The sequence below is a fragment of the Maniola hyperantus genome, chromosome 9 (assembly GCF_902806685.2).
Source record: "Maniola hyperantus chromosome 9, iAphHyp1.2, whole genome shotgun sequence".
Classification (NCBI taxonomy): Eukaryota; Metazoa; Arthropoda; class Insecta; order Lepidoptera; family Nymphalidae; genus Maniola; species Maniola hyperantus.
In genome coordinates, this window is record NC_048544.1 from 4,261,178 (window position 1) to 4,713,762 (window position 452,585).

Sequence of the window (452,585 nt, forward strand, 5' to 3'; positions counted from 1 at the left end):
CGCTTTCGCTAGGGAAATGAAAGAGATAAATACTAAGCAAAAATCTAACTAGGGAATCCGATATTTTAGGGCTTGTATGGTGTAGGACTGTAGGTGTATGTTACTTACCTACATTAGCTGTTATGCTTTTAACTTAAATTAGTAATAACAAAAAAAAAATAGCATTTGTGACGATCGAACCTTTGTATTTACGAACGTATTACCGAATTTATGTGAATAGTACCTACTTACGCTATATTATGCCAATTCTTAAAGGGAAGCCGATAGGAATCGTGTTATATTGACTCTTCGCCGCTGGTGCGTATGCACCAATGCAACCTCAGTGATGTCTGGATTTCAAACGGGTCGTTCATTAGTATCTAAGAGGTGGCGCTGATTTATTTGGTTCCAAAACCGTGAAAAATTTTGATCGCTTGACCATATCTTGTCAGTTATATCGATGTATAGAACTTTTAAATCTGAAAATATCCAACAACCGGTTTTTTTTAAAATAAAATAACCAAAGTACAATGCATTAAACACAGATTTCTTCGTTAAACTAGAAGTTACCTCACTTGGGTCACTGTGGTAAAGCGGATGAAATAATTTGGGACTTGATTGACACCGAAATAAGTAAACTTTACTTCTTAAAGCCAGTCAAATTTTTTATCGGCAAACATAAAATACTTCCAGCACACATACTATTAATTAGTTCAATGCACTTTTTCAAAGGGGGATGACGTGATGTTTTTTATTTGCTAAATTCGAAAAATTCCCATAATGCAAACAGGCCAATAAAGAGAAATTTCAATGGTGATTCTATACAAAAGAGACCAGACTTTGAAAGAAAATTAAACCTTCTTCCCATAATATAGAGTTCAATTTCTATTGGAAATATAATAGACTTTATTTTTAACAAGCTACCCTTTGAAAGCGAACACAGAGATGACTGGCACATATCGAATTATAAAACTACAAAATACAAGCCAAAATTACTTTTATTCCAATACAAATCAAATCTAAAATCCCTTGTATCATTTTCATCTCAAGTTTAAAAATAAAACAGAGCAATATGGCACTAATTTTAATAGGCATAGAAAATAAAATTACTTGGAGAAATATATAAAAACGAAAAAAGAAGAAATCTGTGTGACTGGTCTTAACTAACCGAAATCAACTATTGTCAAATATCGGATAGAAAAAAGTTCATTTGAGAAGCGTGAGGTAAACTCGGTTGGGAGTTTTACATGGAACGATGCTATCTGACGCGCCGATATAAAAGAATACCAAGATGTAGACGTACTTAGGTAACTTTATTATACGCATCTTCAATCAGTCACGTTTTATGTCCCGATTTGCCTTCATTGGCTGAATATTTACTGAATATAAGTTAGCGTGGCTTACAGCGAAAATATCATGTTTACTCACAGTCACAAAATCACAGTCATAAAATATTGAGCTTACGAAGCTATTTTATTCATTTATTTATTTTATTTATTTTATATCTAATTAGAACGGCAGTGCCACTTACACTAACTAGATGATTAATAATAAATTTAAATACGAATAAAGGTACAAGAAAAAGACATAAAATACATAACGATAAAAGATCAAAGAATTTTGAATATGTACGCTGAGAACATTGAATGACATATTCATGCAATGCTCTCAGCGTACTTCAGTAACTCCCGAACCAGTATTATAGACCCATCATTAAATGGGTCCCATTGAGCATTATTGTCCAAAAGCGCGTTGAATGATGCTAATGAACGGGGTATAGGTGACATAGATCTAGCAACAGTGCGATGATGTGGGACCACGAAAAGTTTATTTTTTCGTGGACGAAGATTACTGTTGGATTCAGGGACATGTATGCGACACAGTTGGTCATGAAGTTCTGGAGCATTAACATCTCCTCGCAAAATTTGACACATAATTTTCAGTTGGTCGCAAAAAGCTATGACGTGGATACTATTTCTTTGTATATCAAAGTATAGGTAGGTACGAAATGATTTTAATAAGATTTAAATTCATGCGTGAAATCATAGAAATAGTAACTGTCTACATTATCATCGTCATCGTTAACGACTCATGGCTGACTCACTACTGAGAACGGGTCTGCTTCTCAGAATGAGAAGGGTTTGGCCATAGTCCACCACGCTGGCCAAGTACGGATTGACAGTCTTCACATACCTTTGAGAACATTATGGAGAACTCGCAGGCATGCAGGTTTCAGCACGATGTTTTCCTTCACCATCCATCGGTTAAATAGATGGGCCGTGAAAAGCTAGTAACATGACAGACAGACACACTTCCGCATTTATGATATTAAAGATGGATAGATACGGGCTAACTCCGCTTTTGGATAACAATAATGATGTATCGGACGTCCGATAAAAGATCGATAGATAAAATCGTATCTATATAAATCGTCAAGTGAAAGAGTGCCCTTCGGGTTGAGGTTTCAAATCCATAGAAATTCAAAGTCGCAGCCAAGATCTTCAAATAAAGAAACTAGTGTGAATGGACATGACGTTGGATTTAGCAGGTTACAGATTGGAATAAAGAATACTACCTTGTTATCAAGAGGTATTCCAATCTCCTTTATATCCAAAGATAGCTTGAAATTGGAAACGATTTGTATAAGTGAAAGAAAAAGTAAGGTAGGTACTAAAAATAGCGAAAAAGGGTTTTCATAATATTTGTTACTATCTGGTGCTTCTTCGTGCGCATGGGTTGAGGTTTTTAAAATCCCGTGGGAAATCTTTAATTTTCCGAGTTAAAAAGTAGCCTAAGTCACTCTCCAGGTTTTTAAATAATACTCATGCAAAAATCATACGATCCGTTGCTCCGTTGCGATGTGATTGAAGGACAATTTAATAAACCAACTAAAAAGTTTTTCAACCTGCAAATGACTGAAGGCTTTAGTTGATTTTAGTAAGTAACTTATTTCTAAAACGGATTTCTTTTTAATAGGTGTATCGTTCAAGCTGCAGTAGTAAATGTTTAATTTATTTTTGTGTGTTAAATGTGTTGTGTAAAGTGACTATAAAGAGACTAGTAGTGAGAAGTCTAAATCGTTCATTTTTTACACCAAATTAAACTGCCGTGTAAACTGCGCTAGCTGCGCGCACCACGGAATATTTCCGTACGTTTTTTTCCCGCAAAATCTAGAACTACATAGAACGGTATAGAAATGCGCGCACTGCGTGATTGATTCCGCACCGGATCTTGATAGATTAAAATTCATATTTGCGGATTTAAAACGCACCGCAACTCACCGCATCGTGGTGCGCGCTAGCTCTTATGCTTGAATTTGTGTAAAAAAAACCTTATACTTACGTATCCAAATCTACTAGAGCCGACTGTAAAATTTACAAAAACAGTTTAAAAGGAACCCAATCTCCAAACAAGCCGTTACGAATTCAAAAGGAATCGAATCACACATTTTGAGTTTTTTTTAATTTCTACAAATTCGTCACAATGAACTAAAATGTTTGTAATCTCTTAAGGGGGTATTCACATTTACTCACGAAAATATCGCATCTGTTTGTTATTTCGAAAAAGCTTGTAATTATTACTAGCTGAACCGCCCCGGCTTCGCTCGGGTGGAGTTTAGAAAATTGAGGGGGAGGTTGAATTAAATTTTGCTCTCCGTAAGAATCATCCCCGTACTTCAAGGAATATTATAAAAAAAGAATTAGCGAAATCGGTTCAGATGTTCTCGAGACTTGCGATGAGCAACACATTTAGCGATTCGTTTTTATATTATAGATAAGTTATCAAACCTAAAATTCTGACCACATTCTGACGATCTGTTTGACGGGACTAATCTTCGAAACGGATCATTAGTAGTACCGGAGATTACCCCTTAATATATCCAAACTCATAAACTTTACCTCTTTGTAATATTAGTGTAGACATTCTGTCATGATTATCATTATATCATATATTATTTATTGGTCTCGCTTATGATCTATGCATTATATATTTTGAAATTCATAAATGCATCTACATATATACTACTGTAACAAAAATTCACTAATATTTTAATTTTATTTTTGTTCAGCGTTATTTTAATTTAACAATCCATCTTTTTGATTCAAGAACAGATAAGAAATGCCAATGCTTGTATAATAAATATCTAATATTTATGTTTAATGTTATAAAAATTATTACAAAAAATAATAATAAGATATGTTTGTCTGTGTATCAAAGATATTATGGAAGTTATAAATACCTCAATAAAATATTTTTCTAACGCAGACAAAGGTTATTAAGTAAAATAATGGCTAATTTTTAAGTCGCCAACTATATTATATCTATTTAACTGTATTGAAAATCTGTCTGTGAATTGTTGCCGGGAATTATTTTAGGCAGAGTCCACATAAAAAAAACTGCTAACTACTTAAAACTTATTCATAGGATAAACATTATTTGGGGATTAAAAATCTATGATGATGGAAAGTGTGTCTGTCATCACTCATCTGTTACCACACAACCAGTCCACTAAATCAATTTTGACGAAATTTGGTACAGAGATAGCATGCATACCGGAGACGGACACAGGCTACTTTTATGTCAGAAAATAAAAGAAATCCCGTGGAATTTTTAAAACCTTAAATCTGTCGCAGGCCTCATTCATTTGGTAAACATTCTGAAGTAGAACATCTACTTTCTAACTCCAAAAACACAAGAGTTCCCACGGGATTCTAAAAACCTAGATCCACGCGGGAGAAGTCACGGGCATCATCTAGGTAAGTAATATAATAAACAGATCCTAGATAGACTTGAATAAATCCGCGTTAAAACATTGTACCTATATGATAAGCTCCGATGAATGACACAATATTTATAACCCATTATAAAGAATAGGATACCTATCTCGCTTGCTAGTCTAGACCCAAAAAAATTTACAGTATATTATAGTTATTCAGAGGTGTGAAACGGGTTATCGACCATATAATTATTGCAAAGTTTGCTTAAGATATTTAACAACGTACTTAAAACATAATATTATGTCTAAATGGTCTTCATATTGTGTAGAAAGAGCGTGTTTTTTTAATCCGGACAGTATGGGGAAATCCTAAACCATAAAGGATATATTTTCTATGGTTTTGGATTGAAGATTATCTAAATGATAAAAGAGCGTGGATTTGACCTGCAGCTCGTTCCAGCAACGCACGGAGCTACTTTCCGGAATATATTTGATCACATTGATACCCTAGGTTTCGACGTCTCTGCTATAACATCAACTTCGGAAGATGCATCGAAGCCAAAGCCAAGACCGCCGCAAAAAAACTTGGCATTCTTAACAAGGTCAAGCAGTACTTCACGCCGCGCCTACTACCTTGTATCAAGAACAAGTCAGGTCGTGCATGGAGTACTGCAGTTACCTCTATGATGGCTCCGCTAAGTACCAACTAGCGGCTCTGGAATCTGGATGTGCCGTTGATCGTCAAGCTAGAAGACTCATAGGTGAATACTCCCCTTTACTGGCGAAACTTCAAAGTCTCGATCACCGTCGCAAGTTCGCCGGCTATCGGTGTTCTATAGGATATACATATTTCGTAGACTGTGCTCAGCAACTTTTCGATCTTGTCACCCCTTCACCATTTTACCACTGAACCGCAAGAAGTCGGGCAAGTTTCTACCCTTATCGTCGACACTCCATCTACACGCAAGAAACGTTTTGCGTCATCATTCCTCATACGCATGACGGCAGAGAAATATTAGGATATATATTCTATTCTAGCGCATTTTGTATTTATCGATAACTAATTCTCATCTCATTTGATTATGTTAATTAGGTAGGTAAGTATATTTTTATGTATCTCTCTATTATTATTATTTAACGGATCGGATTTAAACCGATGTAAATGCTTCTGGATTTTAGTTCCTAGATGATAAATTAAATGAAAATTAAGACGACCAATCACCAAAATGATGAGTCATCATCAAATATAATAAAAGCAAGTTTATCACGTCATCAAAAATATTTGATACTGACTGTACTTGCATATAATTTACATAACAATAAAGTCTAGACTGTCAAATATTTATCACTTGTAAAAATTATATTAGATCAAGTTCATAGGAAAATGTGCCTTAAATGTGAGAGGAATAGGTCAAAGAATAGCTTGTTATTATAACGATTTGCACATAAGCTGATTTTAAGCTTCCCAAATCTTTATTTATACGAATCGAGTTCCGGGTTTTTATACAATCATGTATATTTTTAGTTCAATTCAAAACTATCTTATTTAAGCTAAAGCAGCTTAATATTTTTTTTTGATTAACCAAGAATTTTTCATAATTATTAAATTAAGTCATAATTTTGTATGGGTAACTTTTTATTTTACGGAAAATAGTGTTTGCAAATAAACACTAAGGTACCTAAATGGTGTTTTTTTTCCAAACTATTTTCTCCTATAACAAAACAGCTTAACTAACTATATAGGTTCTTTTTACTACTTACAAAATATTTCATGGGGGGACACTGTGAAAAGGATATACTTAACTATTTTCAGACCAGATAACTTAGTTTGCCTAATTAAATCACTAACTATCTATTAGGGATCTCGTGTACATGATGCAGCACATGAGTAAAGATTAGCAGTCCAAGCTCAAGGGTCAAGACTACTAGTCGCATAAGATCAAAGGAAAGAGGGATGAAGATGAGTTTTATGAAACTACTAGCTGATGCCCGCGACTTCGCACGCGTGGATTTAGGGTTTTAAAAAATCCGAGGGAACTCTTTCATTTTTTGGGATAAAAAGTAGCCTATGTCACTTTTAAGGTATAACCCCTGCAAAAAATCACGTCAATTCGTTGCTCCGTTGCATCGTGATTGAAGGACAAATCAACAAACCAAGAAACCAATAAACCAACAAACAAGCACACTCTCGCATTTATAATATGGGTAGTGATTTCTCGCACACTATTGGTCACTTAATTCAATAGGACTTGCGTCTAATAGTCCACAAGTCTTGGACTTGGACTACTATAGTGCGCCGTGCGCGAGATTCCTTACTTATACACTTAAGAATGCAAGTATTTCCACCATGCAAATGAATTGCTATTTGAAAATAAATAATCCGCTAAGAACATACACTGAGACATACAATTACATGAGATTAGAATAATTTGTCACATACGTAGGTAGAGCTAATGATAAGTCTGATCATGATAATAATTATTATGTTATCTGTTGATAATGGCCAGGTTCGACGGCTTAACATGCTCTCGGAAGCATGGAACGTCATTGCCTAATTTTTAATACCACCATGATTGGGTTGGCTATCTAGTTTATTGACAGCTTCGTTGGTTGGCATGATCGACTGCGGATGATGAGGTCCTGGGTAATGGGTTCGATTCCAGGATCGGGACAAGAATAAGAATTTACAAAAGTAGGAACAAGCTGTTTGACTTGTACGCAGAAAAGCAATATAATTATACTCCAGCATTTGTTCAATATGTAAGAAATTATTCTAAATTATTTAAAATTGTTTGCGTACAAGCAAAGTCTATTTCACATAAAGCAGAAAATTATTAATTGTAACAATAAAATAAAAATAACTTGGGACATCATATCGATCAATCAATCAATCAATCAATCAATCAATCAATCAATCAATCAATCAATCAATCAATCAATCAATCAATCAATCAATCAATCAATCAATCAATCAATTCTTGAGTCTCCGGCATAATCTGACGTAACGTGTGGATGACTATTTTATGACTATTAGCAAAGTCAAAATACGCTCTTAACCCCCGTTCCTACTGGTCGTTTGTCGGGCCCGGATTTAAATCGGGTGTTTCAGTTGCAGAATATTTTATATGAAGGTATTCACACTTGTTGTCAAAATGTATTACCAGTTACCACTGCGACAAACGACTGAAACGACAAGTGGGAATGGGGAGTTAGGGTGCACTATAGAGCGCACTCTGACTTTGCACAAGACAAGTTAAAACGAGACAGATTTAAAACGAGACAGATGTATGACTCTTGCATAAATTTGTCTCGTTTTAACTCAATCTTAAATCTGTCAAAGTCATAGTGCGCAAAGTCATAGTGCGCTTTATAGATCTCAGCGTTAGAGGTCATAACCCTCAGCAATGAGACGTACAACGCAGAAAGAGGAGAGAGAACACAACAGTTTAACTTACACAATCATTTAATGTAAGAGTATACGCAACTAAACGTCTCACGCCACTCGTCTTTTGCAGCTGAGTAAATACCAATTTTATCAAACTCAATTTAAGAAAAAGATAAACTTCTAAAGTAAATAAAGCTAGTTAAAATATGGTAAGTTAAACGTTTCAATAACAGACGAAGGCACGGTTAGTTTTTGTATGTTTATTTGTGTGTATCATCTCATACCGTAACATTGTGTTCGCCTCAATAATTTGACAGCATAGCGTGATGCGCCCGTCTTGAAGCTTTGTTTGTTTTGCCTTTGTTTTTGGCACTGAGGCGCTGGTTTGTGGCATTATTAAAGTTATATATTTCGTTTTGACGAGTGGTTTTTATTTTTAAAAGGGTGCGAAAAGTGTTCGGAAATGTGAACTTGTTATTAAGTTCGAAGAATATTTTGTTTTAAGTTTTTATTTACCTCTCTTTATGTCTCTCTTATCACTATAATCTTACAATTATTTTTGTCTCGTTTTAGATTGTATGAATGTGTATTTATATTGTATTGCAATATTTACAATAATTTATTTCTCAACTAAGTTGAAGTAAAAGTAAGTATATCTGAAAGTGAATTGCTTAACCTATTTTGATAGCGTTTAAACTACCGTGAGTGATTTCCATTCTAAATATTATGTGACCCGGCTTTACGCACGTGTGTAGTCGACGTTAGCCCGACTAGTTTCGAACCCATACGGGGTCCTTTTTCAAGGGAGTCCGTTCGTAAATAAAGCCGGGACAGATACTATTTTGATAGATTGCTTATTCTTGTCCATTAGCTAATCTAAGTTGCCACTTCTTTCCATTTTATAGAAATACTTTATTGCACACAAAACATGAGATAAATAAGAGAAATAACAAAGAAACTAAAGTCTAAAAACAATTGTATGCAAAGGCGGCCTTATTGCTCAGTGCGATCTCCACCAGGAAACCTTTGGTGAAAGGAGAAACAAGGTGTGTTGGATAGTACTTACACGCAATACACATAATCTTATGTAGTAGTATATACAGTTGAATATTAATCTGCTATGATGTTGCAATAAGCGTCATCTACCTGCTTTCACTACATAAAAAACATACACTATCAATTATAACGTTTTATTATCTTCATAGTAAAATAGTCAATAAATGTATCCAAAACCGCAAATTCCGCAAATCGCAAAAATGCTTTAACTTCCAAACTGGGTGCTCAACGCCATAGATAGGGTAAAGTGGGTTTCTCTGGAGGAGGCCTTGACCTGAAAAGGGGTCTTCATAAAAAATAAGTAATCGTACAAAATATTATAAATTATTATTTTATTTTAACGTCCAGTATTTTAAGTTTTATTTAATAAAATCCCATAATATTAATGTAAAATAAGAAAAGAAATAAAAGGCTTTTTTATTTTTATTTTATAGTAAAATAGTAAAAATTCTCTATCAAGTATCACACCGAATTGATCCTCCTAGACAACCACAACCAACCATTATTTATTTTGATTAATTAATTAGAGCCATAGACCTAACAGAAATCACTTGTTATAAATAAACTCAGCGGGTTTATTATGTTAATATGTTTTATTATTGGCCTTGAAGCTTCAGATGTCTAGACTAGATTTTAAGGTGGAGTCTAGCTGGAGTCTAAGACAATAATTCTCTTCTGATTGTCATCAGAACTAAGTTTTAGAGTATTCGCATCCCCTTCCTACCAATGTAATATAAAAAAGACAGACGCAGTTTTACAGTTTTCAATAATTTAATCTAGAACTGTCAAACCTCGTGACCTTCTGCCAGTCGCAAGCCTATTGTTTAAACTTGCACCGTGCACTAAAATTTAGTATTTTTAAATTCAAAATTCATGTTCCGTCCCTTTTTAACCGACTTCAAAAAAAGGAGGAGGTTCTCAATTCGTCGGAATCTTTTTTTTTTTTTTTTTTTTTTTTATTTTTTATGTATGTTCCCCGATTACTCGAAAACGCCTAGACCGATTTTGAAAATTCTTTTTTTGTTTGAAAGGGTATACTTCAAAGTTGGTCCCATTTCAATTTGGTGAAGATCTGATGAACATCTTCGAAGATAGATACTGGAACTCCTCAACGGATAAGAGTAAATTGCTCGCGATCAGTGTAATAGCTTAGTAAACAGTAGACTTTTAACCAGTAATAGCATAATTCCATGGGGCCACTAAAAATTGTGAAATAAAAAATTTTTACAAAAAAAATAAAAACCGACTTCGTTACACAAACACTAAAAATTGAAAAATAATTTAATTTATTACCGAATATATTATGTATACAAGAGTTAATATAGTTCCATAATAATATTTTTTGGGGTCGGTGCCAATGAGGTGCCATGGTGGAGTCCCATAAAAATATGAAGTCTAGACGATTCGCGAAAGCTAATTGGCACCGGCACCAAAAAGTATTATTATGGAACTATATTAACTCTTGTATACATAATATATTCGGTAATAAATTAAATTATTTTTCAATTTTTAGTGTTTGTGTAACGAAGTCGGTTTTTATTTTTTTTGTAAAAATTTTTTTAGCAACTTTAAAAAGAATGAGATGCAGATACGCACTCTAAATTTGTTTAGAGAAAAACAAGAGAATCGACGCGATTAAGAATTTACTTGCTAAAAGCAAAGGTGACCAACAAGTATTATAACTTAAAAAAAAAAAACGACTACCATAGCCATATTGATTTTTTTTTCAAAGAAGTTATAATGTTATAGCCAGTGTCACTTATTGTGAAAATAGTGGTACTAATTTTAAACATATCAATTTAGTCAATTTAGTTCACATAGTTTCAAGAGGTTTTGTTTGAACCACGAAAACGAAAACGAACAAGTTCACTGCTTACAACAATATTAGCTATGAAAGAACACTATTAGTAATTTTCATAATCTGCACTCATTAACCGACTTCAAAAAAAGGAGGAGGTTCTCAATTCGTCGGAATCTTTTTTTTTACATACATATTCACGTTTACATGCCCTATTAGTATTCAAGCTATGTCGCCTAATTCTATTAAATGACAAATAATTATTTATCTCTGGCATTTCGTGTAAAGGACAAATTATCGAATTAAATTAACATACCACGTAATTTGCATTTTTATTGCATCACTGGCAAATAGCTGTGACTTCATCTATGAGCAACTAATTAAATTAAAATACCAAAGTTGACCTAATAAAGATTTTGTTTGGTCTGTAGATAGCTAGGTACCTAACTACCAAACATTTTTATTCCAAGTAATATCACTACCCCTAATCCCTATTATAAATGCGAAAGTGTGTTTGTTTGTTGGTTTGTCCTTCAATTACGTCACAACGGTGCAACGGATTGACGTGGTTTTTTGCATGGGTATAGATAAAGACCTGGAGAGTGACATAGGCTACTTTTTATCCCAGAAAATCAAAGAGTTCCCACGGGATTTTTAAAAACCTAAATCCACGCGTATCCACGCGTACATCGATCGTATACGAAAACTAACGCAATACTTTTAGGTGGTACGACTTTGTTGTTAGAATTAATACGTAAAGGCCACTTTATATGAAAGATTAGATATCTAATTAAGTCGTAGGTGGAAAATTATTATTAAAAGGACAACTAGGTACCGATGCGACATTTTTATTTTACAATTTCGCTTCCAAAAGGTTAATGTAATAAATCTCTGATGATAAATCATATAAAACGAGACTTCGGATTATATTAGTCATTAAGAAATCAAGAAAGAATAATTTATTTATTAGAGCCAAGCTCATAGCATATAGGTAGGTAGAGTTTGAAAATGTGTAAATTGCATACATCATCGTAACTAATGAAATATGAACACTAGGAATTTAGGGACTAAATATTTTTTCACACCACTCGCTCGATAATGCCTAATCGGAGACCTGTTATCTAAGGGTTAAAGTACGTCATAGCATTTTGAAGGGCTTGGCCATAGTCTACCACGCTAGCCATGTGTGGATTGGTAGACTTCACACACCTTTGAGAACATTATGGAGAACTCTCAGGCATGCAGCTTTCTTCACGTTTTTCTTCACCTTTAATGCAAGTAATATTTAATTAATTAAAACGCACATAACTCCGAAAAGTTAGAGGTGCGTGCCCGGGATCGAACACCCGACCTCCGATTAGCAGGCGGACGTCCTAACTACTAGGCTATCGCAGCTTTAGGCGAGTATGTATAACTAAATATACCATTTTATCATCTTCAATGGATGGTGACTTACAATCTATTACGACTGGCTAAATTCGCACTGAGACTTAATTTAGATACAGGGTGAGATCAAAATCAAATTCAAAATCGCTAAAAATTAGTTACGATGTTTTCCCTTGCACACGGGTCGACTTGACATACGCGTATGTCAAATAGAGCGTCTAAGTCTAAATTAGCCTCAATAGCTCAACGGGTACAGGAGTCGACTGAAAATCGAAATGTCGACGGTTCAAACCCCGCCCGTTGCACTATTGTCGTACCTACTCCTAGCACAAGCTTTACGCTTAGTTGGAGAAGAAAGGGGAATATTAGTCATTTAACATGGCTAATATTCATTAAAAAAAAAACACCTTTACGAAATGCAAAAACGCCTGTTTTTACGGGAGCGCGTTTTGATGGCTATCTATTTCTACCTATCAGTGTGGTGACAATCGAACACTTCTATCACACGAGTAGATATCTTCTATTATACTTTGATTTTCGTAGGTCAGCGATCTCTTCATATTGCTTAGAAGCATGTTAGAAGCTAATTAAGTTAGGTAAGAATGCGGTTTTCGTTTGGATGTGACGATAAAGATAGCTGCCCCTGAAAAAAGCAAATAAATATTCATACTTACTATAAATTAATAGATAACTAATAATGATAACAACATTAAATTCAAGTTAAGTATTCAATTTTCGATTGTATGAGTAGGTATTACTATACTTTGCACCTTTGACCCTGTCTAGTCATTGTCCTCATGACACAACCACAGAGTAAACACATACAGAGAGACGATGCCTTTGATATTTGCAGACGAGCCAGTTTTACCTTAGCGTCAGCCCTAAAATAGATATAGGTCCTGACCTGGCCTAACCTAATTGACTGATCCACTACTAAAAAATAATAATAATATATACTTAGCTAGAGGATGTCCACGACTTCGTCTGCGTGAGATTTTTTTTAATCTCGTGGGAACTCTTTGATTTTCCCGGATAAAAAAGTATTCTACTTATATTGGTTTCCAGGATGCAATCTATCTTTGTAGTTGTTTATACACGTCGGTTAAAAAAAAACGCGTGGGAATTTTGATTTGCTGGAACGAAAAGTAGCTTGTGTAATATCTAGATACAAGCTATCTGTCAACCAAATTTTGTCAAAATCGGTTAAGCTAATAAGAAGTGAAAGCTAGCAGATATACAGACAGACACACTTTCACATTTATAATTTTACCAGCTTATGAGATTAAGCTATTTTATTGAATTTTCAAAAATCCTTTCATAGCAGATATCTACGTCATAATAGCTATCTGCATGCCATTTCAGCCCGATCCGTCCAGTGGTTTGAACTGTGCGTTGATAGATCACTCAGTGAGTCAGTCAGTCAGTCACTCAGCTTTTTCTTTTATATTCGTATATTTAGATAATAATAATAAGACGTATGGACGTAAGACGAATGAAAATTGAAGTTTGTCCTGCTGACTTCTACCGTTCGGTACAATTTTTCCCCCATTTCGTCCCTGTTATCTGGCATGATCGCTATGTCTAGACGTCTACGTCGACCGACTGTATGGAGTATATCTTTAGGCTGTGACTCATCTAAGTAGGTAGGTATGTACTAAATTAGATATGAATATTAAATTATTAAAAACGTCTTTCGCTAAGGAAAAATATTTAAAATACATTGGTGACTAGTTTTAAAATTATAATTTTATCAAAATAGCTTGTCACTAATTTTATTTAAGTTTACCTACACAAATTAGTCTAGCATTTTGTAACTATGTTAAAATAGTCCACATAGTATGTTTGTTCGTTTTTACGTTTTGTAGCATATCGCATGAAATGTTGGTCCATTTATCAACGTGGATAACCTCCGTACATCCATCAATCCATCAGTCTGTGTGTTCTTAGTAGTGTTTACTGCTGGACATAGGCCTTTTTGTCGCATGAAATGTTGGTCGATTTATTTACGCGGATCAACATAGATTAACCTCCATATATCTATCAATCCATCAGTCTGTATGTGTGCTTAGTAGTGTGTCCTGTTGGACATAGGCCTTTATGTCGCATGAAATGTTGGTCAATTATTTATCTACGCGGATCAACATAGTCCATACATGCATCAATCCATGAGTTTGTATGTGTGCTTAGTAGTTTTTACTGCTGGACATAGGCCTTTTTGACAGCGGGCCACCACAAACGGTTCTCCTTCTTCCTCAGCCACTCCTTCCCCACTACATCCGGCCCAGCAGGCTGTAGAGGTAGTCCCACAATGCGCTTACTGCCTACCGGTAACATGCGGTCGACCCTACTCCAGAACGCTGTCCCATCGGCCAAAAAAATCAAAAAAGCAGGAGATTCTCAATTCAACCGTATGTTTATTTGGATGTTTGTAACGCGATTACTCCACCAATTATCAACTGATTTTTATAATTTCTTGTTGTTTGGTAGGTCATTCAGAGGTAGTCCCATTTTAATTTGGTGAAGATCTGATGAATATTTTCGGAGATGGAAAACAGAACTCCTCAATGGATAAGATTGCTCGCGATCAGTGTATTTAGCTCAGTGAACAGTAGGTTTTTAACCAGGCATAGCATATTTTAATACATGGGGAGGGCCACTAAAAAATGTGAAATAAAAATATTTTCAAAAAAAATATTTTAATGTTTGTGTGTTTTGAAGTCGTTTTTTTTTTTGTTTTTTTCATCTAAAGTCCAAAGTTACTGTTAGTTGATGGATAATTAAACGGTATCAGACAAGAAACGATCGTCTGGCTTTGATAGCTCTCACATACAAGGTTTCAAACAAAAAATCATTGCAAAAGAATAAACAGTATCACAGTATTAAATAGTATAAAACCATTGCGAAATGTAATGGTATTGATATAGATTTTTTTACACCTATGGCTAAATACGGCAATAAATAACCTCCGAAAACCCACCGGATCGGATACTTACACAATATATTATTATTCGAATGCAAATTTTTTTTGTTCAAATGTCAGGTGGATAGGTTTAAACGAGGTTGAACTATTTTGTTATAATACCTCATGCTAATCCATACTAATATTATGAAATATGTAAAAGTGTGTTTGCCTAGTGCAAGAAGTTACTGTCTAGAATTTATTGAGTAGAGTAGGAAGGCAGAGTAAAAACTCTGCCTTCCTACTCTAAAATAAAGAAAAAAATAAAGAAATGTGAGCCCGTCAAACTTGTCAGTATGTGTGTATGTTTGTTACATTAACGCAAAAACTATTGGACAGATTTTGCTAAAATTTAGAATGGAGATAGATTATACCCTAGATTGACACATGGGCTACTTTATATCCCGAAAAATTAATGAGTTCCCACGGGATTTTTTAAAAACCTACATCCACGTGATAGTAGCGGGCATCAGCTAGCGTTAAAATTAAACTTAAAGCTAGCTTTATCTAATAACTCAACAAATCATGGCCGCGTAGAATGGTGCCAAGAATACTAGCTGCATTACTTTTTGATTTTGTGTTCTAATAGGTAAAAAGTTATCGATTGATTTTTAAACCCTTCTTGCATAAGCCCATCCTCAATTTTAGGAGAGATAATTTAGATGAATTTATTGTGCGTTTTCCATAACACATATTTAAACGTACAGACACACACATTGAATTCAACAATAAATTAAATACCAAATTTGAATAATTTCGCAATAACTACAGACGCCCCGGTAAGATGGTGGAATATTTTGGATACGCTTTTATTTGAGGAACTATTATTATAGAACATAATATTATGTACTAGCTTATGCTCGCGACTTCGTCCGCGCGGACTCTACACAAATTTCAAACCCCCTTTTTACTCCCTTAGGGGTTGAATTTTCAAAAATTCTTTCTTAGCGGATACCTACGTCATAATAGCTATCTGCGTGCCAAATTTCAGCCCCATCCGTCCAATAGTTTGAGCTGTGCGTTGATAGATCAGTTAGTCAGTCAATCCTTACATAGTCAATACATTTAAGAAGATTATTATTTTTTATAAAAACTTATGTTTGTCTGTCTGTTACCCATGCGTTCGCGCATCATTCATACGATTAAATTTAAACTTTGTACAGTTATTGTTAGCACTTGTGACGACGAAGGGTCTCCTCTATCGACCTAAGTCAATCGGGGTGCGAGAATCGATGCTGGGTCTTCTTGCTCGGGCATTCCTTCACAAGTACCGCCTTGCTGTGCCCTGATACTTTTATTTGACCTGGAAAGCCATTCTACCACGTCTACTGTGGCACTGATTGGCAGACTTTACACACCTTTGAGAACATTATGGAGAAGTCTCAGGCATGCAACTTTTCTCACGACGATGTTTTCCTTCACCGTTAGAGCAAGTAATTTCCGGAAAGTTAGAGGTGCGTGCCCGGGATCGAACCCCATACCTTCGATTAGTTAGCGGATGTCCTAACCACTGGGCTATCACAGCTATCCGTTTTAAATCTTATTAGGAATAAATTAATATATATAATAATAGAATACAATTTTTTCCAATATAGTTTTTTTATATTTCATAACTCCACGGCACGCCATTTGTCAGCATGGCCGGCCTGCCATATTGCTTGATTTACGCGCCAAAGCCGTAGTTTTGACAGCCCCGGCGATTATGCGTTAGTCGTTGACCGTCTATTTCCTCTATGGACTAAGAGCCAGCGAGTGCCAGACCTTGCTATTTTATAAAAGCTGAAAGTTTATCTGTATACTGTCCCCAACATAGAGAGGAACGATTCGCGACTATGAAAATTATCATCGCGATCATGGTGACTTTGGGAGATAACAGGTGTAAAAATCTTACATCAAAGTATAAACTATAAAGTCTAATTTTTTAAATTTTCTTCGGAATAGACGCCCCTAAGTTTAAGGGTTTCTGGCAGGGGGTTTCCACGATACTGTCTGGCAATGCATGACGTGATTTCTAATACTATTTCGTAGAAAATTAAAAAAAAATAGATTTTATACTTTGACGTAAGATTTTTTACACCTATGTTACACCTGTTATCTACGGAATCCACCAATACAAACACTCACAGTCGCGGATCGTTCCACTTTAGTGTTGGTGACAACACGCAGAGAGACTTTCAGCTTTTATAAAAATAACGAAGGTCTGGCACTCGTTGGCGCTCTCTCTACTAGCCTCAGAATTTTAACGTGTTAATAATATTAAGTGATTTAAATCAATATAGGGTCTGCTTTAATATAATTGACAAATCCATTTGTGAGGTTATTTATCGGTTTACAAGCGTAATAATTTACCTACCAACAACATTTTTAATATGACTACATTTAAAAATATTTTCTGATTTCACATAGATTTGAGTTACATAATTTTTAGCTTTTTACGCACGTTTGGTTGATGTCAAAGGCTTCATAATGAGATGATGCCCGAGACTTCGTCCGCGTGGGTTTGGGGTCTAAAAATCCCGTAGGAACTTTATGATTTTCCGGGATAAAAAGTACCTAGGGAGCCTATGTCCGTCTCAGGCAAGGCATGCATGCTAATTATGTGTACCTAATTCGTCCACAATCGGCTTAGCGTATGGGTCGTGAAAGGTATCAGGCAGACATACAGACACACGTCTGTCTGTCTGAGACATATATTAGTTTAAATCTCAAATTATAATCAACTAGATGATGCCCGCGACTTCGTCCGCATGGATTTAGGTTTTTAAAAATCCCGTGGGAACTCTTTGATTTTCGGGGATAAAAAGTAGCCTATGTCCTTCCCCGGGATGTAAGCTACCTCTGTACCAAATTTCGTCAAAATCGGTTAATCGGTTGAGCCGTGAAAAGCTAGCAGACAGACAGACAGACAGACACACAGACACTTTCGCATTTATAATACTAGTATGGATATGGATAGCTCAGTATGTTGGTATTTTTTTTGATTAAGAAGCTGTAAGTATAAGATTTGTGCTTTCAAAAATAGCTAACTCTGCATTTATACCAAAGTAAAATAAATTGTTTTCCATTAATATTGGGTTGTTTTCAATTTTATCAAATAACTTGACATAAGTTTTTTTTTTCTATAAGTTATGACTAGATGTGTACTCAGTATTATTAAGAATACCTCTATTATATTACCTTACGCGTATTATAAATACCTTGAGGGAGCTTTAGCTTTAAATATCGAGCAGAAATTCGAGCTTCGATTTTCGAAGTGTTGTGTTCTATTGTCAGCGCTAATCCATGGAGAATGGTTTTTTTTAAATAATAAAGCAAAGGTCTTCCCATAGGTATTCGCGCATCCCGAAATCTAATACGCGTATACAATTTTGAATGAATGGTACTTTTTTTTCAAATTAACCAAAGTAAGATTTATTATTATTGTGCCAAAAATGGGATAAATGTAACACCGGGACTTCAAAGATGAGGTTTTTTTTTCTGTAAAATAAAATCGGGCATCTGCTAAACGATTATTGTGCACAAAGCTTCCTTATAAAAGTGAAAATCAACTTTTTTTCTGCCCGAAAAGTTTTGAGTTTAAATAATACTATATAATGCCTGCGGCTTCGTCCGTGTAAGTGTTGGTTTTTTAAATCCCGCGGAAGATCTTTGATATTCCGGGACAAAAAGTAGTCCATGTCCTTCCTTCCCCGGACTCCTTAAATGTTAGCATTTTGAATTTTCCCTCAATTTAAAAAAAATAAGTAAGAACAGACAGAGTCAGGTGATGCTCTTCTTGTAAAAACAAAAAGGGAACAAAAGGAATTTTGATTAATTACTAAAAAGGTATGTTTACAAGTTAACGACTTTAAAACGCACGTTCAACATACTTCCCGAAGGTGACAGACAGACATACAACCGCGATAAGCGCATAGTTTAGGAGGTAATAATAAAACTGCTGTCCTCACCGAACGCACTTAGGGGTTTGACCGATTACGACAAGAATAAACTAAGGGTGATCACGTTTTATAAAATTGATTCCGTAGGTATTTTATTTTATCGATAAAATAAGTTAAGGTCAACGCTGCCGTAACTAAGTATAAACTTAGTGCTTTAGGTACTAAATTTAGTTTTTCATTTTTGATATTTTAGTGCTTAAAATGGCTTAGAACTTGCCTTTTGTGCCTAGTGTGAAGCAAAAAATTCCATAAGTATATTCCAAGTTAATCTGGGGATACGCGACTTAATTCTTATTTTTTTGCCGCCATTTTTTTGTGAAAAGTAAGATTTGATACCTTTATAAACAGCAGTTTTATTTTTCAACCATTTAGTGCTTTTTTAAAGAAAATTTTCTATTTACTTGTACATTTATGAGGTTGGCTTATTGCATTTTTTTGGAAACCAGATAAAAGGAACTTTAGTTCTTTTATATCCAAAAGTCGAGCTACCTACTCGTAACACAAGGTAAACACTTATTTGGTGTGGAAAAAATATTATGTTTGTATACCTTAAAAAAAAGCACAAAATAATATTATGATTATTAATAAAATATTTCAAAACGAACCCCGACGCCCGCCTCTTCAGTCCTCTAGGACACAGCTTAATGCATACATTTTGAAAAATAAAACCTTAACGAATCATGCCCCTTATCGCCCTCTTTAAGCCTCCCGATAAATGGAGTAAAGTACAGCCATGGATTAAAAAATATACAAAGAGAAGTGTCAGATTTTGAATGTTACGAGGTACCTATGCCTACCAGGATCGGTAAAATCTCAGACTAAGAATAAGTAGACTTGGCATTAAAATAATAATACCTTGTTAGAGCAAGCTATACACCTAGCTTGCTCTAACAAGGTATTATTATTTTGATAGGTGTATAGAAAAGCTCTGAAGAGTGACAGAGACATAAACACAGTTTATTGTCTTTGTCATAGTTTAGCTTTTTTTTGTTGGGCACGTTGTAGTTTTTGACCAACAAACCTCTGTGATAGTAATTTATTGCGAATATTACTAGTTTTTATTTAGTTTTCTGTTTTAAATTTAGTATTGAAGGTGTGTAGAAGCCATTTATGTTGCATTGCTGTGTAAAAGTTGTAGCGAACGCAAATTAAGAAAAAATCCTTTCATACGTACCTAAGTATTATTTATTTTGTTGTTTTGTCCCTTTCGGGTACCTATACGCGTTTGACAAGTCTCTTGATTCTTAGTCTGAGAATAAAATATTGTAGTTTTCCGAGCACAGGTACCTATGTGTAAAAATATTTTTTTATATTGTTTTCTAGGGAAAATGCTTACAAGTTTTTACCCCTTTCTAATATAATAGGCATCTTCTAGGTAAACGCGTCCCATCTTAGGCCTCATCATCACTTTCTATCAGATATGATTGTGGTCAAGCGTTTACCTATAATGAATAAAAAAATGTTCTATTCCTGTTTCAACCGAAAAGCTTTGTAAGCCACAAATCATAAGAAATAGGTTGTTCTTCTGGCGTATTTTATTCTTTGTCCACCCACAATATACACCGGGAGGTCCGGTGATTTGACGTGCTTTAGTTAAGTGCTGGTCACATATCAAATCACTTAGTGAAAATGCTAAAATAAATTAAAAATGCGGATTTGATTTAGGGCTTTTTAAGCTACTCTTTAAAAGTACAAGCGAAACTTTAATCTAAAAGCGCGCTCTTGCGCACGCTGCGATTCGCTTTCGCAAAGTAAAATTATAATATTTAAATCCATACTTATAATAAGTTTTACTAGTGCATATAATGTGGAGGGAAGAAAGCCATGTCACTAGAAGAATGTTAAATATGCATGTGGAAGGAAAAAAGCGGAGAAGACGGCCAAAGAAAAGGTGAATAGATTGCGTGTAAAAGGGGTGGATATTCGTTGACGGATGACAGAAGCGAGTGGAAGAAAAATACATGTTACTTGTGCTCGTGACTTCGTTCGCGTGGACTACACAATTTCAAACACCTATTTTACCCCCTTAGGGATAAATTTTTATAATCTTATAGGGATTATAATTTATAGGAATACAATTTTATTAGCGGATGTCTACGTCATAGTGATAGCCACTGGCATGCCAAATTTCAGCCTGAACCGTCCAGTACTTTGGGCTGTGCGTTGATAGATCAGTTTTGGCCATATTCTACCACGCGGGCCAAGTGTGGATTGGCAGACTTCACACACCTTTGAGAACATTATGGAGAACTCTCAGGCATGCAGGTTTCCTCATGTTTTCCTTCACCGTTAAAGCAAATGATATTTAATTTTTTTAAACGCACTTAACCCCGAGAAGTGCGGGCCCGGGATCGGACCCCCGACCTCCGATTAGGAGGCGTACGTCCTAACCACTTAACTATCTCAATACGCAGCTTAATAGTACCTACTTAATCCACGATTAAATCCAATAATTATTTCTTACTAAAAAAAACTCCGGTATGTATGGTGTGAGTTTTGGAAGGAAAGTGTTATTTTGCTTTGTTTTAAATAAAAATTAGTAACGATGTGATTTGGGACGGTTGGGATGACTATTTGCCTACAAATGTCACACGTCGGTGGGCAAACACCCTGTGTTTACTGTGAGCGGTTTGTACAGGGTGTCTTGTTTGTGTTGCTTGTTACCTACTTTGTTTCTTGATAATTATTCCTTTAATAATGAGGGTGTGCTACGGATAGTGTATAAAAAAATTGTGTGTGTAATATTTACGCGGGGGATTACATTTTTTTTGGAACCGGCAATAGCTTTTTATCATAATTATCATGTACCTACTTAGTAAGAAAAAATAGTGCTTTTCTCTATATAGCACTAACTATACTATCATCTCAATAAAAGGTCTACATCAAATAATTTAGGTAATTGTAATTTAGGCTAAAATGGGGCTGGCTTGTGCGTGTTGGACATAAGTCCCTTAAAAATCGAGATTTAAAAAATGGCGGCTTAAAATCAGCTGATCTGTTTGACGGCCAATTTCTGCGTGAACCCGAAAAAATATCTAAACGACCCTCAAGCAATCTCTCAAGTCGCGCCTAAACAAGTTTTACTTCAAAAACAGACACTACCAAAAAAACAATAGTTTATTTTCTATTAAAAACAGATTAGTTAGATACATACCGGGGGTGTGACGAATATTCGCATCCGCATCCACAAATGCGGCACATTCATATTAGTTCAGACCAGGGTTTTTGCGGATTCCAATATTTTGACATACACGAATGCGGATTATTAGAAGTTCACATTCGCGGAGGCGGATGTCTGAATTAATGCGAATGTTCCGCATTTGCGGACGCGGATATGGATACTCGTAACACACCTGTTGGGTACCATTGTACACTTTTTGTTTGGCCAGTCAGCGAAAGAAGATATCAACTAGCAACCACTCGTGAGGTACGCACCACTTAGGCCCCGCCCACTTAGCAGATCGTTACTTGTTGTAAATATGAATCCGCATCCGTAAAAGCTCCGCATTCATTGATGCGGATGTGGCTGTGGATGTCTGAATTAGGGATCAGAGATTATTATTGTTCAGAACAGAGTAACCAGTAGCTGCAATTAAGATAATTCATAGCAAAATCACCAAATAATTAGGAAAATAGCAATCCTCGTAGAAATCACATTATGATAAAAAATATAATATTTTATTTATAAACCCTCTATAATTGTAGTGACTACAGGAGGAGTTAGTGTAAGGAAGAACCTACGATGTGTCAAGATCTTCGACCACTTTATAAAAAAGAGATAAGTTTTTTTAAAAACAGCCTGTATATTTTGTCACGTATGTCACCGGTGGTCCTTTTTTTCTTTATTACACTCGTAATCTTATTTCTAACCTCTTCAAATAATTATGCATTATAAAACCAAACTATTAAGTCCTGCTTAGGACTTAATAACTGGTAGGTAATGTAAGAGTAACATGGATTACGCGATTCGTCCTAATTTATGTAAATTAAAAAGATTAGTGTTCCCATGATCATCATCATCATCATCATCATCAACCAATAGAGGTCCACAGCTGGACATAGGTCTCTTGTAGGGACTTCCACACGCCACGGTCTTGCGCCGCCTGGATCCAGCGGCTCCCTGCGACTCGTCTGATGTCGTCCGTCCACCTAGTAGAGACTAGAGTGTTCCGATACTTTACATAATATTAAAAAACCATGTTTTATGAAAATAAAGAATCTTTTCAGTTTAGGACCTCTAATTTTTACGAGATATAAATGTAGGTACAAGTTGGTGAAGATTCCAATTAAATAAATAAATAAATAAATAAAATAAAATAAATATAAATATAAATATAAATATAAATATAAATATAAATATAAATATAAATATAAATATAAATATAAATATAAATATAAATATAAATATAAATAAAGTAAAATAAAAGTATTCAAACCTTCGACTTTTTGGCAAGGATTTGAATCCTTTTTATTGCAGTTAATTCTTATTCTGCCTGTGCTGAATTTATGATTTTTAGGGTTCCTTACCCAAATGGTATATAACGGGATCGTCTGTCCGTCTGTCACCAGACTGTATCTCATGAACCGTGATAGTTAGTTGAAATCAGACAGACAGACAGACACACTTTCGCATTTATAATATTAGTATGGAAGTAAGGATGGTACGGAACCTAGTTTTTTATCTATCCCTTCTACAGCAAGCGCTGAATAAATAGCACGACTGCGCAATTAAAAAAAGATACGTCAACATTCGTTGTCTATGCTCACATAGTAAGCTTGTTTGTGGTTCTATAAAGCCGACCATAATGTCTGTGAATATATTATTCGAGTGTGTGTGTTAGTCTGTCTGTTTGTTTCTCACGTGCTCTAGTATATGGAAACGGAATATATTAGAAGGAATAAAGACTTAGATGGATTGGAATGTACTCAGTCAAAAGGTATGTACCTACCTATTATAATCTTTGTATAATAATAATAATGATGAGTTTTGTTTACCTGTAGACACAGTTCACGACACCTAGAAAACGAGGCCTTGGCGTCACTGGCAGGCGTCAAATGCTACCTACATTTGACGCTAGGTAGGCTATGCAACAACTATTTTTTCATTGATATTTTTCATTCGTCATCCATAGCCTAATAATTGACATATCGTCGATTCAGGATCAAACAGAGTGTTCCCTCACTCTAGCTCACTCTGCTGTGGGCTTGACCGGAGTGAACTGGAGTGACAGAACTCTTGGTTTGATCCTGAATTGACGATATGTCAAATATTAGGCTATGACGTAAAAAAAAGGGCTACTTTAGGGCTCCAAGTACTAACATTTGACGCCTGCCAGTGACGTCGAAACCTTGACATTTTGTTAGAAGTTTCCTAACCATCGTGAACTGTGGCTTGACAGATAAAGAAGCGATGGGAAGTCTAGAATTTGCAGAACTCTCATGCACACAAGTTTCCTCACGGTGTTTTCTTTAACCATCAAAGGGGGCATCCATAGATTACCTGAGATGTTTAAGGGGGGGAGGGGGTCGAGTCAAATCTCGTCTAATCTTACGTTGGAGAGAGGGGGGGTCTCGGCAAATATCACGCAATTTTTTTTTCTGATTGAAACAAAAAAAAAACTATTTTGGTCCATTTAATCCAGATTGTACATGCTTAAGATTTAATCTTAAGCGTAATCATACCTAATACGATTAAGATCATTGACTAATTCGTTCGAAAGAAAATATTTTTTTCTTTTTACAATAATAATCCTAGGTACGCGTTTACGTAAGAAACCCACATTTTGAAAACTCTCACGTGAGATTGGGGGATGGGGGAGGGGGTTGAATAAAATCTCACGACATCTCACCAGGGGGGGAGGGAGGGACAGAAAATTCAAAAAAACACCTTACGTAATTTTATGTTTAGATTTATGTGAGAGATATAGCTCAGTCTCGTTTTAACTAAACTTAAGTAACGATTAAACGACTCTGAGTACGGCTGTTAGTCAAGTCCATGACCGACATATACGCTTCAACGTTCATCAAATGCTGAACAAAGCCACACACAAGAAGCAAAGCCTAACCAAAGTCACACGACACAAAAAGTCAAAAATATTTCTTCAAAAGGATCTATCCAAGATATTTAAATGCTCCTAAGCAAAAAACGATCGGGCCATCAGTCAAAATTCTTGGACGGGACGATAAGGGATTAAAATAAACTAGTTTTTGTACTTATGTGCGGATTCGTTTGGGTTACTGATACAATTTTGATGAACACATCACTTGTTTAAGTTAGATGTATTATGTTGTACTGCAGCAGATAGGTATACCTAAAGCTTCATTTACGCCAGAGCAACATTACGGAATGCCATAGACCCGAATACTAAGTAGGTACAATAATTTAACATGTAGGTACCTAGGTAGGCGGTTGTATCGTAATATACCTACCACTTCTATAGCACGATGTTGTCTCGGCATAAAACAAATTGCCGCATTGTCGCATCGTCGCTTGTTGTTGCCCAATGTTCCGATCAGGATGCGGATCATTAGAAGTTCACATCTGCGGATTCGGATGTGGATGTCTGAATTAATGCGAATGTTTCGCAGTTGCGGATGCGGATGTGAATATCTGTAACACCCCTGTTGGTAAGCATTGTACCCTTTTTGATTGGTCAGTTAGCGAACGAAGATATCAACTAGCAAACACGCGCGAGGCACTCGCTATTCTGACCCCGCCCACTTTTTTTGCTGGTCGTTATTTGTTGCAAATATAAATCCGCATCCGCAAAAGCTCCGCATTAATTGATACGGATGCGGATGTGTGATTTGATGCGGATGTTCCGCATTTGCGGATGTGGATGCGAATATCCGTAACACCCCTGGTTCCGATATAAAACAGGGTTAAAATATATTCTTTACTATGACTTTGTTTGTATATTGTTTAATTCTATGTTCCTAAACACGTAACACGGTAAACCGTTGTCAATAATTTGTAAGGATTTCCAATCACACCTGATGGAAAGTGATGATGTGGCCTAAGTTGGGACGCGTTTGACTAGGCACCTGTGAAAAATTGTGTAAGAGAAAAATTCACTCAAAATCTGACTTTCTTTCTAATTTTCAGTTTTTTACCTGACTGCACCAAGAGTAATGTTTTTTAGTCGAATGACTATACGGTACTCTAACTACCTTATGCGTGTTCAGACTTCTGAGATGCGCTTAATCAGCTATTAGTGATTCCTATTACGGTTTAAATAAAGATAAGTACCTACTTATTTAACTATATTTTTAATGCATAATATTGTATAGTTTTCATTGATATTTAATGTAATTCCTTGGTCGCAAACCTTTAATGTTGGTTTTGGTTCTCGGTCCTGAGAAAACTGGTTTTTAAGACAAGACTTTTCAGCTAATAAGTATAATTAGATATTCTACCTAGACGGGTCATTCCGAGCAAGTTTTTTTTCGGTTTTCGGGCTGCTACTTTTATTGCTTACAATGATTTGATGTCATACTAATTTTAACATTTTCATAGTTACAACACGATTTTTGTTTGGAATAGCCTTCTACACATTTATTATTTAGGTAATTCAAAGTGTTTTATTGTATTTTTAAAATACAACATTACAAAATATGTCCTTTTATAGGCACAAGCTTTACCATGAAGTTTGTACATTTCAAGACTATAAGCGACTATGAACATTCTATAGGTAGGTAGGTATAAGTATTTGACATGTATGGAAAAATTGCAGAGTGGGTTGTGCAATTAAAACTTGAAATATCTCTTTGCTAAACGGTTCCAAGCAAACTAACTAAATCATAATCACTAATTAAGCATAATATCTGAGGTTTCGACTCATCAATTTGTTGGGTATTTAAACAGGAATTCCTCACAATTTAGCTATAATATATTTTTAATACGCATACCAGTGCGTCGGCGTATATCAAACGGGCAGAGACTGGAGCGCGAACTATGCGGCCTGTGTGGCATAGATTAAATAATATACAGAGGTGCACAAAATAAAGAGAAATGCAACAATGTTGCCTGCTAGTCGATTACAAAAAAGCTGCATCAATCATTGCTAAAATCTCAGTTGTTGTTATTAGCTGAACTTATGGTATTTTTGCTGTAATTTATTAGGTTTTCCCTAAATCATCAGTCTAAATGATGTCGGCGACTTTGAGTGCGTGGATTTAGGTTCTTCCACAATCCCGTGGGAATTCTTTGACTTTTGAATTCTTTGATTTGGGATAAGTAAAAGTACCTATATCCCTTGCCTAAGATGGACTGAGACAGTCAATGTAACAGACAGACAAGCACACTTTCTTAATTACAATATGTAAGTAGTAGGTATGGATATGGATATAACATCAAGAAAATGATTATAAGTGAGGAGTAGGTATTATTATCTAGTTCATAAAACTAACTATAGTTTTATCGTATTCCATCAGTATTCCATCTTCCCTCTCAAAGCTCTGCTAATTAAGTACATCACGTAGATGTAGTGGCCTGAAAAAGACTCTGGATAAAGATTTTTTCGAAGTTATGGTGTTACTCATAAACCCTTGTCTAAAATATTGGAGTGAAGGGAAGATTATGAGCTGGCCACGTAGATTTAGAGAGGGCGTGCACTGCAGTGCGGTAAGTTGCAATGCGTTTTAAAATCCGTAAATTTGAATTTAAATCTATGAATAAAAATCCGGTGCGCTTCCGGTTAATTCAGGAGTGCGCGCGCTTCTATGTAGTTCTATAATTCACAGATTATGCGGGGGGAAAACGCACGATTTACCGTGGTGCGCGCTAGCTCTTACAGCAACTTTGTTGTTCGTCATTAGATTAGACTGGACACTTGGACTGAAAACTTGTTGAAAACATTTAACCCCACTGATTTTTAATCTGTGACAACCCACACATACACAATTAAAATAGCAATCTGTCGGTGTGTTTATCACGCAATTCAACATATGTTAAACGCGCCTAAATACAACTCGAAAACATTCACTGAGCCGACCGACTCCATTTAATTTAGACTTTTTGTATCAAATTTTTTTAATTGTCCGACTCGGTAGCATTTTGGGGATGCCAAAACTGTTTTAAAATGTACAATTTTCAACTCTATTTATAACTATTCAAGGTTGATTATTATTAAAAAGAGGCATGGTATATTTTCTTCATATTATATGCCATGATGGCGGGAGTTTTTTTGACGACCATTTTGCGAACTGGCACCCGACATTTTGTGTAATCTTCTATTCTAGGTATTGATTTTAAAATCGCAACATTGTATTAATGTACGCAATTAGCGAATGTTTTGAAATATTAATTAATAAGATTTCTATTTTTTATTTCTATATGTAATTAGGTATATTAATTATTAAGTCTTGCTTTTACTTGACAGCGAGTGTTTCATCATAAGATCATGTAGATACCTATATTTAAATCAAATACAAGGTATACCTACCTACTTACTTTAATTTATGGGGTCCACTCTACGTCGATGGGTAGAGACACGGAGGAGAGATGATGACGTTCTGTATTAAAATTGGGCATTTCCCTGCTTAATATTTCCCAAAACAGTCGCTTTAGTAGGTCGCTGAAATGCGTCAGATCAGAGACACGCTATACGCAGCCCATACGACCTTGTTACGGCAAACTGACAAGTTGACAGTGAATTCAAGATACAACTGAAAAACCTAACTCCAGAAGGGCTAAAGCGCAGCGCAAAAAGCGTTGCTTACGCATTTCTCCAAAGAGGTTTGTGCGATTTGTTTATATTTCAGCCAAACTAAGGAAATCTAAACTATAACTTAGATTTAATAGTTCAGTTGACGTGAAATGTTATCACCATGAACCTCACTACATAATTTACCTATTCAACCATCAATAATAAATTAATCTATCTATTTAACTTTCAAAAAGTATTATAATAAATAAGTACGATGTATATAATATATTACTTTTAAAGATTTGAAAAAATAAAAAAATCGCAATTAAAAAACGAAGGAATCGAATCGAATTAAAGGAAGAAATTAAAAGCTATAGTTGCAACTACAAAACAAGACTTACTAACCATCCCAATCGCCTGGCAGTGCAGTTGACAATGCCGCAGGCGATCTGTGGACTAAAGAGAAAGCATATACCTACTGGATAATTAGCTGAGACTCATGGAGTTTACCCGCTGGGGAAGTTGTCTCCAATCAAGCCAATCTGTCCTCCAACCAATCTGCTCATCGTCCATCGACTGATCGCATGATAAGGCACAACAACAACAAAAAAATCGAATTTTATTTTTTTATTTTATACCGATTTAATATTAGTAGGATAACTTGTATTATGCTACGATAAAGAAATATACTTTGATAAGTATCTAGTTATTTTAAAGCTTTTTATGATTGATTCGAAACAGAAACAACAAGAGTTTTTTGGATGTCAAATTGTATTTTCAGAGTTGTCTCACACATGATTCTGGGAAGAGACGTTTCTCAGTAATAAGACGAGGGTTATTTTTTTCATCAGAATTCAGAAGAAAAACTTTAGTAGCTTATCTTTTACTATTTTTTATACCTAGCCGACATATGCAGACAGGCAGATGTGTCATCGAACAATCCAAATCCAAGGATATCGCCAGTGGTCCTAATAGTCCTCTCATATTGTTTGCTACGAGCGTAGCGAGAATTTAATCTATGGTTTGCTGACTGTACAGAAAATGATGGATACAGTAGGTAAAGAATTTGTGATGTCATCAAGATATCCCGAGGACATGTTACTTTATACTCATTAGGTAGTTAGAGTTACCACTCTTTACTCTTAGACTGAGAGTGGTACGAGCGTGGGAAGAAACGCAGTCACATTTTTCACCACTACAATTTTTACGCTGTTGCTGTAACACACACAAGTCAGCATTCTATTAAAATCTAAACAGAATTGCAGGCATAAACTAGCCATAATAAATTTATTCGATATTGTGACAGGAAACAGGAATGCCTGCTGCATTTGACGCCAATGCGCCACAGTTTATGTTTAATATTTTTTAATTTCTTTTTCAAGATGGCCGCCTCATTTGCGCCTTATTGTTGCGCGGGAACATGCTCTTTAGCGGCTGACTTGCGAGTGGGATGGACATTTTGTTTCACCTACCATTTTAAGCTACTCTAACTTAGTCATATCTTACCTACCTATCATAATTTTTAATCTTGCTGATTTAATGATAAATACAGTTTATAACAATGAACAAGTAAAAACAGGTTTTTCAAAATTTTTAAAAATACATATTATATTGTAACTGAGCACACATCTTGTTATTTTTAATTAGGTAGGTACCTATTTGTTGAGAAAAATACCTAAGTAGTAGGTAAGATTGGAGTAAGATAACATCCTTTCAATCAGTTGAAGTTCGCCCGTAGGAGCATGAGGAAAGGCTGCTGAACTTACACCACCTGTTGTGCAATTTATAATTAAAATACTTATTCTTCTTGCCGTCTTTTAATTAAAAATATTTTTGAGTTATCACCAAAAAACGTGAGAATTTCCAAAAAAGAATATTTCTAAATAGAATGCTATGAAACTAAAAACTTGGTCTGACGTAGTATTTTTTTAAAAAGGAACTTATTCTTTATTTAAGGAATTCTTTACGTTTTTGGCGATACTTAACCCAAAAAATATTTTTGCACTTCGCGGCTCTTCAGTTAAAGGACAAGAGTTTTATTGTAATTTATGTGATGGTTGAAATGTCCGCCTTACGCGTGAGAACATAAACAAACACACACATGTTTGCTTAGGACTCCATAATTATGATATTGTTACCAGTGGCTGACACCGGGCTGGCCAGGCCAAGTTATGAGGAATATTGCATCTAAAATTATTATACCCACCAAATATAGATATTCATAACTTTTGAGTATTTCTAAGAAAACATAAGCCTTGAAACTCCAGTCTCGATCTTAATCAAATCAAATTGAATGTATCAAATAAGTATATAAAATCTTTGTCGATCGTAAAAATCCAAATCGGAACACTGTGACTCTGCTACTGGTTTGGTAAGGGGATTTTTATGAGATGAAATAGCTGCCTATGTCGTATAGCATTGACTTATTACTTATAGTAGACTCTTTTTGTCTCAGCCAAATCGCAATACATATTATAGAAAATATTATTTAAAAAAAGGTATTGTTTTCGAACAAGCATGACTGAATGATGACACTAGTAAATATATTACTTACTTACTCACCTATTTATTTATTTAAAAATCTTTATTACTTAACCATATTCATTTATTTTACGAAGGTACCTACTTTTAAAGAGGTTAAATAGGTATAAGTAATTACCTATTATTTAAGTCAATAAGTACTTAAATTAATTTTTCTATAGGTGTTAAAAAAGCACAAGTAAAGTATAGGTGGCCTACTAACCAAAATAAATCTATTTTACTTTTAAAATATGTCACAAAACACAACTTACCTACTTCATAGAAATGTTCAAAGGCACATGTACCTACAAAAGGCAGCCGCATCCGGGTCGCTGGGCATTGCTATAAATCTAAGAATTAGTCACAAATGCTGACAATACCTAAGGTAGTTTGTGTAACAGCATTGCTATAATATTATCTAATTTTGTAGGGCCAATTAATCACCAAAACGCAGAAGTCAGGACAGGCAAGGAGCAAGGCTCGATTAAATTCAAACCTGTGCATCTATTTTAAAACTTTACATTGATTGAATCACGAACATTAAGTAATTTAACAAGTTTGTAACGATGGGGCGGACATATAGGTCACCCATAAATATATCAGAATAAAAAAAGTACTATAGCCGGCAAAAAATATTGTAGGTACATCGTCCTTTAGAATGAAATTTCGGCTTTGTAAAGCGTTGTCTCTGTCACTCATACCTACGTGACGTTCTGTCGATCTCGACACGACAGAGTCAACGCTCTACGAAACCGCTATCTCTTTCTAAAGGTCGATGTACAATCTGCCGGGTAGGTACTCTAAGTTTTTCTGGAACGTTCACACTTCACACTATGGGTCAGTGTAGGCAAATGCAGGCAACCACACAGATTAAAAATCACAAAGATACGTTCCTTGTATATTCGGTGTATTGGGTACCTAGGTACAGTAGAAAGTTAGAGATTTAAGATCAGTATAATAGCAAAGGTTTTGAAGAAAGTTTTGTCTAAATATGCTATATTATGTTTTATTTAATTACGTATATTCAGATGTTACTAAACAATTTACAAGACAAGAGACAAGAGAAAAGATAAAAAGCTAGAGAATTATTTTATCTTGAAGTTATCTACGGTGGCAATTGGCAAAGCCATAAGCCACTACACCACTGCGATTGGAAGTTTGTTAGTTTAAGTAATGACCAAATACCAGCTTATAGCTTACAGTATTTTATAGCAATTTGTAGAACAAAATCCTTATGTTGTACCAAGAATGGAATCCCATGTCATTGTATTCGCAGGAAATAGCAAATTTTTTGCTACTTACTCTTTATTCAGTTTAGGGGTTACGATGCACAATACCAATGTGTTACAATGTTGAATGGCCGTCAATTTATACTATGTTGCTGGCCAAGATCACAGGTTTGCAATGTTACGCCACTGCGTTGCCGGCAAAGGAATATATTATTTTCTCATTGCCTTTTAAAAGAAAATACACACCTATAATTGTGTGAAGTTTAATTAGAATCAATCAGAATCAATCAAGCCGTGCGTGCGGTTTTAGTTATGGGGGCTAGTGTCGTGTAGCTACAAACCAGGATTTATCGATATATTTTTAGTATTGATGCATGATTAATTAAGTTCTGTTTTAGGGCTGCCAACAGGACCCTATTGCTAACCAAGCACCCGGTGTCCCTCCGTCCGTCCATCCATCCGACTGTCTGTCAGCAGGATGTATCTCATGAACCGTAATAGTAGGTAGAGAGCTGAAATTTTCAAGGAATGTGTGTTTCTATTGCCGCTATAACAAAAAGTAATAAAAATTTTCTATAGCCATTCCCCCAAATCAATTAAAAATCCCTTGCTTTAACGGTGAAAGAAAATACCAGGGAACCTGCCTGCCTGAGAGTGCTCCTCAATGTTCTCAAGGTGTGTGAGGTCTGCCAATCCGCATTGGCCAAACCTTTCTTATTTTTAGAGGAGTTCCTTGCTCTGTAGTGAGCCGACGATGGATTGATCATGATGATGATGAAGATTCGATGGCCCCAGGGTGTCCACGAATATGGAACAAAAATGTAACTCTTTTCATTACATCGAATATATTTTGAGGTCCTTTTACAAGTCCATAAAGACCAATATAACCATATTGGTCTTCATGGACCTTCATCTCAACAAAAAACGACTTTTCAAAACGTCGTCAAAATTTTAGCGTTTAAACTATCGTGAGTGATTTCCATTACACATGTAGGAGAAACCGACTTTACTTACTAAACGTAGACTAAATACGCGAGTAAAGCCGGTTTGTCCTACATGTATAATGTCATCTAACTTATTGTTACTGAAGTAAATTGTCTTTTTCCTATGTAACAAGTAATAGTTGCCTTCCTTATAGTAAACTGGATTATTTATCGATATTTTCCTAACTCGGGACATCACTAGCATATTTTAATGTCCCCATTTAATTTCCTTCACGGCCTGTGACGAACCAGCTCCAGGAAAATCCGTAACACAAGTTGTTTTCTTTTATTAGAATGTATACAAATCTGTATTCTGAGCAAATAAGTATAAGAAGCACATTATTTAGATATACATATTTTTAAATCTTTTATTAGAACTTGCTTGCGACTTCGTCCGCGTGGACTACACAAATTACAAATCCCTATTTCACCACCTTAGGGGTTGAATTTTCAAAAATCCTTCCTTAGCGGTCATAATAGCTATCTGCATGCTAAATTTCAGCCCGATCCGTCCAGTAGTTTGAGCTGTGAGTCAGTCAGTCAGTCAGTCCCCTTTTCCTTTTTTATATTTAGATTGGTGCCAAGGTGCCAATATTCATAACTAGCTTTTGTCCGCAATTTCGTTCGCGATGTAGGTATACGTATGGTTTAATTTATAGCCCTCGGGGTTAATATAGCCTAACCATAGGTCTTAAGGTGATCGCATATCAAGAGACGACTTACAAGACCTGTATTAGACGTGAAAGTCCTTATATGCTACGATCAAAGTATCTGTTAGTAGAGGACGGCTCTATAACTTGCCGTTTGCCTTCCATGACGTTAACAGCTTTCCTTCGACGCGATCGATTCAGCCGAATCCGTCACACTTATTTTTAGATTTTTTTTAAAAACTAGATGATGTCCTGGACTTGGTCCGCGTGGATTTAGACTTTTAAAAATCTTGAGGGAACTTTTGTAGAATAGAATAGAATATATTTTTATTCAAGTAAACTTTTACAAGTGCTTTTGAATCGTCAACTAGTTTAATTTAATTTACCACTGGTTCGCCGTTTCTACCGAGAAGATCCAGCAAGATGTATTTTCTGGATGAAAAGCTCTGTCTCCGTGATGCAAGCTAACCCTCTACCAAATTTGACAGAACCGGTTAAATGGATAGGCCGTGAAAAGATAATAGACAGATAAAGAGACAGTCAGTTTCTCATTTACGATATTAAGTAGTACGGATTGCGCTTTTTACGCCTCTTACGGCTCTCCTGCGGGTTTTACAGGTTGCCTCTTCATAAGTATGCGATCCCCTTGGCTTCGGAAATCAAAAATATCCATCAAGCGGGAGCTGCCCGCGTACAATAATTGTTTTCCAGACACCGAAAATTAAAACGTTTCAAATTAAATTTACTTTGTAAATTAGTTTCGGGGAACGAGAGCTGTGGACAAAAACCACGTCCTGCCGGTAGCGGCGGCCAATGGGACACAAGTGGGGGCAAAAAGGGGGTAATTAAGAATTCGGCAACCAAAATGGCGGACGAATTTCATTTGGTACACGATCAAAGAGGACGTGTGGTTAAAATTTTACGGCTATACGGTACAGAGGACATATTTCAGATAGGTACCTATGATTTAATCTAGCTTATTGTTATGCCAGAGATAAGTTATTCTGGTTATGCCAACATAATATTGCCATCCATATTAATATTTTTTTCAAAATATCATAAAAATGTTATTTTTATTCAATTAACATTATTTTTACAAGTACTTTTGAACCGTTAAATGCATCTACCACACTGGTTCGGTCATCGGTGGTATTGTAAATGTAAAAGTGTGTCTGTCTGTCTGTTACCTTCTTTATCAAGGCCCATCTGTTTACGAAATTTGGTAGATACAGCGATTAATTAATTTGCATAAAAATAACGTAATACACACACATCTCGCTCTTGAGAAGATAATGTTTCGTCTGTAAAAGTTGTTTCCAATAGCATGCTCTCACGCTCGACTTGGAGCGACCATGAAGAGCACTCTTAACATTTCCGTGCCTAGATATTGGATCGCAATGACTGATTATACGACTAGGTAAGTCTATCTCGGTATACCTACGCTACTGGAATGTCCTTCATATGGCAATAGCTACTTGTTCAAAGCTTATCAAATTAGAGAGAACATGATTATTGATTACCTATCTATGTACCTATAAGAGGAATGTGAGATCATGGCAATGATGCAATAATTAATAGGTTTAGACTCTAGAGAGATAAACCTGTGGATCACGCGACCTAAGGAGTACCCACTCATCCTTCAGTTAGGAATGTACTTAACTGTAGTTGACTCCAAATTAAACAACACTTGTACACACACTGTATATTGTATATACATTTAGCATTTATATCACTGTTGTTACAAAAATTCTGAAACACTGTAAATTCTTACAACTCCTATCATTTTTTTTAGGGATTCGTACTTCAAAAGGAAAAACGGAACCCTTATAGGATCACTTTGTTGTCTGTCTGTCTGTCGGTCTTTCCAGAAACCTACAGGGTACTTCCCGTTGACCTAGAATCATGAAATTTGGCAGGTAGGTGGGGCTTTAGGGGAAAAATCTGAATACCGTGAATTTGTGGTCACATAACACAAAAAAAATTGTGGTCATGAATTAGTATTTTCAATTATCAAAGTAAGATAACTATATCAATTGGTATCATATGAAAGGGCTTCACCTGTGTATTCTAAAACAGATTTTTATTTATTTTTATGAATCATACATAGTTTTTGATTTTATCGTGCAAAATGTCGAAAAAATACGACTGTATACTACGGAACCGTCGGTACGCGAGCCTGATTCGCACTTGGCCGGTTTTTAATTTATAGACTAGCGCTTGGCTACGATCAGACCTGGTGGCAAGTGATGATGCAGCCTAAGATGGAGTGCGCATGCGTGTAATTACTCCGACACTACATCGAAATTACATTATAATAAAAATTATTGTAACAGGCGAATTCAGAGTAGACATAGGTACATGGTACATGATATACGGTATACCTATACTAAAGACCTAGCTGTGAGACCACAGGTAGGTACATGGTAGTATACCGTAGACACACCAGTGGGTCGAAGCGGTGGGACCACGGACCCGGCACTCTGGGTGAAAAAGTGGAATATTCTTTAATTCCCACGGGATAGGGAATAAGGAGGATGTATATTTTCCCCAAGCGCAGCTGCGGGCGGTCGCTATTAGCATATTATATAAAATATGTTTGTCCCGGACAGTTCTGTTATAAATGTCCCTTTAACACCTATAACCAATAAGTTTCGACAAATTATTATGTACGTTCGTGTCCCGCTTTTTGTCCCGTTTCGCGGGACGAGGCGTACGCCGTCTGAGATGTGGCTCCTTAAGCGATTGTGACAGACGCTAAACCGATTTTGATTTAATTTGCTTGCATGCTGTGACAACAATTGGACTCCGTAGTGATGTTTAGGATTTACGATTGGACGATACGATTGAGTTTTACGATGCGACACATCCTTCGTTTCGACGTAGGTCCTTACAATAAAGACTTGGCGAGTAAGCGATATTTTACGATCTAGCCAGACAGATAAACCGCACAACGACGGCAGCGGATTCTATGTACTTAGATTGTAGAAGTTGTAACAACCACACTGCGAAGCGCTTCGTAAGTCTTTAGTCTTTCGTCGCGTTCGTCGGCCGCGGCCGAAAGTAATGTACATCGACCTTTAGAAGGAGATAACAAATTTGTAGAGCAGTGTCTTTGTCGTTGAGACCGACTAAACGTCATATATGTATGAGTGACGTAAACAACGCTCTACAAAGCCGTACGTACATTACTCTCGGCCGCGTACTGTAAATATTTATATGCATAAAAGAGTACTTACTTACTCATTGATTGTTTTAAGTCGTTAGGTATATTATTCTAATGTCGTACGATTTATCGTCAAATATAAGCCTCCAACTAAGGGTGTTTTTAAAGTGTGACAGTAATACAGACTAAATCGTGCACGTCATCACTTAATAATTTATATTTGTAGGTACCTATACCTATTATTAATAAACTTGAAAATACCTAACAGTCTACCTAATCTACCTATCTATTGACCTAACGACCTAGAGGCCATGCATATATTAATGAATTGTTTTAGCTACCTACCTAGGTACAATAAAGTGATATTAATAATACAATAATGTACCTGGGTAGGTATATTACGTTATAATATCATCAATTTACTAAGTAAGTAGGTAACTATAGGTATTAGGTAAATAATTAAGTACCTAGTTTTTTTCAATTTTCAAAGTAAGATAACTATAGGTACCAAGTGAGGTATCGTTATGAAAGGGCTTTACCTGTACATTCTAAAACAGATTTTAATTTATTTTTATGCATAATAGTTTTTGATTTATCGTGCAAAATATCGAAAAAATGCGATTGTAGTACAGAGCCCTCGGTGCGTAAGCCTGACTCGCACTTGGCCGGGTTTTTTTTTCACGTTGGAATAAGACAGCCAGACAGTTGCAAGTTGCAACTGTCTGGCTGTACATAATATTATGTACCTATCTACCTACCTACCGCTCAGTGGCGTGCACAGGGTTTGAAGCCAGGGTAGGCATTAGTTAGGTAGGAACCTGTTTACTGGCAGGTCATCATGAAAAATATGCATTGAGCTGTTACAACTGGGTAAGCAGTGCATTTATGCCTCTATGACCTGCACGCCACTGCTACCGCTGCAGGTACAGGGTTAATTAGTTTGACCGTGCCGCGTCCGTCCGTGGAAGAAATGTTTAAAGTACCTAAGTATTACCTAAACTACATTTGCAAGAATTACACTTGTATGCTGGGGCCATTGACTTATAAATATATTACTAGCTTACGCTCGCGACTTCGTCCGCGTGGACTACACAAATTTCAAACCTCTATTTCACCCCCCTAGGGGTTGAATTTTTAAAAATCCTTTCTTAGCGGATGCTTACGTCATAATAGCTATCTGCATGCCAAATTTCAGCCCGATACGTCCAGTAGTTTGAGCTGTGCATTGATAGATCAGTCAGTCCTTTTATATATTTAGATAGAAGATAGAAGAAGAGAAGATTTTATCGATGGCTGAGGTAAATTGAACTAGGGGGAGGGAACTCTCGGTTTGATCCTGAATCGACGATATGTTAAATGTTAGGCTATGGTGACGTAAAATCAAAGAAAAATAGGGCTACTTTAGGGCTACCTGCGTCAAAATTACCTGCCTACTAACATTTGGCGCCTGCCAGTGACGTCGAAGCATCGAAGTTTTGTTTCCACAGTTCCCTAACAGTCGGGAACTGTGGCTGAGGTGTGATTTGCCGACTTGTCATCGTACGTTGGCAAAAATGTCGCCAAGCAATGACTTTTTTTGGGTTCCGTATCTCTAGACAAAAAAGGAACCCTGTTACGATCACTTCGTTGTCTGTCTGTCTATCAATTCCCGTCAATGGAAGCAAAGCCTATAGGATAGATACTTCCCGCTGACCTAGAATCATGAAAGGCAGGTAGAGTCTTATGCACAAGTAAAGGAAAACATCCGAAAACTATGAATTTGTGGTAACGTTATAAAACCCCTTCGTGTGTGAGTCCGAGCAATTAATGTACCAGGCCCCAGGGGTTCGATTGCAGTAGAATGACAGTTACAATGTCACGATCGCAATCACCTTTGTTTGTTTGACGCTCGCTCACTATTGGCTACAATGCATTGTTGCAACAAGAATACCTTAAATTTAGCCAATCACAACAATTGCGATTGTAATAATGATTGTTGCAGGATTTCCGAAATTGACCTGAAGGGCACCAGATCGTGAGTCGTGACACGGCAGCTGCGTGCTAAAATTGTCGTCAGGGGCAAAGGCGTAATAAAGCCGCAATATCGCACTTAATTTTTTACTCGTGTTTTTATGAATAAAACATGGTCTGAATGATTTATAATACTTACCTTTGAATTTTCTTTAAAATGACATTTAGTAATCACTGATCAGTTGAAGACATCGTAAGTGCTTTGCTTTATTTTATTTTGCCTAATTTTCTTTGATCATATTTTTACTATGCTAAGATTCTAAATTAATCCTGCTACTACTCGTGCGCAATAAGTTGAGACCTGGGGGGCGGTGACGCCACAGACGCGTGGTTGTACTGTAGACAAAAATCGGAGCGCGTCGTCGTTGCGTGACGTAAGCAAGTACTAGACTAAGATGTTAAAAAAATGGCGTTGTCTACAGTACAACACGGGAGCTTGAGGGGAAGTTACAGGGCAAGCGGGCGGAGGGTTGCATTCCAGGCGAGTCTCAACTTATCGCGCACGGGTAGTATGTACTTACCTAGTTTTTAGAGTCTCATACTTCTGAATGAAAAAACGAAACTCATATAATTTACTACTTAGGTACTAGCTGATGCTCGCAACTTCGTCCGCGTGAGTTTCAGTTTTTAAAACTCCCGTGGGAACTCTTTGCTTTTCCGGGATAAAACGTAGCTTATGTCCTTCCCCGGGATGCAAGCTACAGACGGACAGACAGAAAGACAGACACACTTTCGCATTTATAATATTAGTATGGATGATCACTTATGTGTCTGCCTGTCACAGCCATTTTGTTTCGAATATACTGAACGGATTAAGTTGAAGCACGGGCGTGTAACGTTAATAAATATCCGGTCACTTTTGGAGGTTATATTAGAAAATTAAAAAACAAAGTTTTGCAAACTATACCGTTTGGCACATGTTGTGAAGGTCTCAAATATATATATTTTTTTATCTATAATATAAAAATGAATCACTAAAAGTGTTGGTCATCGCAAACCTCGAGAACAGCTGAACCGATTTCGCTAATTCTTTTTTTATTATATTCCTTGAAGTACGAAGATGGTTCTCACGGAGAGAAAAATTTAAAGAAAATTGAATCGACTGTTAGGCAGAACGAAGTGCGCCAGGGCAGCTAGTTACTTATAATTTTAAAATTAACAGTTAGAAATTTTTTGGGGGAGGCCCTTATCTCCTTTGAATATTTTTTTTATTTTATTTTAAGTACAACTCGCACTTGTCCAGTTTGTATCGCTAGTAAGTTTGTTTTTGGCCTTCGCCTACGACAACTTTTCTCTATCTAACGATCTAACGATACAGTCTATGTAGCGATCTTTAACCCGCGGTTTATTCCGTTTATCCACCCTAAAACACCCACCATAGGGTGTATACTCGGAAACATGTGTCCGTCTATCTATTCCGGACGGCGAATTTGTATATTTCTTTTTAGTCTGGGATAGATAGATGGACACACGTTTCCGAGCTCAGTTTGCGGCGGGTTAATTACGTATCTCGCGACAGGCTTGCGACAGGGGTAAATCTCGCGATCATTACTGTCATACGTCACACGTAACAGCAGCTAGAGAGATACAGCAATAGCCACAAAGCAAAATAAGAAGAAGAAGAAGAGAGACAGCAAATGAACTGTCGCATTGCTACTGCTGTCGCGTTGCTGTCGCTACTGCGACGTTTTACGTAATCACCCCGCGGGTGTTCCAGGGTGCAACAATGTCATCCATAGGGGTTGTGGAATACTACGCTCACAAATCTATATTCATAACTGGCGCCAGTGGCTTCATAGGCAAGATCTTGATTGAGAAGTTGTTGAGATGCTGTCCAGATATCAAGGTCATTTACCTGCTGTTGAGGAAGAAGAAGGAGCAGAGCCCTCGGGAACGACTAAATGAGATAACCAATACCAGGGTAAGTATAAGTTACACTTACTTTTTACTATACGTGCCTAAGTAGGCTTTAATCACTACCTACCTTATATTATTATAAATGCGCAGAGGCGTCTTTACCTATGGTGCAGGGTGTGCGGCGCACACGGGCGCCGGGTCTAAGGGGGCGCCGAGCGCCCTCTAATGCGACACCTCCAAAGACGCGTCGATGCCGGCGGCGCTCTCAAAGAACCTGCTCTCGTGTTATGGCCGACGCCGTCATCATTTAAAATTGCACCATTTGCATCCGAATTTCCGTTTGAAAATATAACTGTTAGTATTCCATTTTGACCCTGCTCCTACTAGACTAGAGGGCGCCAGGGTACTGGTTGCACACGGGCGCCACAAGGGCTAGAGACGCCTCTGTAAATGCGAAAATGTGCTTGTTTGTTGGTTTACTGGTTTGTCCTTTAATCACGTCACAACGGATTGACGTGATTTTTTGCACATACATATATAGTTAAAGACCTGGAGAGTGAAAAAGGCTACTTTTTATCCCGGAAAGAGTTGCCACGGGAGGTTTAAAACCTAGATCCATGCGAACGAAGTCGCGGGCATCAGCTAGTTTTTGAAGTAAAACTTCTTAGGCGCTATCTGAGTTAACTCAATAGAGTTAGGTACCTCAGATAAGATTTTTAAAACGTTACCCAAACGTCCTTCCGTCCGTATTAAAAAACTAGATGATGGCCGCGACTTCGTCCGCGTGGATTTAGGTTTTTAAAATCCTGTGGGATTTCTTTGTTTTTCCGGGATAAAAAGTAGCATATGTCCTTCCTCGGGATGCAAGCTATCTCTGTACCAAATTTCGTCAAAATCGGTTGAACGAATGGGCCGTGCAAGGCTAGCAGACAGACAGCCACACTTTCGCATTTATAATCGGTAGTGGAGCGATGCGGGAGGATGACAGTTGTCACAAGTTGACGAATCATTGAGCTCTCGCGTCACGTCATCACACCCCTCCAGCACCGCTCAACCCCTGTAGGAACATATTCAGTTAGCACCAGTTAGGTGATATTTTGTTTTTCCACGAAGCCATATTAAATGACTAATATTCCCCTTTCCTCTCCAACTAAGCGTCAGGCTCGTACTAGGAGTAGGTACCACAATAGTGCAACGGGCGGGGTTTGAACCGTCGACCTTTCGGTTTTCAGTCCACTCCTTTACCGGTTGAGCTATTGCTCAAATGCTTTATTTTTTTGGAGGGGGCAGGGGTGGTCCTGCGACCTCTGGTCTATGAATACTATAGGATCAGATTGCTTTGCATTACATATTTATTTTTATACTCTTTTTAGTGTTTTGAAAAAATCAAGGATCGTAGCGTGTTCTCCAAGCTCTGCGTGATACCTGGCGATATTCTAGAAGATGATCTTGGAATATCCGCTCAGGATAGAAGTATATTGCAGAAAGAGGTCCAAATCGTTTTCCACAGTGCTGCTTCAGTCAGGTAGAATTACCGTGTAATTTTATTTTTATTTTTATAAAATACTAGCTGATGCCCGCGACTTCGTCCGCGTGGAATTAGGTTTTTAAAAATCCCGTGGGAACTCTTTGATTTTCCGAGATAAAAAGTAGCCTATGTCACTCTCCAGGTTTTTATCTATACCCATGCAAAAAATTACGTCAATCCGTTGCACCGTTGCGACGTGATTGAAGGACAAACCAACAAATAAACACACTTTCGCATTTATAATAAGGGTAGGACTAATATTTCCCTTTCCCCTCCAACTAAGCATAAAGTTTGTGCTAGGAGTAGGTACGACAATAGTGCAACGGGTGGGGTTTGAACCGGTGACCTTTCGGTTTTCAGTCCGCTCCTTTAACCGTTGAGTTATCGAGGCTCTAAGTAAGACGATATTTTAGGTACATATAGGTACTATACCAACTTTGTGTACGTAACATAATATAAAATTACATACTTAAACTTTCCAGATTTGATATGAATCTTCGAGATGCAATCACTTCAAATGTTATTGGAACCAAACGTGTACTAGAGTTAGCTGAAGGAATCGAAAATCTAGAAGTAAGTTTTCTTTGATATTATCCTATCACGATTATTCTTTTCACGATAATTTCCTTCATCATTAAAGCAAGTGCTAAGTAACCTCGTCCCGTCCCCTATTTAGTACAGGCCTAATTTAGATTTAGATTAGATAAAATGATAATTTCCAGGTATTTGTTGACATATCAACGTCCTTCTGTCACGATGAGCTCAAGGTGGTAGAAGAGAAGGTGTACCCTTCGCTGCACAGGCCTCAGGACATCATCGATTGTGTTAGATGGATGAGCGATGAAATGCTAATGAAAATACAGCCTGAGTATGTTTTTCAATTTTTCCTTTCTCTACTTTTTATTTTTACTAGCTGATGCCCGCGACTTCGTACGCGTGGATTTAGAATTTAGATTTAAAAAAAACCCGTTGGACCTCTTTGATTTATCGGGATAAATAGTAGCCTATGTCACTCTCCAGGTCTTTAATATACCCATGCAAAAAATCACGTCGATCCGTTGCTCTGTTGCGACGTGATTGAAGGACAAACCAACAAACTAACACACTTTCGCATTTTTAACAAGGGTACTGATTATGGGTGTTACGCTCAAAGACCAAAAATGCTCACTGGGCAATCTTTTGAGATAGGTACAATATGTTTCTTCCCAGATAACCGTAGATGGAAAAAATATATTGGTCTTACTGATGACCATGGGCCCAGAGTCTCAAACGCTCGCTAGCGTAGATAAGTATACAATGAAAAATCTTCTTCTTCTTGTACCTATTCTACTCTCATTACTACCTCTCACACTGCCAAGGGTCACTGGTAGAGATTTCTCATAGAGATAAGCGCTTCCCTGTCCACTTTTGCTCTTGAGTACTGTAAATGTTTTTGGTACAAAATAAATAAATCAATAAAAATAAATAGCCAGTTTTACTTTATATTTACAGATTGATCAAGCCTTACGTCAACACATACGGATATTCTAAGAACCTCACCGAGGATGTAGTCTCCCAGTACAGGGGAAAGTTCACGATTGCTATCGCGAGGCCCTCTATAGGTAAAAATACCTATTTATTTATAAATAAAATGTGTATTCATTCTGCGTTATAACTCTTATGAAACTTTTTAATATGAGTCTTCTCGGTATACCGACAACAGAAGGTTTTAAATCGATTATTGAAATTTTCCTGCATAAGCAGTAATATCTCTTCGGGTGTAGGTATCTGTTGCATTCCATTATGAAATTTAGATTGTAATTTAGGTAACGATGGGGCTGACGTGTCCGTGTCGGACAAGTCCCATAAAAATAAAGATTAAAAAAAAGGATTTCTCAGCCAAATACGAAAATATAATTTTCATGACACAAAATATAATAACTTTCTAACTGAAATTCAAAGCAGCTAATCAAAATGGGTACACTTTTTGACCGTCAATTGTTGAATTTGTAAGACGATGGTGTACTGGTGATAATAATTAATGAGGCACATAAACTTAAAAATAAATTCCCCTGTAGGTCAATTTCGTAAAACCGGCATTAATCACTATTAAAATCTCAATTGTTGTGATTGGCTGAATTTGTGCTACTGTTGTTGCAACACTGCATTGTAGCCAATAGTGAGCGAGCATCAACCAATCAGGAGGGCGATTTCGTAAAACCTGCGTCAATCATTATTACAATCTCAATTGTTGTGATTGGCTGAATTTGTGCTACTGTTGTTGCAACAATGCATATTGTAGCCAATAGTAAGCGAGCGTCAACCAATCAGAGGTGATTGCAATCGTGACATTGTGTAGCTGTCATTCTACTGCAATCGAGCTGCCGGTCACTTTATTTGCAGAAACATATTTTTACAATAAGACGGTACTTTGTATTTTGCAGTAAAAATGTTTCACCCTACTAATCAGGCATGCATAATTAAAATTTGACAGTTGAATCGTCTGTTGTGTAAAAGCACCTCCTTTCTGTAAGCCACCTTATGTTTTGATGATGTAATCATTGTAAATTATTATCTACCTAATCGCTTTTGGAATAAATTATTATTGTGAGCTATAAAAGAACAAATAAAGACAATAAATTATTTACATTTCTATAGGTACACCTATGTTTTTTTCAGTTGTAGCTACATATAAAGAACCAATGCCAGGATGGGTTGATAACATAAATGGGCCAACAGGAGTTGTCTACGCTGGGGCTAGTGGTAAACTAATTTTATCCTTACTATCCACAGGAGACAGAATCCATTACATTATCTATTACGACTGACAGTGTTTCTTTAAAAGCTTATGAACACAAAAGTGCGTACCTAGCAATTTACTTCCTCATTTCTTTTTAATAAATCAGCACTTCTGGAATATTAAAAGTTCCCACGGGATTTTCAAGAACTTAAATCCATGCGCATTTGGTAAATTGAAGTAGTGGTTATGAAATTCTTATACTTCTTGAATTTACAAAATTAATACTAATACATTTTAAGAATAATTTTGTTGGACCCCCAACCTTCACAGAATGGCCGTAGCAAGGGGGAAAACGGGGGGACTCAGCTACGGCCATGCTGCTAAGGTTTGTCAAAGATTCACTTTTGAAACTCTAGTGTAAGTTGTACCTAAACTGTGAAAACTTACACAAGGGCCAGCCAGAGTTCCCCCTCCCCCTGGCTACGGCCATACTGCTAAAGTTTGTCAAAGATGGACCTGAAACTGTAGTGTTAGTCGTAAGTAAACTGTGTTTTTGAATACTTACACAAGGGCGTAAGAGGCCAAGAAGATTTACGTCGAAAGTCGGGCACCGTTTTTTTAAACTTATGATTATTTGATGAAGGTGTTCTGCATTCCTCATATTGCAAGGAAGATACCTCAATGGACTTTATGCCCGTCGATATGGTAATAAACGGCTGCATACTTCTGGCCTACATCACTGGAATGGAACGGTATGTATAGAATTCTTGAAACACCACAAATTACAAAATTGGTTAGTAGAGAGTGGGCCCGATTTATTATAGTTTACTAAGTTTGTGCACCAATTGAGGAACCTTCAGAAAGCCTACAGCAATGCAGAGACGTAAGGTCTCTTTGTGTGTAAATACTTACCTACTTAAAATCAGGTGACCCTACCCTACCTCGCTACTTATATTAAAAAAAAACGTTTTATAAGAGCCCTTAGACTAACTCCCTGCTGTATCGCAGAAAACCTTTTTTGAAAAATATACTTGTTAGAAAGTGATCTAAGACAAGTTACAAGATTAACCATTTGCAGGCCAAAGGACATAAGAGTCTGCAACATTACGGATTCCGGTATCACTAAAGTAACTTGGTACGAAGCCACGAATCAAAGTAAGTTATATATGTGCACTGTGCAGTAATTATTACAATAGGTATGCTTGCTACTGAGTATTGTAAACTACAAACCTACTTGAAATTGAGTTTGGTAGGTAATGATTGAGAAACTGGCGAATAAAACGGTTTAATAACACAAAATAAAAATTACAGGAAGAGCAGAAACTGAATGAAAGTTTCTGAAACTTTACTGTAATCATACAAAAAAAAGTTATGAAATCGGGAACTTTAGACTCAATTTTATTTTAGTATAGTTTAAGGCGTTTTGAGTTGTATATTTCAAATGTGTTCGAGTTTATCTTCAGTAATAGAAATCATGTACTTTTGAGACTTTAGACTAGAAGCTAGTAAACAATTATTATTGTTAACTAGCTGATGTTCGTGCGTTCAGAAGTTTAAAAATCCCGTGGAAAGTATTCGGAAGTTATGCGCGTACATACATTTCCACGATTAATTTTTCTTTAATACTAGATTCGTCATTTAATATTAGATTCTTGTTGTTTTAGTGAAAGAATATGTATTGCAATACCCGCCATCCCGTGTTCTTTACTACCCGGCGGGGTCACCGAAGAAGTTTCTCTACCAGCACAAAATAGCAGAGTTCTTCTTTCACATACTGCCGGCATACTTCATCGATTTACTTCTATTTTTGTTTGGACAGAAGACTTTGTAAGTTTTAACTTTACTTTTGCATTATGTCTAGAGTGGGTAACACGTATTGTTCGCGATAGCTCGACATTGCAATCGGGGTATGAGATTAGTCGTGGGGGAGGGGGGACCACACCCAGCACACCCGCTACCACAGCACCTAATGTAAATTTATCTAATTCATCATGCCATCGTCACCTTGGCCTTCTTCTTCTTGCAGTATGGTAAGAATAGAGAAACGTCTTCGTAAAGGGACGGAACTACTGCAATACTACACTTCAAGAACATGGATATTCAAAAATGACTATTTCCGATCTTTGAAAAACCAAATAAATGAAAAGGAAAATGAAATCTTCTATACGGATTTGTCGGTAAGATCAAAAACTAGTCTCTCTATTATTTAAATACCTAGGTATTGGTTGGTTCTTGTTCTTTTCCTATTTTGATTGGTTAAATAGGTACCTACCTAGGTAGGTAGTTAGGTGAATTTTGACTCTTTCTGACACAGATGATAGAACAATCCTATACTCACACTCAGTTACAAATCAGAATTCGTCTGCGTGGGTATGTAGGTATATGTACATATGATTTTTAAAGATCAAGCATGACAAGTCTTAGTTAGGTACTTACCTTTAGGTACATACTTACAAAGAAGATAGGTAGGTACTAGGTAGGTATATACACTTAAGTAACTACGTTATTACCTACAAGTACAGTAGGTACGCGACAGGACGAGATGGCAATGCGTAGGTACTATATCTAAATACCTATTTTTGAACATTCCAGAAAATGGATTACATCGAGTTCCTGAAAAACTACCACCTCGGTGTTCGGAAATTCATCGCCAAGGAGGACTTGTCAACTCTACCGCAAGCCAGGCGTCACATGAAACGGTAGGTATTCAGGGCCGTTTTTACCCGGGGTTTCAAGGGCTGCGGTGCACCTGGGTGCAGAGCCCTAGGGGGCCCAATCCGACCACCGATAAATTTCGATAGGTAGGTACCCACTACAGTGAGACCACACGAGTGGAGCCGTGATACGCCACAGTCAGTGGCGTACCAATAAGGTGGCAAGCCGGTAAGTGGCAAAGACCTGGAGAGTGACATAGGCTACTTTTTATCCCGGAAAATCAACGAGTTCCTACGGGATTTTTAAAAACATAAATCCACGCGAACGAAGTCGCGGGCATCAGCTAGTATAATATACTAATATATATAGTAGGTACTAGATGATGCCCGCGTGGATTTAGGTTTTCAAAAATCCCGTGGGAACTCTTTGATTTCCCGGGATAAAAAGTAATCTATGTCCTTCCCCGGGATGCAAGCTACCTCTGTACCAAATTTCATCAAAATCGATTGAACGGATGGGCCGTGAAAGGCTAACAAGACAGACAGACAGACACACTTTCGCATTTATAATATTAGTACCTATGGATAGTATACAATAATGTTTTATTTTTGTTTCAGGCTCTACTATCTTCATATGTCACTGAAAACACTATTTTACGTTTTACTGGCATACGCATGCTGTTTATTTATTAAATATTTTTTGATATTAAAATTAAAATAAATTAATATAAGTAGGCACTAGGCATTCATCTATTTTTAGATTTTTATTTATCTACCTACATACTTACCCTGTAATATTAAAAATAAAAAATAAATAGAGAACTCAACATGCCTGCAATGTACCTATAGTAGGCGACAGGTCGACGTGATGGCAATCGAGGTAGGGGCGCCCCCATAACCTGCGGGGTGATTACGTATCTCGCGACAGGCGTAAATCTCGCGATCATTGCTGTCAACCGTCCGGCTAGAGAGAGACATCAATAGTCACAAAGCAAAATAAGAAGAAGAGAGATAGCAAATGAACTGTCCGATTGCTACTGCTGTCGCTGCTGCAACGTTTTAAGTAATCACCCCGGAGGTAAAGCGTTGGTAGTTGGTGCCCCCCCCCCCCCCCCCCCCCCCCCCGCCTCATACTGATCGAAACACGGCTCAATGCAGTCAGCTCAGCTCAGCTCCACTCCGCCCCGCTCAGCTTCAATGGAAACACTGCTCTTCTCCGCCCAGCTCGGCGTCAAGCTCAAGAGTAGGTACGCATTATATAAGATTTTACGAGAAAACTAAATCGTAAAATGTTGGCGGTGGACAGGGGAGAATGCTTTGTTGTGATTGGTGGACTCAAAAGTCACGTAATTATGACAATGTGCGGAATGAGGGTACCGAACGGGCGTGGGCAGACTTTTAAGCTAAGCAACTGCCTAAGCTTGGCGATGAGGGTGTCCGGCTAGGAGTAGGTATATGTGGTGGCACAGAAGATAATAGTACCTACTAACGTAGTGGTGGTCTGTGGTGGAAACGCACCCTAAGGGTTTAAAATTAAAACGAATAAATTACATTTTAGAGTTTATTAAACCAAAAGCCCAGTGTTACAAAATCACAATTTAGTTTACCATTGCTAGCGTATCTGTGTTTACATTTTGAAAATAAAATAAATTAAAGACTGCATGAAAACCAAATATTCATTAGCAAATAAGCTTGAGCAATAAGAGATGATTTAATGTTTAAAGTCTTCTGGAGGAAGGCTTCCACGAGACAACATTCAGCATTAAAGCATCTCTTCAAAAATTTCTACTATCTCTCAGGCTATAAAGCTCTGTTTTCTTAGGATAGTGGTCAAATTGTGCGTGCCTTAGAGCCAGCGCGCGCCATGGAAAATTTCCGTATGTTTTTTCCCCGCAAAATCTGTGAACTACATAGAAGCGCGCGCGCTTCGGAATTAATCCCGCATCGGATTTTGATAGATTTAAATATAAATTTACGGATCTTTAAACGTACCGTGGTGCGCGCTAGCTCCTATAGCATCGTATTTCATACGAAATTTTGATTAGACTCAAAAAGCTCTAGCCCAAAAAAAATAGTGACAATAATAGCGAGTATAGTGACCCAAAACTAGTTTTCAAAAGCTTCCAAAAGTCACTCAACATAGCAATCGCTATCCTAAGAAACCGCAGCTTATAGGATTGATTAATAAAGGATTAGGTAGTTTTTCAGTTTATTGTAAGGAAATTTATGTAAACACAGCTTAAGGTACGAAGTACTAATATAATAATTTTTAGTCAGTGAAAAAGTTACATGATGTAAAGCGTCGATAATTATTAGGTATCTTATTCAACAAAATAAATAATAGTAATAGGATAAATAATAGGATATCTGATATAGGTACCTAAAATTTCTTATGTTAAAACAATTTTGCAAAAACAAAAATTATACTTAGTAATTATTTTAGGACATAAGTAGATTATAGGTAGGTACTTAGTAACTTACGTCAGACTAAAAATATAAAGAATTCTTCCTAAGTTCCTTTCACACAATGAAAATAAAAAGAAAACGATTTTCTTTATAAGTACTTAGTAAGTAAGCTATACTTATTGGAATTTGTGGTAACTTACTGCTTTTTAGTCAATTTTATCAGGTAACTTTTCCACTGACTCATATTCTATATTTTAATATTAATTAGAAACTATTTACGATAATCGGGAGCTCCTCAAAAACAAATAAATACTCCAATGTGAAATAATATATTATAATCCTTTATAAGCAATTTTACAGGGATGTACATCCTTAATAATACACTTATACAATTTACACCTAAATTAATTAAGGGGAAGGGTGACAATTAGGTACCTACTTTAGTTTTTCTTAGTTTACTTAGAACGCAAAATAGTAGCTTCTCGCTGAAATGCATAAGAGGCGCACTACACGCGACCCATACCTAACCACCTTGTTGCATATACAAGGTTTTGCATGAAAACAAAATCGTAATATGTTGGCGGGGGACAGGGGAGAATGCTTTGTGATTGGTGGACTCTAAAGTCACGTAATCAAGACAATGTGCGGAATGAGGGTACCGAAATTGATTTTGATTGAGAGATAGATTTGTTTATATTTTGAGTAAACTAAGGAAACTAAAGTATAGCTATTGCAACACTATCCGTATTACGAAACGTGTGCAACTACTGCATTACGATTGTCGCAATCGCTGTTAAAGTTGCAGACACATCAATGTGTTGCAACTAGATATGAATGATACTAGGTGCAAGGCACTAGGCAAAGGTGAATACCAGGGCACAAAAAATTGCAAGTATTAGTATCTCTGGTCTAAGTAGAGTGACAAATATAAACTCGGGTCGACGACGGGACGACTGGGGAAAACTTTTTTATTACTAGATAGAGGGGCGGCGGGGAGGGGCAATGTACGCATAACATACAGAATTGTAATACAAGTGCGGAAACCTGCCCAGAGAGAAGAAATGGAGAAGACTGAACTGTACTATTAGTGAAAGAACAGTAATCGGAAGATAGCATCAATTGCGATAGTAATAATCGCAATGTAAAAAGACATGCTTCGTAATACAGATCCATTTTACTAAACTATACTCTGTCTACGGAAAGAAGTTAGTACAACGTTCCCTCTGTTACGTAATCCCAAACAAATGACAGGTTGAAATCTATAGAGCGCACTCCGACTTTGCTTAGACTTAAGAGAGTTAAAACGAGACAGATGTGTATCTCTCACATAAATCCGTCTTGTTTTAACTCAATCTTAAGTCTGCGCAAAGTCAAAGTGCGCTCTATAAATCTCAGCCACAGAGCCAAAAATCTCATTGAGTATTAACCATTTATTTTGATACACCAACCAATCACAAACGAAACTATGTTTCCGAATTGAATTTCGAATGTTTTTGGAAAATATGTACTTTCAAATTGAATTTAGAATGTTTTTTGAAAACATGTTTGTAATTGGTTGGTGACTCAAAATGGTTAACGCCCACTGAGATGTTTGGCTCTGTCATTTTTCGTACGTAACAGAGAGAGCGTTATATTAAGTTACTAGCTTATGCTCGCGACTTCGTCCGCGTGGACTACACAAATTTCAAACCCCCTATTTCACCCCCTTAGGGGTTGAATTTTCAAAAATCCTTTCTTAGCGGATGTCTACGTTATAATAGCTATCTGCATGTCAAATTTCAGCCCGATCCGTCCAGTAGTTTGAGCTGTGCGTTGATAGATCAGTCAGTCAGTCAGTCACCTTTTCCTTTTATATATATAGATTTCCGTGGATAGGGCATAAGCAATAGACACTGTCACCATAGATCTAGAGTGAACACAAAATTACTATGATAGTCTAAAACGGTATAACAATTTTTAGACAGGCATATTTCATTCGCGTTTTTGTCACTCAGTCTCTATTTACAATTTGAAAAGCATTCTAGGTAAAAACTTTTTAACAGGGTGGTTCGGTACTGCCTCTGACAGCTCGAACTTCATCCAGCACTGCAGTCCCATTGTGACCACGACATGAAATATCGACAAATCAAAATCATCAAATTAAACGTGGTTGTAGTATGTACTGTACCCATTAGCTACATTATAATAATTATATCGTTAAACCATAAAATCATTATGTTCACAAGATTCTAGAATGTTTATCAAAAGACTCGAGTATCTGACCTAGGAAAAATATTTTAAAAATGGCAACAAAATATAAAGACATATAATAACACAAAAATGTAGTATATCGCTAACAAGTGAAAAAAAATTATAGGACCCTCCTTAATATTTATGATCTTAGTAGCTAAATTTACCGTATTACACAGAATTTATAGAATATAATCTTTTTTTAATGACGAAAACAATATACAAACAAAAATATATAACAAAATTTACATTTTTCAAGAGTTTTCTTTCGATTTGATATCAGTTCCCTTTTGAAGAGAAAATCATTAAAAATAGATTATATTTTTGTAAAGTTTAACATAGTAATATTATAAGCAAATATTTTTTACATCTAATCTAATTTACACAGATACAATTGTGTATTTTATGTTATATAGAAATTACAATAATTTACAACTACCTTAATATTTTAAGAGCTTACACGCACTAAGCAAACTAGCTAGATTACTGTGCGCTTTTTTCGTTTTTTTTTTAATTTTTTCTTTAATTTCTTGGACCTAGTTTTTATTCAGTCTAGTCAAGGTGTTAGGCACTTAGCATCCTCATATAATATAGTTTTACTTCATTCCTAGGACAATTTCAAAAGTGCCTATTCTGTTCATTAAATGGCGCTTAACATTTGTATTAATTTGACGAAATAATCCGAATGGTCGCAATCTGTAGGAAGATGCAAAAACTTCGTAGAAGAAAAGTATTGGTTGGTTCAAACTTTAAATATTTTTTTAATAAAAATCACTTGATTTTTCAAATAGAAGGCAAAATTTGCTGTTTTTCCTTCCTCTTACAGATATATATTGAATAGATACTGTATTAGTAACTTTTTCTAACAGAGCTACAAATGGTAATAAAAACACACGCTTAAATACTTGGTATACTTTGTAATGATAAGTGCATTCTTTATTTCTTAATAGTGAATGTTTTTTTGATGACGAAACAACAGTTGTTACATAGCATAACAGAATATATCAGTTTGTTTATAAATCGTGTATTATTTTAGCACCAATGTCAGCGGCATGGTACGTGGCATAGCCAGGCACGGACCACGCACTCAAACTGATACTAAATATATCGTTTTGTATGATAAAAAATATAGTTACTTGAAACCAAAAGATCACAATGATCAAGATATTGACACATTGGGGCCGATTCTCTTGTACACAATCTCTAAACTAACTAAATTAACAGGTCTAAATCTAGTGCTATCATTTTCCGCAAGCAACATCATGAAAAGGATAGCAATTGATTTAGACGTGTCATTTTAGTTCAGTTTAGAGATTGTGTACAATGGAATGAGCCAAAATATGTACCTACCTGGGACGTGCAAAATTTAGTATTAGATAGTGTTTTTACTTTTTGTAGATTGACTTTTCTTTTTGCTATACAGATAAAGTGGGCTGGGTAGATATCCGCAGCTCCATCTCGAGGCCAAGGGTCATCATTATAGGACGTGATCCTCGTAAGTTAGCACGAATTCTGTACGAACCAAAACTATTGATGTCGAAAAAAAACTGATGTTCGCCCAATACAGCGTATTGTATCTATGATTTCTGGGTTAGGTATGACTCAAATGGAATAAAAGAACCGAGAACTTTACTGTCAAATTTTGCTGATAGTTATTTATTATTGCAATGTGCCCGGATTAATTAATTGTGGGTGTTAATATAACTACCATTCTCGATCGTTTTCGATTAAATTCGTTTAGAAAAGATTTCGTGTTCCAATCGTAGTCTCGTATATACTTTTTAACAAAAAAAGTATTTAGACTGTAAACAACTGAACCTAGCAGATATATCTAACGTAACAAATATATTGAAGCTTAAAACATTCAGAAACATGATAAAGGTGAACATATGTACATATTGTAATAAATCGAACTTAATACAAATATTATGTATTGTATAATAGACCAGATGATGCCGACTTCGTTCGCGTGGATTTAGGTCTTTTAAACATCCCGTGGGAACTCTTTAATTTTCCGAGATAAAAAGTAGCCTATGTCCTTCCCCGGGATGTAAACTAACTCTGTACCGAATCTCATCAAAATAGGTTTAACTGTTGGGCCGTGAAAAGCTAGCAGACAGACACACTTTCGCATTTATAATATTAGTATGGATAAATAATAAGTACCTACTTATTTTATCAATTTGGGAGTTCTTAGCGCGTAAGTCGCGAGTTAAATAAAAATAAAAATTAAAAATTAAGTCTCCCTCTTTAATTCCTATATTGTCGTTGAATGTAAGGAAAAAATTTAAGGCCTTAAAAGCTTAGGATTTTACTATTAAACTAGCTGATCGCTATTTCGAAAAATGAGCGGAATTTAGAAAATTTGCGTTGAGGTGGAATTTACAAAAATCCTGAAACATGTGTCTTCATTTGTAACCGACAACCCAAATACCAATTTGACGGACTTACATGCTTTTCATCTCCTATTTAACCCCCTTAGGAGTCGAACTTCCAAAAAATATTTCTTAGTGAATTTTAACGGTAGGATCCTCTTATAACGTAGGCACGTTATAAGAGGATCCTACCGTTAAAATTCATGTTTCTAACCGCAGCGGTTTAGGCTGCGGTATTTGATAGATAATTAAAATATTTAGATGAATATGAATGTATATGCATAGCTCCATTTCATTTGTTACGTTATACGATTTCATCTTTTGTAGCAGTTACTGATTTTATTAGAACTTCTAGACTCACAAAGATTACCAAAACCCGTTCAGTAGCATCGAATCCAATATCAAGTATTATTATTATCCTGGTGTATGGACTTCCCTATCCAATTTCGTAAACATACCGTCAAGTATCGACGCTTGCGTCTTTTATTTGTAAATCGTGAATTATATTTGATTTGTCATGTGTGGTCACAATTTTTATTGATTCTTTTATTCCTGGTGTTTTAACGATTGAATCGTTATGTAATTCATTTTTGGAATTATTGGTGTTAAAATTTGAGTGGTCCCACTTCTGTTCAAAAGATTTATTGCCATTAGAAACGGTGTCTATGGACTTAGATTTTCCAGTGTTCTCATGATTTTTTAGTTTACCCGAATCATTATTAGGACTTAAATCGTATTTTTTTATTATTCCATTACATTTCATCGATTGATCATCTTCTATATAACCATTACAATCAGCACTAAGTTCCTTTGTTTTGTTTTGAATAGCGTTTTCTTTAGTATCTAGGTCTTTATTAACAGTGCTTACGTTTTCTATATCAGTGTTATCAATACGACTTTCAATTTCGGTTACTACGTTACCTTCCACCCCTTGCGCTATATAATCTTCTTTCTTCTTCCGTTCCTTTTCCTGTTCTTCTTTTTCTTTCTTTTCAGCTAGTTCTCTCCGTCGTTCTGCGTTCCACCACGGTCTGAACCGTTGAAACACTATACGGGTACGATGCTGGCGTTTGAACACCCATGATATTGCCATTTCAACATCCGCTATTCTGAAATCAAAGGAAGAATAACAGATTAAAATCAAGACTTCCGCAAAATTTTATATGTATTTTTTTTTGAAAAATGAGAACTACATAAAAATGCCTTTATCTAGATGCTAATCTATACGTTTAATATTACTAATAATATTTAGTCAACAATAAAACTATTCATTCTATTGTACAATCTTATGGAACTTCAAACTGGAATTTTTGGAAGTTCAAGTTTGGAAGTTTGTTACCTGAAAAGGAATTTTGAAGTTGAATATTTAAAAACCATTTTTATGAGTCTAATATATTTCTGTCTTCTACTAGTGTGGTTTCGAAATAGATGTGGCTGGTATAAGTTACGACATTCAACAAATTATTTAGCATGTAGTACTAAGTGACCCTGACTCAACTTTTTCATAACTGCACTGCCCTTCTCGAATTAATTTTATACTAACACAACCTTGATCGGAATTTTATCTACCGCAGGGGTTTTCTATTCATTCATACAGATGATGACATTCTATAAATAGTTGCATTAAAACTAATAACAGGGAGAGGAAAATTGTAAACAGGAAATAAAATATAATAAAAATATTTTGACAATGATATCCACCCAGCATTACAAAACCATTTTAATTCCATAACCTTACTAGGCTTTTATACTAGGTTAGCCCGCTTCCATCTTTAGATTGCAATTTGCATCGTTATATTACCACTGGGCATTTAGATCGAGTGGCATAGTATTATTACCTTATCAAAAACAAAACAAAACTGTAGAGTTTTGCCGGAAATGGTCTCTAATCAGATTGTCATTATCACGTTAATTGCATTCAAAAGTTTGGCACTAATCCAAGCAGTCATACCTACGTCGTCTAGACCATAGATAAGTTTAAATTTGCAACGTTGTTATATTATGTCAAAAATTCTATGGTCATCTTTTATAACAAAATATAACAACGTTGCTAAATAACTAACCATGGATTACAGATAGATTAAATTGAATATTGAAAACGGACGTTAGATGGAATCAATCATTGCTTTATTGTTTTTTAGGGTTCCTTACCCCAAGGGTAAAACGGGACCCTATTACTAAGACTCCGCTGTCCGTCTTTCAGCAGGCTGTATCCCATGAACCGTGATAGACAGACAGTTGAAATTTTCACAGATGATGTATTTCTGTTGTCCCATACAACAAACGTGATTTTTTAGATATCTATTATGAAGTAGACATCCGCTAAGAAAGGATTTTTGATAATTTTACCTCTAAAGGAGTAAAATAGGGTTTTGAAATTTGGGTTGTCCACGCGGACGAGGTCGCGATAAGCTAGTTTATACATAAAAAGATTACTAAGATAAGATTTCGTTCGCGTGTCCTTTTTTCTGGGCTGTTCTCAAAAGCTACCGATTTCGATTATTATTGTTTATTGGATCTGATAACAGATGTAATAATAATGCTAAAGACGATTTACCGCACTTTAGAGAATCAGTATCATTATTATTATTGAGTGGCTATAAGGTCCAATTTGAGTTGGTTTTGTTTATCTCGGTCAGCTGCCGATTAGACCCTACATTCACAAACACGGCAATAGTTTGATAGCTGTAGATCAAGGTCGAACTGGCTCTTATTCCACGCGCACAGTGGCGTCAGTTCTGATGTCTATATATAAGGAAACTAAAACTAGCTGATGCCCGCGACTTCGTACGCGTGGTTTAGGTTTTTTAAATATCCCGTGAGAACTCTTTGATTTCACGGCATAAAAAGTAGCTTATCACTCTCCTGCACGCCTAACATGCGCACCGCGAGAAAATTTTGTCTACGCATTATCTCGTGTTTCTTCATACAAATAAGACGAGTAAATGCGTAGACAAAATTTTCTCGTGGTGCGCATGTTAGCCTAACAGGTCTTAGAACTTTAGAAAAATAAAGGTATACCCATGTAAAAAATCACGTCACTCCGATGCTCCGTTGCGACGTGATTGAAGGACAAACCAACAAACAAACACACTTTCGTATTTATAATAAGGGTACTGATATATGAAAGGAAAAGCTGAATGTGATCTATCAACGCACAGCTCAAACGACAGTATTCGGGTAAAAACCTCCCTCCTTTTGACGACCTCCCTGGCGCAGTGGTAAGCGCTGTGGTCTTATTAGTGGGAGGTCCCGGGTTCGATTCCTGGCATGGATTTGGAATTTTATAATTTCGAAATGTCTGGTCTGGTCTGGTGGGCTTCGGCCGTGGCTAGTTACCACCCTACCGGCAAAGCCGTACCGCCAAGCGATTTAGCGTTCCGGTACGATGCCGTGTAGAAACCAAAGGGGTATGGGCTTATTAAAAACTGCCATACCCCTTCCAGGTTAGCCCGCTACTATCTTAGACTGCATCGTCACTTACCACCAGGTGAGATTGCAGTCAAGGGCTAACCTGTATCTGAATAAAAATAAAATAAAATAATAAAAAAGATGTGAACACTCTAAAATTTAGTTGCCATGAGAATCATCAGTACGGACTACGGACATTGTCGACAATATTTTTTTATTGTCTCTATGCCGTCGACAAGTGCACGACATTTTAATCTACACTGTATTTGTTGGGCTTCCCTAGCAGATAACATGTACATATTTATATGTCTTCGGTTAGCCCGGTCATGTTCTTAATAAAAAACTTAAGTGTCAGGAAGTTATTATTAGAGATAAGATAAAATTGTCAATACCGCGCGAATGTGTTTGCAGTGCGTTGCAATTTTTACGATGCACAATGTATTTTGTACTTACTAGCTGATACCCAGCATGTGTTTCAATGCGACTTGCGTGCCACTTATTATACTTTGACTAGCTTGTGCTCGCGACTTCGTCCGCGTGGACTACACAATTTTCGAACCCCTATTTGGCCCCCTTAGGGGTTGAATTTTCATAAATCCTTTCTTAGCGAATGCCTACGTCATAATAGCTAACTGCATGCCTAATTTCAGCCCAATCCGTCTTGTAGTTTAACCTGTGCATTGATAGATCAGTCAGTCAGTCACCTTATCCTGATATTTAAATGCAAATAGAAATGTGCTCACCTCCTCTTGAACCGATCTCTATCTAGAGCGTATCTCTCCCAATGGCCGACTCGCGCTTGTCTCGAGGCGAAGTCCCAGACCCTCATCACGTGGACCTTTGGTGGTTCTGAAGTGAAGGTGACCTGGTAACAATAAGAAAAGGAACAGTTTATACATTTGGCTGAATATGGTACGAAGAATACAAGAAGAATTAGAAGAAAATTTTGTTTAATTTTCGTAGAATTTTAGTTGTAACGTAGTATTTATAAACAACACAACGAGCCTAACCTCGGCGTTCTGAATCATTCGTGACGTCATCGTATCATTGATGGCATCGCAGCTTAGTATGGCAATCAGATTGCGTTACTTTTGCTTTACTATATTATTATAGATAGCAACTTCGCTTTTACACAAAAGAAAAAAGGAACCCTTATGGGATCACTTCATTGTCTGTCTGTCTGTCGTGTTTGTCACAAAAACCTATAGGGTACTTCCCGTTAACCTAGAATCATGAAATTTGCCAGGTAGTTAGGTCCTATAGCACAAGTAAAGAAATAAATCTGAAAACCGTGGATTTGTGATTACATCACACAAGAAAAATTAAAATGTGTTAATTAACAGCCTGTATATTCTAAAACACATTTTTATTAATTTTTATGCATAATAGTTTTTGATTTGTCGTGCGAAATACCCGAGTACGGAAGCCTCGGTGGGCGAGACTGACTCGCAATTGGCCGGTTTTGTTTTCTAGTAAAGATGCAATTTGTTTGTGATATTGCAATACTCACCTATAGATATTGTTTTTGTTCAGTGCACTGTTTATAAGATAACCATCAAAGGACCAAAGTGTGTCATTTTAGTGAGAAATGATGACGAAGTAACGTGAGTCATCACACCAGCATCGTCATTGATGTAATCATTGATACTAATCGAGAGTCGTGAGCAATAGTGGCGTAAACAAAACAACCCGGGTAATGACCTCGCGTCGGGGAAACACTCGAACATACTTACAACTACTGAGAATATACTTTTCTTGCTGGCAAGTGATGATGCAGCCTAAGATGGAACGCGCTTGCCTAGAAGATCTATTCAATCTTGATTTGAAGGTACCCGTATTAAAAGTGGAGGACAAAACTGATGCCGGAAGGCCGTTCCATATAATATATCCTAACGGTTCGAATTAGAAACGAGGAGGAAATCGTTTCGTACGTGTCCCTGGAATTTCGACTACGTACGGGTGTAGAACTTGACGATTGACGACGCCTTGCGGTACGATAGTAGAAAGAAAGATGAAGGAGATTTATAGTCAAGAATCTGGCTCAAAATCCAAGAACGCATTTCTTTTTCTTCTATGTTTTACTAATATTTTAACCGAATATGCCACATTGTAGGTAGCTAGTGCAGTAGTGCTATCCTTTCCGCAGGAGCATTGTGAAAGATATTGCTATACATTTATATTGGCATAAGACCTATCATTAACCTTCCAAAAAGGAGGTGGTTCAATTCGGCCCGTTTTTTTTTTAGTTAAGGGACTGTGTACCTACAACAGAATTAGCTACAATGTCACATAGCTTGGACAAAACACAAAGAACTCTCTTAGTACTTTCTTCGAGCCACGATTCTTCTTCAAGCTTAGATTTTCAAGAAAGCACTTCACAGTTCTTCAAAGTAAGATAACTGTGGCGGTTACCACAATAGCAACTAGATGGCGCTGTTCAATCGATGACGTAGTCCCGAACAAATGTACCGCCGATAGCAATCGCACTAACGGAGTTTTCTGCAATCTGGACTATATATAGAAGTTTCAAGACATAACCGTCGGCCCAGCTGGCGCTACCGAGCACAACCAACCGCTCGGTGGGAGATCTCCCCTTTGGTACGGTCGAGCCTGCACACCGCTCCCGTACATAACTATACCAAGTATAGAAAGAAAGAGCTGTCTTTGACGTTTAAACTTTAAATATGCGTTTTATTCATCTATAGACTAATAATATTAATAATAGACCACAGACTGTTAATAATATAGACCTCGGGATCATCGAATCTATTAGGTATCTGTTATAAATGCGTATAGGTACTCATATAAAAACTTTCTTACTTTTTTAAAACTTGAATCTTGACTATTTACGTCGTCATTATTATTTATTGTTGTCTGCGCAAATTACTTAGTTTGTATAAGTGACAGATGAAATGTACCATACATCGCAATTCGCAGCCAATATAAAATCTTAATACCTAAATGAAAACATGCCCTAGTTAATTGCGCAAAATGGGGCTAGCATTAAATTGTCTGGGGTGAAGCCAAAACAATTGCAATTAGATATTTCGGTAAGTCTGATGGATGACTGTACGTCAGTCTTCATTTCCCCTGTTATTTTTAGATCCCATATATCCACGTTTCGATTTGATAGCGTATGGACAGATATGCTCCTTTACCTTCACCTACATTTTTCTACAAGTCTAAAACTTTAGCTTTTCTAGGTTACAGTGTTTCGAGACTGCGGTCTGTGCCCACTGGATGGCTTAGATCTGAAGATTTACACATTTGAGGTCGACTGAGTAACTTCAGATGAATAATTGCAAAAAGAAATTTATATTACTTTAACATTTAAATGTAGATAACAGGTTGAAGTTCCAGCGAAAAGAACAAGAAAGAGGGTAGTTCGCTATTGCCCATGACAGCTCGAACATCATCTCTCGCAGCACCGCAGTCCCGTTGTGCAATTGGGTTGAAATATCGACAAATAAAAACATAAAATTAATCGTGGTATGTCCTACCTACCTTGTCCATTATACTGATAATGGTCTTGTCTCTCGTAAATATGTTCCTTGCTCGAGCTTCTAACTTTGTCTTTCTTTTGTTAAAACCTTCAAATATTACGTTTTGAATTTCGAATTCTAATCATACTCCCTAAAATCCCGTTTATTAGACAATTTCTTTACCAAATCATGACAATAATCACCACACCAACTAAGTCAACTTGTAGACCAATTAAACTAAGCTCGATCTATGCAAATATCATTATAAATAGTCCTGTTAAGTGGTTATCCACACTTATGTTCCAGATAATATTATCAAGTAGCTAGTAAGTAAATCGCAAGCGTTTGAGTCGACTGTCTACTACATATTATGTATTATCATTTATAATGTATTATGATAATAATTATACGAGAAACGACCTACAAGGGTGACCCGCATACGTTGAGATTTTTACGAACATCAGAGACACTTTTACTAAAGTGTCATTTTTAGTTTTTAGTGAAATAAGTACATACTACATACGAAAACATTTTTTAAACTAGCTTATGCTCGCGACTTCGTCCGCGTGGACTACACAAATTTCAAACACCTTTTTTACCCCCTTAGGAGTCGAATTTCCAAAAATCCTTTCTTAGCGGATGCCTACGTCATAATAGCTATCTGCATGCCAAATTTCAGCCCGATCCATCCAGTCGTTTGAGATCAGTCAGTCAATCAGTCAGTCAATCACTTTTTCCTTTTATATATTTAGATTTCGTGTTACATCAATGATAGTAATTTCTCAAAAACCGCTGTATCATACAAGCGAGTGGTGGTGGGGTGAAGGGTGACTGCACAACAAGGCAAACGTGGTGGGGAAATCCGCCATGTGGTAAACCATAGTGACGAAATATGTTGTAAAATCATGATAAACAATACAAGGTAACTGTCAGTTGTCACGTACTTTGGCGATAGTGGTTATTTCAAAGCTGCTTCAAAACTAAGGACCTAGTTACTAATAAAAATACGCAAGTAATTATAGGGTAATGGTTCGAAGAATACTCAACAATAGTACGAAATCAAAGGTAATCGTCAGAATTAATCCGATTCTGTTGTCTTTCTCTAAACTAAATTTAGAGTACCTATCTGCATCTTTTTCTTTTCAATATTGCTGAAAAAGGACGGGACATGAATTTTACATTTATAGACTCTAAATTTTAGTGCACGCTACAAACAAACGATACGCTCGCGACTGGCCGCTAAAGTCATGAGGTTTGACGGCTCTAAATTAAAGGCCATTGCCCAAGTGACTATGGGACTCAGTATCGCTACCAAATAAGTTGTCCACTAATAAAATAGAGCTTAATTTTTAGGATAGTTTTATTACATTTAATTACACATTTAAAAAAATCTAAACCTCCGGATTCCGCAGAAATATGGTGAAGAACGACCTCCGAAATTAGAATTTTCGAAACTGTTAATTCGCTGCTAACTTACGTTTTACTGAAATATTTCGCTTTATTAAATATATTTCTAAAGAAATCTATATTATAGAAGCCTCAATAGCTCAACAGTTAAAGGTGTGGACTGAAATCCGAAGGGTCGCCGGTTCAAACCCCACCTGTCGCACTACTGTCGTACCTACTCAGGTGGCACAAGCTTGACGCTTTCGTCCTACGTCGGCAACGATGCGGCAGCATTCTATAGAACGCGACAGGTCAAGATGACAATCGGGGTGACGTGCGGCTGTGCGGAGCGTCCCCAGCCTCATACCCCGATTGCCATCTTGACCTGTCGCATACTATGGGTATCCGCTAGCTGCGCTCTGGCATTGGTAGCACACATATAGGCACCGCGTCTAGCCGTGACGTGTAGAAGGCCTCGCGCTCACGTGGAACACCTAAGCCCGCAGCGATGCACGCGGCGTCATGCCACAGCGAGGCGTCACCTATACAGAATACATAACTATATGTTAAAAATTGCTTTTAATCAGTTAATTAAGTGAATTGAATGATGATAAGATAGGTATACACACCTCTAACTTGTGTAAGTTATGTGTGTTTTAAGCAATTAAATATCACTTTCTTTAAAGGTGAAGGAAAACATCGTGAGGAAACCTGCATGCATTCACTATACTGTCCTAAAAGATGTGTGAAGTATGCCAATCAATCCACTTGGCCAGCATGGGAGACTATGGCCCTTCTCACTCTGTAAGGAGACCCATGCTCTGTAGCGAGCCGGTGATGGGTTGATCATGATGATGATTAAGTAATTACTAGTTACAAATCGAAATAACACATACAGAATACATAACTATATGTTAAACATTGCAACATGTACAGATAATAGTTCATACAGTACAGATTGAATGTACATAGTATAGGTACTATGACTGGTAAAATACAGGTATTTAAGCGGGTAACATATCTGCATATGCCACTTCATCTGTATAGGCTGTCTAATGGGTAAGTAGTACTTTTCATTATTATACATACCAAGTGTGCAGAAATCCAACGCAGAATAATATTTCTTTCCTCAGAGTCTGAAGGCTGTGCGAGGACGTAGAGATATGCCACATGCATAACTCGCACTCTGTGTCCAAATAAAGCAGCAGGTGCTAGCCCGGCTCGGAGAGCTTTTTGTGATGAACCAAAACACTCCATGCAAATGACATGTTCATGTGAAATCTGTCAAATCATATATTTACAATATTAGATAATTTCAAAAGCATTTGCAATTCTTCTTTGATCAGTTAATTGTTTTTAATCAGTTAATTAAGTGAATAATGATAAGATACAACGACTCACACAATCAACACAAACAAAGACACAACTCAACTGTTAGTTATGTGCGTTTTAAGCAATTAAATATCACTTTCTTTAACGGTGAAGGAAAACATCGTAAGGAAACCTGTACGCTTGAGAGTTCTCCGTAATGTTCTCAAAAGGTGTTCTAACCACATTTCACGACAGTTGGTTACTTCTAATAAAACGTCGAGGCTTCGACATCACGCAAATAGCTCTAATGTAGCCCTATTTTCCATGATTTTACCGTTTTCACGTCACCTTTCTTTTCTTTCTTTCTTCTTTTTTTTAAAAGAATAACCTTAACCTATTATTTGACATATCGTCGATTCGAATCAAGCCGAGAGTTTCCTCACTTTAGTTCACTCTGCCCTAACACTCTTATAAACCAAATAATTATTTATTTATTACTTACCTACTGGTGCAGGTGAATTCCAAGATCCAAAAGTCGCAGTGGAGAGTCCCGGAAGGAACAAATTACCACACCGACTTGATGGATTTTCCATAACATAATAATGTGTATTATCTATGTCTACAACTAACTAGGCGTCTGTAGATTCCTAGATCACTTTGTCTAATTATTAAATAGTGATTAAACAAAAAATTAAACAGCAGTAATAGTGTTCTGTGCTTTAGCTGAACAACCACAGAGAACGAATTAAAAACAAACAATTTATTTGACATTAGGGATGTCATATCGATCCGATATCGATTTTCAAAGAATCTATTTTTGTGACAAGAAAATCGATCCACGTTCCGATTTTTGCTTCTTTATTTTAGATTGAGTTCACGCAAACAGAGTAAAAAAGAAGCAATATAAAACTAGTAAATAACTACTAAAATAAAATAAGTACATATATATGGGTAACATTGGTATAATATTATTTTAAAAAAGGGTTTTAGAATATGATTTATGTACATAAATATGTTTTTTATTGAGTAATTATTTGATGTTATTAAACAATTTACAGCATGTTCTACCTTTAATTCCATTGAACTATTGACTCACAATGTTTGACACGTTTTAAAGTTACCCGTAGCTACTTTACCAAGTTAGTTGGTCATTCATACCATTGATATCTTTTTGCCCCCTGCACTATTTATTTTTCATAAAAACGTCCAAAATTAAAAATTCGACTGTAGTTGATCAAATTCAGATACCCAGAAACCGAGAAGTGTTGGGAAGAATATCAATATAATATGTATACCCTATTAGGTATTTTTTCATAACTGGTACTAACTAATTTGATTTTTAATTAAAATATAGGTATCGAAAAAATCGAAGATTTATTTTTGCGAAATAAATATTCCAGACCTCGATTTTTTTTAATCCGTTCCTCAGATTTCGATTCGAATCGATCTAAAAATCGATCTTTTTTTGAAGATTCACCATTTAGATTTGACATTCGACAACCTCTCGATTACGGTGAAATTACAGTTACAATGTCGCGATCGCAATCACCTATTTGTTGACGCTCACTATTTGCTACAATGCATTGCAATATGAATATAGTACCTACGCGACAGGTTGAAATGACAATCGGGAAGGGAACGCACTAACACCCCCCGTGTTTAATCGGTGCGTGCGAATGCGGGTGGGTGTGCGGGGCGTCCCCTCACCTCATACCCCGATTGCCATCTCAACCTGTCGCGGACTATACCATAAATTCAACCAATCAGAACTATTGTAATAATTCTATTGCTATTGTAATAACGACAGGGGCTCGATTTTGTTTCGATTTTGTTAATTAATGTCCGCTACAATGTAACGATCTCAATTACTTCTGATTGGTTGAGGCGTGCTTACTGTTGCCTATAATGCATTTGCATTGTTGCAACAAGAATACCAAAAATTCAGCCAATCACAACAATTATTGCGATTGTAATAAGGATTGATGCATGAAAGTAATAATCGGAAGTCGAAGCAAGACGTCATCATAATCGACCTAAGCTTATCGATTCCTTGATTCGCGTCACTACATGTTTTGCTAATGTCAGGAAAATGAACAAAACAACTACTTTTATTTCGGTCAGTTTCTAATTATACGGCTGTTTTTTTATTTCGTAACATTTTAAATGTTTTTTAAAATTAAAAACAGGAATTACAAATTTCACCATTTCGGTGTACACCTATATCTATAGCGATACCATTGGTGGGCAGTCTCCTTTAAAACTGTCAAAATATGTCTGTCCTTTTCATATTATATTAGTAAGAAGAGAATGCATTTGCATTCTCTTCTTACGCTCTAAAATTTAGTTGTGCTCAGAATCAGTACCATTATTATACTAAAAGAAAAGTGGCCCATACAAAAATGCAAACCGGTAACTTTATTTATTAGGTGAGTAGTAAGTACTTAAGGTACGTTAAGAAACTGTGATAGCCTAGTAGTTAGGACGTCCGCCTTCTAATCGGAGAGGTCGGGGGTTCGATCCCGGGCACGCACCTCTAACTTTTCGGAGTTATGTGTATTTTAAGTAATTAAATATCACTTGCTTTAACGGTGAAGGAAAACATCGTGAGGAAACCTGCATGCCTGAAAGTTCTCTATAATGTTCCCAAAGGTGTGTGAAGTCTACCAATCCGCACATGGCCAGCATGGTAGACTATGGCCAAACTCTTCTCACTCTGAGAGGAGACCCGTGCTCTGCAGTGAGCCGGTGATGGGTTGATTATGATGATCATGATGAAGTACTTAAGGAACGTAAGCAGCATCTTATTTAACCAGATTAATAGATTTCCTTATAATTTCACATTATTGAATCAGTAATGAGTAATGACTCGCGCTTTTAGTGATTCGGTTGAAAGGTCGTAAGGTAATGTGACCCACCTGAGTGACAGAGTCTGACGTGGAGGTCGGGCACTCGGAAAATGTTTTTAGACTAAGGCGCCGTCCTATTGTCATCGCTCGCGCGATGATACGATGCGATTTCACCGTGCGATGAAATACAATATGAACGCATCGCATGATCGCGCGATCTTCAATAGGACATTCAGTAGAACAAAGTTTGTTTGAACGCACGGGACGCGCGATCATTTTCGTCGGACGCACGCGTCATCGCACGAGCGATGACAATAGGACGGCGCCTAAGCAAGGCATCCCAGACCGATTGACTAATCACCAATCCATACTTTTAATACTATAAATGCGAAAATGTGTCTGCTAGCTTTTCACGGCCTAACAGTTTAACCGATTTTGATGAAATTTGGTACAGAGTTAGCTTACATCTCGGAGATTTTATCCTGGAAATCAAAGAGATCCCACGGGATTCTTATAGGCCTATGCGTTTAACCGATTTATATGAAAGGTACCTGTAGAGGTGGGTACTAGGTAGCGTCCCCGAAATTGATATAGGCAAATTTTTATACCGGAAAATTAAATAGTTCCCACGGTATTTTTAAAAAGCTAAATCCACGCGAGCATAATCTATATTTTACTATAGTTATAGTTTTCGGCGTTATGTTCGGCGCACATAACGCCGAAAAGTTAGAGATGCGTGCCCGGGATCGATCCCCCGATCCGATTAGGAGGCGGACGTTCTAACCACTAGGCTATCACCGGTTGGTCTCCATAGGGCATACCAAATACCCATATAATAATACCTTCTTGTAGCTATTGAATAGTGTTTCTTATTACAGCATACCAAGGTTTTAATTGTAATTTCCTACATCGTAACTACGTATTTATTTAGCATTTATAAATACAAAGAAACCTGTTTCATTATAAATGAAAAATGAACATATTTTTTATTTATTTATCGACTTTTAAGTCTTGTCTCTAGAAATATCTTTGCATCTGGCATTGATATAAATTTGTAATAAGATTTTATTTAAATTGGATGCATATTGCATACCTATAGTCCGCGACAGGTTGAGATGGCAATCGGGGAGGGAACACCCCGCACACCCGCACACCCCCCGCGCTACACGGTGCGGGCGAGCGCGGGTGACTTATGGGTGTGCGGGTCCCTCCCCCCACTGATACCTCGATCGATTGCCATCTCATACTATACTAGCTTCCTGGGGAAGGACATTAAGAGTTCATGGGATTTATAAGAACCTAAATCACTTGCCACCAGGTCAGATTGCAGCCAAGCGTTAGTCTATAAATAAATAAAACAAAATACATGCAGATGAAGTCGCGGGTATTATTTAGTTAAGTATAAAATACTTGATTACCTACAATATGACAGAGAAATGCCAATTTAGATTACACTATCAATGTTATGTTTATCTACAAAGTGTTTAAAGAGTACTGTTACAAAGAATTTTAATAATTTATACATATCAAGTGGTGCATAATGTTCACTTTTTCTTGCCTTGTCAGGTTTTAATAATTGAATGAACTGCCATAAAAATTCCTAGACAGCATGCAAAATTTCAAGGTCAAGATAACTACTTTTAAAAAATCACTACCCCTGTTTTATAACAGGGGTAGTGATTTTTTGAAGGACAAACCATCAAACAAACACTTTCGCATTTATATGCGAAAGTGTTTGTTTGATGGTTTGTCCTTCAATCACGGGTATAGTTTAAGACCTGGAGAGTGACATAGGATACTTTTTATCCCAGAAAATCAAAGAGTTCCCAAGGGATTTTTAAAACCTAAATCGATGCGTACGAAGTCGCAGGCATTAGCTAGTAAGAAATAAAAACTCACCTTTTTAGGTGGCAACTTTTGTTTCTCTGCTTTTCTCCTCTCATTCAGCAAACGACCACATTTGTTGTCTTCTCTTCCCTCATCTTGTATTACTTCCGTTTCATTCACTTTATCGTTAATCACCTCATTGCACACTAGCGCACTATCAACAACATCTTGACTGTACAAACTATCATCTGTCAAATCACCAAACGTCCGTGACAAATTATGAGCCAACTTACAAGTTATACCAGAATCCTCCTCGATATCTGAATCGAAGTCTGAATGGTTAACCTCACCAATGTCTTCTCCAAATACATCATGAGATGTATAGCAACTATCTGGTGATTCCTCAAACACAATAAACGAGTCTTCAGAATCACATTCTGATGGGATCCTCCGTCTACAATTGGGAGGGCTATCCGAGAAAACAATTTGAAATGAATCTTCACTCTCTACTGATGAAGAGAAAAACTTGCCAGTCACTTCGTTGAAGCAGTCACTGTCTTGTGAACTCTGCAGCTCCGTTGAATTTATTTCATTGCCAAATACAGTTTCGTTAGGCAAATCTTTATGACTTCCTGGTTTTTCTGAACTGTGAACTGGTATTGGGATTGGATTTGTAATTTCAGGTGCTTCTCGAGTCACTTCAGCTTCGTTATTGACAACATTTTTACTTCTTGATTTTAATAGCGCCTTTAATTTATTTAATTTCTCCTCGCAAGAGGACACAATTTCTTCAGTATTTACAGACTTACTATCTTTAGTCACAGTTTGCTCATTTACATTACTTTTCTGATTGTTTTCAACTGGTAAACTGTCTATATCTGTAGGTTGTTTAGTACACATTTCAGTCTTAACTTTTGGGGCCTCTGCATGAATATATTCTTCATTGTGATGATTATAAGGACTATAATGTTCAATGTATGTGTTGTCAGCACTGCAGGTGACGTCTTCTGGGGAGAAGGCATCTTCAAATGATTCTTCCACCGAGCCTGGCTTGATAAAAGCCTTCCGTGGTCGGTTCAAACGAAACTTTGAGGGTTGTTCATTTCTTTTATTTTTATTATTTAATAGCAATCGAACCTGATTTAACTTTTCCTCACAATGGCTGGCAGCTAATCTACAGTCTTCACTCATTCCTACTTCCAAATTTGTATTTACTTCATTGTTAGTGGCGAAATTGAACAGATCCCGCTCATTTTTATTTTGAACCTCAATGTTGGAACTCTGCCAGGGTGACGGCGCCATCTGCTGGTCGTTGTAGTCTTCGAAACAATCGTAGTACTGAGAAGTTGACGAGGTCGTACGCTTCTGGAATATCGCTCCCATTACATTGAGAACGCCAGAAAAGAAACTAGTTATACCCGCCAGAGATGGATAATAGTCAGGCCTTTGAGGCCTCTCCGCCTCCTTTGTCTCGACCATGTTAGTTTCCTCTTTTTCCTCACCCGTTATAACAGAATCTGCCAAATTTTTCTTAAGTGGATCGGGAATTAGGTGCAGATTGTTAAAAAATAAGGTATCCCCGTATGTATGCTTCATTTCGTCCTTGGAGTTCGTTCGGGAGTCTGTTGAATAACTTGTAAGCGGAAAATGTATCGGAGCAAATCCGTTAAGATCTAAGAGATTGCGTCTTTGACGCGTACCATTAAAACTATGCATTTTTACAATTTTACACTATTTTTACTGGTCCAAAGAGGATGCTAAGCCATTTTACACTCACGCGTACATATTTAAGTCTCTATCTCTGGGCCTAAATATATTAGGAGAAGGCTTTATTGTACACTTTATGTCCAATGTTTCCTCGTCCGATATCCAAGGGTTAGGATAGACACAAATCACTCCGTTAATCACGTAACACACTGTATCGCCGTAATATGTGACTTCTGAATAACACACAGTTTCGTTTTCTTGGGAACAGTAGTCATTTATTAGCTCCATTTTAATAATTTTCTTATTACACGTCTTTATAGTTCAGCCATTTTGTAAAAAATTAAATGATGTTATTATATTTTTGTAAAATGCAGATTATCACTAACATGCTGTCATCTATGAAGTCTATGGGACGGAAACGCAGATAAAAAACAACATAACTCGATTCAATCGTAATCGTTTCTTCAATTAATACGATTCTTCGAAAAATTTATAGGTACATACAAGATGACTTCTCACGCGCCAATTTAACTTAATGTGTCAGTTGTTATGTCAAAAGTACGATTTTAATCCTTAATTTAATGATGAACCCATACTTTGGACATGACAGATGAACCATAGAGTTAAAATGGCGCGTTAAAGTTATTTTACACCAGAGCTGATATTATTATACCTACAGATATCAATGCAACTAGCGTGGCCCCCTCAGTCCCTCTCGCTCAAGCACTTGAACTCAACTTGTGAAATTTTATTCCTTCAATTTTACGTTCCCTTCGGCTATTGTAGCCTAGTCAACCCACCATTACACAATAACTTCAAAAACAACAAAACAAATCAATTTCTTAACTATTTCTTTAAAATACTTGAGTCAATATAACCTCACTCACTTTACGTTGTTTGTTTAGATCTCACGTACAAAAAACATCTTGACAAACAAAAAGGTGGCCACAGTGATAAGGACGAAAAAATAATTATTTTGTTACGTTCTAATAAGGGTTTAAATGCATTTAGCCATCTCGCTCTTACAGTAAGAGTCACCATATGGCTACTTCTATAGGTATTTATTCTGAGTTTATGCGGACTATAAATATAATTAGGTACTTCAACCACTCTATTTTTACATTTCCCTTTTTGAATCGATTTCCATTAACATCGATTAAAAACAAAGAAAAAGTTGGTCAAAGTTCAAGGAAGTTCCACCCATAGACAAGTTGCTCTTTTCTGATGCAATAATTTAGGGAGACCTCACACTGCACGAATTTATAATATTCAATGGTATTCTTTTCTAAATAACATTAAAAAAAACCAGCCAAGTGCGAGTCAGGCTCGCGCAAGGAGGGTTCCGTACTACAGTCGTATTTTTTCGACATTTTGCAGGATAATGACAGACAGACAACAAAGTGATCCTCTAAGGGTTCCGTTTTTCCTTTTGAGATACGGAACCCTAAAAATAAAAGATAACTTTAAAATAATATCTCTATTATATAAAAATGAATCGCTAAATGTGTTGCTGATCGCAAATCTCGAGAACAGCTGAACCGATTTCGCTAATTCTTTTTTCATAATATTCCTTGAAGTACCTAGGTACGAGGATGGTTCTTACGGAGAGAAAAATTTAAAAAAATTTAATCGACTGTTAGGCGGTACGAAGCTCGCCGGGGCAGCTAGTTTATTATAATGTTCTCACATTAGGTTGCATAACATTTTCTTGCATTTTTAATCACTGTCTGGAAGCATCTTAAATAAAACACCCATAGAAACGGGAAGTATGTACCTACGTACCTACTTAGTTCATAAATTACACCATGTTTGAAAATGGTTTGAAGAAGTAAAAATAAAAAATAAATTATTTTTGAAGTTTGAAGTGATTTTTCAAACAAAACAAATATGTGGTATTTGTGCTACATACTTAATAAAAATTGAAAAAACGTAAAAATCAAAAAATAAAAACAACCTGCAAGCATTTTTTATTTAATTTATTTCAGAAGATTTTCTTTATTTTTTATTATAAGATTACTACATTGAAATGTTAATATTTTTTAGAAAAATCAAGGCGACGCAACTCTATTAGTAATTTTTGTCAAAAAATTTCAAAAGTGGTAAAACATGGCGGACAAGAAGAAGTGAGTATTTTTTCAAACGTGTATACAGGGTTACAGGAAAATAGGACACGATCCCGTTAAGGGGCTATAGTATCTACAGGACATTAGCTATCAAACAACCCAAAAGTGTATCGTTTTCGAGTTATTCATTTTTTTATTCATATTATTCATATTTTTCCATTTTTAAATTTAATTATTTAAATAACTTGCAAGTTTTCTGTAAAAATTACTATGGCACTCATCCTGTGGATTATTTCCGGGCCAAGACAAAAATAAAGTAATATCTCTCACCCGGCTATACTCACGTGTTTAGACGACGTTAGCCCGACTAGTTGATCGAACCCATCCGGGGTCCTTAGCGAGAAGAACCCCGGATGGGTTCGAAACTAGTCGGGTTAAGGTATGCTTCCGAACCACGCTGCACGCAGCAGCGCTGCCGCAACAGTGCTGTGACCAGCTGTCACAGTCCTGTCACGGCACTACTGGTCCCCATACAATCTCTATATGACATTACATTCCGAGCTATAGGCAGCAATGTAGCGGAACATTCAACCAGTAGTCGACTAAACATGTGAGTATAGCCGGGTGAGAGATATTATAATGAAAATCACTCACGATAGTTTAAACGCTAAAAAATAAAGTAATTTTGCTATACAAAAAATCACATCATTTTATTACAACAGTCCAAGACCCTAACTACTTGGTAGAATAAAAATGTGTTTAGATCACAAGCATCCGGCGATGCACCAGATAAGAAGAAGGACGAGAAACAACAGGACTTATCGAAGACTAAACCCAAAGCCAAGGGGTCTCAAATAGCTCCTCCCGAGCCCGAGCCCTTACCGAAGACGCCATCGCAGATTGCTCGAGAGTAAGTAATTTTCGTGCTGGAATGGCGACCTCGCACCGAAAAGCGCAACATCGGAAGACCCTTACTAGGTGGACGGATGACATCAGGCGAGTCGCAGGGAGCCACTAGATTCAGTTGGCGCAAGACCGTGGCGTGTGGAAGTCAACAAGAGTCTACAAGAGAACAAGAAACCTATGTCCAGCAGTGGACATCTATCATGTCTTGTGGAGTTCCTCCTTCACCGTTTTACCACAGAACAGCGAAAAATCGTGAGCGTTGGGATCCTTATGTGGTCGACATCCAATCGTTTTTGCTCAACGTCTCGTCTTGATACGAGCCGCTATGTTTTGGAACACCCTTCTGCCGTCCGTGTTTCCTGCCACGTACCTATAACTTGGGTAACTTCGAGACAAGAGAGAATAGGCATCTTCTAGGCAAGCGCACTCTAATTTAGACCTCATAAGTGCAAGCCTATCTTGCATTAAAAAATCATTGATTGGTTAAAGAGAAGCCGAGTATAGAGCGATGTTACGTAAGGCCCGCTTCAAGCGGCGCTGGCCGGAGGTTACGAAGGTCAAGATCAAAACCGAGCCCTGGTCCCCACCGGGACCACCCCAGAAAATACCACCAGTCGTAAGTACTTATACATCGGACAAGATATCTTTAAACCGATGTAAATCGTAGTTTGTTTTATATCTGATTTTTAAGGGGCTTTTATAGGTGACCTATACGCCAGCCCCATCGTTATAAACTAAACTAAAAAGGAACTATAGTTAAATCTAAGACTATAACAATTTGACAGAATCACTAACAAATTCATACACTTTCATTAGTTTCATTGCCGAAATATTCAAAGGTTTGTTTCAAACATACTTGCCCGAAGTTAAAAGAGGTGTTAGAAAGAGAAGCTTTTCGAATGGTATATGCCAAACTACTTTTCGAAGACGGCCCGCGATGCGCTCGCTTGAGATATTATAATATTCATTACATCTAAACAGCCCAATAATTAATATTCTCGTGGGTTGACGGATAGAACTCGGATGACGGAAGTGCAGTGCGTAATCGCCATAATTCTCTTTAACCTAAGGATTCAAACTGAGTTAGTAAACTTTTCACAGGTAATAGAACTACCGGAGATAGTAAGAAGAAAATGGGTACCACCATATTTGAAGCGGAGAAGACGTCGTCGGAAGCTGCTGCGGATTCCTCCAGACCAAATCACGCAACCTTTATACGAGTATGCGAAATTAAGGAAGGTAAGCTCTTTTCTTTTTGTTTTTACCGAGGATTTGTAAGACCACAGCGCTCACCACTGCGCTAAAAAAGAAAAGCTGACTGACTGACTGATCTATCAATGCACAGCTCAAACCACTAGACCGATCGAGCTGAAATAAATTTGGCATTCAGTACGCTTAGTATAAGATTTTACGTCTCACCAAACGTTGCTAGAATTCGAGAGTCGAAACACAACGTCAAAACAAAATGGACCTAAAGAATATTGCATTGAAGTCAAAAATTCAAAGCCACTGATTTTAATTTCGCAACATTTCCGCTTGGAGCGTTGGCTGTGGATGTGTAGACAAATTTGAGCTTTAAAACAAGGTAGTTATGATCTAGTTTACTATAACGCGAAAGTGTTTCGACACTCGAATACTATCAACGTTAGTGAGACATAGAGTCTCGCACTATACAGATAGCTACTATGTCATAAGTATCCGCTAAGAAGTAATTTTTGAAAATTCAACCCACAAGTAGTTAAAATAGGGGTTTGAAATTTGTGTAGTCCACGCGGACGACGCTGTCTTGATAATATAAAGATTTGTATTGACACGTAAGATTCATTGCAGATCTGGCACAACTTCCTTCAAGTGGAAAAGAACAAGATGATGCTCCAGGGTAGCATCGGCTGTAATTCTAAGAAGTATTCTTCAACAGCTTGTGGTAATGAATGTTATTTTTCCTGTATTTTTACTTGTTCGTTATTTTGTCCTGGGTAGTATGAAAATTAATTTAGCCCAGGAATATTTCTGAAAACTACGTAATCAAAGTATTTAGGTACCTACTTAGTTAAAATAAAAGTTTAGTTACAAAAATATTTTTATTTGGAAACTAAGTCTTTTTATTTGACGACGTACTTGTCCTGTGTAGCCTTTATTAAATGACCTGGTAAGAATATCCTTGAAATAAATACTAGAAAATTATTAGAAGAGCTTTTGCTTTAACGATGTACCTACCTACCTTCTCCATAATTTCTAAACCAATTGACTGGTCTGAAAATAGTAGGTATTATTCCCTTCCAACAGGGAACACTATAAAAGATATATTTTAGACCTGTTGAGTTTAGATACCCTTAGGTTGCCTTCGCTCCTCTCTTCTCCGCACCAGTTTCTATTGGTGCGGAGAAGAGAGGAGCGGAGCGGAGCTGAGCAAATATTAACCAATAGAATTGCATAAAACTCCCGCTCCACTACAGTGGAAAAGGATTTGCGGAATAGCTTAAAAATTCATACATTTTAACGAGGGGAAGCTGAGCGGGGAACCAATTGCCCGGGACTCGTCGCGTGCTCGCAACCTAGCTCCGCGTATGGAAAAACTCCGCAACTCCGCTCCGCATTACTTTCTCGCTCCGCTCCGCTACCTAGCTCCGCACCAGTGGACAGGCAGCCTTACAGCCTTTGCAGCTTTATATCTCAAATAAAACTAGGATAAAAATTCTACTTTTAAATTATTATCAGGATCGCGAACCGCCTGCATAGCAGTTGTGTGTCGTGCTCTCCTAGAAGAGAAGGAAACTGCGGATCTTGTGAAGCGAGATGTCGACGATCTGATTGATTCTGGCGACCGGTACTATAGGCAGTGCATGCTGGCTCTCAAATGTTATAAAGGTAAACCTTGTTTTGACCACTTTCACCTCAGAACAAGGACTATCAGAAGTAGCCCTATTGTGACACTTACTATTAGAGCGATCTGTTTACTGTACTGTATTATAATTTTATGATTTGGGTATTTGACTCCAATTTTTTATTACTTTATTATAAACTAGGATAAAAATAATGATGAAAACTGAAAAAACTAATTAAATCGATCAAATAACAAAAAAGTTATAAGCATTTAAATATTTCTGATTAGACAGAGATCGCTCGATACAGCAGTTTGACGTCACACCTAATGCCATAGTAGCTTCTTGCGGTTTCATACAGATTTTCGTTATGCGATAAAGGGATAGAAGACCCTCCCAGTCCAAAATTAAAATGCCTGTAACTTTGTAAATCTTTGTTGGATTTTAATATTTTTTTCAGTGTACGTCATTATTTTTATCCTAGTTTATAATATACTAATAATATTTATCAAATTCAAAAGTAAGCAAATACCCAATTAGGTAAACCCCAACTACAACTGAATCAGCTACTACCGTCGTTCTTCTTTCACGACAAGAAGTATACAATCAAGATGGAGGAGGTTGAGAAGGGGTTGCTCGCTAAACATCCCGATAACATACAGCCGGACTCGGATTTGATGGCGTGAGTGAATAAATATTTATGACTTGCTGGTGCCCGCGACTTCGTACGCATGGATTAAGTTTTTTTTTTAATCCTGTGGGAATTCTTTGATTTTTCGGGATAAATAGTAGCCTATGTCACTCTCCAGGTCTTTATCTATACCCTTGCAAAAAATCACGTCGATTGAAGGACAAACCAACAAACAAACACACTTTCGCATTTATAATATAGGTAGTGATAATATGAGTAGTTATATAAAATTATGGGTACGAAAAGTAGAACAGTCCAGGCACTGGTACTTAGTGAAATCTATAGTCACCTAGCTGAACCGCCCTGGCTTCGCTCGGGTGGAGTTTAAAAAATTGAGGGGGAGGTGGAATTAAATTTTTCTCTCCGTAAGAACCTTCCTCGTACTTCAAGGATTATTATAAAAAAGGAATTACCGAAATCGGTTGAGCGGTTCTCGAGATTTGCGATGAGCAACACATTTGGTGATTAATTTTTATATTATAGAAGAGTGAAATCTATAAGAGCGCACCGACTTTTCTAAGACTTAAGACAGAGTTAAAACGAGACAGACTAGACAGAATAGACTGCCGACTAGTGAGGTTCTACGTTAAAAGAAAGAATTATGGTCGGCGCTTGTATCGTTACCAAAAAATAATTTTAAACAACACCCCAGCGGTGTCGCCCAGTAGTGTCGTTGACAAGAGTGGGAGAGTGAGTGGGAGGGATTGTATAGGAGAAAGAATAGGTAAGTAGGTACAACAAAGATACTGTGCAAATGACTACAAAGAAAAATCGTTTGTTCCAGTTTCATGGAGAAACGCGTAGGCACCACATTCATGATGATCCTAACGGCTGGCGATCGTCATTTCCTTATTTGGGGACACCCACCACCGCCAGAGTCTGGCAGCCAAGTGAAGACCGTCTGTTATATCTTCGACCCTCACATGTTGGATGAGCTTGGATGTCCGCACAAATTGTAAGAGACAACCTTTAGCTGAAGCTGATAAAGATGTTCCAAAATACGGGATAAAACTCTTCAAAGGGCAACAGCTAATCTCTTGTAATCAGTGTTATAGTTTCTTTTCTGCCGTTAGTCAGTAGTAATAGCTCCCCACTAAGTGGACGAAGTTACTGGAAGCTGCTAGACAAGTGGCCCAAGATCGTGTTATGACGAGATCCTTGCAGAAGACCTTCGTTTAGTTCATCAACATCATCTCTATCCAACACCAGCCCAATACTGAGAACGGATCTCCTCTCAGAAGGAGAAAAGTTGAGGTCATAATCGTCATTGTAGACTTCAGTGAAGTCACTTCACACACCTTTGAGAACATTATGTAGAACTCTCAGGCATGAAGGTTTTCTTACGATGTTTTCCTTCATCTAAATACTTAGCATAGGTATAAAGTAAAAGGGTCAGGTAAGATCAAAATACTACTTAATACTCTACTACTACGATACTAGTCGGGCTAACGTCGACTGGATACGTGAGTATAGCCTTTGAAATATACTATATATACTCAATAGTCAATACTCATTTAAATTACCATGACACAGATTTGGAGCTGGAGCGTTTCTCCGATACGCAGGAATAACGTCTTTTGTAGTGGACTTCCTTGCCAACTACGGAGACCTTGAAACAGCTAAGATGGGCACTCCCAAACCTGCTCTGACTTTGACGAATATTGAGGTATTCTTATTCACCATCATACCCCTAATTTCCAATTTCGCAATCCAATCACGATTTTTAAGCAGCTCTATGAAACGGCTATACCAACCATTTCCTCCTTGCCACGTGTACTTATTATTACTGAACCTTTAGTAGGTAGGTACTCTGAAGTTAGTACAGTGGCTCTTAATTGCTACAACCTGGCAAGTGCCTAAGACTTCGCAAAGGTCCATTCAACTTTTGGGACTCGGCCCACGCTAAGTCCTTTTGGCTTCTTTCCTTCTATTCTACTGCCATCCAGCCTTTTTTTGCGAGTAATATCAGCCAAAACCTTTGACCTTTGGTACACTTTGACCTGGACCTAGCCCGATACTTGAAAAATATCATTTGGCAAGGTGAATGATGAACCTGTTATAGATTATTTGAGACTGCTTATTATTAGAAATAGTTTGGTCTAATATTTGAACCTTTTTATAATCGATTTGTAGGTTGTTCAAATGGAGCCTCTTGAACGAGTGCCCCGTTACGAATTGGATCTTAAAGCCCTGAAAATACACTGCAGGAGTGAATGGGATACCATGAACATAAACGCGCTTATCGAGAAAAAGAGAAATGAAGTAAGTTCTAGTTAGTTGTTTCTACGGTAAATGTTCTAGCTACTTAGGTGTTTTCTATTGTAAATGTACTATTTAATTGTTTTCTATGGTAAGTTTTCTACTTAGCTGTTTTCTATTTGCGATTCTCTGGCTAATCTCTATTTTAATCAGATTCGCTGGACCTCGCTGCCATCGGCTTTGCAGATATGTAAAAGTCATTGGCAGTCTTAGGCCCGGTTTCCACCTTCCATCGGAGCGATTTCAGTCGATCAATCAGACACATCATCATAATAGATGTGAAAAAATTATCACGTCATCTTTTAAAAATCTGATTGGGCGACTGAACACCGCTCCGGCTCCGCAGGTGGACACAAGGCCTGAATGTCAGTTTGTGTTCAGTAAAAGTTGGTATGATTCTTCTTAATTGCCTGATTTATAGCAAACTAGACTAGCTTCTTGTGGTTTCACAGTAAATGAATTTCAGGTAAAACTAGCTTATTCCATCTTAAAATCATTATTAGTGGGGGGGGTCTACGTTAGAGAAAACACGTAAAATTTCAAGTTGCTAAATCCAGCGTTTGAGATGTAGGTACGGTGATAAAAAGCCTGATCAGAAAAATAAAATTTCTCGCCATAATATTGCAGGAAACCCGTGCAAATAATTAATGACCCTGTTTATTGAACAAGGTCATAGACCATAATTAGGCTAGTGACGTCCCCTGAGCAAATTTTTAATATTTCTGGTCAGACTATAAAATAAAATGCCAGTTAGGTCAGATTTTTAGGTTTCTAGCATAGATTTTACATAAGTCACCGATATTTCTGGTTAGTTTCGATAATTGAAAAACAGATATACACCTACGTAGGTACTTATGAAAATGAATACTTAAATTATGGATTCTGATTGTTAATTTTTTCAGGGAAAATATCCGCTGTGCTCCCTCAGTGCGGTAAGCTTGGCCACGTCAAGAGCCACATCGAGAAGGAAAGTTCGAGATTTTTATCAGAAAACACCTAAAGAAGTAAAAACTATAAGGATCTATTACAATTCATACTTTAACAGAAACATTATTATACACGTCATATTATTATCTTTAGCCGCCTCCACAACTACCAGTCGCTCCGGAGCGCGCTCCGCCCGGCCCTACCGTGGAACAGTTGATGCAACTGCGAGGGGAAAACTTTTTCCTCTACTGCCCACGCCAGGATGCCCACGCGTTTGGCAGGTAAAGTTTTTTTTTTCATTTTTTAGGGTTCCGTACCTCAAAAGGGAAAACGGAACCCTTATAGGATCACTTTGTTGTCTGTCTATCTGTCTGTCAAGAAACCTACAGGGTACTTCCCTTTGACCTAGAATCATGAAATTTGGAAGGTAGATAGGTCATATAGCAGTCATTCGGGGAAAAATCTTAAAACCGTGAATTTAGGGTTAGATCACACAAAAAAATAAAATTGTGGTCATGAACTAATTAGTATTTTCAACTTTCGAAGTGAGATAACTATATCAAGTGGGGTATCATATAAAAGGTCTTCACCTGTACATTCTAAAACAGGTTTTTATTTATTTTTATGAATTATAGTTTGTGAGTTATCGTGCAAAATGTCGAAAAAATACGACTTTAGTACGGAACCCTCGCACTTGGCCGGTTTTTTATTCAAATATAAGTTAGCCCTTGACTGCAATCTAACCTGGTGGTAAGTGATGATACAGTCTAAGATGAAAGCGGGCTAACCTGGAAGGGGTTGGCAGTTTTTCGGCACGGCTTTGCCGGTAGGGCGGTAACTACCACCAGACCAGACCAGAAATTTAGAAATTATAAAATTCCAAATCCCTGTCAGAAATCGAACTCGGGACCTCCCACTAATAAGACCACAGTACTTACCACTATGCCAGGAAGGCCGTCAAAAAGTAAAAAGTACCTACATATAAGTTTTTTCCCGCCGGGAATTGAATCCAGGACCTCTCTCAGTTTTAAGACCACATAACTCATTACAAGGTAAAAAGTCGTGAAATTGTGAGGAAGTTTTGATTACTGACAAATACTTGTAAAAATCCTAACACAGGGATCAGAAATTATAAAAGGACTTGTTCAATGTTACTAGTGTCATAATGATGGTCACAACGTCTAACGTTGTTGGAATACAAAATCTTGGACAGAAAATAAGCATGATGACACATTTTTACAGAGACGACATGTTGCCACGTCCAAAGTCCGAGACAATAATGCACAGTTACGTAGATATTGCGGACCAAAACTATCACTCGCAGTATCAACAGATTGACGTGGAGAAGTGGATTCTAAGAGCCACCAGGCATATGGCTAGTTGGCGGTAAGTAACGTTAAGTACCACTTCACTTAATGCTGGCGGAGTTTCAAAATATTCTTTCTTACAAGGGGTTTAGTAAAAATAGGTATAGTTCGTGACAGGTCGACATGGTAATCGAGGTATGAGGTGAGTCGTGGAGGAGAGGACGCCCCACACACCCGCACAACGCCCGTGCTATCCTACACCGAGTTAATGCGAGCGCAGAGCGGGTGTGCGGGGAAAACACGAAAAATCTCAAGTTTTTAGATCCCATGGAATGAGCTGTATGTTAGTCAGTTTAGCCTTTTTATGCAAGTAGACTTATCCCACTTCTGATACTTCATCTATTTCAAACGGTATTGGCTTACAGATACCAAACGTTTAAGACGTTCACGGGTATATCTTGCTGTGTGGCTGCGTTGGCGATGCTCAGACGGCTTCGCGCTCGAGCGTGGAATGAAGATATTTTGGATGAGACTCTTGATGTTGGATATAACTTGTTCAGGGTAGGATAAATGTCCAGTTTCGGTTACACTGTGACGGTTGCCACATAACACACACTAGATGACGCTATTTGCATTCATACGAAAGGATCCTACAGCAATCACACACAATTCGAACCTGTGACTAAACTAACTTACAACGATATTACTAGATGGCACCACAGTTAAACCTGTAAATCCTGAATCACGCTAATGAACTGTTAACCTCAGAAGACTATAAATACAAGTTCCAAGATACAACAGTCTTTTTACATTTTTTGATTTCATATAGAGCTTCTCATTTACCCTTATTGGTTATGGAGATCAAATAGCATCTCTCCTTGGCACGGGGAATAAGTTAGAGTGAAAGGAAGGGTACCCGTTTTAGGCTCATTACCAATTTAAATTTCAGGAGTCCTTAGTTGAGAGAGGTGGTCCAATCCGAAGGCTAGTTTTGGGAGAATTGAAAGAGATTTTTAGGATAAGAGACAGAGAATACATGCGTAAGGTATAACTAATAAAATACATAGCTTTTGTAAGTAGGTATTTTTTTAACCAATATTACGGTGGTTACGCACTCATCCGTTCCGAGTCCTTGAAAATACGTTCCAAAGTTGTCATAGAACTATTTTTGTATGGTAGCTTATGACATAATATTATGACGTATATTTTTTTTTTTTTTTTTTTGCAATTAACAGCGATATATACAATATAATTTTACATAATAACAGACTGAAAATAAGGCCAAATAGGATTACAATTTTTTACAGATTTAGATCGGATGAGTGCGTGATCGCTCTTAGGAAGATTTTAATTGATCTATCTATTTTGATTTAGGATCGTGGTATAGCAGTTTGGGGTAAACTAGTCTCCACTGATCCCAAAGTTTTCGACCTTTGCCGTGGCATCGAGAGTTTCTTTAAAGAATCCGATGCAGGAGTGTTACAGGTAAAAACACCAAATAGTGTAATATAACCTATTGACAGTGGCGTCGCTACCTAGGGGCTAGGCGGGGCAGTGCCCCGGGGCCCATAAGCTCAGAGGGCCAATCCCTTACCAAAAAATCCTAATGAATCCTTTCCAAAAAATCTCGATCGAACTGAACTTTTGAATATTTCTCCCATTTTCAAAATAAATGTGACAGGTTGTAACCCGGGTTTAATGATGGCAACTCAGTTGAGATAAATTCAAAAGTTATATCTAGGGAATTCCCCTAAATAGGCTACTTGACAATTTTTTTAAGTTGGTCTTAAATGGTTAATATTTGTCCTATTATATCAAAAAAATTAACACTATATTTTTTTGCGCCCTAAAAACCGTAAAACTTTAATTTAATAAAATATTTTTCTTAGACAGGTGAAAACACTGTCGGCCATGTTTGGCCGATAGATTATCTGTGCTCTGACGTCATGCATTTGTAAACAACAGTATAACCCTGTGGTTATACTGTTGTTTACAAATGCATGACGTCAGAGCACAGATAATCTATCGGCCAAACATGGCCGACAGTGTTTTCACCTGTCTAAGAAAAATATTTTTTTAAATTAAAGTTTTACGGTTTTTAGGGCGCAAAAAAATATAGTGTTAATTTTTTTGATATACCTAATAGGACAAATATTAACCATTTAAGACCAACTTAAAAAAATTGTCAAGTAGCCTATTCTTTCTGTGGGTTGGCAGTGTACTCAATTTGACGAATAGCGATATGTGCGTTTTATTATTCATCGATGTGCGTTTTATTGTGAATTTGAGTTGAGTTTTTTTTTCGACAAACCTAACCAGTTTAGATAGCAGTGGACCCTATTTTTTGATTTGCCCCAGGGCTCTTAGTTACCTAGCTACGCCACTGCCTATTGATAGTTTAATGTAAGTATCCTGATTTGTCCTGACTGACAGACTGATCTATCAACGCACAGCCTGAACCACTGGGGTTAGATACATGAAGTTTAGACAGTAGGTTCCTTTTATAACGTAGCGGGTACCTACGTTAAGAATGGATTTTTGGAAGTTTTACCCCTAAGGGGTTAAAATAGGAGGAAGTTTAAATGAAGTATAAGTTACATCGATTAAAATTGGTATTTAGGCTTTCGGTTAAAAATAAAAAATACGTATTTTACGATTTTTGAAAATTCTACTCCCAAGGATATTAAATAGGGGATGGAAGTGTGTTTAAAAGTTCATCATTTTTCAAGTTATTTCCATGAAAATTTGTATAATATGGGTTTTCGGTTACAAATGAAAAAATACGTATTTCAGCCTTTTTGGAAATTCCACCCCTGTATGCGAATTTTCTAAAATTCCTCCCAAGCGAAGCGAGAGAGGGTCAGCTAGTATTGTATAATTGTAAATTATAGTATAGATATATGTAGATTTAAACAAAATTAAGTTAGGTACCTATTCTTACTTTCCAGAATGAATCTTTCGTGTTTTTCAGATTCCTGGCGAAATTGAAACTGCAATTTGGAATGAAGGTGGAAGGTTCTACGTGTATCATCCATGGCCGGCGGATAGATACGGATACAAAGTAAGGTTACAGTGGGACAAGGATCATTTGGCACTTGAATGACATTGACAGGGGGGCGCTGTTGGAGAACAAAGGCTTAGACTATTCAAACAAGAACAAAGGGGACACTTGACGGCAACGTTAGTTCCGATTTTTGCCACGCGCCAAAAGAGCCTTGTCGCACTGTATATGCATTATAATTATTTTTATTTATCAGCATTTTCTTTATATTTTTAGGGTTCCGGACCTCAAAAGGAAAAAGGAATCCTTATAAGAACGAAGTGACGTTGTCTGTGTGTCTATCCGTCTGTCCGTCTGTCAGTCTGTCAGTCTGTCGGGTCTGTCAAGAAAACCTATGGGGTACCTACTTCCCGTTGACCTAGAATCATGAAATTTGGTAAGTAAGAAGGTAGGTAGGTCTTATAGCACAGGTAAAGGAAAAATCCGAAAACCGTGATTTTGATGGTACGGAACCCTCGGTGGGCGAGTCTGACTCGCACTTGGCCGGTTATTAATATTACGTTATACCTATTCGTCAGGTTGGTCTCCAAGACGGTGGTAAAGCGTGCCTCCTGTATTTCGGTCGTATTGCGCGCCTCTGCGAACATTTCTTGGACAGCGTGAAGGATCTGAGGCGCAAGCCCTTCAGCATATCCGACGTTTACATCACTGAACAGGCGGACATGCCTGAGCCTGTCAATAAGTTGAAACGTGAGAAATACTATTTTGTAATACTTTTTAGGGTTCCGTATCTTAGCCTAGTGGTTAGGACGTCCGCCTTCTAATTGAAGGTCGGGGGTTCGATCCCGGGCATGCACCGCTAACTTTTCGGAGTTATGTGCGTTTTTAAGTAATTAAAATATCACTTGCTTTAACGGTGAAGGAAAACATCGTGAGGAAACCTGCATGGCTGAGAGTTCTCCATAATGTTCTCAAAGGTGTGTGAAGTCTGCCAATCCGCACTTGGCCAGCGTGGTAGACTATGGCCAAACCCATCTCACTCTGAGAGGAGACCCGTGCTCTATAGTGAGCCGGCGATGGGTTGATCATGATGTTCCGTATCTCCAGAAAAAAAGGAACCCTTATAGGATCAATTCGTTGTCGCATATGATGCAACCCGCTGGACCGATGACCTGAAGAAGGTAGTGGGGAGCGGATGGATGAGGAAGGCGGAGGACCGTGTTTGGTGGCGCGCTCTTGGAAAGGCTTATGGCCAGCAGTGGACGCAAACAGGCTGATGGATTGGATTGGATTGGATATGATGCAAGAAATTATGCTGAACCATTTGGGGCGGTGTCACAGATGAAAATGTTACATTATTTTGTACTTTGTTTTTATCTGTGACACCAACAACAAATAAATGCATTTTCTTTCTTTCTTTTCTTTCTTGTCTGTTGTCGGTCAATTCAAGGGAATCAAAACCTGCGCTCGAGCTGTCAACTGAATGTATGCTCTTTCCTGCTTCAGCTGCCGACCGATTCCGGTCTGTGTGACAAATAAAATCCCCAATGCTCTCCAAGCCAATCTATCTGAACATAATATTATAGAAAATTAAAATGGCGTGTACAGTTGGGGTGGTTTCTCGAAGTCTAGCGACTCGCAATCCTGTACGATTTTCACCTAAACGTCTTGACGTTGGTCAATTTTATTGCTCCTGTGGTAGTATAAGTCCCGCCAATTGCTAATGCGCGTGGCCGCCATTTTAGTGACGTCAGCATTAGACTGAAGTTTCGACCTATTGGTATATTTTTATTTCGGCTGACATCAAAATCACGTCATTTCGATGTTGATGAGACATGGTTCCAGCGCAATAGCAATTTGCGGGATTTATACCTGCGGAGTGATTCGCTAACTGTATGGTATCCACGGAGCTCATTTGACATTTATTTTTAACCCATTAAGGGGTTTCTACGAAAAAATATTTTAATAATCATTCACTGAAGCAGCAATATAGAACCAACCAATGTCAAATGAGTTTGATGGATATCATTTAGTGTTGATAACTGTAGGGCGATTGTCTAAAACCTGCATCAATCATTATTACAATCTCAATTGTTCTGATTGGCTGAATTTGTGCGATTCTTGTTGCAACAATGCATTGTGGCCAATAGTGAGCGAGCATTAACCAATCAGAGATGATTGCGATCGTGACATTGTAGCTGTCAAACAACCGCGGTAGGGCCACTGCTGCTCGATTGCAGTAAAATGACAGCCACAATGTCACGATCGCAATTACCTCTAATTTGTTGACGCTCGCTCACTATTGGCTACAATGCATTGTTGCAACAAGAACAGCACAAATTCAGCCAATCACAACAATTGAGACTGTAATAATGATTGATGCAAGTTATACGAAATCGACCTACTGAGTCAGCAAATTACTCCGCTGGTTAAAAATAGATTCTTATTGAACAATGTTGCATTCAGCGGTGGCAGCCAACAAATGGGTGATCCGGGGCAGTTTCCACGAAGCCGATGAACGGTTCCCGGAAGAGCATCGCGGCAAGCAAGCCACGCCGGCCTCCATCGCGGCGATCGCTATGGCACACGTCATCGAACCCTCAGCTTGGACGCAGGATGATATTGATGAGGTAAGATTTCGTAAGCAGGGCAAATACTTATTTTCAGCAACTTAATAATGGATTTTTTAATTTTTTTTAAGTTAAAACCTTTTTAGTGTATTGAAATTAATATTTTTTAAGTAATAATATTCTTAGTCCATTGATGTACGGTCGGCCTCAGAATTCGAGTAGTCCGCAAATTGATTGCATCAAAAACCAGACTTCTGACTTTTTTCTATAAACACGCCAAACAGACACTCAGATGTGCGCACAACCGTGCCGTGCAGTGCAAGTGAATTTGATCATCAATTAAGAATCAATGTCAGTGCCTGTTGTTACTGTTGTACAGACTGTAAAGTGTAAGACCGAAAATATACCTTGCGGCATGCCAAAACGCTGTTTCGAGCTAAATTGTTAGGTAGTTTTTAATTTATTCTTTACATTCTGTAAGTTATTTTTTTGGTTAGAAAGTCTCTTTTCCTGGCCATAATAATTCACATATGTAGGTACATGGTCTTTCAAAAGAAAGTGATACTGTATCAAAAGCCTTTATAAAATCTAAGATTAGGATTTCGGCATTTCTGGAGAGTCAACCTTTTTGGGTCAAAGTTCTGATGTTTTTGACATACAAATTCTTTATTCCCTTATAGACACTTATTCGAGGAGACATACTCTATCAAAATACAATGGAGAATTTAGAACGTCTGGGGATTAATTTAACTGACACTCCGGTAAAAGGCGGAGAAGAGGAAGAAGAAGAGAGGAGCAGTGGTGGAACTTTGGCTGCTGCTGATGTTCTCACTAGATTCAAAGTATCGGAGTATGATTGTATTGAAACTGATGTCATGGATAGCGTTTATAGTGGTAAGTGTCCATGACACCAAATGCATTGCAAATTGCTATGTGCTATGACCAACTACATATTTAGTTGATTGATTGGCTATAAGTAAAATCTATAAAATGGTCTAGAAAGATTACTACGAACTTTTTCGAAATCAGACATAACATCAACGATTTTGTTTTTACTTTTCTTTTTTGTGGATTAGTATTCATTTTACAAGACATACAGATCAATAATTTATATGAGTTTTCAGGGCAACTTAATGCAGAACCTGGCAGTGGTATTCACTCGCTCAAGGAGTCTCTTCGCCATTTGTTCAAAGAGCACACACACGCCGTACTCACTGCTCGAGGCGGATCTACTGCTATTTGGAAGCATGAAGATAGTTTCTACTTCTTTGATCCTCATGGCTGTGATGAAAACGGTATGATTCTTAGGCAGTTTATTTTGTACTCATCTTTAAAAAGAAAACTATTTGAAAAAAATTACTAACAGGGTTATTCAGGGTTATGATAGCTTTTTCTTCTGCTTCAGTTTTTTTCAGATAATTCAATATTTGCAATCAATAACAATGATTGCGATGATTGCAGTAATAATTGTATTAGAGCAACCTAAATATCTCGCAGGCCTTCCATCCGATGAGCCTCGCGCGGCAGCCTGTCTTGATCGTGTAAAAGGCTCGGAAGACGATCTTGCGAAAATCATCCTGGGCAACTTAGCGCCCGGAGTCGATGATAGTTTCAACATCTCACCTGTTTCCGTTAATGCTAGTAAGCTCAATGCTATGATTGGGGCACCTGAGATGAAACCAGATGTGAGTCTTTTCAAAACCACTTTTTAAATAAAATATGGTGTCGATAGTGTTGACTACTGTCATGTCACAAGTACGGTTCAGTTTAAAATAAGGACTAAAATCGTACTTCTGACATGAAATTTGACACAAAAACTAAAAATGGCACGTGAGGAGTTAAATTTTACGCGTTATATATAAGTTAACTTACTTGATATCATTGGATATAATATTATCCCGTTTCAGCAAATTAAGTATAAATGATTATGCGAGATTGTATGATCTCCATTTTAAACAAAAATAATATTTTTGTCCCAGAGTAAAGCATTCCAGTGGATATCCAAAGGTACTGCTGCAATCATGATGGGCCCTCGCGGTGAAAACACTGCTATTGGTAAAGCCGCTGAAAGAGCTGGTATTGGGGTGAGTTTTCCTGATAAATATTACAAAAATATTTATATTTATGAAGGTCTCCATCATTTTACCCATTTCACTTACGGACAAATTTCTAATAATACTTACTAAGTGTACAAATCTTGCAAATACTTACTGCACTCATTTATTATTATTAATCACTTACCTACTATCTCTTCTGAGGATTCATGTTGAAACTGAGATTAGTTTTGAATTAACAATAAAAACTCCGTATTAACAAAAAAAACATAACACAATATCATCTTTGGATACTTCAAATGCTTTTGAATTGTCAAGTGAATCTACTATTGGTACTAAATGCCCTTCATACTGAAGGGCATTAGTAGAAAAGAACCAGCAAGAAACTCGACAGTTCAATACCCTCAATAACTTACCCCCATTGATGTTGGAATCCCCCTCTACTTGATGAAGCATGTGGGCGGGGCAGGCGAGCCGCGGATATGAGCAAACGCTCATATCAAAGTCTTTTGAGCATATTACTATGGGCCATTTTTGCCCAATTGTCACCGTGATTAGAGCTGCCGTACAAAACTCGAAAAGATGCCGAGTTTTACTGTAATTATAAGTCGTATGCGAAATAAAAATGTGAGTCCGGGTAAATAAAGGAATTTCTTTCGTCCATAAGATAAAAATCTACTAAAATATTTGTAGATCGAGGCATAATCTCGAAAAATTATATCGGTTGACAATGTTAAGAGCGTTCAACACAATTACCGATTTTTTAGGAATTATTCATGTGCGAAGTGCTACAGATATTAGGAGTAATAACGAATAAAAAGGTTGAAATATTTAAGAACAAGCCTTATTTAAAGATCTATTGCTAATGAATTATTAATTTTATTGAAAAATAATAATCCTATCAAATCCTTATTCTTGCGGAAGACGTTTACTAAATTATACGATTTTGAGTGCGTCTTTAGTTAACATATAACCACGAAAAACACATATAATAAACACATTCACTGGTTATTTCTAACAAAGACATTTATTTCTAACATACAAAAACTACAGTGATATCAAAACTCAGTCTTTCACACGGTAAATACTCAAAGCCCCGTTTGTTTTAGTGGTTTACTAAAACATCGGAAACACACGAGTATCTCGTAATGCCTACAATAAGAGAAGATAGACATAGCAATGCTAAGAAACATAAGGCCAAACTATCCATACGAATACGTCCATACGAATAGTCTTACAGTGTCACTTAGAAGAATATAAGAACTGTCTTGTGGGCACTAAAGCCACCGATAGCCTTATGAGAAGAGTTTTTCGATGGAATAACCTTCTCCCAACTCTTGACACACTCATAAAAATACCAATGACTGATTACAGATGACCTAGAAATATCAAAACAAAAAATAACTGTTATGCATGGTCTTTTAGTAAATCCTACTAAATGACAGGCTACTTTTGAAATTGGCCCAGCTACGAAATTGTATTGTGCCAATTTCAAGTCTTCCAATCATAGCTAATGATGATCACGTATCGTGGTCAAGCAGAGCAAACTTTCCGTGTGCGTAAAAGTGAAAACTCTAGGGCAACAAGATTATAAAGATAGCCAGACGTGAAAAACTGACTAGGATACCCTTAAGGCTCTTGAAAACTATCAGACAGACGGTTACGAAACAAAAAATGTTCGACAACTTGGGTCACTGGTGATTTGTGAACCAGTGAAAAAAAACTTCACATCCATACAAAATTTATTTTTAATTTTCATAAGGCTCCCTAGAACATTTTTGTATGGAACTCTTTTTTGACACTTGGCATGTGCACAGAGCTTGAAGGTTTTCTTTCAGAAAAAAAATCCTTAAAGTCACAATTGTACAAATTTATTGGAGTACCTTAATTACAAATTATAGACCTATCTCAGTGCTAACAATGCTTTCAAATGTCATCTAGAAAATTCTGAACAACCAGCCAGCCAGCTTCTTGAATAGACATAACATATTATTATCTGAGAATCAGTTGCCATCAACCTTCTGACTGATCAAATTGTTAATCGTATAACTAGCTAAGAACAAAGTAGTAGGCGTGATTATTGATCTCACCAAGGCTTTTAATACCGTCTCTGTTCCTATTCTTGTAGGCAGATTAGAAGCTATTGCTATAAGGGGATATACACTAAGTATCTTCAAGGATTATCGCTGCGGTCGGGGAAAAAAGATGGCCAGCAAACAAAACAAATTCATACAAAAATTTCCTTCATTTTCAAACAAACAAAGAACTTGCGAAGTGGTCCCACGCGTCAACGCTCTTAATTTTGGCCTTGCGTGTGTCGATAATTTTATCGATAGTGTATTTTTGTTAATAAAGGCTAAACATCTTGTGGTACCTATTGTTATAAAAAAGTTTAAGTACTATAGCATAATTTATAGTAGGTAGTAATACAACAATAGTAGATCTATTTATATAATAAGACTTCCTCCGGCCTGACTGACAGACTGATCTATTTACTATCTAGTCTATCAATATACTTATATAAATTCTATCAATCCGCACATGGCCAGCGTGGTAGACTACGACCAAACCCTTCTCACTCTGAGAAGAGACCCGTGCTCTGCAGTGAGCCGGCGATGGATTGATCATGATGATGATGGACAACAATAGATTGCATATTTTATACTTTGCCAAAACAAGACAGGTATATCATGGATTGACTAGGTATTCTACAGAATGACTGAATTATAGACATTTCCGGTACCATTATTGATTTTGAAATCGTAAGAACAGGATCTCGGCTGAAGTGAGAAGATTGGTAACTTAGGTAGGTACATACTGATATTTAACATACATATAAGTCGAGTTGAGAACCTTTTTTTCGAAAGTCTGTTAGAAATCGTCATGTATGTAAATAATTTTTTAAGATAGCCAATAATTATGACGTATTGATAATTATTATCGATATCGACTTCCAATTGTTACACATCACTATTTGTCAGTGGCTTGTGTATTGCCAGTGACGTACAAAAATTTTCACAATAATTTAATTAATTATTTTTAAAGTGATTACTTCGAGCGACATGTACTTTATATAGTGAAACATGTTTTTCAGATGTTTGCACAATAAGCACAATAATTATCAACGCTTGGAACATGATATTAAGAACTGAAAATATTTATTGTGCAAATTTTTATCATAGCTGGCAATACAATACTTGAATGGTACTTCAAAATCAACCCTACCGTTAAGAAGATACAGACGATTTTTGCTTGTAATTTTTTGACCAATAGTAGAGTCGCGATAGCTGTGTTGCTGAATACGCTATTCTTTAAGATAGTGTGCGAGGTGGCTCGCGCGGTTTTCATACAAAAGTAACTTCATCAGCGTTCTATAGTATTTATTATTCTAGGCTTACCCCCTTATTTTGTGTTAGGATTTTTTCACGTTGCTCACCTGTGTGATATCATCCAGAAGTGGAATAAAAAGTGGGATTTGTACCATGATTGTATGCCGTATTTAATTTTTTTTATTTGTTAGAAGGATGATATGGCAGGTCGTACGATAGGTCTGCCTGCAGCGGCTGCCTTTGCCGCCGCCACAGATGCGGTGCCTCCACCGCACATGCACCAAGACCACATGTACAACTGCATTGGTAAGATCATTTTTCATTATGATCTTTCATTCTGGAACATACACATTATTTCTTTCATCCGAGTCATTTAACTACAGTTAGTCAAATAAAGTTTTGAGCTACTTATTTCCTTTTATTTTAGTTTTCTTGATAAGTAAACCATTTTGTATGATTTTATTGCCCCTGTCGAAAAATTTCTACCAAAATATTCCTACTGCTTTATTTAAAGCAGTAAAACTCCGTAAAAACTGTAAGCTTTCATTCGTTATACAAGTACAAAATTATCGAGTAGATTTTGGTGATCTTGACTTTGGTAACAGATGCTGGTGTGGATTACTACCTCAATCACGTGAAAAAGACGGGGCGCAAAACAATCGAGCCTGAAGATTTAACGGAGAAGTTTGAAATGGGAGCGAACACATTCTCGATTGAGCTTGGAGAACCTATACGTCTACCGTTGAGACTGCCTGATGAACCGGCTGGGGTAAGTTAGTAAAGGGATCTTTTTTTATTCCATGATAAGTCATGATCCTATATTAGTACCTTCAAAAAAAGTAGGTTTGACTAGACATCTTCTAGGAAGGTGCGCTCCACCTTAGGCTGCATTATCACTTATTATTAGATGCAGTCAAGTAGGTACAAGCCTATAAGGTTAAAAAATGCGGTCTAAGATGAAAGCGCGCTAACTCAAAATACAATAGAGGTAAATAGGTATCCAGTTTATTAATGCAGAATCGCTGCAAAACAGCTTTGATATTAAAGTAACTTGTTGTATCCGAAATCTGTAACTAGACTAGACTAGAGACAATTTTGAAATTATAATTCCTATAATGAATTAAGCAGGAAACAAATATTGTTCCACTCATAATAGAAATAAATAATATATAAATAAATTACGTACTGAGTCTGTTTGTTTATAGGAAGGCGGAGAGGAAGAAGAAGATGAAGGCGGTGACAAAGAATTAGGAGAAACTGAAGAAGAAGAAGAAAAAGAACCACCTATGAAGCGTAAATATAAATATTAATTGTTTTTTAACATTATTATTATTCAATCAGAACGGACATATACATTGTGATGATTCCAACAGCGTTCATGTATCATTGCTCTAGAAACGCTGGTTGGTTGGTTGAATCATGTAGAATTGAATATACTTAATAGATAAACGTTTTTTCCTTGGTAAAACACATAATAAACACACACACACGCGACACAACACTGATATAATTGTCCACCGGGGTCATTGTTATTATTTTAGTACCATACGTTTAGACTTCTTAACTTTGGTTATCCATCTTTTCTTTAAATTTTAAAAAAATTCTGCAGAAATCAAGGATGCTTTATTCAAGATGTGGTACGACCAGACCAAGCCTACGTCTATCTCACTGCTCGTGGGTGACTACCATCAAATGGGAGTCTGGATGTCGGCTGGTGGAAAGGTCAAACTTACATGATTTTACAATAATAATATTATTATTTATGATATTTTCTGTAAAACAGATGTGATTGGTCCAATAATAGGGTATTTTTATCGGTCGGTTTATTCAAAGTAAATTGTAAGCATTTGAAATTTATTATCAAATCTTATTATTAAAATTCACTGATTATTTTGCTAGGAATGAACCTAAAAATGTTAACGTTTTTCAGGTAGTTGCATTTGATCCTGCTCCTACATTGGTCAAAGGCATGCTGACTGCACAGAGAGTTAAAAAAGGTTTGATTTTTTTCATGAATTAATACAATAAGTAACTTTCTTTTCTCGGAAGCATCGGGTGAGTTGAAAGAAATATAAGTTTTGTCTCAAACACTTCATCTTTGATTGCACTTGTGAACCATATTATCGCTTTGAACACACATCATAATTTGATCATCTGTACAAAGATAGGTGTACCCATAAGAAAGATGTACATGAGTTACCAGGCCAGACCAAAATGTTTAATATAGGCAAGCATCATTATCATCATCAACCCATCGCTGGCACACTACTGTGCAAGAGACTCCTCTCAGAATGAGAACAATTTTAAGAACATTATGGAAAACTATCAAGCATATAGATTTCCTCGCTTCTTCACGTATTCATGTTTAAATTTTCCATTTTTTTAACAAAGTCGTGGAGCGAATTGTCAATATCAATTTAATAATATCGACTTTAATGGTGATTTTACTTCAGGAGATGAAATCCGACTCCAACGTCTCAAGGATGAGATGGCCGGTGAAGGTGGCGGCGGTGATGAAGAGGAAGATGAGGAAGAAGCGGGTGCCGGTAAGTTACGCTGTCCTGGTATTAAAGACCGCAGAAGGACATAGCTCGAAGGATAAGCAAGTTGAAGTGGCAATGGGCAGGTCATGTCTGTCATTTCACTATATTCAGACATATTCAATATATTCAGTATAATTGAGGAGATTTTATTTGCTGGCAGCCTTTGTTGGACAACTACGCCCCCCTGTAAATGTAATTCAAGTGCCAAAAGAGCCTTGTCGTACTGTAGTTACAATGGTTTTGTTTGTAGAGGGTGAGGAGCAACCTGAGCCGGTGCCAGAGTTTGTGCCGCCTGAATCGTGCCCTGTGCTGATAGTTGCCGCTAGTCCGGGGGAGTTTATTGACAAACTGAGTGAGTTAATTTTGACGATGAAACCTAAAAAGCAAAACACCATGTTTTGTTAACATCGTGAAAAGGAGCACTGTATCTTTTAATTAAGTTTAGTAATTAGAGTAGAGACGTACAACCGAAATAACACCATTGTTGACTCAAAAGTATTTTGTAATGAAAATATGTAAGAATGCTGCTGATGTCAGAGTCAAATAATTAATCCAAAATAGGTACCTACCTTGTATACTACTAAGTACTATAGTACACTTTTTGATTGTCAAATGTTGGATTTTAAGGTGATGTAATGGTAAATAATTAATTACGTAAACTTAAAATTCGTAAACTAAAAACGTAACTAAATTCGTAAATTACGTCAACTTAAAACTTAAAACGAGAATTCCAAACGCGGTCTGAGAAGAGCCCACTCTACAACAAAATTTATCGATGTTTATTGACGGAATATGCTACTTGACTCATATCTAATTTCGTCCAATAAATGATTATTTATTATAGTATTTTGCTTAAGACAACGAAATACATCAATAACAATTATTAAAAACGCAGGATGGATATATAAATCCAATTTAAAAAAATACAGTTTTTTATTTTTATTTGAAACGCAGAAAACGCTGTCAGCCATGATGTGACGTCATTAAATATGTAAACAAAGAAATGTCATCCCTATGTCACGCGGGGACTAACGTAGTATCCATATATATAAAATTTCAAGTCCTGACTAACTTATATATCAACGCACAGCCTAAACATCTAAACAGCTGGTCCTAGATACATGAAATTTGGTGGGTGTGTTCTTTGTAGGTAAAGAGAAGGTGTCCACTAGGAAAGGATTTTTTGGAGGATTTATGAAGTCCACGCGGGCGAAGTCACGAGCATAAGCTAGTTTTTATATATTTCTAAAAACTCATAGTAAACGTAAAAAAATATCGTTTTCACTTTATAAATTGAATAAGTTATTAAGTAAGACTTACAACAAAGTGATCTTTGCAAAAATAAATTTGGTTTGCAGTCGTTAGTGATATAGGATCCCTTTAAGCAATTTTCCGCGTGTTACGTATATTTATTTCACTGGGCACTCTAATCCATAACTTTCCTGTGGTCTTTATCGATGCGTTTTTACATTCTCGGATGATACAATAACGATAATTACTATATTTTTCATGTAAACTTGTATAGAAGTCATGTTTATTAAACTTTGGGAGTTTATGCTGTTGTTTACAAATGCATGACGTCAGAGCATAGATAATCTATCGGCCAAACATGGCCGACAGTGTTTTCACCTGTCTAAGAAAAATATATTTTTAAATTAAAGTTTTACGGTTTTTAGGGCGCAAAAAAATATAGTGTTAATTTTTTTGATCTAATAGGACAAATATTAACCATTTAAGACCTACTTAAAAAAAGTGTCAACTAGCCTATTATAGTAAGCATTTGATTTGAAGCAAGTTAAATCAGTGTAAACTCTTGTATTCAGCTTCCCAAGGCCCTCTGGACACGAAGCAATGTCTCGCACCATACAAGCTGTACCCAGTCAAAATCATCAATGAGCTAACCTCTGTACTGAAGGAAAGGAAATCTGGAGCTCCCAAGGGCGGTGAGGAAGAGGGTGGTGAAGGAGAAGGTAAGATAATCTGTATAATACTTATATAAAATCCAAAGTCCTGACTGACTGACTTATATATCAACGCACAGCCTAAACCGCTGTTCCTAGAGACATGAGGGTACGTTCTTTGTAAAGAGTAGGATTTTTCGAAATTCCACCCCTAAGTGGGTTAGATGGGGGTTTGAAAATTATATAGTACACGCGGATGAAGTCGCGAGCATAAGCTAGTGATACATAATATCTTTGATGCAGCGGTATGCTGTGGTTTGCTTTTTTACTTATAAACAAAGATTTGAAGTAAAACTATGGTGAGCTAAATTGGTGACCCACAGGGTTCGCCATTGGGCCCACTCTTTTTGAAATTACTATCATGAAATTGTAGCCTGCTGCAGCTTATAATACAGGGCAAGATAAAAGCTAGGGCTAGGGCTAAGAGCTAGGCTAGCTAGCTAGGGATAAGGGCTTAGACGAACATCGAAGTCGCGGGCATCAGCTAGTAAAAAAACGAAGGTTCCGTACTATAGTCGTCTTTTTTCGTCATTTTGCACGATAATTCAAAAACTATGATGCATAAAAATAAATAAAAATCTATTTTAGAATGCACAGGTGAAGCCCTTTCATATGATACCCCACTTGATTTATCTTACTTCAAAAATTGAAAATACTAATTATTAGTTCATGACCACAATTTCTTTTTTGTGTAACGTAACCACAAATTCACGGTTTTCAGATTTTCCCCCAAATGTCTGCTCTAAGATCTACCTACCTGCCAAATTTCATGATTCTAGGTCAACGGGAAGTACCTAACCTACAGGTTTCTTGACAGACCGACAGACAGACAGACAACAAAGTGATCCTATAAGGGTTCCGTTTTTCCTTTTGAGGTACGGAACCCTAAAAATAAAGTATTTTGGTCCGTGTTTTCAAGAGGTGTGGAGAGTAGATTTTGAACCTTATCTTGTTGATACCTATCAGAAAGACAGTACTTTTTTATATTCAGATAGTGGAGACACCCTCATAGATCCGTTGGACGATGCCGCGATGGGCAAATACTTCATCCGCATCGGTCGCGCTGTAGCATCTGTTCGCGGTCGAGTTGCGCAGAACGAAAACTATTTCCTTGATCAACCTAATAGGGATAATCAGGTAAATATACCCTATCCGCGTTAAGAAGTTAGTACAGCGCTCTCTCTGTTACGTAATCGCATACAAATGATGGAGGCAAAAATCACAGTGGGCGTTTACCATTTTGAGTCACCAACCAATCACTTTTTTTTTTACTTTTCTCTAACTTTTTCCGCAGATTGAGTATAGTAGAATATTCTACTTGAAATTAATTGAAAATATGGTATTTGAAAAATAGTTAAATCACTAACTTTTTATCGAACGTCAAAACGCGCACTTAGTATGCGATATTCTATGAAATACTAGAATGTGAATTTTGGAAGACCCTCTATTTAATAATCACTGAGAAATAATTTATTTTTGATGTACTTACAGCTGTAGGTACTCAAAGTCGCTAATCGTTACTAAAACGAGACAGATTTGTGTGAGAGATATAGCTTTGTCTCGTTTTAACTAAACTTAAGTAACGATTAAGCGACTCTGAGTACCGCTGTTAGTCAAATACCCAATTAATATGACTCCCATCAGGATGCAGCTAATGCAGTTATGGGCATAATCGTAGACCACATAGAGCCTTACATCCACTGGAAGCCGCAACTTATAGACGCCATACTGAAATACGGCGATCGACTCTACACCATGTCTCTACCGCGAGCGGCCGCCCCTCCCAGGCTGACACCTACTGAGATTGAACCGGAGTTTCATGTCACGAGTTTCAATGTAAGCATCATTATACTTAATCATAAATCTATATATAAAAATGAATCGCTAAATGTGTTGCTGATCGCAAATATCGAGAACAGCTGAACCGATTTCGCTAATTATTTTTTCATAATATTCCTTGAAGTACGGGGATGGTTCTTACGGAGAGAAAAATTTAAACAAACTCCTAAAAAAGAATCGAGTGTTAGGCGCAGTGGCGTGCAGGTCATAGAGGCATAAAAGCACTGCTTACCTAGTTGAAATGTCTTAGTGCTCATTTTGCACGATGACCTGTCATTTAATAGGTAGTTAGCTAACTAATGCTTACCCAAGGTTTGAATCCTATGCACGCCACTGGTTAGGCGGTACGAAGTTCGCCGGGTCAGCTAGTCTCTATATATATAAAAATCTCTATATATATAAAAATGAATCGCTGAATGAGTTGCTGATCGCAAATCTCGAGAACAGCTGAACCAATTCGCTAATTCTTTTTTATAATATTCCGTTCGAGGATGGTTCTTACGGGAAAAAAATTTAAAAAATTTGAATCGACTGTTAGGCGGTACGAAGTTCGCCAGGGCAGCTAGTTAAGTTATAGTTTTTATTTTACTTGTTTAGATAAAACTGGAAATAGACGGTGATGTCGTGCAAGGAGATCTCAAAGCGGGTGCTACCGGCGCTGTACTGAACCTCGATAGAGCCATTTTGAAGTTCTTTGAAACGGTAAGTCTTATTGAAAAATTCGGTCAGGTGCGAATCGGATTCGCACACAAGGGGTTCCGTACCACCGTATAAGAAGTAACATTTTAATTTTTTTTAATTTTAATTTTTTTTAATTATTTTTTGTTACACAATAGAAATACAGATTCTGTGAAAATTTCAACTCTCTACCTATTACGGTTCACGAGATACAGCCCACTGACAGAAAAGCGGACGGACGGACGGACAAAGAGCGGTTTCTTTGTGTTTTCCTCTTTTATATGCAACTAGCAACCCGCCCCGTCTTCGCACGGGTAGCTTATTTCAATTTTCGTTGGGATCTCTAATTTTTTGAAAATAAATATAGCTTATGTTACTCAGGAATAATGTAGCTTTCTACTGGTGAAAGAATTATCAAAGTCAGTTCAGTAGTTCCAGAGAACACCCCCTGCAAACAAACTTAAAAACTTTAGCTCTTTTTAATAAAATCGTTCTATCTATCTGTAGCACAAATACGGTGTACTATGTGCGAAAGACTATTGCGTGGCTCTCTGGCGCGGGGCGGATGACAAGGCCTTCTGTCTATGGGAGCCTCATGCGGTCGGCCCCGCTGGCCGTATCTCCCCTGGCGGAGGCGCCGGCCTCATACTGTTCGCGAGTGTCGACCAACTTGCCGACGCGCTCAAAACTACCATAGACAAGTTGGGACGACCTGGCTCCAACAAGTATTGATACTTTCCAGTGATAGCGTAGTCTGTGAAATTGATTAAAAATATAGCATAGATTTGAGTAGATAAACGTATTTATGTAAACTAAAGTTATCATGGCTATAAGTCCCGCAAATTGCTATTGCGCTGGAACCATGTCTCATTAACATTGAAATGACGTCATTTTGACGTCGCGTCGGCCGAATTAAAAATATACCATAAATCGAAACTTCAGTATAGTGCTGACGCAACTAAAATGGCGGTCACGCGCATTAGCAATTTGCGGGTCTTATACTCAACCATGGCGAGAGTAAGTATAGAAAAATATTGATTCAGTTGACATAATTTTAGAGGTATGTGGTATAAGTAGATAAAGATTTAAAAAAAACTTGAAAATATACTAATAGACTCGCCACTGTATTCGGTAGGTGTAATCTGCCCATAAGTTAGATAAAGATATAAAAAAAACTTGAAAATATACTAATAGATAGAGTCAGTTGATTACAAGGTAAAATAGACAGAGGAGATCCAGTAGGCACTAGAGTTGCAAATTTATTAGTAGAAAACTAAAAGAAAATGCAAACTATAACGAGAAGAGTAGTTACGTGGGTCAGTAATAGGAGGTGGATGATAAAATCGTTGGGAGCTTCATGCGGTCGGTCCCGCTGGCCGTATCTCCCCTGGAGGGGGCGCCGGCCTCATACTGTTTGCGAGTGTCGACCAACTTGCCGAGGCGGTTAAAATTACCATGGACAAGTTGGGACGACCTGGCTCCAAGAAATACAAGTTTCCAATGTCCAATGCGTGTTTTCACTAGGTTCTCAATATCATCAGTGAAAGTGTTCTGGGAGTTGTCGAAGCTTCCCACCAGCGTCACTGCACAAGGCGCTGTTCCCGATGAAGCTTATGAGTGGAAGGTAAGTAAAGTATACTGGTAGGTACTGATCTATCAGTAGATTATAAAAACCCGGTTCGAACCCATCCGGGGTCCTTTTTCAAGGGAGTCAGTTCGCGCACGCGCCGTGGCACGTGCGCGAAACTAGTCGGGCTAACGTCGACTAGACACGTGAGTACAGCCGGGACAGATATTATTTATAATGGAAATCACTCACGGTAGTTTAAACGCTAAAATATCAGTAGATTGTTCAATCATTGAGATAACCTGACTGAGGAAAAAGGCAGATTTCCTAGATTTCATATACAAAACTGTCGTAGGTCAAATTTATTCCTCAGATTATTCCTTAAAAATGTACTTGACCCTAAGAGTTGATTTATGCCAACACGTGGCGGGCGCAGGTGTGCCACGTAGGTACGCACGCTTCACCGTGTGACGTCCGTGCACAGACACGGCACGGTGAAGCATAAAGGTATGATTCCGAACCACGCTGCACGCAGCAGCGCTGCCGCAACAGTGCTGACACCAGCTGTCACAGTCCTGTCACGGCACTACTGGTCCCCATACAATCTCTATAAGCTTATATGACATTACATTCCGAGCTATGCAGCATTGTCGCGGCAGCAATGTAACGGAACATTGCTGCATAGCTCGGAATGTAATGTCATATAAGCTTATAGAGATTGTATGGGGACCAGTAGTGCCGCGACAGGACTGTGACAGCTGGTGACAGCACTGTTGCGGCAGCGCTGCTGCGTGCAGTGTGGTTCGGAATCATACCTTGAGAGTTGATTTATGCCAACACGTGGCGGGCGCGGGTGTGCCACGTAGGTACGCACGCTTCACCGTGTGACGTCCGTGCACGGACACGACACGGTGAAGCATAAACTGCTTCGTATAAAATGTTTGTGATGTTTTGAAAGTTCATGAAATGTTATTTCTTACTGCTGATATTATGCATTTAAAAGATCTGCCTGCGATACTAACCTTGTATAATATAGTCGTCGTCATTTTAACCTACTTATGTCATTTCAGCTAACTGAAAAGTTAAACCCTTTTGAGATAGTTTAATAACATGCTCAGACGCCAAGATTGTTAATTTACTTGTGCTATTTATATTATTTTTTCAGTAGCTATGTTACTTCGATGCAATGTAATCTAAATATATAAAAGAAAAAGGTGACTGACTGACTGACTGATCTATCAACGCACAGCTCAAACTACTGGACGGATTGGGCTAAAATTTGGCATGCAGATAGCTATTATGACGTAGGAATCCGCTAAGAAGGGATTTTTGAAAGTTCAACACCTAAAGGGGTGAAATAGTGGTTTTTGTAGTCTATGCGGACGAAGTCGCGAGCATAAGCTAGTAGGTAATAATTTTCTCAATTCTATAGGTTCTGACTGCATATGTCGAGACGGCTCGAGGTCGAACAATTCTTCGAGGATCACGACCATCTGATTTAGTCAAGTGAGAAAGTAATTTAATACCGCTGTAGCTTGCAGACTTCAGAAGTTTTGAGAATGCTTTGGAATAAATTTCATTCCTGCACCTGCGTCGATATTTTGGAATGGAATTGAAATGCCAATAGGTATTTAAAAAAAGGTATTGATAACGACGGGACTCCAGTAGTATAAAACGTAACTAATGTTCAAAATCATCTAACCTCTGCTTGCAATAATCGAACCATCAATAGAAGAAATTAAACTTTTAAACCAAAAATCAAAATCAAAATATCGTTCAGTCAATTAAACTTTTAAAATTATACCTACTTTTGAATCGTCAAATGCATCTACCACTGTTTCGGAAAGAATATTAGCCATGTTAAATGACTAATATTCCCCTTTCCTCTCCAACTAAGCGTCAAGCTTGTGCTAGGAGTAGGTACAACAATAGTGCAACGGGCGGGGTTTGAACCGTCGACCTTTCGGTTTAGAGTCCACAAAGCTATTGAGGCTCAAGTTATAATCATTGCAGTCTAACCTCCTATACCTGCCATCATAATTTTCGTATGAAACTCTAGATTCACACGCGATGCTCTCCTCCAATCTTCATGCGGTGCTATCGTGGGAGCGTGCATGTCCCATGTGAGACGTCCTCATCTATGGACGCGGAATACCGTCGACGAAGTTATGGCTGTAGCGTGCCAGTTGTTTTCTAAGTCCCTGGGCTCGTTGGGATATGAGTTTAGACCTGGAGAAGATGTGCTACTTCCTCTACAGGTCAGTTTATTTTCCTATTTATATCATCACGATTATTTAGTAGTTGCACCATTAAAATCACTTCCATGATCTTGCTAAATTTCGATGCCACGCCGCAATAGGGAGCACTTTTTTTAACGCTAGGAAATGCGTTTACGCATCCCCCCCTCCTGGAAGCCAGCCAGCTAACCATCAGTCAGCCAACCAACTGGAGGGAAGGTATGTGGGACTCGCCGGCCGAGAGGCGACCGGAATACCACCACTAAAACCCAGCGGTGCTCCTGCGCGTCGCCTGGTGACTGGGTCACGGGAACGCCGAAGCAAACCACCGCGACCCAGTCAGCGACATCCGCCGAGGCGGACCCTCCACCGGGGACCCCGCTCACGAGGTCCCCACACCGCACGTCCGAGGCGCACCGACCAAGTGCGTGCGCCTCCCGACCCGACGGAACCCAACGGGCGACAACTGCACATTCCGCGCACGTCGTCCGCATCCCATTCTCCGCCTCGTCCGCTGCACCCTCTGCTAGTCAGAGGGACACGCGGAGAAACCTTCCCCCTGGGCCCTGCCAGTTCATTAGCCATGTTACCGGGTTGCACCGGCCCAAATACTACTCTTCCCCTCGGATGCCCGATGCATCCAAAAGGGACCAGCAGCACCCAGGCACACTGGGAGGTTACCCTGGCTGGCACCCCCAATAGAGAGCACTAAAATATGTTGGTTGTTTTGCAAAACTATTATTACAGCTAAACTAATCCTGAGAGAGAGAGCGCATTACTAACTTCTTTCCGCAGATAGAGTATAGACTATTTAACTCAGACTCCTTTATTGTAGGTTTTGAAACGGTTCGTATTGGGCGTAAACTACGTGCAATACGACTTGCAGCAAGTGTATTCTGGTAAACTGGAGCAAAAAACGCCTACGGAAATGACGGTCAGGTAAATTGAATTTTCTACGACGTCTATTAAAAAATACGGGTCTCTTAATATTTTATAAGTAGTTGTCGTCGTTGTCAACCGATAGATGCTGGCCATAAGTCTCTTAAAATCTTAGTCTATTATAATTGTGGACAATATACTTACCTACTGCCTTCTTGTGGTACGGTTCCTGCGAAGCTATAACTTTTATGTAATCGGGTAAAATTGAGATGGTATATTCACCAGATGTGCGTTAGAGCGTTTCTTCGAGACGCACACGCACGGCATCCTATGGTCGATCCCGCACGCGGTGGCAGTGTGGCGCGTGGCGGGCGCTCCGGCCTACTACATGATGGAGCCGCACGCGTGTGGGCCCACGGGGCTGAGGATTGATGCCCAGGTAATACACTATTTTATTAAAACCCTAGCTTATGCTCGCGATTTCATCCATGTGGACTACACATATTTCAAACCCCTATTTCACCCCTTTAGGGGTTGAATTTTCAAAAATCCTTTCTTAGAGGGTGCCTACGTCATAATAGCTATCTGCATGCCAAATTGCAGCCTGATCCGTCCAGTAGTTTGAGCTGTGAGTTGATAGAACAGTCAGTCAGTCACTCACCTTTGCCTTTTATATACCTACTTATTTAGAGGACTAGCTGACCCCTAACCCACCCCGGTTTCGTTCGAGAGGAATTCCTGAAAACCTTTTCTAAGTGGAGGTCTACACTTGTATTATATAACGTAAACAAATTTCGATTATATATACGTAGTACTTAGGTTGTGCATGGACCCCTTTTTTCCCCCTTAAAGGTTGAATTTTCAAAAAATCCTTAGCGGATCCTACGTCATAATAGCTATCTGCACGTCAAACTTTAGTCCGATCCGTCCAGTAGTTTGTGGCGGTCCGGCTGTGCGTTGATAAATCAGTCAGTCAGCTTTTCCTTTTAGGTACCTATATATTATGTAGATTCAGATATTTTTTTTTTTTTTTTTTTTTATTCAGATACAAGTTAGCCCTTGACTGCAATCTCACCTGATGGTAAGTGATGATGCAGTCTAAGATGATAGCGGGCTAACCTGGAAGGGATATGGCAGTTTTTATTAAACCCGTACCCCTTTGGTTTCTACACGGCATCGTACCGGAACGCTAAATCGCTTGGCGGCACGGCTTTGCCGGTAGGGTGGTAACTAGCCACGGCCGAAGCCTCCCACCAGACCAGACCAGAAATTTAGAAATTATAAAATTCCAAACCCCTGCCAGGAATCGAACCCGGGACCTCCCACTAATAAGACCACAGCGCTCACGACTGCGCCAGGGAGGTCGTCAGATATGACGCGAAATAGTATATTATGATGTATATTTTAGGACGATGGAGCTGCGTGCGTTTTGACATTTACTTCGGCAAAATTGATGGCGTTTGCGTAAGTGTAAATTTAATTTTAATATACAAATACTTTTTCGATCTATGAGTGAGGAAGGTCATCTAATTTCTGCAAAGTATAATCTGCACCAGTTGTTTACCATGTTGAATGAACATCAAAACTCAAGCCTAGGTATATTCTGAATTCCGATGTGCGTAATCAGAGAGGAAATACATTTTCATTCTCTACTGTCTTTGCTTCATAGAATTTCACATGTAATGTAGTAGTTATATTTACCTAAATTAAAAAATCATATTATTTCGGGATACCACAACAAACATCTTATTTTTTTCTTAAATATTAGCCAAGTTTATCATACTGACTAATATTCCCGTTTTCCCTCCAATTAAGCGTAAACCTTGTGCTAGGAGTAGGTACGACAATAGTGCAACAGGTGGGGTTTGAACCGGTGACCTTTCGGATTTCAGTTCGCTCCATGCATTATGTATTGAATTTCAAATTTAGATATAGTGCATACATTTTGAGAACTCATTCGCCATAATTTGCTCTGTGTAAACTGTCATGTCAAAAGTACGATTTTAGTCTATAATATAAGGGTGAACCGTTCTTTTGACATGACAGTTGACACAGAGTAAATAATGTCGAGTGAGTTATCAATAAGCTGTGATAGCCTAGTGGTTAGGACGTCCGCCTTCTAATCGGAGGTCAGGGGTTCGATCCCGGGCACGCACCTCTAACTTTTCGGAGTTATGTGCGTTTTAATTAATTACATATCATTTGCTTTAACGGTGAAGGAAAACATCGTGAGGAAACCTGCATGCCTGAGAGTTCTCCATAATGTTCTCAAAGGTGTGTGAAGTCTACCGATCCGCACATGGCCAGCGTGGTAGACTATGGCCAAAAACCCTTCTCACTCTGAGAGGAGACTCGCGCTCTGTAGTGAGGAGTGAGAGTGTAGTTATCAATGCATTAGGTATAGCTATATTGAATTACCATAGCACCAATGCGGGATATTTAATATTTACTGAGAAATAATTTATTTTTGGCAAATACCCAATTTCAGCTATCTCCAGAACATACCAGTGGTTGAGCGCCCGAAGCACGACTTCCAACTATATGCAATGGCTATAACCGTCCAACCTATTAAAAAGTTAGGTGGCGTTGACCCACCCTTGGTGCGAGCACCGCCCGGGGTCAAGCTTGTACCAGCTACTAGCAAAGTAAGTCGAGAAATTAATTCGCGATGTCTCTAACAGCCACGAAGTCAAGAAGGCGCCCCGGGAAAATGCCAAGAGCAAGTACCGAACGGGCGCCCTCCCGTGATTCGGCCCGTATAACCGAGAGGTTGGTGGGGCCATGGGAGGTGGAGGGTTGTCCCAGGTCTCTAACAGCCGAAATCTAAATATATAAAAGGAAAAGGTGACTGACTGACTGACTGACTGACTGATTGATCTATCAACGCACAGGTCAAACTACTGGACGGATCGGGCTGAAATTTGGCATGCAGCTATAGCTATTATGACGTAGGTATCCGCTATGAAAGGATTTTCGAAAATTCAACCCCAAAGGGGGTGAAATAGGGGTTTGAAATTTGTGTAGTCCACGCGGGCGATGTCGCGAGCATAAGCTAGTTAATAATAAAATAATGGACTAAGAGCCACCGCGTGCAAGACCTTCGTTATTTTATAAAAGCTGAAAGTTTCTCTGCGTATTGTCCCCAACACTGGGAGGAAAGTTTGTTTGGATGTTGGAGTCAGGGTATGAGGCGGGGGGACGCATAGCGCGGGGGCTGTGCGGGTGCGCAGGGTGTTCCCTCTCCAATTGCCATCTCCACCTGTCGCGTACATCAGTCTAAAATGAAAGCAGGCTAACCTTGAAACAGTAGGTACATACGCGACAGGGTTTTTTTTAAGTTTTTTACGCTGCATTATGCAGCTTTGCCGGTAAAATGGTAACTAACGGAGGCCAAAGATCAGGTCTAAGCTAACTTATATTAATCGTCAGGGCCATCTTTAACCTATTGGAGGCCCTAGAATAATTGGGCCCCTATGACCATGACAGAGTAGTGGGCCGGGGGTAAAAAAGAAAGATCGAATATAAGTCAGTCTTGACTATAGTCTGTTATAGTTAACTATCTTTATGGTCCTTTGTTTGAGTGGGCCTTTTTGACCTTTGATTTTATCGAAATAAATATGTTTTTCGGTAATAAAAATAATATCGGTCGGTCGGTTATAGTTTGGCGATCTGGCAGGGACTAGTGGGCCCTGGGCACGTGCCCAGAGTGCCCAGTGGGAAAGATGGGCCTGTTAATCGATTAGTATCCAAATAGCCCCGCCCCAACCGGGAATTAGTACTCAAAACGCATCGTAATGCTAAATATATTGTTAAGTACCAGAATAATACTTAGCATTACTTAGGAAGTAGGTATTTATGACATTATTTTCCATTTTGTGGCTCTGAAAATTACACTACCACTACTGAGGTTTTTCTAATTTATTAGAGAACTGAAATTAAATTAAATTAAAAAAATTGAAAAATATTTTCTCGTTTACGCCCTGTGACGTCATTAATGGTTTTCCGTACAGGCGTGACGTTAATAATTAATTATTTTTAAAATAACTAATATCTAAATCATGATTTTTTTTTAATTATTATCTTTAATAATGAGCCCTAAATTTTGCCATACCACGCCGTAACGGTCGGCTATCAAAACCAAAATCGAGTCAAAACTGCGGCGCGTGCGCGAACTGACTCCTTTGAAAAAGGACCCCGGATGGGTTCGAAACTAGTCGGGCTAACGTCGACTAAACACGTGAGTACAGCCGGGACAGATATTATTTATAATGAGCCCTAAACTACCGCTATACAAAAAAATCACGTCGTTTTATTACTACAGTCCGAGACCCTATTTTTGACATTTGTACCAGGTTACCATAGATGGTAAGAAGCGTCGTGCCGCGGAGAAGGATAGGAAACATCCTCCTGGCAGTGCGACGTGTATCGATGCGCAAAGAGCTTCAGAGAAGAAGGACAAGGAAGATGGGAAATTCACAGGTACGTCTTCTTCTTGGTTAGTCCTTAATTATCCAGTGTTGGACATAGGTCTCCTCAAGTGCACACCTTTTGTTCGCGGTGTTGAGCAAGCCTCCTCTAAGTGTTTCCTGCAAGCTTGGTGATGTCGTCAGACCAACGGGATGGTTGTCTTCCAACGTTTATCTTTCGTAGTCAAATGTTGGCACGGAGTTAAGGTGGTTTAATACAACCAGCCGCGAAAATTCAAATTTTAGTTAGTTTTTCGAGAATAGTAGACTAATCATACATCGAAGGCTTACCTATATGGTAATGAGTTTTGCGGGCATAACATTTATGCATCTACCTACATGTTTTTCAATAAAAACTCTGGTCAAAAATACTCATTTACTTCATTTTTGTGCAATTCTAGGAAAATTCAGAAAATTATCTGTCAGGAACAATTATGAAGTAAATGAGTATTTTTGACCAAAGTTTTTATGAAAAAACGTGTAGATGTATAAATGTTATGCCCGCAAAACTCATTACCATCTCGTTCTGTCACGTACTATACCTATAGTACGTGACAGAACGAGATGGCAATCGGGGAGGGAACGCCCCACACACCCGCACAGCCCCCGCGCTAGCCCGGTGCGGGCGAGCACGGGTGACGTGTGGGTGTGCGGGGCGTCCCCCGCCTCATAACCCGATTGCCATCTCGAATTGGCGAGCAACGAGAAGCCAGTGGAGCTGAAGAGGAAAGGGATGAAAATTATTTTTGCATATTAGATTATGGTCTTGAACTGTTTCATAAAAAGTATCTCAGCCTATTATTTAAACATAGGTAACTAAAATGCTGCTAAAAATATTTTCCCGTAGAAATTACTCTATTTTTATGTTAAAAATTGAAAAATATTTGTCATTTATCGCCTTGTGACGTCATTGATCGTCTTCCGTACAGCGAAATGTTAATAATTTTTTTTAATAAGTAAATAAAAATCATGATTTTTATTTAATTATTCTCTTTAATAAATAATTATATCTAGCCCGCTAAACTACCGCTAAACAAAACATCACATCATTTTATTACTAAGTACAGTCCAAGACCCTATTGATCATATTCGGGCCCGTTCTATGGAAGGATCGCGTCGGTTTATGGACTATGACGTCACAATGAACTTGAATTTGAAGATATTTGCAATTATAATTGAGAGTTGAACGATTATTTGACCGCAAGTTAATTTTATTGAATCACTGAATACAAAACACGAAGAATAAGTAAAAGTAATAATTGTATTGCATACAAATTGTAAGGGTGCGCACTGACCAGCCTAAAGTAAATGAAGTTTAGTTTGTGAACTATCATGAAAGACGCCGTACCTCTGCTTGCGCTGGTGTGCCTTGTGCTTAGCTGCTAAAAATCATACTCCTTTGACTAAACCATCTCTCAGGCGATGGTAACCAATCGACGACCATGCCTTAGGGTGCGTTTCGACCAATCAGATTATTGAGGGACTAGCGACCCGCCCCGGCGTCGTGCGGGCAGCTATTACAATTTTCATACTGATCACTAATTTTTTGAAAATAAAATATGACCTATGTTACTCAGGAACAATGTAGCTTTCTGCTGGTATAAGAGTTTTTAAAATTGGTTCAGTGGTTCCAGAGATTACCCCCTACAAACAAACTTACAAACTTTGCTTCTTTACAATATTAGTATAGATAACGTGAAAAAAATATTATCACGTCACGTCATCTAACAATATAAAATGATTAGACTATTGAACTTTCCGCTCGGCTTCAGTGGAAACGGCCCTTAAATCCGTTATCCACCCAAGTGGAGTGAAGATGTGTTCAGTAGACCAATCAGATTATTTATTAATAGAACAAGTAATCATTTTTTCACGACATCTCTTAAAAAATTGATTGATCTGCTAAACAAACCTCCATTCTTCATCCATCTCAACTTTGGTGGATCCCGGGTCTAACAGGGTATTTTACCCTTTTTTGAAAAGTGTCTTAATTCGATGCTAAATTAATACATAGATAGAAGATAGAAGTATTTACAAAATTTTTATTTAATCGGTAGGTAAGTGCAATAAAAATGCATTTAAATTTTGCATTTCAAATTTCGCCGCGAAAAGGCTACCTGCCATCTTTTTATGAGCTGTCATGACGTGACATGGATTGGTAAGCAACGATACATTACAACTTCAATCTATGTGACGTCACAGTCGGAATACATCATGGCGTCATCAGCTTCGTTCGTTAAGAATATTTTGTAGAACAGATAAAAAATGAAATCTTTAAAATTAATTATAAAATTTACATTATACTAATTAATGTAATAATTTAATAAATTGAAATTAACATTTTTTCGATTGCTTATTGCTATTACTATCTTATTTATACATATTTAGGTTTTTTCTTGCTTGGTGTAAAATACCCTATTAGGTTTTAAAAACATAGGTACCTACATAATATTTTGTCGTCCAGGTCAACGCAACACAAGCGGTTGGCTGGTCCTCAACGATGGCACACAGTTCCTTTCTGCCCAACATTCGATGTGCTGTCGAAAATACCCATTCGCTTCGCGTGGTAACCAGGTAAGAATACCATCTAACATAACCTGGAGCTGGGGGGGTGCCCCTGTGGGCGATTACGCACTGCATCCGTTCCGAATCCGTGAAAATACGTTCCGAAGTAGTCGCATAGAACTATTTGTATGGTAGCTTACGAACTAGCTCCGACTTCTGTCATTCGAGGGTTCTGAGCCTCGGATTCAAATCGGACATATAACGTAGATTCAAAAATGTCTAACCATCTCGACCTGTCGCGTAGTATAGGTATTAAAAACTCAAAACTCAAATTATTTATTCAGAATAGGTAAAATGTTACGCTTACTGATTGTCAAAATTGTTAATTTGTATGATGATTATATTAGTGATAATACGTACTTAAAACTAAAGCTACGAGGGTTCCAAACGCGCCTAAGTCTAAGAAGAGCCTACAACAAACTCAGCCGGGTATTCTTTTTATTATCACCACTTTACCAATTTTAGTTTATTTTTATTAACACTGGAATATGGTGTTTCCTCAACAGGCTCTTGCCTGTTCTGTGATGGCGGTGGCTATGTCGAGAGTGGAAGACGTTTGTCGGTGGTGTTCGTCCACCCTCGACCATATCCTGGAGAGCGGCGACCAACTTTACCAGGACAGCTATCTGCACTTCCGACCCCCAACTAAAATACTTAATATTGAACAGGTTTGAAAAAACGGCATTATTTTGACATACCCGTAGGCCCAGCAAAATCTTTGGTTTCACGCTTTATAAGTTGAGTTAGATTAGAGTAGGTAGCTAGTAGCTACAATTTTTTTCGGGTATTATGCTTTTACGCATCCTCCCCGGAAGTAACGCAGTTGAACACGTTTCTTCCAGGGGGGTATGTGGGACTCACTGTAACACATCAGAATACCCACTAAAACCCAGCAGACCCGTCAACGCCACGATGAGGCAGCACAGAAACGCAGTTTGCAAACTACTATGCCGATAGCTAGTAGCTACCATAAATATTCAATCTAATTGTAATGTCGATACGTTACTTAGCATACAATTAATTTGTCAAAAATTGTATGTTGTGTTGCACTGTGTTGCGATGCGATGCGTTGCGTTGCGATGTGGTGCATTGCGTTGCGTTGCGATGCGATGCATTGTGGCGTGATGCGGTGCGGTGCGATATCCGTTGCGATGCGTTGCGTTGCGATACGATGCGATGCGTTGCGTTACGCGTTTTTGCGATTAGACTTTACAAAGTACGACATTTAAAAGTCTAATTTATTACTATCTTCTGTCCACAATGTTACCTGCGGACAAGATGACGAATACTTTTATACCGGTATAACTATTTTCTAACTATCTATTAATCTATTCAATGTTTCGTTAACATTAAACTTTCAGATTCTACGCAAATTCTATACGCCTGGTAATTGCGTGTGCCGTGTTGTGGTGTATAAGTCGCGACAAAAGGGCGTGGTGGATACTGACCTTCTTGAAAAGGTACCTATATTTATGTATTAATAATACTTAGTAAATAGTAATTACCCTGCCGTGTCTTGCCTTTTACTTGCTGTAAATGCTGTGCATTTGCTGCAAACCTAGTACGTATAGGTACTAGGTATCTCTATATGATAATATATTATATAAAAAACCATATATTTTTAAAAGCTCTCAATGTCTTATTACAAACAAATCATCTGACTGATGTTAGAGATCCACGAGCGTTGCATAGATAGATGCCGCGTGGTCAATGACACGTCGTAGGCGGGGCAGTAACCCTGAGTTTGTACGCTACGTTTGTACATTGCGGGTTGAAAAATACTAAATCACTAAAACTACAAGTATAAGGCAAATGGTTATTGGTATTGGATTATGTTTAGGTAGTATAATATTAGCGCTAAGGTTTCACTAGCGTTCCAATTACACCCTATATTTATGTCCATTGAGATTTTTTAAAAATTGTAATAAGCTACCCGTGCGAAGCCGGGGCGTGTCGCTAGTGAAAAATAAATCTTATTTTGAATAGGTAACCGAATTTTTCCGTGAAGAGAGGTCTGGTGTTTTCGTCGCTGGTCGTGGTGATTTTGCCGTGGCACTGTTTCGAACACCGAGAGGTAATCTAAATATATAAAAGAGAAATACCACTCACTCACTCACTCACTCACTGACTAATCACGAAATCTCAGGAACTATTATAAAGCCTACAAACTTGGAATTTGAAAGGTAGGTTCCTTCTAGGACGTAGGTGTCAGCTAAGAAATGGTTTTGAGAACATCCTATTTTTGTTTTAATTGTATGATTAGGCTATAGGGAATAGTTTACCGTTTAAGTCATTATTTATGATGTAAATACCTATTTGCATGACTGTTAGTAGAAAAACAAATATTTGCACTTTGAAGTTTATTAAACTTTATATTTAATATTCGGTTGAAAAAAAACTAAGTACCTACTTAATAATTTTAGCAGCACATGTTTTTGGCGGTAAAAATATAGTAGGTTACACTTGGCTGACCATAAGTTTTTACGGCCAAATTGGCCAAATGCGTACTGTGCCTTGCACAGGATATAGATGCTTAAGAGTGATTTCCATGGTTGCTCTAAGTTTAGCGTGACAGAATGCTATGCTAAAATCAATTAATTACGGGCGGGACATATTCAAGAGCGAGATGCATGATTTGTGAACAACAAATCAACGAATGGTACTCGGACGGGGTAGATTAACGTGATTTGTATATATTATTTTTTTGTACGGGGTGGAAAGACGTGTCCGTCTTTCCACCACACTCGTTTTCAAGTAAGTGTACATCCTAAGGTGGCTGTTTTAGGGTGGATAGACGGATTAAGCGGGTAAAACGGCACGATGCATGATTTAAAATAATAATAATATGCTGGCGTGGCGGCGCGTTACCAGTCTATAGAAGTCGTTGGTACCTTACCCATAGTGTTCATCTTCACTCCCAGGTTACTACATGTTCGACCCCGCGGACCGCGACCGCTACGGACGCGCCGTGGCGCCTCCGTGCCGCGGCCGCGCGCGCGCCTGCTTCTCACAGTACCCTGATGTGAGTAAAGGCTTGCACAAATGCACAGACAAAACACATTGATGTTCCTCCCAGGTTACTACATGTTCGACCCCGCGGACCGCGACCGCTACGGACGCGCCGTGGCGCCTCCGTGCCGCGGCCGCGCGCGCGCCTGCTTCTCACAGTACCCTGATGTGAGTAAAGGCTTGCACAAATGCACAGACAAAACACATTGATGTTCCTCCCAGGTTACTACATGTTCGACCCCGCGGACCGCGACCGCTACGGACGCGCCGTGGCGCCTCCGTGCCGCGGCCGCGCGCGCGCCTGCTTCTCACAGTACCCTGATGTGAGTAAAGGCTTGCACAAATGCACAGACAAAACACATTGATGTTCCTCCCAGGTTACTACATGTTCGACCCCGCGGACCGCGACCATTGAATTATTATGTACTTACCGCGACCGATATGGACGCGCCGCGCTATGGCGTCAAATGTCAGTACATTTGACGCTAGGTAGCCCTATTTTTCTTTGGTTTCACGTTACCATAGCCTAACATTTGACATATCTATCTTCGATTCAGGATCAAATTGTGAGTCCTTCTCAAACCCTCACACTAGTTCGCTCTGGCATTGCGCTGTCGTAACTTTTCGTTCGTCATAATTAATTAATATTGTTTTTAAAGTCTCTGTAATTCTTCCAGATTAAGACTTTGTCTGAAAAGTTGGGACCCAACATTCCTCCTGTGATTAAACAAGGCGACGATGATGACGACTCTAAAGAGGTACATACCTATAATTCTCGGTCACTATAAATATTCTGCAAAGTAAGTTGTCCTTGTTTCAAAAGAGATTTTGAAATTTTTGAAATATAGTGTTACCTACTTACCATAATTTTTGCACCGTTTAAGGTAAATCGAAAACAAAATTTATTTGGTTTATGTAGGAGGATATCTATTAATTATCTATATTCTATGCATATTATATAATATGCATAGATAATAGTCGCTGGGCTACTGGCGGTTTACAATTTACGCAATGCTACATAATATCATATTTTATTTAAACAGGTCAAAGACTAAATTTTTTTTGATTCCTACCCTAACGCAGTGAGGTGTGCGGGTAAATACAAATTCTCCTTGCACCCACTGATGGAGAAGCCAGTGGGTCACGTGTCGTCCACCTCATATTCTACTTTAATTGACTAAAGGAGTTTGAATATTTTAGTATGGACCTTGGCCTACCTATTATTTTCGCCATTTTTTTTTAAATAGCGGCCACGCACAAAACCTGTAGATATTAATCAATAGCTGGCATCAATAAATGAAAACAGGTATTATAGGAGACAAAATCTTCCAAAGGGTCACGCTCCCGAGACATAAGCTATCAAAGTTGTACTAGTGGCTATACTGTTGTACTGATGACACCACCAGTACAACTTTGATAGCTTATAATATCTTGGAAACAATACCTCCAATCTCAAACAATACCTAACTACTTATTTGTATTGATGTCATCAGCTATCGATTAATACAGGTTTTATGCGTGGCCGCTATTTTGGAAAAAAAGAAAATGGCTGACAACTAGCTATGTAGGCCAAAATCTTCAAAGCCCTTTTTCTTTATTTTAGGTTCGTTTTGAAGAGCCAGCCAAATTCGAAATATTTGGGATGGACGTTACCAGTCTACGTCGATTGAATCAACACGAAAGATAGAACAGTTTTATGTATATCTATAATTCTATAGTCTGTATTCTATCCAGGGAAAAAGTTTGTATATCGCTCTCTCTGTTACGCAATCTCATACAAATGATAGAGTCAAAAACCTCAGTGGGCGTTAACCATTTTAGTCACCAATCACAAACGAAACTATGTTTTCAAATTAAACTCCTAACGTGTCTAAAAACACTTTCGAATTGAATTTCGAATGTTTTTAAAACATGTTTGTAATTGGCTGGTGTCTCAAAATGGTTATCGCTCACTGAGATTTTTGTGGATCATCATTTGTATGGGATTACGTTACAGAGTGAGCGCTATATTATCTTATTAAGGAACAAAACGTGCTGAATTTGGTATTATTAGAAGAACACCTTATTATCTGTGATTAGGTACTGATTACGGAAAAATTTGCATAATTTTAGTAACTTTGTCTCCTGAAGCGTCGTCTTTGTTTTTGTGGAACTCTTATTACAATATTGTATTTCTTCCTTCGGTATGTAACATAGTTTTTTCACAAAATTGTTTGTAGGTACTTACTTAAAATTGCTTGTCAATAAAAAACTAATTTGATTTTGTAGTGACGTCTTTTATTTAAACTTTAAATAAAAGACATCCCTTTAAATTTTAAAGGGATGTCTCCTCAATAGATCCGCAAAGTAAAGACGGGGTATATTATAGTAATTAAAGACCTGTAATCTATCTACCCTTAATCCCACAAAATCTAAATTTTAAAAATCTAAATCCACGCAGACGGACTCGCGGGCATCGGCTAGTACGGTATGTACATATAGGTAATGCGTAAAAAATGACTCCTTACGCGCCTTTTTAACTCTATCGGTCAATTGTCAGGTCAAAAGTACGGTTTAACGTCACCTTTAAAATAAGGACTAAAATCGTACTTTTGACATGAAATTTAAGACAAAAAGTAAAAATGGAGCGTGAGGAGTTAATTTTTACGAACTAAGTAGGTATACTTCGATTGATTCAATAGGTATAGTACAGTTACATTTAAAAAAAGTCTGTTACCTTTTTGCATATAAAACTCTAATTTTATAATATACTAGCTGACCCAGCGAACTTCGTTCCGCCTAACAGTCGATTCAATTTTTTTTTTAAAAATATCAATTCACTATCAGAAATTCTAAATTCCCCACGATTTAGGACTTCAGTACTTTGCAGCATCAGGATTGAGGAGTTAGGATCCGAAGTTCAATGATGTAGCCTATGCTTGGTACCTAAAATAATTTTGCATCATCCGCAGTTCCTGAAACATTATAGTTTAGGAGTGCTGTACCCTACATCATCAGGGTTGAGGAGTTGAGACTTGAAGTCTGAGAATAAAGTCGTTGCTTGGTACCTACAATATGAATTCACTATGAACACTTCCTGAATCTTGCAGATAACTCAGGCGGGCAGTAACCCTGCAGCATCAGGATTAAGGAGTTGAATCCATAATTTTTTATGTGACCACCACGAAAACTTTTTTTGTTGATTAAAAAAAATTTTGCAAATCGGTTCAGAAATCTCGAAAAAATCGATGTAGAACGACCTCCTTTTTGACAGTCGGTTAAAAGCCGATGACCTTGAAATATTTACGGAACAATTTTTAAAATATCCTCTTTCTAACAAAAAAAGAATGAATGAAATCGGACTACGCGTTAATGAATTACAACTCAGTATACATTTTAACTTTCATCCCCTCTCCTACGGGAACCATGCTGAATTTCGGGATAAAAAGTATCCTATATTCTTCCTCATACTATGACCTCAAATCGTACCAAGTTTCATTGGAATCCATTCAGTAGTTTCAGCGTGATGCGCGGCCGTGATACAGACAGACAGACAGACAGACAGACAGACAGATAGACAGACAGACAGACAAAAATGAAAAAAATTACAGTTTTGGGTTCAGTATCGATTATAGAGTGCCCTCGAAAAAAAATTTTCAAAATATCTTCAATGTACAGAATTTGACCTGTTACAGTTTTATTATAAGTATTGATGATGATTGATGACCTAATAAAAATAAAAGATTTTATCGGACAGAATGTTGCATAATTTATTGGGGACTAGTTTATTGTGACTTGATGATGCCCGTGACTTCATCCGCGTGTTTTTTTAAAAATCCGGCATGCGAGAACGCAGCCACACTGCGTCTCTGCCGCCTCCTTTCCTCGCCTCTTCCCATGCTACATGGGTAGTGTGTGACCGGGGGGATAGAGGCAAAAATCTCAGTGGGCGTTAACCATTTTGAGTTACCAACCAATCACAAACATGTTTTCAAAAAAACATTCGAAAATGTTTCCAAAAAACATCTGAAATTCAATAGAAAACTTAGCTTCAACTCAGCATCCACTTTGATTTTTGCCTCTATCATTTGCATGGGATTACGTAACAGAGAGAGAGCTATACTTACTTCTTTCAACGGATAGAGTATAATACCAGAGAATGGGTTCCTTGCTTGGCTTACGGAATTCTAAAATAGTGTGATTTAAAGCACAAACATTGACACAGCTTATAATACACGGATAAAGAGTACCTATATAAACACTACGTTCTAATAAGGACGGACGGTGATTTACTTATTTCAATCTACATTTATAGCGAAGTCGATACCTAAATGTAGTAGTGCAGTACGTGCGTCAAGGAGTTAGGACGCCATATAAAATTATTGTGCAGGAATTCAGTTTAAAAAAATAATAACAAGTTACCTAATATTGTGGCCTTAATAATTTGGTTTTGTGGTGGAGATTTTATTGTGTAAGTAAGTTTTTAAAGTTTTTCATCAAATTTTTAGTTTGTATAATTTTTTCCGTAGTAAACAAGGAACCCTTATAGTTTCGCCAGATCTGTCCGTCTGTCCGTCCGTCCGTTCTCGGTTAATCTCAGAGACTATTAGTGCTAGAAATCTGTAATTTGGCATGGGTATAAATAGGTATTAATCACGCCGACAAAGTGGTGAAATAAAATTGTGATAAATATTTTTTTAGGATAGCTCCCCTACATGTAAAGTGGTGATGAATTTTTTTCTCGTCTACCCCATAGTGTGGGGTATCGTTGAATAGGTCTTTTAAATTAAAAAAAAACATTATTTCTCGATTTTTAGATCCGTTTGTAAAATATCATGTTTTAAAGTGCTAATTTTTATTAGAGCCAAGTGGTGTGTGTGTGTGTGTGTGTGTGTGTGTGTGTGTGTGTGTGTGTGTGTGTGTGTGTGTGTGTGTGTGTGTGTGTGTGTGAGTGTGTGTGTGTGAGATAGTCCCTTAGAGCTAGCGTGCACCACGGTAAATTTCCGTACGTTATCCCGCAAAATCTGCTATAGAACTACATAGAAGTGCGCGCACTGCGGAATTATTTCCGCACCCAATTTGATAGATTAAAACTCCAATTTGCGGATTTTATAATCGCCGCACCGCTAGCTCAAAGTACCTACTAAATTGTAGTAGGTACTTAGTATTTAATCGTAATATTTTACACAGTTTACGTGACTGAAAATTAACAAGTGTTGTGGATTTAAATAATATAGGTACCTATACAACATCCGTCAACACCTCACTACTATATTCTATGTTTTCTGTTTTCTCATTAGGTAGGCATGTATTCTGCGACGCGTTACAGGTATTTGTTTAAGCAAACTTTACATTAAATTTGCAATACCGGATTCTTATGCATCAATTTTAGTAGGTACCTATCTAGTTATACTTATACTTAATTAATTTATTATGAGTAAATTAGTATTAGGTAATGGTAAGACAGTTCTATAGCAGGTCTATATAGGATAGCAGCGACTCAAGAAGTCCGTCGATTGTAAAAGAACCATCACCAAATGAGGCCCCCGGAGAGGTCCGTAAACGAAATCATTATTTTAATAAAGTAATATAGAACAGGCTCTGTCCCTATTAAATATTAAAAGTTCTGAACTTGGATTCATAAATACTTAGTATTTTGGCCGAACCGGATTCCGTTTCGGCTAAAATTCTATTTAACCTGTAGGTAGGTACATAAATAGTGTTAAAAATAGATTAGGTAGTACACAAAATTTTTAAGTTATTTAAGTTGGATAGAGTATTAGGTAGAATATTAGGTAACTATGTAAAATTTGATTTTAATAATAATAATTGCTAATTAAGTTGGACTATGTTATAACTGTTATAAGGTACGATAGGGTTGTCATATTATACGTGGTTCTCTATAATATAAAAATGAATCACTAAATGTGTTGCTCATCGCAAATCTCGAGAAGAGCTGAACCGATTTCTCTAATTCTTTTTTTATAATATTCCTTAAAGTACGAGGATGGTTCTTACGGGGAGAAAAGTTTTAAAAATTTGAATCGACTGTGAGGCGGAACGAAGTCGCCAGGGCAGCTAGTAGGTATTGTATAAAAGCCCTGTAAAAAAAATAAAGATAATAAAATAAAAAAAGTAATATGCGAGCGAGTGAATAATATGTATCAGGGGATTATATTATGACGCCAAACCAAAGAACGGGGTTGCTCTTACAGAAAACATGCTCACTAATAACATACATGGATTCAATTCAAAGAAACAAAATATATCAATCACGGGATATGTACGAGCGAGGCGAGTGTGAAATATTCTTTTAAAATAAACTACTTATAACCATCATCATCATGATCAACCCATCACTGACGCACTACAGAGAACAGGCTCCTCCGAGAGTGAGAAGGGTTTTTGGCCATAATCTACCACGCTGGCTAAGTGCAGATTGGCAGATTTTACAGAACATAATGGAGAACTCTCAAGCATGCGGGTTTCCTTAAGATGTTTCCCATTACTGTTAAAGCAAGTGATATTTAATTACTTAAAACGCGCATAACTCTGAAAAGTTACGAGGTGCGTGCCCGGGATCGAACCTAGGAGGCGGACGTCCTAACCACTACACTATCACAGCTTATACTTATAATAGATAGGTACTCATAAAAGCCGACAAGCAATCAGCAACCATATGCTGCTTAATATTGCGAACTAACCGAGTGAGTGCAATGCACTTTTTTTTAAATTTATAGACTAGCGCTTGGTTGCAATCAGACCTGGTGGCAAGTGGTACTTAGACCTTGCGTAAATCCTTTTGTTTTTTCTATTTTATAATAATTATTGACTGATTAGGAGTAACTGCTTTCTTTACCGGCTCCTCTCTTTAGAATACGCTTTCTGAAACGCGCCCGAGCACAGGCTCGTCCTACTAAATAAACCGCAAGTCCGCCCACACATGGAGTACTGTTCTCACCTTTGGGCTGGAGCACCTCAGTACCAACTCCTTACATTTGTTCGGATTCAAAGGCGGGCTGTTCGATTTGTGGACAATCCCCAACTAACCGGCTCGTTGGAAAGCCTGGAGCACCGCAGAGACGTTAGATCTCTATGCGTGTTCTATCGCCTTTATAATGGGGAGTTCTCTGAAGAGCTTTTTGTCCTCATTCCAACCTAATTTTTCTACAACCGCACTGCGCGCCACCGTAAGGAATTTCACCCTCACCACCTGGGTGTCTGGTGCACTTCGACCATCCGCTGTGCCAGATCCTTCTTTCCACGTACATGCAAACTGTGGAACCAACTCCCATCGGCGGTGTTCCCACTAGATTACATCAAGTGACCCGCCTGCTCGTTTGCTCGCTTTCTCTATTTAAAAAAAAACTTATCATATTAGAATTTTGAAAAGTTTATGTTCTTATCAGGTTACCACCAATAAAATGTTGTCGATGGGCGTTAGGGAGTTCTATGCCGAGAAGGCAATCTTCATCACAGGCGCTACTGGCTTCATGGGAAAGGTGTTGGTATATAAACTGCTCAAATGTTGTCCTGATCTGAAAACCATCTACATACTTGTCAGGAAGAAGAAAGAACAGAGTCCGGAGGCAAGGTTGGAAACGTTTATCAATTGCAGGGTAAGTCTGTCTATATTTACCTATATATGAAAGGAAAAGCTGACTGACCGACTAGCGACTGGTTGACTGACTGATCTATCAACGCACAGCTTAAACTACTGGATCGAGCTGATACCTACATATTATGACGGAGACATCCGCTAAGGAAGGATTTTTGAAAATTCAACCCCTAAGTTGGTAAAGTAGGTAGGGGTTTGAAAATTGTGTAGTCCACGCGGACAAAATCGCAGGAATAAGCTAATCTAAATATATCTAGATTTAGGGAACATGATATGTAGCTACAATATCAATTGCCATCGTCAAATCCATTCAAACACTTTCTGACCAACAGAGTTGTTCACATAATTATGGAACAAATTGCCTAAGGATGTGGTTAAGTATGTCAAGTTCTGTTAACCAGTTCAAGAATAGATTTAACAAACATTTGGAAAACTCAAAGCACTTCTGTTATAGACGCATCAGCGAAAGCTGCTTAGTCTGTTAATAATAATAATAATATAAAAAGAAAAGGTGACTGACTGACTGACTGACTGATCTATCAACGCACAGCTCAAACTACTGGACGGATCGGGCTGAAATTTGGCATGCAGATAGCTATTATGACGTCCGCCAAGAAAGGATTTTTAAAAATTCAATTTCAATTTAAGGGGGTAAAGCGGACGAAGTTGCGGGCATAAGCTAGTTGAAAATAAGTATGATGGGTTTGTTTCAGATTTTTGAAAAGCTTATGACTGACAATCCGAAAGCACTCAATAAACTACGTTTAATATCCGGTGACATCCTTGAGGAGTCCCTGGGATTATCGATAATGGACGAGGAGGAACTTCTACGTGAATGCCAGATTGTTTTCAACAATGCTGCCTGTGTGCGGTAGGTAGATCTTCACTAGGTATAGTCCGCGACAAGTCGAGATGACAATCGGGGTATGAGGCGGAGGGACATCCCGCACACCCGTTCCGTTTCCTGTCCGGCTAATCTCAGAAACTACTGAGAATACCTCCAGAACTAGAGAGAGAACTACCTCCAGATTTTCATAAAAGTAGTTTTCACCAATAAAGAGTGATCTAATAGGTGATTATCTAAGAAGATTATAGGCTATTTATAAACATTTTACGAAAATAAGCTACCAGCATCACGAAGGATGATGAAAATTGTGAATTCTGTGGGAAAAACCCGTCCCATCTGAGAACTTCCGTGACGTACGCTGCGTACCTAAATACATTTAAATAATTTATAGTGGAATATTCCTCTCAAGATACCCGTGCAAAGCCGAGGTGGGTCGCTAGTATAGTGTAATATAACCGGGAAAGATAACAAGGTAGGTACATTGAGTTTTGTCCAGTCCGTCTGTCCGTCTTAGCTGTAAGAGCTGCAGTGCAGTTGGTAGCAGTTTAATAGAAACATAATATTATTACCGCTGCACAGAGGCAATTTAAAATTTAAAGAAAAAGTTTTTTCAGGCTAGCTATTAGATATGAAAAGATAACTAGAACTTATCCAAAAAATTGATTTAATAGGTACCAACATCCTACAGAAAAAAAATAGAAATAAAATTTATTTTTTTATTTTGTGATGGCTTTGGAAGTTGGTTTTGTTTTAATATTTTAGCAAAAAGTTCAGTTAGTCGTTAGCGATTGCGATCGTGAGTCCTCACACAGCCTTCGAATTTATATCCTAGATGCACAGGACAGGGCATCAGCTTTAGATAGGCGCCCCAGACCTTTTGCCTAAGACAGGTGACAAGATCTTGATTTAAGGCTACCTATTGAATTTATTAATAACTAGATGATGCCTATACGACTTCGTCAGCGTGGATTTATATTTTTAAAAATCCCGCGGGAACTCTTTAATTTTCCAGGATCAAAAGTAGACAGACAGACAGCAAGACACACTTTCGCATTTATAATATTAAGTACGGATAGTATGGATGTTTAAAAATATCAATCAGAAAATATCTCTAGAACTAAATGCATGAACCAAACCAAAAAACCAAAGATATCTCATCTTTGGTTTTCTAGAACAAAAAAAACCTAAGTAGTAGTAGTAGTTTGGTTGGTTTTTTGCTATCAAATTAATTATTCATACATACACACCTACGTAGTTGTAAAACTGTTTTACGCAAAAGAATGCCATTAAGTATATTTTTTAACAATTTAGCTTTGGAATAATATTTTAATTGCAAATAAGTTATAGTTATAGTACAAAGCCAAAGCAAAGGACGGGGCACTAAGGTACAAAGCGTTTCGTCGTATTTTCGGACCGTCATAGCTTCGGTCTGGATGACGCTAGAAAGCTGAAATTTTCAGGATAAAGTGTTCTCAGCAAACTCATTCAACATATTAAGTATCAATTATCTAGCTTTAATGGTTTCAGATTTATTGATACCTGAATTACGTTGATTTCGTGACTCAATGATCATCATCATAACTCAAAAAAAATTCTAGGGTACTTCCTGAAGTCCTAGAAGATTGAAATTTGGTATGTAGGCTAGATTTTGTATATAAACAACGGAAAAATCAAGAAATTGGAACTTTTCTCCCTCCACCTCTTCGTATGGGGAAAGCAAGCATATTTGTAAAGGCTGTCGCTAGAATGCAGCGCCATGAAAAAGGGCTGGTGGGATTTATTATTCATTATTTACACCATGTAAGTATTTAGATTACCTAATATAGATTTCAATTACAGTTTCAATCTAAACCTCCGGGAAGCTGTTAAATTCAACACAATGGGCACTCAGAAAGTGCTAAAATTAGCAGAAAATATGAAAAAATTAGAGGTATGTTACAAGAAGGTACACTATTACTTATTTTACCGTCCTAAAATTTTAATTTGAAATTGGCAGAAAAAAAATCGGAGTGCACTTCCGTCATCCGAGTTCTATCCCTCATCCGTGAGAATACCAGCGATTACGACATAATATCTCATAAGCTCCCATACAAAACAAAACAGAACGTATTTTCTCGGACTCGGATCGGAGTGTTTTAGTCGTTCTCAAGTTTGGTTTACGGTTTATAAAATGATGATTTAAAAGTTTGAAACTGAGTAAGTACCTAATTGAAACAACAAACACTGCAAAAAACAGTTTAAGAGTTACGCCACAGGACATGGAAAAGAAAAGCTGATGTTTCTAAAAAGCTTGAACCAAATCAACTAAAAGCTTGATGTAATGATGAGGTACGTAGCATGTATGAGATGAAGAAACAATTACGTAGATTTTCATAATTTCGCCGTTTTTTGGCGATAATTCAAAAACTGATTTTTGTAGTTAACCGTTTTTATGGTTCCGTACCTCAAAAGGAAAAGAGGAACCCTTATAGGATCACTTCGTTGTCTGCCTGTCTCACTGTCTGTCCGTCTGTCGTCTCTGTCAAGAAAACTTATAGGGTAAATCACCCCGAGCGCCGTGACGGTTAGCGCGGGGGCTGTGCGGGGCGTTCCCTGTTCATTTGCTGTCTCTCTTCTTCTTCTTATTTTGCTTTGTGGCTATTGCTGTCTCTCTCTAGCCACTGTTACGTGTCCCGTTTGACAGCAATGATCGCGAAATTTACGGCTGTCGCAAGCCTGTCGCGAGATATGTAATCACCCCGCCGATGGCAATCTCGACCTGTACCGTACAATACCATCCCATTTTTGGGTTCAGGGTGCAAACGTCGAGGTTACTGAGGTTATTGACTTGTCAAAGACAGTGGTTGAACCGTAAAACTGTACTGGTAATACGTAGGTGACGACTTTCGCATTCTCAACAATATTAAACCTAATTAGTAATTACTAATTACATAGTCATACCTACGTGTTGTATGTAAATTGGAAGAATTACTGAATTAGTATGGATATTGTGGCACCTATGAACCTAACATCATTTAGGTAGGTATTGTGACAAAAAACCGGTCAAGTGCGAATCAGACTAGCGCACTGAGGGTTCAGTGCTACAATCGTATTTTATCGACATTTTGCACGATAAGTCAAAAACTATTATGCCTAAAAATAAATAAAAATCAGGTTAAGCCCTTTCATATGATACCCCATTTGGTATAGCAATCTTAATTTGAAAGTCGAAAATAGCAATATTTGTTCGTGAACACATTTTAATTTTTTTCTTGTGATGTAGCCGCAAATTCACGGTTTTCACATTTTCCCCCTAATATCTCCTATAAGCCTACATACCTGCAAAATTTCATGATTCTAGGTCAACGGGAAGTACCCTGTAGGTTTTTTGACAGACAGACAGACAGACAGACAGACATAGAATAGAATAGGTTTTATTCAAGTAAACTTTTTACAAGTGCTTTTGAATAGTCGGGTAGTTTTAATTTACCACATACATACAGACAGGCATAGAGACGAAGGTACGAAACCCTAAGAATACAAAAACGTTCCAGGTGTTTGTTCACGTCTCCACATCTTTCTGTCACGATGAATTAGATGTTGTAGAAGATATACTATACCCGTCGAAGCACGACCCTGGCGACATAATCAACATGATCAAATGGATGGATGACAAAACGCTCGCTCTTGTACAAGCCGAGTAAGTTGCACTATCACGCACCGGATCGCTAATCGCTTGTCGGCAAGTCTTTGCCGATAGATGGTAACTAGCGGAAGCCTCCCACCAGATCAGACCAGAAATAATTCAGACATCTATGCCGGGAATCAAATCGGAACCCTCTGCCTTATTCTTTATATTCCTTATGGCGTTTGGGAACTCACATCTATTGGATTAATTTTTCGATTCATACTTACCTATTTGGTTTTTTACGAACATCAATCATTCATATGGAAATGGGACAGTGCACAAACAAGCGCACGGCTTTTTCAAATTAATTGAGTGCCCAAACGACTTTTATAGTATTATTCAGAAACAAAACTATTATAGTCCGCGCCTTTAGCAAAATATTGAAGACTAGCTTATGCTCGCGACTTCGTCCGCGTGGACTATACAAATTTTAAATCACTATTTCATCCCCTTAGGGGTTGAATTTTTAAAAATCCTTTCTTAACGGATCCTACGTCATAATATCTATCTGCATGCCAATTTTAGCCCAATCCGTCCAGGAGTTCACCAGTCAGTCAGTCAGTCACCTTTTCTTTTTATATATTTAGACTAGCTTATTTCCGCGACTTCGTCCGCATGGATTTAGGTTTTTAAAAATCCCGTGTGAACTCTTAAATTTTCCGGAATAAAAAGTAGCATGTGTCCTTCCCCGGGATATAAGCCAACTCTGTACCAAATTTCATCAAAATCAGTTAAACTGTTCGGCCGTAAAAAGCTAGCAGACAGACAGACACACTTTCGCATTTATAATATTAGTATGGATGGATAAGTATCAGAGTTTTAGAGCTGGTGAAAATTCTATCTAAGTATTTTATGAATTTTGCTGACTATACCTACCTACTATTTTGCTTATAATATTTTCAGATTGATAAAACCCTATCCAAACACGTACGGGTACACGAAATGTCTGACAGAAGATCTTGTGTCTAAGTATGGGGGCAAATTTCCTATTGTCCTGGCGAGACCATCTATAGGTAACACTATAATATAAAATAAATAAAAAGTTTCATCATCATGATCGACCCATCGCCGGCTCACTGCAGAGCACGGGTCTCCTCTCAGAGTTCTCCATAATGTTCTCAAAGGTGTGTAAAGTCTACCAATCCGCACATGGCCACCGTGGTAGACTATGGCCAAAACATTCTCATTCTATGATACCCATGCTCAGTAGTGAGCCAACAATGGGTTGATCATGGTGATCATGTAAAGTGTAATATTATTCTACAATTTGGTTTTCTATTTTATTTCAGTTGTAGCTTCGATAAGAGAACCTGTGCCAGGTTGGGTGGATAACTTGAATGGACCAACGGCTATTATTTATGCTGCCTCCAGAGGTAATCAATACTTGTTTAATAACTAGCTAATATAAATAACAAATAATACACATACACACATACACACACACGCACCCACACAAACACACCGTAACACACGCACACACACACTCGCATACATGCACACCACTATCACTTGTAATAGACACCGGTATAACATGTCCGACCTTAGCGCACCAAATTGTAATAACATTTATTCAAGTTTTTAGAAATGGAGAAGGCAACCCACTGTAATACAGTGGTTACTAGTGCAGGGGTTGCCCATTCATACGTCTACTAGACCTAGGTCTACTTAATTATTACTTGTTTTTTATCTGTATTATAAGTATTTTTTTTTGTGTTCTGTAGCGTGGGCTCATAGTACAGCCAGCGTGGTTTCTTAGAACACGCGGGTGCTGGCGGGGGGGAAAGGGGTATGCGGCGCTCGCGGCGCGCTCCCCTAAGAAAAGTCAGTCGGGTTCGGTTACTAATGGGATGTACACGTGGTGCCATACTTACGTTAGTTCGCGCGTTTTTCCTGTTTTTAGTTACCGATTTTTAAGTGATTATAATAGTAACTCACATGACTCTTTTTTTTACAACCCAACCCGCCACACTGGCTGCCCAACGTGATTAAGGGTTTTAAGGGTTTCATAAACGATCATTCGCGTTTTCCGTTAACGGTTTTTGTGAACAATGCCCCGAAAAAGGGTTAGTTTGAGTGATAGCCAGGAAGACGGAGATCAACAACCAAGCAACGTTACTATGTCGGCTGAGCATTTTTCCACTTTGTTGACGTCGCTCCAGAAACAAAATGCTGACATATGTGAACGGTTGATACGTGAAGTACGTTCATCAACACCCCTTGAGGGGTCTCCATCACCTATACAAGCCAGTAACAACGGGAATTTTTCGAAATGTTCATCGCGTTACAGCGGCGCATCGAACGAATGCGTGGAAGGCTTTATAGATGCTATACAGGTATATAAGAATTGCCTACAAATAACAGACGACAACGCAATAAAGGGGCTATCTATGCTCCTGTCGGATAAGGCGGCTTTATGGTGGCAAGGAGTCAGAAAGTCAACCACATCCTGGGATGACGCTGTCCTGCGCTTGCAGTCTGCATTCGGCGCGCGTCGGCCGCCATTTGTTATTTACAGGGAATTATTCGTATTGGCGCAAAAAGATGAAAACACAGATATTTTCATATCAAAAATTCGATCGCTATTTGCAAAGCTTCCGGAGGAGGATTTAAGTGAACGTGTGCAGTTAGACATGACTTATTCCTTACTTGACCGCAGAATTAGAAAAAGATTAGATCGGGACGAAATCAAGTCTTTTGATGACCTGTTACGTAAGGCGAGGTCCATCGAAGACTCGCTGAAAGAAAGCGAGATTGTCCCCATCAAAGGGTCTCAGGAATTAAGAAGTAAGAAGTCTTCCACTACAGATTCTCCGTCCAGCACGCCCGTGCCAGCGGCTACCATTCAGCGCGGCGAATACAGCAAAACAGCTGGTTCAGCAGAGAGTTCGGCGACGAAGGAGTCAACGACCTCGAAGCCGCGGCCGCGTGTGTTTTGCGTTTATTGTAAAAGCGGTAAGCATGATAAAAGTGAGTGTTTTCGGTTAAATAATAAAAACAAATCGAGTGATTCGGTTAATAATAATAAAAGTGAGTTAAAGTGCTACGGTTGTGGCGCGCCTAACGTTACGAAAGCGAACTGTAAAAGCTGTAATACTCAGACATTTTATTCGGTTGAGTCAAAGGCGACGGTCGCAATCGGAAGGCAACCGCGTTCCGCAATATCGCCAGGTGGCCGCGGAGAAAGAGCGCGAGGGGCCGACCGTAGCGCGGCGCCGGCGTCGTCCCGGGCGACCGAGGCGCGCGGCGGGGCGGCCCGTGGCGGCGGGGCGGCCCGCGGCGGCGCGACGGCCCGCGACGGCGCGACGGCCCGCGGCGGCGCGACGGTGGCGAACGCGGACGACAACGGCTACGTGGAGCGTCCTCCTAGGCGATGCGTTACGCCCGCGCATAATATATCAACCGATTTTACGGGTCGAAGTAACCCGTCGCATAGTGACGGAAAATTATATCCGAACGAAAGTGACTTTTGTTGCGACTCTATTTTATGTTCCGATGACAATTTAAATTGTTCTTGTGTAAATAGTAATTCTCATTTTGTATACCTTAATGATAACTATTTTAAGAAATATGTTTCGCAATCAAACGCGACTTCAAAAGATTGTTTTAACGTTACGAATGGTTATTTTAATGATACTTGTCTTGATAACTGTAATGTTGTAAATAATAATTGTTTTAATAATGTGTCGTATGAACCTAACCGTCGTCCTGTGTTAAATATAAGTATATTGCAAAGGTGTGGCACCGCGTTGGTTGATTCTGCTGCGAAAAGCTGTATTGCGGGGCACACCCTATACTCCCTCCTACGCGAAGTCGGACACCCGTTAAAGTCCTCAACACAGATTGTTAGGTTGGCGGACGGGGTTAGTAGGGAGATGAATGTACTTACGACGGAGTTAGGGGTGACACTACATAATAGAACTAAAATAGTTCCGTTTTTGATCTTTCCGGATTCTAATAATAACGAAAGTTTATTAGGTATTAATTTCTTAACCTTATTTAACCTTGTTTTCGATTTTGGTAACCAAAAGTGGCACTTCGCAGACAGTAGTATGCAAAAGTTCGACATGCAGTTCGAAACAGTGTCACCTCTATCTTCGTGTGCTTCGCTTGACGTGCTGCGCGACGATGAGGCGACTTCGCTTTCTGCGGAGCAAAGAGAGGTTCTTGCGCGTCTCCTCGTGGAGAATCAGGACATCTTTGAGCCAGGGGGAGCGCCAACTCCTTTCGCTGAGCACATTATTGATACCGGCGATCATCTTCCCATTGCTGTTCCGCCTTACAGGTTAACGCCGGCCAAAAAGGAGGTAATGCGGACTGAGCTTGACAAGATGCTGGCCGATGGTATCATCGAGGAATGTGAATCAGCTTGGATGTCTCCAGCGTTGTTGGTGCCTAAGGCAAATGGCAAGGTAAGGTTCTGTGTGGATTATAGGAAGCTCAATGCGGTCACGAAGACCGACGTCTATCCTATGCCCTTGATAGACGAACTAGTACAATCAACAAAAAAAAATTGTTTCATGACTAGTTTAGATATGCGCAGTGGATTTTGGCAGGTTAGCGTACGCGAGCAGGACAGGGATAAAACTGCTTTCGCGACGCCGTTTGGAACGTTTCGTTTTAACAGGATGCCTTTCGGACTGAAGAACGCGCCGTCGACCTTTCAGCGGTTAATCGATAGGCTCCGTTCTGGTTCGTCGTTAAAGAACGTGACGTTGTTAGCTTACCAGGATGACTTACTTGTCATATCGGAAGGAAGCTTTGAAAATCATATCTCTGATTTACACTTGGTTTTCGAAAGGTTACGTTTGTTTAAGTTGCGTGCAAATCGAGATAAGTGTGTATTTACACGTGACGAGGTCCGATACCTTGGTCATCTTATTACTCAGGAGGGTATATCTCCCGATAACGACAAGGTTCGTGCGGTCTTGGAGATGAAGGCACCGTCATCCTTGCGACATCTTCGCACCTTTATACAAACGTGCTCGTGGTTTCGAAAATTCATACCAAATTTTTCAGGACTTGCAGAACCTCTGACGCGTTTAACGAAAAAGAACCAGCCGTGGGTATGGGGCGCAGACCAAGCTCGCGCGTTTGAAGAACTGAAGAATCGTCTTGCGTCTGCTCCCATTCTCATTCAGGCAGATTATAGTAAACCTTTCGTACTGAGAACCGATGCCAGCGCCTACGCCTTAGGTGCAGTGTTGCTTCAAGGCGAAGGTAAGGATGAGCGACCGATAGAATATGCCAGCCGGCTGCTCATACCAGCGGAACGCAACTACAGTACGACGGAGCGTGAGGCTCTTGCCGTCGTTTGGGCGGTTGAACGTTTTAGAGGATACATCGAGGGTCACGAGGTCATAATAGGCAGTGACCACCAGCCACTCAAATGGTTGCTTACACTGAAGTCGCCGTCGGGTAGGTTGGTTCGATGGGCACTAAAGCTGCAAGCCTTTAATATTCAGTTCCAGTACACGCCTGGAAAAGCCAACTTAGTCGCTGATACTCTCAGTCGTCCCACCTGTGAAGAAGAAGACAAGGATAAGTGTGCTGTTTGTTCTGTCATTATTGACTTACCTGCTCGTAGTCCGGATGAACTCAGGCGCGCGCAGTTGGAAGACCTGGAACTTAAAAAAATTATTAATGAGTTAGAGGATGCTTCTGATCCGCAGGCAATAGGCGTTAAACGTTGGTCTGAAAGGGGATATTTTATTCAGCAAGGTGTTCTTTACAGATACAACCCTGACGTGGAAAGTGAAGAACCTCAACTCGTAGTTCCTGCTTCGTTACGTTTAGAAATTTTAAAAGAGTGTCATGACACGGCCTTGGCCGGTCATCATGGAGTTGATAGGACTTACCATAGAATCGCTCAACGTTTTTATTTTCCAGGAATGCGCAGGATCATCGCTGATTATGTTAAGTCATGCGTCACCTGCCAAAGATACAAACCTTCTAATGAAAAGCCTCATGGACTTCTTCAAACGCCCGTACTTAACCAGCGAGGTGAAGTCCTGGCGATAGATTTATTTGGCCCTTTGCCTAAAGGCGAGTCCGGTGAAAGGTGGATCCTCTTAGTGGAGGACACTGCAACTCGTTGGGTAGAAATTTATGCGCTTAAGGATGCTACTGCAGAGGTCTGCGCTCGAGTTCTTATAGAAGAGTATTTTCTGCGTTACGGTCAGCCGCGGAGGATTATCTCAGACAACGGCGTTCAGTTCATCTCGGCTGTTATGCAGCAATGCATGTACATCTTAGGGATTCGTCAAGATCTAGTTCCTTTGTATCATCCGTCCGCTAATCCAGCCGAACGCAAGAACAGAGATCTCAAATTTCAGATTTCCCGACTCGTTGACACGAATCACTCGTCTTGGCCAAGTCATCTTCCAGCGATAAGGTTCGCGATGAATACTGCAGTTTGCCAGACTACTGGGGTGACTCCAGCTTATCTCACTTATGCTAGAGAGCTGCGTTCTCCAGTCGATGTACATAATGATATCAGGTCTGTTCTTAACAAGGATAATTTTGTCCCTCAGATAACACCTTATCTGAAGAGTTTCATAAACACTTTCATTGCTGTTAGGGAACGGGTAGAGACCCAGCAGGATCGGCGGAAGGAGTTGGCTGATTGTTCCCGAAGTACTGGCGAGGTTTACGAGGTTGGTGATATGGTACTTTTAAAGTCACACGTGCTCAGCAACGCCTCGAAAAATGTAACAGCTAAGTTTATTCCCAAAAGAGATGGCCCATACGTGGTCAAAGAGCGAGTTAGCCCTACAGCTTATATTGTTGCTAACTTAGACTCCGCCAATGAGGTTGTAGGTAAATTCCATGTCTCTGAGCTCACGAGATTTCATAGCCGGGATTGTTCGCCTCCTCGTCCTGTGGTTCCTAAGCGTCAAAGAGGGCGTCCTCGCAAGCATGCGTGCCCTGTTTGTTCGTTTGCTTGTGGGCGATCCCGTGAGCGGGGACGTTCTCACGAAATCGAGGGGGAGTGTAGCGTGGGCTCATAGTACAGCCAGCGTGGTTTCTTAGAACACGCGGGTGCTGGCGGGGGGGAAAGGGGTATGCGGCGCTCGCGGCGCGCTCCCCTAAGAAAAGTCAGTCGGGTTCGGTTACTAATGGGATGTACACGTGGTGCCATACTTACGTTAGTTCGCGCGTTTTTCCTGTTTTTAGTTACCGATTTTTAAGTGATTATAATAGTAACTCACATGACTCTTTTTTTTACAACCCAACCCGCCACAGTTCCCTATATGTAATTTAATATGTAATAATATCCAATAAATTTAATTTAATTTAATTTAATATCATAATTAGATGCAGGACCGCAAGACCGTCAGATCTTTCTTATTTTCTGAGAAATAAAATTAGTTTGGAATAATTGTGACCTCTCATTTCACGGACTATGGTCTTCCCGGTCAAAATCGACAAAAAAAAGAACGCGATTTCGAAGAAACACCCTTTGATACTTTGACCTATACTATACTTATGACAAGTACCTAAGTCATACTATAGTACGCGACAGGTCGAGATGACAATCGGGGTATGAGGCGGGGGATGACCGCACACCCGCACGTCACCCGCGCTATCCCGCACCGGGTTAGTATGGAGACTGTGTAGGTGTGCGGGGCTTGCCCATCCCGATTGCATGGCAATCGATTGCTATGTCGATGCCAAAATACCTTGAATGTATTGCAGGTGTTCTTCACACAATGTACTGCAAAGACTCGACAAAAATGGACACAATTCCTGTGGACATCGCAATAAACGCCTTGATATTGTTAGCTTACCTTACTGGATTACAAAAGTAAGACTTTAGAATAGTTACCTACTTAGTAAGCAGTATAAACCCCATCATCATCTTCATCTCATTCCATCACTAGCCCCCTACTGGGGTAGGTCTCACTATTACTAAGCTAATAAGCTAACCGTGCGAAGCCGGGGCGGGTCGCTAGTTTTCAATATAACTTACTATTGTTTTCACAGAATCGGACGATCCACATGCTAACGATGTAGTGTGTTAATTTATCGCCAAATAAAAAGTTAATGCTATTATTATTATTCATTATTAACATTTTTTTTCTAGACCCAAAAATATTCGCGTTTGTAATGTCACTCAAAATCTTGAACTGAACCTCACTTGGGTAGAAACAACAAAGTATTGTAAGTATCAAATTTGATCAGATTTGTAATAAAGTACCTATAGTCCGCGACTGGTTGAGATGGCAATCGGGGTATGAGGCGGGGGACGTCCCACACAGCGGGATAGTGCGGGGATGTTTGCCCCCCCCCCCCCCCCCCCCCCCCCCCCACGTCTATAGGGGCTGTTCTTAAAGAACGAGTTCATTAAGAATAGCCCCTGTCTTTCGAGGAAGTTGACTTGCATTTGCCCCCTATCCGTCGCCGATCTGTGCTATTTAAAGCCTAGCACTCCTAGCAGTTTGGAATGGTTATCCCGCCATCCATTGGTCGTCAATACCTCGTTCGGCAATTGGCAGGTGCAGGTGAGGTTGACAATTGGGGCGCTAAGATGTGAATGCACCCTCTTACCCCTCATATACATTGCTTCATCAGTACCCTTATTATAAATGCGAATGTGTTTGTTTGTTGGTTTGTCCTTCAATCGCGTCGCAACGGTGCAACGGATTAACGTGATTTTTTGCATGGGTATAGATAAAGACCTGGAGAGTGGCATAGGCTACTTTTTATCCCGGAAAATCAAAGAGTTCCCACGGGATTTTTAAAAAACCTAATTCCACGCGGACGACGTCGCGGGAATCAGCCAGTAAAAAATAATTGAGGTAATATATTAATACTTAGCGCTTAGAATAATAGAGATAGATTAATAGCTGTGGCGTGCAGGTCATAGAGGCATACATGCACTGCGTTCCCCAGTTGTAATAGCTCAGCATATTTTTCATGATGACCTGCCAGTAAACAGGTTCCTACCTAACCCTACCTTACCCTGCCCTACCCTGCCTACCCTGGCTTAAAAGTCTGTGGACGCCACTGATTAATAGGTAATTAATATTAGTAGGTAATTAATATAAAAGCATTTTCAGGGCAGGAAAATTCGAAAAAGTATCCATTATCATACGCATTGTGGTACCCGGTGGCGACGGCAAAAAACTACAAATGGGAAAACAAAATACATGAATTCTTCGAGCACACCCTGCCAGCGTATTTAATAGATTTCATATTATATCTATTGGGGAAGAAAACATTGTAAGTATTATTTTGTAGATTTTTTTTGACATCCAATCCTATAGTCACTACACATCACTACCCATATTATAAATGCAAAAGTGTGTTTGTTTGTTGGTTTTTCCTTCAATCATGTCGCATCGGAGCAACGGATTGACGTGATTTTTTACATGGGTACGTATTTTTGCGTGCCCACGACTTCGTCCGCGTGGATTTCGGTTTTCGAAAATTCCTTTTTTTTGGAAATTTCCTTTGACCACATTAAAACTTCTCCTCGGGATAATCCTGTAACGTAAATTATGGTAATAATAATAATACCTAATTATGTATGTCAAATAATTGACATCATCATTATCATGATCAACCCATCGCCGGCTTAATATAGAGCACGGGTCTCCTCTCAGAGTGAGAAGGGTTTTGGCCATGGTCTACCACGCTGGCCAAGTGCGGATTGGTAAACTTCACACACCTTTGAGAGCATTATGGAATACTCTGAGCGTTTCCTCACGATGTTTTCCTTCACCGTTAAAGCAAGTGATATTTAATTAATTAAAACGTACATAGCTCCGAAAAGTTAGAGGTCCGCGCAGAGACCGGGATCGAACCCCCGACCTCCGGTTAGAAGGCGGACTAACCACTACGCTATCATAGCATACTTAAATCAAAATCTAATATTTTAGATGTAGATCGTAAAAATTGTTCTGTTGCAGCATGATCCAAGTAATTAAACGCCTAAGTAATGGCTTAGATGTGTTAGAATACTACAACACAAGAACATGGGTATTCAAGAATGACTACTTGAAATCATTACCAAATCAAATCACGAAAGAAGAAAAAGAAATATTCCCCACTGATCTCTCAGTAAGAATGTTTTTTACAAAACACTTATACGCGACAGGTCGAGATGGCAATCGGGGTGCGGACGCACCGTACACCAGCACAGCCCCCGCGCTAAACCAATGCGGGATAGCACGGGTGACGTGCGGGTGTGTGGGGTATCCCCCCCGCCTCATACCCCGATTACCATCTCGATCTGTCAAGTACTATTGCGTTGATAAGATTACGTTGATCAGTTTCTCCTTTTTAAAGTTCGATGTGCAAATATTTCCTGCCGAGTACTATACTACAATAATTATTTTAAAGTTCGATGTGCAAATATTTACTGCCGAGTACTATAATACTAACTACAATTATTTCTCTAATTGGTTTTTTCTAGGGAATGGATTTGGGAGTATATATGAAGCACTACGTGAAAGGGATACGCGAGTTTTGCTGTAAGGAGGATGACTCTACACTGCCTAGAGCTAGAATATTACACAAACGGTTGGTATCAAAGCACCTAGCCCCATTCTACAAATATTAGTACACGAAAAATAACACATACATAGCTCAGCGGGTGGCAAGGTGCTGGAATAGCGACCTCTCACCGGAATGCGCAATACCCTCGTTGGAAGATCCCCCACACTAGACGGGCGGGTGACATCAGGTGAGTCGCAGGGAGCCGCCGGATTCAGGCGGCGCAAGACTGGCGTGTGGAAGTCCTTACACTCTTGTAGGTCTCTACTCTAACCTATCGTCTATCGGTTGATGTTGAGGATGATGCACATTTGCAAACACCAGAGCTTTTAGACAGCGCTGCGACCTAAATTTTAGACCACTTAAGTAAACATTTGTTCAGGTTGTACTACCTTCACGTCGTGACAAAGCTTGCCTTTTACGCACTGTGTCTTACTTTTTGTACTGGATTGTTAAAAAGATTGCTTTAGTTTTGGAATACACTGATTAAAACACGTATAATTATTTTATTGCCTGAAACAAACACCTCACGTTTTCTTTGCACTTTGTACCATCCGAATTGATATCAGTGTGTCATATGCGGTCTCCACTCAAAGACTTTCCGGCTCCAACGGCTGCCGCCTCTACGAAGAGACGGTGGCCGTTGGAGCACTGTGGGCACTGGGCAGGCAGGACCTGCCCAGTGCCCACTGCTACTTCAGCTGGCTTTTTTTTGCATTGATATAGTTAAAGACTGGAGAGTGACGCAGGGTTCTCTTATCCCGGAAATTGAAGAGTTCCCACGGACTTTGAAAACCCACATCACGCGAACGAAGTCGCGGACATCAGCTAGTACAATATTATAAAGAGATAAAGTTTCTTTGCAGGAAGTAATCTCTGAAACTACTGAACCGATTTTGAAAATTCTTTCACCAGTAGAAAGTTACATTATTCCTGAATCCTGAGTATATTTTGTTATATTTATAGCCATATTTTATTTTGAAATATTCCCTACGAAAATTGTAATAAGCCACCGGTGCGAAGCCGGGGCGGATGGCTAGTTAAGTCGATTCAACGACCTAGAACCTAGTTCCGGTCTATAACATGCATTATACCAAGAAGAGCGGTGTGCAGTGTGGTGGCTTTGGCGTCTCAGGGGCAAAGAGTATGCTATAAGAGCATGCTAAGATGCTAAGAGCCATGGAGCCACCATAGAAAATAGAAACTGTCTTTCTTTATTGTCTTGTTGACGGAGTCAATGAGCCATCAAAGGAAAGTCATATTTATATAGTCAGTACAAAATGAGAACTCACTTGCCATTATAGCACTATGTGTCAACTGTCGTGTCGAAAGTACGATTCACCCGCTAAAATCGTACTTTTGACATGACAGTTGACACAAAGTTAAAATGGCGCATGAGAACATAAAATTTATGCATTATACATGGATGTATTAGGAGTTTTTTTAGAATATTATGTTGACAGATGAATTTTTACAATAATATTTTCGCTATAGCTTTAATATTTACGTTTTTACATAAAACTGCCACTGATACGAATAGGGAATTAGTTTACCCGGAATGTGGACTTATAGCACCATCTCCGTCCTCTATTGGACTAGTGTTCTTCATAAAAATTAACAACACCTCAGACAGAAATGATTACGATGTTGAAATAACTCCAGACGAATGCTGTCTTGAAGAAGATGAAATTGATTGTGATACATTAGAAATAATTGGAGGATGTACAGATTACATACCAAAAGGTAAAATAATCTAAATACATTTTTACATTGCCTTAATATTCATTATAAATTACATGATAAAATAATAATTAACGTCGGTACTTATCTAAGTTAATTGATATTTTTAAAGGTGAAACGAAGAATGTCAAAGTAATTGCACCCCTCTTAATCAATATGAAAGAAAAGGATACTGTGCTGTTTTTTGTTGATTCTAAATCAAACAACGACCATAACAAGAGAGACACAATAAAATCAACTTTGATACTACATTTAATAGAAATAAATTTGATTATTGGACAGTTATAAGCACTGTGAACATAAAGATGAAGATCCATTCAATGGTTGCAGGCCAGTGAAATGTGATGCTTACTATAATGGTAAGACAACCCACATTTTAGCAGAAAGATTTAAAAGATGTGTTGCAGTACCGCCTTGTGTTAAAGATGATGACTCTGATTATCCTAGTGTTATTTACAACCCACAAACAAATCGGTTGCCTTGAGGAATCAATAGTAAATGAAGACCTTGGAATATATTAAAACATCAATGAAAGGAAACGGCAACAAAAAAGAAAACCAAAAGATATTTTGATAATAGAAAAGTTTAATCCAAATACCACATCAGTCATTCCTAAAGATATTTTGATTGATGATATAGGAACAACTACAACATGCAAACAAGAGCAAACAGGGTTTATAAATACAGACGATTTACAATCTGAATTAACAATGAAATCGCGTGAAGAGGGAAATCGTTTAAAATTATTTATAAAAAGTATTTTGTAGACAACAAATTGACTTTGCTGATCCTTGTTTTAGTCATTATAGTGCAGTGTATTTTGATTTGTACAATGTTTTTATGTTTGTCAAATACCTGTTGTTGTTGTCAAGAAAAGAAGTCATTCGAAAGTTTTCAACTACAGACAAGATGCGTCTGTTACGACTCCACTGATTAATACAAGTAATATAGAAACTGATACGACAGAATATCAATATTTATCAGAATCTTCTAATAAAGTAGATCAGAAAATCAAATGTTACAAAGCATGTCAAAAAGAACAAAATAATAATGTGAAAAAAAGTATGTCCGACGACATACTGTCTAAACTTTTAAATAGACGAGATTGGAAAAACTTTCAAACGCAGGTTAGCCCTGAACCTGAAAATAACATTGAAGAGATACTGAAAATTACTCCTATAAACAACCAAGTGAATAATTTTCCCAAGGCTGAAAAACATGTCGAAACAAAAGTAGCTTTCGAAGATGAAATAATGAATAATGTAATTTATAAAAAGCAATCCAAGCTAGTAAATGCTGTGAATGATACAGAAACTTTGAATGAATTGAAGGATGGTCAAGAAATTGAAGCTTTATCTTCAGAAAAGGAAATAAAATCCTTCAGTTATAATCATTTCAATGCAGTAGTCTCTGGGTACAGAGCTAACTTAGCGATGAATAGTGATTTCAAAGATGGAAAATCAAAAAAAGGAACTAGGTCTAACTCAATTGAAAAAGGTGCTCAAGCATATTTTTCAAACGACTCCATAGATGATTTCCTTTCAGAAAGAGGAGTGATTTACTTGGCGGGTGAAAATATGTCAAAATATACGTTTTCAAGTAGTTCTAATGATATGAAACAATCACTCACGTCTTCAGGTTCTAGTAAAACTTCTAAAAATTTTGTTAAGAACATCTTGTCCTTGTTACACAAAAAATCTAAACAGAGCCCTTCTTCAGACCCAGGTCAAAACAAGGACATTGATCTGGAACTTATCCACATGTCAAGAGCCTCGGTTTATTCTTCTACTAATGATTCAGATTGTTTAAAAAATTTAAAAAAAGATTCAAGAACTTCTTTGTAATTTGTAAGATTTTTATTTTATGGATCGTATTATTTGTTAGGCGTAATAAATTGTTAACTTTAATGTTTACGTGTTTATTATTTCTCACATTTTAGATTTCACACTGAATTCTAAATAAGGTGCTGATAAACTTGAACATTCATTTGTCATCACAGTTTGCTGTACAACATTGAACATTACTCGCTTTTATTTTTTTCGAATTAGACAACCAGTAAAGCGAAACATCAATGCGAATACTTTCTCGATCATTCTGAGCAGTCCACGCTCCAACCATACCACCGGCACCTATCCATAGGTAGAAATCCTCGAGGTCTGGATGGTTGACCAGTGCTTTGTGTGTTTGTGTGTGCGTGTGTGTGTGTGTGTGTGGGTACGTACGTGCATATGTGGTGTCGAGTACTCGTAATAATATTATAAAGTTCGGTAGAAAGCTCATTAGGTACAAATGATACAGAGGTCAGGTTTATCAGCATCTTAAAATTACAAACGAAAAGAAACTTCTTATAGGTACAATCTAAAAAAATATTTTTAATCTATATTATTCCTAATGACATCAGATGGAGTGGGACAGCCTGAGCAAGTACATGGCGGGCATAACGTTGAAGTTGGCTCCGTTGGCAATGTGACGTATCTCCCTGGCGTTATCTGATAACAAGACAAATTATAAAAAATAAAAACCCATAACAAACAGCAGTGCCCCCATGTTGCCCATAACCTTATAGCAGTTCTCATCTGAGCCTCGGAGCAAGTTCTTAGATACAATACTGTGTAAGAACCTGTTACCTGTGTAATGTAGGAAAAGAAATCGATCAAGTGCAAGTCAAACTTGCACGCGAACGGTTCCGTACCAACGTACAAGAAATAAAACTTTTTAATTTTTTTAAATTTTCTTGGCGGCCATTTTGAAATTCTTATTGTTTTTAATTATAGCGGCAATAGAAATACCTACACATTTTGGAAAATTTCAACTCTCTACATATTACTGTTCAAGACATACAACCCGCTGTCAGACGGACGGATGGACGGACGGACGGCAGCGGAGGCTTAGTAATAGGGTGCCTACGGGTACCGAATCCTAAAAACTGCATCAACATGGCGGAAGGTATTGGACCCTTGCAGCATGAGGTTGAAGAGTTAGAACCAAGAATACCTACATATATACAACAATCTTTATACAAGCCACAATAGTCAATATACATTCAAAATCGATTGATCCGTACACGGTGTAGCAAGAACGCTGGCAAAAACGAAGACAGGTGATAGTACTCTACCGATGGTTACTGATATGATACCATTAAAAAACGCGATTTTTTTTTTAAATTCACGATCATAATTGCAAATAAAACATCAGATTGACGCTAGAACTCAATGAACGTTACGTAAGTATTCGAATTTCGAAGTCAATGCCGCGTCGTAGTTGGGGCATTAACCCGATTTTTGCACGCTATACATTGCGGGTTTGAAAAATACTATATCACTAAAAACTACAAAATGAGGCTAATGGTTACTGGTATTGGATTGTGTTTAGGGCCTACCTATAACAATAACGCTAAGTTTTTGCTAGCGTTCTGATTACACCCGGTATAGTCGTTACAGTTTAGATAAGCAGTACCACTGCACCATCAGGTTGAGGAATTGAGATCTGGATTAGTATATTGGCAAAGTTTATACACTGGTAGCCACAACATCTAAATCGGCAGATCCTTAGCTCTCACGACTTAGGTGGGCACTGTCACTACAGCATCAAGTTGTGGAGTTGGAACCAAAAAAATCATGCCATGCAAATTGCCATGAGAATAAGTTCAGTAAAGTCATTAAAGATTAGTAAAGTTCAAATTAAAACGAGAAACCACTACATAAGTGCAGGACCTATGCCTCCAGCAGTGCCTCCTCAAGTCCTGATCCCTGTGTGTGGGTATTAATTTTGAAAAAATTAGGTACCTTTATTTTTGGGAAATGAATATTCCCGACCAATTTGAATCTCGGCAGTGGACCTCTCGTAACACATAAACACTGAAATTTAAAAAAAAATTGTAAATAAATAAGCTCATCTAAATTGAAATATCATATTTTTCTAATCAAATATTTAAATACATACACCAGGCTGAAAGTATTAAAATTAAATCGATCAATACCGACCGTTGATTTAATAAATTATTTATTTTTCTCTATCTCCGATAGTAGGTATTGTTTAGCAGCTTCTCCTCAGCTTTTCCAACTTTGGAAAAACTTACGTGATGGTACAACATTGCCAATGAAATTTATTGTCGAAATCTGTTTAGATTTGACGGAGCTATGGAGTTACATCGACAAAAAATCATCCCCTGTCCTGCAGGAATCCTATTGTTTTCAGGATAGAAATACTCTAAATGCTAATCCAGAGTATTCTCGTAAATGGGCCAAATTGAATTCATGTTCGTTCAGTTTAAGCGCGGCGCGCCAATTACTAAGAGCACAATTAATAAGAACACAACAATTTAATAAAAAATACTGTTTTGGGCTCTAGGTGTATCGCTTACTATCTTATGCTCGCGACTTCGTCCGCATGAACTACATAAAATATCTCAACCCCCTATTTTACTCTCTTAGAGGTTGAATTTTACGTCATAATCGCTATATGCATGCCAAATTTCAGCCCAATCCATCCAGTAGTTTCAGCTGTGCGTTGATAGATCAGACAGTCAGTCACCTTTCCCTTTTATATATTTAGATAAAAGCTTCTTTTTTTACTACGTTTGCACTAATTAGATTAGATTTATTTTTATCCTTCCTCATATTACAATTATTTTCATTTGTATAATTACTAGTTTTTACTCGTAACTTCGTTCGCGAAACTTTTTTCAGCATTTTTTGCCATGATAAAATTTATACAGTATTGTAGGTAGGTACCTACCTAATACTCGGGGATAAAACTATCGGGCAATGTGCAAAGTAGTCAACAAAAAATTATATTAAGTAGGTATATACTTAAAATTTTAAGTCTAATACTTACTATCTGTAAATAATAAGAAAATACAGGAATTATTAAATGACTTGGGTATGTTACAGGCAAAGTTTGCAATGTGAGTAATGTCAAATCTTTCTGGGAAGTAAAACTCTACCTATTCAACTGAGCTGCACAATATTTTGACGATTTGCTTCAGTAAAGTGATCTTCAATAAAAACGGCGAATCAAAGAAACCCTTTACGTAGTATTTATTCGATGTTATTTTTTTCAAAAATGTATGTGTTCTATATTATATACAAATTAGAACAAACTAAAAAAATATAAACTTACGGTTGCGGGCTAGAAATAAATGAATATTTTTAAGTCTATTTGAATTTGATTTTAGATAAGTAGGAACATTGGGTACCTAAATTTAAATTTCATTTTTAAGGATGCAAGATTTGCACACCTGTGTCTGAAAACAAAACAAGAATATTTGAATAATTTTGATTCAGTGTTATTAATTTTTTTAATTAAAAATGAATAAATAAATTAATTAATGCCACTAAACTTGCACAATATTGTGTTTTGATAAAATAAAAATAAAGTTTCATACTAAACATAATATTTATTTTAGTTTGTCACTCTATATAAAGACAAATAATAATAATTGTAGGTATATGATAATTATTGTAGTTAGAAAATAATATTTAAGGTTTTGGAAGGTAGGTAAATTACCGTAGCAGTACTTGCTAGCTTTAAATTCAAAAAGTATTGTTATAAATTGTTGAACGAATATGATATATTACATTCATTGTAATATTTAAATTGATTAATAAATCATACCTCAGTTGACGGTGTATTATCCGCTTCTGGTATCTAAAGTAGCATTTAAAATAAATAATATTATTTTTAATAATAATATCCTAATAAATTAATTATGAAGCATACAATTCATAACTTACCGTTTCACTCTACAAAAAATAGAAGAAAATAGTTTAATTTTTACGGGGTTAATCTAATTATGGTAAAACTAGAACCTAACCTCATACAAAATGAATAAAAAAAACTCGTAGCTTTAGTTTTAAGTTCACATAATCAATATCTTACAAATCGAACAACCGACAGTTAAAAAGTGTAAGTAATTCATTATTTTCAAAATTTTGACGACCTCCCTGGCGCAGTGGTGAGCGCTGTGGTCTTAATAGTGGGAGGTCCTGGGTTCGATTCCTGCCAGGGGTTTGGAATTTTATAATTTCTAAATTTCTGGTCTGGTCTGGTGGGAGGCTTCGGTCGTGGCTAGTTACCACCCTACCGGCAAAGCCGTGCCGCCAAGCGATTTAGAAGCAATCTATCTACCTACCTACCTACCTACATAATCTATCGATCGACTAATCATTATGTTACAGTTAGTGTGAATGTTTGGTAGTTTTCTATAAAACCTGTATAATTAGATATTTAACTGAAGCTTTTATTTCTTTTCTTAAGTTAATTAATATTTGAAATGTTTATTTTTCTTTAGACTGCAGGTTCCAAACCTGTAAGTAACAACAATATTACTTAATACCTAGTTTATTAGTGGTTAAGCATGTACCTACCTACCTATTATGTGAAAAAAATGTTTAAATATATTTTTCCTCATGATTTTTTATTCATTGTCTTAACCACAAAATACATCTATGTAGGTAAGTACCTACTTAATATGTATTTCAAAGTCAAAGTCAAATAATTTATGCAATTTTTTTTTTATTTTATTCAAATACAAGTTAGCCCTTGACTGCAATCCCACCTGGTGGTAAGTGACGATGCAGTCTAAGATGGATGCGGGCTAACCTGGAAGGGGTATGGCAGTTTTTTAATAAACCCATGCCCCTTTGGTTTCTACACGGCATCGTACCGGAACGCTAGATCGCTTGGCGGCACGGCTTTGCCGGTAGGATGATAACTAGCCAGGGCCGAAGCCTCCCACCAGACCAGACCAGAAATTTAGAATTATAAAATTCCAAATCCCTGCCAGGAATCGAACCCGGGACCTCCCACTAATAAGACCACAGCGCTTACCACTGCGTCAGGGAGATCGTTAAAATAGGTACTTGAAAGAGTTTGTTTGAATAAAAAGTATTTCTATTCTATTCTATTGATTCAGTCCTTCGAGTAGTTTAAAGGCGCTATAAGACCGTAAAGCTGGCTCGTCCACAAAACATCAAGGGCGTCGTCTCACTGTAAGTACCTACTTGTCGATATAATGTAAGTAGACTAGTTACTTACTGTAGCCGCAGTAGTTTCATCAACCTGTAAAGGTTCAAAATAGAAAATACTTAGGTAACAAATCAGTACTTAGATCTTTAAAACAAAATTTCTTATATAACAATTTTAGATTTGCCTTTGCACTTTAAGAAAATTGATTAAAAGTATACCGCTGAAAAAAACATACCTACTACACAATCGAAGATTATGTAGATGAAAAAAAAACACACAGCCGAATTGAGAACCTCCTCCTTTTTTGAAGTCGATTAATAAAAGAGCTAGGATTTGAGTTGCAGCTCGCTCCAGCATTAAATTATTCTTAATAGAATCTTTGAAAGAGTAACTGCCGAATTTCTTGCTGGTTCTTCTCGGTAGGAAAGTCATCCCGAACCAGTGGTAGACGCATTTGAAAATGTTTGTTTGAATTCATAAAAATATTTCTATTCTATTCTATTGATTCAGTCCTTCAAGTATGTTAAAGGCACTGTAAGTACCTACTTGTCGATATAATGTAAGTAGACTACTTACTGTAGCCGCAGTAGTTTCATCAGCCTGTAAAGGTTCAAAATAGAAAATACTTAGGTAAGATCAGTAGATCTTTTATAACAATTTTAGATTTGATTTGGAACTTTAAGAAAATCTATTAAAAGTAGGTAGGTATAGGTACCTACTCCTGAAAAAACGCATACCTACTACTCAATCGAAGATTATGTAAATGATAAAAGACCTTGGATTTGAGTTGCAGCTCGCTCCAGCATTATACATTATTGTATTAAATCGAATTGTTGAAAAGAGTAACCGCCGAATTTTTTGCTAGTACTTCTCGGTAGAAAAGTCATCCCGAACCAGTGGTAGATGCATTTGACAATCAAATACTTAGTACTTGAAAAAGTTTTTTTGAATTAAAAATATTTCTATTCTATTATATTGATTCAGTCCTTCGAGTATGTTAAAGGCGCTACGACCATAAAGCCAGCTCGCCCGCAAAACATCAAGGGCGTCATTTCACTGTACCTATGTATAAGTAAGTAGGTAGGTACTTACTGTAGCCGCAGTAGTTTCATCAACCTGTAAAGGTTCGAAATTTAAAATACCTACTTAGGTAACAAATCAGTAGATCTTTTATAACAATTTTAGATTTGCCTTTGCACTTTAAGAAAATCTATTAAAAGTATACTCCTGAAAAGAAGCATACTACACAAACGAAGATTATTTTTGAATTTTTTTTTGAAAATTAAAAAGTACCTACCTACTTGAAAAGTTTGTTTGAATTCATAAAAATATTTCTAATTTATTGATTCAGTCCTTCGAGTATGTTAAAGGCGCTACGACCGTAAAGCCGGCTCGTCCGCAAAACATCAAGGGCGTCGTCTCACTGTACTCTGTAGGTACTTGTCGATATAATGTAAGTAGACTACTCACTGTAGTCGCATCAGTTTCACCAGTCTGTAAAGTTTTAAAATGTAAAATACTTAGGTAGGTAGGTATGAATGTACCTATATACTATATTGCACCACAAAAACACAAATGACAGATTACAAAAGGTACCAAATTATTAGGTAGGTAGGTACCTTACATTTTTTCAAGCATAGATACTCGGTAATAACTAATTACCGAGTACCTAGGTAGCTACGTAGGTTTTTGAAGTTGGCTCTGGATTTGGACAAGAAGTTATTATCAACAATTTTATTAGTAGGTCCTACCTACCTACCAACCAGTGGCGTGCAGCTTATAGAGGCATAAACGCACTGCTTACCCTCATTGTAATAAATCAATGCTTATTTTTCATTAAAACCTGCCGTAAAATAAGTTCATACCTAAATGCATACCCTGGCTTGAACTCCTGTGCACGCCACTGCTACCAACTAGGTAGTCATCTACTCAGCTACTTAAGATACTGACGGGTCTTGGCTAGGATTCCCAAAATAATCAACCCATAGCCGGCTCACTACTGAGCACGGGTCTCCTCTCAGACGTGAGATGAGAAGGGTTTGGCCATAGTCCACCACGCTGGTCAAGTGCGGATTGGCAGACTTCACACACCTTTGAGAACATTATAGAGAACTCTCAGGCAGGCAGTACCTCACGATGTTTTTCTTCACAATTAAAGCGAGTGAATTTTAATGTTTCAAAACGCACATAACTCCGAAAAGTTAGAGATGCGTGCCCGGGATCGAACCCCCGACCTCCCGAATAGGAGGTGGACGTCGTAACCACATTCACACACTTATTATTTCGTAACATAGAGATGTCAACCGTCATTCATACTAAACCGATTTTGTTGTAATGTAACAAAGTTGTTCGTATGAAGTTTTGCATAAAATAATAATAATACCTACCTATTTAGACATTATTATGTGTAACACTTACGTCATCTGGCTGTAAAATATAACATAGGCACTTAATAATATTATCTACAATGCTGGATGCATATTTCGCTGTTATTAATCATAGCGCGTGAGATGAGTAGAGTGTAACTAACCGTGTCTACGAGAATGTGACCTAGGCATTAGATAGTTACGAGTGGTAGATAAGACTGATTTTCCAATAATATTCAATTTTTAGGGTTCGCGTACCTCAAAAGGAAAAATGTCGTAAAAAAATACCCCAGTACAGAACCCTCGGTGTGCGAGTCTGACTCGAACTTGGCCGATTTTTTTTTGTATTATAAAAAAAAATACTTTAACTTTTTTTTTAAGCGTATTCCCACTGGATAACTCCAGGGCCCCAAAGTCCCATCCTCCTTTGTTATTTCAGTAGTTTTACTATGGCATAGTATGCGACAGGTCGAGATGGCAATCGGAGAGGGAACGCCCCGCACGCCCGTACAACCCCCGCGCTAACCCGGTGCGAGCAAGCACGGGTGACGTGCGGGTGTGAGGGGCGTCCTTCCGCCTTATACCCCGATTGCTATCTCAACCTGTCGCGTACTATATATCCTATATTTTAGCTTATTTGGTCGATGTTGTGTACCTACCTACTAACCTCTTCGATAAAATAATAATAAAAGTAAGTTCAATGGAAATCAATTCACGCTTCATTCATTGACGACCTCCATGGCGCAGTGGTAAGCGCTGTGGTCTTATTAGTGGGAGGTCCCGGGTTCGATTCCTGGCAGGGATTTGGAATTTTATAATTTCCAAATTTCTGGTCTGGTCTGGTGGGAGGCTTCGGCCGTGGCTAGTTACCACCCTAGCCGTGCCGCCAAGCGATTTAGCGTTCCGGTACGATGCCGTGTAGAAACCAAAGGGGTATGGGTTTAATAAAAAAAAACTGCCCCTTCCAAGTTAGCCCGCTACGATCTTAGACTGCATCATCACTTACCACCAGGTGAGATTGCAGTCTATGGCTAACTTGTATCTGAATAAATAAATAAAAAGGTATTATAAACGAGATCTGTGGCCCTACCGCGGTTGTTCGACAGCTACAATGTCCCGATCGCAATCACCTCTGATTGGTTGACGCTCGCTCACTATTGGCTACAATGTATTGTTGCAACAAGAATTTCACAAATTCAGCCAATCACAGCAATTGAGACTGTAATAATGATTGATGCAGGTTTCCCGCAATCGAGGTGAGGTTCAAAAACTTACGTATGGATGTAATTGTCCCAGCGTCAACAAAGACACGAGGATGGTAACAGAAAACAGCATTTTAAGGTGGCTTTGAAGACACATTCTGGAACGGGCACTAAATTAATATAACGTGAGTCCTTTGAATAGAAATATTGTACAAAACGCTGACAAAACGAGTAGGTCAGTCCCGTTACAACTAAAATATGTTTTTCACACAAAAAAATGTATTTTTAACTTAAAATTAGATTTCCGTTCAATTTCAATTTGGATAAATGTCAGGTAGGTACTGAAACTTTCGTTTCGTTTTTACGACAGCCAATTCAATTTCAATTTATTGCACCAATAAAATAAAAATAAATAAATTTTTAGACAGTTCATTCGTTGAATATTACATATAATTTTTTAGCCCTTTTTTAGGGTTATGTACCCAAAGGGTGCCAATTAAATAGAGTCCATTAGTTACATGACGTCTTCAATGTAAATTAAAAAAAAAAAGTATAAAATCTTGTAAGATGGTACGAGACCCTTCGTGTGCGAGTCCGACTCGTACTTGACCGGTTTTATTTCGACTTATTTTATTCTTTTCGACTTTTCTGATGCAGTTTTTTAAAAGGCCTGCGTTAAATAAAGTCCCAAGTTCAATCACAATTCTCAGGTGCTTTTATGAAAATTTTGATTTGACTTTATCTACTGAGGGGATAGGTAGATGTAAAAATAAAAAAATGATTATTTGAAAACTTACATACCTACCTAAGTATAAATATATTCAAATAATTGAAACAAAGAATGGGTTAAAAACACAAATAACTATAGTCCGCGACAGGTCGAGATGGCAATCAGGGTGGGGACGCGCCGCACGCCCACACAGCTCCCGCACTAACCCGGTGCGGGATAACGCGGGTGACATGCGGGGCGTCCCCCCGTTTCATACCCTGATTGCCATCTCGATTTGTCGCGAACTATACATGTACATACATATTAACAAAACATTACTCATTTATACATATATAAAGAAAACAACAGTGTTAAGATTCTGTAGGTACTTATAATAATATATACATCTTTACAATTTTCTTAATATATTTATTTTTTATTTTAAAGCTAGGCATTCACGGCCCGACCGGTTTACGATTCGAATCCGTGTGTGAATAGATGCTACAAGTAGGTTATTACGCCAGACGCCAGATACGCCAGAGCCTAGAAACTTTGAGTAAAGATCCAGTAGGCGTATTCCCTCAGACTAAGAATCAAGGAGACTTGTCAGACAGAGTAAAGATCCAGTAGGCGTATTCCCTCAGACTAAGAATCAAGGAGACTTGTCAGAAAGAGTAAAGATCCAGTAGGCGTATTCCCTCAGACTAAGAATCAAGGAGACTTGTCAGACAGAGTAAAGATCCAGTAGGCGTATTCCCTCAGACTAAGAATCAAGGAGATTTGTCTGACGCGTATACCCGAAAGAGACAAAACAACAAAAGAAATCATACTTACGTATGAAAGGTTATGTTTCATAATTTGCGTTCGCTACAACTTTTACAGCCAATCACACAGAACTGCACCATAAATGGCTTCTACACACCTTCAATACGGAATTTAAAACAGAAAACTAAATAAAAACTCATAAGATTCGCGATAAATTACTATCACAGAGGTTTGTTGGGCACAGTTGTCATCTGTGCCCAACAAACCTCTGTGATAGTAATTTATTATTTTTAAAAAAAAGCTAAGCTATGACAAAGACAAAAAACGGTGTTTTTGTCTATATCACTCTTCAGAGCTTTTCTATACACCTAGCTTGCTCTAACAAGGTATTATTATTTTGGTGCCAAGTCTGCTCGATTCTTAGTCTGAGCGTATTCCATATTATGTCAGTGACTATGTAATTTAAGCGAATGTATGGAAAAGTCTGTGCCACCCGAGCGCAAAGTTGCATGCTTTTTGTAAATATTTATATTTAAAATTCTATGTGCTCTGTTACCATAAAATAATACCGCAATGCCTTAGTGTATTAAACGTTGAACGTAAATACGAAATTTAATTGAAATTGGTTTTATACCAGTAATCAAATAAAACTGTAGTAACATCGCGCCCCTAGGCACGTGTTTAGTTTGCCTTAGGAATAATCTGCCTCTGTCCACCACACTGACCAAGTGCGGAATTAAGAAAGAATAGGCCTGCTGCTCGGATCGCGATTGTAAGTCCAGGTCTGTCCGTGTAATGAATGTCTAGTATCAGATCGCTTTTACACCTGTATGTTTTACACACGTAAAGTAGTAGCTTACGTAATTAATTGACAACAAAACTAAGGTAAAAGACCTTATAAGAGACTACTTTTAAAGGCCCATATTACAATGCAGTTCTTTGAACGAGACATGACATATAATTTGATTGTTACTATATTTTTATAGTGTTTTATCTACACTTCAAGGAAATTTCTAAATAATTTTAAATACATATCAAAAATTGCGGATTCCTGCCGGTCCGCACGCAATTTTGACATGTATCTATTTAAAATTATTTAAAATTTCCTTGAAATGTAGGTAAAACACTATAAGAAATTATGAAAATAAAATGTCGTAAGTTAATCATGTATGTAAGCTACTTACGCAAGTAAAACTTACAGGTGTGCCTTGCCTTACAAAGAGTATTTATTTCGCTTCTTCGCTTTTTTCTTGATACTTGACGACGCCTCTTTCGATCAACTCGGGGATTTCAACGGCGAGCCAAGGACCAAGCTGTAACAACAATAATATAATGACAAGACAAGAAAAAGAACGACTTGATCAAAGGGGTTTGAATATCTTAGTATAGAGCCTGGCATACCTACATTATATCCTTTTTTAGGGTTCCGTACTTCAAAAGGAAAAACGGAAGGGGTCCAAAGGATCACTTTGTTGTCTGTCTGTCTGTCTGTCAAGAAACCTACAGGGTACTTACCGTTGAGCTAGAATCATGAAATTTGGCAGGTAGGTAGGTCTTACAACAGACATTTGGGGAAAAATCTGAAAACCGTAAATTTGTGGTTACATCACACAAAAAAAAATTGTGGTCATAAACTAATTTAAAAAAAAACCTAATTATTAAATTAGGTTTTTTTAATTTTCAAAAACTATATCAAGTGGCCAGTGGGGTATCATATGAAAGGGCTTTACTTGTGCATTCTAAAACAGTTTTTTATTTATTTTTATGCATCATAGTTTTGAATTTTGTACAAATTTGAATTAAAATTTTGAAAATTTTGAATTATCGTGAAAAAATACGACTGTAGTACGGAACCCTCGTTGCGCGGGCCTGACTCTCAAATGGACGGTTTTTTTTAAATAGCGGCCACATTTAAAACCTACATTAATCAATAGCTGGCATCAAGACAAACAAATATTGTATGAGACAAAATGTTCCAAAGTGTCACGTTTCTGAGATATAAACTATCAAAGGTGTACTGGTGGCTAGACTGTTGTAGGTAGTAAAAATTATAAATTACAATCCCTGTAATAAGCTAACTTGACAATGGGGCCAATTCTCTTGTACACAATCTCTAAACTAAACTAAAATGACACGTCTAAATCTATTGCTGTCACTGTCATATTGTTGCTTGTGGAAAAGGATAGTACTAGATTTAGTTAGACCTGTTAATTTAGTTTAGTTTAGAGATTGTGTACAAGAGAATCAGCCTCATTAATATTCACTTACCCCCAAAGCCATAGCATGAGCAATACCGAATCTGGGCACATTCCTAGCCCACAATGGTTTAAAGTGGTCCGTGAGGCATATCTTGCCCCCTCTGTACATTTTTGCAGTCTTGCCATCCAGGCCTGGTAATGCCAGTTCTGGTGCAGTTGTCGGATACGTAATTGGTATCTGAAAAGAAAATTACATATGATATGATTGTCTACACTCCAGTTTTTTTTTAAAGAACATTAGTCAAGTTTATCATGATGACTAATATTCCCCTTCTTCTTCTTCACTCTGGGCTGGTTTCCGCACTTAAACATTTCCGTCTGTTGTGCGTTAATATTCCCCTTTCTGCTACAACTAACCATAACGCTTGTGCTAGGAGTAGGTACGATAATAGTGCAAAGGGTGTCGTTTAAACCGGCAACCTTTCGGGTTTCAGTCCTCTTCTTTAACTGTTGAGCAATCGAGGCTCTAGTTATAACCTACTAGTGGATACCTGGTATGTGCTACTATGCTAAAAAATAAAAATATTCTAAGACCATCTTCTCTTATTGCCTTTCTATTAAAACCGGATTGGGGCACATCAGATGAATGGTTTCAAAGTTTATAACAGACACAGGTAGAAACATGAAACATAGAGATGATGACGATTATTTTACAGCTGCATCTTTAAAAAGCAGAATAAAAAAGATTGGCACAGATTCTGTTGTCTTCCTGTAAACTTAATTTAGAGTATCTGCATCTTTTTCTTTTAAATATTGCTAAAAAGGACAGAACATGAATTTTACATTTAAAGACTCTAAATAGTCCATGCTACTTAAACAATAGGCTCGCGACTGGCAGCTAAATTCATAAGGTTTGACAGCTCTAAATTAAATTTAAACTGTCAAACCGTGTCTGTCCTTTTCATAATAGATTAGTAAGAAGAGGATGAGGAATACTCTAAAGTTTAGGTGTGCTCAGAATCAGTACCAGTGTATACTTACATCAAATTCCAAATCAAACTCGTACTTCAGCAGGTTATGGACATACCAACATTTGCCAAACCACCTTGTGCCTGTCTTGTCAGATTCCAGTCTGAACCAGTCATTGTCTGCCTCTTTGTTGTTTTGAACATACTGCAACAAGTCATTACTTATATTGTACTAGTTGATGCCCGCGAATTCGTACGTGTGGATGTAGGTTTTTGAAAATCCTGTGGGAACTCTTTCATTTTCTGGGATAAAAAGTAGCCTATGTCACTGTCCAGGTCTTTGACTCACCCTTTCAAAAAATCAAGTCGATTCGTTGCTCCGTTGCGACGTGATTGAAGGACAAACCAACAAACCAATAAACCAACAAACACACTTTCACATTTATAATATGGGTCGTGATTACAATATGGGTAGTGATTTACTTATATTAAGAACTAGCTGATGCCCACGATTTCGTGTGGATTTAGGTTCTTGAAAATCCAATGAGAACTCGTTGATTTTCCGGGATAAAAAGTAGCCTATGTCCAGTTTTTGACTATACCTAGAATCTATCTCGTGTAAAATATATAGATATAAAATGGTTTTTAGTGATTTACTTATATTAGCTGATGCCCACAATTCGCTTGGATTTAGGTTCTTGAAAATCCTGTGGGAACTCGTTGATTTTCCGGTATAAAAAGTAGCCTATGGCAATCTCCAGTTTTTGGAGAAAGAAAAGAAAAGTACTGACTCAGTGACTAACTCATTATCAGGATCGGATGTGGAAACCTACCACAATATTAGCCCAAGAAAACTCCTACTATGAATGGAAAGGGGTCACAACCCTCAACAATGAAGAATAGGATGCAGAGTGAATCGTCATTAATATTCTGATAGCAATATTTTATATTTTATCTCAACCAGCTGTTATTCTATTGCATGTAGGTAAGTAATTATTATATTTTTACTGCAGCCCCATTGTCTGGGGAAGTTATAACTAAATCTTTTTGTACACGTATGACTGTCAAGTTAGATATAAAAGTTCTTACGAAGATTTATGGTATAATTTTATGAATACAAATGACCCACATTTTCTCATGCACTAAATACTTGAAACCCCTATCGGAAACGTTTTGTACAAGGCTAAAGTTTTACGAACAACTAAACTAATACATGTGCCTTCCAATAAAGTAATTGTAACTGTAAATTACCTTTATCAAAGCTTGGTATTCCTCTTTTAATCTACTCGTCCATAACTCTTTGTCTCTGGGTCCTGCTTTTGTTTTTAGTAAAGGTATGCTGCTTAAAGTTTTCTTTGTGCCTTCATCTACCATTTTTGTACACTTGTTTCATAGAATTCTTTAGAAAAAATATTATTTTGAATGATTTTGAATAAAATTTAATTCACGTACCATTTGATGACGTTTACGTGAACTGTCATTATATTGTTCTCCAATCTCCAATTGTTCTCTTTGCTGTCAAGTCAATGTTATGTCAATTAGTGATGTGGCAACTGCGGTGTATTTACTCGACCTGACTCGACCCAACTCGACCTAAATCTATACCACAGTATAATCACCATCACTATTCACTTTGACAATTTAAGAGTCGAGAAACGGAAACTAAATCCCTTGGATGAATGATTACCCAAATCCAAAGTGTGGTAACAGGTAACTACACACAGTAGCGACTTTGGTTAACAGGTTAACAGCGACTCGCTTGGCGCACGGCATGGCGCATGATGCATGGCTCAAAAATGGTATCCACCATTTTTGAGCCAAGAGCTGCTAGAACTAACAACATTATTTTATTTGCTTTTCGTCAGACATTATATGCTAAACAGAGCTCTGGCTAAACAGAGAATAGCGATCAATTTAGGAATAGTCCATCTCTAATGCGGCTGTGCTCTAATGTAACCATAGACGTGTCGTAGACGATATCAATGTCACATTTGGTCACATTGACACTGTCACTTTTCAATGTCTAGTCTCTAGTTTATGAACTTTGTAAATCGATAAAAATATTAAATAATTTTTTCAAATAAAAAATTATCAGTTCATATACATATAATATAATGGGCTCGGAACAGTCAATTCCTCCAAAGAAACAGCCCCAGCGTGCTCCGGTGCGAAGGGGTCACACAATTGCTACTTCTAATTTTACAGGTGCTGGGGCATTTTATAAGACGCCCTTTTCCTTGAAGATTCTTCACATAATATGAAGTTTTGTTTTAGAAGCTAGAAGGAATGAAGCTACCACTAGCGGTAATAACTCGCCTGGTGCGAGCATGTGTTCGGACTCGGAACTGCCTTACATATCATACACTGTGGATAGACCTATAGGAGGTATGGATTAAAAAGTTTAAAACACTCATTAGTTGACCCTCTATGACAATAACGTTGAATTTGTCCAGATTCACCGAAAGCTTCTGGTAAATCGCAAAGATCGGCGGATAATAAGAAATCTCTGCTGCAACGGAGACAGCTCAGTCTTCAGGCAAGAAAGAACAAGCGAGCCAGGGATATTGTGGTTGTCAAACCTGCCACTGATACCCAGTTAGATGAGGATATCAGAAGATTACAGGTACATGTTATTTTAAAACCAAAATTTAAAAAAAATTCATCAGTATTTTCCCAGGATAAAAAGGAGCTTATGTCTGTCTCCAAGATGCACTCTACCTATCTCTGTGCCAAATTTTGATAACATTGGTTAAATGGAAATTAGGTAACAAATTCACATAAATTATGATTCTAGTATGGGTCACATTTTGCATTTCTGTTTGCTAGGAAATACCCACATTTCTACCAATAATGAGAGGTACACTTGGCTTGCCTGGTGCAAGAGATCCTGAAGTTCTAGAAGGTTTGTTGGACTTTATATGCTAAATTTTATAAAAAACAAGATAAAGTATTAATATCTTTCTCAATTTTTCAAATGACTAAATATTCTTTCACTGAAAAATTATGTTTGAACAGTTTTTGTATAGGAAATTTAAGTCAAATTCAGTTAGGTTATCTAATAATTGAAAATTCAGCCTTAAGTGTAGTATTTTTATGTTAGGCCTAGACTACAGACCCTGGGTGCGGCTGGCGACGAGGGTGCAAGCACACTTAGCAGCCTGCGCTCACCCGTTAGCTGCAGAAGAAAGCAGTCTCGCTAGTAAAATTAAAGAGGTAAATTATTATATTATTTAAAAATAAGACTAATGTATTAGTTGGAGTATGTCCAACTAGTTCTGAACGTGTCTGAGGTCCTTTTTCAAAGGTCTCTACTCACAGTGGATATCACTCACAATAGTTTAAAAGCTATTATATTATTCTTTTTAGATTTAGGGTTGTCTCACTAGGTGGGATCGGTTATCTGTCTCTAGCCTAGTAGTCCCATCTGTAAACACTATAATACTTATTTCGAGAGTAAGACCTACCCTTTCCTACCTTTGGTAGGATTGGTTCGTAGGGTCCAGAGAAAGATTTAAGAAGTAGAGACTACTTTTGGATAAAAAGTAGGCTATGTCTACCAAATGTATGTTCTATATCCCGAAGAGTTCTCACGGGATTTAAAGAACCTTAACCCACATGTTCGAAGCCGCTGGCATCATCTAGTGAGAAAATAAATGTCAATAAAATTCTGTATTTGGCAGGCGGACACAGAGGTCTCCCGTCTCTATTCAATAGCGGTGGAGAAACAGAGAAACAACGCGCGGCATGCGGAGAGGCTGTCCCGAGTTAGAGAAGTGTCACACCAGCTGTCCAGGTGTAACTCCTTGTTAAACCAGGTAATTAGTAATATCAGCAATAATTATTTAATTACGTATGAATAAGTATAGATTATTCCGGCTGTATCGTATTTAGTCTCGTCGTATCGTCGTAGTCATATCGTATTCACGTATTTAGTCAACATACTCAATCGTGTCAAAGGATGGATGCTACTAGGCTCAGCGTGGAAACCGCTTTTTAACGCTAAGACAACATCATCAATCTTGGGATAGTACACTGTTTGAAGATCAGGAACTGTCGGGAGATGATCTGCAGCCAGCTATCCCTCACCTCACAGCGGTCGATGCGAGACGTGGCGCGAGCGGCTCGCAGTGTCATTAAAAAAACAGTTGACCCATACAATTAAAATGGCGCGTGAGAAGTCATTTTGTACGGACTATAAATTAAAACCTTTATTTTTGTTGCAGACCCTTCAAGACATAGAAGAGTTGAACCTAATGTTACCAGAAAACAAACGCTTAGAACCTTTTGTATGGAATGAACAAAAAGGCACATAGATTTTTTTTAAAATTTTTTATATATAATTTAAAACAAAAATGTCTCAACCATTTAATTATGTAGTTGTTAATTGTAAGTAGTTAATTTTTCCAAAAAGTGTTTATACTCATTAATAATATATTATATGCTTATTCATGGCATAAGTCCAGTAGGTCGACCTGCATCAATCATTATTACAATCTCAATTGTTGTGATTGGCTGAATTTGTGCGATTCTTGTTGCAACAATGCATTGTAGCCAATAGTGAGCGAGCGTCAACCAATCAGAGGCGATTGCGATCGTGACATTGTAGCTGTCATTCTACCGCAAACGAGCAGCTGGATTTAACATGGATTTAACCCTGAAATATAGCTCCCTGTAAATATTTAAATAATGTATTATGTTTGTTTGAACGTAATATTTTACATGAAATTAGCCAAAGTATTATGAAATTCGCTCAATAAAAAATAAATAAAAAAGAATAAGGTCTTTTATTTTTAATTGACTTCAAGTAAAACGGAGATAAACTATTATCTGTAATTTGTGTGTATAATGCGCTAAGGCCTGTCACCGTACTTGCCAAACGGCTAATAAAAAAAAGTACCTACGTAAGAAAATGCAGTTGGGGCCGGGTGGTCCCAAGTGGTCCCTTATACGTATCATCTCTCGCACCCTGCACCATTGCTCTGTCGGTATCCATTAAGGGCTTCAGAGACTGTCAAGCGGCTTGGCAAGCACGTAACTTGGCTCAAACAATTTTTGCTTGATTCAAACAGTTTTAACTTGGCTCAAACAATTTTTGCTTGATTCAAACAATCTTGAGCCAAGCATGTTGACCGTTTACAATATTTGCTTGATGCTTGAGTTTGCATTTACGTGAGTGATGCGATTTTATATTTTCGCGCGACGCGACGTTCGGACAGTGTTCGAGAAATGAGAAAAGTGCCTATTGCTGGTTCAAGCTGCTTGACGGACACAACAAGCCACTTGAGCAAGTAAGACAAAACTACGTGCTTGCCAGCAACTCTTTGAAACCTTTTAGGTGCAGCGCACGCCGGCAGAGCAGAGCCGTTGTTCACTGGGTCGAGGTAATTGTAAAAGTTTTCTTGAATAAAAATATATTCTATTCTGTTATATTCTATTATAACAGGGCGCTCTGTCTTGTTCAATCAGGTCGAAATGGCAATCGCCCGCAATCGAATGGGACACCAACACACCTCACACCAACCCCGTGTGGGATAGTGCGGGGCGTCCCCTCGCCTCATATCCCGATTGCTATCTCGACCTGTCGCGAACTATAGGTACTTATAATCACAGAACAAAAAGCTAAACTAGCTAATTGCTAGTTAATTGGCCCGTGGCTATTCTAATTAGTGATTAAATAATCATGCCATTGCCTAGGTAGGTACCTGCCCCGAAACATCTACACTAATATTATAAAGAGGAAAACTTTGTTTGTTTGTTTGTTTGTTTGTACTGAATAGGCTCAAAAACTACTGGACCGATTTTAAAAATTCTTTCACCATTCGAAAGCTACATTATCCACGAGTAACATAGGCTATATTTTATTTTGGAAAAAAATAGGGTTCCGTAAGATATTTGGGTTTTTCGGACACAAGGTGTAAAAAATCAACCAGAAAAGTTACTTATTTTGCGTACGCTGCCTAAACTATAAAAGATAGAACCATAAAATGTTCTAATTAATTGTAGATCTTATAAATATCTACAAAAAAGTCCGCGACACACTATACCCATCTATGTCGAGTGAGGCACAGCAACCATTTTTTTATTTAAAAATCTTGAATTTTTTTTGGACTACATTTAAACGCGTTTATTTTACTCATGCTATTAATCCTTATCAAAATAAATGATTTCATCACTAAGAACAGTTTTCTACACTATATAATATTATAAAGAGGAAAACTTTGTTTGTTTGTTTGTTTGTTTGTACTGAATAGGCTCAAAAACTACTGGACCGATTTTAAAAATTCTTTCACCATTCGAAAGCTACATTATCCACGAGTAACATAGGCTATATTTTATTTTGGAAAAAAATAGGGTTCCGTAAGATATTTGGGTTTTTCGGACACAAGGTGTAAAAAATCAACCAGAAAAGTTACTTATTTTGCGTACGCTGCCTAAACTATAAAAGATAGAACCATAAAATGTTCTAATTAATTGTAGATCTTATAAATATCTACAAAAAAGTCCGCGACACACTATACCCATCTATTTTGAGTGAGGCACAGCAACCATTTTTTTATTTAAAAATCTTGAATTTTTTTTGGACTACATTTAAACGCGTTTATTTTACTCATGCTATTAATCCTTATCAAAATAAATGATTTCATCACTAAGAACAGTTTATGGAGATAATATTTGGTCTTTGAATGATTAAAATTGGACGTTTGGTTTTGAAGTTATGGCGAAATTAAAATATTACGATTTCTGCTGCACGGCCCGTTGTCTACACTATCTACACTTATATATAATATATAATATTATAAAGAGGAAAACTTTGTTTGTTTGTTTGTTTGTTTGTTTGTTTGTTTGTTTGTACTGAATAGGCTCAAAAACTACTGGACCGATTTTAAAAATTCTTTCACCATTCGAAAGCTACATTATCCACGAGTAACATAGGCTATATTTTATTTTGGAAAAAAATAGGGTTCCGTAAGATATTTGGGTTTTTCGGACACAAGGTGTAAAAAATCAATCAACCAGAAAAGTTACTTATTTTGCGTACGCTGCCTAAACTATAAAAGATAGAACCATAAAATGTTCTAATTAATTGTAGATCTTATAAATATCTACAAAAAAGTCCGCGACACACTATACCCATCTATGTCGAGTGAGGCACAGCAACCATTTTTTTATTTAAAAATCTTGAATTTTTTTTGGACTACATTTAAACGCGTTTATTTTACTCATGCTATTAATCCTTATCAAAATAAATGATTTCATCACTAAGAACAGTTTATGGAGATAATATTTGGTCTTTGAATGATTAAAATTGGACGTTTGGTTTTGAAGTTATGGCGAAATTAAAATATTACGATTTCTGCTGCACGGCCCGTTGTCTACACTATCTACACTTATATATAATATTATAAAGAGGAAAACTTTGTTTGTTTGTTTGTTTGTTTGTTTGTTTGTTTGTACTGAATAGGCTCAAAAACTACTGGACCGATTTTAAAAATTCTTTCACCATTCGAAAGCTACATTATCCACGAGTAACATAGGCTATATTTTATTTCGGAAAAAAATAGGGTTCCGTAAGATATTTGGGTTTTTCGGACACAAGGTGTAAAAAATCAACCAGAAAAGTTACTTATTTTGCGTACGCTGCCTAAACTATAAAAGATAGAACCATAAAATGTTCTAATTAATTGTAGATCTTATAAATATCTACAAAAAAGTCCGCGACACACTATACCCATCTATGTCGAGTGAGGCACAGCAACCATTTTTTTATTTAAAAATCTTGAATTTTTTTTGGACTACATTTAAACGCGTTTATTTTACTCAGGCTATTAATCCTTATCAAAATAAATGATTTCATCACTAAGAACAGTTTATGGAGATAATCTTTGAATGATTAAAATTGGACGTTTGGTTTTGAAGTTATGGCGAAATTAAAATATTACGATTTCTGCTGCACGGCCCGTTGTATTATATAAAGAGGTAATTGTCGTTAAGTTTGTTTGTAGGGGGTAATCTTTAGAACTACTGAACCGATTTTAAAAATTCTTTCACCAGTAGAAAGCTACATTATTCCTGAGTGACATAGGCTATACGAGATCTTTAAAAACCTAAATCTACGCGGGCGAAGCCGCGGGGATCAGCTATATTATATAAAGAGGTAATGTCGTTAAGTTTGTTTGTAGGGGGTAATCTTTAGAACTACTGAACCGATTTTTAAAATTCTTTCACCAGTAGAAAGCTACATTATTCCTGAGTGACATAGGCTATGCGGGATCTTTAAAAACCTAAATCTACGCGGGCGAAGCCGCGGGGATCAGCTAGTATTATATAAAGAGGTAATGTCGTTAAGTTTGTTTGTAGGGGGTAATCTTTAGAACTACTGAACCGATTTTAAAAATTCTTTCACCAGTAGAAAGCTACATTATTCCTGAGTGACATAGGCTATACGGGATCTTTAAAAACCTAAATCTACGCGGGCGAAGCCGCGGGGATCAGCTAGTGTTTTATACGACAGTAGATAGGTACGTACTGTACCTACCTATCGCTTGGTGGCACGACTTGCCGGTAGTCTTGTATAGCCCGTACAAAATGACTCCTCACGCGCCATTTTAAATCTGGGTCAACTGTCATGTCAACGGTTCACCTTAAAATAAGGACTAAATCGTACTTTTGACATGGACACATAAAGTTAAAATGGCGCGTGAGGAGTTAAATTTTACGCCTTAAGTATAACTTATACGGCCGAAACTTACCTAATATCAACATCATCATCATGATCAACCCATTGCCAGACCACTACTGAGCACTAGGTCTCCTCCCAGAATAAGAAGGGTTTAGGTCATAGTCCGCCACGCCGCGCTGGCCGAGTGCGGATTGGTAGACTTGCATAGACTAATTATTAGACTTGAGAACATTACCTATGGAGAATTCTCGGGATGAAGGTTTCCTCGCAGATTTTTTCTTTACCGTTAAAGCAAGTGATATTTAATCGCTTAAAACGCATAGATACATAACTCCGAAAAGTTAAAGAAAGAAAGATCCTAAATCTAAATCGACACGGAATCGAACCCGGGATCTCCCTCTTGTAAGACTGCTACAACCACTCGAGTCAGGCAGGCTGTCAAACTTATTTTAATCTACTGCTGCGAAAGGAGGGTTTAGTGTTTGAATGTATGTATGTCCGTTCCTATGTCCGCTCGTAACTACTCAACGGCTCAACCGATTTTGATAAATGCTCCGGCATTAGATTCGTCTTGATGGCGCAATAAAATTCTTCAAAAATCAAAATGGCGGGTTTCATGCGCTTTAATATTATGCGGGCTGAAAAAGATGAAGTGCAAACCACAGCCCGGTTTTTAAACTTTTTAAATCTACATGTTATGTCGGAAAATCAAAGAGTACCTACATATAGGTACTACATACCTATAGATAAGTAGGTGTTTATAAAACTTACAATCCACGCGGAATTTTTCTCTCGCGGAATCTCTTGTGAGCACCGAGTAGCTTGTGAGACTGCTCACCATTGAGCCAGGCAGGTCATAAAACTTGTCTTAAGTTGGTGAAGAAATATGTCAAACAGAAAACCCCTTTTAAATGTTGGTCACTTTGCCGGCTTCGTAGATAAGTAATAGTGAATTTAAATTCTAATGCAATCTCAATTACGTTAGTGGTAGAGCGCGGAGTTACAAAACTTAGTTGTTCCATACCTACTTCAGTTCACATTTTTCCAACGTTAGGACTTAACGTGTGATTGTTTTTCCTGTGCAAAAATATCGGTGAGTGAATAAAAATTAATTGTTTTTTAAATAAATTATTAATGACTAATAATAATAGATGCATTGTTATTAAAAAACCAGCCAAGTGCGAGTCAGACTCGCGCACCAAGGATTTCGTACTACAGTCGTATATTTTCGACATTTTGCACGATAAATCAAAAACTATTATGCATAAGAATAAATAAAAATCTGTTTTAGAATATACAGGTAAAGCCCTTTCATATGATACCCCACTTGGTATAGTAACCTTACTTTAAAATCTGAAAGTACTAATTATTTGTTCATGTTTAATTTTTTTGGTGATATAACCAAAAATTTACGGTTTTCAGATTTTTCCTCTAATGTCTGCTATAAGACCTATCTACCTGCCAAATTTCTTGATTCTTGTTTGTCAAGAAACACAGACAACAAAGTGATCTTTATAAGGGTTATTTTTTCCTTTTGAGGTGAGGAACCACAAAAATACACGCCTTGCTTCTAACTTCTAAACGTGTGTTTATTGACACGAACTTTTCGTGCAAAATACATCGGATAAAAGTGCCTAAACGTTTTTCTTTAATATTTTTCGTAACATCTTTTCTAATTTATAAGACTCGGTTTCAATAAAGAAAATAATTTGAGATATTGGCCCCGATTCTCTAGTCTCTCTCTAAACTAAATTTAGAGTATCTGCATCCTTTTCTTTTTACTAATGCTAAAAAAGGAACGGAACATGACTTTCACATTTAAAGACTCTAAATTTTAGTGCACAATACAAATTTAAACAGTAGGTTCGCGAGTTTTACCATCACAAAAACACGGGTTTTACCACCTAAAAATTAAATTTAGAAATGTCAAACTGCTTCTGTCCTTTTCATATTACAATAGTAAGAAGAGGGTGCGAATACTCTAAAATTAGGTTGTGCTTAGAATCGGTGCCATTTTCGTACAATATACTACTTATTATTTTTTGCAAAGAAAATTTGCAATAGCGGCTTTCCCCAGCAAAATAATATAAGTAGATAGACGTAACTATTAGGACAGTTAATTGAGTTAGGAATCATCTAAGGAATTATCTAGGTACTTTATGTATTTTACAAAATGTAAAATATATAAAGAAACCACGTTTCCACCACCAGAATCGTTTATTCAAGAAAACTCCTAATCTACCTACTTACCTAATTTTGAAAACTTTATCTACGCACAAACAAATTAATGATATGACACACTGATTTGTTCGGATCTAGTTTTTGTGTTACAGCCCAATTTGCGCTATTATTATGCCCACAGAAAACCCGAATTAAGTATAAATAAAATAAGCTAATTTGATTCATAGCTCCATGAGTATGCTTAATGGCATACCTGCCTATTTCTTGCCTATTAAGTACCTATACGTTTTTATTAGGGTCCCGTAAAACGAATACCCGAATGGGCGTTCTGTCCGCCCATCCGTCCGTCCGTCCGGGCGTATGTCTGTTAGCGGGTTGAATCTCATGGTATACTTACAGTTGAAATTTTCACAGAATGTGGTTTTCTATTGCCTGGAGAGTGACACAGGCTACTTTTTATCCCGGGAAATCAGAGAGTTCCCACGGGATTTTTAAAAACCCAAAATGCACGCGAACGAAGTCGCGGGCATCAGCTATTCTAGCTGATATAAGATAACCTGTCAACCATCATCTCTCTCTCTCTTACAGCTAAACTACTGGGCTTTATAATTCTCACTAAATAATTTCTTAGGTTTAACTAAATTAAAAATAGGCATAACGAAACTCAATTAGAAAAGTAGTTAGTCATGTTTTACACAGTTTTTACGTAACTTGACCGAGTTTCCTGAGGCATCTGCAAGACGAACGACCTTGAGTGAATTCTTAGAACTAACTGGTGTAACTAGTTAAGTAAACTGAGAGACTTGCTCTGGCACAAGTAGGCACATCCATATCTAAATCACTATCCATCATCATCATCATGATCAACCTATCACCGGCTCACTACAGAGAACGGGTCTCCTCTCAGAGTGAGAAGGGTTTTGGCCATAGTCTACCACGCCGGCCATGTGCGGATTGGTAGACTTCACACACCTTTGAGAACATTATGGAGAACTCTTAGGCATGCAGGTTTCCTCACGATGTTTTCTTTCACCGTTAAAGCGAGTGAAGTTTTAATTTGTTACTTACTACAAACAGATAATAAGTATTTTGGGATATCCCACTTTGCCACGGATGGATTAAATTAATGATCAAGACGCTCTTGACCTTGTCACAATACGTGTTCAGAATAACATATTGTACCTATTCTCCATCTACGTAATAGGTACATAATATTATAGATAGGTACTTGCAAGACAATAGAAGTTGCAGTAGTTTAACAGCAAAGAATCGATTGTTTGAAATAGATAGGTCATAAGTTTGATCTTATACATGATATTCAACACGTACGAAGAGAATCTCCACAAACCATTAACGTTTTCGGTAATAATTATAGTAGGTAGGTAGGTACCTATTTATCTAACTACATCTTCTTGAATATATAATAAACGGAATAATATCAATAATAATTATGGTTTCCGGTTAAAATATACAAACATTCATAATAAACATAGTCAATTATCTTTATAGTTTTTAATTATTTGGATTGGTATGGGCTAAACTTGTGTAAACAATCGATTCAAGCCCAAACTACTTATAAGTATTTTCGCAAAAATGATCCTAAGATACAGGAAAAACATTGCTTAGATACTCGAGTCCAAAAACGTGTAGGTTAGGTAGTTACGTAAGTATACTAAAAAGCGGTCAAGTGCGAATCCTATCGTACTTGACCTCTTGACGATCTTGATTTTTTATTATTTGTTGTGATACCTAGCGGCAATAGAAATAAATACACACTTTTTTTTTAAATATTTTTTATATTAAAAAACTACAATTCTCTACTTCCTATTTTCTATATGAGAGAGGTACAACCCGCTGACAGACAGACAGATAGCAGAGATTTAGTACCTACTTATACTTTTCAAGGTTGTTACTGGAATGCAAGATTCTCGGGAATAGAGCACCTAGATGACAGAGAAGAAAGTGGAAAGTGGAGTAGAAGATGTTATAAAGGAGTGGGCCAGGCATAATATCTATTACCTTCTCTGAAAGATGCCAAAAGTATTTCACATACGAACCGCCAAACTTCAAAATTGAAAATGGCTCTCAATTTATGATGATGATGGAAAAATCCGATACGTAAAAACTACCGGTTTCTAATCATAAACACTTCCGCGATCCGTGAACTGCAACGTTAGATAGACGCTATCCGCGAAGTTCAAAGTTATATAGAACACTAGTTCATAGAATATTACTTAGGTACTTAATTAGGTACCGTAAAACTACACAAGTATGGTCCTGATTTGCCAATTTTCAAATTTGTTCTTTTTGCACTAGAGAATGGATTAACATATTTAATACCTATTGATGTTTTTAGATAAAGTAGAACATAGTAAGTTAACACCCCAAGTCAAAATATAGTACGTGTGTTATTTCAAGTATTAAAAAAAATAAAAAATTGGACCATTGTTGTATGGCATGTTGCCAACTATGGTTCAAATTATAAATCATACTCGGGACGCATATTGTGACACATTGGTCTATAATTGGGTGGTTTCTTTGAATGCCTGAAGTTTAGTTTTTAAGAAAAACACAAAATAATGGGATCAAATCAGGTTTTATTGATTAAATTACACGTTACAATAGAATATTTTGTGAAAATTCTTTAAATCTCAAATCAAATGTTTTAAAATTACTTATCAAATCTTATATACACAGGAACATACTTGCCCAGGTTTTGCCAGGTAAGTTATTTTTGAATTGATCTATTTTGCGACCATTTTTATCAAGGTACCTACATTTTCACAATGCATCTCAGGTCGAACATCGTAATAGGGAAGCCAAAGTTTCACATTTCTATTGCATGTTGGATAAAAGCAGCTTCTTCAGCTTCTGAAAACACACATTGAAGACCTGGCTGCCTAACTTTGTTACCCCGATACGCTTTTAATTTCAAAATTATCGAGTTTCTCGGAATTTTATATTTTTCACCAGCTTGACGCTGGGTCAGCACTTTGTTGCTTATATATCAATCAGACAAAGTTCCATTTGGCGATCACTGTAGCCCTTATATGCACGCCCTCCAACTTTCCTTCTCATAAACTTGTCTCGTGACATCATTTCTGGAATAAAACATGTTTGTTTTTAATTATGGTCCAAAAAAACGTTAGGACCATAGTTGAAACCTAAGTACCAAATTATTTAAAATAACTAAAAAAAAAATTAATAGGTGCAATTACAGAGAAAACTATATGTTAAATACATGCTAGCAACATTACCTTTCTTATGAATTCAACTCCGTGTCTTTTTCCTCACTTTAGCCAGTATTTACGAATAAAAGTTTGCAGAGTACTTATAACACGTCTAAACAGGTTTATCTTGCAGTAAGACGAATAAATTAAATTCACAACGCCATCTCACCAAAAAGCGCAAAACTAGTAGACTTATAGGTTAAATCAAGTAAAAACTACGAAGCAATGAACTAGATGTCACTACAAGTTGAAACCAATTCGATTTTGTTTAAAGAGGTAGCTGGACTATTAGTTGTGGCCCTGGACTATGGTTGTGTAGTTTTACGGTACTCAAAATCAAACCTCGTAGCTTTAGTTTGAGATTTACGTAACTAATAAACAATTGGCTATCAAAAAGTGTACCTACAATTTTACCTACCTATCTAAATATATAAAAGAAAAGACTGACTGACTGACTTACTGACTGATCTATCAACGCACAGTTCAAACTACTGGCACACTACCTACTGGACGGATCAAGATGTTTGGCATGCAGGTATAGTAATGACGTAAGCATCCGCTAAGAAAGGATTTTTGAAAATTCAACCCCTAAGGCGGTGAAATAGGGGTTTGAAAGTGTAGTCCACGCAGACTAAGTCGCGAACATAAGCTAGTTTTGTATGAAAGCTTTGACTTTTCAACTAACAATGAAACCGTGATGATATTCTAATAATATAGTTGGAGAACTAAACATCGCTTAGCACCTACTTATATCTTTTTAAAGTAGACTAAGGAAAAATAGATTAGGTGTAATGTACTCGTACCTAGCTATGTTATGTTATTAGATGCAGGAAGGTGACTTAATCCTAGGATTGATCAATGCGGTTTAAACATATAGAGAGAGAGCCAGCGCGTGCCAGACCTTCGTTATTTTATAAAAGCTGAAAGTTTCTCTTTGTATTGTCCCCAACACTGGGAGGAACGATCAGCGATACTGAAGTTTGGATCATCGTGGCTTTGGGAAATAACAGTTAATATAAGGGTGTAAAAAATCTTACGCCAAAGTATAAAGTATAATTATTTTTTCTTCGGAGTAGTACCTATTAGAAATCACGTCATACATTGAAAGACACTTAAATGTCATGGGCATCCCCCGCCAGACACATAAACTTTAATAATTTATTAAACTTTAAGGGTTTCTAGCAGAGGGTTGCCACTTGCCACCATACTTTGTGTCTGGCAATGCATGACGTGATTTCTAATACTATTCCGAAGAAAATAAAAATAAATTAGACTTTATAACTCGACGGAAGATTTTTTACACCTTTATTACCTGTTATCTCCCAAAGCCGCCATGATCCAAACTTCATAGTCGCTGTTCGTGCCTCCGTGTGTTGGGAATACAAAGAGATACTTTTAGCTTTTATAAAATATAGAAGCTCTGGCACGCGCTGGCTCTTAGTCAAATAGGTAAACATTAAACCTACTCGTTGGTTGTATATGTGAACATTTGTTGTGAAATGTGCGGTGCGTGTACCCCCCCACTTGATTGCCTCCATATTGCTCCACTAAGCAATATGGGGGCAATCAAGATCTGCTTCAATAGTTATCTAGTCCAAAGATACATTTAAACTAGACAGTCAAGTGCGACCAGGACACGCGCCCTGAGTGGGTTCTGTATCGTACCACACAAGTACCTGTATGTTTCATAATCATCATCTTGATCAACCCATCGCCGGCTCACAACGAGCACTCCTCCTTCCCTAGAGGTCTCCTCTCAGAGTGAGAAGGGTTTTGGCCATAATCTACCACGCTGGCCATGTGCGGATTGGTAGACTTCACACGCCTTTGAGAACATTATGGAGAACTCTCAGGCATGCAGGTTTACTTACGATGTCTTCCTTCACCGTTAAAGCAAGTGATATTTAATTACTTGAAACGCACATAACTCGGAAAAGTTAGAGGTGCGTGCCCGGGATCGGACCCCCAACCTCCCATTAGAAGGCAGACGTCCTAACCACAAGGCTATCACAGATTACTGTATGTTTAATGCATAGGTACTATGTAGATATTGCCCGCGACTTCATGCGCGTGGATTATAAGATGCCTATGTCAATTTACGAGACGTTAGCAACCTCTGTGCCAAATTTCATATAGGTACCTAAATCAGTTAAACGGATGGGCCTTTAAGAACCCCGTGGGAACTCTTTAATTTTCCGGAATAAAAAGTAGCCTATGTCCGTCCCCGGAATGTAAGCTAACTCTGTACCAAATTTCATCAATATTTCATGGGTTACACTGTAGGGCTGTGAAATGCTAGCAGACAGACAAACAGACAGACAGACACACTTTCGCATTTATGGTATTAAGTATGGATTACTAATTACTAACAAAGAAACTAATTGACATTTTAGCAAACTATGATGTCGAGTAGCTGTGTCACAATAATAATAACTTTGACAGTTTCATAATGGTTTCATCATAGGGTTTCATAGAATACGATTTTTGTTTGAAATACCTAGCTAATTCTATAAGTAGGTACCTACTAGTTTAGTTCAATGGGTAATAATAGCCATCAGTACCCATTCAACAAAAACCACCGGATGGTGTGAGGTAAGTTATGTCTCCTCACGCCACTAAAGCCTGTTTTCCCTTGCGCAATATGCAGAAACAACTCGTCGTGACCAAGGCTACGTGCTTATAAGTTGACACGAATGTGACATCTATGGCACACACCTTCGTGTTGTGAAAGAATTTCTATACATACTTAAAGGTTACAATGTTAAAAAGCTATAGTTAAAAGGCATGTTGCCATTTTTTTGCGACATCCATCATTGTTAGTAGGAATTCGGAGGACAGAGGTGTTCTAAGATAATATTGCATACATCACTTCAACCATTTACTTACTTCAGTGATTTATCAATGATCAATAATAATTTACAACATTGAATGATCAATGATTTATCTAGGTACTTTACTAAACTAGTCATTTACTGTTACCGCTATACTGCTATGGAATTCTCTCCCCTTGGATATCAAACAGTCTGAATCACTATCAATTTTCAGAACAAAATTAAAGCTATTTTATTTATCCTTGATTTGATGTGTTTATTTATTTATTTATACTGTTTATTCCACTTATCTGTCGTCTATTCCTCTCTTATTTACTGTTGTATTTTTATTTATATATATATATTACGTATATTATGTGTATTTACTTTATTTAATTAGTACACCTCTTCCGCTTTCTTTAATTTTATAATATTATCCTCCACCCTAAGGTTGCCTGGAAGAGATCGCTATTTTAGCGATAAGGCCGCCTATTGTAGATGCAAACATCTTTGTTTTATATCTAGTGTTTTGGTTTTGGTGTACAAAAAAGAATATTTTAGTTTTACTTGTCTAGCTAAGTCATTCTGGATTCAGACGGTTGTTTTTACATGTTTTATAATTATATCTACCTATAACCTATTTACTTACATGAATTTATGTGATCGTTTTAAACTTCAGTAAAAATAATTTTCCTCGTGAAAATTGTCTAACAGCCGTACTCAGAGTCGCTTAATCGTTACCTACTTAAGTTTAGTCCAAACGAGACAGAGCTATATCTCTCACATAATTCTGTCTCGTTTTAACTCCATCTTAAGTAACGATTAGCGACTCTGAGTGCGGCTGTATGTGATCGCGAAAATTGCATTAAAATCCAGAAGAAATTATAAACTAATAAACTGATCAACACGAATTGCAAATTTGTTTTCACTAAGTTAAATAACCGTAGTAAAAAAAATATTGCATAAGTAATTATTAAAGATGTTTCCTATTTTGGCAACCGGCAATCGAATCGAAAAATTGTTAAGCAACTAATGAACCGTTATTTTTGATGTACCTACGTTGCAATTCCTATTCCCATCCACTTAATAATAGGATTCATGAATATAATAGCTGTAATAATTTGTTTAAGACGTTGTATAAAATTAATAGATGATCATAAAATTTTGATGCAGTTTTGCAAGAGTGCTTCGTGATTGTTAGGCTATGTGCACGTCTGTTATAAACATATCCATGCTAATAATAATATTATGAACGCTAAATTGTGTCTGTCTGTCTGCTAGCTTTTCACGACCCATCCGTTTAGCCGATTTTGACGAAAGGTACCTACAGAGATAACTCTCAACCCGAGCACGAACATATGCTATATTATTTTATCCGAGAAAAAAAAACCCACTGAATTTTAAAGGCCCCATCCGTTTAATCGATTTTGCTTTGCTTGTTTACTTGATATTATGATCGGTTATAATAATATAGCAAGTAGAACTGTATTTATTATAATTACCGTCAAACTTTGATCGTCAATAAAAGTAAAATGGGTTGCACAAGTCATAGAGAGAAAAAAGCAGCGCGTGCCAGACCTTCGTTATTTTATAAATGCTGAAAGTTGCTCTGTGTATTGTCCCCAACACTGGTAGGAACGTTTGTTTCGATGTTTGTTTGAATTAAGGACTTTGGGAGATAACAGGTAATAAAGGTGTAAAAATCTTAAAGTACACTGTCACACTTAGACACTTAGTGTCGTGGCAGCTTCCTGCCAGACACTCTTAAACTTTTAAACTTTAAGGTTGTCTGGCAGGGGGTCGCCATGATACTAAGTGTCTGGCAATGCAAGACGTGATTTCTAATACTATTCTGAAGAAAATATAAAAAAATCGACTTTGTACTTTAACGTAAGATTTTTTACACCTTTTTTATTACCAAAGCCACAATGATCTAAACAAACATCCAAACAAACGTTCCTCCCAGTATTGGGGACAATACGTAGATAAACTTTCAACTTTTATAAAATAACGAAGGTCTGACACGCGCTGGCGTCCATATTTGTTAATTCGCATCATACCTTAATCTTAATCATGAAGGTATGAATACTTGTGCAACCCACTTTGCTTTAACGTTACTTTAACCGCCTGTCTTGCAACTGGATCTTAATCTAGATTCTAGAGCCTAATCTATACTATACCTGGCAGTACATGCATAGTGCTTACGTCATACTTACCGGTGAATTAATTAACCTCTATGTGCGTCAGCCTATGTTTTTCATCTTTTCATTTCATAATTAATTATCATTTTGTTTGCATGTCATCATAAAAACTAACTCAAGGTTAGCAAAATTCCATTGTTTAACCGACGTAGTTTCTTAGAATCATGTGCCTAACTACCTACCTACTTGTTCCGGTGCATCTTCTCTATATATAAAAAGGAATCGCTGAATGTGTTGCTGATCGCAAATCTCGAGAACAGCTGACCGCATTTCGCTAATTCTTTTTTTATAATATTCCTTGAAGTACCGGATTGTTTTTACGGAGAGAAAAATTTAATTCAACCTCTCCCTCAATTTTCTAAACTCCACCCGAGCGAAGCCGGTTCAGGTCAGCTAGTTATTTATAAAATACATAAAATACCTATCTACTCATAAAATAGTGACGTCGCGTCGGTCTACTATTCGGGAAGTCGGGGGTTCAATCAACTTCGATCCCAGGCACGCACCTCTAACGTTTTGGAGCTATGTGCGGTTAAGCACTTAAATTTTTTCACACTTAAGTTTCACAATGGTGAAGAAGAACAAACATCGGAGGAAACCTGCATGCCTGAGAGTTCTCCATAAAGTTCTCAAAGGTGTTCTCAAAGGTGGTTCTCAAATGTGTTCTCAAAAGTTTGATGATCTATGATGACGTACAGCTCAAACCACCGCTCTAGAAATTTGAGATTTGCATATGTACCTACTTGTAGGTAAAAATTCGCAACGTAGGCTCCCGTTAATGGCTTGGCCTAAAATATAAAAGCAGAACTCGGCCTATATTAGGTCAGATATACTGCAAAAGCTAAACATCAATAGCCAAACATACATTTTAATTAAAAGTTTTCATTAAACATAATATAAAAAAATATACCTACACCTAGCTCCTGCCTAAAAGCCTACCAAACCGCATATTTGACCGGACATGACCGGTAAAAGACTAACATGACCAGCAAAAAAGCAGGACTCCTGGCAACCAGACCCCCCACTAAGATTGGATTTTCAGAAACTTTACTAGCCCGAAGCCGGTGCGGAAAAGCTACTTATACGCCTGCCAAAGTCATTAAACTCCCTTAATCGGGCAGGTACAAATAAACTTTTAAAAGCTTAAAACATTACTAACATTAGGTAATGGCAAGTTACAATAGTTGAAATCGCAAAAAGTACAAAAACACGCGTCAATAAAATATGAACTAACTGCTAACCTCAATCTTTGAAAAGATAATAGTATTCAAGGTTAAGTGTACGCAAACTCATTACACATAATTTACTCATTGCATAATCGGTTACAAGGGGTAAATGTCATGCAAATTGCAATCTGTGTACCGCGCCTTAATCTCAGATCCCTTTGTCCAAAATCCATGCTTACTAATATTATAATTAATGCGATGCGAATGTGTGTCTGCCTATCTGTTTGCTAGCTTTTCACGGCCCATCCGTTTGACCAATTTTGACGAAATGTACAGATATACCTTGCATTCCGGGGACGAACATAGACTACTTTTGTTCCGGAAAATCAAAGAATTCCCGTGGGATTTTAAAGGCCCATACGTTTAACCAGTTTTGACTTTAAGTAGGTACATAGATAGCTTGCATCTCGGGGATGGATATGAGCTTTTTGTCCCGGAAAATTAAAGAGTTCCCATGAGATTTTTATAAAATTAAATCCGAGTCAGCTATTAACTTATTAAAAGAATTCGAGAAAAAGTTTAACTAAATTAAATTTAAACTCTCATCAATCACCGCAGCGACTGGCAGCATTGCCCATTTGGATGGCAAAACTAAGTAGTTCTTTTGCCAAAGTAGCTCATGGATCCCCAAGCAGACTCGATAAGCTTTTTCGTGCTTCGAGATTGCCTATTGTAGTCGAAATTCGGTCGACAGGATTTTTTCACACTATCCTATTATACATTATTAAGTATTTTTTAATTTTACCTAGTTTAAAATTATATTCTGTTCCCTTCCAGCCCCACAATGTCCTCCGAAGGATACTCCTCTTCGGAGCTGGAGTCCATGCCGGACCGGATATCGGAGACGTTCTCCGGGATGACTCTGCTCGTCACTGGAGGCACCGGATTCATGGGGAAGGTGCTGGTGGAAAAACTACTCAGGTACGGAGAATCTTTATTTGTAACTACTTTTTACCCACTAACTCGGTATTTTTAGAAATTTCTTAGAAACTCTTTGGTTTAATCAGTTTGAAAAGTTACCAAGACCATTCCTTGCAATTTCAAATTATTTATGAGTGAAAATCGTAATAAACGTACCTACTTACTTAGAGAAAACGAAATCGAACGACGACGGTCCCTGATGGTAAGATTTTAGTTGAACAGAGATTTTTCAGAGCGCTCTGACAAATCCCATGTAAAATGTAACATTTGTTTTGGTCACTTATCGGCAACTGTCTGAGGATTCGATAATGAAGCTATTTTTAAATTAGTCAAGTAAGTAACCTAATATCTAAGTTTAACTTTTCCAATAAACAAATACGTATTTAATGCTACAATGGAGTTGGAATTTGCAAGACGATAAAAATTACAAAATAATTAATAAAGATTAAAAAATCTGTGAAAACCTTGTCAAAATAAGTTTAGCATTACTACTAATATTCCCCCTTTCTTCTTCAAGAAAGCTAAACTCTTTCTGTTTGTGCTAAGAGTAGTTACGACATTATTCTAACTCGGCCCGAGTGCCTTGACCGTTAGACCACTTTTCTTTAATTAACTTTTAGTGTAGCACTTACAACACCCTAATAAATTAAAAATTGTTTCCACGAGTAGAGTTTGAACGTGGAATCTTACGGATTTACTTTTCATCCTATTTCTGTTTAATCTTCTACTAGATGATGCCCGCAACTTCACCTTTGGATTTAGGTTTTTAAAAATCCCGTGGCAACTCCTTCATTTTACGGGATAAAAAGTAGGTACAATATACTCTGGGATGCAAACCAAATATCTTCAAAATCAGTTATGCAACCGGGCCGAGAAAAAATAACAGACATACAGACATAATAACCTACTTTCACATTTATTAATTCACAAGTAATTTCAGTACGACTATAACTTATGTTTCTGTTTACAGAAAAGTTCCTGATATTGAAAAAATTATGCTATTGGTTCGTCCGAAGAAAGGCAAACTCCCAAAACAACGCCTTGAAGAAATGTTCAATGATGCGGTAAGATCTAATTAGCTTTTCTGTCTATTATATATAAATAAACGGTCAAAAGGTCAAATATTTTATTCAAAATCTTAATATATAAAAGGAAAAGGTGACTGACTGACTGACTGATTGACTGACTGATCTATCAACGCACAGCTCAAACTACTGGACGGATCGGGCTAAAATTTGGCATGCAGATAGCTATTACGACGTAGGCATCCGCTAAGAAAGCATTTTTGAAAATTCAACCCCTAAGGGGGTGAAATAGGGGTTTGAAATTTATGTAGTCCACGCGGACGAAGTCGCGAGCATAAGCTAGTAGGTAATAAACACACACAGGTACTCGTACTTCGTACCGCCTAACAGTCGATTAATTTTTTTTAAATTTTTCTCTTCGTAAGAACCATCCTCGTACTTCAAGGAATATTATAAAAAGAATTAGCGAAATCGGTTCAGCGGTTCTCGAGATTTGCGATGACCAACACATTTGGTGATTCATTTTTATATTATAGAAGATAAATACTTTTATGTACTTCCTTGTTACTATTATATTTTATGGGAGATATTCAGCTGCATGTTAATTTGGTTCGATGTTGTTATATTTTCACTTATTGGAAACATTTTGATGAGAAGTCACGGATTAGACAGTGTTATATTGCTTGAAGATCTATCTAGGTACCTATAATATAGTAAAATCCTACTTAGGTACTAGACTAGTTTAGATAAAAAACATTGACTTTTAGTTAGATTGTAATTTGCAAGTGTTTTGTAATGTAATTTATGGTAGAGGCTACTACTTTTATAGCTTAGACACTGTTTACGAATGATTTAGTGTTATCCAACAAGGAGTTTCGTCCTACACTTCGAAGGTATTCAATTATTGAGACCAATTTTAAAGACGATTATAAAAAAAAATCACATGAAAAAAGAAATAGAATAGTCGGTCAAATCAGAGTCAGATCGAAGTCTTCGAACAGTGCGTGTTGGCAGCGATGACTATACGAATTCAAGACATGGTCGCTGACTACGGGCCTCATAACAAAGCTCGAAGTCACTCAACGGGCAATGAGATCCGTAGAAGAGCCGACATTACTGCCATAGCGATGGCGACCTCGCCCCGGAAAGCGCATCAGCGGCGGTTGACCTCCCCATGGTGAGCATCTGACGATACCAAACGAGTTGCAGGGAGCCGTTTGATTCAGACGGCACAAGACGCAAGAGAAGAGATAAGAGGCTTATGTCCAGCAATGGAGTCTATCGGTTGAGGATGAATATAGAGTTAGATTAAAAACATACGTGTCCGTAAGCCTTTATGCCTATGTATAGTTATTGCATAGCATTTGCACTACGGTTGCACACCGTTGCAAAACGAACCGTTTGACTTACCTTATGACGACATTAACTTGTATTATTTATGTTCACGTGAATCAGCGGTTATCTTGAATCTTTTTGGTGTAATTAATTTTTGCTATAACAATATTTTTTATGAGTTACTAAATGATGCTTGCGACTTCCTCCGTGAGGTTTCAGGCTTTTTAAAAAGCCCGTGGGAACTCTTTGTTTTTCCGGGATAAAGCAGCACATATCTTCTAAGTATAATACCTCTCTAATCTAACTATAATATCCATGTGAAAAATCATCCGTTTTGGCATAGATTAAGGATATTTATGGTTGTGGCGTGATTGACACAAACAAACACACTTTTGCATTAATTATAAGTACGTAATATTCATATGGATAACTTAAGTTATAACGGTTAATGATGTCTTATTTATCATTTCAATTATATCATTTCAATTATACTTTTAAATCGGGCAAGGACTCAAATACCCAGTAATGACTCCAGAGAGAGGCAACTCATACTGCGTATTGCCTCAAGTACCTACCTATAATGCCGTTTGTATCTGGTCCGATCTTTAATTTAACAACAGCCAAGCGAATAGCTTTGTAGTACCATAGTAATCGAATACTGCATCAGTCGAAACATTTCGCAACTAAACTGCAATACGGCTATCGCCATCGCGCCGGAGTCAACATTCCGCACTCCATGTAATGTAATGTATCTAAATCTCATGAGTTTAAATCACTAGGTACCCCTATTATAAAACATGTGAAAGTGTGTTTGTTTGTTGGTTTGTCCTTCAATCGCGTCGCAGCGGAGCAACGGATCAACGTGATTATTTGCATGGGTATAGTTTAAGACCTGGAGAGGGACATAGGCTACTTTTTATTTGGGAAAATCTAAGATTTCCCAAGGGATTTTTAAAAACCTAAAACCACGCGTACGAAGTCTTGGGCATCAGCTAGTACATTATATTAATAAGTAGGTAAGTAAGTACTTGTTAATATAATATTATCATAAGCACGTCCTTGACTATCCCGACGATCAAATCATGACCAACAATAGAATAGAATAGATTTTTATTCAAATAAACTTTACAAGTGCTTTTGAATCGTCAAAACAATTTACCAATGGTGCATTGGTAAATTGTTTTGACGATTCAAAAGCACTTGTAAAGTTTATTTGTGTGTTGCCTTACTAGGTAGGGTGCCTACCTAGTAAGGCAACACACAAATAAAACCTCTTTACAGCGTCTGCGCTGGTGAAGACGAGGCCCCCGATTTCTAACGTCACCCTGACGTGGACTCACGCCACGGCCTCGGGGGCGTACCAACAACGGACTAATGGAGTCCAACCAACCCATACAACCCAACGTCATTCTAAGCCGTGATCCGAGCCTCATATGAGGCGCCCTTAGGAGGACGTTATTACCCGACCTCCATACCTCCCCAATTATTTCTTCGGGCCCTAGGGCTCACCCCCAGGCGAAGCTTTGCGCTTGCCACCCCACCCGGCAACACTGTAGCCTACTCTGTGCTGTAGCGGCCAGTGGGGCCTACTCACTCCGAAAAAAAACCGGCTAAGTGCGAGTCAGGCTCGCGCAACGAGTGTGCCGTACTACAGTAGTGTTTTTTCGACATTTTGCACTATGATTCATAAACTATTATGCATAAAAATAAATAAAAATCGGTTTTAGAATGCACAAGTGAAGCGCTTTCATATGATACCTCATTTGATATAGTTTTCTTACTTCGAAAATTAAAAATACAAATTTTTAGTTTATGACCACATTTTAATTTTTTTTGTGTGATGTAACCACAAATTCACGGTTTCCAGATTTTTCTCCTAATGTCTGCTATAAGACCTAGGTACCTATCTGCCAAATTTTATGATTCTAGGTCAACAGAAAGTACCCTGTAGGTTTCTTGACAGACCGACAGACAGACAGGCAACAAAGTGATCCTATAAGGGTTCCGTTGTTCCTTTTGAGGTACGGAACTCTAAAAATTATACAGCAACACTAGTTAATCTATATTAGATATATAATATTATGTATCTCAATGTACCTAGTAGACATTATTATTCTACTCTCTTTCGTAACAAGTAGGCAGTAACAACGCACAAGAAATACACGAAGTTACCCAATTCAACGGTACAATGGATACATTACATTCTCCAAATAATAATTATTACCTCCTTGCTAGTTGTTACCGTACTATTAAAATTTAAAACATGCGATTAGTAGTTTGATATACCTCCTCTTAGGGTTCCGTACCCAAAATGTAAAAATGGAGCCGGGTCAGTCCGCGTGTAGGTGGTCATAAGTAAAATAGTTTGTATGCTTGACCAAAACACACGAACATTTTTTTGGGTTTTTCTTTCATGGTTTGTTGCAATGTTTGGCTTGGAAATATATTTTGGTACATACAAAGTGTGTTGTTCATAATAAAACTATGCGAACCCTAAAAGAGCGAGGCCCGACTCGCACTTGGCTGGTTTTCTTTTTTCTTAATTTGCGTCTCCTTGCGAAATCTGGTAATCATCATTAAAAATTTCGAGACCACTGCTCTAAATAGCGATCAGGTGGTCTTGCAAAATCACTAGCATAAGTAATTTTAGCCACGATATCCTTGTGCGGCCAAGCCTTCTCCAGTCTTAAATTACATGATAGCAGTACAGTAATCCAGTCCGAGATGACTTGCTACTGGACTCGTGGGGACACAAGTTTCAACCCATTCTAGTGCTGACTTCGCGCTCGCAAGTCAGTCCAACTGACAGCCACACGTTTTATTTTTTGGGCCTAGCAGTGGCATCGGCAGTCGAAATAGGCAGCAAAGCAAATTCGTGTCACTGGGCCCAGTAGGTAATTCCATCGTGTAATCCAGGCATAAAGTTGAAAACCTACCTTCCTTGCCCTTTCATAAACTAGCACTTTCACTCTCGAAAAGGTGAAAGCAATTTGGCAACCTGTTCAAAATCATGACCATTGAGGGATAAGAGAGTATAATATAGTTAATATTCCTTGCTCAATCCAACTTTTTACTCTGTCTATACCTTTGTCATTCTGGGAGTAAGCCCGTGCTCAGTAGGAAGCTGACGATGGATTGATGACGATGATGACAATGATGAAAATAGTTTAAAATTTTGGTAACTTCTTTAATTACCAGTTGTTCGAGAAACTCCGTGAGCTCCGCGGTGGCACAGCACCACTGTTAGAGAAAATGCAAATCATTGATGGTGACATGAGCGCCCCAGACCTGGCCATCAGCGACACTAACAGACAGCTGATCATCGAAGAGGTGGACATGGTCATACATGCTGCGGCGACTATCAGGTGAGCATTTATCAACTTTACACTTGCACTTAACATTAGAACTGCCAAAGAACCATAGTTTATACCTATGTACCATACCAAGGAATCATAATACTTCATACATCATAATACTTACGAGTGAAAAACCTTACTGCAGAAAGTTCAAAGCGCCGGGCAATTTCTCTGAGAAGGTTTCTGCAATTTGTTTACCTTTTAAGCAAATTAAGGAAAACAGACTCAACAATTCCCCGTATATGAAAGGCAGGTTCAAAAATTAATAACTGAATCACTATGCATCTATTTTACTATCCATATACTAATATTATAAATGCGAAAGTGTATCTGTCTGTCCGTCTGTCTGTCTGTCTGTCTGTCTGTCTGTCTGCTAGCTTTTCACGGCCCATCCGTTTAACCGATTTCGATGAAATTTGGTACAGAGATAGCTTGTATCCCGGGGAAGGACATAGGCATACTTTTGATCCCGGAAAATCAAAGAGTTCCCACAGGATTTTTAAAAACTTAAATCCACGCGAATGAAGTCGCGGGCATCATCTAGTTATATATAATGTTTTACTTTCAGATTTGATGAAGAACTGAAAAAAGCAGTGTTACTTAATGTTCGAGGTACAAAGCTGATTCTAGAACTAGCAAAGAAATGTAAAAAACTTAAGGTGAGTCACATTAATAAGGCACTCTTTATTTACTTGAATAAATAAGCAGTCATTCAATATTTTTCTTATTTTTTTAGCTTTTTACTCACATATCAACAGCATACTGTCACTTACACGAGAAGCTTCTGGAAGAAAGGCCGTATCCCCCTCCAGCGGACCCCCACAAGATCATAGACGCTGTGGAATGGATGGACGAGGAAACCATTGCTACTATAACGCCAAAGTAAGTTTTAATATACGAGAATGAAACCAAGTTTTTTAGAATACAACAACCAAACACTTAAAATAAAACTGAGTTGCTTGAAAGAAATTCAAAAGTGAAGATTAATCAAATTCATTCACATTCACGAGACTCCATGATTCTATTGAATTTGTTTCGAACATCTCAGCGTTAGAATAAGATGACATCTCTGCTTCTGAGATTATTAAATTTTTGCACCTGGTTTATGGCATTTGCTGTAAGTTCCAAAAGATTAATTTTTGTATTCGGGGGTAAGGGTTAGGTATTATTTTTCATTTTCATTTGTTTTACGAGCTGTTGCTCCACGACTTCGTCCGCGAGGATTTAGGTTTTTAAAATCCCGTGGGAGCTTTTTGATATTCCGGGATATAAGTTGCCTATATCACTGTATATAGCATATGCAAAATATTCGCCGATTCGTTGCTTAGTTGCGGTGTGACTGAAAGACAAACCAGCAAACAAACACACTTTCGCATTTATAATGTTAGTATGATGCCTGTTTATGCATACTAAATAAGAGTTAAGATATTTTTTTAAATTAAACATTTGAACAGTAACTTAAAAGTATAGGAAACTGCATTTCAGTGCGTTTCTGCTGCGTGTGAGATAACTTTAATTTAATACTTTCAGATTACTCAGCAAACTGCCAAACTCATACGCATTCACAAAAGCCTTGGGAGAAGCCTTAGCTGTCGAAGCTATGGAGCACATACCAGTCATAATCCTACGTCCTTCTATTGGTAACATTAATTTATCCATTTTATAAAGTTACGAGTAGTCTTTGATGCATGTTGCATAATATGAATTGGCATGTCTTTGAGAGAATTTCATGCTCTTCAATAGGATTTAAAGCAATAGTACCTATTTACTTTTGTTACAGTAATTCCTATCTGGCAAGAGCCCGTACCTGGGTGGACAGATAACATCAATGGACCTACTGGACTTCTTATTGGTAAGTATATACTTGCAATCTTATAAAATAAAAAACATATTTATATCGATTTATTTGTGAAGAAGGTTGTTGTCTCTTACATTTTGTATTACTTCGAGGTCTTAATAAGTAAGAATCAATGACTTTCAGGTGCCGGCAAAGGGGTGATTCGAACGATGTACTGCAAAAGCAACAGCTATGCTGACTATTTACCCGTGGATGTGTTTATCAACGGCATCATGATTTGCGCATGGAATTACATTAAAAATGGGTATCGTACTAAGTCTAACTATTCCATCACTTTTATTCTGTTGATCGTTTATTTAAACCCTTAGTAAAACTTGCAAAAATTAATTTTGGAATTTCCGTTTCAAACTTGTTCGTGAGGGAGCCTGCATGTCTGAGTTCTTTGTAATGTTCTCAAAGGTGTGTGAAGTCTGCCAATCTGCACTTGGCCTGCGTGATAGACTAATTTCGTTATGAGAGGTGATCCGTGCTCAGTAGTGAGCCGGCAATAGGTTGATGATAATGATAATGATCATGATGATGCTTTGTATCCTTAACTTTGATAGAATTCGAACATCGAAACACAATAACGTCAGTGAAAAAGGGACCTAGAAATCTTGATTTAGAGTCACAAACATAAAATCACTTTTTAACTTTAATTTTGCAAGGTTACCGCTATGAGTGCTGGCGGTAGAGGTAAGGACGAACTTAAACTATAAAACAAGTACGTTAAGGTGCATTTTAGTTTGATTTGGAACTGTTTCAAAGCTCGAATTCAATCAAAGTTAGCGATGTAAAATCTTATACTAAGGCTACCGATATGACTTATCTTATTTTCAGGGATACAAAGAGGAACGTGGTGAACTTCACGTCATCCGCTGAAATAAAAGTGACCTGGTTGGAGATGATTGATGCTGGAAGGGAGATCATTATGAATAGAGTGCCGTTGAATGGTGTTGTGTGGTGAGTGAGAATACAATAGAAGAATTGTTTATATTAAAGCATAAGTTTTTCACTCTATCTATTGTCCATAATATTATTATCATGAAAGATAATCAAGACGATTGTATAAATAGGAGTCTGAATTGAAATTTACCTTGTCACCGCTAATTGGTACAAACTTTCCATCTAAAATCAAAAAAGAACTTTATGTAGAGTAACTGTAAGCCAAGATGGTATGACTATAAAAGACCCTGGAACACCTTAGGGAAGTTTCACCGTCAATCTCGAATATTAAAGTTTACCTACTTTCTTTTATGTGAAATGAAATAAAGATATTTTGTATCTTTATCTAAGAATTTACCGACATAGAAATAACTATTTCAACTTCATACAATCCAAACCCTTTCCAGGTATCCAGGAGGTTCGATGAAACATTCTCGGCTATACCACAACATTTGCGCACTACTGTTCCACTGGATTCCAGCAGTCCTCATCGACACTCTTCTGTTCTGTCTCGGATATAAACCTGTGTAAGTGTTCTGATGTCACATTTTTAAAAAATGCGCTGCAATGAAAGCATCCTCTTTTTTTGAAAGTCGGCTACAATTACAGTCTCTAGACGAGATTACAAGATCTTGTATTGAGCTTTTTTAAAGTAAAAATAGCGAGCAAACGAGTAGGGTCACCTGATGTTAAGTGATTACAGCCGCCCATTAATATTTGTAGTACCAGAGGAATCGTCAATGCGTTGCCAGCTTTCAGGAATTTATTGGTCCCCTCGAATAACCTCATATTTAATCTAATGGGGACACCGCCAAAGGCAATTGATTCCACAGTTACGATATAATTAATAATTACACTGTTTCCAATATATTTTTGTAGTGTCCAATAATAGTTTTTTTTTGATAATTAGTACCTCATATGCTTTCATAGACTCAGGTGCTTTCAGGTACTCGTTACATGAACATCGCTTAAAAGATTTTCTATCTTTACAGGTTAATGCGGGTCCACCGTCGTATAAGCAAAGGTTTCGACGTTTTTGAATACTACACAAACAACCAATGGGACTTCAAATCTGACATCGCGCAGACACTTCGAAAAAACCTGAACCCTAGAGAGAGGCGGGATTACAAAGTTGACGCTATTGGTAAGAAGTTTTTGTCAATTTTTCGGAAAATGTATTGATTGAGTCCAAGTCAAAGGCTAAAACAGCTGCCAAAAAACTTGGCATCCTAAACAAGGTGAAGCGGCACTTCACCCCAAAACAACACTTAACTCTTCATCAGGCTCAGTTTCGGTCTGGCATGGAGTACTACTGCCACCTTTGAGATGACTCTGCCAAATACTAATTCAATGCATTAGACTCGATCAAAGAATTATTGGCGATTAATTATGTACTGTACGCAGGCAAAATTGCTCAGCGCCGGTGTAGTATCACTTACCTACTTATCGGTCCTTTATCGAATATATATAGACTACTTTGGTGAGTGTGCTCAAGAAGTTCACAATCTTGTTCCTCCTTCACCGTTCTACCACAGAACAAAGAGTACTTTGGCCCCCTTTTGTGGTCCAATCTACTCGTTTTGCTCAACTTTTCTGATACAAACCGTTAAAGTGTGGAATGCCCTTCCGGCGTCCATGTTTTCTGCCACATATAACAAAATACCTTCAAGCAGTGAATAGGCATCTTCTAGGCAAGCACGGTCCAAGACCCGTGACATTTATTTTCATTGATCGATTGATTTATCTTAATAATTATTTTCCAGGTCTGGATATATCAAAATACTTCGAAGATTGTATCAAAGCTGCCAGAATCTTTATTTTAAAGGAATATGATGATACTCTGCCTGCTGCCAGAAGGCATATGAAAATGTATGTATAATTTGCAGAAGTTTCGAATTTTTTTAGATAGGTACCTACCAGTGGCGTGCAACTCATAGAGGCATAAAAGCGCTGCTTACCCAAGAAATAGTTAACTCGGTTGAAATTGCTCAATGCTCATTATTCTTTGACTTGCTCACCTAACTACTGCTTACCCTGGCTTTAAACCCTATGCACGCCACTGGTACCTACGTACTAAATTAAAATATTTTGGCCGGTTAACTTCAGATCGATACACCATTGGAATTAGACTTTAATGATTCTTTGAATAAAAATAAAATAGGGTTTTATGTTTGACTATATAATATTATGGACTCTCAAAATCACTACGAAGTAAAAAAGACTGAGAGTGCAGTCATGTCAGTTCCTGAATACTTATGGTTTAGGAGTGCTGTACCACGAAGGTACCTACAATATTAATCCAACATGAACAATTCAACTGTTTCTGAATCAGCATCAGAATTAAGGAGTTGGATGCACCATTTCGCAAACTTCTTGGGAACAAAAATTTGTAAATTAGTCCAGAAACCTGAGAAATCGGTGTATATGTGCCCAGATAAAAAAACGGGCTGTATTGAGAACCCCCTCCTTTTCGGAAGTCAGTTAAAAAGTATTAAGTTCATTTTTGTTTTCAGCATGTGGTTCGTGGATATCGTAACCAGATTTTTGTTCTGGGCTCTACTCTTCTACTGGATCAGTGGCTGGATATCGACGTTCTTCGGTTTCCTATCAACATCTAGTGAAATAACTCCTAAAGCCATCGTAGAATAATTTTGTGATATCCTTGATTTTAGTTGAGTAGTGCTTTAAGCGAATCGTCCTACTCGTATTGCTCAAGAGTAAAATTAAGAAAATATATTGGTGAAAGATTAAAAATATGTTAATTATGGAAAAAATAACTTAAAAAGGAAAGATTTTTAAACGTAAAAACGTAAGCTTGGACCTAATAAACTTTTTTATTAAAATATTTTATTACTTCTCTGTTACTCATGTAAGAGTTCCATCATGGTCAAAAAGAACTAAAATTCAGGCATCCAATTAAAAAGTGGTTAACTAAAAACTTCAAACAAACTAAAAAACTTGGTTCTACGTATATGTACATCAGTTTTTGAAAATGCGCACGTTTTTTGGCGGTAACTCAAAAACTACTTTTTGCTGTTAACCGCTTTTTTCTACATAGGATCAACTAAAAAATAACCAAAACGCATGTTCAAGCTATACTTATAATATTATTTTTTTAGAAACATCAAAATTTGAAAATTCCCACGTTTTTTAACAACTGTAAAAAAAAAAAAAAGATAAAGATATTTAACAGCATTTTATAGGATAGGATATCAGACAGACTGAGGTTGAATTCATTTCGCAGTACATTTCTGCTCTAGTATTAAGACAACTTTTTGTTGCCATGCATAATAATGCCATGCACTGTATGAATGCTTCAGGTAACTTAGTATTAATTAAAGAAAACGACTTAAGCGGGTACGTATAATACGTATTAATACGATGATATTAAATTATCGTCATTTTGACCTAGTTTTATGGTCATGGTCACAACGGGACTGCAGTACTGCGAGAAGTGAATATTGATTTCATTTTCACGGGCAGGCAGTGGGGGTATCTACAGGAATTACCCGCTTTCATGTTCTTTGTTTAAAGCGAACCTAGTTCGAAATGTCGCTGGTTCCGTTGTCTTTCTCTAAACTAAATTTAAAGTATCTGCACCTTTTTCTTCTTAATATTGCTAAAACGGGACGGAACATGAACTTTATATTCAAATACTCTAAATAGGCTTGCGACTTGCTGGAAAGTCTCGAGGTTTGATAGCTCTAAATTAAACTTAAATCTGTCAAACTGTATCTGGCCTTTTCATAATAGATTAGTAAGAAGAGGATGCGAATACTCTATAGTTGTGCTCAGAGTCAGAACTGCCTGTGATATCTCTAACTTCACCTCTCGCATTCTCGAATCGTGGTACGTATTTAACATTATTATTACATTGGCTAAACGTACTGCTATGCTGTAGCAATACTAATGCCTATAATACCTATCATAAATTCAGCCAGTCATAATAAATCGCACTGTTGTAAAGCCGCGATTACACCTGCAAGTTTTACTCACGTGATTAACTTACGATAAATTTACTCATGGACATACTTTATGTACATTTTCATTAGATTAATAACGTAAGGGGGCGTCCATAAATTACGTGAGATATTTAAGGGGGGAGGGGATCGAGTCAAATCTCATCTAACCTTACGATGGAGAGAGGGGGGTCTCGGCAAATATCACGCAATTTTTTTTCTGATTGAAACAAAAAAAAATTATACTATTTTGGTCTATTTTGGTTTGGTGGTTTGGTTAATCCAGATTGTACATGCTTAAGATTTAATCTTAAACGTAATCGTAATACGATTAAGATCATTCACTAATTTGTTCGAAAGAATATAATTTCATTTTGAGTATTCTATTGTTAAATTTTTATTACACTTATAACTCTCAGCAATATTGATTACTAATCTTAACTAGTCGTAAATAAAAGCACGAAGCAATTTTTTTTTTCTTTTTACAATAACAATCCAACGCGTTTACGTAAGACACCCACATTTTGAAAAATCTCACGTGAGATGGGGGAGGAGGTTGAATAAAATCTCACGACATCTCACCAGGGGGGAGGGAGGGACAGAAAATTCAAAAAAACACCTCACGTAATTAATGGATGCCCCCTAAGCTACTTACGTAAGTAAATTTTACGGGTGTACCTAATTGCGGCCTAATAACAATTTCGGAGGGCCTGTAGTTGGCTCTTGTAGATACCTACGCAAGTATTAGGATGAAAACTGTATGAGTTTAGTAGATATTTTAAATATACCTACCTACTCAGATATTGATAATAAAAAGAAATAGGTAAGTAGGTAGGTATGTACTACTTAGACTGTACAGAAGACCAGTTTTATTATTTTTATTAATTAAAAGACTTGATAAAATTATTGTGTAATCATAGTTTTAATGGTTTTTATAATTTCCTATTTTTAATAATAAAAAATAGTACATAACCTTTTCTTTAATTCAATCTTAAAACCCACCTACCTACAACTTACATACATAATAATATATTATTTATAATGAACATTTATGTCGATATATTTCATTTCTATTTTTTGGCATAGTATCTAAGTATTATTAAAAAACTATTTTATAACTATAGTTTTGGCAGCCCAGAGCCGAAGCGTGAATTTGTAAAATTCTATCAAATATAGTTCAGCAGGTTTAATACTAAAGCATGAAATAACTCGCGATGGCAGCGGCGCGCGATGGCAACACGCTCAAAGTGGCTAAGATAGGCAGACACTCCTATAAGGTTATCTTTTATCCTTTTAAGGTACACTACCCTAAAAAGAACCTACTCAAAAAATAGTATTTTTTCTAATTTTTACAGTAGGTTAATAATTATAAAAAAGAGGAATATAGTTAAATAGTTGACTAGGTACTTTATCATTTTTAGGGTTCCGTACCTGAACGGTACTAACAGGACCCTATTACTAAGACTCCGCTGTCCGTCCATCCGTCCGTCCGTCTGTCAGCTGGCTGTATCTCGTAAAACATTATAGGTAGAGACCTGAAATTTCACAGAATGTGTATTTCTATTACCGCTACGACAACAAACTATACATTTCAAAATTATCATGAAAATTTAAAAAAAGTGTTATTCCTTGTACGATGTTAGGGAACCCTTCGTGTGCGAATCCGACTCGCACTTGACCGATTTTTAAAGACGTTGACAACCCTACATGTAGTTACCATCGCGTCGCGCTTGTGTTTCAGCCTTAAGAAATTTATAAAATAGTTTAAAAAAAACTGGTAAGTCTTCATAGCACTTCTTCGGTATGAGCATTGTCTAAGTTCAACCAACTTTTAACTGACTTATCTACAGAACTAATTATTTCGATAATACCGCATTTAGAGTACAAAAACCATGCGAACAAGGAATACAGGATAATCTTCGTGATGATGTCGACCACGTAGCGTCTGAAAAATGAAAAAAAAAACTATGAAATAGGTAGGTACTACTGAAAAGAAAACAATTACTTAACTAATATTTGAATTTTTCAGTATTAAAATATATGATGAATAGGTAGATATTTGTTTTCGTGTCAAACACGAAACTATGTAATAGGTACAAATAAAAATAAAAATAAAATATTATTCGGAACCACTCAGCATGAACTTTGAATGCTTTTGGACCTATTGTATTTTGTTTTAAAGCAGTTTAAAGTCTAAAAAGGTTTTCATAAAGGGCACTAGCTTTAGATCGAAATTCATTTTTGAATTTCATTTTACAGTCAACTTAAAATCGATTTAAATGGTCAAAGAATTTCAATGTTTACTTACATTCTATGCAGTTTTCTTGCTCTTGGTAAACTAGAGGGATCCTCCTTCAGAACATAAGTCCTTGTCCCGATAACATAGTCCCTTAAATAAGTATCCCTATCTAACTGGGATACGTCGATAAAGAATATGTCATTCTCTTTCTCACTTATGCGTTTTTGGAGGGACAAGAAATTCGTATTCCTGAAATGCCATTCCTTTGTTGTGTAATACTGGATTATGTTGAGGCCGTGACTTATGCGGTTTTGGAGTTTCACCATGCTGAAAAAAAAAGGGTAGGTAGTAGGTACATGAAAACTATGGGAAAAGACATTTTTTTGACATCGTTGTCTGTGTTTTTGGTGAGTTATTTGAAGGCATCGCAATATTTTCAAGTGTCGTCTGCTAATCCGCACTTAACCAGCGTGGTAGACTAAGGTCAAACCCCTTCTCAATCTGAGAGGACACTCGTGCTCTGGGTTGCCAGCTGTGATGATGATGATGATGATGATGATGAGGATTAGTTCATTATTTTTTTATAATAAATTGTCATTCTAATCTGGAAACTGCCTAGGCCTACGTATAGTACCTAAGGTTTGATGGAATTTGGTTTAGCTTCTTAATGTTTATTTTACCAGACTTATGTAGATTTCCTTGGGTTTTTCTTAGAGAATCTAACGTAAAGGTTTTGCGTCGTAATCTAGATAAAGGAAAAGCTGAATGACTGACTGATCGATGATCTATCAAAGTACAGCTCAAACTACTGGACGGATCGGACTGACGCATGCAGATATCGAGCTATTATGACATGGACATCTAAGCGGGGATTTTTGAAACTTCAATCCCTAAGGAGATTATAGGGGTCCGAAATCTGTAGTACACGCGGACGAAGTCCTGGGTTTAAGCTAGTAGGTAGTTAATAAGTAGATACGTTACTCACAAAGGCTTCCTCCCCAATATAAACAGCAGCAAATCGACAAAGTAGGCTGGCAGAATATGTGTCAGTATCACCATGATCTGATGCGTCAACCAGTACGATTTGATGGTACCACCGGGGTACCACAGCGCCACCGTGTAAGGGTATATGTTGACCCATTTCTCACCCAACTCAATCACTTCCCTCCACGCGATCTTTTGAACTCCAGACAGAGTTATGTTGAATATACGCATTTCTTTTGGCCTAAAAAGAAATAAACTTTTAAGGAGATGAACAAAAATTCAATTCGTCACTAAACCGTTGAGCTATTGAGGCTCTTGAGATTTATGTGCCATTTAATAGTAAAAATCTTCTATTTTAAGAAAAATAAAGTCGCATGTTGTTTTGCAGTCGTAGCATTAAGTTTGTGATAGGCATAAAAAGACTTCCATCCATTCCAGGGCCGTAAAGTAAAAAAGGGAAAATCTTGGAAAAACTAGAATTTATATCGATTTTCGATATAAATTCAATTTTTTTTAAATTATTTCGAGCGACTGCTTTTAAATAAATAATATAAATAGTTATTCAAAATTCATTGCATATTTATTCAGAATTTATTATAATAAGGTATATTTGTTCAGCCTGGGGCAAATTTTGTCCATCTCGTTTTCTCGTATGTACTTATAGATATCCATAATGTCTCTGTAAAGGTGTGTGAAGTCTACCAATCCGTACTTGGCCACCAGCGTGGTGGACTACGGCCAAACCCTTCTCATTCTGAGAGACCAGTTCTCAGTAGTGAGTTGATTGCGATGATGATGATAGATATTCACTAGGGTATCGTTCAAGGAAGGCATTGGCACCTACATATTGATAGTTAGCAAGTCAGCCAAATATTTTGTTGAGAAGGCTGAGATCATCGTTTGCCAACTGTACCTTTCTATTTTATGTTAGAAACTGCACATAACCCAACTCCTCAGATATTCTCCTCAGATTTCTTTGTGACATGATAAGAAAATTTCTTATCATGTCACAAAGAAATCGTATACCTAATTAGGTAACTAGGTACTTTCATTACATGCAACCCGACGTGAAACTTGCACACCTCCAGTTCAAATGGAAGATATATCTGATCAAAGTGAAGCCTGCATTGACTCCCAGTAACACTCTCTGAACTTCTGAAGTCCTGGCAGGAAAAAAAGGAGTGATTACTTACTTATCAAGAGCAGTGGCGTAAGCGATCAATATGCATCCATTGACAACCACATCAACCGGTATGGCGTCCGCCGTGTACGATGGTTCACAATGCATCGTACGAATTACGCCTGCAAATATTAAATCCATACTAATATTATAAATGCGTAAGTGTGTCTGTCTGTCTGCTAGCTTTACAACGGTTTAACCGATTTTGATGAAATTTGGTACAGAGGTAGCTTACACCCCGGGGAAGGACATAGGCTACTTTTATCCCGGAAAATCAAAGAGTTCCTACGGGATTTAAAAAAAACCTAAATCCACGCGGACCAAGTCGTGGGCATCATCTAGTTATAAAATATTTACCTACGAAAATCCCGCTTACCCTTGAAAGTTTCTATTGTTATTATATCAAAAAATACTCTTTTATATATTACTAGCTGATCCCCGCGGCTTGGCCCGCGTAGATTTAGGTTTTTAAAGATCCCGTATAGCCTATGTCACTCAGGAATAATGTAGCTTTCTACTGGTGAAAGATTTTTTAAAATCGGTTCAGTAGTTCCAAAGTATTTCCCCCTACAAACAAACTTAAGGACATTACCTCTTTATAGAATAGTATAGATTAAAATATAGATATCCTAAAAACATTGTACATAGATATTTCCCTAGGGAATTAAAATTGGAATGCAAAATAAGTATAGTACGCGACAGGTCGAGATAGCAATCAGGGTGGGAACACCCCGCATACCCGCACATGCCCCGCGCTGACCGTGCAGAACAACGCACCTGACAGTCGGCCCCCCGCCTAATACCCCGACTGCCATCTCAACCTGTCGCGAACTATAAGTAAGTATAGGTAATAATACCTGTAGTAGGTAAGTACCTATTTGTTTACCTTTTCCGCTTCCTATAACAAGTCCAGTCGGTCCATTCAAATTATCAACCCATCCCGGCATTGGTTCTTTCCAGGCAGCGGTAACTAAAAAGTGAAATGCAAAAATATAATAATGGCACCGATTCCGTTGTCTTTCTCTAAACTAAATTTAGAGTATCTGCATCCTTTTCTTTTTCAATTCAATTCAATTCCCAATTATTGGTTTTTAGGTGTGCCACCTTTTCTTTTTAACAATGCTAAAAAAGGAACGGAACATGACTTTCACATTTAAAGACTAAATTTTAGTGCACATACTTTAAACAGTAGGTTCGCGACTGCGCGCTAAAATCACGGGTTTTAACATCTAAACATTTTTAAAACTGTCAAACTGTGTCTATCCTTTTCATATTACATTAGTAAGAAGAGCATGCGAATACTCTAAAATTAGGTTGTGCTTAGAATTATACCTACTTATATTACTATATTTACCAAATTAATGGTATAATACATTGAATTACCCTCAAAAGTCTGAAGTTCCGCTACTCACCAATAGATGGCCTTCCAATGGCAATAGGAAACTTTGCGTTGTATTTAGCAACGAGATCCTCAGTTATGGCTTTTGTGTAGGAATATGTATTGGGTTCAGATGATATAATCCTGCAATTATACAATATATGTAACTACACTTCCCAATGTAAAAGTGTGTCAAGCAAATCCTGTAATTTTTTTTAAAGTTCGCAATGAAATTATCTGACTGACGCTAGAGGTCATCGAACGCGGGGTAAATGCGTCGTAGGCAGGGCGTTGACCCCATGTTTTGCACGCTATACATTGCGGTTTTGAAAAATACTAAACACTAAAACTGCAAGGTATGAAGCAAATGATTATATTTATTGGTATTGGATTGTGTTTAAGTAGTAAAAAAAATCAAAGAGCTCCCCCAGGATTTTTATAAAGACAAATCGTGGAGTATCATTTAGTAGTAAGAATAAATCGTAATTCGATCAAACAAACATTAAAAAATAATATTACGGATGCATCGTTGACTAATTACTAACTTGGGCTCCAAATAATGAAGGGTGTCATCATCAAGCCAGTCCACCAGCTCCATGATTTTCTCAGGGTCATGAGCGGCTGGGTACAGCTTCTCTTGAAGTTCGTCCAGCTCACATCGACAATATGCGGTCGATAGGTGGACAAACGCCTGGCAAAAAATATTATTAAGTAATTTTTTCTCAAAGTTGTTTGTTTTGTGAGATGAAGTTTTAAATGTATTATATTGCCAATTCCCTTACCTCAAGTTTTTCCATAGTTTCAGCTAGTTTCAAGACACGAAGAGTTCCTGTAGTGTTCATGTGCACGGCATCTTTTAGATTTTGATCAAATCTGAAAAAAAAAAATTCAGTCCATCAAAATAACTTGCAAACTTTCCTGCGGACTTTCGTTAAGCTACATAATAATAAAGTGTGCTTAACACTTTACCTAACACAGGCGGCGCTATGGATGACAATATGACAGTTCCTCTGCAACTCTTGGCGGTCGTCGTTCGATATACCCAGCTCTTCCTCCAAGATATCGCCGGCCACCAGTTTGAGCTTCTTGAAACATTCCGGCTGTTTCTCTCTGAGGATTTCGAATATCTGAAAAATCAAAATATTTCAGTACATTTTTTTTTAAATAGAGCGAGCAAACGTGCAGGTGGGTCACCTGATGTTATGTGATTACCGCCGCCCATGAACATTTGCAGCACCACAGGAACTACCGATGCGTTGCCGGCCTTTTAGGAATTTGTTGGACCGCCCCTTGAATAACCCCATGTTGTAATCTAGTGGGAACACCGCTGATGGGAGTTGACTCCACATTCGTGGGGTATTCTCTATTATTCTCACTCTTAACGATCTTCATTCTACGCGCGGGTAGAGAGCGTATATTATTGTGAAAAAAATCTCTTCTCTCATACATATTTTGTTTGAAAATTGTTGAAATAATAATTCAGTGGGCTCTCAGATCATTCCGCATATATTATGTGTTTCTAAAAGTATGATTTTTGATTATTATTATCAGATGGTAGTGATATAATAACAATAACGTAGGTACTCTCCTAGGCACTCTCCAAAGCCATCGTCGTTGTCTTATATGATAAGCTAGTTATTAAATAAATATGTCGAAAGACGTACCCTATTATTGCAAAGATCCTTTAGCCTCTCTTCTCCAGACACTCCTTTCTTCTGCCTCATCAAAAGGTAAATAGTCTGGACACCGGGACATGATCTTAGCAGTTTTTCTACTAATGCCTGAAAACATAAAATTATTTTCAATATCACTTCTTATATTATTGAACTTGTTTAGTTAAGTACTCAAAGGTTGAGCAGATAGGTACAAATAGACGACAGCGGTAACATACAAAAATGCGCGCGTACTTCTAATTCCGTGTACTTACCTAATACTTACAAATACAATTTGTAAGTATTAGGTACATGGAACTGTACGAATCATATCACACTATGGCGCACGAAGATCACAGTTGTTCGCTGTGTGAACGCGATAATACAATTCTTTGTATCACAATTTCTAGAAGATGCGTTGAGCACACCACCATAGCTAGTTGTTTATGTTTCTAGCCCAAGCGTAAGTAGAGTGAATAGACATCTTCTAGTCTGCGCTCTACCTCAGGCTGCATTTACAGGTCTGGTCAGGTGCATCTTGCCAGCAGGTCTGAGTGCAGCCAGCGCTATTTTATAAATAAATAAAAAATTATACCAATAGAAAATAGTAACTTTACCTTTCCTACGAAACCAGTAGCTCCTGTTATGAGTATGTTTTTCCCTTCGTAAAACTCTACGACAGAAGGCGCCATTTTGACCAGGGTAAGTACAGGCGTCTAAAACAATAACGTGAACATTTTAATTTTCACGAATTTCCCAGAAAGATGACGTTACGGGAGCTCACTACCACCTCGACTAACATGTGAGTTATAAGACTAGAAATTTGTGTGTACTTTATTTGTTAGGTTAGTGAAGTAAGAACATCCTGACCTGCTAAGGTCAGCGCGATTGCAAGTGTACCGACCAAATAAGTATGTAGTTAAAAATGCAATATTTTCTTTTCGGATTAACATGCTTCTGCAAAGCTTGCGTTAATGCTTTTCTACAGTTTTAATCTTTAATTCTCTAAGGTTTCCATACATAGCAAAAAACTGCCGCATCGATTTTACAATTATTACTTGTCGGGTACCTACGCCTTACGTACGTAGCGTGGAGGCTGTGAAATCTATAGAGCGCACTTTGACTTTGTTATAAGGCGTTATGTCACTGGCATAAAACTGGCATAAATTTTTGGTAACGATCAGTCGTGTTTCAGGCGCCATAAATATGTCAACCACTCAGCGCAACCAGAGTAGCATATTTGGCTTCAGAGAGTTGCCTTCTATCCTTGGAACCTAGCAAAATCCATATCCGTGATGGTTACCAAATTTGTTGTGACCCCCTAATCTATTATTTTCTTATACCACTACACCATAACGGTTTGATTGTTTACATCGATCGTGTACGTACATACGACCGGTGGTCAGTCTATAAATAATTCAAATCGCATAATCATGTTTGCGTCATTGTTCATTATTACTCAAGCAGGTGATTAGTTGTAGTCACTACGAAGAATAAAAAAAGTTGAGCTAAATATGACACCCATACTAAAAAAACCGGCCAAGTGCAAGTCAGGCTCGCGCAATGAGGGTTCCGTACTACAGTCGTATTTTTTCGACATTTTGCACGATAATTCAAAAACTATGATGCATAAAAATAAATAAAAATCTGTTTTAGAATGTACAGGTGAAGACCTTTCATAATTTGATACCCCACTTGATATAGTCACTCACTTCGAAAGTTGAAAATACTAATTATTAGTTTATGACCACAATTAAATTTTTTTTGTGTGATCTAACCCTAAATTCATGGTTTTCAGATTTTTCCCCAAATGTCAGCTATCTACCTACCTGCCAAATTTCATGATTCTAGGTCAACGGGAAGTACCCTGTAGGTTTCTTGACAGACAGACAGACAGACAACAAAGTGATCCTATAAGGGTTCCGTTTTTCCTTTTGAGGTACGGAACCCTAAAAAGACAGTTAATGAGGCCTTTCACAGTGGGAAAAATTCTTAACTTCATGGGAAATTAAAAATTGTACGTGGATGAAGTAGTGTCTGTCTGTTAGGTACTTTTTCACGATCCACTCGCTTAACCGACGTAGCCGGGTACAACCGATAGACGTTCACAGCTATAGATATAGGTCTCATGTAGGGACTTCCGCATACCTACGGTTACGCCGCCTGAATCCAGCGGCTCCTTGCGACTTATTTGATGTGGTCTGTCCATCTAGTAGTAAGTCTTCCAACGCAGCCCTTTCCGGTGCGAAGTGGCCAATCTACAGTACCTTGAGACCCCAACTATAACTGTCGGTTTTTCGAACTATGTGCCCTGTCCATTGCCACTTCAGCTTCGCAACCCGTTTAACTTTGTCGGATATAGTATGGAAAAACGATATATAATTGTTTCACACTAACGTAAATTTCGACATGCGATTAGCAATGTAATAACTGGCCTGCACCGACACTAGTTTCAGGCTATTCGAGTGCCGGTATTGGTTAAAGTCCGTTTTCAACAAAAACAAAACAGAATTAGCTAATATCATATGTACCGTGACGGGTTTAATGTTCTAGAATAGCAAGTTCGGGATTTCAAGGGTTTAAGGGTCATTTCACGCTGAGGTAGCCTAGTAAGCTGTGATAATTGGAGGTCATGCACAAAACTCAAATTTTTCGAAGTATGTGCGTTTTACGTATTTAAATATCACTTGATTTAACGGTGAAATAAAACACCGTGAGGAACCCTGCATGCCTGAGAGTTCTCCATAACCTTTTCGAAGGTGTGTGAAGTGTGCCAATCTACACTAAACGTCTACCACGCTGGCCATTGGCCATTTGACTGTGGTCAAACCCTTCTCACAGATTCTCACTTCTACCTAATTGGTTGATTTAACAATTTTTTAATCTTTTATATTATTAGCTTATTATGGGGCTGAGTGATGCTCAGTCACAAAAGCCTCTAACTGAATACTGCTCCTTGCCTCCCGCGCCTGAACCTCGCCTACTCTTTTCAAAAGACATCGCGTATTGGCATACTACAGGTTATTGACTTGCAATTCAATATTATTGAAATTATAACCTCCAATGACAGTATGGGTCACTTACATTAATAAGGTAGGTAATTTGTGCGTAAGTCTATACCTACTGAATTTCATTATTGACTACATTCACTTACATAACGTCATAATTCAGAAGATTTTTTTGGCCATATATCAAGATAAGTATTTTTATTTTATGTGGGCCAACTTGTTATCAGCAAGCTGTGATAGCCTAGTGGTTAGGACGTCCGCCTTCTAATCAGAGGTCGGAGGTTCGATGCCGGGCACGCACCTCTAACTTTTCGGAGTTATGTGCGTTTTAAGTAATTAAATATCGCTTGCTTTAACGGTGAAGGAAAACATCGATCGTGAGGAAACCTGCATGTCTGAGAGTTATCCATAATGTTCTCAAAGGTGTGTGAAGTCTGCCAATCCGCACATGGCCAGCGTGGTAGACTATGGCCAAACCCCTTCTCACTCTGAGAGACCTGTGCTTTGTAGTGAGCCGGCCATGGGTTGATCATGATGATGATGATGATGAACTTGTTATCTATAGGTACTCTATACTAATAAATAAAATTGAAGTGTCTGTCTGTAATTTCGAAATAACTATACCTCATATTAAGCTCATATTATAGTTATTTGAACTGTACCATAACTGAAACATGCTTTTAAATTTTTGTCTGACTGTCTGTCTGTTTGGACGGGCTAATCTTCGGAACGGCTAAACCTATTTGGACGGGACTTTCATTGACAAGTAGAGAATTAACCAATGAGTAAGATAGGCTTCTTTTTAAACCAACTTTCAAAAAAGGAGGAATTGTGTTTATATACACAGATATCTCTGAGATTTCTGTATTTTTTTGTATCGATAGAGAAATTTTGCGACATTGTTCCATAAAAACTTGGATTCCAACTCCTCAATCCTGATGCTGCAGGGGTCTTGACCGTAAAGACTTTATCGTTGAACTTGAGGACCAACTACTCAACCCTGATGCTGCAGGGAATAGCATTCCTAAATCATGGTGATCCCACGGGATTTTTAAGGAATTATCCGTTAAAGTTTTTTACGAAGTTTGGTACATAGATACCTTGCACCCCGGGGACGGGCTACTACGGATATAGACTACTTTTTTAACCAAAAAGGAGGTGGTTCTCGATTCGGCCCGTTTCTTTTTTTTATGTATGTACCTACATCGATTTTTTCGAGGTTTCAGGACCGATTTGCAAAACTTTTTTTAATCAACAGAGGATGTTTCCCTGGTGGTCCCATAAAAATTTCTGGATCCAACTCTTCAATCCTGATGCTGCAGCGTTACTGCCCACTCAAGTTATCAAGATTCAGGAAGTGTTCAGAGTGAATTAATGTTGTAGGTACCCAGCAACGACTTCGTGGTTGGACTCCAAGTCCCAACTCCTCAACCCTGATGATGTAGGGTACAGCACTCCTAAACAGCTATAGTGATCCAGGAACTGCAGATGATGCAATATAGAGGGCATCATCTACAGAGTATGTAGTGTACACACGAGCTCAGTGGCCTTTACATAATCGCTAGTAAAAAAAATTAAGAACTAATTTTTAATTCAACAGTTCGTAACTCAATTTATGTAAAGTCAATAGGTTTTCAGCAATGCTCAATAAAACTACTTCCGTGAATTATTATTAAGGTCAAAATAGTCGTAATTAGAGGTTAATTAATTTACTTACTTATCATAAAAAATAGGAAAAACCGGCCTCGTGCGAGTCAGGCTCGTGGAATCAGCTAACTGTATGTCTACCTATTTAAAGGGCGCTGCATACGTAACGTGTGCTGCTGTGATAGCTTATAGTGGTTAGGACGTCCGCCTTCTAATCAGAGGTCGAGAAAACCTCTAACTTTTCGGAATTAAATGCATTTTAAGTAATTATAAATATCACTTGCTTTAACGGTGAAGGAAAACATCGTGAGGAAACCTGCATGCCTGAGAGTTCTCCATAATCTTCTCAAAGGTGTGTGAAGTCTACCAATCCGCACATGTCCAGCGTGGTAGACTATGGCCAAAACCCTTCTCACTTTGACAGGAGCCGGCGATGGGTTGATCATGATGATAATGAAAATAGGAAAAACCGGTCTCGTGCGAGTCAGGCTCGTGGAATCAGCTAACTGTAGGTCTACCTATTTAAAGGGCGCTGCATACGTAACGTGGACTGTCAGGACGATTTCTTCCATTATTTGGTCCTTATCTGTGTATAATGTTACCGGCCAAACCCGATTTCAGGACAAACTAGTTTTGCCTACGCTAAACTAGTTTAGGCTAGTTCAAACTAATTTGTCCTAAGCCCGATAGGATAGACCAAATCGACGTGATTTTTGCATGGGTATAGTTAAAGACCTGGAGAGTGACATAGGGTACCTACTTAATTTTGAGATGCCGATAAATCAAAGAGCTCCCACAGGATTTTTAACAACTTAAATCCAGGTGGTCTGTGACGCGGACGAAGTCGTGGGTATCTGCTAGTAATGAATAAAAAAAAGAATATCATCCTTACTCTGTGGTAATAGGTATATCTAAGTTGCGCGGGAGTTGTTCATACAAAGAGGCATTACAATGCATACCCACTTGCCAATGCCGACGGGCATTAGCAAGTGGGTATGATTATACCTAGATAATAAAATAAGAATATACCTATTTAATTAACTTTATTGAATTAAATTGTAATAATAATAACAATTAAATAAAAATAATAGGTAGGTAAGTATGTACATTTGGATCCAAGTTTTTCCAGAAAAAAAAATATTTTTGATCAACTTACCTAGAAATATTTTTTTACTATAACTTATTTGCAATTAAAATACAATATTATACTAAAGCTAAACTGTAAAAAATATATAATATCATTCTTTTACGTAAGAGATGCTTCACAATTACATGTACAATGATATGTATATATGTATAATTAATTTAATAGTAAAGAACCAACCATACACTACCTACTTAGGATTTTTTTTGTTCTAGAGATTTTTTTGGTTCTTCGGTTTTGGTTCATTCTTTTGGTTTTAGAGATATTTTCTAAGCGATATTTACGCATCCATATCCATACTAATATTATAAAATATGCAAAAGTGCGTCTGTCTACCCGTCTGTCCGTCTGTCTGTCTGTCTGTCTGCTAGCCTTTCCACGGCCCATCCGTTCAACCGATTTTGACGAAATTTGGTACAGCGATAACTATTGTATCCAGGGGAAAGACATAGGCTACTTTTTATCCCGGAAAATCAAAGAGTTCCCAGGGGATTTTTAAAAACCCTAATGCACGCAGACGAAGTCGAAGACGAGGTCGGCGGATCTGCTAGCTAGTAGTGTAATGTTAGTGTAGATACGGGACGATACATCCCGTCCCGTCTGTTTTTTAGTTATCCAATAGTTATCCAATCGTTCAAGAAATCCTCCCGTTTCGTCCGGCAAGAGAAAAAACATGTTACGTATGCTGTGACCCTGTGATGCTGTGACGTACTACACGATACCCGCGACTTAATCCGTATGGTTTGACGTAGGTATTTTAAAAATCAGTGGAAATTCTTTGATTATCTGAGATAAAAAGAACCATTTGTCCGTCTCCGGGATGCGAGATATTTCTGTTCACATCATAATTATTATGATTGGATGCACCGTCAAAGTAAAAAGTCTACTCTACTATTACGTCAACAGGTTTACTAGTGGCCCACCCGGACTTCGCTCGGGTTGAACACCATAATATTTTATTACTAACTTATTCCCACGACTTTGTCCGGGTGGACTACACAAATTTCGAACCCCTATTTTACCCCCTCATGGGTTGAATTTTTTAAAATCCTTTCTTAGCGGATGCTTAGGTCATAATAGTTGTCTGCATGCAAAATTTCAGCCCGATCCGTCCAGTAGTTTGAGCTGTGCGTTGATAGATCAGTCAGTCAGTCGGTCTGTCAGTCAGTCAGTCAGTCAGGCAGTCGGTCAGTCACCTTTTCCTTTTATATATAGATTGATATAGACTTCGTCCATAATATGGGATAATGTAATTTTAAAATAAATAAAAGATAGTAAAAGATTTTTCAAATAGCTGCAATGGTAACAGACATTACCCTCCGCATGAACACAACCTCACCTCGCACTCCTTCTTTATAACAGCTTTAATATTCTTTATTGTTTACATTACATTTAGCTAGGTCATGTCACCTCTAGTCAGGGCACAAGATTTAAAAGGAATCAGTACTTAATTCACATTAATGAATGGGGACAACCCCTGTACTATTGAACACTGTTTTACAGTGGGTTGCCTTCTCCATTTCTAAAAACTTGAATAAATGTTATTACAATTTGGTGCGCTAAGGTCGGACATGTTATACCGGTGTCTATTACAAGTGATAGTGGTGTGCATGTATGCGAGTGTGAGTGGTAGGTATGTGTGTGTTTGTGTGGGTGCGTATGTGTGTATACTGTATGTGTATTATTTGTTGTTTATACTAGCTAAGTTATTAGTAGCTGGCTTATTAGTAGGACCGATTTTAGATTGCTTTAGATGCTAGAGATAATAACATTACCTATGTCCTTCCAAATTCACAAGGTTAGCAAAAAGTATCCGCAGAATTCATTTCTGGTTTTAGTCTTTAGGGTTCCGTACCTCAAAAGGAAAAAGGAACTCTTATACGTAGGATCACTTTGTTATCTGTATGTCTGTCGTGTCTGTCTAAAAACCTATAAGGTACCTACTTCCCGCGAAAGTATATTTCCTAGAATCATTAAATTTGGCAGGTCGGTAGGTAGGTCTATAGCACACGTAAGGGAAGAAATCCGAAAACCGCGAATTTGTAGTTACTTACTTACATGAAAAAAAAAATGTTCTTGAATAATTAGTATTTTCAACTTTTAGAGTAAGGGCTTTACATGTACCTACATTCTAAAAGAGATTTTTATTTTATTTTTATTTTTATGTACACAATAGTTTTTGATTTCTCCTGCAAAATGTCAAAAAATACGACTGTAGTAAGTGTAGTAATGCAACCCTCGGTGCACGACTCTGACTCACACTTGGCCGGTTTTTTTCAATTGCGAGTTAAGCTTACGATTTATGTACCTATAACTAGCAACCCACCGGCTTCGCACAGGTGTTTAGAGTTGTAATAATTATATCATGAAACAAAACAATATCACAGTTTAAGGCTGTGACAATATTAAACTATTTTAGCACTTAAACCATCGTAAGTGATTTCCAATATAAATATCTCACACCCGGCTTTACTCACGTGTTTAGTTGACGCTAGCCCGACTAGTTTCGAACCCATCCGGGGTCCTTTTTCAAAGGGAGTCGCGGGCATAATTTAGTAATATCTCTATATGTATATCAAAATGAATCGCTAAATGTGTTGCTGATCGCAAATCTCGAGAACAGCTGAACCAATTTCGCTAATTCTTTTTTCATAATATTCCTTGAAGTACGGGGATGGTTCTTACGGAGAGAAAAATTTAAAAAAAAATCCTGAAAAAGAAGCGACTGTTAGGCGGTACGAAGTTCGCCGGGGCAGCTAGTAGGTACTTAATATAATAAAATTTAACTCACCTAGTCTAACAATTCCAAATTGAACCAAATTGAAACTAAGTACTAGGTAATAAATGATGTACTAATAAAACGAATAGGTATCTAATTTAATGATACCAGTGAAGCGTGTGGATGACCACAGGCGTTGAACCACGAATACTTTGTGCAGCACTGTTCACGAAATGCGAATAGGTTGGGTTTAACAACCGGGCGAAATACTGATACAAAAATATTAATTAATGTAAAGTTGTATACTGTTAATAAAAAACCGGCCAAGTTCGAGTCAGGCTCGCGCAACGAGGATTCCGTACTACAGTCGTATTTTTTCGACATTTTGCTCGATAATTCAAAAACTATGATGCATAAAAATAAATAAAAATCTGTTTTAGAATGTACAGGTGAAGACCTTTCATAATTTGATACCCCACTTGATATGGTTATCTTACTCCGAAAAGTGAAAATACTAATTATTAGTTCATGACCACAATTAGATTTTTTTTTGTGTGATGTAACCACAAATTCACGGTTTCAGATTTTGCCCCGAATGTCAGCTATAAGACCTACCTGCCAAATTTCATGAAATATTTTAGGTCAACGGGAAGTACCCTGTAGGTTTCTTGACAGACCGACAGACAGACAGACAGATAGACAGACAGATAGACAACAAAGTGATCCTATAAGGGTTCCGTTTTTCCTTTTGAGGTACGGAACCCTAAAAAGCGAGTTAGGTCTACATCGCTGTGTGCTTGCTTGCAAATTGGAATAAGTCCTGTTGGTACTTTTTATTTATCTTTTAAATAATGGGGGTAATTAAATTTACATATATTTTCTAGCTTATTCCCGCGACTTCATCCGCGTGCACGCGCGTGTGCGTGCGCGTGACTTGATTTACCTATGTAGACCTATGTATTTTAAGACCTTTTCTTTGTTTTGAGATGACCAAAAATTAAACACATCTTTTCACCATCGAATATAATATTTTATACAATCATTTATTATACCACAGAATAAAAATAACAAACAAATAACACATGAATTATAAATTTGTTTTTTCGTAAGAAAAACAATGTCATGGAGTGAATTTTACCGACGTGGAATTTCGCAAAGTTGCGGAATTCTATAATGATATGCTATGTTGTGATGTTTTAGTACAAAACTGAAATAAATTTACACGAAATTCCTCAACTTTGCAAAAGTCCGCAGTGAATTGTCCCTTTATCACAAACCTAAAAATTATACCCTAACTAAAGCTCATCTAAAAAATATTTTACAACGTTTAAGCTTAACTAGACTTGACTCAATTTTATTTTTATTGACTTTTAAATAAAAAATTATTAATACAGAGCCCTAAAAAACAGAACAACAAAAACTATTACATAATGAACTTCCTAACTAACTTTGGGATTTTGCAAAGTTTTTAGGCAGCACTTATTTGAATTTGTAGCCTTATTCATAACTAGCTTATACTCGCGACTTCGTTCGCGTGGACTACCGATTTTACCCCCTTAGGATTAGTATTTTCAAAAATGCTTTCTTAGCGGATGTCTACGTCATAATAGCTATCTGCAAGCCAAATTTCAGCCCGATCCATCCAGTAGTTTGAGCTGTGCGTTGATAGATCAGTCAGTCTGTCAGGCAGTCAGCTTTTCGTTTTATATGTATAGATACTTATTTACATTCTCATAATTCTGTGTAAAAAAGATATTTAATTTTATATGATGATTATCATTTATTGAAATTGCTAATTGTATTACCTCATATAATGGGTATGTATTTATTTTAATTATTCTCTCGTGCTATAAACATCTAGTTACATGTTCCTGTGGTTCCGTCCACGTTGGTAACCAATGTTTCATAACGAGCTACGAAATAAGATTTATACTTCGTCTTTTCGTAACTGGTTATTTTAATCAACAATATTTTATCCAGGTTTGTAACAGAATAAAATTAAAATCACTTTGGTCACACTAGGTACTAACCAAGAGTATTTTATCCCGGTTCGTAACGGAATATGAGGTTAATGTCTTTTTGTAACTGGTTACTACAAAACGACGTAATTTTAATCTTATTCCGTTACAAACCCGGATAAAATATCCTTGATTAATAACCAGTAACGAAAAAACGAAATATTAATCTTTTTTCGTAGCTGGTTACGAAAAATTGGTTACCAACGTGGACGGAACCCCTTCATGTCCTTAATCAATATAAACAAATTAGGTGATACAGTTAAGAAATTAAATATTTTAACAACCTATTATTATTTATCATTAAATTGTATACTAGCGACTAATGCTAAAATAGTAACAGAGGACCACCTAAACATTTTTTTCATAAATTATACTGGTTAAGTTTTCAAAAAAAGGACACAATATCTCTTGTAAAAATGTGATAACTACAAATTGCTGTAAGTAAGTTATATTATTTATATAAATTTACATGTTCCTTTTATTTTTAATTTTTCCGGCCTTGTAATCGATATGATATTTTAAAAGTAGGATAGTAGAATAGCAATTTTCTTCCTGTTCACGTCATGTTAAAAGGTGGGTATGTATAAGAATTAAGAAGTCTTTAAATGTTTAGTTTAGATTGAGATATAAATATGTATGCGTACTTATGACATTTATTTTACTGCACAGTTAAAAAATTAATGAGCCTCAAATGTGCAGGCAGTCTGAGTACATATTCACACATGATAATTATATTAAAATGGCCTCTAGCTAACACGTTACATATGTTACATAAGTTAACTAAAAAACCTAATGATATAATAATATATAAAGTAGGCGATTAGCGCGTAGATCGTGAATTGTACAGCTTTGTCCAAGTAGTATAATCTGCAAAGGTGAAAACATAAAAATTAAGAACGATTTGATGAAAACGTCATCCCGGAAACCTTAAAAAACTATGATCACGACTCACGGACTAAGTTGAAGGGCAAATACATATTTATTATGAGTTGTGACCAATCTGATGGTACACTTTGAAATAATAAAAAACTAACAGGAGCGTTTGAGGGAAAATTATACCACTACTATATACCACTACTATACTATACCATATAACAACTTGGTATTTGCTTGAACTTATATTTATTTTTTATTCCGAACGGATACCACTCGTTAAATAATTAAATTTTATGTACAAACTAATACCAACAACTTGAATTTGGCACAGTCAGCTCAGTAAAACATAATCAATATTATGGTTTTCAAAAAAAAATCATAATATAAAAAAACTTTCCGAATTCACTTCTTTCCAATATTGTTTTAGATTATAAGTATATTGTTCTTGTTTGATGTTTTTGCAAAAAAAATATACAGGATATATAAAAATATATGGAGGCACCAAGACTATAATATGTAATAATTAGTCGTATTTTATTATTGAACTAGACGCTGCGCTGACTAACTAAATTTTAATTTTTTGCCTTACCTGTTTTCCCCCAGGCCCTACTTAAATACATTTTTTTAACAGCTGTACAAAATATCTTTGAACTTGTTTTAGTATTCGTTTATACAATGGTATTCGTTTGGAATAGAAAATAAATATGAGTTCAAACAAATACCAAGTGGAATTAGTTGTTGGTATTAGAATGGAATAAATCAAATTGACACTTTGGACCTGATCGAGACATAATAATAGACAATTGCTCCATTCAGAAATTCAAATGTCTTTTATCATTGCTATCGGTCAATCCTGCCGACTGAATAGAAGGAGACGAAGGCTGAATTAACTATTTAAGAATATATTATAAAATGTTATTTTAGTTGAAACTTACTGTCTATGTAACCGCCTGGCTTGTGGAAGAGTAGCAGGGTCCTCTTTAAGGCAGTATTCCCGAGCTCCTTTAATGTAATTTCTGATATATGAACTCCAATGTACTACCTGTAAGTGTAGAGTTTTGGTATCTATTAGTAGGTAACTAAACAACCACTAAACTGTTTGAATAGAATTGCTATTCTATATGTACCTACTTGGAGTTTTTTAAAATCATAATCACTGTTTTTAAATCAAAACTCAATATTTGGTATTATGGTATTTAAGTAGGTAGACTGTTCCTTAATTTTAAATTTTACCTCAATATTAGTATAGAAAACCTCATCATCTGCCTTAGATATTTGATTCCTAAGTGATCTGTAGTAGTCATTTTCGAAGAACCACTCCTTAGTTGTATAGTATTGAAGAACTTCTAACCCGTAGTTAACACGCTTCTGTATTTTAATCATACTGAAAAGAAAATAAATTATAATATAGGTACTAGAATCTAATATAACTAGATTGGAATGTTACAGGGATACTGCGATCTGACTAAAATATATTACTCGGCCCTTTATTTTTAAGAAATATATTATCAAACATTTATTTTTATAATCAGTTCAGGATTTAAAATATTGAGTACTTTGATTAATTAGAATCGATATGCAAAAATCACGAAGATAGTCATGTAATAACTTACAAAGTCTTCTGTCCCGTCAAGAATAAGAGAAAATCAACAAAGTACGCGGGTAGTAAGTGTGTGAAAAACACAGCGAGCAAGTGCTGAAGTCTGGAACTCTTTGGAGAGCCTCCCGGATACCACAGGCATACTGAGAACGGGAACTCCTGTACGTGGACACGACCTACAGAACATAAGTAAGTAATATTAATATAGTAACAAAACACGATAAGTTAGTGATTATAAAGCTAGAAGCTTAATTTGCCTTACGCAAAATTCTGCAAAGTGAAAAAAAAATTGGCAAAGTACACTTTGCATAATTCTGTACCTAAAGATTCTAATATTTACCCATATCAAGTGCTTGTCCCCACGTTATAGGATTATGACCGGACTGCGTAATGTTGCAAATTCTGATTTCTTTTGGTCTGGAAAAAATCAATACACAAAATATGTTATTGACTGAGATATTTATCATGTTTATTTTATAAATCGTAATGAAATAATTTGAATCTACGAATAAAAATTGATTCGCTGAACTACTCATAGAAATAGTTTTGAAATTAGTCTTAGTGAGATATCTTTTAGAAAGAATCTATGAAACTAGAGGCTCTTCCTATTGGTGAATATGTGGAAATGAAATGTAATTTGTCAGGATAGTTCAAGGGCGGTTACGCACTCATCTGATCCGAGTACGTGAAATTTCATTCCGAAGAAGTCATAGAACTATTTGTATTGTAGCTTATGACATAAGACTAGATATTTTTTGTAACAGTATTTTCACGGATTCGGAACGGATGAGTGCGTGATTGCTCTTAATGATAAATAAATAATTAAAATGTACTTCCAGGTTAGCCCGCATCCATTTTAGATTGCATCATCACTTACCATCAGGGTTTTTATTTTTTTATTATTCATTATAGGTATACGCTTGACCACAATCACACCTGATGGAAAGTGATGATGTGGCCTAAGATGGGACGCGTTTACCTAGAAGATGCCTATTCACTCTTGTTTTAAAGATACCCGGGTTGTAATTGGTAGGAAACACATATCGCGGAAGAGTATTCGAAACCTTAGCCATACGTATGATGAATGATGACGCAAAACGTTTTGTGCGTGTAGATGGAATGTTGACGACATAAGGATGGAAACTCGCCCGACGTCTTGCGGTTTAGTGGTAAAATGGTGAAGGTTAGATTGCAGTCAAGGGCTAACTTGTATCTGAACAATAATAAAATACGGATTCGGGGTAAAATGTATGGATGCCTACTTTTCCAAGGCTGTGACATAAGCCAAGAGTATGCAAGCGTTCACGGCCATGTCCACGGGAACCACGTCAGCCAGATAATCCTCATTGCAGTGCATAGTTCTGATCACTCCTGTAAAGTAAGAACGTTCATGTGTCACTTCTCGTCCAAAGAGCTACCAACGTTGAAATGGTCCTTTGAACTTAGTTTCGATAACTGCAACGTGTCGCTATAGAGCATTGAGCCTGTGAGCCTGTGAGGGAACTACGTTATTTTATAAAAGCTCAAAATTTCTCCCCGACACAGGTATAGGAACGATCCAGCGACTATGAAGTTTGGATCATCGTGGCTTTGGCAGAAAACAGGTTACAAAGGTGTATAAAATTACTCATTATTTACAGTTACATTATCATAATTTTTTATAACTACTATATTTTCAGATTAATTATGATAATATAAAATTAAGATAATAAGATTCAGTCAAATAATGATAGTATACGGTTCACTGCTGGGCGCTACAGCGTTACCGGAGGATTGAGCAAGAGCAAAAGCTTTGCCAGAGGTTGAGCCCTAGGGCTAAGAGATCGGAAGCAACGCCCTCCTAAGAGCCCTTCGTGTAGGACTTAGGATGACGTTGGGACACATGGGTTTGTTGGATCTGACTAATTCTTACGCCACCGAGACGGTGGTAAGGGATCAAATTCGGGCGATGGACGTAAGAAAACGGACACCTTGTCTTTGCCGGCGAAGACGTTTGTAGCCTGTAGGTACTGATTACGAGGAAACATTGTCATAATTAATTATCGTCAAGAACGTAACTTTATGCGGCAGTTTTAGTTTTTCAAAAATAGGAAGAAAAGTACCGAGATCATTCCTATGAATACGTAATTTTAGTATCGATGGACTTCTAATGAAAAGTTTTGTTCAGCTGCACGAAAGTTAAGAATAAATTTTGTCCCCCTAAAATCGTGCCAAGGGTACATCAAGAGTATGTCTAATGTCTATGGTTAATTACGCGAAATCTTGAGAAACTAATCCTTATCGATATGTCTAATAGTATACTACGTGCATTGTTACCTTTTCCAGCACCAACGAGAAGACCGGTGGGTCCGTTTAGGTTGTCCACCCAACCAGGCATGGGTTCTTTATAAGCAGCTGTCACTGTAAAAATAAAAAATAAAAAAAATCTAGCGTTTAAACTATCGTGAGTGATTTCCACATTACATATCTTACATCCGGCTGTACTCACGTGTTTAGTCGACATTAGCCCGACTAGTAACGTCGACTAAACACGTGAGTACAGCCGGGTGTAAGATATGTATAATAAAATTAATTTTAAAAATAACCTCGAATTTATCTACAGATAGAAAGAAGGCTTTGGTTAACGATTTCTACCTACTAATTACTCAGTAGATTGTCCATTCCCAGCAAGATTTTTGTCCGAGTTGCAGCCTTTGCTTATAATGTAAAGGCCAGTATCTGTGTTTGGTTTGACACCGCGTTATAAGTCCCGCAAATTGCTAATACGCGTGGCCGCCATTTTAGTGATGTCAGCACAAGACTGAAGTTTCGAGCTGATGGTATATTTTTATTTCGGCTGACGTCAAAATGACGTCATTTCGATGTTAAATTCAAATTAATTTCCAGCGCAATAGCAATTTGTGGGACTTATACTTTTGCACCTTCTCATTCTAATGGAGATCCATGCTAAGTAGCAGGCCATCGATGGGTTGACACGAGGATGTTTTTTTTGCAATAAACTTAGCCGTTTTTAGGGTTCCGTACCTCAAAAGGAAAAACGGAACCCTTATAGGATCACTTTGTTGTCTGTCTGTCTGACTGTCTGTCAAGAAACCTACAGGGTACTTCCCGTTGACCTAGAATCATGAAATTTAGCAGGTAGGTGGGTCTTATAGCTGGCTTTAGGGGAAAAATCTGAAAGCCAAATTTAGGGTTAGATCACACAAAAAAAAAATTAAATTAAAATGAAATAATAATTAGTATTTTCAATATTCGAAGTAAGATAACGATATCAAGTGCGGTATCATATGAAAGGGTTTTACTTGTGCATTCTAAAACAGATTTTTATTTATTTTTATGCATCACAGTTTTTGAATTATCGTGCAAAATGTCGAAAAAATATGACTGTAGTACGGAACCCTCAGTGTGCGAGCCTGACTCGCACTTGGCCGGTTTTTTTTATATTTGGCAAGTATACGATGCATAAACATGAGCTTACCAATCGAAGGCCTCGCAATGGCAATCGGGAATTTCCCTGCGTGCTGTGACACCAGATCTTCTGTCAGTGACTTGGTATAAGCGTATGTGTTGGGTTGAGGCTCGATCAGTCTACAAGAAAAAGTAACACTTAAAAACCTTCAGGTCTCGATAGATTTTACCATACACACAGTGAATTGTCTTTCGAAAATGTAGGCTAAAAGGTAGGCACAGCAAACATACTGACACTACTAAAATACGTAACTTGGAAAATACTACTCTTTTCTCAATTTTCACACTATGGTATAGACTTTTAAAGAACTAAGTAAATACTTAATATTATCTAGTCTGCCAAATTTTTAGATGCTCTTTCAAAAATTTCCTTAAGATAATTATGTACCTAGTGAAGTTACCTTCTTACCCTCTAACAAATAAACCTGGAATAGCGGTGGAATAGTTATACTCTGTTTTGTCTTTCTCTGTCATCATTAATTTGACATTTGAAGAAAAAAGACAAAACAGAGTATACCTATTCCACCGCTATTCCAGGTTTATTTGTTAGAGGGTTTGACTTTTAAATCGGTGTGCAAACCTAGCTTTGTTGCTGACTTTACCTCCTTTTTTGGAAGTCTGTTAAAAATTAGTCAAGATTCTTACTTGGGTTGCAAATAGTTAAGAAGGTCGTCATCCATCCACTTGACGCACTGCATGACATTCTGAGGTCTGTGCTTTGCCGGGTAAAGCCTTTCTTCCAAAACCTCGACTTCGCAGCGGCAGTAGGACGTGGAGACGTGGATGAACACCTGCAAAATTATTACAAAACATATATCATCATCATCATCGACCAATAGACGTCCACTGCTGGACATAGGTCTCTTGTAGGGACTTCCACACGCCACGGTCTTGCGCCGCCTGGATCCAGCGGCTCCCTGCGACTCGTCTGATGTCGTCCGTCCACCTAGTGGGGCGGTCTTCCAACGCTGCGTCTTCCGGTGCGAGGTCGCCATTCTAGCACCTTGGGACCCCAACGTCTATCGGTTGTACGAACTATGTGCCCTGCCCATTGCCACTTTAGCTTCGCAACCCGTTGAGCTATGTCGGTTACTCTAGTTCTCTTACAGATCTCCTCATTTCTGATTTGATCACGTAAAGAAACTCCAAGCATAGCTCTCTCCATCGCCCTCCGAGTGACTCTGAGCTTAGCTTTCTTAGCTCAAAACATATATATAACTAGCTAAAGCACGCGACTTCGTCCGTGTGGACTTGAAAACCCTATTTTACCCCCTTAGGGATTGAATATATCAATATCTCCATGCCAATTTTCAGCCCGATCCGTCCAGTAGTTTAAGCTGTGTGTTGATAGATCAGTCAGTCAGTCACCTTTTCCTTTTATATATTTAGATATAGATAGAAGGAAGAGCTGACTGACTGATCTATCAACGTACCTACAGCTCAAACCACGGGACGGATCGTGCTGGAATTTGGCATGCAGAAAGCTATTATGGTGTAGGCTAAGAAAAGATTTTTGAAAATTCAACCCCTAAGGGGGTGAAATAGGGGTTTGAAATTTATGTAGTCCACGCGGAAGAAGTCGCGAGCATAAGCTAGTAGATTTATATAAAGGATTTATAGAAAGGAAAGATTCACACAACATTGAGAACATTATGGAGCACTCTAGGCTTACAGGTTTCCTCACGCTGTTTTCCCTCACCGTTAATGCAAGTAGGTAATTGTCTAACACGCATATAACTCTGGTCCCTGAAAAGTTAGAAGTGCATAATGTATGTAAGTATAGGTACCTAATAGGTACCATTTTATTCGATTTACCTCAAGTTTTTTCATGCCTTCTGCTAATTTCAGCGCTTTCGTAGTTCCAACAGTGTTCATGTTGACTGCATCACGGATAAACATGTCGAATCTGAACACAAAAATAAACAATAATAATTAGTTTTTACTTTTGTATGTCCCCGGCTGAGGTGCTCTTTAGCACTTTTACTAGGCTTCTGAGCAGTCGGGTTTCTTTTACGTTTTAATTACAATTTATATTTTAGGTAGGTATAGGTATGTTTTTGCAAGTTACTATACGTAAAGTTTTGTGGTTGTTTTCATACGAAGGGCGATTCTAATAACATCATGTAATACTAATGTATGGTAGTATTAGTTTAATAGATATTCTAGTGTATTGAAGTGTGGTGCGCAACTGTTCCTATTTTTCAAACTTATAATATTCTAATGATTTTTTTGCAATATATAGAATACAACATAATTATATAAAACCTTAAGCCCGCGACTTCGTCCTCGTGGTTTTAGGTTTTTTTAAATCCCGTGGGAACTCTTTGATTTCCCGTGACCAAAACTATCCCCTATTCCCCGGGATGCAAGCTATCTCCGTACCAAAATTCATCGAAATCGGTTAACTAATGAGCCGTGAAAAGCTAACAGACAGACAGACTTTCTAAATAGTAGAAGAGCTTGTAGTAAGTATAGCTTACTGCTTACCTAACGCAAGCGGCACAATGAAACATGATCTGAGTCTCTCGCTGCAGCATATCCCAATCCTGGTTCGAAATGCCAAGTTCTTCTTGCAGGATGTCGCCTTTGATCACTTGAAGCTTGTCGAAGGATTTTGGAGACTGGGTATGCAAGTTGTCGAAGACCTAGAATTAAATAAATTATAGTTTTAATAGCGACCGACATAACTCAAGGGATTAGCGAGCTGAATCAGGGGAAATGGGTACCTATGTCTTTTTCTGTTCCGTGAAGACGAAGGACGACAAAACAAGAACTTCATAATTATTCTACTCAACGATAGATGGCGTTGTAACACAAACATTCTAATCTAATTTTTTTTCAGTTTAGTGCATGTTTAGTGATACTGATGAGGCTATAAATAATTATTATAAACTTACCCGGCAATGCATGAAATCATCGAGCCTCTCTTTGGTGCCTTGACCTCTTTTCGGTCGCATCAACAGATAAATCTTGTTTAAATCCGGACAACATCTTAGCAGTTTCTCTATGAGAACTTTTCCCATGAACCCTGTTGCGCCGGTGATGAAAATTGTTTTCCCGGCATAGAACTCCGCGACGCCAATAGATGGCGCCATTTCCACCTGAAACAATAAAAATAAATCTATTTAATATAAAAGAAGACAAACATAACGTACAACGTAAATAGAACTCTCACCAATAGATCCTTTACTTATATTAAGTTTTCTCCTTAACTTAAGCTAAAATTCTTTCTTGGTGGGGTTGAAATTTTAGCTAGTAGGTAAGTAAACTGAGTACATACCTACATAAAGCCTACATACTTATATCTTTCTATATATAAAAATGAATCGCTGAATGTGATGCTGATCGCAAATCTCGAGAACAGCTGAACCGATTTCGCTAATTCTTTTTTTATAATATTCCTTGAAGTACGAGGATGGTTCTTACGGAGAGAAAAATTAAAAAAAAATCCTGAAAAAGAATAGACTGTTAGGCGGTACGAAGTTCGCCGGGGGCAGCTAGTATTTTTTAAGTTACATCGTTTTCGACTAATTTGCCAAATTTTGGGAATAACTTAATGGTTATTAATTACCTAACAATCATTCTCAAAACGATTATAAAAAGTTGAAGATGTTTTGCTTTCTTACAATGCAATATAGGTAATTATTATCCACGTCTATTAATTTTCGTCTAAAATTTTCTAATTGGTACCTACAACGTTTATAGAAAATTACTTAAAAACTCGACTTTGATAGGCACGTCTTGATAGGAGCCTAATAAAAATAAAATTTAATGATTTAACGTTTTAGGAGAGTAAAAAAACTGGTCAACTCAGACCACGCCCGGTAGAGTAACCGTACTATGTATAGTTACTAAAAACGACAGCCATTTTCTAAAAATTTTAAATACGTCATATCAAAAACTAGCTTATCCCCGCGACTTCGTCCCGTGGACTACACAAATTTCAAACTCCTATTTTACGCCATTAGCGGTTAGGGGTTGTTTTAAAAAATCCTTTCTTAGCGGACGTCTACGTCATAGCTCTATCTATACATGCAAAATTTCAGCCCGATCGGTCCATAAATTGAGCTGTGCGTTGATAGATTAGTCAGTCAGTCAGCTTTTCCTTTTACATATTATATGTATGTATATAGATAGATAGAGATAGATTGCGAAACCATCACGATTCGAACCTGCGTCATCTCTGGGTATTTACCGCACCCGGAGATCGGATGGGTTTAGGATCCTCAAGGGTGTCTTTAGCTTTTCAACATTACATCAGCTCTTATAGTTTATTCAAAAAAATATGGCAGTGACACACAGACAGAAATGGACGGTACGAAACTGCAGGTATACCTTGTTTTATTAAAATAATATGCAAAGTAAAATATTTAATGCTTAATTTTTTAACCTAAGGCATTTACCTACAAATAATTCAAATTAAAACACGGTGGAAAATAGAAATAAACATACATACATCATCATCATCATCATTATGATCAACCCACCACGGCTCACTACGAGCACGGGTCTCCTCTCAGAATGAGAAGGGTTTTGGTTATAGACTAGGTACCACGCTAGACGCTGGCCAAGAGCGGATTAACAGACTTTACACACCTTTGAAATTTATGGAGAACTCTCAGGCATCCAGGTTTCTTCACCGTTAAAGCAAGTGATATTTAATTGCTTGAAACGCACATAACTCCAAAAAGTGAAAGGTGGAACCCCTGAACTCCCAAATAGAAGGCAGACGTCTTAACCACTAGACTATCACGGCTAATAAACATACACAAGTCATTAATTCAATATTAACGGTGAACCACGCGATGTTCTCATTTTCATAAAACTTTTAATCAATAATCAAGGTCAATTTTACTACGTGTCCACCGAGACTGGACCACGACACGAGTGGCGTAACATGCCCTTGGCATTTCATATTTATATAACTTTTACCTTTCGATCTTGCATTGAAACGACGCCTTTAAAACCTGGCGTTAGCTAATTAGGGAACTCAATTAGACTGACTCATTACCCAAAAAGTAGGTAGGTACCTAAGTAACACGATTGTGAAATTCGATGTAGCTGGAAAAATGATCGCTGGGGCAGCTAGTTAAATATAATATATACTTTTTATCCCGGAAAGTCAAAGAGTCCCCACGGGATTTTTAAAAACCTAAATCCACGCGGACGAAGTCGCGGGCAACATCTAGTATTTCATATTTCCACATTATGTAAATTTAGTGTACAATAAAGAATATTTTACCTCACTTTACTTTACCTAATATATAGAAAGAAGACTAATATCTTTACCTATATTTTAGGTATAAATAATCCGAAAGTGCGTTTGTTTGTTGGTTTATTATTGGTGTGTCCTTCAATCAGGCCATAACGGAGCAAAACGGATCGGGTGATATTTTGCATTGATATAGTTAAAGACCTGGAGAGTGACATAGGCTACTTACTTTTTGCTCTGGGAAATCAAAGAGTTCCCTTAGAATTTTAAAAACCTAAATCCCCGCGAACGAAGTGTTAGGCATCAGCTAGTAGCCTAGTTATTTAAAAGACATGACGTCTTGTTATTTTACTAATTCATTTTATTAATTTTCTCAAAGCTAAGTTCTTGCGGGCTGGATCTATTTTGGATAACTACCTACGTCCAATTTTTTTCTGTGATTGTAAATCTATAATTGAGTACAACATTCTGGAGATTTTTTATATGATGCTGATGTTAAAAATAATATTGATGATGTATGAATTTTTTTAACTCACATTCAAGGCAAAGCTTTGATGGAGTGTGATCTCAAGTGACGAAGCAGTCTAACAGCCGAAATTAATTTAATTAATCCTATCTGTGCCTAATCCGTCGAAAGGTTACTAGTTGTTATTTAGCAAAAATTATATGGTCTTTTTGACCATAATTAACAACTTCGGTTAAGAAGCTTATCGACATTTATCGATTACGGATAGATTGATAATTAATTAATTTCAGCCATTAGATAGAGACGAGTTTTATACTGGAAGGGCATGTGAGTTTTAGTTAACCCATTAGTAGGTACCCTTAATCATTTTCTATGCGTCAGCGCACCGGAACGCTTAATCGATTTGAGGGACGACTTAGGTTGGTAACTGGTATGGTACCCCACAACAAAACAGACCTGAGGCCAGCACTGAAGTGGCAATGGGAAGAACACATTCGAAAAACTGATAAACGTTGGGGTTCCAAGCTGCTAGTAGGTTCTGTTACTCATGTCGGATACGTTAGGTGGACTTCACAAGATAGAACAGAGGCCTGAAATGAATTGACAGATGACTTGATGTGTCGCAGGGAGCCGCTGGATGGCGGCGGCGTAAGACCATGGCGTGTGAAAGTCCTACAAGATATCTATGTCCAGCTGTGGACGTCTATTGCTTGATGAGGATGATGATGACTGACTTACTGATCTATTGAGGGGTGGTTTCGAAATCAATGGATCTAACAACGCACGCTGACGCTGGGTGACAATAGGTTCCTATTGTGGTGTAAACAATCATAAAAAGGGATCTTGGAAAATTTTCCCTGAAGGGGTTAAAATAAGAAATTGATAAGATTTTGAAGAAAATTTGTATGAGATTTCGATATTTTTCAGGTTGTAACCACGAAAATTAGTATTTAGACTTTCAGTTAAAATGAAGAGATACGTGATGAGATTTTTGAATACTCCACCCCCAAAGGATTTTCAGAAATCTCATCCGAGCGAAGCACTGGCGGGTCAACTAGTTATGATAAAATCGCAATGACTGATTAATTATACCTATAGGCGTTTCTGCTTAGTCAATGATTGAGTAATCGTGAGTATGACATGATGATTGCCTATGATGCGAACTCAGTCTTTGTATTCATCTAACAGCTATTAGTACCTTTTGTACTAATCTACTAGCGACCCACCTCTACTTCGCACGGGTAACTATTATTAAAATTTTCGTACGCATCTCAATTTTTTTTTATTAAAATATAATCTATATGTCACTCAGGAATAATGTAGCTTTCTACTTGTGAAAGAATTTTCAAAATCGGTTCTGTGGTTCTAGAGATTACCCCCTACAAACCAACTTACACCTCTTTATAATATTAAGTATAGATTATGCAAATAACGTCAGCACAATACCTACCTACTTAGTTAGTTATTCCTACTGACCGTTCGCTTGCTAGGTAATCTTTCAAGAGATCTAAGCGTGTGCTATGTAAAATTCATTTTGGTTCGCCCATTATTTACGCCATTTTGCGGCTGATTGGAATGAATAATGAATGAAATAATTAATTGTGTTTTATGGATGGATTAGCTAGGTACTAGCTGGAGTGTGATTTTGTGTGGAGTTTTGATTAGTGTCTATATAGGAAACTATATTTTGTTTTTCCGGCTCAAAAGTATTATATGTAGGTACCTACACGGTGAAATTTTTGTGGTTTTAGAGCCGTGGCTAAGTGAATTGCTTTAAGCAAGTACCTACTCTATCCATTTCGACCATGTATCCTACCTTAAAATTACCTACCCTACTCTTAATATTAAAAAAATTTAATAGATAAATTATTCTTTAGAAAAGTTCGCGAAATTAGTAGTGACCTGACGCGTCGTTCTGTCTCAAGAACAGCGCGATTTATTACACTATTTTTTTTTAATCTTTTATTATTATCAGACTTTTACATTTATGTATGTCAGCCATTATTAATGTTTCACACAAATGCGAGAATTTTTTTCATCCCATAAAAGAGCCCAATTTTTCATAACTAACAAGTGTAAGTACTTAGTAGTAGTACTTACTGCTTAGGGCACACTTAGCCAGGCTCTAAAACCACTAAAGTAAAATTTCGCCGTGAATCTATATCTAGGTTGCAAGCAATCGATGTGCTAACTTTCGTCAAGATAGGTTCAACGGTAGAGCCGATAAAGATAACAAACAGACACACATTCCCATTTATAATAAATACTTATTTGTAAGAATGAATGATTTCTGATTTTATTGAAGTTAGAAAATCAATAATCCATGAAGACCTGATTAATAACTTTTAAAGCTTAACATTTACAAAACATACCATCCAGATGCGCATCAGCGTACCCATGACCTATAGCAAAACAAAGAAAAACAGAACCTGCGTAACAGACCATAAAGACGAAACGACATTCCGAATTAGGCAGGTGTAAAAAAAGCCCATATAAAAGAAGACACTGACTCAGATTTATTTTCAAGAAACAGCCTAAAATGCAAGGTGTGAAAATTTTGACTTACATAATAATGAACAAACGGACTAAAACGCTAGGTGTGAAAATTTTGACTTACATAAAAATCAAGAAACTGCCTAAAACGCCTAGGTGTGAAAATTTTGACTTACATAATAATGAAAGAACTAACAATACTAACTTACTAATTAAGGAAAAATTGTAACTAACATACTAACAATCTATGGATCTATGAATGGTCTGAAATAAACGTTTATTTATTCATTTATTTATAATCAACAAACAGCCTAATACGCTAGGTGTGCGAACTTGAGATTTTGCACTTGGTTTTTCTTTGTGAGGGCGTTTGTGCACTCATCCGTGAAATCACGGATTCCGTATAAATACGAATCTAATGAGTACGTATTTGTATGACGGCCACTTCGAAGAATCACGGATATACGAACCGAATACGGATGAGTGCACAAACGTCCTAAAGTAGACCGCCACTAAGAAACTATTTTGAGAAAATCTAACTAGCTTTTAAAAACCTAAATATATTTCAAAAATATATTATATAGGTACCTGAGTAGGAAACAAAATAATGTAATTAGTATGGGCTAGAATAATAATAAGCAGCTGTTTGACGAAAAACCCAGGCACATAAAAATGCGTTGTACGTATCTATAGCTATTGTATGTTCAGTTGCGTTGCAATGCCTAGTATACTTATATGTTACAGTCAGAATTTTTACACAGTGCCGCTGGGTTTTAGTGGGTATTCCGGTCGCCTCTCGGCCGGTGAGACCCACATACCTTCCCTCCAGTTGGTTGGCTGGCTCATGGCTGGTTAGCTGGCTGGCTTCCAGGAGGGGGAATGCGTAAATGCATTTGCCAGCGTTAAAAAAAAAAGGTTCGCCGATTACCTGAGCCACGTTTGACTTTAATCCTATAATGCATTATTATTTACTAGCCCGCAACTTCGTCTGCGTAGATTTAGGTTTTTAAAAATCCAATTTCAAAAAGTATGGCCTATGGGACTCCCCGGGATGTAAACTAACTCTGTACCAAATTTCACCAAAATCGGTTAAACTGTTGGGCCGTGAAAAGCTAGCAGACAGACAGACAGACACACAGAATGGATGAACTTAATGATGATATTCCAGCGAAGAGTTTTAACTGGAATTTTATTCAAAAATACTTTTGACCAACCTCTATAATCAATAGGTCTATACTTTTGACCGATTTTTATAGTTTAAATTAGTTTTGACAGGACATGAGATTTTACTGTAACATAAACCAATCTACATGAAAATAATATAATGCGGTAGTGTACGGACGGGACGAGACGTTCATTTTTATTATAAAATTATGCTAATCTGTTAACAACTGCTTAGACCTATCATGTTTAGGGCCTAGCACACATTGGCGCAGCAACCAATAGGTACACTCTCGAACATTTAGCATACAGTTTCCCACTTGTGGCTAGCGTCAAAGACAACATAAGTATATTATTTCTACAATTATTAGAAATAGATGATGCCGCGATTTCGCTCGCGTGGATAATAAATGCGTTTTTTAAGACCTCTCTCTCTCTCTCTTTGTTTTCCAGAATAAAAAGCAGCGTATCTTCATCTCTAGGATGCAAGTTAGGTATCTCTGTACTATATAAACCATTTCAACTTTGTCCGCGTCGAATTAGGCTTTCAAAAATCCCGTCCCGGAAAAAGTAGCCTGCCTGTGCCCCCAATGTAAGTTGACTCTGTACCAAACGTCAATTAATAGGTTAAATGGATGTGCTCTGAACACGTAGGAGACAGACAGACAGATAAATTTTGTGGTGTGGTGACCTGTTAATCATACTATGGCAAGGGTTTTCTTGGGATAGTAATACAATGAGACCAATACCTCTTGTAAGACAGAACTTCAAACTGGTGACTTTTTACTCTTTACATAAAACTTATTATAGTTTTCGAACACCATGAGAGAATGTTATATGCACCCTACAATTAAATACGAGATAACTATAGTTTTGTTACAAAATCCATAAAAACAATAAGTCACACGCTCTGGATTCTAGCCTATAAGTATTTCTCACAGCACGTGGGAAACTGCGTTGTTAGGTAGGTTTTAAAACAGAAATATGTGACGGAAGGGCAGTGGAGGCAACGTGTCAACCACGGCTCAAAACGGCACCAACATCATGACCAATCCATCGCCGTCTCACTACGGAGAACGGGCAGAGTAAACTATGGTACGGGTCTCCTCTCAGAATGAGAAGGGTTTGGCCATAGTCTACCACGATGGCCAAGTGCAGATTAGCAGACTTTACACATCCGTTGAACACAATTATGAAGAACTATCAGGTTTCCTCACGCTATTTTTCGTCACCGTAAAAACAAGTGTAGGTATGTTTAAAACGCATACCGTAACAAATAAGTTAAACGCGCACAACTCCGCAAAATTGAGTTGAGTAGAAAAATTTCGTCAAGATCGTTTAAACAGATGAGCCATGAAAAGCTAGCAGACGGACAGACAGACGCACTCTCGCATTCATTAATAGGTATACCTAACAATATTAATTATTATTATAGTATAGTAGGTATGTGACAAGTTGAAATGGCAATCGGGGAGGGACACCCGCACAGCCCCCGCGCTCACCCGGTGCGGACGAGCGCGGGTGACGTGCAGGTATGCGGGACGTCCCCCCGCCTCATACCCCGATTGCTATCTCAACCTGTCGCGGACTATACTTATGTATATGTAGTATGGACAAGAACCCGGGATCCCACAATATACAAGGCCACAGCGTACACGAAAGCGTCAAAGAGGGCGCGGTCAAAAAAATCCTTTTAGGTACCTTCAAACAAGCGTAAAGCAAAGATACGACAACTGCGCAACCTTTGGGGTATAATTGAACCGTGGCCGTCGACTTCTTTACGTCGAATTACTGAGATTTCAGAGTATAATATGAGACTAAGTATAATATGTATGTAATTAATTGGTCTACCTACCTACTTGATCTTTTCTCTCGATTTCATAAAAAAATATCTTGTTTAGGGAAGTAAAAGTAATAACTCCAAGAAGTTCAAGCCGGTGACCTATTCTGAAACATCCATTAATTTATTCTTCCCCATTTGACGTCACGTTTTATTTGTAAGTAAAAGAAAAGTCTTTTATTTATATCGACAGGCGATCACACATGTAAACATTATAGGACTGTAGTGTACGTAAAAAGGAAGTGCAAACATTCCTGACAAACCCTTGGGGGAATTCAAAAAGACCTTTTTATTTTTAATGTCAAAAAATATGAAAATGTATGCACCTATGTTCGTCTGCCTAAGTTTAAGTGAATATTTAGAAGGATCAGAGGATCTGTAGATATTATTATGGGAAGATAAAACTAAACTGTTTTTATGATATGACTAGCTTATGCTCGCGACTTCATCCGCGTGAAATACACAAATTTCAAACCCCTATTTCACCCCCTTAGAGGTTGAATTTTCAAAAATCCTTCCTTAGTTATCCTTACTTACGTCATAACTCATAATAGCTATCTGCATGCCAAACTTCAACCCGAACCGTCCAGTAGTTTGAGCTGTGCGTTAATAATTAATTAATGTGCGTCAGTCAGTCAGTCAATCCTTTTAAATATTTAAAGATTACTGTACAATTTATCGATGGTTAGTGTTCATAGGTAAATAAGCTAATTGCCATAATAAGCTCTTATTGTAAATAAAGATGGTGTATTTTAGCGTTTAAAATTTATTATAAGATATTATTTATAAGATGGTGTATGTTTGTTGGTTTTTCATATTTTCCGCAGCAACAACGAAGCAACGGATCGACGTGATCTGTGTATACATATTAAAATACTAGATGATGCCCGCGACTTCGTCCGCGTGGAATTAGATTTTTAAAAAATTTCTTGGGAACTGTTTGATTTTCCGGGATGAAAAGTAGCCTATGTCCTTCCCCGGGATGCAAGCTATCGCTGTAACAAATTTCGTCAAAATCGGTTGAACATATGGGCCGTGAAAGGCTAGCAGACAGACAGACAGACAGACAGACAGACAGACAGAAAGACAGACAGACAGACATACTTTCGCATTTATAATATTAGTATGGAGTATGGATATATGTACTAACTATATTTGTACGACGCCATGGCTAATGTGCTGGACTGTTTTTTAGATTTAACATCTTATGTACCACATTATGCAAATAAAGAATTATTCTATTCTATTCTATTCTATTCTACTACTTAAAGAGCCTGAAACTGATAGTCTACCTGCCTCCTAGAAAATGGGTTCTTACTTCTCACAGCATTATACCTAAATTACCAGCTAAATTCTCTCGGACGAAGATGCGGGCATAAGCTAGTAAGCTAGTGAGTTTTAAACCACGTACCTACTTAATTAGTCACGGTTGAGGTCACGATCCATCAGTTAAGTGACTATTAGAGTTAACATAACACTCCACTATAAAAAGACGAGTTGTAACTTGGGTACCTAGTTACATATATTACATACATACATATGTACATATTGGCATTGTTTCTACTAAATATTTATCTACAGCAGATGATCTCACATAGAGTCAACTAGCCCACCCACCCCGGTTTCGCTCGGGTGGAATTTCCCAAAATCCTGAAACACGTATTTCTTTATTTATGACCGAAAACCCAAATATCAATTTTCATAGGAATAACTTGAAAAATGACGAACTAGTAGAATTATCGAAAAGCGTCGTTCCGTGCTCCATTGCGGCGTGATTGAAGGACAAACAACAAACAAAATCACTTTTGCATTTATAATAATACTAGCTTATGCCCGCAACTTTATGCGTAGACTACACAAATTTAAAACCCCTGTTTTATCCCTTTTGGGATTGAATTTTCTAAAATCCTTTCTTAGCGGATATCTGCTTCACAATAGCTATCTGCATGCCAAATTTCACCCGATCCGTCCAGTAGTTTGAGCTGTGCTTTGATAGATCAGTCAGTTAGTTAGTCAACTTTTCCTTTTATATATTTAGAAGATGAATAATGATAAATTAAGGGTGGTGGTCTAATAAGATACCTAATACATATATGCCTACCTCTAGAGTCTCAATAGCTCAATGGTTACAGGAGCGGACTGAAATCGGAAAGGTCGCCGGTTCAAACCCCACCCGTGTTACTCTTGTTGTACCCACTCCTAGCACAAGCTTAGCGCTTAGTTGGAGGGGAAAAGGGAGTATTAGTCATCATTGGCTGATATTCTTTAAAAAAAAACTACATGCAAAACCATGGGATCGGATGTAGGTATTTGGTGTAGACAAGGATGTGCTTTTGTTCTTTTGTTCTTTGACTTTTGTTCTCCAGCTCATCAAATATTATAAAGCATTATTGTTTAGATTAAAAATCACTACCTATGTGTTAATTATATTTTAATTAGTTTTTTTCCCAAGAGATTCGATTAGATATTAAACATCAATTTAAAACACATTATAATTTACGTCAAACAGTTAGGAATGCAATAACTCGTTTCCTTTAAGGACTAGAGAAAATACTAGAGCCAATTTAAGATAACGGGATGGGCTCGCAAAGAATTATCCTGGCTGCTCAGCACGGGATTGGAGCCTGTAGTCGTCGCATCATCTTCGCGGACATGTTTATAGTTCAGTAAGTAGATCAATAGGGCGATTGTCTAAAACCTGCATCAATCATTATTATAACCTTTGTATTAACCACAGTTACCTACCAGAAGCCATGATGAAGACAGTAGTAGTGCCCATTATCAAAAACAGAACAGGCGATGCGGCGGATAGATCCAACTACAGGCCGATATCGCTAGCGACGATAGTAGCTAAGGTGCTGGACAGTTTGCTTGAGGCACAGCTGAGTAAGTCAATTAAAATACACGACGCTCAGTTCGGCTTTCGGCCTGAACTCTCTACAGAAAGCGCAATTCTGTGCCTCAAGCAAACTGTGAGGTACTATACCGACAGGAAAACTCCTGTGTACGCATGTTTTTTGGATCTATCCAAAGCATTTGACCTAGTGGCTTACGACGTCCTGTGGGACAAACTCGAAAAGGAATCTACTTTAAGACCAGAACTGATTTCTCTATTTAAATACTGGTACGGTAACCAATCTAATGTGGTTAAATGGGGAAATGAACTCAGTGACCCATACAAAATGGAGTGTGGAGTAAGGCAGGGAGGGCTGACGTCCCCTGGGCTGTTTAATCTATATGTGAACCAGCTGATTGAGAGGCTCAGCGGAGCTGGTGTCGGGTGTTCGATTGATGGCGTAAGCATGAACAATCTTAGCTACGCGGACGACATGGTTCTGCTGAGCCCCTCGGTCGGGGGTCTTAGAAAGTTGCTGCAACTCTGTGAGGAGTATGCCGGGATGAATGGACTCAGTTACAACTCTAATAAAAGTGTGTTCCTTGTTTTCAGGGGAAAAAACAAAATAACTACTTTTAAACCAAAAATACAACTATGTGGTAATTCCCTGAAGCAAGTGACTGAGTTCAAGTATCTCGGACATGTAGTAACCGACAGCCTGAGGGACGACAGTGACATGGAACGTGAGCGCCGGGCTCTGTCGGTCCGAGGCAATATGTTGGCCCGCAGATTTGCGCGATGTACTGGACAGGTAAAGCTGACCTTATTTAGGGCTTACTGCCAGTCATTCTATACGTGCAGTCTGTGGACGAACTACACGCAGCGGACCTACAGTGCCCTGCGCGTCCAATACAACAATGTGCTGAGGGCGGTGTTGAGAAAGCCTCGCCACTGCAGTGCGTCGGCAATGTTTGCGGATGCTCGCGTGGATGATTTCTACGCGATCATGCGCAAGCGTGCCGCGTCCATGATGAGCAGGCTGTTGAGGAGTACCAACACTCTTCTCAGCGCATTGTCCACGAAATTGGATAGCCCTCTCTGGAGGTGCTGGAGTGGTGCGCACATAGGTGCAAAGAGACCCCCGCGGGAATTATAAATAGGATTAGTTTTAATTTTAGTAGAATTAGTTGTTAAGTTAAGTTTAAGCTAGTAATAAGTAAGTACTAACATAGGTTAAGGAATTGTTTCTGTACTAACACACAATTATGGGTGTACTTATGCCTGCAATAAAAGTTTATTTATTTTATTTTATTTATTTTATAATCTCAATTGTTCTGATTGGCTGAATTTGTGCCATTCTTGTTGCAACAATGCATTGTAGCCAATAGTGAGCGAGCATTAACCAATCAGAGATGATTGCGATCGTGACATTGTAGCTGTCAAACAACCTCGGTAGGTCCATAGGTGTGAAGTCCCAATCTAAACTAGACAGCGAGGCAGACTAGACCCTTCTCCCTTAAACCATTCTGACAGAAGACCCGTGCTTAGTAGTGAGCCGGCGACGGGTTGTTCATGATGATAAAGTGGATTATCTAAGTCATAACATTTTCAAGAAAAAAATGCAGTGAGGTTAGCTTGGAAAAGTAGATGCCTATAGCCTATATGAAGGTATATTTATTTATTTATTGACGAACTGACCCGCCCCGCTGAAAGACACGGGTGGATTTCCCAAAAATCCTAAAATAAGTACTTTAATTTTTAACCAAATACCTTGGAAAATGGCAGACTTTTATACAAATTTTCATCTCTATTTAACTGTCTTACGGGTGAAATTTCGGAAAAAATTTCACGATGAATGCACTACGCTACGGCATTTAATTTTTTTTCCCCAGCGACTTATAGAGAGGGAGAGCCAGCGCGTGCCAGACCTTATATTATACTTTGACGTTTTAAGATTTTTTACTCCTTTATTGCTTGTTATCTCCCAAAGCCACCATGATTCAAACAAACATAACGTGGGCTACTTTTTAACCGACTTTCAAAAAATGGAGGAGTCAGCCCGGGAATGGGCTACTATGGATAGGCTGTTCTCGGAAAAGTTCTCGAGATCGGGATTTTTAAAAACCTAAAACCACGCGGGCGAAGCCGCAGACATCAGCTAGTCTAATTAAGTACACTAAGATAACAAAATCTCATTCGAAAACTATCGATATTATACCTCTTGATTACCTACTGGCATCCAAATCACGCTTTAAAAGATACTTACTGGTATCCATAAAATTTTATGACAAATTTTTAGGACGGAAATTCGTTTTTTTTTCTCTTTTTTGCACACCTAAAGGGCAGACTTAATATCTCTAACATTGACTTGTTCTCTACTTATTAACTTATTCTCTAAGGTCAGACAATTACCTAAACCAAAACAAACGAAGACGAATCTCGGTGACCTTCTAAGGTCGCTGCACAGAAGTTCAATCGATAGATCGGATCAATCCGCGCCTCACACGAAGTTCAAGCCTATCAATATAATTATTAAAGCCTATATTATAAAAAAATGTTGTGCAAAACCACTCCTTGACTCAGTTGAGTATACGTATCGTTCTTGACACACATACAGATGTGGCAACACAAAAATTTGTTCATTCATCACAACTCGGATGACCTCTATCAAATTGCCTAATATAAAGGGGTATTATTTATTATGATTTAGGCCGGAATGGTTATTGTGATTAGATGATTATTGTTGGCTTATTGCTAGCTATTATTTATCGGATTGCCTACAAACACCATTTACAAATTATAGTCAAAATCATTTACGTAAGTACAACTTATTTTGTTAACTTCATTCGCGAGAATTTCACCATCATCAACCTATTACCGGCTCATTATTGAGCCGTGCTCTTACGCCTCTCAGAAGGAGAAAGGTTTGGCTATAGTCTAACCACGTTGGCCAAGTGCGGATTGGCAGACTTCACAAACCTTTGAGAACATTATGCAGAACGTTCAGGCGTCTAGTTTTCACGATGTTTTTCTGCACCGTTAAAGTAAGTGGTTTAAAAACGCACGTATCTCCAAAAAAGTCAGAGGCCTTTTATATAGGTGCATACTTCTCACGATTTCGTGAGCAAGCTTATATAAGAAAAAACCAGAGAATCTGACTCGCACACGGAAGATTTGAAGGATTACCATTTGTAATCTTTAAAAACTATTTTTTTATAATTATATAATTACAAATTATTTATTCGAATTTTGTACTTTACGTACTCTTAATATATATATTTTTTTTTTTTTTTTTTTTTTTTTTTTTTTTTAATACAATAAAACTTAAAGCTAGCCTTATCTAATTACTATATAAATCATGACCGCGTGGAATGGTGCCAAGAATACTGGCTGCATTTCCGCGCTGGACAGCTAGGCTGATCCGCTGCGCAAAAAATGAGCCAGCCCTTCTGTCACCAGTTGAGGCTATTAATCGCGGTGAAATGTCTCGTAAAAAATTTTTAGCACTAAGACTCCATGGCCCCAGGGTCTCCACGGCAAACGGCACAAAAATGTAACTCTCTATAAGAGAGGCATACTTGCGCCGCTTGCCGTTTTCAGCTGTTTCTGCTGCGGCTCCCGGTCTTGATGCTTGTTTTACGTACGTTTACGTACTTGTTTATTTCCTAATGTTAGACCTTGTTTCTTGCCAAACTTCCTGATTCTACGAACGGGAGTATCATAATGTGTTGTGTGTGATCTTGAAAAAAAATTTCGCAGGTTGTCATCTAGTTTTGGTTTATTTGCGTGTGTCAAAATATGCAGCATAAATGGTTTAATTTTTGATTGCGTAGATTGAAGCTATTAATTACAACGTAATAGGTACCTTCACGCTTTCTTGAGAAAAATTGTCTTGACAAACAGATAGACAGACGGACAATAAAGTGATTCATCATCATCATCATCGTCAACCGATAGACGTCCACAGCTGGACATAGTTCTCTTGTAGGATAAAGTGTACATCACAAAAAAAATTAAAAGTGTTATTTATTATTTCTACTGGTCGAGTAACTCACATTTGACCAGTTTGTTTAACTAGGTAATGTAAGTCTGAGTAAAGTCAAAGTAAGGCCTAGGTATTGATCTCTGCCTAAGAGGTCGAGAAAGAAGTAAGGCTCCACAAAATGAAGTTGTCAGTTGGGTTTTCGACAGTGAAATGATATTTCTGACCTTGACCTATTAAGGAATGTCCCTGATCAATACAAGGTCGACCATGACTAGAGATAATGTGCGTGATTGAGTAATGATATTAACATATGTAACTGTAACTTATTATAATAAACACTGTAACTTATTATATAGTAATTAGATAAGGCTAGCTTTAAGTTTTATTGTAATACTAGCTTATGCTCGCGACTTCGTGCGCGTGGACTACACAAATTTCAAACCCCTATTTCACCCCCTTAGGGGTTGAATTTTCCAAAATCCTTTCTTAGCGGACGCCTACGTCATAATAGCTATCTGCATGCCAAATTTCAGCCCGATCCGTCCAGTAGTTTGAGCTGTGCGTTGATAGATCAGTCAGTCAGTCAGTCAGTCACCTTTTCCTTTTATATATTTAGATTTTAAAAAAAAACTTCTTTTTTGAAGTTGTTATAAACTAAAAAAAAAAAAAAAAAAATAAGCACTAGTTAGCTTTTGCTAGTGGACTTCGTTCGAGTGGATTTGAGTTTTCCCCTAAGAAACTATTTAACAAAACAAAATCTTAAACCAGAAGTTTTATCCGGGAATTTCGGTGGGAAATACATCGAATCAAAGGCCACAACGGATGCCAAAAACTTAAAAATTTATAGACTACCGCTTGGCTGCAATCAGATCTGCTGGCAGGCTGCTAAAAGAACATCACAGCGCTAACCACTGCGCTCGAGAGTTCTTCAAAAATTACATAGTTACAGGCAACAACTGGCAGATAAACAAAAGATAACAAGACAAAAGTCTTAAGAGATCACGAGGTTAATTGCGCAACGCAATCACAATCGCCTCAAATTAAGCCTATTGTGATTGAAGTAAGCCTAGGCTTACCTACATCGGTGTTGAGTAATTGCAATTCGAATTGTCTCCTATTAAACCTATGGGTCAGAAATCAGATGTCAATGTGCCTATTATGATTGCATGATAGAACTGCTGGTCGATTGCGGTAAAACTGCATCAATCATTATCACAATCTCAATTGTTGTGATTGGCTGAATTTATGGTTTTCTTGCTGCATCAATGCAGTGATTGTAGCCAATAGTGAGCGAGCGTCAACCAATCAGAGGTGATCGTGATCGTGGCATTGTAATTTGTATCTGTCATTCTACCTCAATCGAGCCCCAGATTTATTTATTCTGTGGCAATCATGGAGCTATGAATCAGCTTCTTGTGGATAGATAATAAGATAAAGATTGAAACATTGCTATGTTCCATTTTAAATGAGTCATTATTTTAATGTAACATTTCAGCATTTCCCAAATTTCAAACTACGAAATTGGTCATAATAAAGATCTTTGCCTAAATTAGAGTTCAACGCGCATGCAGCGGGCTTGGCCCAAATTAAACAATTATATATTACAAGATAATGTTGCAAAATCTTGGCTCGGCCAGACAACGAGCGACGGCAACGACGCGTGACAAGACGAGTTCAATTCGATTCAATTCAATTCAATTTTATTTATATGTAAATATATTGGTCCAGCTGTACCACGCCATGTTTCCATTTTTTTTTATGAAAATATAACAATACTTAAAACTTAAAGCTAGCTTTATCTAATTACTATACAAATCATGCCCGCGTGGAATGGTGCCAACAATACTGGCTGCATCTCTGACTGACAGCCAGGCTGATCCGTTGTTCAAAAAATGAGCCAGACTTTCTGTCACCAGATGAGGCTATTGTTTACACGCGAATACAATAATATAGACTTACGCACAATACAACAATTTAATAAATTTTTGATTTTTTTTAAGATTTAAGTTTATTAATAGTTTATTTGTTAACCATTGATAATAAAATATTAAATTCATTTAATAAAGACTGAAATACTACTTTTTAAGTATTTTCAGTTTAACTAAAATAATATGAAGCTATGATAAAATCTGACACAAAGTTTTAATTCAATAATGTAATGAAAACCAAGGCATAATAATAAATAGCCCATAATCCAAGTCACCTAAAATAGTCGTTATAAAGGTGGTTTGAAAAAAACTATTAAGTAAATTTTTTGTATAGGTACTTTACGGAATGCATCTACGTATATATATTTTTTAATAAATTACCAAAATAACGGAACCGGCAGGATTCGTGTAGGAAAACCCTATAAAATCACGTTACTCTGTTGCAGCGTGACTGAAGGACATAACAATAATTTGCACAATTTCGCATTTATAATATGGGTAGATGGGTAGTGATATTATGTGTGGTTTGAACTAATTTTTGTAGTATTATTATGTAAGGTGTGAATTGTGATAGCCTAGTGGTTAGAACGTCCGCCTCCTAATAGAACGTCGGGGATTCGAGATCGGGAACGCACCTACTTCTCCAACTTTTCGAAGTTATGTGCGTATTAAGTACTTATTAAATATCATTGCTTTAACAGTGAAGGAAAACATTCGTGAGGAAACCTGCATGCCTGAGAGTTCTCCATAATGTTCTCAAAGGTGTGTGAAGCCTGCCAATCCATACTTGGTCAGCGTGGTTTTGCATCTAATCTTAAAAGTAAACTATTACAATATATCATCATGATCAACCCTTCTCACTCTGAAAGGAGACCCGTGCTCTGCAGTGAGCCAGCGATGGGCTGATCATAATGGTGATAGTTATGTAAGCTATACGAAGTTTATTATGTGCACATGTTTGGTAATATACGTACTTACTACTTACCCTCGCCTTTGCATCGTCTTCTCGACCAAAGATTGTGGAAGAGATCGCTATGAGTGATAAGACCGCCTTTGCATGCTGTGTTGTACTTAATTTATACGTGCTTTCGACTAACCCACGTAGTACGTACTTATGAATACGCCTTACGTAGGTATCGTACATTGAGCCACTCTTTGGTGGTAAATACAATATTTAACTGCAGTTGAGTCAAATCCGCATGAGGGGAATCTCGTGCAAGGTCAAATACCTCGTCAATTTTAACTTTTAAAAGTGCTCTTGTATTGCTTCACATGTTAACTTTATTACAACAGCACTCAGAGTCGCTTAATCGTTACTTAAGGTATTCCTTAGCCATACAAATTCATGCCAAAGCGACTCGTTTAAGATTTGAACGATTGAGTGCGGCCGTTTGCCTGTATGTTTGTTGTTTCCACAAATTATTGTCTAGAAAATGCCTATTCCCTCTTGACTCGAAGGTACCAATATCAAAATTGGAGGGGCAAACTGATGCCGAAAGGACGTTCCATATTCTAGCGGTTCGAATTAGAAACGAGGAGGCAAATTGTTTCGTACGTAGGTAAGTAGTATCAGTATTTTATGAAGCTGTCGTCATACATTAAATTATTTAGTGTCAAATCATTCGAATTATTTGCTTTATTTTTGCCCCATAATGTTAATTAATTTATGTAGGTTATATCAATAATTTAATATATTAATAAAATTACATTTTTAATGAAGTCAATTAATGAGAGTCAGCTAATGAAAATAATTATTTATTTTATGTATAATGTATGCGCAATCATTGTTCTTTGCACTCTATATAATAATTACTTGCAAAAAATCTACATATTATATATTCTGCCAAAGTGTTACCGTAGTACTAGCACAGTTCACGACAGTTAGGGAACTTCTAACGGCCAATTTTGACAAATAATAATCAAATGGCGTTACTATGGATAGCTCCGTCTACCGGAGAATAACTCGAAACCCGTATTGGAATTGGAACGCAAGTAAGCACGATTTGTATGAGCGTTCGTATCTCTAGTATGCTACCCGTCCTCCCGATGATAGTGAACCAAATTCGGTAGGAAATGCTATCCGTCAGTAGGTAATTGAAAAGAAAGTAAGGACAAAAAGATAGATTTCCCTAACTTTAGTAACTGAAATGGTGGATAGATAGTTTATTGAAAACGGCCGTAAGAAAACGTTGAGGCTTTGACATTCGACACTGGCATCAAATGTTAGTATAGTGCATTCAATATAAACTGGCGTGTTTCCACTTGAGACCATCATTAGCAATAACAATAGGATTCAAAAGTATCAAACCGGCTCCTTTAATGAATGGGCTCTATGAGTGATTGGTTTATTACCCCTATTGTTTACGTGGTATGTCGAATGTTATTGCTAATGCCGTTCTCAAATTAAATTTTAAAAAAAAAATTTACCTTATCGTCGATTCAGGATTTACTAGAGCAACAATGTTACGAAAAATTGACCTAAACTGACTGGCATATAAGTTCACCTGTTTTTTGTCATTTAATAAATTATAGTGCTGGACCTGCTTTTACTTATTCGGTCTTTATATACCTATGGCAACTCTTATTAATACTTTCTGTAGTAAGAGCAAAAGCTTTGTTTTTGCTTAATTCTTTGCAAAATTAAGGGGTGTGGCAGTTTTACTAAACCCATACTCCCTATCAGTTCCTACTCGGCTCGTACCGGAACGCTAAATCACTTGGCGGCAAGGTTTTGTCTGTAGGGTGGTAACAAAACACGACCATTCATAGCCTTCCACCAGACCTGACTCGAGTTAATTTAGAAATCATTTTCCAAATAAATCGGGAATCAAACCCAGGACATCCCATTTTTTTTTAAAAAGAATATTAGCCATGTTAAATGACTAATGTTCCCCTTTCCTCTCCAACTAAGCGTCAGGCTTGTGCTAGGAGTAGGTACGACAATAGTGCAACGGGCGGGGTTTGAACCGTCGACCTTTCGGTTTTCAGTCCACGCCATTGCCGGTTGAGCTATTGAGGCTTCAAGACCAATTTATAAGACCACATCACGCACTACCAGGGAAGTCTGGGAAAGAGAGAGGAAGGTAGGTTTGGGTTTTTACGGGTTTATTGACTTACACGTGACACAGGCGTATTATTAATTATAATATTATATCTATGACGTCAATACGGCGGATATAAAAAATAAATAGACGTCAAAAAAAAGAATTCCGGTTTTGATTGAATTTAGTATCAAATGTAAGTCCATGTAGGTACCCCATCACCCGGCTCTTATTGTATTTTTTGAAAAGCACTTGTATTAATATAATACAAATAGGTATAGTCCGTACAAATGACTCTTCACGCGCCATTTTAATTCTATGGGTCAACCGTCATGACGGTTCATCTTTAAAATAAGGATTAAAATCGTACTTTTGACATAAATTTATTTATTTTTCATAAATAAGTAAAATGAATACAATGACTGGGGACACACATATCAAAGACTGACAGACTGGACGAAGCTATCTTCATCAGCCCATCGCTGGCACACTACTGAGCACGGGTTTCCTTTCAGATATTGAGAAGCATATAGGCCATAGTCTGCCCTGCCGGCCCAGTGCGGATGTGCAGAATTTGTGTAAATTTTTATTAATAAATTAGCGTATGCTCGCGACTTCGTCCGCCTGGGCTACACAAATTTCAAACCCCTATTTCACCCAATTAGGAGTTAAATTTTCAAAAATCCTTTCTTAGTGGATGTCTACGTCATAATAGCTATCTGCATGCCAAATTTCAGCCCGAGTCCAGTAGTTTGAGCTGTGCGTTGATAGATCAGTCAGTCAGTCAGTCACCTTTTCCTTTATAAAATTTCAGCCCGATCCGTCCAGTAGTTTGAGCTGTGCGTTGATAGATGAGTCAGTCAGTCACCTTTTCCTTTTATATAATTAGATAATATTAAGATTCTTTGTATTAGCTGACCGGCAGTTAAACCATGACCAAAATATTGTAACGTGTCTAGATCAGTCAGTCAGTCAGTCACCTTTTCCTTTTATATATGTAGATAATAATATTAAGATTCTTTGTATTAGCTGACCGGCAGTTAAACATGACCAAAATATTGTAACGTGATGTTGTGCAACGCTCAATAGTAAGCTACCTTGAAACACTCGCCGCGGGAGAGTGGGGTAAGATGCTACACCTACTGACAGTTAAAGACTTCTATAGCTTACATTCCCCGGGTGGGCGTGCCTATTCTAAAAATGTGATTAAGTGGCTATGTCTAATACCAATATTATAAAGAGGTAAAATTTGTTACTTTCTGAGTTTGTATGTAGCAAACTCTGGAACTAATGATCCGATTCTGAAAATTAATTCACTGATAGACATGTAGCTTAATTATTCTCTAGTGGTACAAGCAATAAATATTTATAATATCACGTGGAGGAAGTCGCGGGCAAAAGCTAGTTATAAATTAAATATCACTCTTCCTTTAACCTGACTATTCATAAGTACTTGTAAAAAGTTTACATGAATAACAAAACATTATATTCTATTCTATTCTATTTAATGCTGCTGCATCACTCTTCTCACTTGCATGCTGCATATTAGCTAACTCACCCCGGGTTCGTACGGGTGGGCTTACATAGTGATATACTCAGAATCTATCTAGGAAGGTAGGTACATATGTAAAAGGAGAAACTGAACAACTGGCTCTAGAAACTTGAGATTTTGCATGTAGGGTCTGTCCTATTGTATAGAACGTCTACGAAGGGATTTTGAAATCCCAATAGGATCTAAACGATCTAAATCTGGAACAAGCTAGTCGTGAATATGTGTGAATACAACCTTCCTCGTAACTTCACTTTGAATAACTAAACTTTAAAAAGATTACAATATTTTTTAATGGCAATAAGGAAAAATGATAATTGGTTTTTTCAATTATAATCTAGCATAGCAAAAAAGAAAATGATTCCAATGATTCATTTTGAGCAAAGCCGCTTTAACAGGTTTTTTTTGTATAGGTATTATAAAACCAGACAACTATTTGGGTTTATTGATTCTCTTAGACTTTGGTAATTATTAAAGCTGTGAATATTTTTTGTAATTTCCTAAGCAATTTGAATGAATTTTACTGAAATAATATTTTATTTGATCTGATTATTTTCGGTGCCTATTCCGGAAGAACTGAATAACATTTTATTAGAAACCTATAAAATGCCAAGGAATTCACCCAAACACTGAAACGAGTTTGTTATGATTTCATAATTCAGTAGTGTGTCTAACCTTGAAACTCTCGCTGAGAGATCGTTAGCGCAGGTTACTGGGGTAACGCGGTGCAAACTCGGACATTAACAAATCAATTTTCAAAACCATTTCGCTAACAAATATTGATTAATATCGGTTAGGTTTTGAACATTTAAAAAAGTTACCAAAAAATACATTTTAAAAACTACAGATCAAAATAATAATATATAGGTAGATACCTGATTATAAAACATGACCCGCCCCGGCTTCGCTCGGGTGGAATTTAGAAAATCGAGGTGGGGGTTGAATTTCCGAAAATCCTGAAATACATAGGTATTTCTTCATTTGTTGCCGAATTACTCATAGATCTAAACTCCCCTCCCGCACGCGCACCCCCGCCTTGGTTACGCCCACTTCGCAACGGGCCGTGCAGCAGAAATCGTAATATTTTAATTTCGCCATAACTTCAAAACCAAACGTCCAATTTTAATCATTCAAAGACCAAATATTATCTCCATAAACTGTTCTTAGTGATGAAATCATTTATTTTGATAAGGATTAATAGCATGAGTAAAATAAACGCGTTTAAATGTAGTCCAAAAAAATTCAAGATTTTTAAATAAAAAAATGGTTGCTGTGCCTCACTCGACATAGATGGGTATAGTGTGTCGCGGACTTTTTTGTAGATATTTATAAGATCTACAATTAATTAGAACATTTTATGGTTCTATCTTTTATAGTTTAGGCAGCGTACGCAAAATAAGTAACTTTTCTGGTTGATTTTTTACACCTTGTGTCCGAAAAACCCAAATATCTTACGGAACCCTATTTTTTTCCAAAATAAAATATAGCCTATGTTACTCGTGGATAATGTAGCTTTCGAATGGTGAAAGAATTTTTAAAATCGGTCCAGTAGTTTTTGAGCCTATTCAGTACAATCAAACAAACAAACAAACAAACAAACAAACAAACAAACAAACAAACAAAGTTTTCCTCTTTATAATATTAGTGTAGATGACTGATACCTTTTCCCCTGAGCTCACTCTGTACGAAATTTCGACATGTCTCAATCGCCAGCCAAATATTCGCATTCGAAATTATGCATATTATGTATAAACTTTAATAATTTAAGAGAAATTTGGCAACCTTGTCAAGGATCTTTGCTATAGGTACCTATTTTTATCTTTTACGCTGCTTATCTAAATAATATGTACATCAAAAGAAAAGTCCTGATAAATTGACTAGTCCAAATCCTAGGACATAGAAAGTTGAAATTTAGCGCAGATGTTCCCTTTATAATATAGACAAGGAATAAGGCAGGGTTCTATGAAATTCACATGAGAGCGAAGCCGCGGGCGGTCGCCAGTTCATAATATATCACTTAACACATGGTGATTTACGCATTTTCTATTGATGCAGTTATTTAACTGTTGCTATTCTTATGATTAACTCTGAATTTATTTAGTAATAAATTTAAATATCTATGTAACTAGAACAAAGTCGCCCGGTCCACGTAATACGTATAAATATGTAACGACCTTTTTTAACTTTTACCTACCTACCTACTTAATTTGTTAATGATTTTTAATTTAGGTCATAATTATCAATTATAAATAATTATATACGTTATGGAAAACTAGAATTGTAATTACTGATTACCTATTAGGGACAAAAATCCCTTGGAAATTATTATAAGTAATATTAAAATATGTAAACAATATATGTTTGTAATGTAAAGCAACTTAACCTAAACTTACCCGCAAATTAGAAAACCACCCAAAAGTTGAACACAAATTCACACACTTTATGATACACTCTTATTTTATACACTTAATTTAATTTATTTTTATTTTTATTTAATTATATTTTAATGCACCTATTGTTTTTATTCGAACCGTGATCCGCAACGTCTCACGGCAGAATGGCTGGATGGGAACAGTTTTTCTGCACCGCTTTAATTCTAACCTGTCAATGCGAATGGCAAACGCTAAACGATATATATGATCGTTCAACGCGACAACGCTATTACTTATTGCAATTACGTACGAGGTATTCCGAATGTTTAGATATTGACAATTACTGACCTAGCGAGGCGATTAGATAACTCTTCGAATCTGCTTGAGTTTTGCATTTTGTTTGTACCTATCTCTCCGCCTATTGTCAGAGACATTTTTTTTAAATAGAGATAGCGAGCAAACGAGCAGGCGGGTCACCTGATGTTAAGTGAGACTTGCTAATCTTTAAATATTATTAACAACTATGCACCTACATGAAATTACTTACCTACTGCCAAATAAATAATAGGTAAATTTTAATATTGTCGGAGCTATGTGCGTTTTAAGCAATTAAAATATATCACTTGCTTTAACGGTGCAGGAAAACATCGTGAGGAAACCTGCATGCTTGAGAGTTATCCATTGATGTTTTCAAAGGTGTGGAAGTCTACCAACCGCACTGGGCCAGCGTGGTAAACTATAGCCTTATATTCTTCTCATTCTGAGAGGAGACCCGTGCTCATTAGTAGGACGGGTTGATCATGGTGATGATGTTGATAATAATAATGATGATGATCTTTTTATATAAATAAAAAGAAAAGCTGACTGACTGATCTATCAACGCACAGCTCAAACTGCTGGACGGATCAGGCTAGGCATGCAAATAGCAAATATTAGGTAGACATCCGCTATGAAAGGATTTTTTTGAAAATTCAACCGCTATGTGGGTAAAATAGGGGGTTAAAAGGGAAACGCACATTCTTGGCTAAAATTCATCCATTACCTAATGAATACTAAAAAACTTATTTAATGACTGAAACATTACTCATAACGGTTTGTGCGTAACACTCGTAATTAAAAGACACTACTAATTCCGCTCGTAATGACAATCTTGGCATTATTATTATTAGGTATTGCAATAATTCATACTGAGAAAACAACAAAAAGGTTTATAAAAGCTCCTCCGACTTCTAAGTATGTCCAAAATAGTGCCTGTTTCTCGATTTGAAATCCTAATGTCCTAATGCATTTAATTAATTTCATTGATGGATGCACTTTGGCCAAAAACCCTTTGACGAATGGTTGATTCCCTTTGTGTTGTCCACGTGAACGAAGTCGCGAGCAAAAGCTAGTGATTAATAAATCCATGGAACAAATTAAAACCCTAGGGTTTAAGCGGTAGGTATTGCTGTTGTATGTGTATTTTTAGGGTTCCGTACCTCAAAAGGAAAAAAGGAACCCTTATAGGATCACTTTGTTGTCTGTCTGTCAAGAAACCTACAGGGACCTAGAATCATGAAATTTGGCAAGTAGGTAAGTCTTGTAGCTGATATTCGGAAAAAATCTGAAAAACGTTAATTTGTGGTTAAATCACACAAAAAAATTGTGGTCATATGAACTAATATAATTAGTATTTTCAATTTTCGAAGTAAGATAACTATAACATATGAAAGGTCTTCACCTGTGCATTCTAAAACAGATTTTTATTTATTTTTGTGCATCATACTTTTTGAATTATCGTGCAAAATGTCGCAAAAATACGACTTTAGTACGGAACCCTCGTTGCGCAAGCCTGACTCGCACTTGGCCGGTTTTTTGCTTTATAGGTTATGTCTGTGATAAAAGTATTATTATTATAATATGAAAATTGATGCGCACCCCGGACTTTTGTAAACGAGAAAGTTATAATTGGCAATTTCTATACAAACAGAGTTTACTATTAAAATCGTCAGCTCAGAAAAAGTGTCATCAATATACCTACAGTATTAAAAGGTCAAAGTAAAAGGGAAAAGGTTTTTTTTAATAAAACAAAGTTCATGTGACGCACGTTAATTATGACGTAGGTACCTACTCTGACGTCTTACCTACTTAGTAAAACACTAGAAGGGTCCGGTTCCTGAGCGAGGATTTACTTCAGTGTTCCGTCTTCCGTACTCAAAAGAAAAAAAATTAAAAGCAGAGTAGTCGGCTTCCAATTCGGGAACTCGGGTTCGATCGCGGGCACGCATCTCTAAGGCTGAGATCTATGGAGCGCCCTTTGACTTTTGACTTTGCTTAGACTTAAGATTGAGTTAAAACGAGACAGATTTATGTAGATATACGTCTGTCTCGTTTTAACTCTGTCTTAAGTCTAAACAAAGTCAGAGTGCGCTCTATAACCCACCCTAACTTTTCGGAGTGAAGGAAAACATCGCGTGGAAACCTGTAGGTATACCTGAGAGTTCTTCACAATGGTCTTCAAGGGTATGTGAAGTCTGCCAATCCACACCTGGCTAGCGTGGTAGGCCAGCCTTCTCATTCTGAGAGGAGACTCGTGTTCAGCAGTGAGTTGGCGATGGGTTGCTGATGATGATGAAAATCAAAAATTGTAACAAGGATATTTTCGTTGTCCACATCTATAGAGTTTGTACCTACCAAGCTAACTCCGGATTACCTTTTTTTTTAAGGAATATTACTTAGCCAAGCTAATTTCTGACTAATATTCCCCTTTCCCCTCCAATTAAGCGTAAAGCTTGTGCTAGGAGTAGGTACGACAATTAGTGCAACGGGTGGGATTTGAACCGGCGACCTTTCGGTTTTCAGTCCGCTCTTTTAACCATTGAGCTATCGAGGTCCTTGGTTGACTATAGCTCATAAGTTTTATCTAACCATTGTTTGTAAACTTTCTAAAATTTTGGGTTATTTCAATCTTAGTTTAAAAGTTAGAGAATGCGACACCTGGCTCGCGAAAAACCCAAAGTTTTTATTTAAGCGCTGGTCGCGTCAGGGGACCGCTAAAGATAACACGTCAAACTTATAACACCCCTCTTTTTGGGTCGAGGGTAAAAAAGACGTACGTGACTTCAACCTAATTGACTAGACTAATAGGTTAGGTACTGTAATTAATTAAACACTCACAGTTCATTATTACGCAAACTATGTCCCATTTTGAAACGGAAAACATTAATTGATTTGTTCAATTAAAACAAATTCATTAATGTTATTCGTAATGATTTAATGGAAAATACTAATTCTGTCTCTTTTTAATATGTACTTCGGAAATCATTATGTACTCCTGTATTTTAATGTATAGTAGGCGACAGGTTGAGATTGCAATCGGGGTATGAAGTGGGGTGTGCGGGGCGTCCCCACCCCGATTGCCATCTCAACCTGTCGTAAACTATGTACATATTATCACGATTAATTTTATGGTTTTACTAGCTAATGCTTGCGACTTCGTCCGCGTGGACTACACAAATTTCAAACCCCAATTTCACCCCCTTAGGGGTTGAATTTTCAAAAATCCTTAGCGGATGCCTGCGTCATAATAGCCATCTGCATGCCAAATTTCAGCCCGATCCGTCCAATAGTTTGAGCTGTGCGTTGCTAGATCAGTCAGTCAGTCAGTTAGGTAGTCAGTCAGTCAGTCAGTCAATCACTTTTTCTTTTTATAAATTTAGAAGATTTGTCGATACTTCGATCCAATACGATATTTGACAACTAGTCAAATCAGCAACTTTTTATCAAACGTCAAAACGCGCACTTAATATGCGATATTTTATGAAATACTGGAATGTGACGTCACATCATAATGACGTACTTTTTTAGTTTAATCGATAATTAAAAATGAACACTTAAAACTAACAAAGGACGTGGATTTTACGTATTTTGGAAAACCCTCTATTTTGTAATCACTGAGAAATAATGTAGTCAAATACCCAATTTTTTTTAAAAGAATATTAGCCATGTTAAATTACTAATATTCCCCTTTCCTCTCCAACTAAGCGTCAGGATTGTGCTAGGAGTAGGTAGGTACGACAATAGTGCAACGGGCGAGGTTTGAACCGTCGACCTTTCGGTTTTCAGTCCACTCCTTTACCGGTTGAGCTATTGAGGCTCTAATTGCACGAGTCGTGGCACTCACGACGGGACAACAGTGCTGCGGTATGCACCCGTTATCCACATTAAAATATGTCGTTAAGCCACGACAATAAGCTTAAAATCGTCATTACTCCGTCTCAGAAATCGAACCCAAGACCTCTCATCTTGTGCATGTAATCAATGCAAGGTCGACGGACAATTTAGTGTTTTCCTGCAAACAGTTTCATTGTGTTTGTCTTTCTTCATAGGATTACTGGATAAATGTTTGCATAAAAAATACTTAAAAGGTGATGCGAAGTTTGCGAAGCTTGGATGATCTCAATGCGGTATTTGACAACTAGTCAAATCAGTAACTTTTTATCAAACGTCAAAACGCGCGCTTAGTATGGGAGGTTCTATGAAATACCGGTGTGTGACGTCACAATCATTTGACGTGTTTTTTTTAGTTTAATCGATAATTTAAAATGGTTATTACACTTAAAACCAACAAAGGACTTGGATTTTACGTATTTTGGAAGACCCTCTATTTAATAATCACTGAGAAATAATTTATTTTTGATGTAGTCAAATACCCAATTATGGGCGTCACGCAAGAAACCCGGCGCACGTTCGTTAGTTCCCGGAGCTTCTTTTATATGCGCTGAGGTTGGCCACCAAGGAGGTTTTAGTGGGTAGTCACCCCGCCACAGCCATAGCCCGGTCTCAAAATAACAATTTTGCAGCCTTGCATAACAAATAACTACTTATTGAACCCCACCCACTTGTTACGATTTCTAAATGACTTAGAAATAGTTTAGATTAATACTAATTTGGATTATTTAGATCTATGTTAAAGATAAACTAAATACAAAACTAGGTAGGTACCTGCTTAACTAATAAAGTCCCCTGAAATTGTAAGTAGATTTTATTTATGTGCTACTTTCTAATCCATACTAATTCCATGCTAATATTATAAACGCGAAAGTGTGTCTGTCTGTTAGCCTTTATCCTTCACGGCCCATCTGTTCGGTTGAACAGGTGGTCAAAATAGGTTTATTTTGACGAAATTTGGTACAGCGATAGCTTGCATCCCGGGGAAGGACATAGGCTACTTTTTATCCCTGAAAATCAAAGAGTTCCCACGGGAATTTTGAAATCCTAAATCCACGCGGATGAAGTCGCGGGCATCATGTAGTCGGTAAATAAATATAATTGATATACCTGTCTATGATTTTAAATTAAAAGTTATTCAAAAATTCAATTAAAATTCAAATTATTTATTCAGAGTAGGTACTTCTGTAGGTACCTAATAACTATTAGGATTTCTCTGGGAGTAACCGATCAATGTGATATTTTGCATGGATGTAGACCTATTAAGACAGAGAGTGATATGCACATTGCACAATTTAAATAACTAAATCCACCCGGACTTATTTTGTTAATAATAATTAATAGCTTATTAGAACACAAATCTGAGTTAAAAAAAGAAACGCAGCTGAGTAATAGGTAGGTAGGGCGTATTAGGTAGGTAAGTATCTAAACATGACCTTCTCGAGTCTATTAATGAGCGGACTTGGACGTTATTCATAATGACACACAGTTCTAGGTCTATTAATTCAATATCATGACACCATTGCACATGTCAAATTGCAAAACAATAATAAATTGCAAAATGTACCATTGCGAAATGCGAAAAGCTGTGATTAAGTTTATTGATAAATCTACTCGACAACAGATGGCGTTCTGATACAAAATCTTGTGATTTTATTTATGGCATAAATTGGTAAATTATTATTTTAAAATTATGATGATTATAATTAGGTATTTAATTAAATTAATGAAAAGAAACATTCAAATAAATTTGTTTCTCATGATTGGCTACTCAACAACAGATGGCAGAAGGTGCTTTTATTAGTTGATTGAAAAAGAAGTTCATTAATAATAATTATATTTTATCTTGAATTTCATTTTTTTATTTCATTGATTTCATTTTTATAATATAATTTATTTTACAGATAGTAGGGTACGTATTTTTTTGATTTTTTAACAGAGCCTTCTTAAATAAAATAGCAAAAATGCGCAAAACAATATTGGCTTATCGGCAAAAACTTATCGCCCTAATTTTTGTATTATTCTATACCCACTACGTGCTCCCAAACACCGTTAGAGACATACCAGAACCACAGCACACCAACCAACCCAAGAACCGTATTGTGAGCGACGGACCGCCCACGCCCAGTGTCCATCATCCACTCTTAGAGGCCAAGGTTCGCGGGGAGGGCGATTCCCTCTCCACGTTCCCCATTTTCAATGTCTCCGGCGAGCAATGCTCACCTTCCCCATGGGTGCGCGGTGCGCCTACCGGCCCTCTGTTCGGGCTCAAAGGAACGCGCGGACGAATACCCCCTCCCTCTCAGGTTAATTAGCCATGGCTATGCCATGCCATGAAGAGAAATATTATTGTTAACCATGAAACCGGGGTATACTAGCCCAAGCTCTGCTCTTCCCCTGGAACGTATCTGAAAGGGACTCGCAATACTCAGGCACACGGGGTGGTTACGCCACTTGGGTTGAGATCTATAGAGCGCACTTTGACTTAGCTTAGACTTAAGACAGAGTTAAAACGAGACAGAGACTTCTGGCGCTTTTAAAGTAAAATTCAAAAAACATCTTTTAAATTATTCAAAAGTTACAGATTTAGTCAAAATTAATTTAATTTATTTATCTTAATCTTATATAAATTTCACTTTCTCATCCACACCTTGCGAGCTATCCTATTTTATTTTTTCTTTATTATACAAAAAAAAAAACTATCGTACAATTTTCCCATCCTTACAATTTACAACATCTATTTCAATGTATTATTTCATATTTCTTCTTTTATGTCCTAAATCACTTTAAATTAAAAAACTTTAAACACTTTATTTAATTTTATTTATCCATTTATTCGCCAACTTTATATATTCTATGCCACTGACGTTTATAGGTAATATTTAAAAGGCGGTCACTGAAAATCAGCGTTGGGGTCTGGTACCTCAGATATTTGCTCTAGAGGTTTGTGTCTGAGGGGCCCGACGTCTCAACACAAGCTGAGTGGCCTACCTGTTCGAGGTGTTGCACTACTGTACAGGACGATATTGCCTACACCATGTACCACCTATATACCTCGAATAAATATTATTCTATTCTATATCTCTCACATAAATCTGGCTCGTTATAACTCAATCTTAAGTCTGAGCAAAGTTGTCTCTGTCACACACACCTATATGACGTTTTGTCGGTCTCAACTACAGAGACAGTGCTCTACAAATCTGCTATCTCCTTCAAAAGGTCGATGTACATTACTTTCGGCCGCGTACTGTATTATTATTTCCTTTTCTAGATTACCTGTTCTTATCGATAAGGCTGCCTAATGTGCAGATTTTTTATTTTGTTGAATTTTAAATTGTTAGGTAGGTACCTATTTATATTTGTAGTACTATCCATACTCTATACTAATATTATAAATGCTGTGTGTGTCTATATATCTGTCCGTCTGTCTCGCTTTTCACGACGAAATTTGGTACAGAGATAGCTTGCATCCCGGAGCCGCTGGATTTAGGCGACGCGCAAGATCTTGCAAGAGACCATGTCCAGCTGTAGACGTCTATATCAGTTCATGACTATAGCGACATATATATTTAAATATTTAAAAAGGAAAGGTGAACGACTGACTGACTGACTGACTGACTACACACTGTATATTAAAAGTATAGACTTATCTAACTATATAAAAGGAAAAGTGACTGACTGACTGATCTAACAACGCAGAGCTCAAACTACTGGACGGATCGGTCTGAAATTTGGCATGCAGATTATTACGTATTTGGCTATTATGACGTAGGCATCCGCCAAGAAAGGATTTTTGATAATTCAACCCCTAAAGCGGTGAAATAGAGGTTTGAAATTTGTGTAGTCCACGTACCTACTCCACGCGGACGAAGTCGCGAGCATAAGCTAGTTTTGGCATAACGGGGTACGATTGCTCTTGCCGGCAATCGAACACTGGACTTCCCACATATAAAATCACCATACTATACAGAAGTCGTCAGAACCTTGATTCTGTGATATCGATTTGTAAGGTTTAATAATTCAGGAGCTACCTACCTACTTGTTTACTTTGTATTGTTACAAAATGTAAGTAACGATTATATGCATAACCGTGTTTATTAACCATAACAGATACAATTAGGTAAGTAGGTACCTATATTTATAACAATCTATAAATATAAAAATCAAAGTCCTGACTGACATATATTTGTATCAACGCACAGCCTAAACCGCCGCGCTGGTCCTAGAGACATGAAATTTAGAGGGTGTGTTCTTTGTAAAGAGTAGATATACACTAAAAAAGGATTTTTCGAAATTCCACTCCTAAGTGGGTTCAATGGGGGTTTGAAATTTATGTAGTCTACGAGGACGAAGTCGCGAGCATATGCTAGTCTACAACAAAGGTTTGGAAAGACAAAAAGCGATCCGTCAGCGACGACAAGTCGTGCGATTAAATGCGCGCGAACGCGGCTGCTACAAGTCTTAAAATAAGGAAATAGATGCTATCCGGGTTTTTAAAAATCCGTGAGAACTTTTTGATTTTTCGGGATAAAAAGTAGCCTATGTGACTCTCCAGGTTTTTAACTATACCTACCCACGCAAACAATCACATCGATCCGTTTGCTCCGATGAGACGTGATTGAAGGACAAACTAACAAACCAATAAACCAACAAATTAACACACTTTCGCATTTGTAATGTGGGTAGTGATTTATAGTTTCAGGTTTTAAATTTAAACCATTAATTAGCCAAATATTTAAGCTAGATCGTAGTTCAATTGAGTAGCTAATTCCATTCATCATGATCAACCCATACACTACACTACAGAGCACGGGTCTCCTCTTACAGTGAGAAGGGTTTTGGTCATAGTCTACCACGCTGGCCATGTGCGGATTGGTAGACTTCACACACCTTTGAGAACATTATGGAGAACTCTGAGCCATGCAGGTTTCCTCCCGATGTTTTCCTTCACCGTTAAAGCAAGTGATATTTAATTACTTAAAACGCACATAACTCTGCGAAGTTAGAGGTGCGTGCCCAGGATTGAACCCCCGACCTCCGATTAGAAGGCGGACGTCCTAACCACTAGGCTATTAAAGCTTTGCCCATTGCATTGGCACTCAGTAATATAAGAAAAAAATTGCCGCTGTCATGCCGCGCTATGTATTTGGCCAGGCCTTTATAATTGGCGGCCGTATCGATAAAATATTAGCGTTCTCACTTTGATCTCTCTAAACATTTGTTTGGCAAATCAAATCAAACGCAGTGATGTGGATGTGACCTAGTTCGAAAACCGTTAAATTAAGTAAGAATTTCGTGTTAGTTCACATGAACAAATAATTAGTATTTTACTTATAAAAAAAAAAAAATTGTAAGTATGTTGTAATCTAGTAGATTAGTAATCTTACTTTGAAAGTTGAAAATACTAATTATTTGTTCATGAGCACCTCAGTGACGTCTGAATTTCAAACGGGTCGTTCAAATTAGTATCTAAGAGGTGGCGCTGATTTATTTGGTTCCAAAACCATGAAAAATTTTGTTCGCTTGGGCATATCTGGTCATTTATATCGATGACAAACCCTCATGTTGCAACTACAGATTGGACTACCTACTTATTTTGTGCGCACTGTACCTACCTACTGTATAATTGTTCGATTGTAAATAAAAACCAGTCAAGTGCGAGTCGGACTCGCACACGAATGGTTCCGCACCATCGTTCAAGAAAGAACATTTTTTTTATTTTCATGGCGTTTATTTTGGAATTTATTAAATACCTACATACCTCTGCCAAATTTCATGATTCTAGATCAAAGGGAAGTACCCTCTAGGTTTTGGTTTCCTTGTTTTGATAGAAACGACAAGCAGACAGACAGAAAGACAAACAGACATATTGTGATCCTATAAGGATTTCTTTTTTCCTTTTGAGGTACTACGGAACCCTAAAAATGCTCCAATTTCCAAATAACTTGTAATGTTCATATTTTCCTGCTGTCTACGTCACTATTTCGTCAATTTTACCTAATTCGTTTGTAATATTATAATACGAAACTGACCGACGACACAAATTTCATATGACGTAATATTACCTACATAGCCGGTCATAACCACTAAACCTGTTCGCTAGTGATGTGACACGCAAGTTGTCGATAAAATAACTTTAATTTATATTGACATTTTATTAATAATAAATATAGGTTCATATAAAAAACTTGTCCTGATTGATTTATCAACGCATAGCCTAAACCGCTATGGTTAAAAAGTATTTAAAGGTCTGACAATATGTCCCTTTTAATTCAATTATGACATCTTTATTGCTTACTACTCTTAATACTTAAAATAATCCATACTAATATTATAAATGCGAAGGTGTGTCTGTCTGTCTGTCTGTCTGTCTGCTAGCTTTTCACGGCCCAACAGTTTTTCCAATTTTGATGAAATTTGGTACTGAGTTGGCTTACATCCCGGGGGAGAACATAAGCATACTTTTTATCCCGGAAAATCAAAGAGATCCCACGGGATTTTTCCCACGACGATAAAGTCGCGGGCATTATCTAGAAAAAAATAAAGGATATACTTAAAAATAAAGGGTGACCTTATCACTACGGTGATCTCTTCCACGCAACCCGTACTTAAGCACTTAGAACTGTAAGACGTGGAGTCGCAGTACAACTATACATAAATACATAGACATACTTTTGTGACGTAGGCACCAAATTAGGATCGATGTTAGACACTTCTAAATACTTCGTAACCCTTACATAAATTACATATCAAGTATATCTAAATAATTTTTAAATATGCCTGCCGGTTCCGCAATTTTTGATGTGTATTTCAAAATTATTTAGAAATTCCCTTGAAGTGTAGGTAAAAACACTGTCATAAAAATTATAAAAATATCAAGTACCTAAGTCACAAAAAGTAATAGTTTAAAACAAGTTTAAAAATATCGATACGTAGCAGTGCGTAACTAGCGCGTAATGAAGCACGACCACTTTCACCGCCCTATGTTAGCGTGTTTCCTACTTATATTAGCTAAAACATTACACATACTTTAACCAACTTTGCATTTTTCTTTGCATTGTTTCTAACCGGCTTCGGTGAGGTTATGACTTAAGAGTTTGACAGTCTGTAGTTAGTTCATCGATTCCCTCATTATTTTCAAACTACCTCTTTAATGAACTAAACTATTCAAACTATCTCTCCTCTCTATCCTATATTATATATTAAAGTTTAGTGTTTCCTAATATTGTCGAGTGGCTGCCAAGTGCCAAGTGAATCCCTCTTAAACTTTGATATAGGACATTCAAGTGGATGGCACCCGGGCGCATGCGGATCAAAAATTCCTAAAAACCCGGCAATGCATTTACGTTTCTTCGTGTTTTTGTAAATCTTTACGAGTGGCGCTAAACTAATTAATATAATAGTTATTAACATCAGACACTCGTTTACTAGCTATTATAATTTAAAAAAGTGGCTGTGACATACGGACGGACAGACAGACAGACAGGCATGCCGAATCTATAAGGGTTCAGTTTTTTGCCATTTGGCAACGGAACCCTAAAAACTTCTCATTACATTTTAATCTACATCTACACTAATATTATAAAGAGGAAAACTTTGTTTGTTTGTTTGTTTGTTTGTTTGTTTGTTTGTACTGAATAGGCTCAAAAACTACTGGACCGATTTTAAAAATTCTTTCACCATTCGAAAGCTACATTATCCACGAGTAACATAGGCTATATTTTATTTTGGAAAAAAATAGGGTTCCGTAAGATATTTGGGTTTTTCGGACACAAGGTGTAAAAAATCAACCAGAAAAGTTACTTATTTTGCGTACGCTGCCTAAACTATAAAAGATAGAACCATAAAATGTTCTAATTAATTGTAGATCTTATAAATATCTACAAAAAAGTCCGCGACACACTATACCCATCTATGTCGAGTGAGGCACAGCAACCATTTTTTTATTTAAAAATCTTGATTTTTTTTTGGACTACATTTAAACGCGTTTATTTTACTCATGCTATTAATCTACACTAATATTATAAAGAGGAAAACTTTGTTTGTTTGTTTGTTTGTTTGTTTGTACTGAATAGGCTCAAAAACTACTGGACCGATTTTAAAAATTCTTTCACCATTCGAAAGCTACATTATCCACGAGTAACATAGGCTATATTTTATTTTGGAAAAAAATAGGGTTCCGTAAGATATTTGGGTTTTTCGGACACAAGGTGTAAAAAATCAACCAGAAAAGTTACTTATTTTGCGTACGCTGCCTAAACTATAAAAGATAGAACCATAAAATGTTCTAATTAATTGTAGATCTTATAAATATCTACAAAAAAGTCCGCGACACACTATACCCATCTATGTCGAGTGAGGCACAGCAACCATTTTTTTATTTAAAAATCTTGATTTTTTTTTGGGCTACATTTAAACGCGTTTATTTTACTCATGCTATTAATCCTTATCAAAATAAATGATTTCATCACTAAGAACAGTTTATGGAGATAATATTTGGTCTTTGAATGATTAAAATTGGACGTTTGGTTTTGAAGTTATGGCGAAATTAAAATATTACGATTTCTGCTGCACGGCCCGTTGTATATTATATTATAATATATCTACACTAATATTATAAAGAGGAAAACTTTGTTTGTTTGTTTGTTTGTTTGTTTGTTTGTACTGAATAGGCTCAAAAATTACTGGACCGATTTTAAAAATTCTTTCACCATTCGAAAGCTACATTATCCACGAGTAACATAGGCTATATTTTATTTTGGAAAAAAATAGGGTTCCGTAAGATATTTGGGTTTTTCGGACACAAGGTGTAAAAAATCAACCAGAAAAGTTACTTATTTTGCGTACGCTGCCTAAACTATAAAAGATAGAACCATAAAATGTTCTAATTAATTGTAGATCTTATAAATATCTACAAAAAAGTCCGCGACACACTATACCCATCTATGTCGAGTGAGGCACAGCAACCATTTTTTTATTTAAAAATCTTGAATTTTTTTTGGACTACATTTAAACGCGTTTATTTTACTCATGCTATTAATCCTTATCAAAATAAATGATTTCATCACTAAGAACAGTTTATGGAGATAATATTTGGTCTTTGAATGATTAAAATTGGACGTTTGGTTTTGAAGTTATGGCGAAATTAAAATATTACGATTTCTGCTGCACGGCCCGTTGTATAGTATATAATATATAATATATAATATATAATATATAATATATAATATATAATATATAATATATAATATATAATATATAATATATAATATAATATTATAAAGAGGAAAACTTTGTTTGTTTGTTTGTTTGTTTGTTTGTTTGTACTGAATAGGCTCAAAAACTACTGGACCGATTTTAAAAATTCTTTCACCATTCGAAAGCTACATTATCCACGAGTAACATAGGCTATATTTTATTTTGGAAAAAAATAGGGTTCCGTAAGATATTTGGGTTTTTCGGACACAAGGTGTAAAAAATCAACCAGAAAAGTTACTTATTTTGCGTACGCTGCCTAAACTATAAAAGATAGAACCATAAAATGTTCTAATTTCATTGCCTGAGAATTATAATGTTGTCAAAGGTGTGCGAAGTCTGTCAATCCGCACTTGGCCAGCGTGTTGGACTACACTCCTTTTCATTCTGAAGGGAGACCCATGCTCAGTAGTTGGCCGGCGATATGGGTTGAGATGATATTATGCCTGATTTTGGGAAGTATGACACTCCCGTTTCTCAACGAGCATGAAAAACTGTTGGTCCTGCTACTGTCCGGTGGTATCTCTCCGGTCGTGTCGGGTTTCTGTCCCTTCCGACTATGGGATTGACCTGGCAGTTTTTATCAAGCCCATGCCCCTTTGGTTTCTACACGGCATCGTACCAGAACGCTAAATCGATACAATGAAATGATCCTTACATGAAACTGAGTCGATCGGCATTAAAAAAAATTAGTCAATTTCATTAATTTTTATGGACCGCCTGACCAAAAAATTGGCTGTACGAAAAATCATTTCACAAAAAAGAGCTAAAGGTTCCTAAGACAATTTCCCAATATCTCATTTGGTTTTGGATTTTCCTATACCTACCTACTGTCCTAGTTAAAAAAATACACACTGTATATTAAAAGTATAGACTTATCTAACTATATAAAAGGAAAAGTGACTGACTGACTGATCTATCAAGGCACAGCTCAAACTACTGGACGGATCGGGTTGAAATTTGGTATGCAGATAGCTATTATGACGTAGACATTCCGCTAAGAAAGGATTTTTGAAAGTTCAACCTCAAAGGGGATAAAATAGGAGTTTGATATTTATGTAGTCCACCCAGAGGAAGTCGCGGGCATAAGCTAGTAAAGCTATAAAACTGTTCCTTGACCATTAGTTTTTGCGTAATGTGTGCACAGTAAAATACTACAGATACAATTATCTAATGCCTACTACTTAAGTATTTATTGAAATCCGGTGGCAGTAAGTTTGCTAGTTGTTACATGCTTAAGGCTGGATCCCCACTGTAGTATTTCCGTGTAATTTAACAGCTCGGATTCGTCGTACGCAGTACGCACGAGCATGTCGCGAACGCGTAGGTACATATAGTAGGTACGTGACAGGTCGAAATCGCCATCGGAGAGGGAACGCCCCGCACACCCACAAAGCCCGTGTGGGTGTGCAGGGCGTCCCCCTCATATCCCTATCACTATCTCGACCTGTCGCAGATTATATATGTCGCGAACGCATATATCATGTTTCTACTCACTCCCAAAAATCGCGAACATGTGATCGCCGTGACTTGTACCACATGCACGCGAACCTCTCACAAATCTCTCGTGAACACGTCCACATTATGTTCTTACTAGCTGATGCCCGCGACTTCATATGCGTGGATTTAGATTTTAATAAATCCCGTGGGAACTCTTCAATTTCCAGGGATAAAATGCCTATGCCACTCTCCAGATCTTTAACTATATCCATGCAAAAAATCACGTCGTTCGGTTGCGACCTGATTGAAGGACAAACCAATAAACCAACAAACAAATACACTTTCACATTTATAATATGGGTACTGATGATGCACGTTGTGTGCACGGTTCGTGTGCGTGCGCAGGTGTGGAACTGCCTTAATATGTACGAAACATCTTCATAGCTACGTACTCGTAGTTTCTGTTCTGTACTTCGCCCATTTCCGACGGAGAAGCTGTACAATGTAAGGCCAACATCAATAAATACCTAGCTGCTGAAAACACGCGAAAAAATTATTGTGAAATCAAACAATTTGAGATTTGATTGTTTTCGCGTACATTAGCCCACTGTACCTACTAAAGCCTTTAAATATACAAACATAGCCGTAGATAACGGTTTTTAAGGTTCCGTACCTCAAAAGGAAAAACGGAACCCTTATATAGGATCACTTTGTTGTTTGTCTGTCTGTCTGTCGTCTGTCGGTCTGTCAAGAAACCTACAGGGTAGGTACTTCCCGTTGACCTAGAATCATGAAATTTGGCAGGTATAGCTACCTATAGGTACCTGCCAAATTTCATGATTCTAGGTCTTAAGCTGACATTCGGGGAAAAATCTGAAAACCGTGAATTTGTGGTTACATCACACAAGAAAAATTTAATTGTTATCATGAACTAATAATTAGTGTTTTCAATTTTGAAGTTAGATAACTATATCAAGTGGGGTATCATATGAAAGGTCTTCACCTGTACATTCTAAAACAGATTTTTATTTATTTTTATGCATCATAGTTTTTGAATTATCGTGCAAAATGTCGAAAAAATACGACTGTAGTACGGAACCCTCGTTGCGCGACTCGCACTTGGCCGGTTTTTTTTTTTATGTGAACACGTTCACGATTTTATAGCTTCTTTTCATGGAGTGATTAATTCTCGGGTGTATACTAACTACCTTATAAACGGTGACAGGTGTCACAAGTGACAGTCGTAAATGTCGAGGAAAAAGACTTATAATAGGTGCCCAGCTCTTCTTGTAGAAGACGCTACCGGGTATAAGTCCCGCAAATTGCTATTGCGCTGGAACCATGTCTCATTAACATCGAAATGACGTCATTTTGACGTCAGCCGAAATAATAATATACCATCAGCTCGAAACTTCAGTATACTGCTGACGTCACTAAAATGAAGGCCACGCGCATTAGCAATTTGCGGGACTTATAATAAAGTGCGTATTGAGTTTTTTTTAAAATAAGAATATTAGCCATGGCCCATGTTAAATGACTAATATTCCCCATTCCTCTCCAACTAAGCGTCAAGCTTGCGCTAGGAGTAGGTACGACAATAGTGCAACGGGCAGGATTTGAACCGTCGACTTTTCGGTTTTCAGTCCACTCCTTTACCCGTTGAGCTATTGAGGCTCTGCCTAAGGAAGGAAAACATCGTGAGGAAACCTGCATGCCTGACTCAATATGTTCTATTAAGGTATGTGAAGTCTGCCAATCCACACTGGGCCAGCGTGGCAGACTATGACCTACGCCATTGTCATTCTTAGAGGCGATCCGTGCTAAGTAGTGAGCCGACGATGGGTTGCTGATGATGATGATGATTCATTAAAAATATGCTGTGTCGTAAAGCAAATCAATGTTCCATCTCACAGAACATAATAATAGTGCCCCATGTTTACTTACTAATTATTATTTGGGTGACCTAAATAATTACCTATTATTAGGTAGGTTTAATACATATTTATATTAGGTTAAATAAACCCTTGCAAACTTACGTATTTAGTAATATTATAGCGTGAATATTACGCATGATTTCTGCGAGCATACGGGGTTAAAAATGTTCGTAACTGCTGCGTTAAGCTTGGACCCACAACTCTCGTGTCCAATAGGGGTTCTACAAATTGTAATACAAAGAATAAAGTGGAAATAATGGTCTGTATATAAAATGTTATATGTTAATAAGTACATTATTATGAAGTACCTCACACCGCACATAAAAAAGACAAAGCACTCGCTGTGTAGTCAAAGTGTCTTTGTTCTCTGCAGTGTTATGTAAATTGCAGATAATTTAAGTGTAGGTAAATAGGTATATGGGTCAACATAATATTCTACCATCAGGGAAACAAACGTAAATAATGACAATAGCAGATAATTTACGCGCAGTTAAATAGGTACAGAAGGATCTCAATTTTCAACCATAAATCAGGGATTAGTTCACTTAACTCGCAGCTGGCGCGTTCCTATTAAACGATCGTATGTTTTTAAAGTCTTGCACAGCCGTTACGTGAACACTTGCCTCTAGTGAAAGCCGAACGACGGTCCAAGACGGTAAAGCCAGCAGTGTAAAAACAATGATATAATACAGTTTTTTTAAGTTTTTTTTCTAAGGCGAACAGTGTTTCCCAATATTAGCGGTGAGTTTTTTTTTCGTAGTGAAAATTGCAATGGATTTCGGCTGATGGTGAAAAGTGTGTAACATTTAATTAACTAGGTGATGCCCACGACTTCGTCCACGTGATTTTTTGAAACTTCTGTGCAAATTGTTTGATTTCTCGGGATAAAAGTCGCCTATCCAGGATACAAGCTGTTTGAGTGCCAAATTTTGTAACGATCGATTTAGCGGTTGAGCCGTGAACAGGTAATTGACAGACAGACACACTATTATATTACTATGAAGATGGAATATGTATTTGGCTAAGACAAGACCTAGATCCTAGACTAGACAATTCATAAAAAATGGCAACCGTTAATTTTGTTTACTAATAAGAATTCCTGAATTTTTCATGTTATCAGTAACGATGTTGGGCATTCGATTAAAAAAATATACTGCCTAGGTTGCAAGAACATTTAATTGCATAGTTATATATTATGTCTATTAATCTATGTAGGAACCATAAAGTTTGTGTAGTAACAGATATTAAAAAAAATACAGTTCATTTCGTGCAAGCATATTTACGTAAGTAGATGTTTATTTTTCTTCAATAATACAAGTACATATTATGAATTCGCCCGTGAAGTAGGTATAAACTTTATGCTTACTAAGATACCCTGTAGGTACACATTGCATAGATTCAAACCAGTGACATTTTTTACCTTTGAGCTCATCGATATCTAAGAAAGTTTTAGCTAAACTTATTTAGACGTCTATATAAATCATCTTTAAAGGTCATCAGGTTTAAAATAGCCCAAAGTTATAAGTAAATAGTTCCAAACAAGAGCTTTGCATTTATCTAAAGAGATATAAGAGGTCGTTTAACGAAACTCTGAATGAGGCTTAGAGTCTCTGACTCGAGTTGTGCAAGAGGAGTTCCTGTAACTTTTTTTTGTATGAACAGTGAACCATAAATATAGAAGAAACCGGCATTACTCACGTATCGACGTTAGCCCGATTAGTTTCGAACCCGTCCGAGGTCCTTTTTCACAGGGTCGCAGTTCGGAAAGGCGTCGCGGTTTCTTCTATGTTTATAATGGAAATCACTCACGATAGTTTAAACACTGTATGAACCATTTCATTTGAAGAAGTTCAGGTATCTACCTAATATCTTCAGGTGGTAGTACTGATGCAAGTTAATAGATATTTACTCTTTGATTAGTTCCCAATGCATTCGGTAATTTAATTACATAAATATACAACATTAATTTGATACTCTTGTTGTTTCTTTATAGTTAGTATGTAAGTAATACACGCAAGCGAAACACAAACAATTATTGTAAACTAGATGATGCCCGCGACTTCGTACGCGTGGATTTAGGTTTTTGAAAATCCCGTGGGAACTCTTTAATTTTCCGGGATAAAAAGAAGCCTATGTCCTTCCCCAGGATACAAGCTATCTCTGTACTAAATTTCGTCAAAATCGGTTGAACGGTTGAGCCGCGAAAAGCTTGCAGACAGACAGACCGACAGACAGACAAACAGACAGACAGACACACTTTCGCATTTATAATATTAGTATGAAAGTATGGACTATAGTAAGCTGTGATAGCCTAGTGGTTAGGACGTCCGCCTTCTAATCGGAGGTCGGTGGTTCGAACCCGGGCACGCACCTCTAACTTTTCGGAGTTATGTGCGTTTTAAGTAATTAAATATCACTTGCTTGAACGGTGAAGGAAAACATCGTGAGGAAACCTGCATTCCTGAGAGTTCTCCATAATGTTCTCAAAGGTGTGTGAAGTCTACCAATTCGCACATGGCCAGCGTAGTTGACTATGGCCAAACCCTTCTCAATCTGAGAGGAGACCCGTGCTCTGTAATGAGCCGGCGGCGATGGGTTGATCATGATGATGATGATAGTAATAGTACTATAGTACTACAAGCATCATCGTCGCGTACTATAGACTATAGTCTATAGTACGCGACAGGTCGAGATGGGAATTGGGTATGAGGCGGCGGGATGTCCCGCACACCCGCACGTCACCCGCGCTATCCCGCACCGGGGTAGCGCGGGGGCTGTGCGGGTGTACCTATATACCGGTACTACAGGTACCTATGTATCTTACCAATTGCCTGTTCTAAATAAACTCCGTTGAACCAAGACAACACTGGATCTTTGCAAAGTCGCGCAGATGTTACGTTTTACCTGTTCCAATAGTTTTACTATTTGCATATATACATTTTAATTAATCTACATGAAGATGAGTGGAGATGAGCACAAACGAGCGACGCAGCAGGCAACCCTCCATTTCTCATGGACCCACCAACCTCTTGGTTATACGGGCCGAATCGCGGGAGAGCCTCCTACTTGCTCTTGGCGTGTTTCCCAGGAGCGCCCTCTTGACAAACTATTTATCTTTGTCCTTGTCCCTTGAAACTTTTTTCCTTTTCTGGGGCAGACGTTCACAAATACGCAGATCCCCGCATGCCCCGCGGTCCGGATCGTCTCTCGAGCACCCACTGGTCCGCGATCACAGTGCCAAGTTTTGCACCTCTTGTGCCATTGGTGCGCGAACTCCCGTAGCTTGCCGAAGCATCCCGCCGAGGCGACGTAGTTTGTCTACGACAACGGTAGACGGAGACATTTGTAGTGGTAGACTGGACCCTCTTCCTCAAGAACGACATTGTGTTTCCAACCAAAAACCAGTGCTTTAAAACTGTTCTTTAGGGAGATCTAAAGAACAGTTTAGCGTAGCATGGAAGAAAGACATGTCTTCGGCCTTCGCACACAGTAGGTACATATTCGCCGCGCGCCGCCTGCTTGCTCGTCGCATACCCCTTCCCTCACATCTCCGCTGAAGTGCTTAAAAATAGAATTCTAAATAATAAAAATACTTCTTCCTGCTTGAATGGTGTGTTGACGAGATGTGGAAATAACGAAATCTAATTTGTCATAACATCTCTCTTCCCTGCTCTTCTCCACTTTGGTGTAAACTAGCCTTAAATAGCGGGCTGGTGGCGGCACCGCCCGCCCGCCCATGTAACCGTGTGGTAGATACATCGCGCAGCAGTACCATACAGATTATCTGGTTTGGAAAATTAAGTTAGTTTTTCCTTGTGTTTACCCATCAAACTTAAATATATTTTATTGTTACTTAATTGTTCCAGTTTATAAAATAAAAGGTTTTGCTTTACTGTTTTAAAAAAACAATTTAAAAAATGTAAAAATGAATCAGAAATCGAAGAAAAATTGGCAAGTAGAACAATTTCGAACTTATTTTCAAAAGTTTAAACTACCTACTGTCTAGTAGTTTGAGCTCATGTTCCGTTGACCTAGAATCATGAAAATCATGATTCTAGGTCAACGGGAAGTACCATATAGGTTTTCTTCACAGACACAACGGACAGACGGATAGACGGACAGACAACAAAGTGATCCTATAAGGGTTTCTTTTTTCCTTTTGAGGTACGGAACCCTAAAAGTAGCCTATATCAGTGTTCAGTATGCAAGCTATCTCTGTACCAAACATAAAAATAGGGTCAAATGGATGGGCCTTCAAGAATCCCTTGGGAACTGTAGGGGTGTTTGTGTAGTCCCCGCGGATGAAGCGAGCATAAGCTAGCAGTAAATAAATAGTAAATAATAGTAATACTCAGTCATTATCTAGTATAGTAGGTACCAACCAAATATTTCATTCATGCAAATTCTGTTCCATCTTGATAAAACTTGATAGTTACGATTATTACGTAACAACATATTAGTTTATATTACTCTGAATGCCTACTTTCAAATGAAACTATATTTCTGAGTCAAGGTAAATATTATATTAACCGTATTATTGTGAAATTCCATAACATTATATAAGAGTTTATATTACCATGTTCTTATGAATTTTCATCGGTAAGTTTTAAGATGTATGGACCTGAGATTATATTAATCCTAGATGATGTCGTGCAGTATAATATGCGGCATAAGTGCAGAAACGATAGGTACTGATCCGAATTGTATTAAATGATTAAATAATTAGTTTTAACTTGTAATCTTTTGTTTTATAAAAAGACTAGCAAACCAGGCGAACTCCGTTTCGCCACCAGATGGCTTCGTTTTATGTAACATTTCGTTTGGTGATTAAAAGATGAATAATTTTTTTTTGTTTTATATTTGAAAAGCAATAAAATTTATTTCATTTCACAACAGTAATGAATTCATTTCGATTACAAAAATGAAGTGTTATTTAGTTGAACTTCTCTAAGTAAATGAAAGTGAATCCAAAGTAAATACTGAATCGAAGCGTTAGGTATAGCGTCTTTGGTAAACCACATTTTTTGTTTTTTGGTTTGACGTTAACACAAACAAAGCGGATGGTTTCCCAACTCTTGAACACAGAACACGCAACGTATAACTGCCCATGTGAAAAACAATGATTTTCTAAATTTATCCCGCAAACACTAAGCGATTGGCCTTGCGACTTGTTAATTGTCATTGCGAACGCAAAGCGAACTGGAAATTACAATCTCTTGAAGTCAAACGGAAGATCAGTCGGAATCATTGGTATTCGAGGAATACATACATTTTCACCTGCGTACTTTCTGTTAATAATGGTTGCCTCAATCAAATTCGGCATAAGACTTTTTACCGAAAGTCGAGTACACTACCGTTGCAAAGTCGCGATATAAGCTACCAACATAACGTGCAGCTGGAATAGACGTTACTACGAAGTAATGATACTGCACAAGACCGCATTAGTAACTTTGTAAACTTACCGACCAATAATTGATAACTGTTAGGTTATGTTAGCTTATGTTAGGTTATGTTAGGTTATGTTAGGATATGTTAGGTTGTTAGGTTATGTTAGGTTATGTTAGGTTATGTTAGGATATGTTAGGTTATGTTAGGCTATGTTAGGTTATGTTAGGTTGGGGCGCCAGCCAGTTAACCTCCTATTGTGCTTTGGTGCTGCGGTCTCCTTTTGGATACGTCCGGGGGGAAGAGCAGTACTCGGGCCGGTGCGCCCTGGTAACATGACCAATAATTCCTCTTCGTGGATATTTTTGGTTATTTTTTTTATTTATTTTTTTATTATCATAGATTGCTCTTTTGATCTCTGACATGGTAATCAGATTCTTTGTTATTTAGTTTTTCATTTAGTTTATTTCATTTAGTTTATCAAAGATACGATCTACATAATTTACACATTTCAACTTACGACCTTAAAGACAAATGCCTGCTGTTGAAATTGAATAAAAATTTGCACAATACACGTTATTGATTTGATGGTTTCCAATTGAAATGTTAGGAAACGAATAACTTATTTTTTTTACTTTTTTTCACAATTTGACAGTGATCACAATACCGGTTTGTCACATGAAATTAACTGAGCAGAGCACAATCAGTAGCTGTCAAACAATGTATCACGCACCGGCGCCATCTACTTAAAATATTGGTTTGTAGTACATGCTATGTATCAGAGATGGCGCTTTTTTTAAAAAAAGATCTTCCCGCTTTTCTGTTAAAAATTTTCCTGAATTTTCTTTTCTATAATTTTCTTTGTTATAAACCTCACGGAGCCCGAGACCTTTCCAACAATCCAAAACCGTGGAAATCGGTTCGTGCGTTCTGGAGTTATAGCGTCAGGATGGAAAACCCGACTTATTTTTATATAAGAAGATATGTTTTTAATTTAGTTTTAAAAGTCCCAAGAGATATACAATATTCCAAGAGATATAGGTAGAACTACAGATTGGACTAGGTACTTATTTCCCGCGCACTATATCACCAAATAGATCCATAAATCACCCACTGCGCAGGTTCAAGGTCAAAGTTTTTTTTTCTGACGCCAACTGAATTAAGTACTGAGTGAAGTAGGTGCTACTTATAGTGTAAACATAATATAATCTCTACACTGAATGTAGAGATGACATTTATATCCAGGGGCCCTACCGCGGTTGTTTGACAGCTACAATGTCACGATCGCAATCATCTCTGATTGGTTAATGCTCGCTCACTATTGGCCACAATGCATTGTTGCAACAAGAATCGCACAAATTCAGCCAATCAGAACAATTGAGATTGTAATAATGATTGATGCAGGTTTTAGACAATCGCCCTTGCTGCTACGCGATTGCGGTAGAATGACAGCTACAATGTCACGATCGCAATCACCTCTGATTGGTTGACGCTCGCTCACTATTGGCTACAATGCATTGTTGCAACAAGCAAAAATTCAGCTAATCACAACAATTGAGATTGTGATAATGATTGATGCAGGTTTTACGAAATCGCCCTACTGATGTGTTTTGAATAAAACCAGTAATTCCGCATTATAATAAAATTTTAATTACCTACTTATTGTATTTAAATGGAAAACTCACGCTTGACCAAACTTGATTATAAACAATATTATTCTCAAAAGCAAAGGTCACTTATGAAAGTTTTTCCATTCATAATCCAAATTCTGCGCTTGGTGCGTGCTTTTTGCCTGCTTTGGAAGCTGCAACATAATTTTCTGATTGGTACATACATTAACATAATATCTCGACTCTAGTATCATAAGGTCGGATGTGTACTTCCGACCAAACTCACTTTTTTACATAAAGGTAATGAGCATTTCGGGCTCTTTCTGCCAAGCTGACACCAGTATTTCTATCTCTTTTCGTTGCAAAGATAAATACATGCATAATGTCGTATCTGAACACATTCTAAAAATTTGGAGAACCATAATTATATTTTTTGACTTGCGTATGTATGCACCAAAGCAATGGAGAAAAATGATAGATGTATTTTGAGTTCGACCATTATGCTACGAAATTAGTTTATTTGTAATACAGCTAGTATATACAGGTACTGCAGTTACGCACTTCTGCTTCTAAAATATGTAATAATTTTGTTAGGTAAAATCACAACAGATGTTATGCTTCGAATTTTTTGTATTAATATTTGGACTGTGAATCATTTAAGACTTTTTGCCTTGTAATATAAATAATTTTGCAATAAAATTCATGGAAGTAAGTTGAAATAAAGCTTTTTGTTTGTGACTACATTAAAGTTGATGTGATTAATAGGTAGGAGATCCATCCTATTTCACCAAAATTTTGGACTAAACTGCGGGAAAAAAGTAAGGAGCCAGAATAAAGCTGAAGACATTATGAAAATGTAGACTAGAAAATCTTTTAGGACCACAAAAATCACACCATGGAAATCTAAAACTATATTATAATAATACCCCACTAAGCAAAAAACCGTGCATTTATGGTGTTTTTTATGAATCATAGTTCAAATCATCAGTTCAAAAATTTATTGCCCTAGTTTTTAAGGTAGCCTTAAAAAATTAGAGTACCTAATCAATTTTTTTCTTCTTTACCCGTCTTATAATCGACCGAATTTCATATTAATCGAGAGCAGAAATTATAAGTCACCTACAATATGTGATGATAGTGATTCTAACGAAACATACCTAATTATAGGAAGCTTTAGATTATGTTAATTTAAATATAAATGTAGTATAAATTAATTTATTAATTAAACAACTAATAAAAGTGAAAGTAAAAAAATAAAAAAACTTAACTAAAACACGAAAGAAACAGTTTAAAAAAGTATCTGTTAAAAAGAACAGTCGAAACAGAAGCAATGGAATTTTCAAGAAAGCAGAAAGTATTTATTTTATTAAAAAAGTGGCAATGCCGGATTTGACTAACAGTAAATCCTTATACCTGCGTAGTTTCTGCACCTTAAAAACGATTCATGATGCTACCAGCAGTGTTGCTAATTTAATGTGGTCTGAAAACATCAGCTGCAGCGGAAGGAATAAAACAATATCTTGTCTTATTTCATTAATCTACTAGAGAAGAAACAAAGTATTCTCGAAATTGTTGAAGAATTGACTTTGTTGTCTGAAAATTGTGTCGGTCATTATCGGAGCATGATAATCGTTATGGCTTACTTATGATTATTATAAGGATTGCCACACTAAAAAGTGAAAAATCACAAGCTTTATGCTAAAATGCAACATGTACCTACGTGGAGTAAGATATAATCCATGCACAAATAGAAAAAAAGGGAACAGCTGAAAACAATGCAGATTACTAAACTAAGAGATTGGTCACAGTTTACATGAACATGCGAAGGAAACAAAACTTTTTGATAAGTTTGATTTGGCACTACAACATATTTTTAAAGACCACATCCCTTTACAAAGGTGATAGACCGTTTGTTATATCAAAAAAAAAATAAGAACGGCGGGGATTTTCAGATTTCGGAATATATTACCTGGCTACAACTAACGCAATAATGCTGGGTGTTAATTTTTTATTAAAACTACTTACATTAAAGACTTTTTTGTATTTCATTAGTATGTTATAGGTACATATAAACTTAAAAATTCTTCCCCGCTTTCGCCCAATATACGACATAATGAGAAACCATTATCCACTGTAAAATATAACCAACTTTTGCAGTAGGTACCTGCTGACCCCCATTCTTACTTTACGTACCTAATCATTATAAGGAAAATCAGGCTATGTTGGCATGTTTTAGATTTCTATATTGATGTAACCGTCATGTATGCAATTCCACAAAAAATGTTTGGCCCACTGTAGGTTTCTAATTACTTTGTAATTTTTTTTTCAATTTTTGGCCGTTGTTTTTAATTAATGGGCTTTATTTGTGAATTTGTAAATGTTATTTTCATTCATTCAGAAGACACAAGGTTTATACGGATGCAATGGTCAGACTATCGGGCGAATGCAATTATTATGTTTCAGATCTAACTAATCAGTTTCAGAAAAATCAGATAGGTACATTGTTGCTATCTCACAAAACTCCTAAATGTTTTTTGTGAGATAACTACTGTGATCTTTTGTCCGAATATTACTTATGTATAATCAGTTAAGACGTATTATGAAATATTAAGTAATAGATCCGACTTTTATTTCAAATTTGTAATAGTAAAAATTGCAGCCATAAAGTCGGTTTACAACTTATGCACACAATTTTTTAGCACAGTTACGAATATTACCAGCATAAAGTCGCATATCGTCCATTTTGAATAAATTGTGAGTTTATATTTTATTTATTAATGACAAAGTATTTCTAGTAATGGTTAATGATAGGTACAGTTAAGTGTTAAATATTACAAAAACAACTGAAATTGTATCTCTAGTAGTTTAGAAATTATGACCCGATTTCCCTAGCATTTTTGTTTTGGCTCTCCTGAAAAGTAGCAAAAATCCACATCCGACCTTATGATACTAGAGTCGAGAATTATTAAAGTCAAAGTCAAAGTCAAATGATTTATTCAAAATAGGTAATTAATAACTCTTTTTGATGGTCAGATGTTGGATTTCTAAGATATAGTGGTGATAATTATTACGCAAACTTAAAACTAAAGCTACGAGGGTTCCAAACGCGCCCATTGTTTGCTCGTAGCTTTAGTTTTAAGTTCGCATAAAAGTTATCATCACAATACTATCAACAACCGACCATCACAAAGTGTAATATATATTAGGTACTTACCTGCTTATTTTGAAATTTAAATACATTATTTTACGTTGACTTTGTATAAAAATAGCTTTTGTCCGCAATTTAGACAAAGTCTTATTTAAAAATCCCGTAAGATTCCCTCCCTCCCTTCCCCTCCTCCGTTCCCTTTTCCCCTCGGGATAAAAAGAAGGAGATTTCTCAGAATAAAAGGTCTTGCCATTTGGAATATATTCGTCCGAAAAACAGTCAGACAATAAAAAATTAAGAGATGGGGTGTTTTTAACGAGTAAATATTTAAATAGTTGTATAGTTATATGGTTGTAATATGTGTGTGTGGGTGTGTTTAGTAAAAAGCAGATTGGAAATCGCAGAGAGCCTATCTTTTATCTTTACTTATTTTTGTTACAGGTCCGTAATATTGTGGAAGAAGTCATTGCGCCTTAAATAAGAAAAAAAAAACAAAATGTGTGAAAACATAGAAAACTTGTAAGTACGCAATAATATTTATAAATATATGTTTTAATCTCCACTTCTGGTGAGTATGCGGTAACCATATATTATGCTAAATGTACCATTTTTTTTTTCTGTTATTTTAAAAGTTATCATAATTGCATAACGCTCTTTGGCTTTCATATCTACTTACCTAAGTATACTTAAATCAATAATAATTATATTTTTAGAAACCGAAAAGTTTGTGTAGAGATACTGCAAAGTTTTCATTGAACGAGCGAAACGAGCAATTTCAAATAATATTTAATGAATAAAATATAATAAATATAAAAAGCTACACAAGTAAAATGTAAAACTCCCACTTGGTATAATTGTCTCACTTTGAAAATTGAAAATACTAATTATTTGTTCATGAACACCTTTTATTTTTTTTATGATGTAACACAAATTCACGGTTTTTGGAGATTTCCCTTTACGCGTGCTATAAGACCTACCTACCGGCCAAATTTCATGATTCTAGGTCAACGAGAAGTACCCTATAGGTTTCTTGACAGGCAGACAACGAAGTGATCCTATAAGCGTTCCTATTTCCTTTAGAGGTACGGAATCCTAAAAATCCGGAATTTTTTGAGAAAATCGCAACAGATCGATCGCAATCGATTAAGGCCAACTTCTAACTTGGCTATTGTTTCAGAAAGAATATGGAGTGCCTCAACGGCAATGATCTGTTAACACCAAATTACAACGAAATCGGGAACGAACATTTCAACCAAGCGTATCCCGATGAGCGCATAGCTGATTATTTCCATAACTCTGTCATCCTTGTCACTGGCGGAACCGGCTTCGTCGGGAAGGCTTTACTGGAGAAGTTGCTGAGGAGTTGTCCCGGGATCGCCACTATCTATGTCCTCATGCGGCCCAAACGTGGACTTAGTGTGGATCAGAGGTATAAGGAACTCTTGAAGAATCAGGTAGGTTAATTTTTAAGCGGTTCGAAAGGTATGTATATTCAAATGTTTTATTTCGTCAATTTACATAAAATTCAGTGAAGTTAAAGCTGTAGACACACTAATTATGTGTTGTAACTTTGTAATATGTTGCACGCATCGATGTAAAGTTGCACGTAAGTAATGCTCTGTTAAGTGTAGGTAAACTACTTGAATATAATGGTCTTTTTTATTCATTCAATGTGTTTCAATGCAATATGGCGCAATGTTAGACCAATTGGATCGCGCTTCGAGGTCAGCGTGCCAAAATGCTTCAAGACTATTGGTGCACGTCTTCATCTAAAATGTATGAGTTCGATCGACTCACGTGCCGTCTTTACGCACCACACCACCTGTAATGTGAATGCGCCTTAATAAAGTAATGTGCAGGTACCTAGTTATTATCAAACGATAGGCGCCGTCTGCATTCAGCGGCTCCCTGCGACTCGTCTGATTTCGTTTATCCATCTAGATTCTAGTGGAAGAGCTACGAACGCTGCGTTTTCCGATGCGAGGTCACCATTCCAGCACCTTGAACGCAACTAATCAATGAACAAAGCACTCAAATAATGCAACCCGTTCTTCAGGTTTTCGACCGCATCAGAGCGAGGTGGCCAGAACGCTTGAGCAAGTTATACCCCATCACCGGCGACGTCTCTGCCCCTAACCTTGGCGTCAGCGTTGAACAACAATTACTGCTGAAAAAGTGCAACACAATTTTCCATTCAGCGGCTACAGTGAAATTCACAGAGCCTCTTCATGCTGCAACTACATTAAATGTTCAAGGGACTGCAACACTCTTGAAGTTGGCTGGAGATATGCCGTTACTTAAAGTAAGAAATTATAGTTTTCGTGCTTATTTAATAAATCTGTGGGTGTGTTCAGGAATCGTCACTCCCTGCAGAATAGAGTAGAAGCCTCAATAGCTCAACGGTACATGTTTACGATAGTGAGGAAACTTGTAAAAAGGAGGTCGCGACTCGCGGTTTCACCTTGATTTCCTGTCACTCCTAGCCTAATATTTGACAAATCGTCGTCCCCACTGTAGTTCACTCTGACAACAGTTATATACAATAACAGTCGGCGCGGTGGTGTCTCCCTGGGTAACATATGTAGTTCAATCCATGATGACGTGCACCACTCTTTATCCCAATTGTTTACAGTGCAAGTGTACTGTGTATGTACTGTTAGAGCAAGTTATATCACAATGCATCGATCAGCAGTGTGGGCACAAACACACATAGACGAAGATAAATTGGGTAAAAATTACTCCCCGCACCCCGTAGTTTCCCCGCACGAAAAATAGTGGGGCGCGTCGTCGTGGATTGAACTATCTATATTGCGATTCGCGTTCGGAGCGCCCTTAACCGCTGGCCACGATTCACTTACCTACTACCAAGTGCTTACTTTACTTTACAAGTGTATACTTTATTTATTTCATGCAGTACCTGCTGAACCTAAGGTCTAAGGGCCAAATTGCGACACCCAAACTGGGTATCCATAATACTTTGTACATACTTAATATGATGTAGTTTATGGAAATGCAATAAATGAAAATTGAAAATTGAAATTGAAATCTAGTAGCGACACGTTGCAATTATTGAAACTACTTTCAATTAATATTAATTACTTATATTAATATTTATTATATTTTTATTTAACATAAATATCTGTTAGGCGCTTGTCCACGTGTCAACAGCGTACAGTAACGCTCCCAGAAGCTACATAGAAGAAAGGGTCTACCCTCCGCCACATGATCCTGAGAGCATCGTAAAGTGTGCTAAGATGTTGCCGCCTGAAACTGTGGATATCATTGCTCAATCTTTAATGGTATGTACACAGATATTTAACAACTAGTCAAATCAATCAAGGTTAATACACTAAAAACTAATTTTTAGATGTTGATTTTACGTATTTTGTAAGACCCTCTATTTAGTACTTAGATCTTGAGAAATAATTTATTTTTACACAGGCAAATTATACCCAATTCTTAGAGCGGTTTCAGATTAGCGTTTCTGCGCTTATAAGCTCGTTTTTATGGTTCCGTACCTGAAGTGTGCCAACGGGACCCTATTCTAAGTCTCCGCTATCCGTCCGTCCGTCTGTCTGTCAGCGGACTGTATCTCGTGGAAATTTTCACAGAATATGTATTTCTATTGCCGTTTTAACAACAGACAATAACGATTTCAAAATTCTGCCATGAAAATTAAAAACCGGTAATTTTAACGAACGGTAGAATCAGAGGTACAATGCTCTGGACATTAGTCAATGTTTTAGTTATTGAAAGCGCAGAAAAGTCTACACTAGGCTAGACAAATCGATCGCAAGGTCATGAAAACAGTTTTAGCATTTTTCTTTTGTAATTCCATGCTACGAGCGGTTCCACATAAAATAAATCCATAAGAATCTAAAATCGTATTTCCTTTTCTATTAGTTAGTAGAAAAGTTAGCGGTGCGTGCCCAGGATCGAACTCCAGACCTCCCGAAAATAATGTGGATGTCTTAACCATCACCGCTTTTTTTAAGTATTTATTTAATTATGAAGTAGGTAGGTAGTCATTTTTCTTAATTATACAGGGTGTAACCAGAACGCTGGCAAAAACGAAGACAGCGATAGTACCTACTGATGATCAGTGATATGACTGACACCACCAAAAAACGCGAAAAAAAACTTATATTTTGTAAAATTCCACGATATATTGCAAATAAAACATCTGACTGACGCTAGAGTCAACGAACGTTCCGGTAGTAGGCCACTCGGAGTCAATACCGCGTCGTGGGTGGGGCATTGACCCGAGTTTCGCACGCTATACATTGCGGGTTCGAAAAATACTAAATCACTAAAACTACAAAATGAGACAAATAGTTATTGGTATCGGATTGCGTTTATGTAGTATATCAATAACGCTAAGTTTTTGCTAGCGTTCTGGTTACAGCCTATATATTATGCACTGTAAATAAGTAAGGTGCCTACCTAATGATGTTTTTTAAAAATTTCACAGGGAGAACATCCAAATCCCTACACATTGACGAAATCACTTGCAGAGTCCATCGTATACAGCCACACGGAACTACCTGTTTGCATCATTAGACCTTCAATAGGTAAGTAATAAAAGACTCATTTTATTGCGCTTTTACTATAAGACAACAATAAAAATCACCTACGACTTAGCAGGCAGTATGATGTATGACCTTTGCCTTTTCTGAGGAGGATGATTTGAATAATTACCTGTAGGTACTAATCCTACTATCCATACTAATTACTAATATTATAAATGAGAAAGTGTGTCTGTCTGTCTGCTAGCTTTTCACGGCTCAACAGCTTAACCGATTTTGATGAATTTGGTACATAGTGAGCTTACATCCCGGGGAAGGACATAGGCTACTTTTTATCCCGGAAAATTAAAGAGTTCCCACGGGATTTTTAAAAAACGTCGTCGCGTGGTCGTCTAGTATGAAATAAAATGTGGTTCCGTCGCGGAAGACAGGTGAAGAAAGATGGAATTTCCACGCCTGTAACTTTATCGTTACCTACTAAAATATTCATATGAGTTTCTATCGATTTTTCAACTTGAAACACACGTGCACTTTCCCGCGGCAAGTAGTTATTATAGGTATTGGTATCTACGATTTAAAAAATCGTCTAAACTTATAATATTAACAGGATCGATAAATATTAAATATAATTTAAATGAATAAGTTATTTGCCTATCTATCAGTTTAGCGCTTCATGGGCACAGAGATGATATTATAAGTACCTTCTTTTAATCATGAAATTGGATAGCCCTCTCTGGAGGTGCTGGAGTGGTGCGCACATAGGCGCAAAGAGACCCCCTCGGGCATTATAAATAGGATTAGGTTTAATTTTAGTAGAATTAGTTGTTAAGTTAAGTTTAAGCTAGTAATAAGTAGGTACTAACATAGGTTAAGGAATTGTTTCTGTACTAACACACAATTATGGGTGTACTTATGCCTGAAATAAAAGCTTATTTATTTATTTATATTTTAATCGACAGAAAATATTTAGATATCAGCTAAGAAATATTTTACATAAATCCACCCCTGAGGGGTTAAAATGTGGGTTGGAAGATTGAATGTTGTATAGTGACCTACGTGATAGGTCGAAATGGCAATCAGGATATAAGGCGGGGAGTCGCCCCGCACAACCGCACGTCAACCGCGGTCGCCCGCACCGGGTTAGCGCAGGGTGCGATGCGTTCCTTCCCTGATTGCCATCTCAACCTGTCGCGGACCAAGTAAGCTTATGAAGTTCGGCCATAGATAGTGGTATTCTAATAGATAAACTGTGCACTTTCGCAGCGGGAAAATTTCTAATCTCATGGGAAACCAGGAATTTTTCGCGGATGAAGTCGCGAGAAACTGCTAGTAAACATAAACCTAGCTTATTACTTACAAAGATTTTTTTTCCAGTTACAGCCGCCTTTCAAGAGCCATTTCCTGGATGGATCGATAATGTTTATGGAGTTACAGGTTGGTTTATAATTTTGAGAATTCAGCACAGCAATATTTGATTTCATAATAAATAAGTACGTACAAAAATATTTTTTAGATTTGCCATTACACTTTTAACAGTGTAAAAACATACTTGTTTGGTACGCCTAGATTATTATCATACAGTTCAACTCCTTAGTCACAGAGTACATTGAATATGTTACGGGTACGACAAAGTTGCGTAAAATCAAACGGCTGAGCTTTCAGTTCCCTACAAAATAGTGTAGGTGCCTACTTAGTATTGTAACTTCTTATGATTTGAAAAGAATAACTAAGTACCTACATACTGAGTTCCTTACCGACCCTTCTTACTAGAATCTGCTTGTCCAATCGATGGTAGAGTGAAGAGTCCCATGAGTACATTAACTTGTACCTTTACATAATTATACAGTTTAAAATTTTTGATTTTGATTATGGCAAAGCCGGCAACGAAACCTACCGTCTAACGATTCCCTTCACTAAAGTTCGTGTTATGATGAACGCACACTTATTCGAGCCGAACGCGTCAAACGAAACGAATTTTAGAATTCTGTATATAAAATCTCATGAAACCTCGCACACTTCTCCGCGTCAAATCGTCCGAATCTGCAAGAACCCCAGAAATCCTTGATCCGATTCGACCGATGCGCTCGCATTCTATCAGTTGCGTACGACAGAGCAACGCGCGAGTACTATTTCTTCATTGTTTTAAAAAATGAATGATTCTAATTTGAGTCGCTTCTTTCGGCGCGGTCGATTCTTCTGGTGCGACTATGTGTGCGAGACCTCCTTGACTTGGATTTGTTCGACGCGTTCGGCTCGAATAAGTGGGCGTTCGCCTTTATAGGTAGGTACTTATTGCAATTGTATTTTTCAGGTATAATAATGGAGATATCCCGCGGTACCTATCGTTCTGGGTACTGCCGGGAGCGGTACGTCGTGGACCTCGTACCCGTTGACATGGTCGTCAATAGTTGCATCTTAGCTGCTTGGAGACAAGGGTCAAAGAAGTAAGTAGACCTGTAGTTTTTTAGGATTAAGTACCTACCTACCTAAAAAAGGAACCTTTATAGGATTAACTACTTTGTTGTCTACTCTGGAAGTAGAAACGCAGTGCTGCGTGTAAAAAAACGCGCGTAAAAGTCGCGTCCTGACTTCCTTGACAAGTAAAGGGGTACCAGTTAAATTTAAAGGTGTGCTGTAAATTTAAGATAGGTTTCTATGCTTATATTATTTGGAGGTGGGCTAAAGTTTTTTTTCATTATTTACAGGCCAGGCCGTTGTCCAGTCTACAATGTTACATCTGGGTCAATAAATCCTCTACAATGGGGGCATTTTACTCAACTCTGCGTCAAATGGGCAAGAGAAAACCCTACAAAGTACTTATTTATATTTATTTATTTATACTTTATTGCACACAACAAAAAGTAAACATCAAAAAACATACAACGATCTTAATCTAATAGCTGTATTATGCAAAGGCGGCCTTATTCGCTACAGCTATCTCTTTCAGGCAACCTTTCACGAAAGGGATCACGAAAGCATTCTTAAGTACCTACCAAGTTGGAAGAATTTTTTTTACTTATTGTTTTTAAATGATTTTTAATATTTACCTACATATAGAATCACATGTTTGAATTTTGAAATCACGCGCGCTTTTGTTGACATTACATTTTTCATAGACAAAATAATTTATTAGTGCCATACCTCACATAGGAGATGCGAACCGTTTTATTAATATTGGCAGTCAGATTGTATTTGACTTTAACTAATTCCACAATAATTATTCTTAATTTTGTTTTCTTTCTCAGGTATGTCATGTGGTATCCAAACTTTGCTTTCACGGAGTCTCGCTTTGTAAATACATTTTGGGAAATATCTTGCCACTTTTTACCAGCTTTCCTTTACGACTTACTGCTCCGAGCACAAGGAAGAAAAGCTATGTAAGTTTCTAAAAGTTACATTACACAAACAATATTACTCATAAATAGTTACTGTTACCTATTAAGTTTTTAAACTTATACTTATTTTTATTCAATAACATTATTATTCTACAAAATGAAGCAAGTAACTATTTTACATAATTTACATTTATCTTGTATTATTTTTATGGAACCAACTCTTTCTAAATAACTTTCTTATATTATATTTATTTTATTGCCTTCTTTCACAGAATGATGAAACTTGCACGACGATTCAAAATGGCTGCGGCAACTGGCGAATACTTTGCTAACCATGAATGGCAATTCGGCATCTCGGAATTGACAGCTTTACACAATGAAGCAAATTCCGCTAGTGATTCAAGTGCCTTTGCACACTGGCCTGGGCAATTCAATTGGGATTCCTATATCGGTTCATACATGCTTGGTATTAGACGGTTCATTTTAAAAGACGCAACTGAATCCCTGCCTCAAGCAAGAAATAAATTGAAAAGGTTATACTGGGTGCACAGATTGTTTCAAGTTGCAACCGGCTACTACGTCTTTAAATTTCTAGCGGGGCGACTGCGATAGATAAAGTTTTATACGGCAACAATTAAAATGATAAGCCTCAAAATAGATTTAAGTAAAAACCATCATATGGAAATATTGATAGGAAACATAAATTTTAAAGTAATTTTGTAAATAAACTCGTTTCCGGTCGATTTGTCATAGATCAGGTTCTATTGATTGATTATATAAATACAACAATAAACTATGTATTTTATGCATAGCTAAGTTAAATATTATGTTTAACGTGGGCTACGCTTTAGTTAACTGCAAATATATAATCTCTATCTGAATCTCAAAATCGTCAGAAAAATTTACATAAAATTTATCTGTACCAAGTTCTTTTACAAAATCGACAGATGGGTATAATGTTACTCGACATATTATTATAATGGTAATCGACAGATGGGTAAACATAATAATATATTGCTCATTCCAGCTGTACTCACGTATTTAGGCAACGACGTCTACCCGATTCTGACAATCTGATAATGGAAATCACTCACGATAGTTTAAACGCTAAAACATATTGCAACAATTTTTTTATTGTTACGTTTTATTGAGAAATTTTTTGACGATTATTAAAAATGCGTAGTCCATATTAAAATAGGTAGTTTATTAATGTTAAATAACTGCAGATCACCAAATGGCACAAAATAAATATAAATGATAATATTCTTACAAAACAGTTTGAAAGGTTAAAAATAGTTTAAAAGTTTATTTGAATAAAAATCTTCCTACCAACTTTTTTTTTATTCTAAAAAGGGCACTTAAGTGAGAATATTTGCAAATCATTGATTATAATACCTAATATTTATCTATAATAATATATCATTGATAAGGGACTTAATGATTTATTATTACCAGTGTAAGAGATAAATAATAATAAAATTATGTAAGCATTTATTTTCTAATAACTACTTACAGTAAAAATAGGTTTATTAATTATTACCATTACTAATTCTAGTCTTAACAATGGATTTAGGAATTCCGGGCTAAAACTGAATTTGATTGCAAGTAACTAATATTATTATATTCAACAAATACCTTGTAAAAAAACATTTAATAAAAATCCATTGACGTTGATTGTTACCAAATTACTATTTAAAATAATCGAACTTAATAATGATTGTCTAATATTAATTATTTTCTAGTAATGTGAAACTATTTTATATCTTCTTCTTGTACATAGTAGGTAATATTAAGTAAGTTAAAAAGATTTGTAATCAAAAACTTGAGAACTAAGAAAAGACCAACATTTATTTTGAAACCGTTTTGGAATTTGGAAATATACTTACACGTTAATACAGTTGTTTTGTTTTATTATAATACATTACCTTGATTACAGGCCTAGAACTGAGCTAGTTAATTATGTAACTTTTCCTAGGTGGAATGAAAGCATAGTAAAACTCAAAGTAAAAGTTTTATATTAAAAGTAGGATGCCAGGTATTACTACTAACTCTAACTTTTAAAAGCCGCTGATACTGTAAAGTGGGATCTACACTCGCGGCGCGAACGGCCGCGAAAGCCCACGACAACTGCGAATCACGAGAGTAGATGTTGTTCACGCCTTCGCATTCGCGCCTTTCCCCGATCAGTGTCAGTTTTGTGGTCCGCGACAAAGAGTTTGCGGCGCGTGAACGTGAAGGCATCTACACCATATCCATAGTCACGAACAAGACTGACGATTTGCTAGTGTGCAGGGACACAGATCACGCGTGAATCGCAGCATACATTCACGGCGTGAAATAACGGCGCGACTTCAGGTGTGAGTGTAGAGCCGGCTTAAGAATGTTCACATAACATTATTGTCAATGGTAATTTCATAGCCTAGAATTTATAATAATATCCTCCAACCGAATTTTGGCCACGGCGGCCAATCTCCATACAGATTAGCTAACTGCGCGGGAGATATTTTCAAGTGTGTGGGCAAACACAGGTGCAATCTCTATTCCCTCACTCACACTCATAGCCTGACGGACGGAAATCCGACACAACCGAAGAGAAATCAGATGCAGGATCAACGGCTTTACGTAGGTACTATCCGAGGCAAGAAGGAACCATTGTCATTACGAATATATAATTTTATGTTTTTAAAAGAGCATATTAATTTTATGCCTACTGAGCTAGCCCGTTTATACCAAACTTTTGGTTCAATTTGCTCAAGAGTTAATATCGAAACTTCGTTATAGCGAAGTTTTAATCTATTCTAGACCGTGACAGCCTATCGTAAATAGTGGCAATAATAATCACAATGTACCTACCTAGCTAATAGTCATTTCTGATTGGATACCTCTCTCTCACTATTATGCACATTGCACAGCAGAAAGAATACCATACATTAAGCAAATTATTAAAAAAGTGACTATCACAGTGTGATAAATCCCAACATTGTCCGCGGCATGAAGTTAATATAGAGGTCTCTCTACCTAATCCCATACAAAAACAGAAAGAGTGCTATACTAACTTCATCCCGTGAATTAGTTACTACAGTGCTATTTCTGTTACGTACCCATATGATTAAGCCAAACAGAAACAGCACTAACTATATTAGCTTCATTCCGCGGATAGGGTATAATAAAGAAAAATCTCTCACAGCCATGTGAAGTGACTGCAGCACAATAAAATTGTCTATGACAGTCTTGTGATAAAATTTGACATCTGGCTATAATCATCAAGTGTCAAAAAAAATAAAAAATAAAAATAATGTTATTGGTCTGTGATAAAAATTCTGAACCTAATACGGGAGGTGAACGCATTTTTGTAAAATTAAAATTAAATAAAATTAATTTTTGAAAAATGTCGGATGATAAGGATGTTGTGAAAAACGACGCTGATCCTGAATTGGACGACTTATTGGACAGTAAGTTAAAATTTAATAGTATAACCCTAATAAGTGTTACACAACTTTGCTTAAATTACCTCATAAAATTAATTGCATAAATAATAATATGATCTAATAAAATAATAGAAATCATCTGTGCTAAACGTACTGAAAGAATTAGGGTTATGTAGATCGTTTCATTTTTAATAGTTTTTTAAATATTGTCATTTTATATAGTAAACTTTGGACTCTATATAGCTCACTAAAAATCAACAGTTCAATCAGTAATTTAGGCGTACCTACCTATTTTTTTTGTCATTTTTACTATCTCTACTCAAATCCGATTCTTACCTCAGCTTTATAGATAATGCTTAGTACTACTTACTTCAAGTCTGTAGTCCAAGAAAAGATGTTTACAATGATGATTAATCCTGAAGAAATCACACTTCTATATGGAATACCAATGATATAAATACCCCAGCAATGGATTTCCTAAAAAAATCAATAAAATCATTTGTGTAATCTGAATAAAAACAAAGGCTTTCTGTCCGTCTGTTGTGTCTGTCGAGATCCATTTAGGGAATCAGAATCTATCGGGTACTTCCCATTGACCTAGGATCATGAAATTTGGCAAGTAGCAATATTTTTCAGCACAAGTAAAGAAAAAAATTCAAAAACCGTTTAGTTGTTTGTGGTTACATCACAAAAAATGTGTAGGTATGTTGATACAGAAGTAGGAACCCTTCATATCTGGCTCTCACTTGACTGGTTTTTTAGCTTTGATTTCAAATGATTTCCATTTATATGTGTGACTAGCTTATGCTCGCGACTTCGTCCGCGTTGACTACTCAAATTTCAAACCCCCCCCCCCCCCCCCCATTTCACCTCCTTAGGGGTTGAATTTTCAAAAAACCTTTCTTAGCGGATACCTACGTCATAATAGCTATCTGCATGCCAAATTTTAGCCCAATCCGTCCAGTAGTTTGAGCTCTGCGTTGATAGATCAGTCAGTCAGTCAGTCAGTCACCTTTTCCTTTTATATATTCAAAGATATCAATTTACTTCAGGTGCCTTACAAGACATGACGAAAAAGTCTGATCAGCTAGCAAAACCGGAGGATGTGCCACAGAATATGTGGAGTGAAGAGTTTATAAAGGAAGCGGCTGCCCAGTTTGAAAGCAACATGGCAGCTATTCTAGGAGGATTTAGTGGGGTACCTGGTAAGGTTCAATTTTGTCTCAATATTTTATAGCTAGTACTTCATTCATTTAATTTAAGCACTCTTCTATCACCCAATCTACTCTACAAAAGATATACTTATAGGTATAAGGTTCTTATTCTGTATTCATAAGCTGTGATAGCCTAGTTGTTAGGATGTCCGCCTTCTAATCGGAGGTCGGGGTTCAATCCCGGACACGCACATCTAACTTTTCGGAGTTTTGTGCGTTTTAAGTAATTAAATATCACTTGCTTTAACAGTGAAGGAAAGTATCGTGAGGAAACCTGCATGCCTGAGAGTTCTCCATAATGTTCTCTAAGGTGTGTGAAGTCTACCAATCCGCACATGCCAGCGTGGTAGACTATGGCCAAACCCCTTCTCACTCTGAGAGTAGACCTGTGCTCTGTAGTGAGCCGGCTATGGGTTGATCATGATGTACATTCTATATTTGTTTTTAAGAGCTTAAAACAAATTTAAAAAATTCTACTAGCTGGCCCTTGGCTTTGCTAGGATTTTTGGAAATCCTTTCTTAACAGTGGTCTGCATTAACACAATATTATTTTATCATTTCCAATAGAAAAGAATAGCAGTCATTGTATATCGGTATTGTGTCTTGAAAACCTAAAAGAAAATTCTTCATGGTTTATTTTTACCCAATGGAATGTAAAAATGTTTACTTGTTGTTACAGAGGACCAAATATCACAAGAACAAATTGCTCAGACTTTTTCAAAAATGGCAGGTCAGTATATTTGGAAATTTAGTACTTAGTTATAGTTACAATAATTATGTCAAAATCAAGATGATTTTCAATAAGTTATACATCCAGACAACATTGAATTAACCATTTATTCAATCTATAAAGAATATCGGCAAAGTTCATACAAAATTTTACTTTGAATGCGTCTATGTAGAAAAAAATATTAATAGCACAGGGGGTCCATTACTTAACCATAATCACCAAGATTTTTCATTCCAGGATTCATCAAAAAAAAGATATTAATATTTTAATATTTTGAGATTATTAAAGTAACGTAGTGGTTACATATACTCTTTGGTTGGTAGTATATGCAAAATTGATGCATTAATATTATCAAGTAAAAACACTTAAGAGTTGTGTGATCAATTCGTGAGTCAGAGACTTTGACAAGTGACATTTGCAACTGCAAATGCACGAATCACGCGCATGCGCACAAAGAGTAGCAAACGAACACAGCTAAGATACTTACCTACTAAACAATGGTCCTTTATATGCCATTGGCATTAGCATTGTCTATAAAAGATCTCTTTCAGTATTTAACATGATGTACTAGTCTGTGATTATAGTTTAGTTGTTATGCACGTAACCAGTTCCGATTTGACAATGGAACCAAGATCCCTATGAATCACGGATAGTTGGTAACTACCTCTTCTAGAAAGGCAATATGCAACCAATCCGGAGCAAGGCTCTCATATTTTGATAGAGCCAAAACACACGAGTAGATATAGACCAGAGAGGAAGCTTGTGATTAAAGATAAACTAGAAACTGGAAAAAAACTGTGAATACAACTGCAATACAAGTCTTGAAGTTGTTATTTAATTTGTAAGTATAAATTCCTTTTAACCCATCCTTTAAGGTTTTATCTCATTCAGATGCATATGCTATCACTATGTTCAGATGACATTCCAATAATCTATTAAAAATCAAAAGTTTTTATTCTTCTATTAAAAATTAGATATAAAACCTTTTTCATTTATTCTGCTTTTAATATAAACCCTCATTTAAAACAACAGCAATTATAAATACTTGTCAAGACTTTGTCAAGATGGCAATGGCAATAAGTGTTGCCATTAATTTTATTTTAATTACGACTTACAATATATAAGTTGTTTAATAGCTCTTGGATAATGCTCTATAAGTATAAAGAAAAGAGAATATTCAACTTTTTAGACGTCCAGTAAACTCAACACTAATATACAGTACCTACGCGGCAGAAAATAATGTACATCGACCTTTAGAAAGAGGTAGCGGTTTTGTAGAGCATCGCCTCTGTCGTTAAGACTGACAAAACGTCACATAGGTATGAGTGACAGAAACAACGCTCTACAAAACTGAAATCTCATTCTAAAGGTTGATGTACATTATTTTCTGCAGCGTACCTACTGTAAATAAGCGCGGATGTAAGTGCGATGGTTTGGTATCTAACAAGTCTAGGTATGCACTATAGTTTTATATCGGACATTGTGTAGAGATGTTCTGGTAAAATTACGTTGATGCGTTTACGGAATATACCTAACCATAATATTGTAAATGCGAAACGGAACTACGGATTGATGTAATTTTTTGCATGAGTATAGTTACACTAGAGCCTAGAGCCGTAAAGCCAGTTTAAGCGCAGACAAATAAACTGTTCCCATTAACCAACCATTACAAACCAACTATTACATCAAAAATTGTTGTAACAAACCCTCAATAATTATTCTTTCCTTGATTCACGTGGGGGCAAAGCTGCGGGTAATAGTTAGCACAATAATAAATATAGTTTGTAAGCATTGATTTATAAACAGTTTTATTTATTACTTAATAATAACGAAATACCTATTTTAAAGGTGACTTTTTCTAGAGTGGCAACTCTGGTAATGTTTTGTCATTATAACCAACACCGGATATGAATTTAACCAAATAATAATTTATTAATTTAATAATTTAATCTACGATAAAGTCTTACAAACTAATTTCGTATAAAAAACTAACTAATTAAATTACTAAGTTTTGCATAGGTCACATTTCTAGACACTTCCTAAAACATTCAGGTAATCCCAAATGTTCTTTGCATCTTGACAAGATCCAGGCGTAAGCATTTGGGAGCCCTATCCCAAGAAAACCCCTACCATCATGTGATTAATGGAAGATGGTTCGACCCTCACCCATGAGTAAAGAGATTTTTGTTAAATTGTGAGATAGGCTTGTGCTCAAGCACGTCAATGATATCGTCAATGATAATAATCATGCCTGAGAAACAGCAATGATGTTTTCCAAAAAGTAATACATCCAGACAACTTCGAATTAACCATTTATCTAAATGTATAAAAGGAAAAGGTGACTAACTGACTGACTGACTGATCTATCAACGCACAGCTCAAACTACTGGACGGATTGGGCTGAAATTTGGCAGGGTTGGAGCGTGCTTGCCTGAAAGATGCCTATTCACTCTTGCCTTGAAGTTGTTCAAGTATCTTATTTTCAACAGAAGCGGCAGCACAAGTACTACAGCCGCCTGCTGAAGGTGCCGTTACAGAACCAGCACCGAGCGACCCTGCAGTCCAAGAGAAAATTGACGAGGTATATAACCCATGTTAATAAAGCTTGAATCGAAAAGAGCTTTTTAAGTATAATATTTTAACATTGAGAGATATTTTATATAATATTTTAAATAAATAAAATTTTGTTCAGGTTTCAGCAGCGATTTCCCAAACTCTTCAAAACCTAAATACGAACGCGGAAAACCTGCAGACTCCATTTTCGGACGCAGATCTTGCGAATATGTTCAATAATTTCAATCTTGGCGAGGCAGGAAACCAGGTGAGACAATTTTACTTATACAAAGAGGTAAAGGAGTATAAGTTTATTTGTAGGAAGAAATCTCTGGAACTACAGAACCGATTTTCAAAATTCTTTCTCCAGTACAAATCTACATTATTCCTGAGTAACAGGCTATCATCATCAACCGATAGACGTCCACTGCTGGGCATAGGTCTCCTGTAGGAACTTCCACATGCCACGGTCTTGCGCCGCCTGAATCCAGCGGCTCTCTGTGACTCGTCTGATGTCGTCCGTCCACCTAGTGGGGGCGTCTTCCAACACTTCGTCTTCCGGTGCGAGGTTGCCATTCCAGCATCTTGGGACCCCAACATCTATCGGTTTTACGAACTATGTGCCCTGCCCTTCAGCTTCGCAACCCGTTGAGCTATGTCGGTTATTCTAGTACGCGGGGTTTTTTTAAAGCCTTTAAATTATTTGATGTGGTAAAAAAAGCTAGGTTAAATTTACAACTTTTTGGGTGATTTCAGGAAGGTAACATGTTCCTACCGTTCATGCAAGGCATGATGCAGTCGTTGCTATCCAAGGAGGTACTGTACCCGTCTCTCAAGGAGCTAGTGGACAAATACCCCACCTGGTTAGCAGATAATAAGGGCAAGATAGAACAGAGTGAATATGAAAGGTAAGGTTAAGGTAGTTCCTTAGTCCTTTAAGCACAGCACATACACTGTACATGTAATATACAAAGTTAGGAATCATCATATTATTATAAACGGATAGATATCCACTACTGGACATAGATCTCTTGTAGGGAGTTCCACACACCATGGTCTTGCGTCACTATAAATTATACCTTTCATCAATCGATCGTATCGATTTATTATTTGTTTAGATTCGAAAAGCAACAGAGTCTCATGCAGCAAGTGTGTGCGGAGTTGGAGCCCGAACAAGAGACCGACGCGGAAGACGTGAAGCGAAAGCGCTTCGAGACTGTACTCAAGTTGATGCAACAGGTATGTTCTAAGAATCCTAATGTCTATCCAATCCATCAGCCTGCTGAAAAATTGCATTTCGATAACTGCAAAAGTGTCGCTACTAGATGGCATAAACAATCGCTTCAGTACTGAGTAAACATACATAATATCACAAATTTCGTCACTGGCAGGAAGCGTGCCGTAGCTTAGAGGTCAGAGCGTCCGGCGCGATCCCAGGAGACGCGGGTTCGATTCCTGCCGGTCCGCAATTTTTGATATGTATTTAAAATTATGTATTTAGGAATTTCCTTGAATTGTAGGTAAAACACTAAAAATTATAAAAATATAATAACAGGAAGTCCTTAATTAGTGCGTATGTTGTTCTAGATGCAAGACCTAGGCCAACCGCCCACAGAACTAGTGGGGGACATATCCGCCGCCCCAGAAGGCTTTGTTGCCCCCACCGGCCAAGACGCGTCACAATGCACTGTCATGTAGTGACAGACAGACATACTCGTGTGAGCTTACTATGTAGTGTACAAAACGTATAGACTAATTGGTGCTTTACTGCAGAAATGGGAATAATCATCCATCGTGGCTTGCCTTCTCAATTTTGGCGTATTAAAACGAATTTTTTTTAGTTTAATTTTAATTCCTTAACTCGCATATGCAGTGGAGTTGAGCCGAGTTGCAACGTCTTTATTGATAACTAGCTGATGCCCGCGACTTCGTCCGCCTGGAATTAGGTTTTTAAAAATCCCGCGGGAACTCTTTAATTTTCCGGGATAAAAAGTAGCCTTGTCTTAATCCAGGGTATAATCTATCTCCATTCTAAATTTCATCCAAATCCGTTCAGCCATTTTTGCGTGATTGAGTAACAAACATCCAAACATCCACACTTTCACATTTATAATATTAGTAGGACTAGCTTCGTCCGCGTGGGAATTGATGGCCTATATTTTCAAGGATAATTAATCTATCAGTGAAAGAATGTTCATAATCAGATCATTATAGTTCCTACATACAAACTTCTACAGTACACGGCAAAAAATAATGTACATCGGCCTTTAGAATGATATTTCGGCTTTGTAGAGCGTTGTCTCTGTCACTCATACCTATATGATGTTTAAATAAATAAATAAATTATTTATTGATCAGAAAACAGTTTAGTCGGTCTCAATGACAGACAGTGCTCTACAAATCTGCTATCTCCTAAAGGTCGATTACAATACTTTCTGCGGCGTACTATACATATTTTGGCTTATTATTGTTTAAAATTGTTATAAGGATAACAAAACACGAAGGAGACCTAAAGGGTGCATCGCGCGCTGTGATCGTTCTGGCAAAGTCAATAAAGCTTAGTTTGTTGTTATCAAAAAGACGGTACGCTTTGGCCACACGAGTAGATATTATAGACCAGAGGGGAAGCTTCACACTAGCTCACGCACACCACGACGTGCCACGGACGCTCCGTTCGCCCAGTTTGGCGGCAAACGGAGCGTCCGTGACACGTCGTGGTGTGCGTAAGCTGCGCTTGAGTGAGTGAACCTACAGCCAGCCGCTAGTATGAAGCTTCCCCTCTGGTCTATATATCTACTCGTGTGCTTTGGCTCCACTTTACTCTGTAGGTGTGTGCCAGCGCCTTAGAGTGAACAAAATACTTAACACTACTCATAGTGCACCCTTTGTCTTTCCACCGGCCACATGCACCAGTTTAAGCTGTGTATTGTCTGGAATAAATTTGATTCTGCTTGGTTTGCGTAACTCAAAGCCTCATTTACACCAAATAAAGGAGAAAAAGCTCGCGACGCGATGATTATGATTGTTTCTACTTTTGTAGAAATTATGACGATCATGTTGATGATTGTTTTTAAATAAAAGTGATAAAAATATTGATAATAATAATCATGATCGCAAGCTCACGTATTGAGAATAATGATTATGCAATAAATGATGTTATTAATTACTAACCCGACGATTGAATAATAGAATTGTGGTTGTGATTGTTATTAATAATAATTATTATGACATGATACACGATGATGATTAATATTGTTGTGATTGTCACGGGAAATGGTGATTGAATGTATTAGTCCGTACAAAATAATCCCTCACGCGCCATTTTAACTCTATGGGTCAACTGCCATGTCAAAAGTACGGCAGGGCGATTGTCTAAAACCTGCATCAATCATTATTACAATCTCAATTGTTCTGATTGGCTGAATTTGTGCGATTCTTGTTGCAACAATGCATTGTGGCCAATAGTGAGCGAGCATTAACCAATCAGAGATGATTGCGATCGTGACATTGTAGCTGTCAAACAACCGCAGTAGGGCCACAGTTCACCTTTAAAATAAGGACTAAAATCGTACTTTTTACATGGAATTTGACACAAAAAGTAATAATGGCGGGTGAGGAGGTAAATTTTACGCGTTATATTTTATTGTGATGTATTATTTTGTTGATTTATAAAATATTATTATTTTAATTGGCAGTTAATAAGGGTTTGCTTTGTTAATGATATTGTGTTATTATGCTTTTATTTGAATATAAATTATTATTAGTTTTGCTTTTAATGGAAGTGTATTAAAATTATATGAATGAAAACATACTAGCTGATGTCCGTAACGTCGTCCGCGCGGATTTAGGTTTTAAAAATTCCGTGGGAACTCTTTGATTTTCCGGGATAAAAAGTAGCCTGTGTTAATCCAGGGTATAATCTATCTCCATTCCAAATGTCAGCTAAATCTGCATAGACAGACACATTTTCTCATTTATAATATTAGTATTGATTTTCAATAAGTTGATATCTATTGTTAATAATAGTGGCTTTGTCTATTGTTTGTGTGCCAAAGAGTCTTTTTTAATCACATTAGAAATTGGTTCGGTTTATACCTAGGTACTTATTTTTTATAAAATTACTTATCAGGTGTTCAATGTAATAATTATTATTTCCATTCAAAATACTACTAACTTCAAAACAATTTTGGTGATGAACAATTTTTCGGTGATCTGAATGTAATATTTTCTAATGTAATGTAAATCAAATTAAAATATTTCTATAAAATCAAGAGTTTGTGACGCTTTATAGTCTAATCTCTCAAACATTCTAAATAGATGACGCAATAAAAAATATAGCTACAAAAATCAATCTATTAATCTATTATATTTTAGTAAATGTACATTACTTATTACTATAACTAATAAGTTCGATGCAGACCAAGCGCAGCGCGTCGGGCGTCAGCGGCGCGGGTGTAAGACCTGCTATTCTACATTCTAAGTCCTGTACGGATGCATGCATATGCGGTCGCAGGCGGACGCATCCGTACTGTGGCGAAAATGCGCTTGAATCCCCGCGCGTGTGAATCGGTAGCGCCTTTAGAGTGGCAGTCTTTACTGGCACAGTGGTGGTCTAAGTTTACTGGCGACACCCGAGTGCATGAAGCGGCATCCGTGGGCATGTGGTGCAGCCGAGCGACCGGCCGTTGTGATTTTTGATGTCTGGATGTATGGGATGCGCCAGCATTCCCAAATTAATGTATTTATTTTCTGTATTATCCGATTTTCTTTATACAGATATGATTGCGCTGCGTTTATTCTGAATCGTAGTTTTAAGTTTTGTGATAAGGGAAATGCTTTGTTATCAACTGTCTTTTAATGTATTAAGTTCTTTTTGTACTCGACGTTTATATTTTTATGTTTAATATGCACAAATTTTATGTTATTTGAACAGCCTTTATTTATTTGTAAGGGTAAACCCGCACTGCGAAATTTCGCCGCGCGACAATCGCGCATGAGGCATCGCATTTCGTCCAATTTGAAATGATGACCAAATGATTTCTTTTCGCGAAAATTTAACATAGCCAGTGCAATGTACCTACATAAAATAAAATTAAGTAGGTATTATGTTATAGTAATTAATACAAACCGCTATTTTTTGCAATGCGGGGTTAATCCTTATTGTTATTTACGAATGTATTGTACCTAGTTGTGTTGTTACATGATAATAAAATGTTATTTTAAGTCACCGTTTCTTTTTTGCTTAAATTGAAAAATATAATACCTTAGCTGCCCTGGCGAACTTCGTTCCGCCTAACAGTCGAATCATTTTTTTTAAATTTTTCTCTCCGTAAGAACCATCCTCGTACTTCATGGAATATTATAAAAAAAGAATTAGCGAAATCGGTTCAGCTGTTCTCGAGATTTGCGATGACCAACACATTTAGTGATTCATTTTTATATTATAGATATGTACCTTTCTATTATGATACAGTACCCGATAGTGAATATGATACAGTACCGTAAAATTCTGCAAACTTTGCCTGGATTTTGCCGTTTTTGGTTTGTGTCTCTGAACCTATTTATTTTTATTGCTATTAATGAGTTTTAGAAGAAAAATAGATCTTTTACCTTGCCAGATAAGACCCAAATCTTTTTAAATTATGCAGTTTTTACAAATTACAAGCACTCAAAGTCATAGGCAAAGATGTAGGTTAAAGACTCAACTTTGCCTAGAAGGATATCTCAATAAATAAAATGTTGATCTTTTCAATACTTTTTTCCCATATGTATGAGATACCGCGCTTGTCCCCGGCAGTCAAATTATTGCTATTAAAGTGATATTTTTTTATTCACAGCGAATAGGCAAAGTTGTAGGTGGTACCATAAGCATTCCATACAAAAATATGGTTAACACCAGGGCTGGGCCAAAAAAAATACAGATTAAACAAATAAACTTTTATTGACTTTTCAAATAATGTTGTGTTCGAAAAATGTTTTAAGTACCTAGGTACTTGTTTCGAAGACAAAACAAAAATATCGGTAATTATAAAGGTAATATGTAATTCAACAACACAACATATAACTTAAAAAAACTTACAACTTATAACGTCAAGAACTGTAGGAACAAAATACAAAATTTTGGTATTAAAAACATCAATATAAAAATAAATTATGTAACAAAAAATACTAATACTCGTTTATCCTAAATCATGTCCTCCGTTTCTAGAGACAATGTAAAAAAAAAGAAATACGTATAAAACTACACATTTTTTGTTACAAAAAATATGATTTGGTAGGTAGGTATACCTATTCATCCTGTTAGGTTTCATATAATTATGGCTTTAATCTACTGACTGACTGACTGATCTATCAACGCACGTTTTCTCCTGCTTCGTTTTTTAGTGTTTCCCATATTTTCAAATAGCTGCAATAGAATTAAGATTACTTAAATACATTGACAAAATCACTAAGTTGGCTATGAAAATGCTTATGAACTGTCCTAACGTCTGGGAGGCAAATTAAATAAGAAGAAAACAGGCTCTATTCTATTAAATAATATTATTATATAATATAATATTAATATAATATTTTGAAAACTGGTCAAGTTCGCATTAGACTCGCGTATCAAGGTGCTGGAATGGCGACCTCGGACCAGAAGACGCTGTGTTGGAAGACCCCCACTAGGTGGACGGACGACATCAGACGAGTCGCAGGGAGCCACTGGATTCAGGCGGCGCAAGACCGTGGCGTGTGGAAGTCCCTACAAGAGACCTATGTCCAGCAGTGGTCGTCTATCGGTCGATGATGATGATGATGATGATGATGATGATGATGATGATGATTAAGGGTTTCACCACCAAAGCTGTTAGTTTATCTTCTTGAGCTGTTAAAGTTGATAGTTTATCTTCTTGCTATTATTTGACATGATAGTAAGTAAGACATATTCTGTGAATATTTCAATATAAACTATGTATTATATGGTACACAAGATTCAGCTTGTGACAGACAGACAGGCAGCTAGACAGCATGTTGGAGACGTCTTTATTTAACCTTTTTTTAAATTAATAAAAATGCGACTAGTGACAACCCTAGACCCAGGCAAAGTTGTGTCACTCAAGTTTCCATAACACTGTGCAACATTGCCTACTAATTTATTTTAACGAAGTCTGCTCCTTTTCATAAAAATATCAAACCGTGCGGAAAATAAACAGTATTTTCTTACCCTGGGACGTTATCACGAAAACACCTTTTTTCTGGATAAAAATGTAAAAGTTGTAGAACACTAAAAATTAACGCACGCTCGCGCCGACTGTGTTTGCTCTACTGACGGAGCCACCATAGAGCTACCATTTTAAAAAATAAAAAATATGTTGCTATAATGATGTAAAATACTACCAAAGGGTAGAAAATAAGACAAAAACTAAACAAATGGGAGATATCGTAATTGAAAAGAAACAGGCAAACTTGAGCTTAGTTTGCAAAGTTGCAGCAGTTTACGGTAATGAAGAAAAACATGACGTCAACTGCGGGCATACTATGTTTCCAAACTGCAGACACGGCAACTGGCAAAAGCCGACTCTCCTTATACTGGCCTACCTAGAGAGTGTACAAATTTGCTTTGCGATGACTGCACATAATATGACGTCCAAAAAAGTAGTCAGGACCAGGTATCGTATAGGAAGGTATATCTTGCATATCAGCACGCACGTCAGAATAGACCCTATAGCCCGCGTGTTACATATCCTAACGATAACCTAGTTCAAATCACTTACGCAGCAAACCATCTTTGAAGGCTAAGTCACTAGGTTATATTAGGTTAAAATGTAAGGATTATAGAATAAATTAAGCTATCTTCGTTTCCTTCAAAAATCCTGGTTGCCGCTTACGTAACTCGCGCGAGGCAGGGAGGCGTGCACAGAGGCAAATGCACTTTATTCGCCCCCGCAAATAAAGCTAGCGAAAACTTAGCGCTACTATGACAGATAATAGTGATTTTGACCACCACAACTAAATTTTAGAGTATTCGCATTCTTTTCTTATTAATGTAATTCGATAAGGACAGTCACACTTTGACAGGTTTAAATTAAATTCAAAACTGTCAAACTTCGTCACCAGCAGCCAATCGCGAGCCTATTGTTTTTTGTAGTGTGAAGTAAAATTTAGAGTCTTTACATGTAAAAGTCATGTTCTGTCTTTTTTCAGCAATATTAAAAAGAAAAAGATGCAGATACTCTTAAATTTAGTTTAGAGAAAGGCAACAGAATCAGTGCCACTACCTAAACACAATCCAATAGCAATAATATTTTGCCTTGAACTTGTAGTGATTTAGTATTTTTCTGACCCGCAATGTATAACGTGCAAAACTCGAGGTCAATGCTCTCCTACGAGGTGGCATTGACCCCGCCGCACGGCTTCGCAACGATTGTTGAGCTCTAGCATTAGTCAGATGTTTTATTTGCAATACATTGCGAACTTTTTAAAAATGCAGGCTTTTTAATGTTTTTTTCGTGTTTTTTGTGATGTCACCTGTATTAGTTTTTGCTAGCATTCTAATTACATCCTGTATAGTGGCCTATTTTATCGCAGAAAAGAAAAAAAAGGAGATGACATACCATTTTAAAAAAAATAGATAATTTTCCAAACATATTTTATTTTTTTTCACAATTTTCTATTTGCTTTAAAAAAACTGGTATATAAAATGGCAACTAATTACATAAGATTTGAGCACACATTTTATTAACTAGAATTATTGTACTTATAGATAGGTTTAAGGTAAATCAGATTATTAATAATATTACTCAGAAGTAATTGTTCATGTACCTACTTAATTATTATTCAAGTGGTACAACATATAGGTTTCCGTTTGTCTAAGTTGATGCTATGAGACTTGATTGAAATTTGATATAGGTATAATGCTCATCAGTCATCATCATAATTATTATGTGCACAAGTGTATGCGCAGACACAAGTTACTCTCACAGTCTGATGGGACAGCAATCCGACACGACCGGAGAGTAATCAGTCGCAGGACCGACGGCTTTATATGATGCTCTCCGAGGAACTGGTGTGAAACCTTCCTGTTTCCGAGCTATGCTATCCACGGATATAAGTTCGTATAAGGCTCGTTTTACACTGAAAGGGAATGGAAGCGAATTTCTAAAATACTACGTAGCAAATTGACTTCTATCTTCACTACGTAAAACACAAATTACTTGCCTAAATGAAAAATTCGCGGGAATTTTCTTTCTCGGTAGAAATTAGTGCTTTTCGGTGTGGCGATAGAACTGTTACGTTACATGTTTTCAAAAACATTCGAAATTAAATTCGAAAACATAGTTTCTTTTGCGATTGGTCGGTGAAATGTTTAACGCCCACTGAGATCTTTGTCTCGATCATTTGTATGGGAGTGCGTAACAGAGAGAGCTCTATACTTTCTTTCCATGGAAAGGGTATTACTACTGAGAATTTCTTGACAGAAAAAACTGTATACCTACTTGTTTTTGACCCGACCCGAGAATCGAATTCAGAACCTCGTTATCCGAAAAATGCTAACCACTATAGACAATCGAGAGATGTAGCATAGTTCTAAATGGTTTTGAAATTATAGATCTTGCATATTAATGAAGTCGTAGGATTGCAACAGAATTTCACATTATGATTTAAATATTATGTATCTATTATCTACCCAATAACAACGTCTTTTATATTTACAAGAACACAGTCGGACTTAAAATTAACCTATTTAACCTACAACCAATCTTGTTAAAAACAATAATAATTTAACTAGACCAAAACAAATAAGACTAACGCAGAAGTAGTGTAAAATCTTAAGTCGGAAATGTTTTCTCAAGCTTTGCGGGATCGTATCTAATGGGTCCTTAAGTAGATGTACCCTCACGCCTTTGATGTAGGCCTTGCAGTATTCATCCCAGTTCACTGAGCTCATATCGAAGTTAAATAGCTCCTTGTCTATTTCGCATAGCTCTTTGTAAAGGTTCTGGGTGTTCTTGTTATGGAACTTCCACTCCCTGAGGGCGAAGTAGCCTATAACAGCCGAGAATTTGTCTATTTTTTGGTATGCTTTTCGTAACCTGTAAGAGAAAGGATTAGATGAGCTGTCGAGGTTTTGTTACTGAAATACTCTTATATCGTTGTGAAAAATATAGAGGTCGCAGGCGACTGATTTCTCACAATAAGACAATAATTTATTTTTTAACTATTAGCTGATGCACTCGACTTTTGGAATTAGGTTTTTAAAAATCCCGTGGGAACTCTTTGATTTTCCGGAATACTTAATTTGCTTTGCATGGGTAGGTATAGATAAATCTTTATCTATACCCATGCAAAAAATCACGTCAATCCGTTGCACCCTTGGGACGTGATTGAAGAACAAACCAACAAACAAACACACTTTCGCATTTATAATAAGGGTACTGATAGTACGCGACAGGTCAAAATAGCAATCGGGGTATGTGGCGGGGGAACGCCCCGCACACCCGCGTATTGAATAAAATGTCTTGATATTAAAAAACCGGCCAATTAACACTTTAAAACATGATATTTTACAAACGGATCTAGTAATCAAAAAATGATGTTCCCAGACCCATAGTATTTTTAAAAGACCTATTCAACGATACCCCACACTATGGGGTAGACGAGAAAAAAAAGTTCATCCCCACTTTACATGTAGGCCTAGGGGAGCTACGCTAAAAAAATTTTTCAAAAATTTTATTTGAAAGAAAGAACACTCACAGACTCGTCCACTGAGGTTTCCGGGAAAAAACGTTATTCTTAGGTATTTGGGTAAATTAACCTAGCGCTAATTTAATTTGTTCTGCCATCGACTTCCTACCTATCTTATCAGTAATAATACTATTTTCTCTTGATGCCAAAACTTACATAGGTTTCTTCCCGATCAAGACCAGGACAGCGTCCACCACGTAGGCTGGTATCCAGTGCAGGAAGAAGCAGTAGATGTTGTACAGGAACTTGGAAGGCGTCAACATAAACAGATAGAACCATATGGCCATGTTCGTCGGCACTTGGAATCCGTGCAGTTCGTTGTATTTCATGAAGTTTTCTGTGGGAAAATATTCAAGTTAAGATTGCCAACATGATCAACCCACCACCGGCCCACTACCGAGTACATGTCTCCTCTCAGAATGAGAAGAGTTTTGGCCATAGTCCACCACGCTGACCAATAGTACGGATTTGCGGTCTTCAATTTGTTATAAGTAGGTAATTCATTAATTTAAGACCACCTCCCTGGCGATTGGTGCTGTGGTCTAATAAGTAGGAGGTCCGGAGATCGATTCCCGGCAGATTCCCCGGTCCTGATCGATTCCTCATGGTTCTTAATGTACTAATGTAGTCTAAGCAGTCTTCCAAGCAGCCCACTATACCTATCATAAACCATAATAATATTATATCTATCTATCTTATATTATTATATCTTCTGGAACTCATTCGATGAAAACATATTTCACCCCAAGAAATCGGCGCTAGCTCTGATAGATATAAAATTAATGAATCGTCGGCAGCTGGTCCATACAGGAGCTTCCTCGTGGTTTGGGAACCACGAGGTTCCCTGGGGGTAGTCCCGAGCAGTCTTCCAGGGAGCTGCTAAACAGCCATCCACCAACCATATCACCGGGAACTAATTCGACGAAAAAATGTCTTACCCCAAGAGATCGGCGATTGCTCTGAAGATATAAAATTATAAATCGTCGGCAGCTGGTCTATAGGAGCTTCCTCGTGGTTCCCAGGGTAGTCTCAACCAGTCTTCCGGCAGCTGTTAAACAGCCATCAAGCAACCATATCGCCGGGAACTAATTCGACGAAAAAATGTCTTACCCCAAGAGATCGGCGATTGCTCTGAGGATGTAAAACTATTGTCGGCAGTTGGTACATAGGAGGTTCCTCGTGGTTCCCAGGGTAGTCCCGAACAGTCTTCCAGGCAGCTGCTAAACAGCCATCCACCAACCATATCGCCGGGAACTAATTCGACGAAAAAATGTCTTACCCCAAGAAATCGGCGCTTGCTCTGAAGATATAAAATTATAAACCGTCGGCAGCTGGTCCATAGGAGCTTCCTCGTGGTTCCCAGGGTAGTCTCGAGCAGTCTTCCAGGCAGCCGCTATACAGCCATCCACTACCATATCGCCGGGAACTAAGTCGGCGATCGCTTTCGGGTTGCAGTTCAAGACGTGAATGAGACCTACTGCTGCGCCTACTACAACCTAAAATATAAAACAATTTTAATTAGACCCCAAGAAAGACAATTTAATTTAAAAGCTATTGGATTTGACATCAAAAAGTGAGGCAATGATGATTTTTTTTTTTACATTTATTTAAAACTGTATCTTTAACTAGGGTTCCAAAATCCAAAGGCGCCCTGATGGTCTGACAAGACGCCCACACAATCTGGGATCTCTTCATTATTACCATCAGAATATTTTATTATACATGTACCTATCTATATAATCTAGAACGTACTCCTAAATATTATTTCCTTTAAAGTAACCATAGGTACCTACCTACTAAAATATATTTTGTAATTAATGAGATACCTATCTATATGGGTACCTACATATTATTATTCAAGAGCTAATAATAATATAAGATATTAAAATCTAGTGGTAGGTAGGTAGGTACCATAATATGTTCAAGATATGTATAAATTAATAATATGTTCAAGTGCTTTGTTATGAAAGCAAAGCCTTATAAGTACCTAGGTAGGTATTTATGATGAGTACAAAATAATAATATCTACCTCTGTACACAGACGAGTACCGAAATGACGACGCAAAATAACTTGCAACCAGACCAAATTTGATGCATCACCTACCTACCTACTTAATAATCTAACATTTAAAAATACATAAGACCTTTATGTAATTTGTGTTGTTATTTTAATTTTATTGAATTTTAAAAGCAATGTTTATTCAAATAATTATTAGTATGGGGTCATTGCATACAATGGCCACTCGCCGCACCGGTCGACCTAGAGTAGGTTTATTAGGTGTAGACTATTAATCGTTTACACCTAACTTATGATTTATTATTATTTTATGACTAACTTATATATATTTTTTATAAATAATAAAAAAAAATGGTTTTAATTTTTTTTTAATTTAATTTTAGTATAATTGTAGGGGTGGTTCGACACCAATGGTGATTAAGATTATCTATCGCACCTATCTACTTATATAATATTATAAGTAGGTACGAATTCGCAATCCAAGCCCGTTAACAACAACGGGCTTAATAAAATATATTATCTATAGGTACCTACTAATAATGATCATCATCATCATCATGATCAACCCATCGTCGGCTCACTACTGAGTCTCTCTCAGAGTGAGAAGGAGTTGGTCATAGTGCGGATTGGCAGACTTCACAAACCTTTGACAACATTATGGAGAACTCTCAGACATGCAGGTTTCCTCGCGATGTTTTATCAAGTGATAGTTATTTAATTGCTTTAAACGCACAACTCCGTAAAGTTAGAGGTGCGTGCCCGGGACCGAGCCCCTACCTCTTATTAGGAGGCGGACTTCCTAACCACTAAGCTATCATAGCTCTTTAATAAAGAGTGCGAATTTGTGAGTTTGTTTGTGTATAAGTAATATTACGTCCTCTACATAATAAAACTCCAGAACCACTGCGACTATTTGAAAAAACTTTCACATTGAAAGGTTAAGACTTAGACACTATTCCAGATGGATATAGGCTAATTAGTTAAGTATCTCACTTCAGATAGGCTAGATAATAGTTCAACCCGAGCCAACGACGTCGGGGCGGGCCGGTAGTGAAAAATAAAATTGTCAACGTTTTGCTTTTATCAAGAACCATCCCAGGATCTACTTCGGGTCATTATTATCATATTATGTATCTCCTTATAGAAGATCCTAATAAGTCCAATAGAGTAAGTTCACTTACCCCGGTAGGACCGTAAACATTGTCGATCCATCCCTGAAGGGGCTGTCTGGCCGTTCCAATCACTGAAACGAAAAATGCTATTTCAAAAGTTGCAGTAAAATAAAAATAAAACAAAAATAACCTTTTCGAAGAAGTTCGAAATTCAATTAGAAAACATAGCTTCGTTTGTGATTGGTTGGTGGCTCAAAATGATTAGCGGCCACTGAGATTTCTCTCTCTTTCTCGCTCTCTCCGGAAGGGATTCCGGAGAGAGCGCTAATGCCCTAACTTCTTTATGCGTATAGGGTATAGGATGCTCCACTTTCTCTGGGTGTCTCGCCGTCCACCTCCACTTCAGCTGATCCATCCTGGTTAATAATTATGACTGGGACCCTGGTTCTCTCTGTGATGTCTGAGCTTCTGATTCTATCCTTCCTGTTTACTCCCACCATCATCATCAAGATCAACCCATCGCCGGCTCACTACTGAGCACGGGTCTCCTCACAGAATGAGAAGAGCTTAGGCCATAATCCGCCATGGTGGTCGCTGGCCCAGTGCGGATTGTGGTGTAGTTCCGTTGTCTCCGTTAACCCTATCCCCGTCAACGGGGACAGCGGGATTTGAATAAAATTATTAAAACTTATCCTGTTGTGCCCGATGTCTGCCCCGTTTAACGGGGACAACGGTATTTGAATAAAATTATTGAAAATCAATCCCGTTGTCCCCGTTCTCTATTCCCCTTCAACGGGGACTGCGGTAATTGAATGGCAGACTCCCACCATACTGCACTCTATTTGCCCTCTGACATCTCGTGTGTAAATTAAATGCAATTTTTTTAGGTATTTTTTGCACGAGACCTCAGTTAAAAGTAAAAAATAAATCGAATTTGCATTGATATTATTATGGGTTTTACCTACCTATAGACGGCCTAAATACGGCCACGGGAAGTCCCTTTGAGTATTTCTGTACTATATCTTCAGCTGCGGACTTGGTGTATGCGTATGTGTTTGGAAATTCCCCCAGCAGTCTGAAAAAGATTTATGGTTTTTTTATTTGTTATAAATAGAATAATATGTACTTCTGACTATGAACCTGCGTCAAAGAGTGTAGACCACTGACCTCTAGGCTTTACTAATACAGATACGCTGGATCTGCCATTGCCGAGCTGTTTTTGAAACAACTTGGTTTTCGCCATTTTGGTGCTGATAGCAGGCAGTGAGTGTCACGTGAGCGTACTAGGAACTAAATGTTAGTGATGAGACATTTGTCAACATAATATTGTCAACACGAAGACAATTTGACCTCGGTGGGGTGGGGACTGGGGTATTTCCATTCAGTACGACACAAAAAATAACTTTAAATTTGTATTAGACGTCTCTTCCAGCGTACCTACCTAGATACTTGCTATAATAATTTGCGTAGACAGTACCTATAGTATACCTAGATATAGTATGGCACAATTAAGTTGAGATGGCAATCGGGGTATGAGGCGAGGGGTTGCCCCGCACACCCGCAAGACACCTGCGCTCGCCCGCATTAGATTAGCGCTGGGGTTGAGCAGGTGTGCGGGGCGTTCCCTCCCCGATTGCCATCTCGACCTGTCGCCGACTTAATGAATTTATTTCGAGTGGTCTCAGATTAGCGATTTTTTTGCGCTTGGCCGTAGATTGCGGTCGTTTTTGTACCTACGCGCGCCTTTTGTGCGCAACTTATACGAAATCTAAGAAATGATTTTTAGCGCCATAAATACCTATGAGCGAACAATACGACGAAGGAAAATTTCGAGCGTGTTTTTTCACTGGAATAGGCTACTTGACAATTTTTTTAAGTTGGTCTTAAATGGTTAATATTTGTCCTATTATATCAAAAAAATTAACACTATATTTTTTTGCGCCCTAAAAACCGTTAAACTTTAATTTAAAAAAATATTTTTCTTAGACAGGTGAAAACACTGTCGGCCATGTTTGGCCGATAGATTATCTGTGCTCTGACGTCATGCATTTGTAAACAACAGTATAACCACAGGGTTAAAAAATATAGTGTTAATTTTTTTGATATAATAGGACAAATATTAACCATTTAAGACCAACTTAAAAAAATTGTCAAGTAGCCTATTCCGCTAGATTAGTGCCTAGCGATCTAATACTTACTTTATCCAAAGAGAGATTATCTTTTATCATCATCAACATCATGATCAACCTCTCTCGGTTCTCAACGGCTCTCCTTTCACAATGAGGATTCTGGCCATAGTCTACCACGCTGGCCAAATGCGGATTAGCAGACTTCACATACCTTTGAGAACATAATGGAGAACTCTCAGACATGCAGGTTTTCACAAGATGTTTTCCTTCACCGTTAAAGCAATAATAATAGTAATATTTGACGTACTTAAAACGCACATAACTCCGAAAATTTAGAGGTCGAACCCCGACCTCCGATTAGAAGGCGGACGTCCTAACCAGGCTATCACAGTTTCCTTATAGTATAGTCATAGTCTTTTTACCCTGGAGTGATGCAATTGAGCGTTTTCTCGTCCATATTTTCCACGAGATCTATTAATTTGTCACCAGCCAGCGGGGCGTCGTAGAACTTCTCATCAATTTCTTTTAACGGGCAATTACTGTAAAAAATCATTGAACAATTATTAAAAAAACTAGTTTACTTATGCCTACGTCATAATAGCTATCTGCATGCCTTTCAGCCCGATCCGTCCAGTAGCTTGAGCTGTGCGTTGATAGATCCTTTTATATTATATTATTTAGATGTAAGTATATTAATTAATTTAAAACATAAAAAAATGTTATACCTTGTATCACAAAAACTGTAAGAGCGGTTTAAACTGATGACGGTAAAGTTTTTGTGATGAGACAGAAAACTTTTAGTTAAACAGGTTTTGTTTTAGCCATTATTTATTGAAAATCTCTATATATAAAAATGAATCGCTGAATGTGTTCGCAAATCTCGAGAACAGCTGAACCGATTTCGCTAATTCTTTTTTTATAATATTCCTTGAAGTACGAGGATGGTTCTTACGGAGAGAAAAATTTAAATCGACTGTTAGGCGGTACGAAGTTCGCCGGGGCAGTTAGTATTACAATAAAACTAACTAGCTTTATTACAATAAAGCTAGCCTTATCTAATTACTACACAAATCTTGCCCACATGGAATAGTGCCAAGAACACTGGCTGCATTTCCACGCTGGACAGCCAGGCTTATCCGTTGCGCAAAAAATGAGCTAGCCCTTCTGTGACCAAATGAAGCTATTACACGAAGTGAAATGTCTCGTAATTTTTTTTTGCACTAAGACTCCATGGCCCCAGGGTCTCCACGGCAAACGGAACAAAAATGTAACTCTCGATAAGAGAGGTATACTTGCGCCGCTTGCCGTTTTAATGTTTAAATGTTCCGTCCACGCAGCTTACGGCCATACACTTTCAAGTTTACCGGTCAATCTTGCAGCGGCATCCAGTTAACTTGACGGAGTATGGCTATTATTTGACTGGACGCCGCCGCTTCAAGTTCGGTGCAAACTTGATCGTGCATGGCCAGCATTAGCTGCATGTGTACCCCAGCATGACCATGATTGAGGAAATGGAACCAGGAGGAGGGCCTCGTTGGCGCTGTAGTTGAGGTTCTGGGTTCCCGCGGTCTGGTCAGGAGTCTTCGGTCGTCGCTAGTTCCATCGACCAACGAATTAAGTGATTAGGTACCTATGTACCTAATTACGACCAAAAAGAATAGGCTATGCAATAGTATGTAAGATAGTGCGCACTTATAGATTGCGCACTATCTCTATGAGTGTGCACAAAACAAGTAGGAACCTATAGTCCAATCCGAACACGAGCCGGATGTTTTATATCTATTTTTATAGTGTTTTTACACACACTTCAAGGAAAATTCTAAATAATTTGCGGACCGGCAGGATTCCGTCTTTTGGGTTCACGCCCGACGCCTTTGCTACATATGCTATTATGCTAACTATAACTATAACATATGCTACTTTTTATCCCGGAAAATCAAAGAGTTCCCGCGGGATTTTTAAAAAACTTAATTCCACGCGGACGAAGTCGCGGGCATCAGCTAGTGATAGTATTATATTGAACGAACTCCATGTACCAACTACTAACACACTAAATAGGCCGTTCCAAACAAGATTTTTTATGGGAGTTGATTTGACGTAGGAAGTTGATATCACAACTTACCAAGGATTTTGTATTGGCCACTACCTACCCAGTTTGACTGCTTGTGAAACACGATTTTTGATCGGAACAGCTATTCTTATGAACGAAGCTTAGGTACTACTCACTAGGTACTGTTATTATATTTAAGTTTGTAACAGGAAATCAAATCTGTAGATATGCCGCACGCGTAGGCAGTGGCGTAACAATAAGGTGGCAAGCCGGGCAAAATGCCACGGGTCCACGTACCAAAAGACACCACACCTGGTGGTAAGTGATGATGCAGTCTAAGATGCGGGCTAACTTGGAAGGGATGTGGCAGTTTTAATTACGCCCACACTTCTAATCGGTTTCTATACGCCATCGTACCGGAACGCTAAATCGCTTGGCGGCACGATTTTGCCGGTAGGATAGTTACTAGCTAAAGCCGTAGGCTCCCACCAGGCTAGACCAGACTGTGCGTTGCATGAGTTTGGAATTTGGATCATGTCTAGCGCCTTGATAACGGTTGAAGATTTTCAAATTGTCCGTTACAAATTATTACAATAACTTCGATTATCCGTCTCAAAAAGTTTTTGCAGGGAAAAATTAGGCAGGTGCTCTTTCTCTACCGCAGGAAGAATTGTAACCTTTGAGGATAATTTTTTTTTCTGATAGGTACCTACGTTTTTTTTTTAAATTCATTATAGGCGCACGCTTGACCACGATCACACGTGATGGGAAGTTATGATGTGGCCTAAGATGGGACGCGTTTGCCTAGATTCTAGGCAAACGCGTCTTTAAAGCAAGAGTGAATAGGCACCCTCTAAGCCCTAAAAGGTGCCTATTCACTCTTGTTTTAAAGATACCCTAAGATTAAGGTTAGTAAATTATTCGACTATAAGGCATTCTATATACATTTATTATTGTGAATTTGAATGCATTAATTCAGAAGTTATAAGGCTCTGACAGACCGAATGGATGGACGGACAAATGCAAATTCGTCTAAGTAGGTACCTAGGTATAAATTCAATATTAACTGGCGTGTTTCCACTTGATACCGTCATCAGTACCTTTATTGTAAATGCGAAAGTGTGTTTGTTTGTTATTGGTTTGTCCTTCAATCACGTCGCAACGGTGCAACGGATTGACGTGATTTTTTGCATGGGTATAGATAAAGACCTGGAGAGTGACATAGGCTACTTTTTATCCCGGAAAATCAAAGAGCTCCCACGGGATTTTTAAAAATGTTGTATATGTTGTTGCCAATCAACCAGTGTTGATACTTTTAAATTCACCCGCCACGACTTAAATCCTATTGTTATTGCTAATGACGGTCTCAAGTGGAAACATGCCAGTTAATATTGATTGCACTATACCTACACTCGGAGACCACGCTTCGCTCAATGGTTGATGCGTTACTTACCTGTAAGCAGTAGAAATGTGCACATACGCCCGTAGTTTGGTACAAGTGCGAGCTAGATGTAGCATATCCCTCGTGCCCCGTACGTTGATCTCGACAGCAGTTTTGATTGCTTCGTCGAAACGCACCGTAGCTGCACCGTGAAGGATAAATTCCACCTGCAACAACATAAATTAAAAAAAAATTTACAATCAAAAATTTTATTTTTCGTTTAGTAAAACTAAAGTCTAAAACGGAGATTTATGTGCTCATCTTCTTCTAAATATTATATAAAAAGAAAAGGTGACTGACATAGCTGACTGACTGATGTATCAACGCACAGTTCAAACTACTGGACGGATTGGGTTGAAATTTGCATACAGATAGCTATTATAACGTAGGCATCCGCTAAGAAAGGATTTTTGAAAATTCAACAAGGGGGGGGGGGGGGGGGGGGGGGGGGGAAATGGGGTTTGACCTTGTGTAATCCATGCGGACGATGTCGCGAGCATAAGCTACTATTTCATAAATACAGAAAAAGTAGAGGAGAGAGTACTTCGCCTTGGGGTACGCCAGCACTATTGCTACCTACCTATGTGAGGTCGCCATTGTATATGGGTTTGTTCTCCTAAGTCTTACTTATGATTAGGGATTGCAATCCCGCAAAACGGGATCCGGCATTCCCGCGGGATCCCGCTCCACTTATTAATCTGCTGGATCCCGCACCTTCAAAACGCGGATCCGCGGATCCCACAAATTTAAATTTAAAACAACAACAACACAAGTTTTGCGTAAGAAAGCGAGTGGCTCGAGCACGACGTTGCCGTTTCGCACACAATTACTCGTACTTAATTATAATTTCATTGTTATTTTGTTAGAAAACAAACAATTTTTGTTGCATAATGTAAGACATGTTTAATTAATAATACTTGATTTTTTAAACAAAAACCTGTAGTTTCAATTCGATTTTATAACATAATTTTAAATAAGATAAAGTATTAATTTTTCGATCTTATAGCCCTATAACATCAAAAAATTAATACTTTATCTTACATACAAACGGGGCAAAAAGTTGAACTACTGTGAATAATTTCAAATATGCGGGATCCCGCGTATCAATCCCGCGGGATTGAGTGAGCTGCGGGATTGCAATCCCTACTTATGATGAACTTGCATGCGAATAAGAAATAAGCTTATCACAAATAGGTACCCACCTCTTTAGTAATCTTCGCTCTGTCTTCTTCACTGATGCCCAAGTCCTTCTGCCCCACATCCCCTTCAATTACAACAATTTTCTCCATGAAGTCTGGTAGCACCTTCCGTAATTTATCGTAGAGCTGTGGATAAAATTCAGCGTTTTCAATCAGTTCAAAGAGGTGGTTAAACACAGCTTAAACAACCAGTCAAGTGCGGGTCGGACTCGCAAACAAAGATTTCCGCACCATTTTCCGGGATAAAATGTTTGTTGACCTATGTTTTTCCCCGGGATGTCAGCTAACTCTGTACCAAATTTCGCCCAAATCGGTTAAACTGTTGGGCCGTGAAAAGCTAGCAGGCAGACAGACAGACAGACACACTTTCGCATTTATAATACTAGTATGGATATGGATTTGATATTTAACAAAATATCGAGTTAAATAAAAATCGTACAATAAAAGTTGTTAGTTTTCATGATAACATTACATTACGTGCCGAGAGCTTCCTGATATTTTTTTATGTGTATATATATGTCATTTACCACCAACCCTCACGACTTGGCAATACCTACCTGACGTTTCCTATAGATATCCTTATTTTCTATAATATTTAAAATTCACAAAAAGCTATAATTATATTTTGATATTCTGTGTGCATCTTCAACGAACTTTGTGATGTATTTAATATGATAATTTGACTATTTAAACATTTTATGTTCGTAGACCATAGTAGCAATTGTAAATGGAAAATTTTGGCTCTCTCTATCTTTACATAGGGTACCTACATATTAATAATTACCCATATCATCACTAAGTAGGTATGTCCATATTTATTATTATATAAATGCGAAAGTGTGTTTGTTTGTTGGTTTATTGGTTTGTTGGCTTGTCTTCGACGTAATTTTTTGCATGGGTATAGTTCAAGACCTAGAGACTGACATAGGCTACTTTTTATCGCGGAAAATCAAACAGTTACCACGGGCTTTTCAAAAACCTAAATCCACGCAGACGAAGTCGCGGTGATCAGCTAGTAGGTATCATAAAAAGCGAAGCTACAGACGTAATAGGACTTAATATAATATTATAAATGCGAAAGTGTCTGTCTGTCTGTCCGTCTGTCTGTCTGTCTGTCTGTCTGTCTGTTTGTCTGTCTGTGTGTCTGCTAGCCTTTCACGGCCCATCCGTTCAGCCGATTTTGACGAAGTTTGGTACAGAGGTAGCTTGCAACCCGGGGAAGGACATAGGCTACTTTTTATCCCAGAAAATTTAAGAGTTCCCACGGGATTTTTAAAACCTAAATCCACGCGTACGAAGTCGCGGGTATCGGCTAGTACTTAATATAGGGTAGGTAAACGCGTATAACTGAACTTCACGAACCTGGTCATCGAATTGTTCCTGTAGCCTTTTTATAATTTCCTTATTTTTCTTTGGTCTTGCTAAAAGATATAGCTTCTTTATATCCGGGCAAGATCTGTAACAAAGAAAATAAGTAGGTATTCGTTATTATTTATGTGCTTACCAGTTTAAAGATACTTTGCCTGGGCGGAAGTTCTATTTAAATTTTAAATGCATGACAGGACATTTCACATTTTACAAAAAATAAACAACATAAAGTTCAAACATTTTGAATTTTATTAAGTTTTTTTAGTATAATGTTAATTACCTACTAAAATAATTTAATATTAGTGGAAATGCTCCATAGTGTTCTGACCTCTAGTTAAGTACCTAGTTGAATTTCTGAGTTTCATATTAATTATTGTCCGTAATATTATGGTCGATTCCGTAGGTAATACCTACGGAATCGACCATAATATTACGGAATTAAGATTTTGTTCCTACATAGCACATACTCATCTGTTTTTTAAAGAATATCATGTATGTAAACAATTATTATGACTAAAATTCCCCTTTCCCCTCCAACTAAACAAAAAGCTTGCGCTAGGAGTGGGTACGACAATAGTGCAACGGGTGGGGTTTGAACCGCCAACCTTTCGGAATTCAGTCCGCCCCTAAACCGTTGAGCTATTGAGGTTCATTGTACAGATCATTGGTGTAAAGATGGTACTTAACTAAGAGATTGAAAAATATAAAAAAACCGGCCAAGTGCGAGTCAGGCTCGCACACTGTCGGTTCCGTACTACAGTCGTATTTTTTCAACATTTTGCACGATAATTCAAAAACTATGATGTATAAAAATAAATAAAAATCTGTTTTAGAATATACAGGTGAAGACCTTTCATATGATACCCCACTAGATATAGCTATCTCACTTCGAATGTCGAAAATACTAATTATTAGTTCATGACCACAATTAATTTTTTTTTGTGAGATCTAACCCAAAATTCACGGTTTTCAGATTTTTCCCCAAATGTCAGCTATAAGATCCACCTACCTGCCAAATTTCATGATTCTAGGTCAACGGGACGGGAAGTACCCTGTAGGTTTCTTGACAGACAGACGTACAGACAGACAGACAGACAGACAGACAGACAGACAACAAAGTGATCCTATAAGGGTTCCGTTTTTCTTTTTGAGGTACGGAACCCTAAAAATCGGTCAAGTCTATTGTTCTCCTATGAGGGTGACATGTTTAGGTTATAAACAAACGCCTCTATAAAAATTTAGAGAAAAAAAGTCTATTATTATTGCTAATGACGGTTTCAAGTGGAAACACGCCAGTTTATTTTGAATGCACTATACCTACTCATAATTATATGAACTTCGGAACATTACACTACTTTTTTTGGGCAGTATGTAACAATATTGTATAGGACGCGGGTCTTAGGTAGCTATACTTTATCGTGTCTTGCAGGCAATATTTTTCCTTGAATTGGCTATCCATCCACTTATCGGGCATAACTGACGTCGTTTAACCGTGAGAAAGCATAATCCATCGTGGATCACGTACTTGCGTATCACAAAGTACACGCGACCTGCATGGCAATGTCCTCACGCGCGGCTACAACTGGACTGCGTAATTCCTGTGATGGACATACTAAGGGATGATTTATGTTAGACCGTGCCGGGCCCGAGCCGTGCCACGTCTGACGCGCAGATGATCCACGGAATGCAATTTTGTTTGAAGAAACGTAACACGGACGAGGCTCGGATGACTCGGACACGGCACGGTCTGACGTACCTCATACAAATTCCTGATCCGGTGCCTCGGCCGCGACACGGCTCGGGCCCGGTACGGTCTAGCATAAATCATCCTTAAACCGACACACCTTAAATCGGTTTGAAGGAAAACGAAGAGATTTTGAGTCGGAAGGATTAACATAGTTTTTTTTTTTTTTTGTTATCCCACACAGTTGATATCTCACACAGTTTACCATGCTCAGGTTCGATCTGGCTGAAATACTGTCGCCACCTCTGGGATGGATCTGCCAAGTAGGATTTTTATATAGCGGTAGTTTATCGGGCTGCAATAGAGAACAATTTAAAAAAGTCATGATTTTTATTTATTTTACCACGAACGTCACGCTCGCGCTGTACGGAAAGTGAATAATCAGGTCACAATCCGTTAACGACAATTTTTAAATATAAAAATAGAGTAATTTTTGCGGGAAAAACAAGTATACTTATTGCGCCCAGCGCGAACTCAAGAGCGAATACACGTATCCAGGGAAATGGAGCGCCAAAATTTTGATACGGGCTCGCGCGTAGGTATGCTCTTTCTGGGCAAAACGGTCGCGCGTGATACGCACGAGAGAATCGCGGCGCATACGCTCCTTCTGGACAAGCTCTTACGTATAACTGGGCATCTATGTCTAGCGCACTCCAACTGAGACATCCTCATCATTGCAACATGATGTTCATCAAGCGCAAGCATATCCTGCAATTAAAAAATCTACGGTTTGCTACCGTGCAGATTTGAAGGGAAACACAAAGATTAACCTAATGGCTACGGTTTGCTCCGGTGCTGAATTGAAAGAAACATAGAAGATTTTGATCGACCCAGAAGCTAACTCGACATTCTAAGATTCGTTCATAAATAAAAGATTTGCTCCTATGCAGACGGTATCCCAGGGCCAATACTAACTACTTATAGGGCGGATGAAGTCTCGGTAGTATAACAAATTTAAAGGGAAAAATATAATTTGAATTATTTTTTCTTTTCGATACACTTTTTACTTATCATATCTAACAATATAAGTAGGTATCAATGACTTCTATGTATATAGAAGTTACTAGTATTTTGCTCGCTGCTCGAGCTGCTAAAGCAGCTCTCGAGGTCTATAATCGCCATTTTGAATAAATAAAAAAATTTTTAAATTTTGTATGAAAAAATAAATTCCGCCATTTTGAATTTTTTTTCAAGTCATCGAATAGACCTTTAGATCCTGATCATCTTTTGCCAAGAAACCACTCTTCCATCTTTGATACCCTCAGAGATGGACGCCGACGAAATTTGTATGGCGGCCATCTTTTTTTCGGAATTTTGAATTTTTTTCCAAATTTTTGGCAATTGGATGAGGTTTCGAATGACATTTGGTCGAGCACCTCCTACCTATCTTCAATACCTTCAGCGTGCCCTTCACCCGTCTCCGAAATCCTCAATCATCAGCTCCCTCCATATGTTGCCCTAAAGGAATCTTTGTCTTCTGTACGAAAGTATTAGTGTAAAAAAATAGTTTCATACAAAATTTTACAGGAGGAAATTTTTTGAAAATCTCGGCCGCCATCTTGTTTTTCCAATTTTTTTTAATTTTTCTAAAAATCGTTTGCTAATACCTAAAATAACTGCAAGTGTAAACGAAATCGGTTGAAAAACAAAAAAGTTACAAAAGTCACGTCGGCCGCCATCTTGTTTTTCTGAAATGTCATAATTTTTCCCTACTCGAATCCCACTCCTGAACATATCTCCCATACATTATTATATCATTTTCTGTCTCTTTCTAGGAGAACAATTATGTCAATGAGTGAGTCCGCGTAAAAAATAAATTCCGCCATTTTGAATTTTTTTTCAAGTCATCAAATAGACCTTCGGATCCTGATCATCTTTTGCCAAGAAACCACTCTTCCATCTTTCATGCCCTCCGAGCTGGACGCCGATGAAATTTGTATGGCGGCCATCTTTTTTTCGGAATTTTAAAAAAAATTTCAAATTTTTGGCAATTGGACGAGGTTTCGAATGACATTTGGTCGAGCACCTCCCACCTATCTTCAATACCTCGAGCGTGCCCTTCACCCGTCTCCGAAATCCTCAATCATCAGCTACCTCCATCTGTTGCCCTAAAGGAATCTTTATCTTCTATATGAAACCATAAGTGAAAAAAATAAGTTTCATACAAAATTTTACAGGAGGAAATTTTTTGAAAATCTCGGCCGCCATCTTGTTTTTCCAATTTTTTTCACTTTTTCTAAAAATCGTTTACTAATATCTTCAATAGTTGCAAGTTGTAACAAAATCGGTTGGAAAACAAAAAAGTTACAAAAGTCAGGTCGGCCGCCATCTTGTTTTTCTGAAATGTCATAATTTTTCCCTAGTCGAATCCCACTCCTGAACATATCTCCCATACATAATTATATCATTTTCTGTCTCTTTCTAGGAGAACAATTATGTCAATGAGTCAGTCAGTGGTAATTGAGCTATATATAGTATAATAACTAGTATTTTGCTCGCTGCTCGAGCTGCTAAAGCAGCTCTCGAGGTCTATAATGGCCCTTTGAACAATTTTAAAAAAGTCATACATTTTCTATGAAAAAAAAAATTCCGCCATTTTGAATTTTTTTTCAAGTCATCGAATAGACCTTTGAATCCTGATCATCTTTTGCCAAGAAACCACTCTTCCATCTTTCGTACCCTCCGAGATGGACGCCGATGAAATTTGTATGGCGGCCATCTTTTTTTCGGAATTTTAAATTTTTTTTCAAATTTTTGGCAATTGGATGGGGTTTCGAATGACATTTGGTCGAGCACCTCCCACCTATCTTCAATACCTTGAGCGTGCCCTTCACCCGTCTCCGAAATCCTCAATCATCAGCTCCTTCCATGTGGTGCCCTAAAGGAATCTTTGTCTTCTGTACGAAAGTATTAGTGAAAAAAAAAAGTTTCATACAAAATTTTACAGGAGGAAATTTTTTGAAAATCTCGGCCGCCATCTTGTTTTTCCAATTTTTTTCACTTTTTCTAAAAATCGTTTGATAACATCTAAAATAACTGCAAGTTTAAACAAAATCGGTTGGAAAACAAAAACGTTACAAAAGTCAGGTCGGCCGCCATCTTGTTTTTCTGAAATGTCATAATTTTTCCCTAGTCGAATCCCACTCCTGAACATATGTCCCATACATTATTATATCATTTTCTGTCTCTTTCTAGGAGAACAATTATGTCAATGAGTGAGTCGGCGGAAAAAATAAATTCCGCCATTTTGAATTTTTTTTCAATCCATCGAGTAGACCTTCGGATCCTGATCATCTCTTGCCAAGAAACCACTCTTCCATCTTTCATACCCTCCGAGATGGACGCGGATGAAATTTGTATGGCGGCCATCTTTTTTTCGGAATTTAAAAAAAAAATTCAAATTTTTGGCAATTGGATGAGGTTTCGAATGACATTCGGTCGAGCACCTCCCACCTATCTTCAATACCCTAAGCGTGCCCTTCACCCGTCTCCGAAATCCTCAATCATCAGCTCCCTCCATATGTTGCCCTAAAGGAATCTTTGTCTTCTATATGAAACCGTGATTGAAAAAAAAAAGTTTCATACAAAATTTTACAGGAGGAAATTTTTTGAAAATCTCGGCCGCCATCTTGTTTTTCCAATTTTTTTCACTTTTTCTAAAAATCGTTTGCTAATATCTAAAATAACTGCAAGTTTAAACAAAATCGGTTGGAAAACAAAAAAGTTACAAAAGTCAGGTCGGCCGCCATCTTGTTTTTCTGAAATGTCATAATTTTTCCCTACTCGAATCCCACTTCTGAACATATCTCCCATACATTATTATATCATTTTCTATCTCTTTCTAGGAGAACAATTATGTCAATGAGTCAGTGAGTGAGTGAGTGAGTGGTAATTGAGCTATATATAGTATAACTAGTATTTTGCTCGCTGCTCGAGCTGCTAAAGCAGCTCTCGAGGTCTATAATCGCCATTTTGAATAATAAAAAATTTTGTATGAAAAAATAAATTCCGCCATTTTGAATTTTTTTTCAAGTCATCGAATAGACCTTTAAATCCTGATCATCTTTTGCCAAGAAACCACTCTTCCATCTTTCATACCCTCCGAGATGGACGCTGATGAAATTTGTATGGCGGCCATCTTTTTTTTGGAATTTTGAATTTTTTTTCAAATTTTCGGCAATTGGATGGGGTTTCGAATGACATTTGGTCGAGCACCTCCCACCTATCTTCAATACCTTGAGCGTGCCTTTCACCCGCCTCCGAAATCCTCAATCATCAGCTCTCTCCATATGTTGCTCTTAAGGAATTTTTGTCTTGTGTACGAAAGTATTATTGAAAAAAAAAAGTTTCATACAAAATTTTACAGGAGGAAATTTTTTGAATATCTCGGCCGCCATCTTGTTTTTCCAATTTTTTACACTTTTTCTAAAAATTGTTTGCTAATATCTAAAATAACTCCACGTTTAAACAAAATCGGTTGGAAAACAAAAAAGTTACAAAAGTCAGGTCGGCCGCCATCTTGTTTTTCTGAAATGTCATAATTTTTCCCTACTCGAATCCCACTTCTGAACATATCTCCCATACATTATTATATCATTTTCTGTCTCTTTCTAGGAGAACAATTATGTCAATCAGTGAGTGAGTGGTAATTGAGCTATATATAGTATAACTAGTATTTTGCTCGCTGCTCGAGCTGCTAAAGCAGCTCTCGAGGTCTATAATGGCCATTTTGAATAATAAAAAATTTTGTATGAAAAAATAAATTCCGCCATTTTGAATTTTTTTTCCATCCAACGAGTAGACCTTCGGACCCTGATCATCTCTTGCCAAGAAACCACTCTTCCATCTGTCATACCCTCCGAGATGGACGCCGATGAAATTTGTATGGCGGCCATCTTTTTTTCGGAATTTTAAATTTTTTTTCCAATTTTTGGCAATTGGATGAGGTTTCGAATGACATTTGGTCGAGCACCTCCCACCTATCTTCAATACCTCGAGCGTGCCCTTCACCCGCCTCCGAAATCCTCAATCATCAGCTCTCTCCATGTTTTCCTCCAAATGAATTTTTGTCTTCTATATGAAACCATAAGTGAAAAAAAAAAGTTTCATACAAAATTTTACAGGAGGGAATTTTTTGAAAATCTCGGCCGCCATCTTGTTTTTCCATTTTTTTTTACGTTTTCTAAAAATCGTTTACTAACATCTACAAGAGCTGCAAGTTTAAACAAAATCGGTTGGAAAACAAAAAAGTTACAAAAGTCAGGTCGGCCGCCATCTTGTTTTTCTGAAATGTCATAATTTTTCCCTACTCGAATCCCACTTCTGAACATATCTCCCATACATTATTATATCATTTTCTGTCTCTTTCTAGGAGAACAATTATGTCAATGAGTCAGTCAGTGAGTCAGTGAGTGGTAATTGAGCTATATATAGTATAATTGATACTAATATTATAACTAATGTGAAAGTTTGGCTCATTGGATGAATGTTACCTACTACGCCACAGTTACTGAACTGATTTAGTCCGAAACTCAGCCGAAACCCTACTAGTCCTCCTATTAGTAGGTACCTATCCAAAAAATATTTAAATGTGTAAAAATTCTAATCACGTTTAAAAACAGAATACAAAGATGCAAATTCATAAAAGTGACTAACGTAGGTACCTATTTATGTTACAGCTTACAAAACGAGCGGAAATCTGAACGATTGCATTATTTTGTGATGGGGAAAACCTATAGGTACACTGTATTCCTACTTATCAATAGGTACATAAGAATACAATGGATGACTTTGTTTAGTAACTACCAACAAGGTGCTAAAATGAGTAGTATGCCCCACGAGATGACGTGATGAAAATATGAAACATTTTAAGTCTCTTTACCTACTCGAAAGTAAAAACCGGCCAAGTGCGAGTCAGGCTCGCGCAATGAGGGTTCCGTACTATAGTCGTATTTTTTCGACATTTTGCACTATAATTCAAAAACTATGATGCATAAAAATAAATAAAAATCTGTTTTAGAATGTACAGGTGAAGACCTTTCATATGATACCCCACTTGATATAGTCACTCACTTCGAAAGTTGAAAATACTAATTATTAGTTCATGACCACAATTTAATTTTTTTTGGTGTGATCTAACCCTAAATTCACGGTTTTCAGATTTTTCGCCAAATGTCAGCTATAAGATCTACCTACCTGCCAAATTTCATGATTCTAGGTCAACGGGAAGTACCCTGTAGGTTTCTTGACAGACAGACGGACAGAGAGACAGACAGACAGACAGACAGACAACTAAGTGATCCTATAAGGGTTCCGTTTTTCCTTTTGAGGTACGGAACCCTAAAAAAACGATCAAGTGAGAGTCGGACTCGCAAACGAAAGATTCCGTACCAGCAGCGATAAAAGAAATAACACTTTTTATTTTTCAAATTTTCATAGCGGCCATTTTGGAACTTTTATTATTTGCTGTTATAGCTGCAATAGAAATATACTTTCTATGAAAATTTCAACTTTCTACCTACTACGGTTCACGAGGTACAGCCTGCTGACAGACAGACTAACGAACGGACAGCGGTAGGCTTGGTAATAGGCACCCGTTGCCACCCTTCGGGTATGGACCCCTAACAAGAAAGAGTAGGTAAGACTTGCGTACCAAAAGTACCGCAGAATCTTGTAAGAAAATATAAGTAGGTAAGTAATAAGAAGCAGTGATAGCCTAGTGGTTAGGACGTCCGCCTTCTAATCGGAGGTCGGAGGTTCGATCCCGGGCACGCACCTCTAACTTTTCGGAATTATGTGCGTTTTAATTAATTAAATATCACTTGCTTTAACGGTGAAGGAAAACATCGTGAGGAAACCTGCATGCCTGAGAGTTCTCCATAATGTTCTCAAAGGTGTGTGAAGTCTACCAATCCGCACATGGCCAGCGTGGTAGACTATGGCCAAAACCCTTCTCACTCTGACAGGAGACCCGCGCTCTGTAGTGAGCTGGTGATGGGTTGATCATGATGATGATGAAGTAATAATTAAGTTGAATAATTCGACTACCCGAAAATCCCCTTTTTTGTGACCGCAAAAATGTTTGTAAAGGTTTTTTGCTGATAGATACTTGGCTTGTGTTCGGTATAGGTACGTAAAAGAAAAAAAATACCGGTCAAGTGCGAGTCAGGCCCGCATACCGAAGGTTCCGTAGGACTTTGGAGGAACCATAAAACTGTGTATTTCAAATTTCAAGTCGAGAGCACTAAAATAGTAAGTTACTGAAAGAAGCAGCACGGTCGGACAGAGGGAAGAACACGCGAGACGCAAGAACACATACGAGTTTGTTTTTTACCATTTTGTAAAAACTGTAAAGCTGAAACTTATATACAACTAGCTGATGCCCAGGACTTCGTCCACCTGGATTTAGGTTTTTCATGTTCCGGGATAAAAATAGCCTATATTCAGTGCCCAGTGCAGTGGCATCTTATGTATAAGTATAGGATACTTTTTTTATTTAATTTTTCGCATTTTTTTTGTGGTATCATATCAGTAATCATCAGTACTATCATCACCTGTCTTCGTTTTTGCTAGCGTTCTGGTTTCGCCCTGTAGGTATGTATTAAAATAATGATTAAAAATTAACATAATTAGTACCACTATAGTAATTACCTAAGTAATAATTATAGATACTAAGCCTAACTTAGTTTTGACGTCTTACGGCGGTTACGCACTCATCCGATCCGAGTCCGAGAAAATACGTTCCTTTTTGTTTTGTATATGGTAGCTTAAATCAGTAGATTATTATAAATGCGAAAGTGTGTTTGTTTGTTGGTTTGTCCTTCAATCAAGTCGCAACGGGAAGTTATAAGGCTCTGACAGACCGAATGGATGCACGGACAAATGCAAATTCGTCTAAGTAGGTACCTAGGTATAAATTCAATATTAACTGGCGTGTTTCCACTTGAGACCGTCATCAGTACCCTTATTGTAAATGCGAAAGTGTGTTTGTTTGTTATTGGTTTGTCCTTGAATCACGTCACAACGGTGCAACGGATTGACGTGATTTTTTGCATGGGTATAGATAAAGACCTGGAGAGTGACATAGGCTACTTTTTGTCCCGGAAAATCAAAGAGTTCCCACGGGATTTTTAAAAAACCTAATTCCACGCAGGCATCAGGCAAGTCGTGGGCATCAGCTAGTGACATATTATGTCGTAGATAACCGCTGGCATTCTCACGGATAACGGATAAAAAGTAATCGCTCTGTCTCATCTCTACCTACACCTACCTACGTCGTCAGACTTATTAATCAACATAATTAATGGTCAAAATAAAAACCTACTTATAATTAAACTGGTTATTTTTTCGTGGTCTACACTCAAAACAAAAACTCGTTTTACCCGTTTACCCTTCATCGCGCCAAGCTCCCGATCTTTGATCGCGTTCCGAAAGTCCAATAGATCGCGGTAGTTAGATACACATAAAGTACGCAACAGGTTGAAATGGCAATCGGGGAGGGATCGCCCCGCACACCCGCACAGCCCCCGCGCTAATCCGGTGCGGGTGAGCGTGGATGACGTGCGGGTTTGCGGGGCGTCCCCCTGCCTCATACCCCGATTGCCATCTCTCAATCTGTCACGGACTATACCCACTATTGATGACGTGGGTATTGCCACAGCCTAAAGAGATACCAGACGGTCGTCAGTACACGGACTATGTAGATAGATGTCTAGAAGGCCCTTTACGCACTGCATCCGATCCAAATTCGGGAATTAACAACCTTCACTGATTAATTTGAATAATAAACGTTTAATAAATAGCAAAAATTTGGAGGTTAACTCCTTGTTATATTCAAATTAAATTAGTCAGTTAATTACTCGTATGTTAACAATCACGATTGATCGTAAACAATACCAATTCAAATGTTGGTATAGGCATAGAGGTGTAAATTACAAGAGGAGGCGTGCCCGCCGCCTCAACCTGACTGCTAGTATCTCATAAAGGAAATACACTCGGCGTCATAAAAATCGCACCTTTTGCAAAAATTAATTGAAATCAGTTTTAATCCCGGTTAATCAAGGTAATTGTATTGCTATGACATTTATTTAAAGGGTTGATGGTCTCGATGAGGTTTTAGATTTAATTTAATTTATTTTAGTTTTAATTTAATGTTGTTTTATTTTACTTTTAATTCAGATTTAAGTTTTTTTAAATACAACTTGTACTTTTATCAGTGTTTACAAAACAAGTTAAAATATTATGAAAACAAATAAAAGAATTCAAAGAATTTTTATTAAGGAATAAATTAACAGACAGAAACAGACAATAGATTACACAGGAGAAAATAAAAACTTTAATTCTACTCAAAACTTAGTGTTACCCCTAGACTACAGGCCCGTGTCCAAAAAATGGATGGGTCATATGAACCACCAGGTGACGTATATATTATTATTAAAATACTAAGATTCAGCACTATGCCGTCACTTGTAAGCTGTCCAACTGAGTGCTCGTGAGAATTCAAAAGTGCAGGTAAAGTGAGTACATTTTAGTCATATATTTTTGTTCGGTATTTTTACCATCGATAGACCCATGAAAAATAAAAAAACCGGCCAAGTGCGAGTCAGGCTCGCGCAATGAGGGTTCCGTACTACAGTCGTATTTTTTCGACATTTTGCACGATAATTCAAAAACTATGATGCATTAAAATAAATAAAAATCTGTTTTAGAATGTACATGTGAAGACCTTTCATATGATACCCCACTTGGTATAGTCACTCACTTCGAAAGTTGAAAATAGTAATTATTAGTTCATGACCACTATTTAATTTTCTTTGTGTGATCTAACCATAAATTCACGGTTTTCAGATTTTTCCCCAAATATCAGCTATAAGATCTGCCAAATTTCATGATTCTAGGTCAACGGGAAGTACCCTGTAGGTTTCTTGACAGACAGACAGACAGACAGACAGACAGACAGACAGACAGACAGACATCAAAGTGATCCTATAAGGGTTCCGTTTTTCCTTTTGAGGTACGGAACCCTAATAAGAAAGCGCGCAGTAATAAGACACCCCTCTTGCCCTAATTACAGCTTCCATTCGGTCTTTCATATATATTTTTTCTATTTATTTCTTCACTAGATGATGCCCGCGACTTCGTCCGCGTGGTTTAGGTTTTTAAAAATCCCGTGGTAACTCTTTGATTTTCCGAGATAAAAAGTACCCTATGTCCTTTCCAGGGATGTAAGCTATAACTCTGTACCAAATTTCGTCAACATCGGTTAAACGGATGGGCCGTGAAAAGTTAGACAGACAGACAGACCGACACAAACTTTCGCAGTTATAATATTATTACTTACTATAGTATTAAGTATCTACAATGTTCAGTTAGGCCTTATGGAATTTTAGTTTCAAGACACCGAAATATCCGCTGCTCTTGAATAGATTTAACTTATTATAATATTTTTACTGAGAATAAAATAAATGCTAGCAATAACATATAAACGTTTTAAGTCTGCCGAATCATTATCAATGACCTCACTTTATTTTTATGTATCTATGTTTTTTTTTATTTTTATTATTAAGCATTCTTCGAAGTTAAGTTAGTTCTTGACAGCGATCTCACCTGCTGGCAGTGGCGGATTTGCAATTTTGGCCGCCCTAGGCCTCAGGCTATGTAGTAAGTAGGTACCAGCCGCCCCTTTCTCAGCACTCATCATAATTTTATAGACTACATAATGAATTTACTTTATTGCCATCTTTTATCACAACATCAGTAATTTTTGTCACGATTGGCCGCAGCTAATATCTGGCCGCCCTAGGCCCGGGCCTACTGGGAGTTAGGGCAAATCCGCCACTGCCTGCTTGCTGGTAGGTAAGTGATGCACTACAATGAAAGTGGGCTATCCTAGAAGGGATTTGGCAGTTTTATTAAACCTATTAAATATTACTAAAGCATACCTAATATTATAATTTATATATTCTGTGATTGAACTGATAACGATACCTCATAATATGGGCAATTGAATGGATATCATCGACTCAGTATGTCATATACAACGTTAGTTTTAGTATACGCAAAAACCGAAACACGCGTGTCGAATATTTTTACATAAAGAATAATATATTATATACGAAATTTCAAAAATATTTAAAAAAATACCTAACCCTATAGGTTTCTTGACAGAAACGACGGATAGACGGACAGACAGACAGCCAACAAAGTGATCCTACAAAAGTCCCTTTTTTCCTTTTGAGGTACGGAACCCTAAAAATACGTTTTATATCTTGTTCGATAATACGGAACCCTTCGTGTGCGAGTCCAACTCGCACTTTACCGGTTTTTAGTACATCAATAAAGCGTTGTACCGATTTTAAAAAGTTTTTTACGAGTTTGCCCTATTGTACTAAACCTTGCTAGCTTCTACAGGTTTTATTGCTAATGGACACTTAGCTTTAGGATGACATTGAACTAGCTTTACCTTCAGCCGTGAGTGACGCGTAAATTGCTTTATATAATTACAAGCCCTGACCTCCGAGTTCTACTAATTTACTAACTGTCTCGCCCCGGCTTTGCTCAGGTGGATTTATTAAGCTGTTTTACTGTGTGAAGGTATTAGGTGCTCCGCCCACGTCAGACTTTTTGTAAAGGTATGATTCCGAACCACGCTGCACGCAGCAGTGCTGCCGCAACAGTGCTGTCACCAGCTGTCACAGTGCTGTCGCGGCACTACTGGTCCCCATACAATCTCTATATGCTTATATGACATTACATTCCGAGCTATAGGCAGCAATGTTCCGCTACATTGCTGCCGCGACTGTGTTTTGCAAGTCGGTTTTTTAAATATATTTTTTGGTTTTGAATAGTAAACTATTAGAATATAATAGAATTTATTTTATTCAAGTAGACTTATTATAAGTTCTTATGAATCGTTAACTAGTTTAATTTATCACTGGTTCGGAATGCCGTTCCTACCGAGAAGAACCAGCAAGAAACTGCAAAATTAATACTAGGCAAAAAATATTCATTTTATTATTTTAGTGGTATGTAATGTACCTACTTAAACGTAAATATTTTATTTTTGTTCTGTATGAGTTAATGTTATCTCTATAATGAATCGCTGAATGTGTTGCTGATCGCAAATCTCGAGAACAGCTGAACAGATTTCACTAATCCTTTTTCATAATATTTCTTGAAGTACGGGAAAAATTTCCAGAAAAAGAATCGACTGTTAGGCGGTACGAAGTTCGCCGGGGCACCTAGTTGTAAATATAAATAAATACCATTTAAATAAATAAATATAAAATGAATATATTATGTTATACGATTCTAAGAATATTGAATATCAATTATTTCTATTGAATATTAATTATTACTAATATATAGGAATATATTTTTGAAATATTTAAATTCAAACACAGATGGCCTTTGAGTTAAAAAAAACCATAATATTACAGTATTAAGTTTATCTCATTTCATTGTTATGTAATTTTATCTAATAGGTATCTATTTTAATTTTGTTTGTTTAGATTCGCCAAGTAGAATTTTTCATGCTTTTAAAAGCTTGTTTTAGGATGATTTTTTCGTGAGTATAATATTGTCATTCCGTTAACTGAGTTTAAAGCTACATACTTCCAATTATCCGATTAGGGGCCTGTTTCACAATCTCCAGATAAACTTTATCTATCAAACAAAGTTGTTATGACAGTTTTTATTGGTATTTTTTTTAACATTGCCAATTTTTTTTAAATGAAAATATTACAGTAAAACTTAAAGCTAGGCCTCACCTAATTACTGTACAAATCATGCCCGCGTGGAATGGTGCCAAGAATACTGGCTGCATTCGTTCCGCAAAAACTGAGACAGCCCTTCTGTCACCAGATGAGGCTATTAATCACGGTGCACGTAAACATTTTTTTGTCAAAATGTCAAATTTATCCATTAAATATAAAGAATCTTATCTGGCGGTGGTGAAACAAGTTTGTTTTTGGTGTGGTTTGGATGACAATAGATGATTATTAAGTACAACATTGAGTATGTTTGGTAATGGAGATGGAAGATGGCCATTGGGACCCTGTGAGAACTTACGCCAGGAAGTCGAAATTGAACTCGTTTGCTTTGTAGGTCGTACGTAGCGCGTAGATATAGGATAGAAGCCGTAGACAGAGTGGATTGTAATTCTATGATAGAAGCAGACGTTACTTTGTCCATGATATATAGATATACATACATAATATATCACACACCGGTTTTACTCACGTGTTTAGTCGACAGTCTCAACCGCGACACGTGCGCGAATTGAGTTCCTGTGAAAAAGAACCCCGGATGGACGTGTGTAAAGCCGGTGTGTGATATATGTATAGTGGAAATCACTCACGATAGTTTTTTTTTTTTTTAATTCAGATACAAGTTAGCCCTTGACTGCAATCTCACCTGGTGGTAAGTGATGATGCAGCCTAAGATGATAGCGGGCTAACCTGGAAGGGGTATGGCAGTTTTTATTAAACCCATACCCCTTTGGTTTCTACACGGCATCGTACCGGAACGGTAAATCGCTTGGCGGCACGGCTTTTCCGGTAGGGTGGTAACTAGCCACGGCCGAAGCCTCCCACCAGACCAGACCAGAAATTTAGAAATTATAAAATTCCAAACCCCTGCCAGGAATCGAACCCGGGACCTCCCACTATTAAGACCACAGCGCTCACCACTGCGCCAGGGAGGTCGTCGAAGTTTAAACGCTAAAAAGATATAGATAGTTCAATCCATGATGACGCGCCCCACTCTTTGTCCCAATCGGTTACAATGCTGTAGGGCGATTGTCTAAAACCTGCATCAATCATTATTACAATCTCAGTTGTTCTGATTGGCTGAATTTGTGCGATTCTTGTTGCAACAATGCATTGTGGCCAATAGTGAGCGAGCATTAACCAATCAGAGATGATTGCGATCGTGACATTGTAGCTGTCAAACAACCGCGGTAGGGCCACAGTTCTATCGTAAGTCGTAACGCACCGATCAGCGATGTGGGTACTCGCACAAGAAGATAAATTTGGGCAAAGATCACTTCCCGCATCCGTGGTTTCCGCACAAAAAATCACAAGCTTCGCTATAAGCCGCCAAAACAGACAAAAACTTATTGTAAGTATATGTATCTAGGTAAAAAAATGCCTCTACAATTCTTTCCGAATGCCCATCTTACCGAGAAGAATCAGCAAGAAACTCGGCGGTTACCCTTTTTAAAGATTCGATTTACAATTTTATGCCACGTATAAAAGTGATCGAATTCCAGCGCGTTGCTGGAGCGAGCTCTTTTCAAGGGGTATTCATTTTCCGAAACCGTAAAATGGAATTTTTCTTGCTTACTTTTATTTTCTCCAGTTTTTTGAAGTCCTATTGTACCTATTATTTCACAACGGACGAAGGCTATAGACGCGTGACAAAGGACGTACGCGCCTTAAATTACAATAGAAATTACAATGTTACTAAGATCTACTAGTTTAGCAATTTTGCATCAGTTTACAAGTTTAGGTTATTTTTTTAATTTATGTTCATTTCAAATGTTACATTAGATATAAGATTATTGTTTAAAGATGAATGTTATGTTATACACTAGCGTATTAGGAATAATCCTGTAAGGATAGATTCAGGTAAAAAAGAAAAAATAAAAATAAAAAAGTTCCTTAAAAAAACAACTAAAAATCTATGTAAAATATTATTGAATTAGCGTTATCAAATACTTACCTACCTACTTGATTTTGGCGGAGTATTCCCACGGATTTAAAGAAATCGTTCATGTTTGAATCATGTTTTAACAGAAAATGTTTTGAGTCTTTTATTGTTTTTTTTTTCCAACCTTGATTAAATTATACTTATTATATGCAAACGAAGTCACAAATGCATAAATAGAGTTACAAAGAATGTGCTAATTTTTAAGTAGGTAACACTTGTCTTGTTAGGAAGGTCCTACATATAGTCCGCGACAAGTCGAGATGGCAATCGGGGAGGGAACGCCTTATGTACACCCACACAGCCCCCGCGCTAACCCGGTGCGGGCGAGCGCGGGTGACGTACGGGTGTGCGGAGCGTCTCCCCCGCCTCATACCCGATTGCCATCTCGACCTGTCGCGTACTAGGTATACCTAAGTACGTCGGAACCGCATAATGTCAAGATACTGTATGTTTTGACTCCATGAAGAACAAACATGTAAACTTACTATTAGACCTAAATATTGACACGGTGAGATCATTTACGTGTTGAAGATTGTACCTAGGTAGTACAATTAGAGAGGTTTCAAGTGCCAGCTGATATACTGGGTGTAACCAGAACGCTGGCAAAAACGAAGACAATGATAGTACTGATGATCAGTGATATGATACCACAAGCAAAAAACGCGAATATACCTACCTATATATTTATAAAAATCCTATATTTTGTAAAATTTCAGTACCAATATTGCAAATAAAACATCTGTGACTGATGCTAGAGGTCAATGAACGTTCCGTAAATACGCCACTTGAAGTCAATGCTGCGACGTAGGCGGGGCATTGACCCGAATTTTGCCCGCTATACATTGCTGGTTCGAAAAATACTAAATCACTAAAACTACAAAATGAGGCAAATGGTTATTAGTATTGGATTGTGTTTAGTAAACCAAAACGCTAAGTTTTTGCTAGCGTTCTGGTTACAACCTGTATATTAGTTGAGGCTAAACTTAAAGGCATAGAATCCTAACTATTACTAACTATAGGAACCACCCCCAGGTCCGTATCTCCCGCTCGCCACCCTATTCGGTGACGCTGTAGCGGCCTGTAGGGCCTACGCAGCATAGTCAATCGATCCGGTTCAACCGATTTGATACAACCGATTTGGTCCACTCGCCACACGAGTCTATAGTGCTTCAGCGAGCGCTTTGCACTTGTCGGACTTTGTAGCTAATCCAGTTACCTAGTTCGTCGTGCTTCCGATATTCGCTTCCACTGCGTGAGACGTTGGCACAGTTTTTAAAACAACGACGTTGGTTAGGGACCCGAGTCTCGACTCTCGTGACTCGTGTAATTTAAAACGATAAAATATGAATATATTCCTACGGGTGGGGTTTGAACCGCCAACCTTTCAGAATTCAGTCTGCTCTTTAACCGTTGAGCTTTTGAGGCTCTCGTTTTCCATTAAATTGGCTCATACGAGACGCTATTGAAATTTTCCACGACTGGACTTGTTCACAGTATACATCAGAGCTTAATATTATTCATTCAATAACCAGTAACGCAGGCACGAATCACGATGTCATTGATTATTAAGTATTCCATATAACCGCATAATCTTCACCGCAGATTTACGGGGAATTAAATTATAATTGCATAATGAAATAGGTAAGGTACGTTTTATCTTGAGAAGTTGAGATGTACACTTATATAATGTAGGTATAGGTACATCTGCACTTTAAAAGGAACACCAGAAGTGAATATAAAGTCAGACAGAAAAGCAGGGCATTATAAGCTATTTTTGGATTAGGTAGTTATTTGAATGTCCTCTCTTGTTAAACTTGAGCACAGATATTGATCACACGCGTAGAGGCTTATCGAGAGGTTTACTTTTTATAATAGCCTAACTGCAATATTAACTTGATTAGGGCACAAAATTACTATTACACCCACTCAATCAAAATGGCGACCTAAACACAAAAAGCATTTAATATAGTATTTAATAGTCGCCGAGTCTCGAGTCAGCACGAGACTGCACCCGTGTTGTTTACGGATTAACTATGCTGCGCAGGCCCTACTGGTTGCTACCATGTCAGCCAATCAAAAACCCGCGTTTATACAAATTGACTCAAGATATCGACGCAACAGATGACGTGACTTCCGTTTCAAAAGGCGGTAATAACAAGTGCGATAACACTTTCTTTTTGAAGAGGTAAGGTTTGTAAGTTTGGATATACGGAGTAATCTCGGAACTAATGATCTGATTCTGGAAATTCTTTCACTAGTAAATAGCTACATTATCCCCGAGTATTAGGTATAGGCTCAAATTAGGTGAATGAAGTAGCGGAAAAAAGCTAGATTTCTATAAAACTGTGCTAGATTAGATTTGCCTAAACCGCACAGTTTTATTAAAATTGTGGCTAGAGTAGGTATACAAGCGGCAGTTTTTCAAAAATTTGAGATGAATGGATGAGATTGTATCTAATTGCAAATTTTTATTACTTATTTGCACGTTAAATTAGCAGATTGTGGCTAATTCCTTTGTACACAATCTCTAAACTAAACTAAAATATCACGTCTAAATCTATTGCTATCCCTTTCATAATGTTGCTTGCGGAAAAGGAAAGCACTAGATTTAGACCTGTTAATTTAGTTTAGTTTAGAGATTGTGTACTAGAGAATCGGCCTCAATTATCTTGTTAAAATTGAACTTTAGAAACATTACACATAGTTAAGAGTTGTATCTATTTTTAAGTCATGTTTAAGCAATTATGACTTTAATCTTTATCTTTTTATCTTTTGATGAATAATTTTGTAATATTATTAAAGCTTTTTTATATTATGTTGATTGCATTGATCATGAAATTTTTAATAACATTGCTAACATTATTAGGTATAGTTGTTAAAAGCATTTTAGTTATTTATTTCCTGAGCAATTTACATAAATTTTAATGTTTCGTCTACGATTTTTTTTTACTCTACGGTTTTTTTATAATTGATACCTATGTAGATAGCGACTAAATAGTAGCTTTCGTAAGAGTTATTGGAAGCGGTACCACTTTCACAATCCAGCACCTCAATATAGGCGTGTCGTATTTCTAAAGATTGGCCAATTAAGTGAATTACAAAATGTATAGCAAATGGTATTTCTGATATCATTTAGTAATCTAATCTATACGCATATACGAGCTTTAAAAGCTTGTAACCATGTTGGACCTATGTTATTGTAATTTTGTCCTTAAAACTTATTACTACTATTAATATTTATTTGTTATGCAAGGCTGCATAGTTGTTATTTTGGCGCGAGAGTTTGTATTGAATTCCAAGCCAGCGCAGGATTCTAAGGTTGAGATAGAAAATATAATCCTGAGCGTAGCGAGGAATTCAAAGGCTCGAGCTCAAATAAATTTGCAGCCGTGCGAGACCCACAACTTATCATCTCACTACAGTAATGTATATGTACTACAGCGAGGAAAACGTAGATGCGCTTGATCTGGATATAAGAGGCGTCAGTACCATGGAGATTTCAACAAAAAGTTCCTGTATAAGGCGCAAGTCGTAGACCGTAAAGGAGGTTCTAGTTCAAGAAGTTTATTTATACGAATAAAGTTTTTTTGGATGCGCTTAGAATTTGGATTTATCTTGTCTATGAATTTAATGAACTTCATTAAAAAAATTATTCAATAAAGCTGAAACGGAGTAGGTATTAAGTTTAATTCTAGGATATCAAAAATAAAAATAAACTGCTAATAAACTGATAATAGGTAGGAACTAACCTTAACAATTTTTCAACTAGAAGTTTCCCCAAGAATCCCGTGCCTCCAGTAAGAAGCACCGACGAACCATTGAAGAGTTTCTGAATTTGTGACTCCTTCATTTTATCTTCCATCATATTGTCGCTGTATATTAGGTCACCCGCCTTTAAATCGGTTTGCTCTGTCAACACCATAACTGAAACAATGAGAAAATACGTTAAATTTCAACATACTTGAACCCCATCTATATCTATATCTATATATATAAAATTCAAAGTCCTGACTGACTGACTGACATAATATATATCAACGCACAGCCTAAACCGCTGGTCCTAGAGACATAAAATTTGGAGGGTCTATTCTTTGTAAAGAGTAGGTATCCACTAAGAAAGGATTTTTCGAAATTCCACCCCTAAGTGGGTTAAATGGGGGATGGAAGTTTGTATGAAAGTCCGTCATTTTTCAAGTTATTTGCATGAAAATTGGTATTTGGGTTTTCGGTCACAAATGAAGAAATACGTGTTTCAGGATTTTTGGAAAATTGGCCCATAAGGGTGGTAAAATAGGGGATGAAAATCTGTATGGGAATGTTTTAATTATTGATATTATTAACTTGAAATTTGGAAAGTATGGTTTTTCTTGAGGTTAGGTGTCAGCTAAGAAACGACTATGAAAAATCCCCCCCTAAAGGAATGAAATGGGGGTTGGAAGGTTATATGTGTTATTCGGTGCTGTTCAGGGTGCGCGTCCTGATGTCATAATGTTTGTTTCTGAAAAAAATGCCATTTGTTTTTTTGTTGACCACGCGGGCGAAGCCGCGGGCAGAAGCTAGTAACTCTATATATACACTCTACAGTTCTTCTTCTCAGTCGTCCACTCTTGGCAGAGTGGTCGTGACTATGAATTCTTCTCGCGCTTGATCTCCCTCCAGCGATTTCTGTTGATGGAATTTGCACACACGGAGACAGGCGTGTTCGTTGCCGAATGGATTAAGTCCGTCCACCTAGTTGGGGAACGACCACGTGGACGTGTGACCTCCACTCGACCTTGTACCACGAGGTGTTCAATGGTACCACTCATCCTCGTAATGTGCCCAAAGAACTCGCAACAGGGTCTTGGACTGTAGTTAATAATAAAATGATGTGATGTTTTGTAAAGCGGTAGTTTATGGGGCTAGAATTCATGTTATTTAAACAGAATAATTAAATAAAAACCGGCAAAGTGCAAGCCAGGCTCGCGCATAGAGGGTTCCGTACTACAGTCGTATTTTTTGACCACAATTTAATTTTTTTTTGTGCGATGTAAAAAAATGTGGATTTTTCCCCGAATGTCTGCTATAAGACCTACCTACCTGCCAAACTTCATGATTCTAGGTCAACGGGAAGTACCCTGTAGGTTTCTTGACAGACCAACAGACAGACAGACAGACAACAAAGTGATCCTATAAGGGTTCCGTTTTTCTTTTTGAGGTACGGAACCCTAAAAATCATGATTTTTACAGGCTACTACGTTAAGGTACTTTTTGTCCTGGAAAATCAAAAGTTCCCACGGCATTTTTAAAAACCGAACTCCCTGACGCAGTGGTAAACGTTGTGGTCTTGTTAAGTTGTTATCGGGAGGTCCCGGGCTCGGTTTCCGGCAGGGGTTTGGAATTTAATAATTTCCAATTTTCTGGTCTAATTTCGGCCGTGGCTAGTTACCACCCTACTGGCAAAGCCGTACCGCCAACCGATTTAGCATTTCGGTACGATGCCGTGTAGAAACCAAAGGTATATGGATTTAATAAAAACTGCCATACCCCTTCCAGGTTAACCCGCATCAATCCTAGATTGCATCATCACTTACCATCAGGTGAGATTGCAGTCAAGGGCTAACTTGTATCTGAATAAAAAAAATAAAAAATAAAAATTGTGACGGGCAATTACGGAACCCTAGACTTCGCGTGGCCCGACACTCAGTTGTCCGGTTTTAAAAGAATGAATTAACATCGTAATTTTATTCATCCTTAGTGCAAAAAATATTATCAAAATGTTATTATGAACTATGAATTTAACTAAACCAGTTTAAATTGTCCTCAAGCGACCCCGGCCGTGACCAACCGTCCAGCGAGGCGACGTGATATGCAAGGTTGTGCGGTACACAATTTATAGTATTTCAAGACTCCTGTACACACTGGCCCAATGCATTCTCAAGTGCCGGTCAATATGTAAACAGTTTGCTAATGAGGAAGTTTCTAGCCAACGTTCGATAAAATTTTCATAGATGGCGCTTAAATACTAACACCACTAAAAACGAAAAATAAAACCTATATCTATATGATCTATTGCTTTAATGTTTAGGTTGTGTCAATCAATGACATAGATGAAGAGTAACAGCTAGCGTGCACTGCAGTTTTTCTTATGTTTCTTCGGCACAAAATCTGTGAACTATAATAGAATTAATTAATTTAATTAAGTAATATCTTAATTTTGCATCGGGGAAGAAACGTAAGGATTGACTTGACCTAAAGCATAGATCATAATATATATAGGTATTATTTTTCGTTTTTAGTGATGTTAGTATTTAAGCGCCATCTATGAAAATTTTATCGAACGTTGCCCTGAAACTTCCTCATTGTGCCAAGATCCTTTACATAATGTTTCTATGAAAACCATACACACACAACAATACGGTATTGACAACTACTTAGTCAAATCAGTAACTTTTTATCAAACGCCAAAACGCCCGCTTAGTAGACGTAACATCATAATGACGTACTTTTTTAGTTCAATCGATCATTTAAAATGGTAATTACACTTAAAACTAACAAAGGACGTGGATTTTACGTATTTTGGAAGACCCTCTATTTAATAATCACTGAGACATAATTTATTTTGATATATTCAAATACCCAATTGTAAGCCGAGTGGTTGTACACGTTTTTTAAGTGTTGAGTGCAATGATGCGCCAGGCCTCGGGTCTAAGGGGCCTGCAAAGTCTAAATCTTGACAATCCATTAACCAAATCCCGAAGTAGGCCAAAATTGTTTTAGTAAAAACCAGTTTTAGTGAGAAAGACGCGCTCGCTCCGCTTACCTTATATTCAAGAATTCTGTTCATTTCCAGAAGGAAGGATTTATTGTACAAAAGTTAGAAATTGTGTTGATTCGCTCACTAAATTCAGTAGGTATAAGTATATAAATCATAGAATTTTGAATGCTAATGTTTTTTCGCCTGTTCTTCCAAAAAAGCAACAAAGCACAACAAAAGAAACCAGGGGCCTCATTTACAGGACACCACGGCCACCCTGGGGCTCCGACAATCTAGTCCGCCGCTGCAGTAGGTACCTACATAGATAGACCCAATATTTTCGGCGAGTGGTGGCCAGTGCGTAAATGCTGCTTTCAAATTGCAACCAGATTTTTACGAACGACTAACGAGGTAGTTAGTTGCAAATTTATGCAAAAACTTCTCGCACTTATGTTTTTTTCTTGTACCTAATATTTAAGTACCACCTACGTAAAAGTTTTAACAATTTTATTCATATTTAATTAATAGGTGTAGGTTAGTATAAGTTTTGTCTCGCGACTTTTGATAAACACCTAATGGGTTTCATTCAAATGTATACTTTACTTTAAATATTTATTTTAATTAATAAGGGTGATTGATATATTATCATTATTGAATGGCATGCTATATTTACTGGATAGATAAAATAACCGATTTACCTATATTGTACCTAAGTACAATGCGAAAACGATAAGGTAGGGCAATGGCCCTACAGTTATTCGTTTCACAGTAGTCATTTAATGAAGGCTATTTACTAGCAAAAGTTTTGGTATACAACAGTTTGATCTTTTAAAGGGGTTGTTTCAGAAAATTATGGTGCCTTAGCTTGATATTTGTAGACCCATTAAAAATGTTCAGGGTCCTGAAAAAAGTTATTTTTTAAAATTATTTTTCGTCTGAAAATGTTCTATATTCGATGTAGAAAAATATTTTAGAAAAAATTTAGAAAATTTTATATATATTATATTAGAAACAAAGCCGAGAAGCCGAGACTCGAGAGGTGCATTTTAAACATCGATGGTTTTGAACTCAGTTTTGAATGTCATTGACAATTTTTCATAGAGTAAAGCATTTTTATTGCGTTTTAAAACACTGTATTTTTGTGTTTTTTTCAGTAACAATATACAGTATCCTACTAATAAATCAAACGTACAAAGTATTCTTTCGTGTCTGTTGTTTAAAATAATTTTATGTTTAGTATATTATCAATAATAAATTATCATATTAATAGGTGAATAAGATGTTATATCTACTTCAAGGTAATGTTTCCGAACGTACCCGAACGCTGCCATATTTTCATAAATACCAATATCTCAGCACTATTGTTTTCGATTTTTTTTTAATATCATATTATTTACTGTAAAACTACTAAAAAATGTATTTTTATGTGTTTCTATGATTTTATCCTATTTAAAAAAATGTACAAAGGCCCAGCCGCAGATGGAACAACCCCTTTCTTGATTTAGTTTTTTTTAGGTTTCGTACCCGAAACGTGCCAACGCGGCGGGACCCTATTACTGAGCCTCCGCTGTCCGTCCGCCCGTCTGTCTGTCAGCGCCCAGCGGGCTGTATATCATGAACCGTAATGGGTAGTATATACAGTTGAAACTTTCAAAATGTTTATTGCCGCTAAAAACCAAGATGGCGAATTCCAAAATAAAATAAATAAAATATAAAACTCTGTTTTTTTAAAATATATAAGTAAAGCCCTTTCATCCCCACTTGGTATAGTTATCTTACTTTGAAAATTGAAAATACTAAGTAGTTATTTGTTCATTAACAAATTTTTTTTTTGTGCGAGTGTGATGTAACCACAAATCATGGTTTTCAGATTTAGTACTTGTGCTATAAAACCCAACTACCTGCCAAATTTTATGATTCTAGGTCAACGGGAAGTACCCTATAGGTTTTCATGACAGACACGACAGACAGACGGACAGACAGACGGACAGACAGACGGACAGACAGACGGACAGACAGACGGACAGACAGACAGACAACGATAATAAAGACAATCTAATAAAGATTCTTTTTTCCTTTTGAGGTACGGAACCCTAAAAACAAAAATATAATCCATATCGTTAGTACTATTAGGTATATATTCTGTGTCCATATTGAAAAAAACCACTGCGCCTCGATTCATTAAATTTAAATTAATGAGAATTACCGCTTCTTATTGAAAAACGCAACAGGTAACTTTAACCCGGAACGTCATGACCCACAGCCAAACAAGTTAGTCACTAGACCGATAAGGCAAGCTAGTGAATAGTAGGTACTTAATTTACTAGGTAATGGTTTAGACAGAATGCAACCCTAATTATGAACCTAAGTAAACTAGGATACTTTAGTAACATGCCAAAAGTGAAAGGAGGTAATAAAATAATGGTCAAACAGATACCACGCTTAGGCTAAAGGCACATTGCGGAAGAGGCAAATTGATGCACTGCAGCTCTTTTGTGAACTAAACTTTATCGCCACAATTTTTTATGACACTATATACTTATTTGAGAAAGAAATTCAACAAAACAGAAACATGTCATATTCGCTTCTTTTTAAAGTTTTTGTTCACCAAAAAACAAACATAGTGAGTTGCACAATTTAGTATTTGTACCTCCATGGATATAATTATGGCCTTGCGGGTAAAATTTTGCGGGTAAAACCCAAATGCAACCAATAGTGGTTTTTATGGTCAAATTTAACCTTAACCTCACTTTAATCACATGATGAGCTGGCCCGTAGAGGACATAATATTAAGTGATAAAGTATTATTCTATTTTTAACCGACTTCAAAAAAGGACGAGATTCTCAATTCGTCGGAATCTTTTTTTAGGGTTCCGTACCTCAAAAGTAAAAAAGGAACCCTTATAGGATCACTTCTTTGTCTGTTTGTATGTCGTGTCTGGCAAGGAAACCTATAGGGTACCTACTTCCCGTTTACCTAGAATCACGAATTTTGGCAGGTAGGTAGGTCTTTGAATTTGTATTATATCACCAAAAAAAAAATTAAAATGTGTTCATGAACAAAATTAGTATTTTCAACTTTCAAAGTAAGATTACTACACCAAGTGGGGTATCATATAAAAGGGCTTTACCTGTGGATTCTAAAACAATTTTCATTTAGTTTTTGATTTATCGTGCAAAATGTCGAAAAAAATACGACTGTAGTGTGGAACTCTAGGTAAGTACGCGAGTCTGACTCGCACATGGCCGGTTTAACCGGTTTAAAACAGACGCGTCAATTCGCTTCCACTCTGTAGCAATGTACCTTGAGCCTAACGCTATTCAGATGAATATTTCGTAGTTGCAAGAGTGAAGTCTAATTAACAATAATTTAGAGGTGGCATAATACCGACAATGACTAGATTTTCCAGCGACTTCGTCTAATTAGGTTAATTAGTTAGGATTTTCTAAAAATCTCATTTCTAAAAATCCTTTTTTGTGGAGAGTATCTATACTGTCAACCTTATATTATTAAAAACCTACATGCAAAATCTAAAGATTCTAGAATCTAGAATCTAGGCTTATGCTATAGGTAAGTACTTTGATATGTATGTCAGTCAATCAGTTTCTCCCTTTATAAGATACTAGATGATGGAATTAGATTTTTTTTAAATCCCACGGAAACGCATTGTCCATCTTCAGGTTGCTACCAAATTTCGTCTAAATCAGTTAAAGAATCATCATCATCATCAGCCTGTGGACATCCACTGTTAAACATATAGGCGTTCCCTAAAGAGCGCCACCACACCCGGTCCTCAGCCTTCCTCATCCAGCCACTTCCCGCCAGACTCTTTATATTATAGTCGGTCCATTGTGCAGTAAAAGGATGGGCTGTGAAAATATAACAGAAAGACCGACATACACTTTCGAATTTATAGTATTAAGTAGTATTGAATAAATATGGAAAATGGAATTATGGATATGTAAAGCCCAATGGCTCATACGATTTTGCCTTGAAAGAAAGAAGAAAGCTACTGCGGCAGCTGCGATGCAAATTACTTTTGGTTTTACTAGGAGTAATTTTCTCTAATGATTTTAAATTTATTTCGTGATTTAACTACGTACATATTTTAATGTAGATAACGGGTACATACCACGATTAATTTAATTTTTTATCGTGATATGTACTATGTAACTACATACCCGTTATCCACATTAAAATATGTAGTAGGTATCCAAAATATTCTCAAAGGTATGTAAAGTCTGCGAATCCATAAATCTGGTCAGTGGGTCAATCGAATCCCTAAAAGTGAAACTGTATCAAGGGCGCATTTAATCGAATATTTAAAAAAATAAACATTAATTGACTCCATAACCTTTGACTCTTTCAGATTTCATTGTTCCATCTATAAACGTTCAAAATAAATACTCATATCTTATTTACATTTATGTCCTACTTACATGATTTATGATACATAACGCAGTGGACTAAGAGCCAGCACGTGCCAGACCTTCGCTATTTCATAAAAGCTGAAAGTTTCTCGGCGTATTGTCCCTAACACAGGGAAGAACGACTAAGAAGTTTAGATCATGGTGGCTTTACTAGATAACAGGTAATAAAAATGTAAAAATAAAAACAAATAAGAATAGCTATTTTTTTTATATTTCGTCGAAGAGTAAAGTTTAATTTTTTTTTCTTCGGAATAGTATAAAAATCATGTAATGCATTGCGAGACACTTATTATTGTGGCAACCCCCTGCTAGACACCCTTAAACTTTTAAACTTTTAAAGGCGTCTGGCAGCTACGACACTAGTGTTTGACTATGCATGACGCGATTTTTAGTACTATTCCGAAGAAAATATCAAAAAAAATTGACTTCATACTTTGACGTAAGATTTTTACAACTTTATTACCTGTTACGGTGTTACCTCCCAAAACCACCATGATCCAAACCTCATAGTCTCTGATCATTCCTTCCTGTGTTGGAGAAAAAACGTAGGGAAACTTTCAGCTTTTATAAAACAACGTAGGTCTAGCACGCGCTGGCTCTCTCTATAGTATATTTACACACGACCCTGGCAGGAAGTTGCAAATATTAACATTACCTGTTAGCAGATGACCGTCACTGTATTATAAAACACCCAAGGCGGATAAGTGATATTTTGATCTGCTGCCGCAAATAGATAATAATCTAAGATTAAAGATTAAATTATCTTAGGGTTAATTTTTTTTATTTTTTTCAATCGCCAGATAAACTTTAACTGATGAGTAGGTTTGACGTATTGACAGATTTCCTACACAAAAAATGTCAAAACCCCAAACTTATCCCTCAGATAAAAGTAATTTAATGATTGAAAAATCAGCTGACTGACTGATCAACGCACAGCTGAAACTACTGGATGGATCGGGCTGAAATTTGGGCTAAAGGGGGGGTAAAATAGGGGTCGGAAATTTGTATAGTCCACACGGACGTTAACGTGAAACGTACTAATCCTAATATACTAATAGGTATTATAAGTGGTAAAGTTTGTAAGTTTGTTTACTAAACCGATTTTGAAAATTCTTTCACCAGTAGAAAGCTACATTAGTCCTAAGTAACAAGGGTTAGATTTTGTTTTGAAATGAGATCCGCACGAAAATTGTAATAAGCTACCCGTGTGAAGCCGGGGAGGGTCGCTAGTAGATAATAATCTTAGCTGCGATAAGTTAAAAGAAAGTGCCCAGGATTGAACTCCGGACCCACCGAATAAGAGGCCGATGGCATAAAAAAATACCGGCCAAGTGCGAGTCAGACTCGTGCACCGAGGGTTCCGTACTACAGTCGTATTTTTTCGACATTTTGCACGATAAATCAAAAACTATTACTTAGAAAAATAAATTAAAATCTGTTTTAGAATATACAGGTAAAGCCCTTTCACATAATACCTACCCTACATAATAGTAATCTTACTTTAAAAGTTGAAAATACTAATTATTTGTTCATAAACACATTTTTTTAATTTTTATGTAACCACAAAGTTCATGGTTTTTGGATTTTTCCCCTTATGTGTGATGTAAGACCTACCTTCCTGCTAAATTAGGTCAACGAGAAGTATCCTGTAGATGTAGGTTTCATGACAGACACGACAAACAGACAACGAAGTGATCCTATAATGGTTCCTTTTTCCTTTTGAGGTACGGAACCCTAAAAATAATGCGAGCCGCGTTTTCACAAGATGATCGTAAGTAGGTGATAATTTCAAAGATAAATACATACGGGAAAATGTATATTTTATCTTCGTGACTCTGTCACTTGGACGATCTAAGGTTAGATCGTCCAAGCTCTGTCACAAGTGGAACTATCGCGTTTCCTACTATTTACCTTAATCCGATTACGAAATGTGTAATAACACGGAGGTCAAGTTTGTTTCTACAAGTATGTAGGTATTTTTCTTACTAAGTAGATGAGAGAACATTGTTCATCATCTATTGTGTACTGATTGCTAAGTATAATATTACTAATCGATACTTCATTATTGTGAATGCGAAAGTGTGTCTGTCTGTCTATTGGTCTGTTTGCTAGCTTTTTACGGCGATTTTCGTGAAATTTGATACAGAGTTAGCTTACATAGGCTCTTTTTGTCACGGAAATCGAAGAAAATCGGGATTTATAGATAGAATAATAGTAATATTTATCTGTCTGCTAGCTTTTTAGACCCTTAACCTTTTTGTACAGACACTTAGGTTGTGTAGTATTGATAATACCAAATAATAAAGTATCTATTAGTAGATTATATTATCTGTTCATAATTTTTAGCAAGTTGTTTTCGTTTAAAAATGGAATCACGTGAGCGTGAGATCTGTGGAATAGGAAAACAGAAACGAGCGAATGCGTTTTGTATGCGTTCAACCCATCCAAGGTTCAACCGCCACGTTTGACAAAATTGAGACAGACAAAATTGAGAGTACTTTATTCGTAGTAGGTACGCTCCAAACGTATAATAGTCCGGCTGTCATTTGAATATTAAACAATCAAACTCAATGAAATTTTGTAGATTACGTTCTAGGAACTAATATCTGTGTATGAGGTTTGCTAGATTTCCGTTAAAACATTTAATTTCAATGTTACACGGCTCAAGGATTTATTTATATACAAATCTTTAAATTCGTGGAACTTTGATACTAGAAACGAGAATTTCGTTAATTTTCGGGAGTAATTCCACAGAGAATTCAACCTCAACGCATATACAAGATTTTGCGTGAAAACAAAGTCGTAAAATATTGGCGGGACAAGGGGAGAATGCTTTGTTGTGATTGGTAGACTCAAAAGGCACGTAATCAAGACAATGTGCGGCATGAGGGTGTCCGACTATTAGGCATCTATAGGTCGTGGTCTGTGGTTAATTCAAATGAGAAATAATGAGAATTAAAGAGAATAAATCAATTATCTAATTTCAATTAGATAAATCACACTAATATTATAAAGGCGAAAGATTTTATGTGTGTGTGTGTGTATGTTTGTTATTCTTTTACACAAAAATTACTGGGCGGATTAGGCTGAAATTTTGAATAAAGATAGATTATACCCTGGATTAACACATATATCTTGGAAAATCATAGAGTTCCCACGGGATTTTTAAAAACCTATATCCACGCGAACGATGTCGCGAGCATCAGCTAGTTCCCAATAATCGTCCTGTTCCTTTAATAGCCTAGTGGTTGTGACGTCCGCCTCCTAATTGGAAGTCATGCACGACTCTAATTTTCGGAGTTATGTGCGTTTTACGTATTTAAATATCACTTGCTTTAACAGTGAAATAAAACATCGTGAGGAAACCTGGATGCCTTAGAGTTCTCCATACCTGATGTTCTCAACGGTGTGTGAAGTCTACCAATCCGCACAAAAAAAAACTCACCTAAAAACTCTACCAATGGCCAGCGTGGTAGACTAAACCCTTCTCACTCTGAGAGGAGACCCGTGCTCTGTAGTGAGCCTGTGATGGGTTGATCATGATGATGATGATGTAGGGATGATGGTAATCTGAATATAGCTATCTGTTTACGGCTGAAATTAAATATCCATTCTATCTGTAATCTGTCGATAAGTTTCGCGGTGTGGAGCGCGCTAGGAAAACTCCGTTAGTTAAGTAATTAGGTACCGATTGCGTCTACGGACGAGATTGTTCTAGTAAATTGTGATAGTACCTACCTTCATAATCGATTTCATTGTCATAATTAAGTACAAATTAGTTTCGAAGTATATATTACCACATATGTACTTATGCAACGATTAATAATACCTTTTTTAATACCTTGCTTTTTGTTGGTCTGTTTGTTTGTTTGTTTGTTCTAGGCTAAAGGCATGCAAGACGCATGAAATTTTAAACATAGGTTGAATGACAATGCAATGTTTATCTGGCTTTCTTGTCTGTCTGTTTGTCAGTTTGTCGAAAAAAAAATTGCAATCTATTTTAAACTAACTTTCCGATGAATTAGGGGCTTGAAATTTTATAAATAGGTATAGATTGGAACTGGGTGACAATGGTACCTAGTTAGGTACCATTGTCACCCAGTTCAGAATCAGTAGGTACTACCTACCTACTGGTTCTGAGAATTTTAGAATTTAATTTTAGAGCATTCGCATCCTGTTCTTAGTTCTTACTAATGTGATATGAAAAGGACAGACACAGTTTGCCAGTTTTAAATTTAAATCTCGTGTCTTTAGCTGCAAGTCGCAATTGCCTATTGTTTAAATTTCTAGCGTGCACTTTAAAGTTAAAATTAATGTTCTGTCCTTTTCTAGCAATACAATATATTAAAAAGAAAAAGATGCAGATACTCTTTTAGTTTAGAGAAAGACAACAGAATCGGCGCCATTGCAATACTAACCCGCTTTCTTGCTTCTATTTGTTGGTTTGTTCGTCTGTTCGGTACAAATTTTGCAATCCATTTTAAACTACTTCTCATTGTGACAATTAAGTAGGTACAAACTACAAAATTAGTTTCGAAGTATAAGTAGACCTGCTTATATACATATTATTATGCAACGACTATTTATTGTTTTGAACTTGTTCGACTAAGTGTACTTATACAAGTGGTACCTATTACCTATAGAATTCAAAGAACAATCGACTCAATGCAATGAATAACAAATAAATTAATTAATGAATAGCCTTACAACCGGTCGTAATAACTACAAAGTTATATATTGTATTGACGAAGTAAATTACCTATCTATACTTATTACTTACCTTCAAAGAAATAAAACTGAACATATAATTTGTATTTGTAAATAATTGTATTTATGTCCGTTCATCCAGCTCCAAACTAACCTTCAAACCGGCTGAACCGATTATGAAGAGACTTTTACAGGCACTAGCTCCTTTTTATCTCGGGAAAATAAAAGCTCCCGCAGTCTTAAAAAGAAACAAATCGCTGAATACAGCTTAAAGTTCTGAATCCGTACTAATATTATAAATGCGAAGTATGTCTGTCTGTCCGTCTGTCTGCCAGCTTTTCATGGCTCATCTGTTAAACCAATTTTGACGAAGTAAAAAATAATATTAGACACACAATTGGCACCGATTCCGTTGTCTTTCTCTAAACTAAATTTAGAGTAGAGTATCCTTTTCTTTTTAACAATGCTAAAAAGGGACAGAACATGAACTTTACATTTAAAGACTCTAAATTTTAGTGCACTCTACAAATTTAAACAGTAGGCTCGCGACTATGCGCTAAAATCACGGGTTTTACCATCTAAAAATTAAATTTAAAACTGTCAAACTGCGTCTGTCCTTTTCATATTACATTAGTAAGTAGGATGCGAATACTCTAAAATTAGGTTGTGTTCAGAATCAGCACTACTGCCACTATTAAACCTGCAGGAGAAGCAAGCAACATGCACCACCACCACACAGAAACACGTGCAAATCTGAATCCTTACAGGCTTAGGTGCGAAGGACCCATGCAGCATTCAGAATTGAAAAGTTAGAATCTGAAATTTTTATGGGGTTATGTTGCGAACTTATTCTATTGATTAAAAAATTACGCAAATCGATTCAGAAACCTTCGAAAAATCGGAATAAAATATTCGCACTGAATTATGTATAGAATATGTATAGAACCTCTTCCTTCTTGGAAATCGATAAAAATATAAGAATATAGAGCAGTGATAGCCTGGTGGTTAAGAGTCGATATCCTAGTCAGGGAGTCAGGAGTTCGATTCCGGACACGCACCTGTAACTTTACGGTGCGTTTTAAGATTTTAAGTAATCAAATTATATCACTTGCATAAACGGTGAAGGAAATTATCGGCATTGCATCGATCGTGAGGAAACCTGCATGCCTGAGAGTTGGTGTGTGACTTCTGCAAATCCGCACTTGGCCAGCGTAGTGAATTATGGCCAAACCATTTTCATTCTAAGAGGACACCCGTCGTAGTTAGCCGGCGATGGGTTGCTGATGATGATGATGATGATGATGATGATGAAAAAATATATCATAGTAAAAAAGGATAAAGGATGTACCTATAGGTATGAACTATGAAGGTTGTTCTTGTAAGTGTAGATTGAATACATTTTTTAATTGACTCACTTATGTAAATTACTAAATTAATTACGGAAACATTTTTTTCTTCGTTTGCAAGTTAGCACTTGATTGCGATCGATCTTACTGATGGTAGATAGGCGTTTGTGCAGTACATGGACACACACCACAGACGTAAAATTTATTATTAGATACTTATATATCTACTAGCTGATGCCCGCGACTTCGTCCGCGTGGAATTAGGTTTTTTAAAAACCTGTGGGAACTCTTTGATTTTCCGGGACAAAAAGGAGCCTATGTCACTCTCCAGGTCTTTATCTATACCCATGAAAAAAATCACGTCAATCCGTTGCACCGTTGCGACGTGATTGAAGGACAAACCAACAAAAAAGCCAGCTTATAGATTGTATGGGGACCGGTAGTGGGGGCAGCGCTGCTGCGTGCAGCGTGGTTTGGAATACCTTTAATCGGTTTATGATAATAATAATAGTATAATACCTAACCATATTATTGTAAATTTGTAAATGCGAAAGTGTGTTTGTTTGTTGGTTTGCTCTTCAAAACGTCGCAACGGAGCAACGTATCAACGTGATTTTTTGCATGGGTATAGTGAAGGACCTGGAGAGTGACATAGGCTACTTTGCGATTATCGCAAGCTTGACTTAGCAAGCTTAGTTGGAGAGGAAAGGGGAATATTAGTCATTTAACAAATTCTTAGGCTAATATTTTTTTTTTACTTTTATCCCGGTACATCAAAGAATTCCCACGGGTATTTTAAAAACTAAATCCACGCGAACGAAAACGCGGGTATTAGCTAGTAATTAATATACCTACCCTAAATTCCATGGCGAATTGTAGGTAAGTTTTAAAGTGGTAACAATTTTTTTAACATATTTGTAAACATAGATACCTACTTAGCTGTAATGACCGAGCATTCTTGGGAGATTTCATCCACATGGATTTATGGTTTTTTAAAATTCTTTGTTTTTTCGAGATAAAAAGTAACCTTTCTGTACACGGGATGCAAGATATCGAAGTAATCGATGTACCGAATAGGTAAAATTATGCCCGCGACTTCGTACACGTGGAATTAGGTTTTTTAAAAATCCCGTGGGAACTCTTTGAGTTTCCGAGATAAAAAGAAGCATGTCCATCCCCGGGATGCTAGCTAAACGCCAAATCGAAGAAATGGAGGGGCAGTGAAAAAAAGGTACTCATCTATCCCTATTAATTAATTCATTGTTATAAAGAAATTTTATTTTATTTAAATGTCATGTAACTAAAATAGTTACATGATGTTTAAAATTTGCGATAAAATCAAAACGTATCTATCTAAAATTTTGTATTATTTAAATTAAAGGTAAGCGATAATTAATTTTACTTGTTTATTTTTTTATATTTAAAATATAACTATAATTTTTTACAAAAATATTTTGCGAGTTTTTTAACAACAGCAAAAATGTGAAAATTAAAAGTGGTACTTACTGGCAAATCAGCCGCAACTTTTTTTAATTAACCGCACTGTACGCCACACTTTTACACGTTATTGAACCGATTCACGTCCGGGCGACGCGACGTGCTAAACAACACTGTTGCTGGCGACAACAACACAAGAAAACAGGGTTTCACAATCCTAATATCAATAACTTTTTAATGACCTCGTAGCTTACGCAGACGGACCAAAATTTATATACGAAAGAATCAGAGCCTACGTCAATAATCTGTTTTTTAGTGGTTTTTATAAGGAAATACTACCTAGCTGATAAATAAAAATAAAATATACCTACTTATTACAATTTCGTATTTAAGTAATTATTTTATATCAATATATTATAATACCTGCTTACGATATTTTCCTAGTTACAAATCTTAAGTATTTTTCCAAATTGTAAGTCCTGCCTATATCTCATTGATAAGAGTCGTCTACTTATATCTATACTAAAATATTATAGAAAAGGTAAAGTTTCTAAGTTTAAAACTAGTAGCGATAGTCTAAAGATCCGATTCTGAAAATTATTTCATTCATAGATAGCTACATGAGTGCAAAAGCGTGGCAAAAGCTAGTCAGTCACATAACGGTAGGGGATTCAAACTCAAACTCAAATCATTTATTCAGATTGGGTATTATTGTAATATTCTTTGTGATTGACACTTGATGAATTTGCAACAATGATGTAGTGGTGATAATTTATATGTAAACTGAAAACTAAAGCTACGAGGGTTCCAAACGCGCCCAGGTCTGAGAAGAGCCCACAAACTCAGCCGGGTATTCCTTGTGAATATTAATGCGATGGACTTCCGCTCAGGACTTAGGACTCGCTTGACCTCGAGGGCAGGTTGCAAACGGAGATGTAACCTTTAGACACGGCGCTAACAACTGTTCGCATGATGGAAATAAATCGTTGATTCACCATCAGTTAACGGTAACATTCGTTACAAAGTTACAGTTATATTAACCAGTCTTCGCTCATCTTCGTAGGATACTTTATGTTATACTTAGTTTTTTTCTTCCTAATAACCGGCATAGTAATACAATTTATTTACTTCGTCGTCGAAGCTTCGTCGTCACTGGCAAGCTTGAAATGTTAGTTAGTACATTTACTTTAGGGACACCTAAAGTAGCCTTAATTTTCTTTGACTTTACGCCACCTAGGCTAATATTTGACATAATATTATCGTCGATTCAGGATCAAACCGAGAGTTCCCTCACCCCCCACTCCAGTTCACTTTGCCACCAGTGGCATTAAATCACTAAGATTAGTGATCCCCGCGATTTCATCCACGTAGATTTAGCTTTTTGAAAATCCCTCTTTGATTTTCCGGGATAAAAGTAGCAATGTCACTCGAAATTCTCGTCGATCTGTTGCAACGGGTTTGAAGGACAAACCAAGAAACCAATAAAGAATTTCTCATTAGGTGCGAGTCAAATGAGTTAGTGCCTTTTCTTTTTTAGGGTTCCGTACTTCAAAAGGAAAAACGGAACCCTTATAGGATCACTTTGTTGTCTGTCTGTCTGTCGGTCTGTCAAGAAACCTACAGGGTCATTATAGGGTAGGTACTTCCCGTTGACCAGTGACCTAGAATCATGAAATTTGGTATGTAGGTAGGTCTTATAGCAGACATTCGGGGAAAAATCTGAAAACCGTGAATCTGTGGTTACATCACACAAAAAAAATTAAATTTTGGTCATGAACTAATAATTAGTATTTTCAAAAAGAGTAACTGATTACCTATTTGCCTATTTTGAATAAATCATTTGACTTTGACTTTATGCATCATAGTTTTTGAATTATCGTGAAAAATGACCAAAGAATACGACTGTAGTACGGAACCCTCGTTGCACGAGTCTGGCTCGCACTTGGCCGGTTTTTTTTACTATTACCTATTAGGTAATACATTATGATAATAACTGGGACCGGCAGACGAAGTCGTGGGCATCAGCTAGTTAGTTAGGTACTAATAAAAATAATTTATTCAATCATGTGATAAACAATCTCTTTAGTTTTTTCATTAATGTTTTTTCATACGATATTTATTTTGTTTAGTTAAGTAGGTAGATATAATTATTATTGATTTCTTATTTTATTAACCGACTTCAAAAAAAGGAGGAGGTTCTCAATTCGTCGGAATCTTTTTTTTTTTTTTATTTTTTTTTTATGTATGTTCCCCGATAACTCGAAAACGCCTAGACCGATTTTGAAAATTATTTTTTTGTTTGAAAGGGTATACTTCAAAGTTGGTCCCATTTCAATTTGGTGAAGATCTGATGAACATCTTCGAAGATAGATACTGGAACTCCTCAACGGATAAGAGTAAACTGCTCGCGATCAGTGTATTATAAAAAACATGCTTGGTAAACAGTAGACTTTTAACCAGTCATAGCACAATTCCATGGGGCCACTAAAAATTGTGAAATAAATATTTTTTACAAAAACAATAAAAACCGACTTCGTTACACAAACACTAAAAATTGAAAAATAATTAATTTATTACCGAATATATTATGTATACAAGAGTTAATATAGTTCCATAATAATATTTTTTGGGGTCGGTGCCAATGAGGTGCCATTGTGGAGTCCCATAAAAATATGAAGTCTAGACGATTCGCGCAGCTAAAGCTAATTGGCACCGGCACCAAAAAGTATTATTATGGAACTATATTAACTCTTGTATACATAACATATTCGGTAATAAATTAAATATTTTTCAATTTTTAGTGTTTGTGTAACGAAGTCGGTTTTTATTTTTTTTGTAAAAAAATTTTTTTCATTTCAATATAGATGGAATGCTGAACTTCTTAGATGCAAAATTAATTATGTATGTAATTAACCTTGAATAATAAGTAATTATTTAAGATCAGATCCCTTGGTGAATCATAAAACCGTGATTTTCTGTAAAATTAACCTATAGCCATCAGTTCTGACTTTAAAGATTTTGGCCTATCTAGGCACAGTTTTACGATCTTCTGCGCTTTTTCTTTTTTAGGGTTCCGTACCTTAAAAGGGAAAAAAGAACCCTTATAGGATCACTTTATTGTCTGTCTGTCCGTCGTGTCTGTCAAGAAAACCTATGGGGTACCTCCCGTTGACCTAGAATCATGAAATTTGGTAGGTAGGGAGTTAGGTCTTTTAGCACAAGTAATGGAATAAATCCGAAAACCGTGAATCTGTGGTTACATCGCAAAAAATTCTTTATGTAAGTATTTTCAAATTCTTTGGAAAGCCCTTTCATAATATGATAACTTGGTATAGGTAATAGTTACTTTGGTAACATAATTACCTATACCAAGTTATCATAATATGAAAGGGCTTTGCCTACACATTCTAAAACAAATTTTCATTTATTTTTACGCATAAAATTTTTTGATTTATCGTGCAAAATGTCAAAAAAATACCCAAGTACCTATCATGAACTACGAAACATGGGTGTTCTGAAACCGAATGATGAATAAATAAGTAAATAACCGGTCAAGCGCATGTGCGCAGATTATTTTTATTCTAAACGAATGTTACCTTTAAATAGCTTTATTTGATGACGCACTTGAATTCCTCAAGGTGCTTTTGTTAGGTTGTCAGTAAAATCCGCAAAAAGTCTGATGTTGCAGAAATAAAATGCCAATGACCTTTCCAAACATTTTAAAGCTTAGCTCGTCCACAAAAAAGGCTCGATTGCGTGCCACGTGGCTGACGCATGACGACGCATGAATGTGTCGCGACGGCAGAAGGCATTACTACTAAAATCGAATATCGAACACCAGATTTTTTCAATAGCGGTATTAATACCGAATTTTTTTTGTTCAATACCAGGATCCCGGGATCCCGGTATTGGTTTGTGCAAAAATTGAAATTAAAAAAATAATGATTTTTGAAGAAGTGTTTCCGAATAAAGTAGGTAAGTTTTCTGTATTAACCATTATATTTTTTAAATTTCCATTCCATTACATCAGCCTGTATGCGTCCATCAGCTGGACATAGGCCTTTCCAAGAGCGCGCCACCAAACATGGTGCTCTGAATTTCTCATCCACGCGCTTCTCGCTTCTTCAGGTCATCGGACCAGCGGGTTGGAAGTCGTACTACACTGCGCACGCGCGGTACATGGTTTCCACTCCAGAACACGTCAGCCCCAGCGGCCGTCGGTTCAGATTTTTTCAATAATAATTGCTGAATTTTATGGCTGTGACATACAGCTACGTCCTATAGACGGACAGGACGAAACTAATATGTTCACTTGTGTTACTACAGAACCCTAAAAAGGTGAAGGTACGAACCTACGACAGAACCTTTAGATAAACAAACCACAGTAATAAATTCTTCCACTGGCGACAGTGGAAAAGTTAACTTTGTGGTTTTCACATAATATTATATAATTATACCTTACCAGGTTTTTACGTGTCACATTTAGGTCTATAAACTTACTTCGTAAACACGTTCCGTCTTAGGCCACATCATCACTTTCAATCTCATCATATTTTTAGGGTTTCGTACTTTAAGACCTACCTACAACTACATGCCAAATTTCATGATCCTAGGTTAACGGGAAGTTAGAAGTACCCTGTAGGTTTCTTGACAGACCGACAGACCGACAGACAGACAGACAGACAGACAGATAGACAGGTCGACAATCGGGGTGGGGAGGCCCCGCTCACCCATACAGCCCCCGCATTAACCACGCGCGGGATAGCGTGGTTGACGTGCGCATGTGCGGGGCGTTCCCCAGCCTCATACCCCGATAGCCATCTTGACCTGTCGCGGACTATACCTATATAAGTAATCCTTATTTAGATTTTACAAACAGCTATTTCTATGAATTATTCAAGATCGTCAGTATAACATTTACCTACCTACTTATAAGTTAGATTTCAATGAATTAATTATGACGAGATAATAATGATAATATGACGTCTAGGTTTTCCACCCGTGTGATTAATAACTTGTTTAATCATACTCCCATAAACGCATGGATTGTAAGTTATAACCATTGTTACTATTGTCGATAGCACCTGTAATAATATCTAGGTAACGTTTAAACGAGGTTATTTTAATTTTTGACGACCTCCCTGGCGCAGTGAGCGCTGTGGTCTTATTAGTGGGAGGTCCTTGGTTCGATTCCTGGCAGGGGTTTGGAATTTTTTAATTTCTAAATTTCTGGTCTGGTCTGGTGGGAGGCTTCGACCGTGGCTAGTTACCACCCTACCGGCAAAGCCGTGCCGCCAAGCGATTTAGCGTTCCGGTACGATGCCGTGTAGAAACCAAAGGGTTATGGGTTTAATAAAAACTGCCATATGCCCTTCCAGGTTAGCCCGCTATCATCTTAGACTGCATCATCACTTACCATCAGGTGAGATTGCAGTCAAGGGCTAACTTGTATCTGAATAAAAAATAAAAAATAATAAAAAAAATAGCGAGGTTATTGTACCTGATACCATAATAACATCTTTGCTAATCTAACCGTGCCGTGATAGGTTTGCTTTATTAAAACTAGCGACTTGCCCCGGATTCGTATGGGTACCTTATTAATTTAATTTAACATCTTACATCATCCCGAGTTTCACTGACTATAATTTAAAAAAAAATTAAATAGGGTAGAGCAGTCGTTTTTTTTAATTATTCCTTGTTACTACCTACTTGTTTTTATTACTATTTGTCAGTCACCGTCAAGTACTTGACGACAAATAGACTATAGTTGAGCCATTACAAACGTGCGAACTGGGTCTTATATCATTACAATCATAGGGATGTGAGAACGCTGCAGAAGTCGTTATGTCGTTCGGACGCAGGTTACCAAAATACCTACTAGCCGTAGCTAATTTAGTGTTATTTCCCCTTGTTATAAAGATAATCTGTTATCGACTATAGACCAAATTCCTTTTTCTTTTACCAACTTCCAAGAAAGAGGTGGTTCTCAATTCGGCCCGTTTTTTTTTAATGTATGTATGTACATCGATTTTTTCGAGGTTTCTGGTTACTGTTACACACAACACCAGAGCATCAGGTCCCAGATTCATAAGACCTGTAATTGCGAGAGGGAGGTCCGATAAAAATGATTTATGACCCAGTTCGCACTTTGTAATGGCTCAACTACAACAAGCTGCGCATATAGACGTGTTTTATGTGTTCCTCTCTCTTCTCTCTGCTAGTGTAGGTTTTAGAACGCCTATGATGCGAGTGTAGGACGATACATAATCTCTCTGCGGTGCCTCGTATAATTCCGAGCTCTCTAGCTCTAACTGGGCGTAGTTTAGTTGTGTAGCCTGCAAAAACACATAAAATACACTTTTTTAATTTCCATATACACAAATTATACTAGCTTATGCCCGCGACTTCGTCCGCGTGGACTACACAAATTTCGAACCCCTATTTTACCCCCTTAGGGTTGAATTTTCAAAAACAATTTCTTAGCGGATGTCTACGTCATAATAGTTATCTGCATGCCAAATTTAAGCCCGATCCATCCAGTAGGTAGTTAGAGCTCTGCGTTGATAGATTAGTTAGTCAGTCAGTTAGTCAGTCACCTTTTCATTTTATATATTTAGATAAATGCAAAAGTGTCTGTCTGTCTGCTAGCTTTTCACCTCACCGCCCATCAGTTTAACCGATTTTGATGAAAGCTATTACAGAGTCAGCTTACATCCCGGGGAATGAACTGGTACAGTTTTCACCCTCACCACCTGGGTAACTGGGCACTTCGACCGCTCGTTGTGTCAGATCCTTTTTTCCGCGCATATTCAACTCCCTTCGGCAGTGTTCCCACTAGATTATAACATGAGGTTGTTCAAGGGGCGGACCAATAAATCCCTGAAAGGCCAGCAACGCATTGGCGGTTCCTCTGGTGCTGCAAATGTTCAATCACTTAACATCAGGTGACCCGCCTGCACGTTTGCTCGCTATCTCTATTTTTAAAACAAACTTCATCCACGTGGATGTAGTCTTATAAAAATCCTGTGGGAACTCTTTGACTTTCACCCACTAAGACTACTAGGTATTACTATCAATATCCATATTATAAATGCGAAAGTGTGTTTGTTTGTTGGTTTGTCCTTCAATCACATCGCAACGGAGCAACGGATCAACGTAATTTTTTGCATGGATATAGTTAAAGACCTGGAGAGTGACATAGGCTACTTTTTATCCCGGGAATTCAAAGTGTTCCCACGGGATTTTTAAAAACCTACATCTACGCGTACGAAGTCGCGAGCATAAGCTAGTAAATTATATACTATCTACAGTGGCGTGCAGGTCATAGAGGCATAAATGCACTGCTTACCCCAGTTGTAATAGCTCAATGCATATTTTTCATTATGACCTGCCAGTAAACAGGTTCCTACCTAACTAATGCCTACCCTGGCTTCAAACACTGTGCACGCCACTGACTATCTATATGACGTAGTATTTACTTACATACAAATAAGTATCATCGTTCACAGGTGTTGATACTTTATGTCGTCGATACAAGACTATGCCAACTGTTAGTAATATGAGCAGCACAGCGACACTAGAAAGGCTGATGGCGAGGTTGTTAGAAGAGGCTGAAAAAAACAAGATAGGTAAAATAAAAAAAGTCAGTCAAGTGCGAGTCGAACTCTCACACGGAGGTTTCCGTAACATTCATTGTACAAGAAAAAAAACTTTTTTTAATTTTCATGGCGGCCATTTTGAAATTTTTATTATTTGTTGTTATAGCGGCAATCGAAATAAGAAATAAGTACATATTCTGTGGCTACTCTCTACCTATTACGGTTCATTAGATACAACTCAGTAGTAATAGGGTACCGTTCACTGTTGGCACTCTTCGGGTAAGGAACCCTAAGAAACGGGCAAGTGCGAGTCGGTTACGCGCGCACCCAGGTTTCCGTACTTTGGTAGTATAGGTACGTATATTGTTGTTTAAATTACTCCGATTGCAAAATGTAAGTTTATAATCACAAAAAAAAAATTAAACTACGTACAAGTTTCGGATTTTTCCTTTACTTGTGCTGTGCGACCTTACTTTTGCTTTTCATGATTCTAGGGCAACCCTATATATATATAGCTTTTGATTTGTTTGCAAGTTATAATCTGCAACCGCCGAGTTTCTTGCTGGTTCTTCTCGGTAGGAACGGCATTCCGAACCAGTGGTAAATTAAACTAGTTCAAAAGCAATTGTAAAAATTTAGTTACTTGAATAAAAATATATTCTATGCTGCATGAATGGCAGTATTTTAGGAGCTAGAAACCCCATGACACGCGGACAGACAGACACAGAGACAGCAGAGTGACATTAATAGGGTTCCATGTTACCCTTTGGATACGGAACCCTAAAAACCAACTTTACTGTAATAGTAAAATAGGAGTTCTCTGGTTTTGAAATTCATCATCATCATCATCATCATCATCAACAACAACCGATAGACGTCCACGGCTGGACATAGGTCTCTTCCACACGCCACGGTCTTGCGCCGCCTGAATCTAGGGGCTCTCTGCGACTCGCCTGATGGCGTCCGTCCACCTAGAGGTGGTCTTTCAACGCTGAGCTTTCCGGTGCGAGGTCATTCTAGCACCTTATGGTTTTGATATTCATCATGATCAACCCATCACCGGCTCACTACAGAGCACGGGTATCCTATCAGAGTGAGAAGGGTTTTGGCCACAGTCTACCACGCTCCGGCTAAGTGCGGGTTGGCAGACTTCACACACCTTTGAGAACATTATGGAGAACTCTTAGGCATGCAGGTTTCCTCACGATGTTTTCCTTCACCGTTAAAGCAAGTGATATTTTTATTACTTAAAAACGCACATAACTCCGAAAAGTTAGAGGGCCCGGGATCGAACCCCCGTCCTCCAATTGGAAGGCGGACGTCCTAACCACTAGGCTACCATGGCTTTTTACGTCATTCTAGCACCTTATGGTTTTGATATTGGGTACGCTTGATTACCTTTATCAGTTTTTATTGTTCCTACAGTTGAGGTTGCTTCTTCAGTTCCTTTTGGTTTTGGTGCTGCGGTAGTCATTATTTTTGCTTCGGTTGTTTTTGATGTTGTAGTTGAAAGTATTGTTTGTGTTGTTGTTGAAACATAAGGCCGTTTACTTATACTGTTCTTATGTGCTACACATACATCACTTGGCACAGGGAAAGTAAAGCCAGTTATATTTGCTTCGTTTTGTTTATAATCTTCCTTGAAGCCTGTACTTCTACGTTTATTGAAGTTGAAGTCATATTCTATGATGCATTCATCAAAACAGGCGTCTGTTTTTTGCTTTTCTAGATTGTAAAACAATAATAAATACCTATTATTTCAAAATATATTAAAACTAGCTGATGCCTGAGACTTCGTCCGCGTGGATTTAGGTTTTTAAAAATCCCGTGAGAGCGTTTTGATTTTCCGGGACAGCCTATCTCACTCTCCAGGTCTTAAACTATACCCATGCAAAAAATCACTTCGATCTGTTGCTCCGTTGCGACGTGATTGAAGGAGAAACCAACAAACCAATAAATCAACAAACAAACACACTTTCACATTTATAATATGGGTAGTGATTAAAACAGGAAATTATTTTTAGGGTTCCGTAGGTAATAAATAGGGGATAGCGTGCTACTGCAGTGGCGTGCATAGGGTTTGAAGCCAGGGTAGGCATTAGTTAGGTAGGAACCTGTTTACTGGTAGGTCATAATGAAAAATATGCATTGAGCTATTACAACTGGGGTAAGCAGTGCATTAATGCCTCTATGACCTGCACGCCACTGAGCGTGGGTGATGTGCGGACTTGGCTCATACCCCGATTACCATCTCGACCTATCGCGAACTATAATATTTGTATGTTTGTTACTCCTTCACGCTATGACTAAGACGCTTTGAATGTTTGAAATGGAGATAGTTTATACCCTAAATCTAAATAAGGAAAAAGTGACTGACTGAATGATCTATCAACGCATTACGCACAGTTCAAACTACTGGACGGATCAAGCTGAAAGGCATTCGGATAGTTATTAATTATTATACATAGAGACGAAGTCGCGAGCATAAGCCAGTTACACATAAGATAGGCAGGTGATTTTATCCCGGAAATCAATGAGATCCCTCGGGATTTTTATAATATCTACCTATATCCACACGTAGCGGGCATCATCTGGTCCATCCAATTATAAATGCGAAAGTGTGTCTGTCTGTCTGTCTGCTAGCCTTTCACGGCCCATCCGTTCAACCAATTTTGACGAAATTTTGTACAGCGATAGCTTGCATCCCGGGGAAGGACATAGGCTACTTTTTATCCCGGAAAATCAAAGAGTTCCCACGGGATTTTCAAAAACCTAAATCCGAAAATCGCGGACGAAGTCGCGGGCATCAGCTAGTAATTAATAGTTCCTAAGTACCTAGATATTAGAAGACTAAATTAGCGTACTTACTTACCTTTTTTTGTGTATCTAATAAAGTATACTAATTCTTTATCTTCGGGTACTGTTCTATTTTTTTCATCGAGAAGTCTTATTAATAGCTTAGTATGGTTTGCATAACTAGGCATTAGTGTAAAGTTGAATTGTTTAAAATGTGTTTCCGAATGGTCCATAATCACTAGTGGTGGTCCTGTAGGGACGTTATCTGTAAATAATATTGAATACATAAAGTATAGTGTTTTAGGCGCAACTCACACCCGCAGAGTGGAGCGAAGCCGAAAGAGAGCGTTTTCATGAGAGCCTTATCACGAATTTCGCGATGTGGGTGTTTTACAGTGACCACAACACGTTGTGGGCTTTTTTCTCACTTTAATGAGCGTTTTTGGTCTCTGAGAGGAACATACGATGTTAGTTTAAGTTAACGCAAAAACCGAAACACGTGTCGAATATATTTACAAAAATTAATATAGGTAGGTACTTAGGTATAAACAAAATATTTAATTTAAATTATAAGATGGCCACCCCAAGCACGCGGCTGTGAGCGAACGGAACGGTTCGAACTTCGAATCAGCTGGCGCATGCTGTCATTCAACTAGGTATTGAAACTTGCAGGAATTCAAAGTATTTTTTGGACAAAATATAACCCGTAGTAAAAATCGATTCTGTTAATAATTCTGAACAAACTACTTTCAGGTTTTGCGTATACTAAAACTAATATTATATAATTATCTACTTTGCAGTGTGGCGTACCAGGGCTTGCCACGCATCCTTTGAGTCTCTTCCGTGTTTTGTTTTCAGTAAATCAATGTTGGTGGTAGAATGGCGACCTCGCACCGGAAAGCGCAGCGTTGGAAGATCCCCCACTATATGGACAGACGACGTCAAACGAGTTGCAGGGAGCCACTAGATTAAGGCGGCGCAAGTCCGTGGCGTGTAAAAATCCCTACAAGAGACCTATATCCAGCACTGGATAGTCAAAGTCAAATAATTTATTCACAGCATTGGTAGTTACACTTTTTGAATGACAATTGTTACGAGGATTCCATGCCGAAAGGCTTTCTATAACATTATTATCTTTAGGCGGTCGCTAGTATATAGTATAAGTCCCGCAAATTGCTATTGCGCTGGAACCATGTCTCATTGTGTGGAAGAAGCGCCGGAATAACCAGCTCTTAGCTTTAAGTTGTGATGTGTGGCACAATTTGTATAAATAAACGTCTTTTCTTTCTTTCTTTCTTAACACCGAAATGACGTCAGCCGAAATAAAAATATACCATCAACGGTACTGGTTGCTCGAAACTTCACAAAACTGGCACTAAAATGACGGCCACGTGCATTAGAAATTTGCGGGGTACCTACTAGTTGCTCGAAACTTCACTAAAATGTCACTAACGCGCATTAGCAATTTGCGAGACTTAAAAATAAAGTAAAAGTAAGTACGGATACTTCATACTGTCGTAAAAAAGCCCGACGTAATGAGCTTGTGATGGTATATTTTTTAACACTGCTTCTATAGTTACTACTTCCTTCCCTTCAAGCATCTTGATGTTTTGGAGGCCATGGAGAATCGGTCGAGAATTTTTTTCTGTAAATTGAAAGCTTGAAAGTAAATAGCTGTAGGTACAGGCATAACGCATAACTGAGTAGGTTCCCTCGGTAGTGGAGCGCTGCGAGAGAGTGAGGGTGAGAGATGACGTGACGCGAGAGCTCATTGATTCGTTAACTTGTACAACTGTCATCCTCCCGCACCGCTCTACTCGCAGGAGCCTTCTCAGTCACATGAGTAGATATAGGTAAATGCGTTATGCCTGTAGATAATCTTAATATTATAAAGAACCGTTGTCCCCGCCAGTTACAATATTGGGACACTTATCCAAAGTAAAATATTTTTCTCAATGTACCTACTCTGAAAAGTTGTACTATACTTATGAAAATGTCCATTTTATTTTTAACTAGCTGATGCCCGCGACTTCGTCCGCGTGGATTTACGTTTTTCAAAATCCTGCGGGAACTCTTTGATTGACCGGGATAAAAAGTAGCTTATGTCCTTCCCCGGGATATAAGCTAACTCTGTACTAAATTTCATCAAAATCGGTTGAACGGTTGGATCCTCGGATGTACTTAAGCTAACTTTGTACCAAATTTTGTCAAAATCGGTTGAACGGATGGGCCGTGAAAATCTAGCAGACAGACAGATAGACAGACAGAAAGACACACTTTCGCATTTATAATATTACTTAGTATGGATTTACGCGCCAATTCATCTTCTTCTTCTTCTGTTTTTAAACTTTTGAAAAGAGGTTTTACACGTCTATAGGTATGAAATTATTTACTTACCCTCTAAACAAATAAACCTGGAATAGCGGTGGAATAGTTAAACTCTGTTTTGTCTTTGTCTGTCATCAGTAATTTGACATTTGAAGGAAAAAGACAAAACAGAGTATAACTATTCCACCGCTATTCCAGGTTTATTTGTTAGAGGGTTAGGGTAAAACAAATAAACCTGGAATAGCGGTGTAATAGTTAGGTATACTCTGTTTTGTCTTTCTCTGTTATCAGTAATTTGACATTTGAAGGAAAAAGACAAAACAGAGTACCTATAACTATTCCACCGCTATTCCAGGTTTATTTGTAGGAGGGTTAGTATTTAAAATAATAAATCTCGTTACCATTATGAAATTGTCCCGCAATTTCTATTAACCGTCCTGTTGGAAATTGCTGACGTGCGGACAGAAATTTTAGCTTGATTTATTTTAATAATAAAATATACCTACAATTCCTTACCGTATTGGTCATATCCCGGATCGCTCCGGAGGTAGTCCCGAACATCAAACGTTAGTGTACAGAAGCTCAAACAATCTTCGGGTACACTATCTGAAAAATTAGGTACAGGTACCTCGGTGTTTATTTTGTTATAATAAAAGTAGGGGTACTTATCTTTAAACTCAGCATAATAATACCACAGTATAAGGAGAGTAAGGGATGATTTATGCCAAAACGTGGAGGGCACGAGCCGTGCACGAGGCGCGGACGAGGCACGGATTCAAAACATCACGAACATTTTCATCTGAAACAGTTTATGCTTCACCGTGCCGTGTCCGTGATGCGTACGTGTCTCGGACGTGGATCGGCCGTGCACCTTTATATTACACTCGGTGTAATATAAACATAAGGTACGTAGAATACGCGGCCAATAGAATAAGCGATGAACATCGATCTTTAGAAGGAGATGGCATATTTGTAGAGCACTGTCTCTGTCGTTGAGACCGACGTAACGTCATATAGGTATGAGTGACAGAGACAACGCTCTGCAGAACTGAAATGTCATTCTAAAAGCCGATGCACATTACCTTTTTTTACCTCTACTTTGGTAATATAGGAAACACGTAAGCGACCCGCGACTCGAGAGTCTGAGGCCCTTCATACATTGCGATACTCGTAAGAGACTGCAGTCGCATGCCAGTAGAATACATGTCCGCTACTAGAGTTTTTATGCTACTAAAAACAAAGAATTCTTCTTGAACTTTAATGTCAAACTGCTGATCCGCCGCCATTTTGCCGAGAATCGAAGGAGACGCAACGCGCGGGCGACGACAAGGAGGGTATCGCGAGACTAGTAGGTACCTAGCACACGCGTAGGTTACCGGTAGCGAAGTGTGCGAATCACCATACAAATGTATGTGAGATACTCCTCAGCGACTCATCTTCGAGACTCGCGTAGGATACGAGTCGTCTGTAAGTATCCTACTTAATGTAAGAAGGACCTCGCGTACTTACTTCACGCAATTTACGCGCGTAGTTTTAAATTTGCACGATGCTTGTGGATGCGATGTATTGGCGCCCACGGCGCTGCACCTTGCCAACTCACATATCAATTTCGCATAAAAGATGAATGTGTCTTATAATGACTTCCAGGGGTCTGTGCCTCATCATTTCATCTCAGCTATGTACGAGTATAATTAGGTGCTCAATTTATCACTTACCGTATTTTTCTTTAGTAAATTTTACTAAAGGTATCTTGACAAGTTCATAGCCATCGTAATAAAAGTTCACGTATAATAAAGACTCATCAGTTAGGTCACTAATAACCACGTTTTCGAACCTGAAGTATGTTTGAATTTGATCAGTCAAGTAAGTTTCATCTGAAATAAAAGTAGATAGGTACTTTAAAAAATTCTGGCTGAATGGGGATCGTAGAATCTAGTAATATTCTATTCTCAAGTTTGATTAAAAATAGGCTACTTTTTGTCCCGTAAAATAAAAGTTTATGCGGGATTAATAAAAAACATCATTCCACACGGACGAACTTAGTTTTAAACAAATAATTGTAGGTAAGCACAATATAAGATTTTACGAGCTCCCTGGCGCAGTGTTAAAGCGCTGTGGTCATATAAATGGGAGGTCCTGGGTTAAATCCCGGCAGGGGCAATTTGGGAATTTATAGTTTCTGAAGCTTCAAGATGTCTTCTCGTCTAAAATTCCTCAGTGCTTGAAGACCAAAGTCTTCGAACAGTGCGTGTTGCCAGTGATGACATATGGATCCGAGACATGGTCGTTAACTATGGGCCTCATAAGAAAGCTAAGAGACACTCAGCGGGTGATGGATAGAGCTATGCTCTGAGTTTCTCTCCGTGATCAAATCAGAAATGAGGAAGGAGATCCGTAGGAGAACTAGAGTACCCGACATAGCTCAACGGGTTGCGAAGCTGAAGTGGCAATGTGCAAAGTACATAGTTCGGAAAACCGATAGACCGCGGGGTCCGAAGGTGCTCGAATGGCGACCTCGCACCGGAAGACGCAGCGTTGGAAGACCCCACTAAATGGATGGACGACATCAGACGAGTCGCAGGAAACCGCTGGATTCAGGCGGCGCAAAACCGTGGCGTGTGGAAGTCCCTATACAAGAGACCAATGTCCAGCAGTTATCGGTCTATCAGTTGATGATGATGATGATTAAATTTTCTCTGGTCTGTACCTACTGGTCTGGTGGAAGGCTACGGCCGTACCACTCTACCGGTAAAGCCGTGCCGCTAAGTGATTTAGCGTTTCGGTACGATGCCGTGTATAGAAACCGATAAGGGTATGTAATAAAAACTGTCACAAGTTATCCCGCTACCATCTTAGACTGCATTACACTTACCACCAGGTGAGATCGCAGTCAAGGGCTAACTTGTAATGGAATATAAAAAAATTATAAGATAACGTAGGTATAGTCAGCGACAAGTTGAAAAAGCAGAGTGTGTGGGCATTATGACCGCAGCTATATCCATGACCAATCGACAGGTAACAAACTTTAAGATTAACATTAACTCTGATAGCCAAGCTGCTCTCAAAGCCTTGGCTAGATTCTCGACGACCTCCCAACTTATACAAGACTGCCACAAAGCTCTGCAAACTCTCGCCATGTCAAATGACATCACCCTAAGGTGGGTCAAAGGACATGATGGAGACCAGGGAAACGAGGCGGCAGACGCACTAGCACGAAAGGCTACGACACTGAAGGTGACAGGACCAGAACCTATCGTTCCCATACCCTTCAGTGAGTATAAAACCTGGTTGCATGAACTAACACTAAAAGAACACTCGAAACTATGGGCTAACACAACAGACTGCAGGCAAGCAAAAGAGGCTTTCCCCAACATAGACAAACGACAAACTAACATACTACTCCGCCTGGACAGAGGTAAACTTAGGAAGGTGGTGGGACTCATAACAGGGCATAGCCCACTAAACAAACACCTTTTCGTTATAGGTGTCACCGACAGTCCTCTGTGCAGGGCCTGCATGGAGGTCGATGAAACACCGACGCACGTACTCCTGGAGTGTACGGGCGTAGCAGATCAACGCGAGCGCCATTTAGGATCCCCGACCTCACTCCATGAAGCCCTCGGCAACCTGGGCGGTCTATTTGGCTTCTGGAGCGAGCTTGGATGGCTGGAGTGAAGACTTCGGCGGGGAGGGGCAATGCACGCACAACAGACGGAAACGTTTAAGTGCGGAAACCAGCCCAGAGCGAAGAAGAAGAAGAAGAAGTTGAAAGGGCAATCGGGGTATGAGGCGGGGGGACGCTCCGCACACCCGCACGTCACGCGCCGCGCTCGTCCGCACCAAGAGCGCGAGGGCTGCGCGGGTGTACGTGGCGTTCCCTGCCCGATTGTCATTTCAACCTGTCTCTGACTATACGTTATCTTACAATTCGTTGGGCAACTAGTTGCTAGGTAGGTACTAAATAAAATTAGACTTACTAAATACTAAATTCAGATGCTGTAGTTCAGGATTTTTTAGGTTCCTTGGTACGTCTATCAATCTGATTACAAGTGATACTGTAACATAGCGCCTATAAAAACTCACGCACTTAACAAATTTGTTTTCTGAGGACTCTATAAACGAAACTGAAAATAGAAATAAAATATAGATGGGGGTAGACCACAAATTCACGGTTTTCAGATTTTTCCCCTAATGTCAGCTATAAGACCTACCTACCTGCCAAATTTCATGATTCTAGGTCAACGGGAAGTACCCTGTAGGTTTCTTGACAGACCGACAGACAGACAACAAAGTGATCCTATAAGGGTTCCGTTTTTCCTTTTGAGGTACGGAACCCTAAAAATTAAAATTGGATCGGAAATTTAGTGCGAGCTTAAATGCTCTATTTACTGGCCTATTGGCTTTATGTGCCTAGACATAAAACGAAGAAAGGGCTACTTACCTTGAGTAAACATATTAAGAAAGAATATTAAAGGATAACTGAAGTTAAAAAAGAACATATTTTTAGTTTCAAATTCATTACACTTCCCACTCAGTATAGTACACATAAGCATAGTATTTGTAACACTCACTAAATTGGTTCAACAACTGATGAGGAAGGAAAATTATTTTATTTGTCATTTAGGCATAAATTAAATAGTTATTATTATTTAGCTGTTACTTGGTACATACCTACTAGGTGATAGGTATAGGACTGTTATCGCAACTTGCACCTAGCAGTCGCGAATCCATACATCTAAGGGCGTTTGTGCACTCATCCGTATTCGGTACGTTTCCGTAATTGGGTATTTTACTACTTTTGAATTTGATAAATATTACTTTATTATAAACTAGGATAAAAATAATGACGTACGCTGAAAAAAATATTAAAATTCAACAAGGATTTACAAAGTTACAGGCATTTTAATTTTGGAGTGGGAGGGTCTTCTATCCCTTTCTCGCAAAACGAAAATTTGTATGAAACTGCACGAAGCTACTAATTACTCAAAATGACGTCATAATTCTATATCGCTATCTCTGTCTAATCAGAAATATTTAAATGCTTATAACTTTTTTATTTGATCGATTTATTTAGTTTTTTCAGTTTAAGTCATTATTTTTATCCTAGTCTATACTGGGATTACGTAACAGAGAGAGCGCTATACTAACTTCTTTCTGCGGATAGGGTATAGTCACGGTAATGTTATCTGTGCAGTATTCCAACTTCATACAAACGGGTAAAACGCGAGCTATACCTACGCGCGTCGATCTCGCGGTGCGCTCGCGCCTCGCGGTGCAGCCAGTCGCGACTGTGCCAGTGACAAACGGACGGCTTTTTGTTTTTTTTAATAACCGCGCGATTTTTTCACTAGAAATAAGTTCAGGTACATATTTAATATGACAAGTACATACTTAAACACAAAGTAGGCAAATGACAAGTACCTACATACATATTTAAACACAAAGTAAGCAAATGTAATTAAAATGCCGGAGGCGGGCAGCCCTATCGCATGTTTACGTACCGCGCTGCTGTAGGTATTGATTTCAAAGATACGACCGAGTTATAATACTGTATAAATAACATTACCGTGGTATAGTGGAGCCCTATACAGGTTTGCGCTGTACCGCTGCAAAAAGTCGCCGTGGGAGATGGAAATAAACAAAACATATGTATAACAAAAACATCGATAGACTTTATTTTTAACCGACTTCAAAAAAAGGAGGAGGTTCTCAATTCGTCGGAATCTTTTTTTTTTTTTTTTTTTTTTTTTTTTATGTATGTTCCCCGATTACTCGAAAACGCCTGGACCGATTTTGAAAATTCTTTTTTTGTTTGAAAGGGTATACTTCAAAGTTGGTCCCATTTCAATTTGGTGAAGATCTGATGAACATCTTCGAAGATAGATACTGGAACTCCTCAACGGATAAGAGTAAATTGCTCGCGATCAGTGTAATAGCTTAGTAAACAGTAGATTTTTAACCAGTCATAGCATAATTCCATGGGGCCACTAAAAATTGTGAAATAAAAAATTTTTACAAAAAAAAATAAAAACCGACTTCGTTACACAAACACTAAAAATTGAAAAATAATTTAATTTATTACCGATTATATTATGTATACACGAGTTAATATAGTTCCATAATAATATTTTTTGGGGTCGGTGCCAATGAGGTGCCATTGTGGAGTCCCATAAAAATATGAAGTCTAGACGATTCGCGCAGCTAAAGCTAATTGGCACCGGCACCAAAAAGTATTATTATGGAACTATATTAACTCTTGTATACATAATATAATCGGTAATAAATTAAATTATTTTTCAATTTTTAGTGTTTGTGTAACGAAGTCGGTTTTTATTTTTTTTTGTAAAAAATTTTTATGTACAATAATTTCTTATAAGTACCTAACAAATACACAACATTCTTAATACATTCAATTCCACTAAAATTATAAACGCGATATTGTTTGTGTTAGTTTGTCCTTCAATCACGCCGCAACGGAGCATGATTTTTGACATGATTAGCTGGAAAGTAACATAGACTCTTTTTTAACCGACTTCCAAAAAGGAGGTGGTTCTTAATTCTGCCCGTTTCTTTTTTTTTTACACAGAAAATAAAGTTCCCAAGGGATTTTTAACGCCTTAATCAACGCGGACGAAGTCGCAGGCATCATCTAGTATTACATAATATTATAAAGAAAATTTTAGTGAACGCGTCAGTAGGTATTATGGATTAAGTAGTGTTACTAACGACTCGATTCATAATAATCAATTTTTTCCCCCTTCAATAATTGGGATGATGACTATGTCCAAAATAAATTATTTCTTAGTAATGATTAAATAGAGGCCCTTCCAAAATTCGTAAAATCCACGTCCACTGTTAGTTTTAAGTTTGCTAACCATTTTAAATTATCGATTTAACTTAAAAATTAGGTACGTCAAATTTTTATGACGTCATTCACAGACTACAGGTATGAGGCTTGTATGATGACGTGTATTTCATACAAGCTCCCTTACGAAGCGAGCGTTTTGCCGTCCGCAAAGATAACTGTGCACCCCACTCCCCAGTGATATGCGTTCGTCCTGCTCTCTCGCTATGTCACACGCATTCATGTCTCGCTCGCTCCAATCAGGGGTGTCATGTCGGCGGGCCACACTCGTGCCGCAGTCAGTCATGCGGGTAGGTCGCCTCCCGCATAACTGTGCACTCTAGAGGAGTATGTTTAACTCGCATTCATATCTTTCTCTTGCTCGCACGCCACATCTCGCTCGCTCATATCGTGACATTCGAGTCGTTTGACGAGCTCGCCCGCGCTGTCGCTTGGCAGCTGCCGTTAGTAGTACATCCCTCTAGCTCGCTCGCCAAGTCCCTTGCATTCATCTCTCTCTCTCGCCGCATCGTGGCGTCATCACAGTCGGGTGCGGCATGTGGCGGAATGATACCGTGACGCGACGTGACGATCGTTTGACGAGCTCGGCCAGCACGCCCGTGCCGTAGAAAATACGCCCCTCTCGCTCGCTCACTACGTCCCTACTTCTCGCTTACTCGCATCGTAGCGTCATCACAGTGGGGCGCGGCATGTGGCGGAGTGACACCGCATCGCAGTCAGCGCGCGCCGGGCTCGTGGCCGGGCTTGCGCTCGGGATGGGGTCGCATGGAATTGTGCAGCTCTTTGACGAGCTCGGCCAGCTCGCCCTTGCAGTAGAAAATACACCCCTCGCGCTCGCTCACTATGTCCCTCGCATTCATTTCTCGCTCGCTCGCATCGTGGCGTCATCACGGTGGGGCGCGGCATGTGGCGGAGTGACACCGCATCGCAGTCAGCGCGCGCCAGGCTCGTGGCCTGGCTCGCGCTCGTGGTGCGGCCGCATGGAGTCATGCAGCTCTTTGACGAGCTCGGCCAGCTCGCCCGCGCCGTAGCCCAACAACTGCCGGAGGTCGCACACGTACTTGTACACGAACCTGAGAACAACGTTATTTTTTGGACTGCAACTTCTTTATACCCGTAGACCAGAGAAGGATAAGACATCGAAGCTTTCCGTGAGCTCCATTATGACTATATCCACATCAGACACTAGATGACGCTACTAAAAAATCATACGAAAAGGATAGAATAGATAAACAACGGTTGGATCAGCTGGACCCCGAGCAAGACACTAGCTCTGAGGAAGATCTTCTCGAGATTTATACGGTCTTAGTACGGTCTATTATTTATTACGGTCGAACCCACACTACAATTACTTCCGTACATAACGAAAACTCTACAGTGATGGGTCTCATATAATATATCCTACAGAATCTAAAGGTCGATGTACACTACTTCCTGTCGGGTACTGTACCTACTTCTAGCACAAGCTTTTCGCTTAGTTGGAGGCGAAAGGGGAGCAGTACTCATAATTTAACATGGCTAACATTCTTTTTTTTAATAAAAGAAGAATTGCGTAGTACATACCTCTTGCCCACGACTTTTGAGATCATATCCCCATCGTAATAGTACCGCAGTGCTCTGGACAGCTTCTCGTAGTTCATGGCAGGTTTATGTTTCCTCTGGCCCCACAAATTGGCTACTCTCTCCGGTTCCAGGAGTTTGAACTCTCCTTCCGTACCTGTGGAATGTGGATCCACAGTTTAATTTTAATGTTACTTAATAGCCCACTACGCTTAGTATAAGATTTTACGTCTCACCAAACGTTGCTAGAATTCGAGAGTCGAAACACAATACCGTCAAAGTAAAATGGACCTAAAGAGCCTTGAATTGAAGTCAAAAATTCAATGCCACTGATTTTAATTTCGCAACGTTTCCGCTTCCAGCGCTGGCTATAGATGTGTAAACAAACTTGAGCTTTAAAACAAGGCAGTTAAGATCCAGTTTACTACAATGCGGAAGGTTTTTGATAGTCGAACACTATCAACGCACAACAGACGGAAACGTTTAAGTGCGGAAACCAGCCCAAAGCGAAGAAGACCATCAACATTGGTGAGATATCACAGATATGTCCAGATTTGCAACTAGCGTGGTCCCCTCAGTCCCTCTCGCTCAAGCAGATTTTCTTACTTGTGAAATGTCATTCCTTCTACACTTCACGTTGTTTGTCAAATACTCACGTACAAATACATTTGGCAAACAAATAAAAGTGGCCACGGTGATAAGGACATAGCATAATCATTTTGTCACGTTCTAACAAGAGCTTAAATGCATTTAGCTATCTCGCTCTAACAGTAAGTGTCACAATAGGGCTACTTCTAACAGTCCTTATTCTGAGTGAGATATAAAATCTCGTACTAAACGTACTGATATAATACGCGATAGGTCGAGATAGCAATCGGGGTGGGGACGCCCCGCATACCCACAGTCCCCGTGATCTGATCATAGTGAGTTGTATATATAGAAGGATCTGGGGACCCACCTAGAGAACTCCTGCCATTATGTGATTAATGGAAAGGAGTCACAACTCTCAGCATTGAGTAATCCATACTATCATACATACATAATATTATAAATGTGAAAGTGTTTCTTTCCGTCTATCTGTCTGCTCTGCTAGCTTTTCACGGCCCAACAATTTAACCGATTTTGATGAAATCTGGCACAGAGTTAGCTTACATCCCGGGGAAGGACATAAGCTGCTTCCCGTTAAATCAAAGAGTTCCCACGGGATTTTAAAAACCTAAGTCGACGCGGACGAAGTCGCGGGCATCACTATAGGGGCCACGCTATTGCATAGGGGGCGTCCATAAATTACGTGAGGCGTTTTTTTTTAATTTTCTGTCCCTCCCTCCCCCCCTGGTGAGATGTCGTGACATTTTATTCAACTCCCTCCCCCATCCCCTAATCTCACGTGAGATTTTTCCTAATGTGGGTTTCTTACGTAAACGCGTTGGATTGTTATTGTAAAAAGAAAAAAAAATTTGCTTCGTGCTTTTATTTACGACTAGTTAAGACTAGTAATCAATATTGCTGAGAGTTATAAGTGTAATAAAAATTTAACAATAGAATACTTAAATCGTATTACGATTACGCTTAAGATTAAATCTTAAGCATTTACAATCTGGATTAAATGGACCAAAATAGTATTAATTTTTTTGTTTCAATCAGAAAAAAAATTGCGTGATATTTGCCGAGACCCCCCCTCTCTCCAACGTAAGATTAGATGAGATTTGACTCGACCCCCTCCCCCCTTAAACATCTCACGTAATTTATGGACGCCCCCATATCTGTAGGTATAGTCAAAGTGAAATGATTTATTCAAAATAGGTAATAAATTACTCTTATTGATGGTCTGGTATGGTGTTAGATTTGTAAGGCGTGGTGATAATTATAACGCAAACTTAAAACTAAAGCTACGAGGGTTCCAAACGCGCCCAGGTCTGAGAAGAGCCCACAACAAACTCAGTATATATCAGTGCATCGAGAACATATACTTACCGTGCCATCTGATGACGTCGAAGTATTCGGCGCTAGTGAGCAGCTCGAGCAGGAACTGCCAGAGTTGTATTTGACCGTTGTTTCCGTTGCGCGAAGTGAAGTACTGACCACCCTCGTCCTCGGTCGACTGACGAATTATCAACTGAAAATAATCCATGTTAATCAGTACCCATATTAAAATAAAATAAAATAAAAATAAAAATCTTTTTTATTCGAATAAACTTTTACAAGTACTTTCGAATAGTCGGATGCATCTACCACTGGTTCGGAATGCCTTTCCTATTATAAATGCGAAAGTGTTTGTTTGTTGGTTTGTCCTTCAATCACGTCGCAACGTAGCAACGGATCGACGTGCTTTTTGCATGGGTATATTTAAAGAGCTGGAGAGTGAGATAGGCTAGGCCCAGGAAATCAAAGAGTTCCCACGGGATTTTAAAAATCCTAAATCCACGCGTACGAAGTCGCGGGCATCAGCTAGTCTTCTAAATATATAAAAGGATAAGGTGACTGACTGATCTATCAACGCACAGCTCAAACTACTGGACGGATCGGGCTGAAATTTGGCATACAGATAGCTATTATGACGTAGACATCCGCTAAGAAAGGATTTTTGAAAATTCAACCGCTAAGGGGGTAAAATAGGGGTTTGAAATTTGTGCAGTCTATGCGGACTAAGTCGCGAGCGCGAGTCGCGTTAGTCCATACTAATCCATACTTAATATTATAAATGCGAAAGCGTGTGTCTGTCTATCTGTCTGCTAGCTTTTTAGGGCCCATCTGTTCAACCGATTTTGACGAAATTTGTTGCAGAGATAGCTTGCATCCTACTTTTTATCCCGGAAAATTAAAGAGTTCCCACGGGATTTTGAAAACCCTAAATCCACGCGGGCGAAGCCGCGGGCATCATCTAGTCAGTACCCTTATTATAAATGCGAAAGTGTGTTTGTTTGTTGGTTTGTTGGTTTGTCCTTCAATCACGTCGCAACGGTGCAACGGATTGACGTGATTTTTTTGCATGGGTGTAGATAAAGACCTGGAGAGTGACATAGGCTACTTTTTATCCTGGAAAATCAAAGAGTTCCCACGGGATTTATTAAAAACCTAATTCCACGCGAACGAAGTCGCGGGCATCAGCTAGTATAAAATAAAATAATAGGCTTATATCGAACATCGATCTTTAGAAAGAGATAGCGGTTTTGTAGAGCGCTGCCTCTGTCACATAGGTATGAGTGACAGAGACAGCGCTCTACAAAGCCAAAATCTCTACAATATTTCCTGCCGGCTAATGTAATAGGTTTGTTGAAGCTCGTAAGAAAAATCGTGAAGTTTACTTACTTTCGGTTTCTTCCTTATAGCAGACTGCGGCATTTCCAACTCATCTCTCACTACGGGCTCTTCGTTTTGTATTACTGCTAAAAATAAAGCAACTATAAATGCACTAAAAATTACCTAGGACTTTTTGCGACATGTTAATAAAATGTGTAAATTGCCCCTGCCAGGAATCGAACCCGAGACCTCCCACTTATAAAATCTCAGCGCTCATTTGCGCCAGGGAGGTCGTCAAAAACATTACAAAGCACAGCTGTAGTGTAATTTCGTAAAACCTGCATCAATCATAATTACAATCTCAATTGTTGTGATTGGCTGAATTTGTGCGATTCTTAGAAGTTTCAATAATTTTGTAAAGTGGTGATAATAAAAAGAATACCCGGCTGAGTTTGTTGTGGGTTCTTCTCAGACCTGGGCGCGTTTGGAACCCTCGTAGCTTTAGTTTTAAATTTGCGTAATAATTATCACCACTATATCTTACAAATCCAACATCTGATCATCAAAAAGAGTAATTTATTACCTATTTTGAATAAATCATTTGATTTTGACTTTGACTTATTACAACAATGCATTGTAGCCAATAGTGAGCCAGCGTCAACCAATCAGAGGTAATTACGATCGCGACATTGTAGCTATCGTTCTACCGCAATGACGTCCAGCTTCTCGATTGCGGTTTGCTGTTTGGTATTGCTCGCGGCGCGAGTGAAGAGCGAGCATAACATTTTTAAAAGCTGAATAGATAGATACAAACCAACAAATTTGCATTTCCGCAACAATTCAAAATGCGTCCAAAACAAGTCGCCCGGATCTGATGGGACTTTCTGTCTGTGAAAGAAAAAATACTCTCATATTCTTGAGGCAACAGAATCGATGCAAGACAACGTTTTTCTAAAATGTTTCAAATTATTGGAAACTTTACCCCTACTAAGTACCTAGACACTGCACAAAGAGAGTTAACTTATCAAATTAAAAACCGGCCAAATGCGAGTCAGGCTCGCGCAATCAGGGTTCCATATACTACAGTCGTATTTTTTCGACATTTTGCAGGATAATTCAAAAACTATGATGCATACGCTATAGTTTGCAAAACTATGATGTTTTATATACATAAAAATAAATAAAAACCTGTTTTAGAATGTATAGGTGAAGACCTTTCATATGATACCCCACTTGATATAGTTATCTTACTTCGAAAGTTGAAAATACTAATTATTAGTTCATGACCACAATTTAAATTTTTTTGTGTGATCTAACCCTAAATTCACGGTTTTCAGATTTTTCCCCAAATTTCAGCTATAAGATCTACCTACCTGCCAAATTTCATGATTCTAGGTCAACGGGAAGTACCCTGTAGGTTTCTTGACAGACAGACAGACAGACAACAAAGTGATCCTATAAGGATTCCGTTTTTCCTTTTGAGGTACGGAACCCTAAAACATTAAAAAGTGAATCCATACTAATATTATAAATGCGAAAGTGTATCTGGCTCTCTGTCTGCTAGCTTTTCACGGCCCATCCGTTAAACCGATTTTGATGAAATTTGGTACAGAGTTAGCTTGCATCCCGAGGAAGTACATAGGTTACTTTTGATCCTGGACAATTGAAGAGCTCCCAAGGGATTTTTAAAAACCGAAATCCACGCGTACGAAGTCGCGGGCATCAGCTAGTTTAAAATAAAATAAAAATACTCGCTTACTAGTCTAAGAGGCTCATAGTTAGCGATCACCGTACAACTTAGTTAAACAGTATTACTTACTTGAAATCAATATTATTGATGGCGCAGAGCTGAGCGCCGCTCATGTTCCAGTGTGACAGTTTGATGCCGGTCAGGTTGAACTGCCGGACCGCCCATTGTATCCACAGCTTCACATGCTGGACTGACCTACACAAAACACTTTAATCAGTACAACAAAATATTTATTAAATAAACTAGCTGACCCGCCCTGGCTGCGCTCGGGTGGAATTTAGAAAATCGAGATGGGGGTTGAATTTCCAAAAATCCTGAATTTCTTCATTTGTGACCGAAAACCCAAGTACCAATTTTCATGCAAATAACTTGAAAAATGACAGACTTTCATACTTTCCATCCCCCATTTAACCCACTTAGGCACCGTCCTATTGTCATGGCTCGTGCGTCTCGTGGTCAATCCGGTAGTTGGCATCCACCACCCATTTGACCACAGTGAGGTGTGGCGTATTGGATACCAGATCTATCTCTTCCTCCACCTCTGCTGGCAGTTCTGTTCTATTTCTTGCACTTCTAAAATCAAACAGATAACAACAAGGGTCATACCACTGCGCAGGGTCGTCTGGTATCCTGGCTCGGCTGTGGTCGTTCCGGAAGTTGGCATCCACCACCCACTTGACCGCAGCGGCGTGTGGCGTGTTGGATATCAGATCTATCTCCTCCTCCACCTCTGCCGGCGCCTCTGGTTCTATTTCTTGCACTTCTGACAGAAAAACAGATAAAAAAAAAATTGAAGTCTTATATTATATTATAGAGCCGTGATATGCTAGTGGTTAAGATGTCCGCCTCCTACTCGGAAAACTAAAAAAATTCATAATCATTTTAAAATCCCTATTCACCATTTATCTTAAACTATGGTCCACATAGGACAGCTCAGTCACTCAGCGGGCTATGGAGAGAGCTATGCTTGAAGTTTATGGCACATAGTTCGAAAAACGATAGACGTTGGGGTCCCAAGGTGCTAGAGTGGCGACCACGCACCGGAAAGCGCAGCGTTGGGAGACATCCCACTAGGTGGACAGACGACATCAAACGAGTCACAGCAGCCGCTGAATTCAGGCAGCGCAAGACTGTGGCGTGTGGAAATCCCTACAAGAGACATATGTCCAGCAGTGGATGTCTATCCGTTGATAATGATGAGCTATTCATCGAAGTCTCAAACAAACCTAAAAAAAGATTATCTTACCCTCTTCCTCTTGAGGTAATTGGAGCAGTTCCTCATCAGGTTTGAGAACATCCATGATGTTGATCTTCCTCTGCGACGCTCGGATCTGTATGTTCACCTGCACCACGCCTGTACCTCTGATGCATTGCTCCACTAAGGTTTTATGGCTCTCCAGCTAAAATAAACTTGTCTTTTAGACAAAAGCTAGGAGCAGCTTCAGATTTGAGTTGTTTTTTTTCTGCGTGTTTAAGCTCGCTTTTGTATATACTTATTACTTATATGTGCACCACATATCTCGTAGAGCGTAGTTGCGCGAGCCTGACTCGTTTTTTTTAAAGAAAATGCTTTTGGAAATCCCTTTCAGTGCAGACAAACACTTTTGCATCTATGGAATGCATCTTTTACTATTGAACTATAAGCCTTTTGTAATAATAACGTTTTAGTGTATGTCATACATACCATTTTAGCATCCTGCAGCCAAAACGTGTAATCTGACAGATCAGTATTGAGCCTCCCCTCCAACATAGAACGGAGACGGGAGAGCCTTGTCCTTATATCCATTAGTTGAACTATCACCTCCTCTGAAAATGAAGTACAAAATAAAACTCTAAGCCTAATCAAATGCTACAGTTCTTGCAATTCACGAAGGCTAGTGAACTTTACTTGTGGTAACGTCGTTTACACGATCATTGCGTAAGTGTGCGTGCAAGTTGGACCAATCAGTCGCGAGCAAGCGCTGTCAAAGGCACACATTTAGTGTACCTTACGTATAGCGTCTCTAGCGTCAGTTAGATGTTTTATCAGGATAATTGTTTATATATTTTTCCGCTTTTTTTTTTGTGGTATTGTATCAGTAATTATCAGTACTATCACCTGTCTTCGTTTTTGCTAGCGTTCTGGTTACACCCTGTATACAACAACAATATTGTTGATACTAAGCAGTGCTTACCTAGCTAGTGCTTAAGATATCGGCCTTCTTTTCAGACTGAACTGGATGGTCTACCCTCATTCTGAGAGGAGACTCATCCTCAGTGATGTGCCAGTGATGATTTGATGATTATGAGGATATTTTGAATGATGAATTACAGAAATTCACTATTTTCCATATTAACTTTAGGAGTACTTATGACACAGGTTTATACTTAATCCATACTAATATTATAAATGTGAAAGTGTGTCTGTCTGTCTGCTAGCTTTTAACCACCCAACAGTTTAACCAATTTTGATGAAATTTGGTACAGAGTTAGCTCACATCCCGGGGAAGGACACAGGCTACTTCTTATCTCGGAAAATCTAAGAGTTCCCACGGGATTTTTAAAAACCTAAATCCACGCGGACGAAGTCGCGGGCATCCTCTAGTAATATAATATACTAGGTTATGCTCGCGACTTTGTCCGCGTGGACTACACAAATTTTAAACCCCTATTTTACCCACTTAAATTAAAAAAATTAAATTTTCAAATATCCTTTCTTAGCGGATGCCTACGTCATAATAGCTATCTGCATGCCAAATTTCAGCCTGATCCGTCCAGTAGTTTGAGCTGTGTGTTGATAGATCAGTCAGTCAGTCAGTCAGTCACCTTTTCCTTTTATATATATATATAGATTAATAATAAACACTATACCACCAGAATCAGAGCTTTGCATGGTATCATCATCATCAGGTGTGTCCGCAAACACAGCTAATGGAGCTTCCAGGATTTCAGTACCAGTTTGCATTATTCCTGAAAAGTTATAAATAAGTAACTAAATAGAAGTTATACTACATAGCCTTGGAAAAAGGGAAGATTTTTTTTGTTTTTTGATAATAAGAGAATATTAATCATGACTAATATTCCCCTTTCCCCTCCAACTAAATGTAAAGTTTATGCTACGAGTAGGTCCGACAACAGATGAAGCTAGAACTGAACCACCAACCTTTCAAATTTTAATCTGCTTATTTAACCAATGAGTTATTGAGGCTTTAAAGAATTATACCACACAGTACAGTTATGTAATAATGTACTTAGGAATGGACTAGTTATGTCAGCGCATATCAATCATATTATCACTAACTTATGGTACAGCAGTTTTTTTTAAAGAATATTAGACATGTTAATTATGACTAATATTCCCCTTTCCCCTCCAACTAAGCGAAAAGCTTGTGCTAGGAGTAGATACAACAATAGTGCAACGGGTGGGGGTTTGAAGCCGACCTTTCGGAAATCAGTCCACTCTTTAAACGTTGATGAGCTATTGAGGCTCTAAAAAATTACCCTGGTGTTTTCTTAATTGGTCATTTAAACTTAAATAATATTGGAAGAGCCAGGTTAACAATAATGTCATGTGTGGCACAACTTAAAAAACTAATAATATTTAATTAAGAACCAACATTATGAAAAAAAAACAACCTATGAAATGCATTATCAATATTATCATTATCAGTGACGAATTATTGGCATTTGGCAGCGAAAGAAACTGAATTCACAAAATATAATCAACGCGCACGGGCAAGTGGATAGTTCCGCCAAATTTTTTTTACCCTTATCTATCGACAAAATTAGCGTACCTAGGTCAGATTCAGTCACATATTGAGGTATCAAAGCTAGAGGATCTGAATTTTCAGTGCATTCAGAGTCAACAAAGGTGTTTTCGCCAGTTTCCATTTTTATACTCCGTACATTTAACAAATCGTTCAAGTCCGTCACTTCCATTGTGTACTAATAGTGTACCCAATTCACAAAACACTGTAATATATCGCTGAACGATTGAAGGTATTTTTATTTTGAACCCGGAAAACTTGTTTATGAAATTTATTAAATATTTATTTGAAATTTTTTTACACTTTTTTTAGGAAAAGGAAATGTAATTGCAAAGCCACTTCCGCGTGCGCCAAAACGAGTTTTCATAGACAAAAGACAAATATTGACGTTTCACTTTCTTTTGTTTGCGGGACATTTCCTTGCCAATAAAGTGTTGCAAAAAAGGGTAGGATCATAGGATGCCATTTAAAAAAAATTACATCATTCAAAATACTTTGATTTTTAATGGTTTTTTACCACTTTTTGGGCGTGGATAGTTCCGCTAATTTTTTTTATCCTTATCTATCGACAAAATTAGTTTCCTCCCTTCTTGGGAGTTAAAAAAACAAAGTGACGAGGCTCAAAAAAAGTAAGAAACCAGAGCCGTAAAACTAGTTTAAAAAAAAATCTAATTGACGGCCATCAGTCATGTCAGTGAAGTGTCAGTGTCATTCGGCTGTCGCGTTGATATACATTGACGTTTATGGTCTGTGTTTATGGTTGTCGTGTTGTCAAATTTTAATCTATATTATGCTTTCGAATCGCCTTTCTAGTTTCTGTAAAATATATTAATTACTTAATTAAAATATAAAAATATAGTGTGCAATGTTATGTAAAGGAGACATCAATGGTATATAGCATTGACTAGTACAAATTTTCTCCAATTTCTAACCATCATTCACATCAAACTTTCGTGTTTTTGTGATACATAATTGTTCTGAAAAATGGATGAAACTCTGTTTCTTATTTTACTAGCTATTGTAATGTTAGTGGGATCCTATGTAGCAGGAAGTATTCCTCTAAATGTGAGCATGTCTGAGGTAAGATATGTTATTTTAATTACGGAACGGAAATGTTGAAAAAATAATAAAACAGCTGTTTGTTTTTAAGATTGCGTTGTAAACAGTTTTACAATATTATGCTTAGGCAATTCGCTTATTGAGATAGAAATATATATATATATATATATTATACTGTAGGAGATACTATTTTAGAAAACATAGGTTTCATTATAATGATTTGATAGGTAGTAAGTATTTTACGTTTCTTTTCAATTTACTCTTTTGACGCGGAACAGAAACATTTTATTTCTTGTTTTTCACAGTCACAGTTTTCTACAGTAAAAACATGTAATGTGCCATGCATAATGCACCGCTTTTGGATTTCAGCCAGAAGTGATTTTTTTTATCATTTACTAGCTGATGCCGCGACCTTCGTCTGCGTGGAATTAGGTTTTTAGAAATCCCGTGGGAACTCTTTGATTTTCCGGGATAAAAAGTAGCCTATGTCACTCTCCAGGTCTTTATCCTATACCCATACCTCAAGAAAGAGGAGGTAACAATTTGGTGCACTTTTTTTCTATGTATGTACTTACAACAATTTCTTCAATTTTTTCAAGTAGTTTGATTCTACATACGTTCATCTACATCATCTATTCTAAATTCTCTTGGTTTTGGACCAAAAAACTACTTCTTGGAGTTAGCAGCTTTTTAGGAAAGGATGGCAGCTAAGATGTTGCTACATTTTTTTAGGATAAGCTCCTTAAGGTGACAGTGTTTGGAGCAGGACTACTGGTCGGCACAGCTCTAGCAGTTATAATACCTGAAGGTGTAAGGGCCCTGTTTGATGAGAGGCCAGTTCTCGTGACGAAGGACTACACTCCTGAACCAAAAGGCATTGATGATTTACATTCCGTCATTGGCATATCTTTAGTTTTAGGTAAGTGTTGTTGTCCTTTTTGTTCTATGTCAGATTTTAATGTAGTGTTCATCTATCTGTTTGTTATTTCTTACGCTCTTCCTTGTGGATTAGCATTGTGTGGGCTGAAGTGTTAACTACTATGCTATTACTAATCTATTAGACCAGGCATGTACCTCTAACTTTTCAGAGGTGTTGTATAGAAGCAGGCATTACTCTGCTGAAATCCATGATGTACATTGAACCAAAAGCTTAATTTGCTATAATCCACTGAAACGGGTCGAATCTGTATGGTGCAACATGCAGCATGTGACATGCACCGCCCGCACCACCACCACACAGAACCACACAAATCCCAACACTCGACACACGTTTCGCCCCGACACTAGAGCCTCCTCGGGATGGGATGGCAGATTTGACCTGTTTCAGCAGATTATAGCAAATTAAGCATTTGGTTCATTGTATTTTGGAGGTGCATGCCTAATGTGGTAATCATCTGTCATCATCATCATCATGATAAATAAAGATAAATAAAAAGTGCAGAGTCTAACAGAGCATTTCAGAGAGGGTAGGTAAATAAATCATCATCAAGTATCAATCCATCGCTGTCCCACTGCTTAGCATGAGTCTCCTCTCAGTATGAGAAAGGCTTAGACCATAGTCCACCATGATGGTAAAGTGTAAATTGGCAGACTTCACACACCTTAGAGAACATTGTGGAAAACTGTCTGGTATATTTCCTCAGATTTCCTCACGATGTTTTTCTTCACCGTTAAAGCGAGCGATATATTTTGATTGCTTAAAACACACATAACTATGAAAAGTTAGAGATAAATACCCAGGATCAAACCCAAGACCCTGAATAGGAGACTGACGTCTTAACCACTAGGCTAGCTTATCACAGTGCTTCCCAAGCTATTAAGTAACTGTTAGTAAATATTATAATATCTTGCACAATTTTATTATACATCTTACTTAATATAATATTTTACAAAAGGAAAAACTTGCAGCAAGCAGAAAAGCAATAATTTAAAGATAAAGCACATAATATTATTTTTTAATTGCTCTCCAATAATTTCATTAGTATAAGACAGAACTTGTAAAACATCTAAACATTACTTTGCCCAATCATAAACGTGATTTTCTATAACTTTACTATGATTATAAATAAGCTGATGCCCGCTTTTTCATCCACGTGGATTTAGGTTTTTAAAAATCCTGTGGGAACTGTTTGATTTTTCAGGATTAAAGTAACCTATGTTACTCCCCAGGTCATTAACTATACCCATACAAAAAATCACGTTGATCTGTAGATCTGATGCGTCGTGATTGAAGGACAACCGGCGCCATCGGTTTCGGAGGTTCAAGCCGGGGCTCGACCGCGAAATGAGTGAGGTCATTAATGAGTCCTTTTAACTCGCAACCATAATTTCCATAGTTGAGGCTCGACCGCCAAAGAGTCTACCGGAGCGGACTCATTTCGCGGTCAAGCCCCGGCTTAAGATTCAGACAGAAGACAGACACGGGTGATATTCGTTCGATCCGTTTATTCCGTGCTCACAACTCGATTGACCCTGCAATATTTTAAACTTTACCCACATTATCCTTGCCATACACGATCAAGTTTACCGTCAAGTTTGCAGTGGACTTAAAGCGGCGTCCAGTCAACTAATAGCCATTCACTGTCAAGTTTACTGAACGCCGCGTCAAGTCCGCTGCAGACTTAACTAGTAAACTTGATCCTGTGTGGCCAGCGTGACTTACATTATCAGTGCTTTTTTTGCAGGTTTCGTGTTCATGTTGATAGTGGATCAAATGTCATCAAGGTACAACGACGCAAGCAATCCCACCGAGAAAAATATCACCGCCACTGTTGGTTTGGTCGTTCATGCCGCCGGTAACTAACTTTTTTTTAACTTCGCTAACTCAGTGTCTAAACACTGAATGATAGCCACCAAGATCATTTGCCATTTATTTTTAATCCATTGAAGGCTTTCTACGAAAAATTATTTTAAATTTTAATATCATGGAGCAGCAATGTAGAACCTACCAATGTCAAATGAGCTTGGTGGTGGCTATCATTCAGTGTTAGACACTGAGTTAGCAAATCACCCTACAGACCAGGATCAGACAATCATCCTAATACCGGACGATTGTTTTGCTATCTGTTGGAAAGTTAGATATATTTTTAACCGACTTCCAAAAAGGAGTGGTTCTCAATTCGGCCGGTTTTTTTTATGTATGTACATCGATTTTTTTCGATATTTCTAGACCGATTTGCAAATTTTTTTTTGTTCCAGCGGACGGAATAGCGCTGGGCGCCGCTGCGACCACGTCGCACGCCGACGTGGAGATCATAGTATTCCTCGCCATCATGTTGCACAAGGCGCCTGCCGCCTTCGGATTAGTCACGTTTTTGATGCATGCCGGACTAGAAAGGTGATTTTTTTTTATTTCTTATCGTTCCATCACGCGAGTTGCAAGCGCTATTAGCAGATTTTATCAGAAAAGTGAAAATAAGGCATAATCATCATCATCATCGTCGTCGATCATCGGTTGTCGTTAGATGCAAGCTTATCATGCAATAAAAATAAAAAATAAAATTAACAATAAATGTAGGTAAGTCTCGTGTAGGGGCTTCGCTACTGTCTCAGCAGGCTCCCTGCGACTCATTTGATGTAGTCTGCCCACATAATGGGGGGTCTTCCAACGCTGTGCTTTGATATTTATAGTAATTAGTATTAGCAGAGTGAACTACAGTGAGGGAACTCTCGGTTTGATCCTTTTTTTTTTTTTTTTCGCTGGGAAATGCTTTTACGCATCCTCCCCGGAAGAAACGCAGCTGAACCACGTTTCTTCCGGGGAGGTATGTGGGGCTCACTGTAACCCAGACTACCCACTAAAACCCAGCGGACCCGTCAGCGCCGTTTACGGCCCGAGGTAGTGAGCATATCGGCGCCTCCTTTGCCCTTGGCGTTTACGGCGTATGGGATGAGCGTTGGGATCCAGCTCTCTTTCTCGTTCAGCCGCCTCCTTTAATGCGAGCACTTGCTCGCAGAAAGACACTACTGCCGTCCAACAAGTCTCGCTTGTGATCATTGCGCTTATCACGCTTGGGAGCGATAGATCACTGCCCAAGGTGAACGACAATAGATGCCTCTGCGGCGCCCAGGCTGCGCATTCCATCAGGGTGTGCTGTGCCGTATCCGGATGGAGCACCGCATTCGTGACAGGCTGGGGTCACTTCCCGCCTCGCAATCTGGTGCAGGTACTTACCGAAACAGTCATGTCCTGTAAGCACCTGCACCAGTCGATAAGTTAAGGTCCCGTGACGTCTTTTCAGCCAGCGCTCTAGTTGAGGCTGTATTGCTTCGACAGTCAGTGTGCCCGCAATAGGGTTTTGCAAGTCCTCCTTCCATCTGCTGATCAGGACCGTGTGTGCAGTGGCTCTCATGCTTTGAACCTCCTCCGCACTTGGCCACTCACCCCGAGCCCTCAGTCCAGCTCGGTATCGGTACACCTCCGCTTGCACCTCAGCTTGTAGTTCCCACGGTGGGTTCTCGGTTTGATCCTGAATCGACGATACATATATTATTGTCAAATATTAGGCTATGAGTGACGAAAGAAAAATAGGCTGTTATTAGGCTACCTAACATCAAATGTCAACATTTGCCGCCTACCAGTGACGTCGAAGCCTCTACGTTTTGTTACAAATTCCCTAACTGTCGTGAATTGGTATTCATCATCATCATGATCAACCCATCACCGGCTCACTACAGAGCACAGGTCTCCTCTCAGAGTGAGAAGGGTTTTTGGCCATAGTCTACCACGCTGGCCAGGTGCGGATTGGCAGACTTCACACACCTTTGAGAACATTATGGAGAACTCTCAGGCATGCAGGTTTCCTCACGATGTTTTCCTTCACCGTTAAAGCAAGTGATATTTTAATTACTTAAAAACGCACATAACTCCGAAAAGTTGAGGTGCGTGCCCGGATCGAACCCCCGACCCCCGATTGGAAGGCGGACGTCCTAACCACTAGGCTACCACAGCTTCTGATGCGATCTGAGTGAACTGGTATTAGTGTGGAATTAATTTGTTTAATTATTAATTTGTCAACAGGAACCGGATACGAAAGCATCTGTTAATCTTCTCCTGCGCCGCGCCCCTGCTCGCCTTGCTCACGTACTTTGGCATCGGCAACGAAAGCAAACAGACGCTGAGCGATTTCAACGCTACTGGTAAGATCATCATCATCGTTAACCGATACACGTCCACTGCTGGACATAAATCTCTTACAGGTACTTTCACACGCCACCGTTTTACGCCGTCTGAATCCAGCGGGCTCCCTGCGACTCGTTTGATGTCGTCTGTGCACCTAGTGGGGCGTCAGTCAACGCTGCGGTTTCCAGTGCGAGGTCGCTATTCTAGCACTGCGTGGATTTAGGTTCATTAAAAATCTCGTGGGAACTCTTCGATTTTATGGTATAAAAACGTAGCCCATATCCGTGTCCAGGATACAACCGATCTCTATACCCGTAAAAAGCCATTAAAAGGTCGGGAAAAAGTAACAGACAGACAGATACACTTTCACATTTGATGGCTGCGATTTCGTACGCGTGGATTTAGGTTTATTAAAAATCCCGTAAGAACTCTTTAATTTTGCAGGATAAAAAATAGCCTATGTCCATTTTTGGGATAAAAACTGTCCCTAAATCAAATTTCGTCAAAATCCATCCAACGGGTCATGAAAAGGTAGCAGACCGACAGAACCCCACTGGGGCCGATTCTCTTGTACACAATCTCTAAACTCAACTAAATTAACAGATCTTAATCTAGTGCTATCTTTTTCCGCAAGCAACATTATGAAAGGGATAGCAATAGACTTAGACGTGCCATTTTAGTTTAGTTTAGGGATTGTGTACAACCGAATTAGCCACAATTTGCATTTATAAGTGATATTAAATTTTATTCTTCGGTCTTCCAGGTATTGCCATGCTGTTCTCAGCGGGTACGTTTTTATATGTGGCAACCGTACACGTACTGCCCGAACTCACACACCCACACTCGCACACGCACACATTACTACCCATCCAAGATGGCGTGCCACCGAAAAAAGGTTTCGCTGGCTTGCAGTTATGTGAAGTTATTATTTTGACAGTTGGGGCAATGTTGCCAGTTTTATTGACTATGGGACATGAACACTAGTATTATTTTTAGTCTGTGCACAATTTTTTCTATTGTGTTGAAAAATGAAAAGTATGATGATGAGGTAGGTACATGAAAAACGGTCTAGTTTTTTTTATGTAATAGTGTAGCTGGTAGGTTACCATTTGTATATCTGTTGAAAAAAATTTTTTACTGCTGAACAGTAAGATGGCATTTTTATATCTCTACTTCATAAATTATGTGTTATATACCGTCAATAGAAAATATATAATGTAATCTACTTCTAAGTTAGACATAATATATTTGTAGACTCTTCCTCTAATCCAGTGGCGGACTAAGAGTGGGGCGGAGCGGGTAGTTCACCAGGGCCTCGGGTCTGGGGGCCTCCAAACCTTGAGAAGTTCTTAAGTAAAATGCCAAACATATTCAGTAAATTAGAGCAAGTTTAGAGTGGAAAGCCTATACAAAAAAAATAAAAAGATATAATTATTATAAGATTGTTTCTGTATACTTCAACTTCCGTGCGCGCCTCGCGCTTGCGTTTATTTATTAACTAGCTGATGCCCGCGACTTCGTCCGCGTGGAATTAGGTTTCTAAAAATCCCGCGGGAACTCTTTGATTTTCCGGGATAAAAAGTAGCCTATGGCACTCTCCAGCTGGGTCTTTACCCATGCAAAAAATCACGTCAATCCGTTGCACCGTTGCGACGTGATCGAGGACAAACCAACAAACCAATAAACCGACATACCAACAAACACACTTTCGCATTTATAAAAAGGGTACTGATTATTTCTAGGGTTGGCATTGTTTTAAAAAAAAGTTTTATTTCTTGAAATTGTTGTTTTCCTACCCTGATTATTTCACTCATGGCCCCCTCTGGGAGTCAAATACGCGAAAAATATAATATATGATAGAAAACGAGGGCCTCACCTCATGTCGCCCGAAGCCTCCGACGAGGTTAGTCCGTCGCTGCTCTAATCTACGTCTCGTTGAGATATTCCACTGAAAACTGTTTGTAATGACTGTTTTTGCCAAAATAAATATAAAAAAGTCGTATAGAAATACGTATTCCAGAGAAACAGTGCTTCCGTTTGTTGCCTAATAAAAGGCAAGAACAATCAAAACTCATTTGTGAGCCGGGCACACTTAAGTACATTCCTGGCCGGACTAGACTTGCCGCGGAAAAAAATTAGTATAGCTCTGTTACGCAATCCCATACAAATGATAGAGACAAAAATCTCAGTGGGCGCTAACCATTTTGAGACACCAACCAATCATAAACGAAACTATGTTTTCTAATTGAATTTCGAATGTTTTTTGAAAACATATTTGTGATTGGTTGACTTTTGTTCGAAACTGAGATTTTTCTCTATCATTTGTATGGGATAAAAAGTCACTAATTCAAGACTATGTCACTCTTGAACCATATCCATACAAAAACCACGTTGTCCATCGCGTTGTTCAGTTGCGGCGTGATTGAAGAACAAATCAACAAACAAACACACTTTCATAATAATATAGGTAATGATTTTTTTACATTGATCTGCTAGAAAATTCGTATTTTTAGTTGGGTGTATTTTATTTTATAAAGGTGTATACTTAGTTATTGGTTTTTAAAAAGTTATTGTACTTTGCGAAAATACAGATCTTAGACCGTATGCCCAAAGTATCGATAACTGAGTAGCATCGGTAATGAAATACTTGATACTTTTTGTTTTGAATTTTTGAGTGTTTTTGGAGTTTTTAGGTTTTGTTTGATTCCTATCTAAATGTATCGATACTTTTAATGATGTTTTTATTTTGTATTTTTCTTATTAGATCAAATTAAATAATGCATTTTATTAGAAACTGATAGTTACCACTGATGGATATTTTTAAGAAAAGGCAAGTACTGACCGGTAGTAAAATAGTGTAGTGACCAGGACAACACACGTGCGGCATGATCAAAATTACATTCTCCGCGCTATTTAATACCCCAGCCGCAGACGAGGGTATTAACTAATAAAATTGGTGCCCCGATCGTAATTTTCATCACTCTGCACTTTAGCATACTTAACTATTTTTATTGTGGATCAAAGATTGGTTGTCCTAATATTTTCTTATTTGATTGATAATAATTATATTATAAACTAGCGATCCGCCCGGGTTCGCACGGGTAGCTTATTACAATTTTCGTAGGGATCTCTAATTTTTTTTAAACAAGTATATCACTCAGAAATAATGTAACTTTCTACTGGGGAAAGAATTTTCAAAATCGGTTCAGTAGTTCCAGAGATTACTTCCTACAAACAAACTTACTTAACCTCTTTATAATATTAGTATAGAAAACAAATAATAATTGTTATTTGCTCATAGGTTATGTAAATTACCCAGTATTGACTACTTATGTATAATGAATTTGGTGTATATTGTACCTATAATAGAATGTTATGTGTATATATTGGAAATAGCAATATATTCTTGATAAGTGATAGCACAATTTGTGGTATATAGTGATGCCCAACAGAAGTTTAATATTATGTTGTATAATATTTGTTGCAGAACATTTTTAATCAAATATAACAGTTTTTCCAATAATATAACGTTATATAACATTATGTTTATTATTAATGTTTTATAACATCTAAAATTAAACTTGAAAAAAAAGGTGTAAATCGTAAATAGATTTAAGGGGTTAGTGTAAATAATAGGGATGATGACTACCTAGTCAAATCAGCGACTTTTTATCAAACGTCTAAACGATCACTTAGTAAGGGAGCATGTATGAAATACACAGATGAGAAGTCATATACGTTTTACGTAATTTGACGTACTTTTTTAGTTAAATCGGTAATTTAAAATGGTTAGCAAACTTAAAACTAGCCACGAATTTGGATTTTACGAATTTTGGAATATTTTATAATTACCTACTATTTTATAATTACCTACTAAGAAACAATTTTTGAAATAATCATCATCCCCATTGTCATTGTCTAGCAATAATTGTATAATGAAAGTATTAGTAATTTCAAATATCAGAATAAACTCTAGTTCCTTTAGCACGAAAATATTTTTACCATTAATTATTATGATTAATATAATAATAGAAATAGGAATGGTATTTTTGAACAATTATTATTATTTTTATAGACAGTTTTGTATAGATTACTTATAGAAGAAATTCAAATTAAATCTACCTTCAAATGACAATAAAAGATAATTTAAGTAATTATGTAATAACATAGTAAATTATGCGAATGAACCTGATTTTATCAGAGAAAGTTAATTTCTCTATTGAATAACGAATTTTTATATTTCATTTGAAGGTGGGTAAATTAAAAAAGGGTTTTTTTCCGAATATATTAGATATTAGTTTATACTGAAATAAAAAAAAATGTGATCTTATGTGAGAATTAGTGTAAATGTACATAGTTTTTGTTTATTTTTTGCTATCTGAACTGTGAAGTGTAGCTATTTGGAAAGACCTATTCATAATATCCATAATCTATAGTAGATGTACGCGACAGGTCGAGATGACAATCGGGGTATGAGGCAGTAGGACGCCCCGTACACCTGCACGTCACCCGGGCCCGCACGCACCGGATTAGCGTGGGATCTATGCGGGGTACTATATTACTAGCTGATGACCGCGACTTTGTTCGCGTGGACATAAGTCTTCACATTGCCTTTGTAGGAGAGGCCGAAGCTATGGATAAGGCTGCCACAATACCATCCTGCTGTCTTCACAATGCCGTTGTAGGAGAGGCCGCAGCGAATGCATGAGGCTGGACTCTGCAGCCTTCATGCATCGAGCACTCCGTACAGCTATGACCTAAAGTATTCTGATTCTGGTAGGAGACCCGTGCTCAACACGACCGGCGGCGATGGGTTGATCATGATGGTCATGATTTAAGATGCCACCATTTTGAAAACTTACCGATCGATAGGCAACCCATGAAGACGGTCATCTGTTGTACACATTCCTCTCAACATACACGACGTATACTACCGTAGATGGTACGGATCCTTTCGTGTGTGAGCCCAACTCGCACTTGGCTGGTTTTTTATAGTAAGTACTATTTTTATAGATTAATATTATTGATAATAAGAAAACATTTATAGTAAGCATACTTTCAATTTTATTATTAAGTAGGTACCTATGTAGATTTTATGAATAGCTCTAAATTTTGTTGTATTTAATTCGTTATGTATTGTTCGTGAATATACTGCTTTTACAATTTTTTCGTTTTATTGCTTTTTTATTAGGTTAGTAAATTAAATACCTTGGTCCTATATTTATTTATGGCGGGAAGTGGCTGGATGAGGTAGACCGGGTGGGGTAGCACTCTTTACTGAAGGACATAGGTGTCCAACTGTGGACGTCCACAGGCTGATGATAATATTTATTTATTTTGTTCGGGTTCAAATTTGTAAAATAATAAAACAGGCAGTGCTTATCAGTTACACTATAAAATATTTATTTCGGTCAATATAAAATACAAAAATAATTTCAGCAAAATATTTACAAAACCTATTTAATCTCCTTTATGAAATTAATCTCCAGAAATCACAAAGTACCCCAAAATAAAAATTAAATCTACCTATTTTAAAACTAAAATTATCTATCCTACAAAAAATACAATCTTTAAATAAATTATTCTCTATGTAAGATTTCTCTGTTCGTCGACCGACTGTATAGTATAGTCCGTACAAAATGACTTCTCACGTGCCATTTTAACTTTATGGGTCAGCTGTCATGTCAAAAGTACGGTTCGTCTTTAAAACAAGGTCTAAAATCGTACTTTCAACATGAAATTTGACACAAAAAGTTAAAATGGCGCGTGAGAAGTCATTTTTTATGCATTGTATGAACTATGAAGGAGGAAGCTGGGGTAAAACTGCAGCTACCTATACGACGAGGAACTGGTCTTCCTCGTGGTTCTACCAGTAGGACAAATTAGTGGGTCGACAAGGAAACAGCGGAACAACCCTGTCACACAAAATCGCAAATTGAAAACAAAAGTATAACCCTATCCAAACTCAATTTTTCAATAGGGCTATTCTTTGCATTTAGCAACAATTCAGCTTAAAACGACAATAACCTTATCGAGGCGATGGTCTTTACAAAAGACCTGGCTTTTCCTCACAATTAGATACAGCTGATGTTACGTAATCCATACAAATGATAGCGCTATACTTACTTCATTCCGTAGATAAGTTATAGCGCTCTGTAATCTATACAAATGATAGAGCCAAACAGAGAGAGCGCTATACTAACTTCATTCCGCGGATAAGTTATAGAGCTCTCTAATCCATACAAATAATAGAGCCAAACAGAGAGAGCGCTATACTAACTTCATTCCGCAGATAAGTTATAGAGCTCTCTAATCCATACAAATAATAGAGCCAAACAGAGAGAGCGCTATACTAACTTCATTCCGCGGATAAGTTATAGAGCTCTCTAATCCATACAAATAATAGAGCCAAACAGAGAGAGCGCTATACTAACTTCATTCCGCGGATAAGTTATAGCGCTCTCTAATCCATATAAATGATAGAGCCAATCAGGGAGAGCGCTATACTAACTTCATTCCGCGGATAAGTTATAGCGCTCTCTAATCCATATAAATGATAGAGCCAATCAGAGAGAGCGCTATACTAACTTCATTCCGCGGATAAGTTATAGCGCTCTCTAATCCATATAAATGATAGAGCCAATCAGAAAGAGCGCTATACTAACTTCATTCCGCGGACAAGTTATAGCGCTCCCTAATCCATACAAATGATAGAGCCAAACAGAGAGAGCGCTATACTAACTTCATTCCGCGGATAAGTTATAGCGCTCTCTAATCCATACAAATGATAGAGCCAAACAAAGAAAGCGCTTTACTTACTTCATTCCGCGGACAAGTTATAGCGCTCTCTAATCCATACAAATGATAGAGCCAAACAGAGAGAGCGCTCAGCGCTATACTAACTCCATTCCGCGGATAGGGTATAGTTGTTGCTAACTAACTCAGAATGGCCATTTCATTGGATAGTGCTATTTTTTATTTCAATGACCTACCTATTATCTGAATCTGAAATCGAGCATTAGGTACCTACTTTATGTGTCGATCTAGCGTTCTATCTAATTTAATAACAATTAGCACAAAATGCTCCCCTAATTGACTTTCTATAGCTACCTACAATACAACAGTTTTTATAATCCGAACATATATAATAAACCCTTTACTAACAAATAACCTAAGAAAATGACTAAACTGAAAGCGCTTAACTTCACGAGCTGATGAAGGTAGTATAATCTGAAAACAAACAAAAACAGGTAAGTACAATTACAATCCGTGTAGGTACCTATGATTACAATTAACATCTTCTGGGTAAACGCGTACAATCTTAGGCCACCATATCACTTTCCATCGGGTCAAGCGTATCCCTACAATAAATTTAAAAAAAGGTAAGTGAGTAAATAGTTAACGCTAGATATTAATCGTGGAGTAGGCAGTCCGACGTCAGGAACATTACAAAAATCCGCGGATCCGTTCGGGGCACCACAAGTTACGTCAGTAAGACGAATTCTACTGTCTATACTACAGACTTTATGGAAAGAAAACATCGTCATGAAATCTCTTTTTATTACCTAGTTACCTGAAAAACAACTTAAGGCTGCGGATACACCTGTAAGTTTTACTCAAGTAAATAGCTCACATGATTAACTTACAACTTTACTAATGTAAACACTCTTGTAAGTACATTTACCTTAGTAAAGTTGTCAATTAATTACGTAAGCTACCTACTTAATATGTGAGTAAAACTTACAGGTATAATGTGGCTAATTCCGTTGTACACAATCTCTAAACTAAACTAAAATGGCACGTCTAAACCTATTGCTATCCTTATCATAATGTTGCTTGCGGAAAAGGATAGCACTAGATTTAGACCTTCTAATTTAGTTTAGTTTAGAGATTGTGTCCAAGAGAATCGGCCCCAATGGCGGCCTTATGATGCCAACGAGCGCGCAACTTTGCTTCGATTTAGGGCCCTTCCACAGAAACTTGCGGTGCGACGTCGCATCACAAGAACGACATAGTAATAAAAAGTATAAAATAATACCTGGTCCACTTTTTCTTCGCTTCTGGCAATGTGGAAATGTCATCCTTAATCAGATACACTCGTAAACCTAAAATAAACAGACCAGTGTTAATATTAGCAGGATCACACTTCACACTAATATTATAAAAGCGAAAGTTTGTATGTGTATTTTTCTTACTCTTTCACGCACAAACTACAGGACGGATTAGCTAAAATTTTTAATGCAGATAGATTATAGCTACTGTAGATTTACACATGGGCTATTTTTTATTTCGGAAAATCAGATAATTCCCAGTGGGATTTTTAAAATTTCCCCCGAATGAAGTCGCGGGAATCAGCTAGTAAATAAATATGATTAGTTAGATAGATCCGTGTACCGACCTTCTGAGTAGGCTACCTATTATGACCACAACCCATCGCCGGCTCATTACTTTACACTGATCTTTTCTTGGAATGAGAAGGATTTAGACCGTAGTCCACTACGTTAGATAAATGCGGATTGGCAGACTTCTTTGAGAACATTATGGAGAACTCTCAATCGGTATGCAAGTTTCCTCGCGATGTTTTCCTTTACCGTTACAGGAAGTAGTATTTAATTGCTTAAATCGCATTATAATGCCTTACTCATTTGCTGAGAAAGTTTTAATCATCATATTGGTAGATACTTCCAGGACATATCGCCGATGTTGAAAGTAAGCGCGGTCTGGTCTGAGCTAGAGAGATACTGCCACATTTCCTGCACATGCTCTACACTGAACCACACTGAACTTTCAGTCTATTCTAATTTACTCACCTGCTAAGAAAGTCTCAGTCATATATTCCCAGGACATATCGCCGATGTTGAAAGGAAACACAGTCTGGTCTGAGCTAGAGAGAGACCGCCACATCTCCTGCACATGCTCATCACTGAACTTCCAGTCTTGAATCGAGAAGTAGAATAGGATATTAGCCATCTTTGTTAACTTCTTGTAGAATTTTAACATCCTGTAAGAACAAATGGCTGTCAAGAACCTTCGCTTCAAAAAGGAAGTCTAGCCGGTACGACAGTAAAACAAAACAATACTTACGCGCGCCTTCTCCCCGTCAAGGCACAGAAAGTATCGATGAACAGTGCTGGCAGGTAGTGCAGGAAGAAGTTGTAGAACAGGAACAGATAGTAGTTACTCGTGGGGTTCAAGCCGTAGTACCTGAAAATGAGGGTTAGGGCTTAGAAAAAAAAAATGTCTAAGTCAATGATATAACATACCTACCATAGGTAATATTTTACTTTCATACTATACCCTATCCGTGGAATGAAGTTAATATAGCGCTCTATCATTAATTGTATGGGTACGTAACAGAGAGAGCGCTAACGTAGTAGTACTTGCAAATTCTTTGATACTAACTTCTCCGTGTAATGAAGTTAGTAGAGTGCACTCTCTGAGAGCGCTATATTAAGTTGATGCCACGGGTAGAGTGTAGGTAGGTACCTACATCATGGCATATTAAAATCCGTTCTAGCTGATTAGTAAAAAAGAAAAACGCACGAGAGTTGAAGAAGAAATTGATTCAAATGCGGTAGTTTTAAATCTGCACTTTAGTTCTACTTTACATAGATATACTTATTATTATATTAGACTAGCTTCACCCGCTTAGGGGTTGAATTTTCAAAAATACTTTCTTAGCGGATGCCTACGTCATAATAGCTATCTATCTACATGCCAAATTTCAGCCCGATCCGTCCAGTAGTTTGAGCTGTGCGTTGATAGATCAGTTAATCACCTTTTCCTTTTATATATTTACGTAGATTACCTATAGATGCCTTTTAGTTAGCATTAAGTAGAGATAATACATACCACACTGCTTTCATGGTGGGTATCACTATTCCGAACCTCCTGTTGTATTCAATGAACTCGCCCCAGGTGACCGGAGTCTGGGCGCCGGACACGTAGTTGTAGATCGGTATGTCTGATGTTTGGCTGAAAATAAAATATACAGAGTAATAAAAGTAGAACGTTACCAAAAACGTAGCGCTATTATTATACCTACTATCTGAATACAATCCACCACCCAATTGCCTTATACTTGTAGTTTTACACCGGAATGTGAAACGCAAAAATAAAGAATATAAAGAAAGAAAAAATTCATAGGCAATATAGGGGCTTCTTTAGAGGATGATTCAAACAACACGTGTCATATTCAACCTTTATGCAATGCATTGAGGTTGTGTACTACGACACATGTCGTCTGAATCATCCTCTAAATAAGCCACTACCTTAACTACCAGTGTTAGTAATTTAGGTAGTAGGTACCTACCTAAGTACTTTTCAAACCCCCAATGTACCTACTCGTATATCGTGCAAAACCCCGCCAAGGATGTCATCAAGTTTACTATCTATACCCGAGCAACTGATCCACCACTAAGCAAAATACCTACTTAAAGGTTGCTCTGCCGACTTCTGCCGGTCGGTAGGATGTATCCAGTCCAAAGGCCTCCTCCATAGACTAAAATATGAAGTATCTTTTTGCAACTTACTTTTCTTTATATTTCATGGCTGTGTGGTAAGCGGACACGATGATGGCGTTCACGCAAAGGTCTACAGGCACCATGTCGGCAGTCTTCGTCACATCCATGTACATGGTGCGCAGAACCTGAAAATGGCACAGAAATAGCAAAGTAAGTATTAGTAGAAAATCAGTGGACAAAATATATTTTTACATCCGGAAAAGAAACAAAATGACGATTTACGTAGACCTACAAATTTCGATTAGGATTTAACTTACATTTAGATACTACCAATACATAAGCAAGTCACTGATGATCAGTATCTTTGTTTTAGTTCGCGATTATACTTGTAAGTTTTTACAAGTAAGTACCTAGTAATTTATTCACGTGAGTAACTTACGACAAATTTACTATAATGTAGACACTTTTATAAATACACTAGCTTATGCCCGCGATTTCGTCCGCGTAGACTACACAAATTTCAAACTCCTTTTTTACCCCTTTAGGGGTTGAATTTTCAAAAATCCTTTCTTAGCGGATGTCTACGTCATAATAGTTATCTATATGCGAAATTTCAGCCCGATCCGTCAAGTAGTTTGAGCTGTGCGTTGATAGATCGGTCAGTCAGTCAGTCACCTTTTCGTTTTATATATTTAGAGATTTTCTTTGTACCTAAATTAATTACATAAGCAAGCTACTTGCGTGAGTAAAATTACGGGTGTAATCGCGGCCTTAGGATCAGGATGGGCATAATAGTCAAAATGCCAGCTTCTAGTGTCGAGGGCCAAGAGGATTGGGTCACTGAGCTATGGACATAAGTAGGTAAGGTATAACTAATAGCAGTTTCTGTTGAGACTCACCCCAGTGCCAATTCCGACCACCAGTCCAGTGGGCCCGTACACGCTGTCAGTCCATCCTCTCACAGGCTCGTCGTAAGTCGACACGACTGGAAATTAAAAAAAATTTTCGTAGACTCCAAGAAGCCATAAAGTAATTTATGTTATTCATCATCATCATCATCATCATCACCGTTAGAATCCCTTAACGAGATCTGAGTAGGTATAATAAAACTTCTAAAGTTCAAAGTCTGAACTAATTTCAATGCGATTCTCACCTCTCACCGTCATTTCACGAGTAAGAATCTCTATGTATGAACATTTAACATACAAAATTTAGTTTATTAGTCCATCTGTACGATCTGTACATTATGCGTTCGAACATCGTTCATCTGATAGAGTTGAAACATTGTAAAGATGTTGTTGGGATTTGCGGTAGGGTTTCTGACGTAGCATCATCAAAGTACCTACAAAACTACAATAAGTGGTGAGCGAGTCGCATTGCAATAGCCCGCTGCATAAGCTATATAGTTGAAAAACCGGCCTAGTGCGAGTCGTGCCCGGCTCTTTTAGGGTTCCGTATATAATTATGTTTTGGTCACAGTTGACAAACTAATTTAACTGAATTTCTAATTCAGTATTCTGTTTTGGGTCAAAATCTACACCAAATGACCATATACTGGAATTTTATTTTAGTTTTATGTCACTCATTTCGTCTATTCATTCAGCTCGAGACCCGTGACACGCGGACAGACAGACAGCAGAGTGACATTAACAGGGTTTCGTTTTACCCTTTAAGTACGGAACCCTAAAAATTTCTTATGGGTCTATAGGAGAAGCCAGAGATAAGGCGAAACTCACCGATTGAAGGACGCATTATACAAATGGGCAACCCTTCCCCGTAGATCCGCACAGCTTCCTCCGCGATCGCTTTTGTGAAGCAGTAGGTGTTTGGACGATTACCAAGGATGCTGAAAAGGTAGATTTTTTAAAGCACGTCAAGAATAGAATGAGATGAGTAGGTAGATATATATTTTTTAATGAAAATCAGTACCCTTATTATAAATTCGAAAAAGTGTGTTTGTTTGTTGGTTTTTGGTTTATTGGTTTTTTGCATGAGTATAGATGAAGACTTGGAGAGTGACATAGGCTACTTTTTATCCCGGACAATTACAGAGTTCCCACGGGATTTTTAAAAAACCTAATTACACGCGGACGAAGTCGCGGGCATGGGCTAGTAATACAATAAAACTTAAAGCTAGCCTTTTTTAATTACTATACAAATCATGCCCGCGTGGAATGGTGCCAAGAATTTTGGCTCATTTCCGCGCTGGACAGCCAGGCTGATCCGTTGCGTAAGAAATGAGCCAGCCCTTCTGTCACCAGATGAGGCTATTAATCGCGTTGAAATGTCTCTAATTTTAAAATTCTAAAACAGCTTATTTTTGTGCGTTATACCTTCTTAGTTTTTGATTTATGCTGCAAAATGTCAAAAAAATAGGTACGTCCCGCAAATGCCATTGCGCTGGAACCATGTCTCATTAACATCGAAATGACGTCATTTTGACGTCAGTCGAAATAAAAATATATCATCAGCTCGAAACTTCAGTATAGTGCTGACGACACTAAAATGGCGGCCACGCGCATTAGTAATTTGCGTGACTCATACCTTATAGTACGGTGCGCGAGTCTGACTCGCCCTTGGAGGTTTTTTTTTAAATTTTGTTTGTCTGAGGCTCTTTACGCATCCGATCAGAATCCGTTTGGCGTCTTCGCAAATCGAAATTCAGTGTGCAAACCTTCATGCAAATTACGGTTACTTAAGTAGAGGTACTTTGGGTCAAGAATTCTCGGATTCGGATCAGATGCAGTGCATACAAAACTAAAATCTACTTACGTTGGCAAAATAGATTCAATAATATTGTCATCTAGCTGAGATACAGCCTCTAAAGCTTCCACAGACATTGGTGGATCATAGAATCTGAAAATATAAAAAGTACTTAGGTAAGAATACAGTAGTACCTCTGTATAGAAGCAAAATATTATTTAAAAGGACTATAAGAATGATCAATAAATAATTTAAACATCAGTTCTAAATCAATAATGATGAACAATCTTTTAAAGTCAATATTAAAATTACAATAGAAATAGGCAATAAGTACTGTTACTTTATGTCCTCTCTACCCATTCTGAGAGGAGACCCGTTCTCAATAGTGAGCCGCTCAATGGTTTGGTGATGATGGTGATAATCATGATGATGATGGTGATGTCAATTTATATGTCATACCTACTTTGCCTAAGTAGAGACCGAATTAATAGTATCCACAGTACAGATATCATCTTGTCATGAGGGACCCCCCCCCCCCCCCAGACAAGATGGGAAAATATGGAGACAAACCCGACCAAAAAATAATAAACAGCTGCGCGATTGCGGGAGAATGACAGCTTACATTGTCACGATCGCAATCATCTCTGATTGGTTAATAATGCTCGCTCACTATTGGCTACAATGCATTGTTGCAACAAGAATCGCACAAATTCAGCCAATCAGAACAATTGAGATTGTTTTAGCGTTTAAACTACCGTGAGTGAGTGAAACTAGTCGGGCTAACGTCGACTAAACGCGTGAGTACAGCCGTGGACAGATATTATTTAGAATTGAGATTGTAATAATGATTGATGCAGGTTTTAGACAATCGCCCTGCAGATCTAAAAATTGTAAATCTGACTCACTTCTCTTCAATATAGGGCAAATGCGTATTCGAGAATGCGGTCGAGACGTGAGTGATGGCCTTCAGATTCCTGCATTCTTTCGCCAGTTTGAGCACTTCCTTAGTACCTCTGACATTGATACCGGTCGCTAATGACAGCTTCTCGTCGAACTTGACTGTGGCGGCCGCGTTTATTATTATTGTCACCTAGAAATTATTAATCGATTAGCAAAGATTGACTGATCGGCAAATCTAACACCAACAAGATCATAAATTGTTCCTTACTGCTATTAGTTACCTAAGTACTAATTGATCAACTACTGCCTATGATTATCTATTTATCAATCTGTAAAATCTATTTAAATAGTCCTATCCTTTACATAACATGATGGATAGTACCGTAGTACGAAAACAAAGCAATAAAAGGGTAAATACTTAGGTATAATTATTAGAAATTAAAATTAAATTTTTCAAAGAAGCAAAACGTAAGATAAGATTAGTAAAACTATAGAAACGTAAGAGGTCAGGAAAAGTCAGTAGGTATGACGCAAATTTAAATTAATTAACAAGAGTAGGCATGAAATTAAGGAAATCGGGAAAATAGGAATATGGTGAGATTAAGAACCTAAAGAAAAGGTACCTACGCCGTAAAGTTAGAAAAACGTAAGGAAAGAGAAAGGTAAAAAGGTGCTATAAAAATAAGTCAAAGGACAAAACGGAATGTGACTAGGTAGATTGGGAGTGGGAGAGTCGGGATGTTACGACGAACTCTAAAGACAAGAAGTAAAATTATAAACAGAGTGAAACAACAAAGCAATTTGTATGAAATCAAATAGAATTTTGGAAATCAGCTTGAAAATGTACCTTTGATGTAAGCATTTTCCTATCCTCATCGCTAAGACCGATCCCAGGCATCTCCATGTCGCCAATAACGGGTACCACTTTATGTATGCCTTTTGGATTTTCTTCGTGAGCTCTATGGAATAACTGCAAAAATAAATATTGACTTGGTGGTAAGACCTGTGGCATCAATAACACATAGGTAATGTTACTTACAGAAAATTTATGAAATGGATTGCTGCATGTCTACAAAAATATAGTGTTGGGTTAGTCGACACACCCTTCTGCAATGCCTTCCGTACGGCATCCAACAAGGAAAAATGGCGCAAGATCGTGAAGAAGTTGATATCTCGAAGGAGCCACAATCCTCAAAATTGAGGGACCGACGCGAGAAGAAGTGTTGGATAGCCCGCAAATTCGTTATTTTTAAGCGACTTCAAAAATTCCAAAAAAGCAGATTCTCTGCCTCTCTTTGACCTGCTAAAATCCTTTCTGTGGCAATCCTCAACACAACACCATGATGTGTCTAACTTCCCTCTATTCTTATGAGAGAAGATGTATTTGTAATCAATGGGACTCTACAGGCTGATATGACTATAGGATTTGAAAATGTCCTACAATCACGCAACAATGGAGCAACGGATAGACGTGATTTTTTGCATGGATATTAGAGATCTAGAAAGTCACATAGCTCACAAAGGTTACTTTTTTCCACGGTTCCACGGAATTTTTAAAAACCTAAATACCTTTATGCAGATGAAGTCGTGGGACGTAGATGAATCATTTGGTGAAATATACTTACGAATTCATCCAGCATATCATGGAGTCTCGAAATGGGATCCTTGCCTTTCTTCGGTCTGACCAAAACAAATAGCGTGTCAATATCGCCACAGGACCTCAACAGCTTTTCAATCAAAACTAAAACAAGGGAGGAAGCAAGGTTATGCCTATATTACTTACCTTATTACTACCTACATACCTACTAATATTTATTATTGATCCGTACCATCCGTAATTCGTGAATAAGTTGTTTGTCGCTTACGTAACATCGCAACCTTTTATAGCCATAGGTACTTTTTTTACCAAGATGTAGGGTTTGTAGAATCAGTGCTTATAAGTACAGTTATTTGTTATTTATTGTTATAAATGTGATACAGTCAAGAGCACGTGAGAACTATTTACTTTAACTTAGGACAAGTCCCATGGGCAGCACAAATCGAAGCTCAGCTAGGGGTTTATTGGCACATACTATAGATCTCATAACTTTTTAACAAAGAAGAAGCCTTTTATAGAGAAGTTTACTCTTTGTCACGTAAAAACAGGGGGAGGGGCACAATATTTTGTGCGTGTTAGGACTTGGAGTCCGATCAAGCAATTAAACTAGTTTCATAATCATTAATTTAGTAAACGGCAGTTTTTTTTTTCTAAAATTGTCCGAGTGCCTCATAATGATTTTAAAATACCAATTCATAATTCATAATTCATAATTCATAATTCATAATTCATAATTCATAATTCATAATTCATAATTCATAATTCATAATTCATAATTCATAATTCATAATTCATAATTTTTTATTCACTCGCGGAAGTAAACCACAATTTATTTCGGCTCTCGCTTTCGTGTTCAGGAGGTAGCCTGAATTTTTTTCAAGGTTTAAATATGCCTCTATGTAATGGTAGCTTAGCGGTAACTTGTAGTTTATTTTTAAAATAGCTGTGGCACACAGACAGATATCTACAGACGAACAGACAGACTGGACGGAACTATAAGCTAGTAGTTAAAACTTTAAAATTCATATTATCCAAAGTAATTATATTTATCCATACTAATATTATTATAAATGCGAAAGTGTTTCTATTTGTCTGTCTGCTAGCTTCCGTTTAATCGATTTTGACGGGTACAGGGATAGCTTGCATTCCGGGGATGAATATTTGTCCCGAAAAATCAAAAAATACACACAGGATTTATAAAAACCTAAATTTACGCGGATAAAGTCGCGGGCATCATCTTTTCGGTACAAGGCTAGCTTGTATCCCGAGGAATATAGGATACTTTTTATACCGGAAAATCAACCGTTGAAACCGATTTTTATGAAATTTGGTCCAGAGATACAAGCTATCTCTGAACCAAATTTCATGAAAATCGGTTGAATGGTTGATTACGAATTTTTTCGAAATGGTTACGGTCCATTACGAATTTTTTTATTCCGTAAAAGAGTTCCCACGGGATTTTTAAAAAACTTTTTTCCACGCGGACGAAGTCCTTGGCATCATCTAGCGTTTTTATAAAATATAAAAACAATATGATTCCGGCCAGGATCGAACTGGCGGCCTTCTGCGTGTAAAGCAGATGTGATAACCACTACACCACGGAACCCGATGATAACGTGTTCTAAATATTATATCGGTAAAAGCTGCTCACTTTAAAAACGAGTTTGCTGACATGTCGATAACGGTCATAGTATAGATTTCAAATGTAGAAAAGAAGAAATTGTTCGGTGCGCTAAGCGCCAGCGCGTGCCAGACCTTCGTTATTTTATAAAAGCTGAATGGCTAAAGTTGAAAGTTTTCCCCTATACTGGGAGGAACGTTTGTTTGGATTATGGTGGCTTTGCAAGATAACAGGTAATAAAGGTGTAAAAAGTTCTACGTCAAAATATAAAGTCTTTTTTATATTTTCTTCAGAATACTTAGTATTAGAAATCACGAAATATTAGACTCTATACTTTGACGTAAGATTTTGTATACCTTTATTACCTACTTAGCTGTTATCTCCAAAAGCCACCATGTTTATAAAATATCGAAGGTCTGGCACGCGCTGGCTCTGTCTCTATAACGGTCATAGCATAGATTTCGAATGTAGAAAAGAAGAAACATTTTGTTCGTGATTAATAGTTGAAATACTTACTAGGTATCTAGTATCTACAGCCTACTTACACTGGAATTCATAGTCAATATAGGGGCTTCTTTAGAGGACGATTCAGACGACAATTTTTTTTTAAATATCTTATTAGAACGGCAGTGCCACTTACACTAACTAGATGATTAATAATAAATTTAAATACAAATAAAGGTACAAGAAACAAGACACAAAATACAAAACGATAAAAGATTAAAGGATTTTGAATATGTACGCTGAGAACATTGAATGACATATTCATGCAATGCTCTCAGCGTACTCCAGTAACTCCCGAACCAGTATTATAGACCCATCATTAAATAGGTCCCATTGAGCATTATTGTCCAAAAGCGCGTTGAACGATGCTAATGAACGGAGTATAGGTGACATAGATCTAGCAACAGTGCGATGAGTGCTGCTCTTTGAAGTCTTTTTGAGTCTTCGAACAGACTTTCATCGAGATCTTTGAGGCGGTTACAGGAAGTAGGTATGTACCTACACTCGTATTAATGCCTATATCGATTTGAATATTTCATATCCAGGGACTTAAAACAACATGTAATAAGTAGCTGTACCTAATTGAATAAAAAATGCATAAGTAATCTTACGTATAATATTTTTATTAATATTTGAATAAAACAACGGTACATTAATATAAATTATATTTATTTAAATTAGACAAAAATTTAATATTTATCTTAATATTTAATAAGCTAGACATAGACAATCACCTTGAATAAATAATTTAACAGCTTAATAAATTGTAGACGAAAATATAAGATCTAGAGCTGCACCTTTTCTACCACACGACTCGCCTTCAAACTTATTCTGCCATCTGTAGGAAAGAATATATAATTTAAAACACGAAAAATATAATATAAAAACTACACCCAAGCACTCAACACTCTAAACGAAATATTACATTAATAAAAGAAGAAGATTTTATAATTATTACAAGAAAGTTCCATAATTGGAGTTCTCCATGCTTAAGAGCCCACCAGAGGTGTGTAATATACGATACATGTATACAGGATGTAGCCAGAACGCTAGTAAAAACGAAGACAGGTGATAGTACTGATGATTACTGATATGATCCTACCACAAAAATAACGCGAAAAAAAAACCTATATAATTGTAAAAGTTCACGATATATTGCAAATAAAACACCTGACTGACGCTAGAGGTCAACGTAAGTTGCGGAAGTAGGCAACTCGGAGTCAATGCCGCGTCGTAGGCTGGGCATTGACCCGAGTTGCGATTTTGCGAGTTTGAAAAAAACTTAATCACTAAAACTAAAAAAGAGAAATGTTTACCTATTGGTATTGGTTTGTGTTTAGGTAGTAAGTATAACAATTACGCTAAGTCTTTGCTAGCGTTCTAGTTACACCCTGTATATCTGTACCAAATATAGGTCGCACGAATTCTTGGCTTGGACAGCATTCCGAATATTACATAAGGGTCGCACTGATCCTCAAGCCACGACCGTGAATTCCAGCAGGTCTAGGTACGGAACAAGTAGGTATAAAGTAGGTTTTAATAGGTAACACCAATTTACAAAATAATAAAGCAAGCATTAAAACAGCAATACGAAAATAACACACACAAAAACCACTCACCTCGAAGATACACAAAAAAAACCACAAACACTAAAAAATCAAGTCATGCAAATGCAAAACACTCCATGCTCGGAGTTCGGCCCCATCATTACACAAACATAAAATATGATTAAGGTCGATGTACCTACGATCAAACAAGACATTTATAATGCTAAAGCATAGATTCATCATCATCATCGTCATGATCAACCCATCACCGGCTCACTACAGAGCACGGGTCGCCTCTCAGAATAGGCTATCACTGCTTAGAATATAAATAGTAGGAAGCCTAAAGCAAGAGAAACGAATCCAACGGAGTTTTTTAAAGTTGTGATACAGGATAATAAGGAACTGTAAAAGATGTACCTACATACTGAATGATACTAGGACCTATATCCTAAACATGAAAAAAGAGAGTAAAAACATGTTTTAATACTCCTTGACTAGAGTTAGCATGGTGGGCTTTGGGTGATTTATGTCATATTATTACTTATAATCTAATTTGAAGTGAAATTCAGAAGTTACTAAAAATTCTTACAAAGGGACGAACATACGGAACGGATAAATGCAAATTCTAGACTTGCAGACCCCGCTTCGCTCAGGGATGAATTCCTAAAATTCTTAAATAAAATTTGTACAAAAGTCATCAAGGGTCTGCTAAATGACGATAATAATTAATTGGACTATGACTATCTTCAGCTCAGACCGTTCAAAATTTTAACTAGTATCTACACAGGATTTTTTTTGCTGGACACTATACTTACAACAACTAGCACTTGTCCTGGTTTTAACTTTTTCTGGAAAACGGGCTGGCCAAAATATTATTGAAATAAATAAGTCCATCATCTCCCAGTCCCCATCTTAGCAGTTACATAAATACATTAGATAACTTTGACATTGAATTTGTCGTAAAGTTACTACCAGAAGGTCAGTTTTGATGATTGTGGTAGATGTTCATGCAAAAAAATCCGTAGGATGTCTGTGTACATAAATAGTTAGTTGAGGTTGATCAAATTCTTAATCATGTAACTACCTAGGTACTTATTATGTGGACTTTAATTATTTTGGGATCAATCCAAAGGAAATTAGATTTATATTTAAGATGCGAGGTAAGTATCTACCTAGTATTTTCCCCATGATGATGATTATTATTATTATTATTTATTTATTATTTAATTAGAACGGCCATAAAGCCAATTACACTAATTAAACTACGAGTACACACTAACATATACATACTTACAAAAATTGTTAAAATTATAAATTTTAAAAAGCAAAATTATAAATTTTTAATAATGATAATCTGTTATTAGCAACCTAGGTAGGTAATAAATAGTATTATTTAAACTGTAATTTGTATACCAAAAATGGAAATAAGTAACCACTATCTACTAGGTATAAGCACAGAATATATAATAGTACTAACGTATACCTAAGTCCTATATTCTGTGGTAAACAGGTATAAGGCAAATACCTAGTTCAGGTTATTTAGTATCATATTCGTATCGTGTATCCCTATAACATTCTACAAAGGAAGAAGCCTCTCAGTCTATTTTGTACCTTCTAGGTCTTAGAGCTGCCATACATAGGCATCTTGAGCAGTTTATCATTTGGAAAATGAAAATGGACCGCTTATGCAGTTAAGCTGTCAACTACTCAAGCGGTCTCGTGTGTAGATGGATTAGACCAAGCGAGCAGATGCTCGTTCTATTCCTCCTCTCACCTCTGTCTAATTCTCTTTGTATAAAGAGACAGAGCAATGCTCCAACTCTGTTTATCCAAGAGAATTTGACAGGGTGTTAATAGAGCGAACATTCGCTCGTTTGGTCTAGATCCACCTTATGACAATGAAATAAACTAACCCGAAAGAAAGAAGTAGACTCTCAGTGAAATTATGTATGCAAAATGTGCAGACCGCATTCTGAATGAGATTTGTGAGGGTCCTCTCACACAGCTGTTCCAAAGATTTCCGAAGATAATGCCCACTGCATCGAAGGTAGGTATACAAGGCAAAGCCTATAACATATGGTTTGGCATATTAATTTACTTATGTCGAAGGTATTGTTTGTTGATTGGAAATTAGGTAACCAACCAAATCACTCAAGTACCTACCAAAGCACAAAAATTTGCTATATTTCTGCATATTTTTCTACCGAATAACCCGTTGGAGCCTTCAGACTACATTAAAGGGAGTTTGTAGTTCACTATTATGGAGTCGATGCTTGAAGCGGTTGATCGTGACCGCCCGTGTTTAGTTGCTTTTGATCCATACTAATATTATAAATGCGAAAGTGTGTCTGTTTGTGTGTCTGTCTGTCTGTCTGTCTGCTAGCCTTTCATGGCCCATCTGTTCTTCCGATTTTTACGAAATTTGGTACAAAGATAGCTTGCACCCCGGGGAAGGACATAGGCTACTTTTTAGCCCGGAAAATCAAAGAGTTCCCACGGGACTTTTAAAAACCTAAATCCACGCGGACAAAGTCGTGGGCATCATCTAGTTCTTAATATATTATTATTTGGAAGTTGGCAAAATATATCAAAGCAAAAAAACACACAAAAACACAACTCACCTTTCCCCAAAAACCCGGTACCACCCGTCAAAAACACACACTGATCCTTGTAAAACATTTGAACTTCTGTTCTGGACGCTTTACCCTTAGTTAGCCTCTGTTTCTCCGCCTCCTTGGTGTCCATTAGATCTTCCTGAGCATAGTAGTCATCCAACTGGTTCGCTGAGACAAACTCGTGGTCTTCCGAGTAGTTCAAGATTGGTGCGGTTGGGTTCATGGCTTGGTTGTCCGTTTCGGATGCATGCACTGCGTTTTCTAAGTCCTGTACAAGAAAGGAATTTTATAGCGTTTGCCTGCGAGTTAATTTGCCCGGGATGAAAAATAATTCGCATGGATATACGCGTAGTTTATCAGAATCGCATAGGAACTCTATTTATTTTCTTGGAATAAAAAGCAGGGTTAGCTTAGATTACTCCTAGTACTGTGCTAAGTGGTGATAGCCCAGTGGTTAAGACATCGGTCTCCTATTCGGGTGGTCGGGAGTTCGAGCCCGGGCACGCACCTCTAACTTTCGGAGCTATGTGCGTTTTAAGCAAATAAATATCACTTGCCTTCTTAGGCGCTTCTCCATACATCCGTATTACGACTATTATTTTAATTCTTTGTTGTTCTCGATCTAAAACTAAGTCAGGTATCTAATTATCTCTGCATCATCTATGCCCAAAAACATAAAATAAGTAGTATAATTCACACCCACACATCACAGATCTTGTTCTTGAGTATGATTGCAATAGCATGCCCTCACGCTTAACTTGAAGCGACCATGGAGAGCAATCTTAAGAGATACACAATTTAATTCGGAAATCCCCACCTTCCAACGTAGGTAGAAGTAATCTTAACCCGACCAGTTAAACATAATATTACCTATATCAAGCCTGAACGCTTCGTGATCGCATAAAAACCTTTTTAGTACGTTGACCTTCGGTGGAACTAGAAATTAAACCTGTATGGAGTTACAAGTTTTTCAAGTTAACAGAGCACATCTGCCTCAATTTCCGATTGGATTAATTAATTAAACCTAACTTTTCTATTCTTATTTATAAACTAGCTTATGCTCGCGACTTCGTCCGCGTGGACTACACAAATTTCAAACCCCTATTTCACTCCATTAGGGGTTGAATTTCTTCAAAAATCCTTTCTTAGCAGATGCCTACGTCATAATAGCTATCTGCATGCCAAATTTCAGCCCGATCCGTCGAGTAGTTGGAGCTGTGCGTTGATAGATCAGTCAGTCAGACACCTTTTCCTTTTATATATTTAGATACACTCATCATGTAGGTACCTACTCTTATAAGAAACTATGCTGACTATCGCCGGCTTCGTTGGGGTGAAATTTTTGAAAATCTTTTTTTACCGACATAACGCATAACTGAGTAGGTCCTGCGGTAGTAGAGCGGTGCGGGAGGAGTGTGATGACGTCGTGAGAGCTCAGTGATTCGTCAACTTGTGACAACTGTCATCCTCCCGCACCGCTCCAATACCCCAGGAGCCTACTCAGCTATGAGCTATACCTACCTATAGGGGGGTATGTTATAGCGACGTTGATCCAAGTTAATAAATGGATGGGTGACCGGTTTTAGAGGTTTGGAGAAGAACTTGGCGGCCGTTGGTTCCAGCAGCTATCACCATTGACATTAATCGATCATTATCATAATCGTTAAACACAACAGTGGTAGAATTCAATTTTCAAATTAATAGAATAAAATAAATTTTTGTTCAAATAAACTTTTACAACAAACAAGTGCTTTTGAATTGTCGAATAATAATTTATCTTTAGATGCGGTAAGTAAAGACGACCTCCCTGGCGCAGTGGTAAGCGCTGTGGTCTTATTAGTGGGAGGTCCCGGGTTCGATTCCCGGCAGGGTTTGGAATTTCATTATTTCTAAATTTCTAGTCTGGTCTGGTGGGGGGCTTCGGCCGTGGCTAGTTACCACCCTACCGGCGAAGCCGTGCCGCCAAGCGATTTTGCGTGCCGGTACGATGCCGTGTAGAAACCAAAAGGGCATGGGTTTATTAAAAACTGCCATACCCCTTCCAGGTTAGCCCGCTTCCATCTTAGACTGCATCATTCCTTACCACCACACCAAGTGAGATTGCAGTCAAGGGCTAACCTGTATCTGAATAAAAAATAAAAAATAAATGGAGATTGAAATACATAATATTTGCATACCCACAGACCCACAGTTGCACATATTATAGAAATTCTAATGTATATCGTTAATTTTTACCTACGTACCTACCTTATACCAGTTAATAAATTATCTCTGATTTATGCTTATACTATCTATGGTACTTATCTATGCAATATGTCCTGTTGTACCTACTTCTAGCTTCTTAGCAAATAAATCGCACTTTACTATAAATTATTGTAATTTATTTAAAGTGGGTTTGTGATCAAAGAGTAAAGTAACAAGTGATTCACAAGTGCTACGTGCGTAAGAACATTAATTAGGGTACCTAGGCAGACAGCTGCAAAACCAGGGAAAGCCCGGAATTTCTCGGTTTTGATTCATAATTTTTACTAGCTTATGCCCGCGACTTTGTCCACGTGGAGTAGGTACACAAATTTCGAACCCCTATTTTACCCCTTTAGGGGTTGAATTTTCAAAAATCCTTTCTTAGCGGATGTCTACGTCGTAATAGCTATCTATATATGCCAAATTTCAGCCATATCCGTCCAGTAGTTTGAATTGTGTGTTGATAGGTCAGTCAGTCAGTCAAACAGTCACTTTTTCGTTTTATATATTTAGATTTTATGCGTAGTATCCTGTATCGGGTTATGCTCATTATGTACGGATCTCTAATTCCGAAAATTAGAGGTGCGTACCCGGGATTGAATCTCCGAAGTCGCGTATAGAAAGAAGGCTTGGGACTTAGTAAGTATTTTAACAATTTATTAAAATTTAAGGGTGTCTAGCAGGGGGTTGCCACGACTCTATGTCTGGCAATGAATGACGTGAGTTCTAATACTATTCTAAAGGACATATAAAAAAATTACACTTAATACTTTGACTTAAGATTTTGTACGCGTTTGTTACCTGTGAGCTGTCAAAGCCACCATGATCCAAATTTCATAGTCGCGCATCGTTCCTTCCAGCTGTGTTGGAGACAATACGCAGATAAACTTTCAGCTTTTATAAAATAACGAAGGTCTGGCCCTCACGGGCTCTCTCTCTATTATCAAACTGTATAAAAAGTATCTTTATTTTTTTTTTAAATAATATCTGATAATTCCTTTATTAATGTTTTATACATCTAATTAGGTCCTTGTAATTAAAGATGAAACATGTTTTTAAAATGTGCTAACTTTGTAATTGGTATATCCATTCTAAAACAGTATATTCTTCACAATATATTTATGTAGAAATATACCAGGTGATTATGTACAAAATGTAAGTGTTAACAATGAATTGAATACCCATAAAATATAGATTGTAAAACAACCATAAAAACACGTTGAAATAAAAGATTTATTTATTCCAGCCAACAGGGAAGTGATAGGTACTTAGTTAATTTAAAATATACTCAATAATACATATTATTGTTTTATTTTTTTACGTAATGGGCACCAACCAACTCAATATGATATTGGAAAATTTGGAAGGGAATATCACTGTCCCTTCTATTTTACGTGCAAAAAAATAATTAAAACAAACAAACAATTTAAAATATGAAACTTGTTCTTGTCGCTTCTTGTGATAAAAGTGAGACATTCCACAGTATTTATTTTAAAAGGTTCTGTAGTAAAACAAAAACTGTTATACTTAGTTCTGTCAAGTCCGTTTGTCCGCGTGTCTGTCCGTCTGTATGTGTGTAACAGGTGTTTTATTCAGAAACTTAAAACCTGGAAATTAAAATTTGGCGTATGGTTATAAAAAGTTGTTACCGCTTTAACAAATTCTTGCAAGGTACCTACCTACTTGAAGAGCGAGGGTACTGAATATAAAAAGTTTTTCAAACAGGCCCTAGTCCTAGAAGTCTTAAGACCATAAGAGAGACTAAAAAAACAAAATTTGACTACACCCTCGACTAAGACCTCATTAAAAAGATAATTTAAAATCATGTTGTTTCTAATAGAAATTTTCGAAAAATCCACTTACCCTACTTACTAAACCTATTTTTACTTACGAAATAGTGAGCAAAGTGCCAGTTTTACGTGAGTTTACGTGATATTGAAAAAAAACTGATAAAATAAATAAGTAGGTACTGATAAATAAATTAGTTTATAATAAGATATTCTAAACAAAACTGTCACAGCTATTGTGAAACCAATTTAATAAACTTAATAAAATCGGCCTAGATAATTGTGTTGTTAGCGCGATGTTTTCGGACAGATCGGAAACGTTTATTGAAAAAAAAGATCACTCGAAAAATAATCTTGTTTCTACTAAATCTTGTTGGTCTATGGTGAGACGTTTTTTTATCACGACTACGGACCCTACCTTATGCGTATGCTGACTGTTGACACTCACTTGACCAGTTATTTATATTTTTAGTTATTTTACTCCACTTGATGATAAACAGATTATGTTTTATTTAATTTCTTTTTTTTTGTTACCTTGACATTTACGAATGCCCAAACATTGACTGGACTGGTAAAGAATGTTGCATTGAGTTTGCCTACTGTTCAATTTGCTTTAAAATGATCAAATAAAGATACAATTTCCGCGTCCTCGTAAAAAAGTAAAACCAGTAGAACAAGAGACGAGTACAACTATATAATGATTTTCCTACAGTTAAAAAATTGCGGACTAGTGCATCAATAAGATGACTTACTTGTAAATTCTCCTGCAATTCCTTACTCAATTTCCTGACACCATTCAGTTCTTTTAGTTGTTTATCTGTTGCTTTTCCGAAAACATCTATATTGTCTAATTTCTCTGCCTTCCTCTGTCCTTCCATCCATTGCGCCATTTTGTCTTTGGTTAGCTCCGCGCAAGCTAGCGGTGAATCTTGCAGGTAGTAATTCATTTTTCTGTAAAAAAAAGAAAATACTATTAATTTTTTTAAAGATTATGTGCCATAAAACTTTTATCTAACTAACCTCACCATATTGGGTACCTACTACGTACTGTACAACTTATTAAGTCAATTGTCACGCGTGGAATGGTGCCAAGAATAATAATAATAAATAAAAAATAAATAAGTAGAGCTTTTATTGCTGATATTGTATAAGCATATGAGTAGATATGTAAGTATGAAGATAATACAAATATATGTGTACCTACTCTCACAGGACAAAGCCTGGACCTCTAACTCCAACACTTAGATGCTTCATGGGATTTTAGGGTAGATCGAATTGAAAGTTAATGAGGGAAATCAGTCCGTAACTTCGAGTACTTAGTTTTAGATATAATGGTTGTGACACACAGATGGACAGGTGACCTGGACGAGATTATAAAAGGTCTTTGTTTTACTAAGGAATCCTCAAAATTAAGGCACGTAAATATTCGTAGTTACGCATAATTTGTTTACTTTAAAAAAATAGATTTTCATAGTAAAAATTAGTAGGTACGAACTTTAATAAATTGTTAAAGTTTAAGGTTGTCTTGCAGGGGTGTGGGAATCGTCTGCACGATGTCTGACAACGCATGACGTGATTTTTAATACTAATCCGAAGAAAATATAAAGAAATTAGACGACGTAACATTTTTTTATACCTTTATTACCTGTTATCTTCTACCACGATCCAAACAAACTTTCCTCCCAATGAAATGTTGGGGACAATACACAGAGAAACTTTCAGCTTTTGTAAAATAACGAAGGCGCTGGCTCTTAACCCTTTATATAAAAAAACCATCCCTAAATTAAAAAAGTTGGGGCAGTAAGTATTAAAATATGTGAGATTGAATTTCCAATGAATAAGTGAATGTATAGTACAGACAGTGGCGTGCAGGTCATAGAGGCATAAATGCACTGCTTACCCCAGTTGTAATAGCTCAATACATATTTTTCATTATAACCTGCCAGTGAACAGGCTCCTACTTAACTAGTGCCTACCCTGGCTTCAAACCCTGTGCACGCCACTGAGTACAGACCAGTTTAGTAACAGGACTAAGGTAGGTTGAGGTAAGTTACCTACTCCATGGTATAAACTGGTCCCTCGGCCAGGCAGAATAAGTTATTTTGCACTATGCTTTACTAGGGTTTCGTGGCAGGACATGCAAATTCATTTCATTTCAATTTCTAAAAAGAGCAGCCGCCGAGTTTCTTCAATCGTTTGCCCTTCTCAATAGGAAGGGCATTTCAAATTCAAACCAAAATGGTATATTGACTCGATCGATGGTTCAAGAGCACGCCACAATGTAAAAGTTCATTTGAATAAAAAGCTTTTTTATTATTATAAGTATTTCTATGTCTATTGCTATATTTATATCTATTTCTATTTAAGTTTCCATTTCTGTTTCTGTTTGTTTTTATTTCTACTTATTTCAATAATATTATGTCGGACTGTCCGTCAGTTAAAAGAAATTACAGACATACACCTTTGCGTGAAATATTTTTTCTTACTAAACAGTGAACACTGATTATGAAAAGATACATATTATAGTATAGTCCGAGACAGGTTGAGATGACAATCGGGGTATGAGATGGGGGAAGCCCCGTAGTACACCCGCATGTCACTCGTGCTCGCCTGCACCGATTGCCATCTTGCCCTGTCGCGTATATCTGGTATCTATGTTAATTTTATTACTTAATACTCTACCTGTGGAACTAATAAGTACTTGATTATATGATAATAAAAAGGTGTCGACCGTTTCATACAAAGTAGTCAACACAATAATATCGATATTTACAAGTAGGTAGGTACATTTTATTTCCTTATTCTGCATTTTATATTGCTAATTTAAACGTGCTACGAGGCCAAATTTTACTGCGATGCACGTAATATAATAATTATTATTATTAATGCATCAGCACTATTCAAACGTATTGAAATGTTGACATTTTATAAACAGAGTGCATACAAAATAAACTGGCGTGATTCCACTTGAGCTCGTCATTAGCAATAACAATAGGATTACATTCAATATGCCACGTTAACTATAGGGGTAATAAACCAAACACTCGTAGAGCCCATTTCATTTTTAAAGGAGCCGGTTCAACCTCATACTGTTGATACTTTTGAATTCATCCGCCACGACTTAATCCTATTGTTTTTGTTAATGACGGTCTCAAGTGGAATCGCACCAGTTTATTTTGAATGCACTATACCTACCTATACAGTACGCGACAGGCCGTGATGGCAATCGGCGTATCCGCACGTCACCCGCGCTATCCGGCACCGGGCTACCTCGATTGTCGTCTCGACCTGTCGCGTACTTTATATAAATATTCAGGCATTCCGATTTCCGAACGAGTGCAAGACGCATCACACATAAAAAGTACCCTACTTGTAAAAGTTTAATTGCATAAAAAATATTTTTATTTTATTTATTTATACTTATTTATCATCCATATTTAATATAATAAATACTAGGATGCGAAAGTAACGCTGTTTTTCTGTCTGTTTTTATGACTCAACTGCGGAACTCATCCTTGACACAGAGATAGCTTACATCCTGGGGACGGAGATAGGATATCTTATCCGAAAAATCAAAAGTTCTCGCAATTTTCAAAACCTAAAACCATGCGCACGAACTCGCGGGCATCAGCAGGCCTAGTATTTTATATTATTTGGTTTATAATTTTCAAGTAAGGAGCAAGCCGGAATGCCAGGTACTGGAATTCTTGGTCAAAATTAACTTTCTAACAGCCGTACTCAGAGTCGCTAATCGTTACTTAAGATTGAGTTAAAACGAGACCGTTTTATGTGAGAGATATAGCTCTATCTTTTATTAAATATACTTAAGTAACGGTTAAGCTACTCTGAGTACGGCTGTAAGATTTAAAAAGTATCAGGCGTAAAAATAGATTATAGGAAACGCACACGTCACGTTAGGTAAAGTTCAAATTTAATAAATCAATCCTTCGTCCTTCGGTAATCTGTCGATAAGTTACTTACTTGGCAATGTTGATATTCCCCAATGTCAATAAATCCCATACACTTTTTGACAAATAACAGCATTGCTAAGTTACTTGTCGACAGAATATAACTTACTTAGATTAATTAATTATTTATTAACGTAAGTAGCTGTAAAAGTCGACTAGTGTGGTTAAAGAATACCTACGAAGAAATAGCACATAGGACGAGGGTACCAAGCACAACGAAGGGCACCCAAGGTGTAGCAATAAAATAAAATTTAGCCTAGAAATATTTCAATCGGTTGTTCCATTACAAAGTAAAAGGGTACTTCCGCCCAATTACCAATTTTTATCATAATAAGCTCTAATTACGTGCGGAACTCTGGTATTACTTTAAATAATTGTATAATTGTATAATAGGTGTAATTGTTATAATAGGAACCTATTTGGACTGTCATTTATGAATAAAGTAGGTAGGTATAAAGTGTAGTTTACTTATTATTGACTCGCCCCACCACTGGCTTAAGACATAAGTAGATTGGAAACGCGAGTGATTTTGTGCAATAAAAAAAATTTCGGTCATCATGTCCGCAAATCGTATGGCCATTTTTGACGAATAACTATGTCGCTAGGTCACTTAACGTCAGATTACAGATAGATTGAATATACAGACCATCGTCACAGAATATAAAATATACTTAGACAATTCTGAGTTAAACCAAAATTGTGGCTAATTCCTTTGTACACAATCTCTAAACTAAACTTAAATATCACGTCTAAATCTATTGCTATCCCTTTCGTAATGTTGCTTGCGGAAAAGGAAAGCACTAGATTTAGACCTGTTAATTTAGTTTAGTTTAGAGATTGTGTACTAGAGAATCGGCCCCAATATGCCAGCAACAATAGGAGTTAAGAGACGGTCATCTAAATATTTCAATGTTACAATAAATAATTTATAACAATGCGACCTCCACTATGCATTATTATGCTTTTATTAGAATATCTAAAATAGCATTTTAAAGTTGCTATTCTTGTATAAAATAGTAAAGTTTATTATTACTTTATTATATTATTATGTCTAGGTAAACAGATGAAGCAACTTTATGATGTGGCCCTGATGAATTTTATTTATTTATACCTAACTACTTATTAGATCTTTTAATTGCTTGCTTTTGATTGCGAAACTGACGTGTACTTGTATAAGAATGCACCTTTTTAACAATGTGCCTGGTAATATTGTGGTACCTATTGTATTAATACGCGACTTACATACTTAATTATCATAAAGTTGTAAGAAAAGTGAAAAAAAGTACTTTATTTATGATAGTTTTTGGCGTTGTAAGGTTAAATTAGTGTCAAGTACAATTATTAAAGGAAACGGGAAGCAGGTGTCGGGAGAATTATGTGGAATGGAGTAAAGTGGAGTGGGAAGGGATCTTAAATAAACTACCACCAGTACACAGTGTAACTAGTTTAGTAGTAACACCACCAGTGTAGATATTTTCTAAGGTTTGTCACTCCAAACTGATTTCAAACATATAGGTAGATAAATAAATTCTCAGATTGCATATTATTTTCGTACTCGCCATTTAAAGTCCTTTATTTTGATACATCACTTGAGGATCTTGAAAAAACAATTTCAGCCCGCACATTAAAGCAAATGAAATCCGCCATTTTGATTTTTTAAGAATTTTATGCCTTTATTATTTTGTACCTTGTGTAGTTATGACGGGTTTATACACAGACCACCACCTATAGACGCCTAATAGCCGGACACCTCCGATCGCCAAGCTTAGACAGTTGCTTAGCATAAAAGTTGCCCCCGTTCGGTACCCTCATTCCGCACATTTTCTTGATTACGTGAATAGGCTAGTTGACACTTTTTTTAAGTAGGTCTTAAATGGTTAATATTTGTCCTATTAGATCAAAAAAATTAACACTATATTTTTTTGCGCCCTAAAAACCGTAAAACTTTAATTTAAAAATATATTTTTCTTAGACAGGTGAAAACACTGTCAGCCATGTTTGGCCGATAGATTATCTGTGCTCTGACGTCATGCATTTGTAAACAACAGCATAACCTCCCAAAGTTTAATAAACATGACTTCTATACTAGTTTACATGAAAAATATAGTAATTATCGTTATTGTATCATCCGAGAATGTAAAAAAAGCAGATAATTTAAAGTCCTGACAAACTTTTACGGACTTTAAATTTTATATATATGGATACTACGTTAGTCCTCGCGTGACATAGGGCTGACATTTCTTTGTTTACATATTTAATGACGTCACATCATGGCTGACAGCGTTTTCTGCGTTTCAAATAAAAATAAAAATTGTATTTTTTTAAATTGGATTTATATATCCATCCTGCGTTTTTAATAATTGTTATTGATATATTTCGTTGTCTTAAGCAAAATACTATAATAAATAATCATTTATTGGACGAAATTAGATATGAGTCAAGTAGCCTATTTTGAGTCCACCAATCACAACAAAGCATTTGTCCTGTCCCCCGCCAACATTTTACGATTTTGTTTTCATGCAAAACCTTGTATATGCGTACTCTTGAGGTGGAATTCTTTGTGAGTTTACAGCTTGAAATAAACTATTTTTTATTATCATTGTATTTTAAATATGGGCGATGCATACCTACTTAGTAATTTATACATAGAGTAGGTAAATCTATTACGTACATGATATAATTTTGCAGTATTTATACATATAGATTATAGATATAAGAATATATTTAGTATATAAATCTAGAATTCATTAGAATACCAAGTAAAGAAAAAAGGTCAATGCGAGCACCTTCACGATCTCAATGTTCTGAAGCGACCTCCGCTTATCTAGAAAGACTGGTTAAGACTAGACTAACGTTGTAAAACCGAAAATATAGATAGACTAGTTAACTCGTACCAGCTTCGCACGTCAAGTATTTATGTCTAAAGCCGAAAGCCGCTACCGCATCGCAATTCACGACTGACCAACTAAATTTTACCAATTTAGCTTGGAGGCAGTCCTGAATTATGTACTTAGGTACTTATTTAACTGTGTTTTATCACTTTTAACGAAAACGCGCTAGCGATTTTACCTTTAAAGAAGTCGAGGAAATAAGCTAGTAAAACTATATAATAAATAAAATTTATGTAAGTAGGTATTACTTAGTCGCTCGATATTTTAGTTTGAAGTGCTCCCATAAAGCCTGCTCTTCACTCGCATTGAATGTAAATGGCGAGTGAAAAACAGACGCGTTTAGCATGTCACGAGACTACTCGACGTCACTCGCGTCGCGTGCGAATCACGAGAGTGCGAAAGTCCGTGAGTCCGTGTGCAGTACGCGGCAGAAAGTATAATGTACATCGACCTTTAGAAGGGATAGCAGATTTTTATAGCATCGTTGCTATCGTTGAGACCGACAAAACGTCATATAGGTATGAGTGACAGAGACAACGCTCTACAAAGCCGAAATGTTATTCTAAAGGCCGATGTAAGTACATTATTTTCTGCCGCGTACTGTATAGTGCGTGCAAAACAAGTAATTAGCCAAATCTGAACATGAGTCCTAAAGTTCGACAGGTCGACATAGCAATCAGGGTACGATCTGCGCAAACCGTCACTGGCAACTTCAGATTGAACTAGGTATTTGTTTTGTGATCACTGTACGTCCCGTGAACAGCGTGAAACAACTACTTAATAATTGTTATGTCGTTCCGTTCAAGAGCTTACGCGCCGCGCTTCACGAGAGAAGAACAGGCATTATGCGATCACCTTTATTGAGTCATCAGATAATATCGTGGTCAGACAAAACCAGTTAGGTATGAATAAAAAATAATTTAAAGATTACGTTGGTGTTGTAAAGAATGTGTGCTGTCGGAAACTTGCTCTCAACACGATCTAGGTACAATCCAATTTTCCAAAGCTGAATTACAAGGTAAACATGTGGGTTTTCTTGTAATAAGCTATTAAATATAAAAGCAAACATCGTGAGGAAACCTGTATGACGGAGAGTTTATTTTTTATTCATTATAGGCAAACGCTTGACCACAATCACACCCGATGGAAAGTTCTTAATAATGCTGTCGAAGGAATGTGAAGTCTGCAAATCCGCACTTGGCCAACGTGGTGGCCGATTACCTACACCCTTCTTAAATCTCATTCTGAGAGGAAACGAGTCCACAGTAGGATCGATGGTTCGAGATGATGACGATGATGAAAAAAAATAGAGATCTAATAAGTAGGTAAATAATTTTTTTTTCTTTACCGCCGCATCTACGGCCGAATCTAATAGACCGGCGAGTCACGACAAGTTTGGTAATCATCATGATATTATGGCTTTCAGACACTTCAATTTTATTTACTAGTATAGAATTGTCAAAAAATCCATAATTTTTGTCAAATAACAACGTTGCTAAGTAAACCATGGATTATTATTTACATAATTGTACAGTGGTAAATTAAAACTACCTGACTATTCATACGCACTTGTAAAAAGTTAACATGAATAAAACATAATATTATTCTATTCTATTCATACTAGCTGATGCCCGCGACTTCGTCCGCGTGGATTTTCGATTCTCAAAATCCTCCGGGAACTCTTCGATTTTCCGGGATAAAATGTGTTCATCCAGGGTATAATTTATCTAAGTACATTCCAAATTTCAGTCAAATCCGTTGTTTTTCTGAAAGAAAAAAGGGACCAAAATCCCTATAAGGGTTCCTTTTTCTTTTTTTACAATTTTTGACAAATAACAACGTTTGCTAAACATCGACAGACGACAGATTTCAGTAATTTCGACCGCTCGCCGCTTCAGAATTCAGATGATCCAATAAAATCCGAGGTTGGTTGTATGACATTCAAATTGACGTCAAAGGGCATTGCACCCAAATTGAGCTAATTTTATTGCCAGCCAACGATTAAAAAAACTTTATTGAATTATTATGTACCTATTTTTGTAGAGCATTGACAAATTAGACATACATGAGTCGATATGGTCGATAATATTTAAGGCAAAAAAATCCTAACTTAAATCTTATCTTATCCTATACGAATGGTCGCAAAATATTGATATAATTATAGTAGTAATATATAAAGTTGTATCATAATAGTTTTTGATTTATCGTGCAAAATGTCGGAAAAATACCAGAGTACGGAACCCACGGACTCGCACTTGGCCGGTTTTTTTCGAAAGGATGGATAGTGTAGCCGCAAATCGCAAATAACGTATATCCACTCTTAAACGCGCCCCCCTTTCCGGGACTTAGTCAGGACGATTTTTTCTTGATTACTTAAACCAATTACTTACTACATTTTCCGACCATTCGTATATTGTTACGTAACTAGGTACTTCATCTAAATATATGAAAAGAAAAGGTGACTTTTTTTTTTTTTTTTAATAGATATAGCGAGCAAGCGAGCAGGCGGGTCACCTGATGTTAAGTGATTACTGCCGCCCATGAACATTTGCAGCACCAGAGGAGCCGCCGCGCCGATGCGTTGCCGGCCTTTTAGGAATTTGTTGGTCCGCCCCTTGAATAACCCCATGTTATAATCTAGTGGGAACACCGCCGATGGGAGTTGGTTCCACAGTTTGCACGTGCGTGGAAAGAAGTGACTGACTGACTGATCTATCAACGCACAGCTCAAACTACTTGACGGATTGGGCTGAAATTTGGCATACAGATAGCTATTATGACGTAGGCATCCGCTAAGAAAGGATTTTTGAAAATTCAACCCTTACCCCTTAAGGGTGAAATAGGGATTTGAAATTTGTTTAGTCTACGCGGACGAAGTCGCGAGCATAAGCTAGTAACGTCATAAAATTATAGTCATAATATTATATTATAATCTGTGTATACTTAACTATACCTACCTACTCAGGTAAGTTAAAAAAACACTCGCTCTTAACCGGTAATATATAGGTAGTTTTTAATAGTGATAATACAATACAGTAGGTACCTATAGGTAGGTAGGTACTGCCATTTGTTTAGTCGTGAAACCTAAGGTCAGGTAGTCCATTAACTATAACATAAGTCATAAATATCTGTATGACCACACACGTTGACTGTTAATAACATATCTAATGCTTTATAAGATAAAACGAAAAGCTAAATATCTATACTATAAAAATGGCGCCATTAATACTGGCTTCACTCATACTGAATAGTCAGGCTGATTCCTTAGCAGCCTAGTCAAAAAAAATCGGCCAAGTGCGAGTCAGGCTCGCGCAATGAGGGTTCCGTACTACAGTCGTATTTTTTCGACATTCTGCACGATAATTCAAAAACTATGATGCATAAAAATAAATAAAAATCTGTTTTAGAAAGTACAGGTGAAGACCTTTCATATGATACCCCACTTGATATAGTTATCTCACTTCAAAAGTTGAAAATTCTAATTATTAGTTCATAACCACAATTTTTTTTTGTGTGATCTAACCTTAAATTCACGGTTTTCATATTTTTCCCCAAATGTCAGCTATAAGATCTACCTACCTGCCAAATTTCATGATTCTAGGTCAACAGGAAGTACCCTGTAGGTTTCTTGACAGACAGACAACAAAGTTATCCAATAAGGGTTCCGTTTTTCCTTTTGAGGTACGGAACCCTAAAAACCAGCTAACTGCAAGGACTCGCGCTCGGCATAGAATATTAAGAAAGTATTCACGTCCATTTCACCTGATAACCGGCGTAGGAATGGTCAAAAAACAGGATGCATTAACCGTGTTCACACGGCAGTCCAGTTCAGGCTTTTTACTGTATCCTGCAAAACAGGACGCTGTGTTTACATGACAGTTCAGTTTTGCAGGATCCAGTAAAAGCTGGTCCCGCAAAACTGGAGTGCCGTGTGAAAGGGGCGTGAGGAGGACCGTACCTCGGAAGGATATGTGTAGACTAGATAGGTACCTAATTATTTACTTTTGTAAATTAGTTGCTTAAATTGTATCCAACTGCAAATTATGTAACTTTGTAATCGAAAAATAATTATATGACATTTAACTAAAAATTAACGATTTTCGGATTTTTTCCTTTATATTTTGTGCAGTGACCTTGCTTCTTGCCTTTCATGACTCTAGGTCAAAGGGAAGTAGCGCCCTGTTGGTTTTGATTTATCTGCGAGTTTCAACATAAATTATGTTGCATAAATGGGCATATTTTTTAAAAGCTAAACAAATAGTACAATCAGTGAGCTCAGTTTTCGTTAGGCAAACTAACTACATATAGGTACCTATTGGTTATATCTTATTAATTATGCATGCGTATAAAAACCTGCCCAAATCTCTAAACGGATAAGTAGTTTTGATCAAGTAAGTAAGTTAGTTATTATGTAAATGTGTCGAACTATGAATCACGGATATCGTAGAATTTTCCTCCTTCCTGTGGAAAATTAAAGGATTTACTTAGTGTTTTTTTAGACCTAGCAAGAATTGGTCCATCCATTTGAGATGCTACAGGCAGACGGAAACACAGACACATAGTATCTGTGTTTCCGTATATAAGGTTGTAGGTATTTTAGCAATCGCGAGTCTCTGTCGTTATAAGCTCCACTCCGCCTCGTAAAGTGGGAAAGTCACATGTGGCAATGAGTGTAATCTATATCTATATAAAATTCAAAGTCTTGACTGACAGACTGACTGACTTATATATCAACGCACAGCCTAAACCGCTGGTCCTAAAGACATGAAATTTGGAGGGTTTATTCTTTGTAAAGACTAAGTATCCAATAAGAAAGGATTTTTCATAATTCCAACCCTAAGTGGGTTAAATGTGGGATAGAAGTTTGTATGAAAGTCCGTCATTTTTCAATTAGTTATTTGCACGAAAATTGGTACCTATTTGGGCTTTTGGTCACAAATGAAGAAATACGTGTTTCAGGATTTTTGGAAAATTCGCCCACAAGGGTGGTAAAATAGGGGATGAAAGTTTGTATGGGAAAGTTTTAATTATTGATATTATTAACTTGAAATTTGCAAAGTACCTACCTAGATTTCTATGACTAACAACATAAATAGAGCAAAATAACACCCCATAAACCAGCTGCAAAGAGGAATTAAATTACATTATATCAAGTAATTCTTCTAAATATTCGTCTTTTGAATCAATATTACGATTACATTATACCGAGGCTCGATTGCTGTAGCGGGTATAATGACAGCTGCAATACAATGTCACGATCGTAATCACCTCTGATTGGTTGACGCTCTCACTCGTTATTGGCGTGGCTACAATTTATTGTTGCAACAAGAACACGATAAATTCAGCCAATCACAACCTTTGCGATTGTAATAATGATTGATGCAGATTTTCCGCAATCGACCTCCAAAAGGCCTTAGGAGCGGAGCAGTCCGCCCTCCGCCCGCGCGACAATCGCCTCATTGGAAAGCTCTCAATCTCCATACGACAGCTTATAGAGCGGTGTGTTTTTAAATTTTTGTACTTAATAGAAAAACTGAAACACCTATTATCTTAAAATACTTATAGTTTTTTTTTCAAAACATAAACACTTAATGAAAATTTAAGTACCTACCAAGTTATAAGATTTTGTTATTGTCGTTCGCACAACAAGCTCCACGCTTATACGTTTTTAATTAGTGATGTTCCGGATATCCGTATCCGTATCTGTATCCGCGAATATCCGCGGGTGACAAAAGATCCGTATCCGTATCCGTTACTTTTTTAGCGGATCTTTTACGGATCATTTTAATTTTTAATACTATTAAATAATTCCAAATTGTACTACTACCTAAACTTCTTTGTAAATATTTTTAGGGTTACGTACCTCGAAAGGAAAAAAGGAACCCTTATAGGATCACTTCATTGTCTGTCTGTTTGTCCGTCTGTCGTATCTGTCAAGAAAACCTATAGGGTACTTCCCGTTGACCAACAATCATGAAAGGCAGGTATAGGTAGGTCTTATAGCACAAGTAAAGGGGAAATGCGAAAACCGTGAATTTGTGGGTACATGACAAAAAAATAATTAAATGTATTTTCAATTTTCAAAGTAAGATAACTATACCAAGGTGTGGTATTATATTTTTTATTTATTTTTATGTAGGTATTATGGTTTTTGATTTATTGTGCAAAATGTCGAAAAAAATACCCAAGTAGGTACGGAACCCTCGATGCGCGAATCTGACTCGAACTTGGCTGGTTTTTTTACCTCATACAACAAACACAAACGTTATTGGTACCTACCCAGTGTCACACTAAACTATAAAACAAAACAAAAACGTGGTTTACGTTAACAAAAATTAAATGATATTAACGCAAAAATCTGAGCAAATTAGTTACAAAATACTTACTTACATAATTAGTAACATGTACCTATGTATATTTATATAATTATTTAAATAACACATTAAACCAACTCACTATACGCGTTTATTTAACTATATATTTGAAAACTGGTATACTCAAGTGTTTAAATCCTTACTTGTATATTTTATGTAAGTACCTTTATTAATTATTTTAAAGGTACAAATTCATTAAAAAAATTGCAATCAAGCAGGTAATTCTCATGTTAATTCCTATAATTATCTACGTCAATAGGTACTCAATTTTTTAAAAACATTTTATATAGAAAAATTACATTATAACTTTAGTAGGTAAATACACTTAGCCACCTATAGCTATTCTCAAATAAGAATTTAATCTCGTATTAAATTATGATTAGAATTTTTAGAATCGAATTAGTTGGTTGCAGATGTAACCCCTCCGTACATAGTACTACATGCCCACCTACAAACTCACAAATTAACAAATTTTACCTCTGACTGTAATATTGTATCTATTAATATTACACAAAATAAATTAAATTACGGTTTATCTTTTACAAAAAATATACATTAGTTTTACGTTATTAAGTATAATAATTTTAGTTTTATTTTGTTAAACGTACCTACCTACCTAATTACCCAATGTGCTTACATACCTAGACAAAAACCAGACAAAGATAATTAAAATTAAACACACGAAATTATATAGGCAGGTACCTACTTATTCAGTGCATATTTAAGTACATTGCATAATGAAACCTTTATGTATTTTGATATCGAACTCAATAGATTTTGACTTGTGTTTAAAAACGCCTACCAGAACAGTAACTATTTTGCTACCAAAAAATTCCAAATACCTGCCAAAATGGATAAATGCTCACCAAATTATGTTTCATTTGACATGAACCTATTATCTTCTAAATATATAAAAAAGAAATACCACTCACTGACTCACTCACTCACTGACTAATCACGAAATCTCAGGAACTATAAAGCCTACATACTCGGAATTTCGAAGGTATAGGTTCTTTCTAGCACTTAGGTGTCAGCTAAGAAACGGTTTTGAAAAATTCCACCCCTAAGGGTGGGAAAGGGGGGGGCGAAGGTTGTATGAAAGTCCTATGTTTTTGAAGCTAGAGACGTGAAAGTCGACATTTAGGTATTCTGGAGTCCGGGAGTGAGTTGGTAAGTGAGGCCTTTTGCAGCGGGAAAATTTCAGAAACCAGAAATTTTACGCGGATGAAGTCGCGGGCAACTGCTAGTCTAATATAATAAGCTACAGCTCCCTTGCTGCCAGGTCAGTGACGAAATTTGTGATATGTATGTTCACTCAGTACCTACTAAAGCGACTGTTTATGCCATCAAGTGGCGACACTTTTTGCAGTTATCAAAACTACTTTCAAAGGCCCATATTTGAAGTAGATTTTTACGTTTTTTAGACTTATTTTACAAATTTTAATGGCCCCATTTTACTAAAATGTGAAATGCCTGGTTAAAAACCTACTGTTTTCCAAACTATTACACTGATCGCGGCCAATTTACTCTCATTCATTGAGAAGTTCCGTTCTCCATCTCCGAAGATATTCATCAGATCTTCACCAAACTAAAATGGACCACCTCTGAAGTATGAGCTACCAAACAAAAAAGAAACATCAAATTCGGTTCATAATTGACGGAGTAATCGCGTAAGAAACACAAAAAAACATACAATCGAATTGAGAATCACCTCCTTTTTTGAAGTCGGTTAAAAATAACAGCACAATCAATTCAAACTTCTGGAAATAGCAAGTTTTATTTGCTCTCCTGTAAACTAATTTAACACAAGAGTCCAGATGGGCATCTACTAATGTGATTTTAACTTAAATGGTATTGGAACTCAACAAGTTCAAAGTTTTCATAAAACGTAAACTTAATGAAAAATCCTGATACAGTGTAAAGGATTATTTTTTAAACGATACGGCTTTAAGCTTTACGGCTTTGTGATAGGTAGTTCCAATATGTTTATGTGATCTTGTAAAGTGGTGATAATAAAAAGAATACCCGGCTGAGTTTGTTGTGGGCTCTTCTCAGACCTGGGCGCATTTGGAACCCTCGTAGCTGTAGTACGTATTAATTATCACCACTATATTATCATCTTACAAATTATAATTTTGACCATCAGTAAGCGTAAAATTTTACCTATTCTGAATGATCTAATTTGAGTTTGAGTTTAAGCAACGGTAGGTACATATGCAATTTTCCAAAACGACTCTCGTATGAGGCTCAACGCATATTGCCGTAGGATCGAATACCCGCAACGCGACGCGTCTTTTTCTGAAATGTTTCAAAATAAAATGTACTTTGAGAAGTGCAACTTAATCCAATTAGACCCAGAGACTACGCTTCGATCAGTCAAATATTTTATAAGTCCCACAAATTGCTAATACGCGTGGCCGCCATTTTAGTGACGTCAGCACTAGACTGAAGTTTAAAGCTGATGGTAATTTTTATTTTGGCTGACGTCAAAATGACGTCATTTCGATGTTAATGAGACATGGTTCCAGCGCAATAGCAATTTGCGGGACTTATAACCCCTTTGATCTCATTTAACCAACAAATATATACAAAATAATACGCAATAGGTACAATATTTGATATTACGCTTGCCCCAATGTAATTTATGTGAATGAATTATTTCATTTGCCTTTATAAATCACCGGAAAGAAGGTAGATATTTACTATTTAGAATAAACATCAGTCGAGGCCAGAAGTCAAATAAAAATTTACAATCAATACCTTGTGATTTTGGTTCAAATAACATTGATTAATTATGTAGTACCTAAAAGTACCTTCATTATAATGTGTAAGTACCTACATAAGTATTATTAGAACAGGATTTTCTTATAATAAAAACTAAGTACGTAATATTACGTAGGTATTTACTACCTGTTGCATATTCTGTGGTAATATTCCTTCTCAACTATTATCTAAGTATATAATCTAGTAAAATAGGTACAAACTTAAAATAACAAAACTGTAATAAAATTCATTAAAATTTTAAAATATACATATTTTGATAATTAAAGGAAACTTTATGGCACTTTTTTCTAGGTCTACGTCGACCGCAACGCGTAGACGCAGACCACGGAGATGTGACGTAGACGCATAGCTGCACAGATGAGGAAATAAATAATTCCTCATCTGTGGATAGCTGAAATAAATTTTTAATCGGAATCACTTATAGTTTAAACGCATAAAAGTATATCATACACACGATAGTTTAAACGCTAAGATATCACATTGATGAAAAACAATATTAAGTAGGTATAAACATTGGAAACAAAAAACTGGAAGTCGACGGACTACGTCTACCATATCATTGGATAGGTACTTATTTTAAAATCAGAAGAGCCCGCGCAGACAGACACGCGTTCAGCGTTCAACTCGCGTTCGTTTGGTCAGATTTCTAGGAGTTCTTAACGCACTTTTGCGTTTTTAAACACAATTTTGCGTTCCACTTTCGCTACAGAATTTGTATGTGAAACATGTATCTCGATAGTTCATCTTCCAAAGACGAGCAGTTGCTTTTGTGGAGTCTAGAAGAGTCCAATAAAAAATACTGATTGCATCCAATTAATACTGCGAGTAAAAAAGGAGAATGTAGTATTCTTATTTCTGAATTGCTAGAAGATGACGAACGATTTCTTTTTCTACTGTCGAATGTCAATAAATTAGCTTCAATGACTTACATATGAAAAGTGAAATAAGTAGAAAACAAGATACAAACTGGAAAAACGCAATTCTGCTGTGTGTCTTTGGGAATAGAACGCAAGAACGCAAGCGTTCACTCTGACCGGCACGGTCTGACTGCTTATACTGTCTGCGCGACGCTATCTATGACGTTACACACGTTACAAAGACCGCGGAACGCAGAACTCAGAACGGCTGAACTATTGCTGTCTGCGCGGGCTCTTATACATAATTAGCTTCCCTGCATGAGACCATTGAGGATCGTCGAGGCTTTATTTGGTATCAGATTTAATTCTTTGCGGCGCGATAGACTGGAGTTATTTTAATGATACTTGCACCAACTATAGTCGAGTTGTCTATCGGGGAGGGAACGCCACGCTCACCCGCACAGCCCCCGCGCTAACCCGATGCGGGCGAGTACGGGTGACGTGCGGGTATGCGGGGCGTACCCCCGCCTCATACCCCGATTGCCATCTTCTAAGGCTCAAGGCCCATTAGCGCAGAGTTGAAGAGACGCGTCGGAACGCGTCTTTTCTGAAATTTCACTAAGTTATCTGTGATGACTTTTACAGGAAATTAATCTTTTTCAAATAATTTTTCACGTAAAACTGACGCAGGTGACATCTCTCGTATTAGGTGTTAAGTATGAGCTGAATACGAGTAGGTATCTAGTTGTTTCTTGCTTAGTGGCTTTTGGTACGAGTAGGTATCTAATAGTACTTAATAACAAAAGCCAACTCAGATCTCACTCAAGGCGATAGGCAGTTTTTTTACGATTCAATATTATTATTCATGTGTAGAATTTTATTTTTCAAATGAATGCTAACTTAATAATAAGGTATCTAACGGTATACTTAGGTATGTACCTAGGAAATAACTTTCAGTAAGACCCATCGCTGTGATAGCCTAGTGGTTAGGACGTCCACCTTCTAAACGGAGGTCGGGGTCGAGCCCGGGCACGCACCTCTAACTTTTCGGAGTTATGTGCGTTTTAAGTAATTAAATATCACTTGCTTTAACGGTGAAGGAAAACATCGTAAGGAAACCTGCATGCCTGAGAGTTCTCCATAATGTTCTCAGAGGTGTGTGAAGTATACCAATCCGCACATGGCCAGCGTGGTAGACTATGGCCAAACCCTTCTCACTTTGAGAGGAGACCCGTTTTCTGTAGTGAGCCGGCGATGGGTTGATCATGATGATGAAGACCCGTCGTACCTAATTAAATATCTAAATAAAAATGCAGTGACATATACCTAATAGACAAAATATACGGACATGACGAAACCACAACTATTTCTTTTACGCCGTAAGAAACTCTAAGAAAATATGGATTAAAATGTGGACTGCAATTTTACGCTGTATTTACTTGGAAAATAGAACTGGTAGGCCGACATCTATTTGGGTTTTTCTGTATACTTAGGTAAGTACTTAATTATTATAAGTCAATGAGTTAGAACCTTTGTTAATAACTTTCAATAGAAAAATAGGTCACGTGGGAAAAATAGTAGCGTCAAAGGTAGTAGCGTCATTAGATGGTAAAATACTTGAATAGATCATTTCCATATTAATTATCCACCAAGATGCAATTCTAAGTAAGTAGGTACCCACTTAATTTATTTGTACCTACCTATAGGATATTGACTCACAAAATTTATATAAGTCCCGCAAATAGCTAATGCGCGTGGCCGCCATTTTCGTGACGTCAGCACTAGACTGAAGTTTCGTGCTGATGGTAGGTACCTATATTTTTATTTCGGCTGACGTCTAAATGACGTCCTTTCGATGTTAATGAGACATGGTTCCAGCGCAATAGCAATTTGCGGAACTTGTGCCTAGGTAGGTACATAATATTTTCATTGACTTTTTGTTTACATAATCTCATCATGAATACTTATCTAAGCAAAAAACTCAGGTACGCTTACTAGGAAATAATCAAAACATGATTTTCTCCAAGGTCTTTAAATAGATTTAGACAAATATTGAATTATAATTAATTCGGTAGGTACCTACATCATGTCCAATGACAACCATATTCCTAATAATAAAAAATATGCACATAATTTCCATAAAATTTAAATTGCTATAATTTACCTACATAATGACAAAACATCAGAGACCAACAGCACCCAAACTCTAGAGACATATTTTAATAGGTACTAGATGATGCCCGCGACTTCGTCTGCGTAGATTTAGGCTGTTAAAAGTCCTGCGGGAACTCTTTGATTTTCCGGGTTAAAAGGTAGCCTATGTAAGCCGGGATGTAAGCTAACTCTGTATCAAATTTCATCAAAAACCAAATCGGTTAAACTCTTGGGCCGTGAAAAACTAACAGACAGACAGACAGACACACTTTCGCATTTAAAATATTAAGTATGGATATCGTCATGCGGCATGCCCATTAATGATCACTAAGGATGTAGACGTACATATTATGTATGTACTTAACTTACCTAAGTAATTTTTTTGTAATTATATTATTTTTGTAGCAGGCTATTTAAGTAGACAAATGTAGTTGTTCTGCGTGAATAATATTATGTTCTACTAGCTGATGCCCGCGACTTCGTCCACGTGGATTTAGGTTTTTAAAAATCCCATTGGAACTCTGCTTTTTTGGTATAAAAAAAAGTAGCCTATCTCCTATAGTCTCCAGGTCTTAAACTATACCCATGCAAAAATCACGTCGATCCGTTGCTCCGCGTGTTGTGAAGTGATTGAAGGACAAACCAACAGACCAATAAAACAACCAACAAACATACTTTCGAATTTATAATATGGGTACTGATTTACAATTTGCAGCATTTATGTGCCTAGAACTACCTTCTTGTTTTCAATTCTTTAGTTGTTAGGACTCCATACCCGAAGGGTGCTATGGGACCCTTTTATAAAGCCCTCCGCTGCCTGTCAACGGGCTGTATCTCATGAACATAGATAGAAAATCAACAATCCAGCTATAACAACAAATAATCAAAAACTAAGATGCCGTATAATAGCCGCCATGCTAATTAAAAAATATACATCGTGTTATATCTTGTACGATCGATGGTACAGAACCCTTCTTATGCGAGTACGACTTGCGCTGACCGGTTTTATATGTCATCAAAATAATAATATTTGGTTTTTCAAGAAAATAATACTAAGAGATCGTTAGATCGTGTTGGCTCAAGTGTACGAATTTTGATTTTTTGGTAAGCCTATTCTATAAAATTACTAGCTTATGCTCTCGACTTCGTCCACGTGGACTAGGTACACAAATTTCAAACCCCTAGGTTGAATTAACAAAAATCATTTCTTAGCGGATACCTACGTCATAATAGCTATCTGCATGTCAAATTTCAGCCCGATCCGTCCAGTAGTTTTTGAGCTGTGCGTTGATAGATCAGTCAGTCAGTTAGCTTTTCCTTTTGTTTATCTAAATATGTAAAAGGAAAAGGTGACTGACTGACTGATCTATTAAAGCACAGCTCAAACTACTTGTAATATCGGGCTGAGATTTGGCACGTTTTATCATTGAATTATTATGTACTAACGTACAGCTACGTGGGTATAAAACTATACCTATACATAACTCAATGAGTTTTATTAATTGCTGCATGCGTTTTATTAAAGCGGCATAGCTTGCTTTTTGCCTCAAGAGAGCTTGAATCCCGGAGACGGAATAGGATAAAGTAGGTACCTACTTTTTATCCCGAAAAATAATGATTTCGCACGGGTTACATATTTAAAAATAATAAATTCCAAAATACCTACCTAATATTAATATTTTATACCTCTGATGTGAATTATTTTAGTGTAAATAATATATTAAGTAATTTAATTTATAAATTAAACAAATAAATATTTAATTTATCTTAGCTGCCTAAATAAATATTTTTACACATACTTAATAATTAAAAAATTCAATAAAATAACTCACCTAAATATTCTCGCCACTTAATATACGGACTTGATAATACGTGCCGATTAATATATCAGAAAAAATATTATATAGGTATTTCCAGAACGTCTACCCGCGCCCGCTTTCCATCACACACTAAACAGAAAACCATGTTAATTTATTAACTATGCATGAATTAACAATGACAATGAAAAATACCAGTAAATATCAAAACATATTATTTACGTGCGTAAGTAGAGCTTTTTAGAGAGAGAGAGTTTTTATTATTATTAAGTATCTCTTGAAACAAAAGCAAAGTTCCTTGTAGGGCAGGTTTTAGAGATCGTCCATACGTCATTTTCGTAGAACGATTCCTACCCATGTCGAAGACGCTATGCGTAGTTTAACCCTTCGATCGCATCTTGCGCAGAGATGAGTGCTGAGGTAAAACCCCGGGTTCGAATCCTCGCCGTAATCGTCAACCGATAGACGTCCACTGTTGGATAAAGGTCTCTTGTAGGGACTTCCACGTGCCACGGAATTGCGTTGCCTGAATCCAGCTGCTCACTGCGACTCGTTTGATGTCGTCTGTCCACCTTGAGAGTCTGCCAATACTTTGTTTTTCGGTGCGATATCGCAATTTTAGCACCTAGGTGCCATCCCCATAGACTAGGGACGATAGTCGTTGGCGTCTCAAGTCCCAACCCAAGAGACGTCAACGTCTATCCACCCTCCCAATGCCACTTCAGCTTCGCAACCCGTTGAGCTATGTCGCTTACACGGATCTTCTAACTCCAAGCATAATATACCTATGATGCGTACAAAGCTCTCTCTATTTGAATCGCTAGTAAATTCAATCCTTTTATACGGAGGGGTGAAACGTAGAAAACAACTAAATCGCTTATCCACAGAATTCAGATTTTCCTCAATAAGTGCTTCAGGGTCATTCTCCGCATTTTCTGGCCTAACACAATCAGAAATGAAGACTTGGGTGACAAATGCGAGCAACTTCCGGTACACAAAGTTCTCTCGAAGAAAGGAAGGGGAAGGCTCTGAGGCGATGGCGTTGGGTCGGGCATATTTTGCGAAAAGAGTAAGGAAACGATGCTCAAATGGCATTTTAAAGGCAACCTGCCAGTCGAAGGAGACGGTCGACCAAACAACTCTTGGAGGTGGTACGTTGAAGCAGACTTTAAAAACTCTCGTGAGAACCATGTCAAAGCAGCAGCCAAGGTAGGGAGACTTTCTTAACTCTGGACTGGTGTCCGCACTTAAAATTTTCCGATAGGGAGGGAGACATGGAAAACAACTGCTGCAGCCGTAAGTTCCACGAAGGAATAGGACTCCATCATCATCATCATAGCTCTCTCCATCGCCCAGTGATTGACTCTAAGTTTTCTTATAAACATATAGAGTCATAGAGCATGAATAGGCATCTTCTAGGCAAGCGCGCTCCATCTTAGGCTGCATCAGCACTTGCTACCAGGTCTGATTGCAGCCAAGCGCTAGTAACAAAAAAATCTAAGTAAGTATATTATAAGATCCATATGTTCGATTCCTGACGAGGGCAATTTCGAAATAAATCTAAATCACGGTGTCCGATCAATTGACAAATAACAAAGTTTCATTCCCCAAACAAATTCTGGCAAAATTATGAATCATTTTATGATTGTTATAAAACTTATGTTTCTACAATTAATTCACTTAATAAAACAAATTACCAGACAAATTGTTATTTCATAAAATATCATTTGACAAACAATTGATTACTTAATCGTGTTAATTAGTAAAAAACAACATAGGTATCGTACTTTTTTTTGATAAAATGAATTGTTTGATAAAATGAACTGTTTGATAAATACTTTAAGAATTCACCAAATCATTTATATGTCGACCGGGCCGACGGAAGAGACCGCTTACTATAATGGGGGGTCTCTTTCCTCCCCCCCCCCGCTCCCACCATCAAGAGCGAGCGAAGCGAGCTCGGGACTTGGGGCACTCCGACTCGGAACGGTTAGGTTAGATCCCATCCCCTTCAAACCACGACGTCAGACCAGTACCCGTAGTACAAGATTTTACGTCTCACCAAACCAAACCAAAGTCGAGAGTCGAAATACTTCCGCGTTACAGTAAACTGGATCTTAAATGCCTTGTTTTAAAGCTCAAGTTTGTCTACACTTCTACAGCCAGCGCTCCAAGCGGAAACATTGCGAAATTAAAATCAGTGGCACTGAATATTTGACTTTAATTCAAGGCTCTTTAGGTCCATTTTACTTTGATGTTATTGTGTTTCGACTCTCGAAATCTAGCAACGTTTGGTAAGACGTAAAATCTTGTACTACGGGTACAGACTAAAGGTGATTTAGATCACTTTAGTCAGGTCTGGTGGAAGACTTCGGCCGTGTCTACAGTTAACAACTTTCAGGCAAAGATGACGCTCACTGCTACAATCAGCGCCAAAATGACCATAATAGCTTCAAAGCAGGTCAGCATCAGCAAATCCAGCGTAGATATAGTCCGCGACAGGTTGAGATGGTAATCGGGGTATGAGGCGGGGGGACGCCCTGCACAGTGCACACCCGCACATTACGCACGCTTACCCGCACCGGGGTATCGCGGGGGCTGTACGGTGTACGGGTGTGCGGGGCGTTCCCTCCCCGATTGCTATCACGACCTGTCGCGTACTTGTAGGTACTTACTTGTATCTTGTGCCTATTAGTAGAGATCAGCGCTTGTGGTGTTATTATGGTGTGAATTTAAAAAAAACAGACGCAATAGACTTATAAATTAAATAGCAAAAAGGCTTCTCAAGTGTTAGACTTCAAAAACCATTCGCCTACGGAACCCTCAAAATAAATTGTTAAATATATGTTTTCCTGATTTTAGTTCATAGAATGTTTAAGGCTCTCGTCCTTGATATTTAGGTATATTTTCTAGAAAATCTTGAATTATAAGTACTACCTACTAGGTATTTTTATCAGACATTCAAAAGATTTTAAGTCCACACGTAGACACTTATACGTATCAAGAACCTTTTTTTTTATTAATTTCATTTATTATCAGTTAGCCATTGACTACAATCTCGCCGGTCGAAGGGCGTAGGTAAGTAGGTACTTAAGTCACGATGCAGTCTTTAAGGCGGGCTAACCTGCGAGGGTATGATAGTTGCAGGGGACAGTTGCAACAGATTGTTACCTACCAAAAATGTGAGGACTACACTTTAAATTAAAAATACTTAAGTAGGTATAATAGGTAAGCAAGTACTTAATAAAAACATGCAGACAACAGCAAGTAAAATAGCCACCAAAAGTATCTAAATGAATAATTATTAAATAAATAAACTAATAAATCTCAATAAAGGTAGGTAGGTACGTACTGAAAGAGCGTGTTTTTAAATTAAGAAGATGAAAATAAAAAAAACCTGCCAAGTGCGAGTCAGGCTCGCGCAACGAAGGTTCCGTACTACAGTCGTATTTTTTCGACATTTTGCACGATAATTCAAAAATTATGATGCATAAAAATAAATAAAAATCTGTTTTAGAATGCACAAGTGAAGACCTTTCATTACCCCACTTGATATAATTATCTTACTTAGAAAATTGAAAATACTAATTAAGTTCATGACCACAATTTAATTTTTTTTGTGTGATGTAACCACAAATTCACGGTTTTCAGATTTTTCCCCGAATGTCTGCTATAAGACCTACCTAATAAGTACCTACCTGCCAAATTTCATGATTCTAGGTCAACGGGATTGCACGTACTGTAGGTTTCTTGACAGACCGACAGACAGACAGACAGACAGACAGACAACAAAGTGATCCTATAAGGGTTCCATTTTTCGTTTTGAGGTGCGGAACCCTAAAAATGCAAAATAAAGAAGCACATGATAAAACATAGAAGGACATGGTAAAAACATTCTAAAATTAAATTATTAAGATATACTATATACTTACCTACTTACCAAACTCTTAAATAGGTAATAATCTACTACCAAAGTTTCCGACTTTTCTGGTGGATTTTTCAAAAAAATTCGCAAATCTTGTCCACAAAATAATACGATACGAACACAACAAAAATATGCCCAATTGCCCAATCCGTCGAATCGTTCTCAAGTGAAGATCTTTCGGGATAGGTAGGTAGGTACGTACCTATGTGGAAATTAATTTTTATTTTTAACTAGCGCGCGGTTGTAGATATGATAACCCTCTACGAAGCCGAAATGTCATTCAAGGCCGATGTACAATATTTTCTGCCGCATACTGTACATACCTAACTTTAACTGCCTGAACTGCAACTGGACCTTAATTATAATAAATCCATATTCTATTGTATGTTGTGGCTTGCGTTGGTTAAACTTCAACTATGTAAGCAGGTAGGTAGATATACCTAAGTGATTTACCTTCATTGCTTTGTCACAGGTTAAAAAGAAAATGTACTTAGTTCACTAGGTACCTGATGATTATGATGGTACTAGTATCTGATGATTCTAAGCAGGCAGGCAGGTAGGAAATGTTGGGTAGGACACATCGAACTTTAGAAAGACGAAAATCATGCCGATTCCCGTCCCAACCAGTTTTGTTGATGTTGAAGTGATTACCGCCGCCCACAGATTAGAGAAGTTTCTTTTATCTATGGCGCCGCCATATGCGAGTGTGTTTCTGACACCCTTCAATCACGTCGCAACGGAGCAACGGAGTGACATGATTTTTCGCATGGGTACCTATAGTTAAAGTCCTGGAGCACTTTCCCTCTAATTACTTGCTACTCAGCCTCAAGGATGCCGTAGTACCTACGTAGGTAATTATAAAATGAAACAATAAAAAATTTCCACTTATTTTATTTGAAATGGCCACTGCTGTAAAAAATATATAAACAAAATGTTGTATCTACCAATTAACATTTTTTCTTAACGACTAAAATTGCGATTTACTATGAATATTCCAAAAACACAGTTTAATTTTTTTTAAGAATAGATACGTGTATAAAAAAGAAGTAAAGGGCATATTCCACCTTCCTAAATCCTACGTCCTAAATGGAATAGTTACCTAACTAACATTCAGGACGTAGGATTTAGGAAGGTGGAATAAGCCCTTAAGTAAAATTTTATAAACAGAATGCCGGCGCTTCACCCTTGTGGTAAACAACAAACAGCATCGGCAAACATCACAGATGGCTTGCTTGTCAATCGGAACGCACAAAGCGTTGACAAGCATATACGCAAACACCCGTCCACACGCTTGCTGTTTGCTGTTTGTGACAAGCATCTGGGGCAGGCATAAAAATAATGAAATACCTACCGAGGCAAAGCGAGAGTGGAGATGTGTGACCAATCAGATTGTTGAAACCTGAAAGACAAGAGAATAAAATTATCACGTTTTCTAACAATAACCTGATAGATCTATTGAACACGTCTCATTGAGGCAAGTTTAATAGACCAATCAGGTTATTACTAGATGATGTGATGATTCTTCCTAAGACTCTAGTCCCAAGGAATTTGAAAAATAGGTATTTGAAGAAACTATTGCAGTCGCGTTGCGCCTGGCCAAGCGAGCGAAAGGGACAACTGCAGGCTGATTTTACCTACAAAAACCTTAGATCAAAAGAAGTTTCGTATTCCAGTTTTCTTCTTCAAACTAGACAGATCTCAAAAATTCTTATCAAAAATTTACAGGAAAATTATATCTATGCGTCTATTATTTTCTTTTTGTTAAAAACTTAGTGTGATAGTCGTCTGAAAGTGGCGATAAAAACGTTTTTCCCGGGTTTTTGGACTGTCATACTTCTTTTAGTGATTATGTTTTGGAAAAAAATCATTGCTCTAGAGGCAGAAATCTATGAAAAAAACGGCGAAATCTGCTTGTATGGAGAAATGGCCATAAAGTCTTCATAATCTAATGGCTAGAAAAACACACATCTCCGTTCCGCTCATCTTGGCTCGTCTCCGCTTCAGTCGAAACGTACCCTAATGAAAAATACTAACAGATTAGTTAGTATCTCATGTAGATATTAGCATCTCATCCTAGAATTGAAATTGAAAACTGTCTATTTTATGACATTAACAATTTTTTGGATTTGATTTAAAACAGGAAAAATTGTAAGTACACATTTTTAAGTTATTTTTTAAGTTATTCATTTTAAAATAAAATATATTTTTGGAATGTTCATGAAAACACTTTTACATTGATTCAAAAACGTAGTTTGACTCTTTAAACCATAATTACAAAAAATATTTGATGCGCAAAAAATAATGCTGGCAAATTTTTTATTATAGAACAAAATTTCACAAATCTTTAAAAAAATGTTTATAAAATATTATTTTACATAAAGTTAAGTAGGTTCGTAAAGTTTCATCATATTACATTAAATTTTTAAACAAACATTCAAAATGATACTTAATAAAAACTACGTTTTCGAAATTTTTTTTTCTTAAACAATCTTTACAATAATTCACAGCTTTGGTCTAATAAGAGCGCACATTTATAAAATATAAACCTTTTTTTCATCTCTCATAATATAAATATCGATTTTTTTACATTTAATCACAATTTTGATACGAAAGATTCCAAAAAAAAACAACTAAATAATAAGTATAACAAAAATGTGCACGCTCCGTTTCAAAATATCTACCATCCCGCGTTTCTAATAGTATCTTATAAATTACGGTAAATAATTTTTATACTAACAAAATTTTTCGAAAAAAAACCGCTAGCGTTTTATCTACACATGTGCGCAAAAAATTTCCCATAAAATTGTACTCGAATATTACAGTTACGGTTTTTACACCTACAACGAAAAAAATGCACAAAAATTCGGAAAAATATAAGGTACAATACACTTAGAGCACCAAAAAAAACATTTAATATTAAAAAAAAGTTATTTTCGATAAGATTCTATAATGACTAAAATATAGTTCAAAAATAATACCCGATTTTAATATACGATAACTCCAAATAGTCTTAAGAAGGAAAGTCTTCTTCCTTAGTTCATATTCCCGAAAAAATTGGCTTTTATTCGCGCCAAACCAGCACAATGCACTTCGCTAAATATAGGCAGTACGAAATCCAATAGTTTAAGATCCACTTTTATGAAAGTATTTTATTTTTATTTACATATTTTTAAATTTGCCGCATCATAAAAAACGAAATTAATTAAAATTATCCCTCCATAATCTTTTTGGAGTGACGTATAATAAATAATCGACAATTTTATCGAAATTGCAAGACTTTTTACTAAGGCTCACGCACATTTACGCGATCCGCACCACAACGGCATTCAATTGATAAAATTCGCATTAGATCTTCCATAACACACACACATATGCAAGGTTAGATGTACTGTTTTCTCACTCGGGCTCGTACAAAATGCACGAGACCAATAAGCGGTGCTTTGCGTTGCGATACCGACCGCTGTGATATGCGCTTAGCTTTATCATGCAATTTAGTTAGAAAACTTTGGCAAGAATTTATTCTATATAATATCGAAATTAACAAAACATTGATTGTGACAAAAACAAAGAAAAATACGTCTTAGACTACGCCTTCGTTAATAATTGCCAAGTAAATTCGATAAAATATCACTTTCCTAAACATTTTATCCTCCTCCATAGCAGTTCTATCAAAATCGACACAGCACTGTAAACCTCCACTTAACTATTGCAGAAATAAATGGAACCTAGGTATACTCTATTTACTACTAACAGCTATTTCTTTCCATCTTTTGCTGTATCGAAAATGATGAAGTTGAAAGATTGCGCATATATCGAAATTAATGGTAACTATAAGGTTCCACGTATAAATAGAATTGAGATATAAAAAAACGAAACTATACTATAAATTGATATTATAAACATAACGAAATTACGAAGGTCTTCACTCACTACATAGGGCCGCAAATATCGGAACGTCACGCGACGCAAGAGATGAGAGATTTTAAGGTGTATTACTCATAATACCAAGACTAGAGCGTCGAGGCGGTTGAGATCTATAGAACGTACTTTGACTTTTTCGAAGACTCAGTTGAAACGAGACAGATTTATATAGATGCTATAACCTAAAGCCGAAATGCCGGCACATCGCGATTGGCCTAGCTAGGCAATCCTCAGAACTGCCTATATTAACTTAATTTTCGTTTTAAACACAAAGATACTTGGATATTTATATATTGTAATATTTTATGTCGTTAACAAGTAAAATTTTCACAAAAATATAGCTTTATTCAAAGTCTAAACAAACTCAACTGTACATAGTTCAAGATTTTGACCTTGGACTGCAAATTAAGGCACTTCTAGGTTGGCCTGAAAACTCGCTACGCCAAAGCAGAAGTTCTGGCTTTGGACCAAGCGCTCTGGACTTTTCAAACTCAAAACATTTACTTACTAGATGATGCCCGCGACTTCGTCCGCGTGGGTTTGGGTTTTTGAAAAATACCGTGGGAACTCTTTAATTTCCCGGGATAAAAAGTCTATGTCCTTCCCCGGGATGTAAGCTACATCTGTACCAAATTTCATCAAAATCGGTTAAACCGTTGGGCCGTGAAAAGCTAGCAGACACACAGACAGTCAGACACACTTTCGCATTTATAATATTAGTATGGATTCAAAATTCTTTCGGATTGTCAACTGTTGAAATAATTGTAAGATGATGTAGGTGATAATTAATTACGTAGACCTAAAACTAAAGCTACGGATTTCATTTATGAAGATTGCCTAGACCAATGGCGATATGCCGGCATTTCGGCTTTGGATTATAACATAGACATAAATCACGTAACTGTTTTAATATAAAAAGTAACATATAAAAATTAAGATCCCAAATTCACCGCGAATCAAAAGATATATTATTAATAATAAATATAGACTGATTCTATGTAGTAACCGAAAACTATCGGTGAGAGCGTCTACCGACTAGATAGTATCAGTACGATTAGTATAAGATTTTACGTCTCACCAAACGTTGCTACAACTCGAGAGTCGAAACACAATACCGTCAAAGTAAAATTGACCTAAAGAGCCTTGAATTGAAGTCAAAATTCAATGCCACCGACTTTAATTTCGCAACGTTTCCGCTTGGAGCGCTGGCTGTAGATGTGTAGACAAACTTGAACTTTAAAACAAGGCAGTTAAGATCCAGTTTACTATAATGCGGAAGGTTTTCAACACTCGAATAATATCAACGTTGGTAAGACATGGAGTTGAAGGTTTTGGAACTAAACTGTTGTCATATACACACATACGTAGCTGTTGTTGTTTTGCATAATTATTTATATTGCACGCAAAAGCGCAATTCAGTCAGCATATCCGAATAAGCTATCTATGTAGTTTATACTAACATTAAAAAGAGGAAAGATATGTTTGTTTGAAATCGATAAACTGTGAAACTACTGAACCGAATTGAATAATTCTTTCACTATTAGAAAGCTATATCAAATTTTACCCAAGCGAAGCCGGGAGGATCAACTAGTTATTAATAAAGTAACAAATCTTTAATCTTATCAAAGAAGTATGTTCCAGTTTTCCTCTTATTCAGATATCAACATTATACATAAATTACTGCTACTAAGTCAGTGGACGCTCAACTTTAAGAAAAAATAAATAGCTATTTGCAAGGCAAAGGAATAAAATCTGAAAAAAATACAGGCAACAAGTACGAGTTTAGTCTGTGCAATATACTTAGTTATTTTTTTTTAATAAAAAATATTTAGTTCATTTAAAAGTTAATCTTTAAAAGAGTCCTTAATTTTTGGTGACACAATATTGCACAGACTTAGCATCTATTCTATATTTCTTTATACTTTGTTTTTAATATCTAATATCTATTTTGAAATTAGAAATCAGTAACTAATAACCAAACCTAACTTAAGAGCCCGCTTCAACGAAGCGACAACTCGTTGGCAGGTGGAGCCTAAAATAGTGCTGGTATAATAGTTCCACAGGTGACAGAAACACATCTATGGAAACAGCATAATTTTAGGCTCCACCCACCAACGAGTTGTCGCTACGATAAAGCGGGCTCTTAATAAAATACATAAGGGCCAATGCAGACACGATGCTTTTAGCACAGCGATCGGCGATTTAGTTGCTTTTCGGCAGCTCGATGTCACGACTGAACGCTCCACTCCGCACACATACAATCTCCGCAGTCCGAAGTTGCAGCGATCAAGTCCATTTTATTACTAGCTCATACCCGAGACTTCGTCCGCGTGGACTACACAAATTTCAAACCCCTATTCCACCCCCTTAGGGGTTGAATATTCAAAAATCCTTTCTAAGCGGATGCCTACGTTATAATAGCTATCTGCATGCCAAATTTCAGCCCGATCCGTCCAGTAGTTTGAGCTGTGTGTTGATAGATCAGTTAGTCAGTCAGTCAGTCAGTCAGTCAGTCAGTCAATCAGTCACCTTTTCCTTTTATATATTTAGACTAACTGATGCCCGCGACTTCGTCCGCGTGGATTTACATTTTTCAAAATCCCGCGGGAACTCTTTGATTTTCCGGGATAAAAAGTAGTCAGTATAAACCAGGGTACAATCTATCTCCATTCCAAATTTCATCCGAATCCGTTCAGCCGTTTTGCGTGATTGAGTAACAAACATCCAAACATCCACTTTCACATTTATAATATTATTAGGATTTCAATTCATTACGGCGATCGAACGCAGAAAGTTGTCAACACGCGATGCAGATATCTGAAACGTGCGATTTCAATACAGCGATCGAACGCAGAAAATCGTCAAAAGGCGATGCAACATCGATACAGTCGCAAAATCGCCGATCACTGATACTAGAAGCATCGTGCGTTAGGGCCCTATTAGGGTCAGGTTACCGTAAGGCGCAACCAGGCTGAGAACAGAGGCGCGGCTAGACGGTGTTCACTTGGTCACTTGACCCGAAAAGTATGCCTACAGAGCACATATCCAGATAAAAACTCCAGAACAGACAAACTTCCCGCAAATTGCTAATGCGCGTGGCCCATTTTAGTGACGTCAGAACTAGACTGAAGTTTCGATCTGACGGTATATATTTTTACTTCAGTATACGTCAAATTACGTGAAAATGACGTAATTTCGATGTTAATGAGACATGGGTCCAGCGGAATAGCAATTTGCGGGGCTTACACAATTGTATTTGAAAAAGACATGTGTCACATACGAGTAGTGGCACTGACTACATATTAGATATTGATGTAGGTGGTTGGTTCACGCACCTTTTGACACCTACGACCGTGCTCCAAAACAAGGCGGCCCGTTACCAGGGTTGATTGTTAGTTACTAATCTCGTAATAATCTGAATTTTGACACCTTTTAAAACTAATATCTTAATATAAAATTATAATCTGTATTTGTCAAAGTCCAAATTGCCGCCATGCCGAACAGACTCAATATAATTTTACAATATAGAGTACAGATAAGAAATATTTACAGTTTTACATTAAAACAAATTTAAAAAAAAAGAAGTAAATCACCAAGAGATTATCGTCGCTTAGAGAAATAAGATTTTAGTAAGTATTTATTTTTTATATAAAATAATATATTTGTATTTAATAACTTTGGAATGTCTTTCATCACTGTAGAATTCTGGATAGGTCCTGAAAATAAAATATTTATGTTTTCATTTATAGTATACTAAATTACTTGCTCTAGCAAGATGTCTACATCAGTGTTTTACATTTTGTAGGATATTAAAAGGTTTTTTGCACAGGAAAAATACAGCAAAACATTGAGGATTACCATTGTAACAATACAAAATTAGAGGAATAACATTACGGATTTCCAATGTTACACACAGGAAAACAACGTAACATTGCGAATTAACAATGTTACACACAGGAAAATAACGGAATAACATTGCAGATTACCAATGTTTCACATAGAAAAATAACGAAATAACATTGCAGATTACCAATGTTACACATAGAAAAATAACGAAATAACATTGCAGATTACCAATGTTACACATAGAAAAATAACGGAATAACATTGTGGATTACCGATGTTACACATAGGAAAATGACGGAATTACATTGCGGATTACCAATTGTTACATATAGGTGAATAAGGTCACATTGCGGATTACAATGTCACACATAGGAAAATAACGGAATAAGAGCCAGCGCGCACCACGGAAAATTTCCGTGATTTTTCCCCGCAAAATCTGTGAACATAGAAGCGCGCGCACCACGAAATTAATTTCGCACCGGATTTTGATAGATTTAAATTCAAATTTACGGATTTTAGAACGCACTCGCCGCACCGCGGTGCGCACTAGCTCTAACATTGCGGATTACGACGGACGAGGTCGTAGGTATTTTCTAATCGGATACACAAAAAATAATTTTGCATGTGTATAACACAGCCTTAATCCATTAAGCCAAGTTAACTAGCAACGAAACACAAAAATCATCTATCATTGTCAAGTCAACTTCTGCAAAATTTCGCAACTAAGACTTGCAGAAATGACTTGATAAGTGTGTTAACACAGTGCAAGTGACTTGACAAAGCTGACTTCTGCAAATTTTATTGCTAGTGGACACTTGCAAAAACTTAACTGTCAATACAAAAATAATAAGAAAATCTATCAAAACGTCCGCTCTAGCATTAAAACTTGCAGAAGTTACTTTCTAATGGCAAAACTTTCAGACAATGACTGGCTGTGAATGTTTACCCAGTACAGCTGTCTTGCCAGAGCTATCTTCTGCAAGTTTCATTGCTAGTGGACGCTTGGCTTACAGTTTTACCTCATATCTCTGCAACAGCTGAGGCGTGTTATAGTGTGCGCCCTCACTGTAGTAAAAAGGCCGCTTCATATTCTGCCCTAAAACAAATTGCAGATTATTTTGGGCACTGGTTAGGAGTGAGCGATTCAAAACGTATACGGGATGTAACCAGAACGCTGGTAAAAACGAAGACAGGTGATAGTAATGCTGATTACTGATATGATATCACAAAAAAAACTATTAAAAATCCCATAATTTTGTAAAAGTTTACGATAAATTGCAAATAAAATATCTGACTGACGCTAGAGGTTTAGTAGAAGAGAGAACGTTGGGAAGGTAGGTTACTCGGAGTCAATGCCGCGTCGTAGGCGGGGCATTGACCCAAGTTTTGCACGCTATACATTGCGGGTTTGAAAAATTCTAAATCAGTAAAAGTACAAAACGAGGCAAATGGTTATTGGTATTGTGTTTAGGTAGTATAACAATAACGCTAAGTTTTTGCTAGCGTTCTGGTTACACCATGTATAATTATTGGATCGATATACTGCGTCAATATCGGCCAAAGCAAAAACTATATATCAGGCGAAACACTATAGGTATTGGTCGTATCCGGCGACCGATTGCGATTTGCAACCATATTTGTATCGCGGTGGAGTCTAAATTCGAAGTTGAACCAATATCGAGAGTCGAGACACGAATGAATGCCGAGCAGACACTATCGCCACCGACAAACCACGTAGGATAACTAAGTATAGACAGCTATACAATACATACGATTCTGAACCTTGACTCTAATATAATTAAGGTCTGTTTGAAAGTTTATTTTAGTATTTTATTATGAAATTTCAACTTTCTCACTAGATTTCAACATGGGGTTATTCAAGGGGCGGATCAACAAATTCCTGAAAGGCTACAACGCATTGGCGGTTCCTCTAGTGCTGCACATGTTCATGAGCGACGGTAATCACTTAACATCAAACGACCCACTTGCTCGTTTGCTCGCTACTTTTATATAATTTAGGCCAAACCATCACTTCCCATCAGGTGTGATCATAGAAAAGTGTGTGCCTATTACTACCCATTTTATAAATGCAAAAGTGTTTGTTTGTTAGTTTGTCCTTCAATCACGTCGCAACGGATCGACGTGATTTTTTGCATGGGTATAGTTAAAGACCTGGAGAGCGACATAGGCTACTTTTTATGCCGGAAAATCAAAGAGTTCCTACAGAGTTTTATAAACCTAAATCCACGCGGACGATTTCGTGGACATCAGCTGGTCTCTATATATAAAAATGAATCGCTGAATGTGTTGCTGATTGCAAATCTCGAGAACAGCTGAACCGATTTCGCTAATACTTTTTTTATAATATTCCTTGAAGTACGAGGATGGTTCTTACGGAGAGAAAAATTTAAAGTATAAAAAAATTAAAGAATCGACTGTTAGGCGGTACGTAGTTCGCCGGGTCAGCTAGTAGTTAATAAAATAAAACCTTACATAGCTGCGTGTGGGCAGCCAAGGCGTTTTGCTTCGCGATCAGCAACTCCGGACCCGGTCTCGACAGCTGGTCGTAGTAGCCACCTGAGAACGTAAAATGGTAAGTCTACACTCGATCCACGGAGAGAAGTTAGTATACAGATTGTAACCAGAACGCTAGCAAAAACTTAGCGTTATTGTTTTACTAAGAGCAACCGCCGAGTTTCTTGCTGGTTCTTCTCGGTAGGAAAGGCATTCCGAACCAGTGGTAGATGCATCCGACTATTCGAAAGTACTTGTAAAAGTTTATTTGAATAAAAAAGATTTTTATTTTATTTATTTATTTACTACCTAAACACAATCCAATACCAATAACTATTTGCCTTGCTTTGTAGTTTTAGTGATTTATTATTAACAACCCCGCAATGTAAAGCATGCAAGACTTGGGTCTATGCCGGCCTACGACGTGGCATTGACTCCAAATGGCCTACTTTCGCAACATTCGTTGACCTCTAGCGTCAGTCAGATGTTTTATTTGCAATATATCCTGAACTTTTACAAAATATACGTTTTTTTTGGTGTTATCATATCAGTAATCATCAGTAGTATGGACCTGTCTTCGTTTTTGCTAGCGTTCTGGTAACACCCTGTATATTGCTTGAATCGCATATGACTCCGTAAAGTCAACAGGTAGGGACCCATCGAAAAGCAGGCAGACGTCTTAACCACTAGGCTATCACTACATATAAAAAGTTAGTCCTGACAATATTTTTAAGTCAAAAAATGTTGTTAAATTAAAAATTTTACTATAGAAATGACTCTCTCACAGACTCATCAATGCCCAGCCCAAACAATAGGACCTAGAGGCTGAAATTTTGCACAGAGGTTCCTTTCGAAATGTAGACAAGGAGAAAGGCCAGATTTTTCGAAATTCACACGAGATAGGAAATAAAGATTTAATTTTCGTCAAGCTAAGACTCGGGCGGTCGCTAATAATACATGAAAGTATAGAACTCCATTAAATACCTGTAACATTACTGGGTGTATTTGAGTAATAAGGACTGCCCTGTGGTTGCATGACGTTTTCACGACCTAAAAAAAAATACACTATAATAATAAAATTTTGCAACCCACCGCATTTTTATTTTATCCTAAAACCCTATTATTACTATAACATGGTATTATAAAATATCACTAATGCTGTATAAAAGATGGCGGCCGCAAAACCTGTTTAATTTTGCGCGAACTAGCAGAAAGTACAAAGCTGTTACATCATCGCACTTGTGCGATCACTACCCATATTATAAATGCGAAGTGTGTTTGTTTGTTGGTTTGTTGATTTATTGCTTTATTGGTTTGTTGGTTTGTCCTTTAATCACGTCGCAACGGAGCAACGGATAGACGTGATTTTTTGCATGGATATAGTTAAAGACCTAGAGAGTGACATTGGCTACTTTTTATCCCGGAAAAGCAAAGAGTTGCTAAGAAACCTAATTCCACGCGGACGAAGTCCTAGTTATAGACCTAGACCTAGGTCTACTTAATTGTTATTACTTGTTTTTTATCTGTATTATTAATTTTTTTTTTTGTGTTCCTTATATAATTTATGGCAGCACTCAGCAACTTAAAGTCAATAAAATTTGTTATTATTTATTTATATTTAAACTGATCATATAAAACTTACAACAAATTAATTGATAAACTGGTCAAGTACGAGTCGGACTCGCACATGATAGGGTTCTGTACCATCGTGCATCGTTCAAGAAATAAGACTATTTTTCATTCTGCCAGACATTATACACGTGCGGCCTGTGGGTCAAATATACACAGAAGACCTACAATGCGCTCTGAGTGCAATACAATAACGCCTTCAGGGTGATGTTGGGGCTCCCCCGACACTGTAGTGCATCGGCTATGTTTGCGTATGCGTACTAGTGATGTGCCGGATCATCAAAAATGTAGATCCGCGGATACGGATACGGATCATTGGCGTCAAGATCCGCGGATACGGATACAGATCTTAACTTTCTTATTCAATCGGTGTCGGTGTGCGTGACCTTGAAACGATAGTTGACGCCACTTGACGCTTTGCGTGGCAGAACATGTGCATTGTGCGGCGCATGTATGGCGCGGGTCTTTCTTTTGTTTTGTTTATAATTTAGTGTTACACTGGCCAGCAATAAAGTTTGCATTTGTTTGTTGTTTGTTGTGGAATTATTTAATAGTATTTATTGCTACCTAATCACCTAAAAATAGAATTTAATCTGTGTACCTATTAAAAATTAATAAGGTAAAAGATCCGCAAAAAAAGTAACGGATACAGATCTTTATTTTCCCGCGGATATCCGCGGATACGCATACGGATATCCGGAACATCACTAACGCGTACACGGATGACTTTTATTCAGTCATGCGCAAACAAGTTGCATCGCTGATGTGCAGAGTGAGAGGGAGCACCAACGCCATACTGAGTGTTGTTAGTGAAAAGCCTGACTGCCGCATATTGCGGCACTTCATACATACACATGTGTAAGTATCCACTGCCTCAGTGCGTGCCGGCAAATATTTAAATTAAGGTTTTTATTTTAATTACATACATGTAAGTTATACGCACTAACATAGTTTTAAGTCTTTAAATATTACTACTATTTACTAACACCATATGGACCACGGTCTGAAATAAAGAATTTTATTTTATTTTTTTCCTCAATTTACGGTATTCGGATTTTTCTCTTTACTTGTGTTATAAGACAATGCTACCAGGATGGTTCTAGTTCAACGGCAAGTACCCGTAGGTTTTGATTCCCTTGACTGGTCTTGACAGACACACAGCTTAAGCCAGACCAGCGGGGTGATTCGTTAACTCAGTTTCTAACACTGAATGATAGCCACCGAGCTCATTTTATAAATATTTTAGTATCACCCAGTGAAGTAGAAATGTAGAACCAACCAACCTTGGTTGCTATCATTTAGTGTTAGACACTGAGTTAGCGAATCACCTAGCAGATAAGGGTTCCTTTTTAAAAAAAAATCACCAACCAGTGAGGGATTCTGGCTCCTCCTGTTTGACCTGATGCTGGATCTGATCCATTAATCTCTGCTGCTCCAACGCCCTTCTTTGGCTCTCGTACATTGTGCCCGCATCTAAAAACAAAAAGAATTTCTTCAAACTTGAAGCTAAATGTATAAAATACTAGCTGATGCCAACTCATCTCTTTGATTTTCCGGGATAAAAAGTAGCCTATATGTTAATCAGGGTATAGTCTATCTCCATTCCAAATTTCATCCAAACCCGTTCAGCTGTTTTTGCGTGATTGAGTTACAAACATCCAAACATCCACACTTTCACATTTATAATATTATTAGGATTAGGATTCGAACCGAACATTTTGATATTTATTATCTCAATCATTTTACATATTAAAAAATAAAAACATAGTTTTTCTTGTAATTTTTCATAGCTCATTTTGATATGTCTCACTAAAACTGATGGTCAGACCTATTAGCACAATTATCATTCATGTTCAAGTATCAGTCATTTGTTCACACAATTTATTCAACGATAATAAGGATAATGCACATGACAGGAAATCTGTACTGACTGAACACGCTGACATGAACTATTTTATGACTCAAGGCTAGGCGGAGCGATGCCTTTCCTAAAAAATTTACTGTAAGTACTACTACCGTCATAAGTTACGCCGATGTACTTGCGTAGAAATCTTATTTTATTTGTGCCAAAAACATCACTACTCATATTATCACTATCACTACTTATATTATAAATGCGAAAGTGTGTTTGTTTGTTGGTTTGATGGTCTGGTCCCATCACATAAAACCGCTCTCATCAATAATAGTTTTAACGTTATGGCAGTCAAAATTGTAAACAAACTACCTTTGGAAATAAGAGAACTTGTAAATATAAATAAAATAGAAAGCCTTAAAAAGAAGTTATTCGAATATTTAATTAAAAATATTTTTATAGTGTTGACGAATATCTAAGATGTCATTTTTTCCTTTAGGTTGTATTGATGGTTACCTTTTGACATATTTTGTATTAAATACTATCTCGTTTTTTATTCTTTTTTGACTAACCCTCTAACAAATAAACCTGGAATAGCGGTGGAATAGTTATACTCTGTTTTGTCTTTCTCTGTCATCAGTAATTTGACATTTGAAGGCAAAAGACAAAACAGAGTATAACTATTCCACCGCTATTCCTGGTTTATTTGTTAGAGGGTAAGTATTTAATTTGGCTAATTTTATCAAAACTATGTACACGTTGTTAGGTATATCATAACATATTGCATGCTAATAGGCCGAATTTGGCTGTACCTTTTTGTTTTTTGTAACATCTCCACTGTTTACCCAGATTAGCAATAAAGAAATTTGTATTTGTATTTGTTGATTTGTTGGTCCACAACAACCTATCCTTCAATCACGTCACAACGAAGCAACGGATTGATTTTTTGAATGGATATAGTTGAAGACCTGGAGAATATGACATAGGCTACTTTTTATCCCGGAAAATTAAAGAGTTCCCACGGGACTATTGGTAGTTGCCTACTGCGCTATGTTTTGTAAGCGCGAAATATGAGCGAGATAGCACGCGTCGCTGTTGTTCTTGTGTTTAAAATCTCAGGTATAGTACACGACAGGTCTAGATCGCAATCGGGGTAGGGACACCCCGCTCACCCGCTCAGCCCCCACGCTTACCCGGTGCGGGATAGTGCGGGTGACGTGGGGGTGTGCGGGGCGTCCCCTCACCTCATACCCCCATTGCCATGTAACGAATGTCATATTTTGGACATTCGCGAATGCGAATATCTGCTGCCAACATTCGCGAATGCGAATATTCAGTTTTTGTTTATTTTGGCGCCATTTTTATTTATTTTTATGGCTTGGTGACCTTGGCGACAGTCCCGTTACCAAAATGATAAAGAGAAGACTGATAATGTGATTACGAGGTTAAGTTACTTTTTATTTTATGTATATTAAAAAATATAAGAAATTAATGGGTTTTGTTTTATTAACCAACTATTAAATCAATTTTTTTTATATTCGCAAAACATTGACAGTAATTTCGCGGAATGCGAATGCGAATATGCAAAAATATGCCAATATTCGCGAATGCGAATGCGAATATTCGTTACATCACTAATATTTATGCAGCTATAACAAATTTCTATAACTGTGCCACAACTTTACAGCTCTAATAGTTTCTTTTTAAAATGGCTGGGATGCACACACAGATAGACTAGACGTAACTACTTATAAGGCTTTCTTGTTTTACTACGGAACCCTAAAAACGTGACACACAAGTGTAAAAGTTCCGTTTTCTACAATAACGTACGGTACCCTAAAAGCGTATTATTTATTCATAAATGTATGTTTTCCTTGTTATATTTAAACAAGTTTTTGCATTGTTAGCTTCGATTAAGATGACGGTTAGGAATTATAAAGTTGAAAACATTTAATTTGCTGAAAACGTCACACGCCGACTTTAAAAGAACCGGCCAAGTGCGAGTCCGACTTGCGGACCGAGGGTTCCGTACTCGGGTATTTTTTTTCGACATTTTGCACGATAAATCATAAACTGTTATGCATAAAAATAAATAAAAAACTGTTTTAGAAATGTACAGGTAAAGCCCTTTCATATGTTACCTTACTTGGTATAGTAATCTTACTTTAAAAGTTGAAAATACTAAATATTAGTTCACAACACATTTTAATTCATTTTGTGACGTAACCACAAATTCCCGGTTATCGGATTTTTCCTTTACTTGTGCTGTAAGACCTACCTACCTACCAAATTCCATGATTCTAGATCAACGGGAAGTACCCTATAGGTTTTCTTGACAGACACGACAGACGGACAGACATCAAAGTGATCCTATAAGGGTTCCTTTTCGCCTTTTGGGGTGTGGAACCCTAAAAGAAAAAAAAATTATCAAAATAAGGTTAGTACGATGAACGTTATTTTCCTTATTTTCATAAAAGGATTCATATTTTGTTAATCATTAGTTAATTTATTATCTTCTTATTGTTATATATATTTCATTTTAATCTAAATATATAAAAGGAAAAGCTGAATGACTGACTGATCTATCAACGCACAACTCAAACTACTGGACGGATCAGGCTGTTTGGCATGCAGAGATAGCTTTATGACATAGACATCAGCTAAGAATTTTCGAAAATTTGACCCCTAAGGGGGTAAAATAGGGGTTTGAAATTTGAGTAGTCCACGCGGACGAAGTCGCGAAAGATATAGATGCAAAAGTGTGTTTGTTTGTTGGTTTGTCCTTCAATCACGTCGCAACGGTGCAGCGGATTGACGTGATTTTTTGCATGGGTATAGATAAAGACCTGGAGAGTGACATAGGCTACTTTTTATCCCGGAAAATCAAAGAGTTCCCACGGGATTTTTAAAGGCCCCACCAGTTTAATCGATTGGGACGAAATTGGGCTCAGCATCTCGGAGCTAAACATAATTAAGCTACTTTTTATCCTGGAAAATCGAAAAGTTCCCACGGGATTTTTAAAAGCTCCCACGCGCAATAAGCCGCTGGCATCATCTAGTAACTAAATAAGACACTCACCAATCTGCTCCTTACTCCGTTCATAAAGAAACTTGTCCTCCTCATTGCCAAAATCTATTTCCTGCTTTATATGACTTTCGTTAAAAAAATTCTGGTTCTCCGTGATCCTGTGTTGCTCCTGCAGGATCTGCAGATTGTGCTGCTGGTTCCGCAATATCTCCACGCTGTCTTGGTAGGAGGACGGATAGCTGTACGGCTCAGGTCTCTGGTACTCTTTCTCGGTGAAAGTGTACACATCTGCCGCTTTCTGGTATCCATTTTCGACCACCTGTTTTGGGTAGTCCATTTTGTCGTAACCGTTGTGGGATTTCCTTTCTAAAGCGTACTTTTCTGCTTCTTTGTTATATTCCTCGTTAGTCTGCGGTATATAATCTTCTGTGGTTTTGGAGAAGTCTTTTGGCATTTCGTATTTTTTCGCCTCGTTGTATTGTCCATAGGATCCATTGTAAGACTTTTCTGATTCGCTGAAACTGTTCTGCTGATCGTCTTCTTCGGAGTTTACTGGATCTGTTTGCATGATCGCATCCTGTTTCCTTGGTTTTTGTATGGTCTGTGTTTGGTTCTGTGGTGTACTGCCATGCGGTGAACTGCCGTGCGGTGTGCTACCGTGTGATGTACTGCCGTGTGGTGTACTACTGTGCGAAGTACTGCTGTGTGGTGTACTGCTGTGTGGAGTACCCGGTTTCTGTATGGTCTGGATGTGGTTGTGTGGTGTACTCGGGGGTATATTCTGTGGCGCTATGGAGCTCGCGATCGAGCTCAACGTATGGAGCCGATAGTTTAACTGCAAGAAAAAATTATTCATTTACAATTTATTTTTTACAGAGTACTTTAAATAACTAATGTTTGTCAAAAGCTTGTGCTAGGATTAGGCACGACAATAGGGTTTGAACTGCTGACCTTTCGGAATTCAATTCGCTCCTTAACCGCTGAGCTATTGAGGCTCCAAAGATGTAGTAGCCACTTGAGATCAAGTCACGAGCAAGAACGACATAGTTGTATTATTGTATCTTTATCGTGCAAGTTAGAAATACGTATATGTTGAAAAGGAGGCATGCTCTTAAGAAGACAAATGGTCTATTAATTATATCATACACACACTAGCTTATGCCCGCGACATCGTCCGCGTGGAATTAAGCACATTTCAAAACCCCCTATTTTATTTTAACACCCCCCCCCCCCCCCCCCCCGCTCCTATCTACATGCCAAATTTTAGACCGATCCGTTCAGTCAGTTAGCTATTCCTTTTATATATTGAGATAGTATAAAAATGACAAAACATACATTACTTTCATGTTGGTCCGGCGATAGAACTTCTGATGGTGTTAGAGGCAATGGTAAGGGTGTCTGACTCAAACTTGACCACTTCTCTGATTTGCAGCTGAAATAGTTTTATGCCACTTAAACTTTGTATGAAAGGTATTGTGTGGCAAAGACAAACAACAGTCTATGGCACTTTCTACGCTTGGTTAATAATTATGAAAAAATTAAATAATGATATTTTTTATTTACATACATCTCTTTAGTATTAAAAATCATTGGTTTCTTGGCAAAATAATGCTTTGAGAATATTTTTTTCCCCTATAAAATACACTGCAGGCCGACCAAGATTACAATTTTTTTTCGTCGGACGAGAGAATCGCGGCGATAGACTCTAGACCAATCTCCACAGGGCGATACTATCGCCGACGATAGTTGGTCGGAGTCGTCGCGAATCCCTCGTCAGACGAGATTTTTTTTTATTATATATATTACTAGCTGATACCCGCGACTTCGTCCGCGTGGATTTACGTTTATCAAAATCCCGCGGGAACTCTTTGATTTTCCGGGATAAAAAGTAGCCTATGTGTTAATCCAGGGTATAATCTATCTCCATTCTAAATTTATTTCAGCCAAATCCGCCCAGTAGTTTTTGCGTGAAGGAGTAACAAACACACACACACACACACAAACTTTCGCCTTTATAATATTAGTGTGATTATTTACTGTTTTTGTTGGTCAAAAATTTTATTTGCGCGAGTTTGAATAGCTAATGTACATAACTAGGTATGAAAAACACTTGGGACTGCATTTTTAGCACTCTAAAGATGGAATACTGTACCTAATAGATTGGTCCTCTTTTTTGCTCTCCCTGTATTTGACTGTGCGACTCTTACGGATCACCATCACTGTGCCATCGGGGTTCAGTTTGGGTAGATTCTGTGACGGGATCGCGTCTTTTGACAGGGTCTTCCATTGTCCTGGAAATAATGGAGAACACCAATGTATTGAAATGCTAAATTATATTAATAAAAAAAATATGAGCTCAGCTATTCCCTATTTTACAATACATGCAGTATTACAGAAATGCAGAAATTAAAAATGTGTAAGTCTGCGACCCAGGTGAGAGCGGGTGCGTCCTGCGGGGAGGCCAGCGTGTAGAGCAAACTCTTGATATAATTTACAAGAAATTGGAAGGAAGACGCGTGGACGCGTTCTTATCTACAGCGGGTCCGAGAAGCATCGTACCCGCTGGACGCACCTGCTCCCAGCTAGGCCGCAGCCTTACACTTTTAATTTGCGCGACGCATTTGCAACTTTACAGCGGCAGTCATTACAACGCCGTTTGTGACTATAAAGCCCATTACGCACGGTCGACAAGTCGCCCGGTCGGGCGTTTCAGTCGAAAAATTATTCTGTAATATCCATCTCACCGCTCTCAAAATCTCTTAAATTGCGAGATCAAAGTTCTTCGCGCCAGATCTCGCCTTGGGTAGATTTTAATCGAGATTACTTTCCATAGCATAATATCTCTGATTGAAAGGCAATCACGCTATTTTTTATAATATTATAAGATTTGTAAAGTTTAATAAACCAAAAATTAAGTTTTTTTAATAATTAATGAAGTATTTTTGAGGTACATTTTACCTAGGCTACAATAAAAATAAATAAACTTCTGGGAACACATTTGAAAGTAATAATTATAAACAAGTATTATGTTAAATATTCTAAGTTTATCTGTTTCCTTGTTTATCACGCGTGAATCAATTCATGGACGTACATAAACAATTCTTTGATGCATGAGGGTTTTCCCAATATTAATGATACAATTAGGTCAGATCCGGAGCAAAGTTTTAAGAAACGTTTTATTACTGTAACTATGCCAATGTGCCTAATTCTGTTGTGCCTAAATCTTTAAACTAAATTGACAAGTCTAAATCTAATGGTTTGATTTTTAATTCGATGGAATTCTGACTGTTGTCATTTTGAACATTAGGTGGGATTTTCGCAGGTATTTATTCTGAAGATTTTTGTATGAAAAACAGGGTTATCAGCTGAAGTTCTATTTTTACCCCAAATCACCTTATAATATAACAAGCTTATTCCAACGACGTCATCCGCGTGGACTACACAAATTTCAAACCCCTATTTTACCCCCTTAGGGGTTAGCAATCTGCATGCAGAATTTCAGTATGATCTGTCCAGTAGTTTGAGCTGTGCGTTGATAGATTAGTCAGTCAGTCAGTCAGTCAGTCAGTCAGTCAGCTTTTTCTTTTATGGTTGTAGATAAGTGTTGAAAATAATCATATTTGATTTTTAGTCTACCACTAGTAAACTTTCTAGTTTAGATAATAGATAGTTGCCGTGGGGTACGACGCAAAGAGAGTGAGATTGAATACTGACACTGTTCATATGACGCTTTACGCGAAGCTTACATTGTCCAAGCGTAAGTACAAGCCCCATATACTATTATATCTCTTATCTCCTATCCTAACCTATCCTACCCACGCATGACGCAATTTTAATGACGAAATTTATTACCAAAAGTTAGCGTGAAACATAAACAACAGTGTCTCCAACGTTTATTAGTAATGACGTATGACCATGTTAGTCACACATGCAAAAATCATTTTAGTTCTGTGCCAGTAACATCCGATCATTTGCAATTATTAATTACAAAAATGTCGTTTTAAACTTTTAAAGGAATGCGAGTTTCTTTTTTGCTCAAAGATTAAAATGGTGATTCAGTCCGGAAACGCAATTTTTATTCTTTTAACCATTATAATAATAATATGTTACAAGCCATGAATATTTCTTACAATAATAATATATTTTTACGACTATGTATTCAAGTATTAAAGCAGCAGATAGCCTAGTAGTTAAGACGTCCGCCTCCTATTACGAAGGTCGTTGATCGATCCCGGCCACGCACCTCTAACTTTTCGGAGTTAAAACGCTTATAACTCCGAAAAGTAAAAAAAAAAGCAATTAAATATCACTTGCTATAATGGTGAAGGAAAACATCGCGAGGAAACCTGCATGCCTGCGAGTTCTCCATAATGTTCTCAAAGCTGTGTGTAGTCTGCCGATCCGCACCTGGTTGATTTAAATGAAATTTGGTACAGAGGTAGCTTGCGTGCCGAGGAAGGACATCGGCAACTTTTCATCCCGGAAAATCAAAGGGTTCCTACGGGATTTTAAAAAACCTAAATCCACGCGGACGAAGTCGCGTGCATCATCTAGTCTAAATATATAAAAGGAAAAAGTGACTGACTGACTGATCTATCAACGCACAGCTAAAACTACTGGACGGATCGGGCTGAAATTCGGCATGCAGATAGCTATTATGACGTAGACATCCGCTAAGAAAGCATTTTTGAAAATTTTACCCCTAAGGGGGTGAAATAGGGGTTTGAAATTTGTGAAGTCCACGCGGACGAAGTCGCGAGCATAAGCTAGTGTATTATAAATGCAAAAAGAAAGGTCAGATAAGACAATACATATATTCAAACATTATCAATTATTATGTAACGTAAGATATTGTCAAAACTCCAAAGTTAGTGTTTTTATTCAAAATCTTTCATGTTATGTCATTGAATTCTGTATTTGATTAGATAGTGCTGAATATTTTTGTTAGCTACTGTGCGTTATAGTCTTATCCCCTTTATGCCCTTTTTACAGTCCCAGCTGTCCCACACACCATAATGAAAAAGTGCGAGTCAGGCTCGCGCAATGAGGGTTCCGTACTACAGTCGTATGTTTTCGACATTTTGCACGATAATTCAAAAACTATGATGCATAAAAATAAATAAAAACCTGTTTTAGAATGTACATATGAAGACCTTTCATATGATACCCCACTTGATATAGTCACTCACTTGGAAAGTTGAAAATACTAATTATTAGTTCATGACCACAATTTTTTTTTGTGTGATCTAACCCTAAATTCGCGGTTTTCAGATTTTTCCCCAAATGTCAGCTATAAGATCAACCTACCTGCCAAATTTTATGATTCTAGTTCAACGGGAAGTACCCTGTAGGTTTCTTGACAGACAGACAGACAGACAACAAAGTGATCCTATAAGGGTTCCGTTTTTCTTTTTGAGGTACGGAACCCTAAAAAAGCAACAATAAAATTAATTGTACAGTAATAGTTGCAGTGTAATTTAGAAATGAGTGTGTCATTTTTATAACATACAGTTACCAGTGGCCCTACCGCGGTTGTTTGACAGCTACAATGTCACGATCGCAATCATCTCTGATTGGTTAATGCTCGCTCACTATTGGCCACAATGCATTGTTGCAACAAGAATCGCACAAATTCAGCCAATCAGAACAATTGAGATTGTAATAATGATTGATGCAGGTTTTAGACAATCACCCTACAGATATTTTATCCTGTATGACTAAACGAAGTTTGCTTCGTATACAACAGTTGGAACTAGATCATATAAACTTTAACCCTTGTAATCTGTTCGCCATAAAAACTACTTAGTGAGTGGTCCGTAGAATAGAAATTGTATTAAAGATGACTTGTTTATTAATTAAATGTTACTAATTTTCCTCATGATTATTTATATAATACTGGCTGCAACCCGCGACTCTGTCCACGTCCCGCGGGAACTGTCTTTTTCCGTGGATTTTCCAAAAAAAATCTTTCATATAAACCTTATCCTTACAAATTACAAACAATAAAAAAACAAGGCCAAGTGCGAGTCAGGCTCGCGCAACGAGGGTTCCGTAAAACAGTCGTTTATTTCGACATTTTGCAAGATAATTCAAAAAAAAAAAAAGAAAAAAAAAAATGTTTTAGAATGCACAGGTGAAGACCTTTCATATGATACCCCAATTGAAATAGTTATCGTATTTCGAAAATTGAAAATACTTATTTTTAGTTCATGACCACAATTAAATTTTTTTTGTGTGATGTAACCACAAATTCACGGTTTCCAGATTTTTCCCCAAATTTCTGCTATAAGACCTACCTACCTGCCAAATTTCATGATTCTAGGTCAACGGGAAGTACCGTGTAGGTTTCTTGACAGACAGACAGACAGACAGACAGACAGACAGACAGACAGACAGACGGACGGACGGACGGACAGACAGACACAGACAACCAAGTGATCCTATAAGGATTCCATTTTTCCTTTTGAGGTACAGAACCCTAAAAAGTAGCCTATGTCCTTCCCCGGGATGCAAGCTATCTCTGTACCAAATTTCGTCGAAATCAGTTTAATGGCTGGGCCGTGAATGGCTAGTAGGCAAACAGACTGACAGACACACATTCACATTTATAATATCAGTATGGATATGTCAATAGCTTAATTACCCTACTACTAGTATCTAAATTAAAAATGCTATGCCCAAACTGACATGATGCCCGTAGTTGTCTGTGTAAATTTAGGTCTGTTAAAAATCCTATGAGAATTCTTTGATTTTCCAGAATAAAGGGAGCCTATTTCCGTCTTCAAAAAGAAAACTGTCTCTGTACTCCTTCAAATAGATGATGCCCATAATGATGGCATCCACATGAAATCAGGTTTTTAACCGGCCAAGTGAGAGTCTGCAGGCTCGCGCAACGAGGCTTCCGTACTACAGTTGTATTTTTTCGACATTTTGCACGATAAATCAAAAACTATGATGCATAAAAATAAATAAAAATTTGTTTTAGAATGCACAGGTGAAGACCTTTCATATGATACCCCACTTGATAAGTTATCTTACTTTGAAAATTGAAAATACTAATTATTAGTTCATGACCACAATTTAATTTTTTTGTGTGATGTGACCACAAATTCACGGTTTCAGATTTTTCCCCGAACGTCTGCTATAAGACCTACCTACCTGCCAAATTTCATAATTCTAGGTCAACGGGAAGTACCCTGTAGGTTTCTTGACAGACCGACAGACAGACAACAAAGTGATCCTTTAAGGGTTCCGTTTTTCCTTTTGAGGTACAGAACCCTAAAAAGTAACCTATGTCCATCCTCGGGATGTAAGCTATCTCTGTGCCAATTTTTTTTAAAATTGGTTAAGTAAATGGACGGGCCTTGAAAATGTAACAGACACACAAATAGATGCTTTTGTATTCATATTAGTGTGAATTATATTATGTACATATCTGTCTGTGTATGTTTTATATAAAATTTGGTACAGAGATTGCTTGTACCATAGATAGGCGTAGGATAGTTTTAATCCTGGAAAAATAAAGAATTCCCACAGGATTTTTAAACTTAAATCTGAATCAAAACAAAATCACAAGCAAAAGCAAGAATTATAAAAGTCTATCACTATGGACAGTTCAATAAAGAAAATACAAAATAAGAAATATTTGAATAAAACTTATTTATTTAGAGTTTTTGAATTGTGACTCACTTTTTGACATTCATCTAAATTGTTTGTGAACTACATTCACTTTTACCAATCATACCAAAACTTTCCTTTTTTGGAAATTATTTCAATATTAACTCAATGAATTACACACTTAAAGTCAGGGAAAATACTTATTCCAAAATTTTATAACTCAACATGCCTATAAAGCAGACAATAAGTTCGGAAATAACCCAAAATTTGCTACTGGTTCATCCTTGGAACAAAAAATTAAATGAAAAACCTTCCTATAACAACATGTTACAAGAAAGTTACAAAAACACCTTTCATTTATTGTTGAAGGTGAATATTAAGTACTTATTATTTTAAAAATGTGGCATTGAACATTATATTCCAATAAAAAATTCAGAATCTGCTAAGACAAAAACACTTTGTACAGTTAAGTATAATTTGGCAAGCAAAAGACAACCAATGATCTGGGGGAATCACAATACATCTTATAGGTTAGGAGTCCATCTGACAAACCCAAATTTAAGTAAAATAGCTATTGCTAAACCTAATTAACTTTTTACTCATCAGGTGGGAATAAACTTTGTATCTACTTAACTATGACCTGCCAAGTACTAGACTGAAGATTATTATTTATAGATTTTAAAAATTAATTAAGTAAGAAATCTATCCAAAGTAAAGAAGTAGGTATATAACTATTGTTTATAAACAATCACTTAAATTTTTTCTATTTGTTTACATCATTATGTTAGCGAATGTTACGATTTCAAAGGAAAATCAAGATTTTTTTGTTTCAACTGCAGTATTTTTAACAGCAACAATACAGGAAAAGTTAACTTTAAAACAATGACGAAACATCGTGCATATTTTTTCGCAAAAAAAGCGTAATTTGACGAAAATTTATGCCACAAATAAAAAATAGGTCTTCTGAATGTCAAACGTACAAGATAAAGGGCACTGCCGAAGTTTTTTACGCGATTATATGCAAAATCCGGTCTCTCATATATTTCCGGCGCTGTGTAGTGTGTTTTCCCTGACGCAAAAAAATCGCGTAACGTCGACCATGACTCATCCGAGAGTGAAAACTTGTGATAAATTCTAAAATATACTAGCCAGACATGGAAAAACCCAAATACCTTTATTCTTACCCATTGTTGTGGCATTGTAATCCGCTTGGGTGAAGTGGAGGCTGCATACTTTTGAGTATTTTGTATACGGTTTCCCGCGTTTCAGTATGTTATTCCACTTATCAGCCATCGTTACGTCCCGAGGAAAACGGTGGAACTTTACGTTTTTAGTCTTGCCGGCGAGCGAAGTGCATTGTGGAACTGTACAATAATAACCCATCTTTTTTGTCGATTTCGCATCAACCTTTGTTATGATCACTCACGACAACCGCGAGGTTGTCCTTAAACACAACACCGTAGCGGAGGACTGTGAAATTATTTGTTGAGATGGCTATCACGTTTGCAAAAATTAGAATCATCACACTGCAGCCTTGAAATATTTGACATGTATTCGCCTTTTTTTCCCTTCCCCACTTCACACTTTTTCAGAAAAATGGCCTCTTGAGCTCAGAGACATAGAGTAGAGTCTGAGCATAGAGTAGTATTCATATTATATTAGCTCAGAGACAATAATATAGAATTTAGTGCGCACAGATAACAAAGTCACAACCAAACTATTTAAGGGGTAGTCCACATTAAAACATAAAGGTTTACCCCGTTTACCCACATCTCATCAACACCACAGACCTGAACTGGCCTTTTGGCCAGAATCCAGTAGGGCGATTGTCTAACACCTGCATCAATCATTATTACAATCTCAATTGTTCTGATTGGCTGAATTTGTGCGATTCTTGTTGCAATAATGCATTGTAGCCAATAGTAAGCGAGCATTACCTAACCAATCAGAGATGATTGCGATCGTGACATTGTAGCTGTCAAACAACCGCGGTAGGGCCCCAGATAAATCTTCTGATGGTGCTGCACAATCTCTATGTGTGATGCAATGCTAATGCATTGACTGAGTGATGGTTGGAGCCAAGAAGTTTATATTTATACTTCTTGGTCTGAGCGATCTAATGGTACCACCAAATTGCGACAAACAGCAAGCATGTGGGCGGGTGTTTACGTATGCTTGCTCAACGCTTTTGATCGTAGAATAGTGCATCCGTTTAGAGTCGAAATTAAAAGACAACACTTGACAAAACGTGTTCGGAAACTTGTTGCCGGAACTTGTTGTTAAAACTTGTTGTTAGAACTTGTTGCTAAAAATTGTTGTTGAAACTTATAGACGAAACTTGTTGTTGAAACTTGCTGTCCAAACTTGTTGCAGAAAGTTGTCGTTGATACTCGTTGATGTATTTGTTGCAGAAACTGTGGCCCTACCGCGGTTGTTTGACAGCTACAATGTCACGATCGCAATCATCTCTGATTGGTTTATGCTCGCTCACTATTGGCCACAATGCATTTTTGCAACAAGAGTCGCACAAATTCAGCCAAACAGAACAATTGAGATTGTAATAATGATTGATGCAGGTTTTAGACAA

At 37.4% G+C, this 452,585-nt stretch overlaps 16 protein-coding genes, 2 long non-coding RNA genes, 1 other non-coding gene and 2 pseudogenes across 30 annotated transcripts; 10 read left to right on the forward strand and 11 right to left on the reverse strand.

Moving 5' to 3' along the window:
* The first annotated feature begins 39,409 nt into the window (after nt 1–39,409).
* On the forward strand, nt 39,410–48,931 carry LOC117985322 (fatty acyl-CoA reductase 1-like). The gene is made up of 13 exons (XM_034972008.2): nt 39,410–39,613; nt 41,138–41,341; nt 42,651–42,802; nt 43,288–43,378; nt 43,528–43,673; nt 44,297–44,406; nt 45,464–45,547; nt 46,168–46,276; nt 46,603–46,679; nt 47,189–47,351; nt 47,551–47,701; nt 48,117–48,223; nt 48,797–48,931. The coding sequence occupies exons 2-13, from the start codon at nt 41,147–41,149 to the stop codon at nt 48,897–48,899; spliced, it is 1,488 nt and encodes a 495-aa protein (XP_034827899.1). The 5' UTR covers nt 39,410–39,613; nt 41,138–41,146; the 3' UTR covers nt 48,900–48,931.
* A 794-nt stretch (nt 48,932–49,725) lies between these two features.
* PPP1R15 (Protein phosphatase 1 regulatory subunit 15) lies at nt 49,726–71,516 on the reverse strand. Its single transcript, XM_034972005.2, has 3 exons — nt 69,524–71,516; nt 59,343–59,464; nt 49,726–56,297 (listed from the first exon to the last, which is right to left on the reverse strand). Exons 1-3 carry the CDS (start codon nt 71,165–71,167, stop codon nt 55,649–55,651), a joined length of 2,415 nt encoding a protein of 804 aa, XP_034827896.1. The 5' UTR covers nt 71,168–71,516; the 3' UTR covers nt 49,726–55,648.
* Nucleotides 63,484–65,521, reverse strand: LOC138402768 (uncharacterized). The gene is made up of 3 exons (XR_011237105.1): nt 65,281–65,521; nt 64,557–64,748; nt 63,484–64,009 (listed from the first exon to the last, which is right to left on the reverse strand). It is a non-coding gene; the product is annotated as an uncharacterized lncRNA (long non-coding RNA).
* A 594-nt stretch (nt 71,517–72,110) lies between the features above and the next one.
* On the forward strand, nt 72,111–117,098 carry LOC117985317 (uncharacterized). Its single transcript, XM_069500611.1, has 52 exons — nt 72,111–73,281; nt 73,985–74,131; nt 74,617–74,743; nt 75,229–75,366; nt 75,958–76,051; nt 76,846–76,995; nt 77,490–77,631; nt 78,425–78,595; nt 79,174–79,306; nt 79,774–79,902; nt 80,802–80,903; nt 80,980–81,107; nt 82,069–82,212; nt 82,559–82,694; nt 83,083–83,178; nt 83,508–83,618; nt 85,105–85,194; nt 85,713–85,884; nt 87,601–87,764; nt 88,385–88,598; nt 88,829–88,999; nt 89,202–89,389; nt 89,684–89,788; nt 93,279–93,393; nt 93,693–93,856; nt 94,293–94,380; nt 94,697–94,809; nt 95,018–95,084; nt 95,541–95,633; nt 95,881–95,982; nt 97,454–97,600; nt 98,583–98,728; nt 99,236–99,427; nt 100,028–100,132; nt 100,616–100,833; nt 101,633–101,732; nt 103,108–103,181; nt 103,735–103,933; nt 104,748–104,851; nt 105,077–105,230; nt 106,200–106,255; nt 107,280–107,436; nt 109,144–109,270; nt 111,722–111,831; nt 112,329–112,490; nt 113,184–113,282; nt 113,809–113,896; nt 114,744–114,848; nt 114,899–114,989; nt 115,028–115,154; nt 115,509–115,589; nt 116,435–117,098. Exons 1-52 carry the CDS (start codon nt 73,265–73,267, stop codon nt 116,516–116,518), a joined length of 6,537 nt encoding a protein of 2,178 aa, XP_069356712.1. The 5' UTR covers nt 72,111–73,264; the 3' UTR covers nt 116,519–117,098.
* Nucleotides 117,099–119,094: 1,996 nt separating this feature from the next.
* On the forward strand, nt 119,095–137,933 carry LOC117985194 (putative fatty acyl-CoA reductase CG5065). 2 transcript variants are annotated; one of them, XM_069500719.1, is made up of 13 exons: nt 119,095–119,285; nt 122,220–122,429; nt 123,142–123,299; nt 125,115–125,205; nt 126,809–126,954; nt 127,846–127,955; nt 128,232–128,315; nt 134,638–134,746; nt 135,026–135,102; nt 136,002–136,164; nt 136,854–137,004; nt 137,360–137,466; nt 137,822–137,933. In XM_069500719.1, exons 2-13 carry the CDS (start codon nt 122,235–122,237, stop codon nt 137,907–137,909), a joined length of 1,479 nt encoding a protein of 492 aa, XP_069356820.1. In that variant the 5' UTR covers nt 119,095–119,285; nt 122,220–122,234; the 3' UTR covers nt 137,910–137,933. The 2 variants fall into 2 exon arrangements, with proteins under 2 accessions (XP_069356820.1, XP_034827778.2); XM_034971887.2 differs by having other exon boundaries at nt 119,096–119,281.
* A 964-nt stretch (nt 137,934–138,897) lies between these two features.
* On the forward strand, nt 138,898–140,003 carry LOC117985195 (uncharacterized; annotated as a pseudogene).
* Nucleotides 140,004–140,138: 135 nt separating this feature from the next.
* LOC138402765 (homeobox-like protein HDP1) lies at nt 140,139–141,023 on the forward strand. Its single transcript, XM_069500728.1, has one exon. It carries the CDS (start codon nt 140,244–140,246, stop codon nt 141,021–141,023), a length of 780 nt encoding a protein of 259 aa, XP_069356829.1. The 5' UTR covers nt 140,139–140,243.
* Nucleotides 141,024–141,531: 508 nt separating this feature from the next.
* LOC138402770 (uncharacterized) lies at nt 141,532–143,094 on the reverse strand. The gene is made up of 2 exons (XR_011237107.1): nt 142,965–143,094; nt 141,532–141,668 (listed from the first exon to the last, which is right to left on the reverse strand). It is a non-coding gene; the product is annotated as an uncharacterized lncRNA (long non-coding RNA).
* A 7,702-nt stretch (nt 143,095–150,796) lies between these two features.
* On the reverse strand, nt 150,797–155,850 carry Ufc1 (Ubiquitin-fold modifier conjugating enzyme 1). Of its 2 annotated transcripts, XR_011237100.1 has the most exons (5): nt 155,608–155,850; nt 154,430–154,561; nt 153,459–153,626; nt 151,190–152,503; nt 150,797–151,145 (listed from the first exon to the last, which is right to left on the reverse strand). XR_011237100.1 is itself a non-coding variant. In XM_069500729.1 (4 exons), exons 1-4 carry the CDS (start codon nt 155,728–155,730, stop codon nt 152,417–152,419), a joined length of 510 nt encoding a protein of 169 aa, XP_069356830.1. In that variant the 5' UTR covers nt 155,731–155,850; the 3' UTR covers nt 150,797–152,416. The 2 variants fall into 2 exon arrangements, 1 of the variants encoding a protein (XP_069356830.1); XM_069500729.1 differs by having other exon boundaries at nt 150,797–152,503.
* Nucleotides 155,851–156,382: 532 nt separating this feature from the next.
* BORCS5 (BLOC-1 related complex subunit 5) lies at nt 156,383–159,110 on the forward strand. The gene is made up of 7 exons (XM_069500727.1): nt 156,383–156,561; nt 156,631–156,741; nt 156,810–156,979; nt 157,183–157,258; nt 157,457–157,569; nt 158,037–158,171; nt 158,580–159,110. The coding sequence occupies exons 1-7, from the start codon at nt 156,471–156,473 to the stop codon at nt 158,667–158,669; spliced, it is 786 nt and encodes a 261-aa protein (XP_069356828.1). The 5' UTR covers nt 156,383–156,470; the 3' UTR covers nt 158,670–159,110.
* Nucleotides 159,111–163,945: 4,835 nt separating this feature from the next.
* LOC117985320 (putative fatty acyl-CoA reductase CG5065) lies at nt 163,946–189,032 on the forward strand. The gene is made up of 14 exons (XM_034972006.2): nt 163,946–164,129; nt 175,462–175,605; nt 176,576–176,669; nt 181,164–181,330; nt 181,890–181,980; nt 182,058–182,203; nt 182,852–182,961; nt 183,102–183,173; nt 183,303–183,423; nt 183,999–184,121; nt 184,511–184,630; nt 185,096–185,247; nt 185,867–185,972; nt 186,617–189,032. The coding sequence occupies exons 2-14, from the start codon at nt 175,469–175,471 to the stop codon at nt 186,750–186,752; spliced, it is 1,575 nt and encodes a 524-aa protein (XP_034827897.1). The 5' UTR covers nt 163,946–164,129; nt 175,462–175,468; the 3' UTR covers nt 186,753–189,032.
* Nucleotides 189,033–189,112: 80 nt separating this feature from the next.
* On the reverse strand, nt 189,113–239,109 carry LOC117985323 (uncharacterized; annotated as a pseudogene).
* LOC117985634 (uncharacterized) lies at nt 230,474–451,613 on the reverse strand. Of its 5 annotated transcripts, none has more exons than XR_011237097.1 (10): nt 451,171–451,613; nt 444,534–444,672; nt 443,717–443,813; nt 442,433–443,216; nt 438,870–438,974; nt 436,857–436,922; nt 435,852–435,935; nt 434,378–434,454; nt 432,042–433,228; nt 230,474–230,563 (listed from the first exon to the last, which is right to left on the reverse strand). XR_011237097.1 is itself a non-coding variant. In XM_034972409.2 (9 exons), the coding sequence occupies exons 1-9, from the start codon at nt 451,379–451,381 to the stop codon at nt 433,205–433,207; spliced, it is 1,575 nt and encodes a 524-aa protein (XP_034828300.1). In that variant the 5' UTR covers nt 451,382–451,613; the 3' UTR covers nt 426,467–433,204. The 5 variants fall into 5 exon arrangements, 2 of the variants coding, with proteins under 2 accessions (XP_034828300.1, XP_034828299.1); XR_011237096.1 differs by lacking the exon at nt 230,474–230,563 and adding an exon at nt 367,307–367,718; XR_011237098.1 differs by lacking the exon at nt 230,474–230,563 and having other exon boundaries at nt 426,467–433,228; nt 434,378–434,449.
* LOC117985327 (putative fatty acyl-CoA reductase CG5065) lies at nt 256,298–275,591 on the forward strand. 3 transcript variants are annotated; one of them, XM_034972015.2, is made up of 11 exons: nt 256,298–256,437; nt 266,281–266,358; nt 267,017–267,293; nt 267,896–268,141; nt 268,986–269,138; nt 270,311–270,410; nt 271,740–271,799; nt 272,677–272,809; nt 273,071–273,178; nt 273,611–273,742; nt 273,973–275,591. In XM_034972015.2, exons 2-11 carry the CDS (start codon nt 266,336–266,338, stop codon nt 274,310–274,312), a joined length of 1,572 nt encoding a protein of 523 aa, XP_034827906.1. In that variant the 5' UTR covers nt 256,298–256,437; nt 266,281–266,335; the 3' UTR covers nt 274,313–275,591. The 3 variants fall into 3 exon arrangements, with proteins under 3 accessions (XP_034827906.1, XP_069356812.1, XP_069356811.1); XM_069500711.1 differs by having other exon boundaries at nt 256,322–256,437; nt 267,021–267,293; XM_069500710.1 differs by lacking the exon at nt 256,298–256,437 and adding an exon at nt 256,462–256,661.
* Pex19 (peroxin 19) lies at nt 277,020–286,852 on the forward strand. Its single transcript, XM_034971627.2, has 8 exons — nt 277,020–277,152; nt 278,181–278,333; nt 279,022–279,072; nt 281,562–281,653; nt 281,765–281,893; nt 282,382–282,533; nt 282,744–282,864; nt 283,213–286,852. The coding sequence occupies exons 1-8, from the start codon at nt 277,089–277,091 to the stop codon at nt 283,321–283,323; spliced, it is 873 nt and encodes a 290-aa protein (XP_034827518.1). The 5' UTR covers nt 277,020–277,088; the 3' UTR covers nt 283,324–286,852.
* LOC117984947 (fatty acyl-CoA reductase wat-like) lies at nt 290,238–338,955 on the reverse strand. The gene is made up of 11 exons (XM_034971626.2): nt 338,846–338,955; nt 323,869–324,043; nt 303,661–303,754; nt 302,302–302,424; nt 301,112–301,266; nt 298,031–298,147; nt 296,445–296,554; nt 295,549–295,610; nt 293,630–293,846; nt 292,507–292,687; nt 290,238–291,698 (listed from the first exon to the last, which is right to left on the reverse strand). Exons 2-11 carry the CDS (start codon nt 324,039–324,041, stop codon nt 291,350–291,352), a joined length of 1,581 nt encoding a protein of 526 aa, XP_034827517.1. The 5' UTR covers nt 324,042–324,043; nt 338,846–338,955; the 3' UTR covers nt 290,238–291,349.
* LOC138402742 (uncharacterized) lies at nt 344,968–347,850 on the reverse strand. The gene is made up of 3 exons (XM_069500612.1): nt 347,773–347,850; nt 346,259–346,386; nt 344,968–345,111 (listed from the first exon to the last, which is right to left on the reverse strand). The coding sequence occupies exons 1-3, from the start codon at nt 347,846–347,848 to the stop codon at nt 344,968–344,970; spliced, it is 348 nt and encodes a 115-aa protein (XP_069356713.1). The 5' UTR covers nt 347,849–347,850.
* On the reverse strand, nt 357,855–369,020 carry Ets97D (DNA-binding protein Ets97D). Of its 4 annotated transcripts, none has more exons than XM_069500723.1 (11): nt 368,687–369,020; nt 367,767–367,862; nt 366,598–366,719; nt 366,160–366,313; nt 365,520–365,676; nt 364,983–365,108; nt 363,978–364,051; nt 363,233–363,309; nt 361,898–362,039; nt 359,927–360,080; nt 357,855–359,436 (listed from the first exon to the last, which is right to left on the reverse strand). In XM_069500723.1, the coding sequence occupies exons 1-11, from the start codon at nt 368,829–368,831 to the stop codon at nt 359,295–359,297; spliced, it is 1,389 nt and encodes a 462-aa protein (XP_069356824.1). In that variant the 5' UTR covers nt 368,832–369,020; the 3' UTR covers nt 357,855–359,294. The 4 variants fall into 4 exon arrangements, with proteins under 4 accessions (XP_069356824.1, XP_034827935.1, XP_034827936.1 ...); XM_034972044.2 differs by having other exon boundaries at nt 365,520–365,673; nt 367,764–367,862; XM_034972045.2 differs by having other exon boundaries at nt 363,233–363,306; nt 367,764–367,862.
* Nucleotides 369,430–380,003, forward strand: Zip102B (Zinc/iron regulated transporter-related protein 102B). The gene is made up of 6 exons (XM_034972413.2): nt 369,430–369,739; nt 370,451–370,637; nt 372,403–372,513; nt 372,917–373,055; nt 374,739–374,857; nt 375,604–380,003. The coding sequence occupies exons 1-6, from the start codon at nt 369,644–369,646 to the stop codon at nt 375,822–375,824; spliced, it is 873 nt and encodes a 290-aa protein (XP_034828304.1). The 5' UTR covers nt 369,430–369,643; the 3' UTR covers nt 375,825–380,003.
* On the reverse strand, nt 380,217–421,821 carry LOC117985633 (fatty acyl-CoA reductase wat-like). Its single transcript, XM_034972407.2, has 15 exons — nt 421,682–421,821; nt 401,574–401,772; nt 396,797–397,058; nt 390,532–390,647; nt 389,754–389,876; nt 388,912–389,096; nt 388,076–388,159; nt 387,040–387,149; nt 386,203–386,288; nt 385,373–385,488; nt 384,693–384,815; nt 383,925–384,044; nt 383,651–383,841; nt 382,879–382,945; nt 380,217–382,070 (listed from the first exon to the last, which is right to left on the reverse strand). The coding sequence occupies exons 2-15, from the start codon at nt 401,766–401,768 to the stop codon at nt 381,968–381,970; spliced, it is 1,881 nt and encodes a 626-aa protein (XP_034828298.1). The 5' UTR covers nt 401,769–401,772; nt 421,682–421,821; the 3' UTR covers nt 380,217–381,967.
* Nucleotides 392,037–392,109, reverse strand: TRNAV-UAC (transfer RNA valine (anticodon UAC)). Its single transcript has one exon. It is a non-coding gene; the product is annotated as a tRNA-Val (tRNA).
* Nucleotides 451,614–452,585: the final 972 nt, after the last annotated feature.

Excerpts from the sequence above, each read along its gene's own strand:
- PPP1R15 (XM_034972005.2), bottom strand. The coding sequence starts at position 71,167 with ATGCATAGTTTTAATGGTACGCGTCAAAGACGCAATCTCTTAGATCTT. Across the intron at positions 59,465-69,523 it reads AAAAGTTGCCACCTAAAAAG|GTCACCTTCACTTCAGAACC; the intron begins GTGAGTTTTTAT and ends TATTGTTACCAG. Across the intron at positions 56,298-59,342 it reads AGAGATCGGTTCAAGAGGAG|AATAGCGGATGTTGAAATGG; the intron begins GTGAGCACATTT and ends CTTTGATTTCAG.
- Zip102B (XM_034972413.2), top strand. The coding sequence starts at position 369,644 with ATGGATGAAACTCTGTTTCTTATTTTACTAGCTATTGTAATGTTAGTG. Across the intron at positions 370,638-372,402 it reads TGGCATATCTTTAGTTTTAG|GTTTCGTGTTCATGTTGATA; the intron begins GTAAGTGTTGTT and ends CTTTTTTTGCAG. Across the intron at positions 373,056-374,738 it reads ATGCATGCCGGACTAGAAAG|GAACCGGATACGAAAGCATC; the intron begins GTGATTTTTTTT and ends ATTTGTCAACAG.
- LOC117985194 (XM_069500719.1), top strand. The coding sequence starts at position 122,235 with ATGTTGTCGATGGGCGTTAGGGAGTTCTATGCCGAGAAGGCAATCTTC. Across the intron at positions 122,430-123,141 it reads AAACGTTTATCAATTGCAGG|ATTTTTGAAAAGCTTATGAC; the intron begins GTAAGTCTGTCT and ends GGTTTGTTTCAG. Across the intron at positions 125,206-126,808 it reads AAAATATGAAAAAATTAGAG|GTGTTTGTTCACGTCTCCAC; the intron begins GTATGTTACAAG and ends AAAACGTTCCAG.
- BORCS5 (XM_069500727.1), top strand. The coding sequence starts at position 156,471 with ATGGGCTCGGAACAGTCAATTCCTCCAAAGAAACAGCCCCAGCGTGCT. Across the intron at positions 157,259-157,456 it reads AGATCCTGAAGTTCTAGAAG|GCCTAGACTACAGACCCTGG; the intron begins GTTTGTTGGACT and ends TTTTTATGTTAG. Across the intron at positions 158,172-158,579 it reads GTAACTCCTTGTTAAACCAG|ACCCTTCAAGACATAGAAGA; the intron begins GTAATTAGTAAT and ends TTTTTGTTGCAG.
- LOC117985322 (XM_034972008.2), top strand. The coding sequence starts at position 41,147 with ATGTCATCCATAGGGGTTGTGGAATACTACGCTCACAAATCTATATTC. Across the intron at positions 41,342-42,650 it reads ATGAGATAACCAATACCAGG|TGTTTTGAAAAAATCAAGGA; the intron begins GTAAGTATAAGT and ends TACTCTTTTTAG. Across the intron at positions 43,379-43,527 it reads AAGGAATCGAAAATCTAGAA|GTATTTGTTGACATATCAAC; the intron begins GTAAGTTTTCTT and ends GATAATTTCCAG.
- Ufc1 (XM_069500729.1), bottom strand. The coding sequence starts at position 155,730 with ATGGTAGATGAAGGCACAAAGAAAACTTTAAGCAGCATACCTTTACTA. Across the intron at positions 153,627-154,429 it reads AGTTTGATTTGGAATTTGAT|ATACCAATTACGTATCCGAC; the intron begins GTAAGTATACAC and ends TTTTCTTTTCAG. Across the intron at positions 152,504-153,458 it reads CTCATGCTATGGCTTTGGGG|CTTGGTCCTTGGCTCGCCGT; the intron begins GTAAGTGAATAT and ends TTGTTGTTACAG.
- LOC117985633 (XM_034972407.2), bottom strand. The coding sequence starts at position 401,768 with ATGAATTACTACCTGCAAGATTCACCGCTAGCTTGCGCGGAGCTAACC. Across the intron at positions 389,097-389,753 it reads GGAAAATGCTTACATCAAAG|GTGACAATAATAATAAACGC; the intron begins GTACATTTTCAA and ends AATAATTTCTAG. Across the intron at positions 383,842-383,924 it reads TTGACGGGGAGAAGGCGCGC|GATGTTAAAATTCTACAAGA; the intron begins GTAAGTATTGTT and ends TTGTTCTTACAG.
- LOC117984947 (XM_034971626.2), bottom strand. The coding sequence starts at position 324,041 with ATGGTGTTGACAGAGCAAACCGATTTAAAGGCGGGTGACCTAATATAC. Across the intron at positions 293,847-295,548 it reads ATGTTTACGGTCCTACCGGG|GTTGTAGTAGGCGCAGCAGT; the intron begins GTAAGTGAACTT and ends TTTATATTTTAG. Across the intron at positions 292,688-293,629 it reads GCAAGCGCCGATTTCTTGGG|AAAACTTCATGAAATACAAC; the intron begins GTAAGACATTTT and ends ATTTTCCCACAG.
- LOC138402742 (XM_069500612.1), bottom strand. The coding sequence starts at position 347,848 with ATGACTACCGCAGCACCAAAACCAAAAGGAACTGAAGAAGCAACCTCA. Across the intron at positions 346,387-347,772 it reads AACAATAAAAACTGATAAAG|CCTCTTCTAACAACCTCGCC; the intron begins GTAATCAAGCGT and ends TGTTTTTTTCAG. Across the intron at positions 345,112-346,258 it reads ACGATGATACTTATTTGTAT|GCTACACAACTAAACTACGC; the intron begins GTAAGTAAATAC and ends GTGTTTTTGCAG.
- LOC117985634 (XM_034972408.2), bottom strand. The coding sequence starts at position 451,381 with ATGGGTTATTATTGTACAGTTCCACAATGCACTTCGCTCGCCGGCAAG. Across the intron at positions 436,923-438,869 it reads GGAGCCAGAATCCCTCACTG|GTCGTGAAAACGTCATGCAA; the intron begins GTTGGTGATTTT and ends ATTTTTTTTTAG. Across the intron at positions 434,455-435,851 it reads GGCTGCCCACACGCAGCTAT|GGCAGAATATGAAGCGGCCT; the intron begins GTAAGGTTTTAT and ends AATTTGTTTTAG.
- LOC117985317 (XM_069500611.1), top strand. Across the intron at positions 79,903-80,801 it reads TCGAGAAAAAGAGAAATGAA|GGAAAATATCCGCTGTGCTC; the intron begins GTAAGTTCTAGT and ends TAATTTTTTCAG. Across the intron at positions 93,394-93,692 it reads CCACATGTACAACTGCATTG|ATGCTGGTGTGGATTACTAC; the intron begins GTAAGATCATTT and ends CTTTGGTAACAG.
- LOC117985320 (XM_034972006.2), top strand. The coding sequence starts at position 175,469 with ATGTCCTCCGAAGGATACTCCTCTTCGGAGCTGGAGTCCATGCCGGAC. Across the intron at positions 184,122-184,510 it reads CCGTTGAATGGTGTTGTGTG|GTATCCAGGAGGTTCGATGA; the intron begins GTGAGTGAGAAT and ends AACCCTTTCCAG. Across the intron at positions 185,973-186,616 it reads GCCAGAAGGCATATGAAAAT|CATGTGGTTCGTGGATATCG; the intron begins GTATGTATAATT and ends TTTTGTTTTCAG.
- LOC117985327 (XM_034972015.2), top strand. The coding sequence starts at position 266,336 with ATGTGTGAAAACATAGAAAACTT. Across the intron at positions 267,294-267,895 it reads AGGAACTCTTGAAGAATCAG|GTTTTCGACCGCATCAGAGC; the intron begins GTAGGTTAATTT and ends CCCGTTCTTCAG. Across the intron at positions 272,810-273,070 it reads TGGAGACAAGGGTCAAAGAA|GCCAGGCCGTTGTCCAGTCT; the intron begins GTAAGTAGACCT and ends CATTATTTACAG.
- Ets97D (XM_034972043.2), bottom strand. The coding sequence starts at position 368,831 with ATGGAAGTGACGGACTTGAACGATTTGTTAAATGTACGGAGTATAAAA. Across the intron at positions 365,677-366,159 it reads ATTACCTCAAGAGGAAGAGG|AAGTGCAAGAAATAGAACCA; the intron begins GTAAGATAATCT and ends TTTTTCTGTCAG. Across the intron at positions 362,040-363,232 it reads CTATAAGGAAGAAACCGAAA|TTGATAATTCGTCAGTCGAC; the intron begins GTAAGTAAACTT and ends GATTATTTTCAG.
- LOC138402765 (XM_069500728.1), top strand. The coding sequence starts at position 140,244 with ATGTCCGACGACATACTGTCTAAACTTTTAAATAGACGAGATTGGAAA.
- Pex19 (XM_034971627.2), top strand. The coding sequence starts at position 277,089 with ATGTCGGATGATAAGGATGTTGTGAAAAACGACGCTGATCCTGAATTG. Across the intron at positions 278,334-279,021 it reads AGGATTTAGTGGGGTACCTG|AGGACCAAATATCACAAGAA; the intron begins GTAAGGTTCAAT and ends TTGTTGTTACAG. Across the intron at positions 281,894-282,381 it reads TTGGCGAGGCAGGAAACCAG|GAAGGTAACATGTTCCTACC; the intron begins GTGAGACAATTT and ends GGGTGATTTCAG.